This window comes from Eumetopias jubatus, unplaced genomic scaffold (assembly GCF_037043125.1).
Source record: "Eumetopias jubatus isolate StellerSeaLion01/CBP00866 unplaced genomic scaffold, mEumJub1_p1.0 scaffold_9, whole genome shotgun sequence".
In the NCBI taxonomy this organism is placed as follows: domain Eukaryota; kingdom Metazoa; phylum Chordata; class Mammalia; order Carnivora; family Otariidae; genus Eumetopias; species Eumetopias jubatus.
The window spans coordinates 95,896,367-96,473,082 of NW_028274815.1; the positions used below are offsets into that span (position 1 = coordinate 95,896,367).

The following is a 576,716-nucleotide window of genomic DNA, read 5'->3' on the forward strand; positions in this document are numbered from 1 at the left end:
TGCGTATGGAGGTTTCTGCATGCCGGGCAAGAGGTGTGTGGCTGACCACCGTTCTACTTCGGTTTCTTAGGCAAGAGTGTAAAGTGGGTATGCGTGATTGTTTGAAGCATATGGGGCCTTGAAGGCCAACTCTGGTGCAAACCTTTTCTTTCTTTTCTGAGCCATGACATCTTTCTTGGTTAGATTTGCATCAAACTAACCTTTTTAGATTAGAAAGTTAGCTGTACGTGGTTGTAATGTGTGAATGAGAGTTCACAAGCAGGAAATTTTTCCTGTATTCACCATTAGTTTCTCTGGTTGGAGTTTTTTTTTTCCTTTTTTTTTTTTTAAAGATTTTATTTATTTGAAAGAGAGAGAGTGCGCATGCATGCATGCGTGAGTGGGGGGAAGGGCAGAGGGAGAGGGAGAAGCAGACTCCCTGCTGAGCAGGGAGCCCCATGGGTATCTTGATCCCAGGACCCAGGGATCATGACCTGAGCTGAAGGCAGACCCTTAACCCACTGAGCCACCCAGGTGCTGAGCCACCCAGGTGCCCCTCTCTTGTTGGAGTTTATAACTAAACCTTTTTCACCTTGAATGAATTGGTGGTTGCCTATGCCCATCTCTACTGACCTAATAACTCCACCCAGAATCTTGGCTTTCTCTCATCTCATCTTAAATCATTAACTTTGATCTGGTTTGGTTTTAGTTTAAAAGTTGTTTTTGGCAGGAAGCAAACATGCTGCAGGATGATAGAGAATATAGATTATGGAGTTGCCCAAATTTCTTTTCTTACCTTCAGCCATTTGTAGATCTCAGTGGAAAGAGAAAGAAAAAAGAATTCTGAAAGAAATAGTACATCTGTGTGTGTGTGTGTGTGTGTGTGTGTGTGTATGTGTATGTGTGTGTGTGTGTTTTGCATAAGCTGTCTACCAGTAATATGGGTAGAGGCTGGTATAGGCTTTCTGGACAAAGGACATTATTTACACCAGTGGTTCTCAAAGTGGGACGCAGACCCAGCAGTGAGAGCATCTGGGGGTTGGTGAGAAATGCAAATTCTTTGACCTACTGAACTGGAAATCTATATTTGAGTAAGTCTCCAGGTAGTTCCAATTGGCGCTTAAATTTGGGAAGCTTGGATTTTAGACCATGAGTGAATGTAGGTAAATGCGTTTTCTCACACATGAAGTTGAATAGAGTATTTGACTTTTAAGCAACTTTTGAATAGAGTATTTGACTTTTAAGCAACCTGACATGATAATAAATTTTTAGAGATTCTGGAACTAGTTGTTTGGACCTGTAAAATTCAGCAAAATAAAATCTCCTAAAACTACAGCAGTGGTCATTTTGGTTCAAACCCATTGGTGGTTATAGAATTGATGATGGACAGAGCATCTGAATGTATCATCCTGCATCAAGCATGGGAGGGAGATGATACATATGATTTATGTATCAAAAAGAAGGGTACAAAAGTGAGTAGAGCACATCTTCTGCAAGAATTTAAAAGTATTAGCTTTCTGCTGAAAGCGCCTTTGCGCACAGGCGCATCTCTTTTCAGCAATGGTCTGTGGGCATGGCTCAGAATCCCTCAAAACAACTGCCGGGATCCTGAAATTCCTCGTCACACTTTATTCCAGGTTTTGTATGCAGTTTTCTGGAATCAGTTACTAGATGAATTGTCTCAATAAACCAGAAGATGTGATATCTTCAAATTCAGTTTTTGATAAACAGGGTAAGTTTGAAGTTTTGAAAGGAAGAATTGTAATGTATGTATATATGCATACATTTATGTAAGTTTATTTTAGCAGGAAAACCCTGAAGTGGCATATATGCCAATGTTGTCTTAAATCTTCCCTTCCCTCCTACCTGTTGCAAAAGCAAAGACCAAAACCAAAATGAGTAGTAACTACAACTATTCACTACACTTAAAATTTCTACAACTTGGTAAGAGTGTTTGCCAAATTGAAGCTCATTAAAAAATTAATGGGACTACTGGCCACAATTTATCAAGGAAATAAATGTTCTGAGTGCTACAGGAAGCCATCTGAGAGCTTTTGGTGGAGTTTTATTGCTCTGCACTGGGTTTCGAAACTAAGCATAAAGCTCTATGTGAATCAATTCTGGGGCATCACATCATTTATCTTACGCATGTTGCTAATCCTCTGCTTGTCCATGGCTTCAGTACCCAACTTTTTCAGCATCTCTAAGTGCTCCACATCTCTGGAGGATGATGCAATAGACACATGGCTTTTTATTTATCAGAGAAACGTTGGCTGAACCCACCCAATTCCTCCTGAAGTTGTATCATAACAGACAGCTGGATATATGGAAAGTTTTCAAAGATCTATTGGATTGTTTTCATAAAGAGTTTTGATGTCAGATAGATGGTGTGTGTGTGTGTGTGTGTGTGTGTGTGTGTGTGTTGAGTAGCCATTGCAGAAAATATAAACAAACAAGACTCAGTAATTAGTATGAGCCTACATAAAATTCAACATGGAAATGTCCCATCTACTTCAAAATAGCTGATCAAAATGGGTCAGAATAATTGGATAATTAGCCTGTTAATGGGACAATCATCCAATTTTGAAAAGGTAAAAATAAATAATTCTTAGAAGGAGCATCACTAACACCAATTTCCCACTTCCAGTTTCTCCCAACAATCTGAATATTTTCATGACCAATTAGGTAAAGCTCTAGGACTATGTTTTATTACATTTTATTGCAAGTTGGATGTTATTCCTATTTTATATACCACAATTCAAAACTGTCTGGACCTTAGAATACTATCAGCCCTCTCTCCCCATTTTTAAACATTTAGGCTTTTCTTTGAAGCCTGTGTGCCTAAAGTGAGTTCAGATTCACTGTCTGAGACATGCAGAATCTCAAATCTCTAGCATTCGAATTCATGACTGTAAACTATAAGCAACAGTAGCAGTAGACTTAGGAAAACATAATCACCCACCTATCCTCTAGCCAGCTCCTTTTGGAAGTAGATAGAAAACATGTACCTACAAAAAGGCACTACCCCTAAAAGGGTAGGGCCAGTGCTTTCCTTCAGAAGGGGGACAGAAGCCTTTTGGAAACTTCCCCATGTTGTGGCCTCTCAGTGCATCCAAAGCCACCTAACAGGTATGTGTGCTGGCAGGGGTCCCAGCAGGCCAGGACATGGTTGGGAATATATTTTCCAGAAAAAGAGGACTTTCTGGCAGTTCCTCCTTGTAGGGTCAACTAGGATGTGCTGAGGAAGAAGTGCAAACTCCAGCATCCGTCTTCCCTTACCCCCTTATATACAAGATCACAGCCTGGGTAGTTCACCAGCACATTCCAGAAAATTGCTGAGAGGGTTCTCTGGTGTTACTGTCAGGTATAGCCTATTGAATCAAAATTCTTCCCTTACATCCATTCTAACCCCTCCCAAATAAATCCCAGAACAGTGGAAGCAGTGAAAATAGCAACATCAGCTATCTTGCATCACTGGAGAGCAGCTCATTTAGAACCACATTCTCAGTCGATAACTCAAGACACAATCGTGCATGGTAGGGATCTGGGCAGAAATAGGCCAAGTGCTTATTTCATATACGAAACCTTCCCTGTTCCTAGGTTGGCAATCATTATGCATGGGAACTTTACCTTATCCCATGATTTTGTCTTTGAGAAATTTAGCATGGAACTACAGTTTCTAAAGATATCATAGAAAGTGTGCTTGAAAGAAAAAAAAAAATCAAGCTTCAGATCAAATGTTTTGCCTAAGACTAAAGCTAATGAAGACCAATATAAAAAGTACCAGTCAGAATAATGCAAATACCCTGTCCATGTCCAGCATATATGTATAAAATGCACAAAGAGTGGTAAAGCATTTTTAGATGTCAACACCTTTTCCCTCCAACCTGGGAAAAACATATATACATACATATATATATATATATATATATAATATATATATTAAGTAGACTCCACACCCAGGGTGGAGCCCAATGTGGGTCTTGAACTCACGACCCTGAGACCAAGACCCGAGGCTGAGATCAAGAGTCAGGCACTTAACTGACTGAACCACTCAGGCACCCCTAGGGGAATATATTTTTTTACATAGTTAAATAGAAGTTGGTGCTGTGACTTACTGGCAATTTTTCTTCTGGTTCCTATAAATGAATTCCGTTGCTTCAGGTGGAAACCTGGCTTGTGCACTAACCTTGGTCTACTTTTAGATCTGGGTAATTATTTCTTGGGAGTCACTCAGGGTAAGAATGTGGCTTATCACAAAGATGTGTTAGTCTCTCTTTTCAGGAGTTAGCTTCAGGGAAGTCTGAATTTTCACATTTGAAAAGTAGTCAGGTCAGACAGGATAAAGAACTTGAACGTTGCTGAATGTTATCAGCAGTGCTGGAATCTCTTCCTCTCACTCCAGCTGAAAGAATTCCTAAGAGAGCGTTGCATGGACTCTACAGGATGACAGATACAAAGTCCCTGCGAGATTTAAAGGAGACCCATGATTTGTGACTTCATACTTGCAATCCACCAGACATTTGCCAGCCTTCCAGGTGAGTCCACCCAGAAAGAGTAGAAGCACGAATACCTGGCCACTTCCTTCCACTGACACATACAGGTCAGTGTAGTTAAAACAGGCAACACTCTAAGGAGAGGAAGTAAAGCGTGCTGCTCAAGGAAGGATACAGAACAAAGAAGTTTATTTTACACTATCCGTCCAAGAAAACAATCTCCATAAACCAGTGCAAAATGTGCAACAGAATCAATACGTGTGTCTTAGCTCTGAGAGCCCAAATTGGTGATTTCCTCTCCCGTTCCTCCTTCGGGCAGGTGCCCCATCGGCTAACGCTGGCCTCGGTTTGCACCATCGACAGAAACATTCAACCAATTTGTAGCAGGTTATTTTTACAATTCATACCAGAATGTGTACAAGGGATGGGGGGGAACCATACTGAATGAATGATAAGTGATCAGTGCTTAAAGTAAATACAGGGGGCAGCACGGGCAAGAATCCACAGTTTCAATAAATACAAGTGTAACAAGCATGGGTGGGTCTCAACTCGGTGGAATTAGTCTGCATAATAATTCAGCATCATACAAAATCTAGCAGGGCTGTTGAGCAGTGATTGGCAACAATGTTCACAATAACTTATGCCCTTGAGCGAGTCTTGCATTGAACACATTCTGCGGTTCCAAAGGTGTCAGTCAGTTCTCTATTTTCTCCTTCCCTGGCCATCCTCCAGGATGGGAGGGGCGGAGCTGGGGCAGCTTGGTGGAGGCGTCCCATGAGGAAGGACGCTGGCCCAAGAGCCAGCTGTCAGGGTCCAGTGTACTCAATACCGAGTGGCAAATCGGGACTTTAGTGACGACGTCTGTGCAAAGTGTGCTTCTCTCCATTTTCCAAGAAACCAGTGTCTGTAACTCCTGCACGAAAAGCAGTGGTGGCCTCTGGGTCACTCCCTGTAACCCCAAATACCAAGCGACGAGCGCGCATCTCAGGGACTCACGGGCTGGGAAGCTTCTGGTGCTGACTGCCTGGCACCTCACGGATGGGGAATGTAACCAGGGCCCCTCATCCAAGGCCTCAGGCAGGCTAGAACTATTGCTTGAGAGACTAGAAGGAACCTAGTGAGAAAAAGATGATCCTAATGGCTATGTGGGAAGCTGTCTTCTTCCTTGAAAGCCTCGTGCCCCCTAGGTAACGCCTACAGGACTTCCGGGAGGCGTCCACGGATATGAAACGTCACGCATCTGTTCCCGGTGGCCCCGCCCACGTGTTCCTCTACTAAGTGCCAAATCCATGCATATTCTACCGTGCCTGGGATATGACCCCAGAACACATGGCAGGGACAACCTGTAGATCGTCTGCTAATCCAGAGCCCAGTGAAAGAAGATTCAAGAGAAACTCTCCGTCTCTGGAAGAAAAGGAAGAAAAGGGGGCAGCTCCCCCGCAAGTGAAACAACCTCCCCAAACCCAGTCACCTAGGCATTACCTCAAAACAACGAAATCCCAAACACTCCCTAGCATCGATATATCCTCTCCTCTATTCTTTTGACAGTCTCAGGTCATAAATTAGGTTTGTCTTCCATCCAATAACTTAAAAAAGGAGGAGGGATTGTAATAAGTTTTGCCTGGCTTGGGCCAGTTAGCAGCCAGTTTTTTGTTTGTTTGTTGTCTTTTCCTAGAATCTCAGTCACTGTTCAAAAATGGAGCTTGAAAATTCACGCGGATGTCAGAGTCTTCACACGGAGGAGACAGGAAGGGGTGGGCGGGAGAAAACCAGGGAGGAGGGGCGGGAGCAGGGAGGGGCGGGGACAGCCTGGGCCACCGAGGCAGAAGCGGAGGCCTGTGACCAGCGCGGGAGAGCCGGAGGCCCCGGCCCCGGGGCGGGGGCGGGCCGCGTGACTCGGGGTGCGGCTGGATCTTGTATTGCACAGAAAAGGAGGCCCAAGGCTCGACGGGCGGCCGGGCGGGTCAGTGGTCCCCGCACATGGGCAAGTTCACAAACGTGAACACGTTGAACTCCGTCATGATGGAGAAGCACAGGAATACGCCGTACAGGAAAAGGCACCCGCACCCGAGCTTCTTGTCCAGCTGCCACTTGTTCAAGTGAACGCCAAACACCTGCAACACACACAGCGGGGTCAGAGGGTGCGGGAAGAGGCGGCACGAGGTGGGGGGGGGCTTTGCGGGGTCTGGGGGCGGGGCCGCCAATGCCTCGCAGGGCACCAAGTGTCTCTGAGCCCCCCAAGCCCATCGCTCACGTTTTGGAAGATCAGAACACTGAAATCAAGAAGGGAAGTCAGAACTTTAAAATAACTTTAAAAAGTCATAATGATGGGACCAATCGACTCAGGCACCGCGGCCATCACACTTGCCCTGGACTCCAACCCAGCACTGCTCTGTGCCCGAATCACCTGTTCTGACTCTTCACCCTCTTGTCCCCAAGCAGCCCCTGGCTCTTCCTGAGGACACATCTCCTGGCAGGTGGTGGCCGCATCTCTTCCATTCCCACGCCTGGAGGCAAGGGAGTTGTACCCCTTGCTCCTCACTGCTGCTTCCCCAGAAACACCCAGCTTGGAATCTAAAGACTTCCAACAGTCACACTCCATCCCATCTGCTACAGTCCACACTGCAAACCCAGACTCCCCCACTCCCCCTTCCCCAGATCCCCAAGTCCCACTCACTGCCACTCCTATCTACAGCACCCCGACGCTCTTCCCGGCGATTTCACCGTCCATGGAGAGGATCTTCCCAACACCTGTCCTCAACCCCATCTCCCACCCTGCACCTGCACTGCACCCACTAGTCTCATGTGGCTGCCCAAATCTGAACGTAAGTCAAATAATATTAAAAACTCAGTTGCTCAGTTGTACTAGCCACGTGTCATGTGCTCCACATCCACACATGGCCAGTGGCTGCTGTCAGGGCAGGTGCAGGTGCAGGCCACTGACCAGTTCTGCTGGCCAGCCACGTAGCCGAGAGCCGGCGATGAGCAAGAACAGAAACAACTCTACGCTCTCAATGTCCTTCATCCCGCTCTCTGCCATCTCCTCTTTCCGTCTTAGTCCATCTGGTACCCTCCCTCCCACAACTCTGCAGACCTGCAGGACCCAGAATTCACAGCTACCACCACCATTCTCCTGCATGCCACCCCCTGGACCCACCTCTGTCCCATCTTACCCTGCCAAAATCCCACCAGCAATCGCTAGAACCACCCCTGGGCATCCACCACATTCACTGGTCTCTCTGGCGCTCCCATGGCGGAGCCACAGCCTTGGGTTCAAGCCCAGCTTCCAGGGACTCCACATTGCTTCCGTGCTGCTGACCCAGGCTGGAGGAAAATGCCTGGCCATGCTGAAGAGTCTCACTTTAAATTCAAGCCCATAAACCTCAAGTGGGCCATTTATGGCAATCATCCCACATTTCCCTAAGTGCACTGTCTCCCCCTTCCTTGGATGGCTGTTTCCAGCCTCTCCCCTCTTCTCAGACCCCCCACACCCACTTCTCCACCTTCACTCTCAGCACGTGACCATGTTCCATCCACAGAGCTCCCACCACCAGACCCACTTGCTCGCCTTCTCTCCTGCCAGTGAGGTCCCACTGCCCATGGCCCTGTCCATGGCCCTGTCCACTCCTTCACACATGTACACAATCCCACCGCCCCCACCATTCAAGAACATGGCCCCAGCAACTGCCCCCCTTTCCTCTCCATCTCCCTGCCCCACCCCTGGATTACTCTAGCTGGGATACCAGAATGCTGCTACTTCTCTCCTCTTAAAAAACAACTACATTTTTTCTCTCCTTTCTTTACAGCAAGATGACTTGAAAGAGTTGTAAATACCACTGTGTCCGATTTCTCTCCTTCCATTCTCTGTGAACTTGTCCTACTCAACCTTCTGCCTCATTGCCCCACACAACCACCCTCTCATTAAGAACATTGATAATGTTGTATTGCTAACTCGAATGGCCAATGCTCAGGACTCAACTCCCGTGACAGAGCCTATCACTCCTTCCACCCTGAAATACCTTCTCCACTTGGCTTCTAGATGCCATACTCTCCTGGTTTTCCTCCTACCTCTCTAACGGCTCATTCTGTTTCTTTTGGTGTTTATTATCATCATCCTGACCTCTAACTACCAGAGGGCACCAAGACTCAGATGTTGGGCCTCTTCTCTTTTCTGTCCTTCCTCACCCCCTTGCTGCCTGCATCTAACTGCTTGGCTTTAAATACCATCCACATTCTGGGGCCTCCAGCTTGGACGTTTCTTCTGAACTCAGAGTCATCTTTCCAGTGGCTTTTTTGACCTCTCCCTTGGGTGTTGAACAGGCACTGCAAGCTCAAGATGTTTGAAATTGCTCTTCCCCCACCCCCGACAAATCTACCTCTCTTCCATCTTCCAGCAACCCCATTTCAACATCCCAGGTGGTGGCTAGGCCCATCTCCTAGAGGTTGTACAAATGTAGCTGTAAGCATGCACTCTGATGTCGGATGGCTTGCCCGTTCATTCATTTGGTGTCAATTTCTCTAGAGGCCTCAGATGTTCATCTGTATAATGGGGTTGATGTAGTGTCTATCTGATGGGCATGTGGTGAGCTCCAAATGGGAAAATGTATGCAAAGCATTGAGCACAATGTGTGGCTATGACAGGTACCATAAGCCTAAGTCACACGAGACCCAAAGAACCTCCTAAGCTACAGAACAAAGGATTGCATAGATTCTCACTTTCGTGTAAGGCAGTGTTTGCTTTAGTAAATCCTTGACATCTGACTCACAGTCTGATCCTGTCGATGACCTCCAGCTTCCTGCCTGCTCTTCTAAATTCCTATTCTCTAGCATATGGACGTTCACATGCCAGTGTAACTCAATGACTGTTTCCTTGAAAATTTTAAGAAGAAACACATTGTGTCTCAATGTTTTCTAATGTGAAAATTCAACTGCATACTTGTATGTTAACAGATACTTCATGTGGACCAGTCCATGTGTTGGTGTGAATCAATTCCCACCAAAACATGTCAGCTGAGTTGGAATATCAAATTATACAAGTAGATATAATGGCCAAGATAGCAGAATGGCATAAAAGTACATTGTCAGTAAAACAATGTGTTCTTAGTCTCCGAGTATTGGTCAAATCCATGGATTTATGGAGATGCTTATTAACCTGGAACAGATAATTAATTGGAATCTACCCTTCTCTTGACTAATCTTGCAGAAAAAGTGGGATCTCCCCTTTGCTTTTGATAAAATGGCTTGGGCTTGGCATGAGGCAGGGCCATGCTTCTCAGAGGAGGGCTGGCTCCTTTCACAAAGAGGGAAGGCTTTCTAGGGAGTTGCTAGGATCCACTTCTAAAGGAAACAGCCATGAAGGAGATGGGACATCTGGAGGCCGATTGTCCCCATCCACCCGGAGGCCAAGCCCATCTGTTGTCCAAACAAGCTCTGTAGCCAAAGAACTCAAGGGCGGGAGTGGGGGTAAGGGGAGAGGAGTCACAGGAACTGGAGAGGGGAAGGAGCTGTGTAGCCCTACCGTGACAAAGACGGAGGCCAGGAGTAAGCCCACGGAGTAGATGAGTCCTCTGCTGTTTAGCCGAATCTGTAAGAAAGGATGCGCTGTTAGTCTTCTAAAAAGGCATCTGTTCAGTGCAGGGGCTGAAGCAACTCTGAATAGTGGGCAGTCCAAATCTCTGCTTCAGGATGGCAAACAAAAGGGAGCTTCGACAGCCATGCTCTGCCGCTGGGAGCAGGGACGTGCACTTTCTTAGGACAGCCAGGGGCTCCCTTGTCTAGTCCCCTCTCAGTCCAACCCCATTCTTCCCTCCAGAGGCAGTGCCCACTGGGCTGCCCCATGGTCACTTGAATTCCCTGTCGTGTGTGGCCTGATTCTTGGTGCCCACAACACTTCCCTGTGGACCTGACCTCCAGGAAGCATGTGCTTTCTTGACATACAACTTTTAGGGTAAATCTTGTGATGTGAGGGATGGGAGCAATATTTTGAAAAAATATTACTAAACTTTTTATCTCTTTTGCGTTAAATTGTCTGTGAACTCCCGCCAGACTTGACAGGAAGAGAGGGATAAGTCTTGCTCTTGTAAGCAAGCAAAGAAGAGGAAAGAGTTAACATTCCATTCCTGATATTCGTAAAAGGATTTTGTTTTGTTTGTCTTTCAGAGTAAGACAGTGGGGTTAGCTGCCAAACACTGAAGAGAAAGAGAGAAACAATTTTTGGAATTCTTATAAAATAGCGCTGTCCAGTAGAACTTTCTGCCATGATGAAAATGTCCTGTATCTGTGTTGTCCCATATGGCAGCCATTAGGCACATGTGGCTCATACAACTGAACAAAAATTTTAATCTTATCTTCAATTAATTCAGATTTACACTTAAAGAGACACATGTGATTAGTGGCTGCGGTATTGGGCAGGGTCCAATATTTAGAGGCCAACCGGGCCAAAAAATATTACAGAGTTTCTTTCATAGTGTAGAGAAGATGTCCCTTCTGCCATGACCTAGGTCAAGGTCATGAGGTAGGCTACCCTGAAATAGGAAGTATGCCTTAGAGCCGCCATGCTCAAAGTGTCCTCCCTGGACCAGCGTCACCTGGGGGCTTGCTAGAAATGCAGGATCTCAGGCCACACCCAGACCTCCTGAATCAGAAACTATGGGGATGCACCTATCCAAGTGTTTTAATAAACCCTCCAGGTGGTTCTGATGTGTGAGAAAGTTTAAGAAACACTGACTTTAAGCCAGTACTGAGGCTAAATCCACATCTGATCTCCACGGGTTTTGGGGCTGGGACTTTGACATTCATTTTCACCAGTTCTCTTGTAAAGTCTTATCTGCATGGAGGTTTGGGGACAATAAAGCCCCCCACCAACATACACTGTCTAGCTGGGAGTCAAAGGCTCATCTGTATCCACAGGAAGGAAAAGCAAGGCAGGTTGATCATTTCATTAGAGAACTGAGTGGTGATTATTAGAAGTGGTTTGGGGCCCTTCTGACAAGGTCCAAGGCGCCTCTTGCCACTCTTTTACCAGTTCAACCCTGGGGTATAGGTATGGGAATATGTGGGTGTCTCTGTAGGTGGGTGTGTTCGGTTTACCTTTTGGTGACAGGAAACTCCATGCCCTTAACAGTCAAAACCTTTGTGTGGGGACCCAGGAACATAACATATCTCTTTATGCAATGTTCTAACCCTCTCCCCTGCTGGCACAATCCATGTGAGCCAACCATCTGCTGAACCCCAGCTGGAAATTATTCCCAGCCACCAAATGCCTTTTTAAGAGCAAAGGACTCAAATCATCCCTCTCAGAAACACTTTTGAACTCTTAACTGTCAACATTGCATGGATTCTGCTAAGCACGTGGTCAGTGCATTCCCAGCCCAGCTCACCCTTTGAGCTCTAGGGTTGAATCCTTGTCAGCAACAAGAATTGAGTAAAGTGATTTCCTGCCCCTAAGAAACCAAGAGCCAGTGAGAGCCAAGCTCTAAGCAGGAAAATTCTCTTTGGCCAAGCCTTCTGTCTTTTCAAAATCAATCATATTCAACTAGAGCTTTGGAACTTTACTCTTCCTCCACTGACATAAAATCTCAAAGAGTGGTGCTTCTAAAATTGTAAATCTGGCTCCAAAGACTAAAGACAACTGACTTGGTGGGGTTTCTGAGTATTTTTCACGTTTTCACCTTTTCCTCTGCAGTGTTCCTTTGGTAACAGATTGCCACACGCACCTAGGGGTAATTTTTGTTTTTTTCATTCATTACAGACCGGAGCTTTCAAAGCCTGTATTGATTCCTTGCTATCTGAATCCCCACCTCCACATGTACATGACAGTCAGGAATTAGGTTTTCTTCAGTTGCCTGTGGGTCCAACTTGAACATCTCCCAATCACTGGAGACTATGGATGGTTTGGGGCAAGAGTTGGCCAACTAAAATCTGGCCCATCGCCTGGTTTTGTAGATGAAATTTATTGGAGCTCAGCTCGTTCATTTGTATATTGTCTACTTCTGCAGTGGCAGAGTCGAGAAGTTCCATAGTGACAATATTGCCCATGAGGCTTAAAATATTTCCCCTCTGGCCCTTTCCAGAAAGTCTGCTGACCCCTGGTTTAGGGCACAGACTCCAGATCCAGTTCACCAAACCCCTTCTGAATCCCTGCTCGGTCACCGAGTTGCTGTATCATCATGGAAAATGACTTAACTTCCCCATGCCCCAGTTTTCTGAGAAGTAAAATGGAGATAATACAATTCCCACCTCATGAGGTGGTTGTGAGGATTAACTGAATTAATCCATGTTAAAAACCTTGAATAGGACCTAGTGTATAGTGAGTTCTCAGTGTATCTGGGCCATTATTCTCCATTCAACTCATGAGCTGCCTAATCCTTTCCCTGGTACCCCTGGCTTCTTCTTTTATAAACTCACCACCCAGCAGCCCCCTGATCAAAGCCTCAGTAGATGGCAAACACCATAAGGGCGGGGAACCATGTCTGACTTTATCCTCCGCCGGGCACAAGGCTGAGCAAAGACCACATGCTTCAATATGTAACCAATGAACAGACGATGAATCCGTTTCCTTGCAGAAGTGAAATGGAGCAGGGTGGACTGCTCAGAGAGAGGCTGGGAGCAGGGAGACCCTGGCTGCCATTTCTGGATGGTGTTCCAGAAGCAATGCAATCCTGTCCAACATTCCCTGTCCCCTTTCCCCACTTTATATTTTTTTAAGAATCCTTTTTTTCACCTAACATTTTATTATGAAAGTTTTCAAGCATTCAGAAAAATTGAAAGAATGACACCATTTTATTATACCATTTTACCAAAGGGCTCAATTATAGTTCAAAGGTCTTTTGTTTCTAGATGCAATTTCCGTATGGTGAAATTCACAAATCATGATTGCACTGTTCAGTGGGTTCTGAGAAATGCATATACCTGTGTTACCTCAACTGTGGCCATGATAGAGACCACTTCCATCCTCCCCAGAAAGTTCTCTTGTTCCCTCATTAGTCTCACCCAGGATCAATCACTGCTTCTAAGCTTAGCCCGTCCAAGAAACTTCACATAAATGGAGCCCTAAAATGTGTGTTCTTTTACACCAGGATTCTTTTACTCAGCATAATTTTTAAAGATTTCTTCATTTCCTTCGTATTTTTCATTGCATCAATAGCTCATTTCTTTTTATAACAGCATAAATATATCACGGCTTATTAATTATTCTCTTGTTTATGGACATCTGGCTTGCTTCTAGTTTGGGGCTATTAACATGCATTGATTTTTATAATTCACAAACACAACGAAAAGAGACCTACAGTGGCCCCTCTCACCCACAGGAGAAGCAGGAACGGAGATAATGAAGACGGCCAGGGGGTCTGCTGGGACCTCAAACACACTCTTTCACGCACGGGTATCCCCTCTCACTAGCTGGGCACTAGGAGCCTCTCCAAACAGGGCAGATCCACTTTCCTCACTTTAGTACACTGCTGTCTCCCTTTTGGAACCTCAGTCTTGTCAGATGGGGTGCGTACCTCCTTTTTACCTCACCTCTATCCTGCCCATCCCTCCCTCAGTCCTTTTGTCTCTTCCAAGTTCACTGAGCCCTCGCTGGCCCTATCCCCACTACCGATGCAGATCATGTCCTGACCTTGCCTGGGTAGCCTTCTCACCTCCCCAGCTAGTCCCACTGCTCTAATGGCAGATGCCTGGGTCTTCAGTTTTGCCTCCTTCCACCTAGCACCTAGCTCCCCACTTGTCTACATATGTTGTATATTTAAATAAATATCTGCGGGTGATGCTGAGCATGTGTGTATGCTTGTGCACATGTGTGAGTATGTCCACGTGTGTGCACACACATGGAGTGTGTGTGCACATTGGAGGCAGTAAGGCTGGGTGGCAAGGGGCAAGATTTCAGAGCTGGATGAGGAGACTGATGTGGGGGTGGCTTTAAGCTGATCTTTTTAAGCAACACAGTGAGAGGGCACCAAAATAGGTTTTTTTGTAAAAAAAAAAAAAAAGGCATAATTTGCATACAGTAAAGGCTCAAATCTCTCTTATTGGCTAAGTTTTGACAAATGCATGTACCCATGTAATCCACAACTCAACAAGACATAAAACATTTCCAGCACCCCAGTAAGTTTCCCCAAGGGCAGCAAATTTAACTCAACCCCCTTAAAATCTAGTTTCTTGGATCGTGCAAGCCAGCAATAGCACGGACCCGTCTCATCTCTGGACTACCTTTGCAAAAGACTTGGAGCTCTAGCCATGCACAGTGTTGATCTAAACAATGGTTTCCCTGCTTCCTGAGTCACAGATACAGGGTCCATTAAGTGCAAATGCAGCAAATCTCCATGGCAATGCCCACCGAAGAGCATGCAAAGTACAATTGCCCTGACATTGAACACTGTTTTTATTTCTTTCCTTCAAAATACGGAATTCATTCTCTAATTCCCTCATGGCAATTGTTGCAGAGAAAACAGAAGGCTGGCTGGTTGCCAAGTCAACAGAAATTAGACCATGATGCATGTATATTTTTTCATCTGCATGCACACACAGACACCCATTCAGACCTAGCTTTATTTCTGCACACGGTTCATAAGTAGTTCCCTAAATCCTACACAGTTTGGGGGTCCAAAATCCCCAGCCTCAAAGGTTCTGACTTCCCCATATTATAGATTAAAATCTCTCTATGGTTTGAAGTCAATTGTACACAACCAGAGGAATTCTTTTAGGAAAAATAAGGAGCCCCTGTATTTTTGCTAATTTATTTATGACCTGGAACGCATGCTGCATGTCACTTTGCATTTTCAGATTTGGGTAGTTTGAACATTCGTGTGGGTGTAGGCTCCAAATGGATGTGTCTAGCCTTGGTTTGATGTTGTAAAATATCACCGGGTGGGAATCTCTTTCCCAGAACAATTAAATGAGGTGAGAAAGTGAATAAGCCTACAGAGAAGGGGTGCTTCAGTGGCAGGTGGTGTCTGAGTCCTGTCCCATCCAGGGGGCTCTCACAAACACAGGGCTGTGTGGAATTCTAGTGGCAACTCTGGAGGTAGGTAGGGTGGGTTTGTTCTCCCCGTGTAAAGATGAGACAACTGATGCTCTGGGAAGTTCAGCACTTGGCCAAGGTAAGATTCTGCTCACCAATTCCCATTCGTGTGTGGGTGTGGGTTTTCCCCACACATCCAAGCATTTCGGTGACCCCAGATGGGTGTCCTACAATTTAACTCAATTCTTTTTTTCTTTTTTTTAAAGAATTTATTTATTTATTTGAGAGAGAGAGAGAGAGAGAGAGAGCGCGCACGAGCAGGGGGGAGGGGCAGAGGGAGAAGCAGACTTCCTGTTGAGCAGGGAACCTGATTCGGGGCTTGATGTGGGACTTGATCCCAGGACTCTGGGATCATGACCTGAGCAGAAGGTAGACGCTTAACTGACTGAGCCACCCAGGCGCCCTAACAATTTAACGCACTTCTGACACTATTTACCCAGTGACAACATCAGATCGCACAGGGAAAGGGCTCAGTCCTACAAGACTGCCCTCCCTGCCCCCAGATACCAATCACAAGTCCAGGTCTCACCTGTGCTTCTGATGGACTATATAGATTGGAGATTCCAAGGACCCCCTCCTTGGTCTTGATTAGTTTGTTAGAGCGGCTCACAGAACTGAGGAACACATTTTACTGACTAGATGACAGGTGCGTTATAAAAGGATATAACTTAGGGGCAGCCAGATGGAGGAGATGCACAGGGCGAGGTATGGGGAAAGGGAGCAGAGCCTCCATGCTGTCTTGGAGCAAACCACCCTCCCCAAACCTCCACGTGTTCACTAACCTGGAAGCTCTCGGAACCCCGTCCTTCTGGGTTCGTATAGAGGCTTCACTGCGTAGGGAATTGATTAAATCATTGGCTATTGGCAACTGATTCAATTTCCAGCCTCTCTCCTCTCCCTGTCAGCAACTGTTTTTCAAACAGTTGAAAAAAAGTGTCAACCTTTTAATCACGTGGTTGGTTCTCCTGGCAACCAGCTCCCACCCTTAGATGGGACAGGAAAGTCACCTCATTAACATAACAGAAGACACCTTATAGCTCTCATCATTGGGAAAATTCCAGAAGTTTTAGGAGCTCTGTGCTAGAAACAGGGATGAAGATCAAACATGTATTTCTTACCATAAGTCATAATATCACACAAGGCCAGGAAGCTGGTAAGGGATCAGTGTAGACTGAAAACTGGAATTCCGACAGTAAAGTCTAGACTTTTCCTTGCACCCTGCAGGGCACAGGGAAAATGCTGGAGTTCTCTTCACCCACTAAGAACCCTCAAAAGTGGCATCTTGACCTTTCCTGCTTATCATTTCTGAAACCATCCTGAATAAACTTTAGGAACCACAGATGCCAGTGTGGCAGATACCTCTGGGACCCCATCCATGTCCCAGTGCCCCCTTCTTACCGTTTTTGTGGGACCAGCTGCCTCTCCACAACAATACCAGTGTCTGTGCCTCGAGGGCTTTTTCCTGAACTCTGGAAGTGCCAAGCTACCCTGTACCAATGACTCTCGGGGTGGGTGCATAAACACGTAGCTCCCCTGCCCCTCAGATGTGGTCATTCTGAGATGGAAGTGTATACCATTTGCTAGAGCCCCCCACCCCCCCAGGGACTGAGCTCCAGTTCCCATGACTTCGGTTGGCTGCCTTCCCTGCCCATCTCCCTGCCCATCCATCCCCACTCCTCTGTTGGGAGTTTCTTGCCCCTCCCCAATACCCACCTCACCTCAAATCTTTGTCTCAGGATTGAATGGTTTCTGGGAGGATCTAAACTGGGGTAGTGAAATGAATAGGCTTCAGGCCTTAGGCAACCCAGGGAAGCCCATCCATGGGGGACCTGTAAGGGCAGGAGCTCTGCTAGGACAACCTCAAGAAGAACCATTCAGTAAGATGTCAGCAAACTGTCCCCAAATTCCCTATCCAGATGCTGTGGGAACAGTTTGTAGACTGGCCTTATTAGTGGCATTTTGGCATTCTGCTGCTTTCCATGGCTGAAACACTCCACTTTGGCTGGGTGTAAGCTACCAATATGGCCTCACTGAGGGCAAGGTTACAAAGAGCCGTTCAGTTCTCCAGAGCCTATAAGAGACAGCTCCAGTGCCCCACTGTCAGAGTTCTGTGTCCACCCCCTTTCTATAGCCTCATGGTGGGCAGAGGCATTTCTCTGCCTCTTGGAGTTGGGTTTGGCCATGTGATTTGCTTAGCCAATGGGATATTAGTGGATTTAACAAAAACACAGGTTTGAAATATACTTCCATCATTGACATGACCTCTTGTGTGTTCATCCTGCAAGGAATGTGTCTCGGGAAGTCACTGGTCCAAAGAGGATGAGAGACACAAGGAATAGCCCCGTCTGAAGCCTGGAGCCAAACCTCGATTGGCCAAACACCTGTCACCATGCAGATGCATGAATGAGAAATACATGATAATGTATGCAGGCTGCTGAGTTTGGGGATGGTTTGTTACACAGCATTATGGTATCAATAGGTAACTTATACAACTGTCCTAGTCTAGGTCACTATATTTTCTCTCTCCTTCAAATGCCTCATAACAGGTCTTGCTGTCATCAGTCTGATCTGACTCCAAACTCTTCTCTGTGTAGTAGTCAGAATCTTCTTTCTAAAAGGCACATGCAATCACACCACTCCCTCCCTCATATCCTTCATTTTCCCACTGCCTTGGCTTTAGCTCACCATATCCTTTAGCACATGGTCCCTCTCTATCTCTAAATTCACCCCGGCCACTCATCCCTCCACTTTGCCACTTCCTGCCCCCCAACCCCCTCCCCCCCGTCCCAGGTGTCACCCTCAGATCCTTCAGTGTGTGAAACTTTTTTGGATCTTTGTCTTCTACAAACTGTTCCTCTCACATTCTTTACCTGCTTGGCTCCTGATAATCTCAGATTCTCAGAAAAAGCATCACTTCCTTACAAGCATTGGAGGTCCCTAACCCCTGCCATATACCGAGCAACTCCCACACAACCAGCTCTAGGAGGGCGCACATCACACTTTGTTTTGGTATTTCTTGTGTACCTGTCTCCTTCCAGAGGCTACAGTCCCAGGGGCACAGGACGGTGTCTGGCCTGCTCACCAAGGCATCCCCAATGGGGGTTACCAGCTTAGCACACAGTAAGCATTCAGTTAATGTTTGATCAGAAAAAGAATGAACTGGGCAGAAAGTATGGGAAAAGAATGTTTCTGACCACCTCTTCCTTTTACCTTTGTGGATTCTGAAGTTAGATGGGCTCTTGGCTTGGAAAAAAAACATAATAAACTCTTTCTCCCTCTATTACTTTGTGGATTCATTTTGCATTTCTAAGCCCTAGCTCAGAGATCTGAGTTTTGTCCTGGCTTCCCAGAGCCTGCCTGGTGACCTTCTTAAATCTGTTAGAGCATGTGGAACAGACATTCATCACAAAAATGGGACAAGAAGTGCTCATTTTCCAAACTCTGACTTTTAGAAATGTTTCAGGCACTTAGGTAGCTAGCTGGCTTCTGAGCAAACCACAAGTGCTAAGAAATGTCAAAATCTGTAAAACTGCATTTATTCCTCACCATCAAATGCCTGAACCTAATACTATGCACAAAACAGCCGTCTTGTGGTAATTATCCAGTAATTATGACTTAGAAGCCCCATCTAGTAGAGATGGAAAAATTGCTTCAGAATTGTCAGCAGGTCCATTATGAGGGCACGAGGGGCGATTAAGCCCACTCGGGCTTCTAGCTTCTGATGTGAGAGATGCTGAGATGTCATGGGATTTACTGCCATGCTACATGGAAGGAGGTCCCTGAGTGTCCTTCCAGAAATGAAGCCTCTCTCCCAGGAAAAGTTGGAGGTGAAGAGGGAAGGCAAAATGCTCCTGGCAAATAAACCCTTAAGTTTGCTTTTTCATGAAACTGAAACTATTTTTCTAAGTGAGTTCTGTATCACGTCATGAGGTTACACAGAGATGCCCCCCAAATGTGGCTGGGCATTGGGGGCTGGCCGGGGGGGGAGCTGGTGAAAGCCAGGTGGGGACCTAGGGACTGAATAAACGTGTAGCCCTCATGGAAGGATCCAGAATGTTTCCTCCAACCTTCAGTTGGAAAACCATTGTAGACATATAATGCATCATGGCCTAGGGCAGCGAGGATTTTAGCTGCCATGATGTCTGTGGGAGTTTTAGGATGGAAATCTGCAGGTCAGGAGTTGCTTCCTTCCTTTTTTTAAAAAATTAAATTCAATTAATAACATATAATGTATTATTGGTTTCAGAGGTGGAGGTCAGTGATTCATCAGTCTTGTATCATACCCAGTGCTCATTACATCACATGCCCACCTTAATGCCCACCACCCAGTTACCCCATCCTCCCTCCCTGCACCCTCCAGCAACCCTCAGTTTGTTTCCTATGATTAAGAGTCTTTTAAGGTTTGTCAGGTCCTTCTTTCTTTATGTAAAGCTGCAGAACTTGCTTTAGCCTTATAAGCAGATCCTTTCTTCTCTTCTAATGAAGATTCAAACTCAGGGATGGATACGGTCTAAAATCCCACCCCAGCAACATCTCCCGCACTCCTGTGCCCTCAACTGTACATGGTGGCATTGTGGCACCATTTACTTTTAGCAATAGTCTTCTCCCTCCTGGTTTAGTCTCTTGTGTTCTGGGGAGAGAAAAAAGTCTCACTGTCTTCTGCCTATTTTTGGCTGTGACAACCTCTCTGAGATGTGGTTGCCTGGTCTGCAGAAGAGGACTTGGGACAGCAGTGCACTTAGAATGAAACCCATGACCCCTGCCCACCTCACCCCTGCATTTCTATTGCCTGGCTTCCCTTCTGTTCTCAGACACAGCATGCCTTAGTGCCTTGGCACTTGCAGCCCCCTTTCTCTAGAATGCTCCCCCCTGCCCTGCAAACACCCAGCTCTTCTTTATCTTTTGCTCCTCAGCACAGAACGCACCTCCCTATCCAAAGAATCCACAGTGATGTGTGCCACCCACCCTATCACATCATTACCTTCATGAGTTAGCACTCATAGCTTACCTTTGACCCTTTGTCTGAGTCTTTTGCTCTCCCAAGTTAGCACACTCATGTACTTGTCACTCACTGACTGTCTGTCTTCCCCAACCTGGTGCACGTTCTAAGGGGGAGTATCTACTGTATCTTGTCATTCTGTGTTCCCAGCACCTCACCAAGTTCTTGGCACATTTAGCAGCTGCACAAACAACAACGCTGGTTGAAGAAGTAATCCTTGCCTTATTTAGCTATTGTCAGGATTAGATGAGGCCACGTGTGCATATAGTAGGTACTCAATGAATGTTAAGCTATTCTTTTTTTTAAAAAGGACTAAAAAAAGATTTATTTATTTGAGAGAGAGAGAGAGAGAGAGCAAGCACATATATGAGTGGGGAGAGGGGCAGAGGGAGAGAATCTCAAGCAGAGTCTCCACTGAGTGACCCATGAGAACATGACCTGAGCTGAAACCAAGAGTTGGATGCTGAACTGACTGAGCCATCCAGGTGCCCCTAAGCTATTCCTATTGCTGTTTTCTTCCCCCTTGCTCTCTTCTCAGGTCATCCTTTTGCTTTATTCTGTTCTGTTCACATGTTTTCCACTCAAGGTGGGAAAGTTAGGATCATCTATCCGTCCATCCATCTATCCATCTATCCATCCACCATCCATCCATCCATCCAACAAATATTTTTGAGCACCTTCTAAGTACCAGGAACTACCAGGCATAGAGGAAAAACAAACACATAAGATGGGTATGGTTCTTGCCCTCAGGGAGATCACTTGTCTGGGGGAGACTCAGACAAAGGGTCAAAGGTAAGCTATGATGGGAGCTGCTCAAAAACACAGGAATGAGACCTGACCCAAGCTTGGGAGATCACAGTAGACATCCAAGCTGACACCTGAAGAATGAGCTGGAAAAGGACAAGAGAAGCCCCGCATAGCAGCCCTTTTACCCCTTCTGTGAGGTGATCTGGTTCCAGATGGTTATTTTCTGGCTTCCAGGAAAACCAAAAGACATAGCTTGCTTGGGCCAAATCCTGGGCCACTATTTTGGTCTACCATTACTAGGCAGAGATGTAGTCTGTAGAAATAAAGTCTCCCAGAAAATTAAAGTCCATCTCTCTATAGGCCAGCAACTTAACTGTTTTTGATGAAAATGTTTTATAACTTTTTCTTGATGATTCAGAATCACCACCATGAATATATATATATATATATATATATATATATATATATATATATTTTTTTTTTTTTTTTTTTTTTTTTTTTTTACCTGAGCTGAAATATAGTAAAGCTCTCAGGAGCTATTGATGTATGAGGAGTTGCTTGCCCCCACCTTTGATGAAATAAAATTTATTCTCTATTTAAACAAGTAAAATGTCCTGCTATGTGTAAGATGGCAAAGTGTACCGTGTGAATGGCAAACATGAAGTGGACATGGTCCTACATTCAGACTTTAGTAGCAGGTAGATGATGTGGGTGCATAACTATCAGACAAGGTAGGAATGAGAATGGATCAACAGGGACATGGAGAAGAGATTACAGTGTGCAGTGTGATGCTGTATTTGGGCAGCATGTGAAAGGGCTAGAGGGCTAGGCATGTGGTCAGGACTTGAGGTATTCTTTTGCTTATGGGATTTCCTCTTCATTGAATGCCCTCTCAACCAAAGACATCAAACTGAGTAAAACACGAAAAAAGTAGCATTTTAAAGAATGCCACTAGGATCTGAGGATGCTTTTGTTACTCTGTCTCTCCCTAATTCAGCTTACCTGGCTGTCCTTCCCTCCTTCTTGACCATTCACCTTTTTATTCTGACTCAGGCTCAAAACTTTTCCTGATAGTTAAGATTTTACTACTTATAAAATCCAGGGTTCTAGACTACATAGCTTCCTAATAGCTCCTAAGTCATGAACATTACTGAAAAGGAAGTAGATATCTTTCCAAAGAAGATATACAGATAGCCAACAGACACATGAAAATATGCTTAATGTCACATTATCAGGGGAATGAAAATCAAAACCACAATGAGATATCACCTCACCTCTGTCAGAATGGCTAAAATAAAAAAGACAAGAAATAAGAAATATTTGCAAGGATGTGGAGAAAAAGGAACCCTTGTGCACTGTTGGTGAGAATGTAAATTGGTGCAGCCACTGCGGAAAACAGTATGGAGTTTCCTCAAAAAGTTAAAAATAGAAATATGATCCAGTAATTCCACTACTGGATATTTACTAAGAGAAAACAAAAACATTAACTCAAAAAGATAAATGCACCCCTATTTATAATAGTCAAGACATGGAAGGAACCTAAGCATCCATCAATAGATGAATTGATAAGGAAGATGTAGTGTGTGTGTGTGTGTGTGTGTGTGTGTATGCATATACACCTATACACACACACACACGTATTTATAGTGGAATATTACACTGCCATAACAAAGGATGGGATCATGCCATTTGAGACAACATGGATGGACCTAGAGGGTATTAGGCTAAGTGAAATAAATCAGGCTGAGAAAGACAAGTACTAGTATGATTCCACTCATAAGTGGAATCTAAAAATGTGAATACACAAACAACAAGCAGAATTAGACTTATAAATACAGAGAATAAACTGATTGTTGCCAGAGGGGAGGGAGGTGGGGTGTTGGGCAAAATGGGTGAAGGCCTCCAGTTACGGAATGAGTAAGCCATGGGAGTAATAGAGTATAAGGAATACAGTCAATGATACTGTAATAGTGATGCAATGGGACAGACAGTAGCTATGCTTGTGGTGAACAAAGCATAATGTATTAACTTGTCAAAACACTAAGTTGTACACCTGAAACTAATGTGATATTGTGTGCCAACTATACTCAAATTTTATAAAAATAAATAAAAAATAAGTTAAATATTTTCCTTTGAATTTTAAAAGTCCAAAATGAAATCTCCTTTTTAACACATGTTGCTAAAACAAACACATGTCCACATTCAAAACAATGAAACTGGACCCTTACCTCACACCATATATAAAAAAATCTTGATTTCCCTGAGGTTCATGAACAGTTTATAGATTATATTACTGATTTTCTGCTTTCAAAAGCAAGGCCTACATTGGATGCTTGTGTCCTGGGCATAAAATGAAGATCTCTCTGGAACTGAGTACAGAAATAGCATTTGGATGAAAATGCAACATGACATGTCTTTTTCCAGTCTTCTGACCAAAAGTTCCCCCAGGAGCATTCTCCTATGTGCCATGGCTGTTGATCACCAAAGTGGCCTGTTTCTTCTCCTATATTTTCCCCTCCACTTCAGTTCAGGGTAATCTTCAACCACAGGATTAGATGTGCTCCTTGCACAATCCCAGCAGAATGACCAGAGTGACCCAATGATGTCATCTATAGATGGAAAATATGAATTTGAGCCAAACATCTAATAGGGCCTGAATTTTTGTTTTCATGATGTTGCCCTGTCACTAAAGTTTGGAACCTGAAAAGCATATGTTTTCATGGCCGTGGATATTACTGAATGAAAATCATGCTTAATTTTCTGCTCTCTGAAGAGTGTTGGGAGAATGTCAAAAGGATGGGAAAGGAGGGCAGATCATTGGGGCTCATTTATGGCAGACAATGTGCTTTACTGAATTGGAATTTCAGGTCTCATGTCCATGTTCAGTCAGGGAGATTTCAAAGCTGTGGGGAGGAACTGGTTTGCATCTAGAATGAGTTGTTGTTGTTGTTGTTTGGAAAGGTTTTGATTTTACCTTATATGATTGTACGTTGTAACCACAGTAAAGAAAAAATAAACACAATGGATCAGTGGATCTTAGGGACACTGGAAGGATGTGCACCCCCTGCCCCTGGAGAGAGTCAATGTGGTAAAAGTCTATTATTCATGGATCAATTTTCCAGGATATTTAGAGTACGGTTTCTTTTCATCTTTTTGCTGCCTGCTCTTTAGCCACTACTCTCTAGTCTTCACCAGAGGCAACAAAAACTAGTTAAAATTCACACAGGTCTGACTCTTACTTCTTCATAACTTTGATAAGTGGTTAAGTGAGGAAATGAAACAGGAACGCACCAGGTGGATTTGCTGGGGAACTCAACAGGTCCACACCCAGTGCTCTGAGCTGGGTTAAGGGGCAGAGAACTTAGGCAGAGTCTGGGGTGCCAATGAAGATGGGATCTAAATGTGAACCATAAAATGAGAGATGGAACATTGCATAGAGCAGCCTGTGGAGGGAGGGAGACACCCAAGCCTGAGTATGATTAAATAATGACAGAGAGTCACTAGTAGCATTTCCAAAGGAAGTTAGGTTGTGCTATTCCCAATATATTTGACACTTTTTTCATGGCTCAAGTATGTACACGCCCCATACTATGTGCCACAAGGAAGCTCACCCTCATGGAGCTTCCTGTGGTCAGAATGTCGGGGTAAAGCCTGTGTTTAAAAAAAAAAAAAGGAATAGGAGGGTGCCATGAAGCTGTCCTCCAAATCTCAGAAATGAAATAAAGACAAATTAAAATGTCAGGAATACTGTCATTTGGAAAAATAATTAGGCATGTGTAAAGAGCTTCAAAGTGTTCATATTCTATGTAACAACTCCAGCTCTAGGAAAATAACCTCAAATGCAAATACAGTTTTATGTAGAATTTTTATAGATCTCTAAAATCCATAAGATCGATATACAAAGATGTATGTTGCATCATTATTTATAACCGTGAAAATCTTGAAGCAATATGTGTCTAACAGCAGCAGCATGGTTAAGTAAATTTTGGTGTAACTAGAATATGAGGTTGCCTTTAAAGATGATGTTTCTATAAGATTTTAAGGAAAATGTGTTTGCTATCATAAGGAGTAAAAAAAAAGCAATTTTACAGTGACGTCTCAGCTATGTGAACCAAAGTGGAAATAAAAATATGCTAAAATATTAGCAATTGATATTTACGGATTGAACTATGCATGTTTTTTATTGTATCCTCTGAATCTGCAGAGTCACATGGGCAGCCATAAGCCATATGTGGCTATATAAATTGAAATTAATTAAAATGAAATTAAAAATCCAGGTCTTCACTTGGACCAACCACATTTCAAGTTCTTAAAAAGTCTCATGGAGCTAGTGGCTACTATAGTTGACAGTACAATATAGAACACTTCCATCATTATAGAAAGTTCTATTGCACAGGCACTGCTCCAGAGTATTCTCTAATTAGAGTTCCTCTAATTTTCGATGAAGACCATGAGCTATTTTTATAATCAGAAAAAAGGAATAACAAAGTCAAGATGACTTGACTATAGAAAACCCAGGAAATTATTTGAGGAATGGCAAAACAGAATCAAGGGGAACTTGTATTTTAAGGACTTCAGTGAGAGAAATTCAGTACAATCAATAATATTGTTCTCAACTTAAGTACAGGAAAGGTGTATTAACTGGGAGAGGAAGGGTCCACATATGACCCAGAAAAAAGGAGCTCAAAGAGGTAGGATTGGCCAGTGTGCCCCAGGAAGGTTGTCATGGCAGGGAGAAAACCCTACGATATGGGTTGATGCTTCAGACAACAACATTTCAACAGCTCCAGTAAAAGGTTATCCAGCAAACCCTTTTGTTGGCTCCCACTCTCAACCTGATGCCCCAGACTTTAGAGGCTGCTAGTGTCCACTGACACCTGCATCTCCTCTCCTAAAATAGCTAAACAAGTGTCCTGGATCCTTCTTGCCTCTTGGTGGGAACATTTGACTCATCTGGACAATGGGTGGGAGCAGGCAGGACGCACATCACCTTCAGTCCTTGTCAAAAAGAGATCTACATGATCTTCCATGCCCTTGCTTTCTCTGCTTTCTGTGTGTCTATTGGAGAAGGACTCCAAGAGGACAGAACCACAGAATGAAATAAGCCCCAATCCCTGAGTTTCTGTTTGGAGATCCATGAGAGCTGCCAGAATGGAAATATCTGCAATGGATTTGGGGCAAGAAATAAAGCTTTGCTGGGCTACCCCAGGGAAATTTGGGGGTTTGTGATATAGTAGCAGTGGTACTTATTCTAACATATAAATTCTAATTTGATCTTCTACGCAGAATGTGTTAATGCAGCAGGTCTGGTGACTTAAACCTTGCGTGCCTTTAGGGGAGCCTAGAACCATGACTGACCTTCAGCCAATCTCCAAGAATGTAACCCTTGGAATGTTCTTTATGTGACTGACGGATGATGTTGTTTTGTGCTCCAAAAGCAATGGGTGGTCATGGGGCTCCCCAAATACCTCCCACCTGTGGGAGGTACAGGCTCCAGTGTGGAACAAAGAAGCCACAGGGATGAAAGGCACAACATAGGGAATACAGTCAATGGTATTGTAATGGTGTTGTAGGGTCACAGAGGGCGGCTACACTTGCGGTGAGCACAGCGTAACACAGAGACTTGTGGAATCACTATGCCACACACCTCAAACTAACATTTTGTGTCAACTACACTTCAAGTAAAAAAAAGAAAAAACAAACAAAAAAACTAAACAAAACCTGAAAAACAAAATACCTCCCACATTAAGATCCTTCTCCAGGAAAATGGAGCACAAATTGTCCAGAATAAGTATACTTTTTATCTGGCACTTGTATATCTTACTACCATCTATTGACACTCTAGCACAGACACCAAACTCCTGTGAATTTGGTTGATTATGAGTCCCTTCGTAAGTGCCTGACTGACAACAATGTCACTCATAAAATCCTTCGGAAGATTATCTGGAACCCGGTGACCACCTAACGGATGATGTCCTTTCAGTGGCCAACATGGAGGGCATTTCTTCAATGTCTCTCTTATATGCATCACTTAAGAAGATGAAACAAATTCAAGATTTAGGACAAGGGCCATGAGTGTGATAGAAAGAAAGGCTATGGAGAGAGGCCCCATTTGGTGATGGTGATGGGGAGGGTCCAGAGAGGAATTCTGAATGAGACACACCTGGAAGAAGGGACATCATTTCCAATGGGAGAGTGACGGAATGTGTGCCTCTGAGGCAGAGTAGTCTGCCTCTGAAGGAGATCACCTTCAGGGACAATGACTCCGAGGGGCACTGGCTTGGCTCTCTGCAATGTCTGAGACAGCAAGCAGTCTGGGAAGGATGAGGTTTAGAGTGCACTGTTGGGGGCTGTTGAAGAACTGGCCTTCCCAGTGGATATCTGTTTACATTACAATTAGCCAAGGCTAAGGGGTCCTTATACCTTAGGGCAGGATTGAAACTCATGCTGCTGAATCTCTCATAAAAGTCATCAAAAACATCATTTTCTAAATCCATATTGTCATGTAAGTTTGAATATCATCATTTTTTTATTGTCTGATGAGCACCCACATGATCTGTCCCTGCCTAGCCTCCTAACTGCCTCTCAAACCATGGGACCCTCCCCTATGTGCACTCTATTCCACTTAGACTGGACTTGCTTCTGTCTCTCCAACATGCCAAGTGCATCTCTGCCTCAGGGCCTTTGCACTGGCTGTTCCTTCTGCCCGGAATGCTCCACACTGCCCCAATTTCCCCCTGGCTGGTTCTCTCTAGTTATTCAGATTTCATGTCATAGTTACCTCCTGAAAGCAGCTTCCCCCCCCCCGGGAATGTGGCCTCTCTCACCATGTCATTACCCAATTTCACTGACAACAGAGCAGAGATCTTCACTCCTTAGAACACATTCTGCTTCTTTCCATCTTCTTGTGCTTATCTTTACCCTCTGGTGAAATTTCTCAGGCAGTGGGTAACTTCAGATGAACCAAAAACACGTGGACTGTCTGCATGGATTTCAATTTCATTGCAACTGTCTGGATACCTTCCCTGGTTGAAACAGCCATTCGTCAAGCAACTTGGAAGACAACCGTCATCTGATAAAATGAGCCACAGTATTTTCTATAGGATATAGCATTGCTTAACAACAAATTGTGCAGATAGACTAAGGTAATGCTTGGCAGCACATTTGGAGAAACACCAGCAGTGGGTTGGGTCTAACAAATTTGGAGGCATGTTACTCTTTTATTCCCATGTCTAGCCAAAATCTCCAATTGCAATTTCTTCCTGAGTCCTTGGATGGTGAGTGTCTCAGACAGAGCTGCCATTAGCGGAGGGCAAACATTTTAACAAATTGGGAAAGAGAGCTGGACCCTCCATGTCACTCACCTGTTAATCTACCTGAAGTCACAATCAGCTTAGACTTGAAAAAAAAGCATGGAGGCCATCTTCATGGGTCTAACTGTCGCCAGACCCCTGGTAGGGGGGTCATCTTGTATTTTGTGTCCCTTCCCCCATGAATGAAATTATTTTTCCCACGAAGCAAACACACTAGACGGGGGTGGCAGAGGATGGCCCATGGGCCAAATCTGGTCAGCCTCCTATTTTTGCATGGCCCATGAGTTAAGAATGATTTTTGTATTTTTCAATGGTTGAAAAGAATGAAAAGAATCCTATACCATAGATCATGACATGTAAAAATTATATGGAATTCAAATTTCAGTTTCTGTACATAAGGTTGTATTGAAACAGCCATGCTCACTCATTTGCACATTGTCTATGGCTGCTTTCAGGCTACAGCTGCAGAGGTGGGTTGTTGTGACAGAGACCATCTGGCCCACAAAGCCCAAAGTGTTACTATCTGGCCCTTCCCAGAAGTTTGCCAACCCTGTACTTGAGTCCTGAATGTCCTCGCAAGCCTGGTTTTGGAAGGACTTCGATGAGGAAGAGTTTGTTTGCCTCCCAGCCTTAGGATTTCTGCATCTCCTTTGCCCTGAAAACAGAGTCTGCAGAGCCCAAGATTTAGAGCGAAATCACAGGGGAAACCCACTTACGTAGGATCCATAATCCACAGCCAAGGTCTGCAGGGCCCACGGGAGACCAAGGCCGATGAGGATGTCAAATACGTTGCTCCCAATAGAGTTGGACACGGCCATGTCTCCCATGCCTGCAAGGACAAGAGGTCAACTTGAATGAGGGAGGTTGATCTCAGGATAGGACAGGGGCTCCCCAAGGCACTCTCCCAACTCTTTGGTCTGACAGCCAGAGGCTTAGCTGGCAGGTCTGTTGGCTCATTTGCTAAGGTGGTTCCCTCCCAGGCTACCACCTGTATTTTCAATAGAGTATGCATTTTCAGTAGAAAGGAATGGAAAAGAACAGAACAGACTAGAACGAAATGCACGTTCTGACCTTCAGAAGGTCTGTTGACCTTCAAACGTGATCACTGGCAAAATGTGAATGATTCCAAAAACCGAATATAGTTCCCCAAATTCTGAAACTTCCTTCTAGAAAGGAATAAACTTGACAGTTCTATTAAGCCTTTCATAAGCTCACTGTGAAACTGATACATTTTAGTACCATCTCCCAACTGCTCTACACTGTCTTCAATTCTTTTTCTAAATAATTGAGCATTATTAAGAAAAACAATATAACTAGTAGAATTTCGTGAGGACTTCTAGGGGACACTATGCTAAGTGTTGTAGTTACACATAGTGTTTGTTGAAAACAAATGCAATCTAGCACAAATCAGGCATATAAATTAGAGTGGGTGCTAGCAAAGGGCGTGGCCATCTGGAAGGGGTGTCCATTTGTGAGCTTGGATTTGAAGGAGGGGAGGCTGTGCCATACACTGAGGACTGACCTGTGGTAACCACCACTGTTGGGGTACTGCAGCTGGGTAGACCTTAGGCTATGGGGTCTGTCTTCTCTAAGCCTTGGTTTCCATATCCATAGAATGTGGGTCTGATTTTCCCCACCCCACAGAGTTGTTTAAATTAAATAAGATAACGTACCTAAACTGCTTTGCTCAGTGTGTGGCACTCAGCAAAGATTAGCTCTCATTACATTTATTACTTCTCCAGAAGGGCCTCTGCATGCTACCTAGAAAATGTCTCTGCCTTTCTTAAGGGTAGATCTTCTGGCTTGTTTCCCTGTTCTTTTGATGCCAGTTAGCTTTTTGACCAACACAGCACGGAAGTCACCCATCACCCTGGTAATTGGCATGTGGATCCCCAAAGCTCCCCCCACCCATAGGCCTTTCCCCCTCCCCCATCTCTGTCACCATTTAACTGGAGGTCCCACCTTGTCTGGCCACGATGAGGCTGGCCATGCAATCGGGCACACTGGTTCCAGCTGCCAGGAAGGTAATCCCCATGATGACATCAGGAATCCCCAGTGTGTATCCAATGATTGTGACCTGGAAGAAGCAGGAAGAGGTGGTGAGTTGGGGGCTGATGCCAACCCAACCTGTCAGTGGATCCTCTGCCCAAGAAGCACAAAAGGCTACAATCTGGGCAGTCTGCTCAGGGGGCAATATCTGCTCTCGTTGTCAATGTAGAGGGCAAAGAACATCTCGCAGAGCAGACCAGGACTGCAGGTCTGGGGACCAGGGTGCAATTATGGAGTCCATGTTTTCCAACCAAAGATTGGCATTTTATACATGTTCCTTTCAGGTGAAGCAGGAGGACTGAGAGAGGAGAAACAGTTTCTGAGAAAAGGTGATTTGGGGACAGAATATTTGAACTTAGGATGGTCCCGGGAATTACAGAATGGAAAAGTAGGGTCATAAATGGGCATTCTGGATGATGCAGATGAATGCATTTCCTAAAATGGCTTTGGGGCAGAGGCTCTTTTGAGCCATAACCCCACAACCAATGCCAGTCCCTGAATCCTTGTTTTAGCTTCAGAAGGGACCCTTGAATGGTCACCTGGTCCAATGACCTTATTTTCTGGTTGACAAAACTGTGACTCAGTTAGAGGAAGTGACAATGACAGCTAGGATTATTACTCCCCAATTCCTCCCGTCTTTCCTTCATGCTTTTTGCCTTGTGGCTTTGCCACGCTAGAGCAGGGGGAGTGTATTTCCCCCACTCCATTGATATTGGGCAGAAGTCACAGGCCAAGGCCCTAGGAGGCACAGCATGTTTCCACTGGCCTTCTAGTATTCCAACAATCTGCCATGAGAAGAGCATTCCCCAGGCAGCCACGGGTCCAAGGAAAATGAGCAAGCATAAGGGGTAGGCATGAAACCCATCTGCTGCCTGAATCACACATAACCATGCTCAGTCAGTGCCAGCTAAGATTAGTCAAACCATGCTCAACCTGCAGATATATGAGCAGGAGGAGAACTTCTTGTGATTCTAAACCACTGAGTTTAGGGGTGGTTTGTTATGCAGCTTATTGAGGCATTAGCTGACTGATACAGTTACTGGGCTGGAACCCCACTTCCTATTCCCCTCTGATTGAGCATAGTTTTCTCTTTAAAGAGGTCTAGCAATGCTGTGGGGTCCACAGTACACTCACCATCCACACCATCATGTAGGAGAAGGCTGCTATCCACAACGTGGAAGAAGCAAATGTCACCATAAACCATTTTTCCCAGCGGGGTTTGTTGCAGTTGGGTACAGTGAAGTATAAAACAAAACTCAGTGGCCAGGTGAACGCCCACTTCACTGTTTCCAGTTTTCCAGCTGGAAAAAGAAAAAAAGACAAAAACAAAAATTAGTTTCATTTCTGTTTTACCAGCCCTCCATGCTGCTTGCCTCAGACACTTACATCCTAATTGATGACCTGTGAAATCAGCCTTATTATGTTGTTCTTTTCATAAAAAACACAAACAGCTTTCCACCAGCAACAAAACCTGGCGTACAAAACCAAGCAGAATAAAAACAGTTATCCACCGCTCACCTGCTAGTTAGGCACCCAAATGACAGATGAGGCACCTCTGAGGATACAGGGCTGGGAGGGTGGTTGGTGCATGGGGCCAGGTGGGACAAGATGAGGAAGATTCTCAGACACAAAGGGTGGGGAGCAGGTGGGGGTGTGGGTGAAGGTTGGGGAGGGGAGCTGGAAGACCACCAGTTGGCCTGGGGTCTGTTCTCCCCATGGGTAGAGAAAATCTTGCCGGATTTTAAGGTGCCAGTGGTCACAGCGCCATCTAGTGGAATTTCTCAGCATTGCCAACTCACGAAATCCTGAAAGATGATTTGAAAGCTCTCAAGGTGGGGTTTGTATCTCAAGCTGATGTGAACTTGCAAATTTGTCATTGATTTCTGGCTCTCTAAATACCTGCTGCCATGGACAAAGTGATGGATTGGCTAGTGATGACCTGATCCTATCATCTCTGTGTTGCCTGAGCGCCATGTTTCAGAGATACCCATAAATGCTTGTTTTGGCGACTTTGTGGCCATGAGTTCCTTGTAACCTCAGATTTGACAAACCTATCAATTCTCCTTTAGCCTTTATTACCATCCTGCTTAACTGCTAACACCTCTGGTAAGAAATATGTATTGTATACACTCTTTGCTTCAATGCTTCAATAAAGAACAGCTCTGCCTTCCAGAAAGTTCCTCGAGCCTCTTTCCAGGCAACCTTCCACCCTTTACCACCATAGATTAGTTTTTCCTGTTATCCACCTTCAAATAAAGAAAATCACATGGTATGTGATTTTAGTCAATTATATTCCTTTAGTCAACAGGTTTTTTGAGATCCATTCATGTGTCGGGAATTCATTCTTAATTGCTGTGTAGTTTTCCATCCTACGAATACACAATTTATCCATTCTCCTGTGACGGGAATTTGAGTTGTTGCCAATTTTCAGGTATTACAACTAAAGGCGCTATGAGCATTCTTGTACACTTTGTTTTGTGGGCATTTTTTTTTTTTTCCTCTTGGGCAAAGATCCAGGAGTAGAATTGCTGAGTCACAGGGTGGGTGTTTATTTAACGTTGCAAGAAATTGCCGAGCAGTTTTCCAAAATGATCATCCCATTTTATATTCCCACCAGAGTGAAGGAGGTATTTTTTAAATTACACTTTGAACAGTGATTAATAAAATGTTAAATGAAATTTATTTCATAATTTTATGCCAGTATCTAGCACTTTTCCAATTAGCTCCTATGCAGATATGGAGCTGGGAATGGATGATGACATTGAGACTGTTTGGCTGGATTTCAAAGCAAGAAAGCTGTCAGAGGTTTTTCATGAGGGGCTTCCAAATGCTGTGGACTCCAGCATATCGTCAGACCCTTGGATCCCAAAGCCATCCTGGAATTCTGCGTGCTCCTAAATCCTGTAATGTGGTGACGTCATTTATCCATCTGGGGCTCTGGGGACCCCCTCACTGGCCTTGCAGTCTTCCTGATGCCCTCACAGAGAGAGACTTGGTCCAGCTTAAAAACACACACCCAATCAAAGTTACAAAGACACAAATGGGAAGAGAAATGACTGCAATCTGGATCTTTGCAATTTTTCAGAAAATAAAAAAAAAAAAGAAATCGGAACTTAAGACTGTGGCAGCTTAGAAAATGATACTGAGTAAAGCTGCAAGCAGTACATTTTGGCACCAATGACTTTTGAGTTTTTTCTCGGCTGCTTTAGAAAATTCTGACTTGACCCTTGAGGGGCCTTATATCTAGAAAACAGTTCTCTCCATTTCATGATATGGATGCTTTCTCTAAGTTACAGCTCCACTGTAACAACAAACTTACAGGAGAAATTTAATCGGTATCAACTGGAAGGTAACTTTAAATGTAATGTAACAAATACAACTCCTTGAGCAAACCAAGTGATACAGAAATGTGCTTTTATTTAAGTGATTTTGAGGAGCAGGGGTTAGATAAGGAACATACTTATGTTTTGGTGTGTTCTTTTCAGTCTTTTTTCCCCTGAAAGTGTGTTTACCTACCTCCCCATGTAAATGTTTCTATTTCTGTTAGTCAACAGTAAGTCTTTCTTCATACAGTGCTAAGAATATATGTACAACTTATACTATGCATAGGTGCATATAATTTACATATATACTATGTAGATTTAGCCTCTACACATATTATATGCACATGGAAACACAGGGATGTTAATATATGTGCACATTTTAGCGGGCTTAAATTTCAGTTTCTGAATGAAGGGGTAAAATGGTTTCCTTTCCTCTTTGAGTCAACAGTATTTCTGGACATTTTCCCATCTTTTCTTCCATTGCTATATGTTCCAAACAGAGCCCCCCCTCTGGCCCCCCAGGGGATAGGTTTATTACTTCACTTAACAAATATTCATTGAATGTCCTCCCCCACCCCCACCGCAGCCAGTCTGTGCCAGGTCCTGCTCTGGGTGCTGAGGACAGAGCAGTGAGCTAAGAAAACCAAACTCCCAGTGCATGAACCTGATGTACCCGTGATTATGTGATTTCTCGGAAGGCAGCCAGCAGCTGGGAGATGAAGCCAGGGACATGAAGCGGGGACTCTGAGCGTTACAGTATCCCTTTGAGTGTGACTTGGCTCTAAAAAGCAAAGGACCTGTTCTTAAGTTGTATTCCTTATTGAGTTTTAAAAGAAGCTTACTTTTATTGAGAAGAAAAGATCATTGCTCATTCTTATGGACCTAGAGTTAAATATATCAATTCGTTCTAACTATATAGGCCATAAAAATGTAGTGTTTTAGAATGAAAAATGTAGAAAAAATAAACAAGAATTCCATCTAGGAGAAACACACTCATATTTTGGTATACTTCTTTTCAGTCTTTTTCTGTGGAAGTATGTTTGCCTATGTACACATGCAAACATTTCTTCCTTTTCTTTCTTTCTTTTTTTTTTAAGAGAGAGAGAGAAAGAGTTCAAGCAGGGGGAAGGGAGACGGAAGGAGGGAGGGGGAGAGAGAGAGAATCTTATCCATGCCCAGCATGGAGCCTGATGCAGGGCTCGATCTCACGACCCTGAGATCATGACCTGAGTTGAAATCAAGAGTTGGACGCTTAACTGAGCCATCCAGGTGTGCCCACATGTAAACATTTCTATTTCTGTCAGTCAATAGTAAGGCTTTCTTCATGCAAGAGATAAGAATACATGTGCAAATTTTATGTATATATATGTGCACACACACATACTATGCACAGGTGTATATTCAAATATATATTATATGAATTTAACCCGTACGTACATTATATGCACATATAAAAACACAGATATGTTAATATCTGTGCATAAACCATAAAAGCATACAACTCAATATAAAAATGTATACACTGTATGAATAAACATGTCATATGTATAGATGATAACCATACACGTGCACACTGCATATATGCACACACTTTTATTCATATATGTACATGCACGTGCACATAGATGCATGCACAATATATGTGTCTACACATACATACATCCTATATATGCCTATATTTACATACTTCCACATAATTACTTACTTATTACTTACACTCACTACAGTCAAGTCCTGGAGAGAAGAGAGCCCTACAGCTGAGTGACAGAAACACAGAGAGCCATGGCCCTGCAAGATTACCATGAGAGGGAAAAGTATCCTCATCATGTGCGCAGAGCTTTTTCAGGCCAAGGAACTTAGTGCAGAGGAACCAGATGTGGGGCTCCCACTGGGACTGGGTCCTTCCCGCTCCTTGAGTGGCCTCTGCTGGCTGGCTCAGTGCTGTGAGGGGTCTGCCTGCCCCAGGGGGCGCTTGCTGGACACACAGCCCGCGAGGCTCAGATGGAAGTTCCTGAGTCCCAGAAGGGGGTTTGGCTTCGGTGGTGGGAGGGAACAAAGGATCATAACTGGACAAACCCACTCTCCAGTTCAGAGGCAGCACCTGGCTCCGAATGAGGCTCCCCTAAGGCTCAACGGTGAAGATCACTGGTGTGACTCCAGGGTGCTACACCCCCACTGCCTCAGGTGTGGCCCGCCGACAACCAGCACCAGTGTCACCTGGGGGCTTGTGATAAATGCAGAATCTGGGGCCCCCCACCAGACCTCCTGAATCAGAGCCTGCATTTTATCAAGGATGCCCAGGTGACAGGGCTGGTCTAGAAGAACTTGGGTTCCACTTCCTTTCTCGGCAGCTCGGGGCCCTGGAATGAAGCAGAGACCCCCAGGAGTGGCAGGACCATGCAGAGCATCCTTTCTCCTCTCGTGCCTGACATTCCAAAGGAGGCAGGGTGCCTGGGGGGGGGTGGTTTCTGAGCCCACACCTGCAGCCACATCTCTTAGCACACACGAGGAGACAAGGTGATGCGGCTGGGAGCCCCGGGCCGCCTCATCTGCAACTAACCACAGAGTCGAGGAGGGGAGGTGAGCAACAGTTACAAAATAGCTTGAAACCTCACAGTTAGGTCTGGTGTTTATCCCATTCAGGTGAGAAAAAGGAAGTGACCTGAAAGGGGCCCCTTTGTCCCACTAAGTAATGAGATCTGGTGGGAGTCAGAGGAGTTGTCTGGTGTCACACACACATCTTTGGTCGTCTGCCTGGAGGGGTGTACATGGGGCTTCGGGGCTTCTGGGGGGCCGACACTTGCCCCTTACAGACTCTTCACCTGGTCCGAGAGTTTCTTTCATCAGTGAAGGACTTTAGCAAAATAGACGTTTTTGGAGCTTGGTTATGGGCTGCCAATGGTGAGCTCTGAAAGCAAAGGCCAGCCTAGGCAGAATTTTAGATATGGGCCCCCAAGAGTCTATGCCCGATTCTCAGAACCTGTGAAGAGGAGGCTGAGCTACCGTTCCACAACTGTGCTCTGCTGTGTGGCACAACAGACCTCCTCATGGAGAGGTTATGCACTCAGAAGCAGAAGGGGAAACCCAAGAGACCAGAAGTGTGAGAAGGACCCAAAGCACCATTGCTGATTGAAGAATGCAGGCCTCCAGAAGCAGTGAGCAGCTCCCGGCTGACAGCCAGCAAGGAAACAGGACCGAGCCGTCCAACCACAGGGAACCAGATTTTGCCAATAATCTGCATGTGTTTGGGAGTGATTCTCCCCAGGGCCGCTGGGAAGGTCTACAGCCCTGTCTACACTCTCATATGGCCTTTGGAGCCTCTGAAACCCAGCCAGGCTGTGCTGGACTTCTGACCTACAGAACTGGGGGCTAATCAACGGGTGTTGTTTTAATCCACTCAGTTTGCAGTAATTTGTTCTACAGCAATAGAAAATGAACAAAAAGTTCATAAGGGGGATACAGAGAGTCTGGTCGCTTAATCCTTAAAATGTTTTTGTCTTGTTGATAGGGAAGAAGGTTGCCAAGAAATAGAGTCAAAGATGGCAAAATGGATAAAGAGCCAGCATGCTTTTTTTTTTTTTTTTTTTTTTTATCAAGATAAGCTTCTAACAAGTAATGATTTAACTCTGGCTGGGTGGTTTGGGACTTTGGGGTATAGGATCTGAGTGGATTTTCTCTAGTTTTGGGAAGCACTTGATGAGGTTGAGATCTGAGGGGCAGTTCTGGCCCTAGTTTTACTTGCTATCCCCTGGACCACAGAAAGGCCTTACATCTGAAATTAACACAGAACTCTGCCACTCCACACCCACATCCTATCATTAAATGACCTTTCAAGTGGGTCAAGTAATACTTCTCCAGAACTCACAGGTCTCCTGTAATTTTAAACATCCTTGAGAAATCACACACTTATTAATTAAGCCTCTCACCCTTGACCAGGGTGCTTTCCTGAAGCAGCTGGAAACTTCTGGAAGGTCTAGCAAATAGGCAGAAGTCTTTGGGCTTGGTCCATCCGTTCCACTAATGGGTGGGGTCAGGGGACAAGGTCTCTTCAATGGCCAAGTCATTGTTGGGTAGCAGTCAAGGGAGGATGCTGCTTTGGTGGCAGGGGTCCTGAAAAATACACATGCCTATGCTTCCCCTTCGCCTAAGTGTGAGACTTAGCTGGGGCTGGGATGCTTTTTGCCCAGGTCTATCTCCTGTGGTGTCTGTCCTGGAAACAAGCAGATCATAGGAGAGGAGAAAACTGAATGGGGTGTGGGAGGTAAGGGGCAAGAAGTGAGCAGGAGAACAAAGGCCAACTGGGAAGTCTGCATGTTTTGCCCTAGGGTGGCCTTGACAGGACAGGTCCCCTGGCCAAATGTAATGGGATGGGTGAAGATGGGTGAAGTGCCTCTTCCCTTGAGCACCAAGCTGCCTTCCCAACATGGGTCAAGTGCATGTCCTCCTTAGCACCAAAAGGTCCCACAGAACAGCTAAGCTAAGCTAAGGGTCTTCCTTCACAAAGTGCCAACAAATTATACATTTGGTCAAAGAACCCACATTTCAACCAGTGATCATGTGTTCCCATCTTGTTCATCTCTGGACCCTCTAAAACAGAGTCTTGCCCACTGTAGAAGTTAATATAAATACTTCTATGTTCATATAGAGAGAGTTCTTTGAATTGAGTGTCAAAAAGATCACCAAAGTCAAGGGCATCTACTCAGTGGCCTCAAAATAGCTCCCAACCCCAGCCTAGACATAGGACCTCTTACAGGGGAGGTCGAATGGCGTGTATGGTCCTTCGTCATCCTCCTCATCCTCCTCTTCCTCTTCGTCATTCTCGTTGTTCTCATTGTCCTCATTCTCATTTTCTGTCTCGTTACCAGCCTCGGCCACAACATCATCCCTCCGAGTCCCATTCACGCCTCTGTCTGGGGCACTGCTGGGCCCTGTCCCGTTCTCCACGGTGTGCTTAATTGGGATTTTGATGGCCACCTCGGATTCTCCATTGGCATAGGCCCTACTGTTTATCAGTCTTTGTCTCTGGAAAGAGAAAGGCACATTCTTACCACAGTCAGGGGGACTCTAGATCCTTACACCTAGAACACCGGGATCTTTTTCAGGCAGCTGACAAAAAGATGCTTCCAGGAGATTCTGCAGAGAAGTCTTAAGGGATTCCTCAAAGTAATAAGCAACTCAGACAACATCCTTCCGGGAGGAAGGATTAACATTTTATGACCCACTGGAGCTTGCAAATCTCTTTAGAGGAAATTTCCTATGTCTCAGAGGCACTCTTCTTTTCTACCAGCGTTCTCGAGTCCCTGTGCACTGCAGTATTATCTTTCTTCTCCAGACTGTAGGAATCCCTTGGACCATAGGTGAGAAAGCCACACAAATGTGTCTGGACTAGTATATCAATAAGGCTGCCACTCCAGAAAAAGGGATACACAGGAAAATTCATGTCAGAGACTGCATTACTTTAAAGTAAGGCAACCTTGATTTAGCAAGTACTTCTGTGCAAGTTCACATCAGAGGGCTTCACCCAAATGGAAGATGAAAAGAAAAAGGTAGGTAGAAGGGGACAGGAGAGTTTTTCTATATAACTGGGAGCCTGATCATGTCTTCCAACACATGGAGGGAAGAGTAAAAACCAGGAGGCACAGCTGGCCCCATGAGCAAAGATGTTGGGAAATAGCTGAGGGATATTATTGTGTTAAATGTTGAGCTTGGTATTTCTATTCTCAGACCAAGAAAGTTTCTCCCCTTCCCAAAGTCTCCCATCTCTGTCCAGTGGCAATGGAGTGTGCTTTCCCAGATACCTCATTGATCAACATGCGACTGGCCATGGAGAGTCGGGTCTTGGGGGGAAAGTGGCTGGTGATCATGATTCGAAGTCCAGCCTCAGAGAAAGAAAGCTGGTGAGGGTAGGCTGACAGCAGCTCGTCTACCATAATCACTGACGCTTTGCGGTGGAAATTGGCTAGGGAAATTAAAAACATAAAATAAGGATAACATTGAGGTTAGGAGCAGAAAAGAGATATTTCTTTAGTCTTCTCTCCATTCCTCCCTCACCTCTCCCTCCCTCTTTCCTGTATATTCATTTATCCATCCATCCATCCATCCATCCATCCATCCATCCATCCATCATCCACCCATCTACCTATCTATCCTTCCTTCCATTCACCCGATCATCCATCCATCCATCCATCCATCCATCCATCCATCCATCCATCCAAGGAGGGTTGTAGTGAGCAAAATATGGAGAAGAGTCAAACTCTTCTTTCCTTGAGGCTCATTGATAGATAGCTCTTTTGATATGACTTGAAACAATATAAGCATCATTCACTGGCATGGTAAGAAAGAGTGATAACCTAAGAGAATTCCTCTGTGTCCTCAAAGGACTTTTTTCCCACCACTCAGACCTGGGGCACAGGAAAGACCCCAATAATCTTAGTAACCCTTTATGCCTTTCAAATGTCAACAACGTTCAAAGTTCTGAGCTGTTAAAAGCTGCAGAAATGACTTTAGTGCCAAGCGGAGGGCTTAGTGGGGGAAAGCGCACCTTGCCGCAGCCCAGCCTATAAGTAAGGCTGACAAAGGGGTGGTAGGTGAACTGGCCACGTGACAGAGGCCCAAGGTCCAGAGTGGCCCAAATTGTTACACAACATTTGCTGGAAGGCCTGATTAATAAGGTCTAAGGCCCCTCTCTACAAAAATGTGATATGAGCACACAGCTCATAGGTACCTGGCCACACGCTCTCCTGGTGGTCACCCCTGTTTTCCAAGCCACTAAACCATGAAATGATCTCTGGAAACACTGAGTAATATGAGGTACCTCTTTTTGGTTCCCGAAGAGTATTCCTTTTATGGTTATAAACTATCCAAAAGAGAAGAGATTCAAGGAAATCCTTATATGGGATGGCACTGAATAATCAAGTCTTTTGTTAAACATAACTAGAAAAATGTATCAAATAATCGATCTTCACATTCTAATAATTACCTCAGATTTCAAACTCAGATTTGAATAACCTATAGATTTTCAAAGTTCTTTTGTGTTTTTCCTGCAAAGCAACCATATGAGACCAAGAAGAAATAAACCCACACATTTTTAGAGAAGGTTAAAAGCAATTGAGAAACCAAACACATTCTAAGGCAAAAGTAAATGATAATTTTCTGTGTTCCTCTAAGAAAGAATATTCTTTGTTAGGGAGCACTATCTTAGTTCTCTTAGTGTATCAACTGCTTAATGAGAATGTATTGAATATAAGAATTACTTTGGGAAAAAAAGGGAGGCGGTAATTTTCTATGTTATTTTGCAGCTTGGAAACGGAGGTAATGTAGCCTGAAAATGAATGTGGATATAATAATATACTAACAGCAACTATCATTAATGGGGTATTTTACATACTTTATCTCCTTTACTCATTACAATAATTATCCCCATTTTGCAGAAGAGAAAATTGAGCTCACAGAGGTTCCGTTAATTTGCTTCATGGTAACATAGCCAAAATATGGCAGAGTCAATACCTCAAGACCCCTGGTCTTGTCTCCTTTAACGTCCTGTCCTAAACCCCCCATGTCACTGCCAGCAAATATTTTGCCCAAGAACTCCCACGAAGCTTTCCCAGGTGGCTCATCACCAGGTATGACTGCCCCAGGATATAGCCAAAGGGAGGCAGGGAGGCCTGGAAGCTTCTCTCCCTTGGTCTCCTCTGGCGCAGACAACCTCCCGCCAGACCAGCTGCGGCACCCCAGGGGTGGCCGTGACGGTGGAAAGCCAGGCAGCCTCCCAGTGCTCCCTCCAGGGACCCAGGTTGTCCATAGGTACCTTTCTTGAGTAGCACCACAGTTGCGTCGCAGTTGCTGCTGTCATCAATTTCAGCATTGTTGGCCAAGCCATTGACCATGTTTCCAGCACCTTTTGTCCTTCTTTCAAAGCACTGATGGATGCAAGCGTTATATCTGAACAAAGTAACAAGCAGAAGGAGTCCATCAGCTGTGTGTGCCCTGCAGCTCTCAGTCTAGGTGCATTGTGGGGGATCCCGTGCCTCAAGTTATCATTATTATTATTCTGTCTTCCATGTCCCCATAGAAAAATGCAATCTGTCCTATTTTCTGATTTCAGGATATATGGTAAGTGAAAATAAAACCAACATCACATAAGTAAATAGAGACACACTGCTTTCTTTGCAACTTTTCAAGGTCAGTGGCGGCATCCCGGGATTGAGTTCCCTTGCCTGCAGTATGTGCATGGAAGGGCCATGATGAGACTCAGCAGGATGGGCAAAGTCATGGCTCCAGGACCTTTGCTGTCAGGGGCCTCCTGGGTGGGGGAAGGAGCAGGTGTCACAGTACATCATGGTCTGCAAGCTACAGGCTGGCTGGCACTCTAGGTCTCTGTGTTTGGTTTTTTAAGATCACAGGTTGGGGTCCTGTGAATCTCTGTACATACTGGGCCATAATTCCAGGTCCAGTGGGCTATTGGCTTTAGGAAAAAATTCTGGGCTATGATTGTCCAGAATAACTGGGTGAAAACATTGTATAGTCCTTCTTACATGTGTGTTGGAAGGGAAGAAGCTTATATAAATTCCTAGCATGTTTTTGGCATCTAAATGTTCTGGTCCCTTTATCTTTAATACTGGAAGACCCCCAAAGAGGAATCCTAGAAAACTCTTGGGGAAAGTCAGCCAGGTAGTTTCCAGGGCTTTGGAAGTCACTGCTGCTTTTTGCACCACTCGAACACCTAAAGGCCTCGGTGGCTTATTGGCCATGGGATAACCCATTGAGGTGTTCCCCAGATTGATCTCTGGCCTCCCAGAGGAGCCACAGCCAGTCATGGCAGCTCTAAATGGCCAGCTGGTAGGCCACTCAAGCTGCATTTCCCCACACAGGCTTCTCTTCCACATCCCCTTTACTGCTACAGACTCTCTGGAGTCTTCTTCACTGTAACCAATGCCTGTTCTTCAGTCAGAGCAGCTCTGGGTGGGTGGGCCATCATGGTACAGATGGAGGGACCTTCTGTGGTTGGACAGTCCCTTCCTGTACTCCCTGGGAGCTTACGGTTCATCCTCCATGGCATGAGGGAGAACAGAAAACTAGTCAAAAGTGATGATGGTTTCTGTGAGAAGGGAAGTGGGTAGGCCAGTCCTGGGGCAGTCTGGGGCACTCTCAGGCTTTATACTGAGAGGGAGAACAGAACCAGAACATCACTATTTTGCAACCCTAAAGAAATAATGGAGCCAGATCTTGTGCATCGATGACTGCCAACATCACAGAGAGACAAGAGACATTAATGTGCCTGTTGGTGGCAGAACTCACCACCACTTGGGACACAGTCTACCCTGAACTGGACTGATGGCTGGCATTCAGGAAACATGGAGGTCAAAGGAACAGGCCACACCACGGTACAGGATGTAATCAACAATTTCCAAACTGTAGGAAACTGTGTAGCTAATAATCCAACTTCATCAAAGAATAAATTGCAAGGAAAAAGAAAACCAGAGGGGGGATTCACAGATTAAAAGTTGGAGCAACCAATGATAATCAGTGGGATTTATTTGGATTCTGATTTTAAAAATATTTAGGAGATTAAAAGAAAACTGTAAAAAAGAGCATTCATGAGATCATTGAAAGTTTGAACACCGATTTGATATTTAATTATATTGAAGAAATAGCATTAATCTTGGGTGCGATTATCATGCGGTGGTTATGTGAAAGGTGAGTCCTTTTAGAGGCATATCCTGAGGTTTTTATAGATGAATTGGCATGCTGTCTGGGGCTTCACACCACATGGAGGGAAGGAAATGGATAGGGGTGTGGTCTTGTGGCTGTCAGGCTGATGATGAGCGTGGGGGGCTGTCATACCATTCTGCTGGCTTTTGTAAATATTCAAATTCTTCTTAATGAAAAAGTCTCCCCACTTTCTAGACTGAAGAAGAATGTCTTGCCTTACTGATAGAGCTATGGGGGAGAGGCAGAATTCCTGTCATCTTGACTCAAAATCCATTTCCCCATAGAAATACCGACTTGCATGAGGCTTTGCCTTGAAAGTACAACCATGCGTTACACATTTATTTGGATTTGGATAACAAGGTAATAACACTATGTCTAGTCTTATTATGAGACCTTTCTTGAAGTCAGATACTAGTTAGTAACTTAACTATGCTGTCCCATTTCATGCTTACAAACAACCTTTGTGGTAGGAGGCATTAGGAACCTTGTTTTTAAGAGAGGAAACAGAGATTCAAAATGGCAGAATAACTGGGCACAAGGTCTTACTGTTGGCAAGTGGCAGACTGTAAGGTGTGACCAGGCAGGGCTGAACGTGCAACTCTTGATCTCAACCACCAGACTACACTGCCTCACCTGGGGACTAACTCCCAAAGAAGGGACTCAGACGTACAGAAATCAATCCTCACCAAGGCCAGGTAAGCCTCATGTTCCCTTAAGATTTCTATCTACTTGGCCAAACTGAAATTGCTTTTTGACCTTCAGACAGAATGTTTAAAGTCATCCACCCAGGAGGCAGCTGACAACTCTAATATATGCGGGTTTTAACTGCTGCTACTCAGTTTTATATTTTTAATTGAATGTTTTAAATTTTGTGCTTGCACCCTGAAGCTATTTTATTGTGAAGCATGCAATTTTATAAATCAGATTTTATAAAACCCCATGATTAAAGCCTCTGATTGTGGACAGGGATGGCTAAAGAGCAGAGATTTCAATTTAGAACTTGGGACCAGAATTTATGCAGAAAATTCTGTGAGCACAGTAGCTGCCATTCCCTGTTTTATTTGTATCCTGCTGGTTTGAACAGCTGGAAGGCTGGGAAAGTTGAGGCATCAGCAGAAACACACTTCATTAGCTTTCACGTTGGGCATAGTTTGGGGGAGAGGAGAGAAATTGTTCACTGTGTTATCTTAATATCCACATGCCCTGCCAGCAACTCATGGGCTTTATGATGGCTTGGTAGAGGGGTGCATTGGTCACAAGATGCATACTAGCAAAATTCCTCAACCTTCCTTCCCTTTGGGCCAACTCTGGTGTAAGCCCTCCTTATTCTGTGAAGCTCCCAGTGAATGCACTATGGGCCATGCTCTCCTCTAAATTTGGATTCAAAACCGAAGACCAGTGTTGAGTATAGAGCAGACACTCAGTCAACTCTTCCGGAATAATTGACCGATTCACCCTTTCAAAGGGGAAGAAAAGGGCTCTTGACTTTTGGGGAACTCAAACTTAGGGTCTCAACATATTACAAGAAAAAAAGTTGAAATAATCAAATTTAAAACACACTGAAAGAAGATGTATGTATTATTGAGACCTTCCTATAGTGGCACTGATTCCCTAATGGTTTTGCTATTTGAGAGAAGGAGCAACATGCCTTCAAAGGCTTTTCCTTAGGAGTCTAGAAACTCTGGAAGGCCTTTGGGCCAACTCTGGTTTTCATGGGAGCCCATCAATTGGTATTTTTAAATGGAAGGTGAGTAGTGGTAAAAGCACCTGATTTCTTCATCAGTTATCCCATGGTAACCCCACACCAGGATACTCTAGAAATACCCTCTTCCAGTAACAAGTCCACACTGACCATTGGACAGCTCCTGAGGTGAAGGCTGGATGCCATATTGAGTGGACTGGCCACAGCCTGCTTACAGCCCACAGTGGACATCAGCTGAACCAGCTCCTACCTTTACTGTTGGTGTAATGTTTGCCGATGGCCATGCTGATTTCTCAAAATAGGTCTCTCAGACACTAGTGGCCAGAATTATTTTTTGTCATTAACAGCAAAGACAATTTGACATGTCAAATTCCAGACTGCTACCTGATGTGTCTAAATGGCAATTTCTGACTGTGTGGTACTTTCTTGCCCCCTGAGAAGGTAGTCACAAATGCTGGGGAAAGTATGGGTTAATTCGGAATGAAAGAAACAGTGCCCATGGGGTCCAGCAGCTGCAGCACGGAATGGCTCTACATTATTTATAAGCTCCTCATCTCAATGGTACTTGGCAAAAAGATGAACCAGCAGGTTCATAGCCATGGTGCTTACTTTTTGCCTTAGGGTATGGGAAATACTGGCTAATAAAATTCTTGATACAAACAGTAAGCCTCCCAGACTCTTGGGGGCGGGGGAAAGAACCTATGAAGTGGTGGTTTTCAAATATATCCACAAATTCTTTGACACTCCTCCCTTCAAATGGTGAAGCAGATCCCACGAGTGTGGGCTAGACTTACTTCTAATTAACAGAATATGGCAGAAGTGACAGCATGTGACTTGTGAGACCAGATTAGAAAAGGCACTGGGGGTCCTTCTTGTGCTCTCTCTTGACTCACTTGCTCTCGTGCTGTGGAGACACTCAACTAGCCCTAAGGAGAGGCCCACGTGCTGAGAAACTGAGGGCTCCAGCCAACAGCCAGCATCAGCTCGCCAACAGCACAAATGGGTCATTTTGCAGCCCCAGTTAAGTAGATGACAGCCACCCTGGCCAACCTCTTAACTACGATCTCAAGGAAGACCCCGAGCTAGAACTCTCTGGTTATGTGCTCCTGGATGCCTGACTCAGAAGCTGTAATGAGATAACACATGCTTGTAGTTTTAAGACACTACATTTGGGCTCATTTGTTACACAGTGGTAGGTGACGAATATGATATGACTAATGCAAGTCTGCAGGTATTTGATCCATGGTTTTAGTCATCTCTTAATTAGCTCTGGTCCCATCTTTGTCACCCTATATAGAAGCATGACTTAGTGAATTTTACCTCCTTTCCTGTTACGAAAGAGAGTGAAAACAGCACAAAGCTTGGTTGCTAGGTATTAAAAAGGGTACAAGGGTTTGAGAGATTTCTCCAATTAAACCCTTAAAGCTTTGATTCCATTATCACATGAGGTTTTGAAGGGCCTTTGCTGTTGCTTCGAATCAGAACTTACAGTGCTGCACAGCAGGTTGCTGAGGGAACCCAGGAGTCTGTGATCATCAGCACTGAAAGCCAGCCCACTACCTGCCCTGCCCCCATTCCTCTTTCCACATTATCCCATCATTCTCGATGTAGGAAGAGTTTTGGCAAAGAAAACCGAGAAGGCATTTTACTTACTTCATGATGACGATATAGATGAGATACATCAGTACGAGGACTAAAGACTCCCACCTGGGTAAAACCAAGAATGGCTAGTTACAGAAAGTCACCACAGGCAGATGGGCAATATACCAGTCGATCTCTAAACATCCATACCACGTGACGGGCAGCTACACCTGGTAAGCAGGGCGAGGACAAGGCACATGTGCAGACTGGTTACAAGTATTTCCTGGTCTGTAGACACAGCTTTCAATGGGCTTTATTTTCCTTTTCTACCCAAAAGGAAAATGCTCCTTCCCTTCCATTATTCACTCACCCAGAAGTTCTGTGAGAGCACAAGTCTACCATAATATTGCTGATTATAGGCCTGTATTTATGAATCCATCCACAGTTTAATCGTTCAGCAAAACTATTCAGATATATTTACAAAGAACAAACTAGAGGAATTCACAGGGGTGACCCACGGATTGCTGGATAGGAGGAACAAGGCATACAGAGAGAGGGAGGGGCAGGGTGGAGGGAGAAGGAGGGAAGGAGGAGGTTGGGAGAGGAAGGGGGGGAAGAGGGAGGGAGAGAGAGAGGGAGACAGGAAGGGAGAGGGGGGAGATAGAGAGGGAGGGGAAGGGAGGGAGGGAGAGGTAGGGAAGGAGGAAGAAAGGACACCTGGGCAGGGAAGGTGCCAGCAGGAAGGATAAGAATGGTCAAGTGGAAAATGGTCAAGAGAAAGTAAAAAATAAACCCACTGGAATGTACCTTGAACTTCGGATAATTTGAATACTTCTATTTTATTCATTTTAGTAACTTCCAGTTTCAAAAACCAAGGAATTTATTTTTTAAGCTCCCCTTTTAGCTATAGAATTGAGGGAGTAATTCTGGTTTTGAGAAAAGGTTACTGGAGAATGGTCTATGAAGAAATTCTAGGTTATGCCTTCCCTTCCTGTTTTCTTCTCAAGTTCTGTGTCTAAAAATTGACCCTTGGGGAAATATGTGGTCAAATTTAAAAAGGCCGCACACAGGGGTTTTGTTGCAGTGGTGTTTATAACCCCGAAGTGCTGGAAAGCAGTGAGACAGCTGTAGGAGGGAAGGCTGGGTCCACCTGTCACAGTAAGTCAGTCCCGCACATCGGTTCAGAATCACTATGCAAACTGTGTGTGTGTGCGTATCTGGTATACAAGTGCTCTTGCTGCTACTAAGAGAGGTCAGGGGCTCCAAATCTCTCCACCTCCACCACATTTCTTGGCTCCTCTCTCAGCAAACCTTCTCAAAGCATTGCGTGCACTGCCCCGCAGCACTTCCCACTCACTTGGCAAATTCCTTGAGTTTAACGTCCACAGCCATCCATCCCCTGACACACTGGTCCAGGGCACTAGCCACCTCCATGTGCACGTGCCCAGGGATGGTTCTTGGCCACCCTGTTCAACTTCCCTGCAGCATCTGTAGGCTGACCACCTGTCCTCCTGCATGCAACATGTTCTTCCCCCGACTTCTGAGAGGCTGCACGGCTGCTTTTCCTTCTGTCATCCCCTACCTTCTCCTTCCTTCCGCCTCCTCCGTTTCCTCAGGTGAAACTCCAAATATGAGACCCTCTTCTCTTTTTACCTAGATGATGTCATCTCATCATCCTGCCGTAAACACCAGCTGACACCTCCACCCCGCACCTCTCCCCAGCGCAGGGGCTTATACCCAAGGTCAACATGGTCTCTCCACGTGGCATCTAAATGCACGTCAGAGCAGAATCCAGAATTCCTACTTCCCGGCTTCATGCTCAGTCAACTGTACCACTCCCTGCCCAGTCAAGCTCCAAATCTGGAAATCAGTCGGGAGCCCTCCTTGACCCTCACCTCACATCCCTCAGAACCCCACGTCCAAAATATTTCCTGAATTGTTGGCTTCTGCCCTCCCCACTGCTACCCGCTAGGCCACCTGAATGGCAGCTCTGAACTGGTGTCTGCGAGGCTACTGGATCATGTCATTCTTCTGTTTCAAGCTCTCCAGCTGCTTCCCAACATACTTGAGGAGAAAAAACAAAAGGTGCCCTGTCTCTGTAAAACCCAGTTCTTTTGCTTCGACCAATTGTCTGTGCCCCCTCTGTGTTTCACCACACTGGCCTCCCTTCTTTTTCACACACCAGAAGCTCTTTCCTTCTCCACAGGGTCTTTGCACTCACTATTCCTCCTGCCAAGAATACTCTTCCCTTCACTCCCTGGCTGGCCCCTTTTATCCTGCAAATGCCCGTGGAAATGCCACCTCCTCCAAGACGTCTTCCCTGCCTACTCCTTCACTTTCTATCACATGACCTTGTGTATGTTCTTTAAACCACTGGCCAGTCTGTGCTTCCCTTGTTTATTTATTTATTCATTGCTTACTAATGCCTGTTTCAGGCAGTCACTTGACAGCACTCCTCATACTTGACGCCCACCTCAGCTATCCCATTTCTCATTTTCCAGAGACTTAGAACAGATCCCCTGACAGCTGATTCATCTTCCCTCCCTGGGGGCCCACTATTCTCCTCTCCCCACAGCACAGAGCAGCCCTCAGCTCATCTGCACAGGGTGAGACTTCCTTTAAAATCCATTTTCAGGGGCGCCTGGGTGGCTCAGTTGGTTCAGTGACTGCCTTAGGCTCAGGTCATGATCCCGGAGTTCGGGGTCGAGTCCCACATCAGGCTCCTTGCTCAACGGGAAGCCTGCTTCCCCCTCTGACCCTCTCCCCTCTCATGCTGTTTCTCACTCTCTCTCTTGCTCTCTCTCAAATAAATAAATAAATAAATAAATAAATAAAATCTTTAAAAGAAATCCATTTTCAGTTGCAAAACAACTCTTGAACATGGTCCTTATTGAAACCAGTGTATGTGTGGCATGAAGTTAATTGGGAAAAATGAGGCTTATTCAGTGTTCATTTTAAAGGCAGAGATACTCGAGATCCAAAGGGATGCCATGTAACTTGGATGCATTTTAACAGACTCAGGAAGGGGTCACCAGAAAACAGACCCACATCATGAAATATTTCAGCTAGGCTGAATGAAGTCCAGCACTTTGTAAACAGGTAGATGGATACTCTCTAATTCCTTTAGGCCTTTTTGTTTGTTTGTTTGTTTTTCCCCTCAAAACAAGCCCTTCTATTGCAGTGTTCAAGTTCTCTTTTGTTAGATTTCAGGGATGCCTGTGAGATGGGTGTTCTCTGCTTCTGCTGACATTTCAGGTTTGCTTGGTGGGCGCCCAGACTCAGGGCTCACCCAGTGCTTCCTCCAGAGGAAATACATGAGGCTCTGTGAGGCCTTGATACTAGCCAGCTGCTGTCCTCTCTGCTTTAGGGCCTGAGTGTTTGATCCAGTCTTGGCTTAATGCTCTTCAGAGTCCCGGGGATGCCCCCCGCCCCCGCCCTCCCCATGCCATGAGTGTCTCCAAATGACCCCGTGATTACATGTCTCCTGTCTGCCTCCTCTCTAGTCCCAGAGAGCCCCAAGGTGAGGGCAGAGTTTGGTTCTGTGTTCTATTTCTGGTTCTGGAACAGAGCCTCACATTCAGGAGGTGTTTAGGAAACAGTGGTGGAACTGGACAGATTCCACATGCAGACCTCTAAAGTCATACAGCTCTTGTCCCCCTTCTCTCCCCCACTGACCCAGGGACACTTCTCCACCTGCCTCTCCTGACCACAGCTCATCCACTGTCCTCCAAGGATCTGGTCTTGTGGCATGATCTGGGTTTGTTCTTTCCCTTCCCACAAACTTCCATTTGAAACCACCTTCAACTGGCCCCTGGTTCTCCTGCCAAAGATTGTTCTTTCCTGTATTGGGAGGCTTATTTCCTGTTCCTCCCCATTCTCACCCAAAGGGCATGGCTCTGCTTTCCTAACTGTGGTCCAGAACACTCAATGCTGGTTCCAAGTGCCACACAGGTAAATATTCTGCAGGTCACGTTCCCAGGCTCTCTTTTCTCTCCCAAAGTTACAGCTTGAGGTTCAAAGAAGAAACAAGAATATCAACCTGGATCTTTTTGTTTTCTTGTCAGGGCTTCAGACTCACTGAAGATACAGTCTAAATTCCTTCTGGCAATATTGTGGGCCTTGCTGAGCTGTCATTATGGATTCAGGTTGAACATCCTTCATACTTGGTGGATCTCTGATGCTTTCTATTTTAAATGTCTTTAGGGGTAGTTATCTAACTGAAAAGCACCAAACATATATTCACCTGCCTTTTGTTTGCTAATAGAAGCCTACAAGGTTGAGACAGCAAATGAGGACTGCTGGATCTGAAGGAGGGTGGGTCCATCTCCAGGATAAATAATGATCGGTCTAGAGTTGTAATTCTATCCCACCTGGCCATGGTGGGGACCAAGGAGATATAAGGTGGAAAGGTGTTCTTCCTGTTTCATCCTTCCTGTCTTCAATCCAAACTTGATGCTTGGGACTGCAGCAGGCCTCCTGGGACCATGAGGGAGAGGCCAAGAGAAATGCGGAGCCATCATACCACCAACAGCTGGGGTACTTGTTATGTAAGAAAAATAAACCACTGTTTCTTTAACCCACTGGAGCTGGTTTTCTGCTGTAAAAACCTTTTGCCTGCCCTTCCCTGGATGCTTGAGATCTGCTGCAGAATGCTGATTCAGGAGTGGTAAAGGCATCTGAGCTGTGGATGATGGGGAAGTCTTGCCCCTGTGTATTGTACTCGACAAGGCTCCTTTAGTCCTACAGAGTACTCTCGTTTCAAAAGATACACAAGTGAATTAGTTTGCTTTTGAGGATTTGGGATGACTCGGTTACCGCCCTTGAAATCGCTAAGACATGATGGAATGTTCTACAACAAGGAATGGAATTCACTGTTAAAGGTATTTGTGAAGTATTGCTGTGTTTTAATTGCACAGGTTGAAGAATCTGGCGTTAAAGGGAGAAATCAGAGAAGTCAGCTCCTAGACACACCCTTTCAGCAAAACAAATGCTTGTGGTTGGCGGAGTATGAAAAATACCCAGTATTTTCGGTGGACAGTGAAAAATACCTTAAAGTTCAATATATTTTGCATTTAAATGAGGAGCTGAGATCCCTGGAAGTCCCAGAGCAGTTATGGGCCAGTGGTGCAGACTTTAATCTCTCGGCCTCACTCATGTGAAGAATGTCCTCTGTCAGCACATCCACATAATAACAATAATTACATAACAGGCCAGCAGTCTGGGAATGATGTCCTGGTGCCCTGAAGCCTCCCCCTTGTTCTTCCCTGCAGCTACTCCTGTGCATGAGTTAGGATTCTAACCCAGCCCAGGCTGGAATGAAACATACTTGGGAATCTGCAACTCATTCATTCATGGCCTTCCTATCTCCTTCTCCATGTGGGAGCCTCAGTGCTCAGGCTAAGGGCCCAAGGACCTCAGACTCTGAGCCCTTCAGTGCAGGCCCAGGGTTCTAACCCAGAACCCAGGGTTCTAACCTCGTAACATCCACAGGAGATTTGGCCTTTGGAATGCAGAGGAAACAGTCTCTCCCTTTCTTGATCCACACCATCTGAAAGATCCTAAAAGACATTTTGAGGACTGAAATAGGCCTGCTTTCATCAGCAAAGCCAGGGAGGTAGAGAAAAGAGAGAGCTCTAAGAAAAACCAACAGTAAACCACCATAGCTATCCCTTCTTAAGGTTTTCTGTGCAAAAACAGCAGAAAAATTTCCAAGATCGACTGCAATCATAACTTGTCTTTATGGCAGTGTTGTGAGCTAAGAGCAGCAACACTGAGCAACACGTAAGCATCTACTATTTGCTAAGGCAGAGCGGTGGCATGCCATCATTTGGAGTGAGAACAGTTTTGTAAGTTTTCTTGTGCTGCACTTCATCCCTAAGGACATGGTGGGAAGATGTCACCACTCTGCTTGGCGACCTTGTCCAGGCAGATCCCATGAAGAGCTTCTCCCTGACCTCTGACCTGACACCTTAATCCCTTTTAGCCTGCTGGTCCAGGCTTCCCAAAGAAGACCTTCTTGTTTTTTAATGGGTTGATATATGGATGATGATTCTTTTTTTTTTTAAATTAATTTATTTGACAGAGAGAGACATAGCGAGAGAGGGAACACAAGCAGGGGGAGTGGAAGAGGGAGAAGCAGGCTTCCCGCGGAGCAGGGAGCCCGATGCGGGCCTCAATCCCAGGACCCTGGGATCATGACCTGAGCCGAAGGCAGACGCTTAACGACTGAGCCACCCAGGTGCCCCTTGGATGATGATTCTTAAAGCAAGTTCTCCTAGTGGCCTCCTTGCCCCTCCTGGACAGAGGAGAGAGAGTTGGCAAAACTACACTTTAATACCTTGGCATGGTGAATTACATTTACCATCAATGGGGCAAGTTCCTCTACCATGCCCAAATTCTGAAAATCAGAGATCCTAAGACAAAGAGCTGTCACTCCCACAAAGGGCTAGTGCGCATTTTGCCAAAGGCTCACTCTTAGCTTTAAATAATACCACGAAAGTTGGTCTACTTACCTAGCTACACTGCCACACTATCCCTAAGATGCTATTTCATATTTCTCTATATCTACAGATCAAATATTTGAGAAAAACGAAGCAAGAATGCACAATGCACCCAATTTCTATTTCTATTCCAAAGATATCTGACTTGCTCAAAACCCACCTGAGAAATGGGGATTTGGATAGTTGGCCCAAACACAAATGTTCCCATAGACGTAACCTGGCTAAAGTTTTGTATCTATCAAAAAAAAAAAAAAAGTCACTGATTTTTCAGAGATCTAAGATCGTCGTAAATGTCAGGCAGAACTTTAATGGGTTAAGGATAACGGAAGTGCCTCCATTTCTGGTTCCCGAGACATACATGGCATATTTGGAATATGCCAACGCGGTCTGGATACGATTTGTAAAGACCAGTCAAATCCTAACCAGGACCCAGCAAATGACTGACTGCAGGAGGCCAGCTAAGTTTGTCACTAACCTGGGTGACAAAGACAGAGGGATATTAGCCTCCCAAAGGAAGGCCACCACCCCAGCCCAGGGGAAAAGGTCTCTGCTCTGTGAAAGCTAATCTAATGTCTTTGTTGAGGTCCACAGAGGGGTCCCAAGAGGTGCTGGTTGTTCCAAGCTGCCCCGACATTCCCCTTTCTTTCTAAACCCTGACTGGTCTTCCATATATTCGGCTCCGCAACACAGCCAGGGGAAACTGGAAGGGAAAAAGAGGCACTTACCAGGAAACTTGTTCGTCATAAATGAACTGTAGAAAAAATAAAAAGGACAGACTATTAGACACGCGCACACACGTGCATGCAAGGTCCGCGCGCGCGTGCGCGCACGCACACACACACACACACACACACACACACACACACTTTACGACTGCACGTTGTCCCCCCCCACGTAGCCTGCTTGGCGAGAATCAGGCTGCGGCTGGCCTGCAACATGAAGAATCTGCAGATAAACTTCCTTCTGTGCTGGTTCTGTTTCTGGCTAATGTTAGTGGAAGGAGGTGCTGTTGGCAGGCTGGGGCGGCACGCTGTGGAGGGGAGAAGCACAGGGTCATCCCTTCCTTTCTGCAACTTCTGTCCAACGGTGGAGGGGCAGAGAAGCACCACCACCCCTCTGTGCAGAGCACGATGCGCTGTCGAATTTTAGATCTGGAAGGGGATAGGGGAGCCTGGCAGGTGCTTCCAAACATTAGCCACTTGGGGGCCACCTGTAAGACGTCTGCATGTCTCTGGGCACTCTACAGCACCTTCAAGCTTTTAGGCAAGCCCTCGGATTTCTATGTACTCAATATTTTTCTTTCGGTTGACCTATTTGTTTCCTTAAAAGAATTGACTTTCAAAGAAAACTCTGCATCACACCCAGAATCAGAGACTCCACTCCGCTTGCCGCCCTCTGCAGAGGGTGGGAAGTCAATGCAGTGATGACAGTGATTGCACATCCCAGCGGGGCACCGCGGGCTGCCCATGCCCTGGGCCACAGACCTGCCCTTTTGTTCAAGGAGATTCGCAAGGGTCAGAGGCTGCTGGAAAGACGGAACAGTGCCAAACTGACATTCCCTGCCCACTTAAGCCAGAGCCCAAATCCCTTCTCACTTTCGGGGGGAAAGTGGTGTCATCCTGGCCCTTTGATTTATACGGGGAAATGGAGCCACAGAGAACATGAGGAATTTTCCTGAGGGTGCTTATTTAGCTGCAGAGTTGGTTCTAGAACTCAGGCCTGGCTCTTAAGTCTTCTTTCCATGACACATCGATGGCACGCTGTTGAAAACAAGTGGAAGCTGAGGGTTGCTTCATAGCTCGCTCTTTCCTCCTTCACGGGATATGACTGCTCTGGGTATGACAAGCTCTTAGCGCTTTTCTTTTGGGGCCCGTGGCCCTCTGGAGACTCCAAGGCAAAAACCTCTGGGTGCAAGGGGTCATTATGGCATGGAGATTGTAAACTCAACCAAAGACGTGGGCATTGCTTCAGTCCCTGGAGATGATAATAAGCAGCAGCTGTGAGACATGGAGAGAAAGCCGCACAGCCGAGCAGGTGTGGCTCTGAAGGCACCAGAAAGGACCTCTCTCCAATTATCCCAAAGCCGCAAAGAGAAGATGAGAGGAAAGGGGACCCACTTATTTGTAGCTCACACTTCCTGACAAGACATTGAAGAAGACGTTGGCTTCAGCAGCTTTGTGACTCTTGTTATCAGATTCAACAGGTTGACATTTGGATGAAAATGTCAAGTCAGAATGGGAAGATAATTAAAGAAATAAAGGAAACCATCCCACGATCCAGGTTGGATGGTATGCAGTCCACCCGGAAGGCATTCACGGATCCTTTTGTACCATCCCCAGCTTAAAAAAAAAATCGTCAAGAAATCAGGGAACAGAACAAATGATTTAAGGTGGAAAACGTTTCTATTAATAGAAGTTAATTTAGCATCAGTCTTGAGCATCGTGCTGGAGCAATCAATTCATGGCCGCTTAAGAGAACACGAGATACTGGTAAAGACTTTATTAAAGCGCCAATTTAATTTTCGTCTATCAGGGAAGGCAGGTGATACCCTATAATATAAAAGCAGCTTTCAGGAAGCCCTTATTCTATGCCATCTGAGTGACAGGTGGGGGCACAGATCAATGGGTCTTTAGCGATTATTTCACTGATCATATCAATGGGGAAAAATCAGCATAGGCTGAACTGTGCAAAGGATCCCAAAATGAGAATGAAATTTACAGAGGACACAATAAATCAGGAAATAGTGGGGTCTGGACTAGATACACAATTAAGGACAGAACATCATGAGTCTGAAGCTTAGGTAGAGGCGGTGGCCAGGGAAGTCGGGGGTGGGAATAGTGGTGAGGGAGGCAGGCAAAGACAACTGCCCATGGTCTCCCTACAAGTCTTAACAAATGCAGATGATCTGGAAGCCTCCACATAACTGACGCAGGGGCGCTCCCTCACTGACCACTCAGAGTCAGAAGCCCTCAGCTGCCCGGTGGCTAATAAGCAAATACCGCCTGGAATTTACCTGACTTCTTCTAGAGGACTGGGAGGAAAAATGAGAGGACTCAAAAGAAGAACAGTAAAATAGAGAAAAGGAACTAGAAGTCAGGCCTTTAAGGAAATCTACATGGAAACAGGACTGCTGGTGGTGGGAAAGGAGGGGATGGTGAGTTATGAATGCGTCTGGGCCTTGCTGGTGGCACCTGCATGAGGCCGAGCCACTGATCATCCCCCACTCAGAAGACCGAGAATGAGCAAACCGACACTGCTCACAGAATGTTCCTTCTGGTTCCTGGACCACCCTGGCGGAATGCTGGGGTTACTCGGTCTGAAAAGTCCTAAAATGACAAGGACAGGCGACTTTCTCACTTGATGTTGCTGATGGTTTCAGGGAACGGATCTGTTACTTTGCTAAGATATTATTTTATTTTATTTTATTTTATGACAAATGTTGCATATCCTTCTTTATTTACATGTTCTATCTGTGGGTAAAAGAAGACGAAACAACTGTCCCACTCCTTACAGCAGCCTTAATAGGGTAGAAAACCCCCGGAAATCGTTTCTATAGTTACTTGTCAGAAACAAGAAATTGGGCCCCCACTTCCACCTGGTAACCACTAGGTGGTGCTCACGTCCTACCCTCCGCCTGTCCACTCTGCCAAGGCTGTGAGGGCGATTGGAAGGAAGTCAGATCAAGTCCATTTCAAGGCTCCATTAAACCTCCTGGGAAGAGGGTAAACACCTCAAGACATAGGGCTTCCTAACGGAGTCTTCAGCCCACGTTCTGGAGGCAGGACGCGTTCTGAGTTGGGGACAGGCAGGTCCCTCAACTCATGCCACCACTCAAACCCCAGGACATGCTGCAGTTGAGGGACCTCCTGTGTGGACTTTGGAACTGACTCGCCCTTATCTCAGTTGGGTTTCTGAAAACAAGTCTTGCTTGGGAAGGTAGCTCTTTGGCTTTGCTGGTTGTGTTTGGTGCTGCCCCCTGTGACCACATGCGGGTGGTGCTAACTGGTATCTGGGCCCCAGATTTGCTGCACACAACTGGTCAGGGGACCTGCTCTCTGACTCCAATATGGTTCATCCAAAGCTACCCCTCTGGCTTCACCCTTAAGCTTTCCACGTGTTCCACAGACAAGCTAAACGTGAACATACAGGAGCGAATTTGAATACAACAACAACAACAACAACAACAACAACAAACCACTCTTTTCCTTCAGGCCTCAGAGTAACAGTTGGGTACCATGGAAGCCAGCTTTCAGCCCTGGTGTCTCCTCTAGAATTCTCCTAAGAGAGACAGGCTTACATCAGGCAGGTGAATCCCTGGATGACCAAGCGTCCCAGGGAACTGTTAAGGAAGTGGCCTGCTCAAGACGGAAGAGCAGGGAAAACACGGTCCAGCAGTCGCCCTGGTGTGTGGGCAGCAGACAGCCGGGCTGGCTTCTGAGCAGGGAGGCAGGTGGCTGTCCCCACATTGCGTGTCAGTCCATGGAGTGGCTTACTCTACGCTGCAACCATGGAGCAGAAGCAGGCGCACTGAAGAACCTACGATTTCCCTAGCTTGTGTTATAATCACTGGCACCATTAGAATTTTAAGCAGCAAAAGTAATAGGAGACAATCAACACCACCATTCTCTTTCAAGACACTAAAATCCTCAAAAATCGTCCCTCCCTAGCTGGAAATGGAAACTGCACTCCCCCTTCCCCATCCCCCCGACTTCTCACTCAACAGCATGGAGGCTCCCTCATGAGATGTGCCCAAATGGGAGTTCTGACTTCCTCAGCTCTGGGGACTGGGGTGCAGATGGCGTTCCTTCTGAGGAGAGGAATCCAATGGAATGCACTGGAAAGCTGCTGTTAAGCACCAATATGGTTTACACTTGAAAGTTAGACAGGAATTTCGACCTTGGGATCTCTAGCCGGCCCACGACAGTGGTGCGGGCTGCAGGAGGGTAGGAGATAAGGACTACCTCAAAGCAGGGCTTGAGCAGAGCTGGTCACCTCACATAAATATGAAGAGGCAGGTTACGGGATGAAGGAAAGCAGATAAGGGGATGGATTTAGGATATAGGGGAGGATAGTTGCCAAACCCAAAGGGCTATATTTGCTGAGCGGTGCGAAACCAAACACAGGCATATAACTGAAACCTCCAAGTCATTTTCCTTGTGAGAGAGAAGAGGGTCCTCTGTGCATCCCTCCGTCTGCCTGACCCACGTCCCTGCTCCAGGACCAAGCGCAAGGAAGGCCCAGCTTCCTGGTACACCCCAGCAGCCTTTAGGGCACGGCCTTCTTTCTCTGAGTGGCAGGGATAAGGACACAGGCGACCCTTTGTATGACCACAGCTGACTTGTTCAAGGAACTTAAAAAATTCTCACCTTCATTCCCTCTGAGACTCTTCTAGCTACCGTGGTTAGTTCTCGCTTTCCCAGAAGGAGAGCTGAGATATAACAAAGGGGTACCATGAATGTCGCTGAATCAGAGAGAAGAGGCTAACTCCCTGCAAGGAAGGGGTCCAAGAAGGGAGGGTGGTGAGCCAGAGGGGCAGGGCCCTGGATGGAGGCCAGCGTGAAGGTCGGGGGCGGGGGTGGGGAAGGACAGTCATCAACTACTGTGAGATGTCTTTCTCTCACGGATAGGGTGACATAAGAAGATTCTGGATCATTTACAATCAGCGGTCTTAAGGAAAGAGGAATCAGGAGGGGGAAGGCAGAAGCTATTCCCTTCAGTCTGAACATGTGAAGTTAAGTGCAGGAGGCATGCCTCTCTACTGGTGGACTGCACAGCAGGCGAGGGTAAATCAGGATGATTTCAAAGATGAAGAGGCAGATTTTACTGGAGGGGAAATCCGAATTCTTTGCCAGGGCCGGGAGGTGGGGGAGGGTGGAGATGTACCATTTTAGATACCTGCTCTGGCAAACCTGAGCTATTGCAGCTCCCTGACCCTGGGCAAATCCCTGAATTTCTGGGGCCTCAGTTTTGCCATCTATAAAATGGGACTCATGTAATTAGCTAGCTGGCAGAGTCGTGAGTATTGAACTAGAAGTTCTTCATGGACAGACCCAGGATCGTACCCAGGCCTGTAGTAAGTACCGAGTCTATGCTGGTTAAAACTCGGGGATGCCTGTGAGAATGTGCATATATTTTCTCTGGATGGATCTGCTGTCTACAACCGTGCTATCTGGTATGGTGTGCACTAGCTGCACGTGGTTACATAAATTTCAATTAAATTAAAATTCAGTTCCTGGTTTCATTCCCTGCATTTCAAGAGCTCAATAGCCACATGTGCCCAGTGGCTACACAACTGGATGGTGTCGCCCAGGCCACCTCTGGTGGCTGGGCCAGCTAAGTTGTCTCTCTCTGTCCCCGCAAAATCACTCAAGAGGGGGGACTGCGATCAGCCCCCTGGAGGAAGAGAGGGAAGCGTTACCTCGGAGGGGCCTTGCCACTGTGCCTGTGCTCAGGGGGCCCCGAGGGCCCCCAACTGGTGCCAGTGGCCCACCTGGTCCCTCTCGGAGTAGCCAGCATTCCTGACTCTGGATCTGTGAGCCAGTTCAGCGATCCGAACCTGTCTCCGAGGCCTATCCACTCCCCCCGGGAGGTTTCCCTTCTCTTACTGCTCTCAATCCCGGATCTCAAAGCAGAGATGGAGAGTAAAAATAAAGTATTCCTTTTTAGGGCAGCTGTTAGACGGAGGATGTAATGAATCATTTGCATTTATGTAAATTACATGATTATGTAAATTATAGTAACATTTCAATAAAAGAGGCTGTGGGGCCTGCTGGAATTTGGAGAAAGGGTAGGGCTAGGCAGAGCTGCCTGTGGTGGTGGACATCGGTCGGGGGTGGGTCACTTGAACGGGAGAGAAGCAGCAAGAGGGTCTGTGAGGATATGCAGACTATCTGCTGGATAGATGCACACAAGGACATCCCGCAAAGAACCCAGAATGCTTTCAGGACCTAAAATGTGACACTTGTCTTGCAGAGAGAGACTCCAGTCATGGGGTGAGTCTGCTGGGCCTCGTCCAGCTTCCCCAGGGCCTGAGGCTTCGCTGTACAGGATGTCACCAGGGCTAAAGGGGGGACGCCTGATGGGGCAGGCAGGGCAGAGAGACACACACTGCATGTTTTTGATATCATAACTGCTTTTGACAGTAACACGTTCCTAATTTCTTCTGCTTTCTCCCTGAAAGATAACACCAAACCCACCAGAAAATAGAACAGAGCCAAGGTAGGTAAAACCCAAATGCCCAAGGGAACAAGTCTCTTGTCTCTAAGTTAACAGTCTTAAGCTCTGTTGTTTTCAGTGTGTGTTTGCCCTCCGGTCTTCTCCAGCTCAAACCTGCTTCAGACCCAGGTAATTGCGACTGTCCGCACTCTCCTGGCCCAGCAGTATAAGCATCCCTCCCATAGCTCTCTCCCCTGTTCTCTGGGTCCCCCGGCCCCATGGTTCATTCTTGGGGCTCCTCTGCATGGGGTTGAAGGGGCTGTAGGGGCTCTCACAGGGATATACAAAGAAGCAACATCTGGTCCCACTTAGGTGCTTCTCATGCACCCACTTAGTCCGGACTTGCCCTCTAGGTGAATGAGCTCTTTACTGCATCACCTCTGGAGACTGGCAATTCTGTCTTCTAAACATTTCAGAACCATAAAAAGGGCAAAAGGGTAAAAAAAAAAAAAAACCCTAATAGTTAAAATAAATTGTACGGATGGTTAGTAATTATTTGTGGATAGGAAGAAAGTGTTTAAATACAGGAATTTTAAGTGCCCACTGCAGGGTCCTATTAAAGAAGCCTAATATTCTATAAGGAAGGCCAGAAGAAAAGTGATTTTCTTAACATTTGGGGAAAATGCAGAAGGAGAAGAATAGAACACCCTGACAAAAACAAGCAGCAGCCTGGGGATGCTGAGATCTGGGGACGTTGAAAAATGCACTTTGCTAAATGTTGTGCTTCTGTGTGGAACACTGTTCTACTCCTCACCCCGGTTTCAGGTATCATGTGAAAATGACCCTGAGAATGAATAGCAGTCAGCAATCCAGACAAACAAGCTGCCATGATGCCTTGTGTTGGAGAATCTCAACATTTCCTCCAGAAGCGATCATCACCACACAGCAGGTGACTATCCCAAGGAAATGGTGTACAACTGTATTTGCAGTTGAGTTTCTGGAAGTGAGTGTGGTGCATCGGAATCCCCTGAGGGGCAGGGCAGATCTGGCCAAAGTGGAACTTCGTGCATCCTACCCCAGAACTTACTGGATTAAGATCTCTGGGTTGCACTTTTTAGATAAGCATGCTGGGTGTTTCCAGGGCGTACAGAAGTTGGCGGAACATGGGTAAAAATAAGAAGACCCAAGACCAAACCCTGAGGACTCAAGCTTTATCTCTGCCATTACTTCCTAACAGTGGAGAAATGTAATTTTTCTCAAAATCAGAAAACTCCAGCCTTCACAGCTAGGCTGTAAATACACAGTCCAAATCTGCAAGTAACAGCAAAGAGTCACTGGCTTTTGCATCTTGTTGCCATCTGAGGGAAATACAGAGCTGTGGCAGCCTGGGTGTCTGGCTGGCTCAGCTCTGTGATTCACGGGCCACACACGGGGCAGAGGACAGCTTTGCCTAAGACCCCACTTGGGTGAGCATCACCTGCAGCCCAAAGAAACACAACTCTTTACTTCCTCACACATTATTAGCAACAATTACATTTTTTTTAAAATCCTGGGCATATTCAGATAAATCCGACCCAAGACAAGTTATTTCACACAGAGTCCAAGAGGCATCTGTGCTGAAAACAGAGAAAGAAACCAGTGTGGGCAATTCACTGTTGGGAGTGGACATGCTGAGTCCATGCTCCGGGGAGATCTCTGCCTTCCACCTCATCACCTCTTCTTTCTGGGAATGGTCATCTCATTCCAGAATTCAGCAAAACAGAGAGTTGCATCCATTTATGCCATCCCTAAGCCATGCCTTTTGAAACAGTAACTTCCAAAGCCATCCTAAATTACCCCAAAGGCAGGAGAGCAGAGGGTGCATGTGATCAACGTGGGCTCCCACGTCACAGAACAAAGCTCGCTGCAACAAGTGTTTGAGAATTCTTTGTGAACAGAAGAGTCTTCTAGATTTGGGGTGATCATACCTTACCCATTACCATACCTACAGGTAGTAATTGAGAATGAGAACATAGAATCCAGGCGTGCTCTTAAGTCTACCAACCAGAAGTTCGACAGAGGAGGCATGTCTTCAGTTCCAACATGGTGGATCTGAATGCTCTGCTGCTTGGGCAGGTCTTGACCCTTCTGATTATCAATGGCCCCTGGAATGAGGGGACTGTGGTTGTACACCCAAGATCTTCACTGCCAGGAACTGCTGTTGGCTGAAGTATCTATGGGTTCCTTGTAGAAAGTCTTGTATTAAACATCACTTTCAACTTATTTGTATAGATATTGACAATTAAATAACCAACAGGCAAGTACTTGGTAAATAGGGGAGTAAACACTTTAGTGGATCTATTCCTGTTTTGTAGGTGAGAAAACCATGACTTGAGGAGACTGATTTTTCCAAGGTCATTAGAGCTAGCCAGAAGGGAGGGGGCCATGATTAGGAGTCAGATGTCCTAACTCCCATTTCAGTGTCTTTCCGATTCACCACCCTTCTCCTGGATGATTCGGCTTGCCAAGCTGAGGGGTTTGGAATCATCCCCACAGGTGACATGGAGCCACAAGCATGTTCTTTGTAGAGCTACCACTTGGACAACTCTGAGGACTCACCTGGGGGTAGAAGGGGGGGGGGATGGGTGGCAGCAATGCTTCTCATCGTCATACTGACCCACGACAGACTGTCAGCTCAGGCCAAAGACATAAAAAGCCTCAACTAAAATGGGCTATGAAGGGACACACTGGGGAGATTTTTACAAGATGAAAATCTACAATGAAGCCAAATTGGGACAGTGGAATTGGGGGAAAGGTCAACTTAATATCATCCGCAGGTTGGGTGGCTAGGAGAGAAATGGCGGTTGAAATACAGAAAGAGGGTCCAGTCTTGGGGAAGTCACAGTAAGTTTAGAGACACACTGAGTTTGGGATAGGAAGATGTCCAGTAGAGAGGGGCTTCTCTGTGACTGGAGCTCAGGGGGATGTCATTGCCAAGAATACAGTGTGGATGTGTCCACCACAAAGGTGGTAATGGCCATGGGCGCTGTCCTGGGAGAGCATGTGGAGAGGGGGAAGTAAGGTCCAAACCCAGGGACACTGATGCTGAAGAGAGTTCCAGAGGAGCCTGTGAGAAAGTGCGAGGGAATGGTCAGGGGGTCACAGGAAAACAGCAGATGACTCTCATGGAACCAGCTAACCAGAGTCAACCCTCCTGTTCTGAGCACCAAACTATCACTCTGGGGTTCTGGGTGATCAAAGCAGCTGGAAGAGAAGCCACCTCCGTGCATAGATATCCGTTCTCTCATTCGTCACCAGAGACCTTGAACTTGCTCCATGCAGAGAAGCTGCACATAATCCCGAGGGGTGAGAAGGAGGAGTTAAGAGTCAAATGGCAAGGGGACTCAAGGGAGGGGTGCGTCACACACTTACCACGATGAGCGCCACCACAGACAGCGTGTAGTAGATCGAATCCCTCAGCAGGCACCAGGAGGAAAGAGCCACAACCTGAAGGAAAAGGGCAAAAGACAGTGAGAAACAGGATATTTGATGGTGCAAAGGAGAAAGCATGGCTCCTGGTGGCTCTGGCCAATGATAAACCGAGAACACAACTTAGTATTTCTGTCTCCTGTGCTGGTCCCGGTCAATCTGCCCGCCAATATGAATTTACTGAAGGTCTTTGGGCATATTAGTCCGGATCTTCTGAGAAAGGCAGATTCCAAGATGGGATTAAACCTGCAACGGTTTTGTGAGGGGAAGACACTCATGAGAGGAAATGGGGAGGGAGCCAGGGGGGAAGGTAGGAGTGCCACCCAACTGCACCTTGGGTCTGACCCCTATGAAGGAGGGATAGAAGTTCGGGTGGACATGTCCCAGGCTGTTGGGCAGCACGAGGAAGGCTCAGCAAAGTGGAATCAAAGACCTGTGTCTCCCAGGAACCTACCAGCCTTAGCATCCCTCATGCCAAGGGGATGGAGGAGCGACCTACCCTGTGTCCTTGTCAAGGCTCTCATGTCTGCTGCAGCTCAGGCTCATGGAATGAGCCCCAGGGCTGGGCAGCCGCTGCCCTTCACAAGGGGCTGGGACAAGCCCAGTCTGCTGCCCCCTTCTCTCCCCTCTATTACATGGCTGTCCTTGTCGGCAACTGGCTCCTTGTTTCGTCAGAATTTTTAAAATATTGATTTGCATATTTATCTGGAGAAAATGTTATTCTTAGCAGTTGGGCAATGTCCCTTTAAGGATATGATGGCTCTGCTATGATGAGGCCAGGAGGCACACGGCCGGAGGCTATGACAGCCCTGGCCTGCTGTGTCCAGACTTCCTGCAGGAGAAGGAGGCCCCTGGGTGAGACAAAGGAGGGCAACGAGCAGGGTTGGGGCATGGGGAGGAAAGGCAGCTGGCAAGCGGGGAGCTGCAGGCGCCAGGTTAAGATCCCTGTTCTGGAGGAAAAGTCATTTCTCCTTGGTAAGCCCTCCCAAATCTCCTTTTGAGGGATACCTGCTATTTTTTCTTTGCTTTGTGGAGTGGGTCCATTTTGGCAGACTCTCAAAAAGAAGGGTGAAAGAGTCTGCAGAACAGGGTCAGAAGTGCTTCCTGGCTGTCACCCACAACTCCCTCCCGCCTCCCAAGACAAGTGTCAACCACCCCTCGGCCACAGGACCTGTCTAGTTGCCTTTGCCCTTGGCCTCATAAGTGAAGGACACAGCAAATGTCAGCTGTCGGCTGGGCCAATGACAGCCACATGCTGCACCAGAGACAATAGGAAAAAGGGATTTGGGGACAAGACAACATTTGGAGCCTTTTTCTCCCTGATGACTGTGTCCGTCTATAAAGAAAAGATCAGGCAAAGTCAAACCAGAAAAGGCTTTCTGGATTCAAATAACATGAAAGATAGGACTTAAATAGAACCATAAATGAGTAATGAGGTCTCCTTCTATGAACACATTCTTCCACTTGTTATAGGGACACTTAGGTATTTTTCTGTTGCTGATTTTGCCTTATTAGGTCTTGTATTTGCAGATCTAAGTTATGGATGATGGGGTTGTCAAGAAGAGAGCTTATGCCACAGAAATCACTTTAGAACGAATGTATTACTATTATTTTTTAAAGATTTTATTTATTTATTTATTTGACAAAGAGAGAGAGAGGGAGAGCACAAGTAGGCAGAGAGGCAAACAGAGGGTGAGGGAGAAGCAGGTTTCCTGCCGAGCAGGGAGCCCGATGCAGGGCTCGATCCCAGGACGCTGGGCTCATGACCTGAGCCGAAGGCAGACGCTTAATGACTGAGCCACCCAGGCACCCCACAACGAATGTATTCTTTGCCCTCTTATCATTCTCTCTCCTTGTACTGTATGCTCTTAGAATCCGTGGTTATCTATGGAATAGCTTACATTGGACTGGAACTGTCCATTTTCCAGCAGGTCATAAAAGGTTGTGAATATTTATTCAGTGTCTGATGATTAGGAAAATGGACTTAAAACATGTGGCAAACATCAATTCTGAATTTCCTTAAAAAAATCACTTGGGCTTTTGGTTAAACATAACAGACTAGAAACATACCATGACCTTTGCTCTTTCTTGTTATACCAGAACAAGATAATAGTAAAGGGGTTCTTTTTTTTTTAACAAGGCATAAACCCCCAAGGAAAAGAGAATGTATGAGCTGATCAAAGATCTTATTTATTTATTTGTCAGAGAGGGAGAGAGAGCGTGGGCATGAGCGAGCACAAGCAGGGGGAGCGGCCTGCAGAGGGAGAAGCAGACTCCCTGCTGAGCAAGGAGCCTGACATGGGACTTGATCCCAGGACCCTGGGATCATGATCTGAGCCGAAGGCAGACGCATAACCAGCTGAACCACCCAGGCATCCCAGATGCTGGAAAGCAGAACAGTGGTCCACTCAGCTGGCAGTGGGCAAAGCTCTAGAAGTGGGGGTGAAGGAGGGTCTGAAGACAGGATCACTGAAACAGTATTTGAAAATGTAATCCACAAATTATCTCCCTCACTTCAAGCAGACCAGTGACTGTACCTCCCTCACCTTAACAGAAACAGGAAACCTGGCACTTATAGACAGAAGTTCCAGCAAACAGGAAAGAGAAAATAATTGAATAAATAATTTTTAAAAAATTCCCAGAAGTTAAGGATGTGCATTTTCTGAGTAAAACAGCCTCCTGAGTGTTCAGCACAATGGACCAAAAAAAAAAAAAAATATATATATATATATACACTGAAGCATATCATTATGAATTTTCAGAATACTGGCACAGAGAAAAAGGTCTTAGAAACGACCAGAAAGAGAGAAATGGGATTACATACAAAGGATCAAAACCAGAATGACATTTCACTTCTGAACAAAAGTGCTGGAAACTAGAAGACAATGGAGAGACACCTTCAAAATTAGAGAGGAAAATGATTTCAGCCTGAAATTCTGTGCCCAACCAAACTATTCATTAAGAGTGAGAGAAGAATAAAAATAAAAGTGTAACTGTCTCAAAACCTTTACTTCCTATGTATCCTTTCTCAAAAAGCTACTGGAGGACATGCCCCACCAATCCTGATGCTGGACACCTGAAACTAACGTAACATCGTGCATCAACTATACGTCATTTAAAAAACACAATTGTGTCAAAAGAATGGGAAACGGTGCTGGTGGACTGGTAGAGAGCTGTCTTTCATAATAAGCTTTTTAGAACTGGTTGCCTCTTTAAGCTCTGTGCATATTAAAAATTAATTAAAGTATAATTAAATTAAAAAATAAGAAAGTATAATACAAATTATCCACTTAGATTTACTGCTGCAAGAAATACACCTTGCATTAAGCCTACATGCCAACTCTGGATGAGTAGTGATTATTTTATCCTCCAGAATAGCTTTCAGTTGCTGGACCATCATCAAATTTAGCTTTAGATTCAGAGCCCACACTTGAGCAAAACCAACTTTTTTCTATAGAAGCAATGAACTGGAAGATAAGTAAGAAGGAGACAAACCAGAGAATAATTACTTTCCACACTCTAGAAGGAATTAAAGCACCACTGAGGAGCTCTGACCATGACCTCCTGTCTACCTCTACCTTACGCTTCTGTGACCGCCACTCATCACAACAGCAAATATTTACATGACACTTTCTGCAAATCCAGGGATCAGGAAGGGTTATCTCATTCAATCCTATAGTGACCAAATAAGGTGGGCACTGTCACGCTTGCTGACCAGCAATCTGGTGGGAAGGGTTGGGATCTCAACCAGGAGGAAACCGGGGTCTCAAGCCCCTGTCTCCTCACACCATGGCACGATGCCTCACTGCAGGCAGGGGTGAAAAGCAGACACCCATTTGTGATTGCCTCCCACAGAGATCATCTTTTCTCTTTGACTTTGGAGACGGTAGACAAAGGAGGGAAAAATTGCAGGTGAGAGACAAAAAAAGCAGTGACCACAGCTCAATTTAAAATATATACTGCTTTAAAGAGATTCAGGCCAAGTAATCCAAGCAGAAAGGTGTTACCATAAGGACCACAGATATGGATACGGTATGGATGTATTCCAGGAGGGAGAGAGTCCTCGAAATAAACTGGAAACTACTCTAGCTAGTTTAGTTAAAGCAAACAAACAAATACCAATACAGCTCATTGTTTGGTGATTGAATGTTTCACTTTTCCACAAATTGGGGTGCATGGGGTCTAAGTGGTTCCCTTTGCTTCTCAGTGAAGGGTGTTTTATCTCTAGATGGAGGCCAGCAACCATCAGACTCTGGTCGTGAACACATTTATTAGCACCTCTTCATCAAAATGGGAGCCTCTTTGTCATCTGTTGGCAGGTGTCACCCAACTCGGTGGGGGGGGCACTTATGGGAGGACAGTACCTCCTTAGCACTTTGCAAATTGGCTGCAAGGAAGACCGAGAAGTCACTCTGGCGAAGAGACCAGAACAGGGCTCCTGGGAGGAAACCAACAGTGAGTAATTCTGCCCTTGACCTCATTAATCAATAATGCAGATGGTGCAGATTACAGAAGGCCATTGCTGGCAAACTCCCCCTGTAAATTAAAGGCAGACACTCTATTTCCCACCTAGCTCTAGGAATCCCTCCCAACTGAAATTTCATCTTGATATTTCTTGATCATCTTTTCTATTTCTAGAGTGCATTTTACACTTTTTCTATTAAATATGCAGCTTTAGTTTCCTTTTTATGATTTCATTTGGTTTCAGAGTGGCATGATGCCAAAAGAAAAAAAAAAACCACCCTTCTAAAACAGAGGAAAAACACATTCTCCTTTATTCAAATGTTGACTGATAATCTTCTGGAATTCTGGCTCCTTCTAGGAGGTTAAAAGTAATTGTTTATGATAAAATGGTATGTTTTCTGTATATTCCTGGATTTATACTGCAAATCTATATACAGCTATTTATATATATGATAATATACACACATAGCATATACACAAATATATAGTGTAAATATATATAATGTAATACATATGATGATTTTTCTCGATGAACAGCAGAATCTGACATTGCAGACACATTTTAAAAGGCACAAATATCCTCGACTTGTAAGCGCTTTGCCTTTTTGAAAAACTATTGAAGCAGTCAGAACAGCATAATAGTTACATGACATAAAACATACAACTATCGTCTCAGAAATACTGTTATTTCACACAGATTTCACGGAAAAGGGATTTGAAAAATCATAACATGAGTTTTGTTCCAAGCTTTTGAGCTGACACAATTTCTACCGCCAATTCTTATCTCAGGAAAGGCAACCACACGATGTGGAGCAAGAATGGGGCTCTGGGGCATTCCCCACCCAGTCTGAGCACACCCAGTGGTGCTGAGAACCGGTGAGGGCCTGACCTGGGTCTTCCTCCCATGGGGAAGGCTTGGCGCTGCTGTCTGTGCATTATTCAAGTACACTTTTTAAATCCTTCGATCCCGGGAAAAAAACCCTTTTATATAAAAGTCTCCTGCATTCTGGTTTATTGTCAGAAATGGACCGTAACAATGAGGCCATGTACAAAGACCATGCTTCTGCAAAATACAGTGAACCTTTGCTTATTAATCTTTGCAAACATTTGTATGTTTAATTTTATTTTTTTTCCTAAGAAATCTCATTTTGAGATGTATGTGGGGAAAGCAAATGACAAGTAAACAAGCTGCTATTGGAGATATATTTAAATAAAAATGAGGCCGCATCAGGACAGTGCAGACAGACGGTAATCTCTTGAACGCTCGTTCTTCATTCATTGTACTGAACAATAACCATGGATGCTCATCATGACCTGGAGCACCCAGGACTCTGGAGTGCCTTCTCAATTATCCAAAATGTTACCTGCAGTTGTTTTCACATTAAATACAAGTTATTGCCTGGTAGGCCTTCAAAATATGGTAGCTCTGACTGTGCTTACACACAGCAGAATTCACAAGGAGTCGGCTAGCTCTGCCTTAGGGAAGAAATCCCGGATTTGTGGCCACAGGACTGTGGCCTGCTGTGCTGCTGGAGCCCTCTGCCCATGCTAAGACAAGGTGTGGAGTCCGCACTCACCACTGTATCTGGCCGCACTAGGTACCAGCACCAGGTACGAGTTGGTTGAATAAATGCAGGGTACTGAGGGTAATTTCATGTCACTGGATGTGTGAGCTTGGCTCCACCCAGAAATAGAGCCCAAGGCAAGGACTTGAGTGCACCAAGGTTATGTGGGAGGTGGTTCTAGGAAACAGTGCTGGGGTCTGGGGGAAGTGAGGCAGGTGATGGAAGGAAGACAAGAAGCAAGTTACAGCAGATGCAACTGAGGTACAATCCTGATTCCTGATGGGGAGTTCTGTGAGACCAGGGAGAATGCGCCTCCTCCACTGTCTCACCCAAGGGAAGAGAGAGCTGGGGTATTTATCCACTCACTCCCATCAGTCACTGGTTGAGGGCTGTACCCAGGACTGCTAATGCTTGGCACTCCCTGCCCAGGGGCAGTGACCAAGGAGAGCCTTCAGAAAGAGAAATGCAGGTATTGGTAGTTGGAAGTCAGGCTGGTGGGAACTGAAATGGCAAGGGCAAGGGATCATGGGCAGAGCACCAGCAGTGTCTTCTGTACCCCAAAACATAGATTGATACACAATAATCCAATAATCAGAGTAAGCATTCTCTCTCACACATGCACACACACACACGGTTTTTTTTAATATTTTATTTACTTATTTGAGAGAGAGAGAGTGAGAGAACACCAGTGGGAGGATGGTCAGAGGCAAGGGAGAAGCAGACTCTGGGCTGATCGCAGAGCCCGACATGGGGTCCAATCTCAGGACCCCAAGATCATGACCTGAACTGAAGTTAGACGCTCAACCAACTGAACCATCCAGGCACCCTACACATACACAGTTTTGTAAGCTTAAAAATACAACCCAATCCCATTTACAGAAGGTTTGAAAGCAGAGCATATTAACTTATGCCATTTTATTTTAGTTTATTTATTTATTTTTAAGTAATCTCTACTCACCACCCTAGAGATCAAGAGTGGCATGCTCTACTGACTGAGCTAGCCAGACACCCCAAACTATGCTCTTTTAAGTCTGGAATGGTATTCCCCTTGGGCCAGGGATAGAGCCTGAAAGGGCATGAGGTGCTCCTGCAGGCCAGGACCGTTCTCTTTTTTGATCAGGATCAGGGTACTGGTTACTGCGTGTGCTTGGGTGTGAAAAGTCACTGAGCTGTAGGGATGATATGTGCACTTTCCTGAATGCATGTGGTCCTCCAATAAAAATGCTACCCGACCAAAAGAAAAATGCAATTGCTGTGCTGGTTGTCAATATTACATATTAGTTTAGTAGTAACTACTCCATCACACTGGGAGTTGGCTTATAAGTAAAGTTGCCAGATAAGATACAAGACACCCAGTTAAATACGGATTTCAGGTAACAATAAGTAATTTTTAAAAATGTAAGTATGACTTCAAATATCACCTGGGGAATATATTAAAAATATATTTTTTGCTTATCTGAAATTGAAATTTAACTGGGTGCCCTCTATTTTTATTTGCTAAATCTGATAGCCCTCCTTACAAAATTTTGGGTGTTGGTTAAGACAACAATTTTTCCTTTCTTTAAGTACAAAACTGGAGGTTTAGTGATTTTGAAATATTCTTAAGGCAAAGGGAAAGCCGAATTTTTTCTATCTTGTCTATTTATCTCATGCTGGATATTGATTGCTCTTTTGTTCTGGTTGTTTGGCCTGCTCAGCATATCTTTTCCCCTCTGTTTCTTGTTAATTGCAGTCATTGCCAAGATATACATTACAATATTGTGTGTCTGATGGGGAGGATTTCCACAACACCAAGACTTTTGGCTTCTCTCAGAAAAATCTGAAGACCTGGCAACCTGGGGGTGTTCTCATGTCACTGTGGAGCCGTCAGACATGCCCTCTTTAGATAGGACTACATTCTTCAGCTTGCCACAGTCCCCTCAACTCCACTGTCCCCAACTCCAAAGGCAAGAGTCAGCTGCCATATATAACTTTTTCTCTGCTGTTGTTTCTTTTAGACTGGACCACTTCACTCATTTTCCTATATACCTGGGCTCTACAGGAATATGCACTTGTGATCCCTGACCTAAAAGAATTATTTGAACTAGTGTTGACCATGCCGAATGCACCGGCTGCCATTTCTTTACAGCCCAACATTGTGCTGGGGGAGGGAGGTCTTAAACATTTTGTGCGATGCACGCCTTCATACGTTATGGACCCCTTTTCAGAACTGCGTAGTAAAAGATATAAATAACAAAGAATGACAAAGAAACTGATTTACTGAAATCTGGTTATCAAAACATGGAGAAATGGAGATATTAGTGATCTATGTGCTTCTTTATTAACAAGAGCCAGGAAGTTTCCTTATTGTAAGAAGAGTTAGTCATTCAATGTATTGATGAGTAAGGAGAGCAATCCCAGATAATCTGCAATAGCTGTAATGTAGCATGAAAATATCTTGTATTTCTGCTGGAGACAAAGTCACGAGTAGCTACTGCTGTTTTGGTGCCTCATGAATAATGAAATGTTAAACCTAATTGGTCAGTAAAAGTAAAGATGTAATTTTTTTTTCTCACTCAAGTTCACAGACGCCTCTAATCTAGTTTTTGGAAAAGGAAGTCTTGAGGGTCTACTCGTTCTCGGTTCCTGGCTTTTCATCATTTACTTAATTGCCCCTCTGTCAGTAAGGTGGCAGGAGGTGAGGTGCCTCTCAGTCCCTTCTGGGTATGCTGATTTAAGCACTCGGATGGAGGGGCTTGAAACTAATGGCAAAAGCACTATTTGGGGCTCTCTGATGATTTCAATTATGTGTGCTTTCTGTTTCATCCATTATCGTGGAGAGAAATCTGTCTATATTTATATCATTTTCCAGGAAGAACTGAAGTGGCTCACAAACATTCATTCTCCTACCTCAGCCCAGGAAATGCAGAATGGGTGGCAGTCCTCTGGCTGAAGAGATGCTCTCGCCACAGCCTGCTGCACACCTCCTGCTATTTACCCCAAGTGTGGTCCGGAACAGCTTGTTAGAAGTGCAACTCTTGGGCCCCAGTCTAGATCTGCTGAATCAGAATCTGCATTTTAACAAGACCCCCAGGTGACGTGACCATGTGCACGTTACAGTGTGAGAAGTGCTGGCCCAGAGGACAGTGAATTTCCGAGTCTGGGTCACACCTGCAGAACTGAAATGTAATGAGCGGGAGGCTGGTGGGGTGGCTCTTGGCCTTCACCCTGGGCAGTGGGGCTGGACACAATGCTGGATCTTTGCACTAAAGAGCAACTGGATGTGTTTGAGCTGTAGCTGCAAATTAGAAGCACCCTAAAGCTTCTACGTATGGTGTTTCCTACTTTGTCCATTTCTAGCACCAAGCCTGCTGAAGATGCTGGGGGATCACCCCTTGTCCAGTCCCTTTGTAGAACCATGCCAGGGAAATTCCGGCTCCCTTGTACACTCTCCTACTCTGTCTGCTGAAAAGATGGTATAAAGAATCCAAATCAGAGTGGTGCTAAATTTATTTTTAAATTTATACCATTTGGGAGTAGTAGCCAAATATACATAGGAGACAAATATTTCTTCATTTCATGGATTATGAAACCTAGAAGGACAATCTCAAGCTTAAGGGATCATCTCAGTGTCCTGATCTGTGACACATCATCAGAGGTAGTAGGGTCCCCCAAATGCTGTGGGGCTTCTCTGCATTTGAAGTGTTGATGAAAAAGGAAATTAATACATATCATGTGAGTTCAGAAATCAGACAGCTATGACCAAGTATTTTAATTAGGCTTCTGGAAGTAAGACCCTGGCTAAAATTATACACATTACTTATTACATGAGTGTTTAGTGTCTATAATACCGCCACATAGAGAAGCCGGTGGTAGAATCATGGGGGACAAACACACCATTTCCCTCTAGTCTCTGAATATTAAAATGCTCAAGACAAAGAGGACAGAAAAACAGGAGAGCCAGCTTTTTTTCAGCCCACAGGCTTGGGTATGGATTTAGACGTGTCCCTTTCATCCCTGGAAGGATCCATGTTTCCCTGGCTTCCTCAAGTTATTGAGGAGAGGCAACATGGAGCCTGTGCTTTAAAAATTAAGATTTATCCCCACTGTTTGACAAATAGGACTTCCACAATATCAGGAGTTAATCTGACTTATAATGGAGTATGTGTTCAAAGGAAATGTGGGAGACCACCACCTGTGGGGGCTGTAGGTTGCGAAGGAAGCACCTGTCCCCTACTCCTGAGTGGATGCAGTGCAGTGATATTTTCATACTAAAAAAATACTGGTTGCCACGTCTGTGTGGCTCATCTGGCTCCAGCTGATCTGTCAGGCAATCTATTTTAAGCAATTTCTGTGATTCAGGGTAGGGACAGCAGGTGATGTTCATGAATCGATTCTGAAGCCAGGGCAAATTGAACACAAGAACATTTCTTTAATGAGTGCTTGGAAGATACTTTCTCCCCGAGTTAAAGAAACCGAGAATTAAAATGTGGTAACATCAATACACTCTGGCTTCTTCTGCGTTAGGCAATAAAGCAGAGAGCTGAGGGAATGGAGTGGTGGGGAGGTGGGTGGCGGGGGACAGCCAGTAACACCAGCCGGCCAACCAAAACCTCTTCCCCAAAGAGCCAAGAAATAGTTCTTAACCAAAAACATGGTGAGAGGTTATCTAAGTAGTTAGGTAAATTTTCTCACCTTGCAGATGACCATGTAAGTGGAGAGCAGTTAGTACCTTTGCTGTTCTTGGACTCGGAAAAGTCATCAAAGTGCAGTGTTGTAAGGACAAAAGTAGGGAGACGTGTTCATGCCGTGCAGAGAAAGCAGAGGCAAGGGGTAGTCTCCAGGTGTCTGCCAGGACTGGGGATGGGGCCCCGCCCCTCCATCTACAGCCTCCTCCCTGTCTCTCATTCTCCCCACTTTCCAGAGACTTCTCCCCGGCTTCACCCTTATGGTGCCCTGTGATCGGGGCATGGCCTAGCTCTTCCGCATTTCAGTTCTCTACCGGGAATGATAATATTTACCCACACCTGACCCTCAGCAACTTGCAAGGATCCATTCAACGATGTCTGAGAAAATCCTCTAATTTGGAGGTGAAAGGGATCTTGGGCATGTGTGCAGTACTTGCAAGTTGTGGCTTTATCTGGAGCATCCTATCTCATGTGTAGGCAAGAAAATGTCTCTTTGAATAATTTGGAACCTTCAGGGACCAGTATTAGGACTGTTTCCCAAGAGGCCTTGGTCAGCAGTGGAGCCCATGCTTATAATAGCCAATGTCTTAAAATTGGTTCTTCTGCACCAAACACTATGCCAAACACCTTATATGCTTTTTTCCCTCCAGTTTTTCAATACTCCCATTTTAGAGATGAGTCAACTAAGGCTTAGTGAGGTTACATAATTACCCATGGCTCACAGTTTGAAAGTGATTGAGCCAGGTGTCAGGCCTGCAGAGCCCACATGGTCAGCCCCTTACAGGTGATTATTCAACTTACCTGGTCATAAGAATGACCTGGGTCTGTTCGATAAATACAGATTTCTGGGCTCACCCCAGAACTTCTGAATCACACTCAGGGAGGCCTGGTTCTCAACCTTGGCTGCTTGGTGGAACCATCTGGAAGCCGTATGAAACACTCATGCTTGGGTCCCACCCTCAGAGATGGTGAGTCAGCTGAGCTGGGCTGTGGTTTGGCTACTGGAATTTTCCATTCTTAGGTGATTTTACCCTGAGCAGCTGGGGTTGACACCCCTGTCCCCTCCTGCCATGACCTGTTAGTCTGACAGATGCCCAGATAATGAGAAACGAAGTGCCCGGCACTTCCCAGTCCCACACAACATGGACGAAAACCCCATTCTCTGTGTATGAGGTTATGAGAAATGATAACGAATTTTATATATTCCTTATGAATATTTCATAGTCTACACACGAGGAGTGTTTGCCATACATCACTCTGCTTATAAAGTAGATTTGTTTTAATATCTTTTTGGGATTTATAATAAAAATTCACTTTGTGAGTCATGTCAGTGTAAAACAAAAAGTGTAGAATTGCTGGATTTAACTTTATAGCCAGAAAGACGCAAAGGCCAGGGGCTATAGTCATAGGGGCTGGAGTCATTGGCAGGTTGGCTCGCTTGCATGACCGATGGCTCCTGTTGGCCATGGACTGGGATCTCGGCAGGGGCTACTGACGGAACTTACACATCGCCTCTCCATGTGGCCGAGGCTTCCTCACAGGATAGCAGCCTCAGGGCAGTCAGACACTTCCGTGGGGGCTCAGGGCTCTGAATGCAAGTGTCCCAAGGGAATAAGCAGAAGCTCTATAGCATTTCAGGACCTGGCCTCAGGGATCACACAGCTTCATTTTACAGTCACAAGACTAATCTTTGTCTGGAGCTTTAAGTTGGATAGAAGCATTGGCAAGAAAATTTTAATATACTTCCCTTCAAATGAAACAAACACTTAAAGTAATAAAATGTTTAAATCAATTTCCAAAGAGTGCATTTGTATGCATAAATCACACACATTTATACAAATTATCTCTGATCTTGGGAGACAGAAGAAACATAAATGAGTTTTCATAAATGTCTTCCCACTCCTATCTGATTTTAAAATAAAAGTCCACTGAAATTTTTAAGTTTTGGGTAACACAAACTTTAAAACACAAAATTGATGATTATGGTTAAAAAAAGTCAAGCGGTAGACTGAGCATGAAGGTAAGCAAAAGTTTTCTGCCTCCCCGTGCCTTCCACCTCCCCACCCCCTCTCACTCACCGGAAGTATCCATTCTTAACATTTCTGCTTTTAGTCATTTTAGGTGTCACAAAGCTACCATGAAATAGTTTGCTTCTACCTCCATATGTTCATTGCTCCTGACCTCTCATTAGGAAAGGCGAGGAAGGGGCGCCTGGGTGGCTCAGTCAGTTAAGCATCGGACTCTTGGTTTCAGCTCAGGTCATGATCTCAGGACATGAGATTGAGCCCTGCAGTGGGCTCTGTGCTCAGTGGGGAGTAGCTTGGCATTCTCTCTCTCCCTCTGCCCCTCCCTTTTTCTCTCTAAACTAACTAAATAAATCTTAAAAAAAAAAAAAAAAAAGGAAAGGCGAGGAAACAATCCCACAGGAATTATAACAGCATAGAGCAGAATGGTGAAGAGCAAGGACCCTGGGCCAGCATCCCTGAGTTCGAATCCCAGCTGCAGCAGTTACTGGTTACACAGCCCTGGGCAAGCTCTTACTTCAAGTCTCTGCTTCTGTTCCTCATCTTCAAACTGGAGATGATAATAGCACCCCCCGTCAAAGGTTATTACCCAGATTAAATGTGCTGATACATGCACCAGGTTTAGAATTCCACCTGGCACAATATTAAAGTCTATATAATAGACTTCTCTCCTACCTTCCCTTCCCCCTCCCCTGAGCCTTGAATTAATTCTTCTGGGAGTTATGTTAATGACTTTATACTCCTATTAAGGAAATTAAATAGCACGTATTACAAAAACTAAGTAGTACTTACAGGGTCTTATTAATGAAAAACAATCATCCCTGCCTCATCCCTCCCACCTCCTGGCAGTATACAATTTTAGTCATTTTCCTTTTTGGTTCTTTTAGTTCTTAGTTCTTATCCCAAATAAAGGGATCATAGTAATTCTTTCTAGATTTATCCACTTTAGACATCATCATTTGAAAAACGAAGATTTAGCTCATTTACATTATTCCCTACATCTTACACTCCTAATGTTTGAAAGTTATATTATTATTATCAGGGCTAATAAATCTTTGAACTTTTCCTCCTCCATCTCACATTCCATTAGCTTTTGGAAATATGTCTTGATTCCATATTAGGTAGGAGAAGAGTGCTCACATTCCTGTCTCAAGCCACCTTCTTATCCCACCTTCTAATTTAAACTTCTCTCAAATATAACTTGAATTTTACATTGTCAATATGAAATAATTTATATTCTATCACCATCTTTTTAGTTGTCCACGTTTTATCTGAAGGTTGAGTGTAAATGTAGAAAAAAATAAAGAGCAGTTATATTAGAACGACTAGAAAGTGAATATTGCTCATTGTAGAGCCAAATAGCATGCTAAAAATGTAATCTTTTCTTACAGGTTCAATGTCACCACCCACTTGTTATTCAAAAGATAATGTTCTTATGTCAAGATAAAATAGTTTATCATCTTAAACATCATCCTTAAAAAAGAGATTCTGCATTTTAGTTTGCATTATATATTTGCAGTACTTTTCTTGCATAGATTTTTGTCTTGAGGTTTGAAACTACCTTTTCCTTTCCTTGTTGGGAGACTTGATGTGTGCCTTCTTCCTCATATTACCGACATGTGCAGATACATTTTTTTAAAAATTTTTTTTGAGAGAGAGAGAGAATCTCAAGTGGACTCCACACTCAGCACAGAGCCCAATGTGGGGCTTGATCCCTGGACCCTGAGATCATGACCTAAGCCTAAATCAACAGTCAGATGCTCAACCAACTGAGCCACCCAGGTGCCCTAACACACATTTTTTTTTAAATATATGACTTGCAATTAATTCCATTTTTCTTCTTGGGGACCTTAGAACTCTCTCTCTTTGAAAATCTGAACCATTTTCTTTTTAGACCTGCTTGTTCAGCTTGTTTTTTGGGATTTCTTTTTATTGGACTTCTGTGTTAATTTTGCCAACCTCTTTTTTTAGGTTTTACCCTCATTTTGCTGGAGCACATTCTTAAGTAGCTTCCTAAAAAAAAAGGTTAGGTAAGAGGTAAAATTTCGGAGCTTTATTTTGTTGAAATACATTTTTATCTTACCTCCCATTTGATTGCCAGTTTAGCTAACTATAGAATTCTGGGTCTAAATTTATTATCTTTCTGGATCTAAATTTATTATCTTTCCTAATGAAGTATATTTCTGTTGTCTTCTAGCATCCAGTGTTAGTCCAATTCTATTCCTTTGTACATGACCTGTTTCCTTTCTGAAAATTTTAGGATCTCTAGCCTCGATGTTTCAACATTTCATGCAGATGTTTCTAGGTATAGATGTATTTTCATTCTCTTTGTTCACCACTGTGTCAACTCTCAATATGTAGACTTTTGTTTTCCTTCTGCTAGAGGACATTTCCTATTATTATATATTTGTTGACTTTTCCTCTAATTTCTATACTTTCTTCTGGAACCCTAGCTAAATTTCATATTGGAGTCCCCATTTGATCTTCCAGATTTCTTAACATGATGGAAACATCATGTTTTCTTTCTGTTCTAAATGCCACTACTCTTATGTCTCTAAAGTCTTTGTTTTGGTCATTACCATATCAATTCTATTATTAAAGTTCTTTTCATATTTTTTACATTTTGGAAGTCACATTATAAATTTTTTTAAACAATTTCTTTTTTTACTGATTATTCCCTCAACTCCCACCTCCCTTCCTTTTTTTTTTTTATTTTAGAGCAACCTGTTCTGATTTTATGTCTTTAATATACTTGTGGAACCCTTGAGAATACAAATTAAAATTTTTTTAAAGTTTATTTCTATCACCTGAATTATTGGTTACTCGGTGGAGAGCTCTTCTGTTTACCCATTTTGGTCCTTTCATTGGTAAGTTTTCTCAAATGCCTGACAGTCTTTGGAAGCACACTCATACATAGAAACTAGAGTAATATGGCAACCAGCATGAATTTTCTTTACAGGTGTATAGGTCTGCTTCCCCAAAGTACTCTAAATAAGAGAGCTGATTGCTGGCTCTCTGAAGGTATGTAGGGTGTGTACAGACAGGCAAGCTTCAAGTGAGGGTATGTGGTCATTGTTGTAGGGTCTCCAAAAGGCAAAATAAAGAGGAGATACAATACTTGAATGTGGTTTTTTTGCCTACTTTTCTGTTGAGTCCCTCTACAATGTTAGACATTATAAAGGTCCAGAGATAGCTCAGACTTTTCTTTCTTCTCTAGCAGAAGTTATAAGCCATCTTAGACAGATATTCACTTGTTTTAAAGACCATTTTTTTGGTCCTGACTTGGGAAAGACACTGGTCAACTGATGGAGATAAGAAAGAACCAGCTGATTCATTTATTCTAAAGCAGGGTGGTTTTCCAACATGGTCACACCTCTCTGACACTCCTGTCATCAAGAATTGGAGATCTAGGGGGCAGAGCAAGATGGCGGAGGAGGAGACCTGGATTTTGTCTGGTCTCAGGAATTCAGCTGGATAGGGATCAAACCATTCTGAACACCCAAGAACTCAACAGGAGATCGAAGAAAAGAATAGCAGCAACTCTCTGAACAGAGGAGCCACCACTTTCTGGAAGGAGGACGTGCGGAGAAGTGAATCCGAGGTGATATTCTGAAGGATAGATGGTGGGGAAGGGGGCCTCCGTCGGCCACTTTTGGCACGTGATAGAGCCGCAGAGCACAAAATCGGAACTTTTAGAAGTCGGCTCCACTGAGGGACGTCACTCCAGTGGCTAAGCGGGGGCTGCAACCCTTGCGGGACAGTGTGGTCTCAGGACCCTTGGGGTCACAGAAAGACCGGGGGTGCCTGAGTGCAGCAGAGCTCCCAGGTATCTGAGCAGGGAAGCCGGCTGCAGAGACGGAGCAGAGGCGCGGGCTCTCAGCACGGGGTTGCCATAAACTGTGATCCACGGCACAGTCGGGCCACTGCTCCTCCAGCAGGGACCCAAAAAGCGGCAGATCCAGGGAGACTCCCCTTCCTCCCCCGGGAGGAGGGGCATGGGAGCGCACCGCAGGGATCTGCTGGGTTTGGAGACTCCACACCGAGTCAGATGCCAGAGATAGAAACGCTCGGTCACAGGCCGGGTGAGCACGGAGTGCGGTTGGAGACCAGGGAGACGGGAGTGATTGACTGCTTTTCTCTGGGGGCGCACTGAGGAGCAGGGCCCCAAGTTCTCAGCTCCTCTGGGATGGAGATTGGGAAGCTGCCATTTTCATTCTCGTCCTCCAAAGCTGTATGGAAAGCTTGCAGGGAACAAACTCCCAAGAGCAAACCCCAGCAGATAATTTAGCCCAGCCCCGACAAGGGCGGGGCAATTCTACCTCCGGCAAAGACATTTGGGAACCACAGCAACAGGCCTCTCCCCCAGAAGATCAGCAAGAACCGCCAGCCAAGAACAAGTTTACCAATTAATGAGAACCGCAGAACTCCAGCGCTAGGGGAATACTGCACATAGAATTCATGGCTTTTTTCTCATGATTATTTAGTCTTTCAAAGTTAATTATTTTTTAACTTTTTCTTTTGAATTTTTCTTTTCCCCTTTTTTAACCAACATCTTATCAATCCCTTTTTTAAAAAACATTTTTTAGAGTCATATTCTATCCCTTCATAGTAGTTTTCCTTATTTTTGGCATATATATGTAAGTTGTTCTCTCTTTAAAATTTTGAGATACAGTTTCTTCTAACAGATCAAAATATACCCTAAATCTCTAGTGTATGGCTTTGTTCTAGTCTCCTGTCTGATCATATTCTCTCCCTTTTTTTTCTTTTTTTAAATCCTCTTCTTTCTTTTTTTCAAACAACTTATAAATTCCTTTTATAAAATTTTTTATAATTTTCATCTTTACAGTCATATTCCATCCCTTCATCATATCAACCCTTATTTTTGTACATATATAAGTTTGTTTTTCTTTAAAATTTTGGGAGGCACTTTCTTCTAACAGACCAAAATACACCCAAAATCTAGTGTGTGGCACTGATCTATGCACCAGCCTGATCATATTTGATCATATTCTGTTTTTTTTTGTTTTGTTCTGTTTTTGTTTGTTTTTATCTTTAACTTTATCTTTTTTCTTTCTTTCCCTTTCTTTTCCCCTGGCTTCAGGACTTTTCTGATTTGTTTAGAGTATATTTTCTGGGAACATTGTCACCCTGATAGCATTTTGTTCTCTCATTCATCTATTCTCCTCTGGACAAAACGACAAGATGGAAAAAATCACCTCAACAAAAAGAACAAGAGGTAGTACCGACTGCCAGGGATGTACTGAATACAGACATTAGTACAATGTTGGACCTAGAGTTCAGAATTATGACTTTAAAGATAGTAGCTGGGCTTGAAAAAAGCATGGAAGTTATTAGAGAAACCCTTTCTGGAGAAATAAAAGAACTAAAATCTAACCAAGTTGAAATCAAAAAGGCTATAAATGAGGTGCAATCAAAAATGGGGGCACTAACTGCTAGGATAAATGAGGCAGAAGAGAGAATCAGTGATATAGAAGATCAAATGATGGAAAATAAAGAAGCTGAGAAAAAGAGAGATAAACAACTACTGGATCATGAGGGCAGAATTCAAGAGATAAGCGATACCATAAGACGAAACAACATTAGAATAATTGGGATCCCAGAAGAAGAAGAAAGAGACAGACGGGCAGAAGGTATATTGGAGCAAATTATAGCAGAGAACTTCCCTAATGTGGGGAAGGAAACAGGCATCAAAATCCAGGAGGCACAGAGAACTCCTCTCAAAATCAATAAAAATAGGTCAACACCCCGACATCTAATAGTAAAACTTACGAGTCTCAAAGACAAAGAGAAAATCCTGAAAGCAGCTCAGGAGAAGAGATATGTAACCTACAATGGTAGAAACATTAGACTGACAACAGACTTATCCACAGAGACCTGGCAGGCCAGAAAGGACTGGCATGATATCTCAGAGCACTAAATGAGAAAAATATGCAGCCAAGAATACTATATCCAGCTAGGCTGTCATTGAAAATAGAAAGAGAGATAAAAAGCTTCCAGAACAAACAAAAACTAAAGGGATTTGCAAACACGAAACCAGCCTTACAAGAAATATTGAAAGGGGTGACCTAAGCAAAGAGAGAGCCTAAAAGTAACACAGACCAGAAAGGAACAGAGACAATATACAGTAACAGTCACCTTCCAGGCAATAAAATGGTACTAAATTCATATCTTTCAAAGGTTACCCTGAATGCAAATGGACTAAATGCCCCAATCAAAAGACACAGGCTATCAGATTGGATTAAAAAACAAGACCCATCGATATGCTGTCTACAAGAGACTCATTTTAGACCCAAAGACACCCCCAGATTGAAAGTGAGGGGGTGGAAAACCATTTACCATGAAATGGACACCAAAAGAAAGCTGGGGTGGCAATCCTTCTATCAGACAAATTAGATTTTAAACCAAAGACTGTAATAAGAGATGAGGAAGGACACTATATCCTACTTAAAGGGTCTATCCAACAAGAAGATCTAACAATTATAAATATCTATGCCCCTAACATGGGAGCAGCCAATTATATAAGGCAATTAATAACAAAAGCAAAGAAACACATTGACAACAGTAAAATAATAGTGGGGGATTTAACATCCCCCTCACTGAAATGGACAGATCATCTAAGCAAAAGATCAATAAGGAAATAAAGACTTTAAATGACACACTGGACCAAATGGACATCATAGATGTATTCAGAACATTCCATCCCAAAGCAACGGAATACACATTATTCTCTAGTGCCCATGGAACATTCTCCAGAATAGATCACATCTTAGGTCACAAATCAGGTCTCCACCAGTACCAAAAGATTGGGATCATTCCCTGCATATTTTCGGACCACAATGCTTCGAAACTAGAACTCAATCACAGAGGAAAGTCGGAAAGAACTCAAATACATGGAAGCTAAAGAGCATCCTACTAAAGAATGACTGGGTCAACCAGGAAATTAAAGAAGAATTAAAAAAATTCATGGAAACCCATGAAAATGAAAACACAACTGTTCAAAATCTTTGGGATGCAGCAAAGGCAGTCCTAAGAGGAAAGTATATAGCAATACAAGCCTTTCTCAAGAAACAAGCAAGGTCTCAAATACACAACCTAACCCTACACCTAAAGGAGCTAGAGAAAAAACAGCAAATAAAGCCTAAACCCAGATGGAGAAGAGAAATAGTCAAGATCAGAGCAGAAATCAATGAAACAGAAACCAAAAGAATAGTAGAACAGATCAACAAAACTAGGAGCTGGTACTTTTAAAGAATTAACGAGATTGTTAAACCCCTGGCCAGACTTATGAATAAGAAAAGAGAAAGGACCCAAATCAACAAAATCATGAATGAAAGAGGAGCGATCACAACCAACACCAAAGAAACACAATTATAAGAACATTTTATGAGCAACTCTATGCCAGCAAATTAGATAACTTGGAATAAATGGATGCATTCCTAGAGATGTATCAACTACCAAAACTGAACCAGCAAGAAATAGAAAACCAGAACAGACCTATAACCACTAAGGAAATTGAAGCAGTCATCAAAAATCTCCCAACAAACGAAAGCTCAGGGCCAGATGGCTTCCCAGGGGAATTCTACCAAACATTTAAAGAATTAATACCTATTCTTCTGAAAGTGTTCCAAAAAATAGAAATGGAAGGAAAACTTCCAAACTCGTTTTATGAGGCCACCATTACCTTGATCCCCAAACCAGACAAAGACCCCATCAAAAAGGAGAATTACAGACCAATACCCTTGATGAACATGGATGCAAAAATTCTCACCAAAATACCAGCCAATAGGATCCAACAGTACATTAAAAGGATTATTCACTACGACCAAGTGGGATTTGTCCCTGGGCTGCAAGGTTGGTTCAACATCCACAAATCAATCAATGTGATACAATACATTAACAAAAGAAAGAACAAGAATCATATGATCCTCTCAATAGATGCAGAAAAAGCATTTGACAAAGTACAGCATCCTTTCTTGATCAAAATTCTTCAGAGTATAGGGATAGAGGGTACATACCTCAATATCATAAAAGCCATCTATGAAAAACCTACAGCGAATAACCTTCTCAATGGGGAAAAACTGAGAGCTTCCCCTTAAGGTCAGGAATGCGGCAGGGATGTCCACTATCACCACTACTATTCAACATAGTATTAGAAATCCTAGCCACAGCAACCAGACAACAAAAAGAAATCAAAGGCATCCATATCAGCAAAAACGAAGTCAAACTCTCACTCTTTGCAGATGATATACTGTATGTGAAAAACCCAAAAGACTCCACCCCAAAGCTGCTAGAACTCATACAGGAATTCAGTCAAGTGGCAGGATAGAAAATCAATGCACAGAAATCAGTGGCATTCCTATACGCCAACAACAAGACAGAAGAAAGAGAAATTAAGGAGTCGATCCCATTTACGATTGCACCCAAAACCATAAGATATTTAGGAATAAATCTAATCAAAGAGGCAAAGGATCTGTACTCAGAAAACTATAAAATACTCATGAAAGAAACTGAGGAAGACACAAAGAATTGGAAAAATGTTCCATGCTCACCAATTGGAAGAATAAACATTGTGAAGATGTCAATGCTACCTAGAGCAATCTACACATTCAATGCAATCCCCATCAAAATACCATCCACTTTTTTCAAAGAAATGGAACAAATAATCCTAAAATTTGTATGGAACCAGAAAAGACCCCGAATAGCCAGAGGAATGTTGAAAAGCAAAGCTGGCGGCACCACAATTCCGGACTTCTAGCTCTATTACAAAGCTGTCATCATCAAGACAGTATGGTACTGGCACAAAAACAGACACATAGATCAATGGAACAGAATAGAGAGCCCAGAAATGGACCCTCAACTCTATGGTCAACTCATCTTTGACAAAGCAGGAAAGAAGGCCAATGGAAAATCGACAGTCTCTTCAACAAATGGTGCTGGGCAAATTGGACAGCCACATGCAGAAGAATGAAAGTAGACCATTTCCTTACACCACACACAAAAATAGACTCCAAATGGTTGAAAGACCTAAATGTGAGACAGGAGTCCATCCAAATCCTAAAGGAGAACACAGGCAGCAACCTCTTCGACCTCAGCCGCAGCAACTTCTTCCTAGAAACATCGTCAAAGGCAAGGGAAGCAAGGGCAAAAATGAACTATTGGGACTTCATCAAGGTAAAAAGCTTTTGCACAGCAAAAGAAACAGTCAACAAAACCAAAAGACAACCGACAGAATGGGAGAAAATATTTGCAAATGACATATCAGATAAAGGGCTAGTATCCAAAATCTATAAAGAACTTATCAAACTCAACACCCAAAGAACAAATAATCTAATCAAGAAATGGGCAGAAGACATGAACAGACATTTTTCCAAAGAAGACATCCAAATGGCCAACAGACACATGAAAAAGTGCTCAACATTGCTCGGCATCAGGGAAATCCAAATCAAAACCTCAATGAGATACCACCTCACACCAGTCAGAATGGCTGAAATTAACAAGTCAGGAAACGACAGATGTTGGAGGGGATGCGGAGAAAGGGGAACCCTCCTACACTGTTGGTGGGAATGCAAGCTGGTGCAACCGCTCTGGAAAACAGTATGGAGGTTCCTCAAAAAGTTGAAAATAGAGCTACCATATGATCCAGCAATTGCACTATTGGGTATTTACCCCAAAGATGCAAATGTAGGGATCCGAAGGGGTACGTGCACCCCGATGTTTATAGCAGCAATGTCCACAATAGCCAAACTGTGGAAAGAGCCAAGATGTCCAACAACAGATGAATGGATAAAGAAGAAGTGGTATATATATAGAATGGAATATTATGTAGCCATCAAAAGGAATGAGATCTTGCCATTTGCAATGACGTGGATAGAACTAGAGGGTGTTATGCTGAGCGAAAGAAGTCAATCAGAGAAAGACATGTATCATATGACCTCACTGATATGAGGAATTCTTAATCTCAGGAAACAAACTGAGGGTTGCTGGGGGTGGGCGTGGGAGGGATGGGGTGGCTGAGTGATAGACATTGGGGAGGATATGTGTTATGGTGAGCACTGTGAATTGTGTAGGACTGTTGAATCACAGATCTGTACCTCTGAAACAAATAATGCAATACATGTTAAGAAAAAAAAAGAAGATAGCGGGAGGGGAAGAGTGAAGGTGGCGAAATTGGAGGGGGACATGAACCATGAGAGACGATGGACTCTGAAAAACAAACTGAGGGTTCTAGAAGGGAGGGGTGTGGGAGGATGGGTTAGCCTGGTGATGGGTATTAAAGAGGGCATGCTCTGCATGGAGCACTAAGTATTATTCACAAACAATGAATCATGGAACACTACATCAAAAACTAATGATGAAATGTATGGTGATTATCATAACAATAAAAAATTTAAAAAAAAGAATTAGAGATCTATGTCTTCTCCTCTTGAATCCAGGTGGGCTTTTCAATACAGTATGACAGAAGTGGCAGTATATGACTTTGGAGGCTAGGTCATAAGAGGCCACACAATGTCTGCCTCATTTTCTGGAACACTAACCCTGAGATCCTGGAGCTACCATGAAAGTCATTTGACACAGCCCAAGGCTGCCATATATGAGGAGGCCCAAGCCACATGTAGGTATTCTAGATAACAGTCCCAGCTGAGCCCAGCTTCACGTCACCCCAGTCCAGGGTTAAATGTGAGTGAAGAAATTTCCAGACGATCCCAGCCTTAGCCAATCAAGTCACTTCTAGCCAGTCCAGAATTTCCAGTGACATTGTATTTTCTTAGTATTTCCTAATATTTCCAGTATTTCCCTACACATTGTGGAACAGAGATAAATCATCCCTGCTATGCTCTGTCCAAATTCTCAGAGCACAGATTTAAAAGGTTGTTGTTTTACATGACCAAGTTTGGGGTGGCTAGTTACATAGCAGTAGATCTCTGAAGCACAAGTACAGTTATTTAATTAATTACCCTAATTATTCCTTCTTCACCAACCTCTGCACATACCACACCTTCTGATTATGTGCTCAGAGCTCTGAGAGCTCAAGTGGAGCCAATTCTACTTTAACTCTTTCTTACATGTGCTCCAGATTGAGACTCCCTGCTCTGGATCAGAACAATCACATCTGATTTCTGTCCTCTAGAAATTCATGAAAGTGTCTAGACACTCTTGTCATGCTTTCCTGGTCTTTGGGAAATAATAATGGATTCATTCCCTCTGTGTGTCACAACTGTTATTTCAACAAGCTTGTAGATGTGGGGGTGGGGGTGTCAGGTAAATGTCCCTCCTGAGAACCAACTGTGAGGTAGTTCAGATGAAGAGATAGATCCTCCATTCAAAAATGGGCACATTTCATAGCCAGTAATGAATTAGAAACAGGCTGTGTCTATGAGGCAACAAAGGCACAAATGTCCTTTTTTCCTAATCACACAGGCTTTGAAATTGACTACATTAATTTTCTTTTATCTTGGTTAGATTTTTAAAATTTGCCCAAATTAATCAAATATTTATTATCATGTACTATTTGGTCTAGTCTTCATGGGATGCGCAGACTTAATAAGGAACATTTGAAATATAATCAGACAATGATTTCAATGTGACATATGCTCTAATTTGTAGCTTTTAAAATATTGATTAAATTATATTGTATTTATACTGTATAAATAAATAAATTATATAATGTATAAATTATGTACCAGAGATTCTTTCAAACATTTATGGAAATTCATTTACTCTTTGCTACAAATTTCTGACTTAGGTCATATTGTAACCATCCCCATTTTATAGTTGAGAATGAGAGCATAATGAAGTTGATTAACTGTCAAGGCCACAACACTAGTAACTGGAGGGGGGGGAACTGGATTTCAAACAAATCTTGCTTGGGTTCCTTCATTAATGCCCTTCATTACTCCTTCATGTCACCTCCTGTCAGAATGGAAGTTAGAAGAAATACTCACCAGAACCCAACCTATGGTTTTACATACGGAAGGGAATGGAAGATTCCAGTTTTCACATTCTCCCCCAACCCACCAGGTTTAAAGATTCTCCCTGGTAAGTAGGTGCAGGGGATGATATAAGCCCCACCTTGGGCAACTATGTGGTACACTTTCACCAACTATGTTCTCTGCCATTCTATTGAGAAAATCAGTTTGGTGATTGTGGAAGGACTCTTGTACATGATATGACCCTGACTCCTCATTTACCAGATGAGAAGCCAGAATGTTAAGTGAATCTGGAAATAGCTCAAACATATAGCCAACCATAATGAACCTTGAAAAAGAGAATAAGGAAGAGAGAGAGAATGGGAGAGGGAGAAAGAGAAGGAGAAGGATAGAGCCGTCAAAGAGATAGTCTCATGTGTACTGACTGGATAAACTCAATTAGAGCTGGCTCTCATCCCCTCACCCAAGTGCCCCTACAAAGCTAAGAGTACCCCAAAGATGTTGGCAGGGGTGGTACTGGCCCACTTGTTAACCCATAATTGCCATGCAACTTGCACCCTGTTTTTCCTGTCTTTTCCCAGTTTCTACATCTGTTTTTGTTTTTGTTTTTGTTTTTGTTTTTTTTTTTGCAAATCCTCTTAGAAAAAAGCTTACTGAGACTATGTGCTTAAAAAAAAAGTCAGTGTGCATGCCATAGTTTCTGTCTTTAGATTTACCAAAAGTACTGAGTGTCAGCATAGTGTTGGGTTTCATTCAGAGTTAGGAAGTAGGGTCTTCCTGATTATGCAACATACTTTGTTTCCTGGGACAGTCAGCTCTGCATATCCTCAGAATTTTCATATCTTTAAGGATTGCTTCTATTACATTCTACCTCTCAATTCCCTTTCTCCACTGAGAACCAAAACCAGCTCGAGGTGTCTGGCAGGTATCCAGCTCTTTCTTCCAATTAAACTCCTCTTTTCCTACTCTGTCATGAACAAAGTCTTCTAAAATATGAAAAGATAAGAAAAATTCCTTTGGGGTCAAAGCAAGAATGGGGTGGGAGTACAGAGAATTTATATTAATGGGAGAGATAAAGAGAGAGAATACCAGTCCAAAATGGCTTCCTTTAAGAGTACAGAAGTCATACCAAATAGAGAAGAGATAAATCAGGAATTTCACTGATGTTCAGGTAGACATTCGTGGACCTACATGAAAGCAAGTGTGACATAATACTATGATTCTCATCTTTCCAAGTTATTCCAACTTCTTATTCTTCACCAAAAACTCCACAAGGTAGGCAAAAGAAGGTGATATTATCTCACATATCCAGATGATAAATTTGGATCCATTTTCTAGTCATATCATTTATAGTCCTTTTGTAAATACATAGCAGATATTGTATTAAACAGTGCCCAATTTTTCTGAATATTGAACAGGGAATGGCAGAAGTTAATACTCTCTGTTGCACAGTATCTACCGACAAATTGCAATGCTTACTATCTAAAGCACTGAAACTCAGGCAGAACGTTTGCTGATAATTTATAAGAATTCTTTCTTAAAAGGCTCTGGACTGAATGTTAGTCAGCAAATAAGTATGAGAACCTATTTTAGTCTTCAGGAATGAAATGAATTTAGAGGGCTTTTGAGTTTGCTGAATTTTCACAGTGGATCAGCAAAAAGTTATTTGTTCCAGGCATCCTGGTCGCTTATGCATTACTCCAATATGTAATGTTCCATGGCTCTCTGTTCAAGAGCTTTCAGCCTCACTTTCTTATTTCCAATCTGGCCCTTTGTGGGTAAAGCACACAAGAATATAATGAGAGCCAAAAAGGCCAGTTGGCTTCAGGGCTGTGTTAATATAACCTCAAATTCTAATTTGGAGAAGACTGCATGGAGCAGGATGTTATTTTATTTATTGATTGGTTTTTAAATAAAATTTGAAAGCTTAATTTATAGGTAATTAAATGCATACATTTTAAATGTATAGCTCAGTGAGTTATAAACAAATTTGTATGTCCATGTAACCTAACCACCACCCCAGTCAAGATATAGCACATTCCTATCATCCATGAAAGTGTCCCCATTTCCTTCCTGTCATTCACATCATCTATCCCCACCTGGTCAACTACTCATCTGATTTCTATCACCATAGATTAGTTTTCATTGTTCTAGAGGCTCATGTAAATGGAATCACACAGTATGTTCACCTTTGCATCTGCTTCTTGGGCTCGCCTATGTTGTTGTGTGTAATGATAATTTGCTCCTTTTTATTGTTGAGCAGCATCCCTTTTGTTTACTCATTGACCTGTCGTTGGATATTTAGGATGTTACTGGTTCTGAGGTACTGTGATTAAAGTTTCTCTTGCCCTTTTGGCACAAGTCTCTTGATGGACACTAGATAAATCTTCTAGATCCACATATTGTAAGCCCTTTGTTTCTTCCTTAGAGGAAGTAGAGTTTCCCTGACAGAGTTCCTGGTGACAGCTGGGTTACTGGGATCCATAAATGAACAACTTGTTTTCTCAGTTTTTCTATGAATGATAAAACTCTGGATCCCAGGAATTACAGGGAGTGAGTGAACCAAATCAAAAGTGGTCTGTGAAAATCAAAGCCAGAACTACCACACTGAAAAAGTTGACTCAGGTATACCTTGGTCATAAGCATTTCAAAGAGATAAGCAGCTTCCCTTTAAATAACATATAAGTGCCACTGCAAAAAGCCTGAAAATGCATCCCTTTTCAGTGGCAATACTGTCTTAGTGTTTAGGAATGGCCATGTATATAAAAATAAGTAGGGAACCCAAAAGGAAATGGAAGACACAGGAAGTTTTTAAAAAGAATTTATAAACATGTGAACTATTTTATAACAGATATAGAAAGGGGTGGAAGGGAGTGTTGGCCAACTTCCTTTAAAAACAATAGCAGCTCCATCCATGTCGTTGCAAATGGCAAGATCTCATTCCTTTTGATGACTGCATAATATTCCATTGTGTATATATACCACTTCTTCTTTATCCATTCATCTGTCGATGGACATCTTGGCTCTTTCCACAGTTTGGCTATTGTGGACATTGCTGCTATAAACATTGGGGTGCACATACCCCTTCGGGTCCCTACATTTGTATCTTTGTGGTAAATACCCAGTAGTGCAATTGCTGGATCGAATGGTAGCTCTAATTTCAACTGTTTGAGGAACCCCCATACTGTTTTCCAGAGGGGTTGCACCAGCTTGTATTCCCACCAACAGTGTAGGAGGGTTCCCCTTTCTCCACATCCCCGCCAACATCTGTCGTTTCCTGACTTGTTAATTTTAGCCATTCTGACTGGTGTGAGGTGGTATCTCATTGAGGGTGTTAATGCTGAGTGAAATAAGTCAATCAGAGAAAGACATGTATCATATGACCTCACTGATATGAGGAATTCTTAATCTCAGGAAACAAACTGAGGGTTGCTGGAGTGGTTGCGGGTGGGAGGGATGGGGTGGCTGGGTGATAGACATTGGGGAGGGTATGTGCTACGGTGAGCGCTGTGAATTGTGCAAGACTGTTGAATCACAGATCTGTACTTCTGAAACAAATAATGCAACATATTTTAAGAAAAAAGAAAAAGAAGAAGATAGCAGGAGAAGAAGAATGAAGGGGAGTAAGTCAGAGGGGGAGATGAACCATGAGAGACAGTGGACTCTGAAAAACAAACTGAGGGTTCTAGAGGGGAGGAGAGTAGGGGGATGGGTTAGCCTGGTGATGGGTATTAAAGAGGGCACATTCTGCGTGGAGCACTGGGTGTTATGAACAAACAATGAATCATGGAACACTACATCAAAAACTAATGATGTAATATATGGTGATTAACATAACAATAAAAAATAAAAAAAATAAAAAATAAAAATTCTAGAATTCTAAATCCAATAAATAAATAAATAAATAAAAACAATAGCAGCAACAACAGTGGCATTTTATGGAATATTTATGAGTGCCAGGTACCATCCTAACAGATTTTCTCTACATGCTTTAATTAATTTGTCATATAATTCATTGAGATGGATTGTTTCTTATAGGCTGATTTGTGACCCCCCCCAACATTTATAGGTTTCAGTCTTAACTCCCGGAATCTCAAAATGCAACTGTATTTGGAGAGAGGGGTTTTGAAAGTGGTAATTATGTTAAAAAATGAGGTCACAAGGGTGGGCTCCAATGCACTATGTGTGGTGTCTCTACAGAAGAGGAAATTCGGGCACAAACGGAGGGAAGACACGTGAGCACACAGGGAGAAGGTGGCAATCTACAAGCCAAAGAGAGAGGCCTCAGAAGGAACCAACCCTGCCAATGCCTTAATCTCAGACATCCAGCCACCAGAGGTGTGAGGAAATAAATTTCTGTTGTTTACGCCCCCCAGGCTGTGATACTTTATTAGGATAACCCCAGCTGACTACTGCTGTGCTACATAATGTCTCCATTTTACTGACATGGAAAACCAAGGATCAGCAAAATTCGCTAACAAGCTTTGTACATCCAGTAATGGAGCCAGCTGACTGACTCAAAAGCCCATGCTTATAAGCATTATATATATAAAAAACTATTTTTCTCAAGTAATAAAAATAAAATTGAAGGCAGGTCCCTATTTTTCAGGAACTTACAACTCACTGTGAAGACAAACTTCTGCAATGGGTCTACATGGCCCCGCTGTCAAGTCTGAACAGCCCAAGGAGTTGTAGGGCCAGGCTGAACATTTTTTAAAAGACTAGTCTAGGGCTGTATGCCTAAATCTGATCTAAACCACAGCACAACTGCTCTTCAACCCTTGAGCTGGGCTCAGGGGCAACATAAAGGGGCAGTTTGATAGACTCCTGAAAAGAACAGACAAACAAACCAGATTGCCTGGTATGGTTGGCTGAATAATGGCCCCTCAGAGATGTCCACATTCTGATCTCTGGACCCTGGGGATATGTTAGCTTATGTGAAAAGAGGGACTTTGCAGATGTGATTAAGTTATGGATCTTGAGATGGGGAGGTTATCCTGGATTCCTGGGTGGGCCCAATGTAATCACAATGGTCTTTACAAGAGGGAGGAAGGAGGGTCAGAGAGAGTAGAAGATGTGGTGATGGGGGCAAGGGTTTAGAGTGATGTAAGGAAGGGGCCCCAGCCCAGGAATGAAAAAGGCAAGAGGAATCAGATTCTCTCCCTGAAGCTTCCAGAAGGAACACAGCCTTATGGCCAATCTAACTTTAGACTTCTCACTCCCAGAACTATAAGAAAATCAGTTTGTGTTGTTTTAAGCCATTACGTTCGTTAAGAGTGGCAATAGGAAATGAATACATCTGTGTCCACGTGTCAGGTGCTGCTAACCTCCACCAATCCCTTGGCTGGCAAGTGTTTGAATTAGAGTATAGTTCAGATTGTTTTCCTGAGATAAAAAATGTCTGGCTTTCCTTAGGCCAACTGGGGCCCCAGAGCCCTGCACCTGAGGCTGTGGGTGAGGAGTACTGTGTCTTTAATGAATCTGCCACAGCCTCTAACTCTTCCTACAATCCTATGCAGGCCCATGTGGTTGGTCCCATTTTATAGAGAGGTAAATGGTGGCTTAGAACAGTGGAGAGACTCACCACAGCTAAGAGTGGCAGGGTCAGGTCCAGATCCCCATTTGCCAGAGCCTGAAGCCCACATAGTTGTTGTTGTCGTTGTTGTTTTTAACTTTTTTTATTGTGGTAAAATATATACAACATAAGAATTATCATCTTAACTATTTTTAAGTGTACACTTCAGCAGCACTGAGTACATTCACTCTGTTGTACAAGCACAGCAAACTCTGCTCTGTACCCATTAACTATAAATTCCCATTCCTCCCCCACAGTCCTTGGCAACCACATCCTACTTTCTCTCTCTATGAATTCAACTACTCTGTGTACCCCATATAAGTGTAATCCTATGGTGGTTGTCATTTTGTGTCTGGCTTTTTGCACTCAGAAGAATGTTTGCAAGGTTCATCCATGTTTGAAGCCCACACTTTTAACCTTGGCATCATTTCCAGCTACCCACAGGGAAGCTTTGGCATGGCTCAGGATGGAGGCCCTGTGGAGTGACTCAGCACCCACAGCCCAAGTTTACAGAAGAACCTGGGACTCATTCTTGATCATAAAGAATATTTTAACACTCAATTTTGAGCCTAAAAGTGTGGTCCAACAGTCCCTGCACTGCCCACAGAGAGGCTTACTAATTACAAGAGAATGAAAGATAACTGCAAAATCCTTCAAGCTCATAATTTCCACCTACCCTCCTTCTATACAAACACAGATGTCACACAGAATGATGTTCCCACTATTAATTTCCTTTGCTCTTCCTGATGGTCTGAAACGTGACAGAGGGAGAAGCAAGAGGTGTTAGTACTCTACAGACTTAAAAAAATAATAAAAAGGAAGAGTTGGTCTATTTTGACTTTATGTTGATCATTCCATGATGGATATGTGCTTACATTATTTTGTAAAACAACGCAATATTTAGTTCATCACTCACAATGTTTTTTATAAAAAATACTTAAAAATCCATATTCCACACACATAGTGACAAGGTCATGGTGACTATGTTCAACATAATTGTTAATGTAATTAGTTTTTACTTCTAAGTAGCTAACACATTCCATCTGCACAATTAATTAGCTCTTAGAGGTCCTCCCCCACAGTCCTTGGCAGATTGTTTTCCTGAGATAAAAAATATCTGGCTTTCCTTAGGCCAACTGGGGCCCCAGAGCCCTGCACCTGAGGCTGTGGGTGAGGAGTGGACCTAGAGATCCATGAAGCCATTTTCAAGCGCGTCCATAAAGACCTATCCCTCCTTGCTCTTCTGGTTCTGTGGCACATTTTCACTCTGGGGAATAGTAGCTGGCTAGCCTTATGTAGCAAGTCAGTCTTTTTCCACTGTAGCCTGATTAGATACTTAAAAAATGTTTTTGGTTTAATGGAGTTTGGCTTTTGTCATAGATATAAAAAATAAGGTAAATAAGAAAATGAGGCTAAATATTGCTGAGTTGGAAAGAAAAAAAAAGGGAAAACTGCATCCCATTGTAGAAAAAAACAGCTTTTATCTAGAGAATATTTCAGGACAGTTATATTTTGTTATCCTTCTGGGATTCTGTTCCAGAACAAGAATTGGGGTCATTTTCTTTCTCAAATGGTCTCCTTGATCATAACCTGTTATTTATTTTCATCATCAGAATGGCTTTCAAAACATAGCCAGAGTTACCTAGTCAGCATAAGCAGCAAATGACCTGAGAATTCTGGAAACTGAGCAAACTTATGTCATATATCACAAGTCAACCCAGGTCATTCAAGTCAAACATGGAGGGTCCTCATGAGTATTCAGGTAGCTTCTTCTTGTCACAAAACCTGTTATTAATATTATTACTGAACAGACATTTCTTCAAAGTCACACACCATCTGACTTTTATCATGTGACTTTATCTAATGCTTTTACCTCTGACTGTTTCCCTCATCTCCAGCTGGACAACTTTACTCAAAATGAAACTTTTCTGAGTATAAATCAAAGTGGCTTTCCATAGGGTCTCATGTACATGGAGCTTCTGAGATTAGTTCTCTCTACTCATCAATAATTTATAGTCATTTTTATGCTTTTGTCTTCTAAATTCTATACCAGAGCTAAAAGTGATTATGCACCAACTTTACAATACTATAGGATTCCATATTTGTCTGTGTATTTACCATTACCAAAGAGCTTTATATTTTCATACAGTTTCATATTGCTATCAAGCACCCTTTCATTTAAACTTGAGGGACTCCTTTTACCATTTCTTATAGGGCAGGTCTAGTGATGATGAACTCTCTCAGCTTTTGTTTATCTGAGAGTCTTGTTTTCTCTTTTATTTTTTGAAAAATAGTTTTGCTAGATACAGTATTCTTGGTTGGCAGTTTTATTTATTTACTTCTTTTGTTTCAGAACTTTGAATGTTATTCCACTTCCTTCTGGCCTGCAAAATTTTTGTGGGTAATTCTATGAGAGTTTCATTGTACCTGATGAGTTGTTTTTCCCTTACGACTTGTAAGACTCTCTCTTTGCCTTTGCCTTTTGATAGTTTGAGTAAATGTGTCTTAGTGTTGGTCTCTTTGGGTTAACTATGGTTGGAGTTCTTTTAGCTTCTTGAATTTGTACGTCCTTGAATTTGGGAAGTTTTTAGCCATGATTTCTTCAAATAGGCTTTCTGCTCACTCCCACACCACCCACTGCCCCTCTCCATAATCTCTTTCTGAGACTCCCAGAATGCTTATATTGGTCTACTTGACGGTATCCCATGAGTCCCTTAGGCTCTATTCAGTTTTCTTTCTTCTTGTTCTTCCTCTTCTCCCTCTTCTTCTCCTTCTTTCTTGCTCTGACTGGATCATTTCAAATGGCTTGCCTTCAAGTTTGCTGATTCTTCTGCTCGATAGTGAGTCTGCGGTTAAGCTCCTCTAGTGAATTTTTCAATTCAGTTACTGTATTCCTCAGCTGCACAGTTTGTGTGGTTCTTTTTTATAGTTTCTCTCTCTTTGTTGATATTCTCACTTTGTTCATACATCATTTACTTGATTTCATTTAGTTGTGTTCTCTTTTAGCTCATTGAGCATCTCTATGATGGTTATTTTGAATTCTCTGTCAGATAACTCATAGATCTCTATTTCTTTAGGGTTTGTTTCCAGAGACTTATCTTGGTCCTTTGATTTGGCCATGTTTTCCTCTTTCTTTGTATGCACTGTGATCTTTTGTTGAGATTTGGATATTTGAAAAGAACAGCCACTTCTTCATCTTTATGGATTATCTTCATGCAGGGGAAAATCTTCACCAATCAGCCCAGCTAGAGATTCAGTAGGCCTCTCCAACCTTTTCTGGGTTGTGTCTTCTCTAGGCTTGTGTGTATAATTTCCCAGCTGAAAAAATGTGCCTGTTTCTACTCACCAACTTCCCTTGGTGTCTGTGTGCAGTCTGCAATCTCTTTGATGCTGTGGCAAGTCAAGAGGCTCACCTTTGTTCTCAGTGTCCCCCAGGCATCCAAGGTGTATTACCACCTTTCTTGTCAGTGCTCTGAGTCAGGTAAGATAGAAACCACTCTTTGGAAGCACCCTGAAAAGCCAGAACATTAGACACGTGTTCCATCTTTCTTTTCCCAACCAAGGGAGAGAGAGTGAGTTGGGAGTTTTCTTCTAATCATGCTGCATATGCTGGGAATGAAATGGAGTTTAGTGGGTAAATGCTATGGACTTTCCTACCCACTCCAATGCATCTCCTTTTTGGCCTTGCACTCATCTGGGGGTGCTGTAACCTCTCAACTGGCCTTTGATGTTCTTACAAAGGCAATTATATGGCTTATATATCTGGTCCATATTATTGTTAAATCAGTTTCTCCATGGGGAAGGACTGTCTGGGGCTTCCTATTCCACCCTCTTGCTAATGTCACTGTTTCTCTCTGTATTCATTAGTGATATGAGCACTTGCACTTTTGTAGGTTTTTCTTTAAGGTATCTGTTCATCTTGGCAGCTGATTATAATTTTCCTTAAAGTTAATTCAAATTTGCTTCTACCTGTGCTAATACATGTCTTCTTATGAAATCCTTGTCACTCATCACTGCTCAGTGTTTATAATTGTTCAACAAATGTGACAGGTAAATATTTCACAAATCCCTCAACTGAACATTCTTCTTAAGGGAAGGCAACATGGTGTTCCTTTCTCTGCTAAATAATATAGTGGAACAATTAAAATAATGTTGGTCAGGCATACCTTATTCTTTCCTTTCTTGAATCTTACAGTTTCTTGCTCCCTTATCTGTTTTATCATAATCCTCTCTCCCCAAGAACATTTAATAGTTTTCATCCTGTGCCTTTTTATCCATCTTCAACCCATCTGCCAAGTAAACACAAGAGTCAGGAGTCCTTTATGTCCATAGAAGGTATAAGTGGTTTTAGGGTTCATAAAAGCAGAATGCTCAAGAATCATGTTAAGTTTATGAGTGCTGAAACTAAGTAAAGGAATTCCCTCCTCTCCAAAAACCCCAAATCTTGCATGGTGGGGATACTATAGTAACAGTGGGAGAAATATTCAAGAAAATGGAAAATCCAGACATAATGGAATAACAATAACAATATTTTTACATGTAAAAATGGGGAGATAGTGACTGGGAATACTGGCTTCTGTGCAACTGTGTCACTCTTCAGAAAGAACACAGAGGGGTAATTGCATCCTTGTAGTAGGCAATAGAATGAATCCCCAAATGAGTGCCTTCATTTCCTTAGAACTTTCTTAAGTGCCTTTTGCACTCACACTCTGACTCTGACACTAAACTGGTTCACCTTTGCCTTGCAGTTAACAAGGGAGTTTGAAGAGCTCTAATGGGCTTTACTCCTGGTCGATCTGTAGATCTCCACTAAGTCAAGTATTTTTTGGTTATATGACCTTGTTGGAAGAGTCCTCAATTAGCAGTTGGGGGATCTAGATTCTTGTCCATGATCTCCCCTAAAACTTTCTATCTGATCTTTTCCCAGGAATCAATTGGCTCTCCATGACAGTCCATATTTATTTTGAAAAAGACAGGGGAGATGATCAAACAGACATATTGCTAGTAACTGAAATAGTCAAGGCCATCTCAGAATTGGGGGACTTGGGCCATGAAAATGAATATTTTTCCTCTACATCAACATTATTTATCCTTACTCCTAATGCCTGGTGGTTAGACTACTCATGGGGTGGAGCAAGAGTCCCAGAGTAATTTTATGTAAAGTTTTTAGGTTGTGGTGTATACAGAGTGCTGGAATTGAGGAATAACCATTTACAAGGAAGAACTAATTCCTTAAGTTTAATGTTTCTTATGTTTCCCTGGGAAGACCTACTCAGAACCAGATGGATAGAACAAAGAAATAATCACTTACTCTTGAAATAAGCTGCATTGTTACCCTAAAGATGGATTTTTATTCTGTTCAATTAAACACCATTTTTTTGTCTCCTACTATGAACAAAGTACAAAAATTTCTGACTTTATATGTAACTTATGTCACAGCTTTGTTATCAGGAAAAGTGACATGAATAATATTCTTGCTTTTCTTCACTTTCATCCTAGGACTTAGGCCAGGTGCTTCACTGCTCTGAGCCTCAGCTTTCTTAGCTGAAACACGAAAATAATAATCTACCCCTTACACAAGGGGTAGAGGAAAAACATGGGAGGATGAGCAAGATAATGGTAAGTCTTACTATAGAGCTTGGATATAGGTGATATTCAATAAATGTTAATTTCCCTTTCATTCTGAATTCTGGAAGATTTTTAGTGGAGTAAGTGACTAAGTTGAAATATTTTATAAATCCAAGTAATATTAAAAAATAGTAACTACTACTAAAACAGATTCACTAACACCATACAAAGCTATGGGCAGGTGGACTAAAGTGATGGAAAATGAACAAATTATTCCCACAGATAAATGGGAAGAAAGATAGAATTCAGTAAAAATAGAGAAGGGGCAGTCCAAAAGAAATTTCACACAGATGAATAGATAAAAAATGTCTGAAGCAGGAGAGTGTTTCATTAAAACTCTTGGTGGGATGAAGCAGAAAACTAGGACTCCATGGAAAAGATAAATATTTTAAGGATTTACTACTTGCATTCACTTGTGGCCAACTGTTCCTGTAGGGTAGGGATCAATGACACAATATATGCTTGTAGTCACTTTGGGTCCCAGAAAGAATGAAATTATAGAAACTTGGGGTTTAGTGTTGTTACAGCTGTTGTTGACAGCTGTTATTAACAGTTGCAACTCCATCTCCTAGAAAAAACTTGACAGGTGGTATTGGCTGAGGATGGACATCCATGGGGATTGTCTTGGTAAATTCAGACCCAGGGAATTGCTGGTGTGGTGTTGGATTAATAACTGGCTGCTATCATAATACATCATATAATGTCAACATGCTTTTAATGTTATCTCATCAAGTAAGATAGGGCATGCAATGATACCCCACTACATGGGGAGAAATTGAGGAAAGAGACACATCCTTCTCTGAATTCTACCTGCACTTTTACTCAGACCGAATTATTGGCTCTGATTCTTCACTCTGGATCTACACTCTATTCCACATAACTTTGCAATTCTTCTTATAAAAGGTAGAATGCATTTTCTTTGGATGCTGGAATGAGAGCAGAAGTGAAGGTTCATCAGTTCTAAGCCTAGAATGAAGAGGTCTGGCATATTTTACTCACTCTATTATATTTTTACCATCACCACAAGAAGACCTTCCCTTTAGTAGCTGTTGCTGTCTCAATCTGGGACCCAGAATAAATAAATAAATATCAGAGCCAATAATTCAGTCTGAGACACTGCTAGACCACTTATCCAGATCTTGAGAAGAGAAAATGAGCTGGTTAATCAGTCATACAGCTCACACTCATTGAGTTCTAACTTTGTGGATGAGTTCTGGATAGTATCAGTTATCTATTGCTGTGTAACGAACTATAGAAAAACTTAGTGACTTAAAACAACCATTTTATATTTTTCTTTTAAACTTTTTGTATTATAGTATAGTTAATGCACACTATTACATTAGTTTCAGGTACAACATGGTGATTTGACACCTCTATGTGTTATGCTATGCTCACCACAAGTGCAGCTGCCATCCAACGGAAGTTTCTGTGATGATGGAAATGGTCTATAGTCTGCACCATCCAATATGGTAACTGTTATCGACATGTGGTTACTGAGTGCTTGAAATGTAACTGGTGTGACTGAAGAACTGAATTTCAAAATTAAATTTTAGTTAATTAAAATCACACAATTTATTTTTTTAAAGATTTATTTATTTATTTGTGAGAGCAAGAATGAGAGAGAGAGAGAGTACATGAGAGGGGGGACGGTCAGAGGGAGAACCAGGTTCTTCGCTGAGCAGGGAGCCCGATGTGGGGCTTGATCCCGGAACTCCGGGATCACGACCTGAGCCGAAGGCAGTCGCTTAACCCACTGAAGCCACCCAGGCGCCCTTACACAATTTAATTTAATTTAATTTTAAAAGTGGCTAGTGGTTGCTAAACTGGGCGGCACAGTTCTAGAGGGCAGTGTGCTGGCCAACCCCACTACATTATGAAACTTTAATAAATATTACTCATTAAAAAGCAAAGCCTATTGAAAGGCCAAGCCTCTCCAACAAGAACCACAGGTTTGCTGCCCCTCCTGCAGCTCCTGCTTCAGAGCTGAGCAAACCAGGTGCTGCCAGTCAGCACATAAAGTGATAGAGGTTAAATTTCCAGGGCCAAGAACCACTCATTCTGAGGAAGGTTTTTATGGCAAGAGTCGCCACCATCTAAAGAAAATGGACCCTAGTACAATGGGCCTGCAGTGTTTTCAAGCCTCCTGGGCAAGTTCTGGAGCATGCAGCAGCCGCTGATACGAACCACCTTCTCCTGCTTGATTAGAGACTCAGAACAAGTCACAACATTTGGTGGCTCCTATTGTTTAAAAACCCAACCCAAACCAAAGCAAAACAAAAAGCAGAAAACATTTATAACTGAACTCATCTGAACTCATCTTTATGCTCCAGGGTTGGAAAATAATCCAGGATGGTTGGAATGTGAAGTTTGTTTTCAGATATGCTATTCCCCAGTTTAGGCAAAAATGGGGTGTGTTGAAAAAGGCCTTCTCAGAAGTCTATATGGACTTCAAGAATGAGAGTGCAAATGTTCTGGACCACGTCCCCTGAAACAGATTTTTCACTTTTCAGCTCTTTCTGATCAGAAACTCTTCCTCAAAGGGTGTGAATTATGGCTGCTGGTTTGATGACCTTTAAGCACTGGTACCAGATCATTCGAGAGACTCTCTAGACATTACCCAGACATTTTGCCTCAGTTTCCCTCTTTTGTATTCTTTTAAACCTGTACTGATTTTCAGCTACCAGAAAGCTATCCTCTTAATGGCCCCATCCCATGTCTCCAATGAGTGTATGCTCACTCTGGTCACCATCTTGGCACATCTCAGCATCCAGCTCCATCACCCCATCCTGCATTGAGCTCCAAAGGCTCTTCCCAATTTCCTGAAGGCTGTGGTGCTGGCATAGTGCAATCCTGTGCTTCAGTACTCATCTTGTTTTCTCATCTGGTACCCCTTCTGTGTCCTTGACTTTGCAAGTGCACAGCAGGAACTTTGCAGGAGCTACCTAAGAGAGCCCCTGGGAACCCATCACCTCCTTGCATCTTGCTTGATGTCGGCACAAGAAGGAACTCAGTGGATGCCTGACATTAGATAGAAGGGCTAAGAGCCACAGGTCTGCATTTGCAACCAGGTGATTTGGCATTTCTGGGCTTCGGTGCTTCATGGTAATGATCGGCCATGAGCAGACCAGCTGAGAGGAGGGTTTCTGAAGGAAAGGCAGTGGAACATGTGCTTCTGGGCAGCATGGTAAAAGCAGAAGACTGGATATGCCCTACAGCCTTGTTCTTTAGTGTGGTTTGGGGCAGGATAGCAGCAGTGTCACTCAGGATCTGGTTAAAATTGCCAAGTCTCAGGCCCTGCCCCAGACCATGTGAATCAGAATCTGCATTTTAACTAGATCCCCAGTGATCCACCTGCACATCAAAATTTGAGAAATGCTGGTCTAGAAGTAAGCAGACATTTGGGATATACCTAAGGAGTGTGAGTCTTCATAAAAAGGAACACTTCACTTCACTGCATGTTTGAGAATTCAGTATTATTCCACAAGGGACCAGAACCAACACACTCCGAGAAAGAATGCCAAATCCAGTTCTTGGTGAACAATATTAAGCATCCTTAGTTAAAAAAAAAATAAAAGCTTTACCCATACACATGGCTGAGGAAATTAGGTCTAAGGGCTAAGGGCTACTGCTGAGGGGGCAGGTGGGGATACCTACTCAAGGAGCTAAGAGATCTAGGGGAAAATGAGCCTACTTTGACTCTATTGGTTTGGTAATGTCAATCTCTGGGAATCCACTCAAGCATCCATACAGGACCACTGCTAGAACGGAGGAAGGCACAACTGGGCAGATGCCCATCAAGAGGGATCCTTAGAAACAGGAAGTTTGGTGGAATTCTTTTTGGGGGGGGTTGTCAGGAAATTATGTTCTTTGCCTCCTTTTATTACCTCCAGACATTGAAAGTGAAGAGTCTGGAAAATGAACTTGGAATTGGCCGCTAAAGAAAGAGAATAGAAAATCCTATAGGCACTTTTCAAATCAAACCCATACCAGAAAGAGACCAGCAGCTCTTGTACTTTTCAGCTAAGAAACCTTTTCAGAGCCAGTGATACTGTCATTCTGCAGGATGCTATGATAGGTCCCTTGAAAAATGTCTTTGGGCTTTGCCAACATTTACTCTGGCAGATGAATGAGAGCCAGGAAGCTCAACCTTCTCTTTCTCCATGTAAGGCAGACTCACAACAAGGCCAGAGTTGCAGCTTTTTCCAGCTCAACAAATGCTCTACCTTCTGATCTCTCATGCTAGGACAGAAGCTCATATCTCATTTCTTAGGTAAGGAACAAGTGAATTATCCATCTATTCACTCTGCAAACACAAGAGAGAAGACCCAATCATGTCCCAGCAGGTGGGGTCTCATCCAATTTCCTTCACTAATGTGCTGGGTATCCCAGTGACATCAGATGACAGCTGGTATGGATGCTGCAGCTGCCTGCCCCCCAGATGAACCTCTGCCTTGCTGTCAAAGCTCCATCGTTAAGGTTCTGGTGATGTCAGTTCTTATTCTTCCTGTCTCTTTCTCTCAAGAATGCCTAATCTCTCACCATCTATATGGTTTCCCACGACAGAGCACTGCAGGATGTACTGGTTTTGAAGAGCTTTGAACTTGAGATGCTCAAGTGCAATCATTATCTCTTCAAGCCTCACCCCAAAGAAGATTGACAGCACATAGGCTCTTAAGACTCCCCAATTCATCATTTCGTTTATCCCAAAGGGAAAAGAATCACCATTTAATCTTATTTCTAACATGCTGGAAGCTGCCCTGATGATAAAAAGATCTGCTTAACTAGTCAAGGTGACGTGGGGAGGCTTTGCAGGATTATAGCTTGGATGCACAGCGAGACCCTCAGGCTAGGCAGATTTTGATGGGATTCCCAGTTGCTGAATTAACTGTGGGGATTATGGAGTGAGTCAACCAAGGAAAACTGGTCTAGTTCCTCTGAAAATGCAAATGAGGGCCTTTGTGGGGTGGGGATGGGCTGTGTGTGGGGGAAGTAGCAGAGGGGTTTTGTGATCTTTTTGGTGGGTGCTAAGTGTCTTTTTTTTCTCTCTGAAGGACAAAGTGCCCTAAAACCATAGTTATCCCCCACCTTCCATTTTTCCTTTTCGATCAACTTTCTTCTCAGTTAAAATATTCCCTTGCCATCATTTAATCTGCACCCACAATATCACTTGCATGACAAGCCATAACCAGAACTGCTCTTCTTTTAAGCCTATCAGCTGTCATTGCCAATTTAAAAAAGTTCCTTCTGTCAGTTTTCAATAACCTAAACCCAAACCCAAACGGGGCCTAGAGCTCCTTATCATATATCTGTAACCTAATGCATCAAAAGGAGGGACTGCAGCCCAGAGAAGCACCCCACAAAAGGCTGCCCAAAGTGGTTGTATGTTAGCTAAGTTGGTGCTCCAAATAGGTCAGTTGCATAACAAGTTATTCCAAAATGTGATTGCATAAATCAACCATTCCCGTGCTCACAGATCCTGTAGATCCATGGAGAGAGCTCATCTGCTCTAGCTGCCAGTGGTTGGTGTGGCTTGGGGATTGGGGACTGCAGTCATATGAAGATTGATTATTCTCATGTTTGGGTCTTCTGGGCTGGAAACATTCAAATAGCTGGGGCAAGAAATCTGGGGCTCCTTGGGCTTCTCTTTCTATCCTTGTACTGTCTCTCCAGCATGGCAGCTCAGGTTAGCTGGGCTTCTTTCCTGATGTCTCAGGGCTCCAAAAGTCCATGTCCTGGGAACCTTGAGAGAGAGCAGGGGAAGCTCTATTGCCTTTTCTGATCCAGTCTGGAAAGCCAGGCAATGTCACTTCCATCTCATTCTATTTTATGGAAGTGAAGCACTAGGCAGCCCACAGTCAAGGAGAAGGTAGCTAGACTTTTATTTTTGGATAGGAGAAAGGTAATGGAATTTGCTGCCATGTCTCAAGCTACCACAGTTGGGCAGGAGTGGCATGGGGAGAGGTATGGGTGCCAGGAAGTAATGGTGGGGAGGTGGCTGGGAGCTCTGGTCTGCTCTGATGGTCCACCCTGCCACAGTTTTACATTTTGGTTTGTGGGAATCTGAACCATTCAGCTCTCTCAAAGAGTAAAAACAGCTGACCACAGACCCTTTCGATTCTGAGGACAGAGTCAGATATGCCTTGTCCTGACAGATCACTAGAATGAAAAGGTTATGTTTGAGAATCTCTTCTGCTTCCCTCTGAAATAACAATTCCTGACACTGTTCTAACTACTACTTAATCCAAGAAGTACCTACCCAGTTAATCCTCACAATGGCTCCGTGGGGTAGGCATTATCACTGTGCCCTTTTTTCAAATGAAGAAACAGAGGCACGTGAGGCATAAAAAATACTTAAGGTCACCTAGTTGGTACCTGGTTGTTATGGGCTGAATTGTGTCTCCCAAATACATATATTTTAGTTCTAATCCCCAGTATCTCAGAATGTGACTTAATTTGGAGATAGGGCCTTTAAAGAGATGATTAAGGAAAAAGAGGTCGTATGGATGGGCCCTAATCCAATATGACTGGTGTCTGTATAAAGAGAGATTCGGACACATTCATCCAGGGAAGACCACATGAACACACAGTGAGAAGATCAATATCCATCTACAAGCCAAGGAGAGAGACCTCAGAAGAAACCAACCCAGCTGGCACCTTGACCTCAGAATCCCAGCTCCACAAGTGTGAGCAAAGAGATTTCTGTTGTTTAAGCCCCCCAGTGTGTGGAACTTTGTTAGGCAGCCCTAGCAGACTAATACATGGTGACACGGGAATCTGAACCTAGCTACCCTGACTCTGGTCCACATTCCCACCCATTCTACTCCTGGGTCTGGAAAGTGGGGGTCTCCATCAGTGATTCTCTTCCCCAACTTTCCCCACCATTAGTAATCAATATGTTTTAAGATAGGCTGGAACTACTCACCTGCAAATTTCAAGGTGGATGCTCAGGGGAAATGGGAGGAGAAAGCAATTCAAAGTGAGGGGAAAAAAACCCACTTGAAATGAAATATTTAAAATAGGATGAGGAGAGTTTTAAAGCTCCCTGGGATTTGGCTTGGAAGTTGGAGATCAAAAAGAGAAGTCACAGAGCCCCCCAAAGCCTCCCTGACTTCATTACTCCACAGTTACATAATATGCAGCCTTGGCTGAACCAGGCATCAGAAGTTCCTGCTGGGACACCCCTGCTTTTTTTTTTTTTTATTAAATCTTTCTTTTTACAGTTGCTGCTGTGAGAGGCAGAAAGTGCTTGGGGCTGGCGATGGACACTGAGAGTATGTGGGCAGGTGGGTGGTTCAGGATACAGACCTTGGATGGCAGACTTCTCCCAGGAGACTTCCCCTGCTCTAACCCTCAGAAAGGGGACCCTAGAACTGCCATCCCACACTCAAGTCTTGGTTTCACTACCATTTACCCTCCCAGATCTGTCCTGAAACAAACGTCTTGGTTGATGTCCTTTGTGCCCATGTGAGAAGAAAAGGCCTCAATGCCAAGGTCACCTCCACTAGACGTCTCAATACCCTGCTGCTTCAAGACTGGGAGGCTGCTTCTGTTCCTCGCTGGCCAGTGATGGCGGGCAGTGGGAAGAAGGGCATGGACATATGTTCATGTTGCCATAGTCCTGCGGGCTTCTTGCCCAACATCTCCGGGTAACACTTCCAAGTGCTCTAGGGGTGTGTTTTCTTCTTAACTACCGGGGTGGGGGGAGGCACAAATGCACTGGCATGAAACTCACCAGGCATTCTCCATGATCCATTCTCATACCTCATCAGAGTCTGGAGTCCAGATGAAGGACTGGGTTTGCTCCAGAGGAGCCTGATGAAATCAGTTTCATTTGGAACCTTGTCCCATAGGACATCTGACCTGCCATGCAATGCTCAGCATGGTGTCTGACAGGCTGTATGTTCCACCCAAATGTAAGGCCCACATGGACACAGGCTTCACTGGCCTGGTTCACCATAAGTAGGTACCCAATAAATACTGAATGGAAGAGTGGGTGAGTGACCCATAGGTCTCCTGTCCAGTGGGGGGCTGGAGGCGTCTGCAGAGGTGGTTTGCTCTTTTCCTTCTTCCCACTCCTCAAAGAGATCCTGGAGGAGTTCTCAGCTGCATAAGCAGCACCTTGGGCCGAGCCATGCTTGGGCTCTTGGCTGAAGAGGACATCAGGAGGAGTGCAATGCTGGAAAGGAGCTGATGTCCTTATGGATGTGGCTCAGCATCAATTGATCAACATTCCTAAATGGCTTCTAGGCCTTCCAATGCCCTCTGGGTAACCAGACCCTCCCTGGGACCCATTTCCCTCAGGGCCATTTGAACACAGAAGTTTCCTTTCTTCAGGTGCCCACTGTTTGTGTGGCCTTGGCATTGGTGGGCGGGTCTAGGCCAGCTGTCTCAAGACAGACAGAGTGCCTGGGAACTGGGAGGTCAGAGCACTTGCTAAAATGTGGTTGAGAACCCACCGTACTTCCCCAACATACTTTCCTGACTGGGTGCACGTGAATGCTCAGAGGTCTTGGACAGCTCTGCTGGAGTACAGGTGTGAGGCACAGAGAGATGATGCTCAAACTCCTTTCAGGGAAGGACTTGCTGCCCAGCTGCAGGAGTGTGGTCAAGTGGCTTCCAGCTGTCATCTCCCCTGGGCTGGCTTTGCAGACAGCAGCCTTGCATGAGGTCACATCCATCCTGGGTGGCACTCATCCACTGACTGAGAGAGACAGTGGCACATAGGCTGGGAAGTTTGGGCCCAACATGGGCCATATTTGTTCCAGAACTCTTCCTGCTTAGCTTTGGAGAGCTTGCATCACAGCCTGACTTCATCTTCCTCTCTCTTCCCTTCACAGGTATTAATCCCTAAAAACAGCTTGCACCCAAAACTCTGTCTCAGTGTCTGCCTGCGGAAAATCCAATGGGTAGCAGCAGCTAATTAATTCATTTTAAAATGTCTAGGCTCTGATTGGTCTTGCCCTGATTTTAAAATAGGACAAAAAAGAAACCTAAGCCAAACTGAACCCAACAACAAGAAAACCAACTGGAAAAGGGATTAAACCATTTGGTGAGAATGATCTATCCCATAAAGGTCTGTGAGGATGAAGCTAAAGACCTCAAAGTCAGTGAAATTAAAGCTTAAAAGATTACAGCTTAAAAAAAGGGATTATGGCTTGGATGATGAGCAAACAGCGAAAGGTTCACTACTCAAAACACACATACACACACACATACCACCAGCAAATTTCAATTTGGGTTGTGAGATGCTACCCTAGTGGCTCATCTGATCTTCCTTGAACAGTCCTACTAACTCAGGCTCGCTATTCACGACCAGTCTTTATGTTCTTAGCAGAGTGATCCAAGTCAGGGATCTATGTGGGTCAACAGAAGCAAGGTCACAGGCAGCTGCAGAGATGGTGGCATTTTAATCAGAATCCACATGGTATCCAGAGGGGCCTTGGAGCATGACTGCACTTCTCTGAGTCCACAATTTGCACTAGGTCTTTGGTTAATAAGAGCCTGATGTGTACTGTGCACTGGATGGGAAATGGAAGTATGAGTGATAGTGCTTGCTCTCCCAGTGCCCACAGGGCAGCGTGGTGACCCTGAATGACACGTGCACAGAGGGTAAGAAAAGCAGAATGGGATCAAGAGCAAGGTTTTGTGGTAAACACTGATGTCTGCATGAAGGAGCGTCGATGGGTCTGCGGCACTGAGAGCTGCCCCAGAGAGAAAGGGCTTGGGCCAGGCCCTGCAGGAAGGGCCTTCTAGTAGAAAGATACTGCATGGGCATGAGTATACTAGCAGGATCATTTTTACCGAATATTTACTATATACTTGGTGCCATTCTAGGTACTTTACATGTATTATTTCATGCAACTATTACAATGACCCCACAAGGTACTACTATTATTATTAACCCAGTTTACAGGTAAGGAAACTAAGGCACAGAAGATTTAAATAATTTGCTCAATGTCACGGGTAGCAGGTGGCAGAAATGGACTCAGTCCCCACAGTGCGACTCCAAATTCCAAGCCCTTAATCATACTCTCAATCTTTTCAAGACGCCACTCCAGCCAACCCCTACAGGTCTACAGAAACGGCAAAGAATATAAAACCCCAGTGGGTTACTGGACTCAAGGGAGGATGCAGACAGTTCGGGTTGTACAAGAGTCTTAGAGGGCATTTAAGAGAGTTTGGCTCATGGGTCGGAGGAGTCCTGGGTCTCCCAAAACTACTTAATATCCCTGGGAGCAGGCCGTGGGAGCACTGCCCTGGCCTAAATGCAGTGATGGATTTCAGAACACAGCAGCCAGGGAGATCAGTCAATTACTCTCCTGCAGTCGGGAATCGGAGAGGCCCATTCTCAAGGCTGTCACCTACCCAAAGATGATCAACATTCATGGTGGGCAGTGCTGGGCCACCTGCTCCAGCTCTGTTCTCATCAGCACTCATATCTATGAGCTGGAGGAAGACCAATCTTCCCTGGAAACTCACCAGAGGCGAACTGCCTCCACCCTCATCACACTATTGAAATTTTTTATCAGATCTGTGGACATGCACACCCAGGAGACGGGAATGCACTACAGTGGAGAATCATGATTTAAAAAGATGTTAGCAGCCTGTGCCAAGACAAACAAGGGTGGTGTGGGAGGAATGAATGCAAAGAATCTCATACCTAAATATAGGACAGGGTGGTGCATGGGAAAAATACCTGGAGACTGAGCAGCTCAAAAGTTCCCATGAACCAAGAGTGGGATCCAGGACGCCTGGGTGGCTCAGTCAGTTGAGCATCTAACTCTTGGTTTTGGCTAGGGTCATGATCTCAGGATCATGAGATCGAGACCTGTGTTGGACTCTACGCTCGGCGCAGAGTCTGCTTGGGATTTTCTCTCCCTTTGCTCCTCCTCCCCCACCTCCAGGCTCTCTCTTTCTCAAATAAATAAATAAATAAATCTTTAAAAGAAAAAAAGAGTGAGAGCCTACTGCCACACAGACCAACACAGGCTCCAGCTGCCTGAAGGGACATTTTGTATGCGGAGCAGGAGGTGGTATCTTCCTGTGCTCAGCACTGGTCATTACACGCTTAGTGAACAGTATACCCCAGGTCTGGATCCCACTCTGGGGTGGAGACATTGACTATGGTTAATATCCAGAAGTGGGACAGGTGTCTTGAGACCAAGTTCCAGAAGAGCAATTAGGTGAATTGAGAAAGCCAGGGAGGAGTTCCCATTCTGAACTGAAGCCTGAGGGTCCATCTGAAGGGTTCATCTGAGATCTGGCTTTCATTATTGATTAAAGAGGGAAAAGATCTCTTTTGCTTTGGCAGATAAGGCAGAGAAATGGGACCAGCTGTCACATGTTCTGGGAGGGACATTTGAACTTAATACTATAAGGAAGAAATCTTCCAAAAATTCATAGTGGAGCACTTTGCAAAATTATAAGCTCTGTATCACTAAATGACAATCCATTGGGAATGGATGGACACTTGACTGTGATGTCTTTTCTTTCATCAGTCAGTTGCCAGACATATCCAGCACTGTTTAGGCAACGGGGATAGAGCAGGAAGCAACATCAATGAACCTGCCTGACCCTGGTGATACTTGCATCCCATGCGAGGAAGGTGTACGATAAATAAATATATAGTAAATTATATAGCATGTTGAAGATATGGAGAAAAATGAGGCAGAGAAAGGGGATTGAGAGTTCTGGGTGGGGACATGTGAAGTTTTCAGCATGATGACCAAGGAAGATCTAACAAGAGGAGACATTTGAATAATGTGTGAGGGACATGGGAGAGTGAGTGTGCAGATGTCTGGGGCAGGAGTGTTCCTGAAGGGAGGAAGAGCAGGTGCAAGGGCAAGGGCATTGGGTGAGTTTGTGAAACAGTGGGGAGGCCAGAGAGAAAAAGGGAGGGGCAAGTTCTAGGAGAGGAGGTCAGAGGGCCCTGGAGGATATTACTTGGCTTTCATTCTGAGTGTGACAGGAGTCTAATGGAGAGTTTAAGCTGAGTGGTGATATGCTCCCCCTTAGAACTTCAAATGTCATTCTGGCTACTCTGTAGGGCACAGAGCTGGAAAGGGTGAGGGAAAAAACAAGGAGACCACCCAAGGGCCTATGCAGCAATCCTGAGGAGGGACGACGGTTGCGCGCCCAGAACCGCAGCTGTGGAGGTGGTGAGAGGCGGTCGGATTCTGGATGTATTCTGAAGGCACAGCCAAGAGGATTTCCTGATAGTCTGGACATGGATTATGGGGTCTGGAGTCACCAAGGATGACTCCAAGATTTCTTTCCGCCTCTGCAAAGATGGAGACACCATTTACTTATAAGAAAGACCACGAGAGGAACAGATTTGCAGGAAGTCAGGAGTCCAGGTTTGAACATATTTGAGAAGTCCCATATGTGACTGGGGATAGGGGTCTAGGATCATCAGCATGTGGATGGTGTTTAATGCCACAAGCCTGAAAATGAGTGTGGAGAGAAAAGAGAATCGGTCAGAAGACAGAGCACTCTGTTTTTTGTCCAGTGTCCCAAGGGGGAGCGGCAGGGAGGTGAGCCAGGGTGTGTGGAGCCTGGAAGCCAAGGAGAGGAAGTCTCCCCAGGAGTGAAACAACTCACTGCTGTTACAGCAAGTGAGAAGGCTGCAAATCAGCTTCAGATTTAGCTACCCGGAGGTCACTGTGACTTTGACGAAAGTAGTTATAGGGAAGTGAAGGAGCACATGCCTGATTCGAGTGGGATTCAAGGGATATTATATTGGGAGAAAATTTGAACTGAGAGATGTGTCCTTTGAACCCTCGGATTCTAGATTCTTATTCTTTTCACTCAGGAAGAAGTTTTGGTTTTTGGAGGGTGGCTGAAGAGGTGTAAACTACCTGAATTCCCAACGGTCCAAAAAGGCTTTGGAGAAGGTATAGCATTGACAAAGGCTCAGCAGTAGTCAGGTAAATTTCCCCATGTTGATCTGGCCTCCAGTGGCTTTATGGGTGAAAATGACAATAATCATTTGTGTATGGGCCATTCTGCTTGGGGGTTGCTGATTGAGATATCAGGAATCCTAGGTGAGGATCAGACTGATCACTGTTTTCAAAGAATCTCTGAACATGTTGCAACCATTTCATTCCTTTCTGTCTCAAGAACCAGGTCAGTGATGGATTTAACCAACATTTTATTGTATTTTTTAAGATTTTATTTATTTATTTGACAGAGAGAGAGATCACAAGTAGGCAGACAGGCAGGCAGAGGGAGAGGGATCATGACCTGAGCTGAAGGCAGATGCTTAACCAACTGAGCCACTCAGGTGCCCCATTAACCAACATTTTAAAGGTGGAGAAACAGGCAGAGAAGCATAGAATCTTGCAGTGGAGACAGGCTGGCTAAGACTAGCCTTTTATCCTAACACTTATCCACAAACCTACTGAATTTGCAGGGGTTTTGTGTGTTGGTGAGACTTGCCCCAAAGGATTCCTGCTGAAAGGGAGTCACTTAAAAATTTAGGGCTGTCGTGTGTTCTAGTTCCCCCTTCCTCCTATCCTTCTTGAAAAAGGAACTTAGCATCTGTAAAACCAGTATCTTCTTCCCTGAGAGCAGGAAAGAGGATCCCATCCTCTCTATGGTGTGTTTCTGTGATACAGTGTGTGGAAGACATAGCTAATCTCCTGCCCATATCCCATCAGCATCAACCATTTCCATGCACATAGGCTGGACTTCCAACTTCCAGCACCTGCATCTTTGCCAGAACATTGTCTACTCTGCCTTCACGTGGGCCAGGCTGTTAGCGCTACGGAGTCACACCTCCGAGTGCACGTTTTGTACCATTTCCCAGAGTTTCCCCCATGGATTGAGTCCCAGCTGTCTAGGGCAGTAACCTGCTTGACAGCACACCTGTGGGTGCTTCTTTGTCTCCTTGGTCTCTTTCGCATTTGGGTTTCCTGGGATCCAGTCCCAAATAAATTACTTGCTCTTAAATTTTGTCTGAAGGTCTACTTCTAGGGAATACAAAACTGTATACAGGGGGAAAGTTTCCAAGACCTGGTGTCCCTATATTCTGTGTCATTCCCCTTCATGGCCATTCCCACCAGGAAGCAGGGCGTGGCTTAGAGGACATGGACTAGAGCCATGAGTGGATGGGGTAGGGGCCCAATCCAGCTCTACCATTCTGTCTCTAGCCCGAGTTCTCTCATCTTAAAAATGAGCGGGGCAGGCTAGCTCATCACTAAGGTCATTATTTTCAGTATTCACATTCTACATCTTGAAGAAGAGAAAGAGTAGCTAGAAGATCCCAAGCTATCTCTGCATAAGTGAAATAATATTTGGTAAAAAAACAAAAACAAAAACAAAAAAACACAACAGAGCAAAACCCAAAAAGAAAAAAAAAAGAAGGGGAGAAGGAGGAGGACAATGGAGGAGGAAAAAAGAGGAAGGAGAGAAGAAAAAGGGAAGAAAGAATAAGAAAAAAGCACCAACTTCCAGGAAAAGTTTTATTTTATCAGAACTGAGCGATGGACTGCAGCTGGCTCATAAGGAACACGAACAAACAGTTCTCCACCTGAGTTTCCTGGTATGCAATCCAACACCGGCGTATTAACTCAGTGAGTATAAATCAAGGATCCACAGTTACGATCTAGAGGAACAAATGCTTATTCAGATGGCAAACCCCACAAAGTTACTGTTACCTCTTCCACTGACTCACAGAAATACAGACACCCCCAAATCAAATGCTTTTTGACCTCCAAGTCCTTTTTCAGAGATAGAAACGTCTCCCATTATTTAAATATAATGTACATGGGGATAACCAGAAGAGGAGAAAGATGACTTCATGCAGACTACTTGAAATGAAGGAAAGTTGCATAAAAAAGGCTGCACTGATATTTTTATCTTGAAAAATAAAATAGAGACCTAAGGTTTCCTTAAAAATTTATGTTCTAAGAGCAACCATGCCCTGCTTGTTATAACGAATGAGGGAGGGATCAAATGTTGATTGTTCTTTGGTGTAATTTCCCCATAATGCAGTAGAAAAGCATGAGATAACAATGCCCCTTCATGTCCACTTTCCCATAACCACAGAGAGAGTTTGGGGGAAAATATTCAAGGGTTTTGTCTGGTTTTCCAAGTCTCTAATCCTAATTCTTTACTAGTTGAATCATTTTTTTTTGGAAGGATATAGAACCTGTGTCATCATCCTTGTTTATGTCCGTCCTCAATTGTGAGATCCTCATTTGATAATACCTTTGTGTGTGGGGTGTAAACAATTCTCCAACACGTCAACTTCATGAGATTTGCATTTCGGTGGGATGATACACTGTCCAACAAATAGCCATAAACTGGACAAAAAGACGGATATGGGGGTGGAAAGAGATGCTATTGTTAAGCAGGGAAGGGTGGATGAGGGGGGCTCATTTTTTTCAAGTGCTCAATTCACTAGTGAACATTGTGTGTTTTAACAACTCTGCTTCTCTATGCAAACCGCTTAACAGCAGGGGATCAGGTAATGAATCCTGTACATAGATCAATGAGGACCCCTGGCTCCATTATACATTATACTCTCTTTGTCTATTTAAAAAAATACCATTCTTCTTTTTTTTAAAAGCCTTATTGTTACATGGTGATTCCATAGAGACTATAAAAGCATTCCCGAAAAATGGAGCAAGGGTTGCTAATCTGCAAAGAAAAGCTATTGACTTAGTTACACTTCTTCATTGAACTGTGTGTGGACATAAGACACCAGAAAATGTCACAGATACCGAAGGACCAACTTTAACTCATGTTGTAGAATAATGCATTGGGATCTTGAAAACAGTACAATTCATTTGGCAGTTAATCATTTATCAACCTGTAACTTCACATTGCTTGTTGCCTTAAAGGTGTATTTAAGCCTCACTGCTAATAGATACTCACAAGTGCATGTATTTCCCCTACACCCTCACCCCCATATCACCATCACCAGAGAAAGCAAGTACCAGAAGAATCCATTTGGACAGCCAAGTTTAGGAGTTTACTAGAGCTTATCATCTGCACACTTCAATAACCAAACTGAAAAACTGCTATAGGAGTTCAAAGAAGAGGAGATTTGTCCACCAGAGAAATCAGGGAAGGCTTCTTGCAGGGGTGACACTGAATAGAACCCTTAAGAACAAAAATGACTTGCACTTTCAGAATTGGGAGATGGTGTGGAGTGAACAGAGAGGAGAAAGGCATTTCAGCTAGAAGGAACAACATATATGTAGGCACTTGTCCAGAGGTAAGAAAATGGGGACAGATAACTGAACAGACAATAAGCTGTTCAGTTCTGCTGAAAATGTGGATAGGTGAGAGACAGCCAGAAATGGGAAATGGCCACCAGGATGTGACCATGGAAGATGGGCCTTGCAGGTAAAAGATGACATCAGTGAGGAGATTCAGGAAGTCTAGTAGATGGGAAAAATGTATTTGAGGAGGAGGAGCTAAAAGACAAAAAGACAGGAGTGAGGGGACCCTGGCAGTCCAGTTGCCCAAGAGTCATGGTCTGCATTGGATGTTGTCAATGGACTTGAAAGGAAGGGACAGATATGAGAAATGCTGTGATGGAGGAATCAATCAGATTCAACAACAGATTGGATGTGGAGTGTCTGCCATGAGGCTGAGGCTTAAAGTGTGAGACAGAACCCAAGGGGTACACACTCAGTGCACCTGAAGAACTCAGATGGGATGGTGGGATGGCTAATTTTATATGTCAGCTTAACTGGGCCATAGAGTGCCCAGATATTTGGTTACACATTATTTCCAGGCATGTCTGCAGGGTTGTTTCTGGATGAGACTGCCCTCCCCAATGTGGGTGGGCCTCATCCAATCTATTGAAGGCCTGATGAGAATAATGAGCTGAGAAAGAAATAATTTCTTCTCTCTGCCTGTCTTTGGGTGAGGACATTGGTCTTTTGCCTTCAGACTTGGACTTGGACTGGAACTTACACCATGGCTTTCATGGGTCTTAGGCCTTTGGACTTGGGCTATACCATCAGCTTTCCTATGGTCTCCAGCTTGCTGACTCACCCTGCAGATCTTGGGACTTCTCAGCCTTCAAAATCATGTGAGTCAATTCCTTATAGTAAATCACTTTATAGATATGTGAGTGTGTGCGTATGTGTGTGTGTGTGTGTGTGTGTGTATTGGGGAGTGGGGGCAGGAGAAGGAAGCGAGTCATATCTTATAGGTTCTCAAAGAGTATCTTTGAGTTGACTCATCTTTCTGGTGGCTTCCTTTAAGATAACTCTCTGGACCCACTCAACTCGTCCATCTCTCCTTAATGCCCACATGTCTGTTCATTAATTCATGAAGGGGCCTGAGGGGCTGCAGAAGGGCAGGACTGACAGGTGAACCAGGTACAAAGCACAGCTTAGTCACACACTGTGCACATATGCACTGGAATGGCCGAAGGAGGCTGGACCCAAAGCACAACAGTGGGGTTCAGTTCAGTTCATAGTCTGACAGTTACTAGCTGTGTGTGTGGACAAGCCACTCCCCCCTTTTGAGCATCAGCCCACCCATCTGCCCTGGTCATTCTTCTGTGGTTCACGGCCTTCCCAGGCTTTCTTCCCTCTACATCCTCCATCCCACATGGCCTATGCCCCCTCTGATCTCCCTCCTACACATAAGGGACATACAAATGCCTTCTATTGATATTTATGGACAGAGAAGAGGGTAGTTAGCATACTTCCCTGGGCTCTAAAATTCACTCCTCGACGTCAGATGAATCCCATTTGCAAAGCAATCATTCAGATTCAAATTTATAGAGAAGTCTTAGAGCTTCATTGGAACTTGAAATACCTTATAAGAAATGTGTTTCTCCATTTCAGCACCAAACAATTTTTTAAACACTCTGAGCTATGGAATAAAAAATAAGATCAATACCCACTGCCTTTACTTCTGTGGGCACTGCCTGAACCATTCTCAACCAGAATCATCCCTGCTGTAAGAAGCTCTATTCAGTAACAGAAGTGCCCCTCCCCTATGCTGGAAGCCCTAAGCACTCAGCAGGTAGTAATTAGAACAAGACAAGTCCACACACACCAGCGAGCAGCATGTTCACGTGGAACCCAAGCAGGCAGCCTGCCCTCATCTGCACCCCAGAATAACTCTCAAGGGGAGGAGGAGTTTGCTGAGCACAGAACTCCAGGTATAATGTCACAGACCCACTTTTATTTCAGGGACAGAAAGAATGGGGGGCTGGCTAGTTTGGCCAGCTCTCTTTTGCTGGGCCAAACAGAAAGCCCACCTGGGGGCATCAGGAGGCCCCACCTACTGCCAGGCTAGGAATTCGAACTGGGTGCCAGAACTGGCTTCAGAGAGTGGGCACAGCTGTTCAGAGCAGGAACAGGCAAGGGGCAGCCTCTTCCCTTCACAGCCCACTAAACCTCGTGCTGCTGCTTCCAGCCACCATTCAGTGAAAGAGATGGGAAAAAAGCAGCCTGATAGGGAGAATTTCCTTTTCGTTTTGAAAGCTATTAGGGTGTACTAGTTTCCTTTTGGTTTGGCAAGTTCACCAGACGGGTTCGTGGTGAAAACTGAAGCTTTGACAATTTGGTGGTTTTGAGTTGCTGGAGAAGAGGATGAAACATCAGGTCTCTAAACAGAGACTCCACAGGTGGATGTCAGAAAGCCTGTGCTGGGAAGAATATCTTTTCAATGGCAGGCTCATGGAATTGAACCTGCATCTCTTAATGGCAGTCAATATAAATTGCTAAAAATCCTAAAAATAGGTTGACATCAGCTTCAGAAACTCACATGTTGCTATTACATTCTAGCACCAAAACTACATTTTAAATAAAGAAAGAAAGGAAAGAAGGAGGGAAGGAAGGAAGGAGGAAAGGGAGGGAGGGAGGAAGGGAAAGAAGAGGGGAAGAAAGGAAGAAGAAAAGAAAGGAAAGGAAAAAAAGAAAAGATTTTTTTGCAGAGAAAGCTTAGTAAAAGTTCTAATCGGAAACAGACTATTTAGGCAGTGGATTTAAGTGATGTAAAAAATCATAGAGAAAAAACTAGAAATAAACACAGGGTGAAGGTCTAAACATCAGACAGCTGTGGTTGAACTGGGTGAGTATGGAGCTTCAACTAAATCTGATCAATCAAGTACTTCATACAGATTGGTCTTTAAACCATTCCACAGTATCTTAAGGTTCTCCAAATCTAGGACCATTGCAAGATTGAGATGAAGTCAATGAGGTCTGTTGCTTTTACCTGGTATTATCTGCCTGTCAAAAATCAGATGCCAGGGACGCCTGGGTGGCTCAGTTGGTTAAGCGACTGCCTTCGGCTCAGGTCATGATCCTGGAGTCCTGGGATCGAGTCCCACATTGGGCTCCCTGCTCAGCAGGGAGTCTGCTTCTCCCTCTGACCCTCTTCCCTCTCATGTGCTCTCTATCTCTCATTCTCTCTCTCAAATAAATAAATAAAATCTTTAAAAAAAAAAATCAGATGCCACAGGCAGTCATGCAAGGAGGTGGGAGCAAGGACTTTTCTGTGAAATAGGTGTGGGCCCGAGTGCCTGCTCTGCCATTTCCTGGCAAATCCCTGATATCTCCGAGCCTGCTTTGTCATTTACCAGATGGGGGTAAATTTTACTGTATTAGTTACCTACCATGTGTAACAAACTACCAGCAAACTTAGCAACTAAACACACACAAAAAACGGTTATTATCTCATGGAGTTTTTGAGGGTTCAGAATTTGGAAGTGGCTCAGCTGGGTCACTCTAGCTCAAGGTCTCACTAGGTTGCAAGGAAAATGTTTGTTGGGGCCGCAGTCATCTGATGACTTACAGGAGCAGAAGGAGCTGCTTCTAAAGTGGCTCAGTCACAGGGCTGGTACACTGGTGCTGTCGGCAAGAAGCCTTAGTTTCTCTCCACATTGACCTCAACACAGGGCTGCTTGAGTGTCCTCACAACATGGCTGCCTCTTCCCCCAGGACAAGTTTTCCAAGAGAGAAAGGGAGGCAGAATCTCTCATGCCTTCGATGGCCAGCCTTCAAAGCCACACACTGCCTTTTCCACAATGCACTACTGGTTACACGGGTTATCCTTGTTCTGTGTGGGAAGGGAATGAAGAGGCCAGAACACTAGAAGTGGGACACCATCTTGGAGGCTGGCTACCACATTTGTCAAATGTCTTCATTTCTCAAATTAGGGGTAACTATACCCTGATGTTATTATGAGGAATAAACAAGAAAATGCACATGTTGTGCCTTGCTCTCAGTAAAGCCTATCCCCTTTCACTAGGATTTAGGCCAACTTTCATCTGGGGGAGACTAAAACAGCAGGGTACACTCAGTTTAAGTACCACAGAGAGAGTCTGGAAAGTAGGGGAAGCTCAGCCTGAATAGAAATCTGTCAAATTACAACTCAAAAGTAACACCTGAGAGAAGACTGTGAGAGGCAGACAAACAAAGGGGCCTATCTATAGACAGTCTTGGTTTCAAATATTCCAACCTGTTGTTCATAATAAACCACCAGACCACCCAAGCAAATTCCAAATTTTCAGCATCCGAATGACTTCCCAATTTAACTCTTGCACCTGGCATAAACCTTGGTCAGACCAAGTATTCCAACATGGGCGAGGGAGGAAGGGGAAATGGGCCCCTGAATGGGGGAGGCAAATACTTGGGCTTGGGACTAGCCAATCAGAAAAGTCTCAGCAAGAGGGGAATGCTGAGAATTTGAAGGATAAAAGGCTTTAGAATAAGACAAAGAGGAGAAGGTGGCTAAGGCTAATGGACTGCATACTCTTTTAGGAATGGAACCGAGGCTGAGCAAAAAGGGGGTGATTTGATGTGAGGATACAGAGCTGGTGAGAAGTGAGGGAGGGTGGCTGGGGCTCCTTGGGGAAATTCCTCAGAGGCAGTGATTGGAGGTTTTGAGCCAACATCCAAAGGCAGACATGGTGGGGACCCACACTTGAGTGATATTAGAGATGTTGCCCTTGTGGCATTAAGCTGGTTTAGAACCATCTAACACCTCAACACACCTAGGTTAACATGCAGATTTCTGTGACATTTCACCAGGAAAAGTGCCCCCAAGTATTTCCCTAGAACACTCTCTTGATTGCAACCAAACCCCTCATTAGGACCTTTAGGAGCCGGCCCTGCTTCACCCCTGGCTCTCCTCCAGGTCCCCCTCTCCAGAAGCACTGCCTTCCTTTCTGTTCCCCCAAGTTGCCCCTTTGTTCCCATCTCATGGCCCTTGCATGGAAGTTGTCTGGAAATGTCCTAGATCTTTACCTAGAACTTCAGCCCCAAAGAATCCTTTGTTCCCTGCAGCAATTTGGTTCACAGCTTTGTGCAGAGAACACGGAAGCTACTCTCAGGAAGACTCCCGTGGGCCTTCAACCTGGCCCCTGGGCCTTCACAGGTGGTACAAGCAAAACCAAGCCACCCAAGGGCTCCAAAATAAATGTGTTTCTGAAAAGGAAACCGACATTTCACCAGGGACACACCTTGCCTTCCTGGGTCAAGTAATAACCCACCTGGCTATCACTCTCAATCTTTCCTCCTTTTCCCTGAAACAGAGTGGACTCCCCTAAAAGAAAGAATATAGGCCAAGGGCAGAATGGGCTGCGCAAATCAATCAGGGGCAACCCCAATCAATGTGAGGCAGCGGGAGGGCCAACCTTCTGCTGCTTTGTGCTGTGGAAGGTCCCTGCACCATAGCAGTGGTATTAGAGATTCTTGATGTCCATTTCATCCCACAACACATTTCAATACCTGCTGTAGTCAGAGCATGTATAAATGCAGCTCACAACAGAGTCTCTGTGGCTGAAAGGAGACATCATCTGGTTTTTCACTCAGAGACAGTCCCCCAGGCTGCCAGTCTCAGCACTTTCTATAAAAAGTTCTAAAACAGAAGGACTTAAAGGAAACCCCATACATGTAGACACTTTGAGACCAGAAAGAAGAGCTATCTGACAATCTGGGAGGGCCTCTTCTTTCAGTGGCAAAATGTGTTTTTCTACAACCTTCTGCCATGAGAGACCCCACATTGCTTTCCTCTGCTGGTTTTTGTTCCACAGGGATTAAGGATACACATTCTAGAACGAGACGGCCTAGTTCTGAATCCCAGCTCTGTTATTCCTGGATGTGTGGTCTGGGGCAAGTTTCCCCACCTTCTTCTCTGGGCTCAATTTTCGCATCTGTAAAATGAGAAAAACAACAGCTACTCTATGGGGTTGATGGAAGCATGAACTGAGTTAATATCTATATCTATAAAATTTTGTATTAACTCAGATGAAATCCCAGTAAAGATGAGCTATTAATACTAAAACGGTCTTTAATTGAAAATAAAAATAGATGGTAGCTGGAAGCAGAAGAATGTTATATATAATTAAAAAACAAAAAAGAAAAAAAGGCAAAGATGCTATGGGGAACCTAGAACCCATGTTTTTAGCAGCTGCATGTCGTGGTGATCAGAGACAGAGCAAGGGAATGGAAAAATAAGGTTTACTGTATAATGACCAAGATCTTGACATGATGAAGGCCAGAGGTCTCATGCTGTCTAACAGCTGACCTAGCCCTGAATCCCCCCATTGGGGGCTACTGCATCAAATACCCTAATTCTCATTTTCCATGCCCCAACTATAGCTACAGTTTGATCTTGGTGGAAAAAAATCACAAATAAAGCACACCAAAGCCATTTTCTTCCCCAATCTCCTGGAAAGTGGCAGCTCATGTCTATCTACTATGGGGAAGGAGAGTTCCCTTTCCTGCCGTGTAAACATAAGCTGCCCTTTGGTTGAGTCAGGGGGAGGAAAGCCCCAGGCCAACCTCTACTCCATCTGACTTTGCCTGTAAAAGCCAGACATTTGGTACATGAGCTCTCCCGTTGCCCCAAACAGTCTGCACGCTATCTGGAAAGGTTAATGACATTTGTTTATTTCTCACTTGGAGATTCAGGCTCAGGTCCAATCTTAAGGTTTCCATTTAAATGCAGAGCGATATTTCCCCTGCAGGAAAGAGCAGCTGGATCAGGAGGGCATAAATGTCTTACTTCACATAAATAAAAGGAGATTGACCTGGAATAGAAAAGAGTGAACTATAAAAGTGTTTGGTCATATTAAAAAAAAAGGGGGCAAAAAGATCCACAAAATTTTCCTTGGTTGCTTCCCCCTGCTTCCCCAATTTTCAAGTTGCAAACTGAGTCCTGATAAAGCAAGTAGAGACAGGGCTCATTGGGAATTCAGACAACCTGGAATAAAGACACGTGCATGGTACCACAGCCTAATATGATCTGATACAATACCCCAGCTCCATCTGGACCCAGGGTATGTAGGGGAAAGAAAATGATAGAGAAAATGGTGGGTCCAGCCACACCACAGTAAATGCTGGGGATTTCAACTGTTCTTATCTGACTTCACCAAATGCAAGATCATGACCACCATCAAGGCAGTCTGTGGAGCTCCCAGGTGTCAGCTGTAAATTCGCAAAGACTGAGGTTGACATGAGATGGGCAGTGCCATCCAGGACTCAGGTGTCACTGCATCTGAGGTCCTAGAAGGTGCTAATCAGGGCTTTCACCCCAAGTGACACCAATAGGAGCAGTGGCTCTCTAAGACAGTTGGGCTAGGTTGCTCGGGCAGGCTGAGTAGGGCTGTTAGTGACAAAAGCTGGCCAGCAAAGTGGCTGGTGAGTAACAGATGGCTGATCAGACTTTGAATTAAAAAAAAAAAAAATCTCACAATGTATTTTGGCCCCCTTACCAAGTTTCTGGATCTGACACACCAGGGTAGACTTTAGAATACGTTAGATAACAGCCTGGCTATTCTTTGAAAACAAACCCTCCTCAGTTCTCATGACCAATTTGTACTTGTTTGTATTGCCAGGACCCGTTTACATGGGTCACGACCAAAATCCCGAATCTTCCACGATTTATCTCATTCTGTCACCCCCATTTCCAATTCATCAGCAAATCTTGGCACCATCTCCAAAAATATTCTACATCTAACAACCACTTCTTATAGTTGTTACTGCCCCAAATTCAACTCATGCTTCACCACAGACTTCCTAACTGGTCTCCCTGCCACCATCTATCTCCATAGGGTGCCTTTCCCCCCAGGGTAGTTCAAGTAAATTTCCCAAAGTATAAATTAGGGAATGTTACTCTATAGCCTACAACTCTCCAATGGCTCCCCATTTCACCCAAATCCCACCATGATCTGCTTCCAACCAGAGCTCTCTCTCAGCCACACTCTGCCTTCACTAGGTTCCTCCAAATGGGCCCTTTTCCTGACCCACAAACATGCCACGCTTGTTCATGTCTGAATACCCATTACTCTTTCCCAGATTTGCGTGCAGAGTTGCCTTCATGATTTGGGCTTCCTTTGACACCCTTTTCCTGACCACCCTTGCCAAAGCTGCTCCTCTACCTTTCACACCAGTCATCCCATATCCCAATGCACTGTCTTCAAGACCTTCTTGTTTTGTATTATTACTTCATCATTTATTGGTTTACATGTTCTTTGCCTGGGTTTCCCTACTGGTCTATGAGCTCTAGAAAGGCAGAAACCTTTCCTCTCTTGTTGACCTCTGTATGCCCTGTGCCTGTACATAATAGGCAGTGAATGGATCCAAGAATCGAAGTCCATGTAAAATCACTAATTAGATTTTATGACTATGTCTCAAGTTCTTCCCAAAGAGTTTCTGCTGTTTCAGTCCACCTTGTCTTTGGGGTACTTGGTGGCAAGTTGGGACATTCATCCCTACATCTGTCTAAGCCCCGAACACCTGTCAAACAGTTCCTGAGCATGTTTGTGTCAGCCTATGGGGCACTGTAAACTGTACCTCTGATCCATATATCCATCCTCCCCCTGCCCCACATCAGTGTATCAGTCAGTCACTCCTCAAAGATCGATGGAGTGCTTACCATTTGTGGGTAGTATTCTTGGTGCTGCAGATATATTGGAATTAGGTGGAGCTGGGCTGGGCCCTCAGGAAGCTCCCACCACGCATCATGATTCCCTACCAGCAGGAAAGAGCTTCCCTGCAAATCTGAAGCCTCCTCCTGCATCTCACAGTGGATGGGGATGGTGGTGGTCACTGCACACACCCTTCCTGCTATGCTTGGCATTGGGGTATTCTTATTCTACCCTGTGAGGTTAGCAGACCAGCCTTTTACACTGTCCCAGGGCAAGAGCTTGGTGGGGGGTGGGGGGATGTTCTCTCTGCTCAGAGAGACTCAAATGTTCAAAACAGTGCCCAGAACTTGTCTTCATTTTAGATGGTGCCATTTTCTTCATGGGATGGAAAACAGCAGTATTATCTCATCCCCATTGAACTATCAACACTTATAAAGGGACTTTTCATGGAAACCCTTTATAAATCAGTATTCCTTCTCCCGTCTACTCTCTGTGACCCTTACTTTGCTTTATTTTCTTCATAGCATTGACCACCACCTGGCATAATACATCATGTCCTCATTTCACTCCCTCACTATCTCAAACTTTATCAATCTGTCTGCCTGCCTATCTGTCATCTATCTAATGCATCAATCTGTTATCTTTGTTGGGTATTTAACATCCCATAGCCCACTACTAGAATGTAATTTTTTCACTAATATCTCTTCAGTGCTCAGAATGTACTCAGTAAACATTTGTTGCATCAATGAATGAAGTGACTGCCCAAAGAAGAAATGTAATACAAACATTTCCTCCCAGAACACAATCAATGGATTATTACCCTTGCTTTAAATTCATAGATGGCAATACAGAGAGACAAACCACCTTTAATTAACGTTATTGTGCAGACAAGCCTGGGATTGTAAGTACTGGGGATTCTCCGTGTTGGGGACTGGCCATGGCTCATGCCATGGACACTCTGACCATAGCTGCTTGGATCCAAAGCATGAAATCTGGTCTGACAGCCCATGCAATGCCCTATGTGTTGGGGTTGGGGGGAGACAAGAGCTAAGACCAGGAAGGACTCTGGTGGCCACCCAGCAGAAGGCCTTCTTTGTCCTGCTGCAGATACACTTTCATGACTTGTTAACATTCCATGTTCTTTTATCACCGGGAGCTTTCCAACGACTTTTTGCCTGGGGTGGAATTAGAAGGTCATGATTAGACCTCTTCACCTCCCCTAGTGCTGTCTGCAGGCTCTGGCTATGAATAAAGGGCAAGTGTCTTGGTGAGGGGGTGTCTGTGTCAAGTGCTGGGGTGCCTGGATCCCCCCTGGAGCTTTCATGGAGTCCAAGTGTGGGTGTGGCAGGCCCAAGATGCCAGAATGTGCCAGAAGAACGTAAGCTCAGCAGATGCCACACACACATTCCACTCTGGGGTAAAGGGGGCATTTGAGGATCCTTCGAGGGATGGTGAGGGTGACTGCCACACGGAGGGAACTTGCTGGGTAAGGCTCAGGCGAAATTGGCTCTCTGAGCAGGGCCAGACCCCTGCAGCCCTAAAAGTCTCTCAACTTTCTGGTTCTGTGACTGACACACTGCTCAGCCTCTCGGAGCTCAGTTTCTTCTTTTCTAAAACCAGTGTCCTCGACAGTCACAGGGCTGTTGTGAGGACAAAGAGTGTGATGAGAACAGTGCCTGTCACAGGGTGAAGGACTTGAAGTGTGCTGGTTAAAGAGAAATACTATATAAAACATGCATCTCCCTGTCAGATGGGCTTTTTTCCTCCCTGCATTTACCATCAATCCCAGGTTCAGCTGCTGGTGGGGGAGAGGGCCTGGAGGCCCACAGTTCATATCTCTTTCTGTGATTTCACTAAGGGGTAGCCTGGCTCTGGTTCAATTTGGCACCAGCCCACAGGGCAGATTCCTGCTAAGAGCCCCACTTGTCTACACCAGGAGGCAGTGTGGGGGATGCTGTGTTCACTTGGGCAAGATCATGAAAAGAAATGTCATTTGTGCCAAAAAGATGGACTCTCTTCATGGTGTGGTGCCCAGCTGCAATGGGTGTAAAGTTCTGGTCTCCTTGTGCCTTGAAAGTCTTGGCCAACTGAGAATAGCCCTGACCTGAGGTGGCAACCTGAAACCCCATCCCCTTTGCTCACTTTCAAGGAGCAACGTGAGACTTAATTACATGGGAGGAATGTTGGGCCCTGGCTGCCAGAGGCTCCTGCTTTCCTCCTGCCATTTCTGGAAGGGTGCATCTCAGCTCTCAGTGACTGCTACACACACAGGCTGGACGAAGAGAGGCGACCTCTGCATTTTCTCCCACACAGCTGAGGAGTACTGCTTCTGAGTACCTCCTGCAAACTCACATGCAAGCAATGAAAGAAACCAAACATGGCCAAGACCACTTTAAATCGTTTCTCATGGCCTCAGGCTCTACTGAGTTGGAAACGGAAGTGAATTGGACAGAAGGACTCAGAGGGGAGGTCCGATGTGATGGTTAGAGGATGTCTGAACAGTGACATCGAGGACAAAATCTCCAATTAAAAAAATGGACAAAGATTTGCACAGAGTCTCCATCAAAGAAGATACTAGATGGCAAGTAAGCACGTGAAAAGATGTTCACCATCATGACTCATCAGGGATCATGTGAATTAGAACCACAGTGAGGTGCCACCCACACTCACTAGAATGGCTAAGATTGGAACAAAAGGAAACCAGTAACACCCAGTGCTAATGAAGAGTTTCTGCAACCTCACATAGTGTGGGGAATACAAAATGGTTCAGGCACGTTGAAAAACTGGCTGGTGTGTTCTTACAAACGTACTCACCATACAACCCAGAAATCCCATTCCTATGTGATCCACCCCAACAAAATGAAAGCCTATGTTCACACAAAGACCTGTGACGGATCTGTGCACTTTATCACCATCTGTGTTACACCAGCCAAGGGGAAGCAGCCACTGAGGCAGCATGTGATACTGCATAGTAGTCATTCATCTGTTTTATATAATAATCAGGGACCAAAAGCTATACACTTGGGACAGAACTGATCACATTTTTAGTTCTGGGGAGAAGAAAATGTGAAGGTGGTTCTTGATTACCCTAAGCCAATTGGGTTACTCTAGTTCCTTTACCACAATGACTGGTTCAGGATGGTCAGGTGACTCAAGTTGGCCCACTCAGATTTTTGTTTGATCATGCCAGGTGGGGGATGAGAGGTATGGTGGGTAGGGAGACATTCTTCTCTTCTGGTCAATGTGGTGTGTGTCTGTGAGTCATGAAACCACTACAGTCATCTTTTGCCTCAAAGGATAGTCTGAGGAAGGAGTCAGAGAAGGTTAGTGATAAGATAATCACAGAAAGTGGGCTGGAGCCCTGAGCAAACCATGCCTGATATCCATTTTCCTCTGTATTTTCAGAGACACCGATAAAGTCCCTTCATTTAAGAAGCCAGTTAGAGGTGAGGATTTTTTTGTTACCTGAACCTGAAAGCCTCTTAACTAATCTATATGTGGGTCCAAGAATGGATCTGATTTCAGGAGATCATTTCAAGGAGGTAGAATAAGCCAGAGACAAGTGCCATAAGCCAAAGTCAAAGGTCACGAAGAGATCTGGGATGAGGATGCAGAGGCCATCAAGATGGAGCAGTGCAGAGGTGGGTGACTTTAATGGAACTCGGGGCTGGGAACAGGTGTGTGTCAGGGGGAAGATCAGGTGTGGGGCCCTGTCAGTACCTGGCCTTGTAGGGGCATTGGGAATGGGCCAGGGAAAAGAAATGACCAGGAGACAGTGAGGGCTGACAGCCTGTTATAGGACTGGGGCATCAAGCAGGGATAGTTCACGTTGCCTGGGCCAACTGCCCAATGAGGGCTGCCTCTTGCCCAAGGCCAAGCGTGGTCCACGAATTTGAGCTAAGTTGAGCCTGCAGATGGGGCTCAAGCAGGTACATCTGCTCTTCTGAGTTCAGTTGGTCTCAAACTAGGGCTGGAGATTTGCCTTTGAGCAAGGTCTTCCTGAGGCAGGTAGCCAGCTGATGTCACTAGGAGAAATTCTTATTTTACTGGAATGTGATAGATCCAGGGACTGCTCCAGATAGACCCGACTCTGGCCTTTGTTTCCTCCCACACCACAAATTTTCCTCTCCTACTCACTGGATCAAATAGTAAAGCATCCTGCATCCAGGGTGAGGCCTTCAGAGGGACCTGCCCCTCGAGTACTCCACGAATCACTCTTGTATACTTTCATCTCCCTTTCTAGGAGGAATGACAGACCTCCAGCCCCTGTTTCCAGGGATGTGTGTGGGGTTTTTCATTCTCACCTGTTTGGTCCCTCAGCCTCTTGGAGAATCTGGATGCTCCTCAGAACTGGAACATGGTTAAGTGATGTGTCGGGTTTTGTCTGGAGAATGATAAGCGAGGAACCAAGGTGGACAGGGTAAACCGGGATGATCTGTGGGTCTCTTACTGTGTTTATCAGCCTGAATCCTCCAATCTGTTTTGTGGAAGTGAAAGTCCAGCAGTAGATGATGCCATCTGATTACAAGAGAATCTTCTAGCCCAGCACTGGTTGGGCTGAGTACTTCCAGCGCCCATCCCAGGGCACCACTATTGTGTGGACAGGTCCCTTCTTTGCATTGCCCCCAGCTCCCACACTACCTACTTCTGGAGAACACAGAAATGCTAGAGATAACCATAATAATGCAATAACAACATCTGGGGAGTTTTAAGTCATAGGCTCCCCAGGAAGAAGGAGAATGGTTTTTACAGTCAGCTGATGTGGGCTCCAATCCAGGCTTCACTAGCTCAAGGTAGCCCCTCTTGTACCAGGTACCCTCTCCCTTGCTGTAAATGATGATAATACTGTCTTAAAGCTCAGTAGGTGTATTTCTACAAATATTTATAAAGCACATTGTGGTGCCTGCACACTGGGAAAGTTTAATAAATGGGAGTGAGGGTTTTGTGTGTGTGTGTATAAAACATTAACATTAAACCAGATCGAATTATATATATATATATAATTATATAATAAATATAATTTCGATCTGGTTTTTCTTATTTTTTCCACTTCTCTGCTGAAATTCCCCATCCATTCATTTATTTTTCCCATCTGTCCCTATTTAAGATAGATACTTTAAATTCTTTTCCGCTAATTCTTATATCTGTATCATCTGTGGTTTGCTTCTGCTGCTGCTTTTCCTTGGTTATGAGTCCTATTGCCGCCTCCTCACAGGTTTTGGATTTTATTATTACATCCTGGAAATTATATACAGAAGAAAAGTGAGAACTGAAGAATAATACTGATTATTTTTTCCCCCCAGAAATGTCAAGTTCTGCTCTCATCTGCTGGCTAAAGCGAGGAAGTGATTATTCAGATTTCAGCAAGTGTTCATTCGACTGGGGCTGATCCGTGGATCACCTCTGGTTAGCCCCACCTCTCCCACCCAGCTTCTGCAGGAAGGGCTAGTCTCCTAATTCTTAGGGTTGAATTTGGGATTCCTCGATTTCGGGGACTGGGAGATTGTGAGAGATGGTGCAGATGGAATGATCTCTTTCTGCTTCTCGGTCCTGCCTTCACTTGTGTTTTTCCCAGCAAATTTGGGGTGGGGTGGAGAGGACTATCGTCCTCTGTTGAGCATATTATTATTGTACCTGATAGTATTTCAGACTCCAGGACACCCCAGCTATCTCCAGTACCACCCGTAGCTCGGCTGGCTTCATCTCCGCCCTGCAAAGTTCTGGATCTTCACATCCTTTTGCTCTCCTTCCATCTAGATCTGCCAGGACTCAGATCACTGATAGAGGGCTCCTCTCTCTGGAAGTCAGTACATCAAGTCTCTCCTGCCTCCACTGTTCTCTGATGGTTTCATATACAAGTATGATTTTTATATTATCCAGATTAGTTTTTGGTGTTCCCATGGGAGCCAAGGTCTTCTGTGTCCTAACTGGAAGCAGCAAGTGCCTAGAATGGTAGCTGCTATTTTTAGCACTAGAGGAAATTCCCTAAATGCAAGACGTCCGGGCCCTGAACTCTTAATAGCCAGCCTAGTGCTGAAGCTCGTGTTTCATTCAGGAGAGTTGAAAATGAGACCGTGCGGGTGGCCTATCTTTAAAGGCTTAGTTGAGTTTCTAGCAAATGCGTTATGGGCCGCACTCCTATCTCTCTACCTTTACCATTTCGGGTCCTTCCAGGGCCCAGCCTCTATGTCTCTTTGCTTGGGGGTTTTCTCCCAAGGTCCACCCTGCCCATGTCCAGCAGGAACAGTCCTTACCAATGACTGGAGGAGGCTGGTGGATAAACACCCTGGTTCCCTTTCTCCTAGGTTGGATACCTTAGAGACCTGTGTTCTAGACAGTCTCCCATTCCCCCAGAAGAAATAAATCCCAGCTGCCCACAGAGGTAACTTACTTGCTAAACACACTTTCCTTGGCTATTTTCTCTTCCTGGCCTCACTGACTCCCTCCCTGGCATGTCCTGGGATCACCTTTCAGATCAACTCCCTGTCTTGGAATCACTGCCTAGATTCTCCCGTGGAAACCCAACTGAAGGCAGGCTTCAATTCAGATGTGCAGCCTCTGGGTACTCCTTGGGTTTGTGTAAAGGAGCCAGCATGGACAGGTGTTATTTGGAGCAAGGTGAAGTCAGCCAATGTTAGATGGACCTCTCCAGGGAACATCAGGCACATTTCAAGAATGCCAGGAGTGCTGATGCTGGAGTTCTTTATTATAAACTGGAGCCATCTGCCGGCCTGTAATAAACGGAATATGACCATCCTAATCTGGGATGCACTTAAACTGTTTACTCTCTCCTGGTGGTTATGTCTTTAAAGCCTAACATGCGCTGGATGTTGGATTTAAATTCATAAGTACATTTTTTTTTTTGCAAAATTGGCATGAAGTTCTTGCCACACAATATGCAAAATACATTAGTATGTTGCATCGAGAGCTTAGTGTTCTCTCTCTTATTATTTTTTGTTTCAAATAAAGCAAGCTTGTAGGACCACAGCCCCGTACGTGTCTTGTGGGGATGCCAAGAACTGCTCTAAAAGCCACTTTCTAAGAAGCAATTTTCTTCTTGTCCCATAAAACTCCCCAAAGCACCTTAGGCGAACACCAGAGCGCTGGGTATGTTTGCAAACTGCAAATACGGCAGACATTTAATTACATCGAATTCATCAGAACCCTAATTGAGACAGGAACTCAAACCTTACTGCTTAATTACTTTGATTTCAGATGAGTAACAGACTTGGTCATGAGCAGCCCTTCAGGCCGGAATACATTAGAAAGAGGCCCGCGGGCCCTCGCGGGGAATTCTCCCAGCCAAATGAAAGTGTGGAGCCACATAAATATGTGCCTAGAAGTAAATCCCTCACATGCTAAGTGAGACCCATGATTGGATTTATTAATCAGTTCAATTCCCAATATCCATCCCTTGCTGTGGTGTTCCACGGCACTGGCCCCACCACCTGGGAATGCTTCTCAGTGTATAAGGCAGGATTTATTTCTCACCAATTTTTCCTTTCCCTCCCACTGATGAGACAGCATGGAGGCGAAGCCTGGTCCTCTGAGATCGCTCTTCTATCAACATCTCCTCATTTTTTATTTTCATTTAGAACACCTTCTCCCTGACCTTCATTCCCTTCCCCACCTGGCCCCAGGGAGATGTTCCACCAACTTCTTGGCCAAATGATCATAGTGACTTATGGTGGGATTTGGAGGTGAGGACCGCATGGATCCTTATTCTTTTGAGAGCCAATAATGGTATTTTTTATTGAGCATTTACCAGGTAGGCTGACTCCTGCTTAATGCTGAACATGCTCTGGTTCACCCTTATGGCGACGCTGGGTGGTAGGTGGGCTTATACCCTCCCACTCCATAGATTAGAAAACAGGCTCAGAGGAGTGATAAAGTCACTCTCCAAGTTTTCATGGCCAGCAAAGGGCAGAGTCTGGATTCAAACCCAGGCCAGTCTGAGTCCCCGACCCATGTTCTTTCCAAAACATAATTTGCTCTGTCTGCAAAGGTTTCCGGGATTCTACAAACTGCTGAAAGAAGAGAGGTGGATGGCCTTAGCAACCCCCAAGTGGGCACAAGACAAGGAAAACCAGAAGGAAGTGCTGTGGCATCCAGAGTCATCACGCAGGCAACTTCTAACACCATGGTGGCAGCTACTTCTCTCTGCGAGACGAGCTTGCAAAGACCTTCCAGACGGGGGAAAGTGACTGAGCACTTCAGCACGTGCTGAAGTTCAGGAAGCAATCTGCCTTTTAAGCAGGTGTTCTAACCAAGCCAGTGATTAACCACATTGCTAATAAATTATGAATACAAATGAATGCAAGCCACTTCATATGTAATTAGTTGCCTGGCATTTACTAGATACCTCCCTGTCATTTGTTTCATTTCTTTACGTTACTTCTCCCCCTTTGGGCTCGCCTTTTCATCAAGCCGCATGTACAAATGACTAATGCACTAATGACAACACGCATAATGGCCGGGCTAATAATCATACTGCTCATGGTGACAATGCTAATTAAGAGAGTGTGAACAGCAATAGCCTCTTCTGCAGGATGTGACTACTCATCTCCGCAGGGCAGTGAGAAGACGGCTACAAGACGAGATCCACGCAAGTGTACCAAAGGCAAAGACAGAGCCTCGTTTTTTGGTTTTTGGTTTTGGGGGGGCACTACCAATATTTATAAGAGGTCTAAAAAAGACACCATATTGTGGGTCCACAAAATCTAAGACTAGAGATGATGGATCAAAAAGATGAGAAAAAATAAAATGTCAGTAGCAAATTGGGCAGAACTCAGCCACCACGTATGGATACACCTGTGGGCTCTGGAGCCCATTCCTGGAGAGATCGAGGTGTCCTTCTGCCTGTCACCCAGAAGCAGCCAACTCATCAGGCAATCTGAACTAATCAATGGGCATGAAATGATGGCATTTAGAAACAGGCAGTGGAGAACAGCAACGGTGTCCCAGGTGCCTCCTGCAGAGACCTTCCAGTTCAAGTTAGAGAGACGGGCAGGGTGGGCGCCCCTGGCTGGCTGACTGGACAGCACAGGGGCCCAGAAAAGGGTGTGGAAGGAGGTTCAAATGGTGCTTTCTTTAGCCTTCAAACTAGCCAACACCTTTAGCAGGACCCTGTGTCCTCCACAGTGAGGGAGCTGGTTAGGATCACCAGGCTTTTCAGTAATGCAAGCGGAGTGCCCTAAACGGGCTTCTAGAAGGTGCTTTTCCTAGAAGACATTCAAAGTCTGGGTGTCTGGGCAGAGCTCAGGATCAAAGTTCCTATGAGGGAATTAGGACGTCGGAGCCGGCAAACCCTTGGGTGCCTCAGCATCGCCCAGGCTACCAGTGAGCCTTGCACTTAGGTGACTTCTGGGTGTCTTCCCAGGACTTTCCAGACAGACACCAGACCCCAGGACACTCCCTGGAAGTAGAACAGCCTCATAGACAAAATGCAGGCATGCAAAGACCCTCAGGATACCAAAAGTAAGCTAAAGTAACCATGTAAATAAATTGCTTGATGGCTGTCACAAAACTGTCCTATGCTGTGACAGCTGCAAATGGTTTTTAGCAGAAAAAAAAATCTGTCGTTTCCTCTCTCTCTCTTACTTGCTTTATCGCCAGTGAGTCAAAGCCGTACCTTAAATTGTTCTAGGTCATTTCAGTTCAGATCATGACATTCAAAATGAGCTCTACACCTTCAGATTCGTAGCCTGCACCTTCAGGCTGGTTAATTATTTATGTGGACCCGGGTGCTCTGTACGCCATCAACATGGACACCAAACAATGGTGCCTGACATTTTCCAGTCCCAGGTGGGTAGCCTCCTGGGGCGTGAGATCCCATGTCACTGCTGCCCGAGACCATTGGCCCCCATGCTGACGGCGCTCCTGCCCCACCTCTGTGCTGCCCCCTCCGAGCCCACACCACGTTCTGCCGCTGGCCTTACCTGCCCAGCAAAGAGCCCGCAGACACCGATGATGCACAGGATGTTGAACACCGCGGAGCCCACGATGGTCCCGACTCCCACGTCACCCTTGGTGATGAAGACCCCTGAAACAGACCTAATGTCAGCCTGGCTGTTGTGGCCAGTTGCATTCTAATGTGGGCGTGGGGTTGTTTTCACAAGTGTTAGTCAGACAGCTCTCAGGGTCCACGGGAAACGGCGGAGGACGGGAGAGAGTTTTAAAATCTGCCCTGCGGGGGGCGGGGGGTGCCTGGGTGGTTCAGATGGTTAAGCGTCTGCCTTTGGCTCAGGTCATGATCCCAGGGTCCTGGGATCAAGCCCCGCATCCGGCTCCCTGCACAGCGGGGGGCCTGCTTCTCCTCCTCCCTCTGCTTCTCCCCTTGCTCATGTTCTCTCTCTCTCTCGTATCTCTGTGTCTCGAATGAATAAATAAAAAAAAAATCTTTAAAAAAATAAAATAAAATAAAATAAAATCTGCACTGGGGCTATTGTTCCATGGGGGCATTGGCACAGGAACTGGGACACATTCATGTAAAGTGAAACTGTCACTTGAGTAAAATAGTAACAGCAACCACAGCGGGGTGGGAAGATGGTGTTCTGCTCCTTGGGCTCTTGAGAGTCTCATTTCCTATTAGCCAACCCACTGGAAGGCTGTCTGTCCCCACAGTCCTTGACCTTAAGAGAGGGCAGGGCTGAGATATCCCAAGATCATCACCTACCTATGACAGATGTGAACAGCTCTGGGGCCGAACTGCCTGCTGCCATGAATGTGGCCCCGGCCACATCTTCACTGAGGTGCAGGCGCTATAGAGGAGCAAGGACAAAGCACAGGTGAGTTGGGATTCCCCTGGGAACAGAGGCGATCATGACTACTGAGGTCCCGAGCTCAGGGCCTCCCATAACCTCCCCCCTCCCCCACAACTGGCCTTTCCTGCACCATCCCCTGCTGGGACACTGCTCCTCTGGCCATCCTCCTCAGGGGCAGGATCAGGGAGAGGGTTGCATATCTCTGTGAGTTAAAGGCTCTTGACAAGATCTAGGAATCCCCACCCCAGAAGCCCCAGGTGTTGTGCCGATGACAGGGGGAAGTGGGGTGGGTTGGTGTGAGGCACTATGGGCGTCTGCCTCCTTTCTAAAGGGTGTGCCACTCACTTCCCTCCATGTTGCCAAATAGCCTTACTTCTTAAGAGATGGCCAAATCCACATTTTTACGCAAAACATCCCGATTTTTTTTCAATACTCCGCCTATCCCAGGCTAAATGAGGTAATCAGTTTGCAAGTCTTGATTCTAGGAGGTTACAACAGCTTTGGGGGTGGAGGGGTCACCCTCTTGAAACCTACTGCTCGTCATTAATGCAGTTGGGAGAATGAGGGGTGGGGTTGAGACCGAGTGGAAAGGATGAGGTGCCCTGTCAAGATGTCCTGTACAATGAACCCTCCAGGTTACTCTGTCTGTTAACTCAAAAGGTGATCTGCAAGAAGAGGAGACAAATATATATATATTTGAGGCTGGTTAGCGTGTTTAGCCTTTCTGCATTCAGTCATGACCCAGAACGTAAGCTGCTGGCTGTCAGTAACTAGCCTGTTCCCTCTTGGGTCCCAGCCAGGAGGTGCTAGTCTTGAATGACAATAGTCCCTCTTCCCAGCGCACGGGCAGCTGCACTTCCATGCTCAGCCATGGAGGGGCAGCATGGCCTCGGCGTGGGCCACTGGCTCCCCGGACCAGCAACAGGCTGCAGTGGGAGCCCTAATGGAGCTCTTTGATCTGGAGTCCTGGGGATCCCTCACTCTGGACTGAACAGCTCAACTTCAAATGCGACTCTAAGATGGAGGTGCTGATACCTCAAGTTGAAAGCTGTGGCTGTGAGGGATGCAGGTGAGACCCCAGACACGAAGTCCCTGAAGGTAACCTAACACAGAGCTCACACTCTTTGGTAGTCAGTCAAGACTTGCCAGGAGCTGTGAGCCTGGGAGTGCTGTGTCTGTTCCAGCTCAGGGTCCATGATGGGCATTAGACATAGAGTCCACACCTTGAGCTCATCTCCAGTTCCTCTCTCTCTCCTTCAAACACTGAGTTTCCTTCTTCCCCCATGTTTCCTTACATCCCCTCCTCTCTCATCCCTAATTCACTTGGGCCCTGGCAACAGCTTGCTGGATGCTCCGAATCACCAGCTAGGGAGGGGTAGGGTCTTCCTGCCTCTGGATGCCTCTATCAGAACATAGTTGTCAAGAGCCTTCCCGGCTCCCTCCTGAGACCTGGTAACCACTGATGCCCTAGCCTTGCCTTCCCCAGGGTTCCTCAGAGGCCAATTCCAGTCCTGGGTTCTTCTCCCATGGTCCCGGAGCTCAGACTCTCCTCTGCACAAATATCCTTCCTTGAAATGTGTTGCCTTGAAATGTGAAAAATGCCTCCAAGGGCTGCTCCACTCCTGTCCCTGCACAAGCCCCTCCCTTACCCCCCACCCCAATCAAGCTGTGCCTCCCCTTTCCTCTCTCTCTACTTTCCAAGTACACAGAACTTCATCCAGCCCCCTGTGTGCCTCACCCCGGAGCTGCTCTGTGCCCTATGGCCCGTGGATGGCAAGGACCATGCTCTATTTCATATCATGTCCTCCCCAAGGCGGGGTGTGCTCACAGGTGCTATGGATTTCCTCTACGGAGTAGAACACCTCCTGACAAGAATACATACGTACATGTCTATGTAGGGTCGTAAATTTGCTATAAAAAAAAGTTGTGTGGGAAAGAGAGTAGTTTGCTTTGCATAATGAATAGAGTACCACGTGGTGGTATTTGAGAGATCACAAATGACCCTGGTTATGGGTGCTTCAGCACCTCCTCTCCTGCTACATAAGGTGACCCTGTGCTCAGGTGACATCACTTGGGACAAAGGGCTCCCACACGTGTCCAGTGCCCATCTCAGATGCCACCTCATCGCTTTCCTCCTTCTGCCCGATAAAGAAACCTCCTCCCGAGGCCCCTCCAGGGCTCCTGTGGTCTGATTCTCTTTTATTTATTTAAACTACAAAAACCAAACAGATTTCTAGGATGTAGAAGAAACTGCTTAAGTGAACGATCTCTAAGTGTGGTTTCTGGACCAACAGCCTCAGCATCACCTGGGCAACTTGGGTCCTCCGCTGCCCCCTAAGAACTAATGAATCAGACCTTCGGGGGGGGGTGGGGGCTGGGGGGAGGGAAGAGGAAGGATGACCAAGGGGAAGGATGACTGAGAACTACACGAGGACACGAGTCCCAGATGGGAGGCGTGTCTGGGAGAGAGCCTTTTGGAAAACAGGATTCTAAATTAAAAATAAAGTGGAAAGCTTCCAGATAAAGGAAACTAGTTCAAAACAGATGGAGACGAAAGAGGCGAGAGAATGAAAGTGTTCTAAATACGCTGAATATTTTCTGATGAAAGGGCTGTCATTTGGTCTTTAACCTGACGTTCCCCAGGCTGAGTGAGAACAGAGTCCCTTTCCTGTTCTCTGTGGCCTGTTCTTTCATCGTCTCGCTTCTCGGGCCTCCGCTTGGCACATTTCTGCACATGTACAGAGAGGGGCAGGGTGGTGGAGGTGTGTGGCTGAAGACCTCCGGCTCCGCAAGGACCCCACGAGGGAGGTCACGGATGCGGAAGGAAACAGAGGAGGGGAAGATGGGGGACGTAGAGGGATTTAAAAGAGGAAAAGAGAACAGGGAAGTAGAACACAAATATCACCACGAATTGTCAAATGGAGCAGGGAGAGCTGGCAATGTGTGTGAAAGCCCAACTATGGGTCAGAGCCCTGATGTTCTAAACGGACCGATGGAGTTTTGTGCTAATGTTGTCGGTCGCTCAGATGCACACTGATGTCTGGTGCTCCCGCCCAGGCATGGAGGGCTCCCCAGGACCTCCATGAAGGAGGCTGGAGCAGCACAGTTGCACCCCCTGCCCAGACATGCTGAGAATATAAGGCTTTTACCTCACAGATCTTTTCCAAGGAGGGGACGAAGAAGTCGTCACACACAATGGCTAGCGCATAGAACATGTACATGGCCTGGAAGAGAGGAAAGAAGGGGTTAAAGTCACAGTCAAGGCAGAGTCACAGGGTGAGGGCCTGGCTACCCTCTGCTTTAATAACACCCTCTGGCATCATGGACACAACATCTTACCCAAAGTACAAAGACTGCAATGCCTGGGAGGCCCTCCGTGATCTCACCTCTCCTCTGACCTCATCATCTACCGCTCTCCCCCTTGTCCACCAAACATACTATGGATGCCTGCCTCAGGGCCTTTTCACCTGCTGTTCCCTCTGCCCAAATCACACTCCCCTCAGATGACCTTGGCTCACTCCATCATGTCCTTCAAGTCCCTGGTTCAATGTCAACCTAAGCAAGGGACCTGGGACTCCCCTACCTCCCATTTCTCTGTATCCACCTTATCCTGATTTGTTTTTCTTGACATATTAATTTGTTTGTTGTCTGTCTTCCTCACTAGAAGTCCATGAGAATATGGACTTTATCTTATTTATCTCCAGCACTTAATAATATATGTGCAATGAAGGAAAAAATAAACGAATACTTCAAGTGAGGCTGTTCACTGTGCTGTTCCCTGCAGGACAGGCTCTGCAATCTTGCTTCCTGTCAGCTATGACCAGAGAAACCCCTGGAAGTCTACTGTTTGGCCATAAATTACCTCTTTACCTATTTAACGCCAGGTTTCTTCTCTAATTAATAAAATCTTATTGGGATTTCATTCATTGTTGGTTGACCACCTAGCACCCATCCTTCACTCCTTCCTAATGGGACCCCAGTTTCATCCCAATATCCACCATGTTCCCTGGGAAGGTGACTCCACCCCTTCCTCCAGGAGTAGCTACTGACTGGCCAATCAGTATGCAGTGTTTCCCACTGATGGTTCAGGGGTGGACACATGACCTGGGCTGGCCCAATGAGATGGCAGGAAAGGCCTTAGAGTCCTTGCCAGTGGGTGCCATTTCCCAACTTCTGGCACTGGTTATAGACAAGGAAGCTGGAAGTCCTGACTGCCCCTGGCGGCCATATTGAGGGAAATTGGACATGAGATGAAGTTGACCCTGAGTAACTTAATGGCATCACCAAGCCAATGAGCACATGGTGCTGGAGCATGCCTGCCTCTGGACTTTGTAACAGGGCATTCAGGCCAGTCTGATTTGGAGTTTTCCTGTTACTTGCAGCCCAAAGCATCAAATGGGTACAGTGGGTCATCCTTCAAGTTCCAGTATCCTTAGCAGTAACACCGCTTTCATGTTTTCATCTCTCAACATCTTTTCCTTCTGAGCATTGCTCCACCAGACAGAGCTTCAGTCACACTTTCCCAACCTCCCTCAGCACAGGGCACAGGCACATGACCCAGGCTAGCTGCCTGGACACTCCCTTCTCTGTCACACAGTGGTGGGTGGGCAAAAGGTCTGCAAGGGGCCAAGGAGGGACTGACAAAGAAGCTGGGAGAGAGGGACTCTCTCTTTATGAGATATAAACACCACCCAAGTCTGGAGCTGTCCAAGAATGCAGCTCACATAGTAAGAAGACTATCAAGGAGATGGGACAGGTAGACAGACAGACAGACACAAACACACACACACACACACACACACACAGATACATACATACAGACACACACATTTACACAGATAGACACACACATTCACACAGGTGCTCAATGACACCACATGAACTCTGGACCCAGCTCAGTCTGAAGCCAAATTCGACTTTCCAATTTCATGAGCCAATAATATGCCTTTTACACTTAAGATGACTTAAGCGGAGTTTCTGTCACTTGCAGCTGTCCTTCATGAAGGCTTCTGTAGCAACCCAAGCATGAAATGATCTCTCTGGCCTCTGACTCTTGGTTGTTGCACTAATTTAGCCATCCCTCCCCTACTTTATGAACTCGTTTTCCTTTTCACACCTATGTGCTTGGGCTCTCTGACCAGACTGTAAGATTCTAAAATGCATCTTACCACTTGATTCTGTGGAAATATCAGACGAGTGCACAAAAACATATGCATTGGGGATATTCTTTCCAAAATGCTGACTATAATAAATTATAAAACCTAACAAAATATACAATAGGGGATTGGTTATATAAACTATGGTTCATCATTCAATGAAATCCTGCTAAAAGAGGTTATTTAAGTCCACAGCTAACAACAAGAAAAGGAATTTACAATACATTGCTAATGAAAAATATTATAAAACAGTGAGTACAATCTCTTTTTGAGTATTATCTATTGTAGAAGCACACACACACACACACACACACACACACACTCACATAAGTATATTTGCACATAAGAGTTTGTAAGGCCATAAATCAAAATAGCTTCTCCCTCTGTTGGTGTGACTCTGTTTTTATAATTCGTATTCATATTTTCTGTTTGTCCACCTTGAATTTGTATTTCTTGTGTGAATTTTGTAGGTGGTGGAGACTTTAGAACAAGGATTCCGTCTTACATGTTTCTAATCTCCAAGGAACCTGGGATGTCTGGCATGCAAAGAAGCCTTAAAAATAACTTTTATTGATTGGTCTATTCATAATCTGTACAAAATTATTTGTCTGTGGACTTTTGGGGGAAGAAAATGTCACTTTAAAAAAATTAATGCTATATTTACAGCTTGTGGATGAGTGAGAATATACATTCCCAAATTGCAATGGACTCAACCCCCCTTTTCCTGTATGACTTGGCTGATCCAATGATATGCGGGCTTTATCATTATCTTGAAAGGATAGCCAGATGCAGTAATTAGAATACAGAATTGCACATTTGAGAATTAAACAAGATCTAAATAAGCTGTCTATAGCTGCCATACTCACCTCCCTGAAATAGCCAAGTCTATAAATCATCTCTTTAAGACTATGTTCCAATATCATGTATTGATCCTGTTGTGAAGCAAGAAGCTCCATCTAACATAACACAAATCAATACTTGGATTGGGTTGAGACATGAAGAGTTCTTCCAGGCTCTCTGTGATTTCAAGGGTGATGACCATTAATTCCCCTGCACAGGGGAGTGTGAGACGGGGATGCCCACCCTTGATCAGATGCCCCTTTGGACACCTGAAGGGGCCTGCCAGGCGATGGGGCTCCTCTCCAGCCACAGAGTACCTCCCGGCCTGCCACTTTGCTTACAAGAAACTCTGCTCTAATTCCTGCCATGTTACCACTGGAAATCAGGTTCCCACTGGAAAAACAAATAAAATAGAACAAAGTATGGATGGGGGGAGATGCTGTGCAGGTAGGGGGGTAGGAAGGATATGAAAATCAGTACCTTCCGCTCAATTTTGTTGTGAACCTAAAAATGCTCTAAAAAAGGGTCTACTACTACTACCAAGAAACTAAAAAACCAAAAAAAAAAAAAAAAAACTGAACAGAACAAAGGAACAAAACAAACATACAAAGTCAACCTTGAAGATACAACCTTGAAGAACCTTCTTCAACCTTGAAGAAAGCCTGATGATATTGATAGCACCATCAATACAACTGGTCTGAATATTTTAGAGTGGGGCACTTTTGCATTAAGTTGGCCATTCCTTTATTTCCAAAGGATATAATAATACGGTGACAATGACTAATAGCAATACTATTAACATTTGCTACGATTTGTTGGGTCAGGAACGGCAGGCACATTCCAGGTACTTTATGAGGGCTGTCCATGTAATTTCTCTAATTCCTGGGGGAGGCAGGGAGTTACTGGCCCCATTTCCCAGATACCTCCGAGAGTACGGTAGCTTGTCCAGGACACATGGATGGCAAATGGCAGGCCTTGGATGTGACCCCAGGACTCTCTGAGTCTTCTCACTGAGGCCAGCTGCCTCCCCCAACAGAGGCCATTCCTGAACTGCTGCCCAATTGACACCTTCTATTTTCAGTTGGCCTATGAATAAGCTGATCTCTCCAACTACACAAAGGGAGGGATGGTTTTGGAATCCCAGCCATCCACTTCTGGGGGCTGGTTGTTGGAATCACTGATGCTCTTTCTTATTTGTTTTTATTTTATAAGCTTAATTTTGATTACATACTCACATACAAATATACCATTTACATAAATGTACCAATGTGATCAGCACGAACAGGAGTAAACCTTAGTTACCTCTTTATTTGTAGCAGCTTCCTGTTTTCCTCTATAAATAAATGGACTATCCACCCTGCTGCAATTAACATCTTTAAACATACATCCTTTTGCATTTCTAGGATAAACTTCCAGATGCTGGAACTGTTGGGTGATGTTCTTTTTTAATATTATTATTTTTACAAGGTGCGCTAAAAAATACAAGACAGACTTAAACCCTCAAAAATGTTTGAGGTGAGCCAATACCCTGGGGCGGCAGATGTGTGGCCACGCCCCCTGGAATCTGAGCCTGTGGGTTGGCTACAACCAGAACAAGCATGTGTGGGATGCTTTCTGGAAATGATGAGTGGGGGGTGTGTGCAGAGGAGAGGAGAGGAGGGGTCCATTTCAGCTTCAACTTCAAGCTCATGATCACAGGGTTCCTCACTTCCCTGGGAACTCATCTGGGCCCTCACTGTAGGCATCTGTACTTTGGCACTGACTGCGTGCTGCCTGGACCGTGAGCCCTGTTTTAAGTTCATGTACCTGGCTTCTCTTCTCTTGAAGAGGGCAGCAGCTGTGCTCTTCCCACATTCACACCCCGTCTTAGGACAGGCTTGCACAGAATGAGGGCCCTGTTTATATGAAATGAATGCATCCAAGCAGGGCTGTGCCCTCAGAGTACGGTGTCACCTTTGGAAGCCATCAAGGGAAATGCCTGCGTAGCATTGACTAGCACAGCAGCTGCAGAAGGAGAGGCAGCCTGGAGCCTTGGAGGAAGCCCAGGATGGGGTCAAGGACCTCATAGCAAATCCCACATTGTGACCTTGAGTGACTCTCCCTGCCTCCCTTAGCCTTCAACACGAGACCAATCACACCATGCTCTCAAGTTAGCGTATGAGGCTACCATGGGGAGTACATGGAAACGGAAGAGCAAAAGGGCTTGGGTGTGGCCAGGCACCTCACACAGCAACAATAATACTATGAGGACGTGCCCCAGCTAGCCTGCTGGAGGACAAGAGACACACGGAGCACAGCCAAGTTGCCCTGGTCCCAGCTGAGACTGCCAGAGATCAGTTGACAAGCAGCTAACCCCCAGACGTGGGTCAACTGATCCCCAAAGTTCAGCTGAACCCCAAAGACCCACAAGCTAAATAAATGTTAACTGTTGTATGTCACTGAGGTTTTGAGCCCATTTTTTATACGGCATTATTATGGCAATAGGCAACAGATACAGCCAAGATGATACAGCCACAGTGAAAACAATAATGAGAAGTAACTTCTAAGTTCTGACTGACAATATCCTCAGCTTTTCTAGTCTCCCTGGAACTAGCCATGATCATATGATGCAGTTTGGGCCAATGAGAATAAGGGACAGATGGAACTAAAGTGACCCTTTATTTCTAGCTCTGCACTTGAATGTAATGTCTGAGTGGCAGCAGCTGTCATATGACCATGAGACAACAAGCAAGAGATACACACCAACATGCAAAGGATGGTGGACCCCTAAGGATGACCATTCACCAGCTGCTCTAATGCCAGAAACCATCTCCATCTGTACTTCTTATTATGTGAGAAAATGAAAAATGAACCCCCATTTGCCTCAATGGCCATTAGGTTTCCACATTTGCAGCCATGTACCTCCCTATCTGATTCTTTTTTTTTAAAGATTTTATTTATTTATTTATTTATTTATTTATTTATTTATTTATTTGAGAGAGAGCTCAAGTGGTGGCGCGGGGGAGCAGAGGGAGAGGAACAAGCAAACTCCATGCTGAGAGCAGAGCCTGACACAGGGCTTGATCTCATGACCCTGAGATCATGACCTGAGTTGAAATCAAGAGGTGGACGCTTAACCTACTGAGCCATCCAGCCGCCCCTCCCTATCTGATTCTGGACATAGAGGGTTCATTCTGCTGGGCAAGGCTAGTGAAGGGAGGCCAGAGAAGGCTTCACAGGGGAAGTGTCACTGAACTGGGATTTTGGAAGATAAACATCATCTCATCAGGTGGTTTCAAAGGTTGATTGGGACTAATAGAACTGGAGAAACGTTGGCCATGGTGGTTAAACTGGAAAGCACCTAAAGTAACAGGAAATTATCATGGCCTGTGGCTTAATGGAGGTGAACAGGCTCTAGCTGAAATGTCAATATACATAAGGGCTTCTGAATTGTGAGGGCAAATGTCTCTGAACAGTGTGACATTAACCCCACTGTTTTATGTGGCATCTATAGTCAGCGGTTTTCACAGACAATTTCCTTTTATTACATCATCTGCACTCATGTCACTCTGTCTTTAATCTCAGTGAAGGTGGTGCTGGACTAGCAATTCCTAGGGAAGACCTATGTAACTCTGGCCTTGGTAGAAATTGTTCTAAATCTCTAAGGGAAGATGGTCTGAGTACTAAACAAAAAAAGATTTCTTTTTCCCTTCTTTGTCTTTTTCATTGTTTCAAGTGATAATATATGATTAAACTTGGGGGGGAGGAATGGCATTTCTTTTAAAATCATTTCCCCCCATTACAGACTTGGTCTCTAATGGCCCCATGATGCCTTGGTGGGACTGAGATACATGCTCACTTTTGCGTTCTGTTACCACTACAGACAACAGTCTCCTGCACTCACCCTCTCTGGGGACTAGAGAGAGAAACTCTTAGCTTCACAGCCAGACTAGGGTTCTGCATAAGAGGATTTGGGGGAGGGGAGTTGCAGGAAAGAGGAACATAGCAGATGACTATGTGGGCCCCCTGGTCCTACCATATTCTTCAGGCTTTTTTAATTTAGAGCATCTTTTGAATGTCAGAATCTGCCTCAATTTGTTTGAAGACTTGTTTTTAAAGATTTTATTTATCTGAGAGAGACAGAGACAGTGACAGAGATAGTGAGAGAGAGCACAGGTAGGGAGGAGAAGGAGAAGCAGGTTCCCTGCTGAGCAGGGAGCCTGATGCAGGGCTCGATCCCAGGACCCTGGGATCAAGACCTGAGCCGAAGGCAGACACTTAACTGACTGAGCCACCCAGGTGCCCCTGAAGACTTTTGATTTAACCTTACACAAAGCAGTCAAGAAGTGCTAGGGTATAACTGCCCCCTGGGAGCCCTCCCACCATGACCAATGGGAGTTGGTGTATCAGTACCCCAGCTCCCTTGCCCTCTGGTGTAGTAACCGGCACTGTCTCCCTGCGTTCTCCAGATGACTAAGCTTCAGGTGTCCACACTGTTGCGAACTTGACCACGCATTTTTTATTAGCAATCCTCCCTTCTCCGCCCCACTTCCTACTGCACTACTGATGTTTCTCTCCACCCCCAGAGAGCCACTTGCACTCCAGCCCTTGTCTCAGAGTCTGCTTCTGGGAGAGCCCAAATTAAAACAAGCGAGGGGGTTAAAGAAGATTGTGGAAAGAATGAAATGCAGTTTGCAGTCAAGATGGGCTACTGTCAGAAACAACAGTTTTCCAAAAACCCAGAGGGACTAGCGTAAGGGCATGTAATTCAAAGACATCCATCTCAGATAAACACATTGCCAGCTACACAACTAGGTAAGGAGGCAGGTTGCCCTACCATGAGGTTCCCATTTTAGAAAGCCCTGAGTGACCTAGATGACTGAACGTGTGAATGACCCTGCTTCTTCCTTCCCACACCTTAAATTCACCAATAAAGAGTAAGCCTATGAAACCCTAGGCATCCCAACTTGGACCCCAATGAAGACAGAGCCCCAGGTCTGCACTCTCTCACCATGCCCCTCACTGTGTGGCTCTGCTATACCGTGTACCCTCCAGAACCTATAAGTAATAAATCTTAGTTTTCCAGAGTTCCCTGATGGTTGTTGCCGAGGGATGCCTTGCATTCATAAAGAGAACCACAGAGGCCAATTCAGCCACAACACTGGCTCCTGTCAGGGAGATGTCTGTGAGAGCTTGCCACAAGTAGCTGGGGCCCAGATGCATGCCCTAGGCAGTCCTAGAAGATAGCATCACTATCTGTAAGTTGAGACAAACACAAAACAGGGACTCTATCCCTTAGTCCTACCCCCATGATTGTTTTGTCAGTTAGCACTGTGAAGGTCTTTGAAAACACTGTCAACTGAAAGGGTTTCTCTTGCAGGAACTCAAATGCTAAAGGAAATGAGTATGGTAATGTACCTGCTCCATTAGCATACATCCTAGAATTATGTTACTTGAAAGGAGTTTTATGATGGCCATATAAGGCCCATCGCTGATCAGTGTTCTTGGAGGTCACCACATTGGAATGACTATACTGGAGCCTTGGGAATGAGACATTTGCCATCTCAGAAGAAATATTTTGGTGGGAGAAGATCAATTGTTTCCCTGTGTGTTCTCTTCCTTCTTTCTCTTTCTCTGTCTCTTCCTTACCCCAGATGCCTCTCCCATGGTATCCACTCTGAGATATTGGTTCCTAAGTCCCTGAGGAAGTCATTTATTTCTTTTGGTTGTTAGGGTGATAACTGCCACTTCTCCTCCATGTTCATTAAAGGAAAGTTCTGGGGACAGGTTTATGTAGCTGGGCTGATGCCCACATGGGCCTTATAGGAGGCTCACACATTCTCTGTTCATCTGCACAATGGTACAGGGTGGGACACTGGATTTAATCCAGTGTCACGGGTGAGAATCAAGCTCAGTAGCTTGGCTCAGGTCACACAGCTAGTAGGTGGTAAAGGCAGGATTTAAACCCAGGGGACCTGCCTCCCGAGTCCATGTTCCTAACCACCATGCCACACAGCATCTCAGGAAGAGATGTCTCCTTATTTAAGGAGTTGTCCTTTAAATAAGGAATATCTACTTCTTTAACCTGTACCAGGTCTCAAATTCCCTTCTATGGAGACCTCCTGTGAGACGGGGGCTCTTAACCAAGGGTCCCTGAACCCCCTACCCCACCAGGGAGTACTTAGAACAACTTAGGAGTTTGTTTTTGTGGATGGAAACAAACTGCATCTCTGTTTTCACTAGCCTCTGAGTGGAATTCAGCATTTCCTTCCACTAAGAATATAGGCAATAAGCCCCAGTAGTATTGGCAAGACCTGGGAATATGTCCCCAGTGGAAATCACAGGCCTTTCATATTACATGACCAGCACTGCAGAGACCACATACATGACCATATGTCACAACTTCAAAAATAGTTATGAGATCTGACATTAGATCTTGTATTTAACATATTAACAAAGGATCATGCAGGTTTCTAGATTGCTGTGTACTTTAAAGTATACCAGATACTCATCTGGGAAATGCAGACAAAATGAGGGTACCCCAGGCCCGCTTCCAGAAAATCTATTTAGCAGGTCTGGGTGAGGGCCCAGGAATCTGCATTTCTAATCGGCATCAGATGGTTCTGATGCAGGTGTCTAGGGGTTTCTTGGTCTATTTCTGCAGGCCCCAGCGGGACCCCTTGAGTGAGTTAAGTCCAGAATAGTGGGGAGGCTTGGTGCATCTGTCAGAATCTGCGTAGGAAACAGAAGGTCACTCAAAAGGGTTTAACCAGAGAGAACTCTTTTTTAATTGCAGAGAGTTTGGTGAAGGGCTTCCTTACAGTAGTATAGGCAGGGCTAAGGGAATGGACAGAGAAAGCAAGGCATCCAGCACCTAGCAACACAGGAAGCTGTTGCCTTGAAGTGGCCTGAAAGAGCAAGAGGAGGGAACCAGGTTGCTGCAGCCTGGTGAGTGGGGATGAGCTGCTCAGCACGTGGATTCTCACAGAGGGTGGAGGAAGCAGCTGCTGCCAGAGTCTGGAAAGCCAGGAGTGAGCAGGGAAGAAATGCTCTGTCCTCTCTCTCTCTCATCCCTCCCCAGAGGCATGGAAGCCTGGTAGATATGGTCCTTAGAGGCTGGCCTTCTGGGGTCCAGAGTGGGGCAGAGAAGAGTGGACAATGAAAGTGCCGGTGCAGAAAGAGAAGAACCACCTAGGAAAATTGGGGAGAGATGCAAAAAAGAAAGGGGAAGAATGATGGGAGAGGGGGGCCAGAAGAGAAGAAGGAGGTGGAAAGGGACATAAACAGTTCTTAAAGCCAACCACAATTCATCCATGAAGACAGCAGCCCTTCACTACTTCCTTCCCTCCACTGGGGATTTATGAAGACTCACAATAAAAACAGATATGATAAAATAGTGGTCAACACAAATGAGTGTAAAGCATCAAAACAGAAGAAAAATAAAAATACAGGTAGGAAGTTGTGATTGGGAAGAAAGAGAACACACATATAGTGCCAGGCACACTGCACCCCTCGGGGACACCCAGAATTCCTGAGGGTCTGGGGGGGACAGGCACATTCTGGCTGGCTAGGTCTGAACCCCCATGGGGGCTCCCTCACACACCCTTTTTGGGGGTTATGGGCTGAACTGCTTCCTGGGGTTTGTGGACCATTCCCATCTCTAAGTAAGCTTTTTTTTTTTTTTTTTTTTGCTTTTCCTCACATAAGACAGAAGAGAGCAAACCCAGTTGGGGAGGAGAAGGGCCAAGTTCTATGAGAGGGAATGGATCATTCTCTTTCTCCATCTCTCTCTCTATAGATATATAATACATATTAGGTATTTTTGATTTTTTAAAATTTAATTTTAACTTTTTTATGGTGGCAAAATATATACAATACAATCTTTACCATTTTAACCATTTTCTAGTATGCAGTTCAAAGCCATTATATATATTCACGTTCACATTCAGATCGTTATATAACTATCACCACCACCCATTTTGAGAACTTTTTCATCCGCCCAAACTGAAATTCTGTACCCATTAAACACTAACTCCTCATTCCCCCTCCTTCCCAGGACCCAACAACCACCATTTTACCTTCTGTCTCTATGAATTTGACTCTTATAGGTACCTCATCTAAGTGGAATCATACAGTTTTTGTCCTTTTGTGACTGGCCTATTTTACTCAAAATAATGTCCCCAAGAGTCCTCCATGTTGTAACATGTGTCAGAATTTCTTTCCTTAAAAGCTGAATTAATATTCCACTGTATGTATATATCACATTTTATTTATCTGTTCATCCATTTATGGACATTTGGGTTACTTCCACCTTTTGGCTATTATGAACACAGGTGTACAATTATCTGTTCAAGTCCCAGCTTTCAATGTTTTTGGGTAAATATCCAGTAGAAGAATTGCTGGATCATGTGGTGATTCTATGTTTAATTTTCCAAGGAAACTTCCTACTGTTGTCCACAGCAGCTGCACCATTTTACGTTCTCACCAACAGTGCATGAGGAGGGTTCCCATTTCTCCACATGCTTGCCAACACTTGCTATTTTCTGGTTTTTGTTTTATTTTGTTTTTTGACAGTTGCCATCTGAATGCATGTGAGGTGGTGTGATCACGACACAGTTTGGAGTTTTGTGAATAAGTTCATTTGTGGCAAAAAAAAAAAGTAAATAAAATCTCCCTGAAGCCCTGCTGTCAGGACAGGAGACAAGTCTGAGTGGAAGAGGAAAAATGTTTCCTTGTTCCCTTGTAGCCTTTTCCCCAAGCACACGCACAAACCCCATAAAGTCCATTAATTCTTTACAAAGGAAGAGCCTTGTTTGCAGAATCAGGAATGGTAATTTCCCTACATCTATATGGGCTTCCTTTTCAAAGTCTTACCCAGAAGAAGTCTTTGTTTAGCTTACACAAGAATAAGCACAGAGTCAGGGCTGAGGGAAATAGTGACAGTGAAGGAAGGGGCAGACTCAGTGAGTGATGACGAGTTTGGGGACCTTGGTATTGTCACCGGCTGTCGCCTGGCACCATGGCCTCAACTGCCCACAGGGGCCCACAAGGTGTAGGAATCAGAAAAGTGGATGAGGTGGGGTCTGTGACTTGCTGGACAGTGGAGGTCCATCTCAGGTGGGCAATCTGTGCTATGCCGTGGCCAACACTGCATGAGAATATGTGCTCAGTGTGTCCAGAGCCTCTGGTTTTCCAAGAGAGAAGCTGCAAATTTGGACTTTAGGTAAAATCTCCTCATTCTGAGTAACAGAAACTAATGTAGCCACTCTGGTTTCACCCCCGACTCTCTCCTTTGCTGATTTTGTTCCAAGCACACTGGCTTCCTGGCTGTTGCATGAATAAACCCGGGCGGTTGTACCTCAGGGCCCTTGGACTGGCTGGCCCATTCTCTCCCCAGCCATCCACATGACTCCCTCCCTTACTTCCTTCACTTTTGCTCAAGTATCACCCACTTTGAACCTACCCTCACCCTGCAGCATATCTCTCTTGCACCTCCCCTCCTCACTGTCTGTGCTCCACTATTTCTTTTTCCACCATATGGATTAGCTTCTAGCATAATAAACAATTTACTTATTATGTTTATTTTCCTGTCTGCCTCCTTCCTTAGAATATAAGCTCCATGAGGACAGAGGGCTCTGCCTGTCTCATCCTCTGATGTATTCCAAGTGCCTAGAATAGGGCTGGCACATAGTACATGCTCACTAAGTACTGAATGAATGAATGATTGAATTCAACAATTGTAAAGCACTGAGCCAACCAAATGAAACCTGTTAATAGTCAGAATGGTGATCTCAGGTCAGGTCCAATTGCCCATTTCTTTGATCAGCAAAATAAGGCCCTGGGCAGTTAAATAACTTTTCTGCAGTCATTCCACCTGGCTTGTTCTGAAACTCCTATCCCTGGACCGTTGGGCCAGGGCTCTGCCCACAGCTTCATGCTCTATCTCAAAGTTCCCCAAAGGGCTCAGATGAGGGCCTATGACTACTGTCCCCTAGGACTTTCCTCATGTGGAAATCCAAGATAACAGGCACCATCTTTCCACCTTCTTTCCAGTTTATTCCAGGAGATAGGCACTAACTACCTGGTGGCTGAAAGACTGAACCCATATGAGAACTTCAAGAGCCCCACACCCAGGCGTCCCACACCTCAAGCCTAGAGTCTGTGCTGATGAAAGCATCAACAATATCTGGATGGCACCCAGGACACAGGTTTGGGACAGTTTTGTTCACTTCTGTATCCCCTGGCTTACATCAGTGCCTGACACTGTTTCTGGAACGTTTCTTGAATGAATGCCTGAATGAATGAGCTCTTTCTATGGGCCAGGCCCTAGGCTCTGCCACCCCAGAGAATGCAAATTACCAGGCACTTGCCACTCAGTGAACCCTGGTGAAGTAGCCCCAGCAGCCCAGATCTTAGAAGGTCACAGGGGTGATCCATGAGAAGCACAGCATCCAAAAGCCACAAACTAGTATGGAGGACTCAGGTTGATCTGATGGAGCACCAACATGTCTGCTAAATACGTAAGCAGAGCATTTGGTATTAAAGCTAAACACAGAGCTATTCACAAGATTCTACATGAGCTTAGAGGAAGGACAACTAACCTACATTTTAGATAGTGAGGGGAAGGATATGGCAAGACTCTTGGCAGGAGTAGATGGTTATATCATGTCTGAGAAGCCAAGCAAAGAAGTGGCTAGGTAAGGGAAAAAACAGCATGAATAAAAGGATGGTATCATAAATTAACATGGTTTGTACTGAAAAGGACAAATTATTCACTATTCCTGGAGTGTAGATTGTGGGCAAGAAAGTGGACAGAGGAGGCTGCAGATATAGGCAAAGGTCAGTTTGGGGAGGCTCTTATATTCTGGGCTGATATTTGGATGCATAAATGCAGACTGTCTGCCTTGAACAGGAATTACTTTTTGACTCCAGTAGGTGAATGCTATAATGATGAAAATGGTTTTGGTGGCGGTGATTATGGTTGTAATGATGATGATGATGATGGTGATATTAGTGATTGTGATGGTAATATTGGTGGTTAGGGTGGTGGTGATAGTGATAGTAATGATGATAATGATGACAATGAGGGTGATGGTGATAGAGATAGTGATTTGATGATGTGACGATGATGGCAGGTGCTGGTGGTATAGGTGCTGATGGTGATTGATGATGATGATGTAATGATGATGATGACAGTGATCGTGGTGGTGATGGTGATGGTAATGATGGTGATGATGATGAATGATGGTGATGGTGATAGTAATGATGACAGTGATGATGATAATAATGATGAAGATGAGGATGATGGTAACTATGATGAAGACGGTGATGATGTAATGATGATGATGATGACAGTGATGGTGGAAGTGATGGTGATAATGATGATGGTGATACTGATGGTGATAATCATTTGACCATGTGGTGACACTGATGACAGCAGTGGTGATAGAGTGACTGTGATATGATGATGACAAAGACAATGATGATGATGGTGGTGATAAGTATGATTGCTGACATTTATTGAATATTGAACATGGGCCTAGAATTACTTTAAAGCTTAATCTCTCAACTACACCATGAAATAGAAACTACTGTCATCCCTACCATTTGGACAAGAAAACTGAGGCAGAGAGAATATAAGCCCAAAATCACAGAGCCAGTCCATGGCTGAAACTGGACTTCAACCCCATTTGTATGAATTCAATCCAAGCCAGAGTTCATGGCTCTAACTCCAATTGCTTTCAGCAGCAAGAGAAGAGGAGTGGTCTGGAGGCTCAGAATGCCCACTGTCTTGAAGATTTCTTGAGATCTTTTTCTTCCCTTTCTTCCTCTCTCATTTCTCAGTGACATCCCCACCTCATCCTTCCCCATTAAACCCTAGTGGCACACTCTGTGGGAGTTCTCAAAATCTCATGCAGAGACTGGTTGACAGCTGGCTTGTCTCCCAACAGTGGCCTTTTCCTCTTCAGGCTTGTTTGAGAAAATGAGGACAATGACTTCTCCCCTAGAAGTATACTGCAAATATTAGAGAATTTAACTTTTCTGGAGGACTTTGGAATTTCAAAATTTCCCCAACTCTCTGCAAGATGGTGGAACTCTTCACTTCAAGGTTGGTGTGGTGAGAAACCTGCTTCTTGCCTCAAAGTTTTTATTAGTAACCTGAGCCAAGGCTTTCTGAGGAAAACCACAATAGGGTAGGGATTTTCATGCTAGAGTTAGAGCTAAGCTTATTGCACAACAATGTGCCTTTGAAAGACACCAGGCTGGTTAAAGTTATCAAGATATTTGCATTCTTGCCTTTCTGTCATTTTCTTGTTATTCTCTCCCCAAATAGTCTTGGGAGCTGGTGGGTACCACAACTGCCAGCTAACATCAAACAGTGGAACTGCAAGCCAATCATGGGCGAGCAACCAGCACTTCCAAACACACAATCGGCTGGAGACACAGGCCAACCAAGCAGGCTCATAATCTGGCGCCTCTTCAAACCCATGTTCTTTAAATATTTATTCAATATTTATTTAGTGGAGAAGGGAGGGGAAAACTAATCTTCTATTAATAAAAAATGTATATTTTATATATAATTATTATATATATAAAAATATATATAAATGAAGCCCCTTACTAATTCATTTCCACTGGTGTAAGCAGAGCCAATGTTCTGAAAAATATCCTGAAAAATCTTCCCCCATTTTTCTGTAATTGTTATCTCTTTCGAGTTTCTTTTGTAGCAAGAACTACTCTAAAGTAGGCAACTTCTTGTTGGTGAATTCAAAATTTCAGTGTTTAATATTTAGATAATGAAACACATTTTATTCAATGTTGGTAGATACTATGCTCTGTGCAAATTCAAAATTTCAGTTGGTGGGATGCTATGAGCACTTACAGAGTACATGTAATCGAAAGAGGACAGTAGTAGCAAAAGGCAGAAACATCCTTTTTATTCCACTTTTTAGGCGGCTGTTTGCTTCAGGTGGAGGGGATTAATCTGTTTGTCTTTAGTTGTGTCATGTGGAAGCCGGAGTTAAGTAGAACCATCTTTCCCATTTATTATAGTCATGTTTTAGTGCTCCTGGTAGATTGGCACTCCTGAGAAGGTGCCCAGATGGCCACCCTGCAATCTAGCTTTGGGCACCCAATTGAAAGCCATGGCAGCATTCCCAGGTTGGGACCACTTCCTTAACTGTATGTCTTTACTGTGTCCTATTACCAGAACTGACCCAGTATCACAGGATATGCTCCTGCAACAGAAGGCAATTTCCCATTAGTGGTGAAGGGCTATACTGGGTCATCTAGCATCCCCAGCCTGATCCTGCTTGTGAATGGTATAAAGGGCTAACGGTTGGATGCCTGTGGGTAGGGGTTCAGTCTGGGACTGTGTGTATAAATGAACAAAGCAAACAGGCTTGTGTGGGGCTTAAACTCTGACCTTCATTTTTATTACTTAAGATCTAGTGCAGCTAACGAAGCCAGACCAAAGCTTCATATTACAGTATTTCCAACTTCATACTTCAATGACAATCCATTAAAATAATTACCAAATGATTACAAGGGACTTTTAACTAGGAGGTTCAAAATCTCTCTTGCCAGACAATTAGCCTAGCTGGGCACAAGGGCTCCTTCCCCATGGTTGACATAGGCTGGCTTGAGGTTCAGGGAATCCTGTGTACCTGGACAACAGTACAAATGACTGCCAGTCTTGAGATGTCCTTCTTGCTTTCTGTTCACTTGGTGTGTCCTTAGAAGGCAATCAGGGTTCAAGACAAAGATGCTCCCAGATCATTCCACTAAAAATCCTCTCTGTTGTTGGAGGAACAATGTCACTGATAACGAGAAGGACTGACTCTTGCTGCGGTGTGTAGATGCTGACACCAACTTTATGAACTGTGCCTTCAAGGCAGAGAGCTAAAATTTAATCACGTTTTCATGTGCCTCTCTCAGGACTCAGAAAAAGTAAGAAACAGAGTTGCAACTATGAGTCCAAGAGATCATCTAATGGCATGGAGGGAGAGCACACTGAAACACAGGAGAGATACGTTCCATTGAGGTGATAAAGGGACGGAAGAACACTAGTTATCTTTGAGTTTCTGCAGTTCTCTTCTGCAACTTACAAAACAGGATTGGGAGAAATCTGCCAGCCACTAACTCCTGCTCTCCCCTAATGTAAATAAGTTGGTGGATGCTACGATTAACCATGGTTACAAAGCAAAATCGGATAGCCTGGTTACATATCTGAGTTGTGTGACCTGAAGTGAGTATTTTAAACCTCATTAAGACTTCAATTTTCCTTGTTTGTAAAGTGGAGAAAAATAATGGTATCTATCTCATACAGTTGTCTTGAAATTAGATAATTCATGCAAAATTCTTAGCATCATGGCTGGAATGTTGCAAGCATTCAATAAATGCTGAATAATATTATTGTTGCCAGAGGTCATTATTATTTTAATCAACTTGTTAGAAAAGTGGGACCAACTGAACTGAAATGGAATCATGGAATCACAAGAAAAGATTAGAAGGCTTCTTCCTCTTTGACTGCATCTGTGGTGGCCACTTCAGCATGGAAGCAGGCACACAGAAAAGGTTTGCTGCACAGCCTGGCTTCCTTTTCTTCTCCTGTCTCATAAGAGTTGTTGCCCACCCAAAGAAACCCAACCCAAGTTTCACATTCCAACAAACACATGATTTAGGATTCCCCAGTGGTCAAGGGGGACGGCCAATGCTATGGCAAAATCCAACCCACCCCTGGAACCGATGTTAATTACAACCAAAAAGCAGATGGTGCCTCGATCTAGGCCCATCTGTTCCCTGTCTGTGGGAAGTTTCCCCGGCAGAGAAGACAGAGCCATAGCCAACTTCTTTTTGCCCCAAGAAAGACTGGACTTTTGCAGTTCAGAAAACATCTTATTATTTGTCATGATAAGACTTTCTCTGATCTACATAACTACAGAAACATTAGGTCAGACATCTGACAAGGGAAGATCAGAGGGATGACCTTGGGCATGTAGATAGCTGCTCAAGCTCAAGATGTCACCACAAGTGAGACAATCTGGAGAAAAGAAAGTATTTGAATATGACTTGTCTGCTGGTTTGTAAGACAAGGCTTCCTCTCGGACATACAGAAATCCAATTATTAAGTGGCCTGGATGAGGAAATTATTTGATTAGATTCCATTACTCATATTTACATTACCCATGTTTTTAAAAATGGACAAGGAAGTGATTTCCCCTCTCCCTTTCTAAACAGAACATACCAGTTTAACAGAAGAAGTGATCTTGTGGCTCCTATAGGGAACGGCAATGTCACTTGGTCTGGTCTGGAGGTGACTTTAAATTCACTGATATGAGCCAATAAAGAAAACATTACCTAAGTTTGCACTGGGCAGGGAATTGTGCCTTTGACTGTGGACCTAATGGGAGGGGCTGTTCACTACTAGTAATTCAGTGTTTAGAAAAAGTATGGGGTACGTGGAGTGGACCCTGGTGCTTCTTCCAGTCTCACTTCTGACAGTGAGCACCTTAAGACACACTGGCAGCTTCCTACCCAGAGCAGCTTCCCACCTCACCTGTGGCTCTCTGCTTTTCTGCCTGAGGAAGCCACCAGTGCTAGAGGGCTTTCCTTAGCAATGAGCAGAGCAGCCTGAAAGTGCCCAGGTTTTAACAACTCAGCGACCATCATCAACAAAAAAGAGACAGAAGAAGGAATCTGTGAATCAGTACCCAGCCTGCTCAGCCCTGGCTGGGAAAATTCTGAGTCAGAGTCTATACCATTTCTCTGAGAGTCCTCACTGGGATAGAGCCCCAGTTGTTCAGTGGTAACCAGCTCTTTAATACCCCTTTGTTGGCTCCCCTCCTTTCCCTGTCTTGCTCCCCCCACTCTCTCATTTCTGCATCCTGAGCATCACCTCAAATAAACTGCCTGCACCTGGTGGGGTGCTAGAACAGGCTTGTATCAGCTCACAAGGGCCAATGATTAAATTTTCAGGAAATCTGCATATCTATTGATGTACTGATAGCTTAAAATTGGTTATGGTGTAGGTATTTACACCATGGATATTGGCAAATGTTACAAATCAGGCTTCTCCCCACCCCCAGGGGACAAGTTGTTAAATATTGACCAACACACACTGTTTTTACCCTAGATTTGGCTCAGGGTTTGTTTTGGGGAGCACCCAAACTAAGAATGTGAGTAGAAAGTGCCTCACAGAAGCCAACACATGAGCATTTACGGTAACAAAAGAATCAAATTTGCCATCATGATTACATGCATCCCTTCACTGTCCAAAGGATTAATGATTCTTAGTGTGTTTAATGAGTGGAGAAGAATTTGTTTCTAAATTTACAATTAAGAGAGTAGGTGGAACACTACATTAAAAACTAATGATGTAATGTATGGTAATTAACATAGCATAATAAAAAAACAAATGATCAAATGATGTAATGTATGGTGATTGACATAACATAATAAAATAAAAAAAAGAGAGTAGGTAGAAAAACTGAACAAAAAATGCGAGGGGCAATTGCTTCTTGAAACTTATTTTGGACTAAAATACAGAAGAAAATCTTTGTGAGGTTGGGTTACACATAAGTTTATCAGATAGAATATAAAAAGAAAAACTGAGACAGAAAATATATTGATAAAATGGAACACATCAAAAACAAAACTTTGCTCTTCAAGAGACACTGTTAATAAAATGAAAAGGCAGGCCACAGACTGGGAGAAAAAAACTGCAAAATATACATCTTACAAAGTACTTGTATTCCACATATATAAAGAAAACAACTCAAAAACAAGAAGGTAAACAATTGAAATGAGCAAAATGAGGGCGGAGGAGCAAGATGGCAGAGGAGTAGGAGACCTAAATTTCATCTGGTCCCAGGAATATACCTAGATAGGGATCAAACCATTCTGAACACCTACGGACTCAACAGGAGATCAAAGAAAAGAATAGCAGCAACTCTCTGAACAGAAAAGCGACCACTTTCTAGAAGGTAGGACGTGTGGAGAAGTGAATCTGAGGTGATATTCGGGAAGACAGATGGTGGAGGAGGGGGCCTCTGTTGGCCACTACTGACAAGTGATAGAGCAGTGCAGCACAAAATCGGAACTTGTAGAATTCTGCTCTGCTGAGGGACATCACTCCAGTGGCTAAGCGGGGGGTGGAACCCTCGCTGAGACAGTGTGGTCTCTGGACCCTCAGGGTCACAGGAAGACCAAGGGTGCCTGAGTGAAGCAGAGCTCCCAGGTATCAGAGCAGGGAAGCCGGCTGCAGAGACAGAGCTGAGGAGCGGACTCTCAGCTCAGGGTTCCCATAAACTGTGATCCGTGGCACAGTCAGGCCACTGCTCTTCCAGCAGGGACCCAAAAATCAGCAGATCTGAGGAGACTCCCCTTCCTCCCCCGGGAGGAGCGGTGTGGGAGCGCACTGCAGGGATCTGCCGGGTTTGGAGACTCCACGCGGGGTCGGGTGCCAGAGATAAAAACGCTTTGTCACAGGCCAGGTGAGCACAGAGTGCCGCGGGAGACCAGGGAGACAGGAGTGATTGACTGCTTTTCTCTGGGGGCTCACTGAGGAGTGAGGCCCCGAGTTCTCGGCCTCTCCTGGACAGAGATTGGGAGGTCGCCATTTTCACTCTCGTCCTCCAAAGCTATACTGAGAGCTTGCAGGGAACAAAAGCTCATGAGAGCAAACCGGAGCAGATTACTTAGCCCAGCCCCCGACAAGGGCGGGGCAATTCCGCCTCCAGCAAAGACATTTGAGAACCACGGCAACAGTCCCCTCCCCCAGAATATCAGCAAGAACAGCCAGCCAAGGCCAAGTTTACCAGTCAATGAGAACGGCAGAACTCCAGCACTACGGGAATACTACGCATAGAATTCATGGCTTTTTTCCCCCTTATTCTTCAGTCTTTCAAAGTTAATTTTTAAAATTTTTTCTTTTTCTTTTTTTTTTGAATTTTTCTTTTTCCCTTTTTCAACCAACATCTTATCAATCCCTTTTTTTAAAAAAATCTTTTTTATTTTTCATTTTTACAGTCATATTCTATCCCTTCATAGTAGTTACCCTTATTTTTGGTATATATATATAAGTTGTTCTCTCTTTAAAATTTTGGAATACAGTTTCTTCTAACAGACCAAAATATACCCTAAATCTCTACTGTATGGCTTTGTTCTAGTCTCCTGCATGATTACATTCTCACCCTTTTTTTTTAATTCCTCTTTTTTTTTTCAACCAACTTCTTTTCTTATTAACTCCTTTTATAAAATATTTTATAATTTTCATCTTTACAGTCATATTCCATCCCTTCATCATATTTACCCTTATTTTTATACATATATAAGTTTTTCTTTCTTTAAAACTTTGGGAGGCATGTTCTTCTAACAACCAAAATACGCCCAAAATCTAGTGTGTGGCACTGATCTATGCACCAGCCTGATCATATTTGATCATATTCTTTTTTTTAATCTTTTTTCTTTTTCTTTATTTTCTTTTTTCTTTCTTTCCCTTTCTTTTCCCCCGGTTTCAGGTCTCTTCTGATTTGTTTAGTGTATATTTTTCTGGAGTCGTTGTTACCCTGTTAGCATTTTGTTCTCTCATTCATCTACTGTCCTCTGGACAATATGACAAGATGGAAAAAAATCACCTCAAAAAAAAAAGAACAAGAAGCAGTACCGACTGCCAGGGACCTACTCAATACGGACAATAGTAAGATGTCAGAACTAGAATTCAGAATGACGATTTTAAAGATACTAGTTGGGCTTGAAAAAAGCATGGAAAATATTACAGAAACCCTTTCTGGAGAAATAAAAGAACTAAAACCTAACCAAGTCAAAATCAAAAAGGCTATTGATGAGGTGCAATCAAAAATGGAGGCTCTAACTGCTAGGATAAATGAGGCAGAAGAGAGAATTAGTGATATAGAAGACCAAATGATGGAAAATAAAGAAGATGAAAAAAAGACAGAGAAACAACTACTGGATCACGAGGGCAGAATTCGAGAGATAAGTGATACCATAAGATGAAACAACATTAGAATAATTGGGATGCCAGAAGAAGAAGAAAGAGACAGATGGGCAGAAGGTATATTGGAGCAAATTATAGCAGAGAACTTCCCTAAATTGGGGAAGGAAACAGGCATCAAAATCCAGGAAGCACAGGGAGCGCCTCTCAAAATCAATAAAAATAGGTCAACACCCCGACATCTAATAGTAAAACTTATGAGTCTCAGAGACAAAGAGGAAATCCTGAAAGCAGCTCAGGACAAGAGATCTGTAACCTAAAATGGTAGAAACATTAGACTGGCAACAGACCTATCCACAGAGACCTGGCAGACCAGAAAGGACTGGCATGATATATTCAGAGCACTAAATGAGAAAGATATGCAGCCAAGAATACTATATCCAGCTAGGCTGTCACTGAAAATAGGAGAGATAAAAAGCTTCCAGGACAAACAAAAACTAAAGGAATTTGCAAACATGAAACCAGCCCTACCAGAAATATTGAAAGGGGTCCTCTAAGCAAAGAGAGAGACTAAAAGCAACATAGACCAGAAAGGAACACAGACGATATACAGTAACAGTCACCTTACAGGCAATACAATGGCACTAAATTCATACCTTTCAATAGTTACCCTGAATGTAAATGGACTAAATGCCGCAGTCAAAAACACAGGGCATCAGATTGGATAAAAAACAAGACCCACTGATACGCTGTATGCGAAAGACTCATTTTAGACCCAAAGACACCCCCAGATTGAAAGTGAGGGGGTGGAAAACCATTTACCATGCGAATGGACACCAAAAGAAAGCTGGGGTGGCGATCCTTCTATCAGACAAATTAGATTTTAAACCAAAGACTGTAATAAGAGATGAGGAAGGACACTATATCCTACTTAAAGGGTCTATCCAACAAGAAGATCTAACAATTATAAATATCTATGCCCCAAACATGGGAGCAGCCAATTATATAAGGCAATTAATAACAAAAGCAAAGAAACACATCAGCAACAATACAATAATAGTAGGGCAATTTAACACCCCCCTCACTGAAATGGACAGAACATCTAAGCAAAAGATCAACAAGGAAATAAAGACTTTAAATAGATACACTGGACCAAATGGACTTCATAGATATATTCAGAACATTCCATCCCAAAGCAACAGAACACATCTTCTCGAGTGCCCATGAAACATTCTCTAGAATAGATCACATCCTAGGTCACAAATCAGGTCTCAACTGGTACCAAAAAGTTGGGATCATTCCCTGCATATTTTCAGACCACAATGCTTTGAAACTAGAACTCAATCACAAGAGGGAAGTCAGAAAGAACTCAAATACCTGGAGGCTAAAGAGCATCCTACTAAAGAATGAATGGGTCAGCCAGGAAATTAAAGAAGATTTTAAAAAATTCATAGAAACCCATGAAAATGAAAACACAACTGTTCAAAGTCTTTGGGATGCAGCAAAGGCAGTCCTAAGAGGAAAGTATATACCAATGCAAGACTTTCTCAAGAAACAAGAAAGGTCTCAAATACACAACCTAACCCTACACCTAAAGGAGCTGGAGAAAGAACAGCAAATTAAGACTAAGCCTAGCAGGAGAAGAGAAATAATAAAGATCAGAGCAGAAATCAATGAAATAGAAAATAAAAGAACAGTAGAACAGATCAACAAAACTAGGAGCTGGTTCTTTGAAAGAATTAATGAGATTGTTAAACTCCTGGCCAGACTTATGAAAAAGAAAAGAGAAATGACCCAAAATCATGAATGAAAGAGGAGAGATCACAACCAACACCAAAGAAATACAAACAATTCTAAGAACATACTATGAGCAACTCTATGCCAGCAAATTAGATAATCTGGAAGAAATGGATGCATTCCTAGAGATGTATCAACTACCAAACCTGAACAGACCTAAAACCACTAAGGAAATTGAAGCAGTCATCAAAAATCTCCCCCCCAAAAAAGCCCAGGGCCAAATGGCTTTCCAGGAGAATTCTACCAAACATTTATTTTTATTTTTATTGTTTTTTAATTTTTTATTGTTATGTTAATCACCATGCATTACATCATTAGTTTTTGATGTAGTGTTCCATGATTCATTGTTTGTGCATAACACCCAATGCTTCACGCAGAATGTGCCCTCCTTAATACCCATCACCAGGCCAACTCATCCCCACACTCCCTCCCCTCTAGAACCCTCAGTTTGTTTTTCAGAGTCCATCGTCTCTCATGGTTCGTCTCCCCCTCCAATTTACTCCCCTTCATTATTCCCCTCCTGCTATCTTCTTCTTCTTCTTTTTTTTTCTTAACATATATTGCATTATTTGTTTCAGAGGTACAGATCTGTGATTCAACAGTCTTGCACAATTCACAGCATTCACCATAGCAGATACCCTCCCCAATGTCTATCACCCAGCCACCCCATCCCTCCCACCCCCCACCACTTCAGCAACCCTCAGTTTGTTTCCTGAGATTAAGAATTCCTCATATCAGTGAGGTCATATGATACATGTCTTTCTCTGATTGACTTATTTCACTCAGCATAACACCCTCCAGTTCCATCCATGTTGTTGCACATGGCAAGATCTCCTTCTTTTGATGGCTGCATAATATTCCATTGTGTATTTATACCACATCTTCTTTATCCATTCATCTGTCGATGGACATCTTGGCTCTTTCCACAGTTTGGCTATTGTGGACATTGCTGTTATAAATATTGGGGTGCACATACCCCTTCGGATCCCTACATTTGTATCTTTGTGGTAAATACCCAGTAGAGCAATTGCTGGATCATATGGCAGCTCTATTTTCAACTATTTGAGGAACCTCCATACTTTTTCCAGAGTGGCTGCACCAACTTGCATTCCCACCAACAGTCTACCAAACATTTAAAGAAGAATTAATACTTATTCTCTTGAAACTGTGCCAAAAAGTAGAAATGGAAGGAAAGCTTCCAAACTTGTTTTATGAGGCCACCATTACCTTGATCCCCAAACCAAAGACCCCATTAAAAAGGAGAATTACAGACCAATATCCTTGATGAACATGGATGCAAAAATTCTCACCAAAATACTAGCCAATAGAATCCAACAGTACATTAAAAGGATTATTCACCATGACCAAGTGGGATTTATCCCTGGGCTGCAAGGTTGGTTCAACATCTGCAATCAATCAACGTGATACAATATATTAACAAAAGAAAGAACAAGAATCATATGATCCTCTCAATAGATGCAGAAAAAGCATTTGACAAAGTACAGCATCCTTTCTTGATCAAAACTCTTCAAACTACAGGCATAGAGGGTATATACCTCAATATCATAAAAGCCATCTATCAAAAACCCACAGTGAATATCATTCTCAATGGGGAAAAACTGAGAGCTTTCCCCCTAAGGTCAGGAACGAGGCAGGGTTGTCCACTATCACCACTGCTATTCAACATAGTATTAGAAGTCCTAGCCACAGCAATCAGATAACAAAAAGAAATAAAAGGCATCCGAATCGAAAAAGAAGAAGTCAAACTCTCACTCTTTGCAGATGATATGATACTTTATGTGGAAAACCCAAAAGACGCCACCCCAAAACTGCTAGAACTCATACAGGAATTCAGTCAAGTGGCAGGATAGGAAATCAATGCACAGAATCAGTGGCATTCCTATACACCAACAACAAGACAGAAGAAAGAGTAATTAAGGAGTTGATCCCATTTACAATTGCATCCAAAATCATAAGATATCTAGGAATAAATCTAACCAAAGAGGCAAAGAATCTGTACTCAGAAAACTATAAAATCCTCCTGAAAGAAATTGAAGAAGACACAAAGAAATGGAAAAACGTTCCATGCTCATGGATTGGAAGAACAAATATTGTGAATATGTCAATGCTACCTAGAGCAATCTACATATTCAATGCAATCCCTATCAAAATACCATCCACTTTTCTCAAAGAAATGGAACAAATAATCCTAAAATTTGTATGGAACCAGATAAGACCCCGAATAGCCAGAGGGATGTTGAAAAAGAAAAGCAAAGCTGGCAGCATCACAATTCTGGACTTCCAGCTCTATTACAAAGCTGTCATCATCAAGACAGTATGGTACTGGCACAAAAACAAACACATAGATCAGTGGAACAGTAGAGAGCCCAGAAATGGACCCTCAACTCTATGGTCAACTCATCTTCGACAAAGCAGGAAAGAAGGTTCAGTGGAAAAAAGACAGTCTCTTCAACAAATGGTGTTGGGAAAATTGGACAGCCACATGCAGAAGAATGAAACCGGACCATTTCCTTACACCACACACAAAAATAGACTCAAAATGGTTGAAAGACCTAAATGTGAGACAGGAGTCCATCAAAATCTTAAAGGAGAACACAGGCAGCAACCTCTTCGACCTCAGCCGCAATGTTTCTTCCTAGAAACCTTGCCAAAAGCAAGGGAAACAAGGGCAATAATGAACTACTGGGACTTCATCAAGATAAAAACTTTTGCACAGCAAAAGAAACAGTCAACAAAACCAAAAGACAACCAACAGAATGGGAGAAGATATTTACAAATGACATATCAGACAAAGGGTTAGTATCCAAACTCTATAAAGAACTTATCAAACTCAATACCCAAAGAACAAATGATCCAATCCAATCAAGAAAAAAAGAATAAACTTCTTGTACATACAACAGATACATACAACTACACAGATGGATCTCAAAAGCATTATGTTAAATGAAGAAAGTTAATATCACCAGTAATAAGACATATCAACATCCCATCTTCCTGATACGAGATGTTGAAGAGAATATAACAACACTGCAGTATTCATCTGAAACGTATACCTCAATCAAAGCATGAGAAAACAGAGTACAAACCCAAACTGGCCTGGACTCTTCAAAACTGTGAATGCCATGAAAAGTAAAGACCAAGGATGTGTCACAGATTGGAGCTACTAAAGAGACACACAACTAAATGCAATGTGGGATCCTAGGTTGTAATGGAAAAATAGTTCGGTGGAAAAACTGGTGAAACTGGAATGAGTTCTGTAGATTAGTTAATAGCATTGTGCCAGTGTTAATTTCCTGGTTTTGATCTTACTATGATTATGTAAGATGTTATCATTAGGGGAAGCTAGGTGAAGGGAACATGGGTATTCTCTGTACTCTTTTTGCACTTTTTTCTATAGGCCTAAAATTATTTCAAAACAAAAAGCTTTTTGTTTTTTACTTTTTTAATTTTTTAAAAGATTTGTATTTATTTTAGAGAGAGAGAGAGCATGAGCTGGGAGAGGGGCAGAGGGAGAGAGAGAATCCCAAGCAGACTCTGAGCTGAGTGCAGAGCCCAAAGTGGGGCTCAATCCCAGGACCTGAGATCACGACCTGAGCTGAAATCAAGAGTCAGATGCTCAACTGAATGAGCCACCCAGGTGCCCCAGGTGCTTTTTAAATGATGATATCTTTTTTACATGTGAATTATTCCTCAATTGTAGTGATTAAAAAATAAGCAGGTCCACATTTCTCAAACTGTAGTTCAGAGAGTGTGATGTTTCTTCCAGGGGTCCAAGATAGGGAAATGGTAAGCATATGGAGCTTTGAACTCATTTCTCTTCCCCATCCCCTACCTTAGGTCATGCTTCAACTCAACTCCATTTTTTTTCTGTTATATATACATACATGCATATATACATGCACACATACACATATAAACACATATTTATTCTGCTTATGACTTCATTCAAAAGGGGGGATATTATTGCTAAGAATTAAAAGAAGTTTCAACAATAGGATTATATTTTTAAACATTCAATTTAGATGTGTCTTTTTTAGAAGAAACCCATCTTTAAGGAAAATGGAAGTGGGCAGGTGGTTTTAGAGATACTGCGTTTGAGGTGGTAATGTCAATAGATGGACCCAGTCGTGAGCTAGTAAGTGTTTAATACTTGATACTGTGGGGGAAAAGCCATGACCGGTAGCATTTATCAATTTCCATGGTGTAAATACCACCACCGTGGCCAATAGGCTACCCAGAGAAGCCAGGAAGAGATCTTGGCTCTTGTGAGCTAGGACAAGCCATCCCCAGTACATTCCTGGACAGATATGACTGGGGAAGGGAGCAGGACTTGGTATATTGATAAATGGGAGAGAAGATCTCACAAGTGTTTGGAGGTGGAAGAAGCCTCTTTATCTGTCTGATAAAAACCAAAGAATCAAAACTTTGCCATCACAGAAGAGCAAAGAAGACTTGGGAGAGATGAGCCACAGTATGCCCTCAGACTGTGTGAGCTACAGACTTCAGGTCATCCAGGAATCCGAGCCCCAAGTTGAAGAATGCTGTGTCAGAGAAGAGCACACTGCCTGCAGACCCCCAAAGGGCTACGGCTTTGGAGAAGCCCAGAGGGCCTGGGCATCTCGCTGGCAGCATGGGGCGGGCGGAGGCCCAAGGGGCAGTCAGACAATGGAGAGGGCCCTACTTCTTGGGCCACCAGGAATGAAGGTAAGACTTTTTTTTAAATGAGTTTTGAGAAATGTAGGGAATATTCAGCTCCCATAAGCCATCTGTAGATCTAATGATTGCCTGGTGTTTTCTAATTCTACTTCTTTCTCTATAAGTTTTGAGGTCAGTAAGGATGTAGCATGGCCCTGTCTGTGCAATAAGAGAGAAGACGCTACACAGAGAAAGGGTTACATGAACCTAGTCACTTGGGAGTCTGGGGAAAGGTGTCCCAAAAACCTGTCATAGAAGCGAGTTACATGCTTTGAGCTACCAAGCTGAATTTGTCTTTTCATTTTTTAACACACTGGCTACTACTACAGCAACATTTTTACACTCCAGCTTAAAACAATGCTTCCTTCTCAATGTAACATAATTATTTAGGGGTTGCTGGAAGAAAACCCACACTTATTAAATGGCTTAACTCAATGGTAAAATTATTCAGCTGACTCTGAATTCTATACCAATTTGGGTGATAGGGGCGGGGGAGAGGACAATTTAATAGGACAAACTGATTATTAACACCATGACCAATTTTCCCACTAGAATGCTTTGTGGGTATGAAAGAGTTTTATTCTTGGATTTTCTTTATGCCTAAGGCACACAGTGAAGGAGATGAGTAACAGGTAACTTTTGATGCCCATGGTGTATCTTTTTGTGTGTCTCTGTGACGGTCAGCATTTACTCAGCTTGAGTTGCTAAAATTTTGTGTGGTGTATTTGCTCCTCCACAGAGGAGAGGGGTCCTTTGAAATGCAGAACAGTTCATAATCCCCTCCAGTCATTTACAGAATGACTTTGGGGGCCTTCTTTTCCCCATGATAAAATAAAGGAACTGGCTTGATGATGCCCTTTCATGCACTAGTGTTCTTCATTTTATAAATGAGAAACTGAGGCCCATTGGAGAGAGACAGGATGTTCCCAAGGGGATGGAGCAAATCTCTGGTGCCACTGTGGTAGAAGCGATCTCCTGAAATTTTTCTAGACCACTGGTTTTTAGAATACTGCCTGGAGCAATCTGACAAGTATCTACTGTTCTAGGTTATCCATGTATCTATTTTTCTTTTCCATTTATTGGAACAAATGGAAGAACTATGGCCATTCTTGAACTCTGAACCCAATAGATTGGAACTGGAAGATAGAATTTCTCATCTATCAGTGATCCTTGGTCTCAGATTCCTTTATTTAAGAAGTGTCATATCACCACCAGGGGCCTCTGAAATAACTCCCTTTTGCTCCCACCTAGCCTCACCGGGATCATGGGACATTTGCATTCACTGTTACGTGATGTCCCTTTGACAAATGACTTATTTATAAGTAGCCGATATGTGAGTTCTTGAAAGTAGGACAATAAGCATGGGTTTTTATTGTCTTGTTCAGGGATGTTAAATTCTATCTGGGGGATGTTATTGATGTCATCGGTGGCTCAGGCTGTGGCTAACTCCACGTTGACTATCCAAAATTGCAAAGAATGAGAAAATCATGTTCCTTTACTTAAGAGGAACAAAAGTATCTGCTTAATCCAGGCATGTCTGAGAGCAGCTTTTAGCAAAATTGGACAAAGCACTTCTACACCCTCCCTGCTTCCCTGCTCTCAGGACCCTCCATTGCCATCACAGCCTCCCCCCAAATCAGAAGGATGGCTTTGTCATCCCTGTTTGGGTGCATTCCTTTCTTGCCTCTATTTGGTTTCTCCACTGGACTTTCTACTTTTTTCACTTGCCCAGTCTGCTGCAAACCAGGGCATTCAGAAAGTCAAAATACACATTCAGAATTTGCTAAAGTCTAGTTTAGCTCTGTCTTGCTGCCTCTGAAGCTCCCGGTGTGTTACTCTGGCTGAAGGAAAGTAAGGAAAGAATGCAACTATTATCTGAGGACCTCCTGCTACATGCAAAGTATCCCATTAGAGGCTCTGCATGGTTTCCTATTTAGGTTAACGACCACTCCATGAAATAGACATTATCAGTAGGCACCATCTGACAGATGAGGACACTGAGGCTCACTGAGCTTATGTAACTTGTCCAATGACCTAGAGCCAGGACGTGACCTCTGAGTGATTTCTGCTCTCACAACATTCTCTCTCCTCCACCCTCCCTCTCCTCCCCAAACTTTGCTAGAAGCGCATCTAGAGCAGAGCTGTCCAGAGAAATATGTGAGCTACATAGACAATTCACTGACTTATATTTTTTCAAGGTTTTTTGAGATTCCTGGATTTTTGAAATTTGATTTAGATTGAGTTTTAAATTTTGATTTAAAATGTTCTGCTTTTGAAGTAAAATTTTTAGTTCAAAAAATGTACGAAGCAGGTGAAATTAATTTTAATATGTTGTATTTAACTGAATATACCCACATATTATTTCAATATGTAATTTAAAGACTGAATGTAATTTGAATATCAATATAAACATATTCATGGGATATGTTACATTCTTCCTTTTCATCCTAAGTGTTGCGATCCAATGCATGTTCTACATTTACAGCACACCTCAGTTTGGACTTGCCACCATCTTTCATGCATTCCAGAGACTCCTGTGGCTGGTGGCCACCATGCTGAATGGTGCACCGGGAATGCCCTATTTCCCATCTCTGCTGTATTTCTACTAAAATTACCTTATTCTCGTTGGCTCCATTCCTCTGTGCATTTGCCATCTTAGATTCACTCTCTGTGTTTTCTGAATCACTTCCCTCCTTTCCCACACTCTGTCTACAGGCTGTACCGCCTGCCTCCTGCCATCCTCATGTTGTCCACCAGCCTGCACAGTCCTCTACAAAGTCACCCAGACATGCACAGGCTTGTGTAGCTACCTGAGTACTCCCTCTTCTTGGTCCCCAAATATTTTATTCTATTTCTAAGGTGTAGATCACTGCAAGCATTCTAAGGCAGACCTGTGCATTCCATGCATCCATTCATGCCTTTAGTCTTGGGGATTTCCCAGCATCATTTAAAGGGCTTGAGGTTGCCATTCCACAGTAAGCTGATGTGGATAGCGCCACTGCTTGTAAATGGTTTTATCAGTATTAGTTTTATGCACCCCATCAGTCCTTCTGTTATTAAATATTTACTTAATACACACAATGTCAAAGACACACTCTGAGGGGCTGATGGAGAAGTACGGATTATTTTCATCTGGACTCTAGCCTCTTGAAGTTTACACAGCTGTGTTATAGAGAGGCTGTTCTACACTTTGGTGCATATGATTTCACATTTTCTGAGCTCAGTATATCCCTGTGACCACAAGAGCCACTGTACTTTCTTGTGATGCAGTGATTTACCTTACAGTAACTATAACATACATACTACCTCCCCATAGCTTTTAAGGTGTTCTGTCAATACTACCTACCACTTGCATTCATCACACACACAGGTGCACACGGGTCAACACACAGGCACACCGGGGCACTCTCAGGTACACAGGCTTCCCGTTTGCTGCAGAAAAACTCTATAGATATTAGAGGAAGGAAGGAAGGTAGGAAGGAAGGAAGGAAGGAAGGAAGGAAGGAAGGAAGGAAGGAAGGAAGGAAGGAAGGAAGAAGGAAGAAAGGAAGAAGGAAGGAAGGAAGAAGGAAGGAAGGAAGAAGGAAGGAAGGAAGGAAGGAAGGAAGGAAGGAAGGAAGGAAGGAAGGAAGGAAGGGAATAGGTAAAGGCAAGCTAGTATGGAGCCTTTGCAAGCTTTGAGAACTGCACCCCTTGCCATTTGCCTACCACACTGCACACACTTGCACATGACAAATTCCTGCTGACTGGGATCTATGGACCTTGGTAAATACAGCCTCCCTCTTCCTCTGATGAGGCAAGATGACACAGGCATAGGCTGTCCCCTAATCCTGTCCATTCTTGCTCTCTGAAGCTGACACTCGAGGTAGCTGGGGAGGGAGTCTCACGTTAGTGAGAACTACAGGCCAGGCAAAGTGGAGGCAGCTGAGAAAATCAAAAGAAGAAAACCAGATCTTGTGAAATGTTTAACCTCAAAGTAAAAAGTAAATGGCATCAGCCGAAATCAGATGTTGTTCCATAATGAAATTATTTTCATCCCTCGCTGCAGCCCAGAGATCCCAGCTGGTATGCAGGAAAGGAATGGTTCTTGTCAGTGTACAGAATAATGGAAAGAATGTCATCATTGGCGACCTTGATTTTCCTAAACTTTGAAGTAGATGGCCACGGTGAGGAGCAGCTATACTCTAGAGACCAGGATAATTTGGTGTCAGAATAGAGTCCAAGTCAGTAGAATGCCACTGTTAGTCTCTCCCCTGGTTGGGAAGCAGGTGTGTAGACAGCAACACGACAGGGATGAGTTTTACTTTACAGACATCAAGAACTTGTCTCCATCAAAAAGGAGAATTACAGACCAATATCCCTGATGAACATGGATGCAAAAATTCTCACCAAAATACTAGCCAATAGAATTCAACAGTACATTAAAAGGATTATTCACCATGACCAAGTGGGATTTATTGCTGGGCTGCAAGTTTGGTTCAACATCTGCCAATCAATCAATGTGATACAATACATTAATAAAAGAAAGAACAAGAACCATATGGAGGGGAGGGGGGTAGGGGGATGGGTTAGCCTGGTGATGGGTATTGAGGAGGGCACGTTCTGCATGGAGCACTGGGTGTTATGAACAAACAATGAATCATGGAACACTGCACCAAAAACTAATGATGTAATATATGGTGATTAACATAACAATAAAAAAATTAAAAAAAAAAAGAACCATATGACCCTCTCAATAGATGCAGAAAAAGCATTTGACAAAGTACAGCATCCTTTCTTGATCAAAACTCTTCAGAGTATAGGCATAGAGGACACATACCTCAATATCATAAAAGCCATCTATCAAAAACCCACAGTGAATATCATTCTCAATGGGGAAAAACTGAGAGCTTCCTCCCTAAGGTCAGGAACGCGGCAGGGATGTCCACTATCACCACTGCTATTCAACATAGTATTAGAAGTCCTAGCCACAGCAATCAGACAACAAAAAGAAATCAAAGGCATCCAAATCGGCAAAGAAGAAGTCAAACTCTCACTCTTTGCAGATGATATGATACTTTATGTGGAAAACCCAAAAGACTCCACCCCAAAACTGCTAGAACTCATACAGGAATTCAGTCAAGTGGCAGGATATAAAATCAATGTTGAAAAAGAAAAGCAAAGCTGGCGGCATCACAATTCTGGACTTCCAGCTCTATTACAAAGCTGTCATCATCAAGACAGTATGGTACTGGCACAAAAACAAACAGACAGATCAATAGAACAGAATAGAGAGCCCAGAAATGGACCCTCAACTCTATGGTCAACTCATCTTCGACAAAGCAGGAAAGAAGGTTCAATGGAAAAAAGACAGTCTCTTCAACAAATGGTGTTGGGAAAATTGGACAGCCACATGCAGAAGAATGAAACTAGACCATTTCCTTACACCACACACAAAAATAGACTCAAAATGGTTGAAAGACCTAAATGTGAGACAGGAGTCCATCAAAATCCTAAAGGAGAACACAGGCAGCAACCTCTTCAACCTCAGCTGCAATGTTTCTTCCTAGAAACATTGCCAAAGGCAAGGGAAGCAAGGGCAAAAATGAACTACTGGTACTTCAACAAGATAAAAACTTTTGCACAGCAAAAGAAACAGTCAACAAAACCGAAAGACAACCAACAGAATGGGAGAAGATATTTGCAAATGACATATCAGATAAAGGGCTAGTATTCAAACTCTATAAAGAACTTATCAAACTCAATACCCAAAGAACAAATGATCCAATCCAATCAAGAAATGGGCAGAAGACATGAACAGACATCTTTCCAGAGAAGACATACAAATGGCCAACAGACACATGAAAAAGTGCTCAACATCACTCGGCATCAGGGAAATCCAAATCAAAACCTCAATGAGATACCACCTCACACCAGTCAGAATGGCTGATATTAACAAGTCAGGAAACGACAGATGTTGGCGGGGATGCGGAGAAAGGGGAACCCTCCTACACTGTTGGTGGGAATGCAAGCTGGTGCAGCCACTCTGGAGAACAGTGTGGAGGTTCCTCAAAAAGTTGAAAATAGAGCTACCATATGACCCAGCAATTGCACTATTGGTATTTACCCCAAAGATACAAATGAAGGGATCCGAAGGGGTACGTGCACCCCGATGTTTATAGCAGCAATGTCCACAATAGCCAAACTCTGGTAAGAGCCAAGATGTCCATTGACAGATGAATGGATAAAGAAGAAGTGGTATATATACACAATGGAATATTATGCAGCCCTCAAAAGGAATGAAATCTTGCCATTTGCAACGACGTGGATGGAACTGGAGGGTATTTTATGCTGAGCAAAATAAGTCAATCAGAGAAAGACATGTATCATATGTTCTCACTGATATGAGGAATTCTTAATCTCAGGAAACAAACTGAGTGTTGCTGAAGTGGTGGGGGGTGGGAGGGATGGGGTGGCTGGGTGATAGACATTGGGGAGGGCATGTGCTATGGTGAGTGCTGTGAATTGTGTAAGACTGTTGAATCACAGACCTGTACCTCTGAAACAAATAATATATTCTATGTTAAAAAAAAAAGAATATGATAGTAGGAAGGGTAAAATGAAGTGGGACAAATTGGAGGGGGAGACGAACCATGAGAGACTATGGACTCTGAGAAATAAACTGAGGGTTCTAGAGGGGAGTGGCATGGGGGGATGGGTTAGCCTGGTGATGGGTATTAAAGAGGGCATGTATTGAATGGAGCACTGGTGTTATATGCAAACAATGAATCATTGAACACTACATCAAAAACTAATGATGTAATGTATGGTGATTAACATAATAAAATTAAAAACAAACAAACAAACAAAAAAGAACTGTCTGTCTGTGGATATTTGTGGATGTGGAAGATGAGCCTCTCATGTCTTTTTTTCCTCTACTGGAGGGAGAGGCTTAGAAGCACCAACTTACCTTTCTTTTCCTGGCTGAAGCCTGAGAACAGGCTGCCCCAACTGTTTCTTCATGGAGAGAGGAATATTCCCAGGATGTATGAACAATGAGAAGTTTGAAGAGAGAGGAAAAAAAGTTTCCGTGAAGGTAGATCTTGAAGGAAACAGAAACTTTTTTAGGGGCGAAGGAACTAAGTCAAAAGTCACTTCCAGGCAAATAAATGAGTATAAGCAAGCAAAGAAGTGGGTGGCTTCTTGCATAGTCAGCAAAATCAACTTTTGGGTTTTGTTTTATTTTGTTTTTCCATATTTTGGCTTTTGAGAGATTTTGTTATAATTTGAGCCCCAAGAATGGATCAGGCAGCTGGGGTCAGGCTATCTGGTCCTCTAGGGAGCGAAGGGAAGGAGGAAAGAAAGTAATGAAATAGCCTCTTGGAATCGATTCTAGGACTCATTAGGAGGAAAGCTGAGTGTGTCCCACAGGGTGGGTGATGAGCAGGAGAACAGCCTTGCATTGGAGGGCTTTAGTTCCCAGGAGTCAAAGGACCAGGGCATTTCCAGCTACCATCATCTGTGCCTCCAATACAGGGCAGTACATGGTCTTTAAAGGGGACTGGGAGGATACAGCCCGTGAAGAATAATCAAGACTCATGGCATGTCATGGTACCTCCACCAGTGGAATTTATTTTTCTATACCCATCATGAGGGCCAGGGAGGATCATACACATGTGGGATGGGGAAGCAGGAATGATAATTAATTTTACAATAACACCACTTCTGTTTCAAGTTTTGGGGATTTCATCATATATGCACACAATCTTTTCAACACCCTCCTAGTTTCTTGAATTCTTCTGCTCCAAGGGTCTTGTCTTCCAACCTCCCTCAGACATTCACCTCTATAATCACACCATAGTAGACCCTATCATTATTAATACCTCCTGTCCCTTCCTCAATCTCAAATTGGTACCTTCCACTCTGATCACTGCCTCTTGCCTTCCAAGTGTGTTCCCTTTAACGTCCCACATCCATCAGTTCTTTTCTCCCAAGTGGTGGCTCCATCTTGAAACCATGGGGGCTAAGGAGAAGAGGTGCAGAAAAATGGAGGGTCTTGGCACATTAATAACACTGCAAAGGCACTGCACAAGCCCTTGACATGACTCCTCTGAACTCTTTTTTTCCCCTTGAGAAAAATAGGTACCTCTGAGTTTAAGCCATCGTCAGTTGGGTTTTCTATTCCCTGAAGCTGAACAGAACTGGAATGACACAGCCTAAGCCCAGTTGGTCTGTGTCTTATGTAATTGGCACCCCTCCCGCCCCCCGGTGGTTTTAGTTTACTCCCAGACCTCATTGCCAACTTGGGTCAAATTTACTTACCACTCTCACCTTTATTCTAATTTGCTCTTAATTAATTTTTAACTTTTTCAATACAGTTCCTAAATTGGTCACAGCTTTGAAGGCACTTCCTCTCTCAACCAGACTTAGTGATCACCTTTCTACACAAGTGAAATATAAGGGTTACAAGAGCTACAGATAGAAGGCCAGGAACTAAATCTCTTTCTGCAAAGACAAAAGGAAAATATATTGGCCAAGACACCTAACTTCATTTTGACATCATACTGCTAGTCTTTAACTTAAATTCAAAATACAGAAATACATTTTCCATTTTCCTTGTACACACACACACACACACACACACACACACACACACACACACACACACCAAACCCCATTTTCCTCTAGTTGTGATTGTGTTGCTATGCATAAGTCAAGAAAGTAGAATCCTTTTCAATTGCGGGGGATGAGGATGCGGTGAGGAACCTAACTTAGCCCCAGACTCAGACTTTACCCCATCTCTAACATTCACCTTGCAGTCATAAGGAACAACAACAACAGGAAAAGTCAAATGTTTGCAGCTTCAAAAACAAAACAGAGGTGCTTTCACCTGGAAACACCAGTCCTGGGTTCCAGCCCATTGACCATCCCTGATGCAGGAATCATGCCCTGACATTTGCATTCTCAATAAGAGGAAGCCTGAAAACAGGAGGCTTAGTTTGCAAAAAGATGACCAGGGGCTTACCCTCATCCCAAACAGTTATTACTCACTGACATATTTTCAGGACCTAAGAAATACATACACACACAATCTCCCAACTTCACAAACTCTAGGATTTCAACATAGATTAGAGTGCAATTCTTACTTGGGCCTCAACATTAAGCACCCAACTCAGGTGTGTCTCCTGAGGTACTGCCTTGAAACCCTCATCTCCCCTTCCGATGCCCCCTTGGAACCTGCAGGTCCCCACAGTTGGTTGGTGTGATAATGCTTTGCTGCATAGGATCCTTTGGATTCTCATTTGGAATTGCCATTGGCTGGGATCCCTGCCAGACTGTAAACTCTTGGTGGGTAAGCCTGGAAGCTTTTTCTTCATCCTGCCCCTGCTGCGCCCCCCTCCCCACCACTCCCCAAGGGCCTGGTAGCTGTCCACTGTAGGATGCATGTTGACTATTTCGTGGCAGCCAAGGACTTGCAAACCAGGAGACCATGGGAGAAGAGGGACCCACATAGCCTGACTCTATATAGCTCCCATCCCACAGGTCTCCCCAGAAATAAGAAATGAGACCATGCATCCTAAGACTAATCCTGAGATGTGAGGAGTGTGTGATTCCAGACAGGTGGGGGGACGGGGGAAGGTCCCATGTCTTTGGATCACACCTCCAAATCCTCTTCCTGCAGGGCCTGTCCGAACCTAGGGGTGAGCACTTAATAGTGCTTGTTGATGAAAGCGTTATCTTGACCACAGGAAGGAAGTGAAAAAGATAAGGAGAGAGCTGGGTGCAGCAGAATCCCCATTTCCTGGAGAACAAAACATGTATGCGGGTGGAGGAGGATTACAGCAGTGCCAATGTCTTCTAGAAATGTCTCCTTGCTGCAACGCCATCATCACCATTATCACTATGATTGTCTTGCACACAAGCCGTTCTTTTTCATCTGAAAAGTTTCCATCATGGATTTAGCCTAAAAGGTACATAGTGTTGAAACGTTTAACCAAAATATGTTCACTAAAAACAAAGAAGAGAGTAAAAAGCTGCTATAAAATCAGGATGTGAGCCATACATGTGGGTGCTTCTTCAAGCAGCTGGGGTTCAAGCCTTCAGTGTCAGGCTCTCACCATGGATGGTTTTGTGGGGTTTTCCCACAAGAAGCAGGGGCTGGGTGCTGGGAGGATATCGGTATGAAATTATCTGTAATTTGTAAATTACTTCAACATTTATACATTTCAAATACATTTGCGGTGGCAGTGTTACTCAGATCAATTTTCTTTCTATGAACACTTGTCATTGATCTTTGGTGATTGTAACAAATCAGTTAGGACCATGCCATAAAGGGAAAGAAGACCAGAGATGTTTTTTTTCTCAGGTTCCTTTCCCATTTCTGAAAATAATTCTGGAAATAAGGCCAATCAAACGCAAATGGGCCCATTCCTGCAGCACTGCTGTAGAAGCAGAATGTCAGGAAATCCGCTTCGCCAGTCTTCATGCAACATTAACCACCCACCCATAACACATGTGATGTTTACTCCTCACTTTGGCTCTGGCTTCATCCCTCCCATACTGTTTGGAATGTATGATGTGGAGGAGTTGGTGTTACCGGCCTCTGAGAACCTTCTGGTTTCATATTTGTGTAAAGTAACAGCTTTTGCATTTTCAAGGCAGATCACAGAATTCGTTTGCATTTAAAATGGGCACCTGGGCAGAGACAACTGTGTGGAAGGCTTCCGGTTGCTTCTGGCTTGTTCTGGTTGTGCCAGAGCAGGACCCTTGCTAGGAGCACCAGCTGAGTCCCCTGCTCTCCTCTTCATGGCAGAAGGGTCCTTCCTTTGGAAGGCAAGTTCTGGAGTCTGGGAGACCCTGGTTCCAGTTCTAGCTCTGCCATGAGTGTAGTCCCTGAATGACGTTGGATGGGCCATCTGTCCTTTTTGAGTCTTGGTTTCTTCATCTGTACAATGCGGCAGATAACATGGTATATGGTATATACCACACCCCAGGTGGCTGCCCAGAGTGGGGGCTGGGCAGGCCAGGGAGCATCTCTGAGCTCTGGTGTGGCTACAGCCACCATTTCCCCAATGACTTGGGGATCCTCATTTTATGTTTCCCTTCTTATTGGAATGGACAAGTTATAAATGAACAGCTCAACAAGTTTTTATACAATGAATACACCTATGGAATCAGCAACTAGATCAAGAAACAACAGACCATGACCCACACCCCGTAATCCCCCTTGCAGTCACTAACCCCTAAGGCCACCCATTATCCTGACTTCTGTTTCTGTACTTTAATATAAGTGGCATCCTACAGTCCATACTTTTTTGTGTCTGGCTCAGTACTGTGTTTGTGAGATTCAACCACAGTGTTGCAAGTAGTTAGAGATCAGTGTGCATCATTATCATAGTGTGAACATAGCAGGATTTATTTTTCTCTTCCATTACTGACGGGCATTTGGGTAGTTTCCAGTGTGTGGCTATTATGAACAGTGCTTCCGTAGACATTCTCATACAGCTGGTACACACATACTATACATTGCTGTTGATAACACAGGAGTGGAATTGCTAGGTCACAGCAACCCCATGTTGCTGCTCAGCTTCAGTAATGACTGCCAAATAGTTTCACAAAGTTACTGCATCAATTTACATTCCCACCACTGGCAGAGGGGAGTTCCATTGGTTCCCCATCCTTGTCGACACCTGGAATTGTCAATCTTTCATTTCAGCCATGCCAGTGGACGTGGAATGGTACTTTATTCTGGTTTTAATTGCCTTTCCCCGATGAATGATGGACTGAGCAACTTTTCATATGCCTACTGACCGTTTGAATTTCCTCTTCTGTGAAAGTGCTTAAGACTTTTGTGCTTTTCCTTTCCTGGAGTTGCTTTTTCTTATTGATATGTAACAGGTTTTTTGCATATTCTGGATATGCATTTTTTGATGGAGATACACACACACACACACACACACACACACATATTATCGTGATTTGAAAATACCACTAGGCTTGGAGTGTGCCATTGGGTAAAGAGGTATAAAAGGAAAATAAGAGAGAAGCCTGGGAAGGGACATTAATGGGGTAAGGATGAGGCTGGAACTGGGCTCTCTACTTAGAACTGAGCTTCTGAGCCTGGAGGATGACATGAACATGCTGAGGAGTAAGAGAAGTGACCGTCAGGAAGTCTCTTCGACAGACACAGTTGGTGAGTTGGTATTTTTTGTCCATGGTTAATGAAATTCTTGCTACTAAAGTAGGCATTTAACAAGGAAAAAAAAAATCTTGCAAATGCCAGGCAAGAAGGGAAAGGACATAAAAGGAATTAGAAGAGTGAATATATGCAGAGTCAGATGAGAAATTAGAAACACAGAAAATCTGTTATGATTTGTAAAATACAAGTGCTCCTAATCTAGCCAAAAAAGAGTAAACAATTGTGCAGAGCACACGTCACATTTCCCAAGTAGCCCTTTCTCTCAGGGACTGTCTATAAGGATGCTCTGAAAGGGGCGCCTGGGTGGCTCACTTGGTTGAGCGTCTGACTCTTGCTTTCAGGTCAAGTCATGATCTCAGGGACCTGGGATCCAGCCCTGCGGTGGGCTCCACACTCAGTGGGGAGTCTGCTTGAGGATTCTCTCTCTCCCTCTCCCTCTGCCCTTCCCCCTGCTCATGCACTCTTTCGAAATAAATAAAATCTTAAAAAAAAAAAGAATGCCCTGCAAATATGATTTAGGGCGAGGAAAAAAGGAGAAATGGCCCCCTTGTACAAAAGGTCCAATTTTTTTAAAAAGATTTATTTATTTATTTGAGAGGAGGGGAGGGACAGAGGGAGAGAATCTTCAAGCAGACTCCTTATGGAGCACAGTACCTGATACTCCACCTCATCACCCATGAGATCATGACCTAAGCCAAAACCAAGAGTTGGATGCTTAACCGACTGAGCCACCCAGGCACCCCCAAAAGTTCCAGTTTTTATGAGAATACCTCATCATTATGGGGATGAAGGAATCTGGAGTGTATTAACTAAAGAGAGAGATCCAGTTTCAAAATTTATAATGCAAATGAAAATACTATTAATTCTCAAATTTGCATTAATGGAGAGGAATATTAACACAGACAATCCAGATTGCTTTAATATTTGGCTCTTGAATGTGTCTTGGTATTAGTACATGAACACAGGTGTCGCTGCCTTTCAGGCAATTCCAAATGCTTGAAATAAAATGATGATCTTGCCTGATACACTTCTGATTTGCTCCTTGCTCCTGCTCTCCATTCCCTGCTGAGGAAGGCCAGGGTCATCTCTCCATTAACAGCCACTGAGGACTTGGGGAATCCCAAGGAGGCAGTGGCCACATCACTGAGTCTCCTTTTCAAAGTAGTTATGTCCCCTACCATCGTCGTGAACACAGACTTTGGGAATACTGAACCATTCCTCACAGAGGAAATGCAGGGTTCCTGTGAGCCCCTAGTCACATCATTTTCATCAAATGATTAATACAGAACATTGTTTTATGTGTGTTTCTGTTTAAAAACACCTCACTTAATAAATAATGTCAAGTCATTAACATTGAACTCACAGACAACAGCACTACAACTCATGCCCAAACGAAGCTTATCTAACAAGCATATTTTCTCCGTAAGGCACATCGTAGCTTCATGTGCTCAGGAATGCTAGACAGCATTTCAGCATTATGCTTGGAGGCAGTTTTAAACAGCAAATCACCAACAAAAAGCACAAAAATGCACAAAGCCTGGCACTAAGAAGACTGAAGAGGATGCTTGTTGACAGTATCAGCTGAGACAAGAAGGCAGAGCATTGCCTCGTTCGACCTCAACTGAGAACTTGCACGTGGAGTCACCACTCTGTGCACATCTGTGAGCGTGAATATTGATTTTGGGGTTACAAATAAATTCTAGCAAGTGGGTGAATATGCAAATACAGAATCTGTGACTAACGAGAATCAAATGTATATTTGTTGACTGATGGATGTAGGTTAAAGAATCTTCTTTATTAAGTGCTATGAACTAGAACAAACAATGATCTCACATAAAGTCCTGAACGAAGCAGAGTAATGGCCACACTCTTCACTCTGCTACAGATGATGAATAGAAAACTTTCTTCCAAAGAATTTGGACCGCTGAGAACAGCTGTGCAGTTTGCGCACTGCACAAGGCTTTCAGCTGAGGGGTGTGAGCTGCTGGCCTCCACTATGTGGTTAAGTTCCATGCCTTGTTTGCCTTGTTCCACTCAGGAAGGGGTGCCATTTTGTCATTGGCCTTTTGTCATTCATCCAGAGGCACCATGTGTGCTTATGTGCTCTCAAAGTGCTCCTGCGTGATTTTCTACAAACTTCCCTGAATGTCTATGAGCTTGGTAGGGACAGGCAGCCACCCACTGGTTTTACTACTGGCAGTCCAATGGCTTGCTCAGGGATATTCCAAGAGTCACTCCTTCAATCCATGTGCTACTTTGAAGGCTGACAAAGCAAGGGCTCCTCTGAACAGTGGCCACCTGTGTAGTGTTTCCCTTAGTCAACAGGAAGTCTCAGGGGAGGGCCAAGGTTGCACCCTGCCAGCTTAACTCTTTACCCCATTTGAGAGTTCACTCTTGAGACTGCCATGCCTCTGACATAATGAAGCAGCCCAGGGCCATGCACTGCTGAGGCTAGCACATGGCACAGTCTCTTACTGACCAACTTCCATCCTGACCTGTGAGGAAACAAAAATCTGCCCACCAGCAACCAAATCACAATGATCCCAACAGAATTCTGACATTTCCACACAGACTAACAAATTCTAAGCGACGTGTCTAACAGCACATGGATAAAACTGAACCCCAAATCCCAAATAACCACCATCCCACCTATTGGGATCCCACCACCCCTTCTTCCTCCATCCCTCCTCAGAGGCATGTGGCCCAAGGCTAACTTCCCCCTTCCGAGACATTCCCAAGGCTCCCCCGGGCATGTTCTCCCTTGCTGCAGCAGGCTGAAAGAATCTAACTTTGTACTCTGGGTGACTAAATTGGTATTCCTGGTCATCTCTCACTGGTGGGCTTCGATGCCTAAGAATACTATTTTATTGGGAGAGAGAAGTTTAGACTCACCTCTAGTGGGCTCATGGAGGAGTGGACTGCAGGGTGGTGTTAGTCCTGTGTAATCTCTATCAGCGGCCCTTCCCTCTCTGGCACCCCAAATAAACATGCGGTCTAGGTCCAAAACTCTTTTTCTTTGTTATAATCACAGCTTCAACAATTACCCCGGGCCTGTTCTCCCAAGCAAATCACCTGTCCAAAGACCCTAGACATTTAGAACCCTCCATTTCTCATGCTCATTTCTCCTTGGCTTAGGATTCATGGGAGTTGACCTTGTGAATAGCTTTGAACAACAGAATGTGGCGGAGGTGAGAGTAGTACAGCTTCCGATTGCTCTCTTGGAACCCTGTCCAGCTGCCATGTAGATAAACCCAGGCTAGCCTGATGGAAGTTGATATACCATATGGCCCAATTGCTTTCACTGCCCCAGCTGACAGCTGGTCAACTGCCTAAGGCCAAGCTATCTGGCTGCTGACTACAGACACATGAGGAAGTCCTGCCAAGATCAAAAGAACCACCCAGTTGAGCTCAGCCCAAATTGCTGACCAGCAGAACCAGGAGCTGAATAAACGGCTCTTGGTTTCAGCTACTAAAACGGAGAGTCATTTGTTATGCAGTAAAAGCTAACAGATACAATACCATTCCTTTGATAGCTGAGCCAAGATCAATGAATGAGCCCTGAGGATGGTCAGTCATCATTCCTCAAAGTAGGATGCTTTGCAAGCTCCTGTGAAATACTCTGTGAAATCTGTGGTCAATTTTGAAAGCCCTGCTAGTATACTTCCCATACGGAGAGCTATGGTCCAAAGCAGCATATTTAGAGTTTGTGAGAAATCCTGCATTCAGAAAATAAATACACAATACTTTAGCATTTCTTTTTTTTTTAAAGATTTTATTTATTTATTTGCCAGAGAGAGAGAGAGAGAGAGCACAAGCAGGGGGAGTGGCAGGCAGAGGGAGAAACAGACTCCCCACTGAGCAGAGAGCCAAATGCGGGGCTTGATCCCAGGACCCTAGGATCATGACCTGAGCTGAAGGCAGACGCTTAACCAACTGAGCCACCCAGGCATCCCTACCTTAGCATTTCATAAACACTCTATTAAAGAATCCTTATTTTCCACATAATACCTATGACCATCTTCCTTTCAGTAGTGCCCTGAGAAAACAGGATGGGAGATGCTGTTCTAGGTCAGTAAAGGAGGCTTGGTTTCCAATCTGTAGACCATGGGCCCACTGAGAAGTCTGACTTATTGGAAGGGCGGGCAGGCATCTGTGCATAGATGGTGGAGGAGTGGTCAACACACTCCTTGGCTGTCAAAAAGGAATCCCCACACTCCAAAATAGATTGGGGATCGCTGGTTCCAGACTGCCTGGTTGCATATGGACTTGTGCCCACTGACGCCTTGAGACTGGCCACAGAGATGATGTGACGTGTCCCCTGGAAAGAGTTGAAATAAGACAAGTGCTGGCTCCAGAAGGTGGACGAGCTGCTTGGTAGTAATTGCCAAAATTCTATATTTACAGAAAACTGGCACTTCGTAAATACCAAGCTATGCTATTTATGTAGCTGTTTCTCATCAATATATGTGGGAATTCTGTAATTATCACGCGTGCTATTCAAAGGCTTCCGGAATTTCAGACAAATGAGGGTAACAGATAGAGCTGGCTGAGCCCAACACACACTACCAGCCCTGGGCTCCCACTCTCTCATGCAGCCCAGCTGCTCAGATGAGAGCAAAGGGCCAGAGTGGGGCCCAGGCCCAAGCTGTGACCAGAGTCTGGCCTGGTGGCCCCTCTTCTGGGGGTGTAGATGAGGGAGTGGTGAGGACAGACCCTAGCCACTCTGGGATCTAGACATGGAGGGATGTGAAGTCTGTCCAAGAATCCCATCCCACTTGGTACTGGATTTGAGGTTGGTTGACACTACCCTGAGAGCATGGCCACAGGCCCCATGCCCACTCTCGAGGACCCCCTGGCTTCTCTGGCAGTTCATAGGCATCAGGAGGTTGTTTCTAGAGCCATATCTAGAATAAAGACTGAAAACCTTGATCAGACATGTCCACTGATCAAGCCTACAGCCCCTTCCAAACTCACCATTCAAGTCACTGTCCTGGAAAGGGGGCTTTCTCCCTGCTGCCACCCCCACTCTGGAGTCTTAAGGCCTGAGGTCAAACTCCAGCTCTGACTCCTGAGCTATGTGCCCTGTGAGTTGCTTAATTTCTCTGTGCCTCAGTTTCGTCACCTTGTGAAATGGCAGAAGGTAATACCATACATCATATGGGGCAAGTCACTTAACAACTTTGGAGCCTTACCCCTCCATCAACACAATGGGAATGAGAGCAGCCACGTGGCAGGACAAACTAACACCTTTCCCTGCTATATGATGCTTCCCAGTTCATGTCTTACAAGATGTCGGACTCCTAGGAGGTGAGGACCATGCTTATCTATCCCTCCCTGTGTCCGTTCTGCACCACTCATTTACAAAGCTCCCAGGAAATATTTCTTCGTTTGATGGAACTCAAGGTATCTAACACACGCATTGGTTTAAACATGACACAAGCAATTTGTTCCTGGGGACTAGTGACTTCTCAGGCCTTGGCTTACTCAATTATAAAACGGGGAGGGTGACAGACACGGGGGGTGGGGCGGATCAGAGGAGAGGGTGTGCAGAAGACCCCAGCACACTTCTCTCCTCCTCTTTCTCTTCTTGGCCTGGGAGCAACACAACTGGACAGCTGGATCTCTACATTATTTATTCACACCTATCCCTTTTCTCTCTCTCCCAGCCTCCCTTGTAAGCATCTTAGTAGGAGATAAGAAATTCCTAACAACTTGGTTGATTGTTTTTTTTGAACTTCAGGGCAAGTCTGATGCACCTGGACTGCTGCTGGGCCCATCTGCAGCTGAAAAATGAAATGGGGGCATCCCTGGCTCATAAACCTGGTGGCCAGCTTATAGCAGAGGAGCAAAAATCATTGAGTGACCTTTTGCTCAGGTCCCATCCTGGTGCCTGTGGGTTGCCAAGAAGTGATGTGGACGCAGTGGGCCACTGGCAAACCAAGTCTGGCATTGTCTGGCATTTTGCCTGTAGCCATTAATATTATTTGGGGGGGGACACTGGCTCTTATTTCTGTATAGGAGTCCTATTCCTTATATGGAGCAGCTGTAAGCCTCTCTTCTGCCTACACTGGTCATGTGACTTAATCTAACCCCAGAGCCATGGAGGCATGCCCGTTCACCCATGACAAGAAGGTACAGAGCCTCTGAAAGTACTTGGTTCTACCTCAGGGCTGAAGCTCCCAATGACTGCCTGGCAAGTGTTAGCTGGGCAATATCAAGACTCCTACGTGTGTCCAGGAACTCCAGGCTCCTCAGAAAGAGAAAGTCACTCGGGGGCTTTTACTATACAAACTATAGATCTCAGAGTCTTTTGTGGGGCGAAGGGTGGATCTTGGAGTCAGACTGGACCTTGAGAATATTTTTCTCACTTAAAATTGAAGAAGCCAAGATCCCAAAGACTCACTCAAGGTCACAGAGTTGGTCACTGGTGGCTCTGGACAGAAGACCCCCACCACTCAGCCATCGTGGAGCTTAACAAGCTTAAGATATTGACATCCTCCCCCAGTCATACCTTCTCTCCTTTGGTAACAGGACCAGTGTCATCACCCAATTATCCCAGAGACAAACAGAGAGAGCCCCTTGGCACTCAACTGATTTGAAGACATCTAAAGCAGCATGGCTAACCTGTTGATACCCAGTGAGTATGATTTCTTTGCATCTTGTCATGAGAAATATCACAATGGGGAAAAACTGAAGTCTTTCTATGTCCTACAGTGCAGGACATTCCAGTCCCTTCCCTTGTCATGCTGCGTTTCCATGGCAACATCATCACTAAATCAAGTTATATGAATACATTCACAGAAGAGCTTTCTCCTTCCTTTCCAACAGTTTTTTTTTTTTTTTTTTTTTAATGAGGGCCAGCTAATTTGGTAAGGGATGACATGGTCAATTATCTCTTCAGTCATGCTGAGCCCTTTCTAGTCTGAACAGATTCCTCTCTGAGCTGACTTGTCTATTTACTATAAGAAGGGAGTCAGGATGATTCACTTTTTTGCCATTTTTGGTATAGAAAAATGTGGTTCCTTGGCCAGCAGAGCAAAAAGTGGAGCAGAACTTTCAGGCGGCTGGCCATCAGTGAATATTCACAGGCGAGTTAGGATTGAGATGTGGGTACACGAGACAGCAGTACAGAGGGTCCAAGTGCAATCAGAGGAAAGGCATATACCCAGCTACATAAGGTGGGATGAGCTTGAAACGTTTGAGCAACGGGAGGGCAGGTGTGTGGGGTTGAAGCGTGGCGTGTGCTTCAGGTGAGGTGAATTTGGAGAGGTCAGAAGGGCCAGGAAGTGCACTTCTGATGCCCACGTATGTTTTTAAAGGACACCAATGTGTACCTGAGAGGGGAGATCCTGGTCCCGGTGAGGGACGACAGTAGTCTGGATGATGGCCATGCCAGTGGAGGTGGAGAGAGGATGGGATGGAGACACAGGTTGAAGGTGGAATGGCCAGGACTTGTGATGGGTGTGGGGAAGAGGAGGAGTCAACGCTGATTCCTGAGTCCAGCCTGAGCAACAGGGGTGGTGGTGACAACTGCTGAGGTGGCCAAACTAAAGGATAAATGGGTTACAGGGGAGAATGAAAGGAAGCTGTCTTTTAAAAATTCATGGCTCCATTTCAAACTATATTCTGCCTTCATGTCAACCCATGCTGAGTTGCCAAGGGAGAGATTACGAGCACACACACACACAACCTTCATGTCTCCAGAATCCCACTTTAAGTAGTCATGCCTAATATATTAAAAATTATTTCCAATTGTCTTTCTAAAAAGGGTAATAGTATCCATAGATGTGCATCTGTGTGTGGAATGTGTCCATTCTCATGTGTTACGTGCATATGAGCCTGGGGATAACACTACCCTCCAGGCCCTGTCCCTCTACTGAGGAGAGTAATGGGTCTAGCCTCAAGCCAACTCTATAAAACCAAAAAAAGTGATGGAGTCAAATGAACTTGGGCCTGAGTCCAGGAGAAGATGAGAGGGCCCAGCAAATGCCAAAACTGCTGGTCCCATCACAGTTTCATCTGCTGAAAAGCATTATGCTAACTGCCAAAAATACATGTCTGCCTTAATCCCTGCAGTCCACAGCACAAAGGAAAAGACAGTTCTCACAACTTCAGGAAGGGAAAAAATAGATCCTCTGGCTTCCACCTTTGCGCATAAGACTGGAACCATCGGAGCACCAAAGAAACAGCTGACAAGACAGATTCCATGATTACCTCTGGAATCTACTCGCTGGCAAGGAGCTAAGGATATGTCAGAAGAATCATTGAAAAGCATCCCAACCAAAGGCCCAAGAAAGAGGGTCACATTTGGACCTGATTTGCATACTTGCTTTGAGATTTCTAGGTGAAAAAGCATGTCACCAAAGAAATCTATTTGCGAACAGCTCCTAGAATTGATGGGAGAAATGTGAAGAGAACCTTAGGAAATAAAACTCTTGAAGAGAGTGCCATAGGTTGTCAAGGACACACAGCTTTACAAGGGTAAAGAGTTGGGTAAGTGGGTGCCATTTTGGGCCCAGTTTTCAGTGAGTGGGAGAGTTGATGGTTGACAGTTTATTACACATGTCCTCTAAACCACGAAAACTGGCTCCAAATTTCCCAATGGAACAGCTGGTAAGCACTGAAAGGGCAAGTTATCTTTGGGGGTCCTTGTGGTTCCTGAAAGCATAAGAACAAGAGTGTACCACCAGCAACAGGAACAGTTCTGGAAAATCTTCAGGAGCCTTTGAAGAGAGTAAGAAGTTCCCTGGGATCTCAGGGAAAGGGAAGGGTCCCGGGGGAATCCTGGTGTCTGCAGCAAACAGACCTTTCTCATCCTTGGGTCCCCCAGGCTGAATGGGTTTAGGGAACCAAAGCCATTGTCCCAAAGCCCACCTCTGCTCATCTTTAACTGATAGCACAGTTTGAGTGCCTTTCATATGTGGGTACTGCCTTTGGTTGCTGAAATAATGCCTCAGTAGATAAGGCCAAACCTTTAGGGAAAGAATTTAGCTTAACAGAGTTAGAGAACATTGTGATCATCATTAATGATGATGTTTGTTTAGTTGCTATTACTTTGCGCACATGTTCAGAAAAGACTTTGAGTCATAGTGAAACAGACACATCTCTGTAGGGGAGGGTCTCTGCTGTCACTGGATCTTTGTAATGCCCAAGCTACCTGGGCAGCACTGACATCGTGGTAAGAAAGGCATGCCACTGGAGTAGGAAGCCTCTGGGTTCTTGTCTTAACTCATTCATTCCTGCCTTGGATGCTGGGGTATCCTCAGCATTTAACTCAGTACACTTCTCTCAATGAAGATCTATCTCCAAAAGACCATCTCGTTATACTCAGGATTGATGAACCCCCAGAGCCTTATGAAAGCATCATTTTATTTTCATTGCTTAACTCTTTTATCAGTTTAGTGAACAGACCCTATACTCGGCAGCTAAGATATTAAGCCTATTTCATTCATTCATTTACTCACACACTACAGTTTCCTATATGCAAGGTGCCATGCTGGGTGTTATGGGAACATAAAGATGACTAAAGCATGGTCCCAGCTTGTTAACACTCATCTGGGAAGAGGGGGAGGCAAGACACATGTTATTAACAGAGGGCTGCCTGCATGAAGTTCCTTGGGGGATGAACAAAGAAAGTGGGGATTTAGAATAGGAGGCAGATCTGAGCCAATGTGAAGTCCCACTTCTCCTTATGGGAAGTAAGAGAAAGCTTCAAGGAGATGACATCCAGCTGGAGCCTGAAGGAGAATGGCAAGGAGACTAAAGATAATGGGGAGCTGGCCAAGAAGCAGGGGCAGGAAGGCCCCTGGGATTTCTTGGTGGGTGGCGAAGAATCCGGTTTTTGCTACGCTATCATATACTGGTATACAGAAGAAAAGAGAAGAAAAAAGACTGAACACTGGTTGACACATGGACGGTGGGGACACTCTGAAATAACAATGACAATGACTAGCAATTAGGAGCACTTCCTAAGTGCCAGGTTGTGCTCTAGGCATTAAGATAGCATCTCGGAGGCAGATACTAATATTATCCTCATGCTACAGGGAAACTAAGGCACAGAGAACGAAGTTAACTTGCCCAAGGCTATTAATGTACCTAAAAAGAGCAGTGAGGCTGGCATTTGAACCCAGGTGGTCTGACTCTGACAGCCAATCCCCTCCCTCCCTTTGCTGGTGGGGGATGTGACCGGGAGAGAGTTCTGAGCATGACCAGGACTTCTGAGCATGACCAGGAGACTGCACTCAGGATGCTGATCTGGTGTGAGTAGTGCTGAAGTTCGATGGAAAGGGAACAGATTGAAGCCAGGAAGATCATGTGGATGGCCACCATCAAGGCACGAGGGGATCCAAGACGGATCCAGAGTAGAAAATGAAAGTAATGTGATAGCTAACGTTTTCTTGTTCCTATTATGTCCGAGGCACTGGACTAAGCATGTTACCTGCTTTCTCTTATCTGGCAGCGGAACTTCTATGAGGTAGGTGCTAACCTCATGTGCAGACACAGATAAGGAAACTGAGGCCCTGAGTCATAAAGGCCATGCAGGTGGTCTGCGGCAGTCAGGGTTTGCACTCTTGACCTTCGCACGGATCCTGAGAAATGGTAGAACTGATAGAGCTTGTCAAGTTCAAAGTCGGACACCACGCTGGAGGGAACGCATGGAAGGGAACACAGGCTTTGGGACAAGACAGGGCCTTTGAGGGGGAAAGGAGTCTGGCACACGTGAGGGGAGCACTGACTGGTCTTCCTCGGGGAGGTATTGGGACACTCCACACAGTTCACGCAGTGAAGGGACACCAGCTTGCTCCGCTCCCCACCACACCAAGTGGGTTCAGACAGCCCGAGGAAAGCTACAGGGCCATCTGCCAAATAGCCAGCCTCGGGAGTTCCCAAGAGGGTGAACTCACACAGAGGATGTTTGCCGGCATCTGACTCTGAAGGTGCTCCTGGGGAGAAGATGCAGAGAAAGGCCCTGGCCAGGATCTTCAGGAGGAGCTCAGGGTGTGGGCACGGGTGCAAGTCCACTCCTATCTGGGGCAGCCTGGCTGGGACGTGCCATGCCCACCCTCGTCCTTGGCACTCACGTTCCTGGCACGCCAACTGAACAACTTCCTTCTACTGACCAGGGCTTTGGAGCAGCTCAGCTCCCCCAGAAGTGCAGCCCTCAGCAGTGACTGGCGGGAGGCTGCCATTTCCCCGTGCCTCAGTTAGGGTGATCAGAGCAAGCTCTGCCAGTCTGCATGGGGCTAAGCTCCAGCCATCCTGATCATGACGTGTAACTGGCCTTACCCCACAGCTTTTATTGGCTGCCTCCCTCCTCTGCCTCGCCCTGCAGGGTGCTTCCTGGCAGCATCCCTCAGAGGAAGCACCTGTCCTGGACTCCTTGTCTCAGGGCCAACTTTTCGGGGGGAACCCAAGACATGCATCTTGGCCACAGGAGCTCCCCTGGTACCGATCTGATGTGGAAACTGGCTCCTCAGACTGTGCAACAGGCTGCAGATCTGGGTCCCTGGGTGCAGAAACTTCTGGACTTTAAGGTCAGGTTTCTTTGTTAAACTTGAAACTCCTATCTGGAGTCTCTATATTATACCAGAGGCAGGGTTAGGGTGGGAGGCATGATAGATAGAGGGAATAAAAAACAAAGTTCCCTCCAGATAGCACTAATTCTGATGCCTCGAGGCATGATAAAGAGCAGGTCTTCTACTGAGGTTCTCCAGAGAAAAGAAGCATCAGGAAACCATTGACAAAGATCCACACCACTGGTCACCAACATTTAAAATACATGGAGTATTTTCTGATAAATTAGAGCACTTAATGGACTATATCATCCAGATTGCTTTGTTTAATATTTGCTACAGACTAGTTCTTTAAACTAGGACATATGATAAATCCAAATAGCAGTACCTGATTGTTCACTTACCTTTGGTATGTATATTTTTCAAAAGGAAAAACTACTACAAAATTTCAAATAGTCAACACATAGCTACTGTGTATAAATTGTGGCTGTTGGCAAAATCATCTCAGAGGAACATATAAATGAAATTTATTTTCCATATAACAAAATAAATGAAAAAAAGGTACAGACAGTGGGGATGAGTGAAGCAAATAATAAATAAATAAGATGGAGAGGAGCATACAGCAGGCTGCAGGTGTCTGGCCCCGACGGGGAAATGTTAGGTGTCTAAGTCATGTGCATGTTCTCTGCCCTCACTGGTAGGGGCCAGATTTCATACTGAATGCTCCAAGGCTCATTCCCAAGCTCTTTCTATATTGCACTGGGTTCAGGACATGAATCACAGAGACAGTAGATGAATTCATGTCACCTCTTGGTCTCTGGATGTCTAAAAGGGGCTGGAATCTCCCAAATTCTGCTGCTCACATTTCAGAGAGGAACCTAATTTGCATAACAATAATGGTAGGTTATATCTATTCATCCTGTGCCTTAGAAGCAGAGCCGGATGCCAGGATTTCAGTGCAAGTCCTTTAGTTGGAGGCGGAAGTTCCCAGAAAGCAGCAACAGACAAGCAGGAAAATGAGCTGGGGCAGACTGGGCGGATAATCAAGGTGTTATCAAGCAAGGCACTGGCTGGGCACAGAGAGCTACTTCCTGCTCCAGCAACTCTGGGACACAGCGCAGAACAAATGTTTCATTTAGCCCAAGTGAGGCGTGAAGAAATGTAGATATTTACCAACCAAGCCCACTCCATCTGAGGGCAACTTCTGGGCTGTCCTGCATTCTGGTAGAATGGGCTCCGGGGACCAGAAAAAGCCCAGAGTCGTGGGGGCTGGAAGATGGGAGGTGAGGGGGGCACACACAGGTTGCAAGGACTAAGGGGGTAGAGGTGAGGTATTGTCTATGCAGTGCAGACACTCTTGAGCTTGGCGTGCCTGCCTTCATATATTCCTCAGAGCAACCTGATGAGGTGGGTGCCGTACTTTTCTCCAGGGACAGATGAGCGAAACTGAGGCTTGGCAAGGCAGAACAACTTGCCCATGGCTATGGAGCTAATAAACGAAGAGCCAGGACTGGAACGCAGATGGGTTTCATTCCAAGAGCGTGCTCTAACCCATCCTCATGCTTTGTATCCAGCTCAGCGGTCCTGGGGACATCAATCTCCCAGCAAGTCCATGGTACCTAATGGTTAAAGCTGGGCCTTCTGAAGTGTGTCCCGGGAGCAAGGAGGGGAGGGAAGAACTTAAGATCTATCGAAACATAATAATTTACTCTCTTTGTGCTAATTCTCTCTGGACGCCAGTTTTAGCTTTGTGTTGACACTGACAAATTAAGGACATGCTCAGCACTTTTCCAAGAGTAAACAGCAAATTCCACAAGCTCTTCTAATCATTTTTCTCTTCCAGGGTGAAATTCCTTAACTAAACATGTCTGCCCAGCAAGTGAACTGTTGCTGGGACCTTGCTGACCAGAACATACAGGTTCCTTTAAATTTCCAAAACCCTCACAGCAGCAGCCTCTCTCCCAGAGCCCTGGGCCTGGCAAAACACGAGCTGCAGAAAGGCCTCCCTGATGCCCCGTGTCTGGCTGCTCAGGAGACAGGGCTGCTTCTGAATGGATCTGGCTCTGGTCCCATGACAGGTGTTTGTAATAGGTTAATCACAGGGGAGCTGCCCTTAGAGGGGTGTGGGATGGAGAGAAGGTGAAGATCAAAAACCTACCATTTACTTGAGCACCTACTATGCACCTGCCACTCCACAGATGTGGAAATTGAGGTCGGAAGTTCTGTGACTTGTTCCAAAGCACTGAGCTTGTGGGCGATAGACAAGCGTCCTCACTCCTAATCTGGGTGTGCTGTCTCATTATCGAACATCCCGTCGGACCCTGGCAATGACTTCCCTGCATCCCATTTGTTTGAACTGCTAACCCCAGGCTAGCCCTTAAGAGGATGGAGCGAGGGAGCAGCGCTTCTTTGCAGGCAACCTTTTTTTTCCTGTCTCTGCTTCTTGATTTCAAGCTGACAACATAAAAAAGGAAGGGAAGGTGCTGAATCAGAATCCATCTGAGGGCTTTCCAGGGCAGTCCCCTGCCACAAGTGGCTATTTGAAAATATGTTAATTAACATGAAATACGAATAAAGAATCAGTCCCTCAATCGCACTAACCACACTTCGAGTGCTCAGCAGCCACACACAGGCCAGCAGCTGCCCTACCGGCCGGCGGAGAACATTTCCACCAACACAGAAAGTTCTATTAGATAGGGCTGGTGTATAAAAGTTGAGCTGTATTAGAGCCAAAAAAGCAGAGCTATAGCCTTGGAGAGACAAAAATCACCCCTGGGGCGGAGGTGGACCAAGAGCTTTGACATGCAAAGTTGCCTCTTGGAGGGCTGGTGTGAGGGGCGGGTAGCGGAAGGGGTCCCCTTCACCTCCTGCTGGTAGCCTGGCCCTTCTGCCCCCTAATAACCTGCTGTTGCAGCAAATAGTTTATTCCTTGGCTCTTAACAAAAGTCATCTGGGCCCCAGGGAGAGGAGCACATCCAGAGAAACTACCCCAGATATTAAAATTAAATAGCAGAGAGAACTGGAAGAAACTCAGGCCACAAGGAAATGACACCCCTTGTTGAGACCCCTTCCAGACAGCTTCCTCCCCCAGGACTGAAAGGGGAACAGACTGCCTGGGATGTGGGCTCTCCCCAGAAAGGCCCCCCACCTAGCCAAATCAGCCTTCGCTTTCGCCCTGGGTAGTTTGGTGTTGGGGTTGCAGGGCCCAGACTCCTCCTTCAGGAGCTGCCCCACCCTCTGCAAGGCAGGCCTGTGCCTTGAGCAAGCTGATTGGTTAAGACCTGACCCAGGGGAGGGCAGCCCATAGGCTGGCTGTGACCTATGGTCAGGCAGGAAGAAATGAACCGACCCTGGGGCTGGAAATTAAGAAAGAGTGAGCGGTATCGGGAGGGAGCAAGCAGAGCAGGTGCACAAAGAGGCCAGCATGGGAGAAGAGACAGTGTGGAAAGGGAGGGCAGGATGGACACATCCAGGTCATCTAGGCACTCTGTCTGCCTGGAAGCCCTGGGAATACAGCAACATTGAGGCAATATGGAATGGACCTAGAAAAACCACAATTCCAGAGGGAGCCTGGTATTTGAACAGCTCCCCTGCCTCACATCCCCATCACTTCCTCCAATGTCAACTGGTTTCCTCCACAGCTTTGGAGAGCAAGCAGGTCTTAATGGAACCATGAGACAGAAATTAGCAAATTCTTTGAGTTTAAAAAGCAGGATGATCTGGGAACAAGATGGAATCTGGATGCAGGCTCACAGAGCCAGTTTCCCTAAATTGCCAGACCAGATTAAAGAGTCCTTGGGATAGAGGAGGAGGAAAAGAAATACGAACAGGAGCTGGGGGTTCAGGAAAGCCCCCATGCTTGGGATCCAGCTTCCAACACCATCACATGGGGGTGTCACTGCCATTCCTGGAGAAACTCGACGTGTGGGATCCCTGGCTTGATGACCCAGCACAAAACTCCTGCCTCTAATTCAGAAATGCCCCACCCTGTGTAGATCCTCCCCCCTGTGAATACACGTGAGCCCCTAAAATCTGCACTGGATATTGGGGTGCAGTGAAGGGAGTCCCCACCACAGGACAGAGTGGGCCTAAGGCAGATGGCAAGGGACCTCCCAGTGGCCCACGCATCCTTTTTGCTGCCTTGGGAAGCCTGATGTGGCCCCAGTGGTGGCTGCCCTAATGTTCCACGGAGGAGGAAATCCCTTCTGCGGGCACAGAGTCGACACCTGAGTTTCCTGTGGGGCTTCTCCAAGCATATCCAGGTTTTAGAATATGAAGATGGACATCAGAGGCATTGTCGTTGCTATTTCTTTCCTGGGCTGCTCCATGGATGGGTCTAAGCTGCTGGACCATCTCCCCGCCAGATTCACTTAGCAGGAATTTGCCTTCATAAAGGCTATACCTTCATTTTTAGGAGTATGATCTTTTATACCACCTCTCTCACACACATATAGAAATATCTGTCTGTTGGAAGAGAGGAATTACATTAAAAATGTGAAAAGAAGACTAAGCTTAGGAAGAATATTTTTGAAAGCTGACAAGGTACACAGAGGGTATTTATTTCCACAGTGGAATTTGACTCATTAAGGACAGACCCACTTTGAGACAGAATTTCAAATATTGATTATTTAAAGCTTCTTTTACTAGATGAGAAAATGTGTAGCTTGGCTTATGATCTCAAAGATTCAACTATCTACCAGCGGGATAATTAGCAAATTTCACAAGATATTCATAAATCACAAAATTATTCATACGCTTCTCTATTTAGGGCAGCCTCCATGAGCTTATAGGGTGCGTATTTCCTCATAGGCAGAGAATACTGCTTTTAGTGTCTCAACATTATAACAGATTGGCTACAAAGCAGGTTCTAAGACAGGTGTGTTTTCTTGGGGATGTTCACTGTTGATAAAGTTATACCAATGATGAATTTCCACACTAGTAAGGAACCCATCCATGAAGAAGAGTCAGAAGGAACAGAAATATTTTTTTTAGGGCAATCCCGGGATTTAGGTTTTCTGAAATCCACAAAACCAGAAAGATCCAAGGGAAAATGAAAGCTGTAGCCTTCGGAAAGTTTAACCAGAAATGGCTATTTGATTTCCATGAAACTCACACAAGAGAGGAAAGTATTTGTGTGAAAGTCAAAGAAAAAGAGAAGCAAGTTGTGATAGGAAAGATTTAAAAGACTGTTTGGGGGCATCCCCAGAAGCATCCGTGTCCACAACCAGGAACCAACTGGGGCTGAAGGGAATGAGCTTTGCAGGCCCCACATGATAAGCAAACCCAGGGGGCCCAACTGGAATGGGGAAGTTGGAGTTTGAACACAAATGGGAAGTTGAGTCAGGTTTCAGACTAAGATCTGAAAGGACTGGGTTCTCCAGTCTAGATCCGAAATGACCATCGGTGAATCCCAAAGAAAAGACAGCCCGATGGCCCTCTCCCTGGGGCAGGCCGGGGTGACAGGACACACATCTGGGGCCTTCGCCTCACTGGATAGGCAGACCCTGCTCTTCAGGGGCTCAGAGGCACCTGGATGACATTCAGTCCCCACACCCCCTGCTCAAGGCTTCTCCCCAGGCTGGGGTATTCTTGGGGTACTGGGACTCTGGGATCCTTGCCCAAATGGCCCTGAGCCCTTCTCTGTGGCCTGCCTGGGTCTTTGTCACCTTATTAGAGCACAGACCCTGCTGGGTTCTCTCTGGCCATGCCTGACCCTACTCCCTAGGCAAGGAAGGATGGTGAGGTCAGGAATCTGCTTCCCTCCACTTCCAACTCAGCAGCTGAGTCACCTCATGGCGCTTCCCAGGTGACACCCGCCCCCCCACCTTCCCTGCCTTTAGTTTCTGTTCACTCCAGATGCCCTGCATTCTTGAGTCTCTACATCTTTGCTCATGGATTTTCCTTTCCTGCCTAGAGTTCTTTTTCTCCCCTTTAGTAAATGCCGACCTACTCCAACCCAACTGCACCTTCCAATGTTGGAAGTATCCTTCTCTGCTCTCCCACAGAAGCATGTGGGGGAGCTGTCCCTAAGTGGGTCTCCCCACAAGACAGTGGGCTGGTGCAGCATGAGGCTCTATCTCGGGCTTCCAGAGGGGTCCAGCCCAGCGCCACTGTATGCGGGGGCTCAGAAATGCTTTCTAGATGGCTGGGAGCGGGAAATCTATACTTAGCTCCTTGCAGCTTTGATTCGTGCGTTCATCTGGCCACTGAAATGCCACAGGTGGGCCCTGGCAGCGTTTTTTCTTACATCCAATGATGTTCATCGAACAGTTCCTGAGCATCCTAAGAGCTTGAGGCACCATGGTACGTGAAGGGGATAAAAAGAATCTCCCATTCCTGCACTCAAGTGTGCAACCTTTGTTGTTCAAGCACCAGACACCATACAAAGAGGCTTCCTCATGAGGTTTACATCTTATATCCTTGTGGGGAGGATAACACAAGATTTGGCCCTTGACCTTGGGAGGGCACCAGCAGGTCCACCCTACCATGCACCTCTGCCACATAAAAGCTGGAAACCGGCTCCACCTGCACCCCTTGCATGTGTGTGGGTGCCCCAGGAAGCAGGTTCAAGCTTCTCTGCCAGGGTCTCTTCCCTCCAAGATGCAGAGCTGAGGCTGTAACAGCAAGCACAGGCCCTCTGAGCAGAGAGTTGCCGAGAGCATGGTCTTAAAGGGGTGGATGCTCACCGTGGCCCCTGGACTCCTTGCCCCTGTGATTTTTAGGATGCAGGGTCCAGGACAGGAGCTAACTGTGGTATTAAATACTAGTGATGACAAAGTGCTAACTTGCAGGCTTGCGTCCACTCTTGCAAGGGAGTGTCTAAGGGGGATTTATCTGTTTTTGTCCTGCTTTGCCTACATGTCCCCCTGAGAATTGTATTATCACGGAGACCAGAGGACTTATGGCTACTCTTGGCTCATGAGTGCAAGGCAAATGCACTCTGCTCTGCCTTCAGTTGGATTCAGAGGATCTGCCAGGGAAGGTGGGGACAAGGTGGGAAGCCAGCCACAGGCCACCACACCACCTTGGAAGGATGGAAGCTCGTGCTGTTTGTGCTGAGAGTGGAAATCTCCTGTCTCGGCCATCAAAGCATGTGGGTGCTAATGGCTGCAGGGGAATTCTGGTTCCAGCTCCAGGGACTGGGTCTCCTCAGCCTGGAGACAGGGGAGGCTCCTCAGTGCCGAAGGTAGCAGCTGGCGTCCATATTAATCGCTCTGCACCTGTGACTCTCCTAAAGGGCAGGGAGGATGGCAAAAGGTCTACCTTATCTGGTGTTTTTAGAGAATGTCTTTGCTAAAAAAAGACTTCTCATGGCTTTTCTTCAAGGGGAGGGTTCTGGGCGGTTGGGGCAAGTGGGAAAAGACCTGAAGAGCTGACTGCTTTCACGCAAGGGGAGTCAGGCTTAGGGCAGCTTCAGGTCCAGGGAGGCTAAACATCTTGTCAGAAGCCACACACAAAACAAGGACAGCGGGCCTGGTTCCAAACCCATGCCCCGTCCAACTCCAGAGCCCAGCGTGTGCACTGAAAAGGAAGGTCTTTGACCCCTGCCCTTGAGTCATGGTGGGTTTGTGACTGTAACACAATCTGGTGGATTGTTCACCTAATATCCCTCTCCAAGCGCTGGGCTGTGGCACGGGGCCGTGATGGAGAGGCCCCACGGAGGCACTCTGGCCAACAGTCCCAGCCGACCTGGTGCTTTGGTCACCGCAGCCCAGACACCAGATGTGATGCCAGAGAAACCCTCTTGGGTGGGGGGGTTCTCTGACACCAGGGGCTTTAGCCCTGCTGCCGGGGTCACTGCCAGGCACCTGATTTGTCCCCTCCCAGGCCCAGGTCCTGTGGTACAGCATTCCCTCCGTGCCCTTTCTGAACTCCCGACTCACAGAACCCATGAGTAACAGAGAGTGGTCACTGGGCATGTCACTAAATTTGGAGAATTTGTTTCACTGCAATAAATAACCAAAATGGAATTAAGAGAATTCCAGGGGAGAGTGAATACCATAGAGATGGGAAAGCACAGTGACGTACCTAGTCCAGATTTTGGCCTGCATCTTTCTGATTCTGCGGCCACTCCTTAGATATATTTTCATGCACACACCCTCCCCACTCTCTCCAAATGGGGACAAGGAAAACTGAAGGCCTCCCATCCCCTGGGTCTGCTGAGGAAGCGCTAGGGCAGTGGTAGACGTTAGGAACCAGAGCAAACTTTTCTTGCTCACCTACTCTATGTCAGACGCTGTGTCAGTGGCAATCTGTTAATTTCACAAATACTTTGTCGTTACCACGTGCCAGAAACAGGTCTGGGAAAGAAGCCACGTGCAAGACCAAGTCCCAATTCTTCTGGGCTTGCGTGTGAGTGAGGTTGATGGGCAAGAAACAAATAATGATGGCATACTATGTCAGATAGTGGTCAGTGGTATGGAGAAAAACAAAGTCCAAGATGGGGAAAGACAATGGCATTTTAGAGAGGCTGGTTAGGAAAGGATTCCCCAAGAGGGTGGCACTGGAGGAGAGAGAATAAGGTTAAATAGTAGAGAGCAAGTCCGGCTGAGCTTGTAGCCCACGGTTTAGACTCTGATATCAAGAACACATCGTTATCTTCCAGCTTATGAACCCGCAGCCTCCTACAGAGGATGCATTTGGAGACTGTCCTCCACGGGGCTCAGAGGACCCACGCCAGGTGTGCAGCTCACTACGCCCACCTACCACCGGCCAGGCCTCCCCTCAGGACCCTCCAGGCAGAGCCCCAAAAGGGGTACTTACACAGAGCACGTGGAGAACCACCGCCCCGTGTCTTCGATCCTCGTTGGTGAAGATGTCATTGGGGAATTCGTGCAGGGCTGAAAAATGGAGAGAGAAAACCAGCTCAGAACAGAGGACAATATTTTCAGTGCTGGAGGACTGGGATGGGTGTGCCAGTCCTTGTCTTAATGCAGAATCCATGAACTTGGATGAGAAAAAATTACATCTTTACATTCACACATCTCTACCTGGAATTTAGTGTTTCCTTCAGATAAGAAGGTAGGTGACAAACCTCAGGAGTGTGAGAGGCACTGGGGACTTGGCCCCCAACAGATAAGTTTTCACGATACATTACACTATCCTCTGGTTCACCGCTGCAACATTTGGGGGGTTTTTAGATCACCCCTTGTGATTTAAAGTGTTCATGAGGAACTACATGAACCAACTTCATGCAAGTTTATTTTCTAACACTCTGACAACTTCATTTCAATATGATCAGTTTCCTTCTGTAAGCTTATATAGCTGATCACATGCATTGAAAAATGGTTTTCTGAGCAGAGGTCTGTAGGCTTCCCTGCATTACCAAGGGGGCCCATGGCACACACAGGGTTAAGGCCCCTGCTCTAAACTATCCCTCCTTTCCCACCAGGACTGCCTTGGCTTGGGGTCTTGGGCCTGGTGCAATACCTTCCCTGCTCTTTCATTTCCTTTTCGAACTTGACCCACATTTGCCACCGCTGACCTGGACTATCAAGCACAGAGCTGCTCGTGCCCCCTCCCTGCTCCCAAACCTTCCCTCCTAGGAGAGAAAAGCCCCGTCTGTACACTGGCAGTGCCAGGCTCTTCCCCACTAGAACTTTCTTCTCTTCTCCCGCCCTTTTATACTTTGCACGTGCTCATTTGCTCAGTTACTAACTGAGCAGTTACTGTGTGCCAGGCCATACTCTCACTGCTGGAAATTCGACAGTCAGCATTGTTGCATGTGCTCTCATATTCTCGCCAGTACAGTATCATTTGCCATTCCTTGAGCACACTTTGCATTTGCTTTCTTTTTATATCTTTATCTGCACAGATTATACCATCAGCCCAGGATATCCCCCACCCCCAAACGATCTTCTCTCCCTGCTGCTCATAAAATCCCATCAGCTTCATGGCCAGGGCCTTCATGAGGCCTCCTGTGGCACCCATGGCTCTCCTCTCTGGAAGATGCATCAGACAAGGCTCCGTGGGAAGCTGTGCACACTTCTTTGCCCTTGGCCTCATCTTCAGCAAATGCGGCCAGCTGATGAAAGCAGCCTTTCTCTCGGAGCTTCACAAGTTCTTCATCCTTCTCCAGTGCACGGATGGGACAACTATCACCAGCTGATGGAGAGGATGTACAAGATGACACCTGCTTGCCATGTGTCTTGCTTTGGGTTTCCCCCAAAGCAGACCCTCAGCCAAGGATTTGGGGGTACATAGTTTATTTGTAGGTGACTCCTGGGCACACTGTGAGTGAGGAAGGGGAGGAGACCAAGGAAGGAGGAGAGTCAAAGATGAGTTAGTGGGTGACCACTCAGGATGCCTGGGGCCCAGTCTTGCTGCAGACCAGGGGAGAGTGCACAGAACACGTCTCTGGTTTACAGCTTGTTGGCCAGGGGGCTTGTCTAAGACACAAGCCTTTGGTTATTCCTTGAGAAAGTTCTGCTCTCTGCTTCCAGGGCAACACCAGATAAGGACATCATGCAAGTCAAGTCTTCGCCAGAGCCATGGCAGTGATGGTGAAGCCAGAGGGTACATCCAGCATATTAAGCATGGATCACTTGTACATGTCACAAGTGTGATCACACTTGCTAGTTTTGTCCTATCCTTCATGTGATGAAGTGGGGGGGATATGGAAAGACAAGGAGGTCATGATCCACCCCCCCCCAAGTGGCTTTCCAAGCTAAAGCTCTTCCAAACAGGCTGCACTGAGTCCTCCTGATCAATGGATGGGAAAAATGAGGGCAAGCCTGGAGGATTTCACTTTGAAGACCAAATGACACTACAGTCTGGAAATTACCAGGAGGGGACAGGGTTCACAGAACAAGCTTGAAGTTTATCCCTCAGGCCCTGGGCACTGCAAGGATTCCAGCCACTTTACTGAGGTGTCTCTGTTCTAGCATCTTTCTTCTATGGGCCTAATGCTTCTGGCTGGTGTGCTCTTGTCCAGTGAGCAGAGCTTGCTGAAGCCCTCCAGCCTCCCTGATGAGAATCCCTTCGACTTCCTCCTCCCCAAAACTTCCCTGCTGCCAACAGTGCCCACATAGGCTGGACCTGGAGAGACCTGGTCTTTGCAGCCCCCAGTCAATTCCTGCCTGTCCTTCCTTCCACACCTCCTGGCTCTCCTTGTGCACACAGGCTGTCTTACACTCTTAGAAGATGCTTTCTCACACTTCCTCCTTTGAACTTCTCTTTGAATTCACCTGAATAAATTTTAGTCCAAATAACCATCCCATGGCTCTCACATTGCCCTCCCCCCGCCCAAGTTGCTCAGTATGGGTCAGAAACCACGAGAAATGTCCCTTTCTGTCCACTTCCCAAACCCAGGACATTGACGGTCTCTGTGGGCCACCCCCATGGTGGGGAGTGGAGCAAACGTAAGGAGAGGAAAGGCCCTGCAGGGTGGGCTGGAGACCTTTCCAGCACTGACTGGTCTCCATGTTCACCTGGACTTGCACAGATCTTCTGTCCCAATCCTTGGTTCTGAGAAAACAACAACCACCATCCGCATCTTTGCAACTTCTCCTTTCTGATGTGCCCTTTGTACTATATAGACATTTTGGTGCCCTGGGGAGGTGGGGCTTGGGATGGGCTGGCTGGTGATGGGCTGAGATTGGCTGAGATGAAGGCTCTGGTGGGCAGAATACACATTCACTGAGCACCTGCTCCTGGCAGGCACCGTGCCTTGCCCTTTATACCCACTATCCATTTCTGTCCTCACAGAAGGCTATTACTCACATTTTGTAGACAAGGAACCCAAGGGACAGAGGAATCGATTCCATACTAGAGGATCCACAGCTGGAAAGTTGCAGAGCAGGGCCACCCACGCAGTAGATGCAGGCCTGGTAACGCCCCTTACTGCTGTTATCCCAGCTCCTGGCATCTAGTTGCAATCTTACTCTGCTAGGTGGCCTCTTCCTTCTTGGGACTTCCTCCAAGTAGAGGATCTGATCAGATCTACATTCTGCCCCCACACACCAGAGGGAAAAGGCAGGCTGTGTGTTTGTTTGTTTGTTTGTTTTCATATTTCTCTGTGTAGCTGCCATGGTGCTTTCCTGCACTGGCCAGTTCATGGTATAAATGTGACCATCCTATTGCCCTCCTACCTCCAGAGAATCTGAAATGGGACTAGTATGCTAAGTTAATGTATGGATCACAACGGCCATCACCCTCGAGAAACCAAAGCCACCTGTGATGGGTGCCACACAAAGCAATCATGCATTGGGACTACTAATCATCAATGAGGAGTAGAGGTGGGTACAGAAGTGGGAGCTGAGGTATGATCTGTCATTGACATGTTAAAGCCAGCTACTTCTTTACTTCCTGCCCCTCAGGCTTCCTAGATGAGGAGTAATGTGGTTTTGAGCAAAAATGGGGCTGAGGGCAGCGTGTGAAGGGAGTGAAGGCCACGCACTGCAGCCCCACCAGTCTGCATCTGCAAGGTGTCCACCCTCGTGTCGGCTCCATCCTCCCCGCTTCTCTGCTGCTTCATCTGTGAGGTAACCCAGGGCCCCCACAGTGTAATGATTCGATCAAGGGTACCATGTCAGTAAGTGATACATTATGTTCTGAATCCAGGCATTTTGATTTTAAATCCCCTGGCACTCAACAAACAGCCAAGTGGATGAGTGTGATGACCATGAATAAATGGACCCACTAGGCTTCATGTTGGGGAAGGGTCTTGGCAGAAGTCTTGATGGCCAGCCAACCCTGGAACCTGGCGGGAGCTCTTGGAGAAGACCGTGCTGGAGGCTATGCCCTTGGATGAGGTGGGACCCACAGAGCCAAGTGCTGGCTCAGGAAGGGCTGAGGCGCTGTCCGAAGTCCTGGCCAAACAGGCCACTGGCAAACTTCTTCATGAAACCGAACCTGGCAGGTCAGTGGCTGAGATAAGGGGTGGGTGTGATGGAGGGGTGGGGAGGGAAAGGCAGAGGAGAGGCAGTTAAGTGTTCTCAAATCAGTCTGCTTCAAGAACAACAAAGTTCTTATTTGGTGGTTAACAGCAATGTGGAAAGAATGACCAGGTTCAGTATTCCCCAGGAAGCTTCTGACACGGATCCCACTCTGGCTAGTTATTCATTATAGGTCCTCTGTGAAAACATGTATCGGGCTGGTGATGAAATTATAACAATTAATTTCAAAGAGCTAATGCACAATTTGCAAAGAAGAATACATAGATTTTATTTTCCTCCTATAGATTTATCGTCTTTTGACAAAAGTCACAAGAAAAGATTTTTAAAACTTGAGCAGGAGGCCCTCTCCTCTTGCCTTCCACGCAGTCATAAACCTTCCTTCAGAGGTTCCACATGCCTATGTTTGAGGCTGGGTCCCTCAAGAGCAGACCTTGAGACAGAGATCTGAATGCCAGCAGTTTATTTGGGAAGTAATCCCACTACAGGGGAGGAGGGAGACAAATCAGGAAAGGGGCTAAGACAATAGGTTCAAACTTGCTGAGGCCCCTCTGAGAGATGGTGTAGAATATGCCTCAGTGCTGTCCACACATGCTCATCCATTACTGTTGAAGGCTGTCCTAAACCCTTTAGGGCTGGCCCTTAACACTTGTCAGCTCTGCACTGGTCCAGTCAGTGTGTTCATGGGACCAGAGAAGGCCGAGATAGGGTCACAGATGCTTCAAGAAACCATGTTCATAACTGTTGGCCATTTGAAAAATGGCCTACAATTCCTCTTCATTGCTCCCTCCAGTCTAAGCTCAGAGTACAGTTAGTGCACACAGCAGGTGTTTAATAAGTGTCAGCAGAATGAAGAACGCTAAAGGAAGCAGATCCTGGACACTGACGGGGGATGAAATATGCCCATCTTGTCCATCTGGCCCAACTGGTCAAGAAAAGGGCTGCTAGCAGCAGCTGAGCTTGCTTCCTTGAGGCTGAGCAAACTCCCTACCTAGCGGGCACAGACCCTGAGGCCCCAAACACACATGAAAAATGGTGTTTCAGAACAGCTACAGCTGGCCTAGACAAGAGTGTACGGGTGCAGGGTGGCACGCTGGACTAGAAGGTTCTTCCCAGTGCTCCTTGGCCTCAGTTTCCTCACCTACAAAACAAGGTAGGGCTGCTAGAGCCTCCTGCAGAGCTAATGGCAGTGCCGTTGTCATCCCAGGTGCCTTCCATTTGGGTGTGCTTCCTCGCACCCAAATCCAAAGAACCAGGGGCATTCCTTGGTCAAGGTGGGAGCTGGATGGTTACCCACCTTTGGGAACCTGACATTGCCCTTGGGCTGTTGGTTAGATTTTGCATAAGGGCCCAGCATGGAGAATCAGGTCTGGGTTCGGATCCCTCCTATACCACCTATATAACTCACAGGTTATACTTTCCTCTCTCAGAGCCCCATCTCCTTCATCTGTAAAATGGGTGTGTGAATGCCAGCTTTGCAGGGCGGCTGGGAAGAGGGCAGGCAGAGCATGTAAAATGCCTCCCACCATCTTCCTGGGCCGCCTATCGTGAGTCTTCATAATTATAACAACAATGGGATGCTGGTCCAGCCTGGGGACAAGGACACATTCTTTTCTAGTCTTGGAGTCAAAATCCTCCTACTGCCAATTCCTGCCTGCTTTGCACTGGCATCTGTTTCTCCAGGATGGTGTTTATTCGGAGGGGGCTGCATGAAGGCATGTGCCTCTAGGTACATGCTTCCCCCGTTCAGGCTGCGTTGGAGCTAAATGGCCTACATGGTGTGCTGGGAACAGCTACACATCCAGTGAAGGGTTCCCCCCAAATACCTTCAAAATCCTCAAAGTCTCCTTCTGCTCCTATCTTTCTCTCCCCCAATTTTCCTTTTAGTACATCTCACCAGCTCCGGGGAGCCAGCAAAGGCAAGTAGTGCTGTTCCCATAGAAACCACAGAGCCCTGAATGGAGTGGATTCCCCTTACCAAGGCAACAGCACTCTGCCGTCCTGCTTCTCCTGGCTGCTTTCCTGAGGCCTGAGTTTGATGAGTCCAAATGGAGGTTTGCAAGGGATTGAGAGTATTTTCTGTTTCATTTGGGGGAAAAAATGTAGCAGAGACATTCATGGCATCTACAGACACACTGATCTCATGTTGATCACATGGAGCCACCCAAGATGAAGACCCAAAAATTTAGCTACCTTAACACATTAGAGCAAAAGGAATCTGGGCTGCTACAACCATCAGAACACTGGCCTTTCGTCCCAAGGGACTTTTCTTTCTTTCTTTCTTTTTTTTATTATGTTATGTTAGTCACCATACAGTATACCATTAGTTTTTTTTTTAATTTTTTTATTGTTATGTTAATCACCATATATTACATCATTAGTTTTTGATGTGGTGATCCATGATCCATTGTTTGCATATAACACCCAGTGCTCCATGCAATACGTGCCCTCCTTAATGCCCATCACCGGGCTAACACCTCCCCCCATCCCCATCCCCTCTAAAACCCTCAGTTTGTTTCTCAGAGTCCATAGTCTCTCATGGTGCATCTCCCCCTCCGATTTCCCCCCCTTCGTTTTTCCCTTCCTTCTCCTGATGTCCTCCCTGCTATTCCTTATGTTCCACAGATAAGTGAAACCATATGATAATTGACTTTCTCTGCTTGACTTATTTCACTTAGCATAATCTCCTCCAGTCCCATCCATGTTGATGTAAAAGTTGGGTATTCATCCTTTCTGATGGCTGAGTAATATTCCAATGTATATATGGACCACATCTTCTTTATCCATTTGTCTGCTGAAGGGCATCTCAGCTCTTTCTACAGTTTGGCTATTGTGGACATTGCTGCTATGAACATTGGGTTGCATATGGCCCTTCTTTTCATTACATCTGTGTCTTTGGGGTAAATACCCAGGAGTGCCATTGCTGGGTCATAGGGTAGCTCTATTTTTTATTTTTTGAGGAACCTCCACACTGTTTTCCAAAGTGGCTGTACCAACTTGCATTCCCACCAACAGTGCAAGAGGGTTCCCAGGGGACTTTTCATAAGAAAATAACTTGAGCATCTTATTGATCGGGCCTCTTGGGAGTTGCTCCAAGAATTTAGGGCTGACACTGCCCAACTTCTCCCATGCATGATGGGTGACTTCATGCTGCTGCATTAGACTCTTTCATCCATCTGGGTGCTCCATCCCATAAAGCCTGCTGCTCCCTCTTCCCCCAGCTTTAACCCTAGGAGAACACCATCAGCCAGCTGTGGTAGTACTCAGCCTCCCAAGGAGTCTTCCAGAGTCTTTCTGTGGTGCCCTTGTCCTATACAAGTACCTAACAAGTGGTTTTCCAACCCAACTATAGTCACCTTTGATTCCCACACTGTGAACTCCCTACAGACAGGAACCCTGCATTTTTCTCTCTGTGGCCAGTACCTACTGTGCCAGGGTCCATGAAAGAGAACAATAAATACCACATAAAGACAAGTGTGAACAAACTTAGAGGGACTTTCCCCCAGGGGATGGTTTTTGTTAAAACACAAGACAGAATTATTAACTAAGAAGTGACGTTGGGAGAAATAGTTCAGTAGAACTCCCAGCAACTGGGAATGGCTATTTGGGCTGTTCAAAAATAACCTATTTCTCCTTGTTCTGGAGACTTGGAAGGAATACACTTCTAGGTTCCCTTTAAGGGTAGATGGGACCATGCAGCTTGCTTTGGTCAATGAAATGGGAGGAAATGACATATGTCACACTTCTAGGCAGGCTTTAATAGCTAGTGTCTGATTCATCACTTTGCATTTTCTTGTCTAAATATTCATGGAAACATACGTCAGGATGAATCTTCCACCAGCTTGAGTCCCTGCGCAACTGATATCAGAATCCCACCCCACTGACACGCACATTTTATACATGTAGCATGAGTAAAAAATAACATGTTTCTTTTCTTAGCCACTGAGATTTGGGGCTGTTTGTTACCCAGTGTAGCCAAGCCCACCCTGAGTAATGCGAGAGCTAATATGGTGCTCAGCATTCTGCCCATGAGGCCTTGCCTCATCAATTTTTGGTTTCTTTTGTCTTCTCCAATGGACCAGAGGAGGACAATTAATGTTGGAAGGAATTTATCCTTCTCTTCTCTGCATTCCCAGTGCCTAGTGAGGTGCCCAGCACAGAACAGTCACTTAATTAAGAGTGTTTGTTGATTAAATGAACATATATGTCATAACTGAAGGCCCCTGAACAAAATTATCCGCAAAGGAATCTGTGTGAAAATGGATATATTCTCAACTTAACTCTCTAAATATTTAGTCTCTGGAAAAGTTTCAGAGACATTTTGGTGCCCTCCTCTTACGCTCAGTGAGGTTCAGCAAGCCACAAAAGTGAGGGGGTGGAGGGTGGGTGGGACGTATATGGCAATGGGAGAGTACAGGATGTCCCAGATAACTGCAGGCTGCTGGGAGGTCGTCTTTGGAATCTGTGTCTCAACAACATTGGAAAATGTATTAACAAATCAATCATTTGCAAATAAACACAGTTACTCAGCCCTTCACACACGCCGGGTTCCCTACTCAACCCTAGTTACATAAAGGCAAAGGATGTACCACCCTGGTCACTGATGAGTCACCAATTGAGTGGACCAAAGCGTAGGTTGGGGGCCAGGGAACACTCAGCTCTCTCTGCAATCATCCCAATATTTAAGGATGGAACTAATCTTTATTGAGTCCTGTAAATATCTATTTTTCACTTTATCATGGTTTCTAGGATAGGAATCTTTATCTTCAGTTTACAGATAAGTAAACCAAGACCCAAAGAAGGCAAGTCATGAGCCCAAGTTCACACAGATGGTAGTGGAGGACCTGAGATCATGATCGGGGTCTGACTTTCTAGCATGTTGAGTCTTCTGTATCAGAAAGGGCTAACTGACCTTTTTTTTTTTTTTTTCCCCTTGAAGGGCACAACTTCTTCCCTTTGAAAGCCAGAAACAAAGTCTGGATTCAATCCAGACTTTGGATTGAATGGATTGATCGATGTATGCATGGAAATGAGACCATAAACAGCATCTCTGTGAAGGAGGATATAACCACAGGTCATGGTAATTGAGAGCCTCAATTTGGGACCGTCAAGCTGTCAATCAAAAAGATACTACCAATCAAATTTGCTGATTGGCTTCAAATGCTTGTGTGGTGACATTTGTTTACCACAGGCAGCCAGGGTTTTGTAAGAACCTAAAAACCTGGACTTGAAGCCTTCCTTACCACTTAAGAGTTCTGTGGCCTTGGGGGAATTCCTTAACCTCTTTCAGTCTTAATTTCTTAATGTGCAAAATGGGAGGATGAAAACAGTATCAGTTTATGTAATTATTATGAGGATTAATTGTGATGATGTTTACAAAACATGTAGTACCTAGAATCAGGCAAGTAATTATCAAATGATAAATCCTTTTACTTTATTAAATAGTAGAAAAGGAGAAATATGGATAAGGGGTATTTCCCAAGACATCAGTGTCTTGGGACACTGCCCACATTCCTGGGATCCTACCACTTTTATGCTAAGCAACTACCAGCACCTGCATCTGTTTGCCTGAGGGCTTTCCCCAAAGCAGAGATGGGGTTCTCTGCCCAGATACTGCAGGCTAGATATGCTGGAGAATTAATACTGCTCTTTCCCCCAGGTGAAGCCCTCAACCAAAGTGTGATGAAAGGGTGGGTGTATAAATACCTCAGCTCTCTCACCACGTGGGTGAGATAACTCTCAGGTGTGTCCTGTGCTGTTTGCTAGCACCCTCAGCTGGGTTAAGCTCTGGTTGCTCACTGTGATAACTGGCTTTATAACACTCTTTTGATTGGCTGCCTTCCCTTCCCTGTCTCACTTCCTGACTCCCCTATCTGGATCATCTCCCAAATAAACCTGTACTTGAATCTGCCTCAGAGCCTCCTTCTGATGAACCCATATTTAGACAAGGGAAGCTAAGAATTTTGCACTTCAGCACCTCTCCATTTCAACAAAGATTAATTTTTCCAGCAGAGGACTCATCCATATTCATGTAAATTGCCCCCCAATAATGGCAACAGTTTTCAATGGCCTTATTTCTATACATTTATAGGGGAATGATGCATCCTGCTTTGTTGACAACAGCATGGAACCACCTAACTCCTGAATGCAGGATGGAAGACTGTCTGCCCCTTTTTGATGGTGCTGAAGTTGATCCAACACACCCATGAGAAGTTCCTTGATTTCCACTTCAGAGCTCTTTTTCTCATATCCATATTGGCAGGAGATTTAAAAAAAATCATCCCACAAGCTTTTCTCCTGGAAGGGAACAGACATTCTTTGCAACTAAAGAACCCCAATCATTAGTTACCATAGACTTTTGGCCTGGCAAGGCACTGCAATGTAATTTGATGAACTGGAAACATATTTCTTTATCAATAATAAAAAGCTATGAAATCAGTGTTGCTCATGTCTCCAAGCCAGTAGCTACTGTAGAAAATACAGTGATCCCATGACTAATTTAGTGTTCTCAGGCCACAAACATGGCAGCACATAGAAGGAGGCCTATTTGTAGAGGCAAGAGCCTACAACCTGTATTTGTTGCTCATGTGGGATTACCATGGCTGTATCAGTTATGAATTCTCATTAAAGGAAATTGAATATTTATGGCATATAGTCCTGTGGTGTTCAGAACTTTATGCCCTTCATGGACTGCTCTGTTCTTCAAAATGTCCCTTGGTGCCAATGTCAGAGAATGTGTAGACGGATGGACTAGGGTCTGATCCAGGTGTTGCATCTCTCGTGCTCTCATGTCTGCTTACTGATGCAGAGAAATTCAGACCAACAAACTGATGTGCACAGAAACCCACTACATAGCTCCTTAAGGGGATGCACATTGTTAAAATAAATGGCCATTCCTCCTCAGAACCCTTAGAAGGAATGAGGGTGCATGAAAAAGCTTTCTTAAGACAAATGCAATTAAAACAGTTCTTTTTGAATGTAGTAACTCCCCATGAGAATATAAATTGACAATTTTCATTCTTTATGTGTTTATTTTATAGCAGAGATGAAGTGTGCATGCTAAATGACTGGAGACTCCAAAATCAGTGATTTTTTTTTTAAAGTGTTAACCCATCAAATTTCAGAGCTAGAAGTAACCTTTAGTGTTCTGTTGGTCTACAGATGGAAAGGTAATAACAGGATTTGGTGAGAAGCACAGTTAAAGTTTTTCCTCTGTTTTCCCCTTTCAAAACCTGTTTCTTCTCTTTCACCTTTGATGATATTCCATAATCATCAGTTTCAGAGATAGAAAATAGATCTCATCTCACATGTTCATCAGTTGAGTGGTAATGACTGGCTGTTAGGCTGAGTCTTAGATGGGGTGCAGTGTGGGAGAGGAACTTGATCTATTAACAATGCTGTCACATTGGTTATGGGAATGGGAACGGGGGCATGTATGCTTCTTATTTCCCTTCACTGAAGCTTTGCTGACAAAGTCCTAAAATGAAAGAATAACCGGCACTCCTTGCTCCTAGTCATAGTGATTACTGCCATAATTTCCTTAGATGTGCATCTCTTTTTGAGTATCATCTTTTTAAAGTTTGTGGGAGATTAAAAGTATTTCAATACAATCTCCCAAAGATATCAAATATATTCAAGCAGATGCATTAGGTTGTTACACATTTAAAATATAGTAGCTTGAAATCTGGTCTATAATAATGAAATAAATATCTAAAAAACTCACAGTTAGTTGTAGGAAGAGATGTAAATAAATAGACAAACTACTGCCCAATTTAGCTGGCAAAATACAAGCTGTGTTTACTCCTCATTTAGTACTTGGCAACCTCTGCTTCTCCTTGGAAGAAAAATTAGCATGTTACCTGGAGAAAATCATTTTCCTTTTTTTGTTGCCATATATTAAATATTAGATACCTATAGTTTTGGGTCAAAACACTCAAGAATCTAATTACGTCTGAAACTCTCTTAAGGGTAGGTCTGAAACCAGGGCTTTTTTGTTGGCTCACTAAGTTTGTGCATTTAAAGTCTACATTCCAAATATGATGGCTCCATCTGAATGAAAATTATGAGATTATAATTAATCCAAGACTAAAAGTAATTCCTATATCAGTTTTTCTTAATTTTTTTGGCTGTAGTGATGGCACATTATGGTTTTGAATGAAACAGACTAAATACCTTCTGCTTTCACAATGTACTTTGTCCTCCAAACTAGGCTTTCAAGGGTTTAGACCAAGAGTAGGACCAAGAAAGATCCTTCAAGGTCACTGTACTGTCTTGTAGTTAGCAGAGCAAGGCTGGTTACAGTTTAGAGCAGACAAGATTAAAGCAAAAGAATTTATAATCTACTTGATGTATGTCCAGTCCTTCTTTATTGTATATCTGACTTTACAGATGATGCACTGAAGAGACTCTGGATTCTGTTGTCTTCCTCGGAGCAGTGTTGAATTTGTTCTAGTAGGCAGTTAAATTACTGGAGGGTCATCTCTGGTGGTGGTTTTAGGCTTTTTTCTGTTCTGATTATGCTCTTTATCTTGGGATGTCATCCTCACAGGATTTCAATGTGAAGTCTGAGCTGTTTACCAAGCCCCTTAAACACTGGAGACTTGAACTCCAGAGTTTATCTCTCCAGAGCAGGGGGCTCTGGAATCCCTACTATGTAATTCCAGCCTTTTAGCTGTTGTCTCCCCCTGCTGCTTGGTGTGCCCCTGAGCATGGACATGAGTGCAGGGGTCAGTCAAGAACTTCAGGGGAATTTATATGCATGTTAGGGCTTCTCTTCTGTGAATCCTTCCTTTCTGGGACGCCCCCCCCCCAATTTCTAGCTCCTCCAGGAGCTCCAAACTCCAATCTCAGAGACCTCAGCCCAATAAGATCCCCGCTTTCTGTTCCAGCTCTATCCCCCATGCACCGCAAACACTAGGGAATGTCACGGGGAAAAGCAGACAGGTGTGGTTTATCTTCTTCCAAGTTTCATACTCCCTCCAGTCTCTATTTGTTTTATTCACTTTCCAGAGTTTTTAAACAATTGTTTTTCTTTATTTTGTCTAGAGTCCCTAATTGTTCCTACAGGAGCATTAATCCAATGCTCTACCACTGGAAGCTATTCTACCATTAATGGAAGTCAAAATCCAGAATATATTCCACATCAGTTACCTGTGGCAGGAAATTTACAGGAAACTAAATTCACATTAAAGATCCCCAAAACTTGCTATTAGCCACATTAAGTTCTCCATGGAACTAAGGCAACCTGAAGGAACCATGTGGCCCAAGAGTAAATAAGGACCTGGGGAAAGTGAAGGTCACTGGAATGGGCTGGCAAGATTTAATAAAGGGCCAGCAGGTAATTTAATTGCACACTAACTTATATAGATAAACCAGAGATTAGACAAAGAGGGTCCTCAATACAGCAGAACTTATAGGAAGTGATGTTACGGCCTTCCCCAGCTCTCAACTACAAATATTTCAAGGTCAAGGCAACCCAGAAAAGCATCTGTGGCAGTTCTGATGTCTCTGACAGGTGATACTCGAAGGCTCAGAGACAAGAATGTGTGTTAGGGGACAAAGGATATTGGAAACCAGTTGCTACCAAGGGAGTGAAATCATGCTCTACTTCTTTTGGAGTCTGGAGGTTCTCATACATTTTCCCATAGGTGTCAAATTTTGACATTCTACATGAAACTGGCAAATTGAAATTCACAGCAATAGAAAGTAGGTGTTTAATAAGTGCCTTTCAAGTCCAGACAAATTTGTGAAGCTTCAGAAATAGGAAAGAGAGGTGGGCAGCAAATCAAACTTCTGACTAAATCTGGCCATTATATCAAGCACATAAATATATTAGTGCTTAATTTTTTGAAAAGGAAGAAAAGGAAAATTCTGCTAAATTCCTGAATTAGTCAAGAACAAAATAATAAATATTACAATTTCTGTTGAAAGTAAAGTGGGAAGTCATCCACAAAGGAGGAAGGAGAGGTTCCACTTTGTTCTTGCCCCAGAACCCCATCATATTCCCTGTTACGAGTCAATGACCTTTGCCCGCCCCACCCCTGAACTTAGAATTTAGTGTCATTGCTGGCTATCTTGTGTTTTTCTGTGTGCTTGCATGTCATTGTAGGATTGTTGGAATTGAAAGCACATTCAAAGAAATCCTTAAAGAAGTCAACATCATTATTTTGAAACCAAAAAAAAAAAAAAATGGAGAGGCAACATAAACTGTGATGCATTAACCTCGGTCTTCATGTCACAGAAGCCGGATGCAAATGTGCAAATGTATGTATTTACTGTCATAAATCAGGACAAATCATGGACTCACTTGAGAAAAGGCCGGTCAGAGAAAATGAAGTCCCCCTTGCTGCCCCATCATCCAAAGACTGGTTTAACATGTACTTGAGGATGCTGGCGTGCAGCTCACTTGAGCTGCTTGGACAGTGAATTCGTGCAGTGGATGGGTAAAAGGAGTTGGCAGACTTTCAAAGGATGGAAGAGTTTGTATCATTCCTTCCTCCATCTTTCCTCACATAAACACTGAATTTCAGGGCATTTCATATAGACCTAAGGAGACAATCTAATAAAATAATTCTTTAAAAAATGACCCTTTTGATGTTTGAGATTTATAGTTTTGTTGTTATCGTTGTCGTTGTTGGGGAGGAATACAAATAACTTTATTCTTCTATGAGAGACTCCAACATTTAAGTTTTCTTGCCATAGCCCAAATAAGCAGGACCAGACTGTCACAGATATTTGCATAAAAAATCTCCAATCTCCTAGGTAACATTAAGATGAGGAGACAGGCAACCGGGCTGTTTTTCAGTCTGAAGATGGAAGCTGCAAATCCCGCAGGGGTCCTGGACCGAGGAGACAAGGTCCTGCCTAATCGCCTCGAAGAGGCTGGCTGTCAAGTGCCCACAGGTGGAGGGGCTGGTGAGAGCAGTGTTGTCTTTCTCTGAGTCTATGACACAGAAGCAAATTGGCTGGCTTACTCTCAGTGATCTCAGACAAATGGTTCTTTCCAAAGATACAGGTTCCTATGAGAAAGATTCAAGTACCAAAGAGACTCCGATTTCTTCAGGATCACAGTTGCATTCTGTAAGGATGGCAAGCTTTCAGGGACACAGATGTGTGCCCAGATGTTTCCCTGTCAATTTCACTCAAGGATGCACGGTGCAGTGGTTATACATCTGCCATGTGGCTCTAACTCTGGCAGAGGATAACTAGGAAGTATACCACACAGTCTTGCCCTCATGGAGTTTACAGACCTGTTGAAGAAGTCAGATTTAAGTTCACAAACATACAAATTGGAGGATGGTAACAGGCAAACTATATCCCCCAAACACATAAGTATGTATGTATGTGCACCCATATGTCTGCACACACACACATATACATTTATACACACATATGTATCCTATACATACCTCCTGCTGCATAATGACTATCCCAAAATGTAGCGGTTTAAGGCAACAACACTTCTTTTATTATGTCTCACATTTCTGGGGTAAGTGGCCCTGATGTGGCTGCTCATGAAACTGCAATGATTTAGCATTTGGAACTGGAAACGTGACACTTACTCATTGCCTTTCTGGCACCTGTGCTGGGGAGACTCAAACACCCGGGGGCTGGAACCACTCAGTCTCCTTGGCCTCTCTAACTCAATGTGGTTTCTCCACATGGCCTTCCCTCAGGGTCTCTTTGGCTTGAGGACTTCTCCCATGGTGGCTCAGAGCTACAAGGCACAAGTTTCAAGACGGAGAGCTAGAAGGAGGAAGTTGTAGGGCCTTTTATGATCTAGCCTGGAAGGTCATGTAGAGGGTCATTACAAAGATACGGCCGGCCTCAAGGGGGAGGAACAAGACTCTGGAAGAACACGTGGTCCTGGAGTTATTGCTGTGGCCATTTTGGAAGATGCAACCTACCACTATTCACCTCTATCTGAAAATGAGAACTATATCTATGGCCATATTCACAACAAATATTTATCTAGATGAAGATGAATCAGACAGTGAATGGTATTTGGGGTCAGGAAGAAAAGTATCAGCATGAGCCAGCTCAGTGGATAAAGACTGCATGGGTGACTCAGATGTGTGGAGCCTCCAAGAAAAAAGGGCTTACACAGTTGCAGAGGAGACATTCCAAGTGGACAGGAAGCAGAAACAGAGGTACGGAGGTGGGAAGAGCAGAGCCATTCTCTGTTCTAATGAGGTGGGTACTCTTCAATGGGTTTCCCCTTGAATGAACAGCCAAGTTCTCCAAGGGAAACACAAATAGCTACTAATGTGTTAACGTATCACCGTTTCCCTTACATGATCTTTCCTAACCCTCATGGCCATCCCGAGAGCTCTGTGCTTTATAGAGGGGGAGACTGAGGTCTAGCGAGAACCATCCTGGGGCCAGATCTAAGTCAAGTGGCCTCTTGAGGGTCAACATGAGTCAGGGCTTAGTTCACGTTTTCCCCGAGGCCCAGAGAGATCAAGCCCATACTTATGCAAAGCCCAGTTTTGTTTCTTTTCCAAAGAAAAAGACTTCACCCAGAATCTAAGAAAGGACATGGGATTGCATTGAATTTCATGGTGCATTAGAACCCAGAATGGGGCCCAAGACTAAAATTGGCCAGTTTTCCTGATTAGGCTTTTACTAAGCCTCGGGCTAGAGAACATAACTCTGGCATGCATTGGGATTCTGCTCCACTGCAGGCCTTGTGGTGGATAGTTTTTTTTATCTAAGGGCTTCCTGTTCAGACAAAATGGCTTCGACCCCTTCTACCGAAAAGGAACTGGTTCTGAGTTTTGCCTTAGTTAAGTATTGGGAATGTGTACCTGCATCTTGGCATTTGTTATAGACTGAGAATAAGCTAGGAGTTAACTCAGATCCTCCTATTAGCTGAGATACATCCTGATGGAAAGCATGTTAGCACCTTTTGTGTCACTTTATCTGTGCCCTGGAGCCCCATTTTATCATTTGAACATTTTATGGCCATGGGATGCTGGTGCCCCAGTATCTGCTTAGTGTGTTGGGACCCACAGGGGCAAGGCAGAAAAGAGTTGGTATCAGGGGTCCCCAAAGATCCCAACTTACAACACAGTGAGGTTTTAGACACTGGGGCAGAACTGACCTGGGGCAGTTATGGCTCCTGTAAACTCTTCTGGAAGTTACTAGAAGGGACCTGAAACCATATCCATACTCTGACCCCCCTCCCTGTGTATCCTTTTGCCATTTTCCTCCTTTCGCTCCCTGGGTGCTTTCATATGCGACAGCCAGCACCCAGGGCTGCCTTGAGCCAAAGTGGCTGCTACATGTCTGCTCAACACAGTATCTCTCTCCTCTCTCCTTCCTTCCTGGCCCCACCACTCACTCTTTACCAGTTTTTCCAGGGAGCACTTTAAAAATCACTTTTGCATGAACATTCATGCCAGGCTCAGCTTCTGGGAACCCAGGCTAACCCAGGAACCACACAAATGCTGCTTCTTCCACAAACATTCCCTTGATCATCCCAAAGGAATCCTTCACTAAATCACCACAGAGATTGGGATCCAGACCACATGAGTGGAGACTGGAGGGTGGGTGGTGGGCAGCAGCTTGTTCCCCACATCCCTGGGTATGGGGACAGCATTCCATCCTTTCCTTCAAAGGATAGGGTCCCAAACAAGCCACATACATCACTCATCAGCCTGTCAATTCCTCGGGGGTCTATGGGAGCTCAGCGGACGAGCTTTTTTTGTACTGAGATCGCAGCATGCCTATGGGTCCTTGCTGCATGGAGATGAGCTGGCTGATGTTTAGGATGGACTGATGCTAGATGGGACTTGCTCTGGGAAATCGTCGGTGAGAAGGGGAGCAGAGAAGCCACAGAAACGACTAGCTGTGGCCAAAGTTTCCATGCTTGGTGCCAGCTGATGGGAGCCAGGGGTGTCCCAGGGGCACATCTGACTTGTCTGAACCAAAAGTCGGCAGCGAGAATGTCTTCTTACAGGGTTTTCACTGGTCTTGAACATGTTCCAGACATTTCTACATTCTCCTGTCACATCGTTTTTAAAAAACTGTTTTTACCAGGAAGGTCAGATCCAAGCAGTCAAGAGACTAGAGCTTGTGGTTGTCCCACTGGAAGTGGAAACAGACTCAGGTGACAACGGAACATCCAGCCCCAAATCTGGGATGTTGTGGAGGAGCTGGATATTAGAACCTCATGGGGTATGTGTGTGAAAGAACGTAGCAGCTTGGGTTTGAGAATGGAAAAGGCTGTAATTTTTTGTGACCATTTCCAAATAACAGAAAGGCAAGAGCTTGAGAAAAGACGAGAAGCGTAAGTAGTGGTCAGGGGCAAGACTAGGCATATACAAGGGAGTAAAGTCTTGAAAACATCTTCCACACAAAAGGTATGGACCACATACATGTTGGCTAACCTTGCCTTTCCTGGGGCGGGGGGGAACGATACTGCCATAAAATGGATGAAATCAGCTCTTTTTATGCCCTCATTTTTAACAAGTCTGGCTGAATTGCGGAGTGGCTACATCCATGGCTGGTAGGGCTCTATGCTAGGGTAGGCAATAATGTCTGACCAGCTATGTTAACTTATGCATCCACTCCCCTCCCCATCCCTCTATAAAACATGTCTAAAACCTGCTACAGTATAATGGTTTGGAAAGGAAAACGAATCTCTTAGACTGATGAATGGCGCTTACTTGTAAAGGTAACAAAAACTTGTGGTTTTATTACACCCAGTCTGTGGGAAGTCAAGCAGGATGACAGGGTGAGTGTGTACCACTGGAATGGACCTTCTGATGCATGCTCAGGATCTCCTTCACCAGGCTGGTGCACCCACAGCCTAGTGGTGAAAATGCTGTCTGCTAATGGCTCAGCTTGCGTTCTCCTGAGAATTGCTCTCAGCAAATGGGTGCTACCTCACCCTACATGCCTGCAAGATGAAGTCCTCACGCCAAGAGCGGGGTGCAGCCAATGTCCTGCTTCAAGTTGGGACATCTCCATGCTGCTATTCATGCACCATAGCCCTGTGGAATCAGGCGGAGGCCAGCCTGCAGCTGAAAACACAGCTCTGCTGACTCGTCCTCCTGCCTGATCCTGCTTCTCTCGCTTGCCTTCTCCTGAGAACTCTCCATCAGTAAATCCCCCACACAAAGGGGCTCCATCTGAGACAGCCCCTTGGGCTGGCTTTTGCTTCTAAGACTCCAAGGGAATGGGGCATCTCACTGAAATGGAAAATGCACACCATCTGGGAAAGGTGAATCCCTGTGCACTCCGGGATGGCCCGAGGAAGCTTTGCCTCTCTTAATCCCTCAGATCACTATGGCCCAGAGCTGGACCAGGGGCTCTGGCTCTTTCTGTTCCAAGTTAAGCCCCCGGCCTGAGAAAAGTTGCTGCCCAGGCGGTGTGCCCTGGAAACTGACCCATAGCATGGAACCAGATTCCGACTTGGCACCAAGAAACGATTTTCCTTCCCTCCAACCCCCTACAAACATCCGTGGAATAGTTAAAATTGGGTAGGATTTCCTTCCCCCAAATCTCCCTTTGAAGTTTGCAGATGGATTCTGGGGAGGTCTTAGATTTTAATAAGAAATTTCTTTCCCAGATGATTCCATCACTTGGAAGGTAATGAGTTTGGACGAAACCAGACATCCTTATTGAGATGCCCCAAAGATTTGTGTTTGCAAAGCTTTCCTTGGCTAATTCCGTAGCTCTTGAAGACAGAGCCCTATCACCACAGAAGCGCTTCTCCACGGCAGGACTCCCACCTTGACATCTGGAGGGAAATACTGTTCTCCTTCATGGCAAGGATGAAAAAATTTAAAACGCTGTCCACATGTATGTTTGGTTTGATTGGGGGTGACAGCAGATGGGCTGTGCCGGGGTCTAGATATTCATGTAACACAGCCGGCATCTCTGCTGTCACATGCTGGCCCAGTGGCCAAGGGTGAGAGGCACAGATAGATGTCCATCAAAGGGAAGCACAGCAGCAGCGGGTTTTCTCTTCCTCCACGCAGATCTACACCCCGGGCCCTGGGGAGGCTCGTCGTTCCCACCCAGAAGGAGTGTGAGCTATTTTAACTTGGAATGCAGCAAGCCAGGCCAAGAGAGAATTTTCCCAACAAACCACGTCTCTTCTGAGGACCCAAAGAGGCAGGCAGCACAGTGCACCGCCTGCGGCCCGCCCCTCATCAGCTGCGCTGCAGTGTTTCAGGGGCAGGAGGGCTGGGGCGGTGCCTGAGCAGGCAGCTGACATGACAGGCGTGCTCCCAAAACTGGACCCCTAACTCAGACTCCTGACCCTTCCCATTTTCTGATTGTTCCCCTTTCCCCAAGAAACTCCCATAACCTCTTTCTTCCTCTTCCCCATCCCTCCACCTACCCCTTTACATTCCAACAGCGCTTCACACCTCCAGATTATTTTACTCTTTTATCCTTGACCTGGTCCTAAAGAGTACAGAAAATGGGAGATGCTGTTGGCAGGAGTGGATGCCTGCCTATGATACAGAATGGTTTTAGTAGTTGGTTTATTTGTTCAATAAAAATTCTGGAACACCTACTCTGCACCAGGCGCTGTGTTCACTAAGTAAACGGGCAATGCTTACCCTGTTTGCTTATCTTTCTCTCTCTCTCTTTTTAAAATACATCATTGCATCATGTGCCTCTTCCAAGGTACGTACAGTAGACTACGTTCCATGGTTTTCAGCACCTCCCAACTGAGATGTCAGATGTGACATCTGGGATGGTGACCGCTGGTGCGACCCACTCAGGGGACGGGAATGAGAGACCCTGAGACGTTGACAAAGAAATAGCTCACACCTATAAAGCTTCCCACCCAGCTGGTTACCTGTCAGCTGGTGCTGATTCCTGTTACCATGGTGACGATGAGGCCAGACCCAACCATTTAATTCTGAGAGCTACCTGTCAGCCCCACCAGCAACCTCGGGGTCCAAAAATAATTCTCTACCTGGAGTCAGACACTAGCAATCAAATATCAAACGTTATCGGAAAGATTAGGAATAACAGACTTGTAACGGCTCCCCAGGCTATAGGGCTGTTGAGGTCCATCGCTGTGGCTGGATAGCATTTGATGAACAAAATACTATCAGCAGGAATGCCTGGGGTGTTTTGGGTGGTACATGAGATGATACTGGGCCACACAAGAACAAACTGTGTCGATAGTTATATAATGCTTATTTTAATGTTACTATAAAAAATATCTGTGTTCATTTACGGAAGACATATAAAATCACCTTTAAAAATAAATTCCTTAATTCTGTATTTATAGTGGTGTGGAAGCCTTTTGTTGTTGTTGTTGTTTCTCATGAGCACTGAAATTTACCTAAACTTGTACTGTCAGGGTATTCCCAGTGTCTATATGTGTATGTTTAAGCAAAGAGTGTTTACTGTACAGTCTGGTTCTACTGATACAATTTTGGAATGGGTTAAGGAGGGCAGTGCACATACAGGATGTCTGTCTATGTATGTGCAGATATTTGTCCATGACTGCTTTTCATCCCCTCTACCACGAATGAATTTTCTTGTTTGTGCATTGGAATGATTCAGGAGTAAGTGACCATAATTGGATATATCCACAGAAAGGGACAATTAGCCATCTTACAGGGATTTTTGGCATGAAAATAAATTTCTAACTCTGTATACTTGGGTAATCTTGTTCTCTATAAAGCTGGGAAAGTTGACATTGTGATTTACTAAAATAAAAAAAAATTCTTGTCGGGAGTAAAAAGAAAATTTTTTTTTGAAAGTGAGTTTAAGGGCGCCTGGGTGGCTCAGTCAGTTAAGTGTCTGACTTTGGCTCAGGTCATGATCTCAGGGTCCTGGGATTGAGTCCTGCATCAGGCTCCCTGCTCAGCAGGGTATCTGTTTCTCCCTCTGCCCCTCTCCCCGTTCGTGCTCTCTATCTCTCAAATAAGTGAAATCTTTTAAAAAAGTGAGTTTAAGAAAAGTATAAAGGAAATAATTGTCCATGGCAAACATTAACTATTGGATACAAGCAGCTAAAGTATGGACAGCTTGGCCTCAAAATTCAAGGGTCAAAGTCCACACTGAGTGAGGGTCCTATAGTAGCATTAACCTCCCCAATTCCTCTGCTCTCAAACTGGGAAAGATGTGTGACTCTAAGACCTCTCATGTATTGAGTGGGTGTCGTGGGCTGGGTCCTGGTGGTAGGCCATGCACCCACTGTCTCAAATGGTCCTCCAGACACCCTGGCAGATAAATGGAACTGTCACCATTGCACAGATGTGAAGATTTGACTCCAGAAAGGCAAATGACTTTCCCACAGCCACAAGTGGCAGAGCCAGATCTAAAGCCCAGTTTCCTTTGATTCTAGAACCCACACTTTTAACCACAATGTTGTCCTAATTACCAGAAAAAAAGCACCTGGCTGAGAGGATAAGGAAGAACAGGTACGACTTTGTCAAGGCAAGAAGGCTTTATTTTGGAAATACTCCCAGAGTTGCCTCTCTCCTGATTCACCATGGACAACAGTGGAGACCTGTCAGCCCCCTCGTTGGGATGTGCGCCCCCTTCCTATGCTTCCAGCTCCCCACAACCAGCATCTGGATGGCCCTAGGGCACCTGCAGAAGAGTCTGGCTGCTAACACATTACCCTTCCCTTGCCCAGGCCCTCATACAGGCAGCAAACTTGCCTGGGGTTGGGACAGCCAGAGGGCATAATGGATACTTGAGAGCCACCGTGGGATCAGGGGAAGCCACCCTGGGCAGGACTCTTACTGAGGTCACACCCCACTTTGGTTCCTTCTTTTCCTCTTCCTGCCGCACTCCCTGTCTGTCCTTAGAGATAGCACACAAATCCTCATTTCAAGGCTGCTTCGGGAAAGCCCATCCTCAGACAGTGGGAACAGAGGAGGGGCAGATGTGTGGACACAAGAGCCAGGAGGACCAGAAGCTCAGTCCCCATTAGGTTGCCTTTGTCCTTCAGGCACAAAGGTTGGGCACTTCAGCCCTGAGGTTACAACTGTGGGCACAGAAGACAGTTGGCTCAGCCGCTTGGGGAACAGGGCAAACGAAGCTGGGGAAGGGAGCACTGAAGAGGCTGGTTACATAGATGATACAGCTAAAAAATATAAGGGTCGGGGGAGAATCAATGCACAGGAGAAAACAATGACCAGGAGAAAGCAGAACAAGGAGAGACACACCTGAAGGGCAGGAAAGAGTTAATGCCATTTGGTGGGATCGCCCCATACAGCTCAGATGAGGGTCTTGGGGCAAGGCAGTTGGTGCTGGTAACGCTGTCATCCAAATTCAAGGCTGGCAGTGAGGACCCATCCTCCCTGAGCAACAGCAGGGCCAAGTACAGGTGCTAGTACTTGGGTACTAGCATAACTGAGTTATTAATGCATGGGAAGTGGGGAAAAGGGAAAACTGACTTTTATTAAAGTTCCACATTTAAAAATATGAATAAAACACTCTCTGCTCACTGCAAAGAAAAACAGAGAAAATATGAGTTTTTAAAGTGCCACTAGGGAGTGGAGGGGAGAAAGAGAATTTTTTGCCCCAGAGCCAGTCATTCACTCATATAACATTCACAGATGCATATTTTTAACACCTCTGAGGGAAGGCAAAGAACAAGGGAGAGGAGATAAGTCCTCAAGTGCCCCGGGGGCAGATCCCATTTTGTTTTGTGCAAAGAGCCCATGCAATCTTGTGTCCCTTGGGAAAGGGTCCTGGAGAGAAGGGTATGGAACAACCAAACTGAACGGCAATGTTCATTTTCAACACTAGCGTCTTCTGTAGAATCTTCACCCTACCTCCTGACCTTAACACTAGCATCTTCAGTAGAATCTTCACCCTACCTCCTGATCTTAATAGCTCTGTGTCAGTCACTGAATCATTGTCATCTTTTAGCAGGTGTCCAGGTCTTGAAGCCTTATTTTTTTTTTTAAGGTAGTTAAATACTCAGATGATAACCCCCAGACATCTCTTTCCCCAGAAAGCTAGGTAGCTCAGCAACAAAGGAAGTCCATAGGACCCTCAGGCTCTGACCCGCCTCTCTCTTGGGCTTTGTGGATGGAGTAGGATGGAAGGAGGGTCAGGAGACATTTTTCAACTGCCGGCTTTCTCACGAGTCTGAGAAGAGTTTCTGTCCTGGGCAAGTAGACCAGGAGCCACTTTCTCCATTCCCAAAGGGCCACACGCTGTGAGTTCCATCTCATCACTCTCCTTAGGGACAGATGGGAGGAGAGGGGGCCTTTGGGTTCAAGAGGACAGTTTGAATGAACCAGCAACTGTGCATGTGACCAGTCTGGGACCACTGATGATCAGGAAGCATAGTTTCTGGGATCCCTGGCAGTCTTTGGCAGTTTATAAAGTTAGAAAAAAATACAGCGATTCAGGATCACATGCACACCCACAGATGATTGGAACTTTATTCCCAGAGATATCTTCTACTACCTTCTACCCAAAGGTTCCGGGATCTAGTGTATTCAGAAAGACAATGGGGCAGCATTAAACTCCGTTATTCAGTATGGTAAAGGGAATGGTACATTCCAGAAAGAGCGAGCTACCTACTGTGTGTTAACATGCAGGCCATCTAAATAAAAAGACAACATGCTATAAAGTACACTCAGCACTAACACTTTTCTGGACATAATTTGATTTTTCTTTCATGCTCCAAACACAATTCAGGACCCAGAGATCCTCAGCAGCACTATTAAACTCAACAAGTTAAAACTCACTGTTAAACACCTTGGTGCCTCTGAACAGTGATTTCTGGCTGATAGAATTCCTGGAACAACATCCCACTTTTACTTTGCTTCCAAAGACCCTTGAGCTCCTTTGACAAAATAAGTTGGGGAAAAAATTCATAAAAGAGCAAAATATGTAAATGTTTAGACTATATCTACCACACTGCAGGTATTTAGTAAATGTAAATTATGAACTGAAAACAGAGGATATGAGCCTTTGTTGAATATATTACTATGGTGTTTACTTAATTTTCTTGGGTCACGTGTTACGTAATCAGGTAGTCATGATTTTTCTGCAATCATAATTAAAATAATATAAAATAAAATGGGGAATACTTGCCATTAAAACCTGTGATCTGAACTTAGGATTCTGAAACATGAAAACTCACATACATTGAGAAACTAAAAAGCTCACAGAGTCAGTGGGTCAATCCTATTGAGAAAGGGAGCTGTGTCTTTACTTACTAGTCCCTGTGAATGGAACTGAGAGTCTAGTAATTCTTCATGGCGTCATGGGATGATGCAGAACAGAACTTAACCCATGAAATTCTCTAACGAAACACTGTCCTGGTTTGTTTTACCTTCCTACGTCAAGACCCCCTGTGTGACTTCTCAGTCTCGTCCTTGAAGTGCTCCAGGCAGGAAGGAGGAGGTACAAGCGATCCTCGGAGGTGAGCAGGGAACAGAGCTGAGGTGAGGGGTCCAGCTCGGCGCTCCAAAGCACTTGTCCTCTGGCCTCTGCTTGGCCCAGATGAGGGAAGTGAGCACTGCCTGAGGTCCCATAACTGCAGCTGTATCCGTGTATACCAGAGTAAATAGGAACAGTCACATTCCCCGGGCCATGCTAATTTCTTGAGCTGTGTATATGAGGTCTCCCTTGCTGATGCCTTCCCATCCCCATCAGTCTCTGCAGAAGGGGGCACAAGGACCTAAGAGACTGTTTGGGATGTGATGACATAAACATGCAGAAAGGGTTGTGGATACATCCCCCAATTTAGCCTAAATTTGAAGAAGGAAGCATCCCACATATCTAGCCTCATCAGGAGAAGACAAACAGAACAAAACTCTGTAGGGAATTTGACAATAAAATTGAAGCGGCAGCTAACCACAAAGAGACATCATTCTGAGAGGCTTGGCACAGAGCTTCATGACCTCGGAGTGGTATCAGCACCTTGGGGATCAGTAAATATTTCCAGAAATCAGTAGCTACGTCTCATCCTCTAAATTCACTGGGTGGGTTGGTGTGCTGTACAGATTTTGGTCTTCCTCTTCCGCACTCAGTGACTGACTGGATTTAGGGACTGTGACAGACTCAAGATGGAACTTCTTGATGTCTTCTAATATGGATGCTCAATTGCACCACAAGCTGGTGTGAGTTCTCCAAAAAGCTGTGAGTCTACCTCAGCTGAGCCATGGGGTCTCCTCAGAGCCTTGGTTTCCCCATCTACCAAGTCAGGCAAAGACGTTTTCTGTTTTGGAAACCCTAAAGTGCCATTGTTGTCCTCACCATTATTTCAAAGTACTGATTCTGGTGCCAGGGAAACCAATCAGATTCGGTCGAAGGGCAGTGAGGAACAAAGGGATGGGGAAAATGGAAACAATGACCAGGGAAAGGAAAAGAGGAAGTGCAGGTGGAGAGGGGACAGAGCCCTCCACCCCCACCCCACACCTCTTGGAGGATGTGAGGAGGATTCCTGGAGGACACCTCCAGGCTCGGAGACCCTCTTAGCATATTCCAGGGTGTTTAATTCAGTCCCAGAGGAATCTTTCTGGCATCACCCATGTTCTGAGCACTTGGTTCTATGGGAGCTGCCAAAGAAAGGTAGTAAGAAAATAGTCAATTCTCCACACTTACCTAACGGATCTTCCAAACTCATCTATGAAGAATGTATCCATATTATTTTCTCCACTTCATAGATGAATAAAACTGAGGATTAGGCACTTACATAACCATGTTCAAGGATCCGGAGCCAGAACTCAATCCCAGGTTTGACTCATCCCAGTGTCCGTACCTTTAACTACCATTCAAAGAGGCACGAGTCCACGGCACAGACAGGACTGGACCATGGCCTCCTCTGAGCGTCACCTCTGTCCCTGCCCCATCATACTGCCCACAACCACCACTGCTCCAGTCCCTGCAGCAGACCCCTTGCAGGCAACATGGTCCATTATCCAAAGTCCTCAATGGTTCACCCCCAGGGCTAACCCCAGATGTGGAAGCCAGCCCGGTTTGGGGACAACCGAATGAGACAAAGGTGTTTGCTCTGGCCGCCTGGATGGCACTCTCTCTTCTGTCCTGGATGGCATGCTCTCTGTCTCTCTCTCTTCTGGAGGGAACACACCCTCTCCTGGAGAGGGTTCAGAGCAGATCTGTGGCAATGGAGCCCCCCACCAGCCTGGCCTGTCTTCCACATTCTGTGTCTTCCTCTCTCCCTCCCTGATGGGTATGGAACCCAAAGTTCCACGAGCATGAACCCTGCTGCACACACCTAAGAGATCTTGCCCCCACACTGCTTCACCCCCTTTGTGTTTCTTACAACTGAAACTCATTCTTGTAGTATGAGAACAATCACAGAAGTTTTAAGAGGAAAGAAAACTGATTCAATAAGTGCAGAAGAAGTTATGAATGACAGATAGGGACACCTGAACCGTGCAGTCTCCGCATCCGTCTCTGGTTGTGAAGATTCCAGACTGGTTCTGGAAGTGAATGAATCTTGGTGGTCCAGCCCACAGAGCCATGGCCCAGACAGGCCTCTTGGAGAAATTGCTAGGCCTTGGGCCTTCATTATCACAGCCAACTCTGAAAGTGTACATACGTCTGGATGGCTAGGTGATGTGTGCATATAATTGTTTAGAATCAGGAACACAAGTATATGGAAGGGAATCCCTGAAGATATAAGAAGGAATGATGGCCCCGGTCACCCCAACTCCAGGCTCAGAGACTACCAGGATGCCCAGTCCTCTTGGGCCCCTGGCATGAATATCCTTAAGCACATATGAGCACTAAGGCATAAGTCCGGCCTCCTTTCTTTCTACACAAATGGTAGCTAATGAAACACGGTGGTCTGCATGCTGCTATTTTCATTTAACACGTCTTGGAAAACTATCCATGTGGGCACATCAACCTAGCTGCTTCATTTACTGCCTGGTGCAAAGGAAAGATCCATCTCCTCGGTGGTGCCCTGGTGATGGGCACCTAGATTGCTTCCAGTCATTCGCTATGCAAACAGGGCTGCAGCATTCCCCTGCACACTCCTTTGTGTACCTGGGCAAGTATATTTATAGGATAAACTCCCAGAAGGGGAATCGATGGTTAATGGCAATGCACATGTTTTAACTTTGCTAGAAATAAAATATCCTCCAGAGCCTGTACCAGTTTTTATACCCACCAGCAAAGTATGAGAGTGCCTGCTTCCCAACACAGTAAATTTTCAAGCTTCTTCACCTCTGCCACTATGATGCAGGGAAAATGGTGTTCGATGCAGCTTTAATTTGCACTTTTGCTTATAACTGATGAGATTGTGTATCTTTCCATATTTTTTAAGGTTTCATTTTTTTCCAATTGTGGTAAAGTACACATAACAAAATCGCCATCTTAAGCATTTCTAAGTGCACAGCTCAGTGGTGTTAAGTATATTCACATTGTTGTGCAACAGATCCTCAGAACTTTTTCATCTTGCAACGCTGAAACTCTGTCCCTATTAAATAAGGACCTCCCAACCCCCCCCCTCCCCCAGCCCCTGGCAACCATCATTCTACCTTCCATCTCTGAACTGGACAACTCTAGGCACCGCATACCTTATAAGTGCAATTATACAACAGTTGTCTTTTTGTGGCTGGCTTATTTCACTCAGCCTAATACCCTGAAGGTTCATCCATTTTGGAGCATGTCTTGGAATTTCCTTCCTTTTTATGGCTGGATAATATTCCATTGTACATATATACCATGCTTTGTGTATCCATTCAACTGTTGGTGGACACTTGGGTTGCTTCCCCCTTTGGGTTACTGTGAATAATGCTGCTATGAACATGGGGTGTGCAAATATCTCTTTGAGACCCTGCTTTTAAGTCTTTTCGATAAACACCCAGAAGTGGAATTACTGGATCATATGGTAATTCTATTTTTAATTCCTTCAGTATGTTTTAATGCCATTTATTTCCAGCTGACCCTTTAACACCCTTGGGGCCTCAGTTTCCAGGAATCCTCTCTCTTCAGCCTTTAAGTCTATCGCTGAATCTGTCCTCGGCACCCTACCATACTCTGGGATTTTGCCTTCCAAGGTGACCTCAGAATAAAGCTGGAACCAGCCCTAACAGTGTGGACTCAACCTGGCCTGGCAGTTTTGACAGGCTGGCCCATGAGCAGAGAGAGCCCCTCTCAAAGCTCCCAACACAGTGGCTGCATAAGCTCAGGCCCCAGGGCACCTGGCTCAGCCCCCTGGCCATGTTGACCCCTTGGTTTCTCTCCTGCTCCTGGATACAGCAACTCTGGTGCACACACAAAGGAGGCAGCTTCTTAGGGCATTTGGAACATCACTTAACCTCAGAGGTAAGAAAAACAGCTAGTACATCTGGTAAAAATGCTACCTACCGTTAAGATCTTGCCAAAATACTCCAAACCCTAAATTTAGGTTTGGTTAAACCATACACACGCAGTCCCACAAGCCACTGAAATGTGATAGCCAGTTCTGTGTCCAGCGTCCTAGGCTGGCTGCCTCTAGAATCTCTTTTCCTTTTGTTTCTGTTGCAAATAGCTCCTTTTCTTTCTTGGTCCCCTTTCCCACTACTTTGGAAAGCCAAGCTCAGTCAAAAATCTGCCAAGGAGCTACTGTTTATTAAATGTCAACCCCTCCAACGGGTAGGAGGGGAATTATTGGTGACTGAGTACAGGTGCTTCCTGGAGTCCCTGGTCAGTGGGACAGTTTGATCAATGAATCAGGACTATCACTGGCCCTGGTGTGCCTGCCCTCAGCAGTCATTAATTGCAAGCAAACAAGCTAATCATTAGTAGGTAATTTCTTGCTGCAGAGCCCCGATTCCTGTGGTGGAGACAGAAGGTGTGTTGACACGTGAGTTCAACCAGAAGGCTGGGCTGGCTCTGCCATGCTTCAGAGAGGGGAAGACCCCAGCCATCCCACGGTGCATTGCTGGAACTCAGCACACTTCCCGTCTGCTAAGTTGGAATCATTAACTCTGCAATTCAATTCCATGCACACGGTTGCAGAGCCTTGCATTGGCTGAGCCAGGTCCTCAAACTCTGCCCAGGCGTCCTTCCTCAGCAGAAGAGTGTGCACTGTCCAGAGTATTTCAGCAAGGTATGCGTTCTGTCCTCACAGAAGGCAAGAACAATCCCCAAATGGGAGGAGAAGTGAGACTGTCCCAAGTTTGCCTCATTCATTCATTCATTCATTCATTCAGATAACATCCGTTGAGCCTGTTATGTGCCTGCGTACAGAGAGATTATTGTCTAGTAATTGACAATTTAAGTTCACTAAGGAATATAAAGTTTCAACTGTGATGAGCACAGGAAGATGCTTCCTGGGGCTCCAAGTGCTCATGAAGGGAGTGCTGCGGTTCCTCTGCCTGTGGAGGGAGGGAAGAAGAGTAGGAGGGAAACAGGAAATATGCAGAGGACAGACTGATAAGACAAAAAGCCCAGAAATGCTGGAGTGGGGGTGGGAGGCCCACACGCGTTTGTGCGATTCAAGAAGGAGAGAGAGGCTGGAGGGGAGAAAGGCAGGGGGAGGCAGAGAGAGGGGAGGTGGACAGGGAAGTGCTAGACCATGCGGGCCAGGTGGGCCAGGCTAGAAGGGCTGTCCTTTACCCTGGGAGCAATGGGAAGTCATTTATGCATCTTCCAAAAGGGGGTGCATGATGGCCTTAAATGTGCAGAAGGATCACTGTGGCTGCTGTGTGGTGGGAGCACTGGAGGGGACAGAAGCCACGCGACCCACGGCACCGTCCAGGAGAGAGGAAGAAGTGCTTGGCAGTCCTGTGGAGGATACGTGGCCAGATCTGAGAGCTTGTGAGGAGGTACAGCCCCAAGATCTGTTAGTGGATGACACGAGGTGTGGCTCTAGGAGGCTGTCTAGGTCCCTGTCTTCAGCAATGAGTAGGTGTTCAGAGAATGGGAACTTGAGAGGAGCACTGGGTTGCAGGGACGGTCAAAGGGTCAGTTTGGATGTGTGGAGGGTAGCTTTCCAGGAGGCGGTGTCAGCTAGGTCTAGAGTTCAGAGGAGAGCTATGACAGTAGGGGCAAATGCAGTAGGCCCTAGTGTCCCCTCCAAAGAAGAGTGTCATGTGGGAGAGTAGCCTGGTGAACACTCATTGGCCATCTCTGGGTGGAACAAAATGCTGCCTTGACTTTCCTGACTTCACCAGAGAGCCCCATGGACATTCTTTATTTTTAGAGATTTATTTATTTATTTATTTATTTATTTATTTATTTATTTATTTATTGAGAGAGCGAGCACACAGAGGAAGAGAGGCAGAGGGAGAGAGAATCTCAAGCAGGCTCTGCACTCAGCATGGAGCCCAATACGGGGCTCAATGTCACGACCCTGAGATCACAACATGAGCCAAAACGAAGAGTCGAACGCTTTAACTGACTGTGCCACCCAGGCGCCCTACCGTTGGACATTCTCCTCACTATCTCACCAACATCTCACTCAATTTATCCTGACTCAGACCCAGTCTGCTATCTTGCATCTTGGAGCCACCCACTAGGCTCTCATCCTGTATCGACCTTATGGACTGGTAGGGCCACAAATGTCCCCAGGCACCCAACTGGAAAATCATGGTTGACCCGCCTTTTCCTGAGCCTTGATGCCCTCACCCCAGACCCAGCTCTTTCAGCCTGTTCTCTCCATCCTTACCAGGTTCTTCTTATATCAAGAGGATGGGTTTTCAGGAAGGTCTAAAGCCAGGCCTTCCAGATTCTTGTTCCGACTCTACCTCTTACCAGATGGGCAATGTTGGGCCTCAATTTCCTCGTCTAAAATTGTGACTGTTGCCTCCTCTACTTTATACAGAGTGTGTGTGAAGCTAAGCACTAATGTATGTAAAGTGCTAAAACTAGTGTCCAGCACACAGTAATTGCTCAATAAATACAGTTTATCATTTCAATATCTCTTTCCACATCCCACACACTGACAAGCCAAGACATGGCAATGTACTACCTTCTCCTGAAAGCTCTGCCTCTAGTATCTGTTTCTTTATCTCAACTGGCCATTCCTCATAAGCAGGAGCTGTTTCTCATTCATATTTGACTCCTGAGCACCCCTTACAATGCCGGCGCACGCCCCACCAATGACCGCTCTTTCACTGAATGTGTAGCCACAAGAAATCTTACAAGATGAGTAGATGGTTAAGTTGTAGGAAAGGCAAGCCTTTCTAACGTTCCTGTCAAGAAGCCAGAGTATTTTCAGAGGCTTTTTATTAAACATGGTGGTCAATATGCATCTGCTGAATTCTATCGGATTCTTCTTACACTACTAAAGTCAATTCAGAGCCTTCCAGGAGAACACCAGAGCCTCACTGCCAGGAAAGATAGGTCTCCCATGACCCGAATGTTCCTGAGCAATAAATGCAGCTCTCAGATTGAGTCCACTGACCCAGGGAGCTCAGATAAATCAACGGTCCTCTCAGGAACATTTCCCTCTCCAAGACCCACACGCAGCTGAGTGTGAGGTCTACAGAATGTTCTGGACTTGTCTGTGAGCAGGGGCTCAGGAGCTAAGTGGGCTAGTTGTCTGACAAAGGCACAGAACCGAGTCTAGAGCTAAGGACCCCACCACCTGTCAGCGAGGCAACCTGCTGGGCAGTCCCAAATTGGGCACCACTTTTTTCCTCTTTTTGAAAAAGGAAATTCAGGCAGCTGTGTGTCCAGTGATATAAATAGGGTTCCCAAGGCAAGGTTTGGGAGGGAGTGAAGCACAGCCTTCCACGAGCAGCCATTCCACAGACTCATCAGTGATTAGAGCCCTCTTCTAGTCCAAAATTCCTGAATGAGAAAAATGGGCTCAAAGAGGAGAAATGACTTTCCTTAGCTCACTCATCTTAAGGCCAGACACCCACCCCCCCAACCCCCCACCCTGTCTCCTAGTAACTGCAACTTCTTGCTGCATGTTTTTGCAGACACCTGATCACACTGCAATGAGCAAATTTCAGTCCGAAACAATCAGCGAGAGACAGGTATGGTAATGGCACCATTAATGGCTAAAACGTCCTTGAACTTTCTCAGCCAAGCTCCATGTGCTTTATATGCGTTTCCTAGTTTTGGCAACCACCATATGAGGGTGTACCAAAACTGGCCCTGTTTTTTTGAGGGAAGAACTGAGTCTCACAGAGTTTGGCCTGCTTGCCCCAGTTCACTGAGCAAGCAAGTATGGGAGCCTGCTTTGAAGCCTCAGGTTTTGACCTGAGTGTAGCTAGTGTTGTTCATGTCCCAGTCGTGTGTCCTGAGCACGCAGCCCTCATGCAAGAGCCTGAGACTCTCCACCCAGGGGCTATCTCCCATCCTGCAAGTGGGACAGTGGGACAGACGAGAGAGCTGGGGGTTAATGGTCCAAGGGCAGAGCCCCAGCCAGTGAAGGATGGGAGTTGGAGGTTACAAACCACCTCCCAGAGCTCCCTAGTGGGACTGAACCCCACCTGCTCCTTGATGCACCTTTTACTGATTTCCTTCCCCTCCCATCTCACTTCCCCATGGCCCACCAAGTTCCCTGGGGTTGCTCCCAGGTAAACCTCTTGCACATGCAATCTTTGCCCAGGGGCTGCTCCTTGGGGAACCGAGGCTAAGGCTGAGAGAAATGAGTAGGAACATTCTCTCTCCTTATCTATGAGAATGGAAAGCACAGAAGATATCTGAAACACATAAGAGTGATGTCAGGAAAGCTGGTCAGGAGCTGGGGGCTCCTCCCACAAACATAAATGATGAGCAGTTACAAAGCCAAGAAGAGCTGCAGGTGAATGGATAGAGTGAAAGACTCTGGCAGCAAGCAGCTAACCTGACGACCTGTCTGCAGTCAGTCGTTCCTGATGAAGGTGCTGAACCCACTGGACCCTGGTAAGAATGGGAGCCGCATGTGCATGTACGTTAGCCGCAGAACACTGAGGCGACCTGGGCTGTGACCCTCTGGACTCTGCCCTCTCCACTCAGGGGTAGCCAGTCAGCCAACCTGGCCTGGGCCTGGGAGAAGCCTGGGAGAAGGCCACGCCATCATCCAAAACCTATAACGAGCTCCAAGACAGCAGAGTGGTCTTCTGAAGGAGGGAACCGTAGGTTCTATGGCCAGGGCATCAACGATGCTTTGTTTCCTAAGGAGTCTTGGTGTTGGCAACCAAGGCCACCTGTTCCCCCTTCAGCCAACAGGGGTTGATGGTGCCAGGCACGGGGTTGTGTTTTGGGACACAGAGGAACTTGATTCAGTTTTCACCCTCAAGATACTCATGGTGCCCAGTTCCTTGCCACATAATGGGAATGGCCTGGTGAGTCTGAACTTATCCGTGGACGGCTCTTGCAGAGGCCAGACTCTCCTGGTGGAAATCTTCACCCTTACCCCAACCGGGCTAAGAAACTGCTGGTGGTGAGGAGTGCAGTCACATTTGGAGCACACTGTAGCTTTCCGAGCCTCACTTGTCAAACCACAACGGATCAGGGGCTGTGGTCCCTTCATTCTCCCTCTAAAAAAAAAATCCTTGAAATAAAAGTTCAGAAATGCCCTCCAGTGAAGGCGGGGGTGTACCTGAACCCCAAGGATATTCTCCACATCATATATAAGAAAAAGCCATGGCATAAAGGGTCATGCAATACATTTTGTCAGCTGATTTACAGACCTGAATCGGGTCACAAGGCTACTTCTGAAATAAAAATAGAGTCCTAAAGATGCATCAGTTGTTACGGAAAATCGGTAAGGCCCTGAGCCTGCACTGCATTGCTCCCAGGGGGTGGGAGGAGGGGTGTGTCCTTTGTCAAATGCAGGCTGGTTAGGACAGGACCAGAAGCAGCCATACAAGGTCATCCCCGGGCTCCCGGCTCCGATGGACAAGCTCTGGATTCAGATCACTAAATGAAATCCCTACACATAATCAAGATGACAGATGGCAATAAACGAGAATGACCGAGAACTTCTTGCTGACCCCATGGATGGGATTCCTGAAGGCCTTTCAAGGGAGAGAATTAATAGCCAGGCACCTGGGGATTCTGTTTCTCTGTAGGGCTCTTTTAATCCCCTCTATAGACTGTCCCTTGTGAAAATGACAACCAGATTCTTTCATTCACTTCCGATACCTTCAAGCTGTACTATCAGTAATTTAATTTCTTTTGGCATCAAGTCTAAATGGTTTTATACTATACAGATTATATACAGTTTCCATACGGTATCCAGGGTATACAGAGTTTATACTATATTCATGTATAAGTCAGGCCAAGGGGATAAACTGTCCGAGAGGGAAGAAGATAATCAAGCCATTCGCCTTGATTGTGATGTCACAGACACTTGATTTTCAGGCACAGAGCAGGTGGTACTCTCCTGACAGGCAAGGCCAGCTTGGCCAGGAGAAGGCTGACCCGCTGGCTGAAGACCCTCCCTGATTCAAGAACTGTGGTACCTGTCATTCTTAACTCTGAGTTAGGCACTGTTCTTTCTCCGCAGAGTTTTTTAGCACACACCTACACAGTAGAAGAGAAACTTTGTAACTCAAAAATGCTTCCAGGTAATTAATTTATCTGCTATTAAAATCCCTCCTTTTTGTGGATTTAGCTCGCCTTCAACTAAATCAGCAACCCGCTCCCTGAAGGTCCCTCCAGCTGCAAACACCTGCATCTTTCTCCTGAGCTCGTTATTTCTGCCAATGGCAGCAACACCTACACAGGTGCACAACAGAAGGTCTGGACTCAGCTGGCCCCAGCCCGTGTCCAACCAGCTTTCCCAATCAGGAAGGCTGTTTCCTGACAAATTTCTTCTCCCCATCAGCTTTCCTTCTCCTTAGCCCCACAGGGGACAGGTCCTTAGGAGGCCCACCTGCTTGTGCCATGACAAACCCATTTCTCCAGCTGTAAATGATCCTTTCTCAATCTCTCCTGCTCACTTCCACCCCGATAAGAACCCTGACTCGGCTCAGCTGCCAACCAAGTGGGGACCAGAGTCCTTACCATGGTGTCCTATATACTCCACAGCTGCGTGCCAGTCCGTGCCCCAGATGACACTATGGGGGCTCATCCACAGGAAGGAAATAAGCCCTCCCCTGTATTGTCACTTCTGCCTAACTCAGCTCCTAAAAATCCTGCATGGTGCCCAGAAGAGTAAGGATAGTGATACAAACAGAGAAAAGGAGGATTAATAAGCCTGTAGTGCTGGCATCCCTCCTCCAAGGACTGCCTTTGGAATTCTTTGTGCTCTGGATTCCCATACCTGGACGATGACCCCCCACCTGCTCCTTTCTCCCTGCCATGAAGGCTGCACCCTCCTCACTGTGTTCCCTTCTTCTTCTGAAGCTGCCCTCCACATGCATTCACCCAGCCCTCTCCAACAGCAGGTTGCAGAATTTTACGTAGTTTGGATAACAGCCCTTTATCGGATCTGTGTTTTTACTCTTTAAGATGTTCTCCCAGGCTGTGGCTTGTCTTTTTATTCTCCTAACCGTGTCTTTCGACAAGCCCAAAGTTTTTATTTTAATAAAGTCCAACTTAAACCATCTTCTCTCACGGATCATGCTTTTGGGGTCCTATCTGAAAAGTTAGCGCCAAACCCAAAGCCAGCTAGATTTTTCTCCTGTGTCATCATCTAGGAGTTAAAGTTTTGCATTTTACATTGACTTCTGTTTTATATTGCACAGCAGAAAAATGAAGTCATTTGCTAAGTAGTAAGAACAGCAGGACTGCCTTTATCCGTCTTTAATCAAGCCTAGGATTTGCATCCGAGGCAAGCTCAGGCTTGTCATTATTAACCACTAGCATCTTGGATTTATAACAATTGCTCCTCAAAATGAGGTTCTGGGTGCATTCACATAACCAGCTGCAATTCTAGCAAGAAAGAGGCTGAAAGGGCAGATGGGTCATACTTTCCTGTCTGTGAGTGGATTGCTCTGGATCTGAGAAAGTGGTGGGAGAGCAGGGAGGGTTTTATATATACGGTGAGGTGGGACTCTAACTTGAGTCTTCCCAAGTAATTTACCAATTTCCCCATGCACTTTGCTAAGAATCCTTCCCTTCTGCCTCGGTCAAGGCTCTTCTGTTCCCTTTGTTAGAGACTAAGTTCCTGTCCTGATATCAGTTTCAGCCTACCTACTGTGTTCTACTCATCTGCCTGGTATAACACTGCAGCTCTAACAAAATGTAAAACACATTTCAGTATAGAGGAGGGGGAAAATGACACCTCATTTTGAGTTCCTTCATGGCTCTTCCTCAAAATATTTTTAGGTCTTCAGGTAAATTCAAAGATCGACCCTATAGATTTTTAAGTTAAATTGGAAAGAGGATTTAAAAATAGGTTTCCATGTTCTACCTAAAAACACTGACTTAAAAAATATATTTTTAAAAGACTTTATTTATTTGACAGAGAGAAAGACAGCCAGAGAGGGAACACAAGCAGGGGGAGTGGGAGAAGCAGGCCTCCCACGGAGCAGGGAGCCCAACGTGGGGCTCGATCCCAGGACCCTGGGATCATGACCTGAGCTGAAGGCAGACACTTAAGGACTGAGCCACCCAGGTGCCCCTTAAAAATATTTTTTAATATATATTTAGATGCATGTTGAAGTTTCCTTTATAAAGGTGTGCACTGTTAAAATTAATCCTAGTTAATATGTTATATTACCTCTTTTTTGTTGCTATTATCTGAGTAAAAGATTCAATGTATCATTTAATAGTCACTGTCAATATTTGGGAAAGTTATTGATTTCTGCATCTTGTGTCTGACTACTTAAAACTTTCTTACTAATTTTAAGAGATTATCAGTAAATTCTTATGATTTTCTACGTATACAATTATATTATCTGCAAATCATATTCATCCTTCTATTGACAACAGCTATTCACCAGAACCTTTCAAAAAGCAAATACGTTAAATAAAAATGGTCATGGTGGACACTGTGTTATGGATGTGATTTTTACATATCATGTATGTTTCCTGGTCACCTAAATTGCTAACCACTGGTGTCAGAGAGAGAGAGTATTTTTGACATCGGGGGATGCCTTTCCCTTGAACATCAAATATTTTTTTTCACATGATGTTTTTTCCCACGGAGTCTCATCTCTATAAAATATGGCATTGGTAGATATTCTACTATTAATCAATATTTGCATCACTAAGATAACTCCCACCTGCTCATGAGAAATACTTCTTTCATGTACTGCCAAATTTAGTTGTGTATTTTCTTTGACAGGTCTGAATTTTTAATAATTTTCTTTTCATGGTGCTCTCTAATAGAGCCTAAAATCTGGGTTGTGATGGGGGCACCTGGGTGGCTCAGTCATTAAGCGTCTGCCTTTGGCTCAGGTCATGATCCCAGGGTCCTGGGATCGAGCCCCGCATCGGGCTCCCTGCTCAGCGGGAAGCCTGCTTCTCCCTCTCCCACTTCCCCTGCTTGTGTTCCCTCTCTTGCTGTGTCTCTCTCTGTCAAATAAATAAATAAAATCTTTAAAAAAAAATCTGGGTTGTGACGATGTTCTAAGCTATTGGGAAATAAATGCTACCCTCCCACCATTCCCGGGCTACCCTGCCCAGGGGTGGTGGGAGAACCCCCCCAACCCCCGTGGACTTGGGGGTGCTCTCGATCATCCGAAATCATGTAGCAATCATGTGCTTTGCTTCAGGTGGGGGCCACTGGAGACCACACCGGGAATTTTAGAAGTAGCTGACACCAAATCCACCCCAACTTCAAAAGGAAAGCTCGACTTGAGTTGCCACTACGGCTGACAGGCTTTATTGAAGTGCACTCTTGGGCCCGTGCTGAGGAAGACAAGTAGAAAATCTCCTCAGACAGTTTAATTAAGTTGAGTGACTTTCCCTGTTCTGGAAAATAAACCATTTTCTCTATTAGCAAAAATGGCAATTCAGCATTCAGTCAGATTGCTGAATTAATAAAAGTTCATTAAAAAAACCCCATCTTTTAATTAGAAGTCTTTGCAGACCCAACCACTGAATTACAGACTGATCTGATTAGAAGGGACAGGGAGAGGTATTTGGTGCCAAGGCCTGCACCAACCTGATCGCTCCTGCACCTTCCTGAGGGCATGTCCCCAAGCTCTTCACCAGCTTCTGCAATGGAGCTATCAGACCCTTCGTGGCAGTGACAACAGCTCCCCTGGGAAGGTCTTGTATGGTCTTGTAGGTCTTCCAAGACCTACAAGGTCTTGGAACTTACTACGTGGAACTTACTAGAAGGCAGTGAGTAAGGTCAGCGAGAGCTGGTTCAGATTCTGGCTTCCCAGCTCCCCAGCTGCCTGGCTATGGGTGAGTGACTTGCTCGCTGTGTGACCCTGGAAATGGGAATAATAATAATAGTACTTATTTGTTCATAGGTTGTCAAGGGATGAAAGAAGAAAAGCCACACAAAGGACTAAGCACAGTTCCAGAAAGTGCTCAAGGAAGGCCAGCTGTCATTGTTAGGACTATGACTGTCACTATAATCATTATTTCCCCTTGGCAGACTGTAGTAGACTGTGAGTTAACAATCTAGAGCTCATGCCTTAGCCAATTCCATAAACTCTGCAGCTCCCTTTTCTCACCTTTATAATGTAAATAAATAATATTTGTCTAACTTAGTCTACAGAGTTCTAAGGAACAAGTGTTTTAAAGTCCTGGGGATGAAGAGAGGAAAGAAAAGAAATTATCCCATTAGTTCTGAAACACAATTCACTAAAGCAACTATATTCCCCAAATAGCAACTATATTGAGACTGAAATGATCATATTCCTCAGAATATAGTTCATTTATATACTAACCCTATGAAGATGTATTGTTCACTCAGGATTTTTTACTGTATGGTGGCTAATGTAACAATAAAAAAAAAAAAAGCATTGCTTCTGTAGAAAATGAGATTAATTAATGCACAGAGAACTGCAAAATTATCACCCACCAAACAGCTCAGGGATGCACTTAGAGCGAGGCAGGCAGAAGTTGGCTGGCTGACTGACAACACAGGGCATTTACTAAATCGTGATAATCCAGCTGCAGGGGCTACCTGGGAGAATCCCACACACCTAGGATGCAGCAAACAGTTACAGAGCAAAATGTTTCTGTTTTGGTGAGTTTTCCATTTACAATCAATGACTGACAAACTGAATTTAATCCCTCTCTTTAAATTAGGACCACGTGGACAAATACAAACACATGAAATAAAATCCCAAAGAGTCACGTGGACGTGAGTCCTCACGTACTGCTGAATGTATAACCGCAGCAAATGTATAAGCGAAACCCTGCCCCACCAAGTCACTTTGGTCCTGCATCTTTGGTCCTGATAATGGCAAAACTCAGCTTCTGGGGGTTAGAGAGGCATGGTGAGGCCAGAAGTACTAACTCAGTGTCAGATGCAGCAGGAGTCCCGCATGGCCGGGCAAGCCCTTTCAGCCCCAATACCAACGCAGCAACCCCAGAGGCTGAGTGCTCCATGCCATGGTCTCGAGGCTCCTTGTGCCCTCCTCAGCCTTCCTGGGGTCCTCCCTCAGGAGCGCTCCCACTCCTGCGGACATGCGGGGCCTCTCCAAATGTGTGAGAGTGACGCTGAGAGGGAGACCCCCCCCCCAAGGGTTTGGGTAGTCTATGTGCTCATGGGCGTGGACACACGTGACTGGAAAGGGATGGTGCACCTCACTGCGACTGGCAGCAGGAGAGGGGATGGCCAGCCACAGTCCCCTCCCTCAAGCAGAAAATCCTTCCGTCCTCGGGAAGGCCAGGTGCAGAGGCCTTGGTTCCCCCAACGCACAAGGAGACAGACATCAGCTTTTTGAGAGACCCCACCATGGCGATGAATATTGTCACGGAGGACTGTCTTTCACAGCCCTGGTGAGTGAGCAAGTGTAACACCCTCAGACTTGAGGGCACAAAACAAGCCGAGGGGCCTCATGCATGAAGGGGGGTAATGAGTTTTGGCTTTAGCTTGGTTTCTGTTTCATTTGATTTCCTTCCCCACATATGTGAGTGAAGCTGAGATGTCACCATCACTGTCACTGTCATCATCAAAACTCTGTTGTAGACCTTCCCTGCGAAGCCCAGGGCAAGCCCAGCATCTCTAGCAGGAAAGGGCGACTGTTTACACAGACTGAATCTGCGCCGACTTTAAATGTGTCCTCAAACTTGAAAATGCCTTGCTTGGATCCGCAGAGCTGACCACCCATGCATTTGTGACGTACATCACCTTCTAAGTAACGGACACACTGAAGAATATGTTGAAATCTGCACAAAGTCCCTAAACTGTCACCCCAGTGGCTCCTTCCAAGGATTCTTGGATCCCAAATTAAGAACCACTGCTTTATACAAGAGGAATTTTTTTAAAGAAACAGTAAACTAAATAGTTGCACAAGCGAATAATTAAAAAACCCCAAGGTTACCTGGTATTTAAAGATGTACATAGGGGCGCCTGGGTGGCTCAGATGGTTAAGTGTCTGCCTTCGGCTCAGGTCATGATCCCAGGGTCCTGGGATCGAGTCCCACATCGGGCTCCCTGCTCCTTGGGAGTCTGCTTCTCCCTCTGCTTCTCTCTCTCTCTCTCCCCCTCTCTCTCTCCCTCTGTCTCTCATGAATAAATAAATAAAATATTTAAAAAAAAGCTTTAAAGATGTACATGGCACATGGTAATTTCCTTTGCAAAGCAATAATCTCTGTTATGCAGAGATTTGCAGACTATTATTTTTATTAAAAAATTTCAGATGTTGCGGTATTTTTAAAAAGCACTTTTGAAATTTGGGTGTAGGTAAATTGGCTATATCCACTCAGTTAAAAAAATTGTTTTGGGCTTAAACAATACAAACATTATTATTTTACAATTCTGTAGGTAAACAGCAGCTGTGGATGGAGCACGCTGTCAGAGTTACTGTGACAGCAAGGGAAGGAAACTTTTCCACCCTGACTGCATATGCTTTCATTTTTTCACACAACCCTTCCTACCACCCAGTGATGGGCTGGGGGGACCAGCCCCTAGAGCCATATGGTAAGCATTCAGAAATTTTACAAGCCACTTGTTAAATCATTCCTACTGTGACGTTGACCACTGTGGGGGTATCTACACCAGAGAAGTCAGCCAAGGCTACAAATCACAAACTGGTCTTTTTTCCATCTCCAAGAGCCAATTTCCCAAGACTCCCCTGCCTCACGCCCTAGTTCCATACTTCCATACGTGTAGTCAACACCAGAAGTGTTCACAGAGACAGCACCTGGCTTCCTGCTTCTAGAGCAAGAGCGGAAATGCATTAGCAGCAAACCCTAAGGAAGAAACTGGTGCTAAACTCGATCTTAATGGCGTATTAATTAAGGTTGAAATCTGAAGCAGTTTCTGTGGATGTTTCAGGACCACATTCGTGGAGTGACTGGAATAGCAGTTGAGGGCGGAGACCAGGCAAATCTGGGCTCTCCTGTCAAGAGGGCATCCCGGCGATGCCACAGCTGCCGACACCCCCAGCCAGAGGGCCACGTGCGGCATCAGCACAGACAGAGGCCCCCCCCTTGACTCTGCTTCTCCCTCAAATTCCCCAAAGATACCTTGAGCCAGAAAGATCACGACAGGCACAGAATTCCTGATGTGACCCCAAGGCCCTGACACTCCCTCTGCTGGGTCCTTGCCCTTGCCCAGACCCTGCCTGAGCCGTGCCACCTGGCTCTGGAGCTTCTCCCGAGCCCTCTTCAGGGGAAAAGTCCACCCTGCTTTGAGCTCCCGTGGTGTTTTGCTGATGGGTATCGCATGTCACTTAGTACATCTGCATCGTGGCCAGGGTGTGTGTGTGTGTGTGTGTGTGTGTGTGTGTGTGTGTGTGTGTGTGTTCATCTCCACTAGCCTGCACCTCCCTGAATGCCTGGGGCTATGTGGGTTTGACATCACTCACATGTGAATGAAGAAAACACAAATCAACGAAGAAATGTGTGCACATGTGACCTACCTAATTCAAGGCCAGGGCGAGGCACGGGTGACAGAGTGGGCCAGTCTTCCTCGGTGTCTAATTTCAGGGATTGTGTGCTGTTGAGTTCAATGTTAGCCAAGAGTGGTCTTGTGTATGTGTACGCATGTGTGCACATGTACATGTAGGCACACTCATTGTACACCCTTAGTGCTGTGTATCTGAGCAGTCATTTCCCAGCCTGGGATGTGACCCACATTTTAGGGTTGGAGCAAGTGCTACTCAGGAGAGGGAAGAGCCCTCTCTTCACATCTGGGCAGGGCAGCCTAGCCTGCTAGTTCCAACCCACTCCTTTCTCAGAGAAGGAGAGCCGGCCCCCCAATTCCACAGCTATAGTCATTGAGATAAGAGCCCTGCTCAGGGACCCACCAGGTCCCTACCTTAAATCAAACCTGGGCACTGTCAACCTCTGAGCCATATGCCAAGCATACGTCAGCAGTTCTACAGCAGGAATGAAAGGGATGATGTTTGGGTTCACCTCTGTGGGCAGGACGTAGGCCCCAGTGTGAGCCCCACCCCCGTGCCCCCCATCTGACAAGACAGGTACGGAGTCGGGCTAGGGTGGTGGGGCCTCTCCACACACACGCATCCAGCCCTGGACTGTGGGAGCCACCCGGATGGCCAGCTGCATTGCTGGCAGACCTGAGAGCCCCTGCAAGGTTGCAGGGAGGATGTCTGTGTGGACAGATGCCCATTAGCAGTGCGACGGGCATCCCTTTTGCCCAGGAATATTGTTAGGCTTGAAAAGGTGAAGATGGCAAGGTGACATGCTTCAGTGGGCTTAGTGTGTTAATATTGTTAATATTCACAAATGGATGGTGTCCTTTGTCAATGTAAACAACTTGAAGTGTGCTGGTTTTTCTCAAGACTATAGACAGAGGCCTCAGGCCAGGTGCAAACATGAAAAGTCATGGAAGGCTAGAGTAAAAAAGGCTCCAGATCAAGGAGTCCATTTACTCTCCCACATGACACATGAGTAAACTGAGGTGGCATCACAGGTCCAAAGTCACACCGGGACATATGGGCAGAGCTGGGCAGGTACTCTGGTCCCCCGAGGCCCCCAGTGAATGAACTGTGTGATCATGGACTTGGCCTTGCAGCAGTGGGGGCAGCCGCATGCTGTGCTCCCGGTTCAGCACGGTGAGGGGCTGTCATTTCTCCAGCACTGTAGGTCGGTTGGGGCAGCTGGGAGTCCTCAAGCCTGGGGACAAGTCGTTCTCCAAGAACCTTCTCCAGCACACAGTAAAACACGGCTCCAAGCCCAAACAGTGAGATAACTCAAGCATTCCAGATAGCTTTCATTTCCAACAAATCTCCCCAGCTGGGGCTTCCAAACCATGTTTCCTCTTCCTTCTTCAACTTCCAGCTTAGTCCCTGCTTCTCCATCCCTGCTCCTGTCATCATCATGGTGACATCAACAACCAGGGGGACAACCATCTAAAGCCCTGACCTCTCCCCTTCCTGACCTCATCATCCCCAACGTTGTCTTGTCATCATAAATGACATCACTACATCCAACATCCTCGTTTCAAGCATCCTTTCTGACCACCCCCAAAGCTGTCCAGGCCACTGACTCCAGAACCCTAACTACCACAATCCCTTTTTCACTAACCATCACCTTCCCCTCTTCATGGCCTTGTCTATCCTTCGTATTCCTCCTTTTCAAATACCCTCACCTCCTTGCCCCTCACATCTTGTGCGGTACTCAAGGGGCAAAACTTCAGACTGTGGTTCAGTCCAACTCTCTACCTATTCTGGGCCACACCTGAGCAACCTACCTGGCCAGAGAAAAATGACACACCTGGACTGACAGGCCACTGAAACTCCAAGGGTCGCCTAGGAAGCCAGGCAGTTAGACTACATTTTCTATGTGAATTTGCTCCCTGCTCTTTGGGTTGCTCTTCAAACACGTCCTCTCCATCAGCTCATCACTTTATCTTATGTTCAGAAAAAAGACAAGCAATCAGACTCTCGTCTTCTTCCACCAAATCCCCAAGCCTCCCTATGTCCACATCCATATTCTCCCTTGCCTGCTGTGAAAGTGGGAACATCCCTGCTGCTTTAGAAGGAAGACTGGGGTGCACATGTATTCTCGGTGCCACCCCGTCCTTGACTTTTGACAGCTTTACCCCTATCATTCTCCCCTCTGCTCTGAAACATCAACCCCTCCTTTCTACTCCGTCATTTCCATCAGCAAACAAAGATGCTATAGAATCTCCATCCAAAAATATCTCTTAAAACAAATCCTTCCTGGGGTACGAGGATGGCTCAGTTGGTTAAACATCTGACTCTTGGTTTCGACTCAGGTCATGATCTCAAGGCTGTGAGATTGAGCCCTGCATCAGGCTCCAAGCTCAGCAGGGAGGCTGCTTAGGATTCTCTCTCTCTCTCTCTGCCCCTCCCCTACTCTCTCTTTCTCTCTCTCTGTCTAAAATAAAGTCTTTAAAAAACAAACAAATCCTTCCTCTGTTCAGCATCCTATATCTAGCTGCTGTCCCATTTCTGTGCTCAGCTTTCAAAGAAAAACTTGTGAAAGTTTAAGCTCAACTTGCTCATTTTGCTCTTCTGACTCAGTTACTCTTTGATTCCTTCAACCCATTTCACACCCTCCAGCCTCCCTCTGGAACTGCCCTTGTCAAGGCTTCTACAGGCAGCATGGTATAGGACCCTTCACCGAGTGCTTCTCTGACCCCCATGGCCCTGGTGGCGACCACCCCTCTTCACCTCTCTTGGCTTCTAGTATGCCATACTCTTTTTTCCTTCTTCCTCACTGGCCACTCCTTGGTTTCCACCACCTGTACCTCTCCTACTGGATTCCAAGTGGTGATGGATCAGAGGGTTCATTCTCTAACTGAGCTGTCTTTCCAGGTTAGTCCATAGCTTCAAATACCACCTATAAGCTTATGTCTCTGTCCATTTGGGTATCTCCAGGCCTGACCTCTTGCTGGAACTTTAGGCACATCTGTACTTATGATATCCATATTGAGATCATTTAGATGACAGTATACTCGATATTTCTCCCCAAACCTGCCCCTTCTACTCACACCTCGATCTTCCCTGTCTTGGGAAATGTTACAACAATCCGCCCAGTTGTTGAGCTGCATATTTAGGAGTTCTTCTTGCTTCTTTTTCTTCTGCTATCCTGTCCAAATCACCAGCAAGTTCTGTCTTGCAGTCTCAAATATGCTGCAAATCCTCCCTTTCTCGCCACCTTTATCACCATCACCATCTCCTCCCTGGACCCCTGCGACAGCCTCTTAATTGGTGTCCTGGCTTTCACGTCTGTCCCCCTACGATCCATTTTCCCACCCAGCAGCCAGAGTGATCTTTCAAAATGCAAATCAGGGTATGTCACTGCTGTGCTTAGAACATGTCCCACCGCCCTACTTATATCTTTCACAGCAATTATCACAGCCCGTGATTATCTTGTCTTCTTGCCTTTCGTCCATCTCCTGTGCCTAGAATAAAAGCTCAGAGGCAGGCACCTGACCCACTAGCACAGGCCTGACCCGTCATGGATAATCATTATCATACTGCCGCCTAAATTAATCAAGACGTTTTTTGGGGGAAGGACTTATAATCTAATCTCAGGTCCAGGATACTTTCTCATGGTCAGCAGAAAGTCTGTACATTAGAAAGATGAGACGTGTTTTAAATAGGCACCAGCCCTGGCAGAAGACAGGGCAGTAGGAGAACTCCGTCTCTGCAGAACCTTTTATCGCCCTCAGAAACTGAAAGCCCCTAAATATAGGCCAGCCATTAAAGATTCATGAGCTCCCGCCACGATATATCAGCACCGTGGAAATCGGAGACGTTCGTCATGGTGGACACTTTGACATTTGTTCCTAATCAGAAAATGCATATACTTTGTTACTTTTTGAGGGAAGGATGACCAGGGCAATATTCCAGAAGCATAGGAGGCTTCCCCCTTCAAGCAGGGATTATGTTTTGCTCTCCAGTGCAAACACAGAACACCCACAAGCCACCTCCACTGCATAGAGGCTGAAAAAAGAGGTGGTTCTGGCTGGACTCCCTTCCCCGTGTCTCTTGAGGCATCACAGATGCTCACTGTCCTTTTTTCTGGGGCGTATTTTACTTAATCCCCATTTAGGAGAGGTTTGCAGCGTCTTTCCTGTGGCCACGAAACTTTTTGATCAAAAGAGCTATTGTAGGGAGCGGCAGTGGAGGGGATCGGCCTGAAATAATGCCATCATTTGACATTTTACAGAAATCATGCTGATTTATAATTTGGGTTTTTATATGCAAGAAAATGCAAACTTCTACATATGGTGAAAATACGGCGTTATATTTTCTCTAACGAATAGGACGAAGAATGGGGGAACTCATGGTATTTGTGGATCTTAGTTTCTTAATCTGTATAATGGGCATGCTCTCACCGCCACCCCCCCCACCACCTCAGCTTCAATATATTTAAAGGCTTGCTAAAAAGGAAGGCTTAAATTCCTGAGACAAATGTACTCTGTACATAGAATGTGCTATTACTGTTAATTTTAACAACAGTAAGTACAAACAAACAGACCCCCAGAAACCAGGCCCAGGAGGAAGGATTACCGCAAATGAATGAGCGAGCACTTGAGTTCTCCGTATGGTATTCTAAACAAGACAGAGCTTCACCGGGTCATTGCTTTCCCAACTGACTCCATCTCTCCCTTTGCCCCCCTCTTTCTGTGCACACGCGTGAGAGGGTTCACATCCGTACACACATCCGTTGGCAGTGTGCGTGCATACCTGTGTGCAGGTGTGTGGGGGGAGTGTGCACACATGCTTGTGATCGCAGAGGAAGGTGGGTGAGTTATAGGCAAGTCACAGAAGCAGCTCCAAGGAGGCAAGAAAACCCACCTCCAGCAGCCAGGGCCGGCCCAGAGAACCATGCCTGCCCTGACAGCCCATGTGATGAAGAACCTTCCACTGCAGCGGCAGCTTTTTACAGTTTCTATTAACCTGTAAAAAGGTCAATAGAAAACCATTAACTTCCCGATGGCCTTGGTGACAGCGTGTCCCGATTTCCTTCTCAGTGTTTGGTGAGTCAGGAGCGAGTGTCCAGGTCTGTGGATGCCGTGGGAACGGCCTTCTATTTTCAGCAGGGCTGTGAGAGTGGACAGAGAAAGCCCCAGGGCCGCCTCCCACCCTCACCGGGGCGGCCTCCCAGGGATTCGGGGGGAGCCACATGACAAAGCCAGTGCAGCTCAAGCTGAGCCCCCTCCCTGCGAGACCTCCAGCAGGCCAGGGTGAGTCCCTCCCATCCCTTGCCCTTGCCTTTCTCAGCCCTAATTCTGTCTCCAGGCCACCCCTAGCAGCTGGGTCTTCTCCTCAATTTCCCAGTCTGCATGCGCGGGAGGGGAGAGGGTTCCTGTCCACAAGTCCTAGCTTCTCAGCAGGGCACTCAGCTGCCCCTGTGACCTGGCCAAGCCCATGCCGGCGCCCACCACGTCTCATGGTCCACACCCCTCTTCTTTCTCCCTCTCCTGCTCCGACGTCTCATTCACGCTCTCCATTCGCCCAGGCAGCTGTCGCAGAACAAATCATGGAAAAGACATAAAAAGCTCTCCTGTAGCTTGATATTTACTACTAGAAAAACATCACGATGAGGGATCAGTGCTTTGGTGGAGGAATTCTGGGGGTTTCTCCACACAAATAGGTGAATACGCACCTTCAACGTGATTCCATCCAGACTAAATTTTTTTTTTAAGATTTTATTTATCTATTTGACAGAGAGAGACAGCAAGAGAGGGAACACAAGCAGGGGGAGTGGGAGAGGGAGAAGCAGGCTTCCCGCTGAGCAGGGAGCCCGATGCGGGGCTCGATCCCAGGACCCCGGGATCATGATCTGAGCCGAAGGCAGATGCTTAACCGACTGAGCCACCCAAGTGCTCCGAAATCTCTAAAATGGAGGGACTGTGGTGGGTGCGCATGTCCTGGCAGAGGGAGCTGTCCCTCTGGGAAATACTGGCGTTACTGGACCCAGCAAGCACTCTAGGAATCTCTTGTAAGGCAAGGTGGACAGACAAGGATACAGTGGAGTTTATGACCCAGGGAACCTGGCGGTGAACCAAGGGCCTCACAAGAGACACCTATGTAAATAAACATGGAGCTTCCATGCAGGGAAATGCCACACAGTTATTAAAAGCCATGGGCGACTACTCTTTATGTTGACAAGAAAAGGCATTCTTAACATGTTGTGAACCGAACGGAACAAAAACACTAATGGTGGCCCTTGGGAGACCTGCAAAGTGGTCCATCGGGGAAGATGGAACCACTGTTCTCACCACTGAGATCATCACCAGTGATGGTGTAGGGGATTTGTCAGTGATTCCCCCTAATTAACAATGGAATTCTTCAAACAGAATCCCAACTCTGTGCACAGATACTTTCTTTTTAAGGCAATGGTAAGAGGCGCTTGCTTGAAAATGAACAAGAGGGACCTTTTCAGGGAGATGGGTACTGCTAACAGACTTGACCTGAAGAATTTCTTCAAACACGTTTTGGGGAGTGCCTGAAGTATCCAGTAGGAGTCCAGACCCGAGGAAGGAAACAAGGCCACCGTAGTCAGGAGGCAAGTCACTCTGGGAAGAGCATGGGCAGAGCAATCAAGAACTTGGGTTTGCCTGACAGAGAAAGACTGGGCTACCAGCAGGTAAACTTGCACCTAACTAAGACTGTGTCACCCGGGATGCGTGAGGTTATGGTGCAGTGACATATAACTCGGGGGCTCGCAGCTTACCACAGCACATGTTTATTTCTCATTCATACCACATGCCCAGTGTGGGTCAGCAGGAGGCTGTGCTCCCAGAAATCACCCTGGGAGGCTTCATCTCCACCCTTGCCCCCGCAACGAGCCAAGCAAGGAAGGAGGGCATGACAAACCACCATTGGCTCTTATAGCTCCCACGTAGGACAACACACCACACTTCTGCTGAAAACACATCACGTGACAATGCCTGGCTTCAGGGGCATGGGGAGGTCATCTGAGTGCCTCGAAGAGAAGAGGACTGAGACCCTTTGAGAAACAGCACTAAGACTACCGCAAAGGCAGGGGGCTGTGGCAAGGGGGGTGGCATCAGCTGCCAAGATGTAGGCTCAGTGGTGTGCAATGGGAGGGCTGCAAGAAGGAAGATCACTGGTGTCAAGTACATCCTTGGTGAGTGGGGCCAAAGTGAGAGACCACAGGCAGGGGAGTGTGAGGCATATGGCCCAGATGTCAGGGCAGGAGCTGAAACCCAAAGAACTAGGCTGAAGTATTTCGCCCTCCACCAGCACTCCTGAACACTGAGAGCACATCACCCATGCTCCAAAAGCCAAAGGATCCAAGTGAATGTTCCGGGAGGGGAACACCTGTACCCAGAGACTCAGGTTCACCACGGGACCCAAGACATGTAGGGCGCCCATGACCACCCGCCTGCTGGTTCCCTGCTCCAGAACACAAGAAGCAAGAAGTGTTTTTTTGCACAACTCCCCTGCCACATAGGCTGGATGGGGAGAGCGCCTCTCCACCTCTCTGAAATTCAGTTATAAATGCCTCAAGTGCTAGAGCTCCCAAGACACCCCTGGCCGCCTCTGATGCTCTGAAAACAGTCATTTTACTACTCTTCTCTGCTTCCCACCATTTATACTTTAGCTGATCTGGCTTCCATCAGTGACACTGTTGGGCTCTGCATGTGCCCTTGGCATATTCAGATAAATATGGATCTGGATTTCTGTAGGATCACTCAGTGACTGCTAGCAGGAGAGTATGGAAGAGAAAAGAATCAGGAGTGGGACAGGGCACAAAGCCCTGGGGGGTGCCCCAGGGGTGGGAAGCTGATAGCTTCCACAGGCTGTGGGCTCCTCTTGGCCTTTGAGGTTCAGCTGAGAGCTGTGTCTACACACCCTGCTCTTTTCCCTTGGAAATGGGAACAAAAGAGAGGGACAGTTGGCACTCTCCCTCTTCCCCAGGTTTCAGGGGGTGGGGCAAGATAAGACACTCACTTCATCACCTAGCACCTGCTAGGTGTGTGGGATGATCCTAATGCCAACAGCGCCCATCAAGCTAGCTTTCTCTGCTAGCTGCTCGAGCCTTCTCTGTCTGTGTGCATGGCAGCTCTGGACGGCCAGGGAATGAACATCGTTCAGTGAATAAAGGGAGTTGGTGGATAAATACCCCGGCTCCCTTACTCCTCAGGCTGGGTAACACTGAGGTGTGTGTGTTCTACTGTCTCCCAGAGTCACCCAGTGGGATTGGGCTTCAGCTGTCCAAAGAGGTAACTGGCTGGATAAAGCAAACTGTACTGGCTGCCTTCCTTCCCTGTCTCACTTCTCCACTCATCCATCAGTGATTCCTGAAGTTACCTCCCAAATAAATTATATGCACTTTCAGGGAAAGAGCAAACTCTCCTTCTGGGGAAACCCAAACTCAAGACATATGAGAACTACTGGCATAGTGGTTAAGATTCCAGGCACTGGGGTCAGAGCATCTAGATTCGAATCCTTGATCAGCCATTTAATAACTGTTCAACCTTCAATACTTTACTTCACCTCTCTGGGGTAAGTGGAGAAGAGTATTGGTATTTTCCTGTTAAGATTGCTGCTAGGATATACAGGAGATAGGTAGGTAAAGTACTTAGCCAAGTATCTGGCAAATAAAAAAGGTGCTCAAGGCATGCATATTATATGCATACAACGTATATATGTGTGTATATGTATAATATGTGCATGGCTATATGGATATATGCATATATGTGTATATGTGTGTATGCATTTTTTTTCCTTTCCCATTTTTCTTCTGGTGGAGAAAATAAGAGCCAAATCTTTCTGCCAAACTTGAGGCAGAGGACAAGGGACTTATCCAAGACCACCTAGAGAACATGAAGTGAACTCAGACTTAGCATCCCAAGCTCCTTCTTGGGGAACGAACACAGTGTGAGCAGAGAAGCAGCATCTGGAAAGACAGGGGATGCTGAGGGTGTTCCTCAGGTGTGGAAGTCATTAGCTTCACCTCGTCCTTTTCAGGGACCTGCAGACCTAGGTGTAGGATAAGAAGAGGTTCTCCATTCCCTCTACAGGCTGAGAAATGAACTCTTAGCTTGAAAAAAACCAAAGTCTGGTCTTCCCTGTCATGTCACTCCAGCAGGATGTACATCCTGCCGCCCCCCCCACCCTCACCCCTCACCAGAACCATCCAGGAAAGCCCATGCTATGCTGTTGTCAGCTGACCACTCATCTCTCTCTTCTTTTGCTTTCGGGTAATTTGATTTCACTGGAGAGTCAGAGACTTGCAGAGAGGACAGCGTAGGAGCTTTGCAGTGACTCGTCACATGGCTAACATGAGGCAGAGAGCCTAATTACCCACGATAAGCACCTGGAGGGAAAAACATCAACATAAGACAGCATACACCGAGCATGTTCCATCAGTCTCACTTCAGCTGAGCAAGTGGTTAAGACACAGCAAGTGAAGGATCCCTTTGGGTTCAAGGCATGGCCCCGCCACAGACTCAGGCTGCATCCCCTCAGCCTGCTGTCATGGAGGGCATTGTGCACCTCACACCATGGAGCACTCGGGAGAAAACATGTTCTTTTTAAAAGATTGCACCAGCCGGGCAGCAAAAGGACAGACTGAGCTGTCTGTGGGAGCCCTGCCCTGACCGGGTTAGGTGGCGGGTCATTTAGGTGTGCCTAGCTGGCTGTCCAGAATCCACTCAGGGAGCAAGAAGGACTGGGAATCTCTGATCAAACACAGGCGTTTCCACTGCACTGGTCCATGGGGGTAACGCGGGTTAGAGCAGCACATCATGCCCCCAATCCCCTGGACCAAAAGTTTCCTTTCAGGGCCAGGACTAGTGTGGGGTGAGAGAGGAACTTGGGGCACAGAATGTAAGGAGGCCCCTGGGGTCAAGGCAGCCTTGCACCTGCACACCCAGAGAGGAAGAGCCGCCCTCAGTACCCTTGGATAAGTAACGCTGAGAGCCGGCGCCCCCTTACGTTTTGTGCCCTAGATGCCGCACTCAGCTGGTCCGAGCCCTGCTCCTCTTATACCCCTGCATTGCCAGGAGCCTTACTTATGCAGAGTGGTAGGACTAGCAGCAGCGGCATCACCTAGGAGCTGGCTAGAAATGTAGAACCTCGGTTCTACTCCAGCCCTTCTGAGTCGTAATCTGAAGATTAACAAGATGCCGGGTGATTCGTATGTGCAAAATTAAAGTTTGAGAGATGGCAGGGCTGAGGGATGGCAGAAATTGCAGGCCTGTCTGGCATTTGCCATCTCTCAGCCTTGGTGGTGCTGGGGTGGGAGGTGGCTGATAGCAAGAAGATACTCCCAGGAGTTCCCCGAGTCTCTCTCAACTACTGAAGATCACAAATCTACATTCAACTTCCAGAGAGACATCACATTGGTTATATTAAAAGAAATAGTTATTGACCATCTATTAAATATTTAACAAAGCTCACACATTGCATTTGGAGAGAAGAACAACCACTCTCTAAAGTTCCATCCAGGACTAAGAGTCTATTTAATATTGCATTATGTCAATACAGTCTGGGCAATAAAAATCAATAAATATTTACATGGTGTCTCAAATGTATCCAGAACTTAAAAGAACAATGTGTCAGGCACATGCCCAAGTTCCCACTCCTCCCACAACTGAAAGATATGAAGAATGGCAATGAGTAGGTTATTAATATGAGGAAGGTCTTGCAAGAAATCCATTTGTACTTGGCTGTTTTACCTGATGGAGCCTTAAAGGGAGTGATGCTAGGGAAGCACTAAATGGGAAGAAGTTGCTGAAATTGTAACAAGACTGGCCTGGATGTTCAGGGTTATGGTCAGTATCTCTTTAAATATATTGGAATGTATATACTTTCCATTAAAAGCAACCCAACTTAATAAACCATGTTCATCACCCAATCAAGTCAACCAAGACTGATCTATCACCCACCATGCTTGCACCCTGCACACCTGAGTCCTCCAAAACCCAAGGATACTCTGATGACCCCTGGGCTCATGCTGGAGAGAAGTGAGTTCTGAGCAAGTCTGACTATAATACTACTCTTTGAACCACTCTCATGAGCCAAGGCAAGTGTGTCCAATAGTCCCAAGTTCTCCAGTGTCTACAGGTAACAATTCTCAAGTCCATCAAGGTAAGTGCCTTGATAAGCTCACAGAGCAAAAACTGACCAATTTTTTTCCACCTCCCCACAGAATTAAATGTAATTCTTATTTTGAACACTGATGATCACAGGGTATATATCAACAACATGAAATAGACTGCTCAATCAGCAGTGAAAAACAGTCTGAGATAAACAAAATGTGGAATACCCATACAATGGAATGTTGATTAGCCTTAAAACAGACGGAAATCCTGTCACATGCTATATAACATGGACGAACCTAGGGGACATTACGCTAAGTGAAATAAACCAGTCACAAAAAGACTAAAGCCATATGATTCTTCTTCTATAAGGTACTCAGAGTCATCACATTCTTAGAATGACAGAAAGTGGAATGGTGTCTGTCAGGGGCTGGGAGGAAGAGGGGAATGGGGAATTTGTTGTTTGATCGGGACAGAATAACAGTTTTGCAGGATGAAAACAATTCTGGAGACGGACGGTGGTGACGGCTGCCCAACAATGTGAATGTGCTTAATGCTACTGAACATTAAAAAAAGGGTTAATGTGGCACATTTTAGATGTAAAAGAACTGGTCTGTTGAAAATTTAAAAAAACCAGCCTGGACTAATGCCAAATATAAGGCTGGAGTTGGTTAAAAAGAATGTTTACATAGCTACACTTAAAGGCTGTGTAGGAAGCCTGCCTCTGGACTTTATTCAAGTGAGCCCAGGAATGGAGAGGATACAGACACACACATACACGGACACAGGTATGTGCGTGTGTGGACACGTGTGTATGTGTGCTCACTTGTGTGTGTGTGCGCGCGCGCGTGCGGGTGTGACAGGCAGGTCTGAAGCTACCCTTTGTACAGGATGTAGAAGGAATGAGTCCAGAACATGCCGTGACCCTGCGGCAGCCCTACCCACCCAGGTGTGCAGAAGTCACATATAACAGGATAATTATGTAACTGCAGAGTGTATGCAATCTGGATTTTTCTGGGGAGGAAAAATCTGGGGAACAAATCCACTGCTGCTCCCCAGATTCTCTGGGATTCTCCTGGGGGCACCTAGTCCTAAGGCTTTGCCGCCTCCCAGCCTCATAGCTCGAGCTGCCATTCTCGTTTACCATGAGCTGGAGGAAATTCCGGAGAAGCTGCATGGGGTTTTTCTCTGGGGACTGCCTGGCTTGCTCTCCCAGCTGACTCCTTGCCCTCCTCCAGATGGGATGACAGCCGGCCAGAGTCACAGGCCCAGAGAGTATTTGTCCTCAGAGGGGTTTTGGTCCCATGATGAGTGATCTGTGGCCGTCAGGATGCACACATTTGCCTGGCTTCACAAGACAGCGCGGAGAGCCCATTTTAGGGCAGAACACTGGGAAGCTTCCCCCATTCTACCACTTCTCAAATATGCCTAGCTATTAACATTTCAGAGGGTAAAAACTAGGGCATGGACTTTCTCATTGGTGTTCTTCTATTCAGTGAAGTAAAACATCTAAATTGTTAGAATACACATTTTTTTCAAATAGAATTTAATAAAGCACTTTCATTTTGAGTTAAAAAAAAAAGGAGGCCATGAATAATTTATAGTATAGCCGGAATTTGTATCATGCAAGAAAAAAAAAAAAAAAAGGAAAGAAAGAAAGAAAAAAAGAAAGAAAGAAAGAAAGAAAGTTGATTGAAAATGACCCAGTCTCATGCCTTCATTTGAAAGTTAAAGCCCAGGGAGGTAAACCGATTTGCCCAAGGTCACACAGTAAATCAGGCCCCAGAACTCTGTCTTCCTGTGTACAGTCTCCCTGCCTCCCCTAGAGACTCTGGTCATAAATGTGAGGCTCCAAGAAGATCTGGGATGATGCCATGAGGGCTTCCCTTTACATCCCAGGCCACATGTCGGTAAGTGCTGCATTATTCATTTTTTTCTTGGGTTGAGACATTTTTCTGGATGCCCTTTGCAGTGTTTCTTTTTATAGCACCACAGAGCTCATGGAGGAGCCGTATCTGGCACACGCCTCCCCTTATATTAATCCCAAGAGAAAGCTCAGGCTCTAATATTTAAGCTTCCAAGACATTAACGGGGAGGCTCTGCACAAAGTCTCGGTGTTGTGTTTTCTGTCTGCGAATACAACATGCCTGCCAGAGCACGCTACATCCCCAGGCTGGTGAGGCGGACATGGCAGTGACTCTTGGGTCAAAGCCCCCATCCCCACCCCTACCAAGCTGAAGTCACTCTGCCCACGGCCACTCTTTGCTCCCACTAGCCTGCCGTGCCCTGTGACCAGGGTTTGGGATTCAGAGGTGGACAGAGGATTTCTGAGCCACTGCTAGCTGTGGAGGGACAATTCGGGAGAGAGTGTGGTCACTGAAACGCTGGCCATCATAAGACAATGTGGCAGGGTTTGCAGGATGGGATGCGGTCTCGCTCCGCCAGGGAACGAACACATTCCTCAATAGGCTTCCTAACTGTGGGCCCAAAGCAAGAGCATCCTACCGTGTCTCTTTTCCTAAGGATTTCTCCTTCAAGGTTAAGAAAGAGTTTTACGAATAAAGATGGAGAAGAGCAGAAGGCAGGATTCTCAGGGGACACTGCATTGCCTGGCCGTGTAGAGAACGTGCAGGGCGGGACTTGCATACTTGACCTTCGTCAGGACACTCACTATAAACTCAAGCTCACTTGCTTGTGTAAGAATGTCCAACATAGAGTGTAGTTCCTTGTATACAACAGGGGCCTACTAGACGTCACTGAAGGAATTGATATGTGATGGTGACACTTGTCATTTTCATGTCCCAACCAAATATAGTTCTAGTTATTCAGCCTCTATCTTCATCTGGGTTGCCCCAGAAGCTGACTCTGAGACAAGCAGTTGATTTGGGGAGTGGTGGCAGGAAGGCAGCGGCGAAGTGAGACAGGGGAGGGAAGGGTGTAGTCCCCAGCTTGCAACCTCAGCGGGCAACCGCTCTGAGAGGCGATGCTGAGTCACCTTTGAATTGTTCCCACAAAGACGCAGGGAAGTTGGCATTTATCTGGCAACTCCTGTATGGCACTGGTGAAGTTTGCTCCTGGAGTACTGAGTCCCAGGCATTTTCAGCTTGTTCTATGTTCAGGCTGAGCACACAGCCATGACCAGAGAACACCATGAGGGAGAAAGATGAAGAAGCTGATAGTTAATCGACCCACCAATGATCCAACACTGTAGTAGGCTCTACAGAAAATAAAAAAGAACTAGAGAATCTTAGAGTCGCTGGCATTTTTGGCTGCCTCTCTCCCTCCTTTCTATCAGGATCCCAAATCTGCTCAGCTGAGTTCTTACAGCCAGCCTTTCAGTGACCAACAATGGTGGTTCCATTCTTCTTACTAATACTTGGCTCAGGAACGGGCTTGAGATAGGAGGAGGAAGTGTTCAAGGGGGCATTAAAAGTCTCCTTGCTGATAACAAGGCACACAGAGCAAGAGACGGGGGTAGGAAGAGAGGGAGGTCTGACAGCAATCACCTGGGTTCTTTCTTAGGGGGACCGCACATCCTCAGCCACATCGGATCGTAGGAACCTGAACAAAACCAGAAGGTCCAAGCACTCTACCGAAAGTGCTCTTCAGCCAGAGTTCACCATCCCCCACTTGTGTCACTGGTCTCGGGGCGTCTGTGTGGGACTCTGCGCTTATCCCAATTAAATTTCATCTCCTCCATCTGCAGGCTGTGGAGACAGCCTGGCATCTTGGTCCTTCGTTACACTTTGTGGTTACCACTACAACCCTCGGGTCTCTTGCAAATGTGATAATTATGCCTTTTATGTCTTTGCTGAAATTCTTTATGGCTTGACTTTTCTAATCCACTATCATTTGGGAAAATGTTGAACTTGCTGGAGAGTCAAGTGCAGACGTGCCATGATAGAGGCCCCTCCCTACACTGAGGCTATTAAGATTTTATTTATTTATTTGAGATAGAGCAGAGCGCACACGTGAGAGAGAGAGAGAGCATGAGTGGGGGTGGAGAGGCAGAGGGAGAAGGAGAAGCAGACTCCCCGCTAAGTAGGGAGCCTGACATGGGGCTCTATCCCAGGACCCTGGGAACATGACCTAAGCCAAAGGTAGACGGTTAACCGACTGCCGACTGAGCCACTCAGATGCTCTAATCACATTTTTTAAAAAAGATTTATTTATTTATTTGAGAGAGAGAGAGAGAGGGAGAGCATGAGAGCGGTGGTGGGGGGAGAGGGAGAAGGAGAATCTCAAGCAGACTCCCTGCTGAGTGTGGAGCGGAATGAGGGGCTCCATCTTATGACCCTGAGATCATGAGCCAAAATCAAGGGTCAGATGCTTAACCAACTGAGCCACCCAGGTGCCCCCATCAATCACATTTTTGAAGCAGTTTGGCCACCAGGTACTAACTGTATTCATGCCCAGTTATCTGTCTGGTCGCCAATGAAAATAATAACAGATTCTACAAATCTCATGTTGTAATCAAGAACTCCCCCCCCATATCTACCTCATAGTCCTGAATTACCTGGAAATCCTATCACAAAACAAGAACATTTATTAATGACAGGAGCATTTATTAATGACCAGTGCCAAAGATGCCCTCCGTGAACCTTTAATCCATCACAAATTAGGGGGTCACAGATTGAGGACCACACAACATTGATGCATCTTGCCTTCACTGACCTGGTAACACTCAACCCCCTAGATGGTTGGGAAGTGCACAAGGTGGCTGCCAAGCCTCTCCCCATGCTGTGGGTCCATAAATATTCAATTACATCAGAGCTGTCTCTAAATCACTGGCTTTGAGTACACTTGGTAATCTCCAACATCTCCGCCTTTTGAACTAGGAGATGGTAATGTTACCAAGGTGGTCAGATTTCTGAAAGGAGTAATTCATTAACATTTGGGGACAGTGCCTTGTAAAATGGAAAGGGGCCCTGTCGGTGGTGTTAGCAATCCTTCTTCCAAATGCTTTGCAGTAAATGAAGGCTTCAGGTGTATTTTTAGTCTTGTTTAAGGCAGAGAGGGCAGCCTGGGAACACTCTCAGCCCCTCAAATCCCTCTCCTGAGCATGTTTTTGATGCCCCCATTGGACAGGGAAAAAACAGGGCCTGCACGTGAGCTGGGGAGAGGGAGCAGCTCAGAGGGGAGTGAGAGCATGCAGGGGTCCTGCATAAAAGAAAGGGGGGACTCGGGCACATGGAGGGCAAGGGCAGCCCAGGGAGACAGGAAGCATCTAAAGCAAATGTTGCAAAACTGTTTCAATCAGAACCTGAATGCTCAACACCTGTCTCCAGGCTCCTCTCTTGCCACCATAACCTACCAACCCCCCACCACTCCTCACATCTCCTGGGACATTTGGCAGTTTTTCATTTGAGACCAGCAGCCAAGGACCTTGAAAACTTGGTCAGGCTCCCAAAGGACTCTGGTGGTGGACAGCATGTTCCTTGTGTGCACCAGCTCATTCTCTCTGCAAAGGGCTGGATCAGGGTGAGTGATACCAGAGATCTACCGGCAGCCCCTCAATGATGCCCTGTGGATGGGCAGAGCTTAGGGCTCCCAGTGGGTCCTCTCACTGAGGGTCAGCTGCTGTCCTCTGCTTCTTTCCCAGCCCCACCAAGTACCTCAATTTTTCCAGTTAAGCATCCAGAGTATCCCACCTCTCTCAACATCCTCTCTGCCTCTCTAATGATATGTCTCCCCAACACCTCACCTCCCTCCAGACACACACACACACACACACACACACACACCTCAGATGCCACATTAGCCCTGTGCTTTCCATTTTTTAAACTTTGCCATTGACAACAGTAAATACAATAAAGACAGAAATACTGCTGGGAGCCTGATGGCCAGATAGTAGGTTCTGACGTGAACCTTTGATAAATCGTAACCCCCCCCCCCCTGGAAAATTCTAACCCTGTTCTTTAAAAAGTACACCATCTCTTCCCCTTGGCGTCTCAACTGTTGGTCTGTGGCTGAAATAAACTTGTGGGATAAGCCCCGAGTGTCTTATCTCTCACACGCAATGCTTCCCCAGAGCAGAGCTGGGCTTCTTTGAATTATGTTCTTGCGCTGTGATGAGATGTGGTCTGGGCTCCTGAAAATAGCCACACAGAGAATCCTGTCTTATAACATGTGCACAGACTTAGGATGTCAAGAAAAGCAAATAAGGATGGGGAGGGTTGCTCTTGGTAAATCTTTACTTTACTAGGGCTGAAAGTCCATTCGAGCACTGCTAGGAAGAGAAAAAAAAAAAAAACATGAGCTGAAACCTGATTTTCTTTTGGTGGTCTGAGATCTGAGAATCCAATTACATGACAAAAACCATGTGTAGGCCACTCTTGAGGCAGGCGTGCAGGGAAGAGGAAAACAGCATTAGAAAGGGATGGAGTCACTAAGAAACCAGTTGATAGTTATTTATCCACAGCTGAAAATGCAAACTCCCCAACGACCTTGAGACTCTCCCAGCCCTACACGCATTTGCAGCCATCATTTAAAATGTCTCATGCACAGGGAGCTGCTGGCCAATCTTCCATTTGCTCTTGCAAAAGCAGGATTAGCTCAGGTGACAAAATTCTCAAGTTCGCACAAGTGACCTCCCCACTGGGCCACATAGCTGAGTTGTCAGTAGCAGTGAAGGAGACAAAGAGCTGCCTCTACTCAGAGGGCCACAGAGGCTCAATACAACTGATGAACAGATCAAGTAGACACCCATTAACAAGATGACCTGCTGGAGGCCAGGCACAGTTTCAGGAAGCCCGCCTGAAACATAAGACATCGAGTAAGGTAAGGGCAGCCATGCACAGTTGTGGAGGATGTGCAGTGCACAAAGGCCCCTGGCCGAAAAAGCAACTGGGTGTCCTTGCCAAACCAAGAGGGAGGAAAGTGTATTTTTAAAAACATACTTTCTTCAGAGTCTAGAGGGGAGGGAGGTGGGGAGATGGGTTAGCCTGGTGATGGGTATTAAAGAGGACACGTTCTGCATGGAGCACTGGGTGTTAGATGCAAACAATGAATCATGGAACACTACATCAAAAACTAATGATGTAATGTATGGTGATTAACATAACATAATAATAAAAAATAAATAAATAAAATTAAAAAACACACTTTCTTATTCTTTTAATGTTTTTGTAAATGTCACTGAAGTATCACATACATTTAAGAAAGTATGTAAATCATAAGTTGCAGGTTTGATGAATTTTCACAAACTGACCACATCCATGTAATTAGCACCTGGGTCAAGAAATAGAACACTAGCATGAACCCCAGAAGTCACCTCCAAAAGGCATCCTTAAAAAAACGTGAACCAAGGTGCCATTTGCTTACTATGCCAGTGACCACAAGGCTGCCACTAGCATAAGGGGCACCTTTCTCCAGTCTGCATGAAAGTGTTCTATGGGCTAGTGGGTCCCAAGAAAGCTGGTCACTGACCATATGATGAGGGGCGTGGGCACGTGCTGAGATGACAACCTTCTGATACAGGATGTGACGAGTGACAAGGCACAGAAGGAGGGCTTCCTTCCTCTGTGCACACTCCTCTTCACCTCCCTCCCACCTTCTCCCCACAGTAAGATTGCTCATTGCTCATTACAGGGCTGGGGAGACGGCAACAGAATGGGCAGCATATTGGCAGTGAGGGCAGAAAGAAGACAGAACAAGATGGGATGCAGGCCCATCTGTCACTGAGAGCTGCCTTGAATTTGGATGTTGCCTGTTGACCACTGTCTGAATGTTAGAAGCGAGTCCAGTTTACTGCTTAGTGGAAGGGATCCCCATCATGTCCTCTGAAGCTTCATCATCTAACCTCTCATGAGCCAGAGGAAAGGTATGTGCTATGATCTCATTAACCTGTGGACACCCAGCTCCTCTGAACCACAACCTTGGTTCTTTTCAAACTGACACACACCTCTGCCCCCTCACCCCAGACAGTTTATGTCTTGAGGAATGGACCCCTGAGCTCTATTCCTTAGGAAAAAGTGAGGATGCTCAAGAAGTAGTGTATGAATGAATGAATGAATGAATATGAAGGTTATATAAAAAAAAAAAAGAAAGGTACTTTGGGGCACCTGGGTGGCTCAGTCAGTTAAGCATCAGACTTGATTTCAGCTCAGGCCATGATCTCAGGGTCGTGAGATCAAGCCCCGAGGTGGGCTCCGTGCTGGGTGTGGAGCCTGCTTGGGATTCTCTCTCCCTCTCCCTCTGCCCCTTCCCCCTCCCCCAATGATGCCCCCCTCCAGGTGGTGCATGCTCTCCCTCTTTCTAAAAATAAAAAATAAAAAACAAATAACAATAAAAAGAAAAGGCATTTCATTTCCCCTTATTTTCTACACAATGTTTCTTTCCAATAAAGTTTCAACACAGAGAGTATCTGCAATGCTCTCTGCCTGCCTGGCACAGAGTTTGGACCTCTAGCCATAGAACAGTGGTAGGAAGGCGGGGCTCCCAAGAGAGCCTACAGTAGAAATATATTCCTCCCCTTTCCCCCAACATGGCCACCAGGAAGAGGTTCTCATCTGCCAGACACTATGGAGCTGATGGAGTGTGCAAGCTCAAGGACAGGGAGAGAACCCACAGTGTGGGAATACTGGCAGAGCTCAGGACACAAGCCCCAGGCTTGGGCATCTGGCTGGGCAGGGCACCCTAGATGGGAAGACCTGAGACCTGTTTTCCTGATGAAGGCCAAGGCTTTTATCCCAGTTCCCGACTCAAAGCCCCAGCCTAGGCCACCATCAGGGTGAGCTTCCTGAAAAGGCTGCCCCTCCCAGGGGCAGGGAGGCCAGTGGACCCTGGGCCCTCTGTTTCAGCTGTGGCTGAGGGGCACACCCCGGCTCTCCTGGCAGAGTCCCACCTCCAGCGTCAGCAACAGCTCTCAGCCTTCTGCTCTGGGCTCTCCCAAAGCCTAGCAAGGCTGCTCAGGCCCTGGAAGCGCAGAGGAGTGGGCCTCAGCCATGGGGGGCAGGGACTGGAGGAGAACCCTCCTCGCAGCCATCTCTGTAGGGAGACAACTTCGCAGGGTGTTCTACCCACCTGAGTGCCACGGAACCCCTTTCGCCCCGAGCAGCGCACTCAACACTGCTCCCTTGACTGGGGCCTCCTCCTTCCTGCCCCACTCATCTGCCCCCGACTTGGAGTTCTGCCATCACTCCCCTCATAAACCACGTGAGTCCTTATCTCGGGCTCTGCCTTCAGGGGATCCTGGGTAATATGGGCAGAGTCCCTGAGTGTCTCCAACCCAGGACGGCCCACACAGGGTGGCCAAAGGATGGCTGCTCTGTTGTGACTCCCTCCCAGTAAGTGAGGCTTCCCCTCCATTAAGGAAGTGTTGAATCACTACATTGTACACCTGACACTAATATAACACTGTATGTTAACAACAATGGAATTAAAATTTTAAAAATAAAATGAAATAAAATACTTAAACCTTAAAAAAAGAAAAGATCAGAAAAGGAAAAATGACCTCCAGCCTTTCACTCTTGCTCCAATACTGATAATTTATGGAGCATCTGCAAGGTGGCAGGACTGTGCTGAGTGGCTCTGTGTGATTTACCTGATCGAATCCTTGACAACTGCCTGTGTGATTGGCACAAGCTGCTAGGTGGTGGGGCCTAAATTGGACCCAGAGGTGGTCTGAGTCCAATCTCACACCTCTAACCACAACAGTAGGGGCCTCATCCAATTACCCATTGGCACAAACACAACCTTGACCCAGTGTTGACAACCATTAAAGGCTGCTTCTGGGGAGAAAGAGCAAATCATAACCTGTCTGATGCTATGATTTCATGGAAGTTCGGAGAAGCTGTGTGACATCTTGCCGGGGAAACACGGTCCTAGGGAGGACCAGGCTTGCGTCTAGGATCCGCCATGTATCTTCTCTGAAACCTAGGATTCTGTTTTTACGTTAGCAAATGTAGATTATAAAGACAATTTAGAAGAGGTTGTGCAAAGTAACCATGTGTTATTTGCACATAATAAGCATCCAATATGTGGCCGCTATCAGTACAGACACTTATTAGTAATGCAAAAATCATCTCAAAGCACTGAGACTGGCACTGTGTCTAGCTGTGAGCTGAGGGTCTGGAGACTAGGTTCTGCCATCCTGGCCTGTGCAGGATTGGTTGTGACCCCAGACCCTGCACTGGGGAGGAGGACATGACCTCCCCTTAGACTCAGTGGATCTCCCCCAGGACTCAGAACCAGCTAGGGCAGGAGGAGCTAAATGCACTGATTAGTGCTGGGAGGAGGGGGGCTCATTTTGTGCATGGAAGTATGAAATCCTGGGGTTGGAAGGGACCCGAGAAATCATGTGTCCCTACCATCCAAACCAACATTCATTCATAAGCCTTTATTAAGTCCCCACTCTGTGCTAAGCACTGGAGATGTGAGGGTACACTAAATCTACTGCAGAAATTAAGTTCACTAAGGTGTCCCAAGTGCAACAACAAGGCTCATTCAAAGGCATGGTGGGTATGCAAAGGAGAAAGTGGACCATCCAGCACTGGGGTGTCCTGGAGCAGCATCATTGAGAAATGGCCATCAGCCCCCCAAGGGGTGTTTGAATTCCTTCAAAACACCACCAGCAAATTATGCCCAGCATTGGCCCAAATACTTCCAGTGATAGTGGACCTGCCATCTTTCTGTCTCTGCATTAAAAATTAAAGCAAAAAATGCTCTTTCTTATACAGAACAGAACTTGGCCTCCCCAAACTGTACCTGTTCAGCTTCTGGTCCTACTGCTCAGGGCTCTAAAAAAATAGTCCACTGAGACTCTCATTCCTGCAGGTAAATGGAGTGCCACCCCAAATGCCCTTTCTCCAGATCAAACAGCACCAGGCATCCAGCCTCCTCTGCAGAACAGGGCTTTGACATCATGCCTGCCCCTCACTCCCAAGCTCACCTTTACCCCTTTGCCAGAGTATGGTGCTGAGAGCAACCATGCATATCCCAGGGTGTCTACCTAGCAGGGAGGAGAGCAGGATTACTCCACTCTGCTTCAGAAATCTATTCCTTTAGAAAGACATGAAATCTGAACAAGGCTGACATAGACTTAAATCTCATTTGCCCCATAGCAGCCATGTGACCTTGGGCAAATTAGCTGGTCTTCCTGAGCCCTGTATTCTTGATCTGTAAAACGAGGATGAGGGGACTGTCAACTCGAAGGGTAGCTACGAAAATGAGATAATGCATGCAAATGCCCAGTACAGTGCCTGCCACACAGACCTGACATAGCACTTGACACACATTAGCTACTCAGTATATACAGTGCAGACCCAAGGAAGCTAAGAGCCACTTACAAGTGTGATGCTCTTGAGCCACATCTTCTGCATCTCATACTTCTGTAGAAAGGCTTTCACCAAACTAAGAGCCTGATGTTAGATATTAATCTCAATCAAATTTCATCTTTTAAGATATGACCCATTATTAAAGGCTCTCAGACCTTTGTGAATCCTGCTTCTGCTCTTGCGTGATTGAAGCCAAGTTGGCTATAGTGACAGCAAAATGCATGCTCATCCACTTCACCTTCCATGTGTGGCCACATAGCTGAGTTCTGGCCAATGATACCTGGGCAGAAGTGATATGCACCACTTCTAATCCTGCCTCTTTCAAATCTCTCTTGTGGTCCTCCACCCTTTCTTCTTCCCCATCTGTGTGGAGGGGAATACCTGAGGTCCCAGCAGATGGTGAGTTGAAGACAGAGGTCCCTAAGTCCCTGAGTCGCTGTATGGAAGGGTGTCTGCTGGACACTGCATCGGACCTTGCAAGAGTAAGAAAGGACCTTCCATGGTGCTAAGCCACTGAAATTTGAGGTGTTACCTATTACAGAAGCTACAACTATCTTAAATAATTCAACAAGGTCATTTCTGCCCATCCTTCCAGCTTTATGGGATCCAAAGATGGGTGTGCATGCTTTCAGCGGCCTCATCCAAGTCACAGGGAAGATGCTGAACAATGGAGCCCTGTAGTGAACCACCAGGCATGGCCTGGTGGGGAACCCACTTAATGCTACAAGGTGGCATGAACTAGTGGCAGACACTGGCGGCAGACGCTGAGCACCACGAGTGCATGCAGGGCTTTTGATGCAGGCTCCATGCATGTAGTCACCTGTTTGCCACGCACCGTTAGAGTTGAACAGGATGAACTAAAAGTCACTAAATCCAGAAAGTTCCATGGACTTGTCCAAATTCTGACAGCTGGTTAGTGGCTAACCTGAAGTCTTTTTGTTTTTTAGCCCAGGAGATTTCCCCATAGGCAGACATTCTGGTAGAATGAGTCAAGGTCACATAAAGGGTAGTCTCCCTTCCATCACTTGCTGCTCAAAGGACTCACCCAAATCACCTGAATGCAGAGAATAAGAGTAACTCCCTCCTTCCCGGAGTGATGCCTGGAACACTTGCCTCCAATAGAACACCCAAAGACATGTCCCCTGGCAACAGGCTTCAATCAGCAACCAAATCCAAGACCTGCCTAAAGGCAAACTGTGAACCGAGAATTAACATCTTTGTCCCTATTGCTAGGAAACGAGAACTTGGTAATTATATCACCCCTAATGAGAGACCTGCATTTCCAGACTTTTACATGTTTTTTAATCTGTAAATATTAGCTTTCCCATTGAAGCAGCTTACTTTCAATCTCCTGTGCTTTTCAGTGTTTAATTAAAAGGCTCCCAGCACTCATTGTACACTGCCCTCTAAAAGTTGGCTCAAAATAAGCTTCCTTTGACACCACAGGCTTTCCCTTTCTGAATGTTCTCTCTGAGAGGCAGCTTGGGGTCCTGACAGGTGAGTCAGAGTTCTGGTGCTGGCCGCAGCCACTGCTGAACACTGAAGCCTGGCCAGCTTCATTTTCCAGATCTGGACAACTGGGAAAAGGTAACACCACCATCCTCACAGTGTTCTTACAAGGATGGAACGAGATCCCAGGACCTTGCACACAGCACATGCTCTTCCTTTTTTTTTTTCTTTTTACATAATTATTAAATAGGCTAAGTGTTAGCAAAGAGATGTTTAATGAGAGGTTTTAACAGATGCTGTCAGTGGGTGAACCACATCCCCTCCCTTGACCAATGCAGAGTACACCTGCCTGACTCCCGTCTGCCGGCACCCGCACCTTTGTGCCCAAGGGCTCTTTCTGGCTGTCAGAGCCAACTTTGTCCGTGTACAGAAATTCTAGGGGCTCAGTGGACCCGGGAAGCCCTCTCAGTCACTGGTTGATGGGAGCTGCGGTGAACATTCCACTTCCTCACTCTCACGTGTGCTCTGTGCTGCCTCCCATATCCCCAGAGGGCCAGGGCTCCATTTGCTAGTTCCAACTGCCCTGATGATGTGTTCTTTCCCAGTGCTCTTCCCTTCCTTGTCTAACTTCGCTGCTCCACAAGCTGCATGCCAAACAAATTACTTATCCTTGAATCCTTGACCCTGGGCCTGCTTCTAGAAGAACCCAAACGAAGACAGACGCACTGTGCGTGAATACACATCTCTGCATTCCAGACTAGATAACTGTGAATCCTGCTTCTGCTATCTTCTGTACTGACCGCGCTCCTTGCCAGCATCCATAATGTTGATGTAAGATAAATCGAGGTTGTCATCTAAGTCAGTAGAAGTAACTGCATTGGGGCACCTGGGTGGCTCAGTCGTTAAGTGTCTGCCTTCGGCTCAGGTCATGATCCCAGAGTCCTGGGATCAAGCCCCACATTGGGCTCCTTGCTCAGCAGGAAGCTGGCTTCTCCCTTTCCCACGCCTCCTGCTTGTGTTCCCTTTCTTGCTGTGTTTCTCTCTCTCTGTCAAATAAATAAATAAATAAATAAATAAATATCTTTAAAAAAAAAAGAAGTAACTGGATTGGAAAGAAACCCACCACCTTCATGATAGTAGTTGTTTCTGGGAATGGTGGGCGAGGAGTGATTAGGATTGGTGGCAAGGACAGTACAGCCATATCACATGTAGTGTTGTGTTGACTTTTACTAAAAAGAGACAAAATGAAAGGTTACTGACAAAGTCAGTTCTGGTTGGTGATTACACAGAATATGTTAAATTATCTTGGGGCTTTTCTATATTTTAAAGTGTTTTAAGTAAAATTAAAATGCACAAAAATTTTATAGGATTTGTGGGATGCAGCAAAAGCAGTACTTAGAGGGAATTTTATAATATTGTGTGCATATATTAGAAAAGAAGAAAGATTCTAAGTCAATCATCTAAGCTTTCACTTTAGGAAACCAGAGAAAGAAAAACAGATTAAATCCAAAGTAAGCAGAGGAAAGAAATAATAAAATTAGAGCAGAAATAAATGGCAGAAAAAGAAAACTGGAAAACAGTAGAGAAAACAAAAACCAAAGCTGGTTCTTCGAAATGATTGTTAAAATCGATGAATCTCTAGCCATGATATAAGAAAAAAAAGAGAGAAGACACAAATCACTAATATCAGAAAGAGGGGCCATCACCACTGATCTTAGGGACACAAAAGGATAATGAAGGGATATCACGAAAAACCTTTGTCCACAAATTGACAACTCAGATAAAATGGATCAATTTCTTGAATGATAAAATCTACCAAAACTCACATAAGGAGAAACAGACAATCTGAATATCAGGCCTGTATCTATTAAAGAAATTGAATCAATAAGTAATAACCTTCTAAAAGACAAAGCTCCAGGCCCAGGTTTGCTCACCAGTGAATTATGCTAAATATTTTAGGAAGAAATTATACCAATTCTCCACAATCTCTTCCAGAAGATGTAAGTACACAGAATACTTCCTAGCTCATTCTATAAGACCAATTGCCCTACTACTAAACCAGACAAAGAAATTATAAGAAGGGAAAACTACAGAGTATCTCTCATGAACACAGATTTAAAAATTCTGAATAAAATATTAGCAAATCCAATCTGAGAATGTATAAAAAATATACATCATGACCAAGTAAGATTTATTCTAGGTTCAACATTTAAAAATCAATTACTGTAATCCATCACATCAACAGACCAAAGGAGAAAAATCATATGATCATATTAATAAGTGCAAAAAAAAAAGCATTTGACAAAAGCTAACATCCATTCATGGTGAAAAAAAAAACTCTTAGCAAATTATGAATAGGGGAAACTTCCTCAACCTGGTAAAGAACAACTACAAAAACAGTCTATGGCTAACATCATACTTAATGGTGAGAAAATAGGTACTTTCTTAACTCCCAGCATTCCTGGCCTTTCCTGAATATGGATTGAATCTGCTCTGTAGCCAGAGAAAGCCTTCCCACAAGGAAGGGTGGGTGGCAAGGGAATATAGGTAGAGCACCCACAACTCCATGTCACATGGAGGATTTAACAGTAAAAGTAATGATGAGAAACTAGGTGCTTTTCCCCCTAATATCAGGAACAAGGCAAGGATGTCCCTGCTCACACTCCTATTTGACATCATACTGGAAGTCCAAGTCAATTCAAAAAGACAAGAAAAATAAATAAAAGGCCTACAGATTTGGGAAGGAAGAAATACACTGTCTTTTTTCAGAAATTAGATGCAAGAAACCCCAAAGAATCAAAACAAAAACAAAACTCCAGGAACTAATAAGTGATTATAGCAAGGTTGCAGGACACAAAGTTCATATACAAAATTATATTGTTCTCCAATATACCAGCAATAAACAATCAGAATTTGAAATTACAAACACAATATCATTTATAGTAGTACCCCCCAAAAAAAGAACTACATAGGTATAAATCTAATAAAACATGTGCAAGATCTATATGAAGAAAACAAAAAACTCTGATGAAGGAAATCAAAGAACTAAATAAATATAGAGATATTCCATGTTCATGGATAGGAAGACTCAATATTAAGATGGCAGTTCTTCTCAACCCGAACTACAATCTCAATGCAACCCCAATCAAAATCCCAGCAAATAATTTTGCAAATATCAACAAACTGATTCCAAAGCTTATATGGAGAGACAAAAGACCCAAAATAGTCAACATAATACTGGAGAAGAACAAAGACAGAAAATTGATATTATCTGACTGCAACACTTACCATAAAGCAACACTGATCAAGAAAGTGTGCTATTGGTGGAAGAACAGACACATAGATTAATGGAAGAGAATTGAGAACTCAGAAACAGACTCATGCAAATACAGGTGACTGATCTTTGATAAGGAAACAAAGGCAATTTAGGGCAAAAGAGCAGCCTTTTCAACAAAAAGTGCTGGAACTAGACATCCATATGCAAAAAAATGAACATAGACACTGACATCACACTTTTCACAAAAATTAACTCAAAATGAATCATAGGCCTAAACATAAAATGCAAAACTATAAAACCTTTAGAAGATAACACAAGGGAAAATCTAGGTGACCTTGGGTTAGGGGATGACCTTTTAGATCCAACACCAAAGGTATGCTCCATGAAAAAAATAACTGATATGCTGGATTTCTTTAAAATTAAAACTTCTGCTCAGTGAAAGTTACCATCAAAAGAATGAGAAGACAAGCCACAGACTGGGCAAAAATATTTGCAAAAGACTATCTGATAAAAGACCGTCAGACAACATATACAAAGAGCTCTTAAAACTCAACAATAAGAAAATGTACAACCTGATTAAGAGAGGGGTGCAAGAGTCCTGGATAGATACCTCACAAAAGAAGGTTTACAAGTGGTGTATAAGCATATGAAAAGATGCTCAACATCATGTCTTTAAGGAACTGAAAATTAAAACAACAATGATACCACTATACACCTATTATAATGGCCAAAATCCAAAACATTGATAACCCTAAATTCTGGTGAGGATGTGGAGCAACAGGAACTCATTTATTGCTGGTGCAAATGTGAAATTATACAGCTACTTTGGAAAACAGTTTGGCAGTTTCTTACAAAACTAAATATACTTTTACCATATAATCCAGCAGTTGTACTTCTTGGTATTTACCTGAATGAACTGAAAACTTAAATACCTGCACATAAACGCTCTTAGCAGCTTTATCCTTAATTGCCAAAACTTGGAAGCACCTGAGATGTCCTTCAGGAGGTGAATGGATAAACAAACTGTGGTACATCCATACAGTGGCATATTATGCAGTGGGGAAAAAAAAAAGAAACAAGCTATTAACAAAAAGATGGAAGAACCTTAAGTGCATACTGCTAAGTGAAAGACACCAATCTAAAAAGACTACTATATGGTTCTAACTATATGACATTCTGGAAGAGGTAAAACTATGGAGACAATAAGAGGATCAGTGGTTCCCAGAGGTTGGGGGGAGCGAGCGATGAATAAGCAGAATGCAGAGGATCTTTAGGGTAACAGAAACTACTCTGGAGGATACTGTAATGGTGGATAGAGGACACGACGCACTTGACAAAACTCATACACCTGTATATCACCAAGAGCGAACCCTAAGGTAAACCACGCAGTTTAGTTAATAATGTTGCATCACTGTATATTCATCAATTGTAACAAATGAACTACAGCGATGCAAGATGTTACCAGAAGGGGGGTGGAAGTGAAGGGGAGTATGCTGTTTTCCACCCATTTTCTATAAACCTAAAGGTTTAAAGTCTTTTAAACTATCTTAAATAAGCATTAAATATATGCATATATACATGCATACATATTTTAAATTTATACTTGGGGCGCCTGGGTGGCTCAGTCATTAAGCGCCTGCCTTCGGTTCAGGTCATGATCCCAGGGTCCTGGGATCGAGCCCCGCATCGGGCTCCCTGCTCGGTGGGAAGCCTGCTTCTCCCTCTCCCACTCCCCCTGCTTGTGTTCCTGCTCTCGCTGTGTCTCTCTCTGTCAAATAAATAAAATAAATAAAAAATAAATTTATACATGTATTTCTATTTCCTGGGATTCTAAGAAGTATGCCCTGGTTGGTTAAGGAGGGACTGTGAATTGAGTGAGTGCACACCAACTTCAGCCCAATCTGACCTTGGCTCCTTTCCTTCTGGATGCACAGTGTTCCTCAGCTGGAAACGAGAGCTGTGCATCCATAGCAGGCCATGAGGTTCCTGTACTTGGCTGTGAGTCACCGAAGGTCATTACTTCTGGCCCCCAGGTGAGGATGCCAGGGCCCACGAAGGTGAGAAAACCCAGGTCACAGCTTGTCAGCATCAGAGCTGAGATTAGAAGTGGGCTCCTACTGTGTGAGGTTGGGAGAGCCCAGAAAGAGGTCAGCCTGTCCCTGGCTCAGTGGACAGCAGGAAGGCTAAGGATTCCAACCTTAATTTCAAAAATGGCCTGACCCAGGCATTATTTTTTTTTTTTTTTGACCCAGGCATTATTGCACAGACTGGTCTGAAGCAGTGCTACCGGTATGAGATGTGACATCCAATAACAGCAGAGTCTCGAGATCCAACCTACTTCTCGCTCAGAGAGCCGGTGGCTTTGCTGTTAACGCACCTGCCAACCACATTTGATGAAATTCCTGTCTGAGTCCAGTGCTGGGCTGGCAATAGCGCCCTCTACCCCGGGGGCCTGTGACTTCATCTTCCATTCAGCCTCCTTGGATACCTGGCAGAGCCCTGGCCACCATCACCATTGTCTCCTTCTACCTCTTCTGACACTGTTTCTTGGACTTAGACTTATCTCCAGTTGTTGAAACTCTACTCATTCTTTAGAGAGTAACCCAGCCAGGCCTCTCCTCCAGGAACTGTTTCTGGATTTTTTTTTTTTTTTCAAGTACATAAATCTCTTCTGCTTAGCACAGTATGGGAATGACAACTGTGGCCACCATCTCTCTCTCTCTCTCTCTGATCTCATGGTTTAGAAGCCAGGTTAGTGGTGCTGAAGACAGTTTGGCTCTCACTAGGGAGCCCGCAGGGATGGGTTACTATTTTCCTTATTAGCTCTGCAGCATAGGATTTTGGAGGGTTACCACGATCAGAGATGAAACAGCTCCTTAGACCCTTATCCCTTTTCTTCCACCCATCCCACCCGCTCTCTCCTAGATTACAGACAAGAGCCTCATCGACCTAACTGACAAACAGGTGCTCAGCAGGTGTGCGGGAGGGCAGGTGATCAGATGGCTCTGGTATGCTGGAAGCAAAGTATGGGGTATGTTGTTGCTCTTACATTTACAGTTGGTATCTCTGAGCTCTGAAATAAGTGAAATTTACCAAAACAGGAAGAAAATACAAATTCCAGAGTGATGTCTGATTTCAATGCCCAAGGATTCACATATATTTTAGCAAAGAAAGTTGTCAAAGTTAGGTCTGATTCTTTTCCCTATATTTGAAAGAGGGACATATAAAAAATCCATAGGAATACGTACTTCTTATGTGGGAATAAAACCCCTACATCCACCAGTCAGAACCCAGCCACTAACATCACCCCCTCCAACACACAACCACCCAACACTGGTTAAATGCAAAACCAGTGTCAACCTTCCTCTCCTTTCCTGCTCCCCAAAGGAAGTCAGCCATGTCTGCATGGAAAAGTCTTGTTCTTTGTCAACTCAGACACTCAGATCAGTGAGGCATTCTGTTTAATAAGCTCTGATTCATTCAGAGATCTCTGAACTTACCCACTACACAGATTAAATCCTTCAGTTGTTCTGACTTTAGGTAGATATAATTTATGGAGAAAAGGAAGAAAGCAAGAGATTTAGAAGTCCTTGGAAGGAAACGGGTTCTGATTTGTTTTTGGTGAATTTTGGCTATGACTAATCATTATTCTCGTGGGGTCCTAAGGAGTCACTTACATATGCCAACAAAATGTGTACAGAATCACATGAGATAGAAGTCATTCATAAGTGTTTCACAAGTACATCTCTAAGAGAGAAATCCAGCTAAATCTACCTGTTTGAGAGGTGCTATGCTATTCTCCCCATATAAGGTTTTGTTTGTGTGGGCTTTTCTTTTCACAGAAGAAGAAATTAAATAAAAACAAGAAACAATATAAAGACAAAAATTTGGTACTATGCTCCTATAGGCCTTCAAAGTGAAAGATGAGTGAGGCTTGACCCTCAGACCTGGGATGGCTGCCCAGTGAGATCACATGGCTCGCTTGACACAGGATGGGGTCCCAGACCTAAGGGAAGCCACAGTGTGCTTAAGGGGCATCACGCCTGCCAGTGACAGTGGATGCCATGGTGGAGACACAAACAGCAGCTGAATAGGAACGTCTGTACTATGGAGAGGAGTGCTCACTTAGAGGTAATAAGCCCAATTTTTAAAGGAAGCTCCCTTGAATTCCAGAAAGCCACAACCAAACAACATCTTCACTCTGGCTGTGCACTCATCTCTGGGCATGATGAAGGTAAGGGGGGTGGGGTGGTCAGCCATGGGATGAAGGCTGCAAATCACTCTGTGGTGGGGATAGGTAGGGGCAAAGACCAAGGAGTGGTTTGCTGTCTACACTACCTGTCACCCCCGAACAGGCAATGGGTCAGGAGGAACCCGATGTGGAAGGTCTCCCAGATCAGCTTTCTATGTCACTCAGAAACAGTCCCTGTACAAACCAGACCTCCCTGAAATGAAGACCTCCTTTTAAAAGTTCAACTTATCCCTCCTGAAAGTGGTGAAAAGTCACTTCTCCCAACTCCATCAGATGCCTTTTGTATGCTCAAAAGCCAGCATTTTCCTTTCACAGCAGAGCGGATGGTGCCCAGACACTTGGGGACTCACCAAGCTCAACTGACTTCTTTTTCCCAATGATCATTTCACATTTTGAAAACAGGGGGCCACTGGGTTCAACCTTGAAGTGAGGAGACTTCTTGGGGCACCAATGACAGGGCCTTTCAGGGAAACCTCCACTGCGTCAATTTGTGAGTTAGACGTGTGCACAGAACACTGCCCTGAAAATACAGCAGGTCCCTGTGTTGGCCTCACTGATGTGCCTTCGCCATCGTGTGGTGAAAGTGGCGGTGAGGAGTTTTCTGGAATCGCGACGTGAGAGGCAGGCATGGCCAACAGCTGCACCCCAAGAGCAGTGGGAAGAAGGCAGAGGAGAATGGAGACAGGGAACAGAACCCACACCACACAAAGCACCTGGCATCTGTCAGCCACTTGCAAACCCATCTCTCAGTCACACCAACCATGGAGCAGGGTCATGCCATGATAACCCAGATGCCCTCTGGCATCACCATCTTGGACACTCAGATAAACTTGCTTAAACCCTCACCTCACATGAAAATTCCGGGAAACCCAGAGTTCCTTGAGGGCATTACGTTGGCCCAGTCCCTTCTCGCTTCCTTCTGACTTCTGACTCTCAGACTCTCCTGTCTTTCCTCTATGTATCCTCTCTCCTTTCTCTCCTCTCCACAACGGCACAGCCCATTTGCTTCTGATCACCCCATAAAACCATCAGTCTTACAGGGACAATATTCCTGCAATATTTATTGAGTGCTTACTGATTGCCAAGCATTGGCAATATACAGGGGAGCCAAATAAAGAAACAATTCAATGAATGATTAAAATTTATTGTAAGCATTCTGCTCAGAGGAGATAATTCTTACACTGGGGTATAAAAGGTAAAAAAAAAAAAAAAAGGCAGCTACAGTTAGTGTGAAAATGTGAGCATTACACAAGAGGAGACATCATGTACAAAGGCCCCATGGTGAGTAGGCTCAGGTAGTTTGAGGAGCAGAAGAAAACTGGTAGAGCTGCAGTATATGAGCCAACCCCTCCTCCGTGCTCCCCTATCACCCCTCATACACACTTTTTACCCCTCTTCTTCCTTTTGAAGCTCCCCAATATCCCAGTGCCAAAACTTCTGCCACATATTGGCAGAGGGTTATGCTCTCAGTTTGTCTCACTCTGAGACACCCTCTGAGGACTATTTTTCCATATTTGCTGCTCACGTTGTTATTCTGTCTACCCATCTCTCTGATCTGGAACTTGACCTCTTTCTTTTCAGGGGGAATTCTCATCCCCCACCTGTCCTCTAATCCTGTCAGCCAGAAAGAGAGCTGCTATCTTCTGATGGGACCCCACTCTTCTGGCTGCAGTGATTGGTCAAGGGTGGACATGTGGCCAATGCTGGGCCAAAAACAGTCCCTCACCTCCCTGGCCATTGCAACTGCTGTAACCAATCAGTACCCTTTCTTGGGGTTTTTCTAACCGGAGCCGAGAAGCGGGTCTTTCTAGAGGCTGGGAAGAGCAAGGCCAATACAATGAGAAGTGCAGCCATACAACCATGTAGGGGCCTTTGCTCCAGCAGCTGGCCACTGGCCACAAAGTTCCTGACAGCAGCCAGCCTGAACCTGGAGGGAAGACATCCCCTGGAGATGCCTATGTGGGTAGCAGGGCCTCTGATCCACATGAGCACATGGATTGTTTTGCCCCATGGAGAGCAGGCGTTCTTTTCTACATTTGCGCAGAAGTCTAAGAGACACAGAGGAGAGAGTCAGGCTCCATGGTGCCAAGAGTAGGAGGTGAAATTCTGCTTGGGCCCTTTTGGCTGGGCTTGTTGAAAGGAAATCAGAGGAGACTACGCACAGCCTCTGAAGAATCACAGGTCAGACAGAAGACCTATTAGTGGCTCAGCACAAATCCATGTCTGCAGCTTCCCTTCCCCAGTTGTGTAACTTGGGGCCAGGCACTGAATCTCTCTGGGCCTCAGTTTCCTCATCTGGGCAAATACAAGTGATATACTGTGTTAGCACATGGGTCCTAATAATAGTCCTCACTTCATATAGAGTATGAGGACTGAGTGAGCTGATGTGTGTCATGTTCTTGGAACCACATCTGCCACATGGCAGGTACTCAGTAAATGTTAGCTACTATCATCCCTCTCTCTCTCTCTTTTTAATATTTTATTTATCCATTCATGAGAGACAGAAAGAGAGAGAGAGAGAGGCAGAGGCAGAGGGAGAAGCAGGCTCCCCAAAGAGTGGGGAGCCCGATGTGGGACTTGATCCCAGGACCCCAGGATCATGACCCGAGCCGAAGGCAGACACTTAACTGACTGAGCCACCCAGGTGTCCTCGCTTTCTCTTTTTAAAAGATTTTATTTATCTATTTGTCAGAGAGAAAGAGAGAGAACAAACAGGGGGAGCTGCAGGCAGAGGGAGAAGCAGACTCCCCGCTGAGCAAGGAGACCGACGTGGGGTTCGATCCCAGGACCCTGAGATTGTGACCTGAGCTGAAGGCAGATGCTTAACCAACTGAGCCACCCAGGCGTCCCTACTATCATCTCTTTATTTGTACCTGAATAGAGGCGACCTCAAACCTCCCCTTACCAAGCACAAGTCAGCATTTGTAGGAAGGAGATTTAATGTCCGACTATGTCACTTGGTACAGGGAGTTTGAGGTGACCAAACTGAACATCTAGGTCCTCTTTCCATTCATTCCTGGAACCAGGATGGGCGACCACTACAATGTGGTAGAATAAAACTTTCCTCTCTGTTCTGTTTCTCCTATAACCATTGACTGTTCCAGATGGAAGACACCTTAAAGATCAAGAAAGCCATCAAAACCTCTCATGGGACACTTGAGAAAAGGGCAGTCACTTTCAGACAGTGCCCACCGGGAGTGAGTGGGGACTCCGATGGGTCACCCTGTTCCTGGCCAGACAGCTTGGTGAACCACATACTAATTGCCCTGAAATACCTCAATAGGGCCAGTACCCATGGGTGAACACAACATCTAGTCAAGTAGATCACTCTGGGTTCCTAACATCTTCACTGGGCAGATGAATCTCCTCCCAAAATATTCCACCTTAAAATTGTACTTACTGCTATAGCATAAAATATAAATCGTGACAATAAATATATTTTTATTAAAATACTTTTGTATGTTGTTTGGGGTAGAAGTATTAAAAATATACAAACAATAAGTCTACAACACGGCAGGGCCATCAAAAACAGTATCATCTGACCTTCCTATAAGTTACAGGGTAGGTGTTGTTGCGTTCATTTTGCAGAGGAGGAAATTCAGGTTCAAGGAAGTTGAGTAATGGGCTCAAATTTGTCTCGCTACTAAGTGGCTAAGCCAGGATTTGAACCTGGGCTTGCCTGACTTCGAAGTCTCTTATCTCTTGATTATAGACTGTCCCCAAATAGAGAGGGCAGCCTCTTGTAATCATTCTTTGCAAAAATCCCATGTCAGAGTAAGTGGATTAGTTGATCAAAAAGCAGCTGTTGAAAGATATGCAAGCATCCCAGAACCAGCAGCAACACAAAGGAAAGCGGACTCCTGACCCAGTTGTTGTGTAGCTTCCAAACCTAAGACGTGGAATATCTATATGCTGTCAGCAAGAAGGGAAAGTGTTCCTTCCCTTTGGGTGTGCAGTCAGCATCTGCCCTCCCCTGCTTCCATGACTCTCCAATGAGGCAGGAGAGGAGTTCCGTTTTTCTTAGGAAAAAAGAGAAAGGGTGAGTTCCTCGCTTTCCTAGCTGTAAGACTGTAAGTCCTTCATTCTGTAATTAGCCAAGAGCAAATAACCACCAAGAGGCAGCTATGTGAGCTGCTGAAGGCATGCATAGAGAAAAGGATAGATGCTCTGGCTACACTGCAGGAATTACCAACAGCTCACCTTCCCATCTTTCTAAGCAGATGGCAAGTTCTCCAAAACAAGGTCATTCATCACCAATGCTAACAGTACAGGCTGGGGTTCTACGATATTCTCCATCTTATCCACCAACTGAAATGTTATTCCTGCAGCGTAAATTTTCCTGGGCTGAGGCCAACTGAAAAAACATTTTCGCATTTATTCTCGCCGTGCACTTGAACCCAGAGTTGTGCCCCCCTTTGTCTCGTAGCTTGCTTAGCTTCCCTCTTCTATGTACAGAGCCTTCCAGAGCCTCTTGACTCCATGACCAGCAGGGGCTGGTGAATGCCAGGTTTGTGGACTTCCATGGGAGAATAAGGTTCTGTCATTTCTTGGTTTCAATATCCAAGAAAATTTCCCTCAGATGAAGGTTTCTGTGAGCATAGAGGCAGCCCTAAATCTTTACTTGTCTTGTTTGATAAACCACAGGATTTTCAGCTCGGAGATATGCATTAATCATGTCTTTTATTTTCTAAATTCTGATGGTTTGACATCTGGGGCCCCACTGACCCTGGAGGGACAGCGTCTCTCAGGGGAAGCCAGTTCCTTGAGTAAACATACGACGAGTAATGAATAGTAAACGTGGAGTACACTTTTCAAATGCAAACCAGTCAATCCAAAGTCCACCTCCTTTAGTGCCCTGTCACATTCTGGGCCACTATCCACCTGCCCTAATCTGGTACCAGGGCCAAGCACTAGACAACTAGGGACAGCTCCTATTCCACAGAGTCTACTGAAATTGTTCAAACTAGCAAATCCTAAGCCTGCTTCCCCTGCTTCACCCGCTCCTTCCCATGGAAACCACAATAAAGGTTTTGCCCCCAGATGTCTCCTCACCCTCTTGACCCTGGTGCTTCCCCAGGTGGCCCTGAATGGTGTGGAATGCCCCCTTCTCTCCAGAATGGCGAGGAACAAGCTGTTTCAGTGGCAGTCGGCTTCTACTGTTGGCCCTACCCTACCTCACATTTATCTATGAACACATTATATTTTAAACCAAGATGGGAATTTCTCTCTACTAAGTCACTCTCACCAAACTCCAAGCCCATGTCCTACAAGACAGGAGAAAAATCTGGGTGGCCTCATCGTGCTTTTCTAAGATGAAAATCCTACAGTTACGACTGAAAGAAGAATCAAAAGAATCAAAGATAAGCAGATGCAAGTTTAATACTCTGCATATCGGAGGAAATTTACCCAAAGTGACCTAAGTTTAGTCACTGCCTGATTCAAACAAAAAAATCTCGGTGCATTTTCCCCGTGGAACATTCATTAAAACCACTGCAAGCATGATTTCTGAGGATCTGGATTTTGTAACCTCATTAGTTTGTGTAAGAGCTCTCTGAGATTTGACCCAGTTTCAACTCCCAAAGTCTGAAAATAAAATGTAAATGTTTTCTGTATAAGGATCTGGTCATGTGTCATTAGTCGACTAATAAAATGTGGGGCCATACTGCCCCACACAGAACTTGAAATGCTCCACGTGATGCACCCCCCGGAAGGCACATATTCCATTAAATCCTGAGTGGGAGCACCTCCTAGAGAGGTGGGATAAAATATCTATATCTTCACTAGAACTACCCAAAGAAGGGAATTATACTCCTTCTAAAATGATTGAAGATGCAGACAGTGACAACTATCACCTTTCATCACTGAAAGCTTGCAACATTCACATGGATTTAAATTCTCATAATTTACAGCACTACGTCGATGTTTTAAGATGCTTTGGTGAATGCATGTTAAATAATGCATGTGGCTACTAAAAGCTGGCAAATCTTTCTCCTCAGTAGCTAAGGCAACACAGCTGAGTGGGTCCCCACAGCATCACCTTACAGTCTCTCTACCAGGACAGACCAGAGACCCCAGCTCCCGGCTGAAAACTTCCTTTCATGTTTATGGCTGATTTTTCCCCCCTTTGCTTATGAATGTCTCGGGGCTTGAGATATGTGTGTAGTGTTGGAATCAGACCTCAGCTTGGAATTCTCTATGGGGTCATTTGCCTCTACTTGAATTATTGCGGGCAGTGAGAGAAAGCTCTACAGGTTACCTTAAAAATGGTCACAGAAAAAGAACAACCAAAGACCAGAAATATGCAGGCACTTTTTCTTGTCTTCTATGATGGATTGAACATTTTTTTAAAACTCTGAAATTTTCCATTGTTTATTAGGATGATCCTTAAAATTACATCTAAACCTGTTTGATTTCATAAAAATGATGTCAGGGGACTACTAATCTCAGGATATTGGCTTTGGCGTCAGCTTTTGCTAAGGGCTGTGTTTATATGGACATACTCAGCACTTCCTTGTCCTCCATGTGAGGACCTCTACTTCCTGTCACCCCACCAGTGCCTTTCACTGACCCCAGCATGAGGGGAGCAGGCTTGCTGGGGAAGTTAGAATGACAAAGTATCTCCCCTCAGCCAGGGTCACTCAACCTACGTCAAACTGATTTTTAAAGATCCTAAAATGAAATGATTCTATAACCCTGGGCCATGTTTAGGGTTTCCTTCACCGTCCAGAAAGACCTCCCTGTTTCCAAGCCAAGAGCTCCCTTACCCAGTTGAAAGTGCTGGCATTCCTCGGTGCTGATAACAGGGGTGCCTGCCTGTTGCCCAGCTGAAAGGGCAGAGAAAAGCCCCTGGAATTCAGACTCTTGTTAACAAATGATTACTGGACCAAATATGTCATTATTTGAAAAGTGAACCTATTTCTTGAATGAATTGTTGATTTTCTGTTTTGAATCAGTACAAAAGGGAGTTGGGTCACTGCTTCTGACTTGGGGCAAAGTCTCAATGAACTTCTTTTTCTGTCTGCTCTGTGGCCATGTACCTGACACAACCTGCCCACTGACCATGGGAGGACAGGATCCACAGCCACACTGGCAGGGACACCAAGGCAGGCCCGTCCCCAGGAGATGTGGGACTCCCGTGAGGGCCAGCGATGGCTCGGTGATTCCCTGACGGTCCTGCAAAACCTTCCCTGGGCTGCAGGGCCATCCCATAGGATGCTTTCATACAACCTTCCCTCCCCTTTCCACCCTCCCTTACGGGCACTTCCCTAGGAAAGTCCTTGCATGTTTCATCCCATTCTGGCATCTGTTTCTTGGAGGCTCCTGTGATGACGCTGGGACGTCTGCTGGAGGCTCAGCCAAGGGCACACCCAAGGCCTTACTGAATTCATGTCAACATTTTCTTCCCACTAATTAACTGGTCAGTTCAAACTTTCACAGGTGTATAAAGGCTGTTCCACCCCACTCCAAAGTCCAAGGTATTCTTTGTTCATACCCAGCAGCAGAAGACTGGCTGGGGTCCTGAGGGCAGGCAGAGGATGAGAGGACACGACCCTGGTGGATATCCCACCCTTGGATCAAGGGTGAAGACAACCACAGAGGCCAAGACTCAAAACAGGAAGAATGGTATAGGGTGTGTGTGTGCGTGCATGTGTGCACATGATTGTGTGTGTGTACGTGCATGAGTGTTTGTGCATGTATCCAAGTCTTTGTGTGCCTGTGTAGGTCCATGTGTGTCCATGTGCCAGTGTGCATGTGTCTCTATGTGTGTGCATCTGTACATGAGTGTGTCTCTACGTGTATGTGTGCATGCCTTCATGCATGTGTGTGATAATGTGTGCAAGTGTGAGCCTGTGTGTACCTGTAAGTGCACGTGCACATGCAGGCAGGTATGTGTGTGCCTGCCTGCATGTGCATGTGTGTACATATGTGTGAACGTGTGTGCGTGTGTGCACATGTGCAGGCATACGTGTGTGTGGTCACAGGCTGGGGCAGGGGCATCTCAAGGGAGCAGCGCTGCTAACATGGATCAGCTGCATTTTTCTGCCCTATTTTCCCCATTAACTCTCTCCCCGAAGGCTGCAGAAACCCTGCAGCACAGGTTCTGTTTTTAATTTCCACACAAATCAATTGGGAGAATGGCCTTTCCCTCCCCCTTTCTCTCCTCCCCCTCCCCCATTCCCTCCTTTCCCCTTTTCCTCCGCCCCTCCCTCCTCCCCCCCTCTATGCTTTTCCTCCTCACCCAATTTCCCTCCCATCTCCTATTTCCTTTCTTTGGGTTCCAGGCCCTTGGTCTGATTGGAGACAGCACCTGCCTGAACAGAGAACCAGAGGAGAACCCCTTTAGTTTTCCTATCTTCTCTGCTTAATTCTCCTTCCTCTCCTTGGTGAGCCCAGAAAACAAAACAGGGGTCTGTGGCATGTCTCTATAAAACCCATGCCAGACGAGATTACGGGTCCAGGACCGAAACCCAGACAGAGATGGGCTTTACCCCAGCAAGAGCCACAAGGAATCTCAGCTCAGTGGAAAAGGCTGGGGGTGGGGGAAGGAATTAAGAGAGGTGAAGAGGGAAAGGATGGGAGTTGGGGAGGGGGTTGAAGAAGGGGAGGGGGGTGAGGGTACAGGAGGGGTGGGGTTTGGAGGGGGGTGGGGAAGAGAAGGGTCGGGGTGGAGAGGAGACTCCAGAGGGGTGGGAAGGTGGAGAGAGTGGGGCTGGGAGAGGCAGGAAGGAGCGGGGGCCTGGGGAGGGTGAAAGAGACCAAACAGAGCCCCTCCCTCCACCCAACCTCTCTCCCTCCCTGGGACCTCACACCCATGGGTACCCCAGAAATGCCTTCCAGCAGACAGGAGTGGTAGGCTGCCTTCCTACTATTTAATTCCAGCCACCACCAGCCCCCCCTTTCCTCCAAATTATGCAGACAGGCTTTCCCCACTGCAGTTCTGGATTAAAAATGAGATTTATTGTGAGGAAATTCTCCCTGCTTTAGGGTGACATAACTTCAAATCAGATGACAGGTTCATAATCAGCAACACGGAGGATGCCTTTTATGGGTCAGCCAGAAATGAAGATAGAGTAACCACCCTGCCGTTCTCCTGTGACAGTGTACTTATGAGCCCCTGGGATGCACCGTAGAGAGGTTCTGCGCCGGGCACATTATTTATTTAGCAGATCAGCAGTGCTCCGAAGACAACCTTCAGTGAACCTGGCTGTCAAGTAAAGGGGGCAGTATATTAAAATGACACAGTAAATTCAAGCCCAATTTCCCGTCGTTTTCCACACAAACATGTTGGCTTTATCCTGGACTCTAGAAAGAACAGCATCTACTGAATGGGGGAGGGAGAATAGAGTAATCGAAATGCTGTGTATTTATTACCTTTGCATTTATTTACATGGCACTCCTGGGGTTTGTTTCCTAGATTTTTCAACCATAAAAATGAGAGGTTCAGCATCATGCTGCAGTATTGATTGACTAACCCTGAACCGTGCGTGCCATTCCCTTTCCCCAGAAATCATTAGGTTAAATCATTGGAAACTGGCATTTCTGCATGTTAAAAGTGGTCAAATGCCAGCAACTTCCCACCAGCCAGCCAATGCACACCAGCCCCTTGATTCTTTTCTTGAGGATAATAGAGATAAAGGTGAGGACAGTGGGGGAAAGCTGAGCTGTTTTCTTTTGCCCACACAGTTCATACCCTTCCTCTGGCGGGTAACCTTCAGAAAAATGAAACTCTGGCTGCTGCTAATTGCAGCCCATGGTGGGGGGGGGGCATTATTTCAGATTTTTTTTTAAAACAGCATTATATTTCCTTTTAAAGTTCTTAGGGGCAGAGAGAGGTTCTCCCTAGAGGAGAAAGGGGAACTTGTAGATGGAAAGAAAACGTCCCACGTGTGCTGCAGCTGAGAAAAGTCACAAATGGAATACCATAACTTGTCTATCATCCATTTAAAATATCCCCAAAGTGCAGATGAGGGTATTTTGTGTATGGAGACCACACTCTTTATATGAAGTGTTTCCACAGTTGCCACCTGGGCAAGGCAGGTAAGAGCTCCACTTGTAGGGAGGAAACAGGAGGATGAGGAATTTCTAACCTGCCCAAGTCCCTACAGTACAGCATTGATAGAGTCTGGGGTGGATAGGAACTCAGAACCCCAATCGATGGCATCTTCTCTTCTGCCTGCCAGACAACAACGAGGGCTTGCCCATGCCATCCCCACCTGCTCAAAGGACAGAATCCATACCAGCAATTCCACCCGAAGCTTATTTCTGGTCAGTTACATTGTAGGTTTTATCAGGTTGAGGAAAAGGAACATTTCCAGAAGCCACACTTTCTCCACATCCTCACTCTTCATGGGAATCTCCCAGCCCTCGCTAATGGTGCCATGAACCCAAGTCAGGCATTTATGTTCAAGAAGTCTCTCAGACTCTCATGACTCCTATTTAACACACAGTAGTAATGCTATTACAGACTGGGTAGCTATGTCCAAGCCCATGGGATGTTCAAGCCAGCAAACAAAGGAGAATGACTGGACTTTACTGGTGTGAAAAGAGCTATTAGCAGCAAACCGGAAGGGAACAGAAGTGGCCAATGGCAGCCAACCTTGAAGAGAGCGAACAGAAACTACAATAATCACAACCAGGGGCGCCTGGGTGGCTCAGTCGGTTAAGTGACTGCCTTCGGCTCAGGTCATGATCCTGGAGTCCCGGGATCGAGTCCCGCATCGGGCTCCCTGCTCAGCGGGGAGTCTGCTTCTCCCTCTGACCTTCCTCCCTCTCATGCTCTCTCTCTACCATTCTCTCTCTCACCCTCTCAATAAATAAATAAAAATCTTTAAAATAAAAAAAAAATAATCACAACCAGGCCAGGCTAATGTCCTTATATTAATTCTACTGAGTTATTTAGAAATAACAAAGTAATGGACCCTAGACACAGTATAGGGAGGCAGAAAAGCATATTAGAAAGATTGCACTGGAATGAATGAAAACCAACGGGGGTTGTGTTTTATTGTTGCTAAGTTGGTGCTTGAAGGAATTTTTCAATGATTTGAGTAACTGAAGCATAAGGAGCACAGCAATGCCCAATCCCTGACGTGTTACTGCAAATATGCTGGTTTGTTACATGTGTGCAGAGAACAGAATTTCTGATAAGCTTCTAAAAATGGGGATTTATCCACTGTTATTTAAGTTGCCATGAATACCCAAGGCTGCACCTTTAGCCAAACATAAAGTGGCCTCTAGAAACGAAGAGCATGTTTCCTGATGGAAGATAAGGACCGCTTTCCAGGGAACTTTTGTAGATCCCACAGGAACCTATCAGTGAACCGATTTCCCACTGCCTTCTAGTGCTCCCAGCCTCTGGCAAGTAACTTTTTTCCAAGAGCAAACTTTATCGTGCCTGGGTCAGCCCAGGACAGGCCTGCTGGAGGACGAGGGCAAGGATGGGTCTTGAACAGAAGCGCCATAGGACTGGCTCGTGAGGTCCCGGCCAATAGCTTGTTTCATGGCCCCCGCCTCCGATCAGGGCCGGTGTGCACCCACCCGCCCCTGCGGGGGCTGCTAAAGCCTGTGTGGTATCTGAGAAGCCGGGAAACATCAAAACCATTTTTTTTTTTTTTAACTGCAGTCAGTTACACTTTGACATAAGGTGCTCGCTCTACTTTTCCTCAACTTCAAGTTACCCTTTCAGGGGAGTACCACTAAGTCGAAGGCACCAGGTCCACACGTATATCTGAGAAAGGTAAAATAAATGCCCCATTTTCCCTGTGCGTCCAGAGGCTGGGGACACGCAAGAGTGGACCTACTGATGTGAGCCACAGTCATGGTACTGACTGCCTTCTTTGTGCCAGGGGCTCACTGCTGCCAGCCCAGCCCACCCTGTGCTCCAGGCCTCGGCACATCCGTTTCCCAAACATATTTACACACGTGAGCCTGTGCACACACACACACACGGGCACAAACACGCTCATTCACATGCACCCACGTGCACCATCATATATATGCACGCACGCATATATGCACACGCATGCACAGAAACACATCTGCCTTAGTGTGGACGATCAACTGCCTCCTTACCTTAGTCCAAACACTCTGGAGTCCTTTGATTTCCTTTATCCCACATCCGATCAAGCCCTCAGCCAGTCCCCATCTCCCTCTCCGGTCTCACTGCCATTGGACAAGGCACTGGCCGTCACTCGTCTGAACGGCCACAGTGACCTCCATGTCTGACCTCATTTGCCCTCAAGTCTCAAGCGCATTCTCCAACAGAACCTACCGAAAACTCAAATGTACAGTCTGTACCAAAGGAAACGTGGCAACATCTCACAAAGGAAATGCGCACTTGCCCTTCAATGCAGGAAGCCCATTTGCAGGAGTTTGCCTGGAAGATACATATCCACAAATCAAAATCATTTGCCACGGTGTTATTTGTAATAGCATAATATTGAAAACAAACAAGTGCCCATCCCTAGGACATTAAAAACTTCCAAAAAATACGTTTCCAAAAAATAAAACTGAAGATGAAAAAGCAAACCCTAAATTGTATTCAAATGAATCTAATCGTACACATTGGTATTATAGCCGTGCACACAAATAATGAATTCAGGTACTCTGATTATACACTCTCGGTAAGATCCGTTCTAAAAAGGAAAGTAACTGCAAAGAAATCTTGCACTTTACCTAGTAAGCCTGCTTTTAGTGGTGGTGTGACTAGTATAGTCATCCAGAATGACTGTGGATATTGTAGAATAGAGCAAAGAAGTATGTGAGCTCATATATTTGGGGATCAACGTGAGGATACAGAAGTGGGGAAAAAGAACCTTGTGAGGAATCAGTGTTATTTGCATATACTTGCAAGTTTAAAAAAAATACACATTTCCTAGTACTCCCCACTCTAAGGGCCTAGAAACGATGACATTTCTGTAGTTGCCGAGTACAGCTGGTACCCAGGCCATGATTTCCAACGATCATTCCTCTCTCGAAGCAACCAGGGCTCCTCAGAGAAGTGCTCATTTCCAAGTGTGGAACACGAAAGAACCAAGCGAGGCAGAAAGCCCAGAAGTCCTCAAAGTCAAATGGGGACCCAACAAAGACACACGAGCTGGCTTGAAGGGGTTCCCACTGGCCCAGTTTGGGACAATTTGAGCATCAACAAGCACAGTGGCATTTTCTAACACCCTGAATAAAATATGAATCCCATGAGCCTCAAGTGATGATTTTTTAAAAATGGGGTGTGGTCGGGAGCTTTTCCTGAGAGAATGCCAATCTACAAATGGAAAAGGAAAAGACAGAATTGCACAATCATCCTTAGTTATAAAGAATAAGATGTTTCTGGACAATGGAGAGACCCTGGTGACAGCCGAGTGAACAATTTAGCCCAGAACACTGGGCCAGGCTGGAGGAGTGCTTTTGCCAAAAATGTTTAACCTTCATCTAGTTATGACTGAACCATCACACAGATCCAGACGGAGGGACATTCCACTAAGCCATTGGCCTATACTCTCAACAAAGGACAGTGTCAAGAAACACAAAACAACAAAAGGTAGGGGACATTCCACCTTGAAAGAGACTAAAGAGCCAGTGTCCCCAAGGGCAACATGTCTTCTTGATCGGACCCTAGATGTAGACTAGAAGAGCTATAAAGTTCATTTTGGGGAAAAGAGAGGAAATTTAACTGTGGACCGGATGTCGGATAACACATTCAGTATATTACGAGTGTTTGGTCCTTGGGTATGATAATGACATTGTGGTTAATGGGAAAATGTGGTTAATGTGGGAAAATGAATCTCCTTTCTTCCTGGAGACCCACCTTCAATTATTTAGTCATGATGTCTGTAATCTACCTTCAAAGATTGTAGAAAAAAAAGTGGAAAGAAGGTCAATATGACATATTTGACAGGTGTTAACAACCTGAGAATCCCTGTGTAGGGTGCACAGTCATTTGTTGTACTATTCTTTCAACTTTTCTGAAGGTTTGGAAGTTTCAAAATAAAGAGTTGGAGAGAAGGACTTTCCTCAGTCACTCTCAGAGTGAAGTCTAGACTCTGACCCAGCAAATGGTCTTGGCTGTTTGGTCTTGGCTCAGTCTCTCAGCTACATCTCTCCTCAACACCCAGCCCCCCAAACTGAGCCTCCAGCCCTGGGACCTTTTGCTATAACCACGCTGCTCTGTCTGCTGTTCCTCCATCACACCACGCTTTTCCTCCTGGCTCTACCACAGCTCATGTGGTTCCTTCCACCATGAAGGATTCCTTCCTTCCTTTTCATACTGTAACTGTTTTTCATCTAAACTCATCCCAGATGAGGCTTCTTGCTGGGCAAATGCCTTTTCTGTACTTCCCTACCTCTCCCTCCAGGCTCCATGACTACTCCCATTAAATCATGCACCATGTAATATTGAGATGATCTGCTGATGTAACTGGCGTCCTGCACTCAACAGTATGCTCCCCAGATAGAACTGGCTTCAAATCGTGATTGCACCATTGGGACCTGGCACCCTCAAATGTCTACAGGGCTGGCCCTACCATAGGAGTTGGGCAGGGATGTCTGTGAACAGGCTGCCCTCTAAATATCAGGATCCCTGCTTCCCTGGCTGCCTGTCTTTGCTCAAACTCCAGATGATGCGGTGTTATTAATAACAACAAAAGGAGTTCTAGAAGACCAATACTGTTCAGTGCCCACACCAAAACAGAAATTGAACCCCTGGGAGCCAAGAAAACAATTCTGCAAGCCCTCCTGCTGCTTAGGCCCATTAAAAACACCTCTGAGGGGGCTCCTGCTTAGCTGTTCTTTGGGAGGGAAAGCATCCTGCAAAGTTTGTAAATGGCCCGGCTACATTTTCTTCTGTCCTAATTACAGCCGGCTCTTTCAGACTAAGTGGAGATCTTTTATCACATAGCATTTGCCCTGCTGTTGGCTTTCTGCATCTGTGGTTGGGACCGAGCAGGGGGCAGCAGGAAAAGCTGGAGGAAGTGTGATCTCCACTCCTGAGTCTGGGTCCTCAACTGTTTCCTTCACATGACATCTGGCTGCCCAGCACCGCAGAGAGGAACAAACATCTGCTCCACAAAAGCAGCTTCGATGTGGCCACCCTCGGCCTGTCCAGCTGGATGTGGGGCAGGGGCTGCCCTTGTATGCCCCGAGCACAGTAGGCAAATGGTTTATGTGAGTTTTCTCCAGCACACAGATCCTCATTTTAAAGAAGAGGAAACAGAGGCTTGGGGAGTTGAAGAGGCACAGATGGTAAGGCTTTTATGGCCAGGGGGTGACAGAGACCGGGCTCCAAACAGCGAATGTCTCCCAGTCGCTTATCAATCAATCACTAATCAATTACACTTACGAACTCTCTTAATCCATCAGAGGCCTGTGGGCAAAAGGGACTTACTCATACACCCCTCTGCTGGGTGTCCTTCTCCCCCCAACTCAGGGGTGGAGCTTCATAAAGAAGTGAGAATTTCCCTCTTAATTGCTAAAATAATGCTTGCAATAGGGACTTCCTGCTTAAACTTTTACAATTTTCTTATAAGCTGTGGCTGCTCATTGGAAACACCTGGAGAGACTGTTAAAGCTCCCTGTCCCAGCACTCACCTCAGACCAATTACTTCTGTCACTTTGGGGATGGGACAGAGGCATCCGTCATTTGAAAGGTCCCCAGATGACTGTAATGTGCAGCCACGGTTGAGATCCACTGGAAGCATTTCCACCAAAGCTGCCAGGTAAGGAGCAGAATTAGCCCTAAGGGATGGCCACAAAAGATGCTGAACTGGGCAGACTGCCTGGGTCAGAAGCCACGTCTCTGCCAGCACGCTGAGTGGAAGGGTGTCTCCGTTTCTTTCTGGGGCGCATCATGTCAGAGTCACCTGTGCACAGTACCAAATGTCTGCTCCCCCAACACATGACACCTGCCGGGCTTAGGCGAGTCCGGCCATGGCCAGCCTGTCCTCTGTCCCTGAGTTCCAGGTCTACACCTTATGAAAGACCCTCAATATCGATCTAGTGCAGCAGTTACCACCACGGTGTTGGGGCCAACAACGTCTGGTTCTGTTGGACTCTATTCACCCCGGAAGTCACTTGCAGGAAGTTGCCCTACCGGTAGCTGGTTCCCCAAGTCTCTCTGTCTGCAGGGGTTCTCTGGCCAGAGAGCATGCTCAGTAAGACTGGCCAGAAGTGTCAGGGAGTGGCAGACAATGACTGGTGGAGGAATACTCCCTCATCCCTTGATGGGACAATCCCTGGAGGTCCCCAGGGGGACTGAGCCCCAGCTGCCCATGGTGGTAGCTGGGTCCCAGTGTATCTTGCATGGGGCACCTCTCTCACTTCTTCTCTCCTTCACCATGCCTCCTGGGATCCCTCGTTCAGGCTTGGCTGTTGGGGGCATCCAAACTAAGACATCATGAGACTCTGAGTTAATGCCTCAGAGCATGGCTTGCCTCAGCTTTTAAAAGCCTGTGAAAGCAAAAGGTGGCACTGTGCAGGAGGCGATCACTCACTGCCTGCAGTGGGGAGAGGCAGGAAAGGTCAGCTGCTGGGACTGCCCAGCCCAGAGGCTGAGCCCTTCTTTCCTGGCTTCCCCATGTCCCTCCCCAGGTGGGTTCCAGAGGGGCCGCAGTGCTGGCCCACCTGATGGATGGACTCTGGGTTAAACCTCCAACATTCCTTCTGGGCAGAGATTCAGGAACTTTCAGCTTGGAGGCACTGGGTCGTTCATTAAATAATTAAATCACTTACAAAGGCCTTTATGCCAGATCCCCAGTCCTTTCATTCAGTATAAACAGAGCCTCAGCCTAAACTATTCTCTCCTGTCTTAAATAGCCAGGAATATGAGAAATTGGCCTTTTACTGCCTAGTCTGTGCCAAAAGAGGTAGGAACTTGGCCATACCACCTCCCCAGTGCTACTCCCAGGTACTTCTGTTTGGAGGCACGATGTGTCTGGATGTCACTCTTTTTGGGATCTCAGTGACCAGTAATCTTAGCTTGGATCCTTCATTTCATTGGCCAATGCAACATGGTGAAGTTCTCATTTTTGTCATTCCTTTCTTGGTTATTAGCTCAAATGCTTTCATAAAGAGAAACGTCTCTTTGTCAACTATTTGGTGACCCGAGGTACAGTTTTACAAGAAAGACAAAATAAATGCTGGATTCTTTCTTGCTATTTACCAGCTTTCAAAATAATGAGTTGGTTACTGGGCATCTTCCAAAGGTGATCAATGAGTTCTTTCAAGTATCATGACAGACTGTGGTTCCATGCATTGGAGGCTCAGAATGTCACATCTTTAGCCAGTGGGAAACCTCCCAAATTGGCTTCTGGGTCCTACTGACATGACCCAAACAGACTTGATTAACTGCTTTGTTGTCTGTGTGACACAATGTTCCGTCTCTTAGCTCCACTAGTTTCAGGGATCTCTACTAGAGCTAGAAGAGACCTCAGTAATCATGGAGCCCACTCTGTCCTAGCATTTTACAGATAAGAATCCAAGATCCAGGGAAGTGAGAGAACTTGTCCAAGTACCACTAGGGTGTTCATGGCTTAGCTGGGGCATGCAGCAAGTTTTTGACTCGTCCATGAGTGGTCTTTCTTAGAACCACACACTCCCTTTCTCTGCATTATTCACCCATGTATTTGTTTCTCACAAATGTTGTTTCTCACAACTGTTTCAAACAGTTGTCTTGATTCTGACTTGTTCTATGTGCCAACAGCTCATCTCCTGAATCAATCCCATACTGACAGAGACTGAGATTTTAACTTCTTTTGAGTCCTTCATGCTTGCTCAGATATAGTGATGTATCAATTAATACTTGAGGATGCAAATGAAATTAGTGGAATTTCTCTTCCCTGAATCAAATGACTGTTCTTTCCAAAGCTCAAATAGTACATTTCATAATTACATAGGACTCTCTTATCCATACAGAAAGTTCTTTCAGTCCTCCACTGAGGTAACATGGGGAAACTTAGTTAACCATTCTGGCTTCCAGTGTCCTCATCAGTAAAACGGGGATAATAGCTTCTTGTGGCCCTGTCAGAAGCTTGCCCCCAACTCTAGGAGATGTTACAAGGAGATCTCCAGACACTTCAGAGCAAAGTTCCGAAAACTTTCCAAATGGACAGGCAAAACATTTTATGGAATTCACACCTTAATATAATTTGAACACCTTAATTTCTATAATATCCTCCACTGACATGTCTGCGGATGGTATTCTTTTTTATAAGAGCCTAGGTAAATCCTCTTAATACCCTTGTAAGCATGGGAGGCTGACTGTGATTGCCTCTACAGAAATAAACCGAAATGCCCTCAGCCTATTAGGGATGGGGCATTGTATTAGTTTCCCGGGGCTGTTGTAACAAATCACCAGAAACTGGGAGCCTTAAACAACAGATACTTATTCTCTCACAGTTTTGGAGGCCCGAAGTCCAAAATCAAGATGTCAACAGGGCCACACTCCCTCCAGAGGCTCCAGGAAAGAATACTTCCTTATCTTTTCCAGCTTCCAAATCTCTGTCCCTGTCCTCAAATGGCCTCCTTCTCTGTGTGGATCCAGTCACCCTCTCCCTCTCTCTTACAGGGACACTTGTGATAATATGTGGGGGCCACCCAGATAAGCCAGGGTAATCTCTTCCTTTCAGGACCCTTAATTTAATTACATCTTTGGCCATTCAAGGTTAATACTCACGCCTTTGCCATGTAAAGGTAATATTTATAGGTTCTGAGGATTAGGAAGCCTATCTTGGAGAGGGGCATTTTTTTTTTTTTTACAGCCTATCCCAGGTATGATCAAGTTTTTGTGACACTCTTTAGAGAAATACTTAATGAAAATTTCAGATTTGCTAAAGCAACACCTGACTGGAGACCAGGGCATTATTCATGTTGCATGTTGCATGGTGGTGGTGGTGGGGTGGTGAGGGGAGTGTTATGACATTTCCTTCCCTAAGTATGACTTCCCCTGGATGTCGCTGTCTGGAATTGGAGGTGAAAGGGCAATCAGTCACTTTCCCTGTCCCACTTCGCCTAATCCTCAGGGGGAATCCTTTGAGACAGTTGTTACCAGCTAAGGCTGGGCAGTTAAGAACACAGGCTCCAAGGCCTGGCTTCCTACTTGCAATGTAGGCCCTCCCACTTACAAGCCATGCGAACTTCAGCAAACAATTCCACTTCCTTCTGACTGGTTTTCCTTCTTTGCCACGGAGTCTATGTAACGCCCACCTGGTGAAGTGGGGGCTGAGATGAGTCAATACATTAAGACCCTTAGCCCAGCCCTCGGCACAGAGAAATTCCACAGTACATGAGCTGTGATTTTTGTTTGTATTTGCAAATGAGGAAACTGAGGCTTGGGGGAGTTAACTATCACTGCCAAGTTCGCAGAGCTGATAAGCGGGACAGCTGTCATACCAAGGGTACAAGGTTCCAGTTACACAGGATGAACAAATTCTAGAGCTCTGCCATACAGCTCGGTGACTATAATTAATCATCCTGTATTGTGTGCTGGACATTTGCTAAGTGAGTAGATCTCGGGTGCTCTCCTTCCCAAAACAAAGGTAACTATGTGAGGAGATGGACATGTTCACGAGGCTGATTGTAGTAATCATTTCACTGTGTGTATGTATATCAAACCATCATGCTTTCTCCTTTAAATATACAAAATTCTTATTTGAAAAAACTCACAAAGCCAGGCCTGAGACCCCACAGATCCGTGCTTGGCTATCATGATGGACCACCTTTCGCATCCAGAAGGAAAGGTACAAAAGATCCAAAACATAATAGAGCTTTGGACAGTTTTTCTTTTAATTTAATACATTAATTGGAGGCCAAAACCATCTACCCTCTGTTTCCCCTCCTGGAAATGGCATATGATGACAGGATTCACTTGACAGAGCAAATTCTCCAAAATGCCTGCAGATTCACTCACGCCAACAGAAAGCAAAAGTTCCTGGACAGGGCTCCAGAGTTAGTTCTGAAAGGCTGTTTCATGCTTAACATTTTCTCCAAGGTGAATTCTGAACACTTTCAGGTTCTTTTGTTTATTTTAGGAAAAATGAATGGTATGGCTGAAGCGTTTGTTTCTACCTCAACTTTTTTTTTTTTTTTTTTTTTTTTGTAGAGATGCATGGGGACGGGCCTGGGGTCTGTAATATAAATTTGCTGCACTATGAAATCAAAGATAGAATTCCTCCAAGAAGAGAAAAGGTTGATGGTAGCCATGTGAGGTGGCTTCTGTCACTCAGACCACAACAAGAACTAAAGGCAGAACGTCAACACAGTTCTGAAGTAGCGTATCAAGAATGTGGCTAGGGGTTAGGAATTATGCTGAACAAGGAAGGTCTAGCAGAGTGTGTGTGTGTGTGTGTGTGTGTGTGTGTGTGTGTGTGTGTGTGTGCTTGCACATGTGAGCAGAGGTATGTGTGCTCACACAGGTATGCACATTACGTGTGTGCTACCATACCTACAAGTGTGTATACCTCCAACTCTGCTAGGATCTTTGCACAACTTCCCACCTGTCTCTCCTGCTAGGACACATTATAACCAAATGTGTCTACTGAAACTTAGGTAACACTGTGTCAATTATACCAAAAAAAAAAAAATCTCAAATGTGTCTGGACTATTGAGCAGAACACACACAAAGACACACACACACACACACACACACACACACACACACACACACACACACACACCCCAAAGGTGTTCAATGCTTTTCATTAACTCGAAATCCCCTAAACATGTTTGTATGTATTAATAATGTGATTGCCAAGTATTTTTAAAATAAAAAGAACTTAAAGTGGTTTCTAATTAGAGATACCCACTATATAAATAAATTAAAAATATACAAAGTAATATAAAGAGAGGTGGGGGGAAAAGGCATACATAGTCAAGACTGTTACTTATTTTGGTTGAGCATTCAATGTGGTCCCAGCTTTCCGACAGGCAAGGCAGAAAGGCCAAGCAATAGAACACACCGTGTAATTTATGGGTTAGTTGTCCACAGAATGGAGGCATGCTGAATGACACTTATGAGGGATCACTATTATTTGTCTATTTCTGGAAAACCTGGGGGAGATATTTAAAAAGAATATATAGTGGTTCTGTAGTATTATTACCCTGAGATAATTGTGATGAGGATTTGGTACTTCCACTCTCTTCCCATTTAAAAAAATACAGATGAAATCATATGTAGTGATATTTTCTTATTTTTTTCTAATAGACTTCTATCTTAAGAGTTTTTCCATGTCATGAAAAGTGGTCTCACACCTCATTTTTAATGGCTGTATGGTTCATGGAACAGCTCAGCCTTATTTACTGAGCTATTCTCATCACCTGGTGCACTTTGGCTCTTTTTAAATAAGTGTTTAAATAAATCAAATATCCATTATGAGTGCCTTCATACATAAACGAGGGTCCACATTTTTGATGACCTCTTCAACATACATTCTTTAGAAGCTGACTTCTTAGGTCAAAGGCCATGCACATATTTTAAAGCTCTTGATGTGTATGGACAAATTATTTTCTATAAAGTCTGCTTTTCCTGAGTAACACATACCATTCTGTTTCACTGCACCCTTTTCTGGACCATCATTGTAGAATCTTTGCTAATATGTTAGGGGAAATGATGTCCCCTTGCTATTTCAATTTGCATTTTGTTGAAACCAGCCAGGCTGGACGGTTTATCATATGTTGATTTGCCATTTGCATTTCCTCTTTGGAGATTTGTTTGTCCTTTACCTGGGTATCTATTTTGGGTCTTAATGTTTTTTCTTATCGATTTGCATGAATTCTTTATATATTAGGAATATTCATCTTTTTGTTCTGTCCCATTTATTTCAAACATTTACCTGGTGTTTACCCATTAATTCTGCTAATGAGATACTGTTATGGAGAGAAATTTTTAAATGTTATGAAGCCAAACCTCTTGGTTGCTTCCTTTCAGTGCATCTACATTTTGTAACTCCAGTGGCAATCTTTACTAAAATATTCTTGTCCTAGGGAACTATGGTAGAATGTTACAGAGACTTTCTTCCTTCTGTTCACTTGCTTCAGAATAGGAAGTTGCAGATCAAAACATAATCATTAGTCTGTGTGGCAAAGGTGGATTGAGGGTAAAGTAAAAGCTGATTACTGTGTGTTAGAATTCTTGACAGAAACCAAACCAGGGGCCAGAGGAGGCCATCAATGTAGCTGGAACTTACAGCATCAGGCGTCTTCTTGGACAGAACTCTGAAAAGATTGGCCACACCACTGGGCAGCTCAAAGGGCTCACCTGGAACTTGGTAATCCTCTCCTTGAAAAGGAATTGGGAAATTTTTCTAAACGTTCAGTATCTTCTCCAGTTCTTTGGCACTTTTCCCTTGTCACCAAGACCAGAGAGCTTGAGGCATGGTACCATTTATTTATGGATACCATAAATACCCATTGCATTTAGGCTTTGCCCAAGACTCTCCATGAGGCATTATGAACCCATGCTCTCATTTTCCCATTTTCTACTTTTGTTTTCGGAAAAGGGTCTTGAGTTATGGAAATAAAACTACCTACAGGTCCAGGCCAACTCCCCTAGTCTTAGACTTCTGGGTTTGACCTTGCTCAATGACTGAGTAGGTGGCCAAAGGCCAAAGAGTTGACCATTACTTCAGGAGCTAACAGACTACAGGAGTGTCCCAGCTAGACATGGGTAGACTTCCCTAAATAGATCGCTCATACCGAATGATGCACTCCCAAGGCAAGTGTTAGGTGAGAAGGCTCTTCCCCAGTGAAGCCACTGTTCCAGTTCCTTTCTTTTTAAATGGGTCTTTTAATAATGGATGATTTGTAACATCAGCCATTGGTCATTTGGAAAATAGTGGTTCACTGAGTTACGCAGAACTTCCAAATTTTGACACATTTCATTATACAATTTCAAAAAATTAAGTGCCGATTATCTTTTATTTTTATCCTGAAAACACTGCAACGTGTTCAACAGAGATATACTGAAAAGTAGAAAGCCTACCAAATAATATGAATTGGCCAGGTACTAGGAGTTTCATTTAGAAACTGATCAGCTAATGCTTTGCAAACTGTTACTCCACATTTGGGAAGTACAGGGGATTCAGGCTGTGAGCAAATGACCCATTTCCTCCAATCTTGCAAGATATTAAGCCAAAGGGGCATCCAAAATAAGCTTCCTATGCTGTGCTGTGAGAGATCTTGAAATGATTTCATCAGGACAGGCTGGCCATGCTGTTGCCTTTGGGTGGCACCCCTTCTCTTCCTTCTCTTCCTCCTCTTCCGCTTCCTTCCCCACCCCCCCAATTTGGCATTGCACTCATGTGGGAAATTCAATGGTCACAATCTTCATGATTTTCCCATCCCTGTCCTATAGGAAAGTTTTCTCCATGAGCTTCCTGGCTCTGTCTTACCGGCCCAAGCCAGAGTGTTTTTCTTTGTCTGGGTCATTCCTTCTCCCTGAATAATTTCATTAGGAATTAATTTCATTAGGCTTGAAACAAAGATGCATTGGATGAACTGGAACAAAATCACAGGTCAAATGCTCCAAATTCCTAGTTACTGGGATTGAAATCTGCCTCAATCAAGAATACTGTAGTTTAATATCTTCAAAAGTTTCCCCCAATTGTTGCAGAAGAGAGGCTATGACCCTGTGCATACTCAGAGTTCAAAATATGATGAAAAACAAGTACAGGGAATGGGGGCCGACTACCTTCCTTAGCTCACATTGTGAATTTCTTACACCCTGGTAGGTCCTGAGATGAACACGAAATAAGTTCATCAAATAGGTAAGAAAAAAATTCCACTCTTTTGGAAGTGTCGAGGGAAATTTCACGTCCCCATGGCCAAAGCTAGAGTGTGAAGCTGCTGGTGATCGATGGCATCGAAGGCTACTAAAGGGGAACACTTGGGTTTTCACTTCTCAAAACAATAACCCGCAATTATTCACACTGATGGAAAGATTGCCAAACCTCTGCAGGGGGGGAAGCAAATGAGATTCTCCCCAAGTGACCTCCCATTGCTCGTATGTATTTTCCTTTATGCCACTTTCACCTCAAGCTTGCTTGACTCACTCACGCATCAAAACAAGACTATTCTGATAGCCAGAGCCTTCAGCTGCTTGAAAAATCCAACTCACTTCTTGCTGCTGGATGCCCTCAAAAGACGCAGACCCTAGAATTGGGCCTAAGCTACCATCAAGCTTGGTGAGAGCCAAGGCAGAATCCAAGTATATCTTGACATTTCCAAAATACTGACATTTTTTCCCTGCCAACTAACATGACACTAGAGGAGTCTGAAGACTCATGCTAGAGAAATAAAGTGGTGGCAACATACAGAGTCAGTGCTGCCCATCTTTGCTCCACTCAGGACATGGCCCTGAACAGTAAGGAGGAAGGTGTCAACTGGACTGGAAGGGAAGGGATTCAGGAACCAGATCCACAAATGTATGGCTGTTCTGAGGTCCAAGGATGCAGTCCTTGGGAGGAACGAGACTCCATCTCTAAAGGGCAGAGACGTTTCCAGGAAGATCATCCACCTCAGCTCCCTTTCACAATCCACTGTATGCACACTGATTCGGTCAAATTTATCATGGACTTGTTTCCATTTTGAAGATGGTGCCTTGTGCAGGGAAATGTGCAATATGTGCAGAAAGGAGTGAATGTGTGAGTGAAGATGTTTATAGTGTCAGCTCTTGAGGAACCTTCAACTTGTGCTTCACTGGATTCTTTTATTCCTTTATTTTCAGTGTTTATAGAGCACCTACTATGTGCCAGATGGTGTTCTTCGTGCTGGGTCTGTGGTAGAGAGCAAAATTGGATGTGGTTCTTTCTACCTTCTTGGAATACACAGACTTGACAGAAATGAGGATGAAGGGGCATACTCCCATAAGTTCCTCCATTTTATGATTTGATTTCATGATCTGATATATTTCTTCCCACCCCAAATGCTGTTCATCTTTTAAGTCTGTCTTCCAGTGACCATCTCTCCTCCCACAACCCCAATCCCCTGTTTCCTGGACCACTGGGGGATGCATCCACCACACCACCCCCACCACCCAGCGAGGAGTGACCTAACCTTCTTGGGCTTGGAAATCAGACCTGGGCAAGTGGCCTGCCTGCTCCGCACTTTGGTTCACTTACCTGGAAGAGCAGGTGCGCCCCATGGGGTCTGACTAAATATTAAAACCCACGGCTGCCTCCTTTCCCACCTCACCTCCCACTCCCATTTCCTCTGCTCTTTCTTTTTTTTTTAAGATTTTATTTATTTATTTATTTGAGAGAGAGAGAGAGAAAGAGAGAGAGAGAGAGAGAAACAGCATGAAAGGGGAGAGGGTCAGAGGGAGAAGCATGCTCCCCGCTGAGCTGAGAGCCCGATGTGGGACTCAATCCCAGGACTCTGGGATCATGACCTGAGCCGAAGACAGTTGCTTAACCAACTGAGCCACCCAGGTGCCCCTGCCCCATCTTTCTTGTGGGGGAATGGCCTAAGTCCCACCTAGCAGCTCAGGATGGAGCACAGCATTTCCTGTTTCTCTCCAAATGTGTGCTGAGATGCACAGCAAGGCAGTGACTTCCTCTTTTCCTTCCATGCTCTTAGTTTTTTTTTTTTTTTTTTTTTTTTTTTGGTGGAGGGAGGGGCATGACCACACAGTGGGTCACTTTCTTCAAGGACATTATCTAATGCCTTTTGTCAGTTTGTCAGGTGGTAGTTTATTTCTTTTCCCCTTTGGTCACAACGTGTCTTTGCTTCTCTGTAAGTATTTTTTCTAGGCCTTTAATAAGGTGTTTGATAAAGTCTCCTGGCTCCTTACAAGGCACTTCCTTTGTTCTATGGCTCTTTTCAACATCTTTCTAACAAACACTCCTATTCTTATTATGGCTGTTCTTGTCCTATAATTGAATATCTGTGCAATGTGTTTCATCTGAATTCTCGCATTCAAAAAAGCATCTATATATTTTATTTTTCAGACCACAGATGTAATGTCTGTATCACTCAAGTTTTGGAAGATGCAGAAAATTATAAAGATAAAAATGAAAGATAACCCTAATCCTACCATCCAGAGACATCCACTGTTAACACCTGAGGCCGCTCTGTTCATACAAATTTTGTGCCTGTATATATATTTTTATATAACTGTGCTACTATATATAGTTTTAGAGCTTCTTTTAACTTCATATAGCCTCATTAGCATTTTTTATGTTATTAACAGTCTTCAAAGCCATGATTTTAAACGGTGGCATAATATTTTTATACTATGGATCTATCATTATTTATTGCATCATTTTTCTAGCTTGACACTTGGGTTATTTTCCCTTTTTTGCTATAATTGTATAAGGAAATACATTTATCTCCCTCAACCTCTTCTCCAAACAAACATTTGAATTTAATTGGGCTGCAATCCTTCTGACTCAGTGTCTTTCCCACAAATATGGCCTGAATCCTTTCCAGTTTATTGGTCAGAACAGGCACAGAATGTTCTCTTTACTCTTAGGGTATGCGTCCTGGCCAAAAGCTACACATCCTAGTCTTCACCTGATGGGGTACATCCTGCCTCCAGATCCCTCAATGTCAGCATCTGTGCTCATTTTTTTCTTCCTTAACTCCACTGAGTCTGGCCCCAGCTGCCCTTCCAATCTTGGCTCTGACCCCCTTCACCTTCACAGAGAGGGCCCATGCCAGGCCTTTGCACCTGTGCTCCTCTGCCTGGAAAGGCCAACCCTCAGGTCTATGCAATGTGTCTCCTCATAATTCAGGTCCCAGCCTGCGGGTCACCTTCTCAAAGGCCTCTTTGGATCTACAATCTAAAGAAGCTGTAGGTTTCCCTCCCTGTCAGTCATTCTCAATGAGCTCCTCACCCAGTACTCTCTGAAAATATCTGCTTTTTTAATGTGTTCCTTGACTGTCTTCTCCCTTCAACTAAACCCAGTTTCTTTTGTTCATTAATATGACACTTTGCCCAGAACAGTGAAGATATATAGCAGGAGCTAAATAAATATTTCCTGATGAATGAATGAATGAATGAACGAATGAAAGAAAACATAAAAGCCAATCTCATTTCCTTGGTGAAATACTCTATACAATATTTGCCACATTATATGGATGTACTTTATACCCAGAGACTTTCTTAAATCTTGAAAATATCCATACACTTTTGGCTAGCATTTTGCTTCAGGGACTCTCTTCTGATGACATGAAAGGGAACGGAGATGCCAATTCTGGCAAAGAATGGTCATCAGACAATTTATAATCTTAAAAACTGAAAGTGAATCACTATATTGTACACCTGGAACTGATATAACACTGTATGTTAATTATATTGGAATTTTAAAAAAACAAACTGAAAACTCTAAAGAAAAATGGGGAAATTGTTGCACATGTTAATCTCATATGAAAATGGTGAAATATGATGCAGCCATGAAAAAACACATTTATAGGGGCACCTGGGTGATACAGTTGGTTGAGCATCTGACTCGTGGTTTCAGCTCAGGTTGTAATCTCAGGGTCGTGAGATGGAGCCCTGCATCAGGCTCTGCACTGGGTATGGAACCTGCTTAAGACTCTCTCTCTCCCTCTCCCTCTTCCCCTCCCCCACCTCTAAAATAATCTTTAAAAAAACATATTAAAATAAATAAATAAAATAAAAAATAAAAATAAAAATAAAATACATTTGTAGAGAACTTTTAAGGACATGAATATGACAACAAATGTTCCAAATATTAATGGTATATCTCTGAGTGATAAAATTAGGATGACAATTTCCTCTCTACTTTCAGTGTTTTACAAATTTTCTTCAATGAGAATGTGTTTCTTGACAGATAAAGTAAAATATAAAAAACCCTCCTGTGTCTGAGTTTAAAGGTATTTCTACTCAACATTTTTCTCCCACTTCTTTTTTTGAGTTCTCCTCCTCTTCTATTCTTAAAGGTGTTTTGCAAACAGTAGGTATTTTTTAAGTGTTACAGAAAGAATGTTCAAAGAAGGAACCGGTTTTACAGGGTTAGTCCTATAAAACCACTACGTTCCCTTGGAACTAGTAGCAGTCTGCACCTTGTCCTCCCCGAAACCCCACTAATGCAGAAAGAAGTGTAAGGACTTACTCCTGTCTCACTGACAACTTCTGCCTAGTTCTTTTGGGGTGGTTAGGTAGTTAGGGTACAGACACCAAAACAGAAACATGCCACTGCCAACATTTCCTTGCTGGGCTATAGAAGGTTGAGCAATCAATATGGTGGAGAAAGGGAAAATAGATTCACATAAAACACAAGGGGTGAACTGTACACATCTACATGAGATTACTCTCATTATTATTGTTGTGGTGGGTTAGTTTCTCCTGGTTTTTCTTTCCATGCCTGACATTAATCACCAGTAACCAGCCTCCTAAAATAGACCCTTTTGTGATTCACTTATTCTCCTCGAAGATCTTTTCCTGCTCATCTTTCCTGCGGTTCTCTTCTAAAGCCAGGAAAACTTTGTTGTTATTTTTCCCTCTTCTGTTTCTGACATGAAAGGCAGCTCCGCTTTGCCAGGTGGCTTCCATGGACGCCTGAAGCAGCTGGAGTGCGCGCCATCACAGCACAACCCGCCCCTTTCTTGACTCCCAGGAGGAACACAGAAATTGGGACACAGCATCGGGACACAGAGAAACTGAAGATGACAAACACCTTCCATCTGAAGAGCATGTCCAACTCATCCCCAAATCTCCCTCCACCATCATTTTAATTGATCACCACAAACAACCCTATTACTATTTCTTTGCCTTGCACCTTCTTAGGCAGCCTCTCAACACCACTGTCCAAATGCTCTCCCCCGGGATGGCTACCCTCTGCCCATGGACCCAGTGACAAGAACTGGGTCTGGTCCTTGGGAGCCTCCACCGTCCCTTGCCCAAAAAACCCAGTTCACTCCCACTTTCCTACTCAGTCTTCAGAAACGGATCCTCTGGTAAGAGTCAACCTCACCAACTGGTAGAAAATACCTGGTCCACCCTCTTGTCAGAGACCAACAGAAAAGAGTGCCAGGATTGATTAGTAATGCCTGTCTGTGAGGGGGACTCAGAAGTAGCATATCTGCCAACCGCTATCTCTTAATGGATCCGTCCCCCCACCTGCCCCAAGGCTGATACTTCTATCTTTGTCACCTCATTCCTACCTTTAGATGGGGTGGGAGGTTTCTCTCACATAAAATAGAAAAAGCAACTGAATAACCCCACTCATGCATTGGGATGCCCAGGCCACAGCACTGCCTCATTCCAGCCGGGGGGACTGAACTGGCCACTGAGGACACAGAGAACACCATGGACCCCTTCCGTGTCCACACTCTCAAAGTTAATCCTTTCCTCTTTTGTGCTGCTTTTCCCTCTTCTCGTTATACCCCTATACTTGTCAGTACTCTTCCTGCTCCATTGATGTTTCTATATTGTAATAAATCAGTCGCATGTGCCTTTATCCCCCAGTAGGACTGTCGAGACAGTTAAGGCAGGGATGAGTTTGTTCAGAGTGGACTGGCCTAGAAAGGGCCCTCAAAAAACATTTTTGAATGGAATTGGACTGAATCTCTGGACAAAGATCTAAAAGTCAATTCTCTTAGTCTCTGTCTGGACATTAAAGGGAAAAGAGAAACAGAAAAGCTATAAAATTGAGCTCCAAGCCCCACCTTTTCTAAATCAACTGTGCCAATCCTCTATAATTTCACAATTGTTCTCACATGTAAGTACAAGGATACTCACGTGGAATTTCAAAGAAAACGGAATCTTCCAGATGGGGTATAATTTGGCACCCGCATTCAAATACTCCCCCCTCACACACACACACACACACACACACACACACACACACACACACACACTAATCATATATATTTAAGAACACTAGACATTCTGCTAAAATATGGGTACTTTGGTTTGGGCCACCCAAATATCGTTGAAGGCCATCAAGCCTCTCAGACTGAGTCCTAAGAGTTTTCCAAAGCAATCAAATAAAGAAGAAAGGGAGGTTCAAGATTTTAGCAAATTCTATAAAGCAATTCAAAATCAGATTTTGAGAGGTTCCCTTTTGAAATTCCATTGCTGACAGAGTATTTATTAATATAATCCTTCAGCACAGGAAATCATTCACTGAACAAACATGAATATATTTCTAAATTCATGCGTTAAAACTGTTCCATTATTTCACCCAAAGTTCCCTCTACAAAAAGAAAAAAAAAAAAGCACCTTAATTTTACACCATCCAGCCAGAACAGTCCCATCAGCCCAAGCAGCTGCAACTTTTGGTAATTTTTCTTGGTAGAAATAAAATTTAAATTCTTCAAATTCTTCAAAGGTTTGGGGCTTTGTCTTAAACCATTTGGAAAACAGTGCTGATGTCAAACATACTCCTAGGAATTAGGTTACTTATGTCAGGATGATTTTCAGTGAAAATGTAGAGGAAAATACCAACTGTGAAGGTGGATGCAGCTGAAATTATGCCCCCACCATAGCCATCAATCCCAAGTTGTCACTCTGCCTTGTATGTTTCAATTATGGCCCCATACATGTGGCCAGGGTACCGATGGCGTGTGGTAATTTGTTTATGCCCTTGTCTCAAAATGAAAAGGAATTTGAAGCATCTAAAAGGCCACTGACAGAAAACTCCTCCAAATTTTGTTATCTCAAACATGAATCTATTTTCCTAGCTGTAAGCTTTACTTCACAGAAGGAATGGGAAGATGGAATCAAGACGGATGGTCTAGTGGTACTGGTGGGTCCTGGTTTTCTGGAAGAGCCTGGAGGAAGAAGGACTGAAGGGGCTGTTTCAATGCTCAGTCATACCCACAGCTACTGAAGGGGATGCTGGGAGCAGGCTGTCTCAGTAACACAGTGACCAGGGATGATAGTAAACACATTAGATCTTGGAATTAAGATTCTGGGGGACAGGGGAACAAGGGGGGTTCCTAATTTTCAGAAACAGTCATGCCAGCAAGAGTTCACCCTAAGGCTAGAGAACCATCACTGGGGAGTGACCCCTCTGGGATGCGTCACTGTGCAGGCTGTCTCTGCTCTTGGTACTCTGGGGGAGCCGATGGAAAGAAACTGAGCTGGCTCTTAAAAATAAAGCTATGTCGGGGTGCCTGGGTGCATCGGTTCAGTTGATTAAATGTCCAACTCTTGATCTCAGCTCAGGTCTTGACCTCAGGGTTGTGAGTTTTAGCCCCATGTTGGGCTCCACATTGGGTGTGGAGCCTACTTAAAAATAAAACAACAAAGAAAGGAAAGAAAGGAAAGAAAGGAAAGGAAAGGAAGGAAGGAAGGAAGGAAAGAGAGAGAGAGAGAGAGAGAGAGAGAGAGAGAGAAAGAAAGAAAGAAAGAAAGAAAGAAAGAAAGAAAGAAAGAGAAAAAGAAAGCAAGCAAGCAAGCTGTGGGTGACGGACCATCTTGCTTGGGAGTCGGGGGAAAGAAGCACAGCACAGCCAGGGGAGAAGCCCCTACACTTCTCCGACTGTGCTATCATTCCCACAAGGGAGCATGTGCTGCAGGATGGCTGGCTTGTACCTGCAACAGACCACAACTGACCAACCTGCCTCCAGGGCCCATCAGCACCGTGTGTAACACACTGACGTCTGCGTGGAACGGAAAGAAAACTCAGGGCCCAGTCATCAGCTTGGCAAACCATCAGCTTGGCAAACCATCTGCTTGCACTGAGGTGAATTAACAAATGCATGAGGGGGGAGGCCGACAGATGTGCAGAAGAAGAGCTGGGGGTGACACTGGGACCTCCTTTTGGCTCCTGTTTCCTGGTAGCGCCTATTAAAGGTCTACTTACTAGGTACACCTTGTACTCAGGGGCTCTCACTGACCACCATGGCACGTTGGTAAAGGCATTTTTATTTGCCACCAGTGCAATGTCCTAAGAACCTAAGGATTTTGACAAGGAGAAAGGCCATCAGCTTATCCAGCTGGATACCAAGGAATCCCCAGTGGCAGGCTCAGAATTCTTCCCTTGTAGTAAAGTAGAGAGAACGCGTAGTGGGAGGGAGTGAAGACAGATGACCACAGTGCTGGCTTCCCTTGGCCCTTATCAAACTATGGGACCTTAATAAAGTCACGCACTTGACTTGACCCTCGGTTTCCTCATCTGTGCCAAGAAAAAAGTTGACTCCAGCAATGTTTTCCAACTATGTTATGTTGAGCCCCGAAGCTTAGCAGAGGTGCTTCCGTGTGCGAGGTGTATACAAAACTTTGCCTTCATCTTCATCTGCTTTATCATGAGAGCTCCCACAAATTTTTGTTTGACTGATGGATTCCACTGATAATAATAATAAAAGGTTGTTAAAACTACTTGACTCTTTTGCCCCTTAAAGTCTCTCCCACCCAACAATATTTATAATTCCTTAAATCTGGCTACATCAGCCTTATGGCTCCCAGAATACCCCAAAATCCATCTGCTGTCCTCACTACCTGGAATGCCCTTCTCTGGCCACCCATGGCTACATCTTTGCCAGAATAACTCCCTCTGCATCCTGCTATCCTCAGATGAGTCAGAGTCCCTGTTATTTGTCTCATGGCACTCTGTCCTATTTATTAATAGCACTACCCAAAGTTAAAATTGAATAAATCAATGTGATCATCGGTCTGATGTCTGTTCCTCTTGCTAGATTATCATTTCCATGAGGATGACAGCAGAGACTGGGTCTGTGGTGTTGTCCTCAAACCTGAACTCATATGTCTTACTCAGTAACTACCTCTTGAATAAATAAATGCATGCATGCATGAATGAATGATAAATTTAACAGGCATTCAGATAATGCCTAAGAGCTGCATAAAATGTTGCATCACAGTTAATTACTGTGGCGGTAGATCCCATATACCTTAAGATGTTGGACAAGGCAAGGCCAGGGTCACACTTCTCATAGAAAGGTAGAGAAGCAATACTGGCCCTTCCACAGTCCTCTGGCTCATTCTCTGTCCTATGTGATAGCTCCAAAGGATGCACTAGTAGCAAGTTGGGAAGGGCTAGCCATTGCCCAGGGGTGCATCTTCCAGACCTGGGCTGTCTAATATGGAAGCCACTAGTCACATGTGGTTATTTAAATTTACAGTGATTAAAATGAGATAAAATTAGAAATTCAGTTCCATAGTCACACTAGTCACCTTTCAAGTAAGTGCTCAACAGCCCTATGTGGCTAGTGACTACTGTCCTGGACAGTGTGGACAGATAGAGACCATTCCCACCACCATAGAACGTTCTTTTGGACAGCACCGTGCTAGCATCTGCTAAGCTCAACACATGTCATATTTCTGGGTCATCTTGGACCACATCGTTCTCTGTCTGGGTTTTGCCTTCCTTCCTAACATCATAAACCAGAACTAGCTGCAGCGGACGTTCACAGCGGATCTTTTCTGAAAGGACAGAAGTCAGATTTTAAAAGGTTTTGTCTGTCAAAGAAGCTAACTTCTCTGATCTGTTCCTTCTGCCCAGTAGATTTTAAATGTTCTGTTTGTTTTCATTATTTTCATGCTCTTTGCTGGCAACACTTCCTTTCAAGACTGGCCCTCTCAATATTGTGCGGGTGTGCCTGGCTGTCTCATTGTCCTCCTCTTTGAGGATCTGGCCTCATTCTCTATGTGCCCTAACTCTATACAGTTGGGCTAGGTCCTTGGCTGATTTCTCAACAGTTCTGTGCTTCTGAGACCCTGGTTCATTTGCATCTGGAGAAAACTTTAGGCTATTGAAAAATTGCTCTGATGTCTGCGTTCATCTCTCTCTTTTCATATCATGGTTGGGAAAAACAGCTGGAGAGAAAGCCTAAGCAAATCTGCTTTCCTGAGATGGAGTCTCTTCATTTTCTGGCTTATTCTTACTGAGATCACTGTGGATTTGATTATTTTATGATCATTTCCTCCCAGGCTTCTGTCTAATCTTTAGATTAGAGCTTTAGAGCTGTAATTCCTTCTTCCCTTTCATAACATTACATTAAAAAGGGATTTCTGCCTTAGTTGCTCCTGCCTTTCCTGATGCTTGTAAATCGTCCTCATGCAGCCCGACCCCCGGCGTTGCTTGCATTCCTCCAGAAGCAGACACCCGACACCAAGATTCAAGGGCAACTGATGCTTTTGGGAGGTGAGTCTAGGCACCACAGTAGGGGATGCAGGAATGAGACAGGCCAATGATGGCATTCATTGAAAGGTGTGTGTGTGACAAAACCAGCTACCACCGTGGCCAACCAACTGGGACTGAATCTCCCTGGGGAATTCCAGGAGGAGATGTAACCCATGTGATTCTGAGGCAAGGGAGCTGGGGTATTTACACACCAACCCCCACAATGGTTTGTTGATTCATAGACAAAGGCATTATTTCCCACATTTTCAGCTTCTACTAGATAAAGCAAAACATGGTTCGCCAGCCAAAGAATGCCCTCAAAGAAGTGCAGGTGCTGGGAATGAGAACCGGGCAGCCGTGTCCTGGAGCAGTGGGGCCGAGTGGCTCTGGGCAGTGTCCCTGGAGCAGCTGCCCCCAAACTGGTTCCTAACCAACCTCCTCTGGGAAATCCTTTGTGACAAGTCACATCATCTTTCCATGCCCAGTATTCTCATTATTCTCATCAGCCCAAAGGAGGTTCTAAAGTTGATGATCCCCAAGGATCTGCGAGTTTTTGTAAATTCTTTCAGGCTCCTAACTGCTTTCTAACAGATATCTGAGTGAATGCCTGTTATAAACCACATGTTTGTGCAGCACCCCGCACCAAAATCCGTACGCTGAAATCCTAACACCCAATGTCATGGTATGAGGAGGTGGGGCCTTTGGGAGGTGATCAGGCCATGGGGTGAAATCCTCTTGAACGAGATTAGTGCCCAAATAAAACAGCCCCCCAGAGAGCTCTCTTGCTTTTTTTCTACCATGTAAATTAAATGGCTGTCTAGAAACCAGGAAGAGAGTCCTCACCAGAACCTGACCATGCTTCATGCTGATCTTGGACTTCCAGCCTCCAGAACTGTGAGAAATCAATGTTGGTTATGCCACCTGGTCAATGGTATTTTTGTTATAGCAGTCTGAACTAAGACAGGGCCCCACTTTGTGAGCACCAAGCCTGAGACAGACATCAGCTGCAACAATGCCCTTGGTCTCCAAATCTTTCACAGTTACCTCAGCCACTTTGGGGCTACTGGCTGCTTGAACTGTTCTTGACTCTCCACGAGTAAGTCCCCTGGGAGAAGACAGAACCTCATACCATCACTGTCGGCACCCGCCCACCTCTGTGGAATGGTTCTTTAGCCACTTTCTGACCTCAGGGGTTTTTTCTGACATTCTAGGTGCTGTCTTAGGGGCCACGGTCCCTTCAGACCCCAGCCAGTCCCCCTCCCAAAATAGGAAGGGAGTTTATCAAGTGTCAGGTGTAATCTAAGTGCTTCATACTACTCCCTTCCCATGACAGCCCTAGGGGACATGGGTGGAAACTGAGAAAACCCAGACATAGAGATTTAAACATTTGCCCCAGATCAAGCTTCTGGCCAAGACTGAGGGACAGGAACTAGATTTATCCTCCTGCCTGAAACAACCAGGAAAATGTGCACTATATATGAAGCAATAGTTTTCAAGACAATGGGCATCAGACATGGAAGGGCAGGGATCTCAAAAGATGGGAAACAAACGTCATGAGCTTGAGGAACACCCCAGCTTGCTGCCTTGAGACAGTTCCAAGGCTGCACAACACAGGGAGAGAGAATACAGAGGGAGATTGGCAGACCCCTTGAACAGAGGAGACAGAGCTCAGCCCGAGCTCTCAGGACAGGGTACTGGGGGAGAGAAGAGACCTGCAAAGAAGGAGCCCCCTGGAAGGTTGCAGAGGACCAGCCTCAAGCATTCAGCCAAGTGCTTACCAGCACATGCAACCCAAAGCCAGGAAGGAACCACTCGAAAGGATTAGAGGTCACAGTGCCCAGTGCTCACAAAGGGCTGGGAACAGTGCCCATTCCCACCAGCCAGCTTGGAGAAGCTCAAGATTCATGGGGCAGTGGGTGGAGTGCACAGTAGGCTCTCCCCTTAGCAGTGGGAGACAATGAGCCCTCCTAAGCACCGACTACCATGATCTTGCCAAACAAATTTAAAAAAAGCAAGATCCAAAAGGATCAAACCGTTTCCAAGTAACTTAACCAAATCCCAGAACAAAACTCCAGAATATTTACAGGAATACAAAAATACCCAGCACCTAACAAGGTAAAATTCACAATGTCTGGGCAGCCAGTTAAAGATTACCAGTAATGCAAAAGAGCAGGAAAATGGGACCCATAATAAGGAGAAAAAGCAATCAGTCAAAACTAACCAAAAACTGACACAGATGTTGGACTTGGCAGACAAGGACATTAAAACAGTTGTTACAACTGCATTCCGTAGTTCAAAAAGTTACGTAGAGACATGGAAGATGTTAACAAGATTCAAACTGAGCTTCTCTGGATGGAAACTACATCTGAGATGAAAACATACTGGACAGGATTAATGGTAGATTGGGCATTTCAAAAAAAATAGATTAGTGACTTTCAAGATACAGTAATAGAAACTAAAATAAAACAGAGCCCAAAGATATTTCAACGTCCCTCTCTCAATAATTAATATAACAAGTAGATGGAAAATAAGTCAGGAGACAGTAGACTTAAACAATCCTATCAACCAACAAGACATAACTGACATTTGTGGAACATTCCACCCGGCAATAGCAGAAAGCATGTTCTTTGCAAGGACACATGGAACATTTATCAAAATAAACCATATTCTGGGCTGTAAAACTAGTCTCAATTAATTGGAAAGGAATTAAGTTATACAAAGTTTGTTCCTGTCCACAATGGAATTAAATTAGAAATGAATCCCCAAGAGGTATCTGAAAAATCTTCCAAATACTTGGAGACAAAATAATACATTTCTAAATATTCCATATGTCAAAGAATGCAAAGAGAATCAGAAAGCATTCTGAACTGAATCAGAATAAAAACACCAAGTCAAAATTTGTGGAATGCCGCCAAGTAAGGGGAAATACGCAGTACCACATATCTATACTGCAAAAGAAGAAAAGTCTCAAGCCAATGACTTCGGCATCCACCTTAAAAGAACAAGAAAAAAGGAACCTCCATATGGGTTTCCACAGTGGCTGCACCATTTTACAGTCCTGTCAACAGTGCACGAGGGTTCCCTTCTCTCCACATCCTCGCTAACAATTACCTGTGTGTGTGTGTGTGTGTGTGTGTGTTTTCTAATTCACAGTCATCCTAACAGATGTGAGATATCATGATGGTTTCTATTTGCATTTCCCTGATGATGAGTGATGTTGAGCACCTTTCATATATCCGTTGTTGGCCATTTGTATGTCTTCTTTAGAGAAATGTCTATTCGGTTCATTTTCCTAATTTTAAATTTGATTACTTGTGCAGTTTTTGTTTTTTGTGTTATTTTTTGTTTGCTTGTTTGCTATTGAGTTGTAGGAGTTCCCTATATATTTTGAATATTGTTTTGCAGATATACAGTTAGCAAATTCTTTCTGCCATTTCATAGACTGCTTTTTCATTTTGTTAATTGTTTCTTTTGCTGTACAGATGCATTTTACTTTGTTGTAGTCCCCAAAGAGAATTACTATATAATCTAGCAATTCCACTTCTAGGTATATATCCAAAGGGACTGAAATCATGATCTCAAAGAGATATCTGCACTCTTATGTTCATTGCAACATTATTCACAATAGCCAAGACAAGGAAGCAACATACATGTCCACTGACAGATGTATGAGTAGAGAAAATATGGCATATACATACAATGGAATATTATTCAGCCTTAACAAAGAAGGAAATCCTGCCATTTGAGACAACATGAATGAACCTGGAGGACATTATGCTAATTGAAATAAGCCAAACACAGAAGTGCAAGTACTATGTGATACTACTTACATGAAGTATTTGAAATAGTCAAACTCACAGAAGCAGAGAGTAGATTAATGATTTCCAGGGGCTATGGGCAGGAGGAAACAGGGAAGTATTAGTCAAAGGGTGTAACCAAAGTTTCAGTTATGTGAGATGAGTAAGTCCTAGAGATCTACCATACAGCATACAGTGTAGAGTTAAGAATACTATATTGTAGGGGTGCTTGGGTGGCTCAGTCGATTAAGCATCCAAACCTTGATCTTGGCTCAGGTCATGATCTCAGGGTCATGAGACTGAGCCCCGCATTGGTTTCCATGCTGGATGTGGAGCCTGCTTGAGATTCTCTCTCTCCCTCTCCTTCTGCAATGCCCCCTCCCTCTTCAGTGCTTTTTTTTCTCTCTCTCTCAAAAAAGAATACTACATTGCATACTTTTGCTAAATTTTTCTAAGAGGGTAGCTCTTATGTTAAGTGTTCTTATCACACAAAAATAATGATAAATAATTCAAGAAGGCAGAAGAAAACTTTTGCAGGTGATGGATATGTTTATGGCATAGGCACAGATGTGTACTTCTCTCCAAACTCCACAAGTTGTATCCATGCAATATGTACACCTTTTTGTATGTCAATCATACCTCAACAGAGTGGTTTAAAAAAAGAAAAGCAGGGGTGCCTGGGTGGCATAGTCTGTTAAGCATCTGACTCTTGGTTTTGGCTCAGGTCATGATCTCAGGGTCCTGGGATTGAGTCGCATATGCTTGGGATTCTCTCTCCCCTCTCCTTCTGCCTCTCCCCCCCATGCTCACATGCATGTGCTCTCTCTTTCTCTCTCTCTAAAATAAATAAATATATCTCTTAAAAAAAAGAAAAGAAAATTAAATTCAAAGTAAGTAGAAGATAGAAAATAATAAAGATCAGAGTGGGAATTAATGAAATAGAAAATAAAGCAATAGACAAAATCAATGAAATCAAAAGTTGGTGCTAGAGACCATTAATAAAATCGATAATCCTCTATTCAGACAAATAAGGAACGAGAGAGGTGACATGAGTAGAATGTGCATGTGTATGTACATATGCATATGTATATATTTAAAAGATACTATGTAAATATTATGAACAATTTTATGCCAATAAACTTGACAACTTAGATGAAATGAACAAATTCTTTGACAAACACTAACTACTAAAGTTCATTCAAGAAGAAATAGATAATTTGAACAGCTAACTAACTACTAAAGAACTGATTTTGTAGTTAAAAACCTTAACATGAAACTTGAGGCCCAGATGGCTTCATTGGCAAGTTGTATCAAACACTTAAGAAAGAAATAATACCAATCCTACACAAACTTTTCCAGCTCCCATGCAACTTATATTATGAGGCCAGTATTATCCTGTTACTACAAAAACCAAACACAGACATTACAAAAAAAGAGGAACTATTGACCAATATCCCTTATGAACATAGATACAAAATTAAAAATAAAATTTTAGCAAACCCAACAAATACGTGAAAAGGATATTTCATGACCAAGTGAGATTTATCCTAGGAGTCAGGACTGGTTTGACATTCAAAAATCAATTAATATAATTCACTATATTAACAAATTAAAAACAAGAACCACATGACCATCTCAATAGATGTATAAAAAACACTTAACAAAATCCAATATCCATTCTTGATGAAAACTCTCAGCATACTAAAAATACAGGGAACTTCCTCACTTAATAAAGGACATCTAGAAAAATCCTATAATTTATATCATACTGAATGGTGAAAAACTGAATACTTCCCCCTAATAAAGAACAAGACAAGAATATCTACTCTCTCCACTTCCATTCAAATTATGGCAGTTCTAGCCAGTGCAATAAGGCAAGAAAAAGAAACAAAAGGCACTTGGAGTGAAGAGAAAAAAGTCAAACTGTATTTATTTGCAGACAACATGATCTTCTATGTAGAAAATCTAATGCTAATATACAAAAAGCTACTAGAACTAAGTGTGAATTTAGCATGTTGCAGGATATAAGATCAATATGCAAAAACCTACTGCATTTTTAAGTGTTAGCAATGAACAACCAAAACTTGACATTAAAACAGGTTTCTCACAAAACCAAAAGACAACCGACAGAATGGAAGAAAATATTTGCAAATGACATATCAGATAAAGGGCTAGTATCCAAAATCTATAAAGAACTTATCAAACTCAACACCCAAAGAACAAATAATCCAATCAAGAAATGGGCAGAAGACATGAACAGACATTTTTCCAAAGAAGACATCCAAATGGCCAACAGACACATGAAAAAGTGCTCAACATCACTCGGTATCAGGGAAATCCAAATCAAAACCTCAATGAGATACCACCTCACACCAGTCAGAATGGCTAAAATTAACAAGTCAGGAAACGACAGATGTTGGAGGGGATGCGGAGAAAGGGGAACCCTCCTACACTGTTGGTAGGAATACAAGCTGGTGCAACCACTCTGGAAAACAGTATGGAAGTTCCTCAAACAGTTGAAAATAGAGCTGCCATACGATCCAGCAATTGCACTACTGGGTATTTACCACAAAGATACAAATGTAGGGATCTGAAGGGGTACGTGCACCCCAATGTTTATAGCAGCAATGTCCACAATAGCCAAAGTGTGAAAAGAGCCAAGATGTCCATCGACAGATGAATGGATAAAGAAGAAGTGGTATATATACACAATGGAATATTATGCAGCCATCAAAAGGAATGAGATCTTGCCATTTGCAATGACGTGGATGGAACTGAAGGGTGTTATGCTGAGTGAAATAAGTCAATCAGAGAAAGACATGTATCATATGACCTCACTGATATGAGGAATTCTTAATCTCAGGAAACAAACTGAGGGTTGCTGGAGTGGTGGGGGGTGGGAGGGATGGGGTGGCTGGGTGATAGACATTGGGTAGGGTATGTGCTATGGTGAGCGCTGTGACTTGTGCAAGACTGTTGAATCACAGATCTGTACCTCTGAAACAAATAACGCAACATATGTTAAGAAAAAAAAAGAAGATAGCAGGAGGGGAAGAATGAAGGGGAGTAAGTCGGAGGGGGAGACAAACCATGAGAGACGATGGACTCTGAAAAACAAACTGAGGGTTCTAGAGGGGAGGGGGGTGGGGGAATGGGTTAGCCTGGTGATGGGTATTAAAGAGGGCACATTCTGCGTGGAGCACTGGGTGTTATGCACAAACAATGAATCATGGAACACTACATCAAAAACTAATGATGTAATGTATGGTGATTAACATAACAATAAAAAATTAAAAAAAACAGGTTTATCACTTCCTATTAGCATCTCACTTGCTACTGGAATCTTACGTCCTGTTGCGAGGTTCTAAGAGAGCGATGTAATACTCCTCCTCCTTCTCATCTTCGAGGTTCTCATAAGGCTGTGTCAAGAATTAACAGCCTTTTGTCATCACACACACACACACACACACACACAAAAATGGTGTTCTTTCCTGGAAATTTCCACCTTATATAACAGATGTAAAGAGCTTCACTGTTTTCTCCATCCTCAACTTTATCCCCTTATCTCTTTAACAACCACATTTTTTTAAAGCAGTCTTTCCCTTTATAACCACTTACATTTTAAGAAAGCCTAATATTTTCAAGGTAAAATGAAATAAGAGACAAGGAAAAAACCCAGTCCTTCTTTTAAAGACAACAAATGTCTCTTCTGTAATAAGTTGTTTTTAGGATTTTGTTTTCATTCAAAGTTTGAAAACACTGTTAAACTCCTGGGCCCAGGTCTTATTTTCTTTCCAAGTGTTGTGGTTTCCAACTAGTTTGTTATCTTGGTTGGAGGACTGAGCTTCACGATATGCATCTCAAATGATTATTGCATATACCTTTGGCAAGACCTAACTGGTTATGATGAAAAACAAATCATTTGTATTTTGAGGGGAGAAAAACATATGGCTTGCGGAAGAAATTTTGCTAATGAGAAAAAGATAATGCATTATTTTAGAGTTCCAAATCTGTATGTAAAAAATATGCAAGATGTAGAATGAGGGAAAATTTGAAAAGTGGGTAGAATGTGCTTACATTGAGACTGAAAGCATTAATTCTATTGAGTTAGATTGAAATGCATATATACATACAAACACATATCCAATGTCTACTATATCCTTGTGTGTTTGCTACTTCAAATATTCAGTGACATTAATGATCACTTTCTCATTTACCCTTCAGGCCAAATTCTCTTCTAAATTCAATCCCACCCATACTAACACCGGCCATGTGTATGTGTCCTGAAACAGAATTCAGTGCTGTTGGCTGCGATGAAAATGCAAAAGAACATCCGTATGCAAGGTTGGCAAGTGGAGGTGATAAGAGTCTGCAATGCATACCCCTGACAAGTTTTTTTCTGGCACTAATTACCATGATTTGACATGACTGCATATTTTTGAGACACCATATGATCCTGGCAAACAAGAGTGTCAGTGAAAATTATACTCCATCAGCTTAAACTTTCCTAAATGCCAGAGAAGTAATTTGATCTGTGCTGTGAGCGAAGTTGTTAAAAAAGGGTGATGATCCTGATCATGTTTTATAGAATACATGCTATTATTTATTTCTTTTCAACCACAGCATATTCTAGAATTGCTCTGTCCCATACAGGAGTCACCAATGATTGTGGCCACTGAGCACTCAAAATGAGGCTAGTTTGAATTGAGACATGCCGTAGGTGTAAAATACACACTGGATTTTGAAGACTTGGTATAAAAAAGAGAATGTAAAGTCTTCATTTATAATTTTATATTGATTACATGTTGAAATGATATTATTTCAACAAGCAATAAAATGGGTTAAATAAAATATATTATCAAAGTTAATTTCACCTGTTCCTAATGTAACTATTAGAAAATTCAAAAGTACATATATGTGTCTTGCATTATATCTTTATTAGATCGTGTAATTCTAGATAATAAAGATTAGTAAGTCCTTGGACTCTCTGCTTGGTCTATTTTTAAGTATATAAGATAAGAAAAGCCACAGAAAAAGCAGACTACCCTTTGTGTCAATCCCCACACACATTTAAAGCTTAAACCTCTGGAAGCACCAGGATTTGGGCAATTTCCTACTTCAGAGCAGTAAATGGTCATCTTCAAGGGTTATTTTTCAACTCCTGCAGTGACAATGGATCCGTGGTGACCATTTTAATGTCATGCAGCCCAAATGTCATTCTCATTATTCAAAAAACAAACACACAAACACCTCTGGGACAGGGAGGGGCAACACCTTCATTGGCTGACCACTAGAAGATTAAATCCCCCAACCGTGTCCTCGAACCACTTTCCCTGGGCTCAGGCCTCACTGCTGCCTCCCCTCCCAATACTACCACTACCTCAATAGACTTACTCACTGTTTTCCAAACTCTTTGCGGCCTTTCACAACCACTGCCTTTTCACATGCCTTCCCTGATCCTCCTTCTCTGCCTGTAAAACTCCTACTCATACTTTAAAACCCAACTAACTCAGATGCCTCCTCCTTGGCAAAATCATCCTGTACTCTCCCACAGTGCTTCAACATTCTTAGCATTTAATTACTAGAGCACAACTAGGTTTCATTGTAATTATTCAATTACCTTTCTGTTCTCCTTTCATCTGTAACTCTCCATGTGACTACAATGTTCTCAGGCCAACAAATGGTTGGTGTGTGTATGTGTGTACATGTACACATTTGCAAACACACATGCAGAGGAAAGAAATCTACAGAACATAACATAGTTAAATACCCAAATGTTAAAAATGGTTAATCCTGGTGGTGGGATTATAGGCGCTTTTTAAAATTGTGGTAAAATGCACATAACATAAATTGTATCATCTTAACCATTTTTAAGTATACAATTCATTAGTTTTAAGTTTATTCACATTGTTGTACGACAAATTTCCAGAAATTTTCCATCTTGCAAAAAGGAAACTCTGTTCCTGTTCCATGACTCTTCTCCCCACCCCCACCCCCAGTCCCTGGCAGCCACCACACCACTTTCTGTTTCCATGATTTTGACTCTTCTAGATACTCCCATGTAAGTGAAATCATACAGTATTTGTCTTTTTATGACTGGCTTATTTCACTCAGCATAACGTCCTCAAGGTTTATCCATTTTGTAGCATGTGCCAGAATTTCCTTCCTTTTAAAGGCTGAATAATATTCCATTGTATGTATACACCACATTTTGTTTATCCACTCATTTGTCACTGGGCATTTAGGTTGCTTCTTCTGGCTATGGTGAATAATGTTGCTATAAACATGAGTGTACGAAATATCTCTCTGACAGCCTTTCAATTCTTTTGAATACATACCCAGCAGTGGGACTGCTGGATTATACAGTAATTCTGTTTTTAATTTTTGTGAGGCATGACCATACCATTTTCCATAGCAGCAACACCATTTTACATTCCCATCAACAGTGCACAGGGGTTACCAATTTCTCCACATCCTCACATATTTATATTCTATTGTTGTTGTTGTTTTAATAGTAGCCATCATAATGGATGTAAGGTGGTATCTCATTGTAGTTCTGATTTGCATTTCCCTAGTGATTAGTAATATTGAGCATCTTTCATGTGCTTGTTTGCTATTTGTGTATCTTCTTTGGAGAAATATCTGTTCAAGTCCTTTGCGCATTTTTTAATTGAGTTGTTTTATTTTGTTTTTGACTTGTAGAAGTTCTTTACATATTCTGGATAGTAACCCTTCAACAGATACATGATTTGCAAATATTTTATTCCATTCTGTAGGCTGCCTTTTCACTCAACTGATTGTGTCCCTAGATGCACATAAGTTTTCAATCTTGTCGAAGACCAATGTACCCATTTTTACATTTGTTGCCTGTGTTTTTGGTGTCACATTCAAGAAATCATTGCCAAGTCCAATGTTGTGAAGTTTTGCCATATGTTTTCTTCTAATATTTTTATAGTTTTAAGTCTTACATTTAGTTCTTTGGTCCATTCTGAGTTAATTTTTGTATATGGTATAAGGTATGGGTCCAACTTCATTCTTTTGCATGTGGATATTCAGTATTCACAACACCATTTGTTGAAAAGATTGTCCTTTCCCCATTGTATGGTGTTGGTGTCCTCATCAAAATCATTTAACCATATATGCAAGGGTTGATTTCTGGGTGCTCTCTTCTAATCCAGTGGTCAATATGTCTGTCATGGAGACAGTACAACACTGTCTTGATTATTGTAGATTTGTAATAAGTTTTGAAATAAGAAAGTATGAGATCTCCAACTTTGTTCTTATTTTTCGAGTTTTGTTTTTGTTTTTATTTTTGGCTATTCAGGGTCCCAGGGTCCCTTGAGATTCCATAGGAATTTTAGGATGCATTTTTCTATTTCTGAAAAAAATCCTTATCAGGATTATATACAGGATATATATATATATGTATATATATATATACATATATATATATATGTATATATATATATACAGGAAATTAAATCTGTAGATTATTTGGGGATAGTACCGACATCTTAACAATGCTAAGTTTTCTAATTCATGAGATATCTTTCCATTCATTCATGTCTATCAAAAATTCTTTCAGCAGTGTTTTGTAGTTTTCAATTCTTTTGCCTCCTTGGCTAAGTTTCTTCCTAAGTATTTCATTTATTTTGATGCCATTGCAAATGGAATTGTTTTCTTAATTTCCCTTTTGGATTGTTCACTGTTACTGTATAGACATATGACTTATTTTTGTGTGTTGATTTTGTATCCTGTAACTTTGCTGAATTCATTTATTAGTTCTAATAGTTATTTTGTGAAATCTTCTTAAAGATCCTATCATCTGCAAGGTAAGAAAAATTTACTTCTTCCTTTCCAACTTGGATGGCTTTTATTTCTTTTTCTTGCCTAATTGCTCTAGCTAGGACTTCCAGTACTCTGTTGAGTAGAAGTGGCAAAAGAAGGCATTCTTGTCTTGTTCCTGATCTTAGAGGAAAAGCTTTCAATCTTTCACCACTGAGTATGATGTTAGCTGTGAGTCTGGGCGTTTTTTATGTTTTATTTTCCTTTAATTAAGCTATTATTTTTTTTCACTGAGTATGTATTGGGCATCTGTTATGCTTCAGACACTGCCCTAAATTGGAAATTCAACAATAAATAAGACAAATCCCTACTTCTCATAGAACTTGTTGTAGGGGGCAGGGAAAAATTAATATATAAGTATCTGATATTAGAGGTGATGATACATCCCATGAGGCAATACAAAGCAGAACTAGAAGGTGCCTGTATTGATGGGAACTACAATCTTAGATAGGGCGGTCAAGAAAGCCCCCAGTGAGGTGAACTGAGCCACTGGATATCTGGGGAAGGACAAACATTTGATTTAATGACTGGTATTAATCATGCTGTTGGTAGCTGGGGCAGTACAGAGATGGATTAAGATACCGTCCCAAACTCTGTGGAGCCTTTAGATCTGGTGGCAGAAAAGGAAAATGAAGACAAAGGACTGAAGAACTGAAAGTGCTGAGGTCACAAGCACAAGTGCTGAGGTCATAAGCAACCCCTGAAGGAAGCTTTCAGCTTTGGGGTACAAGCAGGTGGTGGGTAAAACAGGTCATATGCCAACAGTTCTCAAGGATTCTAACTAGGAGTCAGCAGGGGTAATGGGGGGGGTCATACAAATACCAAGTTTCATCCCAATGAAGCCCCTAACCCAGTGGGTCAAGGAAAACAGGCAAAATAACAAGCTGAGGCTCCATTGATCTACAGTATAAACACAGAACATCAGTACATGCATGTGAATTGATTATTACGTGCATGTTTCTCATGTGCTTATGTCATTTCACAGATCATTCTATTTTTGAACAGGTGAAAGAATAAAACTTCTATAGAAAAATGCTAAAGGAGAATGAGCTCCTCTATCTTTTCTGGCATTTCAACTGCATTTTTAAAAAAAACCACTAGATTTCTCTTCTTGAAGTACAGGGTTAAACAAAAAAATCAAGACCAGCAATGGAATAGCAGCTGTCTGAAGTGATAATATCTATGGAAAATGGACTGGATTAGCCAAGCAGCATCCAAAGAAATATGTATATCATCATGATTACCTCCCATTTATAGCCCAGCCTCTTGGGAGGGTGCTGATCAGGGCTGCCAAAAAAGATAAATCAATTCATTCCAATTGGACTTGGTGACTTTACCACTTGCACTCGGAGAATCAGGCTGGAATCACTTTGAAAAGAGATCATCTCTCCTCCTCTCTATTTAAACAGAAGCCTCTGTCAGAAATGGACGGAAAATATGTTTTGGCAGCTGAGTCAGTGGTAATTGCAAGAGTTGAATGCTCGCAATTTTGCAGGCTTTGCCATAGAGACATGGGGCAGACACTCGAGTGAGTGTATCAGAGCTTTTGAGGAAGCTGCAGCCCCATCACCTAGCCTGGCTGCAGGCAACAGCATCCTGATTGATCCTCTTCGGGTCCAAAAAGCTGTTTGTTCACAAATTAATTTCTAGGTGAAAGCAGACAGAACAAGAGCAATGGAGGGAAGCTGGACTTAAACCCTCTTCTTCCTTTTCACATCTGGGCAGTCTCATTATTTCGTCTGAGTGCACTCTGGGGGTTTCTGTGTTGCCTGACAAGACCAGGGAGAGGGCTGCTGTGCAGAGAGACTTTGGTCACACCCACGCCTTGGACAGCTCCTGAATCAGGAGGGACACGTGCGCTCACTTCGCCTGTCTGCCAGCCGCCAGGCCCCAGGAGCAAAGACAACAGCCTCTCCAGGTTCCCTTCGAAAAAGATGAGGAAGCTGCTTAATTTCAATCATTCTCTTAGATGTAAAAAAATAAAACTCACTTTATTTTCCTTTTAAACCTATTTTTCTTCCCCCCTCCCTTCCTCCCACAGCAGTAAATTAGACTAATTCCTGAGTGGCTTTAATTAATCATATTATCACCATCAACAGTAATCGAGTCTCTGGAACTTTTCACAGACTCACATCGTTCATTGTGTAATTATCATCCTGGGGAGAACTTCTGTTTTTTTCTGTGTCCGCCCACAGATAAGAAGTGGCATTTTCTCCCACGTCTGCAGGCCCTCGCATACCAATCGATCAGCCAAATTCATATTTATTCACGTGTAGTGAATCACACAAATTGTTGACATGTTTACCAAGACACTGACACACTGAAGAATGCTTCCCAGCCCCAGCAGAGAAGAGGCACGTGGCAGACGTCCACATCAATGTTGGAAGGGATGCTCGTGGCAGAGAACATCATCTATCGAATGCAGAGCAGACATTTCTAATGTCACTTGAGTGGCTCCATTTCATCCAGAGATACATTTCCTTCCATTTCTACTTCAGCTTGTCAACTCCCACTGCTTATTTCTGTGTTCCACGTTTAACAGGACACCTGCCCCTCCAGCGACCATGCTGCTAGACAAGTGGGGAATTTTGTCAATCTTGAAAATTGTCAGAAAGGAGACACAATAATACCTTAAGTTGCTAGACCTCTCCAGACACTTCTTGTGGGAACCTCTGCCTAGTGTATGAATGGCTGAAGGTCTAATCTATGCAGAAATGGTGAGAGGGAGCTGGGATCAGAGCCCCAAGGAACAAAAAAAGAAAATCAGAAGTAGGTGCCAATCACTTCTATCAGAGTTGCTTACCTCATCCACCTGAAAAGAGGAGCCCACTCCCCTTATTAGGGATTAGTGGTTAAGTAAGAATAGAAACCTAAGCACACAGCTAGGTTAGCTTCCACAAGCCATGCTAGCTTCCTCCCTCAAATCCTGAAAGCACTTCCTGCCACAGGGCTATTGCACCTACTCTTCAGTTTCCCTAGTCATTGGCAGAGTCCATGCCCTCCACTCTGTTCTTGGCTCAGAGGGGCTGCCTGGACCATCTTATCCATCACTCTCCAGCTTCTTTTCCTGCCTTAGTTTTCTTCTCAGCTCTTATTCTCATCAGCCAGCTAATGCATTTATTTATTTGGCTTTTATTTATTTGTTACACTCTGGTGTAAGCTGCATGGAGACTGCAATGTAATTTTGCTCACTGCTACATCCCCAACACCTATAATAATACCTAGTATAGTTGGTTCTCAATAATATTTTTTAAAAGGGTGAAATGAATGAATGAATGAATGAATGAATAGTAAAAGGTAAGAGAGTAATGCCAGAGTATTCCTATTGGTAACAGTGGTACTGATATTAATAACAGCCATATAATAACAGCTAACAACTGTGCAGGACACTGAGGTAGGCGCCTTTATACTTCTCCTCCCCCCAACTTAGTGTCTGGGTTACCCAGGTGTCTCACCTATTTTGATCTTCACCTGGCTCATTATTACAGAGTCAGAAATCATTCCCCATTGCCCTATGGTTAAAGAGATGATGCCAAGGAAAACCTCTTACACTACATCCTGGACGTCAAAGGAAAAACTGGTTTAAAACAGGAACTTACTCTTTAAGGCCAAGGTTTGGTGGATGGAATCATTTCAGACATCAGTTTACCTGTTAGCACCATAATTCCCCCATTTAGTCCACTGTTGCTAACATATGGTATTCCTACTCATTCCACAGCCCAAGGAATACCTTTCTAGAATATTCCATCCCACATTTCCTTCTGCTTATGACCTTTTTATAACCAGTCCTTCTGCTCTGAGACCATCAGAGATTCAATCAGCCCAGAGCCCCATAACCCAGAGGAAAAGTGAAAGAAGAAAAACAAACCCACAGAAAGTCATCATTGCAGGCTGAGTCTTCCCCTTCTGGTCCACACCAGCACCACAGCCAGAGGGAGCTTTCCAAAGTGTAAATCCAAATGTACATTTTCCCAATGTAAATCTAGCTTGATTAAAGCACTACACAGCTGCTGGCCATTCTTGGACTCAAGTTCACCTTCTTAACACAACCCACAAGAACCCTGCATTGCCAGGTCACTGCCAATGTCTTCAGCCATACTAGAACCATCTTGTATTACACTCTGCATTTCTCTCACTCTTCAACCTTGTCTTAGTTCCTCTTACATGCCCTGTTCCTTTGGACCACAGGGCCCTTGCACAACTTCCTTCAACCATCACTGGTCAAAATTCTCCCTGTAGATTCCAACCCTAGTGCCACTTTCTTCTCTGTGAAGTATGTCCTAACCCCCAGACCCACTGTGTGATCTTATGGTACTGAATAATTTATAATACTTTTCTAAACTGGCAAGCTTATATCTCAATATTATTTATAGTTATCTGTCCCTCCTAGGAAGCTGTGAGTTCTCTGTGGGCAAGAACTGGGCTTTTTTTTCTTCTCACTATTTACTCCTCAGTACCAAGCATGGCCCCTGGCAGATGGCAATGTGATCTGTAAAGATGAGTTAATGAATGCATGGATCAATGAAGGAATGCATATACAAACTACCCAGTCAGTGTCCATATCACAGGGTTATTGTTAACACTGCTATTAGAATACTTATAAAATAAATACTTTATAAACCCCTGAAACAAATAATACATTATATGTTAAAAAAAAAAGATACTAGGAAGGGAAGAATGAAGAGGGGGAATCGGAGGGGGAGATGAACCATGAGAGACTATGGACTCTGAGAAACAAACTGAGGGTTTTAGAGGGGAGGGGTGAGGGGATGGGTTAGCCCGGTGACGGGTATTAAAGAGGGCACGTTCTGCATGGAGCACTGGGTGTTATAAGAAAACAATGGATCATGGATCATCACATCAAAAACAAATGATGTATTGTATGGTGACTAACATAACATAATAAAATAAAAAAAAACCAATGATGTAATGTATGATGACTAACATAACATAATAAAATAAAATTTTTTAAAAAGTATGAAAAAATCATACTCTCCCTCAATCCCAAATCCATATCTGAAGCTTTAAGGAAAAAAACCATGAAATTACGGTGTGTGTGTGTGTGTGTGTGCGTGTGTGTGTGTGTGTGTTGATGGTGCTGCTATTCTCACCATCAGGCACAGTAACCTAAAAGGGAGGAGGAGAGGTCTTTATAGAGATTTAATTATTTTTGACACTACCAGGCAGCAGAAGGAGTGGCTGGCTGGCTTAATTCTGCTAAGCATCTGATCCTTGACTAGCTCCCAGTTAAGAGGTAGCTGCAAGATGTGAGTGTGAGTTCACACCCGTGGCCTCTCACTCTACTGACATAAGACACAGCACACTTAGGAGGCCCTAAGCATATGCAACTAAGTGAATGAATCGCTCATGATCAAATCGGCAATTCTCTACATGGAATACATCTCCACGACTCACAATTCATCTGCTTGTTTCTGAATTCCTCTTAGTTAGACAGCAATTCATTAGTTCTGGCAATTCTGCCCGACCTGCTCCCAGCCCTGTAACGTGGGGCCATGAAGGAACAGCCTAATGCAACACTCAAGCACTGCCTGGATTTTTTAAGGCCCCAATTACATAGTTATATCATTATTGTATTTCTCATTTACATATTCATCACGTATACATGGATCGTTCACATATTTATATGTCATGCATCATTAACATATCATATATTCATATATATATATATATATACACACACACACATATTTTTAAAGAGAACAAAAATCTACTTCACATTTAGTTATTTTCATTAAAAAAGTTATTGACCCCTCTTCCCTAAGACCGAACTCTTTAATTCTGGTAAACACAGAATAAGAAAACCAGACAGATGAAGGAAATAACAATTACAAAATTACAAAAGCCTAAGCTTTGGGACCCATGTGCCACATTACCAGAGCCTCCAGGGACTGCCTGCCTGGCCATAAGCATTAATCTTGGGGAGAAAGTGAAGGCAAGAAGGGGGTGTAAACCTTTTTAAACAACAGTTTAAAAGATTATCTTCAATAAAATGGCTCATTTAGCTCCAAATGCAAACCCAAATTGTGACATCAGTTCATATGTTCAATTAGTTCCTTCATTTACTTAACAAACACTGCCAATCACGCTGACCAGGTCTCACCAGGCCACACCTACTTTTATCAAAATCAATTAGCTGACTTTAATTTTCCAAGCAAGGATCATTTATAACCAGAGGCTTAGGGGTTTAAAACAGGAGTCTTGCTTTGGACACGGAGAGCTTCCAGTCCTTACTTATGTCTCCCTCCCTAAAAGGAGCAATCCAGGAAACTTTTTTTAAAATTCCATCTAGGTCTAGCTGTACTCCACCATGGATCCATGTCACCATGCGTGCCCAGCAAAGCCCAGGGAATGAAGAACAACTTATCTACACTGCGACCACAACACAACAGCTATACTTGACCCCTTCCAGGACAGCATCCTCTGCCCCAAACCTCCGCCCGCACAGAGCTGTCGTGAGAAGCTCCCAAAGAAACGGTCCTTTAGACCAAGTTGCCACAAACCTTTTCTGCAAAGGGACAGACGGTTAAGTATTTCAGGCCGGTGGACCAGCAGCCTCTGCTGCAGCAACTCAGCTCTGTCACTGTGCCATGAGAGCAGCCACAGAGGACACATAAATGAACAGGCGTGGCTGTGTTCCAATACAATTGTATTTGCAAAAATGAGGGTGAGCGGACTTGGCCCAAGGGCCATGGTGCGCTGTCCGTGCATTAGACTCGGCTTCCTTCTAATGAGAGGCTTTTGTGAACAACTCTGTGGACAAGGAAAGCCTGGGTGGCCAGGATAGACCGTGAACACGAGATTTGGGCTAGACCCATTAGGGCTCAAAATCTGCAGAAAGGCACAATGCTGAGGTCTTTTCATGTTTCTTTCATCAGGGAGCAATTTACATGCAATGAAATGCACAGATTTTAAGTGTCTATCCCATGTATTTTGAAAAATGTTCACATCATCTAACCCTTGGCCCAAGAAAGAAATGGAACATTCTCCCATTACCTTATACATTTCCCTTGTGTAATCCCAGCCTCACCATGCATCCTCATAGCTCAGTTTAGCGTGATCTAGACCTTCACCAAAATGGAATCAGGCAGAAAGGACTTTGAGGTGTGGCTTCTGTCACTCAATTGACCAGCAACTTAGCTGTGGTGCTGTTCCGCGCTATCAGCGATCACCCCTCTTGTCCATGACTATCCCTTCATCTTCCCGACAGGGAGACACTGCCCCAGACCCCTAAAACCAAAATCATTTCAAATCAGAGAGAGAATAGTACTTCTAGAAGGGCCTGCACCAGAAACGACATACTCCACCACCATCCCCACTACACTCAAATTTCCATGTGGCTCAAACTTAACCCCCCATGCCCCCCCAAGCACCAAGTGCCCACCTTGGCTCAGTGCAAAACAGAAAAAATACACACACTCCAACTAATAAATAATCTTGCTTCCCCAGAATCCCAAGTAGGCAGCGCTGGCAAATTCTCTAGAAATCATGAATGTGTCTCTCCCAAGCCTTTCAAGCTGCCATGTGACAAACCGGCCCGTGGCATTTCCTCTGCTAACACTGGACTGTAAAGCCGGGCTGCATAATTAACACCCACGGTTATTTTTCAATGCCTGCACCTGGCACTCTTAATTTAATTATCTCTCCATTTCTACAATCCACTGCACACTGGTGACTGCTCCACCTGGCCATCCTTGCCCTGAATCTCCACTCGCCTGCAGGACATTTCATCCAGAAATAATTAGGAACACAGGGTCCTCTGTCTCATGGCCAATTCAGCCATGAATGCTACCGGACCAGGAGGAAAGTTTTATCTCAAATAAATGGAGTCAGCTTGCAGCAGTGGTTAAAGGGACAGGGTTGACATCCAAGCATTTCTGCCGTGCTGGGAGCTACCAAAAAAAAAAAAAAAAAGAAAGAAAGAAAGAAAAAAAAAGTGGCAATGACCTTTCAGAAAACCTGGAACACTCTAGTTCTGGGAATAATCTTTTCCCTTGGTTTGCTCATGGCAGAGAGTGAGAGAATAAATTGGGAACAGTCTCCCAGGAAGGCCAGAATGACAGCCTGCTCACAATTAACCATGCTAAGGACACACAGAACAGGGGAATGAGCAAGCCAGAGATGAATCCTCTGCCTCACTTCGTAAGGCGGCTTCCATTTCTTCTTATCTATGTATCCCTCCTGTACTATGACTCACCAGAACCACCAGCAAGTAGCAACCTTGGACCGCCACCTTTTTTTCTTCCACTTTTTGGTTTCTTGTTGGAAATGGCACCTAGCACCTAAAAACATTTTCCCACACTAGCAGTTTCATCAATAAGTAAAATTACAAATAAATGATATTATAGAAAATACAAACGGGTACACAGCGTATTTCAGGAAATGTCCTTAAATGCCACTTTCCCTCATCTTCATATATTTTCTTCCAATGCTTGTCCTTGCGCGCGCGTGCACGCACACACACACACACACACACACAGTTCTTGTATTGGGTTAGAACAAGCCAATTTGTAATAATCAGTTTTAAATAAGAAAGCCAGGCTGTCCTCTTCTATTTCAATCTCTTTTAAGATATACGAGAGAAGCTTCCAGACAGGGATAAGAATTTTGGAGATCTTGCTTTATTTAAAAAGTCCCTCCCCACTCACATGGCAAATTTTAGTTCACCTTTGCCAAATGCAGACATAATTTCTCAGGAAACCCTGACATGCTTTTCTCAACTTCTCTGATGCTCAAGGGTGTTCAAAGGAGTTGCCGAATTCCACCCCCACCATCACCTCAGTAGCATCCCCTCTCTTCACCAAAGCAAAACCCAGGGGAGTGAGGGCCAGGCAGCCTGGCCTCCTGGTCTGATAGATGGCTTCATTTCCAAGCTGCCGCAGAGAGGTGGCCCAGCACACTTCCCATGATTTACAACATCTGCCGTGGAGTCTAAAATGGCACTTCCTCCTCTCCCATAATGTAGGCAACGTGCAGAACAAATGCAGTAAATTGGTGAACTCTATAACCTCTCTGGGCCCAATGTGTCTTCCCTGCCAGAGGCTCTGACAGTGGGGTTTTCTCCTGGGTCTCTGCCCTCCCCATCTCCACTTCAGACAACTTCCCTTTATGGATAAGAAACAGGGCTGATCTGGGGGGCAGATGCAGGGGATGTACCAGGGAGTACCAGTCAGTTTTCTCTCTCCTCAGAGTAAAAGAAAGAAAATTCACCAACTACACGCCATGCATCACAGCACTGACAGGTTGTTCTTAGCCTCGGGAACACAGCTTGGTTCCCTCTCAGGAGCCTGCTGGGCCATTACACCAGAAGGAAGCGAGAGGAGCACTGCTGTCCAGATGCAAAAAGCCAGGATTTGGTGCCCAAGGATCTGGGTCTTAGTTTAGGTTCTCCTAGAAGCAGACTCTGAGACAAGGATTCAGACGCAAGGGGCTAATTTGTGAGGTGGAGGAGAGCCAGCAAGGGAGTGTGGAAGTGACACCTGGAAGGCAAGGTAGCTGGTTGGTCCACAAGCCAGTTATCACTGTGGGCCTAGGGCTTTTTAATCCCAGCCCTAGGGGAATTGGGAAAATGCACAGACCAGGTAACTCAGTGTCATCTCCTCCAAGGGCTGAGGGATCTGGGGTAGTTATACACCAGCTCCCATCTGTCACAGGCTCTGGGCTGCCCTAGGAAGCATTCATTGCTCTGACTTCTGGTCTACCACAAAGGCAGGCAAACCACACTTAGGTAGCCAGAGAAAGCCATCAGGCAAAGAATGCAAGTGCCCTGACGGGTATGGATGAAGGACACGGACAGGGCCATGACAGTCACTGAATTCCTGTGTCCTGCCACTGAGCAGGGCTGGCACTTGAGAAATACCTCCTAACTTCTCTAACCTACACCTAAGGGAGCCCACCCTGTGCCCAGAGCTCCAGGCTGTTGAGGACAGCCTGGCTTTCTTATTTCTCTGTGTCTTACCGGAGGACCTAAGGGGCGCTTGATCCCATAGTCAGGATTCTGCTTATTGGGGTGTGTAGGGGGCAGGCACTCTGCCTAAAACTTCCAGGGGTGTGAATCCAACCTGCTGCACCAGCATCCCACCTCAGGGGAAACATCTCATTTCTACAAGATTGGGATTACTCCTACAAGACCAGAAAGAAGAAAACTCTGAGCAGAGGGACGGTCACACCCACGTGACATCTGAGTAACATCTTGGGGTCAGGTAAGCAAAGAAACTAGGGGACTGTCCCACTTTTGAAGCATGATCAGGGCTCCCTGCTTTGCCCTCTGACCATGAGATAAATAATCACTCCATACTTCTCCAACCTAAAGCCCCTTCTCAAGCAAAGACACCGTGGCATCGAAGTATTCGTGCTATCTTAAAAAACGATGGTGTGACAGCTGATGTCAGTAGCTAGTGACAAGTACAGGATAAAACCTTACAACCTAATCCAACTATCTGCCCATTCAAGAAAAACCCAAAAGAGCTGTGATTAGCCCTGACAGGGAACTAGGAGATGTGCATAGACACACACTTCTCCCACCTCCACGCACACCTTACCTCCCACCACCTCTAAAAGTTTCATATAGTCTTGGCCTCAAAACAGGTCATCCCTCAGCAGACACCTTTAAATCCAGAAGCCCGCCCACTTCGGTCAGAAAAATGATATAAATCAGCAGCTAAAGCTCTTCCCCCACCCAGTTTTTTTTCCCTTACCCGTATTCTTTTGGACAAAGTTTTCTTAACCTGGGATCCAGGCAGTAGTGTTCGACTGAGTGGACATGAAATGGATCCCTGAGTGCCCTCAAATTCCACATAAAATCTAAATCAGAATTTAAAGCTGCTCAATGTCCACAACAGCCAAACTGTGGAAAGAGCCAAGATGTCCATCGACAGATGAATGGATAAAGAAGATGTGGTATATATACACAATGGAATATTATGCAGCCATCAAAAGGAATGAGATCTTGCCATTTGCAACGACGTGGATGGAACTGGAGGGTGTTATGCTGAGTGAAATAAGTCAATCAGAGAAAGACATGTATCATATGACCTCACTGATATGAGGAATTCTTAATCTTAGGAAACAAACTGAGCGTTGCTGGAGTGGTGGGGGGGGTGGGAGGGATGGGGTGGCTGGGTGATAGACATTGGGGAGGGTATGTGCTATGGTGAGTGCTGTGAATTGTGCAAGACTGTTGAATCACAGATCTGTACTTCTGAAACAAATAATGCAATATATGTTAAGAAAAAAGAAAAAGAAGAAGATAGCAGGAGGGGAAGAATGACGGGGAGTAAGTCGGAGGGGGAGACGAACCATGAGAGACGATGGACTCTGAAAAACAAACTGAGGGTTCTAGAGGGGAGGGAGGTGGGGGGATGGGTTAGCCTGGTGATGGGTATTAAAGAGGGCACGTTCTGCGTGGAGCACTGGGTGTTATGCACAAACAATGAATCATGGAACACTACATCCAAAACTAATGATGTAATGTATGGTGATTAACATAACAATACAAAATTAAAAAAAAAAAAGAATTTAAAGGTGCTATCACCAGATCTTCCAAGTAGGCAGTCTTTCCTCAAGAACTAAGAACCACCATCTTAGACCAAAGTGACACCTGGAAAGCCATGGAGCCGGGTCATGCTCTACACTATGAAGTGCTCAGGTACATAAGGGCTGTTTTGATTTCCAAGACACAGAGAAAAGGGGTGGCTTCTCTGATATATCACCAGGTGTCCCTGAACAGAGGAATGAAGGACAGGTATGCCCATGACCATGACGCGGCTCTTGTAGAAAGTGGTTTAAGGCAGGCAATGGAATCCATTTCCAGTCCTTATTGTTCAAGTATCTGTCTTTAAAATTCAAGCAGATTTTATATGAATAGCATAAATATGCCACTGTTTGTTTTGGCCTAAAAAGTGATCCTTCTCCCTCAAACCTTCCAGTAAATCTGATATCTCAGAAGGCAGTCTGAGTTTATTGACTTCGTGTCCTCGATGAAGGATAGACAGGTAATGCTAGCAGACAAGGGGTTTGAGAAGTTCTCAGGGCATCCATGGTGGTCTTCAAAGGGTCCCCCCAAATGTCTCCAGCACTCAAGAAGATGCAAGAGAAACCCATTGGGGTTCTAAGCAGTTAAGTGACATAGTCAAGGTTGGTAGCGGGTCTGGCCCATGTCCTCTGCCTGGGCCCTTGGCTTTTGCCCCTGTTCTCCCTGGTTTTCCCGTTGGGGTTTAGAGGTCACACAGCCCTATACTCTTATTCTTCCAATGAGGAAACTAGGTCCAGAAACTTGTGATTTTCCAGTCATGTGGTTAGCTGAAGATGAAGATCATGACTATGAGTCCCTACCACGACTTTTCTCACAAAGGCCTGTCCCCTTCTTCTGTGAGGAATGAGTCTTTTTTCTTTTTCTCCTTCTCTCTCTCTCTTTTTTTTACTTCCATTACTCTCTGGTGTTCCGAACTTTTGATGCCATAAACCATTATGGTGCACTGCTTTTTCCAGACTACCAGTCTCCCATCCAACTTCCCAGCCAGGTTCAAGAAGAGCTCTGCCAGCCTAGGACCCTGCCTTTGCTGAGGAGGTGACAACGGGCTGATGTTGGCTGGCACAGAGCAGAGACCCCCCCCCCCCCCCCCACAAGAGATGTCTGCTTCTGGCTTGATTTCTTCTGGGGTCTGCTGAGGGAGAAATTAGCTTGTATAAGTCAGATCCTCTCTCAGGAACTAAACACCAGCAGCAAACAAAAACCAGACCGAAAAGCATCCATTTGAAAAGACAAAGTGGGGCAAAGGCAGAGAGCCAACCCATAGGACCCTGACCAGAGCTAATTGCCAGGATCTCCCTTCAATGAAAAGGGACAAAAAAAAATCACAAAGTAAAGAATTTCTTTCTTTCCTTTTTGGTAACTAAGTCAGGCATGTGCCCTCTCTATGTAATTCACTTCCCTTGTGGTCCCAACCAGCCCCAGGCCACCACAGGAAATGGTGGAGCAGAAGAACTTTCCATAGACAGGTCCAAATATTTGCCTCCTGATGCCACCTGATTAAATCTGTGGCCACCACAGAGAAAGGCGGAAATTCACTGGTGGTTCCCCATGTCCTCTGCTCAGTGGTGTGGAGCATGTGAAGTGAAAGCCTTGTAGTCACTAATGTTTTCCTATTTCTCCATGGAGACTCTTCCTTCCTAGTCTCAGTGTCTTTCTTAATAATAGGGGACCAATGGGGATCCGACAAGGGAACCCCGTTTACTCACAATACAATTCCATTGCCAGTAAACAGACAGGAAGCTTCCCCCAGGCTAAGTTGTCTGCCTGTTGGTAGACCTGTTTCTTTTTGTGTTTCACCATTTCCATAATAAGCATGTGAGGGAGATAATTGGATCTACTGCCAGATAGTGCTAATGAGGCCAAGTTCATGGCCTTTCTTCCCTTGGGAGCTTTTGTTGTTGTTGTTTTGTTTTCAATGTGCTCTCTGGCCTCCCAGAGCATCCCTCACCCTCAGGGGGCTGCCATGGCTGGGTGAGACTGAGTCACGGCAAGAACAAGGATATCACGACATCACTAAAAGGCATGGCAGCCTGAGGCTATCCCACATGAGGAGGTGTAGGAGGGATGTTGTCAGGGTTCCTGCCCCACATTTTGAGGACAGTGAGGGTTATTCCTAATGGAAGGCACTGGGAGGCATTTGCCCCTTTTAAGGAACTAACTGGAGAATCCTGTCTCCCTGCCCCACTCCTCCCCCACCCTCCCCCACTTCCACCAGTGGCCAGGGCAGAGTGAGCCTACTCCAAGATCCTACTCAGAGTCCAGCCCATGATGCTCTTTTCCCCTCAAAGCTCTCAAAGTCGATTCCATGTGGTCTGGTCCTTGAAAGGTAGCCTGGCAGACACTGTGGGTGCCCTCCCCACATCTCCTCAGTCTCTACCACTTCAGTCCCTGGCAGCTCCATCTCCACTTACCAGCACCAGCATCTCTCTGTCCAAATGTGTGATGGACAGAGTGATGTACCAGGAATAAACACACCCCTCTCCCAGCAGCCCTCAACCAACAAGTAATGAGAGCTGGGGTATATATACCCCTGCTCCCTCCCCCATGGGTTGAAAAATGCTCACATATAGGTTCTCCACTGCTTTTTAGAATCCCCAGAAGGGCGAGTTACCACCAGGGCTTCCTTCTCTTCCCCGGGTCTCTTCCCAAACAGATGACCTATACTCAAATCTTTGCTCAGGATCTGCTTCCAGGGAGACCCCTACCAAGACTGTGTGATATGCTGGAAAGATCCTCAGAGAGGAGGGAAGAAAGCCCAGGTTCTAGTGGACTTGACATCTCTGAGCCTCAGTTTTGTCATCTGCAATAATGGTCACAATGTTGCTTGGGTGACTCCAGCGTGTAATAAAAGTCAGGACCAACACAGTGACCTGCCAGGCCCCTGACACCATATGCTGATCAGACCTGAAAGGCGGGTTTCTTCTTCTGAACAACCAGAGCAGAGCCAGTGAGAGACTGCCAGGGTGAGATCCTGACCCTGCTTCCCAGACCAGAACTCTGCTCTTGGTTCAGAGTCCTGACTTCACATCCATACCCCTTGCCCTTTCCCTAGTTCAGGGTGGCATGACATTTTTATTCCATTTGACCTGGAGGTGGAAGGATTACAACATCCTAAAGCTTCCTGGCACAGAAGAGTGACTTAAAAAGCAACAGATACATTTTCCAACCTCTGCAAATAAGGTGGGAAGCTGGCTGGGGACCCTTAAAAGGAAACAAGGAAACTCCAAAAAGCAGACTGTCCAGCTCCAAACCCAGGCTTGCCAATTCTGCAGCCTGTTGGGTGGCAGGAGCATTTCCTAAGGTGGAAAAATGTTTCCACTGAGGTTGTGAGTGCCTGGAAAGTTCTGGCCTGGGGTCTCTTGCTGCTCCCACCCTAAATACACAAATGCCTTTCCTGTCCACCAGGTCTCTAATAGGATGAAGTGTATTTGTTATAAAGTCCAAGATACCGGCCATCAAAACAACTGGCTAACACTTATTGTGTGTCATATGGTGCCAAATGCTATAAGGAGAAACAATATATGACCATGAAATAGTGAATTATTTTTTAAAAAAGAATATGCTTAGATCAGGGAATACCCTAGAATTTCAAGAGAGCCATTTGGAAAGATTGATACTCATCTCAATGGCTTTACACATTGAACAATTTTAGAATTGTCTTTTTAAAAAGTTTAGTTATTTTGTGACTTAACTTTTCAGTGAGGCATAACTTACATATGGGAAAATGCACAGATGTTCAGTGTACAGTTCAGAAAGTTTCAATAAATGTAGATACTCTTGTAACCCACAACCCAGTCAAGAGTCAGAGCACCCTGTCACCCTAGGCAGTTCCTCTGTGCCCCTTTGCAGTCAATCCAGGAACCATGCCCTTTGCACCTACCTAGTCTATTTCCTAAGAATGAGGACATTCTCTTACATAAGCATGGCAAAACTGTGAAACTATGGAAATTAACAATGATCACAATGCTATTATCTAATCTACAGACCTTATTCGTTTTGATCACCATCTCACTAATATCTTTTATAGGAAAAGAAAAAAATTCTGCACAGGATTCAATCAAGGGTCACACATTGCACTTAACTGTCCTGTGTCCCTTGGTCTCCAAACTAGGGCAGCTCCTCACTCTTGTTCAGCCTTTGTCTTTCATGTCCTTTTAGGCCAATTATTTTGTAGAATGCCCCTCAGTTTGGGTTTTCCTGCTGGTTTCTCTTGAAAGGAGTGCCCCAGAAGTGATGCTGCATCCTTGCCAGGGCAGCATATCCCAAAGCACACAATTCCAATGTGTTCCATCACTCCACTGGTTAGGGTAGAGTCAGTCCACCCACTTTCTTCCCCTGTAAAGTTACTACTGGGGATATACCCTGAGGCAATGTAAATACCCTGCTTATCAAGCATATAGCCACTAGTTATGATATTAGTTTATGGTTCTTTTTTTATTTTTTTTAAGATTTTATTTATTTATTTTGACAGAGAGAGACACAGCGAGAGAGGGAACACAAGCAGGGGGAGTGGGAGAGTGAGAAGCTGGCTTCCTGCCAAGCAGGGAGCCCGATGCGTCGCTCAATCCCAGACCCTGGAATCATGACCTGAGCAGAAGGCAGACACTTAATGACTGAGCCACCCAGGCACCCCCCCCTTTTTTTAAAGATTTTTTTTCTTTGACAGAGAGAGAGCACAAGTAGGCAGAGTGGCAGGCAGAGGGAGAGGGAGAAGCAGGTTCTCCGCTGAGTAGGGAGCTGAACGTGGGGCTCGATTCCAGGACCCCGCGATCATGAACTGAGCCGAAAGCAGCTGCTTAACCAACTGAGCCACCCAGGTGCCCCTAGTTTATGGTTCTTGACTGAATCAATTATTATGATGGTTGCCATATGGGGATTTTCCTAATTCCATCATTTCTCCTACTCAAAGGAAGAGTTATTTCCACCCCATTCATTCATTCATTTAAATGTGGACTCACAGATTCTTATTTAGTTCTATAGATTATATATTACCTGCTACCATCGTTATTTATTTTGATGTTCAAATTGTCCCAGATTTGGCCAATAAGAGCTCCTTCAAGCTGGCTGTTGTGTCCTCTCAACATGTCAAGACCGATAATTTCTCCTGGATGCTAAGAAACCATGGGCCTCATTTTTGTTCCAGAATAGATTTACCTTTTTGTTAAATGCTTTTCTTTCAATAAAGCATCATTTGGCTACACTGCTGGGGACTGGGGCCAACAGCTGTCACAGCTGCTTGCCCCAGGGAGAGAGGTGAAGCAGATGGGCCTGGGACGACACAGGGAATGGGGTGGTGCCCACTGAGCAGGAAGGAGGGCCACTGCCTGGACCTTGGTTGAATGCAGTAGCCCATTGCTGGGGGTGCCAGCCAAGAGCATGGACAGAGGGCACACACCAGCCCAGAAGCCAGAGCCAAGCTGGAGAGTGCTGCTAGCAGAGACACCCAGCCAAAGGCATGTGCCAAGAAGGACCATGATGCAGAGCCAACATAAAGGGGAGGGAGAGGCAAATACGGGTGCCAGGTTCCCAGGGCAGTCTGTGGACCTTGCCTTCCTGCTTTTAACTCTGTCTGCTCCATTTTCTCTTGGGCTGTACTTTGTCTGACTTAAAGTGTCAGCATTCATAGTCACCACTTACTGGACTGTCCTCAGTAAAGACACCAGCAAGATGGCTCTCAGTTTAAAAGGAACCCAATATTCCTCTAATAACAAAGTCTTTATCTCTCTTGCTGCCACCAATGTGTTACCTAAATTTGTACATGCGTACACAATTACACTCACATTCTCATTCTTTACTGAAAAATTAACACTTCCATAACTACCTTTTCTGCCATTCATACAACAGCACATATTTTGTCTTTCTTATTCTCTGGTACTGTATGTTGTGGTAATAAATGATGTTTCTCCTAAAGTTCGTAGCATGAAATGCACACACCAGTGATGGATGCTGGTCGATTGTTACTAAGGAACATTCCGAAATAGAGTTAGTTTTCTCAGACAAAAACTGCCAATGTCAAATGGTACTGGGTGCAAGGCTACTTGGGATCTTCCAGACCTTGGGATGTCTCAGGCACCTCCCACCAGACCCTCTCCTGAACCTGCCCAACAAGGTCAATCAGCTAGTTCTCATTCCTTCTCTTTTTCTCCCTCCCCAGATAAAGTGTGGCTCCGCACATGGTAAAACCGAAGGCAGGCAGACCACCAGGTTCTGAGAACTTGGGCATCTAAGTGGACAACTGTCTACTCCACCCTTTTCCTAGGCAAAACAAACCAAAAAAATAAAAACCCGTGCATACTCACAGAGTTTTCTGCAATTCATCCCTGGCTGATGAAACAGGATTTTAAAAAGAAAAAAAAAATTCAGGACTTCCTGTTTAGTCTTTTGCATTTATCCCAAGCCTACTTGTGAATAATGAAGGTTCTGTTTCACCTCAGTGAAAATTTCAAGCCTCAATTATCTCATTTTCTTTGTAAAACAATGATCTTCTCCTTTCTCCATGTCCAGATTTAATAATTTGGGGGAGGAAGTCCTCTTCAGGGAGCTAGTCTGGTCCTTGCTACCACTGTCCAGAGGAATTAACTAGAGCAGGCACTGCCCAGGCAACTTCATTTCCTTCCCTCCAGCTCTGCGCTGCCCAGCATGGCAGCCATTAGCCACATGTGGCCATTTAAAAGTAAATTAAATAGAATTAAATGAAAGTCAAAATGTAGCCCATCAGTTGCCCTAGCCACATGTCAAGTGCTCAACAGATGCACGTGGCAAGTGGCGTCCTTACTGAACAGTGCAGAGAACATTCTGTCATGCGAGTTCTATTAGAGGGCAGGGCTGGCCAATGGACCTGCCTATTTCATAGGAGAGAGAGCCTGGGCTCAGAGCAGGTGTAGAGGATGTACAATGGGAAGCATTCGACCTTTATCTTTCTTCTATGGACCTTCTATGGACCTTTTATACCTTCCACATACTTTCCACTCTTCATTTCTCAACAAGCTGAGAACATCCCCCTCAATATGAAGTCTGACTGTTGGTCCCTTTTCCCCCTTAATTATTTATAATTTAAAATTTTTTAAGTTTGACCATACCCAAAGTCTCTCTGGGACCAAAGATTCCCACTTACTATTACTCAGGGTTTCACAAAGAGAAAGGCATAATTTTAGGGCCCCTCCAGGGATGGAGAGTCAGTTTATTACAATGATGCCTGGAGAATAGAAAGAAGTCTTAGGACTCTCGTCATCAGGCTGGATGGGGAGGCAGTTGAGAAAGAGAGACTAGAACCCACAATCACGGTCAAAATATCCACTAAAATGAAGTAACTAAAAGAAAATTCAAGTCTCCAGAGGTCACCTCTCAGTATGAAAGCAATTCACATTGGAGATCATTATCAGTTTAAATGTATGCTGTGAGCGTGCAGTATTTAAAAGTCACTCTTCAAAACAGTCGCAGTAACTTTTACTTCCAGAAGCCTGGGATGACTTTTAGGAACAATTAGTTGAAGATGAACTCAAGGAAGGAGCGTCTGTTCACGAGGGGCCACGATGACTGTTTTGCCTTTAAAGAGGTTAACCTTCCACACTGAAACTCAGGACCCTTGGTAATGGAAGGGGAAAAGAGGACCCCTGCACCCCTAAACATACACAAAATCACCCTGTTGACTTGTAGGTTGAAAAAGAAAGAACAGATCCGGGGGCGAATTAATCACGAGGGCTGGGCAGGTAGAAAGAGATGGATTTCCTGTTTGAAGGAAAGCCTTGCCAAACCTAGAAGGGGTTAGCAAAGAGAGAGTTATTTTTAAGACTTGCAAAGTTTGAATTGGCTTAAATACAGTCCTTGCCTGGAGGCAGGGAGCAAAACCAGATAATAAATAATACCTGGACCCACATGTCAGGGAAAAGTCAGAAAGAAAAAAAAAAGACAAGGATCTTCATTTTCACAGGGCAGTGTCCTGAACGACACAGCATGCAACCTTTGGTATTGGATATATTCATTACGGAGCCTCCGGCGGGGAGGGGCTCTAGCACGACCTCCCATAGACAAGGATCACTAGTCCTTCTAGACTAGAAGATACTAGGCTTCTCGTTCCTATGTAAAGTGTGAACAGAAGCAGTATTACAAAATCATTACTGCTTTTATTGACATATCATTTAAATACTAACCTTGTGCTTTTCTATATAGCAACCTCAAAAAAAAAAAAACACAAAAAACCCGTCCCCCATTCCAGGCAAATCATTACCTCAAATCTTCCTAAAGGCCCTCCCATATAGAAACCCCACTAAAGCCCATGGAGAGAAACTAGAACAGGGATGAGAGTAGGAGACACCCTACAGTGGAATCCGCATCCCCACCCATTTCCTCCAGGAGCTAGCCGGGTTCCTCTACACCTGTGGATCCCGAACTAGGAGTGCTAATCAGGCTCATCCGGAGGACTTTGAAACCTCAGATTCCCGGGCCCAGCTCTGGAGTTGCTGATTCAGTAGGTCTGGGGAGGAGCCGAAGAATATGCATTTCTCACAGGCTCCCAGGGGTAACTGAGGCTGGTGGTCCAGGAATGGCTCTTTGAGAAATGCTCGCTGCTTTCATGATTCTTTTCACTCCTGGAAGGAAAGTCAAGCTGAAGGGGCCAGTAGGGGAACATCCCTCTCCTCCTCGTTTGTTACTGGTGTCAAATGCAAGGCCTCCTAGGAGAGCATTTGTCAGCACCCAGCACAGCCACGTGGCTGCACGGAGGGGCCGGGCGGTGGGTATCCTTCTTAGCAGGTGATGTACACAAGCCCTGAGAAACCTTCTCTGTGGTCCACAGGGGGCGCTGGGTAGTCTGCAAGTTGGGCTCTTCCTGCTACTTCCTTCTTTTCGTTTCTTCTGCTATTTCTCTGTGCCTACTCCCCTGAAGCCCCTGACCTGGCAGATTCTCAGCCCTGCAGACGATCTCAATGCCCACAGAAAAACTGGGATCTGGGTGACACCCGCATGGTGCTGAGGCAACAAGCAGTTTCAAAGTTAGCTGGACACCAGGCCAGGCTGCAGGGCATCAGCCCAGTGTGGAACTCCCATCATCCTGTTCCCCATTAGGTTTTGGACTAAGCTGCTCTGGAGCCCATGTCTCTCATGGCCAGGGGCAAGGTCACTGCTGTACCCGCAGCTCCCACTGAAGACCCGGCTGGGCCCTCACTAAAGACCGGAAACCTCCTGAAATCAGCCCATCTGCCTGACCGCATCTGTTTCCCCCTGGACACTCATTGCTTGGGAGAAAATGGCATTTCTGCAACTGGGCCCAACTGCCCCTCTCAAGTTGCAAACTGCCCCTCAAGATGTTTTCATTCTCCAGGAACTATTTTTCCTGGCATACGTGTCACATACAAAGAAAAAATCCTTTGCTTTTTTAAACATCCAATACAAAATAAGCGATTGTGAAGGCTCCAAACAGTCTGTTGTAATTCCCTAGCATGCTCTAAAAACAATAAGCCCCACGAGGCTGTGTATTCTTTGGCCATGGCCGCTCTCCAGGGGTTGGTTGGACTGTACTTTGTTCCTACCATGGTATCTATCATGCCATACAGCACCCCGAGTGGGCATCCCCCACCAGACACGCATGCTGGGCTCTGGGGCTCTCTCTTTCAGCACTGATGGAGCCCTCAAACAGCTGCCACTATTTTCAAATGGGCACCTTTTTCTTCCTTTATGTTGCAAATAAGGCCGGTAGCCAATTCTGTATGATGGACCTAAAGAGATGGGCAAATCTTCATTAAAGCCTGTCCAAGACAACCAGCTGTGTGTGGGGCAGATTCGATGTCTCAGGAGGAATGGTCCAGTAAGTAACACAACTGTTCTTTGATTGCTATATGTGGAAACTCCACAGCTTTGGCTAAAGGAAAGGAAGCAAAGGGGAATGCATTTGAAAAGGACCCAGGGCTCTTTGGAAGGCCATTGCTGCCCTTCTGACCCACCACCACTGGCTAAAGTAAAGAAACAGCAACGGACTCACGTATGCTGGCTTGAGTCCTCCATCTACTTTGGGATATCCATATGGTTAGGGGTCTAGAGGTCACTGCACCTCCACAAACACTGGCTATCTTCTCTGGGAAATGCATAGGACAATACTCATTCTGCTACATAGAAATTTCATAGGGACTTTATGAGGCTGAGAACTCCACCTGATTAAGAACGTATTATATGTCAGTCTCTTTAATGTGCTTTGCCTGCATAACCAGTATCCCCCGCTTTTTGAAAGTTCGCGTTAACCACTTTAGTTTTACGGAAGACCAACATTAGTACCTGTTTTCACTAACCAAGAGAAAACCAAAGACGATTTTCACTATATGAAAAAAGACCAAAAGCGGAAATAGCTTTGAGCATTTGTTTTGTTTTATCATTTTTTTATGTTATGTTAGTCACCATACAGTACTTCCTTAGTTTTTGATGTAGTGTTCCATGATCCATTGTTTTCCTATAACACCCGGTGCTCATTACCACACGTGCCCTCCTTAATACCCATCATGGGGCTCACCCATCCCCCTACCCCCTCCCCTCTAAAACCTTCAGTTTGTTTTGCGGAGTCCATAGTCTCTCATGGTTCGTCATCAAGAGAAGGAAGGGAAAAACAAAGAGGGGGAAATCAGAGGGAGAGGCAAACCATGATTACTTGTATAGAGGTAGCGCACACCCCGAGCTGCAGGAGCAGCGCCACACAGCACCTCCCCAGGGAACTACACTCAGTGTCACAGCACCAGGCCGCCAGACCTTTAGAACTGTGTCTGTGAGCGTCTGCGCTTTATCTCGATTTGTTTTGTGCATCCCTTAGTATGTTGCATCCCAAGGTACCAGAAAGGCCAAAGAGGTTATTTTTTGGGTCTGGGAATGCTCAAACATTTTTTTTCCGTATAAATTAATGGTAATTGCTTCTTCACTTTATTATTTGGGCTTACAAAAGGTTCCACAGGAATGCTCTACTATCAGATGGTGGGGAAAACCTGTATTTGATTTATTTTGTACAAGTAGCCTATATTTTAGGTACCATAATTCCCACCTGTCACATGAAAACATCGAGCTCAAACAGATCAAGAAATGCCCCCTTGGTCACACACTCAACAAATGGATGAACTAGACAGAATCCAAAGTCAGGTGATTCCAGCCCAAAACCTTTTCCCTAAAACCCTAAAGCAATACATGTAAAAATACCCTGAAAATTCTGAAGCCAAGTCATCCACTAACTAGAAATTCTTATTAATATAACATCTCATGTATCCTGCATTGTCAGGGAATGAGTGATTTCACTTAAGTGGGATTTTTCAGGTATCTAAACTTTATCCCTAATTAAGAATTGAACTCTTTTCTTAATGCAAAAAAATTTAATGGAAAATTTCCAAAAGTAATTACATTATTTTGGTGTCTTAAATACACATGGATCAGAATTGTAAGATTTCTAAAAAAAATCCAGGACATTAATGAATATCAGGCATGAAAATGAGATACAACTGGGCAATGTTCTCAGAGTCTGTGACGTGGGTAAAGCATCCCCAAATGGCTGGACTTGTAAGTCTTCCAAACCTACTTTTTTCCAGAATACCTTATTATTAAAAAAAAAATGTTTAAATGTGCAGAAAAGTTGAAAGAATGTACCCACCACCTAGATTCTTACATAACATTGTAAAATACTTGTTTCATCACACATATATCTCTGTCCATTATCAATCTACCCTTTCAAAAATGCATTTAAAAGTATATTGCAGATATCAGCACACTACTCTCTGGAATAATTTCAGCATGGGTATCATGTCAATATATATGGTATTTTTCTATTGAGATACAATTTGCATACAATGAAACGCTCAAATCTTAAGTGAACATTCACTGAATTTTGACAAATGAACACACCTGTGTAGCCCAAAACCTTATCAAGATACAGACCATGACTACTGCCCCAGAAAGTTCCCCAGCACCCCATCCTATTCTATTTCACTCACACTCCTGGGGAGCCTACTTTCTACAGGCCTTCTTTCTCTTCCCTCTGCTGTCAGCTGTCACTTTACAAATGTCAGACATTCTGTTTCTAATCTGTGACCTCATTTTATCTGTAATTATCTCGGTGGGATGGTGCAAGAAATTCTAAAGCCATTTCAGGAAAGCACATGGGGCTTGGGGTTATGTTTTCCAGGAGGCTGAGAGGCATTTCCCCCCAACAAGGATTTGGGAGTATCTAATACTGCCAGCAGCCTGATGTCCATATAAATAGAGTGCTAGTGGACTGTTATAAAGCTTGAGCAGCTCTCTTTCTATCTGCAGATATCTATCTGTAGATATCTCTAGATATCTAGATACCTATCTATCTCTTTCTATCCACAGATCCAGTGCTGATCTGTAAAAGAACAGAATTTCTTCAGGAGTTAAAATTTCTGTGCTCTAGTATTTCACTAGGTTCTGGTGTTGAGAAGAAAATACATGCACCCCAATGTTTATAGCAGCATTATCTACAATAGCCAAGCTATGGAAGCAGCCCAAGTGTCCATCAACTAATGAATGGATGAAGAAGATGTGGTATATACACGTGATGGAATACTATTCAGCCATAAAAAGAATGAAATCTTGCCATCTGCAAAGACTAGAGAGCATAATGCTAAGCAAAATAAGTCAGTGAAAGATAAATACTGTATGATTTCACTCCCGTGTGGAATTTAAGAAATAAAATAAATAAGCAAAGGGGGGAAAAAAGAGAGAGAGAGACAAACAAAGAAACAGACTCTTAACTTAGAGAACAAACTGCTGGTTACCAGAGGGAGGTGGGTGGAGGGGGGATGGGTTAAATAGATGATGCAGATTAAGGAGTGCACTTGTCATGATGAGCACTGGGTGATGTCTGGAAGCGCTGAATCACTATAGTGTATACCTGAAACTAACATAACACTGTATGTTAACTGGAATTAAAATAAAAACTTAAAAAATAAAAACACTGATTTTGTTTTAAAATCTTTATTAATTAATCTTAATCTTTTTGAATTTGTGGTATTGTGATATTCATGTGTTGTGATGTTGAGACAGTCACAAGTTGTGATGTTGACAATCACATGTTGAGATGTCAAGGCACTTGCATGTGGAGATGTGACCATCAGAATCACAGGCTGAGACATGTTAAGATGTGGAGACATTCACATGTTCATATGTTGAGATATCAGGTGTTAATTTGTGGTGACATTTGTCACGTTGAGATGTTGAGGTACAATTCGCATGTTTGGTTTCATGGCATTTGCATGCTGAAAAGCTGAGACATTCTCATGTTGAGATGTTGAGGCATTTGCATGTTAAGATGTTCAGATATTCACATGTTGAGAGGTTAAAACATTCACAGGCTCAGATGTTGTGACATTTGTATATTGAGATGTTGAGACATCCACATGTTGAGATGTTGAGACATCTGTACAATGAGGTGTTAAGGTATTTACAAGTTCTGAATTTAAGACATTCACAGGTTGACATATTAAAACATTCGCAATTCAGATGCTGAGCTTCTCACATGCTGACGTATCGAGACATTCAGAGGATCAGTGGAGACATTCACATGTTGAGATGTTGAGACATTTACAGGTTGAGATGTTAAGATCTTCTCATCCACATGTCTGACTTCGAACATCAGATGACTTTACCTGGCCCTAAGATAGAGATACTGACTCCTCAGCCATATCTGTAGACTCTTCTTCCACATCCCTTTCCCCATAGCAAACAGTGTTGGTGCCACCTTGGAGGCTTCCATGGATGATTTCCATCCAATGGGCCTAGGGCATCCTGCATCTCTCTGCCTGGGGATGCTCTCTGGCCCCAAGTGGGTTCTCAACCTCTATATGGGCAGGCAAGAAATGCTGGGGGGGGGCATTACAGCCCAGAAGTGACCCTCATGTATGGCAGGATGAGATTTAGGAGGTGAACACCTCAGTTTCCTCACCTGTCAGTGACCCATCACTATCTACCAGAGGGTCCTCACTGGAACTGAGCCCCGCTGTTCTCAGTAGTAACATTTCCTGCTGATATTTCTTGAGATCACCTCCCAAACAATGTACTTGCACCCAAATCCATGTTTCTGACTTTGGTGGGAACCCAAACTAAGTGATCTCCAAAGCACTCCAAAGATCAGTCCTGTCTCCAAATAGTCAGAAAGCAGAAGGTCAGTACATTCATTCCTGCCCGAGGAGACACTTCCCCTTTCATAGGTTTCCAGGTTACTAGCTACTCACTAAGTTTGCTGAAGCAGGTGGGGGTGGGGACCAGCTCCTTGAGGACTAAGGGGCACCAGATGACAGAAATCTATGGAAGTGCCTCATATTTCTACTATCATCCCTTCGAGGCTAAGGACATGCTTACATCCCACCACATGGCAATCTGGAAGGGTCCCTCCTCTCCCTTCACACCCAGATGTCCATGTGGGTCAGTGACACAGGGGTTGACTGCTCTCTTTTAAGGGGGGGGTGCTCCCAGAATGGTGCCCTCAGTGAGTAGAGAAGGTGTTGGAGCCCCATGTAGGCTGTTCATAACAAATTCCTCCTTGAATCACAGGGTAGGTATAAATGAAGGATGTGTGCAGAGACAGAAGACTCTTAGAACATGCGCAATCTGAAAGAATAAGAAATGTTTTTCATGGGAAAACAATGGATCAAGAAAGACACAAATGGTACAATTGCTATGAAAAACTGGCAGTTCCTCAGTAAACTGACCATAGAGGCATTCAAACAAAAAAACTGTACCCTAATGTTCAGAGAAGCACTATTTACAATAGGCATAAGGGGGAAAAACCCAAAGGTTGATCAACAGGTGAACAGATAAAGACAATGTGATATATCCACACAATGGAATATTATTCAGTTCAGCCATAAAGAGACATGAAGTATTGATGCAAGATAATATACAGTTGAACCTTGAACCATGCAGGTTTTGGGGTGATGACCCTGAGCAGTTGAAAATCCATGTATAACTTTTGACTTCTCCCAAACTTAACTACTTGTAGCCTCCTATTGGCCAACAACAAACAGTTGATTAACACACATTTTGTAGCTTACATTATATACTGTATTCTCACAATAAAGTCAGCTGGAGAAAAAATATAGTGAGAAAATATATTAGTAAGAAAATAAGGAAGAGAAAATACATTTATAGTACTCTTTTTTTATAAATCGGATTTATAAATTTTTATATATATATATAATCCATATATATAAAAATAATTTTATATATATGGATTTATAAAAAAAATCCACATATAAGTGGAACTACATAGTTCAAATCCTGTTCTTTAAGGGTCAATTGTATATACCTTGTACATATATACATATGTAACATACCTTGTAAACATTATGCTAAATGAAATAAGCCAGATACAAAAGGCCACATATTATATGAGTCCATTTATATGAAATGTCCAGAATAGTCAAATCCATAGATACAGAACACAGACTAGGGTTTGCCAGAGGCTAAGGGCAGAGGGGAGTCGGGAGTGACTGCTAATGGGTACAGGGTATCCTTAGGGGTGATGAAAATGAAAGACATGGTGGTTGCACAACACGGTGAATAGAATAAATGTCACTAAATTGTATACTTTAAAATGGTACATTTTATGTGTATTTTGCCACAGTTTTTTTAAAAAGGAAGACAGAAGTCTGTGAACATGGACACCATGTATCAAAAACCACTATCAGGGGCACCTGGGTGGCTCAGTTGGTTAAGCTGACTCTTACTGACTCTTACTCTTGATTTTTTGCTCAGGTCATGATCTCAGGGCTGTGAGACTGAGCCCCGCATAGGGCCCCACGCTAAGCATGGAGCCTGCTTAGGATTCTCTCTCTCCCTCTCCCTCTGCCCCTCCCCCATCCTGTGCACGCTCTCTCTCTAAAAAAACAAAACAAAACAAAAAACCACCATCAAAAACAAGAACAAGCCATAAACAAAATATAACACTAACAAAGAATTGATATCCAGGATTTGTAAAGCTCTCTTACAGTTACTAAGAAAAAAACAATACGTAAGGTTTATGTATGACTAAGCAATTCACTGAAGAAAGCATACAAATGCCCAATAAACTTGTCAACAGAAGCTGAACTTGATGAGCGTATTTGTGTCCTGGGGCTGCTGTAACAAATGACCATATATTGGGGGCCCTGAAACAACAGACACGTATCCTTTCCTAGCACTGGGGACCAGAAGGCCAGAGTCAAGGTGTCAGCAGGGGCCACACTTGCTCTGGAGGCTCTCGGGAGAATCTGTTTCTTGCCTTTCTCAGCTTCTGGTAGCTGCTGGTACTCTTCAGCTCATGGCCTTAGTGCTCCGGTCTCTGCCCCCACCTTTGCATCACTGCCTGCTCTGTGTCTGTCTGACCTCCCTTGGCCTCTCTTATAGGGATACCTGTGATGGCATTTAGGGCCCACTCCAATAATCCAAAGTAATCCCATCTCAAGAGCTTAACTTAATCAGATCTGCAAAAACTTTGCCACATAAGGTAACAGTCACAGCTTCCAGGGGGTGAGGACCTGATATCATGGGAGGGCACCGTTCATCTCACCACACTCAGGAAACAGAGGAATGCAAATTAAAGCCACATTGAAACAGCTCATCAGACTTGGCATGTATTAAAAAGTCTGACAATACCAAGTATTTACAATGCAGAACAACAGGGACTCACATCCCCTGCTGGTGAGAGTGTAAATCTACCAGTACAACCAAGAACGGTTTGGTAGAATCCCTAAAAACTAAGGATGCATGTACCCTATGATCCAGCCATTCCACAGCTAGAGAAATTCATCTTTGCAGGGGACACCCACAAGAATGTTCAATACAGCATGGTCATGTCAAAACCCTGGAAACGATCCAAATGTCCATCAACAGGAGGATAGCTAACCAAACCATGAGGTAGTCAGGCAACAGGATACCACACAGCTCAAAAAAAAAAAAAAAAAGCGGGAGGGCGGAGCAAGATGGCGGAGGAGTAGGAGACCTAGATTTCATCTGGTCTCAGGAATTCAGCTGAATAGGGATCAAACCATTCTGAACACCTACGAACTCAACAGGAGACCGAAGAGGAGAGTAGCAACAACTATCTGAACAGAGAAGCGACCACTTACTGGAAGGTAGGACGTGCGGAGAAGTGAATCCGAGGCGATATTCGGGAGGATAGACGGCGGGGGAGGGGCCTCCGCCGGCCGCTTCTGGCAAGTGATAGAGCCGCAGAGCACAAAATCGGACCTTTTAGAAGTGGGCTCCGCTGAGGGACGTCGCTGCAGTGGCTAAGCTGGAGGTGGAATCCTCCCGGGACAGTGTGGTCTCAGGACCCTTGGGGTCACAGAAAGACCGGGGGAGCCTGAGTGCAGCAGAGCTCCCAGGTATCGGAGCAGGGAAGCCGGCTACAGAGATGGAGCTGAGGCGCGGGCTCTCAGCTTGGGGTTGCCATAAACTGTGATCCGCGGCCCAGTCGGGCCACTGCTCCTCCAGCAGGGACCCAACAGGCGGCAGATCCGGGGAGACTCCCCTCTCTCCCCTGGGAGGAGTGGTGCGGGAGCGCACCGCAGGGATCTGCTGGGTTTGGAGACTCCACACGGGGTCGGGTGCCAGAGATAGCAACGCTCGGTCACAGGCCGGGTGAGCACGGAGTGCGGCCGGAGACCGGGGACAAGGGAGTGACTGCTTTTCTCTGGGGGCGCACTGAGGAGCGGGGCCCCGAGTTCTCAGCTCCTCCGGGTGGAGATTGGGAGGCCACCATTTTTGCCCTGGTCCTCCAAGGCTGTACGGAGAGCTTGCAGGGAACAAAAGCTCCTGAGATCAAACCCCAGCAGCTTGCTTAGCCCGGACCGACAAGGGCGGGGCAATTCAGCCTCCGGCAAAGACATTTGGAAACCACAGCAACAGGCCCCTCCCCCAGAATATCAGCACGAACAGCCAGCAAGCCAAGACCAAGTTTATCGATCAAGGAGAACGGGAGAACTCCAGCGCTAGGGGAATACTGCACACAGAATTCATGGCTTTTTTTTTTACCATGATTCATTAGTTCATCAAAGTTAATGTTTTTAACTTTTTTTTTATTTTTCTTTTTCCCTTTTTCAACCAACATCTTATCAATCCCTTTTTTTAAAAAAAACATTTTTTTATTTTTCATTTTTAGAGTCATATTTTATCCCTTCATAGTAGTTACCCTTATTTTTGGCATATATATGTAAGTTGTTCTCTCTTTAAAATTTTGAGATACAGTTTCTTCTAACAGATCAAAATATACCCTAAATCACTAGTGTATGGCTCTGTTCTAGTGTCCTGCCTGATCACATTCTCTCCTTTTCTTTTTTTTTTTTAAATCTTCTTTCTTTTTTCAAACAACTTCTTATCTTATCAAGTCTTTTTATAAAATCTTTTATAATTTTCATCTTTACAGTCATCTTCTATCCCTTCATTGTATCAACCCTTATTTTGTACATATATGTCTTTCTTCCTTTAAAATTTTGGGAGGCACTTTTTTCTAACAGACCAAAATACGCCCAAAATCTAGTGTGTGGCACTGATCTATGCACTAGCCTGATCATATTTGATCACATTCTGCTTTTTTTGTATTGTTCTGTTTTTGTTTTTATCTTTTTTTTTCTCTTTCTTTTTTCTTTCTTTCCCTTTCTTTTCCCCTGGTTTCAGGTCTTTTCTGATTTGTATACAGTATATTTGCTGGGGACATTGTAAACCTGTTAGCATTTTGTTCTCTCATTCATCTATTCTCCTCTGGACAAAATGACAAGACGAAAAAAATCACCTCAGCAAAAAGAACAAGAGGTAGTACCATCAGCCAGGGACCTACTCAATACGGACATTAGTACGATGTTGGACCTAGAGTTCAGAATCATGACTTTAAAGATACTAGCTGGGCTTGAAAAAAGCGTGGAAGTTATTAGAGAAACCCTTTCTGGAGAAATAAAAGAACTAAAATCTAACCAAGTCGAAATCAAAAAGGCTATTGATGAGGTGCAATCAAAAATGGGGGCACTAACTGCTAGAATAAATGAGGCAGAAGAGAGAATCAGTGATATAGAAGACCAAATGATGGAAAATAAAGAGGCTGAGAAAAAGAGGGAGAAACAACTACAGGATCACGAGGGCAGAATTCGAGAGATAAGTGATACGATAAGACGAAACAACATTAGAATAATTGGGATCCCAGAAGAAGAAGAAAGAGAGAGAGGGGCAGAAGGTATATTGGAGCAAATAATAGCAGAGAACTTCCCTAATGTGAGGAAGGAAACAGGCATCAAAATCCAGGAGGCACAGAGAACCCCTCTCAAAATCAATAATAATAGGTCAACGCCCCGACATCTAATAGTAAAATTTATGAGTCTCAGAGACAAAGAAAAAATCCTGAAAGCAGCTCGGGACAAGAGATATGTAACCTACAATGGTAAAAATATTAGATTGGCAACAGACCTATCCACAGAGACCTGGCAGGCCAGAAAGGACTGGCAAGATATCTTCAGAGCACTAAACAAGAAAAATATGCAGCCAAGAATACTATATCCAGCTACGCTGTCATTGAAAATAGAAGGAGAGATAAAAAGCTTCCAGAACAAACAAAAACTAAAGGAATTTGCAAACTCGAAACCAGCCCTCCAAGAAATATTGAAAGGGGTGCTCTAAGCAAAGAGAGAGCCTAAAAGCAGCAAAGATCAGAAAGGAACACAGACAACATACAGTAACAGTCACCTTACAGGCAATAAAATGGCACTAAATTCATACCTTTCAATAGTTACCCTGAATGTAAATGGGCTCAATGCCCCAATCAAAAGACACAGGCTATCAGATTGGATTAAAAAACAAGACCCATCAATATGCTGTCTGCAAGAGACTCATTTTAGACCCAAAGACACCCCCAGATTGAAAGTGAGGGGGTGGAAAACCATTTAACATGCTAATGGACACCAAAAGAAAGCTGGGGTGGCAATCCTTATATCAGACAAACTAGATTTTAAAACAAAGACTGTAATAAGAGATGAGGAAGGACACTATATCCTACTTAAAGGGTCTATCCAACAAGAAGATCTAACAATTGTAAATATCTACGCCCCGAACATGGGAGCAGCCAATTATATAAGGCAATTAATAACAAAAGCAAAGAAACACATTGACAACAATACAATAATAGTGGGGGACTTTAACACCCCCCTGACTGAAATGGACAGATCATCTAAGCAAAAGATCAACAAGGAAATAAAGACTTGAAATGACACACTGGACCAAATGGACTTCACAGACATATTCAGAACATTCCATCCCAAAGCAACGGAATACACATTCTTCTCTAGTGCCCATGGAACATTCTCCAGAATTGATCACATCCTAGGTCACAAATCAGGTCTCAACCGGTACCAAAGGATTGGGATCATTCCCTACATATTTTCAGACCACAATGCTTTGAAACTAGAACTCAATCACAAGAGGAAAGTTGGAAAGAACTCAAATACATGGAGGCTAAAGAGCATCCTACTAAAGAATGAATGGGTCAACCAGGAAATTAAAGAAGAATTAAAAAAATTCATGGAAACCAATGAAAATGAAAACACAACTGTCCAAAATCTTTGGGATACAGCAAAGGCAGTCCTGAGAGGAAAGTATATAGCAATACAAGCCTTTCTCAAGAAACAAGAAAGGTCTCAAATACACAACCTAACCCTACACCTAAAGGAGCTGGAGAAAGAACAGCAAATAAAGCCTAAACCCAGCAGGAGAAGAGAAATAATAAAGATCAGAGCAGAAATCAATGAACTAGAAACCAAAAGAACAGTAGAACAGATCAACGAAACTAGGAGCTGGTTCTTTGAAAGAATTAACAAGATTGATAAACCCCTGGCCAGACTGATCAAAAAGAAAAGAGAAAGGACCCAAATCAACAAAATCATGAATGAAAGAGGAGAGATCACAACCAACACCAAAGAAATACAAACAATTATAAGAACATATTATGCGCAACTCTATGCCAGCAAATTAGATAACCTGGAAGAAATGGGTGCATTCCTAGAGATGTATCAACTACCAAAATTGAACCAGGAAGAAATAGAAAACCTGAACAGACCTATAACCACTAAGGAAATTGAAGCAGTCATCAAAAATCTCCCAAGAAACAAAAGCCCAGGGCCAGATGGCTTCCCAGGGGAATTCTATCAGACATTTCAAGAAGAATTAATACCTATTCTTCTGAAACTGTTCCAAAAAATAGAAATGGAAGGAAAACTTCCAAATTCATTTTATGAGGCCACCATTACCTTGATCCCAAAACCAGACAAAGATCCCATCAAAAAGGAGAATTACAGACCAATATCCTTGATGAACATGGATGCAAAAATTCTCACCAAAATACTAGCCAATAGGGTCCAACAGTACATTAAAAGGATTATTCACCATGACCAAGTGGGATTTATCCCTGGGCTGCAAGGCTGGTTCAACATCCGCAAATCAATCAACGTGATACAATACATTAACAAAAGAAAGAACAAGAATCATATGATCCTCTCAATAGATGCAGAAAAAGCATTTGACAAAGTATAGCATCCTTTCTTGATCAAAACTCTTCAGAGTATTGGGATAGAGGGTACATACCTCAATATCATAAAAGCCATCTATGAAAAACCTACAGCGAATATCATTCTCAATGGGGAAAAGCTGAGAGCTTTTCCCCTAAGGTCAGGAACACGGCAGGGATGTCCACTATCACCACTGCTATTCAACGTAGTATTAGAAGTCCTAGCCACAGCAATCAGAAAACAAAAAGAAATCAAAGGCATCCAAATCGGCAAAGAGGAAGTCCAACTCTCACTCTTTGCAGATGATATGATACTTTATGTGGAAAACCCAAAAGACTCCACCCCAAAACTGCTAGAACTCATACAGGAATTCAGTCAAGTAGCAGGCTATAAAATCAATGCACAGAAATCAGTGGCATTCCTATACACCAACAACAAGACAGAAGAGAGACGAATCAAGGAGTCGATCCCATTCACAATTGCACCCAAAACCATAAGATACCTAGGAATAAATTTAACCAAAGAGGCAAAGGATCTGTACTCAGAAAACTATAAAATACTCAGGAAAGAAATTGAAGAAGACACAAAGAAATGGAAAAACGTTCCATGCTCATGGATTGGGAGAACCAACATTGTGAAGATGTCAATGCTACCTAGAGCAATCTACACATTCAGTGCAATCCCCATCAAAATACCATCCACTTTTTTCAAAGAAATGGAACAAATAATCCTAAAATTTGTATGGAACCCGAAGAGACCCCAAATAGCCAGAGGAATATTGAAAAAGAAAAGCAAAGCTGGCGGCATCACAATTCCGGACTTCCAGCTCTATTACAAAGCTGTCATCATCAAGACAGTATGGTACTGGCACAGAAACAGACACATAGATCAATGGAACAGAATCGAGAGCCCAGAAATGGACCCTCAACTCTATGGGCAACTCATCTTTGACAAAGCAGGAAAGAATGTCCAATGGAAAAAAGACAGTCTCTTCAACAAATGGTGTTGGGAAAATTGGACAGCCACATGCAGAAGAATGAAACTGGACCATTTCCTTACACCACACACAAAAATAGACTCCAAATGGTTGAAAGACCTAAACGTGAGACAGGAGTCCACCAAAATCCTAAAGGAGAACACAGGTAGCAGCCTCTTCGACCTCAGCCGCAGCAACTTCTTCCTAGAAACATCACCAAAGGCACGGGAAGCCAGGGCAAAAATGAACTATTGGGATTTCATCAAGATAAAAAGCTTTTGCACAGCAAAAGAAACAGTCCACAAAACCAAAAGACAACCGACAGAATGGAAGAAAATATTTGCAAATGACATATCAGATAAAGGGCTAGTATCCAAAATCTATAAAGAACTTATCAAACTCAACACCCAACGAACAAATAATCCAATCAAGAAATGGGCAGAAGACATGAACAGACATTTTTCCAGAGAAGACATCCAAATGGCCAACAGACACATGAAAAAGTGCTCCACATCGCTCGGCATCAGGGAAATCCAAATCAAAACCTCAATGAGATACCACCTCACACCCGTCAGAATGGCTAAAATTAACAAGTCAGGGAACGACAGATGTTGGCAGGGATGTGGAGAAAGGGGAACCCTCCTACACTGTTGGTGGGAATGCAAGCTGGTGCAACCCCTCTGGAAAACAGTATGGAGGTTCCTCAAACAGTTGAAATTAGAGCTACCATTCGATCCAGCAATTGCACTACTGGGTATTTACCCCAAAGATACAAATGTAGGGACCCGAAGGGGTACATGCACCCCAATGTTTATAGCAGCAATGTCCACAATAGCCAAACTGTGGAAAGAGCCAAGATGTCCATCGACAGATGAATGGATAAAGAAGAAGTGGTATATATACACAATGGAATATTATGCAGCCATCAAAAGGAATGAGATCTTGCCATTTGCAACGACGTGGATGGAACTGGAGGGTGTTATGCTTAGTGAAATAAGTCAATCAGAGAAAGACATGTATCATATGACCTCACTAATATGAGGAATTCTTAATCTCAGGAACAAACTGAGGGTTGCTGGAGTGGTCGGGGGTGGGAGCGATGGGGTGGCTGGGTGATAGACATTGGGGAGGGTATGTGCTACTGTGAGCGCTGTGAATTGTGTAAGACTGTTGAATCACAGATATGTACTTCTGAAACAAATAACGCAACATATTTTAAGAAAAAAAAAGAAGAAGATAGCAGGAGAGGAAGAATGAAGGGGAGTAAGTCAGAGGGGGAGAGGAACCAGGAGAGATGATGGAATCTGAAAAACAAACTGAGGTTTCTAGAGGGGAGGAGGGTTGGGGATGGGTTAGCCTGGTGATGCGTATTAAAGAGGGCACATTCTGCATGGAGCACTGGGTGTTATGAACAAACAATGAATCATGGAACACTACACCAAAACAAATGATGTAATATATGGTGATTAACATAACAATAAAAAATTTTTAAAAAATCCAAACCGACAAAAAAAAAAAAAAAAGCAAACTGAGACCCATACATTGACATGGATAAATCTCATACACATAACATCAAGGGTAAAAAGCATGTTGCAGGACTCACACAGTGAGAAATCACTTAGACTGAGTTCAAAAACAGGCAACTGATACTGGATGTTGGTTATGGATATGTACATTTGTGATAGAAGCCTAAAGATAAACACAGGAACCACAAACACCCAATTCTAGATAAAGGTTGCCCCTGGGAGGCAGGGAACAAAATGCAAGTAGGAGCAGTGAGAAGTCCAAAGGAGATTTCCAAATGTATTTGCAATAGTTTATTTCTCAGGTGGGTGATGGATATATGGATATGCATTATATTATTCCCTATATGCTTTCATGTCTGAAATAGTTTGTCACTTTTTTTTTTTTTTCAATTTAGGAGGTGATCTATACGGCCAGCAGCAGTGGTGACAGATGATTCATCTCAGTGGGAAGGCCCGGCAGGAGGGAAAGTCTGGCCTTAGTACCGAGGGTTCTTAACCAAGGGATCTATGGGTAGAATGTAGGGGACCTGTGAACTGCGATGAGGAAATACATTTTTTCTTTCACTAACTTCTAACTGAAATGTAGCATCTCCTTCTAATATGAATGTAAGTAGCGAGCCACATGGTATTATAGCAATTTCTTTGACTTTATCACCCATAGCTGTCAGATACTTTACAGCCCACTGCAGTGTGGCAGATATTTCCAGATAGCATTTATGCTCATCAGCAATTCAAAATGACAGTAGTTATTAGACCCACCACCAGATCTTACTACTGGATGTTGAGAATAAAGAAGCACATGGATTATTATTCCATCGCCAGGTTGTTTATTCTCTATGCTGATAACCATATTTCAGTGTAGTTGAATACTTTCTGTTGCCCTGTGTATTTTATCCAACGTATTTATTTTTTTAAGATTTTTATTTGTCAGAAAGAGAGAGAGCACAGGCAGAGGGAGAAGCAGGCTTCCCACTGAGGAAGGAGCCCTATGCAGAACTTGATCCCAGGACCGTGGGATCATGACCTGAGCCTAAGGCAGTTGCTTAACCGACTGAGCCACCCAGGTGCCCCTATCCAATGTATTTAGAACAATATCCTGCCCCAGACTGCCAAGGGGATTTCGCACCCCTGGAGGGGGAGAGGGACTGGGGGTTCCCAAGAAATTGGGTCAGTGGCTATGGAAGGTCCCTGGGGCCCCCCAGAGCTCCAGGCTGGAGAAGTCAGAGATAGAAATCAGATCCCAGTTTAAGAAGGAGAGGCAAGTGGCACTTGATTATCTTAGCAGATGTGCAACACAGAGCCAAGGAATTAAGCTGAGCTATTTTACAGTGTGCCATCCTTGTTACCCCATCTTCTCTGTCTCGTCTTATTGGATTTTCCTCAGGGGCTACCCAGTGAAGTGTTCTGAAACCCAGATCAAAATGTTAACACAAGAACTGAGCTGATGGATAAAGGCTTGGAGGGGACCTCCAAACAGAACAGAAACCCAAGTGAAGGCGGAGTCTTTAATTAGGTGATTGGAACCACGTGCAGCTTCCTCCCTGCAGGCCAGAAGGATGCCTGGGTGGAGCAGAGGCGTGAGGACCAGCTGGTTTCCTGACTCAGCCCAGTCTGAGGTGTGGCCAGGCCTTGGGAAATCTGCATGGAGGCAAATGATGCAAGATGGAAAAGAGAACATAATTGCTTCAGGCAGAGGAGGGGAGCTGAGTCAATATTTCTGCCCTCCCGGGAAGACCTTAAGGAGCTTCTATCCTTCGTTGCTGCCCCCGGGAGGAGAAGTGACTTATCTTAGGAGTGAGGCTGGTGAGAACCCAGCATGCAGTGGGCCATATATATATATACATATATATATATATATACACTTTTCATGAAGTCCGCCATTTATTGAACCCTTGTGACGTGCTTAGGCATGCTGCTGGATGTTTTTAAAAATCAATTTTGGGGGGCGCCTGGGTGGCTCAGTCGTTAAGCATCTGCCTTTGGCTCAGGTCATGATCCCAGAGTCCTGGGATCGAGCCCCGCATTGGGCTCCCTGCTCAATGGGGAGCCTGCTTCTCCCTCTCCTACTCTCCCTACTTGCGTTCCCTCTCTCGCTGTGTCTCTGTCAAATAACTAAATAAAATCTTTCTTTAAAAATCAACTCTGGGGTGCCTGGGTGGCTCAGTTGGTTAAGCTCTTGATTTCGGCTCAGGTCATGATCTCAGGGTCATGAGATGGAGATCCACGTCAGGCTCCACGTGCTTTCCTTTCCTCTCCCTCTGCTCCTCCCACCCCATGCATGCACACTATCTCCCCCTCTCTCGAAAGAAAAACACAAAACAAAACAAAAACTTTATTTATTGATGTGTAATCTACTTGTAATAAACTGTAGCCATTTAAAGTGTACATTTCTATCACCCCCAAAATTTTCTTGTGCCCCTTTGTGGGGTGCATCTCTTCCACACCTGACCTCCATGTAACCACTGGTCTGCTTTCTGACTCCATAGATTCATTTGCATTTTCTAGAATTTTACACAAATGGAATCATCCAGTATGTATGCTTTCGTGTCTGGACTCTTAAATTTCACATGATGCTTTTGAGATCCATTCATGTATTTTCAGTGTTCATCCCTTTAAATGCTAAGTAGTATCCCATAACATGCATTTGTCCCTCTTTGTTTATCCATTTACCAATTGATGGCTATCTGAGTTTTTCCAGTTTGGGGCTACTGTGAATAAAACTGCGGTGAACATTTGTGTGCATGTCTTTTTATTAACCATATGTTTTCATTTGGGGTAAACAGCTAAGTGCCCAATGGCTGGGCCATATGCTAAGTGTATGCTTAACGATTATGAAATTCCAAAGTGGCTGTACCATTTTATATTTCCATTAACCATATATTAGAGTTACAGTTATTCCACATCCTTGGCAACACTTGGAGTTGTTGGCTTTTACACTGAGCCATTTTGGTGAGTGTGCAGTGGTATCTCCCTGTGGTTTTACTTTTCATCTCCCCAGTGACTAATGATGCTGAGCATCCTTTCATGTGCTTATGCCGTCATATATTTTTATTACTAGGTTGAGGAGATAAAGGACTCTTGCTCTCATCTCTTGTTCTGTTTTAAGCAGTTTTTAATGATGCAAATCCTGTATGGACAAGGACCATGTCTCGATACTCCTTGTATCTCTAGCACGGTATCTGACATATGGTAGGTACTCAACAGAAGTCCGTTAAAAAATGAGCAAATAAATTCCAGTTAATTCTGGGATATAATATAATGGTATTTTTAGGGCCTACTAAAGAGTGTTAAGCTGCAGGCTTTTCTATAGTGAATGACCCAAGACTTAATTTTTTTCTGATTGCTGTGATTAAACGCTCCTCTCCCACTGAAGACCTTTAGCCTCCCACCGCCTGTAGATGAGCCACCACCCAAACTGGTGGTTTGAATCTACTGCGGGCTTGTATGGGAAGCAGACAAAGAAGTGTGACTTCTAAATGTGTAACTATATAAGTAAAGGCAAAGAGGCCTGAAAAAGAGCCTTCAAGACTTTAAAAGATGGCTTTGGGTAAAACGTCCTAGGAGATTGGTGTACAGTGTTTTTCCCCATCAAGGACTGAGAAATGACATATTTAAACAGGAGTCCCTGGTGCAGGCAACAATTTAGCAGTGAGATTCAACACAGGCAACTGGGGCCTTGAGGAGAGAAACCAGAAAGTGGGGTCTGGATTCAAATCCTGATTCCTCTGCTCATTATTTTTCTGACCTTAGAAAGCTCCTGAATCCCACTGAGGGCAAACAATGCTGTGTTTATGCGTTGTTTTTGTTGTTGCTTTTTAAGGATTTATTTATTTGAGAGAGAAAAAGAGAGCATGTGAGAGTGGGGGGAGAAGCAAAGGAAGAGGGCAAGAACCTCAAGCAGATGCTCTGCTGAGCTCAAGAGCCCGATGCAGGGCTCAATTTCACAATCCCGAGATCAAGACCTAAGCCAAAATCAAGAGTTGGATGCTCAACCAACTGAGCCACCCAGGCACCCGTGTTTATGGATTGTTTTAAGAATTAAATGAAGAGATGGATGTGGAGGCTCTTCACACACACCCACTCACAGCAGCCTTTCAATAAGAGGGAGCTTTCTTCTTCTTGCACAATACTCGGGGGGATCGCTGCCCTTGGTGCCAGCCAAGATCTTTAGCAGCTGATGCTGTGTCCCTCCAGGTGCTGGGGCTAAACCTGGGACTCTGTCCACAGAACAGTCCCCTGGAAGTCTGGGCCCCCCAGGCCTCCAGGGGTGTTCAATGAGTAACTTATGTTAGTACAGAAGCTAAGGCCCCTTGACTCAAGCAGGGACAATTCTGGGTATGATTTTGGCTACAGCACTAAGCCTCCCCCACACTGGATCAGGTCAAGGCTAAACCTGCCTTAGAGGACATCCTTTCTGGCCCCTTCCCCTGCCATGTCCTGCTTCTCTCCCTCTTTCGCAGACTTCTCCTGAGAGCTTTCCCTCAGTAAAACACATGCCCATGGATCCCCATCTCAGGCTCTGCTCCTGGAAACCCATGACACAGAGGGACTGTTTTCTCCCCTATGTGTTAATGACACAAAGGATAAGAGTTTCTGAAGCCACACTCTGGTCAATGGAGTGTGAACAGTCACAGAAGTTTTCCATGAATTCTGTGCTGGTTTAAACCCATGAAATCTCTGCAGATGATGGCATTCAGCCTGTCCCAAACCAATCATCTGTAGGAAACAGGTTAACTTAGCAATCAAACAAGAGGCATTTTCAGAAGCCTTAGGATGTGTACAGAAGAGAGCTACCCAAAGCTAAACCTCTAGTCAGAGTGTCAATGGCACAAAAGACACTGACAAATACCCCAGGAGAGGCATTTTGGGGAGGCTGGGAGTGACAAATGTGACTACCCCTGTTGATACATACATGAGTGCTGATGAGAAGCTCAATTACTTAGATTACAAAGCAAACACCAGAGAAGTTCTCCAAGTTGTTTGTCAAGCTGGGACATGAGGACAAGTAGGCAGGAGAAGCTGGAGAGGGTGGTAGTAGCCAGAGAGTCAGAGGGATGGGGGTCCTATGTAGTCATACATGCAGACATACAGAACACACTGCAACTGAGCCCAATGGGTTGGCCTATGATGCAGAGATAAGACAGAGAGGGAAGAGCAAAAATAAGCTTTGATTTCAGAAAGATGGTCTAGCAGAAAGGTGGGCAAGAAGAGAAGTGATCCCCACATGTGTGAAGGAGTTAGCCCACCCCTATGTGTACACTTGGCAGAGCAGCAATTAGAGATGCTCACGTCGCCAAAACTAGGTTTCTGGGGAAGACTGTGAGGTACGAATGTGGGGAAGTCTCTGTCTGCCTCGACAGACTCTATGGAGGCCAGCCCGGGACCTGAGCCCCCAAAGACCATCACAGAGCAGCCAAACATCACAGCATCTGAGGAGGGATGATGTCAATGACCAAGGGACCTGGGAGCTAGTTTATGGGGAACGCCAGTGGCATTGATATGTGTAAAATCGATGGGAGGAGAGAAAGGGCAAAAAGCCCATGTGTAGATACTGTGAAAGGTCTTTATTAAACTACCCCTGGAACTCAGACAGAGGTGACTGGAAAACTCAGCTTGTGGTTCTTATCTTCCTTGGATTTCTCTCAAGCTAATGAAAAAGTTAGTACAGGGCTACACCCAAGACTGACACACAACCCATGGAACCCAAAGAGAAGTTGTCCTAGAACTATCCTTTTCTTCTGACTTCTAACAAAGAACCACTGAAAAGAGCAGGCATATCAATTATGTGTCTAAATTGGTCTCCCTGAATCTAATCATTCACATTAAATTACAAAAGTTCATCTCCTATGCTAATATCAATCAATTGGCAGTGGCTTCCTTGAGCTCTAGGTTGAGAAGGGTGTTGTGATTGATTATTGATCTCTGGCAAGATCTGTGGCGAGGAGATGGCAGCCTGTGTGCCACAAATTTGTCCTTTTTGTTGTTGTTGTTGTTGTTTAGGAAATTCTAATGAGTTCAAATGCTAAACAGTTAAATTATCTTTGCATATGAATTTTTTAAAAACACCTTAATGTTGTCTAAATATAATAGCACAAATAATAATGGTAAAAAGAAAGGAAGAGAGAAAGGGAGGAAAAGAATGAAAAGAGGACAAGAGATCAGAAATTTAGATAGAAATAAGCCTGTGAAAGAAAAGAAATAAGTCTGAAACTTCTCAAAGTAACTCTGATATCTTCCACAAATTCTATTCTAATTAAATGCTCTTTTTACCAACTACAGAATAAAATTATATTTAACATTATAAAAGTATTTTCCATTTTTCATATATAAATTCCCTAGCTATGAATTCATTCCTTATAAATAGCAGAGCTGGTAACTAATTCTCAGTAATCTCTGGCTTTAGGTAGAGCTACTGTAGCCAAGAACGTCTGCACCCTTTTCTCCAGAACTTCTGGAGACGCCAAATTGTGCCCACATTCTCAAGGTACATTCTTCATCCTGCTGAGTCCCTGATTGAACATATAACTTACAAGGATTAGTCCTGTGACATAAGTAAGGCAATCATTCCAGCTAAGAGCTTGGGGATGTTTGCCTCACAGGTGACAAACTACGTAGACAAAACACCAACTAGAGCAAACCAAAGAATGAGAAAACCAAAGAAGCCAGAGTGTCAGCATAAAGACTACTCTGCAGTCATTCAGTCTTAATTTGGGTTCCCCAGAAGCAGAATCTGAGACAAAGACTCAAGGCAGCTAGTTTATTGGGAGGTAAAGGGAACCCGGATAGTGAGGAAGTGGGACAGGGAAGGAAGGCAGCCAACAAAGGGTTAAGTTATCAAGTTAGTGATGTTATGGCCAACTGAAACTCATCCTCTGGGGAACCTCTGGGAAACCATCTAAAGTATGTACTTCAGGGCCATCCCACCTGTTGGGAGAGGTAGTTGAGGTATTTATATACCAACCTACATCAGTTCTTGGCTGAGGACTGTTCCCAAGGATATTCATCCCCTGGAACTTCTGCTTGACTTTGTGGAGCAGAGTGACTTTCCCAGGATTTGGAGAACCTCCAAAAACCCTCAGGCAAAGAGATTCAGATTCAAGCCATGAGAAGCCTGGGCAGTACAAACATAAGTATTAAGGCCTCAGGGACTAAGCTGGGCATCAATAGTGCCTGGTATGTGATATAATCCTCTTGTGTGCAAAAGTAGACACATGACCAGTGTGGCTACAAGTTGGTCTAGAGACAGAGAGATCAGGGATTGAGACAGAGATTCTGCAGGAACCCCCCAAATGGAGACAGTGTAAGTGTGCTGGCTTGCTCCTATGGTGGTTTAGGAAAGAACATGGAGGAGTGACTTTGGAGAATGTTTCTTGGCAGGAGGGTCTTAAAATTCACCAAATACACATTGCTTGCAAAGCACTGGGCTAGCCTACACAGATGAAGGGTGTAGAGCACTTGTCCTTAAAGTGGTGTATTTCCAGGAGGAAGGGAGGATGGGTAATGCACACAAATGATTTCCTATGAAGCAAGATGTGCCAGGTGTCACAAGGAAGGGAAACCTAAAACATTTCCCTGAGGGACAAATTGTCTCTGCTTGGGTGAGCATGCAGGCCTTCTTTAAGGGGAGGGTGAGATTTGAGAAGTGTGCCACATAATGGAGAAGTCTTTGGCCAGGACAGATGGAGAGGAGGGAGATCACTCTCAGAGTGAAGAGTGAAATGACACCTAGCACAGAGGTGGGGGGGGGGGTAGGACAGATGAGCTCCCAAAACACCAAGCACCTGGTGCATACCTGCCACACACTCTGAGTAATGCTGGGGAATGGGAGGAGATAAAGTGTCACAGGTGACCTGGGGTCCTGGTAAGGGCTTGAGTACTCGCAGAGGACTCGCTCTGTCGGCTGAGAAGCCAGAGGTATAGCATCACATCAGACTTGCTAAAGGACAACTCTATCATCTGTCAACATGTTATTAGGCATTGAGGGCCAGAACTGGGGTGGTGGCAGCAAAAACAGCAAGGCACAGATGCATGCAAGGATTAAAAAAAAAAAAAAAAAGGCAGCTAGTGAGAGAGCCAGAATATTCCCTACCTGTGCTATGCAACAGAACTTTCTGATATGATGGAAATATGAATATATCTGCACTCTCCAATACAGTGACGGTTACCCCCTGCTACATACTGATGGCTCATCCAGATTTGGCCATGTATGCATGTACAGGAGAGTCTATCTGAAGTGCCAAAATGAGACTGAACAGAACCTTTCAATCAGCTGGGAATTCCCCATCACCCTTGTAGAAAGCAAACTGTCCTCAAGAGGCTCATCTGAAGGCGTGAAACACCTTTGCCAGCCCATAAAGAATGTTTGGAGTGCCGCAGTTTGAAACTGAAACCCCACATGGGGAAGCCCTTGGCTTCTAGCAGAGCCTGAACAGATGTCCTGGAGGGGGAGCAAGGTCAATTACCACTTTGTTGTGACCTGCCAGAGTAGCTGTCTGTCATCAGTTGGCAGCCCCACCACAGAACATAAGCCAAAGATGGCACAGCCCTTGATGGAATCGAAGTGAAACATTCTGTACAGCACTCTGAGAGATCTGGAGGCTGGGAGAGGCTGGGAGGGAACTGAGCTCCGTGCGCAGAGTTGTACAACCACTTTACAGCCATTACCTCCCTTTACCTCCACAACCACCCCACGGAGTAAGTCTTAGCATCCCCACCTTGCAGATGACAAATCTGAGGCTGAGTTACTACTTATCTGTGACTCCTGAGCCTGGGGTCTTCTACTGCACCATACACAACCCCAACATAGTGTCTCTGATCTCTTTAATGTCACCCTTTCGTCTTCACCTCACAATCATTGTTTTATGGGGAAAATGTGGACTCTGTTCTAATTTATAATTACAAATATTAATATTTTTAAAACTCCAGGGGCGCCTGGGTGGCTCAGTCAGTTAAGAGTCTGCCTTTGGCTCAGGTCATGATCCCAGGGTCCTGGGATGGAGCCCCACATCAGGCTCCTTGCTCAGCGGGAAGCCTGCTTCTCCCTTTCCCTCTGCCTGCCGCTCCCCCTGCTTGTGCACTTTCTCTCTGTGTCAGATAAATAAATAAAATCTTTAAAAAATATTTTTTAAAACACCAATCTACTTAATGGCTTGCTTTATTTATTTTCCTTTATTAGTAGACTCTGTTTTGTAGAGAGATTTAGGTTTACAAAAAAAATTGAGTGGAAGGTTAACAATTGAGAGTTCTCATACATCCTCTCCTCACCCCAATTTCTCCTATTATTAATGGCTTGCATTAACGAGGTACATTTGTAACAAGTGATGAACCAGTACTGATACATTATAATTATCTAAAGTCCACAGTTTACATAAGGGGTCACTCTTCATATTGTACAGTTCTATGGGTTCTGACAAATAATGTCATGTATCCAGCATTACAGTATCACACGGAATAGTTTCACCACCCTAGAAATCTTTTCTTAAAAGATTTTAATTTCCTTTTTTTTTTTTTTTAGAGACAGAGGGAGAGGGAGAGAGAGAATCTTAAGCAAGCTCCACGCCCAGTGCATAGCCCAACACAGGGCTCAGTCTCAAAACCCTGAGATTATGACCTGAGCCAAAATCAAGAGTCAGATGCTTAGCCGACTGAGCCACCCACAAGCCTCCACCCTAGAAATCTTATATAAATGATTAAATGTTGCACCCATTTATATGTCCCTGCCTCTATCCCCTGGAACCCCAGGCAACCACTGATCTTTTTACTTTCTCCATAATTTTGCCTTTTACAGAATGTCATGTAGTAGGAATCATACAGTATGCAGCCTTTTCAAACTGGCTTCTTTCACTTAGCAATATGCTTTTAAGGTTCCTCCATGTCTTTTTGTGGCTTGACAGCCCCTTTCTTCTTATTGCTGAATGATATTCCATCACATGGATGTACCGCAGTTTGCTTATCCACAGACATATTGAAGGACATCTTGGTTGCCTCCAATTTGCCTGTCCATTCTGTTCTATTGATCTATTTACCTATTCCTTCACCAATATCACACTATCTAAAAAAACACAGAAGTTTATTTATGTATGTAAATAAACACACATAATCACACACGTTGTGCTCCTTTCGGGAGAGTATCACACTGTCTTAATGACTTTAGCTTTACAATAAGGGTGAAGCTCCATAGTGTCAGTCCTCCAACTTAGTTCTTCTCTTTCAACACTGAGCAGGCTATCCTGGGTCTTTTGTCTCTCCATGTAAACTTTAGAATCACTTTGTTGATGTCCACAAAATAACTTGCTGGGATTTTGACTGGGATTGCACTCAGGATCAAGGTGGGAAGAACTGACATCTTAACACTATTACACCTTCCTATCCATAAACATGTAATAGCTCTCCACGCGTGCATGCAGCTCTTTGTTTCCTTTCATCAGAGTTTTCTAGATTTCCTCCTATAGATCTTGCACATGTTGTTAGATTTATAACTAAGTATTTCATTGTTTTGCTGTTAATGTAAATGGTATTTTTAATATCAAATTTCAATTATTCATTGATGGTATATAGGAAAGCACTTGACTTTTGTATCCTTGTATCCTGCAACTTGGCTATAATCACAAGTTCCATGAGTTTTTTATTGATTCTTTTGGATTTTCTATACAGGCAATCAGGACTTCAGTGAACAAAGACAGTTTTATTTCTTCCTTCCCAATCTATATGCCTTTTATTTCCTTTTCTTATCTTATTGCATTGGCTAGGACTTCCAGTAGGCTGTTGAATAGAAATGGTGAAAGCAGACATCCTTGACTTGTTCCTGATCTTAGGGAAAGAGCATCTACTTTATCAGCATTACTTTTACTGTTAAACCTTCTATGTGACATGGAGTAATGGGTCCTCTATCCGTATTCCCTTGGCATTCAGTCTTCCATGTCTGAGGGCTTTCTCTGGCCACAGAGTATGTTTGGCCCACTATGTGGAGAAGGCCGGGAGTGCTGTGGAGTTAATTTCCCCAGAAGTAACCTTCAACCAATGGTATACAGGAGTTCATTTAAATGCTCTCTGGTGTCCTCACCCCTTGAGGAGATCCGTCTTGCATGTACTCTCTGAAGGCTCCCAGTGGTCCCCTGGGGGGTGAAACCCCTATTGCCCAAAAAAGTTACCTACTTATTATTACCTCATTTATTGGCTTCTGTCCCTTGCCTAGCTCACTTCCCACTCCTGTACCAATGCTCTTTGGGTCATTTCCCAAATAAACTAGTTAAATCCTATTCTCAGAGTCTGATTCTTGGGAAATCCAACCCAAAACCAGGGCTTATTTCCATGCCTGTGGCAAAACAGAGATCCACTTCCATATCAGTTTTGGCTATAGGTGATGTCCAGGACCCAACAACTTCGGAAAAACATGGCAGGTGCAAACCCCTTTATGCTTCAACACTTTTACCAGGCATAGAACACCTGCAAAATCATGTCCTAATCCCTTTTCCCTTTATGGGTGAGAAATCTACCACCAGGCCTATAAGGTCTTCCATAATCTGGCTTCACTGAACTTATCCAACATTGTTTCCCAAAGCTCTCAAGTCTTCCTCTTTGGTCCAGCCAGACCTTAGTGCAAACCCCAAATGGCTGACTCCAATCCTATACCCACCTTTCTTCACAGGGATTGGATGAGAGCCACATCCTCTATGGGCTTTAGTTTTTCATTTATAGAATAAAAAACCTGCCACATGACTTCAAAGAAGGCTGCCTTCTAGGGCTTTCTTATGGAATGGAAACTGCATCCACTGGACAAAGCTGTCAAATTCCAAAGCACAGTTCCTGGGTGAAGGGGAGTTTCCCCCAGTTACTGAGTGAAGGCGTATTTACTCCATCTTTAAGTGCCAGTTCCTTTCTAGTGTGACGCTGTAACATCTACCTTTAGAGTGTTTGAAGGGAACAGATGGCCATGCTCCCTAGGTCACAAGGTAGGATGTTACAGCACTGGCTTTCTGGGAAGACAACAGAGCCCTTCATGGCCTAGCATCCCTCTAGAACAAACTCTAGATCCCAAACCTGTATGATCCTTGAATGACCTTTGGAGCATTCATAAAATACAGACTCCCAGACTCCACACCAAGAAATTTTAATCTAGTACGTCTGGGTGGGGCCCAACAATCTGTATTCAAGGAAAAATTTTGCAGGTGATTCTCAGCAACTTCTGTTGAGAACGTCTCCATAAGCCAACTTAAAATTTTCAACCTAAAATGCTTTGTTCGCCTGTCATGGTGCATCTCAAGCTGGGAGATTTGAAAAAAACTTCATGCATAGGCCAACTTCCCAGACCAATTACATGAGCCCTTCTGGGAGTGATCCAGGCATCACTACCTTCAGAACTCTCCAGGTGACCCCAGCTGGGGAATAGTGCCCTCATCCTACAGAATAGTGGGGAGGTCCTCAACCCTGCAAGTCCAGGGTCCTGGACTAGAACTCTCGTCCTATCATTCACCTTGTGCCAGTTCCCTTACCCTCTGGAGCCTCAGCTCCCCTTCAAGGAAAAAGGGCCCATAAACCCATCATTCAGTGGGAGTGAAGACTAAGTGTGGCCTGCATACCAATTACCCGATGCACTAACAACCCCCTCACTGAATCACACCTTACAACTGCACTTTTTACATTATTATTATTACAAACAGAAAATCGAGATGACAAGAGGCAGAAATCATAAAATCATCATATTATTTCTGGATGCTTATTAGAAACACACAAGTCTCAGTTGCCAAGTTGTTCCCAGCCTCGTTTGAGAGGACCTGGAAATCCCTGGTCCCCCAGCCCTGCCACTGCTCGCCCTCCACCACTCGTGCTCCCTGCACAGGCTGTGGGGGAGGAGGGGAGGTAAGCAGGCTGTGGGGGTGAGAATATCCATGCCCTCTGTCACAATGCTAGCTGTATTATTTGCTAGGGCCGCCTCAACAAGGTACCATAAATGGGGTAGCTTAAACAATCGAAATTTATTGTGTCACAACCCTAGAGGCTAGAAGTCAAAGATCATGGTGTTGGCGGGGTGGATTCTTCTGGAGGGTTCTGAGGGAGAACCTGTTCCACGCTGCTTGCCTTGCTTCTGGTGCTCTGCTGTCAATCTCTGGCATTCTTGGCTTGGAGAATCATCACCCCTATCTCTTTCTTAATCTTCACATGGTATTCTTTCTGAGTGTGTCTATGTCCAAATGCCCCCATTTTACAAGGATACCCATCATACTGTATTAAGGCCTGCCCTGGTGACCTCATTTTAACTTGATCACCTCTGGGGGGGGGGGGGAACCTAACTCCAAATAAGATTACATACCGAGGTATTAGGGATTAGGAAGCCAGCATATCTATTTGATGGAGAGATACAATTCCACCCATAAGACCCTCCTAAATGTAAAGATCTGAGACCATCCCCCTGGGTCATGCACATGCCCCAAGTCCCACTGACAGAGACAGGCTGCAAAACACATGCAAGGGTGTAAGGCCCTGGCTCGAACATCCCTTCATCAAAACCCCTTGCCTCATAAACCCTCACAAGAAAGTCCTGTGGAGATTATACAAAACTCACTTTTTTTTTTCCCACTTGGAACTCCTCTACCTCCCTCTACTCAATCTACTATTGCCTAAACATGACTGATCACACACTTCAAGTGTCACGAACTCAGAGTTGCAGCCAAGTGACCCAGCTTATGGTCAGGACCTGCCAAGGGCCATCCCCAGCTCAGCTCTGTCTTCTTCCCTTCACTTGGTTGCTGGCCCTCAGCCCTCAGCCCTCAGCACTTGGCAAACCTCATGGCCCTGAGTTAAGAACACAGTTCTACCCAGCAGGTAGGTCAGGGTGGGGACTCTCTGGAACACCACGTGGGAGCCAAGTGAAATGTGAACTCCAGTATTTGTTTAACAATTTCTGCTTCTTCCAACACTGCCATACCTTAGGTTGTTTTCCTAACCTGTTCCTATTACTTTTCCTTATAAAACAGCAAATAGCAGAATTTCTGAATGGCTAAATAAGTGAACTGACATTCAGTTATCCTATAAATTGTTACACGGACTCAGAGATATTTTATGAATGAATATTCTCATGGTATTCTTCATTGAGTGTATTTATTTACAAGCTCCGTTCTGTGGGGCGAACGGCCACACAGATGTTGAGCAGGTAAAAAAAAAAGACAAATGAAAACAGGTACAGACAAAAAAAAATACTGCCCTCCATTAAAACGTAGTCCACATGATAAAAATGAGGGCTGTGCATGGTTTTCCGAACCATAGCTACAGCCCAATGAACTCCCCATGGAAATACAACAGGGAGGGTATAACATGAAGCTCTGGAAGCATTCAAATTAATTACAAACAGGGTCTGGTTTGTTGGAAGCTCTGTGTCCAAGAATGCCTTTCCACGATTCAGCAAGTTTATAGCTCTTTCGAAGCTTGGCAAGAGTCCCTGTGCTGAGGAGAAGCTATCCCCTTCAAAATGTGGAAAGTCCCTGTGCGAATCAAAAATGACATCTTCATGGCAACCCATGGATGTTTCCACTCAAACGGGGCCTTCCAGAGCCAGCCAGAGAAAGGCGGTGAAGACCCCTTCGAAGAGGCAAAATTGGGCATGTAACTCAGACTCAAAAATCACCAAGGGGCTCACACTACAGTGGAGTCAGACCCCTAAAAATAATCTTGATAATAAGAGCTGTCGCCAAGTGAATGTTTATTCCACAAACTGAAGTCAGATGCCTTGCGAGCTTTAGCTTGCATCATCTCTGCAGCCCCATATCATAAGTGCCATGATGCTCCCATCATATTAATGTAAAACCTGTAGCTCTCCAGCTCAGCATCTTGCCCAAGGTCACACCTACAGTGATGGAGCCAGGTTTCCATGTTCGGTTGGGCTCCAGAGCCCAAGCTCTTGAATGCCTTGTGTCTTCAACAGTTAGTGAGTCCAAACCCAAACTGAAACTGAATAGCCAATGAGATCAAACCACCAAGGCATCCAGGGTGACCTGACCCCAGAGGCCAGAACAGTGCACTGTCTAGCCACGATTTTTGCTTCTCAAGTGCCTTAATGGCAATGTGCAGACATGGCCTCTGGGAGTTCAATAAGTCTGAGAAGCAGGGAGCTTGATGGTGCCTTCACAAAAGAACCCAAAGACTGCAGTGCTTACTAAAATGTCAGAGAAATATGATACACAACCAGCCAACAGGCTCTGAGGATTGCTGACCCTGTTACATGACAGACAAACTGTGGGAGGCAAGCCCCAAATTAACATCCTGTCCCTTCAAAGGCTCCGCTGGCCAAAGTCTGTAGCAAAGATGATGTGGCAAGGAAAATCCTGGGTTTCTCATGTGGAACTTCCTAATCAAAAGCTTTGTTTCCTAGCATCTATCAAAGGTAAAAATTATAAATTCATTGTCTTTTTTATCAACCTAAGTAGAGTAGCTGCAAATATGTGGATACTTGACTTTAAAAATTCATATGAATGAAAGGCATGATGTCTGCAACTTCTTGATTTATTTTTCATCATCTTGAGGTAGCCAACATGACAGATGAATTGCAAAAAAAAAAAAAAAATGCCCCAGTTCTTCATTCATCCCTTTCCATGCCCCTTGCAATCGGATGTTTCAGCTCATTCCATCTTTTGGTAGAGCTATCCTTTAAATGTGGGCTGACCTTGTGACTTGATGTGACCAAGAGAATGTGGTGGAAATGATGCTGTGCCACTTCTCAGCATAGGTGTCAACACACAAGAGGCCATACTAGTCTAGCAGCCCTCACCGCAGGCCCGCTGACCACCAATGATCACGGACACATGAACCAACTGAGCTGAGATCAGTTGAGCTTGATCTAGCATAACTACTCAGCTGGCCCACAGACTCATGAGCCATAGTAAATGCTTATTGTTGGATGCCTGCGTGGCTCAGTCGGTTAGGCACCTGCCTTCAGCTTCAGCTTGGGTCAAGATCCAGGGGTCCTGGGATTGAGCCCCATGTCAGGCTCCCTGCTCAATGTGGAGCCTGCTTTTCCCTCTCCCTCTTCCCCTGCTTGTGCACACTCTCTCTCGCTCTCTCAAATAAATAAAATAAATAAAATCTTTAAATTGTTATTGTTTTAAACAACTGAGTTTTAGGATGGCTTGTTACACAACTATAGTCAACTGATACAATAGGGTTCCCAAAATACAAATGGAGACTCGTTCCCAAGATTCTCATATGGCCGATGAGCTTGTTCTGAAGAAGCCATTCTCCTAGTCCATCCCCTTATTTACTAAAACATGCTGCTGCAAGAAAAGCTACTACTTATGGACTATGAACATGTGCAAGGCACTAGGATAGCATATTTTAGTGCATTTTTTTATTTCATCCTTGCTGCAATGTTATCTCTACAGCCACAACAAGGATTGTGATTTAATACTATCATATTAATATGAGGGAACAGATACTCAGAGAGGCTAACTCGACCAAGGCCACACACGAAGTGGCAGATCCAAAATGCGACCCCAAGGCCAATTTATCCCAAGTTCACATCCTCACAGAGTGTGCTTAAGAAGTTCTATCTCTGTAATTAATTATGATGTACTGGGGTTAACAAGTTTGCACCCTGGCCATATATCAAGTTCATATATATATTACAGATTGGAAGTTGCATGAGCAATAAGCTTCACCAGCTTCACCCAGTGCAGGAGGGGACAAGCACAGGCTAATCTAACTCTTGGAAGATGGGAAGGAGAGGTCTTCTCCCCGTACAAAAGTCAAAAGAAGAGTCTAATATGGCATCATGTTTTCTATAAAGGGGCAGAAAATACATATTTTAGGTTTTGCAGGCCATACAGTCTCAAATGAACTACTGTACCACAAAAGCAGCCATGAACAACACAAACAGTTGTTTTGTGTAAAACAGTAAAATCTTCTTTACAAAAACAGAGGTAGTTTGCTGAGCCCTGGCCTAAGGAATAGAGCCAGGAGCAGGGGCAGGGGTGGGGAACAGATTATAATGTTAGTTTCTTTAATCCCGAGGGTCAAAAAGAAAAAACAAGTATATTAAAGTCTCATAGGTATAAATGATACCTGAATCACCCACTCTTTTCTATCAGGTAGGACAGAAATGACTCATTATTTCTTACCGAACATGCTAATCTTAGTTGACTTGCAGTATATGCCAGGAGCATTGTGTTATGAAAAGACCCAGAGGCTGTATTTCAGGTCCACAAGAAAGAGCACGGCGACTGATTAGCCATGTCTGCCTTGGGCAAAGGAAGGGAGAAAAATGCAGTGTCAGGCGCCCCACACGTTTGTCATTTACTTTCCATAATGCCGCTACCTGTTTTCAATAACAATTAATTGTTGATGATTCAGGCTGCTTTTCAGACACAGGTGTGAAAAATCTTCTGAATGCCTTTATAACCCAGTGATCTGATTGATATCTTCAAACATATCATCCCCAAAGTAAAAAGCTGGTCAATACAATGAAGCTAGAAAAGACTAATCAAAATTGCCTAACCACTTTGTTTCAATTACAAGCATCCAACCAAATGACTTGTTTCAATTATAAGTATCAAACCAAATGAATAATTCCATTAATCCCCTTGCAACAATATTTACCTGAGCAAGCACTTGGGCATTCCTGCAGCACGGATTCCTATCAGCGAAGGCTCTAGCATGTTAGTTGCCCCTCTCTGTGTTCAGAGCTAGGATGCAGAGACACAGAACTTTCCTACAGCGGGCACTGAAAAAACGTGAACTGCATTAATTAGCAATTATCTGCAGCTGAGCACACAGAGTCCTACCTATCTGCTAAGAGCAGATGAAAATCTGTTCAGCCAAAGAGCGAAGACTAAAGACTTAAAGAGTCCATGAAAATACATCTTTAGATAAAACGTACCACTCATTTTATTCTAATCCTCTTGATACCGAATTTTGAGACTTTGAGACTAGGAGACTTTGAGAGGTTCATTTTCTAATATTCTATTTAGACTTGCACTACCCAGGCTGGTAGCCACTAGCCACACTGGTCACTGCAGACATTGTGCCTTTCATCTATATGAATTATTAAAGTCAAGTATCTGTATATCTTCAGCTATTGCTGTTTAGCTTTATAAAGGAGACAATAAATATACAATCTTTACCTTTAGTAGAAAGAAGCTAGGAAATGAAGCTTTTGAAATGAAGCAAACCTAAGTCCCATTAGTCATCTTTCAAATTGTCTAGTGGCTATCTTATTAGGTATCCCCCTGTATTATACAGTCCAGCTTACAGAACATGTCCATCACTGAAGAAGATGCTATTGAACAGCACTGATTTAGACTAAAGTAGTAGATGCTACTAACAATTCCAACTCTGCCTGAGTCCAACTCTCAGAAGAGTGTTGTTTCTCTCTAGAAGAGCACACTCAGCCTAAGTGCAGGGTATTCCAGCAAACAAATTCTAGCCAACAAGAAGCAGTTCTCAACAAGTGACAGATGAGAATCAGTGGGCAAACACCCCATCTTCCTCACTTCCTAAGTTGGGCAATTCTGAGGAATGTTCCTGGTGACAAGGGAGTCCCATATGCCCACAGTGATCACCTGCCGTGAACACTCCTGTCACTGGCTTGACCAGGCTGGCTTCCAGAGGAACCCAACCAAGACAATTAACTACAATAGTTCACAAATCATAAGACAATCACATTTCCCTTGGCCTACAATGTTGGTGTTTGAAAACCTGTTAATTTCACTGGTGAAAAAGATGGTCATTGATGGAGTCAATAAACGGGAGCTCCCAAAAGAAAATGTCATCTTACTTTATAGCATTCTTTATTTTTATTTTTACTGTGTTGATATTTCTCTCAGCTTCATCATTTGCTTAATTGCTAAACCTACCTTTGAGTCATTTTAGCTGTTTCCAAAAACCAAATCATCCTCCAAAGACATATGACCCCATTGAGAATACAGAAGGCAATATGTCCCTGGTTTGAAAGCTTTCCCACCGTCCAGCTTAAGGACCTTTGGGCCCACATCAATCGTTAAAATTAGTTGTCCAAGTCCCATGGAGATGCTGAGTACTCATTTGTAAATTCTGTTTCCTGTATGGCTTTATAAAATTTGATTTCTTCATAGTGAAACCTGTCTGCCTGTCTACTTTTCTTTAGCTATTTTTTCTAACAGCTGTATTCAGATATAATTCACGTATCATACAATTCACCCATTTAAAATGTGTAGTTCAACATGTTTTAGTATATTCACAGGGTTGTACAACTGTCTCTCTTGTCTTCTTTCTCCAAAATGGTAATAGGCAGTCAGCTCTCTCACACACATTATTCCTGCTTGACGACCTGATGGCTACATCCAAAAATCAAAGTCACATTCACTGAAGGATCACTTACTATCACTGAGCATAGAGAAAATAAGCAATAGTTATACTACTATTGCTTTCTTCCTTTCCATTTTTCAAAAAATTACCATGTTCAATTATTGATTTATCTATTTATACTGCAAAAAAAAAATCATGAAGACTGGACTCAGGAACATTTTGTTTGCTCAACAAAATGCAAATTCACACACAAAAATGTATTCTTTTTAAAAATTCCATCCCTCCCTAGTTCTCTGATTCTTACTGATGCCACAAACCACTTTGGTAAAGTACTTCCCTCCTCTTCCCACACTGCTCTTTGCAATAGTCTCCCACCTTCCCCCCAGTCACTTAGAAATCTGTTTGGGGCCATTTAAGCCCCCACCAGAATCTGCATCCCAGACCCTAATGTGAGCTCCCTGTATAGTGGAAGAGTGCCATCGAGCAGCCAAACACAACCAGAGGGAAGATAAAAGGGCACCCCTCTGTATAACCATCACAAGATCTACCAGAACTGTTGACATCACAGGTAAATGTTTTTCCAGGGACATCCACTGGCCCACTGTGCAGCCGCCCAAACCCTAGACACACACACATGCACACACACAGCCTGAAGTTTGGGGTCTTATGAGGCTCTTAAAAAGAGTCTGCCCAATCTTTAAAGAATCAATCGTTGCACTGAAGTGCCCTTTTCCTAAGCTTCATGATTCTGCTTTCTGGCAGGATGGCGCCTCCACAAAACATCCACCTAAGAGCTACAAGAACCCCATCCCCGGGCCCCTTCAGTCTGCTAAAGAAAAACCACAGTTCACTGGATACCAGGAAGGGAAACAGGGCTATTAAGTGTCCTCTCTGGACTACAGAATTCCAAACTCCAGAAAGGGTGGCTGGTGGCAGATGGTGGGAAGCAGAAGCAGTGGTGGGAATCCATGAGCAAGAAAACTACAGTCTTTATTTCTTTTACAATATTCCAGGTAGTGCCAGAGTGGTCACGGGGCTGATGTCCCCTTGACACCTCCTCCTATTTCTGGGGTTCTGGTGAGACCCCCAAATACTTCTCTGGAACCTCACAGTGGTTTTTTTTCCCATGGAATGGGGCCTCTTTAGTCATGTTCTGGGTTTCTATTTATTATTCCCCAACACTCAGGCCTGAAAGTAGCTCAAGAGCAAAAAAGAAAAAAAAATTGGAGAGAGATACATTTTTGTCATTCTTGGCATGTGTCAAAATAATGTTGGAAAAAGAAATCTGGTCAATTTTTAGAGTTGCTGAGAAGCACTGAGCAACTGCACTAAAGATCTGTTTTGGTATTAAAGACAAAAAAGAGAGTGTGCTCATACAGACACCCTGGAGTCCCATAGATGTTCACACCAGTGGGGGCCATAGAGGGCACTGCCTCTCTGGGTCCCTCATGGAGGCTTCCTCCCCAGTCAGCATCCCCCTACAAGTAATACTCCATGAGGTAACCAGAGTGGTCTTTGCAAACATGAATTCATTAATGTCACTTCCATTCTTTCAACAAACCATTGGATCCCCCTCCTATTTAGAATCAAATCCAAGCTTCCTACTATGGCCAACAAGGCTCTAGATGGTCCTGCCCTGCCCCAGGTTCCAACTCCTTGTCCCTGTCCCTAACCCCTGGTCACAATGTCTTTTTCCTGTTCCTCAAGCATGCCATCTCCCTCCTGCCAATGGGCCTTTGCAGTGGCTGGTCCTTCAGCCTAGAAAGTTCTTCCCTGGGCAGATATAGGACTGACTCCTTCCTGCAATCAAGTTACCATTCCCCCCATGGCCCTCGATATAAATAGGACCCCTCCCACTGACCCCCATCACCACCTTATGACCCGGTTTCCCTTCTCTGAACATCGATTACCATCTGACACCTTCTTGTGGATCTTTGTGTATTCCTCTATTCTGTCATCTCCCCCTAGAGCAGAAGCTTCCTGAGAACCAGGGGTTTGTCTGCATGCCTCACAGCCTGGGAAACCCATGCTCAATGAATTCTGCATGAATGGGTGGATCAATCAAGCCTTCAACAAAGGATCTTTAACTTTTCTTTGGAAGCAATTTCAAACTTACATACAAATTGAAGTAGTGCATCGAACTCCCATAAACCCTTTTCCCTATTGTCAATATTCTGTTCCATCTACTTTATCATTCTATTTATCCATCTACGTAATTTCTATCTATATCCAGCTATCCTTCTATCCAGCCATCCATCACTATTTCTGAACTGTTCCAGAGTAAGTTGCAAACATCATGTGTCTATACCCTAAAACAATTCAGTGCTTATTTTTCAACAAAAGGACATTCTTTTACGTGACCATGGCACACTCATGAACTTTGTAAGTTTACTATTGATATAATTTTTCTGTCTAGCCTACTGTCCATATTCCAACATTGTCAACTGACCCAGTCATGTCTGTTAGAACAACTTCCCCCACCAGTACAGGATCTGGTCAAGATCTGTGCTTACCTGTACTGTCTTCCCAGTCTCCTCTACTCTGGGGCAGCTCGTCAACCTTCCTGTTGCTCATGCAATCAGCATTTTTGATGCTGATTTCTGATGCAATTCCTTGTTTGGGATTTTCTGGTACTTCCTTATAATTAGATTTGGGTTGTGTCCTCCTGGTGAGAACACCATGGAGGCAAAAGTGCCTTCTGGGGTATCACTTCTGCAGGGTACTGTGACCACCTGGTCTCATCGGTGATGTTCGCTTTGATCAAGGTGATTTCAGTAAATATGTTGTTGGATTTATCCACTTAGTTACTTTTGTTTCTCTTGCTGCTTAGAAGCAATTTATGGGGAGGTAGTTTAAGAGCAGGCAAATATCCTCTTCCTCATCAAATCCATCCCTGGATTTTGCACCTACTGGTAATTTTCACCTGATTCAATCCTTACTGTGATGACTGCAAAATTATGATTTTTCCTAATCCAGCACCTTTTCTACAATAACCAATCAGTACTCAGCATTCAAATGTAAATCTATTTATTATAAGCATGGGATCATGGATTCTTACTTTTTATACTTCATTCCTATCCTCATATGTTTTGGTACTCAAACTGTCCCAGATTTGTCCCAGTAGAGCCCCTTCAAGTAGGGTCCTATGTTAAGGTAGCTAATTTTTAAATATATTCATTAGACCCTGGCTGGTTGAAAGATGCCTTCTTTACCCTAAAGTTTGACTTAATGGAGACATAAGCATTCCTCCTTGTAGTGATTTCAGGCTGCTGTAACAAAATACCATAGACTCAACAGCTTAAAGAACAAATATTTATTTCTCACAGTTTTGGAGGCCAGAGGTCCAAGGTCAAGGTGCCATCAGATTCAGTGTCTGTCTGGAGAGCCCTATTCCTGGCTACCATCTCACTGTCGGGGAGGGCTCTGAGCTCTTCCTTTTATTATAAGGGCGCTAAATCTATCATGGAGGCTTTAACCCCATCACCTCATCTAAATCTAATTAGTGTTTCAACATATGAATTTGGGGAGACACAAACATACAGTCTGTAGCATCCCACATGGAGTCTCTGGACAGTTGGGGGATCATCTCATTGGCTAAGCCACAACTCTGTAAAGTCCCTGTCCACCTCCTCAGGAGCCATGAAACCAGACCCATGGGGTCTGACAGTGTTCAGACCCAGAGCCTGACAGACCCTCCTCAGCTAGCCCTGCCCAGGGAAACCTTTGGACGAGAGATACTGATACCTCATCCCCCAAAACAGCTAAAACAATTTCTCATTAAGGCCTAATTGTATTTCAGAATAAAAGTGTGTGATGTGGTTATCCCAAGAATCACACTACAATGAATGTGTATAAGATGGTCTATGATGCATATTAGAGTCCTTTTCAATAAAAATCATGTTTAGGGACTCTAGAGTATCAAAACACTGATTCAACCAGCTCAAGGGGTGTCCAGTATATGACAGGGCTCCAAGCTGGAACAAGGAATATCTCACATATGTCAGATCACGGAGAGTCCATGTGTGCTGCCAAGGTCAAACTCCTGACCTTGAAACAGCACAGGTAAAAGGATAGCACTCACTATGTATTAAGTAGACAGGATGAGCCAAACAGCAAACTCAGGACTCATGAACATGTTTTTGACTACAAATTAATTGACCTCAGTCATTTAGCTCTGAAGGGGAAGACTTATTTCTGGAGTAGAAAATCGAGGAGAGGTCTTATTTGTTCCCCAAGAAACGATTCTACACCTCCCAGTGTCCTGTAAATTGATTAACAAATTCAATAACAGTAAACTCAAAATAGTCTTCATAGCTACCCAGTGGAATACAACAATCAAATATTATGAGGAACAAAGTAAGAGAACAGGCTTATCTGTTGAGCACTGCCATATGTTTACACACACCCAATGTACAGAACAAAACTGGAGCTCAAGGATGTCTACCTGTGTGTCTCCTAGAGGAATAAGGACTCTTCCGATCTACTGATAAGAAGGGAAGACACACCTGTGGAATGAAGTAGAATGAAGTACAACAAATGTATCAGGTAAAAAAGAAAAAGACCCTGAGAAGTCAATACGTTCAGCTGAACAGAGATGGAAATTCCATTACTATACAAATATATTCTTGGGTTTTTTTTTTCCCAACCAGCAAAAATTCTTCTTATTCCCACTTTTCCTATGAGGTACTATACTATTTCTCTTCACCCTTTTGTAACAAAACTTCTCAAAAGAGTTGCCTATATGATCTGCCTCCAATTCTTGCCCTCCCTTCTTCCTTGAACCCATTCCAATCAGAATTTTGTCCCCACCAGCATTGAGACTGCTCCTGTACATGTCACCAAAGACACTGGATGTGTGGGCAGCATTCAATCCCCTTGTTCACTCCCTTCTCTCTGGGTGCTGGGCTTCCATGTCTGACCACACCATCTGGCTCACCTCCCCTGTGGCTGGCTGCTCCCCTCAGTCTCCTTTTCTGGCTCCCAGTAGGGCCCCTCTCTGTCCATGCTCACTCCATAGGGGATCTCCCCCATCTCATGGCTATAAATATAAGCCTCTATATGCTGAATTCCCAGTTCAGATCTCAAGCCTTAACCTGTCAACTGACCTTCAAGTGCACACTTCAGCCTCCTACTCATTAATTCTACTTGGATGCCTAGTATGCATCTCCAAATCGATATTTTCAAGAGGGAACACCATATCATCTCCCCAACAAAGCCTCCTATATCAGCTGCCTCACCCACTCTTGCTCACGTCAAGAATCCTAGATTCTTCTATTTCTATCTCATCCACATCTATTCCTTCAGGAAACTCTGTTGTTGCTGTCTTCAAAATGTAGCCAGGACCATCTTAAGAGTCTCCTAAGACTTTACTTTCTACCCTTGCTCCCTTCATTGTATTATCAACCTGACATTCCAGTTGATTCTTTGAAAACATAACCCTGGCAACATAACTTCTCAGAGCAAGAAATGGCTCCCCAACCACAGGAAAAGCCAAAGACCTCCACTGGTCTCCAAGGCCCTAAGTGATCTGGTTCTGCCTCCCCACTCTGACCTTCCTCCTGCTTCTCTCCTCCTCCCTCAGTCTGCTCCAGCCACCTTGACTCTGCACCATCCGTGCACACATCCAGCATGCTTCCACCTCAGGGTCTTTGTGTTTGCTGTCCCTCTGCCTGCACTGCTCACCCTCAGATATCTCCATGGCTCCCCCCTGCACTTTCTTCAGAGGTGATTAAAATAACACCTTCTCAAAGGCTTCTACCTTGATTAAAATTTGCAACCCACCCTGGTCCCTCTTTATCTTGTTCACTTTTTTCACACCATCTATCACTTTCTAGCAAACTTGACATTTACTTGTGTTTGTCTGCTGTTTGTCTTGACCACACCCTCCCCCAGCCTGGATGCAAGCTCCATGAGGATAGGAATTTTGGCTTTTTTGTTCCTTGTCCTCATGTCCCAGAACACATAGTGGGTGATGCAGAGTGGGTGCCCAATAAATATATACTGAATGAACAGGTCTCTACAGAATCTTGTAGAAAAGTGGACAGAATAAGGAATACACATTTAAACCATTAAAGTATGGTAAGCCAAGAATGCAGAGGGTCCTGAGGCCAGGGAGCCGACAAGTTCAAATCAGTACAATCCTAATGCTATTACAACCACAAAGACCATATATAAGAGGAGTAAAATAGTTAGGAAGGACAGAACAGCATGTCTTGAAGCAAGCTCCACTTGGGAGCACAGTGTGGAAGGCTCCACTGAAGTCTGAGTTTGGAGGACATCAGGTTTCACACTGAGACTCTGAGCAGCATCTGGGTATGGCACACACAGGTTTCTCTGCTTCATTCTGCAGAAGTCTGTGCAGGTAACAAATCTCGTGACCGCACACCCATGTCATCTCATACGTTCCATTCACTGGCAGCTCTAACCGGGGGGTTCATGCATGGTAAATGAAAGGTCTTTCTCTCGGTGACCAGTGTGCTGTGCCTTTCAGCAACAAAGCAACTGTAGTTATGTGCTGCTCTGTCCCTCTCCAGCCCAGCCACGAAATGGGAAGACACAGGGAGTCAACAATGACCTTCTCAAAAGCTGGAAAAACTCAAGGTATTTCCCTTAATCTACCACTCCAGCAATCATGAGAGGAGAAGCCTTTAAAAATTCTTTTCCCAGGACGCCTGGGTGACTCAGTCGGTTCAGTGTCTGACTCTTGATTTCAGCTCAGGTCACGATCTCAGGGTCATGAGATCAAGCCCCGCGTCGGGCTCCATGCTGGGCATGTGTGGAACCTGCTTAAGATTCTCTCTCTCCTTCTAGTTCTGGCCCTCCCCCTCCCCCTCCCCACTCCCCTTCTCTAAGAAAGAAAAGAAAAGAAATTCTCTTCCCACTGTGTGAATCATAACAGAACAAAATGATCCAATACTGGGTATAGTTAAATATTAATAGGATATTTTAAAAATAAAATTAAAGAAATAAAGAAATGTTAATCAAAATAAATTTAGGGAACAGTAAATGGTCAGGCCACATCTCTCTCCTGGTGCAAAGCCTGGTTCTCATGAGTCTCTAAACAGTACCTAATTATTGGCAGGATTTATTTTTCCTGGCCTTCCAAAGTATCCATTTCTGTAAAACAAAGGAAACAAGCTTTGCCCTGTGTTTAAAAAAGGAAAACTGAATGTGCTGGCAATTCTCCCTCTGTCTCTCCTGACCCACAACCCACAGGCACCCCACTCTTGCTATGTGCCCTTAAAGGCCAGACCCAGCTCCCTTGGCCTTTGGCTTCCTGGGGGATTTGGCCAATGGCAGGAGACTAAAAGTTGAGAGACCATGACACTTATTTCCCCCTCATTCTCTCCTGGCCCAGAGCTTCCACCAAGTCCCCCCCTCCATAGCCCACAGCTCAGTGTTGGGATGTCTCTTGCCCCTCCTTGCTCTCTTAGGAAGAGGGGTGGTGATGGCCCCTTGCCACGGCTACTCTCTGAAAGCTTTAGCATCTCTTCTTGGTTCCCCATCCTGCCCACTTCTTGGTAAAAATACATTCCTTTTGAAACTACCCCCCAGTCACCTCTTTGGAGCATACCATCTGTTGTTTCCCAGACTCTGGCTGAAGGAAGAATGCATGTTCCAAGAGGAATACCACATTCTGAGGGAAATACAGCCCTACAGCCCTGGCAGCCATGCCTTGTCTCCCATGCAGTGGTGAGGAAGGAGCAGGGCTCGCAGACTGGCCACCAACTCCGCAAACAGGCAGGGGCCATCCGCCCAGGTCAGTGCTCAGGGCTGCAGTCTGGGCGCCTTCTCTCTTTTCTGGGGATGGGGGGAGGGGTGGGAATGCCACTTTGACCTAAAGGCCGCCTAAGCTATTTCAGGAATGCAAGAGAATAATGAGTAGGAGTAAGAATGAGAAGGTGTCATCTCAAGGGGAAAAAAAAAAAAAAAACCCACCTTCCATTCACCTCCAGGAGCTGTCACAACAGAGAAAAGCTGTGCTTCTGGAATGTCAGCTGCCTGGGTGAAGACTGAAAAGTGAACATACCAGGAGGATTAAGTCACCAAACAAAAGCCTGAGATGTTCCCCAGGACAGCATGTGTCACAATATTAATGCAAATATCACATTGCATTAAAGTCTTGGGGAAAAATAAGATAATTGACTCCCCCCCCCATTTCCAGCTGCATAATTGACATTCTATAGACATAGCCTAAAGGCATCTCATTAAGAGCCAACAACTTGATTTTTTCTGATTATACGGATGAGTAAAGATGTCAAACCATCCTGGTATGCAGTCAGGAAAGGGTGAAGACCAGCATAGCTGCCACCACAGAGCCCTGTGAGCGGGAGGACTGGCGGACTCGGGGGTTTGTGGGATTGTAACACCTCTCGGTGTGAATCAGAGAGAGCCGTGTTCTTAAAACCAGAACTTCCTACTCCTCAATTAGAGGAGTGAAAATGCTCCCCGGTCATCGTCAAAGGGTTTATAACTGATAATATGTTTGCAGCCCCATCTCGCTGCAGATACGATCAGTACGTGAGAAAAACATTAAAACTAAAAACGGTTTCGAACTGATCTGAGTGTGGCTTTCACAGCAAGGAAAGCAGCATTCTGGCGAACTTGCCCTCCTCTATGAGGAGAAAGGCCAGTCCCATGTGCCCTCTGACACCCATTTGTAACTTATCCATTATAGCAGACAGCCAGGAGATTTCCAATGACTGAAGTAAGTGGAATTATTTTGAAGTGTTCCAAGGCCAGATCATCAGAGCTACCAAATATGTCCCGTAATCAAAACTGATGTTTTCTGAGCTCTTATCCTGCACCAGGTGTTGTTGCACTAGGAACTTTCTGGGCCTGATCTCACCTGCCTCTCAGCCACCCTGTAAGGCAGATATTCATCTTGTCTGTGACATACTAGAAAGCAACTATTCTTAATTCAGTTAGACTGGTTTGAAACACTTGTGATGGTGTTAATAACAGTAACATCAATTAAATGGTCTGCAGAGCAATTAAAAAACAATGCTTCATCACTGAGTATTTACCCCAAAGATACAAATGGAGGGATCCGAAGGGGTACATGCACCCCGATGTTTATAGCAGCAATGTCCACAATAGCCAAACTATGGAAAGAGCCAAGACGTCAAGCCACTCAACAGATAAATGGATAAAGAAAATGTGGTGTGTATACACACACACACACACACACACACACACACACACACACACACACACACACACACAATGGAATATTATGCAGCCATCAAAAGGAATGAAAGCTTGCCATTTGCAACGACATGGATGGAACTGGAGGGTATTATGCTAAGCGAAATAAGTCAATCAGAGAAAGACATGTATCATATGATCTCACTGATATGAGGAATTCTTAATCTCAGGAAACAAACTGAGGGTTGCTGGAGTGGTGGGGGTGGGAGGGATGGGGTGGCTGAGTGATAGACATTGGGGAGGGTATGTGCTATGTGAGCGCTGTGAATTGTACAAGACTGTTGAATCACAGATCTGTACCTCTGAAACAAATAATACATTATATGTTAAAAAAAAAAAGAAGAAGAAGAAGATAGCAGGAGGGGAAGAATGAAGGGGGCGGAAATCGGAAGGGGAGACGAACCATGAGAGATGACTATGGACTCTGAGAAACAAACTGAGGGCTCTAGAGGGGAGGGGGGTGGGGGGATGGGTTAGCCTGGTGATGGGTATTAAAGAGGGCACATTCTGCGTGGAGCACTGGGTGTTATACACAAACAATGAATCATGGAACACTACATCAAAAACTAATGATGTAGCGCATGGTGATTAACATAACATAATAAAAGGGAAAAAAAGAAAAAAACAGTGCTTCAAACTGAGCAGGGAAAAGAAACAATTTTCTAGCTAAAGCCAATCCTTCTGCCATCTTGGCAAATGAGGCACAAACTTTTAGTTTCTCACACAGGTAAGTGTGGTTTCCAGCACCTTTCTGACAGAAGGGTGCAGAAAATGTGTAAATGGTAGCAAATGCCCCCCTTAGGCTTCAACCTTCATATTAACCTCCTGTGAACCCACTGGATGTGGGTGGGATTCACAGTGAAGGAGCGGACGGAGAAGGCATTCCAAACGGCAAGCTGACAACGCTGCTGGCCTCGTGGCGTGTGGTCACCTCAATGTGCAGGTCTGGTCCTACAGATGCCACAGGGCCTGATTCCATTCCTTCTGGAGGTGCACTGACCAAAGAAAGTCTCAAATGTAAAAGAAATGATCAACTTTGCCAGAAACTACTACCCTAGATGAAACCTTCCAGTCCTAGGAGAAGTTTAGAACATTTTCAGGCTGGGCCATCTAAAAGCTTATATCATAGACCTGCTTACATTCCCACCATCAGTTAGCACATCTGCAGTCACACTTTGCTCTAGGTCATTCTGTTTACAATGCTTTTCTCAAACTTTTAAAAACCCGAAGAATAAAGACTATATTTCTCTTCAAAGGAAAATGTCATTCACCCAAAATAGGTTCCTTTATGTCCCCATGTTTTGCGTCTCACTGTCAATTCATCAGCTCTAGCTGACAATGTGAATTAATCCAGACAGGCTCAGAGAAGAGCTCTGCGTGGGTCTGCTGACTTCCAGGAGCTCATGGCTGCCGGGCCCAGGTCCAGCAGGGGGATGGCGCCTCCTATGTGTGCCGAGTGGACACAAAGGAGCGCCAGATTTTTAAGATCAATGCTCCATAATCGCCAGAAAACTGTGATAGTCTAACTGGATTTCACAGAAGAACTAGGTGCAGGCTAGAGAAAGAGAAACCCCCGGGTTTTTGAAAGTCTGAAATACCCTGCAGGGAAGAACAAGGCAAGCTGAGTCCGGCAAGTCATTAGGGAGCATGTCGGTGTGAATGGGCTTTCATGGCCAAAATTAGGACAATTTGAGCATTAAAAAAAATGATGATGAATAGACAAAAAAAAAAAAAAGACTCCATAGTGATACTAAATGGGGCAGAAGCACTCTTTTTTTAGAGAGGAATGCCACCTAATGTAAAAGAGATTAAATAGGAAAATCACCATTTTGCGAATGGATCTAGGGAAGGATGATCTCCAGGTGCTAAAGCCACACAGGGCAAAAGCCTGTTAGGAAGCGGGATAGTCACAAAGATACAAAGCATCAGTCCGGTGGCTATACCATGACCAACTGGTCAAAGGAATTAATAGAACACACTGGCACTCTGCCTCCCGACGTGATACAGTGAGAAGGACACCATACCACATATGCAGAGAATCCTTACCAAAACTGTTCAACCTGCATCTAACCAGGGCTAGACAATGGGACAAAGTCAGAGTGTGGGGCGCTCTACAAACTGACAGGCCTGAGTTCGTTAAAATGTCAATGGCAGGAAAAGAAAAGAAAAAAAGCAAAAGAGATGTTCTATATACAAAAGTATACATACACTTTTCGTTATTTTAAACACATTTAAATGTAGCACATGTCTTAGAGACCCACGGAATAAGACCATCTCACTCTTTAAGATGATTTGTCTTTGGGGCGCCTGGGTGGCTCAGTCGTTAAGCGTCTGCCTTCAGCTCAGGTCATGATTCCAGGGTCCTGGGATTGAGCCCACATCGGGCTCCCTGCTCGGTGGGAAGCCAGCTACTCCCTCTCCCACTCCATTGCTTGTGTTCCTGCTCTCTCTGTCTCTCTCTGTGTCAAATAAATAAATAAAATTTAAAAAAAAAAAAAAAAGATCATCTGTCTTGATGACCTGACAGCCTGGAAGTAGAAGCAGCTTTTCCTTTTCTAAGACTGAAGTCCTTTAGCGTGAGCTTCTTCAAATTTCTTTTTTTGCCCTTTTCACCTATTTCCAGTATATTCACCAATTCAGTCTTTCTTTTGCCCTTGGCTTCCTTGGTCCCACGCCTAGCGATCAGGGCATACCAGTGACTTGGTAAATGTGTGTTCAATACATTACTAATAATTTTGCATGCTTCTGATACTCATGTCTTAGTTCGATCAAAACTTCATTTGTACTGTTTCAAAAGTTTCCGACGTGACTGTTCCATTTCTTAAGTGGTATTGTGTTCATGGGTGGGAATGCAGTGCCCTTATTCTTAGGAGATCGGTCCCAAGTATTTAGAGACACAGGATTTTGATGTCTGCCTGCAACTTAAATTCCAAGTGATTTTGCCAAAAAAAAAAAGTTTCACACCTGCGTGTGTATGTACATAAAATATGTCCAGTGTAATATATTTAGTCTTTGTCCCTGGTTCCTGGCATAAAACTCCTAAAACTCTTGGAATTTCCTGAGTGACAACAATGTCTTTTGTCACTCTTAAGAAGCTCCTTTTGGAACACACCTGAGTATATGCTAATAAGACAGTTCAGGGTGGGGCCCCTAGAGAGCCTTGGGATGGGGGTGGTCACCAGAAAGGCTGAGTGATTAGTGTTCACCTGTTTAACCCCACCCACAAACCTCTGGGAAAGGGAAGGCAGGGGCTGCAGGGGGAACACTAACAAGAGTCTTGAACCAGCAACAGTTGGTGAGCTCCCAGGTTGGTGGACACAGTCATGTCCTGGGAGGGTGGCACGTCCCAGTTCCATGGGGACAGAAGCTCCTGCACACAAGATCCTCTGGCCCTCGCCCTACGTACCTCCTCACCTGTCTGTAGCTTTACTCTTGCTAATATCTTTTTTAATTTTTGCATTAAGATATAATTGCCATACAGAATGTCCTTTATAATAAACCAGTAAACGTAAGTAAATGTTTCTCTGAGTTCTATTAAATTCTATCGAAATTTATTAATTAAATTAATCAAACCCAGGAAGGAAGTTGTGGGAACCTCTGATTTACAGCCAGTCGGTCAGAATCCCAGTGACAACCTGGACATGCAACAAGCATCTGAAGTGGGGACAGCCTTGTGGGGCTGAGCCCTCCACCTGGGGAATCCAACACTATCCCCGGGCCATGTCAGAATCGAATGAAATACGTAGGACACACAAGTAAGTGTCCACTCAGACTTGGAGAGTGGGTCGGTGATGCAGGAAAACACACACAGGAAACGCGCATGCCTGGGGATGCGCATATAAGGACAGAGAGAGCACGCACATGTGATGCTCCCCACATAGGATGTTGACACGGAGCCAGAAGTGCACAGTGTCAGCAGGATCAGCTCACTTGAGGCAGAATGACCACAGCATGAACCAAACAAGGGACAACATCCCTCCCAGAGACATGAGCAGATGTCCAAACCCAATTGCTCTGGAACAGCGATTCAGCAACAATCTCTTAAATGAAGTGGAAATCATCTTTTAATTTCCACTTGGGCATCCCCTCATGTTAATTTCATAACACGACCTTTATAATGTTAGTAAATCACCATATTTTGATTGAAACAAAAAAGACCCACACATGTGCTGCCTCTCCAAATGACAAGCCTGACCATTCGGTGCCTGACAGAAAACAAAGCCACGGGACGGCTGAGCACAGAACACAGGCATTGGTGCTTCTCTGGCCCAGCTTTTATTTAAACACATTTGGCTCCAGGTGCAGCCTGGACACGCCAGCAGATTTAAGCAAATGAAATTATAGGTGAGCAAGCTGGGTGGACCTGGCTTTCCAATCCATGCCTCCAGCTGCCCAGCCACAAGGCAGGCCCAGGACAACTCCTCCTTGGGAGTGTGCAGGAGGGAGCTCTGGGAATCCCTCCCCACCCCAACGCCCAGAGCTCAGGAGGTGCTGCTGTCTTTTGGCAGGCCCCGTGCACCAACTTCCTTAGGTGTTGAGTGGAGCCCAGCCCCACCATCAAACAGGCACAGGCCAGCTGGTGCACACCAGTATGGATGGACGTACTAGTTGTTAAAGTATCACCTGGAAAAGCACACCCTGTGTCTCCCACTCTTGATTTCATGTCTCGTACTAACAGCAGCTAAGCTCAAGAAATGGGCTCGGCAGAGCTAACCTGGCTTTCCTGCAAAAGTCATGCCCATTGATACCAGGAGTGAAGAAACAACATGGCCTCCCCAGGCAGAGGCGCCAGTGGGGTCCTCCCTCGACCCCCCCACTCCCTGGCCCAGGCCTTGCTCTGGGCATCTCTGGCATTCACCACAGCTAATCACTTCTTCCCTGTGTCCACCATCACCTGCCTGCACAAAAGGAGGCAAGCAAATGTCTTGGTTTAAGATTCCACAGAACAGACACTCAGAAAAAAAGATAATTGGTACAAGTAATGAATGGGAAGTTGAGACATAGAGGGAGGGCAGCCAATAGAGCTTGTGTCATCAAGCAGGTGCCCACTGTGGGCATCCCACCAGAGGGGCGATGCACCAGCTCCTGACGGTCCCTGGGTGAGGGCTGTTTCCAGGGGTCCCTGGCTCCTTGACCTCCCAGCCTGCCACTCGGGGAGCAAAATGAACTCTGACACAAGGCACAGCCTCTCAGCAAAGGAATGCAGGAGGCAGCAGGGGAAATTTGGCCAGTGTGCCCTGAGTGGAAGAGCAGAAGAGGCGTGAGCTGGGTGCAGGCAACACCTGCTTCTTGAAAGACCCCAAACCAGCTGCTACAGCACCACCTTGGGTGCCTGAGGCCACCCACATATAAAAGGCTTTGTGCTCCCCAGAAGAGAGGGGCCCCATAACATAAGGCATGACCATTCAGCCAGAAAAGCAATTCTCTTTCCCAGACAAGAAGAGGAGAGCATGTGGAGAATAAAAGAGACCCCCAAAGGAGCCATGTCCCTGTCACAGAAACTCAGCGAGGAAAGGCAGCTACCCTGGGGCTCCATCCTGTCAGCTTCCTACAGAGAGGTGCTCGAGGCAAGTCTGAGGTGTGGCTGGGGATCCGAGTTGATTTTACCATTTGGGGCCACAAGAGTGAGGGGCAGTGTTCCACAGGCCTTGCATGGCTTCTCCGCCCTGAAGTGCTCTTTTCCCTTTTGCCTCTTTTCTGTAAATACAGCAGGTCACAGAGGAATCATCGTGGGAAGCAGAGGAGACATGAAAGCATCACTTGGTGACTGAGGAGAAACAGAAACAAGATGATCCCAATACCCACGAAGGGGGGGCAGCCACACTCACTCATCACTTGGAAATCAAGGGGTCTCCACATTTTAAAATTCTGCTAAGAGAGGTGGCAGCGCCTAACGTCCCCCTCCTCGGCAAAGACCTTGAGGTGGTTCCCACTGCCTCCTCTGTGAGGCCCACCTCAGGTCAGGTGACCTCCCCACCACATCCCCTCCCCACCCCCCAGCCAACCTGGCCTCGACCCTCCTCTGCTGCTATCAGAGGAATCAGAATGACTTAGCTTCCAGCTGATTTATGGCTCCCACTGGCATAACTTAATCCCAGAGTTTTTGAACTGCTAGACGTTTTCAAGATTGGATTTTTTTATTTGACTGATCTATGAACCATAGCTCAGATTAAACAGGGAAACCCTGTCCTGTCAAATGGACCACCACACTTGCTTGCATAAGGCACAAACACTGATGTTGTAAAGTGTGTTGCCCCCAAGGTGGCTGCAGGCCAACTCCCTTCCTTGGCTGTTTTTATAAACCCCGAGGACCAGCTTACCTCCTCTGGTTGTGTCTGACGCTTCGTCTCATCCCTCTTTCGCTCGTGTTCTCTGCCTCTCTTCTCTCTCTCTCCAGCCTCACAGCAAGTACATGGAGGCTGGACCTGGGGCCTCATCTTTGGGACTGCCCCTTACGCTAGCACTTCCCAAGCATTTATGTGCATGACTGAACAAAAGAACTGTGAATTCTGATTATGGTGTTATAGCTTTCAGAGTTCTAACACAATAGAGACCCTTCTACCCGCAGAGTCACTGGATCCACACCAGTCATAAAAATCACCAGCATGTGTGTTCTTGGTAAAATCTCCAGCATGGTACAACATCCCACAAAACTGCCATGACAGGAGGAAGGAGAGGCCTCAGCCTCGCAAGGTAAAGGATCTGCCCCCAGACACTCAACCTACTTAGGGTGGGACCATGACTCCACCTCTTTCCAGAACATTCTATTTCATTCCCATCTGGTGCCTAATGGAAAAATCCCTCAATGAACCCTTCCTACTTTGCACCTGAGTGGGAGTCTCTGACGCCCAGCCCGATGACTGCTCTTAGAAGTGTCATGCTCTTGGAAAACCCGCACTGGGGATGCTGCCAGGCTTCCGCCAGAGCTTCCTTTCCATTCCTCATTTAAAACATTCCTAATCTGGTAAGAAAGAGGGAAAAACAGGTCTACTCAGCACACAGGAAGCTGACCTATCATGCATGAAAGTGCTAGAAACAGACATGGGTGTGAGGGTGAGCGGGTGAGTACAGCGACACAAAGGACCTGTTCTTTTCAGGAAGACAAAAACAAAACAGATGACCTCCTTGAGCTGGGACAGAATGTGGGTGCTCCAGAAAGCAAGCGACTTGACTGCAAGCACACTAGCCTCATGACCCATAAAATCAAAGCAAATTTCTCCTTCAGTACTTTTTATGTGTAGCCTTTGACCAAACACCCAAATACGCCGTGAGTGTTTTCAGACAACAGGGTGATATTGTTAATTCTGGGTAATTCTGTGGACGGCAGACACCCCATGTAAATCACACATTTAAAACATCAGGCCTCCTGCCTACATCCAGACACAACGGCAGGCCGCGGCCTTTCAAATGCTAAGGTGTGTTATTTTAAGCCTTAGCTGACTCTTTTTCTGGAACACTGTGAGGATGGGCGGCATGCCGGTGTGACTGCCTGCACAGCCAAGACCCTTCCATTGCAGTTCCCCGCACCCTGCAGATGAGAAAAATCCTCACTCTTGCATGAGAACACACAAGTGTCCAGAACACCTGTAAAGATGGTTTAGAACAGGACCAGGAAACAGCTTTACTCCAACCTTCCTTGGGAAATTCTGCCCCTGGAAGGATCCTGTCTATCACCCTCTGACCCTGCAATAAAAGCAGAGAAAAACTTGGGGGCAGAGAATCTTCAAGTCAAAAGCTCTTGCCATCCATCCACCGTCTCCAGATCCACAAACGTGAGCTGGATCAATGATCAGAATGGTTAGACCATAAGCTATTTCAGGAAACGCTCACAGAAGACTCTCCTTTCTGCAACCCCATATTTGAAATTCTACAAGTCATCCCAGCTGTCCAGCATTGCCCTGTTCCTCTGCCCACCCTTTAAAATGTATAATCTCCTACTGAGGGGTGGAGGTTGGGCAGGCTGTGCAAGTTTCTAAAGCCCCAAGGGGATTAAACTACTCTTCAAGACACTTCCCTGTCACCAGCCTCAAAAAGGTGGAAGAAGACAGGGTTTGAGCACAAGAGAACCTTGCCCGATGTCACAGGAATCCTCAGGGCCTACTCTGAAAACAGAAGCTGCTATGTGTCCACCTGGAATGAGCAGCCACAGTAGACTTAAAGCCTCAGATCCTTAGTTAAAATCTGACTTGCCAGGTCAACTAAGAAAAGAAAGGCCTCAGAGAGGCAAGTGGGGGCACTGGAGTTGAACATGGCCCAGAACAGGGCTGGGTTCTAGACTGGCTCAGGTTGCTGGGCCCATGCAGTGTCAGGCAGGTGCAGAGCGCAGGGCACCCGGTGGAGAACCAGCCGCTCTCTGCTCTTCCTTGGGAAGCTCTGACTTCGTTCCACCTCCGAGTGGAGTACTAGCATCTGAAACACCCTCTGTTTCACTTTGTCTCCTGCCAGGGGACCATGGAGCAGGAATAAAGAAAGCAAAGAGAAAGGGAGAGCTAAGTGAAAACACAAGAGAATATACCTGCCTGCCCTCAGTGTGTCTGTCCTGACACTGCATTTCTATAAAGTCCTGGGGAAATCCGGCAGGTGGCTGCGGCTGCTGGGGGTCCAAGGGAAACCTGTATGGCCAGGCTGTACCAACTCATGGGACCCTGGGCAGTCACCCCCGAGTGCCAACACCCCCACTGCTACAGCATAACCACAACTGGCCAATGGAGCTCTAAGACCCTGGGCGACAGCATGAGCACACAGCAACTCCCTCGCTCACTCAAGTGCTGAAATAAAACTTGTCTTCCCCATCACACATGTCCACATAATATCTAGACAAAAAGGGGTGCCTGGGGGACTCAGTCAGTTAAGTGTCCAACTCTAGATTTCAGCTCAGGTCACCATCTCAGGGTCTGGGATCGAGCCCCGCATCAGGGTCCACACTGGATGTGGAGTCTGCTGGAGGATTCTCTCTCTCTCCCTCTCTGTTTCTCTCTCTCTCTGCCCCTCCGCCCCCTCCCCCCAAAAAATCTAGACAAAAAGGTGTGCACAAAACAAAACAAAAACACCACGGGCAATAGTTTAGCAAGTAGCAAAATAAGGTGTAAATAGCAAAATAAGATGTAAGATGTATCTTGTTTGTGTGTGTGTGTGTTTTTTTATTTTAAACCAAAGTATAATTAACACATTGTTATATTAGTTTCAGGTGTACAATATAATGATTCAACAATTCTATGTATTTCTCAGTACTCATAAAGTAAGTGTGCTCCTGATCCCCTTTTATCAATTTCACCCACTCCCCACCTCCCCTCTGACAACCACCCAAAGCGAGTTTGTTCTCTGTATTTAAGAGTCTGTTTCTTGGTTTGTCTCTTCTTTCTTCCTTTATTCCTTTCTTTCTTTCTTCCTTCCTTCCTTTCTTTCTTTTTCTTCCTTCCTTCCTTCCTTCCTTCCTTTCTTTCTTTCTTCCTTCCTTCTTCCTTCCTTTCTTTCTCTTTTTCTTTCTTTCTTTCTTTCTTTCTTTCTTTCTTTCTTTCTTTTTCTTTTCTTTCTTTCTTTCTTTCTTTCTTTCTTTCTTTCTTTCTTTCTTTCTTTCTTTCTTCCTTCCTTCCTTCCTTCCTTTTTCTTTCTTTTGTTTCTTAAATTCCACAAATGAGGGAAATCACATGGTATTTGCCTTTCTCTGACTTATTTCACTTAGCGTTACCCATCCTTCTAAATTCATCCATGTTGTTGCAAATAGCAAGATTTCATTCTTATGGCTGAATAATATTCCATTATATCTATACCTATATCTATCTATCAAAATCTCTCTTTCAATCCTAAAATTTGTATGGAACCAGAAAAGACCCCAAATAGCCAGAGGAATATTGAAAAAGAAAAGCAAAGCTGGCGGCATCACAATTCCGGACTTCCAGCTCTATTACAAAGCTGTCATCATCAAGACAGTATGGCACTGGCACAAAAACAGACACATAGATCAGTGGAACAGAATCGAGAGCCCAGAAATGGACCCTCAACTCTATGGTCAACTCATCTTTGACAAAGCAGGAAAGAATGTCCAATGGAATAGCCAGTCTCTTCAACAAATGGTGTTGGGAAAATTGGACAGCCACATGCAGAAGAATCAAATTGGACCATTTCCTTACACCACACACAAAAATAGACTCCAAATGGTTGAAAGACCTAAATGTGAGACAGGAGTCCATCCAAATCCTAAAGGAGAACACAGGCAGCAACTTCTTCCACCTCAGCCGCAGCAACGTCTTCCTAGAAACATCGCCAAAGGCAAGGGAAGCAAGGGAAAAAAGGAACTATTGGGACCTCATCAAGATAAAAAGCTTTTGCACAGCAAAAGAAACAGTCCACAAAACCAAAAGACAGCCGACAGAATGGGAGAAGATATTCGCAAATGACATATCAGATAAAGGGCTAGTATCCAAAATCTATAAAGAACTTCTTAAACTCAACACCCAAAGAACAAATGATCCAATCAAGAAATGGGCGGAAGACATGAACAGACATCTTTCCAAAGAAGACATCCAAATGGCCAACAGACACATGAAAAAGTGCTCAACATCGCTCGGCATAGGGAAATCCAAATCAAAACCTCAATGAGATACCATCTCACACCAGTCAGAATGGCTACAATTAACAAGTCACGAAACGACAGATGTTGGCGGGGATGCGGAGAAAGGGGAACCCTCCTACCCTGTTGGTGGGGATGCAAGCTGGTGCAGCCACTCTGGAAAACAGTATGGAAGTTCTTCAAAAAGTTGAAAATAGAGCTACCCTACAATCCAGCAATTGTACTACTGGGTATTTATCCCAAAGATACAAATGTAGGGATCCGAAGGGGTACGTGCACCCCAATGTTTATAGCAGCAATGTCCACAATAGCTAAACTGTGGAAAGAGCCAAGATGTCCATCGACAGATGAATGGATAAAGAAGATGTGCTATATATATACAATGGAATATTATGCAGCCATCAAAAGGAACGAGATCTTGCCATTTGCAATGACGTGGATAGAACTGGAGAGTGTTATGAGCAAAATAAGTCAATCAGAGAAAGACATGTATCATATGCTCTCACTGATATGAGGAATTCTTAATCTCAGGAAACAAACTGAGGGTTGCTGGAGTAGTGGGGGGTGGGAGGGATGGGGTGGCTGGGTGACAGACATTGGGGAGGGTATGTGCTATGGTGAGCACTGTGAATTGCACAAGACTGTTGAATCACAGACTGTACCTCTGAAACAAATAATATATGTTAAAAAAAAAAAGAAGAATAAGAAGACAGCAGGAGGGGAAGAATGAAGGTGGGGAAATCAGAGGGGGAGATGAACCATGAGAGACGATGGACTCTGAAAAACAAACTGAGGGTTCTAGAGGGGAGGGGGTGGGAGGATGGGTTAGCCTGGTGATGGGTATTAAAGAGGGCACATTCTGCGTGGAGCACTGGGTGTTATATGCAAATAATGAATCATGGAACAGTACATCAAAAACTAAAGATGTAAAGTATGGTGATTAACATAACATAATTTAAAAAAATCTCTCTTTCAGCCATTCATCTGTTCATCCTTAGAGGGGCACTTGGGTTGCTTCCACATCTTGGCTAGTGTCAATACTACAGCAGTAAACATAAGGGTACATGTATCTTTCTGAATCAGTGCTTTCATTTTCTTCAGGCAAATACCCAGGAGTACCGGATCACAGTGTAGTTCTACTTTCAATTTTTTGAGGAACCTCCATACTGTTTTCTGCAGGGGCTGCAAGAGTCTGCATCCCCACCAACATTGCATGAGGGCTCCCCTTTCTCCACATCCTCACCAACACTTATTGCTTGTGGTTTTCCAGTCTTATTTCCAGTCCACTGAGCATTTTTACAATTACTTTAAATTCTTTATTGGGCATATTGTTTATGTCCATTTTATTTAGTTCTTTTTCTGAGTGTTCTTCTTGTTCTTTCTCTCAGAGTATACTCCTGTCTCCCATTTTGCTCGACTTTCTGTGTCTGTTTCTATGGTTTAGGTGGACCAGCTACTTCTAAACTTAAAGGAATGGTCTTGTGTATGGTCAAAAGCTATGCACATGGTGTGTACCTGCTGACTTCTGCTGGCTGGCTGGTGCTGTAAGCTGGCGTGGGCTGGGGGTCCTGGGGCTTTCCATGTAACAGGCATCCAGGTCTGCTGTCTCTCTTGCTGTTCTCTGTCATTTGTTGTGCAGATGCTGTTGATTCTGCCCTCAGTTCTACTTTAGAAGGAACGGTTCTACAGCTAGGCTTAATTTGGTGTGTTTCATGGAGGCAGTGAGTTCAGGGTCGTCCCACATCACCAATTTGGACCAGAACCTATTTGTTGTGTTTTTTATTTTAACCATTCTGACAGGTGTGAAGTGATACTCATTGTGGTTTTGATTTGCATTTCCCTGACGATTAATGATGTTGAGCATCTTTCCATGTGTCTGTTGGCCATCTGTATGTGTTCTTTAGAAAAATGTCTATCAAGGTCTTCTGCTCATTTTTAATTAGATTATCTGTGGGTTTTGTTTTTTGGTGCTAAGTTCTTTATATATTTTGGATATTAACCACTTATGTTACAACAATCTATACGTGCACACTTGTGAGTGAATAAACGGAGGTCATGAGGAATCCTGCCCTCCCAACCACACAGTTTGCAATGGCTGTCTTTCCAGAACACAGATTTGGGAGAGGCAAGGTGTGGGTAAAGAAGGATTTTAACTTTTTCTCTATATAGTTCAGTATACACAATTTGGATTATCTAAGCTAAGTATGTATTCTTAAATGACTTGTAATTTTAAAAAGTCAAAGACATCAATATAAAAGCTATATACACTTTAGCTGTTCTAAGCTTCTATATTACTGGAGCTTTGGGCAGATTCACAGAATGTCTTCCCCTATACCTGTCCACACGTTGGGCAGCCTGCTGACATTACAGACACATTTCTTAGAAGCAAGAAGGAAGCCCTTCACTGAGGGGAAAACAGAGCCCCGTGTCTTCCACTCCTAAAGAACTCCCCCAATACTCTGACCTGAGGGACATTCACTGACACTTGAAAATAAACTCATCACCTTCATAAATTAATCAAATGCCATTTTGGTTCACATGGCAATTTTCACATCCAATTTTCCTTCCAGCTACCCCTGACTTTATTGTTCTTATATTATAGGCTCCCTTCCATTTGCTATTCTAGTGTTTGGAACATGAATTAGCATGAGAGCAGGAAATGGGTGCAAAATTACTCATTGCTCAGAGCAGATGAAAGGGAGAGAATTCATAGGAAAAAGTCCCCATGTAACAAACAGAGCACAGGCGGCGATGTTCTCAGATGGGCCAAGGATTATATCAGGCAACTGCAGCCGTATTTCTTTTGTGCAATCCTTTCGAGAGATGTATTCTAATGAGCGTGGGAAGTGAGTGCGGCAAAATGAATTCTGTGCTGACCACAGTGGAAAGAAAGGCGTCGTGCGTTGCTGCTAACGTACAATAGGCTGTCCTGGTCTCATCAGCCCCCCTTCCCAAACGAATACCATCATCCTCCTGGGGGCGGGGTGGGGGGCACAACCCAATCATTTTCCTTTGGAGGTACTTATCAACTCAAACACTGCCTCCTCTTGGAAGGCTTTCCTTACCAGCACCCTCCTATCCGTCTCATCCTCTTCTGGCCCCCACCCAGCCCAACATGCACACCTTTAGTGGAGTGTTTATCACTCTGTATGGAAATAGCTGGATTTCTCTCCCCCTACCTTCAGCATGGGATTCCTGAGGGCTGAAACCATGTCTTGTCTATCTCCAAGCCTCACAGCCACCAGGGAAGTGCCTGGACCAGCAAGAAAACTCAGAGAGGGTGGGTCTGTCTTTGTTATCCCTCATCCTGATTTCCTGTGTGCGGCCCCAGAATGATTCATCACATGGTGACAAACTACCACTGCACCCTGCTGTCCCAAAGCTGCCTGCTGCAAGTCTGGGGTTCTCTCCCAGCCCTAGGCCCTTGAACATGGGTTTAGGTTCATGCCCACACACACGGGAGCAATGGAAACCAAGGCTCCAATGGCCCCAAACTGTGCTTCTTCAGGAAGGAAGGAAAGAAAGAAGGAAGGAAAGAAGGGAGGGAGGAAGGGAGAGAGGAAGGGAGGGAGGAAGGAAGGAAGATTACAGAGAGAGAAAAAAAATTTTTTTCAGAGAGACTCCAGGAAAGCAAATAAACACAACCTAAAATGAGCTCAAAAAATGCATTTTCCCAGAAGATTTAAAGCACCGGGTTGTCCTAGGAGCTTATCTCTGACCTTTCCCCAGAAAAGCTGAACATGGCTAAAGTGACAGGTAGTGCAAGAAGCGGGGAGCATGTCGATACACAACATCTGGAAAATATGACTCCCAAGCAAAGTTACGTAACAAAGCTGAATGCAGCATCGCCCTCTGTTTATACTCTTGCCGCCCGAACGATTGCAACACAGAGCATGGCTGTCTCCCGCCCAGGCTGCAGACACCCACAAGGAAGAACAGTGCCGGGAGCAGTAAGGTTCCTCCCCAGGTAGCCACAAGGCAGCCGTGGAGTGGCCCCAGCCTTCCAGAGAACTGGCCTGCACTGGAGAGGGAAGAGACAGTTTTCATAAAATTTCTGCTCTGACATCTTGCTCCTCGTTTCTTGAGCTCTCATGGGGAGACTTATTGATTTTTATTTTATACACAGTGTTTAACACAGGAAGAGAGAATTAATATTTACTGAGCATACACTAGCCTGGCACTTGTCAAACTCTACTATGCACATGAATCCTCTGGGAATGTTTGAGATTCGCATTCAGATTCAGTAGGTCTAGCTGGACCTGAGCTTCTGGGTGGCCAACAAGCTCCCAGGCACGCCGATGCCTCTCTACTGTTGGACCGCACACTGAGAAGCAAGAGTTTAGAATACAGTGAAAGACATTAGAAGGGGCAGTATGAAAACAAGGGTCCATCCGTTCAATAAACTGCATAATCAGTGGCTGGCTGTCAGGAGTCCAGGTAAAGTCCAGCTCCATCAGGAACCAGCAAGGTCAGGCCCATCTCCAGGGGCTACCTCTGACATTGAACCTGGCTCTGCTTCAGGCCCTCAGGACCTGCTGGACTCCCTGTTGTGCAGGGTCAGGTCGAATAGGCTGGATATTGTAGCCCAGACAGTGGTGCTCTACTGCCCCATCATAGCCGGATGACCCAGAATCATTCCCAGGAGCACGCGGTGCATGGGGCACAGGTGGGAGCCCAGCTCTCCTGGGGGAAGGGGGCGCCCCTTGTCTGTACAGCCCTCAAAAGATGATTCTACATCTGCTTGTGTACGGCTGAGAAATGAACAGTACATGGCTATCTCGCATTAACCCACCTCTGTGGAGAAGAATCAGAAAGAAGTTTCCATGTTCCTTCCTTAGGTTAGTCTCATGATGCTTAGGACCCAGCACCCTTCCAGAAAGCCAAAGGCCTTGACTACCTAAAGCTGGTTCATTGCTTTTTCTCCCAAACAGGAGAGAAAAGGGGAGCTCTGGGCCAGTATTTCTCAAACTTCAGTGTGCGGGGGAATCACCTGGGGAGCCTGTTAGCAGGCAGCAGCTGAGTCAGTGGTCTGGGTAGGATGTGATTCTGCATTCCCAGCCAGCTCCCAGGGGATGCTGAAGCTGCTGCACTGGTCCCTTGCGATAAGTACCAAAAGCCTGGAGAATGTGCTGGCCACCTAGTTAGGCCCTTAATTTACATTAATTTAATGTACTACCCATGCCATCAGCTCAGGCACCGCCCTCCACCTGACAGATGAAGAAGCCAATCATCGAGATAAGAAAATCTGATCAAGTTCTACAACTAGAAAATGGGAGCTTTCGGATTTCCAGTCTGGTCAGCCTGACACCAAAGCTCATGTTCTTTCCTTAACAAAATGATGGCCTAAATGTATTATGATGAAGTCCAATCCACACTCAGTGCACTGTGTCCCAGAGGCAAGAATGTATAGAATTTACTTGAGGAAGACATCAATCAAATGCTACTACTTCTTTAAATGGATTGGCGTTTGAAAGGATGTTTCATTTAGTTCATTCAACCATATTCAACAAACATTTGTTGAGTTCCTTGACATGCAACACTGTGCTATCATCAGCAGCCACTACGGTGGAAAGATTTCTCAATGATACAGATAAATGAGGTGCTGAGGTCATAACATGGGCTCCTTAACAACGAACAAAGCCCCACTGCAGCCCAGTGCAAATGACACAGCTGATTTCAGACATTTTAATTAAAAAATATTATAGCTCAATAAAGGTTCACAGAGTGTATCACGTATCAAATCTAGCCCGATAGACCCTCAGCCAATGAGGCAAATGGCCAGGGGACTTGGTGTGATTTGGTTCTCCAACATCTGCTTGAAGATACCACAGATGTCACCTCCCACCAGCTAGTGTCTGGAAGCTGCAAATAAAAGCATCTTCAGTCTTTTACAATTTCAGAATGAAACCATTCGCCAGTCTAAGTAGGAGCTTTCTTCTTGCAAGGGCCATCTGAGCAAAATGTAACAGCTGCAGACTCGAAGAAACTAAACATCAAGGGGCTGGTAACGTCAAGGTGGGCCAATACACCTTGAAAGAGACCCTCTCCTTTCAAAGCATTTCTTTATTTGCCCATTAGAAAACCTTGTAGCATGGAAGTTAAATATGTTGAATATGATCCATCCTTAACGTAAACAGTGGCCAAGCTTGAAGGGAAAAAGGACTGACCTTAGCGCTCATGCACCTGCAGCCCGATCTGTTTCCCAAGGTCCCTTGTTATATTCCTGTGGGGCAACCTCTGTGTTAGGTAGACATTAGATGACGTGTAACGAAGGAAGATGATGATATTTCACGTCTTTGTTTCTTCATTAAGATCAGACACAGGAAAAATGCAACTATTCCCGCACTGTGTTCGGTTAAGTAAACCAGCATCTGCTTGGTCACCACAGATGTATGACTAGCCCAGAGGTCCCCAGGGCACTAAAGATGCACCTCTATAATTTTAATTGGTTGCCCAGCATGAGACATGTCAGAGGATCACCACCTGGTTCTGAAAATAGTTGGAACTGTATGTCTTGAATAAAAAGCACGGTTTGCAACATAATTCACATTCACCTGCATGGGCATTTCCCCATGTGTTTTCTCCCCAATCCTAGATTCCTAGGAAGTTAACAAGAATTATCAGAATGGGGTTCTGTTGCCCGGTTGGTTTGGAAAACATGAGCTGAAACAAATTCAGACAAGTTTTCCTGTAGTTCTCTACGGCTTTGATGGAAATGTGTCTGAGGTTTCTCCAAGATTATGATGCCATGTTGCCTAAATTTAGGGGATCGTGGAAGCCCCCACCTCTAGTTTTGTTTTCCCAACAAGCCAGACTTGCAAAATGGGACACATTTTCAGGATGGACCATGCAAGTGTTAATTTTTTGTTTTATTTAAGTTAAATCAGTGGGTCCTAGAGCAGGAGAAGTGACAACTGAAGCCAGTTCCTCATCAATTGCCCTACCCTCCACTGTCATCATTAGCTACTTCTCCTGCCAGCTCTAAGGACCACCACGATGCTGGGGTCTCATGTGCCACAAAGACAGTCATGCTGTCCATTCACTCATTCACCAAATATCTAACCAGAGCCCACGCTGTGCCAAGGACTGTTGTAGGCCCCAGGGACAGAGCAGAAACTGCTAGAGTAAGACCCTCCCTCGGGGGGGGGGGGGGGCGTTGCCCTGGGGTGAATAATCTTATGTAAGTGCCTCACAAACAAGTCGATTTTTTTTTACACTGAGGTATTTGCTATCTTTCCACATCTCCGGAAGCTCTTCATCTACGTGAGGACAGGTTTTATGTCTCTTTGCAATAAAATCATCCCAGTTTAGCCCTAGGAGGAACCTTAAAGATCATCCGGTCTACTCCACGCATCTCATAGACAAAGAAATGGGAGCTCAAAGGGGAGTGACCACTAACTGAGCATTGACTGTACACACAACACACCACGAATAGTAGGTGCGATCACAAATCTGATCTCATTTACTCTTCATAACAACCCAGTGATGTAATTCATATATCCATCTTGAGATGAGGGGACTCAAGTTCCCACCTATAATTCATGGAAACATGATGACCTAAATCCAGTTTACAGAAATCCCAGTTGCTGTGTCTATACCAAATTGTCTTATAACTCCTTCCCCACATTTTAGCCCAGAACCCCCAGCCCTCCCCCAACCCCACCCAACCAAAGTCCTCACCAGGACAGAGAACAGCCAGAGCCTGAAGAAGGCTCAGAGGACCTCCAGTCCTTGGAAGGTCCAGATACCATCCCCCCCTCCAAAAGAAAGCTCAATGAACGGTCAATAGGAAGCACCTCCATTGGCCCAAATGCCCCGCAGCCAAGAGTAGATGTACCAGGGGCAAACAGCCAAGCAGAACTGAGGAGGTGGGTCCAAGTAAGAGCAGCACTGCCATCAAGTCAGGGCTTGGCATCCGCTCTCAGCATGCTGTGTCCCTTTGGACAAATCCTTGCCCTCCCTGTGGTTCAGGTGCCTCAATTACAAATGACTCTGGCTAGCCAGGAATGCTAAGAAGAAGTTCAAAGAGGTTAGAAACTGGAAGAAGATTCCATAAATGGCTTTCAGAATGATGCCCTAAGAGCAACCATCTTTCACATTTCCTCACGAAAGAGGCAGCACTCAGAACTTCCTAAGAAAAAGGGGTGTAATGAGAAGATGTAGTAACAGAATGCCAAGGAAACTAACCTTGGGGGAAAATACTTATCTACACAAACATATATTTATATCACTCCAAGAAAAGAAAGGTGACATCCACAAGCCACTAACCCCATGGGCCAGTGAGGCCATCCTGCCCAGGCTTCTTTCCCCAGGGATGTGACAGCCCATAGCGGACTTCATGCCCCAGGGAGAGCTGCTCTCATCCCACACAGGTCTTCTGTGAGCAAATACTCCAAGCAGCCAAAACAGGAAGAGTTAAATTTAGAAACACAACTGTCATGTTGCATTCAAGAAGGAAAGAACAAAATAACTCATCAGGTCGTAAAATTCAGATGGGGCTCAAATACCCTGGTCTAAGTTTTCAGGCTATGAGGATTTAGAAGCCAAGGTTCTGAGAGTGTCTAGGACTAGACTTCCCTGTCCTTCACAATCCCATCCCCTCCGAAGACACACTTCTTCTCAGCTTCTGTTCAGTGATCACCATTCTCTTATAAGGATTTTTTCCATGGTAAAACCTTTTGCCACTGGCTTTTAGTTGAGGGACTTTCATATTCATGGTCTTTTGAGGAAAAAAAAAAAAGCATGGGAGAAGATGAGGTCAACGTCTCGGTGTGTCTCTGCCTAGCTGACTGCTCACCTCACCATGGGATGCAGAGGTTAACCAGACCACTGAGGGGAGCCAGATGATGGAGAAGACAGGCAGAAAACTTTTAAGACCTTAAAGGGTTTTTTGTCTGTTGTATTACAGACAATCTGGGGCCACAGGCCAGCCAGGGTGGCTATCTCTGGTCCTCCTCACATTATCCTTGAAGATGAAAGACCCTATAAAAACTGAACTGTGTGCCAAATTTGAGAAAAGAATAACCAAGGCTGCTATTAATTGAGCCCCCACTCAGTTCCAGGCATGAGGTTACACTCAAGGCGCATGCTATTAATTATCCTAACAAAGGCTTACAATTACTGTGCCCTAATTATGCGATAAGGCATCCTTACAACCATCTTATGTTCAAGAAGATGAATCCAGAGCACGTGGAGCTGAAGCACATGCAGTTTGGTGGACCCTCTTCATGAAAAAGCACACCAAATTATGAATAAAAATTAGATAGAAGGTCTTGGAAGGGCTCCTGCAAGTGAAGAGCCCCGAGGCTCCCACTTCCCGGCAAATTTGTTCTGGCAATGAGGCGGTTATCAACATCATCTGCTCTGAAAGATGAGGAAACCGAAAAGTTACGCAAATTGCCCCAGAGGCTCTCCTCTCCACTGCGAGTCACAGAGCCAGGTGGCCTAAAGGCCATTATACCATTTCTGGAGAAGGGAAAAGAAGATCTTTATTGTCTCAGAAACTTGAACATCTTTTGCTAAATCTGTAAAATTGATTAATGTTTTCAAAGCCCTAATTTTTAAAGAGAAACAAGGATAGAAATGATTAGTCTCTTTTCATGTGAAGTGGTTTTCAAACCTGCTCTACAGTAACCCTATATTCACTTGCAATGAAAAGAAAAAAAAAGGGGGGGGATGCTAACCCCCAGGACGGAAGTGGTACCATAGTCCAGTACCCTCGGAGCTAGGAGAAAAAGTCACCCATGCCCTCTCGCTGCTTTTGTGAATTTTGGGCCAGCTCTGAGGTGGTTGTAAGACTTATCCTGACTTGTCTGTCCAGGGGAACACCAAGTGCCTGACAACAGACACAAGAGTCAGCACTAGGGATACCCCTCCTCTGACACTCAGGTCTTTTCTCTTCCTTGAAACTGGTGGGGGTGACCTCCTTTTGCATCAAACGCTTATGCTGGTCTCTAAAAAGGGTCATTTCCCAATCCTGGAGCTTTTAGGAGATAAAGCCCTCTCCCATTTCCTTTGACCTGTCATCTCCTTTCCCAAAGGGAGACAGCTGTGGTGCAGTGAGGAAGACCATGGCCTGAGGTCAGAAGATAGGGGACCGTCCTCTGGTTCTACCACCTGTTAAAACTGTGGCACCTTAGAGGGGTCATTTCACCTCTGGCTCTAAGTCCCTTTGCCTGACAACTCAGGATGATGAGAATATTAACTACCCACAGCAAAGAACTGAGAACGAGCCACGTATGTATTACTGGGGAATGGATAAATGCTAATAGAATCTTACAATGGAAAAAAAAAAAGACAGCAGTTAAAATGAATGGACCAGCGCATGCATACACATAGATCTCAAATATACATGCGTGGGAAAAACATCACAGAATATTAATATAGTCAAATAACACTCATGTGCATTCGAAAGCACACCAAACAACATTATTGCTTATGCATACAAATATCTACATGAGATAGAAACACTAAACACAGGCCAACCATGCCCAAAATAAAGATGATGGCTGCTTCTGAAGGTAGAAGACCTGACAAAGCAGAAAAAAGGATGTTAACTTGATCTGCAATGTTGTATTTCTTCGACACAGAAAAAGATCAGAAGCAAATAAAAATGTTAACACTTATTAATTCTAACAGTAAATACACTGAAGTTTGTTATATTTTCCCTTAGAGTTTTCTGTATTAATCTTTTGTTGTTTCAAAAATGAAATGTTTGTGGGGGGAACAACTGTCACAGAGAAGTTACAAGCAGAAGGATTCATTCCTTCATTCAATCATTCATTCAACAAAGTTTCAATGTCAACAAATATGAGATACAACCACCATGTTGTAGGTTATTTTGTAGACCCTCGGGGATAGAAGAGTGAGCAAAACAGCCCTGGTGCCTGCCCACACAGGGTTTAGCACCGGCAGGCAAGGACTAGTACTTGTGGAAATCATGTCTCAACTCGACATTCATGCCTGACGTTCAGCGTGGAGGGGAACGCGGTGCTGGGAAGGGGCACCTGGGTGCGGCTGGGTTTTAACTCCAGCTCAGCAGCTGGCCCTGGGTGCTCACGGAATGCCTGACTCATGTGGTCTGTCAGAGTTAAGGAGACTTGCAGGCAGAGCACTTAGCCCAACCCTGACTCCAAGTAGACACTCGACCCTGTCTCTGGAAAGAACCTATGGGTTTAAATCCTAGCTTAGCAATTAATGGGTTTGCATCTGAACATGGGTTTGCATTAGGTGAATTTGCATCTGAAATAATTACATCTAACAGCTGAGCAGGGACTGAAACAGGTCCAGTTCTTCAAGTGTTGTTCAAACACAATGACAGGAGACTGACTTTTTCTTTTTTCCAGAAGATTTTATTTATTTATTAATTTCTTTGTGAAAGAACGCACGTACACACAAGTTGCGGGGAGGAGGGAAAGGGAGAGGGAGAAACAGACTTCCCACTGAGCAGGGAGCCCAATGCAGGGCTTGATCCTAGGACCCCAGAGAGGGAGACAAACCATGAGAGACTCTGGACTCCCAGGGAAACAAACTGAGGGTTACAGAAGGGAGGGGGGGGTGGGGGAGATGGAGTAACCGGGTGATGGGTTATTAAGGAGGGCACATGTGGTGATGGGCACTGGGTGATCAAAAACTAATGATGTACGATATGTGGGCTAATTGAACATAAAAAAATAGTGATTGCTGCCGTTAAGCTAAAATATAAGATGTAAACAAATGTATTTAAGTTAGTGACCACTTAGAAATACATTTAATGAAAAAATTTCTTTCCTAATACACAGAGACTGATTTTTTCAGAGTTGGTCCAGAAGGTAACCAGGATGGTGAGAGGCTCTCCAAACCATGCTATATGAAGTAGGGGTGGGGAGGAGGGGCTCAAAAACTGAAAAGACCAAAGCCTGAACAAGGAAGGCCTTGATATTCGACCTCATAGGGATGCCATGCGGAAAAGGAAGATGATTTATTTTGTAGAACCCTAGATGACTAAAAGGAAGATCACTTCGGTTCAGCACAAGAAAGACAATTTTAATGTTCCCAGTTGCTCAGGGGAATAAAAGGCCTCTAAAAGGAGGTGGGGGTGAGCTCCCTGCCACTGAGGATATGCAAGGACATGACAGAGGACCATTTTCAGGCAATGTCGTAAAGAGAACTCGAGCGTTATATGGGGTCCTGGGCCACATTATTTTTTTAGTTGAGAGTTTATGATCCTTAACTCACGGTCTTTGGAGAAGATAAAACCACCACACTGGTGTGCCGCTCCTGCCTGATCCAGTAATTGTTTGCGAATCCCTTACCCGTACCTTCCGGTTTCATAAGACCTTTACAGATTTTTCAAAGTTCTCTCACATGCATTTTCACATCTCCCCAAGACAGTGAAGAAATGGGGGAGCCACTCCCAGGCTGAAGGAGGAGAAGCTCAGAGGAGAAGTGATAGGGGAGACCTCCAGCTGGCCACACAGGGACCCACCCTCCCCAGGACTGGAGCACTGGAAGAGACGGTGGGGCCACACTACTATGCACCCTCTGACAGGAGGAGGCCAGACCAGGGAGGTCATGACAATAAGGCAAGTTAGGTGTGCAGAGTCAGCCCCAGAAGCCCAGAGCGTCAGGAAGACACGCAGGGCTGCTTCCCACCACTGCTGCCCCCCAGTGCTCGCAGCCAGACCCAGAACAGGCCCTCAATCCCCAACCTACTGAGGTTGAAACAGCTGGAAACCTCACACATCTCTAGGCCGCCTAGCTGGCAGCAAGCTGGAGACTCGAGAAACATGCCCACTCTTGTCTCTTCTCCCCAGACACTGATTTCCCAGGGAGCAAAAAGTGAGTCACCGCACCAGATAAAAGCAGTGAGTGAACAGCAGAGATCCTTTACTGGCCCTGGAACTTCTTGGACAACACGGCCGTGAGTCTATGAGCGTACCAATCACCATGGCTGCATAACAAACCAGCCCAACCTGGCAGTCCCAAACAGCAACGAATACCAATCATGTTTATCTCTATGGTTCTGGGGTGACTGGGCTCGGTTAGGCAGTCCTCACCCGGATGGCATGTGGTTGCAGTCCAATGGTGGTTGGGACTGGAGCCATCTAAAAGGTGTCTTCGCACGCGTATCTGGTTGTAGATGCTGGCGGTCAGTGATCACACAGGACCATGGCTTGGGCTGTCACCTGGAGCACTTGCAAGCAAGTCTCCATGATGCCCAGGCTTCCTCTCAGCATGGTGGCCCAGTTCCAAGGGCTGTCCCAAGGGAGAGAGCTGAGTGGATGTTGTATTGCCTTTTACGACACAGCCTTGGAAGCCACACAACTTCTGCCACAGTCTGTCTGTTAGAAGTGAGTCATGAAGGGCAGCCATACTCAAGAGGAAGAGAATGAGAGCCTATCATATCCCCAGAGAAATATCAAAGCACCTGGGGTCATGGTTTAAAACACCATAAGGTACAATCCTTCCTCCCAGGCCAAAAACTGCATCTCATAGCCTTCGAGGGATCTAAATGTCTCCAATTCCAGGTGGGAATGACCTCCCCTTGTGCCAAGCTTTGGGATGAAGAACCTTACTCAGTGGGATGTGTTTTTTCTAGAAGGCTTTGGAAGTCCCACATTTGGGGGGCTCTGGAATATGAAAGCATATAGGCCCTAAACACCAGGGCTACAGGGTTCTCTACTTTAAACATACTGAGTCAAGATGACATGGTGTGAAATATGGACTCCATTTGATATAATACAGAGCCCAGTGACAGATTAAATGATTACCTGAGGATATGGATCCATTTTCTTTTCACTCTGAAGCCAGAAAAGCCAGTGTATTCCCCTAAAATAACACCCATGCTAGAGACTAAAGTATGGACCACATGTTGGTGGTGACACCACATTTCCCAATTTCTATTCAGGATTTAAATGAAGTCTTCTCCCTGGATTTACGTTAAGTTCGAGACCCCAGACCCCAGCAACACTTCTAGAAGTAACTCTTTTGCTTTAATTGATTGCAAAATAAAAAGATCTGCCTGGTGAGCAGAGGCTCTGTTTGCTTATGGAAGGAGCTTAGGCAGGATTTTCTTGGTGGGTTCCTCTTTTTTCAATTTTGACATGTTTTGAGCTTCCCAGAGGTCCCCAGAAGTCTAACACATGCATGGAGGCAATCCTAGATGAATGAGGAAGGAAGGCATGTTTCCTGGTTTTCATGAAAGCCCTCTGCCTGCAAAGCTTCCTTGGTTCATGCAGCCTGAGCCTGCTGCCTGTGGCACCAGGGCCTGGCGAGCAGTCAGCACTTGTTCGAGCACACATTATGACACAGTGAAAACTAGCGGGGTGAGTCTGAGTGCCTGCGTCTAGCGAGACAAACCCGTGCACACACAGAGGAAGTGCAAAGTGCCGTTATGAGCTCTTCCTGGTTTAGGATGAGCTTTCCAACCTGTTCTACAACACAAAACTGCTTAGTGGGAAAGAAGGAAGTCAGCGTCTAACAATCACTGTTGGTGCCCCACTCACCTTCCCTCTTCTGAGCACTTGGGTGCACAGTGTCCCAACTTCCAGCTCCCCGTGCCTGCACTCCTTCACCTGGGGCCAGTCCTTGGTCATGGATGCTGCTCTGCCTGGCTGAGAGGCAGGCTGGGTATATGGGAGCTGGTGTATACATAACCCGGCCCCCTCACCCCTGAGTGGGAGATCTCACAGGCATCATCTATTCCCTGTTGTCCCCAGTGGTAACTGACTGACATTCAGACATTGGCTATCTTGTCCCCCCTCCCTTGGCTCACTTCCCTTACTCCCTGCTGGTGTTTCCTAGGATCACCTCCCAGATAAACTTCATGTACCCAAACCCTTGTCTAAGCGTCTGCTTCAAAGGGAACCAGAACTGAGTCAAGGGAGTTGATGGTTACAGCATGAAATTAATGATCACCAAGGGTGTTCCTCACTGTACCAGTGGCTTGTGCCTTTCAATGACCTACTCCAAATCAACTTGTGTGTCAGAAACTGTAGACAAGCAGGTAAGGAACATAAACAAATAAAGCCTTATGCCAACAAAATGTTCTGCTGGGACAGAACTTGTTTGGGAAAATGAGGATCTCACCCTTTCCAAAGACACTAACACACACACACACAGTTCCCACTCGAATGCAGGGCTGGTCCTGTTCCCTAACTAGGCATCTACCTCCCGAGGAGGTGCTTAGAGAGAGAAGGTCTTTCTCTGTTGCTGTTTGTGATGAGGAGCATGCCCAGCTCCAGAAGGAAAGAATGCCACACAGGCCTTCTGGAAGCAGCTTCCACAGCAGAATGCACATGGCTGTTTACTCAATGAACCAGACCATTTTCTCCACCTTCACAGTTCGGCTTCTCCCATTTCTTTTTGTAACCGAGTAACTGAAAGTGCAGGGCTGCATCCCATCCGGAGGCCTTAAGGACAAGAGAGATCTCCCCGCCCACCCCCTCCCCCTTCCAGTCCTACAACCAGAAGGCTTCTGGGTCCAGTCCACGGTTCTGCTCTGGAGGGAAGTGAGAGGGTGGGATTAGGGATGACTGGCTTTCATCTATATTTAGACCCTGGTCAACCAAAGCTCTTACTAATTTTCCAGACATCACAAAGGTCTCTTTGGAAGTTGATCTAAGTTTCTAAGAGAAGTGACCAAAATCTACGAAGCATTTCCCAGAGAGAAATATACCTAACATATTAACATTTACATGGGAAGTTTGTCACACGTGTAAATGTAATCCATATACATAGATATTTATTGATGTGTGTGTATGTGTGCATGTACAGTAAAGGATGTATCTATACACAAAAACACAGATGAATCTCCAAAACAGTGTGCTAATAAAGAAGCCTTATATCAAAGAATATATATTTTATGATTCTTGTATATAGAATAGGTATAAGCTAATCTATGGTGAGAGAAATCGTAAGAGTGGTTATGTGAGGGCATGAAGGAGCTTCCTGGAACAATGTATGTCTCAGATCCTGACAGAGGTTGGGAGCACTTCTGTATGCATGTCAGAACTCACTGATGGTGCACTTAAGATTGGTGCACTTCATTGTGTATAAATGTTACCGAAAAAGAAGGGTAAACGAACAATAAACTCTAGTTACTGATATGCATGCTAAACTTATGTAATAGGGAGTGTGTTTATTTCAGCAAATTAGTTTGAAATCCACTCAAATGAAACAGAAGAGACTGATGGACAGATACAGGGTTGGCTAGATGAGTAAATGTGTGAGAAAGCCAGCAGAGTAAAATGTAAATTACAGAACCTAGGTGTTGAGTCTGTGGGTATTCACTGTAAAATCTCTTCTATTTTTCTGTATGTTTGCCAAATTTCATAATAAAATGGTGGAGTGAAAAAAAAAAAGTACCTGAAGGTAAGGTTCTTGAGCCTGGATGGGGAGAGAAGGGATGCAAATTTGTAAATAAACAGCACATGAAATTGTGGCTTTGAAAAGACAATCATTCTAGATTCATAATGGCTACTACTTAGAGACTGTGCACCCTTGGGAACCACCAAGCACCAAAGTATTCATGCTCGGCCCCATTAAAGGAAACATCCTTTTGTAAGCCACAAGCACATTCCTGCAAGGAGGCCAATGTTCTGCATGAAACTAGGGTCAATGGATAAAAACACCTGATTTGAGGGATGGGTACAGCTGTGTTACAATTTTCCTTCCTTTAAATTCAGTATTAAATTAGAATTTAATTTAACAAATTGGTCTCGTACTTGTGGTTAAAATGGCGCAGGCAGTGGGGGAATGTTTCTGGAATACAGAAGGATCGTTGCCCACGGAACACAGGCCACCTCTTTCACATGATTTGACTTAAAGTTATGTCCAAAGGGCAGACTTGCATGGTGAAAAGTGGACAGAACTGAGCACAGAAAAAGTCCAGCTTCTTTCCCACATTCTCACTTCCCTTCACTCCCTCTTCCTTCATCCGCTGATGTCCATTCTCTACAGCCAACCTCGAATCTCAGTCTGCTAAGACCAAAATTCCCATTCCTGGTGATTTTCCTGTGGATTTTCCCAGGACAGACCAACATAAATGCAGCTAAGTGGAATTCCCATTCCCCAAAAAAGACCTACTGGGAGGCTGGGGCTGATGTTAACAGGCTTTTCATGAACCAGCACAGAGGATTTGACAATTAAGAATATTTTTACTGGGCGCCTGGGTGGCTCAGATGGTTAAGCATCTGCCTTCCGCTCAGGTCATGATCCCAGGGTCCTGGGATCGAGTCCCGCATCGGGCTCCCTGCTCCTTAGAAGCCTGCTTCTCCCTCTGCCTCTCTCTCTCTCTCTCTCTCTCTCTCTCTCTCTCTCTGTCTTTCATGAATAAATACATAAAATCTTTAAAAAGGAAAAAAAAGAATATTTTTACTTTCCACGTAGGTATTAAAGGCATACCTCAGAGATATTGCAGGTTCAATTCTAGACCATGGCAATAAAGCAAATGTTTCAGTAAAATGAATCACATGAATGTTTTGGTTTCCCAGTGCATACAAAACCCAGTGTAGTCTATTAAGTGTGCAACAGTATTATGCCAGAAAATGTGCATAACTTAATTAAAAAATACTTTATCGCTTAAAAGGCTTAAAAAGGCTAACCATCATCTGAGCTTTCGGCAAGTTGTAATCACCTACCACCATAACAAATATAATAATTAAAAAGTTTGAAATATTGTGAGAATTACCAAAACATGACAGAGAGACACGAAGCAAGTAATTGCTGTTGGAAAAATGGTGCTGACAGGCTTGCTCATCATCTGAGCATTGCCACAAACTTTCAATTTGTAAAAAAACAAACAAACACGCAGTATCTGCAAAGAGAATAAAATAAAGTGCAATAAATGAGGCGCACTTGTATGATATTAGTACGTGTCAGGTCCATTCACTCTCCTCCCGCAGTAGAAATCTCTGTGCCCTAATCGATCTGTGAATAATAACCACAATCTCCTATGCATCACTAATTGAGACTCTGTGTGTGAAACTCCTTAGCACATAGTGGGTGCTCAAAATATGGGCATCCATTCACGGGTTGAGCATCTGCTGTATGTCACTCTACATACTGTATTCCACAGACTGACTCTTCACGGGAACCCTTGCTGTTTGAATTTTCCCACTTCACGGGGGAGGAAACCAAGGCTTTGAGGGGTTCCATGACTGGTCCAGGGTCCCTTAGCCCACGGGCATCAAAGTAGGACTCCTCTCCATGTCTGTGGAACCCTGGTCTGAATCCCTACTCCACCCAGAAGTACTTTTTAATTATAAACCGTTGGTACCCCTTATCTCCTCTTTACCTCAATGATCCCAAGGCAGGGTGGGAACTCTGGGCACTTTTTCAGTGACTGAGATGATGGAAGCTTAACTGAGTCCAGCCTGACTCCTTGGACCCCAGTCCTATGTTCCTTCCAGAGTGGCCTGTCCCCAGTCCTCTGCATCCTGTTCTCTTCCCTTTCTCAGCCCAGGGCCCCTGATCCCAATGGCATGGACATTGGGTGAGCCCTGCAGGCTCAGGGCTGGGAAGCCAGGCTCAGCTCTGTGCACAAAGGCCTTGGCAGGGATGGACAAGCCACTGGGCCGGGCTCATGTCTATTTCGTTCAGAGTCCGCTTCTAAAAAAGGCTGCTAATCTTTAATTCAGGCATTTTATTGTTCTTTTATAGAAATTTCAGCCAAACTAATGGTTTAAACTATATCAGGAACCTCGGAAGCGTCAATATAAAATCCCAGACATGTACTTATTTAACCTTACTCTCCAAGGTGGAATGTGAACGTTGTCATGGGCATAGATGGGTCCTATCCCAGTGAATGCAGACTGGAGGGGTGGCCATTGGCCCACAGGCCATGGGGAGCCCCCAGGTAGGAGGAAGCAATAAGCTGGGTGCCTGTTGCCCAAGTGTGTGGTCTGTGGAAGGCACACTCATTTCACTTACTCAGATATGCCCTCCCCACAGCCCTCAGCCACACTGCCTGCTTACTCCACAGAGCCTGTTTTAAGAAGTCTGAGGCCCAGAGAAGCTGCTGTGAGCCTCTGGGGAGAGACACTCTGCCTGGGCCTCATCCTACCCTGAATCTCCCAGAGTCTACCCCAGGCCTGAGAGTGTCCCTGTCAGGTCAGGACTGGAGTGCCCAAGAAGAGGCAGTCAGGACCCCAAGGCCCTGGCCTCAGGCCCACAGTTAGCCCTGTGTGGGACCAGGGGTCCCAGACAGCCCAGGGGTCTGAGACGGAGGGAGAGAGGGAGTGGGAGAGGTGAGCACTCAGCAACCAACCAAGATCTAGAACACAGGATGAGATCCCCTGAAAGGTGAGGCAGGTATGTTCCCATCAGACCCTCACAAACATACACCTTATTTTATTTATTTTTTTAGAGATGGGGAAAGAGAGGGTGGGGAGGGGCAGAGAGAGAGAGGGAGAGAGAGAATCTTGTGCAGGCTCTACACCCAGCACGGAGCCCGATGTGCAGCTTGATCTCACGTCCCTGAGATCATGACCTGAGCTGAAATCAGGAGTCGGACACTTAACCGACTGAGACACCCAGGCACCCCAGATGGACATTTTAAAATACAGCTAGGTGAAACTCCATCCTGGTATTTCTTGGGGGAAGAAATCTTAGAAACAAAACCCAGGGATCCCCAAAATGGAGTCTAAAAATGAACGACTGTGTGGCTCACAAGGAATGAATGAATGAATGCAGAAGGAATGAGGAACCTAGAGCAAGACAGATCTGGTGTCTTATATTTGGCTGACACTCTCCCTCTGGTTGGTTGGTTGGTTGGTTGGTTGTTGGTTGGGCTCACTCACCCAGTTCTCTTCCTCTTGACCAGATTCCCACAGCCAGCTTTTCAGAGCCAGCCAGTGCATGGAGGTGGGTGGCCTCAGGCCATGGTCTCAGCCCTGACTGCACCCTGGCCTCACCAGGGAGCTTTCAAACCACTGAAGCCTGGTTGGTTTCCAGTCCCAGAGACTCAAGTTGGTCTGGGGTGGGGCCTGGATGGAAAAATCTCCCCAGGGGACTCCAGTGAGCTAAGCCAGGGCTCCTCACACTCAAGTGCACCTAATAAGCCCCTGGAGAGCTTGTAAAAATCCAGATGGCTGGGCCTACTTCCCAGCAGCTCTGGCCCAGGAAGTCTCAGCTGGAGCCCAGGAATGTGCATTTCTGACAAGCTCCAGGACTGGTGCCACTGCTGCTGGTCTGCCTCACTTTGAGAACTGCCACCCTAAGGTACCTGAGAGCACTTGTATGAGAGCAGAGTGGTATCCTCCTGGTGACCCCGATTTGCGGATGTGATTTCAGGCCGACTCTACACATACACAAGGTGAGGGGACACCGCCCAGCCCTGTGGCCAGAGGCAGGAAAGGTTGGGAAGTGCAAGTGCAGGTCCTCACTCGACTGCCAACAAGAGGTGGACCCTGGAGATGCCCCTTCATGCCCCTCGACCTCAGTCCTGGCTTTATCCGTGAAATGGGTTTATCTGTGGTACAAGATCATTTTAGAACATGTAATTCAAGAAAAAAAAAAGTCCCCCAGTCACCTCAGGTGTGCTGCAGCACCACCAAGGAATCAGGGCAGGCAAGAATAAACTCCCACAGGGCTGGAGAAGGAGACGGGGCTGCAAGGAAGAAGTGGCTGTTGCTGCCACTGTCAAAAGGCCATGCCCGTACAGCTGAGGGGTGCACCAGGGCCGGGAGGTGACTGACCCTTGAGCTGACCCCACAGCAGGTGTTCCCAGCCACCTCATCCAATGCCCGTGGCCTCCTCACACAGGGGAGTTCACTACTCACTGCTCTGGGGGTACCTGGGCGAACTGTCTGTATGTGGTGGGGGCTGACCATGCTCATCAGCGGCCAGCCCCTCATGGATGCTTCACCCTCTGACCCCAAAGGGAAGCAATTCCTGGCGTAAGAAAGACTGGGCAGGTGGGTCCAGATACCCAGATGCTTTAGAACAAGGAGTTAGTCCAGACCAGTGGGTTTCCAGCATCTTTATGGGGATGAACATTACCTCTTCTACTTTACACAGATCCCTAACATGTGGACAGACAATGCTGAAGGTTTTTGATTGTGTGTCTACGGGTGAGAGAGAAAACAGAAAGAGGGGAGTATATGAGTCACAGGCCCCCAGCCCAGAAGTGATGTTAAAAATATTTAATGGGACACTAGTTTTAATATGGCACAGGCACTCTCTGGGGGAAGGGTCAGGAAGAGCAGAGAGAGAGGTGGGGATATCATTCTTGCCTTAACCTCTCCTCCAGGCCACCTGAGGCACCAGTCCCAGGGCCTAGGGCTGGAGGTGGTTACAAACATTCCTGTACAGGACCACTAAGTAAATACTTTAGGCTTTGCAGGACCTGAGGTCTGTGTTGCAACTACTCAGCTCTGCCTTCAGACATTACACAGATGGACATATATGGCTGTGTTCCAATAAAACTTTATTTACAAAAACAGTCACCAGGCCAGATTTGGTCAAGGGCCGTAGTTAGCTGGGCCCTGGCTTGAGGAAAGGGGTTTGGAATCAAGAATCCCTAAGCGTCTTTCCACATCTAGGACTATGAATCAATTTTTAACCCAACTGGCCCTGGTCTAGGTCTAATTTATCTATCAACAATACAGTCATTCCTGGCCGTCAGGTATTTTTGTTCCAGGAGCCAAACATGTTCCAATGAGCTAGTGAATGTAAAAATGCTTTGAGAGTCTAAAATCCTGCACAAATAGGCAGGCCCACGAAAGCATCTAAGAGCAGAGCTTATCATCCTTCACCTGGGTTTCAGGAAGATTCTATGCACTGTTCACTGGATTAGTCTGCCTGGGCTACTTTTAAAGAATGGGGCTTTTAAGAATGTCTCGATGTCTCAAGAAATAAGTCCTAAAGGGATGCTGACCCTAGAAGAAACAAATAGCGGGGCCGCCTGGGTGGCTCAGTTGGTTAAGCATCTACCTTTGGCTCAGGTCATGATCTCGGGATTCTGAGATCGAGCCCCTCATTAGGCTCCCTGCTTCGTGGGAAGCCTACTTCTCCCTCTGACTCTGCCTCTCTGTCTCTCATGAATAAATAAAATCTTAAAAAAAAAAAAAAAAAGAAATGAATAGCATCTGGCCTTTCCTCCCAGAACTGGAAACTTTTAAACCCTTCATTAGTGTGCAGTAGAAAATCCTATACTCCTTATTTCATCCAATGGGTCTATATAGTGGCCTCTGAGACCAGGAAACAGTATTAGTCAGAAGCCTCCTGGTTAATCTCTTAACATGTCTCATTCACACAGCTGTGAGAATGCTGTGCTGGGGCCGAACTGCACTCAATAAGCGATCCATGCTTAAAACAATCTTCATAATCCCACCATGTTCTAATGTGCCTCAGGGTGGCAAAGTCCCTATAAATGACCTCTGTGGGTCTGCTCTCCATTATATTTCTGGTAACAGAGATAACACAGCTACCATTTAATATGCACGTACTATAGCTGAGGTTCCAGCTGTTTATGAAGCTTACTTGGCTTCGTGACTACCGCACCTCTGTGAAGTGGGCATCTTGACTGGCATTTTACAGACAGTGGAAATGAGGTTCAAAGAATTTAAGACACTCACCTGGCATCATATAGGTCGAAAGTGATAGAAGTGAGATTTGGGATCTCCTCTGGAACCTAAGCTCTTATGTTATTGCCAATGACTTCATGCATCAAACTTTCATTATTTTTCCTAGCGTTCTTATATTTACAAAGAAGAGAGGCAATGTTCAAACAGGCACAACTGGGACAATTCCCACCTCACCTGTGACCCTCCCAAGGTGAGAAGAGAGTCGAATTGTGCCACCTTGACCAAGTGAGAATCATGAAGGTCAAACCAAGAGCAAAGTCCACCTCAGAAGATGTTAGTCTGGGTTATGATTTTTCTGTAGAGGGTAGAATATGGCTTTTGAAATAAGATAAGTATTAAGGAAAACTGAGAAGTTTGTTTTTTCCAAAAAAAAAAAACAAGTTGGGGGGGTATAAAGTAGCAGAGATTAGCTAGCTGTTCACCAGATCTGCTCCCTCTTCTTCGAGGGCACTCTGCTAATACATACAAATCCCAGCCTCCTTGAAAGTGAGGAGCTGTCATGTGACTGAGCCCTGGCCAGTGGCATGCGAGCAGGAGTGAGGATCTAGTCCCTCAAACTCAGCTATGCACAATCCTCCATGCCTTTGCCTCAGAAAGCAGAGAAGCACAACATCCTTGGGAGCGAAGTGTAGGATGGGCCACTTGAAATGGAAGGCTTCAGAGTCCATGGACCACCTCTTGCAATAGGGCCACCCAAAGGCCAGAACCTTCCACAAGAAAGAAATGAACTTCTGTGTTAAACTCCCAAATCTGCAGGACTTATTTTTTACAGCAGCTACTCTTACCCTATCTAACTAATTCAGTAACGACTTTGATACAAATTAAAGAGGAGACCACAATAAGTTCCTAACTTGTTGTGCTTAAGAGTGTCAACAGCTATTATGTGAATCATTATGAAATTCATAACTGCAGAGAGAAGTCAGTAAAAGTTATGTAAGCTAATACAATAAAGAACAGATTTTAAGACTTTAAAAAAAAACCAAAAACCATTGCTCTTTCCTGGGTTCAAACCCAAGGATAAAACACTGAGGCGATTTGAGGTTTGTCATTCTTAATATTTTGTACATATTTCATTAAATTAAAATATATATATTTTTTTTTCTTAAGTAGGGTCCACACCCAGCATGGAGCCCAACGCTGAGCTTGAACTCACAACCCTGAGATCAAAACCTGAGCCAAGATCAAGAATCCGACACTTAACCCACTGAGCCACCCAGGTGCCCCTAAAATGTATGACTAAAGTTAATTTCACCTGCTTGTTTTGACTTTATTAATGTAGCTATTAGAAAATTTAAAACTATATCTGTAGCTTGTATTCTAATTCTACAGGACAGTGCCTACTCTAAATCATGCAAACGTCAGGCTTTGTATCTAATTATCAATATGTATTGAGTACATATGACAGTTTGGTGGGGGCGGGGGGCTCTACTCAGCTTCTGATAAGTGCTATGACTTTAGGCAAGTCATTCATCCCCTCTGGATCTTTTTTTTTATGTAAATGATGAGAGATTTGGATTTTTCATGCTTTGTAGACTGGTCATGCTCAGCCCTGTGATTACAGACCTACTGGCCATTTTTTTAAAGTTTTTATTTAAATTCCAGTTAGTGAACACACCATGTAATATTAGTTTCAAGTGTACCTGTATTGATTCAACACTTCCATACATCACCCAGTGCTCATCACAACAAGAACACTCCTTAATCCCCATCACCTATTTCACCCACCTCCCCAGATCAACTGGCCTTGAAGTCAAAAACCAGTAGGACCCCAACACTTAACTTTGTTCATGACCTGCAACCTGAATCAGTCTGTGCTGATTGCTGATCTGTGGACATAACTCACCCCTTGAACTTACCCATATTGCTTCTCTTATATGGACCTCTGGCTTCCCTCTTCTACCACAATTCATATTTGACTCTCAGATCACATGCTTTCAGGATATTCCAGTAGACACCTGATCGAGTAAACACTCCTGGCATGCCCCACAGGTGCCTACAGCACAGGCCCAAGGATCTTAGACCCAATTAAGCCAGGCAGAGAGAGGAAGATGAGCCCTTTCTCAAAAGAACATCCAGTGATCTCAGAGTTAAGCCCACACCAAAGGCTATCATTTTAAATAGCTCTTTCTTCCAAAGTTTATTTGAAGGAGGCACTCTGAGGAAAAGCTCATTTCCTTAAAACATCAAAGAACTAAAAACCAAAAGATGATAGATTTTTCTGAAGACAGACTGCGAAGTGTATAAATAAAATTCTGCAAAGTGTACAAATAAATACTACAAAGAGTTCATTTCTGCTACAGTTGTCCACCACTCTCAATATTACATTTAGCTAACTTAATTTTCCATGGATAAAATTTATTCAAAGTTAAATTTCACTTAATAGGTCATCTGAGTAAACAGTTTTAAGTCTTATTTGCCAAAAAACAATAGGTTTTCAGGCTCTAGATGAAATCGGGAGTGTCAGGCTAAGAAAACAACCTTAAAAATTCACAGAGGACTGGAACAATTGCAGAAAAATTGGAGCCCAGAGCTTTGTCTTTTTCATGCAGTTCTGGAGGCACAAAAAATTACCAATTTCCACCAAAACCATGTCTTGGAGGGGCAAGGGAAAAATGCCATTTAAAAAAAAAAATCCAAAATACTGCAAAACAACATGTTTTTAAAGCGGCAGCTGCCATATGAAGAACGTGTCAACTTCATGTTACCACACCAACCAAAGACAGCACTGACACTATATTGGGCACCCTGCATCCTGATCGTTGCCTGGGCAGGTACTCTGGGCACCTGCTTTTCAGAGGAAGGCAAAGAGAGAGATGGGGGATGGGGCAGGGGAGGGAAAGAGGAAAGGGGAAAGAGGAAAGAGGGTCCAAGGAGGGGCTGAGGTATGACATGGAATTTTGCAAATGCCAAGAAGTTATTTGGGAAAGCGGAGTGGGGCATCCTGGGGTGGAGGTTTTCATGAATCTCTCTTCTTGAAATGTTGTGGAATTACTGGATTTGTACAGTGGAAGGAGTAGAAAGGATAAACTAGGTGCAGGTCTATTTCATAGATAAGGAAATTGACATCTGAGAAGCAAACCAGCCCCCTATCCTAAACAGAGAATACAACCAGAATGGAGGTCATTCCATCTCCAGGCTCAGAATCTACTTACTCTAACGGCACCTAAAGCCAGGGGTTCCAAGAACACAGTCTGAGAAGCCCAGCGACATGACGAGGTAGCACTAAGTGTACCTTATGACAAGAGCCAAATTAAGTCCTGCCGACAACCCTGGTGCCAATATTCACATGGCCACGGCACACACTGGCACCCCAAATGCTCAGGTCCCTGAGTAAATAATCACCCCTCTGAGCACAGAGGGAAGGCTAATGCATCATCTTTGGAAATACACTCTCGTTCTCCTGACATCATCACAAAGCGGAAGGGAGGTGGTCCAGAAACCACATGGCTCCCTTCCTAGCCCCTACATTGAAGACTTTCGAGAGCAGACACTACTGCATTCAACCAGTACAAGCAATATTCACTGCCTACAGGGCTGCTCTGACCTCTTAAGGAAACCTGGGCAACTGGGCCTTGGCTCCGTCCAGCTCAGTCCTGCCCTCCCACAGTAAGTTAGAGATAGGGAAGATGAACACTACTAAATTTAAATTCCAAATCCAGCCCTTATGAGTGCTGTAGCTCTCAACACTTTTGTGTAAAATATCTGTTCCATGCAGACTGAGAAGACTTCCAGTAGCATTCTGGAAAGGGCACCAAGGCTACTGGGGGGTCATGTGTGTCTGTGGTCATGTTTTGACCACATTCTTGTAGAAAGAGCATTCCTCAGAGGTGCCGTGCTCATTACCATGGCGAGATCGTTCAAGCTTGCCTGTATTAGAAAATAGTGCTTGAACCTTTCAGTGCAGCTTCCTGACTGCTCAGACCTGGGCCACCTGAGAACGTGGCCTACTGACAGAACCAGATGGGCCAAACGTGCCCATTTCTGTGAGGAGGGACTGGAGAAAGTAGTTCCATGACCCACCTGTAATGGATAGATGGCTGCCCCCAGCAGACAGAACTTCATGAGTGAGCTCTTATTACAGAACTACCACACACAGTCATACTTCATGACTTCATTACCAATTCTCACATCAGTCATGAAAGGTCAAAATGATTACCTCAATTTCTCACAGAAGCAGACAGAGGCAGACAGAGGCTCAGAAAGCCTATTTGGCCCAAAGCCCAGAGCTTCTAAGCTGGGATTCAAATCCAGGGGATGGTGACCCCCAAACCCAGGAAGAGATGGGGCTCTCAAGTCTATATGTCCACTTTATATCCTTGAGGTGCTTGTAACTAAGCTGGAAAGACGGGATATATGTCCAAAGACAAATGAAGTTCTAGACCTGCCTGTCCAATAGAACTTTCTGTGATGATAGATAGAAATGGGCTATGATCTGTGCTCTCCAATATGGCAGCCATGAGCCACACACAGCTATTAGGCATTTGACATGTAGCTAGCGCAGTTGAGAATCTGAATTTTTAATGTATTTAACTTGAATTAATTTGAATTTAAGTCACCACTGAGTGTCCATATTAGACAGCACAGTTAGAGACATACAAAAAAACATTCAGCAAACAGAATGGTCACTGCAGCTTGGTGTGGTCAAAGCAGGCTTGAAGAACAGAGACTCCAGGTAGGCCCTTGATGTGCCAGGACTTAAAAAAGACCCCTCCTGTTTCAGGTATGATCACCTTCTTTGTAGCCTTTGGCTCAGAGTCAAGGGCCCCAGAAATCAAGCCCAGTTCCCAGAGCCCCCAAATGAAGACATTGAGAATGTTCCTTCTGGGTCTTTATTCTTTCTGGACAGCTCTAAGCAGCATTATGAGCTCTTGTTCAATCCTCCCGCTGCCCTCTAGAAGCCCTTCCTCCTCTCTCCCCCTGTGTCCTCCCTGTCAACACCAGCAGGGGCTGGACGGGTGCTCTTTTTAAAAACCTTAGACATCTTCCTTTCTACCTGGGAGCTGAGTCATTTCCTCTCTTGCAATGGCTTTTAATGTACTTTATTCTTCTACACCTATCACTCTGAGAAAGACACTTCTAGATACAATGAGCAATGCCACTCACAGAGACAGCACCACCTCCCCCAAAACACATCCCTCAACAGGGAACAGAAGCTCCTTCCATCACCATTGGCCCTGAGCATGGTAGCAGACCTCAGCATGGAGCCAGTCACTGTACTGCGTGTGACTCCATTCTTTCCCATACCAAAGGTATACCAAAGGTGCCGACTGGCCTCCCTAATGCTGTATTTCCAGTCTTCTGACATCTCGCTCACCACCTGCCTCTTGGTTATAAGAAGATACTGAAAAATATTTGGCTACATGACCAGATCAGCTACCAGGGTTCTTGGCATATCTCTCTACAAAGGGCTCTGTTGGCTCAGTGTGGCACTCAAACCCATCACACCCGTTTCTGCTTCTAGCTCATAGAGCAGCCATGTGCTTCACTAATCTTCAAGCGTGTTCCTTCAGAGCATTTAACAATAGCCACAGTAACTCCTGAATTCTCCAGCTTGAGGAATATAGATTATGTAGCATTGTGGGTTGTTGTGGGTTTGGGGTGGGGAGTTGCCGGTAATCTATTAATTCTTTCCAGCTCTGCTTGGGAATGGACTATTAAAATTCTCAGTATGGTGGTGAAACACCTCTACTCACCTTTCCCCCCAAAAAAGGTAGAAGCACAGCTTCACAGAACACCCTCTGTTCTCAAAGGTCTAAAGTTCTTTGGGCTGCAATGAAGACTTTATATCTTTCCAGCATGACACTAAAAATGAGACTGGCCTTTGGAGGTGGGATCAACACATGGTTCAGCTTCTGACCCCTCAGAGGGAGCATGCATGGGGCCCAAGTTCCCATCACGCAGGGAAGGGAGGTCCCAGAGAGCCAAACAGCCCAAGTAGGGGTTGGCAAAGTAGAGCCACAGGCCTAATACCTCCCAGTGACTGTTCTGTATGGTCTGTGAGCTAAGAATGGTTTTTAAATGTGTTAAGCGTTATAAAACAATGTTTTAAAAAAACAAAAACTATAGACATGGCATATGTCCTGCAAAGGTTAAAATATTTCCTGTCTGGCCATTTGTGAGACAAGCTCGCTGACTCCTGGTCTAAACTAGCAAGGCCCTCATCCATCCAGAGGGTGCTCGCCTTTCCTGAGATCTGGTGAGCTGAGTTCTGACAATTCCAAGTCCCCTTCATTCCCTTTGTGTTTGCTTTCCTCTCAAGTTCAATATATTGGAGATAAAACGTTCCATATCTTTCTGAGGAAAGATGCAACAGATATCAAATATGACAGCTGATAAATGAATATTCACTTCTTCCAAGAAGACCAACAACACAGCTAAGGATATGGTTCAACCCCTGTGTCTTTACTATGACAGAAACAAGGCTCCTGCTTAAAAACCAGCCAGAGAGGATTCCAGGGATTAAAGCAAAGATGGCCAGAGAACATCCTCACTCATCCTGCTCCCAACTCAGTTTCCCACTTGAGAGCACCAGCCTCCACATTTGATATCAGCACAGAATCAGGAGGATCACTGACTGACTTACCTTTTCCCCCATGCCCTAGAAAAAGAATACAGAGGTAGAATCCCCTGGGAACGTCACCTTTCAGTTTCTTAGACACCTGCCCTAAATGTCCCTGAGAGCTCTCTGGGTTAGAACTCAAAGGGAAAGCATGGCAGCCAGCTCTTCCTCAGCCATAACCCAACAAAATGGCAGCCACTGCCCACAGCGCAGCTGTGTCTGTTACCTGGTTCAGTGCAGTTCTTACTGCTTCGGAGTCCTGCATCTTCTGAAGTCAGAGTGTCGTTCACCTGCATTAACTTCCTCCCCACCGTCCACTGTCGGTCTTCCCCTAGGAGGTCCATGAAGTCGAGGTCTGGGGAGAAAAAGATCATAGCCACACATGACTAATAGCTGGGTTTTGGTCTACCCCAATGTTGGATGTCCAGTGCCTTCATCAGCCACCATTTGCTCAATGATGAGCCTATCCCTCCCACCTTGGGCCTTATCATTATACTCCATCCATGCTGCCCCTGACTGCCTGAGGGCTTCCTCTGGCTGCTGGATCCTGCTGGGCCCAAGAGAGACCACCCTCAGCCACTGACTAGTAGGGACTGGTGTGTTACTACCTTACCCACTCCAGCAAGATGACTGTGAGGTGTGTATTCTAAACTGGATTACAGAATTTTCTCCCCTGGGATTATGCTCCAGCTGTCTACAGTGTAACTCTCCTGATAAAGCACAATTTATGAACTGCTATCCTTCCCTGCCTTAATTCCTCACTCCCAGTAACATGCTGATAAATGTTTAACAACCAACTCTCTGGGGGGAAATATCCTGGTTTGGAACCACTGGCCAATTTTCATAGTGTAAATATTCTCATCATGGCCAATTTCAGCATGATCCATGTGACCTCACTAAACATGGATTTGGGAAGAGATGGGCACAATTAGGTCCATGAAATCAGCATGACTGTCTCTAGCCCACCAGCATCTACTCCTCCCAAAGAAAGCTCCCACAACTGAACACTTTCTCAGGAGCTGCTTCTGGAGGGTTGCCTAAGCTAGGACACCATGTCAACATCCCTAGAGTCTGGGCCAGTGAATGCCACATAACAAGACTTCCATAAACAAGAGATGAAAACACAAATGTGAAAACACTGAACCACTTGAATGCATTACAGGATGAGCAGGTTAACAGTGCTGAGGTCTCCAGCTGAGATGACTGTAGGGACCGATGTGCCAGGAGAAAAAACAAAGATGAAGGGCACGTTGGAGGGGAGAATGGAGCAAATTCCATTATGGACTTGTTGAGCATGAAGTGTCTGTGGAGTACAGAAAGGGAGGTAAGCCACCTGTGTCCATGTGGGTGGAGACACCTCAGGGGAGCGAGCTAAGCTACAGAGAGCATCAGGAGGGTCATAAGCAAATAGGGAAGAGTATGAGACATGATGCATGGGGTCTTCCAGAAGGGCAGAGGGGACTAAAGAGAAGACGTCGTGGAGAACTCAACATTCATTCAGAGAGCTAGTAGACTGAAAGAATTCAACCGTGGATCATGAAAGGAAGGGAAAGAGGATGAGAAATGGCATAAGGCAAGGTTAGCAGAAAGGGAATTTCAGGAGCAGCCAATGGCCTTGACCACTATAGACAAATCAAAGTAAGTCAAAGGCCAAGAAACAACAGAGCTGGACATCAGAGGGCCACTGGAAGTGGAAACAGCAAGCAAAGATGGTCTTTCTGGCAGCTTAGCACTAAAGAAAGATGTGGCATTAGGCAAGGGACACTTCTTGAGTGTACAGACTTGCTGTGGGCAGAAAATGGATCTAAGTACAAGATAAGGGCCTAATTCATGGGCTGAGTGGCCTTCACGAAAGGACAGAGGGTGCACCCCATCCAGCCACATCAGTGTGGTGTTCTGAAATGGGCAATGAAGAGCTGAAGGTCATCATACCCATTCCTCTATTTCCATGGTGATTTTAGTTTCCCAAATGATTCCACCTTCATTGTTGAATTTGAACCTCACAACACTGTTTGGGAAAGAAAGAGGGAGCAGGGATGTTGTCCACTTTGTCCACTATTGTCTCTCTAACACCAAATCACTCCTGGCTCAGTGGAGGTGCTCAGTAAGTAAGTGTTGAAATAACTATTCCCACTTTGGGTATGGACAACATAACACTCATGGAAGTTTCTGGAAATCACAGTGCTTGTGGGAATCTCACCTAAGCCACAGGACACATGTAACTGCAGCAGCTCATGCACTGAGGTGTTCCTCAGTCAAACGGCATCTGCCGTCAAATATAAAATTATCAAGGTATCTCATTACAACTTACACATATTAGCCAGAAGAGCTATTTTAGGCATATCTCACACACACACACACAAACGTAGAATGTGGAGCCTAACTAGGATAAACAATCAGTTTAGATTCTGAAATGCAAAAGCCTACATGGTGGCCACATACATCAGTTTAGTCATAACTAAGGGAACAGTACCAGAGATAATTCAAGGTGAAAGCAAGGCATTTGTGTCGTCTGGTTAACCTCAACAGTTAATTCTTAGGATTAAGAATGGTGACAAGAGGAGAAAAAAAATCTCAAAAGCTCATGAAGAAATAAAAAGGTCAGTGGCCTGAAAATCCAACAAGCAGCCCTGAAATGTAAGTATAGCACCTCATTGTCACAAACGATCTACAAAAGTGTGGAGAAAGACAACCGTTTGTCTCAGGCTGGGTTTCCACAGCAGCCCTGGAAATGAGGATTTAAACACAGGTATTTCCTATGGGGGGGGTGGGGGTGATCCCAGGAAGCACCTGTAGGGGAACAGGAACATGGGACGGGGAAGGGGAACCAGCCAACAGATGGTACACTTCAAGCCAGTCACCAAAATGAGTCAACTAGAGCTTGGCCTCCCTGGAAAGCTCTGGGGGTCAGGGTGGACAGGTATCTCAGATACTCAGGGGTAAGCAAACTTAAGTATGATTCCACCTATTCCTGGTCTGCCACTGGTTGAAGGCTATTCCCAGGGGCCATGAATTCCCTGGCACCTCTCACCTGGCATGTGGGTGTCCCAGGTGGGCTCTAACGCCCAGGAAAAGGCCTTAGACAATGAGATGCAGGTGCTAAAATTTAAACGGCGTCAGTGAGCACTGAAGAGGCAAGAAGGAAGTGATACAGGTGGGGCAGCAATGGCATTTCCCAGCCTGCATAAGACCAAAGGTAGAGTCACGCAATGGACCAACAGATTGGCCACTCTGCTGTTCTCATAATCGGGGTCAGAGAAAAGTGCTTTGTGGTACTGCAATCTGAATGTTTAGGAAGCCTCCAAAGATTTGCAAAGAAGCAAGTGTCCCTTCCAATGACTTCCAAAGTTCTCTCTCAGGCCAAGTTTCCATGGTTCTGTAATTCTGAAAGAAAAGCTGATACCAATTAAGAGATGTAAAAATAAAGCCAGCTATTGTAGCAGAAAATTAGAGGATTTTTTTTTACATAATGATTCAATATCTTTAGGCATTAGAGACTATTAAGGCAGCACCTCTGGATTCCAAAACCTACAAATTTTTATCTCAACAAAAATATAGTTGACCACTAACCACTGAACTACTAATGCAGAGACCAGAGTCTGAGAAAATCACAGTGATGATAGCAAGTACTGCATTCACTTCCTTCCTTCCCCACTGAGAACCAAGTGTAACAATATTATACCCCATTCCATTCGTCCTCACAAAATTCTGGTGAGGCAGGCAGGGGCAGTTGGTGCTGGGCCGACCTACCCCTGGAGTAAATAAACCAGGGTAGAAGAGATATGCCTAAAATCAGAGCCAATCCATAGCCAACCACACCAACTACCATTTAATAACTATTATGGCTCCCATTCATTGAGTGTCTATTACGTGCGAAGAACTTTCCACTCTATCCATGTTTCATTTTAACAGCAGTCTTATTTTGAACTATTAGCTCCATTTGCAAATAAGGAAACCAAAGCATGAAGAGGTTCAAAGACTCACCCAAGGTCACACGTCAAGCAATGAGAGGGGCAGAATGGGGATCTGAACCCAGGTCTGGTGACCCAATGGCCACGTTCATGGTAGATCACTGGGGAAGATGCAGTCCATCTGGTTGCATTATTCAGCTACAGTGAGGCAGATCAACAATACAGCAGAACCTTTTAACAGTTTAGGGGTGAAGACAGTCTTCCCTAAACCTACTTCCAGGAAGTTCGTTTCCTCAGAAACGATCAGGAACTGTGGTGAGGCATATGAGCCACCGCATGAAGCCACCACAAACAGAAAAGAAAACTGTTCCAAAAACCCCACTGAATGCATGGCGCTCTGCTCAGTGTGGCCTTCTTACAGGCTAAGCCGGTCCCATGGGTTATGACTTGGAGGGCTCTATTGTTGGATTTAGGAGGAGGGGCAGAGGGTGGGCCGTGGGGAAGGCAGAGGGGATTGGAAGAGGCACCCACTTGGGTTTCTCCCTGCTCTCCCTTCACGCATCTCAGACTTCCTTGGATTTCTCTGCTCCAGCAGAGGCTGCTCCACAAAGCTGCACTTGAGCAATGTCAACAAAAACACTTGGCACCTGTCCACCGCATTCTTGGCTCCTCATCTGCCAGGCCCTGGAAGTTGCATGTTGGCCTAATTAGCCCGGGGGGAGGGGGCGCATGAGGAAGGAGGCAGGAGGCTCACATGTCATGTGTCACCGGCAGAGGCAGGGTGCATAACTGCAGGCTCTGAGAAGGGGGGGACAGGAGTGGGCCATGGAGATCATGCGGGGTGCCTGCTGAAAGGGGAAGACGTTCTCAACCCGAGACTCAAGCCACATGCACTAAGGAAGGAAAGAAGTGGAGGCTAGGTGCCAAGTTTCCATTACAGAGCTGTGTGCTCACCCTCTCCTGCTCTTACCACCCCCCCTCTGCCTTTCTCTCTCTCACTCGCTCGCTCTCTCTTCCCCCACCCCTTCCTCCTCCCTGGGACTGGGGCTTGGAGAATCCAAAGTTTTCTGACACCAAGAATGGATTTCCTTGGGTGCCCCAGATCCCAGCCTTCTCCCGAAAATTAACACGCTTTCTCCTATGTGTACCCTTGTCCCACAGGGCTTCCATCCTTCCCAAATCCTGGCCCCAGGCCCCTCGGGGAGGTGAGGCTTTCTACTCTCTGAGGAGGGGACTCCCGCAGACACACAGGCAGGCAGCAGATGGGGGGGTGCTGCCGCAGCATCACAACTGGCCTGTGTGCCCCTTGCCTATGCACCACGCCACCCCATGCTCCCCGTGGCGTTTCCACCGCCTCACTGCTGCTAATGGGTCTAAGCGGCCAACCCAGGACTCGAGCCCAGATCTGACTCCAAAGCCCAGGTACGCACGTCCCACCTTGTCCCAGAGCTCCAGGAGCCCAGGGGAACGGCCTCGAGGGGTCAGCAAGGCTCACTTTGAGAGGTCGTGTTACTCCCCCCCCCTTAAAACTGGAATACTGCATTTCTTCTTGAACACTGGATGGAGAGAGCCACCACTCTGAAATGCCCAGGGGACCAGGGCAACAGCCCCCCATTTGCAGATGAGGAAACTGAGTCTGGGATGCCTAATGCAACACTGAAGAAATAATGTCCAGAAAACTCAGTTAACAGAGAAAAAGAGACAGAGCCAGTGGCTGCAGTGACTGGCTCCGGCTCTCTAGGCTGGCTCAGTGCTCCTCACCATGGCTATAAATACCCCACCCGGCAGTTTACACAGCTGTCTCCACTCTCTGCGCCCCAGGTCTTCACCCCGGGGTCGGAGGTCAGGTTTGCATAAGCCTGCAGCCAGCAGACCGCCTTCTGCAGACTCGATGAGCAGGGGCGAGATCTGCTGGCCCCCCAGCGGCACCCTCCACATGGCCCCCTTCCTGACCCCACTCCTAGAGTCCCTCGAGGGTGAGCCCGATGGTTCTCACCCTCTGGGGGTGAAGAGGGAGCAACGGGGGTGCTGGCTTTCTGCACGTGGATTTTCACATGGACTTCCCAGCTGAAAGAAGAGTGTGTCTCTGCACTGTTCTTGGTCCTTGGAAAGGAACACAAACTGTGGAGAAGTTGTGAGCTCTCCAAAACCACCAGGAGAGGAAGAAGCCAGAGGCTGAGCGGGCTGCGCACTGGTTCTTCTCCACTGCCTCAAAGCTTCCAGAAAGACAGAGAAGGGCAGATCCAGAGACCTCATTGTGACAGGATGGCCACACACTCTGTTTAAACTTCTCCTCTCTCTAGCTGCTTACACCCACGGTCCGGTGGGTGGGGCACCCTGAGAACCCAGTGTGCTGGGTCAAGTTCTCCACTCTCCTGCACTCCAACCACGCATGGCATTCACAGGCTGCAGCTTTCACACTGAATTTAAACCTCCCAGCACCGAGGCAGAATACCTTTCCTCGAGGAAAACCCTGTGGAAAGCTGAAAGCTTTTGGTCCCTCCACAAGGCCTCCCTCTCACTCAGAGGGGAGGAGTAGCCACGAACCACCTGCCCCAGAGGCGGGCACTGCCGCTGATGCCCTGTCCTCTGGAGGTCTCCTGCAGAGTGGTCGGTTAGCTACAGCATGGGCACCTCCTGGGGGCTGGATGGAAATGCAGATCTCAAGCCGGGGAGACCCCGAAGCCGCAAGGGGCACACTGGAGCCTGAGCCGCTGCTCCCACGGCCCAAGTGGCAGTCCTCCCAGCATCACACACACAGGGAGCCTGCAGGGCAGAAGGAACTGGTCCCTGCCTGCCACTGCTGGACTAAGGGGGTGCAGGAAAGCTAGGGCTTCTGATGGAGAAAGGGAAGGCAAGGAGCACACAGCAGCCTGCTGGGGCTTCAGGCCATGCTGTGGTATTCAGTCATGTCCTGCATCAGAAAGACCAGTCCCATTACCAGTCCCTGGGCAAACGAACCCATAGGAGGGGCAAAGGAAGGCCCAGCTCTCTCTCTACTCCCCTGCAAAGTCCCCACCCCTGCTGCACCTTCCCTTCCCTCCTCACCCCAAGCCCACCTCACACACCCACCCCAGGCCCACAGAGGGTGGCAGAGCTCCTAAAAGAGTGGCCTTGGGGACAAGGACCTGCCCAAGGCACCCACCCAAAGACATAAGCAAGGAGTCCAAACAGGCCCCAGATACAGACTGTGCCATGGCCAAATAAGGCAGGCCTGGTTGTGAGACTCTGAGTCCCTCGCTGTTTCCAGAGGGAAGCCCTTCCTCCAGGCAGCCCTCCCTGACCTTCCAGGACCTCCCTCACCACAAGCTCCCAGAAAGGGAGCTACTCCTCCTTCAGATCATATATCACAGACAGAATTATAATCTGTCCTTATTGCTCCTCCCCACCCTCCAACCCACATGTAATCTCCAGGGATACCCAGCCTGCTTGGTTTTCCTCCACCCTGTGTCTGCCCAGCCTGGAACTCAGGCGATGCTGGAGAGCCACAGTGTGGCTGAGTTTCACTCAAGCCACCATCTGGGTGGGACTGGGAGTAATCCAGGAATCCCCAGGAAAGATGGGGGCGGGGGGATTCTGTATCATCCCTCAGGGGTCATGCCCTTTGACCGGGGGAATTACGTTTCAATGACAGGCTGAGAACTTTAGTGGCAAATCTGAACCAGAAATTCAGGATTTCCAGGTTCCTGGAAAAAACCGTTCCCATTACAGCCTTGCTCCTCAAAGTGCTCCTGGGACCAGCCATATGAGAATCGCCTGGGAGCTTGCTAGAAATGCAGAATCCAGGGCCCACCCCAGACTCACTCTGCATGAGATGCCGCGATTAAACAGCTGACTCACGTGCGCTATTTTACTCCGAACTTGTTCACAGATGTCACTGCAGGCCTGCACAGCTCCCAGTATGGTTCGCAGCTTCGTCTCTCCACCTCTGAAGTTGGAAATGCAGGGACCCCTCAACATCCCCAGAGACCAGAAGGCACCTCACTGAGCACCACATAAGCCGCAGCCAGCGACGGTGCTTTGGCCCCCACAGTGCAGTGTGGGCTCCTGGAGCACACTTCCTGCCATGTCTGCTTCCCCAGATCTGTCTTCAGAGTCCTCTGAAAGGCTTGAAAGATCTGGGCCCAACAGCCTGGTTTTTTCAAAATCGCTTCATCTTCTTTCATTGGCCCACTGTTCCAGGGACGCAAGGGTTTGTGGTCATAGGAATTCAACATGTTGGGCATTTAGTGAGTTGAGATTCTATGCCAGTTCTGTAACTAGCTCCGGGCTGTTGGAGAAGCTAAGTCACTTTATCTCAGTTGCTGCATCTGAAAATTCAAGGGCATGAATGATCCGACCTCTAAAGGATTGTTTTAAATCCAGGGTAGAGTCAACTGACGAAAGGTTGACAGGGTCCCATGGTACCTCTGTCCTGATCCTTCAGAGTTGCACACTCCAGGATGGGCTATATGACTCACTGAAGGGTAGGAAGAAAATATTAGAATTTCCACATCTGTATCACACACCAGTCCCCAAAACTTCCCTGGCCTTCATCCTCACCATGTCCATGGGGTGCACTCCCAAACAGAGAGCTCTTTCTTCTCTCTGCATAAATGTCTTTCATCCTACCATGAACACAGAGCCTCCCAATGGTTTCTATGAACCAAACTAATAAAGATATGAGAGCACCAGGAAATTGTATGGGGATTGAAATGGCTTTGGGGGATAAGGGGTTCAAGTACAGGCTGCAAGGGATGAAGGCTGGACACTGACGGTAGAGAGAGAGAGTCTGCACAACCCCCCCCCCCAAAAATACCCTGTCAGCCAGGGCCAGATAATGGCCAGAGGTTGGCCCAGGCAAACAAACAAAAGCTTCAAATGTTGCTGAGACACTACAGTAATGCTTTAGATGGCAGTGCAGTATCTACCATGTTGGGAGGTGTCCCGGTTTGGGTTCTCCAAAGGCTAAGTCTGAGATAAAGACTTGGGTGCAAGTAGTTTCCTCTGAAGAGGATCCCATGTAGGAGGAGGGAGGCGGAGTGGAAAGCGAGACAAGGAAATGGACACCGGATAGATAAGGACACACTATGGAGGTTGCTTCTGCTGGAAACTAGGGCACAAACCAACTAGAAGCCCAGAGATGCATCCAGGATGCCTACCTGAAGGAAGAGAGTTTTGGTTCCCATGGCTGGTTAGCCGAAGGTTGCCCGAGAAGCACGAACCCCCCCAAATTCTGGGCTGCACTTTTGAGTGGGCCAAGCCAACTCCCACCTACTGGGAAAGACCCTGAGCCATGCTTGAGGGCCACAGCAATAAGAGTCTGAATTCACACCGAACTACCCACCGCAGCTGCGGCTAGAACCCAAGAAAGGTTGAGGGACACCAAATGATGTCAGCTACGAAAGGTAACCTTGGCTTCATCTTGGAAAGAATGCCTCTTGAAGCAAGTGGGCAGATGTGATTGGTCCAGAGCCCATGGGCATGTAGATTTTCCAACAATGTTTTCCTTTCCTTCTCTCTTCTCTCACCAGGGAACTCGATGCCAGAACAAAAATATTCTCTTGATGCCTCACAATGAGAAGGACAGGACCAGAGAGGATGGCCAGTGCGGTTTTCATTTAAGCACAAAGCCACTTGGTTCTTCTCACTTTTTCCTACTCATTGGCCCACTGCTTGCCCCTTTCCAAGTTGGAAACCAAAGCCAGCCATCGGAGAGAAACAACGTTGAGTGGAAGAAAGACAGGATCCATTCGTTCCCTCTCGGGTTTCAGTCCCCAGTCAGAGATCCGGCATCAGGAAAGGGGAGATGGGGAGAAAATACGTGAGTGACCAGACTAGGACAGGGCGCACGCAGGACCTTCCAGGCCACCACCTGCTACCTGAGCAAGGGCAGGTTTGCTTCTCACCTTCCAGCCGGAGAGCAACACCTCCCTCGCTCTGATCCCTGGTGAAGCCTGCCGGGGGTACTTCTATGGATTTGGGGTTTGCCTAAAGAATCAGGCTTTGTTAATTTTCTAGAGTCCTGACAAAAGCAGACTGCCAGTGACTTCCCCCTGAAAACAACAATCAAGGTTCAGTACTTAGGACCTGCCACGTGGCTCCTGGTCACACTTGGTGGGTTGCTCCACACACACCTGTCTGAGCCCTTCCCTCCAGCCCAGGCGCTCTCCCAACGTGAGGCCCTGCCATTTCAGATGCTGAGAGAAACCCCGTCCATCACAGCCACCGCCAGCCAAGGTCAGGAAGCCCTTTGACAGGGTGCCAGAAAGAAAAAAGAAAAGGCCTCTTCCAGTGTTTCTAAAAGCGAAGGAAGTAGGAAACAAGAGATCGGAGGTCAACAAACGGACACACATACGCACACAAGCTGAGAAGCAGTGATGGAGCGAGGGACTCTGGGAACAGAGGAGCATGCCCATCACTCCTGGAATCACGTCCGAGTTGCTTCACGGCAGAAGGATGAGTGGGCACTGGAAGGGCAGAGGGGTCACAGACACAGTGGGTGCGGTTGGTAGATGCCCCTCCTGGACACTGCGGTCCTTTTCTCAAGACCTCCTCCACTCTTTGCCCACTGGGTAGCAGTAGCAAGTTATGGAGAAGGGGTAGCTTGACCCCACCTCATCTCCAGGGATGGGCCCACAATCAAAAAGATTGGTTCAGGCGTGGCAAGTGGCCCTATTTAGGTCAATGAGACATTGAGGGGAGGTATGCTGGCAGCTTCTGGGAAGGAAGGTCTCTCACTCTCCAGACAGAGCTCTCGCTCCTTCTGCATGAAGAAGTGATTCCTAGAACCTCTACCACTGTTTTGCCACCAGGGGAGAGGCTGGTCTTGGGATGAAGCTCACATAAGGAAGGGAAGAAATGGGAGAGGGAAAAAGTGGGTCCCTAAAGACATCACTGGTCCACTGATAGGCCTACCTGCAGATACACACTCCGAACAAAATCCCCCAGTGTGTTAGGCATTTTGAATTTTTTATTTCTGACAGCATGAAGTGCCATGACTGATATATCATATTAAGCCTTTTGTTAAGAAGATAATGAGTACCATCGTGAGAAATATCACACTCTGGTCTGAAACATAGCTGTGCAACTTTCTACGTGATCTTACCACAGCACAAACTTCTTTCTGGAAGTTGCCCTGCATACGTGAACTGTTCCAGAGCTGAGCCTCCCTAGACACAAAGCTTCCTGATAAAAGCAGTGAAAGCTCATCGCAAAGTACTGCCCCTCTTCTCAGGGCTCCTTTACCCATCAGGTCAAACCATCATGGAGTAAGTGGCGGCACCTCGCGCGCTCCCACTTCTTTCCCCCTTGTCGTCCATCATGACAGCCTCACAGTCGGTGATAATGCCTCTCAGCCCCAAACAGCAGCAGATAGCAGGCTAGATAAAGATGAGGAGTCCCCGGAATAAATTTCCACCTCTCCAAGGGGATTCCTCGCCTCAGAAGGGTTCCGTGAAGCCACGAAAGGCGCATCTAATTTCCAAGGAGCCGGCAGCACGTGATGAGCCTCAGGAGGGGTTGGAGGCTCCGGAAGTGCTACAGAGAGCCTTTCTCCACCATCTCCTGCTTCCAGGGCCACCCTGACTTGGTGTTTAGTTAGGAACACCCTGCATCTGTGACTTGAGTTGACCCCATTCCCTCCGATGACAAGCGTGAGCTTTTGCGACTGCCAGATGATAAGCAGGAAGTCACTGAGTGAGGGGAGTGTGTCCATCCATGACAGAGGCATCGCCCCACGGGATGGCAGAGCTCCAATAATCGTGTCCTATACAGCGATGATGCCCCCAGGCCTTCTCCAAAGGGCCTCAGGGGACAGTGTTCTCGTCGCTTCAATCTTTTATGAGAAGCAATAAACCAGAAAATTCTCATCCATAGAGGCAAACGTAACAGCTCTTTCCACAGATGCATGCAGGGGATGTTCAGGGTGTGAACTGAGAATTTTTTTTCTCTTGGTTCTTTTTGTCTTTGGTTCAGGTTTACTTAACTCTACAAGAACTACTGCTCTTGTTACTACTACTGTTTCTAAATAGAGTACAGATGCACCTTCGGCAATATAATAAATGGACCCTCTGTGAGCACCATGTGTTGGACACCATACAAAGGTAAACGTGTATTTGTATTCATAATAGGGGTGACCTTGGTCAGGTATTATTTGGGGGCATTTTCATAGCATCTCAATACCTCACTTCATCTTACAACAGCTTTGTGAAGTGGGTGTTGTTATCCCCACTTCCCAAATGAGAAACCAACAGCTCAGAATCTAGGCCATTAATCTGCCAAAGGTCCCAAATTATATGTCCAGTCCCTGCCTTGAACTAGACTACAGGGAGCACTTCATCCAAGGTCAGCACGAGGACTGTCCTGTCAGGATGAAGGTGATCCCCTTAGGGATGCAGACTTTTTAGCAGCAGAGCCTGGCCTGGCACCCCCACCTTCTAGCTCCCACTCTAGGAACCCTTCCTTTCCCTAGACCTGCCCTCAATTCGCAACACCTGGATTCTTGCCTCAGTTTCACCACGATGCCCTTTTGCATCATATTCCCATCCACGTTTCTATCTGAGACATGGGAGGGATAGGGCTATTTTGTCTTGTTTTAAAGAACACATGACGGGAAAATCATGAAGAGATTTCGCCATGGCAAAAAATAAAAAATAAAAATGTTGTGACTATAGTAAAAAGTTAATGGTGGAGTCTAGGTGGTGAGTATCTGAGTGTTCTTTCCATGTTGCTCAGTGGTTGAATATTTTCATATAAAATGTTGGAGGGGAAATAATGTTAAAGAAGGTACCAGAGGTACATGAATATCAGTACCATCTCCCTTATAGTATCTGGGAGTGAGAAAAAGAAAGATAATGTCAATGTGGTCAAGACCCATGTGGATGAGGAACCCCTCCAGACGGGGCAGGGCTCTGGCCACTGGGTGATCACAGCACCTTGGCTGATACTGACATGGCGGCCAAGTGCACTGCAAACACCCATCGCGGAGAAGAGAATGTTCTGGCGGTGTCCAGCAGGGTGGAAGCCGTCCGCTCCAGAACCAACACCGGAGCCTGTGCTCCTGAGACATCCGGGCGTTGGAGGCAGGACATCCCAGGGCTTTGCTGCTGGCTGACTACACACTTGTTTCCCTCTACTGGAGCCACTCTCTGACATATCCTCTCATCCAAAGGCTAGGGAGGCCTTCCCTCAGCAGTGAAGCCACATCCACAGAGTGTCCCTTCCTGGGAGATCCAAAGGCAGATTATCTTTGAGCGGCTCCATTTTCAACCCCTCCTCTGGATATCACTGTTACAAGAAAACGTACCTGACTCTAATTTAATCATGATGTGGGCCCTATCGCTGCACTAATATTAAAATGGAAATTGTTGACATGGTACGCTCTTTTGTTGCATTATTGCCAGGATGAGATAGGGCCTCGACATGATTTGCCTGGTGTCCCGGAAACCACTCTGTGGATTTCTGCAGACAGTGGCCTTGGTCGAATTTTCTGTCTCTTGCATTTTACTCCCCTGTGCAAGCTCTATGTCTGCTTATTCTTCTCTGGGGATCTCTGGAAAGCTCACACTCAGTGGAAAAGCTATAGGAAAAGTGTTTGCTCTTCTACCTTCCTCATCATTACTGTTTCTATGACTATGTCTCTGTGACCACAGTTATTTCAAAAGAAGCCCAGGAGCTAAAGAAGGTTTGCTTTTGCCTTGCTCCCTAGAGAAATGGCAACACAGGTTTTTACAGAAAGCCCTCGCTTCCGCATGCCCTTGCCCAAATGACAAAATTGGCAAGAGCTCACAGTGCAGAAAGCAGCTCATCCAGAGACGTGGGATGACAGGGGTGGGAGCAGGTGGGACAGGGGTACCGGCCTCCAGCAGCTGGGCCTCCCCAAGACAATGAACACTTTCACTGACCCTTTAAATGAAAAAAGATTGAAAGAGAGGTAAAGGAGTTTAGGGATAAGGTTCCAAACAGGGACCTACGCAAGAGCAGTTGCTGAAGAATGCAGAAGGTGACAAGGGCTCAGAGATTCTGCCAGCCTTCCAGGGGTTGGCTGAAGGAGCAAAAGGGAAAGACTCCCCTCACAGGGGAAATACAAGCCACGCCCAGGGGCTTTTTTTTTTTTAATGCATGCCGATACTTCCCTATTCTTGCGGAGTCAGGTATCCCCACGAAGCTATATTACTTGGGAGTCTGCATTTCCCTACAGCACCCAGCAAAAGGCAGCAGAGTGGCCTCTGTTGGGCCCAGCAGGATCCAGCAGCCAGAGGAAGCCCTCAGGCAGATAGGGGCCGTGTGGACGGAGTACAAAGAAAAAAGGCCCAGGGGAGGGGTATAGGCTCATCATTGAGTAAGTGATGGCCCATTAAGGCAATGGACAACCAGCATCTGGTGAGTAACAGCTACTGGGGGCACTAAAGCCAAAAGACACTTCCAGAGATCATCTTCAGCCCTCCTTGTAGATAAGACTGGGGGCCAATGTTTGTGTTTTGACACTGGGCCTTCGAGGGAATGAAAGACACTCCTGTGGTCTCCGGCTAGGCCATAAGGATATAAGGAAGCCAGGCACCGGCTCCTGTGAAGCCATATTGCCAACCAGGGATTTACTGCCTGTTCCTCTGGGCAGCGATGGCCCCAGAGTCAATTTTCCAAGAGGAGGATCGATTGAGGAAACCATTGTTCAGGCTGAGACTGTAAATTTTTTAAAACAGCCCTGTCCACAGTTACAGATGGCTCTGGTGGCTGATGGGGACAGGAGAAAGTGACGGTCTCAGTGCTCAGGCTCACCTTATGTGACTCTGTGCCTCCTTCCAGGATTTCTCTCCAAAAACCTAATCTTGCAAATGGTTTTAAAGAAAGCCCAAATGAACTTTTTTTCAAGTTGGGTTTTAGCCATGACACCAGATGAGTCATCAGAAGTCCAAACCTGGGGATCGTTTTGTGGAAGAATATAATTTTGGGACCAGGAAGGTCCTTCGAGAATGTGCAGTGCAGTGCGGTCCAACAGAAATCTACCATGAGCCACAGAGGCAATTTCGCATTTTCTCCCAGACACCTTTAAAAAGTACAGCGCAACTGGTGACATCAATTTTAATGTGTTTTATTTAACCTGATACATCGAAAATATTATCATATCACCATGTAATAAGTATAAAAACTATTTTACCACCTTTTTCTGAGACATACCTTACCTGCCATAAAATTCACCCATGTAAAGTGTACAATTAAATGGTTTCTAGTATGTTTACAGAGTTGCGCAAGCATTGTCACGATGTAATTTTAGAATACTTTCAGCACCCCGGAAAGACATCCTTCACCCATCAGTGGTCACTCTCCATTACCACCAGGCCTAACCCGAGGCCATCATCACATACAGTCTGTCTCTGTAGATCTGTCTATTCTGGACGTTTCATATAAATGGAATTATACAGCATGTGGTCTTTGATGACCAGCTTCTTTGCTGTCACATAAATGTGTTCAAGGCTCAGCCATGGCATAACATGTCGCATCAGGCCTTCCTTGCTTTTAATTGCTGAATAATATTCCATTGTGTGGATAAAAATTATTAGTGAACTATTTTACACCCTTTTTTCTGTACTAAGCCTTCAGAGGCCATTGTATATTTTATGCACACAGTGTGTCTCGTCGGACAAGCCACATTTTAAGTGCTCGGTGAGTCCAGTATTAGTGCAGATCTAGACTCTGCTTTCTTTGGGGGGTGACTGCCCCGCTGTTGTCCCACTGGGCCTGTACCCTGGCTGAAAACAGAACGATGGCCAGCCAGGTTTGGAGTGTTGTTGTGAGAGAAGAGTGTTTGGCCTGCTGGGTTTTCTTCTCTGTCCTCCCTATGTGGCCCGAAGTGTCGGTGAGAAGGAAGCATGGTGCCCTTGGATGGGCCTGGGAACACGTGGGTTCGAGATGTCTAGAGCTCAAACCCACCTTATCCCTACAGAAAGCACCTCTCCACCTCCTGACGAGCGGACTCCCAAAAGCAACAATTGGTGAAAAGCAACAAAGGTTAAACTGAGAGGTCACTGTGAAGAAGCCACACCACTTCCCCGAGACCCCTTGACAAAGGGATGGTACATACATCCCCTACTTTATGGGGTGCTCGGGAAAGGAGATGGAGACACTCCTGAGGAGGAGATGTCTGCTGGATTAATGAGAGTCAATGAACTTCCATCCCTTATAAATAATGTTGCCCCGTGGATCCCCACCCAGGGAGTCAAAGCATTTACTACTTACGGGCAAGGGCAGGTGCATCTTTCTTCTGTATGTGGTATAGGTATAGTAACAAAAGTAATAATAGCAAACACTTCTTGCAAACCCCCAGAGAGTCTTCTAAGTGGTTCACATACAGCAGCTATAATTCTCACAACCGTGTATGGGAGGTACCAGCATCATCACTGTTACCATTACTATTTGCATCTAAAGATGAATACAGTATGGCACAAAGAGTTTAAGTAACTTACTCAAGGTCACAGAGCTAGGAAGCAGGACAGCAGTCATCTGAACCCAGGCAGTCTGGCTCCAGAATCCAGGCTCCTGACCACCATGTGCCCTCGAGAAGCCTGGGACATCTAAGGAGCCCAGGGTGCTCCCCATGGAGCCTCCTCCTCCTAGATGGACCCTCTCGGACCTCCCAGCTCATGCAGTACCACCTCTGGGTTCATGCCTTCCAGCTCCAGAGAATATCTGTGGCCACCCTTGCCTGGATTTCCCATGCTAGAGGCATGAGTCAGGAATGACCAAAAAAAAAAAAAAAAAAGAAAGAAAGAAAGAAAATCCTTTTTCTTATGAGCTATTATTACTTGTCATTACACTTGTTGTACAAGCCACAAAGGTCTAGATTTATTAAACTGGGAGGCAAGCTGCTGAGTTTGTTGCTAAGGAATGACAGATCACAATACTTGGATTCACTGCTTTTGTCCCCAGAACCATGCCCACCCCACCCCACTGCCGGCTTCCTGAGATCCCTGTCCAACAAGACAGCAAGCCGTCCATTGAGTATGGGAAAGGCAGCTTCCCCACAGGGGAGCCCTCTTTCCCCTTGCACTGAGGATGAAGTTGGGATCCCATGACCTGTTTTGGAACCCTCAGGGCACCAGGGGTGGCCACACAAAGGTAACCGGACTCTGGTTCCAGGGGGATACCAGACTCCCAGGCTCTGTCACCCTGCAGAAGGAGCACACTGTGATGGCAGAGGCCAGAGCTCCAGTCTAGCTGGAGAGCAGCACAGATGCATTGAGTTTAGCTCGGACAGTGTTATAAAAGTTCCCTGACGTCACAAAGAAAGCCAGATTTCCAGCTTCTATTGAAAAACTGGAAGACCTGGCAGAATGGGCCTGAGTTCCTGCCATGTGGACACCTAGGAGAGCATCTACTCCCCTTTGGACAAGGTAAGCTACCTGGCCCGCACCACAGTCACCACCCTCCCTGCTGTCTCTCACCGGGCCTTCTGGCAGACAGAGAGCGTGCACACCGGACCTGGCTGTAAGCAGAGGACGGTGAGGCCCCTGGCTTATCAAGCAGCATGTTCTTACCCGTCATCCACATCCGCACCAAACTCGGACCGGCGCTCAGCCTGCACCCCTCCTTGTCTGTGACACCTTCCCTCTCTGCCCCCAAGCCCCATTTCTTCGCCCTCCCACTTCCAGGCTGCTCTTGCCCACATTTAATTCTAGAATGTCAGATCTTGTGTTTTTCTCACATGTGAATGCCTCGTTTCTCCATCCGCTCTAGAAGCTCTTTGAGGAAAGGAACATTTCATATACTTTTCTTGGCTCCTTTTGCTGCCAAACTGGGTTGGGCCCATGGTAGGTACCCAACAAGGGTGATGTGGCATAAGGAGGAGAGCCTGGAAGGACAAAGGGTGGAGAGGCATAACTCCACACAGCTCCCCGGAAGACCATGAAGGATGTATAGACATGGCTCCTACAAGGAAAGATGCTGATGACTCAAAATGCACAACCATGAAACAATCAGAGAAGTGAATGCCAGACTCCGTGGCTTAAGGATCTGGGAAGTCCAGAGGATTCCAACTTGACTGCTCAGAAGAGCTCAGGCCCTGGGGGTAACAGTGGGGCTGGGCCAGGGTGACGCCTGGCAAGGGATTCATTAGTATGTGCCACATATTCCATCATCAGACCCTGGAGTCTGAAATAATTTCATACCTCTCCCATAGTGGAAATGCCTTAAAAATGACAAACTCCGAACACCAACAGCGGCAGGTCATTTACACTCAACATGTGTCACAGACTGAGATTTCTAGGACATGATCTGGGCCCTGGGACCTCCAGATGGACCCCCAGGGGATGTGAAGCTTCAGGTCTGTCCCTTGCTTCCACCCATTCCTATAGGAAAAGGCACATGAGCCCATGGACCGCCAGGCGAATGCCAGGATGCCGTCTATAAATGATACCATTCTGTCCACTGCCTGGGGTCATACTAGGACCAGCACTATTGCCTAATCCCGTGGGAAGACCAAGCATCCAGGAATTGCTCCAGATGTTTCCACATGATCTTGCTTCACTCCAAGAGGCAAAGCACCCATTGCATAATTCTATAAATCTAAGGCACATACAGCTCCCTACAATGAGACTGTGAAATCGAGTACCACCTCTTCATGGATCTCGTCAGAATTTAACACAGAGCTACCAATACATTAGTTCTAAGTATACGCTGACCCTTCCCCCATATTGGAGGCTCTACTGGAGAATCCAAAGAAGTTTATCCTGGGAGCTCCATTAAAAAAAAAAAAATTGTCAAACAGGAAATGTGGAATTATTCTCTCCCTGGTTCATGTGATCCAGTGAGATAAGTCCACACACAGAAGAAGGTACCAAGTCAACTCAAGGGAAACTGTAAGGGGGTTCTTGAAAATGTACTCTCCATTCTCATTTTAGGCTGGTTTTTCTTAAGCTAAAATAGGAGAGTGAGAAGGGGTAAAGAATAGTTTTTGCATATCCGCCTACTGGAAAAGATGAAACTGAACCACTCTGTCAGCTTGCTGATTTCAGCAGATGACAGCAATGATTAAAATCAGCCGTCCGGGTTAATTAGCGCCTATTACCACAAATACATCATTACCCTGTCACCACCATGGCTTCTTCTTCTTACTCCAAGCTTTGGGCACAGAGATTTTTGCTACCTGCGACTTTGAGGGCCTCCCAAAGCTAAGGGTCTCATCGGTGCCAGGGTCATCTGAGATCGCCCTGCCTTGGATCTGCCCCTTCCACTGCTGAAAGACTGTTTGGCTCCATTTCAAAGCTAGTTATTTTGGCCCCAACACTCTGGTCTTCAATTCATGGTTGTCTGGGATGACATTCTCTCCGGCTGACATGGCCCCGCTGTGTCAAGAGGAACAATGCTTGCTGGAGATGGTGGTAAAAGATAACAAGGAATTTATTAGGAGCTACACACAGCACTCTGCATTGTCTTTGATGGAATCAACCACCACCATAAATTTCAAATCCGCACGGCTGGGCGGTAACCACTGAGAATGCAGCCTGGCCACAGAGATAGGCCATTTGTGGTCCATCCATCCCATGACATTAGGCGTTCAGAATATAAAGAATCTGGGGGACTCTCTAAGGGATAGGAGTGGGATCAGCTTAACTTTCGACCCAGCATGTGGGAAAATCACCCACCAGATGTCAGCTGGAGGGGGCACTGGAGATACCCCTGCTCCAGGCCTCCATGGCACCCGTGTGAGTATCCCTGGTGAGGGAGGGGTCCACTCAAAACTTCACTGCTGCAGCACTCACCTGCCTGCTTCTCGGCCTGAGGGTTTTCCCTAGCACCAAGGGAGGCTGATCAGCCCAGAGGCAACTGAGCTGTGTAGAAGATTTCATTCTGGGGAAGGGAGGGGTGTGTGTGAGCAGCTGTCCACCAGTACGGGAGTGGATATGGTGGATAAACAGCCCAGCTTCCTGCCTCTGAGGCATGTCCCACACGGCCTCCCAGAGATCTAGGGTGGACCCCAGTTGCCCACAGCAGTATTCTGCTGAAGAAGGCACCTTGTGTTGGCCCTTGCCCCACGTGGCCTCCCTTCCCTCATGCACTCTCTTGGAAGAAGTCCTGAATCACCTCCTTTTGCCCAAGTCCTTGGTGTGAGGGTCTGCTTTTAGGAAAACCCAAACCAAGACAGGATTTAAATTCATAATTGTTTTTCTTCCTGTCTGTGCCTATTCCACAGGGAACACTTTAGCTCTCTCTTAGAATCCCAAATATAGAAACAGTGAGCACAGGGAAAATGCTAGAAGGAGGGGTGGGGGGGGGCACCTCTGGCCCTCAGTAGTGAGTGGCTAAACTGGCCTGAAAGCTGCCCACCAGCAGCTGTATGAGTGTCTCCCTAAGTCCAGACATTCCCAGACATTTAAGGGGTGATAAGGGTTTTCCATTCTGAGCATCATTCACTATCTTTATGGGCAGCAGCATAGAATAAGGCAGGGAGAATAAATGGGTTATCAATTGGTGATGTCTGTAATGGGATCGGGATACGTGAGCGGTAGTCAGTATGCCAGGCATTTACAATCATTTCTATACAGAAAACTCTAAGCACTCTGGAATCAGACAAACTCAAAACTCAAAATTCAACGCTAACACTTAACAGATGTTAAGTCTTGGGCATCTTAATTTCCTGCCGAGGCCTCGGGTCCCTCAACTGAATAAATGCAGATAAATGGTTCCTATCCTATAAGGCTATTATGAGGATTAAGTATGATGATATGGAAAAGCTCCTGGCACACTTTGAGCTCAATAAGCGTTTGGTTCCCATCACCACTAGGAGCCAAAGAGCTGTTTTATAAAAAAAAAAAAAAAAAGAGTACTTTGGATTTCTTAAGCAAATACATTATTTGCCAAAACTATTTAATGTATTTAATGGCAAAGAAACTCAAAAGGATTTTTTAAAAAATTTTAAAGCTCTAAAATCATGAACCTCTCCCTCTGGCCACACCTCTCTTCCAGTTGAAGCAGTTTTTCAGTGGAATTTAATGCTCCAGGCAGAGACATTTGATTCTAAATAAACCCTAACACACTCTTTAGAGTAGCCATAATCTCCAGGTGAATTAAAAACACTGAAGAAAGAAGATGCTGAGAAATGAGACTGGCTTTGATGAAACATGCTTTGAATAATTAACCAGCAACTATGCAAGTTTAGACTGTGTCCATTAGTTGATTGTTGTATTTAGAAAAGGGACTGTCCCATCTGACATGCCAAGATGCAGACCATATCCCAATCTCAGGAACCTGATGCTCTGACAGCATGTGTTTTAAAGTGACTTCAACACAGTAAAAACTTGTGGGAGGAAGAAGTCACTTTAAAACCTTGTGAAAATGGTGTAAGTGGTGGTTTGGAAAATATGCTGGAAAGTCAGCTGCCAAAAACCAAAAATGAGAGCAATTTAAGGCACTTTCAGTTGCCAGCAAACATGCCAGAGCCTAGCATGGTGCCCAGCACAGACGGATACGGAGCAAATAGCTGTCGAATGACTTAATGAACACTGAGCCCTGCACAGTCCCCCCTGTATACTTGGCATGCTCTCAAGGTAACATCTGGGGACTACAAATAGGAAAGGTGGCCTTTTGGATCAGACAAAGGACAAGAGACAAAAGTTGAGGGGTTGGTGTGTCTCTGCCCAGAGGAATAACTTCTGAGCATGCCAAGAATAGGAGTCCTCATTTCACACAATTATGAGAGGCGCTAATTTCAGGTGCCACAGTTGAGTTGAAGAACAGCAGTGCCCCAAAAACATGGTTCAAGTTTCTGTTACCACAACATATTACTGTGAAGAACTGCTCCAAGTACAAACTTCACCGCTAGCTCCCCTGTCCATGACCATGCACACCATGATCAGTGCCCAACACGTCAATGTTTCCAAAACCCGTCATGATGGGTCACTGCATTGCTGACTCAGTCCGCCAAGAGACTGCAAATCGTGTGGTTGTGTTGCCCCCTTGTCTCCCCGTGATAAACCCACATGACATTCTGTAAGATGAACAACTGAAAGAAGGAACTGGCCAACAAGACGAAAATGCAGCAAGGAAATGAGAAGTGGTAGTGCCAGGAGGGAAACGTGGCCAGGACAGAGCATGGTAAGAAGGAAGAGCTGACTGCGGGGTCACTCAGCACCTAGTATGGTCCAGAGACTCGAGATGTGCAGCCAGAGGAGCTCAGTGCTAACAAACTTAGCAGCACAAATGAAGAAAGCGGTGGTGACCCAAAGGATGAAGATGTCTCTGAGGAAGTGACGCTGCCAAAGCCTTCACATTGAAGGAGGTCTTGGAGATACTTCGCGATGGTGGAAGCTCAAGAGATAAAATGTTGTCCCTCTTAATCCCCTTCATCTATCTTCCAGTTATAAAATATGTAAGTCAGGGAGATGAAAAGTGCTGCTTGGGAAAGTCAGTAATAAATAATGTTGTATGGGGATAGATGGTGACAACGCTCATGGTGACAAGCACTGAGTGATGTACCGATGTGTCTGATCTTGATGCTGTGCACCTGAAACTAATGTAACACTGTGTATCAACTATACTTCAATTTAAAAACAAAAGATAAAGGGGTGCCTGGGTGGCTCAGTCAGTTAAGTGTCCGACTCTTGATTTTGGCTCAGGTCATGATCTCAGGGTTGTGAGATTGAGCCCCGCATCAGGCTCCACACTGGGCCTGGAGCCTGCTTAAGATTCTCTCTCTCCCTCTCCCTCTGCCCCTCCCCCCACCTGCTCTGTCTCTCTCCCCCTGTCTATAGGAAGGAAAGGGGGGGGGAAGGAGGAAAGGAGGGAGGGAGGACGGAAGAAAGGAAGGAAGGAAGGAAGGAAGGAAGGAAGGAAGGAAGGAAGGAAGGAAGGAAGGAAGGAAGGGAAGGAGGGAGGAGGGGGGGAGGGGAGGAGAGGGGAGGAGGGGGAGGAGAGGGGAGGAGAGGGGAGGAGAGGGGAGGAGAGGGGAGGAGAGGGGAGGAGAGGGGAGGAGAGGGGAGGGGAGGGGAAGGGAGGGGAAGGGAGGGGAGGGGAGAGATAAAATGTTGGAAGCTGAGCCAAACTCAGAAAGTAGTAAGACAACTTTCCGTGGTCTAGAAAAGATGCTCAGTCTATATCCTAAGCACTATTTAAACTACTCTTGATAAGTTGTTTTTACAAAAAAATAAAGCACTTTAATTATCAATATTTCTAAAAACAAATTAAGCGTACTACATAAACATTATTTTTACTATTTTCATTTCACCTTACACGTATAACTGATAGCAAGACACATCTTAATGATGTAACAAAAAAATTTCAAAGTTTACAAAACCATCATAATTTTCCTTATTGAGTATTGAGATTACTCTGCACAGTTCCCATGCACATGGTCATTTTTACCATTCTGTACAACCATGGCAGTCTTAAAAGGATGTCAGGCACACAGGAGTCTCTCTAAAAGCAGAAGCCCATAAAGAAGACAAATAGCAAAGCTTTGCCTAGAGGTTGGTCCTGATCCCTGGGGATCCAGTAAGTCCACAAGGTGCCAGCAATGTTGTCAATTTTCTCCGAGTCCTTTTTTGTTCTATTTCTGGAACTGTGCTATGCTCTGGAACAAAGAGAGACTAACAAACAAGAAACAAAATCATCCAGTATAGCAATAGAGCTTTGCGCCATTTATCAAGTACTTCTTTGGGGAATGGGTTTCTCCACTGAATGTTCTCAACTACTCAAGGTACATGAGGCACTTATCCCCCTATTTACAAAGACAATGACTGAGCCTCAGAGAAAATGAAGCACTCATCCCAAACTACACCATTAGGAATGAGGAACCTAGAACCATGCTCAATAGCAGAAAGAAAATCTCTACAAACACAAGCTGTATATGTGCCAAATTTTCTAGTATTCACATGAAGAAAATTTAAAAAAGTGAAGTTAATTTTAATAATTCATTTTAATTAACCCAATATATCAAAAGTATTACCATTACAACACATAATCAATATAAAATTATGAATGAGACATTCACGTCCCTTTGAACTATCTTCACAATCTGGTAGGTGCTTTACACTTAGAACCCATCACAATTCCACATTTAAGTGCTCTACTGACTGCATGGGGCCCTTGGCTACCACGTGGGTTGGGGCTGGAAACTGCCTTCAGCCTCCAGGAATGAAAATTTCAGTAGCTGTGGGCCTCATATTCTCATCCACAAAATTATTACCTCGGCAATTATACCCTTCTCTGCAAAGAATGTACTGAGAAAGGTGTAGATCTGTGTAAAGAGCTGAAGAGAGTTCAGAAATTGGATTTAATTGGGTTTTTTTTTTTTTAGTTTTTTTAATTTTTAGTCAGAAAACTATTACACCAAGCAACTGAGGAAGTACCTCTGGTAAGGATGGGTAGGAGGTTGGGCATACTGATGTACAAGGAATTGCTTCTGTACCTGAGCAGGAAGATTTCCTGATGGTATCTGAGAGAGATGGTACCTGAGTCATCACTGGTTTTGCTTTCTAAGCAGTATATATTATTCTATTTATCCATGACCAATGTATAGATATGGAATCAGCTTTTGTATATTGATCCTACATCCAGCAATCTGGAAGACCTTTCTTATTAATTCTAATAATCTATATTAATCTGGTTTTTTTAATTAGAAAATCACAATCTTTGTAAATATATTTTTTGCATTGCACTGCCTCTACTACTTTCAATCTGATTTTTGACTTACTACAATTAGCTACAACCTCAGATAAGATGTTGATCACAAAAAATAAAAAGAACTCTTGCTTTTTCCTGATTTGAAAGAAAAGTCTTTTAAGTTTCTTAACTAATGACCATATATTTATTGTTAGGTTTTAATACTCTTTACCTGCCTATTAGTTCTGGTTTGCAGAGTTCGAGAGAGAAACTGAAAGAGAGGGAGATAGTAGGTGAGAGTTTTTTAATATTTTTCTGCATATGTTGAGATGACCACATTTTTTGGCCTTTTTTAATATGTTCATAAGGAAAATTACATTAATGCATCCAAACCAATGAATAAACATCCTACATTGATTAAATAATATTAAAATTTTTTATTTTAATATAACAAATCTCTTCAGGTTTTCAATTTCTTCCTCAGTCATGTTAAGTACTTTCCTGAAAAATGTCAATTTCATCTGCATTTCCTACTACACTGAGAGTTACTCTTTTTAATTTCTGCCATGGCTGTACCTATGTCCTCCTTTCCATGCATACTACTATTAATTTGTGCTGGCCAGACTTGTCAATGAGTCTGTGTATGTTATTGTTCTTTATAAAGAACTGAAGTCTGGTTTTGGTAATTATATTGATTATTACTCAGCTGCTTATTTCATTCATTCTACTCTTATTTTTTACTATTTCTTTCCTTCTGATTTGAGTATATTTACTGTTCTTTCCTCCTCCTTCTTAAACTGAATGGTTAACATATTTAATTTTAATATTCCTTTATTCTGATACAACATAATAAAATGCAATATATTATGATATAATGTAACATACTGTATATTTAACAAGGTTATAAATGTCTCTCCGTGATCAAAGAATTGAATCTGTGTGATATCAATCCTGTGACATTTTTTGAGACTTGTATTATGGGCTAGTTCAAGGTGAATTTTTATGTATGTTCCCTTTTATAAATGTTGGAAATAGTATGTACTACATATTGTTGAGAGTAAAAGTCCATCAGATCAAAACTTTGTTCAAATCCTTTATATCCTTTATGAATTTTTTTATTATTTGATCTGTGAGTTACCCAGAAAATTGCATTATCTCTCCATATGATTGTAAGTTTGTCCTTTTTGTTAGTTTCTTCTTAAAAACCCATCAGTTTTGCTTTATGCTATTTTGAGACTGTTATTAAGTGCTTAGAAGTTTAGAATTACTCTATCTTCCCAGTTAACTGTATCACTTACCATTAAATACTATCTCGTTATCCCAAGTCATAATTTCTACCTTTAAATCTACTTTATTGGATAATAATATCCAACCTTATCCAACCTTGTGTGTCTTTTAGGTGGTATTTGCCTTCATATTTTCCCAGCCTTTTGATTTCAACCATCTGTGCTTTTATCTTGTAGATGTGTACCCTAGGAAAAACAGCATAAAGATGAAATTTTTTTAACCCAATCCAGAAATCTGTCATGAATTTGGTCCATCTTCATTTATTATTGTTCATATATTTGAATTTATTTCTACCATTTCATCTGGTATCTCTGTTTATTCTTCTTCTCTCCTCCTATCTGTTCTTTTCTCCCTTCTTTGGACTGATTGGGTTTTATATATCAATTTTATCTTCTACTGGTTAGAAAATCATATACCCTATTCACAGTATTTTTGTAATTCCCCATAACTTTTAACATACACATTTAACTTAATAAAATTAGGTTGTAATTAACACATCACTGTCTTCAGCAAAAGTATAAAAAGTTTAAAATGCTTTACTGATCACCTGCCCAAACTGATCATTTACTTACACAGTCAATATTGCTTTATACAATCTAAAATATGTTCAAATTTCATATGTATGTGAATATATATTGAATATATGCATGTGTGTATATATCCACATATGTATCCATATAGGTGTATATATGAAAGAATACAATCATATGAAAATCTTCAGGGTTTAATTCTACTTACAATATCAGAGAAAACTGAGATGCATCCCAGGGTGATTACCAGAGTGGGACTCATTATTACGTTAATTTCTTAGCATGGGGTTCCAGGACCATGAAAAGAGTATAAAGAAGACTCCCACACCTACTTGGGGCACCGTCCATAGTAAGAGATCTTTGCAGAAGACTTGTCCCAGCCCCAACCAGAGCCCAGCTCAAAAGAGACAAATTTTCTAGCATTTTCTTTTGTGGGGAGCAGATTTAATGGATGGTCCCCCTTTTACTGATCAAAGGGTTCCTCTTTCATGTCACGTCTCAGATCACTTCCCCAATCCATTTACACCCCTTGCATTGTCTATTGTCCCCGTGTAGTCACTGAAGTCACATCTTTTGCTTACTGAAATAGGCAAATGCCACCAGGGAGATGAAGCAGGCAGGGCCAGCATGCTCCTTGGGTATGCAGCTTTCCCTTTATTCACAGCTCCAGCGATGTCTCTTACTTCCTAGTAAGTGCAGCTCCACTATGGTATTATCCAGCACTTCCTGTTGTTTCAAATCAAGAGGATTTTCAGGTTATCTTGTCTTCTGGACATCTCTGAATATCAGACAGCAGTCATAATGACCTTCTGAAAAGGCTTATCTGGGCGTGTCATTCCCTTCCTGCTTAAAACCCTTCAAAGACTCCCCTTGGCTCTGAAGATAGACACCTGATTTCCACCCCCCTCAGCTTTACTGAGATATAACTAACTTGTAACATTGTGGAAATTTAAAGATTAAATGTAATGATCTGCTGCTAGTATGTATTACAAAATGCTTCCCACACAATAACATTAGTTAATACCTCCATCAACTCACATAATTACTTTATATACCTAGGTGATGAGAACATTTCAGATCTACTCTCATAGCAACTTTTAAGTACATAATACAGGACTGTAAAGTATAGTCACCATGCTGTGTATCAGATCCCCAGAACTTACTCATAACTGGAAGTCTGTACCCTGTGACCAACATCTCCCACTTCCCCCTCCCCCAGCCTGTCGACCACGTTCTATTCTCCATTTCTCCGAGCTTTCTAAAATTCCATGTATAAGTGAGATCATACGGTATTTGTCTTTCTCTTATTTCACATAGCCTAGGCCCTCAAGGTCCATCCATGCAGACACCTGAATTTGTACTGCAACTTAGCATCAGCCTGCCCCTGCTTCCTCCCGCCCCCAGCTCATCCGTCATCACTCTGCCCCGACTCACATCACCAAAGCACGTGGGTCTTTCAGGCCCAGTCTCGCTACTGCACCACGCCTCCAACCAACTCCAGGACTTAGGAAACACTAGGTTCCTCCCCTGATAAACTCACGCCCTCCACGTAGCCTTCGCATAGTTAGTGCCTGATCATTCCTCAATGCTCTCAGGGATCACTTCCTCCAAGGAGGCTTGTCTGGCCCTGAAGGCTAATTTAGGGTTTCCCATTACATGCTCTTACAGCACTTTCCTCCAGCACTTATCTCAGCTTATAATCATACACTTAGTAGTATGAGCATTTAATTGACGTCTGTCTTTTCTGCAGACTGAGAAGCACTGGACCCCTACCAGCTGCGTCAGGGCCTGACTCATGGTATCCACTTCTCAAGACACTAGAGGGATACTGACTGAATTCAGATAATGTTGAAGCTATGACAGCAAGTCAGTGATGAAGGGATGAAGACCTGGATTATGGCGCAACAATGGAATGAAAGAAAGCGTCCAATAAGAGAGATCCTGAGAAAAACGAATTGACTGTGTTTGATAAACGGCTGGGAGAATAAGTTCAAAAAGGAGCTACATTTCTTTTTTTTTTTTTTTTAAGAGCTACATTTCATTCAAAGGAATTCCATTACTTGCACTTCAAACATACTGAGTGTGATGTGTAAGAATATTCAGGTGGAAACATCCAGGAGCAGGTGGAAATGTTGGTATGGTATTCTGGAGCAGAATGAAAATCCTGACCATCTGAACCCAGATGAGAGCTGATTCTCTGCATGAGGATGCAGTGTCCGGGGAGGAGGTGGCTGGAAAAGAGAAATATAGTGCCACGGGGGCATCCCAGGAACAAAGGGAAGGGGGGAAGAAGGGGGGCCAGCGAAAGAGAATAACCCCAGCAAAGGAAAACAAGGGACTATAGAGGGTCCGGAAAAGAAGGAACAGGCATCCAATAGGAGAGGTGGGTCAGCAATGTCAAGGGTTACCAAAGGGTCATGAAGAAATATTTTCACAGCAAACCAGAAGAGGCTATGTAAGTTAAATCCTGCCATAAATTCCCTAATTCTTCCTTTTTTCATAATAACTACACATCTTTTCAGGAAAAACTTTAGGAAGGCAGAGAAGACAGAAACATCTAGGATTTTAGATCCTTTGGAACTGTGAAAAATATCACCTTCAATTAAATTACATTAAAAGTTTTCAGATCTTAAAAATTAATGCATGAAGAAATTCTCAAGTATTTTTTTCAGGAATTGTGTTCTGGAATTTCTAGATGCTTCTACAAGTGTCTTCTTCCCCTACCTCCCATCCCCTTGACTCTGCAACAGCTGTGCTCTGGAATATTCTATGTTGTCTGAGCCAATTCATTTCTGGTTCACAGATTCACTGTTTCCATGTTACTCATATACCCAATATCTTATAAATCATATACATAATTCCTGTAAATCATACTTTCTACTCATTAATAACACTTTCTACCTATATTAATGAGTAGAACCTTACCAGGCTAAGGTAATTCTCTTCCAAAATAACTGTGGAAGTTGCATTCAAAAATGAAAAAAAAAAAACTTTTATCATTGCTACTTGTATATAAGAAAGGCACTTTTGGAGCAAGTTTAATGCTTAGAACACTGGATTTTCTTAAGAGTATAGGGAAAAATCTTCACTTAACAGAAAACCAAGCATTGTCTAGAACATACCTTTCCAAGTTGTCTCTCAATTTTCATGGCCCTTGAGCTGTTTTACCATTCCGTAAATTGACAGCGAAGCACAATAACTATTATCTATATGTGCAAGTTGACTTCTCTCCCCTACTGTGGAAGAAACAAATTTTGCCTCTATTTGCATATTCATTTCAACATTCCTGGTCTATAAAGGTGTCTGTTCTTTGGATTCCCCTTTGAAATGTTCCTCACATCTTACCAGTTTCCTCCTCCATGAGTTAAATAAAATCTTTAACATATGTTCATTTTCTATCTGTATGAGAGCTGAGGTTTACCATTTCTGAAAATCATTCAACAAGGAGTGAGGGAACTTGCCCCATGAATTTATCGAGAAACCCAAAAACTGACCTTGTCCTTTGAAAACATGGAAATGTGTAGAAAATGTCAGCTGCAATCCCAGCTGCCTGAAGTACAGTCCTGGGAAAAGAGTGAAGAATTGCTCCTTCCCACAGTCCAGACCTCTGTTGTCCAAATTCCAATCTATATGGGCCATCCCAAACACAATGCCAGCAAAACTGACCTCATCCCACACCCCTCTGTTGACTCAATGAATGAGGAATGAATGAAGGAAGGAAGGAATGAAGGTGAAACACCTATAAGAACTGGGGTTTTTATTTACTCCCATCAGGGCCTGGCACCCCTCCCTCCCTTCCAGTGTAAATTAATCTTCCTCTTGGATCTGGGTCTCCAGTACACCCATTCACAACCCCGCAGCCTACCTCCCCTCCTCCACCTTTTCCAGGAAATCCTTTTGAGTTATTCTCAAAACTTACAACTCACTATTGAGATGAAAGTCCATGGTGGGGAATCTGATAACATCAAGGCACAGAGAGATACGCTTAAGCCAATCACTTTTTCCAAAGCACCAGTCTAGGGACCCTGAATGTATAACTGGGTCAATCAGAGGGAGTCTTTCAGCCCTTGCCTCCTGATGGGATCAAGTTCACTTATTATTCAGCATTTCTACAGCCCTGAACATTCATTTCTCAACACCCCTTTGCCAGAGAGACAAAGGGCAGCCATTCTGCAGTAAAATGACCCTCACTGTCTCGGGATGTTGATTCACTATTCTTCGCAATTGCCCTGAATGAGAGCTAAGTGTGCCAAAATCTCTGAACTCAGAGCCACCATTACAAGTCTGGAAGGAGCATCTTGGCCAAGAAGGGACAGAGCTCAAAATGGCACTATGTCTCCACAAACCACCAACACAGACCAATGGAAGTGCTAGTTTTAAGTCACTGTTATCCACTTGTCAATACCAGCCCAGAGACACCCCTCCCCCCCAACCAGGCATGCTCAGTAAATCTACCTAGAAGCAAATTTTCGTTTTTTTGAAATTTGGGCCTGGCCTGCCTGACTCTACCCCAGTGAGACCGGGAGATATTTTCCTGACCAACAACTCTGCCTTAAGAATGGAAAAATGGAGTGGCCTAAAGAGCCAGACCATTCTGAGAAATGGTCCCCAGCCTGAGTGGGGACAGCACAGAGGTGGAGGGGACCAACAGTACAGAGCTGTGGGTGTGCTGAGAATGGAAGGAGATTCCAAGCCCGACTTAGCATCTGCATGGATCTTGGTGCCCCAGAGCACATGGACAAGGCAAGAATGCACGGCTGCGCAAAAACGCCAATAAAAAAAATCATCTTTTACCCATCTCAAACAGGAATGCCTCCCCAAACATCTGGAGCGCCCCCAAACCTCTCTGATTCTCACAGCCACATCTCTGAAGCCTAGTTTTGCCCACTTACATGGTCTTCTTGGATCCAACCACGTAAAAGTGTTTGCTTTGCCCAAATCTGCCGCAAGGTCCCGGCAGGGCCACACAGACCTGTCCAACTGGCATAATCCAAATTGGCAGGTCCAGAGGGGGCCTGTTCCCAGGGATGGGGTTGGGAGAGGTGGTGGCCCTGAGACAGGGACCTTGGGAACAAGTCCCCAAGCACCTGGGGCATTCCCTGCTGGCTGTTACCACTTTTCCTGGAAAAGCAGAGCACAGACCAACGAGCAAGCCCAAACGGGTTCAAACTGAACCGAAACGGGATGGCCGCCAAATGTGACCTTTTACCAACTTCTCCCCTCACTTTAATGCTTAAAAAAAAAACACTAAGAGGTGGAGGCTTAATGTGCAAATGAAACATACAATGTATGTCCACTGAGCCTGCGTGCCCACCTTCCTGGGACTCTGTGCCCCTACATGCTTATGCATCATTCCTTTCCCACCTCAGCCCATTTAACACTTTCCTAGGCTATCATTCAGAGGGCCAGTCTGACAATATTGTCCTGTGTCTCCCTTCAGCTGCAGCAGTTGCCCTAATAAAGCCTTGCCTGTGCCTTTACATTTGGGGTCCAGCCTCATTTCGACCATCACTGGGTCCAAGGACCTGGGTCCAGTAGCAGCCCACCACTGGCCAGGCCCGTGGGCCATGTGGTGCTTACTTGCTGGTGCCCACCCAGTCCCCTGCACCTCACAGGCAACCACCCCAGCTACTGTGAGTGCTAGTTGCTAATGGCGCTCACCTGCCCCCTTCTCCGAGGCAGCTGCCTTGCCTGGCAGTTCACCTCCCCCTCCCCTGACAGAAGCAGCCAGTGGCCAGTGAATGGCTGACTCTGCCCCAGAACAGGATCAACTCTGGCATGTAGCTGTGCTCTGGGGCTCCCTGTGGGATCAGCTGGCCCCAGGAGAGACTACATCCCACTTTCCCAGTTGAGCCTTCACCCCCAGCCTATCCTGCTTTATCCTGTGTCCATCCTGCAATAACTCACTTGCCCAAGAACCAGGCTCTGACGACCAGGGACAGTGGACACCCTGCAGGAAGAGGTCTGTGACTCCACATTCATTTACTCCTTCCCAAGGAGGGGGAGTCACTGCAGGCAGCACCTACGCTGGCTTCCCTTGCCTCCCCGGGCCTGTCTGCCCATCTGCATGCACATAGTTCAGCCCACCCTGAACAGTGACACTGCTCCTGGAGCTCCCAGGAACCCAGAATGGGGAAAGGCCTGGGAAGAGTCTGCTTTCACAATGCAAACTCGCATGGCAGAGCCCACTTTCGCCTCTCAGTAGGACGAGGTGGTACTGCGGATGTACACGCTGTGTCAGAAGAATGGAACCCTCACATCTACTCCTACGTGATGGCTAATGGAAATGCCACCGGCCTCTGCTCTCAGCTGCAATTATGTAAACTCTGGTGGCAGCCCACAGACTGCAGGGTGACTGAAAGCCCCCAGAAGTACTCAGTCACACAGGTCCTTCTTGATTTTCAGGGGAACAAGAACAGATTGGTGCTTTATTAATATGGCCTTAGGAGTCGACAAATCTTCTAAGACTTCATATGGAAGAAAATAGTAACAGGAGGTACCGAAACTACAGTCTTCGTACCTCGTTGAAGTGGCTGTCTCTATTAGTCCTCGGGGGAAAGAGAGAAGATGGAGATGAGGATGGTCCCGAGTCATTCCTCTCCCTCATCAGGGCCCATGGTACCCTACCACACCAAAGAGCAGGCCACAGAACTGAGAGGGGCAGCTGCCCCGCCCTGGGCTCTGCGGTGGTCCAGGAGAGAGGTGGTCAAGGAGAGACCCTCTGCGCAGGGTCAGAGGGCAGAGGGGAGCCAGGGATGGCAACATACAACCCTGCCAGGCCCACTCGGTCACCTGCCTTTGCTTAGCATGTTTGCTCCCAGCCAGGCTGGCTCCGCTCCCCAGGACACCCCTTTGTGTCTGGACTCATGCCAAGGCTGCCCACAGGCCCCCTGAGTGGTGTCCAGTCAGCTTCTGCACAGACGCATTCGCTGCACTGGCTCCCAGGAGGCACCGCCCCCATGACAGAGACCCTCGGGGTCCCCAGGCTGGCAGGAGGAGCCTGAGGTCTGGCCGAGAGCTGGGTCTCTGCAGAGGTCCCTGGGCACGCCTCCGCTCCACTCCCCCAAACAGGTGCCCTGAGGAGGGCTGGGACGGCAGCCAGGTGGGTGCCCAGATCCTTCGCCCTCACTCGAAGCCACGGGGTCTGGGGCCAGACCCAAGATGGAGGAGGGAGCTGGTGGTGCGATCCCCAGTCGCAGAAGGCGCTGGCTAGAAAGGCAAAGCGCTGTACAGAGAATGCACTGCCTTGTTATTTTCATCTGCGGGTCTCTGGGTGGCTTCTGCGGCCGGCCTGCTGCACACGGGCTGACCGTGTCACGAACGTGCAAGAACAGCATGAGAGCAAGAGCGAGGCTGTCTCGTACAGGCCTGGCCTCAGGCACAGTAACTTGGGGAAGGCTTGTTCTTACTATTTTTTTCTTCTTAAATAAGCTTTTCTCTGAAGAGCTCCAGTTATTGTGATCACACTGTCTCCAGTATAATTAACACTTTTCTGCACATTGTGTTTCCCCTGACTGCATTACTACCTTAAGAACTGGTCCTCCCACATGCAAGGGGTGTGTGTGTGTGAATGTGTGTGTGGTGGGGGTAGGGGCGGGCAGGGATGGGGATACAACTGCTTTTTGGAGATGTTCTGAGAGGAGAGAAGAAGAGAAGTCCATGAAGAAGAGGGGCAGGAACAAGGAGGAGATGCAGAGAAGGGTCAAAATGATAATAATTGTTGTTTCAGCTCAGAGATGACAAAACATGTGACCATGTGGCCACCTCTTGCCTACTGCAGGGACCCCAACACCAAACAAGGGTAAAGATGCCGTGATGCCAGCAATTTCTCCATCCCAAAGGTTTGGACTCTCTCTTGGCTATGGTTTGCCCATGAAACCTTTCAATCCAACCACATGTCACCATGAAGCTTAAACTCAATTATCCACTTTGCTTTAAAATCCAAGTTATATTTTAAATAGATACACCCACTTCAGAAAATTACTTATTAGGTCCTGCAGAGGCCAAACGTAGGCACATCCCAAGACCCAGTGATTCCACGCTAGGGTATAGACCTTATCAAAGTGTGCACACATGATCACGGAAAGGCAGGTATGAAAATGAACCACATTAGTGAGTAATCTACAACCAATTTAAATGACACAGATGGATCTCACAAGCATATATTCAGCAAAAGAATATATACACAGGTTACACTGAAGTAACATACAAAAGCAGGCAAAACTAATCTATGCCGTTAGAAGCTGGGACAGTGGTCAGTCTTGGGGGAAGGCAGGAAGGACCACAAGGGGGCTTCAGCGGTGCAGGCCCTGCTCTGCTTCTTGATCTGACAGCTGTTGTTCGTTTGTGAAAATTCATTGAGCTAAACACTTATGAAAGATACACTTTTCTCCGTGTGTGTGTATATATATGTGCATACATTAAACTTCCAAATGAGTTTTTAAATGTAACCACATGAATCCTATTCTCTCTGCACGGAAACCATCCCTGTCATTTCCTATTTGGGTTGAACACAGAAAAGTCCGCAGGAAAACGTCAGGGGGGCTCAGGCTTTGGAAGTCCATCAACACAGGCAAGACATCAAAAGGCAAGGTGAGGCTGGGAGGGAGAGTCACGGGTACAATTTGGCGAGAAGGGGACGAAATCAGAGTCCCGCAGGACAGCTGTGTGAGTCATATCTCTCCACTCTACCACTTTTCCTCTCACCGGGGGCTAATCCCAATCTGTCTGAATCCAGCCACACATGGATGCTCAGGCTGTCAACGTCTCAATTCAAATTACGGTGCGTGTGTATCAACCTGACATAGAACCAGAGGTCAGGGTTCTGCACGAGGAGAGCACTGTGCAGGACCACATCGGCACCCCGAATTCCAGCCTGGTCCTGCTGGTTTTCGGATGCCTCGCAGGGTCTGAGGCCAGGCTGAACTTGCATGGGACACGAGCAAATGCTGAACCCCAGAGAGCACAGATTCCCATGCCTTTACAGGGACCCCATGCCAGGCCTCCTTATAAGGTAATTTCTCCTGAAATCCCTTCCCAGGATGACCTGCAGACGGCAAAACGGGCAAAGGAAGGAGAGGGGCAGAGAGTGCTGCTGGCTACCCAAATCCTGACTGCTCCATCCACCCCACCACCTCCCACACCAGGCAGGCGGCAGAGGGCACTTCGGGTCCCCGGGTCATCACGCCATCCCCTTCCACCGCAGAAAGAGCTCTGCTTTGGGAGCAAAAGGGACACGAGTGAGCAGCCGCAGCTTCTGAAACCGGGAGGGTCTCTCAACTGAAAATGTAAAGGTTCCTCCCAAGAAGGAGGCACAATGCGATCACTCCCGAATGTGTTTACGAGGATGGAGCTCATCCTATGTGCGTTGTGTGGCCCTAACTCCTCATTATCGTCATTTATAGGCCAAGCACTATAAAGTAGAGCTAATCTTACTTTTTCAAGTTAATTGCAGGATTTGGAAGTGTCTGAAGTCTGGGCAGTTCCCTGGGAACAGCAGCCTAGGGAAGAAAAGGGGAAACTCTACCAGCTCAACGGTTAAAAAAAGAAGAAAGGCAGGTTTATAAACCTGGTCCCCAAAGGAACCCCCCATTCCTTTTCTACACACACATCCCTGTCTGCCTGTCACATCTGCTGGCTTTTCCATATGGCCCTTGACGCTCATTTTGAGGGTTTTTCTTTTCTTATCTAAAAACATTGTGGGGGTGGAGTAGAGAAGTGTATAAGGAACTACGGCCCAGCCTTTTGCTTCTCTGGGGAGCAAGGTAGACTCCAAGCATCTGCGGGCATGAGCTGCTCACTTCCCCTGAGGTATTTCGTCCTCTTAACCCCCATCACTCATTATCAACACCTACACCCACCCTCAAAGTCACAACACTCTCCCAAATCATAGCAGACGCCTGGTTCCCTAAACCCTGCCATAAGGAAACCAAGGAGCTTTTCTGTAGCGCTCATTTCACACAAACCACGACACTGCTCCTGGACATCCATGATGGTCTGGAGCCTGGATCAGCTTCTCCAAGGAAGGGGACCCCGAAATAACTTGTACTCTGTTTGAGGTGAACAGGCCATGGAACGGAGGCAATCTCATGTGAGGTCAATGAGGCAAAGCTTTCTCCATCTGCATATGGGAATTCATTCATTCATTCATTCATTCATGCACTCATTCACTCAATAGTTAGTAAGCTCCTCTTTGCAGAGCAATTCACTACGTACTGCAGGCCCCTGAGATCCAGCACATACCCAAAGAGACACCAAAAGTGAATGACTGATGTGGTGGTCCCACTGCTTGGCATCACCTAGGCACGACATAAGGGCTGTGTGTTAGAATGTTCAACTCCAGCACTCTGTGATGGGGAAAAACAATGAAAACACCTCAAATGTCCAACAGAACAGGAAGAGCTAAAAAGCAAAATCATCTCTGATATACCCATGTGAATGAGACAGTGAGGAAAACAAACACAAGAGAAAGTCGTACAGGGTAACTCGGACTGTAGAGGTCACAGAGTTAGAGGCTTGAACGTGCTGGTGGGGCAACCAGAGATTACCAATGGCAGGAAGTGGTTAGCATCCCTAGGGTGGAAAGGGCAATGGGGAAACAGGGTGTTACTAGGGCTCGGGAGCCAGGCCATAAAAGGAGGGGCTTTCAGCATGAATGCAGTCATGGAGAGAGGCTGCTGAAGCAGGGTGGGAGGGGAAGAAAGAGAAGGGAAGGAGATGCTCTTCTTTCTCTCCCCATCCTGAACTCCCATTGGCCAAAGTGTCTGAAAGACAGAGGGCCAAGGAGCTGGGGAAAGTAGCTCCTGGTGATAAAAGAAGAGCAGGGAATGGGTAAGAGATGCATCTGAGGGTGCACTGGATATCCTGCAATACCATTCTGGCACTGAAAAAAGAAGGTGGATCAATCTCTAGCACATATTGCTGAATGAGAACAAGCAGGATAAGCCAGGCCAGTAGGCTCTTGGACAGGGCTGTAAATATTGGGGATAGAGGCAGAGTGCTCAAAGAGAACATTAGTGTTATCTGTGACATCTTCAATTTTCATTAGCAGGAAGTAGCCCATGAACTACTTTGGTAATAACAACTAATTTAAAAGGGTGACTGCATGAGCCACTTCTGGTGTGTGTTGCCTCCCAACCCTGCCAGCCAGAGCTGCTGTCCCCTTCCTAAAAGTCCTATAGCTCTTTTTAGGGCACTCCACATGTGGAGGTAAGCCTGGGGTACCAAGGACAATGGATGCCACCCCTTAAGGAAAGGGCATCCTCCTTTCTACCCCCAAGAAGTTCTGTATTTCCCTCTCGACATCCTCAGGCCCTCAACAGAGCAGCCCGAGCTTCCCGAACACAGAAAGGTCTCTATCTCGGCATTTCAGATAAAGCTTACTAGGTCTGTTGGAAGTAGAGTCACTCAAGGAGCAGACCATATGCTTGGGGTATGTTCGCATGCCCAGGGCAAAATCACAGCACCTGTCTGCCAGCCGGGCTTATAGATGCTTCTCAATGTTCTTTCACATGCAATTAAGAGACCTTGTTAGTACAAAGTTTCCTGGCTCCATCCCCAAAGGTTCTGATTCAGGAGGCTGGGGTGGGGCCCCTGACTCTGCATGTCTAGCAAGCTCATGGAGGAGGGGGGTTGCCGGGTGATACTGACGTTACAGACCTGAGGATCTTGCTTGGAACAGCACTGGCTTATACTACAAGCAAAAATTTATGACATGCCGAAGAAATCCATCGAGCTGGGTAATCTCAATGGCTCTGCGAAACCAACAGAAAATCACATTTATAAGAGTAATTCTATGAAATAAAAATGAATAATGATTCAGGGCATGCTCAGAAGCAAAACTATATTGCTCTGGCTGTAAATTAGCCTTAGAAGGAAGCAGATCTCCAACATCTTCCAGGAGGTTAGTGATTTAAAATTAATGATAAAATTGGAGAGTTTTAGTGTTTCCAAGTGGAAAGACAACACAGCACAAAGGTGCACATTTCACAGATGGGAAACGGAGAACACATGTGCACATGCAGCTGACTTCCAGGAGTGAGACTTGAACCCCTGTCTCCAGACTTACTGTCCAGTACTCCTGGTTCCGGACAGGATGAGCCAAGTTCCCCACCCACGAATGTTTTCATGGCAGAAAAAGATGCAGGAGGATCAAGAAGTTTTATCGTCCTTCATGGTGGAACAATACAGATCAGTCCTGTACAATATCAACATAAAAGATTTCATTCCTGGTGTCTCCTAAAATAAACCCTCATTCTGCACTGACACTCAGAATGTTCATCGAAAGACCGTGCTCCCAGGCAAGCACTCATTCCTCTTATCTTCCCTTCTTCCTTCTCTCCTCCCTACTCTCCTTCCCAGTGGAATCAGAAAACACTGAAAAAGCAAACACTGAAATGGAAGGGCCATCAAGAGACACGATGGCACCCTGGAAGCCTCTAGGACCATCCCTTCCCAGGCAGAACAAGATATGCCCATGTATGGCGTTCTTGGCTCAAGATTGAAAGATGATGATCTTGCCATCTTAGGCAAAACAACTGTCCAGATCAGCCTCAGAGTGGACATCCTTCTCCTCCCAGGCTCAGGGCTGTTGTTTGTAATTCAGTTAACACTGCTGGCTTGTACAGCCAAAGGGCATCTGGAGAGATCCCCTCCCCCACCCCTGGATTTTTTTCATTGCTCTTGTGAAACTGAGTCAATGGAGAACATTTTTTCCTTTTTATTTTATCAGAGGAGCAATCAGCATGTAGGAAAACCAAAGCGACTGTCAAGAAGAGAAAAGAAGAAAAAAACAAAGTGTCTACTTATAAAAGGGAAGGTCATCATGTGATATATTCTGAGGAGATGCCTTCCCCGGAGTCTCATAACCATCTTAATGTGTTTTCCAAACTGGTACCTCTTTGCCATCACTGACCCATTAACACTCTCTTTGCCTCAGTTGTTGTAGAGGTTCTAGGGTTTTCTGACAAGGAAGAATTTTACACCGAACTGCAAGGTGAGGTTGAAGAGACAAGGTGGGACACTCGATACCAGGCAGAGAATGCCTTAGGAGTAAACAGAAATGAAGAAGCTATTCAGATTACTCTAAGACAGGGGCGCCTGGGTAGTGCAGTCAGTTAAGTGTCCAACTCTTGGTTTTGGCTCAGGTCATGATCTTGGGGTCCTGGGATCAAACCCCATGTCGGGCTTCTTGCTCAGCGTAGAGTCTGCTTCAGATTCTCTCTCCCTTTGCCCTTCCCGCTCATTCTAGCTTGCTCTTTCTCACTAAAATTAATAAATATATCTTAAAAAGAACACTCTAAGACAGGGAACCTAGTGGACAGAGCTCTATACAGAAACATGTGGAAGCCCCATAACTCCACATTGTCAGCAGCTCCAGCAAACCTACTAGATTACTATAAACACAATAATAACTAGAGAGCATAGTGACTTGTAACACACTCATAGGCTAGTGTTTAATTAGTAATAATTAAATGTTTTAAGTAACCTATAACATTTTAAATACCAATAAACACTTAAATACATATATTCTATATATTCAATGGAATATCCTATATACTCAATGGAGTGCCAACCAGCCCATGAAATGATAATTATCAAAAACTGATGGTTATCGTTATTAAAATGTTAAGTCTCAAAAATGCAACATGGAGCATCATATTGATAACCATAAAACCATAACCTTTTATGAAAGGATCCCATGAGAGTGTGAGAGGAGTATTTGCTAACTCTAAAAAAAAAATTTTATGTATATGACTAGACACTAGAAAAAACACTGAAAAGTAATCATTTTAACTCAGTTTCTTCTTTTTATTTTTGTTACTACTTATACACTCAGCAGTATTCCATCAAAGAAGCAACTGAGACTCCTTTTTGTTGGTACAGTATCATCTGGGCAAAAAAGGAATAATCTAACAAATATTTATTGAGCTTTTCCTCCAAACCAGCCACCAGGCATAAGATGGTAAACACAACAGAGGAAGTTCCTGCTCCCGGGAGCTGACATTCTCCTTGGGGGGGGGTAGCATCAGCACAGTGAGAAAATAAATATACAGTATAACAAATGAGGACACAGTAACGGCCCAGGTAAATGCCTGTTTGATGTGCAATCACTCCAGGACTTCCTGTTCCTGTTTCTCAGAGTCAGACCACAGGGCACCTGGGAGGCACAGTCAGTTAAGCATCTGACTCTTGGTTTCAGCTCAGATCATGATCTCAGGGTCATGGGATCAAACCCCACCTCGGGCTCTGTGCTCAGCGTGGAGTCTGCTTAGGACTCCCTCCCCCTCTCCCTCTGCCCTTCTCCCCTCCCAAATATATAAATAAAACTTTAAGAAAAAACAAAAGCAAACAAAAAAACAGAGAGTCAGACCACAAAGTCTGATACGCAAAGTGTATTAGTTTCCTAGTGCTGCAGCAAGAGATTCCCACCAACCTTAATGGCTTTAAAACAAACAAAAATCTGATAGTTCTAGGAGTGAGAAATCCAACAGGGGTCTCAGTGGACTAAATTCAAAATGTCAGCAGGGCTGTGTTCCTTCTGGAGGCTCCACAGGAGAATCCCATTCCTTACCTTTCCCAGCTCCTAGCAACTACCGAGATTCCTTGGCTCATGGCCCCTTCCATCTTCAAAGCCAATAAGAGGACCACCCCCACCTCTGCTTCTGTCCTCACTTTCCCTGACTCGACCCCTCCTGCCTCCTTCTTTCACTTACAAGGACCCCCCTGAATAATCTGGGATACTCTCCCATCTCAAAACCAGCTGATCAGCAAACATAATTCGCCCTTGCCATGCACCATAGATTCACAGGTTCCCAGGATTAGGACATGGGCATCTTTGACAGGGAGGGGAACATTATTCTGCCTACCACACTGGGTAGCTTCTGTTGAACTTCCTGGCAGGAAATGTTCCTCAAAGATGTTCAGCACGGTGGAAACTACCATTGTCTACCTACGTGACTTTGAGCAAGTCAATTTAACCCAAAGAGGATTACAATATCTAACCCATCATTGTGTGTAGGTAATTGAGATAAAATATGTGAAAGAGGTGTGACCATGAAAAAACACTGACCAGTCAGTTAATATTAGATAGATTTAGCTGCTCCTGAATCTCTTTATCCATGAATTAAATTTCTTCTTCTTTGTAACAAACTAAAACTTTAAAGCTGAAATCTGAACAGGCATCCTGGGATAATATGGCCATCAGTCAACAATATGTGATTTGCCCTTTTCTACATTCATGGAGTGTGGGTGAGCCCCTGAAACAGAAGGATGGGATACGACAGGTGGGCTGTGGGAAGTGATAGGTGGGCTGTGGCACACCGGTGCCCTGGTGTGAACTCCTATCTCAGAACCAGGCTGCTGAAAGGAAATGCTTCCAAGGAGACCCCCACCCCATGACTATGTCTTTCTATATCCATCCATGCAGAGACTCCAATTCCTGGAAATGCAACTCAACCTGGGGAAAGAGTGGATGGATGGGGGAATATTACCATCTGCAGAATAACAAAAAGGAAAAGAGACAGAACCACAGGAAGATACAAACTAGGGTGGTAGACTTTAATGCACTGTCTCTAGATGGAAGAACTATCAACTAATTGAAATTATATGATTAAAGCTCCATCTAAATATTCAAACTACCGGGAGATCTCCTCTCAGGCAAGCTGAGTCACCCTAGAGAAGTCAACATAAACACAAGGAATTTGGTCAAGACCATGAACATATCTTCAGCTAAAAATATGCTAATAGTAACTGGACACAATATGGCAGGGTGAGTGCTTTGGAGAGACAGGAGTGTCCCTTCACAGGCACACATGGGGCCTGGATCTTCCCTTTCAAAGGTAGATAACTCAAAAAAAAAAAAAAAAACTGAATATTCACTGCAACCTAAAAAAGAATACTATACTTCCAAAAATAATTTATTAAAAGTAGAAGAAGTAAATTTTAGAAAGAATTAATTTTGTAATCTCAATGGCATGCAAAGAAATATGGGCTATATGAAAGAAAATTAAAAGTGAGCAGAAAGGCTAAGATTACAATGGCAGCTAGTTAATATGGGGATGGACAAGATATGAAATTAAAAAGATGGAAATACATGAACAAAACCTAAATGGAATAAAAGGCAACAGAGCAGACCCAAAGTGCTGAAAACAAAACCACTGAGGAGGAAAAAAAAAAAATGTAGAAACTCTTGCATAATGAAGAGGAAATGACAAAAAGAGGGAAATGATGAAATGAGAAGATGATAGATACAAAAGACAGACAAATGAGTATCCAATCACAAACAGTTCGTGTTCCAAAAAAAAACAACCAAAGCAGATGAAAACCACAATCTAAGGTCATATTCTCCGGACAAACTGAAAGACAATTAGAAATTGGCATTTTAAAAATATGCACATGGGGGCGCCTGGGTGGCTCAGATGGTTAAGCGACTGCCTTTGGCTCAGGTCATGATCCCAGGGTCCTAGGATCGAGCCCCGCATCGGGCTCCCTGCTCAGCAGGAAGCCTGCTTCTCCCTCTCCCACTCCCCCTGCTTGTGTTCCCTCTCTCGCTGTCTCTCTCTGTGTCAAATAAATAAATAAAATCTTTAAAAAATATAATAAAAATAAAAATATGCACATAAACTTTGAAATTAGAAATCACTCTCCTAAATAATTAATTGCAGAAAAAATAAAACTACAATGACAAGACTATCTGAAAAGTATAATAATGACTACTTGACACTTTGAAACTTATAAGGTGAGTCAAAGCTGCCCTCAAGGGCAAATGCACCATTAGCAAGAAAGAATAAAAACATATAAATAAAGCACTTAATTCGAAATATTAGAAAACAAAGGAAGAGAAGATTTTTTAAAAAACTATTAAAGATGTAATTGATTCAGAAAACAGGGGGAAAAGCAAAATTGATAAAGATACATGAGATGTATCCTCCAAAAATAATAAAATAAACCAAATACAGTCAGATTTGATCAAGGAAAAAAAAACACATGAGTTAGTAATAAGAAAGTGTTACATAATCACATTAGAGAACAAATTGAAATTTTAAAATGCAATGCATAATTTGGTTCATTTTAAAAAGTCTTAATGAAATGGACATTTCTGAGAAAACAAATTAGCTCCATGGAAAAGTAAGCAGTGGCAGAAATTGAAGATTTTCTCCAAAATTATTTTTAAGATTGCTACAGGCCACGTAAAGGCCAGGCAGTACTATATAAATATTCTTGCAAATTTTAAAGTTACAGACCATCCCCATGCTTCATAAAATATTCTGGAACATAGGAGAACTTGGAAATCATCGATTAGTTTTGTGAAGTTAGTGCAATACTAACACCAAAACCTGGCAGAGAAGCTGTATGTCAATATCTGTCGAGAATATAACAGCAAAAATCCAAAAGGAGTATGAACAAATCAAACCCAATATCCTATGAAAGGAAAAAAAATAGCATGGCTATCTGGGGTTTACCTCAGGAGCAGCTTCACATGGATATTTATGTTACATTATACTAAACACTTCAACAAATGTTAATAAGGCATTTGACCACATATAACATCCATGGCTGATTTAAAAAAAAAGAAAAAAAAACTTTTAGAAAATGAGAAATAAAAGGAAACTTCCATAGCATAATGAAAAGCAACTAACATAACCAAGAGCCAACAGTAAAAAACTACCCACCTACAGCATGAACCTAAAAATTCCCTCTGGGGTGCCTGGGTGGCCCAGTCCTTTAAGCATCCAACTCTCGGCTCAGGTCATGATCTCGGGGTCATGGCATCGAGCCCTGTGTCGGGCTCCATGCTGGGCATGCAGTCTGCTTAAGATTCTCTCTCTCCTTCTCCCTCTTCCCCTGTCCCCCCCACTTGTATGCACACACTCTCTCTCTAAAAAATTAATTAAAAAAATAAAAATTCCCTCCAAGTACACCTATTGTGATGAGCACCAGGTGTTGTATGGAAGTGTGAAATCACTATATTGTACACCTGAAACTAATATCACACTGTATGTTAACTAACTAGAATTAAAATAAAAATTTAACAAAAAAGAAAAAATAAATAAACCTCCTTTTTGAGCACTTTTATCATCAAAAAATAAATCAAAAAAATAAAAATTCCCTTTAATAGAAAACTATTGGAAAATATAAGGTATTGGTTTGTATAACAATTTGTCTTTATTATTATTACGTAGTTTAAAACTTAAGAATAAAATATAAAGAAGAGAATTAAGAAAAAATTGTAAAGACTAAATATTTTAAGAGAATATATAAAGAATGAAACAAGAGTCAGAATAAATAATAACAATAGTTCGCACAAATATATGTAAGAAAGAGATAGGGAAATAATTACGAATCTTGACAGATTTGTTTTATAGCCTTGATCAAATGAAGAAGCACCCTAGGAATGAAAAGAATCAATGCTGTAAAATGCCATTTCTCCACAAATTATTTATAGATTTGTCAAAACCCAGAGGCACTTGAGCAAAATTCAACAGAGATTCTAAAGTTCACCTGGAAGGATAAACAAGTGATAATAGCAAATGATTTTTTCTCCCAGAACAAGAGGAGAGGAGTCTTGCCCTATCAGATAATTAATATGCTAATGGCCTACAACAATTAATTAATGAGAAAATAGAACAAAACAGACATCACAACATCTGCCTCTGATACATAAGAAAATAAGCATGGAATAAAGGTCATACCATAAATGTGTGGCTAAAGGAAAAATTATTCAATAAACAATTTAACTGTTAAATCTGCTCATCTGTTCAAGTAAAATCTTCATCTTAGCTCAAGTAAGTTCCAAATGAAATAAAGAGGTGTTTTTTTTTAATTAAACCATACAAATAGGAGAAAAAAGACAAAGAATTATGTGGAATAAACACACCCTTGATATCCTGAGTCTAAGAATAAAACAATGAAAAAATACAAGAGAAAAGAGATACAGTTTTGACCAGATAAAAATGAAAATCTTCTGTACACCAAAAAAGGGGGTGGGGGAGGCAAAACTTCTGATATAGGATAAAAGACGAATATGTAGAATATATAAAGAGCTTTACCAGTCATTAAGAAAAACAGTTATCCCCTTAGAAAAACATGGAGAACAGACATGAGTAAGTTTTTCTCACAAGGATATATATATATGGCCAATAAACATTTTTTAAACATTCAGCTTCACTAGTACGAAGAAATGCAAAGTAAAGCAATGAGATACCATCTCTCCACAATCAAATTGAATTTAAAATATGTAAAATAATCATAATATTCAATTCTGACAGAGAACACTGAATTAAGCACTCTCAAACACTGCTATTGGAACTTCTAATTTGTCTAAATTCCTGGAAAATTACATGGCAGAACGTTATTAGCCTTTACAATAGGCATGCACTTTGACACTGACATAGCACTTCTAGGAATCCAGCCTAAAAGAATCATCATCGATTATCAAAGACTTCAGTACAAGAACATTCATCACAGTGAGGACACAGAAAATACCTAAATATCCCAAACGGAGGCCTGAATAAATAACTTATAATATAACCAGAGGATAGAATGTAATAGTTAAGACCATGGGGTCTGGAATCAGACAGCCTGAATTCAACTACTACCCGGCCACATAGGAACTTTAAGCAAGTTAATTACATACTTCGTCTTATTTTTCTTTGCCTGTAAAATGGAGATCATAATGGTACCTATTCCACTGGATATGGTGATTAAAGGAGTCAATACAGGTAAAAGCACTTAAACAGTGCCTCAAGCATGCAAAGTGTTCAATAAATTATCACTTGCTATAAATACTAATAAAAATATTGTGATTTTTAATACTATTATTATGCAGACATTAAAAATTATTTTTAAAGTTTGGTGCCATGGAGAAATGTTTACAATAAGTTAAAAAGCAGAATCTACCAATTCTATACAATCTCTTCCAGGAAACAGAGGATAAAGGAATACTTCCTAATTCATTTCATGGGGCCAGCAAAACCAGACAAAGATAGTACAAGAAAAGAAAACTATGACCAATACCCTGGGTGATCACAGGTGCAAAAGTCTGCAATAAAATATGACCAATTCAAATCCAAGAAAATAAAATGAAAAACACACCATGATCAAGTGGGGCTTCTCCAGGGTATGCAAGGCTAATTCTGTATTTGCAAATCAATCTATGCAATCCATCGTATTAAATGTCTAAAGAAGAAAAACCATAGGATCATATCAATTGATGCAGGAAAAGCACCTGACAAACTTCAATATCCATTCCTGATAAAAATTCTCAACAAATTATAAGCAGAGGGCGCCTAGGTGGCTCAGTTGGTTAAGCAACTGCCTTCGGCTCAGGTCATGATCCTGGAGTCCTGGGATCGAGTCCCGCATCGGGCTCCCTGCTCAGCAGGAAGTCTGCTTCTCCCTCTGACCCTCCCCCCTCTCATGTGCCCTCTTTCTCTCTCATTCTCTCTCTTTCAAATAAATAAATAAATAAATCTTAAAAAAAAACAAATTATAAGCAGAAGAGAACTTTTTCAACTTGATAAAGAACATCTATGAAAGTCCTACAGCAAACATCATACTTAAGGATGAAGGACTGAAGGCTTTCTCCCTAAGTAATCAGGGATAAGGCAAGCATGTCCACTCAAACTCAACACTGAACTAGAAGTCTCAGCCAGTATAATAAGGTGAGAAAAAGAAATTAAAAAAAAAAACTGGATTTGAATGTTGATAAGCAGCTCTATTCATAATTACCAAAACTAAAAACAACTCAAATGTTCTTCAATAGGCAAATGGATAAACAAGCTGTTGTACATCTTGTTTAATGGAATACTACTCAGCCAGAAAAAGGAATGAATTGCCCACACATGCAACAATGTAGACAAATCTGAGAGTCTGAGTGAAAGAAGCCAATGTCAAAAGATTGCAGCCTATAGGATTTGATGTGTATGACATTCTCAAAAAGACAAAATCAGGGGCACCTGGGTGGCTCAGTCGTTAAGCGTCTCCCCTCGGCTCGGGTCATGATCCCAGGGACCTGGGATCGAGCCCCACGTCGGGATCCCTGCTCGTCAGGAAGCCTGCTTCTCCCTCTCCCACTCCCCCTGCTTGTGTTCCCTCTCTCGCTATGTCTCTGTCAAATATATAAATAAAATCTTTTTTAAAAAAAAAGAAAAAGACAAAATCATGGTGACAGCAAACAGATCAGGGGTTAGGGATGAGGAAGGGTATAATTACAAAAGGTTAGTATGAGAAAGTTTCTAGGGGGTGATGTTTTTGTTCTGCATCCTGTCAATCAATTTTCTTGTATAATCATATTTTTAGTTTCAAAAGCAGTATCCAAGACATTTTATATATTATTCCATCAATTTTGCAATATCTAAGGGAGGAAACATACCACAATGCTGGAAAATACTGCAATTGACCTGTCCTCAGGTCCAGATTTATTGAAAATAGGTGCAATGAGCTTTCTTTCTGCACTCACCCCAACAAACACTGGTGATTTCAAATGACCACACTGTGAAATCTCACTCAGAAGGGGATTTTCATCGGGTTTTCAAAACCTAGGGTGTTAAGGCCCTAAGAAGCTTTGCTTTGTTTGGAAGTGGTGTTCAGATCACAGACTAGAATTGCAACACCAGGTATGGAAAGTGGTGAAATCTTGTCAACTCAAAGACCCCAAAAAGAAAAATTCAAGGGCACTCATCTTCGAAATAACCAATATTTCTTATGGCTGTATGAGGTGACTAGCCAGGTGGAAGGTAAACCAAGGATGTTAACTTTCTCCTGAAGCAAGCCACATGTGTCTTAAGAGCCTGGATTTCTGAAAAAACAAATCTTTTGTTACAAGAAGCAGCTCCCCCAGAAATTCCCTAATTTTCCCCATTTAGTGACTACACTGCATGCCAAATAACTCCCAGCAAGATTCCAGCACTCCAGAAACATTTCCGAATTTGAAATAATTCCACTGAGTCCATCTGCACTAAATATATTTCTAACCTTCATTTTCTGGGGTGAGGGTGTGGTTATTTACTAAGCAAAGAATCAGAAAACCAGGGTCCGGGCCCTGATTGAATTCTCTTTCACATCAGGTTCCTCAAACATAAAGTCAGATGTTAAGAGACAACAGTCCCAAGATTTCCATCTCTAATACCCTAGGAAACAAATAATGGGGACAATAGTATTGCAGAAAGTTTGGCTAACCTGCCTGAATGAAAAAGAAGCTTGAGTAAACTTTTCACGGAGCATTCATTCAGAAACACTGTGCAAATGACAGAAAACATGATCCACTGAAGAAACTGGTCACCAGCCCCGCGCGGCCTTTACCTGGCACTTAGCGCACGCTGCTGTCCCTGGAAGGACGGAACACAATCACTGAGCGAGGTCTCCATGGCCCAGGCTCATGAACATCGATGGACTTCACGCTCCTCTCCCCACCCTCAACTTACAAGCAGCCTTTCACTGGAGAAGTTATAATGCTTTAACTTTATTCTTGGAGGTGACAGGAGTTACTTACCTTGCCTGTTCCTTCTGTATAAAAAGGTACATAGGCTGTGTGGTTATGAAAAGGGCAACACAAGTTACCCTTGTGACAGTGGATCTGTCCAACACTCTGACTGTGGTGCTTACAGCAACCGACACAGGTGATAAAGCTGTGCAGAACACACACACACACGTACACACATACTACACACATGCACACACGTACACACATGTACACACATACTACACACATGCATACACATGCCACAATACACCCACTGCGCACACACACGTACACATATACCGCACACCTACACACTACATGTACATACATACACATGTACACACACTACACACATACACTTACACACACACGCGCGCACCTGAATACAACTGAAACTCGGGAAATTTGAATAAGGTTGTTGGCTCGGATCAGTAGCACTACTCTGGTTATGATATTATACTAGACTTTTGTAAAATGTCACCATTGAAGGAAACTGGGGAAAACATACGAGGAGTCTCTCTGCATTATTTCTTACAATGGCCTGTGTATCTACAGCTATCTCCATAAAAAGGTCAGTTAAATTTAAGAAGATGGTGAAAACTAAGCCTCCCCCTTATCCCTGAGCATAAGCCCTCCCAGGAGGCAACAGTTCTTAGCAGTTTCATGTGTACAGGAGTTAAGGGATAGAAAGGAGGAAGGCAGGAAGAGGGGGAGGAGGGCAGGAGGAAGGGAGCCTGAAATAACTCAGGATGGTCCTGCAATGTATCAAACTAAATTGTGCAGCTCTGTCATACTCATAACCACCCTCAAGACAACTCACTGAGCCTAGGAGAATGTTTCCACTGAACGACACCCCTTAAACCCCACTTCCTCTCCCACTAGATTCCCACTGGATCTCCCTCCAGACAGGACACGGGGTGACCCCTTTCTGAGAACTCTGACCACCCACTGATAAAGATCCAGAATTAGAGACATGAGAGCACTTGCCAGTGACATGGCCTGGCTGGATCACCTTACAGAGAAACTCCTTGTACATCATTTCAATGGCCTCACGTAAATATGAGTAGACACCAAGGATCACTTGACTTTCGAAGAAAGCACATAACATGAAAAATAAAATAGACAACAGCAACTTGGAGAAACCAAGTTGGTATGTAAGCGATGATACTGTATTGATGAAGCAGAACAGGATGCTACTAAAAATAACTTTCACAGGAGGGTAAAAAAAAGAGCTCTTGGAAACTAAAAATATGACAGCAGAAATTAAAAGCTCAGTAGAGTTAAAAGATATGGTTAGGCAACCTATGGAAATTAAAGCGAAAGGATGAGAAAAAACGTAGGAGAGAAGAGACAAGAAATCAGAAGATGAATCTCGGGAGTCAAACACCCAAATAACAGACAATTCAGAGAGAAGAGAGAGCTTAGGATGGAGGAAATCACACAAGTTCCCAGATCCAAAAGACGTCAGCTTCCAGATTAAAAGAACCAAATGAATGCCCAGGAAAATGCATGAAAACAGGACCACATCAGACATTTAACTGTGACAGACCTGAACTTAGGAGCAGAGCAAAGAGCACACATGCTTTTGGTGGGGGAGGAACAGGTTTCATACCAAAGAATTAATTAAAAGTGGAACAGCATCAGACTTCTCGGGGCAACCCTACAAGTTATAGGAGCAATGCCTCCAAAACTGTGTGGAAATTGTGTTCCAGCCTGAATTCCCGACCCACTCCCAATCTTCAAAGGGTGGGGCTAGAATTAATGTATTTTCAAACCTACAATGTCTTAAACCTTTGTTCTTGCTATTTCCACACCCCACTGTCTTAGAAAGCACCTGGAATGTGTGATCCCCAGAAATGTATACCACAAATGAAAGGATAAACCAAAAAAGACAGGAAACACACATAGGATCCTTTCAACATAGGGAGAGCTGGGGGAAAGAAACCACAGGCAGGAAGAAGGTGAAGGGAGATCTCAAGATGACAGCTGGGCAGCAGATTTAACAAGCAACCTGTCCAGACTGGAACAAGCCGGAAGAGTCCGAGAAAGATTTCTTCAAAAAGAGAACTGGATAGAATATCTAATGGCAGTGTACATAGGCAGAGAAGATGAAGGAAACCGGAGGAAAATTCCAGCTTTAATTAGTCGTGAAGGTTTAAAAAACAAAGCATTCGTGTTTAGGACAGAAAAATTCAGCCCAGCATACTTCATAGCTCAGCTACGACGTGGCCGTGATAAGGTAAATACTGACCACCCATCTAACCCAGTGGTGCCCGGTCTTGGCTGCACATTGGGGCTATCTGCCTCACTTGTAAAAAATCCCAATGCCCAGGCTACCCCCCAAAACATTACATCAGAATTTTGGGGGGGCAAGACCCAGACATAAGTAAAGTTTAAGGTTCCCCAGTGATTACAACGTGCAAGGAAGACTGAGACCCATGGAGTTGAGCAAAGATACAATTTTCACCCTCATGCATACTATTCTCAGGTCTTTATCTGTAACAACTGCGTATAAACTCAACTTTAAATGATCAGCTATACTCCACCTAGATGTCCCACCGGTAATCAAAATCAAAATGTCCAAAAGTTATTATCTCATGTTCCTTCTTAAAAATGGGGCTATTGACTTCTTGATGTCAACTGGGGGCACCCCCTTTCTCCTGGTGGCCCACACCCCACCCCTGCCCCCTTTGTTCTTTCATGAAAGTCCTATTCAAGAAACCTGCTTGTTACTTCCTTGTTCAGAATTCACAGTATGTCACACAAGTGAAAATGACCTTTGTTGTGGTCAAGCAATGCAGAAATGCAGTGGGGGAACGAAGAAAGAAATACCAAGTTGCAAATGTGAAATTCCACCAACTAGGTCACAGATGAGCAGACATTAATTATTCTTGCTATCGTAGAAATAAAGAGTGACTGACAAGCAAGGAACAATGGCTAGATTTCATGATTCAAATAGGCAACTTGTTTCGGTTTGAACACCTCCCGATATGACAAAGGCCTTTTCCCCTGTTCACTCAAACTCCCACCTAACGTCTTTAATCTAGAGTGCAAAGGGTCATGACCAACATGCTTCACGGTCACGGACGGGTCCAGGAAAGTTGGGTTTCCATCCAAGGCTCAAATGCCTAGGCACTGCCATTCTAATCCCACCACTCCCTTTTCTACACATTTCATTAAAAATTAGCCAAGGCTCCATTTGGGGTCTGTGCCTAAAACCTTATCACCTCAAAATTCCCCACAGTGTTTGGGGAACCAATTTACATCCTCGCCTACAGTAAATGAGAGAAGCTGTCTCCCCTGCACCTCTGCCAACACTCAACATTATCATACACTTTCATTTTTGCCAATCTGATCTTAAAAAAATGGTATTTCATCATTTTTAAAATTAGATTTCCCTGAGGGGCACCTGGGTGGCTCAGCAGGTTAGGCGTCCTGATCTTGATTTTGGCTCAGGTCATGATCTCAGAGTCGTGAGATCGAGCTCTGTGTTGGGCTCTGTGCTCAGCGGGGAGTCTGCTTGAAGACTCCCTCTGCCCCTCCCCCCACACTCTTTCTCTCTCTCTCCCCACCCCTTCACCCTCAAATAAATAAATAAATCTTTAAAATTAGATTTCCCTGATTACTATTAAGGCTGAGGATTTTTACTGCGTCTACTGGTCATTTGCAATTGCTTTGTGAATTGCCTGTTCATAACTTTTGCCCATTTTTTATAAATTAGCTTTTTTGTCCCCTATTCATTACCAACTTAATTCCTTTTATTTTCCAGGTTCCAGCTTCTCCTTACCACCAACACCTCCTCCAAGCCATGCTATATTTCTCATTCGTCTCTCTCATAATTCTTGAAAATTAGTTGTTCAACACCTCTCCTCCCACTAAAGTCCAAGCCACCATGAGGACAATATTCTGGGTATCCATCTTCAACACCGCTATCACCCCAACAACTAGGAAAAAGCCTACCACATGTTTACTGAGTGAATGAATGGAAGTCCCTGGGTCTTATGCCAATAGGGTTCAGGCAGGAATTCATTCAAGGGGTGCCACTGAAGACAGTTTCCTAGGGGACCACTTACAAAGGTGGGGGTGGGGGTGGGAAAACCAACGAGGGATGGTGAAGCCCCCAGGACTCCCAACGATGAACAGCATCACTGCCCCCAGGGATGAGGACAAGGACAAGACAAGTGCACCTTCCAGGAGAGAGTCTGGAAGACACCATCCATGCCTAAGAACTTAGGACTCCATGATCACAACTGGCTGGATGGTGCCCCCCACTACTTCACTCAGAGAAAACCTCTTCCACTGAATCTTTAATTCTCAAACCCTATAAGAGAATACCATGTTTCAAACCATCGCAAAGATAAACAAAAGCCAAACAAGCTCTACAGAAACTGAAGGCAGGGAAAGAGCAGAAAAACTTGCGTTACCTTCTTGGCAGTACAAGCCATTTGCTATGTGACTTCAAGGATGCCTCTGAACTCTCTGTACCTCAGTCTCCCCAACACAAGAGCCTGTATACTATCATTCCCCCAAAAAACTTATTTCACTCAAAGAAAAGGAATCTCCTTAAGGAAAAAGAGAGTTGCCAAAATCCTGTCCTCTCAGCCAACTTCCACCAAGCCTTGGAATTCTCAGCAAATGGCTGGTTTTGCAATTCTTTTGGCTTTGCCAACCCTCTGGGGTATTAAAAAAAAAAAAGAAGAAGAAGAAAGAAAAAGAAATCTTCCCACAAGGATTCAAGGCTTGCAAGTAAAGGAAATCTTTGAGAAAAATCTGGGTTGATGAGCAGCTAAGAAAAGCCAGGAGAGACACATCTATATATGTTTAGGCAGAAAATAGAAAAGGTTGAAAAGCAATGTGTTTCTAAAATACTGCTTCTATGAAAGCAACCTTCTGTTACTCCTTTACTCTCCCTAGTCGACTGAAAAAGGCAGCGTGATTCCCATTTTCTATTCATGTCCTCCTAAGCTGAGGCTAGGGAATGCAGTGGCATCCAGCTTGGATGCAAATGGGCTTGCGTTCAAATCCTGCCACTTAATGAAGTGACACCAGGCAAAGCACTCACATTCCACAGCTCCGTGTTAGCCCATGAAAAATGGGTAACAACACTGAATTTGATGGACGGGGGCAGAATTCTAAATTGTGAGATTAAAATGTATGCCAGTAACTGAGCTCCTGAGGCATGGTAACTAGTTTTTAACACAGGTCCTGTAGTTCAGAAATCAAAACAGCTTTTTTACTCAACAAGCATCTTTTGAGCATCTACTGTGGGCGGGTGACACAGATGACAAAGGTGAGCAAAGGTCACAGGGTCCCTGACCTCCTGGAGCTTAGAATCTGGTGAACAGGACAGATTACTCAAACCAAAACCAAATAAATACATAATTGCCAACTGTGATAAATGCTATGAAGGGAAAACTGAGGGTGTTCAGAGAACAAAACAGGGGATCTAGTCAGGTCAGGAAGATCTTGGGCCTGGAGGTGAAGGATGAACTGCTGTAATGGTGACTGTGGAACAGCATGTGTGGCAGGTCTGGGACTAGAAGAAGTGTCACCCTTTTCAGGAGCAGAAGAAAGGCCTAAGTAGCAAAGCATGGAAGGGAAGGCAGGGAAGGAAGATAATGCTGGAGAATCCAGCAAGGCATCTCCCTGTCAGCCACAGGAGGGATCGAGAGGTTGTGGTCTTTGTCCTCTGAGGAAGAGGAAGCCACAAAGCTAAAGATGTGCTCTCAGATCTGCAACGGAAATTTGCAGTTCAGACACCCACACGGCGCTCTTTCCAAATACCACCTGTGGACCCCATACCTGACTTCAGATGCACTGCCACATTATCATGATTGGAAGGTATTTCAAATATGCATGTATTATTCACCATTTACCACCTTGGGAAATGTCTCTGATCTGTAAGTTATTATCCCTTGGACCCCTGGTTTTCCAAAGACAGCCACAACACACATGCCCATGGTACATACCAACACACATACCCATCTGCTTGCCTTACGATATACCCTGATGCTCCTCCACTGAGTAAGTGGCGGTTTCTCTGTCACCCCTTTTTGAACTTGGGTTGACATCTGTCACTGTCTTGGCCAAAAGAAAACAGTGGAAGTCATACCGTGTCATTTTGGAGGCTAAGACAGAAAAATGCTGTGCACTTCCACTTTATCCTCTTGGAACACAGCTGCTGTGCTATGAGGAAGTTCAAACTAAGGCACATGGAGAAGCCATATGGAGAGGCCACATATAGGTGTTCTGGTTGATAGCCCAGCTGAGGGTCCAGCCAACAGTGGGCATCAACCCCAGACATGGGAGTGATGTTGCCTCCAGATGACTGCCAACCCAGCTGTCAAGTCACCCAGCCTTGCACTCTTTCCAGCTGAGGCCCCAGACATGGAGCAGAGATAAGCCATCCCTACTACACCCTGTCCAAAGTATCCATGAGCAAAAAAATAAAATGGTAGTTTTACACCACTATATTTTGGGGTAATTTGTTATTAGCAATAGTAACTGGACCAGATATGTGTGTGTGTGTGTGTGTGTGTGTGTGTGTGTGTGTATAAACTTTGAACTATATATATTACATATATATATTTCTCCCTTACTCATTATTCACCTACCTAAGAACTTTCTAGAGGGAATGTCTATAACCACTGCTGAGTTAGAACCTCTGGGCTTTTTTCACACAACTTCTGGAAAAAAGGGGGACCAGTTTCCTTACTTCAAAGAAAAATTAAACACTTTCAAACCACTCAAAACACACACAAGTAATCCATTCTCACTGCAAAAACAAGAAAAAGAGAAGAAAACCCTTGTTAGCAAATCTGACACCTTATTTCAATTGGCTTTGAAAACCGATGGAAAATGAGATCTTTATCAGCAACAACTAAATAGAGCACCTAGGCCCTCTTGCTTCCTCTACCACCGAACGCTCGAACGTCAGCAGAGTGTGTGCAAGCTTAAATAAGGCAATGCACATAAAATGTCCTTGTTTTAGCACAGTGCCTGGCACTTAAAAGCCCACCAAGTTCCAGTTATTATTACTGCTTTTGCTGCCCTGAGGGTTAACCTTTGTCTTGATTCCAGCACTAACCCTTCCTTTAATAATGCTTGCATCCCATATCAGCAGAAAGGACTCTATATTGGAGTTCAGTCAGATGTCCAGAAAGGGAGCTCAGATTCCATATGATCAGAAATGTTATACAACACTGTGTAACCCAACTTCCATGCTTCTCTACTTTGGTTTGGTGAAAGGACTGTCCTCTTTATAAAAAAAGAAAAATCAATATGTGTTAGAAAACAGGCTTCTGAGAAGTTACATTTAATCACTGCATGGCTTTCAAGGGGAATAAATAAAAATATCCCCCTTTGATCATTAGCAAGGTACCCCCCATGTGGTTATATAAATATTACAAAGCTGCACCCAGATGGTGGCATGAATACCAGGGAACAGACGTGGGATCAAAGAGCCAGGCCACCTCAGGTTGGTTCCTCCCTCTACTCCTCAATTGCTGTGTGACCTTAAGTGAATCACTCAGCCTCTCCCAGACACAGTGTCTTTAAAACAAGGCTAAATTCCAAACATTTTATCCATACTGAAAGGACCCTTAAGTAGAATAGCACCCAAGTTTCCAGGGTAAAAGTCACTATTCAAATGCTTAAGTTTGCTAAATGACAACCCCCAAGCTAAATGATCACTTGCAGATTCACACACATTAATTAATTAGCTCAAAAAAATTAGCTCAAAAAACCTGAGCCTTGCTGAGAATCAGCTAGGCGTCATATAATGAAATTATAAGTATCTACCTGAAGAAAAGGTGACTAGGGACAGAATTAGGACTGGCATGCCATCTGAGGCCTGGATGGCATCCCCCTTCACACTGCTAGCTTTTCACTATTACCGCCAGTTGCTGGGGTAGGGGTATTCTGAAGCCCTACATTTATGGGAGGGGAGAGAGAGGCAGAAAGAATATGGGAGGAGAGAGATCAAGGGAAGGGACAGGGAAAAGAGCTGTGCTATGGAACTAAGTCCAGAGTTGGTGGCACCTGAAAAGAAATGTCACTGCTAGGGAAACCATTTCAAAATGACATTCAAGTCACCAGGTTTCAAGTTTACAGAGTGTCTGCCACCCCCTTTCTCCCTGAACATCCCAGCTTTCCCAGGGCCCAGGCAGCCCCCTGCCACTGATGGACTTAACTGTATGGGTCACATTCTCCTTCCAGAAAAACGTCTTTTATAGCCTGACAGTGGTGGAAACTCTAGGACTCACAGAGCCCCAGCACACAGGAAAAATGGCCGGCATGTAATTGACTTCGCATGGTCCTTTCCAAAGGTGGCATCAAGTACAGACTGGCTTTGCACTCATAAAAATCCGGTAGATTAAAGAGAGGTGAAAGAAAACCCTCCTCGTGAGAATCAGTCAGTAGCTGCTTTTGGCAGGTCTGGCACTGCCCTGCGAGAGAGGTCCAGCTTCCCTCCCCAGCACAGCCCCCTTCCCGATGTCAGTCCCCATCACCAGATAATCTGGGATTCAGGAGAAAGGGAGAGAGCTGTGGAGTCCCAACGGCTCCACTGAAGACTCGGGCAGACTTTCTCATATTACCCTATATGAGGAAGTCTGTCAAGAGGTCTGTTAAGAGCTGAACCAAGCCCGACCATATGCTTTCCCCCCGGAAGCATGAGACCAGCCAATTTGGGGGAGATCCCTTTTTTAATTGATGCCACCCTTTTACCATCACTATCAAAAGGCTTTTATTCTGCACTTCCTAACGCTTTGTATCAGAGCTACATCTATCTTAACACCAAAGCACGTATTTGTAACGGCTTTTTCTCACAACCATTTTTACGGCTGTTTTCCCACGAACTGTGCCACTTGAACGGCTGGGATATAAAACCGTTTTTACAACAGTTATTCTTCCAAGTCTCTCCCTCCGTTATTTAGACAGCTGCCCCCCAGGGTCCAAACTGTTTTCAGTGGACAACTGTTCTGAGCACATTTCTCCACAAGGTCTATTTCAGCTCAAGAAAAGCCAAGGACAAAGATAAGACAAAAGTTGTGGGTAAAGGGCAGACCCACTGCAGGGCACCATAAGAGCAGTCGACAGCGTGATGGGCAGGGCAATCTAAATCATTTCTTCCAGAATTGCAAGTGCACAAAAGGGATCAGCCTTCCCAGTGAGTGGTCAGTGAAAGAGAACAAGTACATTCCTAAACCCTAGCCAGGTGACCAACACTTTTTTTCCTACCCGAAGTTCCGGGCACCTGTTCTGGAAAAGTGGGTATGGAGCTCTCTACCTGGTACATACCGCCTGTTCTGTGTGGGGAACACTGGAGAATTACGTGTTCTGGCCAGTCAACCAGCCCCCTTCGTGCCCGCAACAAGCCAAAGGTATACAGGCGGTTACCTGCACAGGTACCGAATCTTAATCAGGACCACTTTATTGCTGGCCTGGGGGGGGGGGGGCGCTTCTTTAGGGTAACAGCCCCCGCCGCCTCTACCACCAGTCCCTCCAGCCGGTTGGTAAGAAGGATAGAGCCAAGAGGCACAGGTAAGTGTTCCCGGGGCCAGCCGGGCGGCCCCACGTGCTGGCCGCGTTTCTACTGCGCGGTCCTCGCCTCCAGGGCACCCTCCTCCTGAGCCCCTCCAAGGGGCAGAGGGAGTCCTCGTGCCCGGAACCCCCTCCCACCGGCCAGCCTGCTCGCCCTGAGCCCGGCCCGGGAGCCCCGAGCTCCCGGAGCCGCAGCGCCCACTCGGGGCGAGCCGCGAGCACTCACCATTATGCTCTTGCATGCTCGACAGCGACCAGAGCAGCAGCGCCACCAAGGCCAGGAAGCAGAGCTGGCTCAGCAGAAGGTCCCTCCGGCGGCTCCGGCGACGCTCGCGGTCCTCGTCGTCGGGCGACGGCATCCTCGGGCGGCAGGGCAGCGGCCCCGGCGGGGGCCCCGGCGGGCGGCGGCCGCTCCTGTCGCGGGCGGCCGCGGCGGGGACGGCGGCGGGAGGCAACCCTGCGCGCTGCAGCCGCGCGTCCTCGCTGCGCTCCCGCTCGGCCGCCGCCGCCTCCTCTTCCTCTTCCCCGCCGCTGCCGGGCTCGTCGTCTTCGTCCTCGTCGTCGCTGTCGCTCAGTCCCTCTTCGCCCTCCTCCTCCTCCTCCTCGCCGCTGGCCCGCGCCGCCGCCTCCCGGCGCTCGGGGTCCCTCTCCTCCTCGCGCGCCATGGCTCCCACGCTCGGCGTCCGCGCTCGGCCTCGGGCGGCGGCGCGGCGGAGGCGGCGGGGGCGGCCGGGAGGCGGGGGCGGCGGCGGCCGAGGAGGAGGAGCGGGGAAGGACCGGCGGGAGGAGGGCCCGCCGCTGGCCAACTCCGCCGGCTGGCGAGGCCACCCGGGCTGGCTCCGGCCTCGCCGGCTGCGGGAGCGCGTCGCGGGGCCGCCCGCCCCCTCACTCCATGGTCCGCGCGCGGGGAGCGGGGAGCCGGGGCGAGCGGGGCCGGGGCGCGTCGGGAGCACTGGCGAGGCGGGAGCACGAGCGGCGCAGCTCCCGCAGCCTGCGGCGCCGCGGCGGCTCAGGCTCGGGCGCGGGCGGGGGGCAGTGCCGGGGACGCAGCCCGCGCTGGCCGGCGCGGCGGAGAGGGGGCGCGTGGGGAGGAGACTGAGCTGGGGAGGGAGCCCGGTCCGCGATCCTTCGGCCGTGCGGGGCCGGGCGGGAGGGGGCCAGCGCAGAAGGCCCCCTCTTGGGGAGCACGCCACCGGGAGGCGGGTCTCCGGGCTGAAGGAATCGCCCGAAACTTCGGAGAAACCGAGGGTCTCTTCAGCCCCCTCCCCACCTTCTGCCCTGAGCGGAGAGGCCGCGAGTGCGCTCGGCTGCGCGCGCCCAGCCCCTGGCCGCGCCTCTTCCCGCGGGCCTCCTGGGTTTCCCTCCGCCCCCTTGTGGGGATCCCCTGCGCGCCAGGCTCTGGACCTGGGAACCGGACTCTCTGGAGGCTCTTGGCTCACTGGGGTGTCCTGGCTCCCCCCGCTGGCCCTGCTCACACTTCACTCCCCGATCTCACTGGACCCAACCCAATGCTGTGGCTGAAGGAAGGGGGGCACCTGGCACTGTCCTTGAGTGAGGCGGCCTAAGGGTCCCTAGCAGGGTCACAGCAAAGGACAAAGCAAACCTTCAAAGGTGGCTTCCTTTCCACAGAGGGACCATTTCACTCACAGAGACTAGAAGACTCTTGCTTCTTGGGCATGTCATTTATTTACTCCTGTTCTCAGCTTGGCATTTTCCCAGACACACAGAGCACCTTTCCTATGATGCCGGTGTGGTTGTTCTTTTGCTTTGGTTCCCAGGTACTGAGGGGGATTTAAAACGATGTAAGTTCCTCCAGGCTGGAGTGGGGGGGGGGGGTGGAATTCTCCAGTGGTGTTACCTCTCTCAAATGTTCAGAGACACAGAAATGGAAGGTTAGGAGTGCAGAACATGCTGTCTTTCCTTCAGCTAACTAGGGAAGACACTCAAATAGTGTAAATAGGAAAAATAAAAGTGAATGAGGAAAGCTGGAACTAATTGGGCTGGGGCACAAACACGAGCTTGGGGGGGGGGCAGGGGGGAAATGGCCACAGGCACCAGAACTTGTGTAATCCGGTGATGGAAGAGGTATCCGAGAGGGAGCAGGGAGGAGAGACCAGGAACTGGCGATTCCCTAGAAATCCTCCCAGCACCTGCAGTGAGTGAAAGGAGGAAACAGGGCAGGAGGGAGAGACAGGGACAGAGAGCTCACTCCTGGGGCACATAGAAATGACTTTTGAGTTAATATTCATTGTGACGTTTCAGAGCAAAGAGGGTATTGGAGTAAAACAAAGACCCCTGAGCAGCCAATCACCACCCAGGAAGAAAAATGGGGAAATCTGTTCCCCAGCCTGATAGCACCTTCAGCAAGTGGGTCCCTCATGCAACGCCCCCCCCCCCCCGGGCCCCAGCTCACCCGGAGGCAATGGCTTCTCTGCAGGAAGGAGAGGGAAGGTTTCTTCCTGGGTCAGGGAAGACCCTCTTCTCCAACAGGCAAACTTGGGGGGTGGGGGGAGAGCAGACTCCTAAGTCTTCTGTCAGCCCTGGGGAAGGGAGGCAGACCCCAGTAGGCTCCTCTTCCAAGGAAAACAGCTGTTTCTCTCCTACTTGTTCTTTCCTGGTTTTCAGAAGCCCCCCCTTCCCAAAATTGAATTTTGTTAGAAGCAGGAGCTGAAATAATAATGTGCTACTTATCTTTCACCATCAGGATTGTCATCAATCCCGAGGTAGCTTTTGCCTTTTATTTCTTAATCTGTTTGCACATTTTTGTGCTGGGAGCCTTAGAGAGAAAATTCCAGGCCCTGCTATGTCAGTCTGAGGATTAGCGTGCTTGGAAAGAGAGGCATCAGCCTGGGATGCGCTGGGGCCTTCACCCTTCCAGGGATGAGCCAGGCACCTCCCCACCCGGGGCTAGGTGCTGGGGGTCACCATGCGTGCCCTGTTTTTACCTCCCATCCACATTTACAGTTGCCGTTCTGTGTAAAGACATTGGGCCTGATGCAGGGGCACAGAAGTGATTCATCTTTCTCCTAGCTCTGCCTTTATAACAAAGAATTAAAAGCCTCCCATGACCACATTCGCTGATGCTCAGCCCAGGAGAGCTCTTACATCAGCCAGTGAGTGGGGCCTTATCTGCACCCAGACAACCAGCAGCTTCTGGGCCCTCCTGTGTTCCTTCCGGGTCTCCAGCCTCCCCTCGCCCACAGCACCCAGCCCCGACAGAGCAGTTTCTACAACAAAGCAAGGTCCTATCTCCATAACACCAATGCCAGTTGTGTCAGACAAACCACTGAATGAGAAGGAAGGATGGGAAGAAACGAGAAAATCAGAGACCACTTTTGCTGGCTGAGGTACTCACCAGGGCTGCACCCTAACGCGGGGAGACATGGCCCAAGCAAAAAGGAAAGACCACCAGAGGTTCGCAGAAAACCTTTTTACATCTCTTTTACTTTATTTTTGTTAAGTAAGCTCTACACCCAATGCGGAGCTTGAAAGCACGACCCTGAGATCAAGAGTTGCATGCTCTACAGACTGAGCCAGCCAGACACCCCTCACAGAAAACTTTTAAGCACAATAAAGCCAAATGTTGGCGGGTCGGGGGATAAAAGGGAGAGGCTCTTCCATGGAATGTTTCTGGAACAGTCCTCAGGTACAGTACTCCTTCCACGTTCCCCAGGCCTCCTGCCACCACCTAACCTTGGTAAACTACAGCACTGACCGAATTGACCCGCGGCCCTTGACCTGCGGACATGTCCCCTTGTGCCCGTGCAGCCACCCAGATTTGGACAAAACCCCAGGTTTATCCTGGAAAGCCTGACTCTTGTTTCCCTCCCCATTCTTACCAGCTGCCTTTCTTGAAAGCCAGTAAAACTGCTCCTTTAGACTCTTCCTGGGCTGTCAGCATTTTGAAGAACACAAAATAATCACTCCTGTGTGTGTGTGTGTGTGTGAGTCCACATTGCACGTCCTGAGGCATTTGAGAGCACCCCGTCTGCAAGGTGGGGCTCACATTATTTTAAGTGTTCAGTTTACAACTGGAGTTAAAAGAAACTGCTCATTTTATGATAGTTTCCATTTTTTTATTTTCCTTTTGCCCAACTGTCTGCATTTGTTTGGCAATTTGCACTCGCTACATGGATAGGCTGTAGATTTTTTTCTTCCCTGGTGGACTGCCCATCATCTTTTTTTTTCTTAAGATTTGTTTATTTATTTGAGAAAGAGAGAATGAGAGAGCACATGCGTGCGAGCAGGAGGTGCAGAGGGAAAGGGAGAGAGATTATCAAGCAGATTCTGAGCTGAGTGCAGAGTGCAGAGCCTGACATGGGGTTCAATCCCACGACCCTGAGATCATGACCTGAGCTGAAACCAAGAGTCAGATGCTTAACTGACTACACCACCCATCATCTTTTTTTAAAAAGTAGGTATCATAGTATACATACAGTAAAATGCACGCAGCTTAAGCATCAAGCTCAATGATTGTATGTATGTATGTACACCCTATGTGGGTTCCAGATCATGACTTAGAACAATTCCTGATCACCGCCGCCCCAGAAGGCTCTTTGTGCCAACCCTCCAGCAGGCAAGAACCCTCTGAAAATAACCCCTTGCAGGTCATTGTTGCCTGTCCTTGAACTTCAGGTAAATGGATGCTTGCTTCTGTGGGATCTGTCCATACTCGTGTGTAGAGCTGTGATTTATTTTTTTTTCATGCTGTGTAGGTGTAGATTGTTTTTACCTGATGCTTCAGTTCCCTTCCAAGTTTAATGTAAGCCAAGAATAACCAAACCACTGCCTCTGGATCAAAGACAAATGACCTCCCAGATTGACTAGTTTTATAAGGAACTTCAACTGAAATTGAAACAGTCACAGGCTGCTTCTCAAACCGGTTACACTACCCCAGGGTAACTGCAGGACAACAGGTCAACCAGCAAACTTCGGGGGTCGAACTTTTAAAGCCTAGAAGAAGCCCTCATATGTGCATAAGATTTGGACACAGCTGTGAATGGAAAAAGCACAACCCATTTCTTGTGCATTCTTTCCACCCTCTTTTTCTTCTAAATGAGAGTTAAGTAGAATAGGTACCATCAGGAGAGATTCCCACCCAGTCCTTGGCAGAGCCATGGTGCAGCCTTTCAATCAAATGTCAGCGGACTTAGAAAATACAAGAGACCTTGTTAGAAATGTCAGTTCCCAGCCCCAGCCTGGAAATCTGCAGTATGCACAAGCTCCCAGGGGTTCTTCTGTGTTAAGGTTTGAGATCTGCTGTTCTAGGGAATACAGCTTGGCATGTATTTTTGGTGGATCCTGGAGGGCAAATCTAAAGATGAAAAATATATTACCTTGTGCCTTTTTGTCAGTATTTTTAATTGACTCGTTTCGGATGTTTGGAAGAAATAAAGACAGGGTACACGAACAGACCCTATAGCTCTATGGCTCTATCTTCTGTTTCACACAAGTGGTGTCAAAAATAAAAGTGACTCGTATGGGGGCACCTGGCTGGCTTAGTTGGTTAAGCATCTGACTCTTGATTTCAGCTCAGGTCATGATCTCAGGGTCCTGTGATCCAGCCTCGCATTGGACTCCACACTCAGCCCAGAGTCTGTTTGAGATTCTCTCTCCCTCCCCCTCTGCCCCTCCCCACCAGCACACTCATTTGCTCTCTCTCAAAAAAAAAAAAAAAATTCAAAAAGAAAACACATGAACCCCACTAGTTTTATTTTGTTGATGGAAACTTGGGCACACAGGACACTGAGTATGGCAGGGAGGGCCCTGAGGGCTTATTTCTGTTAACATATCAATATTAGGCTTAGGAATCCCATGTTTTTAATCAAGAAAATAGGTCTATAAAATGTTTTATCATTTTTGCGTTTCAAGACCTCATCCTGATAAATATGGTATACATCTTAAGTAGCAAAAGCAACCTGTATTATGAATTGTGTTAGGTCTTTTTTGTCAAGTTAAGCAAAATCATATGTGTCTCTGTATAGGCAAATAGATGTCAATATATATAGATATAAATATACATGGACATAAAATATAGAGATCTCTCTACATTTATATAGAGAGATATAAATAGGTGTAATACATAAACACATATAAAGATCCTTGTGTTATAAAAAATTACACTTATATAGTATAAAATATATACATTTTTTTAGATGGTTGACAATGGTTACTTCTGGAGGTGGGATTACAGGATTTTGGATGGGATCAGTGAATAAACAGGGTCTTTCACTTTTTATTTTATACTGTTTTATATTTTTGGAATTAATTTTCTGGCATCGGCATGTCCTTTTTTTTAATTTAAAAAATAAGGAAAAATTAAAAGAATCTGTTCATGTGTAAGTAGTTAAGACAGTTGACTTAAATTAGAGGAATTGACATGGTTTGACTTTGGCAGGACTGAGCAGAAGGCTAGGTCAGGGCCTCCAGGCCGCTTTGCCCAGCATTTCCTGGCTGCCCTGTGCCCTGAGGCTTGCCTCTGAGGAGCCTAGGATGGCAGAGGTGGGGCAGCCCACCCAGGTGCTTGGCCTTGGCTGGTAGAGTGGGAAGCTGGACTTCTGATTCTGATTTGGCCGCAGATCTAAAGTGCAGGCATTTCTTCCCTGTTCCTCCATGTCCTCGCTGATAACTAGAAAGATGCTGCCAGCCCTTCTTCAGAAGGTGGCGGCAAGTCTGCGTTTTGAAAATACAGAACAAGTCTGCGTTTTGAAAATACAAAACAGTCCAAAGAAAGAGATGCCAAGATCTGTCGCTCTTCACACTTGAGTAACCCTGTGTTATCGGTAATGAGGGTAATCGCAGCAAACCCCTCTTCCCCAGCACCTGGAATCTAACTGCAGATCAGAGTCCACGTTAAGCCCAGCTCAACTGCCAAGGGTAACATCCTAAGAGTTGTAAACACATGACCCATCACCAAGCCCTTGTCCCCGGAGAGACCCGAAGTCAGGCTCCTAAGTCAGTGGGATGGCCCCATGTTGTACAGTGCTGTATCCAGGTCCTTATCTCATTTCATCCTCTCAGGACACCAGCCACCCCAAGGTAGGGGGCAGTCCGCACGGCCGACCTTGAAAAGCGGTGGTAGCGCGCCCCCTGGTGGCAGTGGTAGACATCCTCCTGGGGGGGGGATTTCTGACCGCCTGAAAGTGGTTACTTCCCACCCTACCTGCCCTTGACTGACTAGTTCAGCTTAATCTCAGACTGAATCCAGTCTCCACCCTTTCTGCTCAGGCAACATCTGACTTTGAGGTGACTGCTGCATCACCTGTACCTCTCTCCATCCCCAGAGTTCGAGTCACTGGAGAGATTTCCTCAAACTTTTATTACGGCCGTACTGCCTTCAGCTACTTAAATATGTCACTTGTTTAATAGTAAATCTCTTCTTTGAAAATTTATACCTGAGTCTTTGAAAATTTATACCTGAGGTAGACAGGACTCATCTGTACCATTTCCTTTCCAACCATTTAGGTCCTCGCTACCCAAAATGTCATCCATGGGCCAGGAACATGGCATCCCTTGGGAGTTGCTTGGAAATGCAGATCTCAGGGCCCACAGCACACCTGCTAAATAAGAATTTGCTTTTTAACAAAATCCACGGAAGATTCCTATGCAGAGGAAAGATGAAGAAACATGGATTGGGTTGGTACTTCCTCTAGGACTTCATAACGACCCATATTTATGGTTTACTACGAATTCCAATACTCAAGATTATATATACTATTTTATTTTTTGAACTTGCAATGTCTCACTTGCTTTCAAACACCTCTTAAATAAGGAAAACCAACAAAACCAAATTCTGAATGTTTAAGCATTTAAAGTAATCTACGAGCAACAGATTCTGAAGCCACCAAGGAATAAGAATTTCAGCCACATCATTAAACATTTAGCTGTGAATAGTGAGTCCCTCCATTGCAGAAAATATTCAAAAGAATTTCTAAGTTAAATCCCATACCTATCATAAACTATGTTAGTTCACAACACAACTAGAATTCATTTGAAACACAAAGGGTATAAATTAAACTTTCAAAATCAGCATGAGAATTTGAGAATACAACCTGACTTGGTATGATATTTTTTATTTTCTTTCAAAAGGTTTCCATCCATCATTTGCATTAGTCATATTCTTGTTGGAATATTATGTCCAAAAATATCAAGTTTTTGAGTAGGATGACAAAAATTATTAAAGGAATGGAAAAAATAGTCCTTTGAGGTGTTAATAATTGAGTGCAACAAATTTTTTAACTTTTTATTTTGAGCTACTTTTTTCTGATGTTATTTTATTAAGTTTTTTATTTTAAATCCAGTATAGTTAACATGCAGGGTTATATTAGTTTCAGGAGTAGAATATAGTGATTCAACAATTCTAATATTATTTAGTGCTCATCAGGATAAGTGCACTCCTTAATCCGCATCACCTATTTAACCCTCCTCCCCTCTGGTAACCATCAGCTTGTTCTCTACAGTTAAGAGTCTGTTTCTTGGTTTCTATCTCTGTTTTATCCTTAGCTTGTTTGTTCTGAGCTCATTTTAAACTTACAGAAAGTTGCAAAAATAGTACAAAGAGATCCTGTAGACCCCTCATGAATTCCTCCTAATGTTATCATCTTAGTATCATAGTACACTATGAAAATCAAATCTATAAAATTAACATAGGTACAATGCTATTAAATAAACTACAGACCTTGCTCAAATTTTATCACTTTTTCTTCTCATACTCTTTTTCTATTCCAGTAACCTATCAGAATCCCACACTGTATTTAGTTATTATTTCTCCAATTATTTCATCCAATCTATGACAGTTTCTCAGTGTTTCCTTATCTTTCATGACTTTGTCGCTTTTCAAGAGTACTGATGGTTTATTTTGTAGAATGTTTCTCGATGTAGTTTGGTCTAATGTTTTCCCATGATTTGCATGAGGTTATACATTTCCAGCAAGGAAATGATACTGAATCTATCAAGGGTTTGTGATGTCAAGATGTCTTGTCACTGGTGATGTGAACCTTGATCGCTTGAAGTTATTATCTGGGGTTGGGGGAAGATACTTTGAAACTATGCAAATATTATTTCATTTCAACTTTTCACCCATTAATTTTAACATCCGTTGGTGGATCTTATGCACAATAATGATTAGTGTGGTATTTAACCATTTTGTCTAAAAGCTCCTTACCATATCCCTGAAGCCTTTAATAACTATTAGAGAAGATTTACGTGTTTGTGAGTAAAGTGGGAATTTGAGAAGGGAGGCGAGCTGTGTTCAAACAACAAACAAGGAGGGGAGGGGAAAGGAAAACAGGATGTGTTTCCATCCTATCTTGATATCCCAGGAAGTTATTTATGTAGTGCAGTACCCATCTTCAAGACCTCCTAGATCAGATTTCACAACCTATCCATAGGCATGACTCTACCAATCAAGGAATCCAGGCTTATTATTCAGAATTGTGTCTTTAAAGGAACAAGCATGCTTTAAAAACAAAAGAGGAGAAAAATCTAATAACTGTCTATATGATCCCAAACCTGGTGTCAGTAAAGTACATGAATCAAGCTGAGGAATTTATTACAATCAAACGGACTGTATTTTTTATTTTGTCATCCATATTTTATTAGTATTAACAAAGTATTTGATAGATGCAATTTTGTCTTTGATTACTTCAACTGGTCTTCATGAAAAAAGTCTTTGGTCAGACACTTTGGGTATTACGCTCCTGGTGACCACCAACTTCAGATGTCACAGTTCAAAAGTGTTTTGTTTGTTTTGTTTTTAAAACATGCATTCTTCTCTCTTTGTATTTAAAAGAAACCCCAGAGACCTTGAAATCACAACAAGGGCTCCTTTTTCCACATAGCAAATCACTTTTATTCCTTCCCAAGCAACAGCCTCTGGTTCTAGAACTATAAATGAATTGAGCCCAAAACCAGGGCTCAAAGGAACCAGGAACTATTTCTGGCTCTTCTACTGATATGCACGATTAGGAGAATGTCACAAGCCCCATGTGCTTTCATTTCCTCATTTACTAAAACCCCAGTTTCTTTCCTGTCTCCAAGATAAAGAGCTATCACATCATCACTCATAGTGCTATACAGATATCAGGGACTTCCAAATTTCTGATAGGAGAAACTGCTGTCACCTGTTAGATCAATTAAGAATAAGAAAGATGAGGGGCGCCTGGGTGGCTCAGTCGTTAAGCGTCTGCCTTCGGTTCAGGTCATGGTCCCAGGGTCCTGGGATCGAGCCCCGCATCGGGCTCCCTACTCCACGGGAAGCCTGCTTCTCCCTCTCCCACTCCCCCTGCTTGTGTTCCCTCTCTCACTGTGTCTCTCTCTGTCAAATAAATAAATAAAATCTTTAAAAAAAAAGAATAAGAAAGATGAAAGTTTTTATTTTACCTTCACTTATTCCTTCTCTGATGCTATATCTTTATGTAGATCCAATTTCTGACATATATGTGTGTGTGTACACATACACACACACACACACACACACACACATATGAATGACAGCATGAGCCATGATACAAGGGATCAAGGGATGGAGGGGAAGAATTAGGATTATTTTGTTATTATATTTGGACTAACCATGCAGCATTGTTTGAAAATGAATTTGAATTAGTTTTATAAATGTATATTTCTAGAGCAACCAGGAAAAATGTATAACAGATATGCTAAGAAAGCAAAGAAAATGGAGTCATCTAACATGCTAAAAAAAATCACAAATGTCAGAAACAGTGGAGAACAAAACCATGAACAAAAAACAAGGGCAGTGAGTAGAAAACAATAACAAATATGGTTGATACCCAACCAACTGTATCAATAACCACTTTAAACACCAAGGGTCTAAATATACCAATTAAAAGACAAAGATTGGGAGCATGGGAGCAAGATGGCAGAGGAGTAGGAGACCTAGATTTCGACTGGTCTCAGGAATTCAGCTGAATAGGGATCAAACCATTCTGAACACCTACGAACTCAACAGGAGATCGAAGAGGAGAGTAGCAACAACTCTCTGAACAGAGAAGCGACCACTTACTGGAAGGTAGGACGTGCGGAGAAGTGAATCCGAGGCGATATTCGGGAGGATAGACGGCGGGGGAGGGGGCCTCCGTCGGCCACTTCTGGCAAGTGATAGAGCAGCGGAGCACAAAATTGGAACTTTTAGAAGTCGGCTCCGCGGAGGGACGTCGCTGCAGTGGCTAAGCGGGGGATGGAATCCTCCCGGGACAGTGTGGTCTCAGGACCCTTGGGGTCACAGAAAGACCGGGAGTGCCTGAGTGTGGCAGAGCTCCCAGGTATCGGAGCTGGGAAGCCAGCTGCAGAGACGGAGCCGAAGCGCAGGCTCTCAGCTCGGGGTTGCCATAAACTGTGATCCACGGCCCAGTCGGGCTACTGCTCCTCCAGCAGGGACCCAACAAGCGGCAGAGCCGGGGAGACTCCCCTTCCTCCCCTGGGAGGAGCGGCACGGGAGCACACCGCAGGGATCTGCTGGGTTTGGAGACTCCACACGGGGTCGGGTGCCAGAGATAGAAATGCTCGGTCACAGGCCAGGTGAGCACGGAGTGCGGCCAGAGACCAGGGAGATGGGAGTGACTGCTTTTCTCTGGTGGCGCACTGAGGACCGGGGCCCCGAGTTCTCAACTCCTCCAGGGGGAGATTGGGAGGCCACCATTTTCACCCTGGTCCTCCAAAGATGTACCGAGAGCTTGCAGGAACAAAACCTCCTGAGAGCAAACCCGAGCAGCTTGCTTAGCCCGGACCGACAAGGGCGGGGCAAGTCAGCCTCTGGCAAAGACATTTGGAAACCTCGGCAACAGGCCCCTCCCCCAGAAGATCCGCCCAAACAGCCGGAAAGCCAAGACCAAGTTTACCGATCAAGAAGAACGGGAGAACGCCAGTGCTAGGGGAATACTGCACACAGAATTCATGGCTTTTTTTAACCATGATTCATTAGTTCATCAAAGTTAATTTTTTTAACTGTTTTTTTTTAATTTTTCTTTTTCCCTTTTTCAACCAACATCTTATCAATCCCTTTTTTTTAAAAAAGCATTTTTTATTTTTCATTTTTAGAGTCATATTTTATCCCTTCATAGTAGTTACCCTTATTTTTGGCATATATATATAAGTTGTTCTCTCTTTAAAATTTTGAGATACAGTTTCTTCTAACAGATCAAAATATACCCTAAATCACTAGTGTATGGCTTTGTTCTAGTCTCCTGCCTGATCACATTCCCTTTTTTCTTTTTTTTTAAAATCTTCTTCTTTCTTTTTTCAAACAACTTCTTATCTTATCAATTCCTTTTATAAAATCTTTTATACTTTTCATCTTTACAGTCATCTTCCATCCCTTCATTGTATCAACCCTTATTTGGTACATATATGTCTTTCTTCCTTTAAAATTTTAGGAGGCACTTTTTTCTAACAGACCAAAATACGCCCACAATCTAGTGTGTGCCACTGATCTATGCACTAGCCTGATCATATTTGATCATATTCTGCTTTTTTTGTATTGTTCTGTTTTTGTTTTTATCATTTTTTTTCTTTTTTCTCTTTCTTTTTTCTTTCTTTCCCTTTCGTTTCCGCTGGTTTCAGGTCTTTTCTGATTTGTATACAGTGTATTTGCTGGGGACGTTGTTAACCTGTTAGCATTTTGTTCTCTCATTCATCTATTCTCCTCTGGACAAAATGACAAGACGAAAAAAATCACCTCAGCAAAAAGAACAAGAGGTAGTACCGTCAGCCAGGGACCTACTCAATACGGACATTAGTACGATGTCGGACCTAGAGTTCAGAATCATGGCTTTAAAGATACTAGCTGGGCTTGGAAAAAGCATGGAAGTTATTAGAGAAACCCTTTCTGGAGAAATTAAAGAACTAAAATCTAACCAAGTCGAAATCAAAAGGCTATTAATGAGGTGCAATCAAAAATGGGGGCACTATCAAAAGGAATGAGATCTTGCCATTTACAACGACGTGGATGGAATTGGAGGGTGTTATGCTTAGTGAAATAAGTCAATCAGAGAAAGACATGTATCATATGACCTCACTGATATGAGGAATTCTTAATCTCAGGAAACAAACTGAGTGTTACTGGAGTGGTTGGGGGTGGGAGGGATGGGGTGGCTGGGTGATAGACATTGGGGAGGGTATGTGCTACGGTGAGCGCTGTGAATTGTGCAAGACTGTTGAATCACAGATCTGTACTTCTGAAACAAATAACGCAACATATTTTAAGAAAAAAGAAAAAGAAGAAGATAGCAGGAGAGGAAGAATGAAGGGGAGTAAGTCAGAGGGGGAGACGAACCATGAGAGATGATGGACTCTGAAAAACAAACTGAGGGTTCTAGAGGGGAGGAGGGTAGGGGGATGGGTTAGCCTGGTGATGGGTATTAAAGAGGGCACATTCTGCGTGGAGTATTGGGTGTTATGAACAAACAATGAATCATGGAAACTACATCAAAAACTAATGATGTAATATATGGTGATTAACATAACAATAAAAAATTTTAAAAAAATGGGGGCACTAACTGCTAGGATAAATGAGGCAGAAGAGAGAATCAGCGATATAGAAGTCCAAATGATGGAAAATAAAGAGGCTGAGAAAAAGAGAGAGAAACAACTACAGGATCACGAGGGCAGAATTCGAGAGATAAGCGATACGATAAGACAAAACAACATTAGAATAATTGGGATCCCAGAAGAAGAAGAAAGAGAGAGAGGCAGAAGGTATATTGGAGCAATTAATAGCAGAGAACTTCCCTAATGTGAGGAAGGAAACAGGCATCAAAATCCAGGAGGCACAGAGAACCCCTCTCAAAATCAATAATAATAGGTCAACACCCCGACATCTAATAGTAAAACTTACAAGTCTCAGAGACAAAGAGAAAATTCTGAAAGTAGCTCGGGAGAAGAGATATGTAACCTACAATGGTAGAAATATTAGATTGGCAACAGACCTATCCACAGAGACCTGGCAGGCCAGAAAGGACTGGCATGATATCTTCAGAGCACTAAACGAGACAAATATGCAGCCAAGAATACTATATCCAGCTAGGCTGTCATTGAAAATAGAAGAAGAGATCAAAAGCTTCCAGGACAAACAAAAACTAAAGGAATTTGCAAACACGAAACCAGCCCTCCAAGAAATATTGAAAGGGGTCCTCTAAGCAAAGAGAGAGCCTAAAAGCAGCATAGATCAGAAAGGAACAGAGACAATATACAGTAACAGTCACCTTACAGGCAATACAATGGCACTAAATTCATACCTTTCAATAGTTACCCTGAATGTAAATGGGCTAAATGCCCCAATCAAAAGGCATAGGCTATCAGTTTGGATTAAAAGACAAGATCCATTGATATGCTGTCTGCAAGAGACTCATTTTAGACCTAAAGACACCCCCAGATTGAAAGTGAGGGGGTGGAAAACCATTTACCATGCTAACGGACACCAAAAGAAAGCTGGGGTGGCAATCCTTCTATCAGACAAATTAGATTTTAAAACAAAGACTCTAATAAGAGATGAAGAAGGACACTATATCCTACTTAAAGGGTCTATCCAACAAGAAGATCTAACAATTGTAAATATCTATACCCCTAACATGGGAGCAGCCAATTATATAAGGCAATTAATAAAAAAAGCGAAGAAACACATTGACAGCAATACAATAATAGTGGGGGACTTTAACACCCCCCTGACGGAAATGGACAGATCATCTAAGCAAAAGATCAACAAGGAAATAAAGACTTTAAATGACACACTGGACCAAATGGACTTCACAGACATATTCAGAACATTCCATCCCAAAGCAATGGAATACACATTCTTCTCGAGTGCCCATGGAACATTGTCCAGAATTGATCACATCCTAGGTCACAAATCAGGTCTCAACCGGTACCAAAAGATTGGGATCATTCCCTGCATGTTTTCAGACCACAATGCTTTGAAACTAGAACTCAATCACAAGAGGAAAGTCAGAAAGAACTCAAATACATGGAGGCTAAAGAGCATCCTACTAAAGAATGACTGGGTCAACCAGGGAATTAAAGAAGAATTAAAAAAATTCATGGAAACCAATGAAAATGAAAACACAACTGTTCAAAATCTTTGGGATACAGCAAAGGCAGTCCTGAGAGGAAAGTATCTAGCAATACAAGCCTTTCTCAAGAAACAAGAAAGGTCTCCAATGCACAACCTAACCCTACACCTAAAGGAGCTGGAGAAAGAACAGCAAATAAAGCCTAAACCCAGCAGGAGAAGAGAAATAATAAAGATCAGAGCAGAAATCAATGAACTAGAAACCAAAAGAACAGTAGAACAGATCAACGAAACTAGGAGCTGGCTCTTTGAAAGAATTAACAAGATTGATAAACCCCTGGCCAGACTTATCAAAAAGAAAAGAGAAAGGACCCAAATCAACAAAATCATGAATGAAAGAGGAGAGATCACAACCAACACCAAAGAAATACAAACAATTATAAGAACATATTATGAGCAACTCTATGCCAGCAAATTAGATAACCTGGAAGAAATGGGTGCATTCCTAGAGATGTATCAACTACCAAAACTGAACCAGGAAGAAATAGAAAACCTGAACAGACCTATAACCACTGAGGAAATTGAAGCAGTCATCAAAAATCTCCCAAGAAACAAAAGCCCAGGGCCAGATGGCTTCCCAGGGGAATTCTCTCAGACATTTAAAGAAGAATTAATACCTATTCTCCTGAAACTGTTCCAAAAAATAGAAACCCAAAAAACTCATTTTATGAGGCCACCATTACCTTGATCCCAAAACCAGACAAAGACCCCATCAAAAAGGAGAATTACAGACCAATATCCTTGATGAACATGGATGCAAAAATTCTCACCAAAATACTAGCCAATAGGGTCCAACAGTACATTAAAAGGATTATTCACCATGACCAAGTGGGATGTATCCCTGGGCTGCAAGGCTGGTTCAACATCCGCATATCAATCAACGTGATACAATACATTAATAAAAGAAAGAACAAGAATCATATGATCCTCTCAATAGATGCAGAAAAAGCATTTGACATAGTACAGCATCCTTTCTTGATCAAAACTCTTCAGAGTATTGGGATAGAGGGTACATACCTCAATATCATAAAAGCCATCCATGAAAAACCTAGAGCGAATATCATTCTCAATGGGGAAAAGCTGAGAGCTTTTCCCCTAAGGTCAGGAACGCGGCAGGGATGTCCACTATCACCACTGCTATTCAACGTAGTATTAGAAGTCCTAGCCACAGCAATCAGACAACAAAAAGAAATCAAAGGCATCCAAATCGGCAAAGAGGAAGTCAAACTCTCACTCTTTGCAGATGATATGATACTGTATGTGGAAAACCCAAAAGACTCCACCCCAAAACTGCTAGAACTCATACAGGAATTCAGTAAAGTAGCAGGATAGAAAATCAATGCACAGAAATCAGTGGCATTCCTATACACCAACAACAAGACAGAAGAGAGACAAATCAAGGAGTCGATCCCATTTACAATTGCACCCAAAACCATAAGATACCTAGGAATAAATTTAACCAAAGAGGCAAAGGATCTGTACTCGGAAAACTATAAAACACTCATGAAAGAAATTGAAGAAGACACAAAGAAATGGAAAAACGTTCCATGCTCATGGATTGGAAGAACAAACATCGTGAAGATGTCAATGCTACCTAGAGCAATCTACACATTCAGTGCAATCCCCATCAAAATACCATCCACTTTTTTCAAAGAAATGGAACAAATAGTCCTAAAATTTGTATGGAACCCGAAGAGACCCCGAATAGCCAGAGGAGTATTGAAAAAGAAAAGCAAAGCTGGCAGCATCACAATTCCGGACTTCCAGCTCTATTACAAAGCTGTCATCATCAAGACAGTATGGTACTGGCACAAAAACAGACACATAGATCAATGGAACAGAATCGAGAGCCCTGAAATGGACCCTCAACTCTATGGTCAACTCATCTTTGACAAAGCAGGAAAGAATGTCCAATGGCAAAAAGACAGTCTCTTCAACAAATGGTGTTGGGAAAATTGGACAGCCACATGCAGAAGAATGAAACTGGACCATTTTCTTACACCACACACAAAAGTAGACTCCAAATGGTTGAAAGACCTAAACGTGAGACAGGAGTCCATCAAAATCCTAAAGGAGAACACAGGTAGCAACCTCTTCGACCTCAGCCGCAGCAACTTCTTCCTAGAAACGTCGCCAAAGGCAAGGGAAGCAAGGGCAAAAATGAACTATTGGGATTGCATCAAGATAAAAAGCTTTTGCACAGCAAAAGAAACAGTCCACAAAACCAAAAGACAACCGACAGAATGGGAGAAAATATTTGCAAAGGACATATCAGATAAAGGGCTAGTATCCAAAATCTATAAAGAACTTATCGAACTCAACACCCAACGAACAAATGATCCAATCAAGAAATGAGCAGAAGACATGAACAGACATCTGCAAAGAAGACATCCAAATGGCCAACAGACACATGAAAAAGTGCTCAACATCGCTCGGCATCAGGGAAATCCAAATCAAAACCTCCATGAGATACCACCTCACACCAGTCAGAATGGCTAAAATTAACAAGTCAGGAAACGACAGATGCTGGCGGGGATGTGGAGAAAGGGGAACCCTCCTACACTGTTGGTGGGAATGCAAGCTGGTGCAGCCACTCTGGAAAACAGTATGGAGGTTCCTCAGGCAGTTGAAAATAGAGCTACCATACGATCCAGCAATTGCACTACTGGGTATTTACCACAAAGATACAAATGTAGGGATCCGAAGGGGTACGTGCACCCCGATGTTTATAGCAGCAATGTCCACAATAGCCAAACTGTGGAAAGAGCCAAGATGTCCATCGACAGATGAATGGATAAAGAAGATGTGGTCTATATACACAATGGAATATTATGCAGCCATCAAAAGGAATGAGATCCTGCCATTTGCAATGACGTGGATGGAACTGGAGGGTGTTATGCTGAGTGAAATAAGTCAATCAGAGAAAGACATGTATCATATGATCTCACTAATATGAGGAATTCCTAATCTCAGGAAACAGAGTGTTGCTGGAGTGGTGGGGGGTGGGAGGGATGGGGTGGCTGGGTGATAGACATTGGGGAGGGTATGTGCTATGGTGAGCGCTGTGAATTGTGCAAGAGTGTTGAATCACAGATCTGTACTTCTGAAACAAATAATACAACATATGTTTAGAAAAAAGAAAAAGAAGAAGATAGCAGGAGGGGAAGAATGAAGGGGAGTAAATCAGACGGGAGAAAAACCATGAGAGACTATGGACTCTGAAAAACAAACTGAGGGTTCTAGAGGGGAGGAAGGTAGGGGGATGGGTTAGCCTGGTGATGGGTATTAAAGAGGGCACATTCTGCGTGGAGCACTGGGTGTTATGCACAAACAATGAATCATGGAACACTACATCAAAAACTAATGATGTAATATATGGTGATTAACATAACAATAAAAATTTTTTTAAAAAGACAAAGATTGTCAGAGAGGATCAGAAAGCAAGACTCACCTATATGTTGTGTATAAAAAACACACTTAAAATATGAAGATACAGATAGATTAAAAGGAAAGAAATGGAGAAATATATACCATTGTAACACTAATAAAAAGAAAACAGGAATAGTTATATTAATTTTTGATAGCTCAGACTTCAGAGCAAGGAAAGTTATGGAATAAAGATGGACATTACATAATGATAAAGCGGTCAATGCTCTAGGAAGACATAACAGGCCTTAATGTGTTTGCGCCTAATAACAGAGTGTCAAAATACATGAGGCAAAAACCGATAGAATTTCAAGGAGAAAGAGATGAGTTCATTATTATGGTTGGAGATTTCAACATCTTTCTCTAAGAAATGCACAAACCCAGCAGGCAGAAAATCAGTAAAGACATCGTTGAACTCAACAGCACCATCAATCAACTGGATGTAATTGGCATCCATTGATTACTTCATCCAACAACAGCAGGATACACATTCTTCTCAAGCCCATATGGAACATTCACCAAGATAGACCACATTCTGGGCCATAATGCACACCTTAATAAATTTAAAAGAATAGAAATCATATAAAGTATACTTTCAGAATTAAACTAGAAATAAATAACAGAAAGCTGGGAAAATCCCCAAAATATTTGGGGATTAAACAGCACACTTCCAATTAACATATGGGTCAAGAAGGCATCCCAAGAAAAAAATTAAAATATTTTGAATGAAATGAAAGTAAAAAAATGCAACTTATTAAAATTTGTGGGATACAGAGAAAGCAGTAGCTTAGAGGAGATTTTATAGCATTGAATGCGTATATATTTAAAAAATAAGAATGACCTAAAGTCTATAATCTAGGCTTCCACCTTCAGAAACTAGAAAAAGAAAATTAAATCAAAAGTAAACAGAAGAAAAGAAATAATAAAGAGACCAACAGAAATCAATGAAATTAAAAGCATGAAATCAATAGAGAAAATCAACAAAATAAAACACTAATTATTCAAAAATAATAAAATCAATAATCTTCTAGCAATGTTCATTTTTTAAAAAGGAGAAGACAAATTACTAATATCAAAAATGAAAGAGGGGTCATCACCACTAACCCCATGGATATTGAAAGGAGAATAAAGAAATACTATGAACAACTCTATGCCCACTAATTTGATAACCTAGATGAAATGGATCGATTCCTTGAAATGTGCCAAAACTCACACAGGAAGAAATAGACAACTGGAATAGGCCTACATCTATAAAAGAAATTGAATCAATAATTAATAACTTTCTAGAAGAGAAAGCACCAGACCTAGATGGATTCACTGGTGAGTTCCAACAAACATTTAAGGAAGAAATTATACCAGTCCTCTAAAATCTCTTCCAAAAGATAGAAAGAGAGAGAAGACTTTGTAACTCACTCTATGAGGCCAGCATTACCATGATAACAAAACCAGACAAAGATATTACAAGAAAAAAAACTATACACTAATATCTCTCATGAACATAGATGCACAAATCCTCAAAAACCATTAGCAAATCAAATCCATACATCATGACCAAGTGAGATTTATCCCAAGTGTGCAAGGCTGGTTCAACGTTTGAAAATGTAATGTAATCCTTCACATCAACAAGCTAAAGAAAAAAAAACCACATGATCATCTCAATAGACGCAGGGAAAAAAAAGTCAGACAAAACCCAACACCTGATCTTGATAAAAATTGTCATCTAGGAATAGATGAAACTTCCTCAACTTGATAATCTACCAAAAACCTTATAGCTAACATTATATTTAATGGTGAGAAACTAGAAGCTTTCTCACCATGATGAGAAAAAGGGCAAGTCTGCCCCCTCTCACCATTCTCACCACTTTCAACATCATAGACATCCTAGCTAATGCAATAAAATGACAAAAGGAAATATAAGGTAAACAGATTGGGAAGAAATAAAACTGTTTTGTTTTTGCTTTTATTTTGTGGATGACATGATGGTCTATGTAGAAAATCTGAAGGAATAGACCAAAAAAAAAAAAATCTCCTGGAGCTAATAAGCAATTACAGCAAGGTTGCAAAATACAAAATACATAAAAGTTGATCACTTTTCCACCTACCAGCAATGAATAAGTGGAAAGTGAAATTAAAAACATGATACACTTACATAACTCAAAAAATTAAATAAGCATAAATCTAACAGAATATGTAGAAGAACTATATGAGCGAAACTCTTAGACTCTGATGAAAGAAATCAAAAGAATGATAATAAAGAGCTGGCCAATGTTCATGAATAGGAAACTCAATATTGTCAAGATGTCAGTTCTTCCCAACTTGATCTTTAGATTCAATGCAATCCCAATAAAAAATCTTAACAAGTTATGTTGTGGGTATTGAAAAATTAATTCTAAATTTTATATGGAGAGGTAAAAGACTCAGAATAGTCAACATAATTTTAGAAGAGAACAAACTTGGAGGACTGATGTTACCAGACTTCAAGACTTACTATAAAGCTATGATAATCAAGACAGCGTAGTACTTGAGAAAGAATACACAAATGTTATCAGTGGGAAAAAAATAGGAAATTCAGGAATAGACCCACATAAATAAATTAAACTGATCTTTTACAAAATAACAAAGGTAATGGACTAAAGATAGTCTTTTTAACAAACAATACTGCAACGAGTGGACATCCACATGCAAAAATCTAGCTATAAACCTCACACCCTTCACAAAAATTAGCTCAAAATTGACCCTTGGCCTAAATATAAGAAGAAAAAATATGAAACACCTAAAAGATAAAATAGGAGAAAATCTAGGTGATCTTGGGCATGGGTATGACTTTTTAGATGCAATACCAAAGGCATGATCTATGAAAAAAACTACTTGATAAGCTGGGCTTCAATAAAATCAAAAACTTATGCTCTGCAAAAGACACTGTCAAAAGAATGGAAAACAAACCACAGACTAGGAGAAAACATTTGCAAAAGGATCGCGATAAAAGACTGTCACGCAAATTATACATAAACTCTTAAAACTCAACAAGAGTTCTGTAATCTCTTGTAAGTCTTGTAGTCTGCCTTTGATTAAAGAAGACAGTGGACATGGCCCACAAGCTACTTCAGACCAGTAACTCTCTTACATTACTCACTGCTTTATTACTTTTTGAACACACACTTGCAGGATGTGCATAAAAGTTGGCATGCTTGTGAGCTCCTCGTCCATCCTGACCTTGGCCAGGCATGTTCCATCACTGGTTGCAAGGGTCTTTCCTTCACCGAATTTCCATTCTATACATAGTTCTTCAACAGACTCATATGTGAACTACCAGAAATTGAAAAACTCTTAGTAAACTGTCCACCATTGCTGTCAAGTGTAAGAAGGGCTTGTGATCTTACGTGTCCAAATGCCTGATGCAGGATACAGAAGGGGCACGTTAAATAATCTTATGACCCTTTTTGAGTACAGAGTTTTCTTATTCAGTAAAATATTTTTAAAACCTGCTTTTAAAAGGAACTTTGCACATAGGGTCCTTGGCTTCATCTATTACTGAGAATGACTGCTACCTAAAACAACTACTGTGACCTATTTTTGTTTCAAACTTAAGCTCTTATTAACTCAAAATTATAAAGAATTTTCTTCTTAAAGCACTTGGAATTCTGTTATTTGGATTTTTATTTACAGTCTTCAAAGTATTTTTCTTCATTCTTTCTCTTTTTTAAAATTACATTTTGACTGAAGATGTTTTCTTACAGGGTTTTGAATCTTTTTCTTCCTTGTGGAAACTTGGGGAGGCAAAGTTGAAGTTCTGCTTTTAACTTGTCAACATAAGATATGAAGAAGTCCCACATAAGACTTTCTGATACCTTGTGTGGCATGAAATAACTAAAAAATAATACAGTTCACAAAGTTAATCTTGTTTAATGCTATGGATGCTAGTATACCACTTACATTATTATTTTTTTACCTTACTATTATATTATTAATTTTTTAAGATTTTATTTATTTATTTGACACAGAGAGAGAGAGCAGCAGAGGGAAAGGGAGAAGCAGACTCCCTGCTGAGCAGGGAGGCTGATGCGGGACTCGATCCCAGGACCCTGGAATCATGACCTGGCCTAAGGCAGACACTTAACCTACTGAGCCACCCAGGCACCCTCCTTATTATTACTATTGTTATGAACTGAATTGTGTCCCTCTAAATTCCTATATTGAAGCTCTAACCGCCAAGATGACTATTTGAAGATAGGATCTTCAAGGAGGTAATTATGGTTAAAGTGAGGTCAAGAATGAGACCCTAATCCAATAGTACTGATGTCCTTATAAGAACAGCAAGAGTCACCAGGAGCATGGGAACAGAGGAAAGGCCATGTGAAGACACGGGAGCAAGTGCCCATCTACAAGCCAGGTAGAGAGAGCTCACTAGAAACCAAGCATTCTAGCGCTTTGATCTTGGCTTTCAGCTTCCAGGACTGTGAGAAATAAATACATTTCTGTAGTTTAAGCCAACCTGTCTTTAGGATCTTGTTATGGCAGCTCAAACAGACCAATACAATTATTATTCAAATTTTTATAAACAGTTATTTGCTCCGAAGGGATGAGATGGTTGGTCATATTAAAGTTATTTAGTTAGTCCCCTCTCTTAAAAATTCATAATAATTTTCAATCTCTTTCCCTGTTAAAATATCTGAAAACACTAATTACTTTTATTTTTTTATTTTTTTTATATTGTAAAGATTTTATTTATTTGACAGAGAGGGAGAGACAGTGAGAGAGGGAACACAAGCAGGGGGAGTGGGAGGGGGGAGAAGCAGGCTTCCCACTGAGCAGGGAGCCTAATGCGGGGCTTGATCTCAGGACCCCAGGATCATAACCTGAGCCGAAGGCAGATGCTTAACCGACTAAGCCCCCCAGATGCCCCTGAAAATACTAATTACTTTTATAAATAAATGTAATGCTTCACAATTACCATTGATTAGTATAACATTTTACTCTTATAATAATAAACATACACTTATACTTTAGCTAACTAACAGAATTTCAAATTTTGGAGACTTTTCACTCTAAGTTATGTCTAAAATGTTTGCTTATATTTGGAAATAAATATATTCAAATATCAAAGATAAATCTAAAGGACATGTCTATTCCTGTTACTGGCATTGTTTTCAATTAGATATATATTCCGACGCAATCACATGATCATTGATCAAACGGAAGATAAGGTTGCAAAATAGGGTGGTGAAATAGATAAATTAGGCTATTTAGACTTCAAAGATTGAAATCAGGCAAAGCCAATAGCAGACTACAGACCAATATTGAGGTCAAAGCTAAACTATGATGTGTCTTTATACTTTGTGCCTGCACTTACTGGTAAACCCAATTAAACTAAAAAATGCCCAAGGGAGAGCTAGCCAACCAGAGGCTCAGGTCTTTTGGGGATGTCATTTTTAGAATATTTTAAATTCATGGTCTGAAAAGTTTTACAGCTTTGCTACGGTGTTTATAATCAAAAACAGACAGCATTTGAATGTTCTGTATGGAACAAGCTGTATAGATGTGTTCCTTCACTCTCTAAGAGCTCTCTGAAGTTTTCTGCTACAGTTTATCTGCTCCGAACACCCATTAAAGCCTGTCTGAATGCCCTTAGCCACCTCAGAAGGGCTCATCACATCTGTGATTGAGTCAGATCCTTACATTGGGATTAGGTACTGTTTCATTGAAGTACCCTTCCTGGGGCACCTGGCTGGCTCAGTCAGTACAGCATGTGACTCTTGATCTCACAGTGGTGACCTCGAACCCCACACTGAGCATAGAGATTACTTCAAAAATAGACAGACAGATAGATAGATAGATAGATAGATAGATAGATAGATAGATAGATAGATAGATAGGTGATAAAAGAAGTACCCTTCCTGAAAGCGCATGAGCAACTCTCTGTGAGTCTAACTTGATGGGCATGTCAGTGAGGAGTATGTATTTTTAATACGTTGCATTTTCTTTTTCATTTAGTTCAAAATATTTGTAAGTTTCTCTTGAGACTTCTTTGAACCATGTGTTATTTAAAAGTACTTTTTAAAAATTTTCAACTATTTTAGGATTTTCCAGCCATCTTTCTGTTATTAATTTCTATTTTAATTCTACTGTGGTCTGAGAACATACTTGGTATGATTTCTATTCTCTTAAATTTGCTAAGGTGTGATTTACGACACAGAATGTGGTCAGGCTTGGGGAAAGAGCCATGGGAGCTTGAGGAGAATGTATATTCTGCTGTTGTTGGATTGAGTATTCTATAAACGTCAAGTTGATTGATAGTGCTGTTCAGATCAACTATATTCTTACTGACTTTCTGCTCGCTTTGTTTATCAATTACTGAAAGAGGGATGTTGAAGTCACCAACTATAATAGTGGATTTGTCTGTTTCTCCTTGAAGTTCTATTAGTTTTTGCCTCACATATTTTGACACTGTGTTGTTGGTGCATACACACTTAGAATTGTTACATTTCCTTGGAGAATTCAGCCTTTCATCGTTCTGTAATGCCCCCCTTTATCTCTGATCATTTTTCTTATTCTGAAGTCAGTTTTGTCTGAAATTAATGTAGTTACTAGTTTTCTTTTTATTAGTGGGGTATGGTATATCTTTCTCTATCCCTTTACTTTCAACCCATCTGAGTCTTTATATTTAGAGGGTTTCTGATAGACAAGGTGTATCTGAGTTTTGTTTTTAGATCCACTCTGACAATCTTTGTCTTTTCATTTGGGTATTTAGACCACTCACATTTATTGATTATTGATATAGTTAGATTAATATCTACCATGTTTGCAACATTTTTCTGTTCATCATACTTGCTCTTTGTTTCTTTACATTCTTCCTCTCTTTCCTCCTTTCTCTGGTTTAAATTGAACATTTTATGATTCCATTTTGTTTCCTTGCTTAGCATACAAATTATATTTCATTAAAAAAATTTAATGGTTGCCCTACAGTTTGCAATATACATTTACAACTAATCTAAGTTCACCTTCAAATAACACTGTATCCAGTTCACGGGTAGCGCAGCTACCTTGTAACAAAAGAGTATTCCCAGGCCCTCCTTCTTATCCCTTATGGCATTGCTGTCATTCCTTTCATGTATCCATATGTTACAATCACCCTATACATTGTTATAATTCAACAGTTATCTTTTAGATCAATTAAGAATAAGCAAAAAAGGGACTGCATAAAACTGAAAAGCCTCTGTACAGCAAAGGAAACTTGCAACAAAATGAAAAGACAACCTACAGAATGGGAGAAAATATTTGCAAATCATATATCTGATAAGGGTCAAATGTCCAAAATATATAAAGAACTCATACAACTTAATAGGAAAACAAATACACAAACAATCTGATTAAAAATGGGCAGAGGGTCTGAATAGACATTTTTCCATGGAAGACATACAAATGACCAACAGGTACATAAAAAGATGCTCAACATCACTAGTCATCAGGGAGATGTAAATCAAAACCCCTGTGAGATATCACTTCACCCCTGTCAGAATGGCTATTATCAAAAAGAAAAGAAAGAACAAGTGTTGATGAGGATGTGGGAGAAAGGGGAGCCCCTGTGCACTGCTGGTGGGAATATAAATTGGTACAGTCACTATTAAAAACAGTATGGAAGATCCTCAAAATATTAAGTATAGAACTGCCATATGATCCAGTAATTCCATTTCTTGTGTTTATCTGAAGGGAATGAAATAAATATTTGAAAAGATATCTGCACTCCCATGTTCACTGCAGTATTATTTACAACAGCCAAGACATGGAAACAACCTAACTATCCACTGATGGATGAATGAATAAAGAAGATGTGCCATATATTGTGTATATATGTATATATAGTATATATATTGTGTATATATAATGCAGCCATAAAAAGGAAGCAAATCCTGACATTTGAGAAAAATGGATGGACCTGGAGGGTATTATGCTAAGTGAAATAAGTCAGACAGAAAAAGGCAAATACTATGTGATCTCACTTGTATGTGGACTCCAAAAAAATAGTTGAACTTATAGACACAGAGAACAGACTGGTAGTTGCCAGAGGTTGGGGGTAAGCGTGGGTGAAATGGGTGAAAGTGAAGAAAAAAGAATAAGAAATATAATTTTAAAGAACTTTACCTTCTTTTATTCCTTCTCTGATGTTCTCCCTCTCCTTATAAAAGATCCAAGTTTCTGACCTATATAAATTTCTTTCTCCACCAAGAACTTCTTAAACATTTCTTTCTGGACAGGTGTGCTGGCAATAAATTCCCTCCATTTTTGTTTTACTGGGAAATCTTTATTTCTTCTTCACTTTTGAAGGATAATTTTGCTGGATATAGAATTCTATACATTTTTCTTTCAACATTTTAAATATTTCACTCCACTCTCTGCTTGTTTGCAGGACTTCTAATAAGTTCTCTGTAATTCTTATCCTTGTATCTCCAGAGACAAGGTCTTCTCACACTCCCATCTTCTTTCCAGACTTTGTCATTGGTTTCATGTAGTTTAAATATGATATACCTAAGTGTAGATTTCTTTGGTATTTATCTTGGTGTTGTCTGAGCTTCCTGCACCTCTGATTTTGTCTGCCATTAATTTTGGAAAATTCTCTGTCATTATTACTTCAAATATTTTATCTTCTTTGTCTTCCTTCTTTTGGTATTCCAACTATGTATATACTATACCTTTTGAAATTTCCTCATTGTTCTAGAAATATCTTGTTCTGCCTTATTTTTTAAAGAAATTACAGTCTGGGAACTTTCTATCGGCATATCTTTAACCTCTCTGCTTCTTTCCTTGGCTGTGGTGAGTATACTGATGAGCCCATCAAAGGCTTTCTTCATTTCTATTACAGTGTTTTTGATTTGTAGGATTTCCTTTTGATTATTTGTTATGGTTTCCATCTCTCTGCTTACATTATCCATCTGTTCTTGTGTGTTGTCTACTTTTTCCATTACAGCCCTTAACATATTAATCATAGTTATTTTTAATTCCCTGTGTAACAATTTTAAAATCTGTGGCATATCTGAGTCTAGTTCTAATGCTTCTTTTTCCTCTTCAGGCTGTGTTTTTTTTTTTTTTTTCTTGCCTTTTAGCACGACTTGCAATATTTTATTAAAAATAAAATACAAATAAAAAATAAATAAGAACTAAAGTAAAACCTTTAGTGTAAGTTTTATATTAATCTAAGAGTTGGGCTGTGCTTAATGCTTGTTGTAATGGCAGATGTCAGAGACTTCAAATGTCTAACGTCTAATGTCTTTGTTTTTGTCTCTCTTGTTGCCTTTGGGCTTCTTAAATAGAGTCTGTACCTTGAAGCTTTTTCAGCTATAATCCAATGTTGTTATACTAAAGTCTTACTGATGTGGTGGTAAGGTGTTGGGGAGAGGAAGCATGCCATAATTGTTTGATTAAATATCAGGCTTTTAATAGGCCCATGATGGGTGCCTGGGTGGCTCAGTCAGTTGGGCATCTAACTCTTGATTTTGGCTCAGGTCATGATCTCAGGGTTGTGAGATCTAGCCCCACGTCAGGCTCCATGCTCAGCAAGGAGTCTGCTTGAGACTCTCTCTCTCTCCCTCTGTCCCTGCCCTCTAAAATAAATAAATCTTTAAAAAAAAAATGTTAATAGGCCCATGTCCCTGTGCCCTGACCTTCACAAGTTTTACTTAGCTTTTCTTCCTCCCCTTATATTCTGGCAACATTCTTCCTTTCGGATTTTGAGAGCAAGCATTTGCTATGGAGGACTCTCTGGGCATATCTCACAATGTTTTCTTCTCCTTTCCTACTGCCACAGCCAGGAGGGGATCTTTCTTGGCTCTTCACCATTAAGAACCTGGTGGAGTTCCTAGAAGTAGATCCACGAGAGTGTGTGGGTCCCCTAAGACTGCAGACTCTAGGAGATTATCACGTTCAAGCTAGTCCACACTCAGCCTCCAGCAACTCAACAAAATTACCACTTAAGTGTTCCTACCTATTTGTGGCTCCAGAAGCTTCTGCTCCAAGTAAGCAGCTTGCTATCTCTCTAGATTTTGGGGTGGTGGATGACCCTCTGATCTCAAATCCTTGATGGTTCCAAGAAAATTCTGTTTATTTTCAGTTTGTTCAGAATTTATCTTGCTGGGGCACCTGGGTGGTTCAGATGGTTAAGCGTCTGCCTTTGGCTCAGGCCGTGATCCCAGGGTCCTGGGATCGAGTCCCGCATCGGGCTCCCTGCTCCTTGGGAGTCTGCTTCTCCCTCTGCCTCTCTCTCTCTCTCTCTCTCTCTCTCTCTGTCTCTCATGAATAAATAAATAAGAAAAAAAATTTTAAAAAGAATTTTTCTTGCTGTAAGAACAGGATCACTTCCAAGCTCCTTACATGTTGGAACTGAAATCGGAAGTTCTGTGTCTGCATTTTTAGAGCAATGGAAAATCTAACAACAAGGGGATTTCTTTGCTCATCTAACTGGGAGTTTCAGAGGTAGTTCAAGGCTTATGTTTGGTTTGATCCGTGGCTCAACAACACCAATAAGAACACAGATTCCTTTCATTTCTCTGTTCTATCCCCTTAGTATCATTTATAATCTGGGTATTACAAGGTCACTGTCAAAAATATCCATGGCCACATGCTTTCTGAGAGAGAAAAACTTTCTCTCTGCCTTTTCCCAACACTGAAAAAAACTTTGGGCTTCAATTTTGATCGAACATCTCCGGTCACATGTTCATTGTATCAGTTAGGTATTGGACAAATGCTGTGTAACAACTACAGAATCTCTTGCCATTTAATAGTAAGTATTACTCATGTGTGTGAAGGTTGTCTAGTAGATCTGCTAATGTCATCTGAGCTCATTGACATGCTTACAGGCTGTGTGGGGGTGTGCTGATTTAGGCTGGGGTGGACTGGGTGGCTCTACTTCAAGCTAGGGAGATTTTGTTCCACTGTCCTTCATTCTGCTAGGATCTGAGGCTAGCTGAGTCCATTTTTGTTAGAGAAGTGACAGGAGTTCAAGAGGGGAAGTAAAAACAGAAAGCCTCTTAAAACCTCTACTTGAAACTGGCCTCATGTTAATTCCACCCACAATGCTACTGGCCAAAAGAAGTCACATGACCAAGGCCAACCAACATCAAAGGACAGGAAAGTACATTCTGCCCACAATAAAGATGTAATAAGGATGTAAATACAGATGAAAATTAAAGTCAAATACTCAATCTGTTGCTCTCACAAGTAAACCAGCCACTGCTTTCATAGGAATATGAATACCCTGATTGATATGAACTAGTCAAAACCCACGCCTTAGAGCTGCTGGTTGATTTGTACTCTGAATTTGTTAGGGCTGCCATAACAAAGTACCTCAGATGGATGACTTAAACAACAAGACATTTTTTTTTTTTACTTTGGCCTGTAGATGGCCATCTTCTCCCTGTGTCTTCACATGGTCTTCCCTCTATGTATCTATGTCTTAATTTCCTCTTCTTATAAGGACTCCAGTCATATTGGATTAAGACCCACTCTGAGAAAAGTAACCAAAAATGTCCACTTCATGGAAGGCACTGGAGGAGCAGTATTGTGGTTAACTGAGACTGCAGAATATACACCACCCAGGAATATGACTGGGTCAGCCCTTATCACAAGATGTGAGAGCAGTATACTCCTTCCACACCAGGGACATGCTGAGGGCTGTGTTCTGCTGTGATAGGAAGTCCAAGCCCTGTACCCTCTGAGGGCTGCTGGAAGTCCCTCTCTAACGCAAAGAATTATTTTGCCATGTATTTATGTGAGAAGGTAGAAAAAGTCTACTCTGACTACTAGATCGAAATCAAAGAGTGGGAAATAACCCACTGAGAAATCTGGTGACCTCTCGACCATTTTCTTGAACTGGCCCCACTTCAAGCGTGACTGGATTTTTTTCTAGATGACAGGCTCCCATTGGCATTTCTAAAAGTACAAAAGTTTGCAGGTGAGTGATTGATGCTTTTCTTGGCACACCTGAGCCATTCTTTCCTAGTGAGTGAGTGGCAGTAATGCAATATTAAGTACAATCATGACTGAACTTAAGCCCAAGTTGAACAGGTCATGAGAACTTGTCATCATGAGCACTTGTGACTAGAGAGCACTATGCATGTGTAGTCTCTACTAGAGACCAACATTAGCCATCCCTGTGGAAAGAGCCAGCCAGTGGACTCACAGTATTAGTTTGCTGGGGCTGCTCTAACAAGGTACCCACAAAATGAGTGGTTTAAATGACAGAAATTTCTTGTGTCACAGTTCTGGAGGCCAGAAGTCCTAAACTGAAGTATTGGCAGAGTTGCTTCCTTCTTATAGTTGTGAGGAAGAATGTCCTTTGCCTCTTGCCTAGCTTCTCATACTTTGAGAAATCTTTGGTGTTCCTAGGCTTGCAGATGTATAACCCCAATTACTGCCTCCATTTTTATATGTCATTTTCCATTTATGTGTCCAAATTTTACTTTTTTATAGGGAACATCAGGCATATTGGATTAGGGCCAACCCTAATGATTTCATATTAATTTAACTAGTTATATCTGCAACTACTCTATTTCCAAATAAGGTCACATTCTGAGGTACTGAGAATTAGAACTTCAACATACGAATTTGGGGGGGTGGGGGCACAATTGAATCTATAATAATAAGCAAAGTACCCATTAACCACATAGACCCTATTTCTTATAAAAAACACAAATATAGATTGGTAGCATTAAATCAATCTGCTATGTAGCAAAATAAATATCAGGAGGAACCACAATGATGCCATATGGGACCTTGCTTTCTTTAGTTTTGGTTTAATTGAGGAGTAAAAATTTAGAACAACTGAAAGAGTAGACATCCTTTCAGCAATCTTCACTGAACATTGTTTTTCTAAACTGGACTATGAATTTGAGATTATACAGTGTGGCCAGGACTTGGAAAGCCCTTATATTTTTTGCTGACTACAGTCCCATATGTCTTAATAGCAAAGTAGAGAAACCACCCACCCAAAGAGAAGACCAGTCAACTTAGTCTCAGAAGTGAGCTGACGGTGTATCCTGAAAACCCTTTTCATGAGAAATAATAGGAACTAAGTTGAGATGTCTAAACAAGTAAATATGGGGATGTTTTTAAAGACCCAGGATGTCTCCCAAATTCCAAGGGCAGGAACATCGTAGTCCCAGGAACAAGGGTTTGGCATTCTACAGGGAAATCAAGAAGTCATCATTTCCTAGTTCTTGCATGTCCTTCTGTGCTCTACTTTCTCTGTCTCTACATTGTTCTCTTTGTCCTCCCCCTCCTCCTCCTTTTCATTCTCCCTTTCTTGTCATCCATCTCTTTTTTCTCCGCTCTCCTCTATTATCCAAGTTCTCTCTGCACTGCCTTCTTCAGGCTCTCCAATTCTTATGTAGACAGACTATCTTCTTGGTATGGCATACCTAAAAATGTTAAGAAAAAATACCAAAACATCTTTCAAGATGCCAAACTGAGTTTGGAAAGCAAGAGAATTCCTTTGAGTGTAGCTATTCTGACCTGCTTATGAATGCACACCTATTAGAACGGTCATGGCCAAAAGGGCAAGAAATAAAAAGTGTTGGCAAGGATGTGGAGAAATGCACCCCAAAGGGTGTGAGGGGAGTCCTGCACCTCACAAAAATACTTCGCCAGTCAGTCAATATCAGAACAAAATGAAGGCTTGTTAAGAAGAAGGAAGAATGACTGGTACATAAACACACAGTGGTGTCTTCCATACACACATAGCATTCAGCACCATCCAGGACACATTCCCATCCACCTCTCTAGTTTACTTTTTTTTATTGTTATGTTAATCACCATACATTACATCATTAGTTCTTGATGTAGTGTTCCATAATTCATTGTTTGTGCATAACACCCAGTGCTCCACGTAGAGCGTGCCTCCTTAATACCGAACAACATGCTAACCCATCCCCCCACCCCCTCCCCTCTAGAACCCTCAGTTTGTTTTTCAGAGTCCATAGTCTCTCATGGTTCGTCTCCCCCTCCGATTTACTCCCCTTCATTCTTCCCCTCCTGCTATCTTCTTCTTTTTCTTTTTTCTTAACATATGTTGCATTATTTGTTTCAGAAGTACAGATCTGTGATTCAACACTCTTGCACAATTCACAGCGCTCACCATAGCACATACCCTCCCCAATGTCTATCACCCAACCACCCCATCCCTCCCACCCCCCACCACTCAGCAACACTCAGTTTGTTCCCTGAGATTAAAAATTCCTCATATCAGTGAGGTCATATGATACATGTCTTTCTCTGATTGACTTATTTCACTCAGCATAACACCCTCTAGTTCCATCCACGTCGTAGCAAATGGCAAGCTCTCATTCCTTTTGATGGCTGCATAATATTCCATTGTGTATATATACCACTTCTTCTTTATCCATTCATCTGTCGATGGACATCTTGGCTCTTTCCACAGTTTGGCTATTGTGGACATTGCTGCTATAAACATTGGGGTGCATGTACCCCTTCGGATCCCTACATTTGTATCTTTGTGGTAAATACCCAGTAGTGCAATTGCTGGATCGTATGGTAGCTCTATTTTCAACTGCCTGAGGAACCTCCATACTGTTTTCCAGAGTGGCTGCACCAGCTTGCATTTCCACCAAAAGTGTAGGAGGGTTCCCCTTTCTCCACATCCCCGCCAGCATCTGTCGTTTCCTGACTTGTTAATTTTAGCCATTCTGACTGGTGTGAGGTGGTATCTCATTGAGGTTTTGATTTGGATTTCCCTGATGCCGAGCGATGTTGAGCACTTTTTCATGTGTCTGTTGGCCATTTGGATGTCTTCTTTGCAGATGTCTGTTCATGTCTTCTGCTCATTTCTTGATTGGATCATTTGTTCTTTGTGTGTTGAGTTTGATAAGTTCTTTATAGATTTTGGATACTAGCCCTTTATCTGATATGTCCTTTGCAAATATTTTCTCCCATTCTGTCAGTTGTCTTTTGGTTTTGTGGACTGTTTCTTTTGCTGTGCAAAAGCTTTTTATCTTGATGCAATCCCAATAGTTCATTTTTGCCCTTGCTTCCCTTGCCTTTGGCGACGTTTCTAGGAAGAAGTTGCTGCGGCTGAGGTCGAAGAGGTTGCTACCTGTGTTCTCCTTTAGGATTTTGATGGACTCCTGTCTGACGTTTAGGTCTTTCAACCATTTGGAGTCTACTTTTGTGTGTGGTGTAAGGAAATGGTCCAGTTTCATTCTTCTGCATGTGGCTGTCCAATTTTCCCAACACCATTTGTTGAAGAGACTGTCTTTTTTCCATTGGACATTCTTTCCTGCTTTGTCAAAGATGAGTTGACCATAGAGTTGAGGGTCCATTTCAGGGCTCTCGATTCTGTTCCATTGATCTATGTGTCTGTTTTTGTGCCAGTACCATACTGTCTTGATGATGACAGCTTTGTAATAGAGCTGGAAGTCCGGAATTGTGATGCTGCCAGCTTTGCTTTTCTTTTTCAATACTCCTCTGGCTATTCGGGGTCTCTTCGGGTTCCATACAAATTTTAGGACTATTTGTTCCATTTCTTTGAAAAAAGTGGATGGTATTTTGATGGGGATTGCACTGAATGTGTAGATTGCTCTAGGTAGCATTGACATCTTCACGATGTTTGTTCTTCCAATCCATGAGCATGGAACGTTTTTCCATTTCTTTGTGTCTTCTTCAATTTCTTTCATGAGTGTTTTATAGTTTTCTGAGTACAGATCCTTTGCCTCTTTGGTTAAATTTATTCCTAGGTATCTTATGGTTTTGGGTGCAATTGTAAATGGGATCGACTCCTTGATTTGTCTCTCTTCTGTCTTGTTGTTGGTGTATAGGAATGCCACTGATTTCTGTGCATTGATTTTCTATCCTGCTACTTTACTGAATTCCTGTATGAGTTCTAGCAGTTTTGGGGTGGAGTCTTTTGGGTTTTCCACATAAAGTATCATATCATCTGCAAAGAGTGAGAGTTTGACTTCCTCTTTGCCGATTTGGATGCCTTTGATTTCTTTTTGTTGTCTGATTGCTGTGGCTAGGACTTCCAATACTACGTTGAATAGCAGTGGTGATAGTGGACATCCCTGCCGCGTTCCTGACCTTAGGGGAAAAGCTCTCAGCTTTTCCCCATTGAGAATGATATTCGCTGTAGGTTTTTCATGGATGGCTTTTATGATATTGAGGTATGTACCCTCTATCCCTACACTCTGAAGAGTTTTGATCAAGAAAGGATGCTGTACTTTGTCAAATGCTTTTTCTGCATCTATTGAGAGGATCATATGATTCTTGTTCTTTCTTTTATTAATGTATTGTATCACGTTGATTGATATGCGGATGTTGAACCTGCCTTGCAGCCCAGGGATACATCCCACTTGGTCATGGTGAATAATCCTTTTAATGTACTGTTGGACCCTATTGGCTAGTATTTTGGTGAGCATTTTTGCATCCATGTTCATCAAGGATATTGGTCTGTAATTCTCCTTTTTAATGGGGTCTTTGTCTGGTTTTGGGATCAAGGTAATGGTGGCCTCATAAAATGAGTTTTTTGGGTTTCTATTTTTTGGAACAGTTTCAGGAGAATAGGTATTAATTCTTCTTTAAATGTCTGAGAGAATTCCCCTGGGAAGCCATCTGGCCCTGGGCTTTTGTTTCTTGGGAGATTTTTGATGACTGCTTCAATTTCCTTAGTGGTTATAGGTCTGTTCAGGTTTTCTATTTCTTCCTGGTTCAGTTTTGGTAGTTGATACATCTCTAGGAATGCACCCATTTCTTCCAGGTTATCTAATTTGCTGGCATAGAGTTGCTCATAATATGTTCTTATAATTGTTTGTATTTCTTTGGTGTTGGTTGTGATCTCTCCTCTTTCATTCATGATTTTGTTGATTTGGGTCCTTTCTCTTTTCTTTTTGATAAGTCTGGCCAGGGGTTTATCAATCTTGTTAATTCTTTCAAAGAGCCAGCTCCTAGTTTCGTTGATCTGTTCTACTGTTCTTTTGGTTTCTAGTTCATTGATTTCTGCTCTGATCTTTATTATTTCTCTTCTCCTGCTGGGTTTAAGCTTTATTTGCTGTTCTTTCTCCAGCTCCTTTAGGTGTAGGGTTAGGTTGTGCATTGGAGACCTTTCTTGTTTCTTGAGAAAGGCTTGTATTGCTAGATACTTTCCTCTCAGGACTGCCTTTGCTGTATCCCAAAGATTTTGAACAGTTGTGTTTTCATTTTCATTGGTTTCCATGAATTTTTTTAATTCTTCTTTAATTTCCTGGTTGACCCAGTCATTCTTTAGTAGGATGCTCTTTAGCCTCCATGTATTTGAGTTCTTTCTGACTTTCCTCTTGTGATTGAGTTCTAGTTTCAAAGCATTGTGGTCTGAAAACATGCAGGGAATGATCCCAATCTTTTGGTACTGGTTGAGACCTGATTTGTGACCTAGGATGTGATCAATTCTGGACAATGTTCCATGGGCACTCGAGAAGAATGTGTATTCCATTGCTTTGGGATGGAATGTTCTGAATATGTCTGTGAAGTCCATTTGGTCCAGTGTGTCATTTAAAGTCTTTATTTCCTTGTTGATCTTTTGCTTAGATGATCTGTCCATTTCAGTCGGGGGGGGTGTTAAATTCCCCCACTATTATTGTATTGCTGTCAATGTGTTTCTTCGCTTTTGTTATTAATTGCCTTATATAATTGGCTGCTCCCATGTTTGGGGCATAGATATTTACAATTGTTAGATCTTCTTGTTGGATAGACCCTTTAAGTAGGATATAGTATCCTTCCTCATCTCTTATTACAGTCTTTGTTTTAAAATCTAATTTGTCTGATAGAAAGATTGCCACCCCAGCTTTCTTTTGGTGTCCGTTAGCATGGTAAATGGTTTTCCACCCCCTCGCTTTCAATCTGGTGGTGTCTTTGGGTCTAAAATGAGTCTTGCAGACAGCATATTGATGGTTCTTGTTTTTTAATCCAATCTGACAGCCTGTGTCTTTTGATTGGGGCATTTAGCCCATTTACATTCAGGGTAACTATTGAAAGGTATGAACTTAGTGTCATTGTATTGCCTGTAAGGTGACTGTTACTGTATATTGTCTCTGTTCCTTTCTGATCTGTGATGCTTTTAGTCTCTCTGTTTGCTTAGAGGACCCCTTTCAATATTTCTTGGAGGGCTGGTTTCGTGTTTGCAAATTCCTTTAGTTTTTGTTTGTCCTGGAAGCTTTTGATCTCTCCTTCTATTTTCAATGACAGCCTAGCTGGATATAGTATTCTTGGCTGCATATTTGTCTCGTTTAGTGCTCTGAAGATATCATGCCAGTCCTTTCTGGCCTGCCAGGTCTCTGTGGATAGGTCTGTTGCCAATCTAATATTTCTACCATTGTAGGTTACATATCTCTTCTCCCGAGCTGCTTTCAGGATTTTCTCTTTGTCTCTGAGACTCGTAAGTTTTACTCAGATGTCAGGGTGTTGACCTATTATTATTGATTTTGAGAGGGGTTCTCTGTGCCTCCTGGATTTTGATGCCTGTTTCCTTCCTCACATTAGGGAAGTTCTCTGCTATTATTTGCCCCAATATACCTTCTGCCCCTCTCTCTCTTTCTTCTTCTTCTGGGATCCCAATTATTCTAATGTTGTTTCGTCTTATCGTATCGCTTATCTCTCGAATTCTGCCCTCGTGATCCTGTAGTTGTTTCTCTCTCTTTTTCTCAGCCTCTTTATTTTCCATAATTTGGTCTTCTATATCACTGATTCTCTCTTCTGCCTCATTTATTCTAGCAGTTAGTGCCCGCATTTTTTATTGCACCTCATTAATAGCCTTTTGATTTTGACTTGGTTAGATTTTAGTTCTTTTATTTCTCCAGAAAGGGTTTCTCTAATAACTTCCACGCTTTTTTCAGGCCCAGCTAGTATCTCTAAAGTCATGGCTCTGAACTCTAGGTCCGACATCGTACTAATGTCCGTATTGAGTAGGTCCCTGGCTGACGGTACTATCTCTTGTTCTTTTTGCTGAGGTGATTGTTTTTGTCTTGTCATTTTGTCCAGAGGAGAATAGATGAAGGAGAGAACAAAATGCTAACAGGTTAACAACGTCCCCAACAAATATACTCTATACAAATCAGAAAAGACCTGAAACCAGGGGGAAAGAAAGGGAAAGAAAGAAAAAAGAAAGAGAAAAGAAGGAAAAAAAAAACAAACAAAAAGAAAAAGATTAAAAACAAAAACAGAACAATACAAAAAAAAAACAAATATGATCAAATATGATCAGGCTAGTGCGTAGATCAGTGGCACACACTAGATTGTGGGCGTATTTTGGTCTGTTAGAAAAAAGTGCCTCCTAAAATTTTAAAGGAAGAAAGACATATATGTACCAAATAAGGGTTGATACAATGAAGGGATGGAAGATGACTGTAAAGATGCAAAGTATAAAAGATTTTATAAAAGGAATTGATAAGATAAGAATTTGTTTGAAAAAAGAAAGAAGAAGATTTAAAAAAGAAAAGAAAAAAGGGAGAGAATGTGATCAGGCAGGAGACTAGAACAAAGCCATACACTAGTGATTTAGGGTATATTTTGATCTGTTAGAAGAAACTGTATCTCAAAATTTTAAAGAGAGAACAACTTATATATATATGCCAAAAATAAGGGTAACTACTATGAAGGGATAAAATATGACTCTAAAAATGAGAAATAAAAAATGTTTTTTTTAAAAAAAGGGATTGATAAGATGTTGGTTGAAAAAGGGAAAAAGAAAAATAAAAAAAAAACAGTTAAAAAAATTAACTTTGATGAACTAATGAATCATGGTAAAAAAAAAGCCATGAATTCTGTGTGCAGTATTCCCCTAGCGCTGGAGTTCTCCCGTTCTTGATCGGTAAACTTGGTCTTGGCTTGCTGGCTATTCGTGCTGATCTTCTGGGGCAGGGGCCTGTTGCCGTGGTTCCCAAATGTCTTTGCCAGAGGCGGAATTGCGCCACCCTTTTCGGTCCCAGCTAAGCAAGCTGCTCGGGTTTGCTCTCAGGAGCTTTTGTTCCCTGCAAGCTTTCCGTGCGGGTTTGGAGGACGACAGTGAAAATGGCGGCCTCCCAATCTCCGCCCCAGAGGAGGCAAGAACTCGGGGCTCCACTCCTCAGTGCGCCCCCAGAGAAAAGCAGCCAGTCACTCCCATCTCCCTGGTCTCCAGGCGCACTCCGTGCTCACCCGGCCTGTGATCGAGCGTTTCTATCTCTGGCACCCGACCCCGTGTGGCGTCTCCAAACCCAGCAGATCCCTGCGGTGCGCTCCCACACCGTTCCTCCCGGGGGAGGAAGGGGAGTCTCCCCGGATTTGCCGCTTGTTGGGTCCCTGCTGGAGGAGCAGTAGCCCAACTGGGCCGCGGATCACAGTTTATGGCAACCCCAAGCTGAGAGCCTGCGCCTCGGCTCTGTCTCTGCAGCCGGGTTCCCCGCTCCGATACCTGGGAGCTCTGCCGCACTCAGGCACCCCCGGTCTTTCTGTGACCCCGAGGGTCCTGAGACCACACTGTCCCGCGAGGGTTCCATCTCCCTCTTAGCCACTGGAGCGACGTCCCTCCGCGGAGCCAACTTCTAAAAGGTCCGATTTTGTGCTCCGCTGCTCTGTCACTTGCCAGAAGCGGCCGGCGGAGGCCCCCTCCCCCGCCGTCTATCCTCCCGAATATCACCTCAGATTCACTTCTCCGCACGTCCTACCTTCCAGTAAGTGGTCGCTTCTCTGTTCAGAGAGTTGTTGCTACTCTCCTCTTCGATCTCCTGTTTAGTTCGTAGGTGTTCAGAATGGTTTGATCCCTATTCAGCTGAATTCCTGAGACCAGACGAAATCCAGGTCTCCTACTCCTCTGCCATGTTGCTCCACCCCCTCTAGTTTACTTTTCAAATAAAAGCTACTTCTCCAGCATTATCAAATTCTGGAGGAATTGTTTGTTTTATCCCACTGGTTTCAGACGTCCACTCTCCTTGCCCATCCATATCTCCTGGCTTCTAGATCCACCATACATTCCTCTTTGGGTTTCTCAGATTTCATTTTGCTTAATCCTTACCCAAAATAGGGCAAAAACAAACAAACCTGGGAAGTAATATCCATAAGGATGTGGAACTGAGGTTCAGAGAGGTGATATAACTTGCCCAAATCCAACAGCTAGTAAATGGTGGTCCAGGAATCCAAAGCCAAATCTGCCTGACTTTAGAGCCCATGCATCTAACCACCAGGCCATACATACTGCCTTCAGGTAGATTTTGTTCTAGCCCCTACATGGTGTCTCTTGAATAACAAGCACACACACAAAAAACTGTCTTGACTGAATGAGTCTTCAGAACAAAATACCTCCAGCTGTTCTAAAATTTTGAAATAGCTCTAATTTGTATAAGCATACCTCTGAAATCTGGAAGCAGGAAGTCTGCTGCCAGTTAATGACACCTGCATGTGGGATATGCTACATGGAATGGGCTGCCACTGAGAATAAGAGAAAAGGAGATATGGCTCTTGCCTTCAAAAAAATCATGGTTTCAATGAACAGTTAGAACATCTGAAAAGAGCAATAGATCCTGCTTTCCTAGGGCAACTCATAAACACAGACAAATGAAAATAAATAATACATTTCCAGGGTGAGGCAGTGGAAAAAATGTTGACTTCGCAAAAGCCTAAAAGACTTGGGTTTTGAAATAATTTTGCCACAACTACTCATAAAACTTTGAGAACATTACTTAACCTCTCTGGTCTTTGGTTTTCTCACCCATCCAATGAATTATGTTAACGTCTGCCTCGTAAGACCCAGATGAAATAGTGCATGAAAAGGATCTGCGACAATGGCAACTGACTGAATATACCTTTTCTTGCTTTATATGTATATACTGTAATTTAAGGACTTACACACTTTTTAGTAGAAAATGTATGACCTTCATTTAGATGGTTTAGATCCATATCATGCCCTGATCCTGAGAAAGTTATCTTTTCTGATCCTCTTTGAACATAAATTTCCTTTCTTTTTCCATTTGACAAATTTTTATTGAGTTTCTACTATGTTTTAGGCACTAGACTAGACCAGCAGAGTCATGACCAACAGAATCTTCACCCTCTAAGGGCTTAAGGTACTTGTCTATAGTAGGGATAATCACAGCCCCCTCATAGGTGCTTAAGGACAAGGAACACTGTGTGTAGTGCACCGCCTGGCACATAGTAGTCCAGTTTGCATTGCAAACCCAGTCCATGAAAGATGAAAGGATGACAAATAGAGGGATAGGAGTCTGGGTTAGTTTTCTACTGAAGCTGTAACAAATGACCACAAAGGTAGTGGCTAAACACTGGACTAAAATCAAGGTGTGGGTAGGACTCCTTTCTGAAGACTCTAGGGGGAGTGATAAGAACTGAACTCTGTTCCCCCCTGAATTCATATATTGAAGCCCTAACTCCCAATGTGACTATGTTTGGAGATAGAGTTTTAAGAAAGTAGTTAAGGTTAAATGAGATCATAAAGGTATGGTCCTAATCCAATAGGATTGGTGGCCTGATAAGAAGAGTAAGGGAGAGATCTCTCACCTTATGCACACATACCAAGGAAAGGCCAAGTGGGGGCACAATGAGAAAACACCACCTACAAGCCAGAAAGAGGACTCTTACAGGAACCTAGCTGGCAGCCACCCTGATCTTGGACTTCCAGCCTTCAGAGCTGTGAGAAATTTCTGTGGTTTAAGCCAGTCAGTCTATGATAGGAAAAGTGCTTTTTTGTTTGTTTGTTTTGTTTTGTTTTGTTTTTTCCAGATTCTAGAAGTTGCCTACATTTGTTGGCTCATGGCTCTCCTCCTCCAGCTTCAAAGCCAGCAATGTTTTACCTCTCTAACTGTAGCTGAAAAAGTGCTCTATTTTTAAGGATTTGTGTGATTAGATTGAGCCCATCTGGATAATCCAGGATAATCCCCCATATCAAGGTCCGAAACTCTAATCACATCCGCCAAGTCTCTTTGGCCATGTAAAGTAATAGTCACAGCTCCTGAAGACTAGGTCATGGACATCTTTGGGGGCCATTATTTTACATACCTGAGGGCCCAAGAGGGTCAGTTTGGAGTTGGGTCAAGGACTCTGACAGAACATCTGAGAAGTGAACAGAAAGGGAGTGCATCCAGCAAAGGAAACAGTCAACAAAACCAAAAGACAACCGACAGAATGGGAGAAAATATTTGCAAATGACATATCAGATAAAGGGCTAGTATCTAAAATCTATAAGAAACTTATCAGACTCAACACCCAAAGAACAAATAATCCAATCAAGAAATGGGCAGAAGACATGAACAGACATTTTTCCAAAGAAGACATCCAAACGACGAACAGATACATGAAAAAGTTCTCAACATCACTGGGCATCAGGGAAATCCAAATCAAAACCTCAATGAGATACCGCCTCACACCAGTCAGAATGGCTAAAATTAACAAGTCAGGAAATGACAGGTGTTGGCGAGGATGCAGATAAAGGGGAACCCTCCTACACTGTTGGTGGGAATGCAAGCTGGTGTAGCCACTCTGGAAAACAGTATGGAGGTTCCTCAAAAAGTTGAAAATAGAGCTACCATACCACCCAGCAATTTCACTACCGGGTATTTACCCCAAAGATACAAATGTAGTGAACCCCAATGTTTAGAGCAGCAATGTCCACAATAGCCAAACTATGGAAAGAGCCAAGATGTCCATCCCCAAATGAATAGATAAAGAAGATGTGAGATACACACATACATACACACACATACACACACACAATGGAATATTACGCAGCCATCAAAAAAACCAAAAACGAATTCTTGCCATTTGTAATGACATGGATGGAACTAGAGGGTATTATGCTAAGTGAAGTAAGTTAATCAGAGAAAGACATGTATCATCTGACCTCACTGATATGAGGAATTCTTAATCTCAGGAAACAAACTCAGGGTTGCTGGAGTGGTCGGGGGTGGGAGGGATGGGGTGGTTGGGTGATAGACATTGGGGAGGGTATGTGCTATGGTGAGTGCTGTGAATTGTGTAAGACTGATGAGTCACAGACCTGTACCTCTGAAACAAATAATACATTATATGTTTTTAAAAAAATAAAGAAGGTAGTAGGAAGGGAAAAATAAAGGGGGAGGATATCGGAGGGGGAGACGAACCATGAGAGACTATGGACTCTGAGAAACAAACCAAGGGTTCCAGAGGGAAGGGGGTGGGGGGATGGATTAGCCTGGTGATGGCTACTGGGAAGGGCACATTCTGCATGGAGCACTGGGTGTTATGCACAAGCAATGAATCATGGAACACTACATCAGAAACTAATGATGTAATGTATGGTGATTAACATAACATAATAAAATAAAATTAAAAAAAGGAAAAAGAAAGGAATGCATCATGCCTTCTATTTGCAATTCACATGTATACCAGTTTCTCTCCCGCAACAAACACACTCAGCCAAAGAGAGAGAACAGAGGTGGTCTGGCCAGACATTTTCCCCCTCTAGACATGGTTGCGTGGTACATGGTCCCATAATGCTTTGAGCTACCCACTGGTTTGCTAGTTTCTTTTCTATGGCATATACTTGATTCTGATCATTAGCAAAAGATCATGATATCATGATTTTCAGAAATCTAGTTCTTCCTCTTTAAGTTCATGAACTAAAAAGCATTACTTTTGTGTCCTAATGTCAGGAATGTTCCAGGAGAAAGTGAATCCTAAGATTATTTCCCAGCATTTATCTTCCTGTGGTCACCAGTCCCTCCACATTTTCCTCTGCCTGAACTCTCACCTTCCTCATTGAATCACCTGCTAAAGAAACCTTCAAAATTCCTGCCTTACTATTCAGAACTCTACTTTTAAAATTTTAAAACCACTTAAATTTTAAACTTAAAAAAAAAAAAACTAAACTAAACTATTCCCAAGGGACATCATCTTCAAAATCAAACACACTGTATTAGTTTCCTAGGGTCGCTGTAACAAATGATCATAAACTGGGTCACTTAAAAATAAAAAATTATTCTCTCACTGTTCTGGGGTAGAAGTCTAAAATCAAGGTGTGAGCAGGGCTATGCTCCTTCCAGGCTCCAGGGAGAGTCCTTTCTTGCCTCTTCCAGTTTCTGATGGCTGCCAGTGATGCTGGGCATTAGGTAACAGATGCAACACTCCAATGTGTCCCTCTGTTGTCATATGGCATTCTCCCTATGGGTCTGTTTTCTCTTCTTATGCAGACACCAGTCATTGAATTAGTCTGCACTCTAATCCAGTATCACCTCATCTTAATTAATTATATCTGCAAAGACCCTATTTCCAAATAAAGTCACATCCTGAGAATACAATGCTCAGCCGCCGCTGCTGCTGCGACCCAGACTGCGTGCCAGCACACCCTGGCCGACAACTCCACCACCATGGAAGACATGAACGAGTACGGCAACATAGAGGAATTCACAGAGGGATCAACGCAAGCAAGAATCAGCAGGATGACAGTAAATGTTTATTGGAGGCTTGAGATGGGATACAAGCAAGAAAGATCTGACTGAATATTTGTCTTGATTTGGGGAAGTTGTAGACTATACAATTAAAACAGATCCAGTGACTGGAAGATCAAGAGGATTTGGATTTGTGCTTTTCAAAGATGCTGCTAGTGTTGATAAGGTTTTGGAACTGAAAGAACACAAATTGGATGGCAAACTGATAGAACCCAAAAGGGCCAAAGCTTTAAAAGGGAAAGAACCGCCCAGAAAGGTTTTTGTGGGTGGATTGAGCCCAGATACTTCTGAAGAACAAATTAAAGAATATTTTGGAGCCTTTGGAGAGATTGAAAATATTGAACTTCCCATGGATACAAAAACAAATGAAAGAAGAGGATTTTGTTTTATCACATATACAGAAGAAGAGCCAGTAAAGAAGTTGTTAGAAAGCAGATATCATCAAATTGGTTCTGGGAAGTATGAAATCAAAGTTGCACAACCCAAAGGGTACACAGGCAGCAACAACAACATCAAAAAGGAGGACGAAGTGCTGCAGCTGGTGGACGAGGTGGTACTAGGGGTCATGGATGAGGTGGTACTAGGGTCATGGACGAGGTCAGGGCCAAAACTGGAACCAAGGATTTAACAACTATTATGATCAAGGATATGGAAATTACAATAGTGCCTATGATGGTGATCAAAACTATAGTGGCTATGGCGGCTATGATTATACTGGGTATAACTATGGGAACCATGGATATGGACAGGGATATATGCAGACTACAGTGGCCAACAGAGCACTTATGGCAAGGTGTCCCAAGGGGGTGGCAGTCACCAAAACAATTACCAGACAAACTAAAGGAGGACGTTGGAGAAAACAGGAGGAGATTGCTAAAGTTAACCCAGGATGACAATGAAGCTCGGTCTTCTGTTGATCTAAGATGATTATTTTGTAAAAGACTTTCTAGTGTACAAGACACAACTGTGTCCAACTGTATATAGCCGCCAATTAGTTTCCTTTGTTTTTACTTTGTCTTTTGCTATCTGTGTTATGACTCAATGTGGATTTATGTTTATACAAATTTCACTTGTATGATTTCATGTTAAACCTCAAATAAATGCTTCCTTATGTGAAAAAGAAAAGTCACATTCTGAGGTTCCAGTGGACATAAATTTAGGGGATGCTATTCAACCCAGAACATACACCCATTACAATTGTTTAGCCAAATTGCAGAATGGCTGTCCCTGAAAGGAATTCTGTCTTTAACTTATGCTACATGGCTCAAATTATAGCCAGCCTTGAGAATAACACTTTTCTTCACCCCATAATCCTTAAAAGTGATTTAAAGTTCTCAGCCATGCTGGAAGAAGTAGTAGAACATGATTTTACCCTTAGGAGAAAATCAACACCATGGGCCTTTAAATTGGGCATGTATAAATCAAGAACTCACCCAGTGTTCTCGGGTGTAGGGATAGGGTCACTGTTAACCTGAATGGTGTTGGGAATGAGGGGTTAAGTATTCTTTTTGGGAATGTAAAGTTGACTTGTATTTCTGCAGAGCTGGGCTTATAGAACTCATTGCTTAGTTGGGATAAATGAGCATATTCCCTGTATGAATTTAAACTGCCCCATAATATTGCCTATACTTCTGAAGGTATGTGTAGTTTTCTATGAGCAGGTCAGGAAGAGTCAGTGGAAGCAAGGAAGCCTGTTTTTACTTCATACTTAATGTGAAAATGACAATTAACTGAGCTGGGCTGGGAGAACCCAACATATTCTGGGTGGTCCAACCAACTCCTGGTATCCTAAAGCCTGGACAACACAGTGCCTCTGGATACTGGTTTACTATATTCTAGTACAGTTGTCTTATTTGAGGCAGGCAACAAACTCACACTTTAGCAGGTAGAGTGTGAATCACTGTAAAGAGGTCTGTATTGGATGGAATGCATCGCCTGGAAAGATAGGTTTTACACTGAGATGAAAAGAAAAATGTCTTCCCTGTCTGAGGCCATGTGGTTGTTGGTGTCCTAAGGCTGAGCAGGGTAGAGGGCATTCCTATTAGGGACAAGTGACCTAGCCCCTTAAGGTTGGCAGCAGCAGATGGGGAGCAAGGTGGGGGGGAAAAATCCAGAGATGGCAAAATTAAAACCACCAAATCAATAAATAGTATTTAGTAAGAATTAATTGTCCATATAAGAACAGTTTGTGAACTGGGTGCTTTCAAATTTAAAACTGATATGAAGCTCAGGACATGACATTATAGGGTAGCTTATTCAGTGAAAATGAGGAAGTTGTTTAACCTTTTCATGATTGGTCATTATAATGGGAGTTTCTGGATGGCAGAGAATTGGTTAAAGGTGATCATCATTTTTAGGAAGATGACTTAAGTTTCTTTTTAAAAGAAAATTTAATAATTTATTTTATTTAAACAGATACAGCAAAACTATCATTTCAACATTTATTAATGAGATTTTTTTTAAAGATTTTATTTATTTATTTGAGGGAAAGAGAGGAGCAGAGGTGATGGGAGGGAGGCAGAAGGAGAAGGAGACTCTCCACTGATCAGGGAGCCTGACTTGGGGCTTGATCCCAGGACCTATGCGATCATGACCTGAGCTGAAGGCAGCAACTTAACTGACTGAGCCACCCAGGCGCCCTTATTAACGAGATTTTTTTTTCATTTTTTCATAATAGATCTTTGAAATCCAATGGGTATTTTATGCTTATAGCACATCTCATTTTTTTTAATTGAAATACAGTTGACACACCTTGTTTCATTAGTTTCAGGTGCAACATAGTGACTCAACAAGTCTATAGACTTAACGTTTGTTTTATGATTATCAGAGGCATTTACAAGAAGGGGCCCAAGTTAAGTTGCACTTGTTTTGCCAAATAAGTAAATTAAATTTCACTTATATGGCTTAGGTGGTTTTGTCTGCTCAAGGAATTCTTAAATCCAGCCTCTATCCTGTAGTTGACTTTAACACCCCTAACAGAGGACCTACACTGGGACCAGATGTCTCTAGGTGTAGACACATGTAGAATTGTAATTATAATCAATTCTACATTGTTCATCACTCCCTTACCTCTGAATGCTCATCTTATCAATCATGGTCCAGCAGAAGATAGAAACCAAACTGGTTCACTTCATGAGGAGAACTTAGTATAAAGAATCATTCACTAGGTCTTGGGGAACTGAAAAGGCAGAAAGAGATCATGGAGGGGTCATGGAGGAACACACGGCAGAGGCTGGAATTACTCTAACATAGATGCTGAGAGGAGAGAGCCCAGGCAGGTAAAAATCTTACTACTGAGGAGGGGACATCAAGAGGCTGGAGTTCATGTCCCTGATCTTGGAGGAGGGTTCTTGTGGGGCTGGATGGAGTCCTCTGAGGAGAGGACACTGACCAGCGGGTGCCTCTGTCTCTGAGGGGGACATGAGAAGGCTGGTTCTGTGGGCATTGGGAAAACTGCCAACTAGACCCAGCTGCTAGAGGAACAAACCATCGATGGCACTGTGGAAAGCAGGGTGGGACACTGCTGACAGGGGCCAGAAACACATAGGGAAGAGCAAGTCCTTTTCCCTCCAGCCTTGCAGTCTCCCGCTCATGCCCTAGTGACGAAGTCTAACCGCTGACTGAGCAGAGACGGGTCTCGGCCCAGCACACCCAGCAGAGTATAGAAGGGATCTGGGACACAATAGCTTTGTCCACCCCTTTGGCTACTCAGCATTCACATACAGCCCCCTACACATATCCTGTACATCAGCTAGAGAACTCCATGTCTCCACCTACAAAGTTGCAACTACTTTGTACAACTCAGATAACTCAACCCTCTCCCTAAGATGAGGAGACCCAAAGTCTCCAGGGTCACTGTGTCCATTTCTAAGTAGTTTGAAACCAGGGTCTTGATAGCCACAGAGCTCAAAGCAGCCTGAGTGGGGAAGCAGAATGTCTGTATTCACCAAGTGGCCTCTCTGATCTTGAGAGTCTTTTATACATGATTTCTTTTTCTTCTTCTTCTTTTTTTAACAAACGATTTCTAACTTTTTCTTGGTTCTTGTCTTTCTGCTTTGTATTTCATTCAGGAATCAACAGGGAAGCACTCTAGTTCAATACCCATAAAAACGGACCCCCAGCCCATGTCTCCTGGTGAATAAAAATGCCAGACTGAAATTTCAAAGGCTATGAACTCACCTCTCTTTTGGCTGATCATTTAATAGTAACTAATTCTTTCCTAAGGTAGTCTGGGGTTCTTATGACCCTGGAACCTCTGAGAGTCTCAGAACAGTTCATGAAAGGACAAATATGAAAAGAAGCTCTTCCTCAACAGCAAATAGTTTTTAAAATTATGTCTACATCTTATGCCTTAAAAATTCTAAAACATTGGCTATTAGAGTGAGGCTGCAAACTGGCAACCTAAATGTCCATAGTCACTTCTGGTTTGGTGAGCTCAATGTTTTGCTTCATTTTTAAAAAATAAATCTGAATATCATTGGAAAAGACACATGGTTTTTAGTCTGCCATAGTCAGCACAAGTCCCTAATGCCTCACTCTGGTCAATATACTTGCTGGTTAGCAATGTCCACAATAGCCAAACTGTGGAAAGAGCCAAGATGTCCATCGACAGATGAATGGATAAAGAAGATGTAGTATATATACACAATGGAATATTATGCAGCCATCAAAAGGAATGAGATCTTGCCATTTGCAACGACGTGGATGGAACTGGAGGGTGTTATGCTGAGTGAAATAAGTCAATCAGAGAAAGACATGTATCATATGACCTCACTGATATGAGGAATTCTTAATCTTAGGAAACAAACTGAGTGTTGCTGGAGTGGTGGGGGGTGGGAGGGATGGGGTGGCTGGGTGATAGACAGTGGGTAGGGTATGTGCTATGGTGAGCACTGTGAATTGTGCAAGACTGTTGAATCATAGATCTGTACTTCGGCAACAAATAATGCAACATATGTTAAGAAAAAAGAAAAAGAAGAAGATAGCAGGAGGGGAAGAATAAAGGGGAGTAAGTCAGAGGGGGAGACGAACCATGAGAGACGATGGACTCTGAAAAACAAACTGAGGGTTCTAGAGGGGAGGGGGTGGGGGGATGGGTTAGCCTGGTGATGGGTGTTAAAGAGGGCACATTCTGCGTGGAGCACTGGGTGTTGTGCACAAACAATGAATCATGGAACACTACATCAAAAACTAATGATGTAATGTATGGTGATTAACATAACAATAAAAAATTTAAAAAACATACACTTGCTGGTTATGGGCATGAAATTTTCAGCTTGCGGTAGTTAAACTCATACTAAAGGTCAATTCTTTTTGAAGGCGGCCTGGGTGACCACCATAGACTCATTAAACTAAAGACATCTAGGGGCACCTGGGTGGCTTAGTCAGTTAAGCATCTGCCTTCAGCTCAGGTCATGATCTCAGGGTCCTGGGATCGAGCCAAGCGTGAGGATCCCTGCTCAGTGGAGAGCCTGCTTCTCCCTCTCTCTCTGCCGCTCATGCTCTCTCTTTCTCTTCCTCGCTCACACTCTCTCAAATAAATAAATAAAATCTTAAAAAACAAACGAACAAAACCCAAACAACTAAAGACATCTGGTCCACCCTCCTGCCTCCAAGCAGAGTCAATCTGTGATCATTGGCAAAGCTCAGGGACAAAGGGGTCCTGTTCTAAGAAGCCCACATCAGAACCAGGAAGAGTTTTAAAGAAAAGCTGCTCAGTGAGTGCATACCTTAAGCTAGTCAAGACACTGTGTGAGATGCATTTCTTGGTGTGGATTGTGAGCTCAGCTAAAGAAAACATTAGGCAAGACCACAATTTAAGAGACTCCACATTCAGGTGGGTTAGAAAGTGTGTCTCCCTTATTAACAATGCAAGATTTAATCTCCCTGGGGAAACTCCCTGTCCCTACCCTTCAGGGTAAACTGGAACCAATTTTGACAATCAATAATAATTTTCTCTTTGAGTTTAAGGAGTTTATAACAGCCTCTTTCAAATAAATGCTTGTGTCTTCCAAATTCTGCCCCTCCTCCTTCTCTTCCCTACTATGGCACCTAGGAACAAGGAAATCCTTATCTTGTCCTTGGGAAAGCTGCTGTAGGAGATCCTTGTGCTGTTGTTCTTTGGAGCCCCTTGCCTGCGGGCTTGACAGCATCTTCCCTGGGGATATCCCTTCTGAGGACTACATTGGCTGAATCTGAAGGCTAGGTGAGCTTCTGTACTTACCATGCCCAGTCTGGGATCTCCCTGGCACTACATGTCTCCCTGAAGTTTGCCTGTGTAGCCAAAGTAATGCTATGTATTCACTGAGCATTTCATTTATCTCCAGGGCACACAGGAAGACTGCATTTCCCAGACTCCCTTGCAGCCAAGTCTGGCCATGTGACTAGTTCTAGCCAACAGGATGTGGATAGAATGACCGATGCCTCTTCTGAGATTGGCATTCAGTTACTGGGTCGCTTTATTCTCGCCACAGTGATCCCCATGTAAATTCATTGCTGGCACTGTCAACTTCTTTCCACATCCTTCCACCAGATGTGGAGCTAGTGCATCACATCCTTGCCACAGGGAAGGCAAGGAGAGTCTTGAAGCTGAACTGAGTGCATACCTTAAGAGTGCATACTCTCTTTCTGTCTCATCATGCCTCTGGATCTTTGCTGTTGTGAGTGCAGTAGCTGCCTGGGAAACGGCCTCCTTCCATATTTCCAAAGGGAAATGAGGCAAATGTCCTCAGTTTTCAGTTGTGCCTTCAACCTATCCAAGAATTCAACCCAGAGAGCAGGAATACTTACATCTCACCACTTGCTTTCCCATGCAACAAAGCTACAAGTTCACATTCAAAGGAAAGGCAGCTTCCACATGAACCTACCACTCCATCCAACCAGGTCTGGGCCACATTATGTTTAGGCTAACCTGGTGCACTCAGCTTGAACCAATCCAGTGAAAATTCTCCTCAGTTAACTCAGTGTGTTTCAGGTGAATGTGTAGTCCACTCATTCTCTGCTCTTCCAAGGCATTTGAGTGGTGTTTCAGGCAGGGGCTTCCCGCTGAGGGAAGAGTGGGGATCTGTGGCTCCTCTGCCCTCCTTGGAAAGGTTCCTACTCCATCTGTTCTCTAAACACCCTGTTTGCACTGGAGCCTGAAACTTTGGCCCACAAACTCTCCATCCAGCTCCTGAGCCCTGTCAGAGCCTGGCGTCCTCTCCTGTTGATTGGTCTCCCAGCCCAGCCCTCTCTGGTTCAGAAATCTGTTTGGAAGTCACATTAAGTCACCAGCCTAGGTGGCCTTCCCTGTGGCTCTTGTCCACTGGTCACTTTGCCCCAACATGGCAACTCCTCTGTCAGCTTCCCCAAGGATTCATTGCTGATTCTCCACACTCGGAAGCCGAGGGATCTGTCTGGATCCTAACCCTGCCACATGGGAACCAAGGGCTCCTGGAAGTGCAAACTCAAATTCTCTTCTCCCCCTTGGCTTATTCAGAAGACCTAACACTCCAAGTGAGAAACATGGCCAATGTCCCTCTCCTTCTAAGTGGCCACCTGACCTAGGGCAGGAGGAGGGTCAGGATATATATATCTCACTATCTTCCCTGTCACCACCTCTTCTTCCCACAGGTCCCTGGGGAGCCTCCATTTCTACTTCCTGTCAGCCAGGACATCCTTACATCAAAGCCTGCCTCCTGGAAGGGCGTCTCTCCTTCCCCTTTCACCTGGCTGTTTTTGCAAAATGGCTACTGGGTAATATACAAAGATAGAAATAAAAATCTTACTGATTTTTACTTTCAAAGCATTATTCTCCTAGGAGCATATTTTTAAGTGGGGAGAGGGGCAGAAGGAGAGAGAGAGAGAATCTTAAGCAGGCTCCACACCCAGAGTGGAACCCAATGTGGGGGGGCTCAGTGCTGGGCTCAGTATGGGGCTCAATCTCACAACCCTGAGATCATGACCTGAGCCAAAATCAAGAGTCAGACACTTAACCGACTGAGCCACCCAGGAGCCCCTCTCCCAGAAGCATATTGATGGCAATGAAGTTTGGACCAAAGACCCTGATTATTTTACCATGGAAAGAATGATTTATTCCCCTCAATATTTTTATTTTGATAAATATAGCATTTCTGAGCACAAACACAAACACATTGACTGATTCTTCAACCATGCAGTGCTACAGGAGAGCTGTAAGTGTGCAGATAATTCAGGTGGTCTCCCCAACAGCTGGTCATCTCCACCTGCTCACACCTGCCCAGAGGCAGCGGCTCTATCCACCCTCAGGTGCTTTGCTCCCCTCAGGACATGGCCATAAAGTCTGGTGGCAGTCAGGCTAGTCAGGTCCCCACTATGATGGCTAGTCCCCAAGTTGGGAGACCAGTAACCAAGACGCATGCAGCCGAGTGTGTTTCAATGTTTAAGTACATTTTCCTAAAGCCCAGAGTGTCCAGTGGTTCTCAAGATTAGCATCCTGTCAACACAGCTAAATCAGTCTGATGCCCATCTGCACTCTTTTTCATTTTGTCACTTGATGCCACAGAAACAGCCACCTGTAGGTAATTCTGAATTTCCAGTTTTCAGTTTTTCCAGTTTTTCCAGGCTACAATTTTAAAAATGTATCTTTCACCAGACTCCAGCTGAGTACAACCTTCACCCTCCCTCTGCCCTAACTGCTGCGTGTGCCTTGAAAGCTTCACAGCTGTCACTCTGCCCTGCATCACTGCCCCTCCTTTCATTGCTCACTCAGCTGGAGAAGTCCCCTAGGCAGCATCAAGTTCAGTCCTCTGTTTCATTTCACCCAGGCCACTTGTGCCCTCAGCCTGCCTTTTAATTAGACATTAAAACAAACAAACAAAAACAAAACATGGTGTCTGGGTGGCTCAGTCAGTTTAGTAGCTGCCTTCGCTCAGGTCATGATCCCAGGGTCCTGGGATCAAGTCCCACATTGGGCTCCCTGCTAAGCAGGGAGTTTGCTTCTCCCTCTGCCCACCCACCCTGTCCCCGCTCATGCTTGCACTCTCTCTCTCACTCTCTCTTTCAAATAAATACATAAATAAATAAATAAATAAATAATATTTTAAAAACCCCACTAAGTCAAAGATTTTGACCTGCAAGCCCCTTATCCTTCTTAATTACAGGTCATTGCATAAAAGGTTGGAGTGAAAAGAGTATGGACTTTGGAAAGAAACAAACCTGAGTTTAAATTCTGGCTTCACCATTTACCAGCTGTGTTACCTTGGGCAAGTCACTTAAGCTCTCTCTGTCAGGTTTTTTAACTCTACAGCAGCAGGATGGTGGAGGTAGGCAGACCTCCATTCTTTCTGCCAGGGGGAAAGAAGCTCACTGAGGTTGGAGCTATAGATCTCACGTGGATAAGAAGGGACTGCTGTGGTTGTTTGGATGTACGTACAATGTAAGCCAGGCTCAGAAAAGGGGTCAAATGATCCTTAACCCAGTAATGCTGGGGATATTGGTAAGGAGGGAGGAGCACCATTCTTTGCAAGAGACTAGACTTTGCTGTAACTGGGCAAAAAATAGTGCCCATCTTGGTTAGTGAGCTTTCATCTTAAGTAACTAGTGAGGAAATCTGTGGGGGGTTATAAAATTGGTGGCAGAGGTACCACCCCTCCAGTCTGGCCCTGCCCACGTTCTCCCTTATAAAGTGAACAGTGCTCGGGCCAAAGAGAAGCCACATCTGTACATGATGAAACTTGAATTTGCAAGTCATAAGAGACCCTTACACAGAGATGGGATTTCCCAAGGGAAGGAAATGGGACACAGAGCTCTAAGGTCTGAGCTGTGTGACTGCAGGGACAGGAGGAAGGTTGGGAGAGAGGGCAGCCATAGCCCTCTTCTGAAGGCTTGAGTGCATGGCCCTTGTGCAGGGAGCGGGGGGTGGAGCCCACTCTTTTCTCCTATACTGCCCTGAGAGAGCATCTTCATAACCCTTCTTATAATGAGGTTACACACACTAAGGCTGACCCACGAGGCATTTCTCTGAGGAAGACAGGCAAAGGAATAAGTACTGGGGGAAGAAAGAACAGAGATGGAGGTCTGCAAGCCATTGCCCTCCTGCCTGAAGGGTAACTAGATGGAGTCACCATCTCAGCAGCAGTCAAGGTGCTTATGGACCAGCAAAGATAGAAAGTGTCCCCAAGGAGTGAAGAGATAAAACTGAATTCATCATTGCCCCCAGTAAATTGGTAAGGAGCACCTTGGTGGCAGAAACACAGTCTCCTTCCACACCTAAGTGATAGGAGCAAAAACGTGAGGGTGGGAAGGAGTGGCAAGCTTTATTTGATCACTGACCCAACTCAGCGTTCCTTGGAGCTGGTGCATCTCTTAACCCATAATGAACTAATGGATCTAAACAATGACCATCAGTGGCTACCAATATCACAAAAACAGAGGTGCCAGATAACGAGCACATCACCATACGTGAAATAGTCTTGCCAAAAACAGTCGAACTTGAATCTGATTGAACCTCTAGACTCAACAGCCAATTTACAAGGAATACAGGAGACAGAGAAACATGTCAATCAGCATCATGGGTAACAGTCAGTGAAATCCAGAATGTGCCAAATCCTACAGGGTCAACAACTAGTTTCTTCACAAATAAATTACAAGGAAAGAGTATGGAGGGAAAACCTATAGAATAAGAGGCTTTAAATACCTATCAACCAGGGGGTGCCTGGGTAGATCAGTAGGTTAAACAGCTGCCTTTGACTCAGGTCCTGATCTCAGGGTCCTGGGATTGAGTCCCAAGTTGGGCTACCCACTCAGCAGGGAATCTGCTTCTCCCTCTGGCCTTCCCTACCCCCCAACTCACATGTGTGTGCGCACTCTCTCTCTCTCAAATAAATAAAATCTTTATAAATAAATAAATAAATAAATAAATAAATAAATAAATAAATACCTATCAACCAGCATGTAGACCTTATTTGGATCCTAATTCAAACCAAAAAAAAATTGTTAAAAATTATAACTCATGAAATAAAGGGAAATCTGAATACTGACTACATATTTGATGCTATTAAGGAATTATTGGACATTTCTTAGGTGCAATAATTGTATAGTAGTTATGTGTTTTTTTACAAGTTTTATTTATTCAGAAATACTGTGTAATCAGGAATTTAACCTTGCCTTAAGAGAAATCTGGCTTTTGCCCTCAGCTTCTGAAAAGTAATCTTTCAACCCTTGGAATGTCATGCTTAATAGGAGGGTCTTTGTTTAGGGTTGGGGCTGGCCATACCAACAAGTCTAACAATATGAATTATGATGGGGCTTTGAGGCATGCGGCATCAACTCAGTCTCCCAAGGGGCTGAAGACTGAGGTCAACCATATGGGCAGTTAACCAGGGGGCCCCGGTAAAGATTCTGGACTCCAAGGCTCAAGTGAACTTCCTGGTTGCTAGGACTCTGTGCATATTGTCACACATCAATGCCAGGAAAATAAGGCTGTCCATGACTCCATGGGGAAGACAACTGGAAGCTCCATGTTTGGAACTCTCCTGGACCCTGATCTATGTAATTCTACCCTTGGCTGATTTTAATCCTTTGCCTATAATAAACCAGTACCCTCTCTAATTTTGCAGTGGGTGTCCAAAGTGAGGGTGGTCTTGGGCATACTGTGTCCCCTTCAATGTCACGGATATATACTGTATTATTTACAAATGAAATGATATGATATGATACCTGGGGTATATGGATCAGGGTATAGAAGGAGCAGAATTATCCACAGATTGAAGGCCCTTGTATGTTCAATATCACCTATCATTAAAGTTTAACGAATTTAGCTAGTATGTTCAGGCAAATGTCCCCAGTTCAGGTAATAGAGATTTGCCTTCCCATCTCCACAATTTCTTTCTTTTTTTTTAAGATTATTTATTTATTTATTTATTTATTTGACAGAGAGAGAGATAGCGAGAACAGGAACACAAGCAAGGAGAGGGGAAGAGGGAAAAGCAGACTTCCCACTGAACAGGGAGCCTGATATGGGCTCCATTCCAGGACCCTGGGATCATGACCTGAGACGAAGGCAGATGCTTAATGACTGAGCCACCCAGGTGCCCCCCATCTCCACCATTTCTTCAAGACTTCTGAGCCCCACTGCCAAATCTTGGATTTACAGGTGGAGAGGGATCCATGCGGATGGCTGAAGACCAACCAAAGCCTTGGGCACAAGCAGTCATCAGTCCTGATTAGCAGGTACTTGGGGTTCAGCTGGCTGTTGAGGGAAAGTCCTCACTGGACATCTGAGGACAGTTAATGAAAGCCTTGATGCGGGTGGTGCCTGTTAAATGGAGTCAGGCATGTGTAGCATACTCACAGCTCCCCGTTCTTGAACAAGGCCCGTCAGGGTGACAGTGCTGGGTGGTGGAGTGCCTTGCTCTGGCAAGCATCTGCACACCACATTCTGTATGGAAATCCATACTGTATGATAACACTTGTCTCCTAGGAGGTAAATTACAGAAAACCAGGTAAGCACTCTCTGTGGTAAGTGATATGTGGACCTGACCTCAGAAAATCCAGTTCTATGGTCTGGAGATGGGGGCTCAAGGAGGCAGGGATTCCTTAGAAGCCATTATTAGGTGAAAGGGTGGGGCAGGGTTCCATGTTATTCCAGTGCCAGTGGAAATTCCAGAAAAGAAAGCTCTGGCATTCAGCACCCAGAGTTCTAGAGTAGACAGCAGTGGCATCAGCTCCTGCATGCGTCCACACAGATGGCAAAGGTGGTGGTGTCAGGTCCAACATTCAAGACCCACATCTCATCCCATCCTGGCTACTCCTTTGATGTAATTGTGGCTAAGGGTCTAACCTTCTCAGTTCTATTAGTTTCTTTCCATTTTCTGATCATGGTTCCATAGCCTTTCTCTAAATTTTATCAGCTACTTAATACCCAATCAATAAAGTCTTCTACTACTTAATTTAACTGAGCTAAGTTTCTGTCTGTAACCAAGACTCTAGACCAATTCCATGGCCCTTTGCCCGTAGTTCACTCATTCCTGGCCCTGTGGCCCCATTGAGTCCTGTCTGCTTCCTCTGGGGTCTACTGACCCTTGCACATCTCTGTCTCCTCTGTGTCTTCTCACCGTGCCTATCCAAGCAGGTCTTCCATAGTCTGGGCAGAGTAAATCCTGTCTTCTCTAAGCTGCAAATGTTTCAGTATGCTACTTTGTAAGGACAGGACGTTTTGAAATCAAGTCAAGAAAACTCTGATTTAAAATTGTCAAAAAAACACCGCCAGAGGAGCAAGATGGTGGAGGAGTAGGAGACCTAAATTTCGTCTGGTCCCAGGAATTCAGCTAGATAGGGATCAAACCATTCTGAACACCTACGAACTCAACAGGAGATCAAAGAAAAGAATAGCAGCAACTCTCTGAACAGAAAAGCCACCACTTTCTGGAAGGTAGGACGTGTGGAGAAGTGAATCCGAGGCGATATTCGGGAAGATAGACGGCGGGGGAGGGGGCCTCCGTCAGCCTCTACCTGCAAGTAATAGAGCAGTGGAGCACAAAATCAGAACTTTTAGAAATAAGCTCTGCTGAAGGATGTTGCTCCAGTGGCTAAACGAGGGGTGGAACACTCTCTGGGACAGTGTGGTCTCAGGACCCTCAGGGTCACAGAAAGATCGGGGGTGCCTGAGTGTGGCAGAGCTCCTAGGTATTGGAGAAAGGAAGCTGGCTGCAGAGACGAAGTTGAGGAGTGGGCTCTCAGCTCGGGGTTGCCATAAACCATGATCCGCGGAAGAGTTGGGCCACTGCTCTTCCAGCAGGGACCCAACAAGTGGCAGATCCAGGGAGACTCCCCTTCCTCCCCCGGGAGGAGTGGTGCGGGAGTGCACCGCAGGGATCTGCTAGGTTTGGAGACTCCACACGGGGTCCTGTGCCAGAGATAGAAATGCTTGGTCACAGGCCAGGTGAGCACGGAGTGCGGCCAGAGACCAGGGAGATGAGAGTGACTGTGACTGCTTTTCCTCTGGGCCCGCACTGAGGAGTGGGGCCCAGCATTCTCGGCTCCTCCGGAGTGGAGATTGGGAGGCTGCCATTTCACTCTCGTCCTCCAAAGCTGTACAGAAATCTTGCAGGGAACAAAAGCTCCTGAGAGCAAACCCAAGCAGATTGCTTAGCCCGGACTGGCAAGGGCAGGGCAATTCCGCCTCCAGCAAAGACATTTGAGAACAAGGGCAACAAGCCCCTCTCCCAGATGATCAGCAAGAACAGCCAACCAAGACCAAGTTTACTGATCAATGAGAATGGCAGAACTCCGGTGCTAGGGAAATACTGCACATAGAATTCATGGCTTTTTTCCCATGATACTTTAGTCTTCCAAAGTTAATTTTTTTTAACTTTCTTTTTCTTTTTTTTTTGAATTTTTCTTTTTCCCTTTTTCAACCAACATCTTATCAATCCCTTTTTTAAAAATCTTTTTTATTTTTCATTTTTAGAGTCATATTCTATCCCTTCATAGTAGTTACCCTTATTTTTGGCATATATATATATATATATGTTGTTCTCTCTTTAAATTTTGGGATACAGTTTCTTCTAACAGATCAAAATATACCCTAAATCTCTAGTGTATGGCTTTGTTGTAGTCTCCTGCCTGATCACATTCTTTCCCTTTTTTTTTTAAATCCTCTTCTTTCTTTTTTCAACCAACTTCTTATCTTATAAATTCCTTTTATAAAATCTTTTATAATTTTCATCTTTACAGTCATATTCCATCCCTTCATTGTATTTACCCTCATTTTGTACATACATAAGTTTTTCTTTCTTTAAAATTCTGGGAGGCACTTTCTTCTAACAGACCAAAATACACCCAAAATCTAGAGTGTGGCACTGATCTATACACCAGCCTGATCATATTTGATCATATTCTTTTTTTTAATCTTTTTTATTTTTCTTTTTTTTTTTCTTTTTTCTTTCTTTCCCTTTCTTTTCCCCCAGTTTTGGGTCTCTTCTGATTTGTTTACTGTATATTTTTCTGGGGTCGTTGTTACCTTGTTAGCATTTTGTTATCTCATTCATCTACTGTCCTCTGGACAAAATGACAAGATGGAAAAAATCACCTCCAAAAAAAGAACTAGAGGCAGTACCAACTGCCAGGGACCTAATCAATATGGACATTAGTAAGATGTCAGAAATAGAATTCAGAATGATGATTTTAAAGATACTAGCTGGGCTTGAAAAAAGTGTGGAAGGTATTAGAGAAACCCTTTCCGGAGAAATAAAAGAACTAAAATCTAACCAAGTCAGAATCAAAAAGGCTATTATTAATCAGGTGCAATCAAAAATGGAGGCTCTAACTGCTAGGATAAATGAGGCAGAAGACAGAATTAGCGATATAGAAGACCAAATGATGGAAAATAAAGAAGCTGAGAAAAAAAGAGATAAACAACTACTGGATCATGAGGGCAGAATTCGAGACACAAGTAATACCATAAGGTGAAACACTATTAGAATAATTGGGATCCCAGAAGAAGAAGAAAGAGAGAGGGGGCAGAAGGTAAATTGAGGTAAATTAAAGAAGAGAACTTCCCTAATTTGGGGACAAAAACAGGCATCAAAATCCAGAAGGAACAGAGAACCCCTCTCAAAATCAATAAAAATAGGTCAACACCCCAACATCTAATAGTAAAACTTACGAGTCTCAGAGACAAAGAGAAAATCCTGAAAGCAGCTCAGAACAAGAGATATGTAACCTACAATGGTAGAAATATTAGATTGGCAACACACCTATCCACAGAGACCTGGCAGGGCAGAAAGGACTGGCATGATATATTCAGAGCACTAAATGAGAAATATATGCAGCCAAGAATACTATATCCAGCTACGCTGTCATTGAAATAGAAGGAGAGATAAAAAAACTTCCAGGACAAACAAAAACTAAAGGAATTTGCAAACATCAAACCAGCCCTACAAAAAATATTGAAAGGGGTCCTCTAAGCAAAGAGAGAGCCTAAAAGTAACATAGACCAGAAAGGAACACAGACGATATACAGTAACAGTCACCTTACAGGCAATACAATGGCATTAAATTCCTATCTTTCAATAGTTACCCTGAATGTAAATGGGCTGAATGCCCAAATGAAAGGACACAAGGCATCAGATTGAATAAAAGAACAAGACCCATCGATATGCTGTCTACAAGAGACTCATTTTAGACCCAAAGACACCTCCGGATTGAAAGTAAGGGGTGGAAAACCATTTAACATGCTAATGGACACCAAAAGAAAGCTGGGGTGGCAATCCTTCTATCAGACAAATTAAATTTTAAAACAAAGATTGTAATAAGAGATGAGGAAGGACACTATATCCTACTTAAAGGGTCTATCCAACAAGAAGATCTAACAATTGTAAATATCTATGCCCCTAACATGGGAGCAGCCAATTATATAAGGCAATTAATAACAAAAGCAAAGAAACACATTGACAATAATACAATAATAGTGGGGGACGTTAACACCCCCTCATTGAAATGGACAGATCATCTAAGCAAAAGATCAACAAGGAAATAAAGACTTGAAATGACACACTGGACCAAATGGACTTCACAGATATATTCAGAACATTCCATCCCAAAGCAACAGAATACACATTCTTCTCGAGTGCCCATGAAACATTCTCAAGAATAGATCACATCCTAGGTCACAAATCAGGTCTCAACCAATACCAAAAGATTGGAATCATTCCCTTCATTTCTTCAGACCACAGTGCTTTGAAACTAGAACTCAATCACAAGAGGAAAGTCAGAAAGAACTCAAATACATGGAGGCTAAAGAGCATCCTACTAAAGAATGACTGGGTCAACCAGGAAATTAAAGAAGAATTAAAAAAATTCATGGAAACCAATGAAAATGAAAACACAACTGTTCAAAATCCTTGGGATACAGCAAAGGCAGTCCTAAGAGGAAAGTATATAGTAGTACAAGCCTTTCTCAAGAAACAAGAAAGGTCTCAAATACACAACCCAAACCTACACCTAAAGGAGCTGGAGAAATAACAGCAAATAAAGCCTAAACCCAGCAGGAGAAGAGAAATAATAATCAGAGCAGAAGTCAATGAAATAGAAACCAAAAGAACAGTAGAACAGATCAACGAAACTAGGAGCTGGCTCTTTGAAAGAATTAACAAGATTGATAAACCCCTGGCCAGACTTATCAAAAACAAAAGGGAAATGACCTAAATCAACAAAATCATGAATGAAAGAGGAGAGATCACAACCAACACCAAAGAAATACATCAATTATAAGAACATATTATGAGTAACTCTATGCCAGCAAATTAGATAATCTGGAAAAATGGATGCATTCCTAGAGATGTATCAACTACCAAAACTGAACCAGGAAGAAATAGAAAACCTGAACAGACCTATAACCACTAAGGAAATTGAAGCAGTCATCAAAAATCTCCCAACAAACAAAAGCCCAGGGCCAGATGGCTTCCCAAGGGAATTCTACCAAACATTTAAAGAAGAATTAATACCCATTCTTCTGAAACTGTTCCAAAAAATAGAAATGGAAGGAAAACTTCCAAACTCGTTTTATGAGTCCACCATTACCTTGATCCCCAAACCAGACAAAGACCCCATCAAAGAGGAAAATTACAGACCAATATCCTTGATGAACATGGATGCAAAAATTCTCACCAAAATACTAGCCAGTAGGATCCAACAGTACATTAAAAGGATTATTCACCATGACCAAGTGGGATGTATCCCTGGGCTGCAATTTGGTTCAACATCCACAAATCAATCAATGTGATACAATACATTAATAAAAGAAAGAACAAGAACCATATGATCCTCTCAATAGATGCAGAAAAAGCATTTGACAAAGTACAGCATCCTTTCTTGATCAAAACTCTTCAGAGTATAGTGATAGAAGGTACATACCTCAATACTATAAAAGCCATCTATGAAAAACCTACAGCGAATATCATTCTCAATGGGGAAAAACAGAGCTTTCCCCCTAAGATCAGGTACACGGCAGGGATGTCCACTATCACCACTGCTATTCAACATAGTATTAGAAATCCTAGCCACTGCAATCAGACAACAAAAGGAAATAAAAGGCATTCAAATCAGCAAAGAAGTCAAACTCTCACTTTTTGCAGATGATATGATACTTTGTGTGGAAAACCGAAAAGACTCCACCCCAAAACTGCTAGAACTCATACAGGAATTCAGTAAAGTGGCAGGATAGAAAATCAATGCACAGAAATCAGTGGCATTCCTATACACCAACAGCAAGACAGAAGAAAGAGAAATTAAGGAGTCGATCCCATTTACAATTGCACTCAAAACCATAAGATACCTAGGAATCAATCTAACCAAAGAGGCAAAGGATCTGTACTCAGAAAACTATAAAATACTCATGAAAGAAATTGAGGAAGACACAAAAAAATGGAAAAATGTTCTGTGCTCATGGATTGGAAGGACAAATATTGTTAAGATGTCAGTGCTACCTAGAGCAACCTACACATTTAATGCAATCCCTATCAAAATACCATCCACTTTTCTCAAAGAAATGGAACAAAGAATCCTAAAATTTGTATGGAACCAGAAAAGACCCCAAATAGCCAGAGGAATGTTGAAAAAGAAAAGCAGAGCTGGCAGCATCACAATTCTGGACTTCCAGCTCTATTACAAAGCTGTCATCATCAAGACACTATGGTACTGGCACAAAAACAGACACATAGATCAATGGAACAGAATAGAGAGCCCAGAAATGGACCCTCTGCTCTATGGTCAACTCATCTTCGACAAAGCAGGAAAGAATGTCCAGTGGAAAAAAGACAGTCTCTTCAACAAATGGTGTTGGGAAAATTGGACAGCCACATGCAGAAGAATGAAACCGGACCATTTCCTTACACCACACACAAAAATAGACTCCAAATGGTTGAAAGACCTAAATGTGAGACAGAGGTCCATCCAAATCCTACAGGGAAACACAGGCAGCAGCCCCTTGGGCCTCAGCTGCAGCAACTTCTCCTAGAAACATCACCAAAGGCAAGGGAAGCAAGGGCAAAAATGAACTATTGGGATTGCATCAAGATAAAAAGCTTTTGCACAGCAAAAGAAACAGTCCACAAAACCAAAAGACAACCGACAGAATGGGAGAAAATATTTGCAAAGGACATATCAGATAAAGGGCTAGTATCCAAAATCTATAAAGAACTTATCAAACTCAACACCCAAAGAACAAAGGATACAATCAAGAAATGGGCAGAAGACATGAACAGACATTTTTCCAAAGAAGACATCCAAATGGCCAACAGACACATGAAAAAGTGCTCAACATCGCTCGGCGTCAGGGAAATCCAAATCAAAACCTCAATGAGATACCCCCTCACACCAGTCAGAATGGCTAAATTTAACAAGTCAGGAAATGACAGATGTTGGCGGGGATGCGGAGAAAGGGGAACCCTCCTACACTGTTGGTGGGAATGCAAGTTGGTGCAACCCCTCTGGAAAAGAGTATGGAGGTTCCTCAAAAAGTTGAAAACAGAGCTAGCATATGATCCAGCAATTACACTACTGGGTATTTACCACAAAGATACAAATGTAGGGATCCGAAGGGGTATGTGCACCCCAATGTTTAGAGCAGCAATGTCCACAATAGCCAAACTTTGGAAAGAGCCAAGATGTCCATCAACAGATGAATGGATAAAGAAGAAGTGGTATAGATACACAATGGAATATTATGCAGCCATCAAAAGGAATGAGATCTTGCCATTTGCAATGACGTGGATGGAACTGGAGGGTGTTATGCTGAGCGAAATAAGTCAATCAGAGAAAGACATGTATCATATGATCTCACTGATATGAGGAATATTATGGTGAATATTTGGTGAAAGCATGTGAGAGCAGAGAAAGACATGTATCATATGATCTCACTGATATGAGGAATATTATGGTGAATATTCGGTGAAAGCATGTGGGCATATACTGAATGGAGCACTGGGTGTTATGCACAAACAATGAATCATGGAACACTACATCAAAAACTAATGATGTAAATTATGGTGATTAACATAACATAATAAAAAACTTAAAAATAAAAACACCTCCAAACACATAATGGAGTAGATACTTAAATGGGATAGAGGAGGGAGGAGGAAAAATGATCTGGAAGAAAATAATTGGCCTATAGAATAACTTGTACATGAATGTTCATAATAGCCTTATTCATGATGGCCCAAATTCTAAACAACCCAAAGTCCATTAACAGAAGAATGGGTAAACCAACTGTAGGTTCATACAATGGAACGCTATGCAGCCATGATAATGATAGGATTATTGCTTCACACAATGAGATGGATGAATCTTACAAACATAATGTTGAAAGAAAACAGACACAAGGCAGAATATTATGGTGAATAGAACAGGCTTAATTAAATGATATTAATACAAATCACAAAGTGATTGTCCGTGGTCTTAGAGAGGTAAAAATTGATTGGGAAGTATGCAAAAAAGGTTTATGTTGAGAAACATGTTCATTATCTTGATGGGGGTGTGAGTTTTGCAGGTTTCTTTATTTGTCAAAAACCGAAGATCTGCTGGTTGTGGTGAATATAGATTATGTTGCATTGTCTTAAAAGGCAAAGGGAAAAGTGGCAGAGACCTGATCTGAATTTGGCATCTCACTGCATTGGCCTCTTGTCAAATATGCCCACTTATTGTCAGATTACAAAATAAAATACACTTCCCAAGAACTTCGAAGTCTCCAGGTGCAGGCAGAGTGTGTCCCAGCAGCCAGAAGGAAGTCCTCCCACAGAGACCCAGGGACTGGCTGCTGGAGGTGAATGTACACTGGGTATGCATGACAATGGCTGACAAGGTGAACAAACCCTCCGGGTGGTGGATAAAGCACCAACAGCAACATCTGCTCTGGTCAATCCCTCAAATATCACCTGCCACCAATGCTCACTCGGAAGGCTTGTGAGGATGCCAACCACTGATTAAGTCTCTGGCAGGTGGCAGATACTCTTTAAGTGATGATCACAAGCTCTATGAGCATAGTTGTTTTCAAGAGTCTTGTTGCCTCTTCACATGCTTTCACCAAAACATGCCATTTGGAGACAAGTGCCACTTGCATATACACATGCATGCACATACATGCACACGTGCACACACACACTTTTATTTATCTGGAAGCCTGGTTTAAAACTATCTCAGCCTAGGATGTGGAGAAAGGAGAACCCTCTTACACTGTTGGTGGGAATGCAAACTGGTGCAGCCACTCTGGAAAACAGTATGGAGGTTCCTCAAAAGGTTAAAAATAGAACTACCCTACGACCCAGCAATTGCATGACTGGGTATCTACCCAAAGATATACAAATACTGATTCAAAGGGGCACATGCACTCTGATGTTTATAGCAACATTATCAACAATAACCAAGTTATGGAAAGAGCCCAAATGTCCATTGACTGATGAAGGACAAAGAAGATGTGGTGTGTGTATATATATATATAATATATATATATGTACATATATATACATATATATGTATATATATAATATATATATAATGTAATATCACTCAGCCATTAAAAAGAATGAAATCTTGCCATTTGCAATGACATGGATGGAGCTACATTGTATTATGCTACGTGAAGTAAGTCAGTCAGAGACAGACAAATACCATGTGATTTCACTCATATGTGGAACTTAGGAAACAAAACAGATGAAAATAGGGGAAGGGGAAAAAAAGAAAGAGAGAAAGGGAAGCAAACCAAAGAGACTGTTAACTATGGAGAACAAACTGAGGGTTGATGGAGGGAATTGGGTGGGGGATGGGCTAACTGGGCGATGGGTATTTTTTTTAATTTTTTTATTTTTTATTGTTATGTTAATCAACATACATTACATCATTAGTTTTTTTTGAAGTGCAATTTTATTTATTTTTCACTGATGCATTTTATGTTTTCTTTTTTCGTTTTTCTTTAGTTCAATTAGCCACCATATAGTACATTACTAGTTTTTTTATTATGTTAATCACCATACATTACATCATTAGTTTTTGATGTAGTGTTCCATGATTCATTGTTTGTGCATAACACCCAGTGCTCCACGGGATGGGTATTTTTTTTTAAAGTTTAGTTTAAATTTTATTTTTTTAAATTTTTTTATTATTATGTTAATCACCATACATTACATCATTAGTTTTTGATGTAGTGTTCCATGATTCATTGTTTGCGTATAACACCCAGTGCTCCATGCAGAACGTGCCCTCTTTAATACCCATCACCAGGCTAACACATCTTCTCACCCCCCTCCCCTCTAGAATCTTCAGTTTGTTTTTCAGAGTCCATCGTCTCTCATGGTTCATCTCCCCCTCTGATTTCCCCCCCCTTCATTCTTCCCCTCCTACTATCTTCTTCTTTTTTTTGTTAACATATAATGTATTATTTGTTTCAGAGGTAGATCTATGATTCAACAGTCTTGCACAATTCACAGCACTCTCCATAGCACATACCCTCCCCAATGTCTATCACTCAGCCACCCCATCTCTCCCACCCCCCACCACTCCAGCAACCCTCAGTTTGTTTCCTGAGATTAAGAATTCCTCATATCAGTGAGGTCATATGATACATGTCTTTCTCTGATTGACTTATTTCACTCAGCATAACACCCTCCAGTTCCATCCACGTCACTGCAAATGGCAAGATTTCATTCCTTTTGATGGCTGCATAATATTCCATTGTGTGTGTATATATATATGGTATTAAGGAGGGCACTTGTTATGATGAGACTGGGTGCTGTATGTAAGTGATGAATCACTAAATTCTATACCTGAAACTAATTTTAACATATACATTAACTAGAATTTAAATAAAAACTTGGAAAAGAAAAAAAAATAAAGTTCAACTTTCTCTCAGTTAATAAATAAATAAATTAATTAATTAAATAAAACTAGCTCAGCTTCGCTAAGCTTTCCCTAGTGACTTTCTTGCAAGCTCCAGGTTAGACCTTGCTGCGGCTTCCACGCACATGCAACACTGTGGGAATCCAAGTAGGAGGACTCTCTGGGGTTATTTATTGTGAAAATGAGTAAGAGGAAACTACACTAAAGTGGACCTGGGATGCTAAAGGGGGAGCTTGGTAGGGGGAGCCTATTACTCTGTGTCAATTATAGGAAGAATCATCAATGACAGACCCCAACATAACTTGGCCAATGAGAAATCATCATCACCCTGAACTCCTGCTTCTTTCCAGCGGACTTTTGCTCAAAACAACCCTTCCCAATTTCTTCCTTCTTCTCCATAAAATAATGTTCCTCCCTTGTGTTCATCAGACTTGCCTGTGGTTTCACTGTAGGTTGCTTGTCCTGGATTGAAATTCTTTGCTATTCCCAAATAAACTCATCTGCTGGTAAAATACCTGGAAGTTTCATTTTTAAGGTTAACGTTACCATTACTATTTAAGTGGGCAAGCTCTATTTTCAGAAGGAAGTGGAAAGAGCTGGTGGAAGTCTGTAATATATTTCAAATCATTAAGGTTTCCCTGTGCACCCTATGAGGGTGAGTTCTGGTGTTTGCCCAGTGAAAACTTTTAGCCATTCTTGATTTGGCCAACTGTTAGTGATCTATTAGTACCACAAAATGGGATCAGGAGAGAGCATGGAATCCTCTTGTTGATAGAACTGTTAAGAAAATGGGACTTTTTGTGGCACATGGATGACTCAGTCAGTTAAGCGTCTGACTCTTGACTTCAGCTCAGGTCATGATCTCAGGGTTGTAAGACTGAGCCCCGCATTGGGCTGCACATTGGGCTTGGAGCCTGCTTAAGATTCTCTCCCTCTCCCTCTGCTCCTCCCCTACACCCTCTTGCGTTCTCTCTCTCTCTAAATATATATGTTTAGAGAATATATAAAGAGTTTATAAATACATATATAAATATATACATATATATGTATATATATAGAGAGAGAAAGAGAGTCTTAGTGTGATTAGGAAGGGGAAAATACATTGGATAATCTCCCAACTTTTCTTACTCTTTTTAAGTGAATGCCTATGAAGGTACAATCCACAAAGTCCTACAGAGAAGCCTAAGGTTTGCTTTTATTCTGAAGGTGTTTTTGTGCCTCAAAGCACCCACATTTGTAAGAATCTCATACTTTTGCATGCCCTTCCACAACCCCTTCTGTGGGGATCCCTGCTCCCAGGTTCTGGTGTGAAGGCAGTAGACCCTACCTCCTTACCCCAAGTGAGTCAGTATATACACACAAGGGTGTGGGACACAACCCAGAAAATGGAAAAAGCCTGAATGCCAGGCTAAGGCATGAGGATATGGATGGCATTTCTGGCTAAAGGTTGGATTTGATTGGTCCCCAAACCAGACCCACTGCCTCTGTTAGGATCCCAAGTGTGATTGTGTGAAATTGCAACCTGACAAAAAAAAAAAAGTAGTGCTGTCCTCGGGGAGGTAACTGATACACAGAAAGGAGTTGGGCTGGGAGAAAATGGCACCATGTAATAATATGCTGGCCTCTCCCCACTGGAGCTATAGGAGTTGTACCAGCCACTGGGATGAAGTAGCAGGTCTAGTTTTCTACCGTCTTCCAGAGTCTGTTAAACAAGGGGCAGAGCAGGCTCCACGGGGTTATTGGTATACTTACATTATCAGGAGATCCAAGGTCCCTATGCCTTTAGAGAGCTTTGCCATCTTAAATAAACCGTGCAAGAACAAAGTGGTGTTACTTTAGCATTCATGAACATGCTTTTGTCTTCGGCTGAAAAGCTGGTACAAACAGTCTAAAGCAAACAGAATTGTTCCAGAAAAGCAGCTTCTGTTGGCATTCTCACTGGAAAACTCTGCTCAGGTCCTCCTAATGGTGGATACTTCTGCCCACGCCTCAGGTGCTGGTAGAGCCACAGGAGGTGAGCATCTGGCTGGCTCGGGCACCTCATCGCCCTTCTCCGTCCCCAGGCCAGGCCGAATACACCTCTTGAAAGGTAAAATTTCCATGTTTCAATTTCTGTCTCTCCTTTAAAAGAAGGGACAGGGCAGGCTATAGTGAGAGAAAAAAACAGAAGCTGGGAAAGGGAGAATTTATTTTTTTCATAGTCCAAAAGTTGAAACCTAGAATTCAAAGAGGGGAAAGAAATGATAAAAAAGAAATGGCAATGTGAGAGGTTAACAATGAGAGGGAGGCCGGATAGTGAGAAGCCTAGCTTAGCTCTGATAGCTTTTCTGCACACTTAAAAGTATTCCAACATAAAAATGTTGTCAAAAAATAAAACTAAAAGACAAACAGTTCATCCCACCACGGCGATTAAAAGTCTTTGGGAGTCTGGCATGTCTGGATTTAAGCCCCTCTACCAATGACCTGGACAAGTCAATTTGCCCCAAGAGAAGCAGATATATCATCTACAATGAATTTGGTAACCTGCAAATCTTTGTTTTAAAAGAATTCTGTATATTGATAACTGTAATTCCTAATTATATGCACAATGAAGCTACATACAGCAATGTCTAAAGTACTATAGATCCCTGAATATATGTCTCTGTTTTCAAACACAGCTATTATCAGGCTTTGCATAAGGATATAGAGGCTTTCTTTTTCCTTGTAAAAAAACCTTTTCGATTTTCTCATTTTCTTGGTTGTTTATGAGAGCCAAGAATTAATATCCTTCCTTAGTCCTTTTCTTTGAATGTGAATCCTCTCTGTCCCTATACACACTAACTGTCCCATCAGGGAGCAAGTTCACTTAAAAATTAAAAATATGAGCGTAATAAATTATCTTACTAGTTTATCTAAAATATATAATATAGAATAATACTGGCTTCAATTTACTCTCTCTTCCAAAGTAAGGGTCCTAATGCATGTCAGTATGGCCCTTTTTCCTTGAAAGTCTTCTAGAATTTCTTTGCTTAAGGAAGCAAAGGAACTGGAAAATAAGGTGTAAAAAGTGTTGAATCTCTCTGGATAACAAAGCATGAGGAAATTTTGGAGTCGCTAGCCAGAGTGGAGCTGGGAATAGAGGATAAAGAAAGTATCTGGAAACTGGACCCCACGCTGAGAGAAACAACCAGAGACCACTGTAACAAAAGAGAAAAATTTTAGCCTTTGATTTAGGAGGGCATTTGTCTTTATGTTAGGATAGCCTTTGACTCAGGCTTAAACAGATAGAAATATTTTTTTTCTCTCCCTCTCTCTCATGACAGTAAGTGCAAAGTTGACCATTCAGGGATGGTCTGGCTGCTCTGTAGTGTCGTCAAAAACAAATAGTCTCTCTGTCTTCCTTAGGATGTGCTCTTTTTTTTTAATGGTCACAAAGTGGCTGCTGTACCTCCAGGCATTACATTCACCTTCCAGGCAGGAAGAAGATGGAAGAGCAAAGGAGGAAGTCTATATTATGAAAGCCAAAACTTGCCCTGCTAGACAGAACTGTGTCACACTCCTAGCTACAAGGGAGTCTGAGTAAGTGACTACTTTTAATTGAGTATGTGAGCACCACAAATAAAATTGGGGTTCTGTAATTAACAAAAAAGAGGTGTGGCTACTAAGAACTAAGCAGGTCTGCCACCATGTTGCCACTGCATGGGTGCCCTAAGCTCCCCTGAACATTCAGTAAAGTCTGCATCAAAAGACCTTGCATGAGTGGTTGGGTGGCAGCAAGCAGATGGAGGGATTGAGCCCTATGATTATATGAGCGCAGAGCAAATGAAGGAGCAGCCATGCAGATGAGCTAAAACTCAGCTCAAAATTCTCTGGGAAGCAAGAGCACAGAGCAGGATGTGAAGAGGAAAATTTAGAGCCTCAGGGAGGAAATGAAACAGGAAGTTTTGTCTGTTGGTCATTACTTTGTCATTTTCATTGATGGTGATGAATGACAATAGATTATATAGAGAGATGATAGATGATAGACAGATGGATAGATAATAAATACAGATAGAGAGATTACATCTGTTGAACACATACTACAATCTTGATACTGTTCTATGTGCTTTTTCTATTTTGTCCTAATTCATCCATCCAGAAATAAAAGGCAAGGCAAATTATTTCAATTTCACCAATGAATGCGTCGAGGCTGAGAAAGTTTATTTTCTTGGTTAATAACCTACAAGTTCTAAGCCCCATTTGCACATGCACTGCCAAAGCACAGGCTCTAGAATATCCACCCATCTTGTCCTTATCTGGTGTTAGGCCCCTGCCTCCCTCCCCCAGCTGGCAGATTAGCCCTGACACATTGTACCTAGACTTCTAACATTCTGCTTGAATCCTCAAAGAGACCAACTCCCTTTTCTTTCTTTGAACATTTCATCTCTGATTAATTCAACCTCACTGTAGTGTGGTTTCCTCACACACATTATTCAATTTGTCCTCAAAAGTGCCCCCACTGGGATGGAAAGAAGCCTGGGCCCGAACATAAGTGTGCAGGCTTCCAGCCATCTCTTTTCTCTCTCCCTCTCTGTCCCCCACACTCCAAAATATTATATAAGGAACCCAGAACAACTTGTTCTGGCTGATTGGCAATATTCTCTTTTCTTAAGATTTATTTATTTATTTATTTGAGAGAGAGAGTCTGTGAGTAGGGGAAGGGGCAGAGGGAGTGGGAGAGAAACAGACTCCCCACTGAGCATGGAGCCCAATGTGGGGGCTCAATCTCAAGACCATGAGACCATGACCTGAACCAAAATCAAGAGTTGGACACTTAACCAACTGAGTCAACTGGCACCCCCTGATTGGCAATATTCTTAAAAAATTGGTCAGTTTTCTCTGAAGGAGACAAAGAAGAGAACCTGAAAAAGTAACACACCCAGGAAAGCCACCAAGGGTGACATCACTGCCAAAGCACCCAGTGGCCAGGGAGAGGGAGACTCCATCAGAGTCCACCCCTGGGGTCTTATGGGAAAATTAACATGAGCCACGGAAAGATACAATCAGTATCAAGTATCAGCCAACCAGTATGTGCCACCTGCCACCCCTCATGCCCAGGCTACATCACAGGAGGAGGTGGTAGTTTCACTCCAGATCCACCTTGCACTAGCTGGGTGCTCTTGAGCTTCAGTTTCCCCAACCATAAAATGAAAAGTTTATGTTCTAGTTCTAAGAGTCTATGTTCCTCCTAGAGCTTCTGATGTCCAGAACTCTATTGCTACCTCCTTGGCCCCAATAAATAATCATTTATTTGTCCTGGTATATACTGATGTTGCTAGCAAACAGTGGTCACATGTCTCCAAGAAGTTAGCAACTCTATTTTTAGGAGAACGATCCCCAGCTGAGGTGTCAAAAAGAAAGGACAAATCATCAACAAATAATTCAGTCTGTGCTATTCCAAACACATCATAAAATGAATTGTGAAGGATTTTATAGACTGGGGCTGATGGACTCTGTCTTATACACAGAAGAGTTCAAACACATCATAAAAAGTAAGAAGGCCTTGCCCAACTCATAAGTAAACATAACTAAGTTCTGATACCATGTTTTCATGGTGCATTCTTCAACTTCACTTGCCATAGTGGCTTCATGTTGAAATCCGGATTTCACAATGTTTGTTTTGAATATTCCCAGCACCATCAGAGGGGTCAGCTTTCTAGTGAACACTTAAGCAGGTGGTGGGTGATAGGGTAGCAACAAGCACAGTCATGGGATCTCCCTTGCAAACTTGATACATTGCAACCATTTGTTTTCCCTTCCTGTTGTAATCTCAGGCCGACCAGGAGAGAAATGCAAGTAAGACCTGGTAGGGTGGCATCAACATGGATGGAACTGGAAGAGATTATGCTAAGTGAAATAGGTCAAGCAGAGAAAGTCAATTATCACATGGTTTCACTCATCTGTGGAACATAAGGAGTAGCATGGAGGACATTAGGGGAAGGAAGGGAAAAATGAAGGGAGGGGAATTAGAGGGGGAGACAAACCATGAAAGACCATGGACCCTGAGAAACAAACTGAGGATTTTAGAGGGGAGGGGGGTGGGGGGATGGGTGAGGCCAGTGATGGGTATTAAAGAGGGCACGTGTTGCATGGAGCACTGGGTGTTATACGCAAACAGTGAATCATGGAACACTACATCAAAAACAAATGATGTACTGTATGGTGACTAACATAACATAATAATTTAAAAAAAAGAAAAGAAAAGAAACCTACCTGAAAGAGCTCTGGACTATACCACAGGGACTAGAGTTCAGCTTCAGTATTGTGACATGGAAATGATATTAACTTATTCACAAGAAAGGTCAATGCATGAATAAAACAGATGGATCCTTTAAAATTCCTGGAAGTAGCTTGCCTGTCAGTCTATTGCCTATTTGTTTTCATTATGTCCAAATATAATTCCATATGAATAATTATATATCTCATTCTCTTTGGTTTCTACTAAAACCTATTGGCTCTTTCTAAAAAAAAAAAGACCTAGTGGGGTGGTGCTTATCGAGAAAGGCAGAGTGCCTTTGCAGTGGATGCTGCTGGCTCCCACCCTACATGCCCTTGACCCCAGTCTTGTGCACATCCACCCCGTGCTTTCCAACTGCAGGCACTTGTGTGTCTGCCACACCAAAGGGTTTCCTGGTCCTGGAGCCTGCTCTGCTTGGGCATGTGGAGACTGGAGGTGTCAGAAGGCGCACTCTCTGGGAGGGGCTTTAAACCAATTGCACATGGGAGTGGTGGGCAAATGCATGAGCTTGCTCACTACTCAGGAAGGGCAACTTCCGAGGCACATCTGTCCCTCTCTCAGAGGTCCTCTGGGAGATGGGAAGCCAGTGTTCCCTGAATACAAATCCTGCTTGCTCTCTTCCATTCTCTGTTTTCCTCCTCTCCCAGTGCTTCCTGGGGTCGCCTCTCAAATAAATGACTACCTTCCTGGAAGCTCAGCCTAAGAAAGCCATTCAATGTAATGTGACAAGTAATCACATTTTTACATGCACACACATTCGAGTGTAGATGTGTATATATTTATATACAACCTTTCCACATAGGGTTTAAAGGGACCCAAAATTAATACCCACCATTCACATCGACATGGATGGAACTGGAGGGGGTTATGCTTACGTGAAATAAGTCAAGCAGAGAAAGACAATTATCATATGGTTTCACTCACATGTGGAATATAAGGAATAGTGTAGAGGACCATGGGGGAAGGGAGAGAAAAGTGAAGGGGGGAAATCAGAGAGGGAGACAAACCATGAGAGACTATGGACTCCAGGAAAGAAACTGAGGGTTACAGAAGGGAAGAGGGTGGGGAGATGGGGTAGCTGGGTGATGGGTATTAAGGAGGACAGGTGTTGTGATGAGCACTTGGTGTTATATGCAACTATTGAATCATTGAACTCTACATCAAAAACTAATGATGTACTATATGGTGGCTAACTGAACATAATAAAAAAATTACTTATTGCAACAGGATCTAAAAAGTCAGTTTATCCTTAAGGAAACAACAGCTTTGCATTATATTTTAGCTTCCCTTTAGTAACTATTATTTCTTTCTCTTATTGCAAAAGTGATAAATGCTTATTGCAGAAAATTTAGAAATATAACTCAGCAAATAAGATAAAAATTACACCATCAATAATCTTACCGCCCAGGTTATACTGTTGATATTTTGGTGAGTATCTTTCTAATTATGAGGATGAATGTGTGTGTGTGTGTGTGTGTGTGTGTGTGTGTGTGTATGCTCACAAATAGAATCATGAGTGTATACTTCTGGAATTCATTTTTTCCATTTAACAATGTCTTAAACACCTTGCCACATAAATATTCTGATACTACTACATTTAAATGGTGGAATAGCTTTCCATTGTACAGTACTGATGTAATTTATTTAATCAGTTGCTCTTCACTGGACACTCAGGCTGATATTTTCTATTTAAAACAGACACCAGTTGTGGCTGGTCCTCCCAACAATACTGTGAAGAATGTGGGTCAAATAGGGACTGTTTGATAGATGGGCCAACTGGAACCCATCTCATAAAGGAGATAAGATTAAGACATATGAAGCATTACAAGGACCATTAAGTATTATAGTCTGTGAAACAGAACATAAGTTGTATTAAAGATGCCAATTTATCCCCCACTCTGCAGACACTTCTTTAATGAAGCCTCCTTCCACTCACCCAGATCAATGGACATCACACCATGCACCCTAATTTTGGGGGTCACAATTGACTGAGCCAGGGTAGACACCTGACCCAAGGGGAGTGAGCCATTGGCTGTCCAGACTCATGGTCTGTGGGCCCTGGTTCAAAAGGATGATCTGGGTCAACAAAAGTCTTCTTGTCCCAAAAATTAGAATAAGAGATTGAAAGGTAGATTCTTGGTCAGTTATAGGTGCCAATGGACAGAGAGAGTTGAGGACAGGGGAGCCATCTGGGGCCATTTGCACACCAAAGATATGAGAAAGTAGAATTCAGAAGAAGAATATTGGCAAGGAAGGACTGGATAAAGATAACAGAGAGAAATAGAGAAGGAGGGGGTTAAGGAAGGAGAAAGAGTTGGAGAGGCAGTAGAGGCCCGCCCCAATCTCAGGACTGACCAGTTCACACCCATCCTGAAATCTACTTATTCAGCCATTTCTATTCTTTTCTGTATTCTTATATAAATTTCCCATGTTCCACCTGTATTTTGTTTATCTTGAACTCATCTGAATGTCAGTCTGTTCTTTATAAATAAAAAATTCCTAACTTGAACATAAAGGCTACAGAAATGCATAGATGGGGAGTCAGTATGTGCTGGAATAGTTGGGGGAATTTTCACGGAAAAAGCAAGAAATATTCAGGCCTTAAACGATGTATGGAATTTGGATGATGGATGAGCAGGAAGACAAGCAGTCATGATGGAATAAACTTGGCAGATTGGAGCAAAGATCCTTGTGAGTTCCCCTGCTAGGTCCCTTTCTGAAGAAGGAGGGGTATTGACAGTTAAGAAGGGAGAGCCTCAGTGAAGACCAAGAGAGACTTCTGTTTCATCATGGAATCCCTGAACAGTAGCCATAGAATGTAAAGAAACTAAATGCCCAAGGAAGAGCTCACCAGCACCTTTATTGCTTTGACTGAGAGTTAACCCCTGGAGGATGCTGGTCCCTCTTAATCTGGGTAAGGAGTAGCTTAGGAAGTGAGGTGGTGGGAGAAAGGAATAGAGGTAATGCGTTGTTTCCCCTTCTCCCATTGCCTCAACTTCCCTGCCTATAGGAAAAAGCTATTCTTATTTCTCTTCAACCATTTGCCTCCCAACTGGAGTCCCTCCACCAATTACATATCAACCCTGTTAAAACTTCATGCTGGTGGTGAGAAAAAAAAAACTCAGGATTGCTATGGACTGCCAGTCAAAGGGAGATCAAAGAGAGAGCACCACTTTGTCCTCCAGACCACTAGAAAGTCAAGGACTCAAATCTTTCTGAGTGGAAATAAGGCCAAAATGGAAAATTTCCAATATGCAGTGAAAGAAATTTGTAATTCTTATGAACAAGATATTGGTAGCAAGAAACACGATTTCTTTAAATCCCTTCAATGTGGGTATTATTAATTATTTAGGGTTTTTTTTAAGATTTTTTATTTATTCATTTTTAAGAGAGAGAGAGAGCGCATGACCGGGGGGTGGGGTGGGCAGAGGGAGAAGTTGAGTCCTCCCTGAGCAGGGAGCCCCATGCAGGGCTCCATCCCAGGACTTGGGGATCATGACCTGAGCCGAAGGCAGACCCTCAACTGACTGAGCCACCCTTATTAAATATTTAGTAATGTAAGGCATTGCTCCCGCCCTTTCCCGCCCCAGGAAATTGAAAATATATGCCTTCAGCCAAACTGCCAATCAATCAATTAAAAATTAGACTTGGTTTCCAGTTCCAGCTTTGCCACCCTGAACATGGATAAACCATTCCCCTCTCAAAGTGGAGGTGGGATCGGGTAATGGTGAAGATGCCATCCACGACAACTGCCACGTTTCTCCTAGTCAGTCGCTGAGCACTGGGCTAGGCCCTGGTATAACGTGGAAGAAGAGAATTGAATTTGGAGGAAACCAACCCACTTCCCATCCTGGCGCTTCCCTAAGAGGATTTGCACTCGCCCGCCCACAGGGGGCAGCATTGGCGAGAACACAGCTGGCCCCGTCTCTCCTTCCCCTCTGTTGCTCCTCTCCAATGCAGCTCAACTCTTCTGGGGCTGATGGTGTATGTAATCCCTCCATCCCAACTCCTTCCTATGCACTATAAGGCCACAGATGATCTCGCCCTCACGGCTGTCTCACCCTTATTTCTTTTGTTCCCCCTCTGCCGTGTCCATGTGGTCGCCCTGGTTCCTTAGATGCATGAAGCTCCTTTCTGCCTCTGGGACATTTGATGCCCCAGAGTCTTCACAGGATCTCATATAGTCCTTCTTGTACAGTCGACTCTGCTACAAGACCTGTGTGTTCCTAAAATCCCCGTGTGTGCAAAATTATGTGTCAGAACCACCGGAATTTATGGGGCACGTGGGGGTAGGGACACAGTGTTCAAAAATGTCAGTGACACATTCAAAAACATTGGAACTGAATAAAATTTTAAGAGATTGGAACCTAATAAAAATATTTTTTGCACATATAAATGGTTAAGAAATACATAAATATGGCAATAAATGTGTCACTTACCCTTGAAAAGGGCCTGAAGTTTGCTAGGGGAAATGGACAGCAGGAGGGCTACAACTTATGGATTATGGCAAATGGGATGAAGGATGTTATCTGAAATCAGACAGAAGTTGTCCGGCTAGACATGGACCGCATGGCTCACAGCACATGTGTTGAACTGAGGAAGCTGGTGGATATTTGGGGGCCCCGTGGTTGCCTTTTGTGATTCCTACACAGCCCAGTTCAGCTGGGTGCAAATCTGAAGGTAGAAAAAACTGCTGTCTGTATGTACCTAGTATTTTTACAGATGAAATCCCATGAGCAAATTCGAAACTTGTTTCTTGATATAGCAATCTCATGGGGACAAATTCACATTTTCAAAACAAGGATGAGAGCAGAAGTGACTGTCATTCAGAATTCAGCCGCTACCCCTTCAGACAGACCTTCCTTCACGGCCCAACCAGAAGTGGTCTCCCCTCCACCGCCTTGGGGCTCACCTAACCCTGTAGGAGTTATCATTACCTGAAAGTCCCATTTGCCCTGTAAGAGTTGTCATTATCTAAAACTATCTTGAATGCATAAATTTTGGATTTTCACTGTCAGTTTCTCCTCATTAAACTTCAAGCCCGGGGAGGGGAGTGATGTTGTCCCCAGCTGTCCAAGACCCATGTTTCCAGCACCTCACCTCATGTCCAGCACAGGGTAACTATAAATAACAAATGTTTTTAAAATGAGTTTAGCTCCTTGAATTTGTCACCACATATTAGAACTCCCGAGGAAGGGGTTCTGGTCAGCAGTGCCCCTCACCCCACCCAGCCCTTCAGTAAAGGTCAGTGAGAATTTTTTAATGTTTTTTCTACCTTCAGATTTGCCCTAGTTACTATTCCTGTGTAACAGATTACTCCCAATGTAGAAAGTAAGACCATGATTTTATTATGTTCTCCATTTTATGGGTCAGGAGTTTGAATAAAGTGCAGAGGTGGTATCTTGTTTTGGCTCCTCTATGTCTGGAACCTCAACCAAGGGGAACTTGAAGATTGGGAGAGACTCAACAGCTGGGAGCTAGAGTCACCTAAGGCCAGTTTCCTCCCCGGTCTGGGGCCTGGCCTGGGTTGCCACAGAATTTAAGACTGCCATCCAAAGTGCCTACCTGGGCTTCCTCACAACATGGTGGCCCCAGGTTAGTTGGCTTCTTACGTGATGCTGCAGAGCTTCAAGCAATAGTATTCCAGTGCACAAGAAGGAAGGCTGAGCCATCTCTCCTGACTTAGACTTAGATGCCATACAGAGCATTTCTGACCTACTCTATCAGTCGAATTGTCACAAGCTGTGGTACAACTTCTGAAATGACACCCCAAAGATGTTCTGCCCTAATCCATGGAAACTGTGAGAATGATGAGGTATCACTCCCGTGATTGTGCCATGTTTTATGGCACAGCTGACCTTAAGATAGGGAGATTATCCGGGTATTTGATCCAATCACATGGCCCCTTTAAAAGCAGAAAGACTTCTCTGGTTGATGGAAAAAGAGGAAGTCACAGAGAACAAGTGTGGAATACAGAACTTCCAAATCAACTGAAGGAGTTTAAAAAAAAAAAAGGAGTGGGGGTAGGGGTTCAAGGAAGGAAAACAATCCAGGAAAAAAAAAAATGCAAGAGTAGACAAAAAAAAAGAAAAGTGGACAAATAAAAACGTTAAAATTAGATGGTAAATGGACAACTACAGAGTAATGCAAACGAGTGACCTACAGCAACTCAAAACAAAATGGGAAAATCTCAAAAACAAAGTTGAGGGGCAAAGCAAGTCCCAGTAGAATACATACAGTATGAATTGAATCATAAAGTAAAAAACATGCAGAATGAAACATATTGCACAGGGATGCTTACATATGTAATAAAACTATAAATAAAAGCCAAGTAGCCATAAACAGAAAAATCAAGATAGTGATTACCTCTGGGTAGGGGGTTGAAGATGGATAGGATAAGGGAGGGTCCACAGGAGCTTCAAAGAAATTGTTAAGATTTCAATTCTTAAGCTGTGTAGTGAATATAAGATCTCATGTATTTGTCATTCCTTTTATTACAAAAAATATTTTGCATTTAGTTAATTTTTTAAAAGTTAAGAGAGATTGAAAAAAAGATTCTCCCAAATCCCTCCTCCTAACTAGGTTCAGGGGTCTAAACTATTTTTCCCAAAGGCACTAGGGAGTGAATCATCACCACAACCAGAACTCGGGTACCCAGACTCCCAGAATATTATGTAATGATGCCATGTTCTAAATGTCTATGATATGAGCATGCCTGGGTGGCTCAGTTGGTTAAGCATCTGCCTTCGGCTCAGATCATGATCCTAGGATCCTGGGATCAAGTTCAGCATCTGGCTCCTTGATCAGCAGGGAGCCTCCTTCTCCCTCTGCCTCTCTGCCTGCCATTCCCCCTGCTTGTGCTCTCTCTCTCTCTGACAAATAAGTAAATAAATCTTTAAAAAAATAAATAAAAAATAAATGTCTGTGATGTGTTTGTGTAGGAGCATGAAGCCAATTAAAATGGAAATGTTTAAACTGTAGAGTATTTTTAATACCTAAAGCTTTATTACTTTTGAGTTAAAATAATTGGGATTCCCTTTGCAAGTCTTCCAACACCTCCAAGTTGTAATATTCTTCAAACAAATTTCAGCTGAATAATTTCTCTCCTTAAAATAACAAAGGACTGCATGTGATGTTGAGAAAGCAGAGGGTAGAATGGAAACCTAGATATTTAATGGGGTGGGGAATGTTCGCTGAGTTATACTCACTGAGAAAGAGGAGAGTTCTAAGCACAGCCCACTGTCACTGAGGTGGAGTCATGGTGTCACACGGTCAGCCCTCCAGGAGGATGGAGAGGACACGTTGGCACTAGTACCCCATGTGCCAGTGCCTCCACACTGACGTGTGCCAGCTTTGTAGGGCATCTCGCCTTATCCCAGGATACAGACCTCTGAGAACAGGCCCCCATCATCCATTACCTGATGGGATTGCAGCCAGATACTGCCAACTGCCGGCATCCCTTCCATGTCCCCTCAGCACTCACCATTCCCACGGACGCCATGTACAAGATAGCAGGTGACTGCTCTCTCTGGCCCCCAGAGTCTGCTCAGCCCAAACACGCTTTGGAAACAACTTTCCCAAGAACAGTGACCACACTAGATGATTGATGTCACGGATCATCTGTTTCAACCTCCAACAACCCTGTGAGGCATGGTTTTCCCCAAATGGCATTTGGAAAAACTTAGGCTCAGAGAGGTTAAGTACATTGCTTCCAGATACCCAGCCCAGAAGGGGCAATGCTAGAACTGTAACCCAGATCATCTGAATCTGGAGGCCCAGCTCTCTTAAGCAGGAGGCCAAAGAAAATATTCCAGATCTGAGTAGGTAGTCCTTGTGTTTCCTTCTTTTTTTTTTTTTTTTAAGATTTTATTTACTTAGAGAGAGAGAGAGAAAGGAAGAGAGAGACAGCAAGAGCACAAGAGCAGGGAGCCTGACGCAGGGCTTGATCCCAGGACACCGGGATCATGCCCTGAGCCGAAGGCAGATGCTTAACCAACTGAGCCACCCAGGCGCCCCTCCTTCTTTTTTTTTCTTTACTTTTTTCTCCCTATTTTGGCATTGCTCTAAGTGGTCAAGTGGTTTTGTTTGTTTGTTCATTTAAAAAAATTTATTGTGTTAAGAACACTTAACATAAGATCTATCCTCTTAAATTTTAAGCATGCAATACAATACTGTTGACTACAGGTACAATGTTGTTAGCAGATCTCTGGAGTGTGCTTATGTTACATAACTGAAACTTTATGCCTATCAATTAGCAACTTCCGATCTCCCTCTCCCCCCAGGTCCCAGTAACCACTATTCCAGTCTTTGATCTTGCGAATTTGACCATTTTAGATAACTCCTATAAATGGAATTATGCAGTATTTGTGTTTCTGTGGCTGGCTTATTTCACTTAGCAAAATGTCCTTAGGGTCCATCTATGTTGTTGCAAATGGTAGATTTTCTTCCTTTTTAAGGCTGAAAGGTATCCCATTGTGTGTCCACACCATCTTTTCTTGATTTGTATATCTGTCTATGGATATTAATGTTTCTTTCCTTTTCCCAGCTACTGTGAATGGTGCTTCAGTGAACATGGGGGTGCTGATAACTGATTCAAGATCCTGAGTTCAATTCTTTTAGATAAATACTCAGAAGTGAGATGGCCAAATCATATGGTAACACCATTTTTAAGTTTTTCAGGAGCCTCCATACTGTTTTCCATACTTGATGCATCATTTTGCATTTCCACCAATGGTATGCAAGGGTTCCAGTTTCCCACATCTTTGCCAACATTTGTCGTCTTTTTTTTTTTTAATAATAGCCATCATTACAGGTGGGAGATGGTATCTCATTGTGGTTTCGATTGGCATTTCCCTGATGATGAGTGATGTTGAGCATCTTTTCATACACCTGGCCATTTGTCAGGGGGAGCATTGGCGGTTCTGTGGTAGAATTCTCACCTGCCATATCTGTGGCCATTTGTCTTCTTTGAAGAAATGTCTATTCAAGTTCTTTGCTCATATTTTAATAAGGTTGTAAGTTTTTTGTTGTTTGAGTTCTTTATGTATTTTGGATATTAACTCCTTATCAGATGGATGGTTTGCAAATATTATCTCCCATTCCATAGCTTCCCTTTCCACTCCTGATTACTTTCTTTGCTGTGCAAAAGCTTTTCAGTCTGACATTTATTTCTGTTTTTGTTGCCTGTTTCTTTAGTGTCATATCCATGAAGTCATTGTCAAGACTAGTGTCATGAAGAGTTTTATTTATTTATTTATTTATTTATACTTACATTTAAGTATTTAATCCATTTTGAGTTGATTTTTGTATATGGTGTAAAATAAGGGTCTTTTCCAAGTGGCTCACTGAAGTGACAACAGCACTGTAGACATCACAGAGTCTGAACTACCTCTCCCTTTTCTCCAACTACTGCTGAGAACAATTATTCTGTATACTAATATTCTTCTGAATGATCCATACCAAACTCAGTCCAGTCTTTTATATAAGAACACTCTCTCTTCCTTGCAGTAATATTGGATTCCAGCTCTGCCACATCCCATGCAACTCCAAATGGACAAGACACACAACCTGCCTAAAGCTCAGTTTCCTCACCTACGCAATGGGGTGAAAGGTACCTACGCAACAGGATGGTTTTGAGTGTGGGAATGATTGTCAGATGATGTAAATGGTTAATAGTAAAGCACTATGCAAATAATAATGGTTTATAGTATTGTTCCTTAAGAACCATCAGGTAATGTGAAAGTTAAAAATGCAAGCTTTAGAGTAAGACAGACGTCACTGGGAGATTGTGGGAGATCTTGTGAAATAACCTTCCCTCTGAGCCTACCTTTAGCTTAAGTAACCTTTCACCCCTATTGAGATGATGTATGGAAAAGCATGTGGCACAGTTGACAAATAGCCTGGGGGGAAAAAAGGTAGTTTTAGTAGCAGTAAGATTTACAGTCTCTGTGTGACTCTGTGACTTTATACACAAATTTGATGACCAGAATTTAGAGGCATTATATAAACATAATTTCTAGCAGCCAAGAACTAAGAATGACACTCCAGCGAAATGACAAAAGCCAACTTACTACCTCCCATGCTCAGAGACTGCAGTACTGGGACTTGGTGCTCCCAACCTCAGTGGCCATGTCTACCCCTGTGCATTCTGCCCTGCCATTCAGCCTGATGGTCAGCACACTAACATCATCATCACAAGTCTCAGTAAATGCTTTTAACTAAGTGCCATGGAGAAATAAGAATTCTGTCCAACTTGTCCATGACTCTGAATCCAGAGGCACAGCAACCCCATGTCCAGCTACAGGACCCAGGCTGACCCCCACATGTGTATGTATATAGACACCTGCATCTTGCATATATATATTTCCATTAGCTGTTGATACATTGCAAAGTACTGCCTGTCATTCAACCTCTCTCCTTTAATGATGCTGCATCTCAGATGTGTTGTGAATAAATCTGGCTTTTTCATGGTCCAGGTGAATTACTTTAAGGGTGTCTACTGATACATAAACCTAACCTACCATATTTTATCATGTGCTAGGAGACATCCAATCTCAAACTACTCATATGTAAATTTTAGTCCATCATACTGAGGTAGAGAGAGTCTGTAGCACTTATTTATGGATAACCCTGCAGGCTTTAACCCGAGTCAAGTAAAGACCAGGTAGTGCACAGCTATCATGCTGATCAGCAGGCAGCTGAATACTGGAAGGACACTCTCTGAAGATGTCCACAGACTATCTGCTGAGTAGCTCTCTCTTCCCTGGTACTCTGAGAGGACCACCACCTTGGCCTTTCCAGACTTCCACCTCAATCTCCTCAACTCAGAGAGCCCACCAGGTTCTGTCCCCAACCCCACCAACAGGCCCCCTCCTCTGTTTCACTGCCTTGAAATCTCTTCAGACAGCAAGCTGGGTAATCATATGTTTCCTCTCTCTTTCTCACTATCCTTTCTGATATACAATGAACCATTTTTCACATATTCTATCCATTTTTGGTTGTTGTTTTAGGTGGGAGGGTGAATACGGTCCCTGTTTCCCCATCTTGGCTGAAAATGAAAGCTGCTTTCATTGATTTTTGTCTAACTCTTGTACCTGTGGTTACAATTGACATATGAGTGCAGTTCTATCGTGAATGCTGGTTGATATTTTTGTTCACACTAATGAGTAAGACAGAAGTGGTACAAAGCTGTATGTTGGAATGCCATGTTGTTCATCAATGATATGAGCAACTTCTTTCCTGAAATGAATAATAGGTGTCAAATGTTGGGAAAAAATGTCTTTAAGCTTTGTGCTATTTCACAATGTAGCAATTAACAGATGTGACACACTTTTAAGTTTAATCTGTCTGATAAATATTTTCTCCATTACTTTTTAAAGCCTAGCCAATCAACAAAACAGCAAACCAAACCCTGTTTTGCAGCATTTGTTCATTTCCATTGTATAAATATTCCCACCGTAAAAGATTTCAATATACCAATGTGATGTCACTCAACATGGAGTCAGGAAGAGAGGCACAGTAGTCACCATGAGATGGACTTTTCTACTATGTGGAGAGTAGAGACATAAGTAACCCTAAGAGCACAGGTTATAGTAAAACAATTAGCAAATGATGAGAGACCAGTATTTGTTCCCTTTATTTTTAACATAGTACATTTCACTGTAAGTTTATATAATTTGAGTTTTAATAATGGTCTGCGGAATGCCTGATAATTTACCAAATGGCTCTTGTGAGCTAGCTAATGTAAGGCCGGTTTGCACATCACTGGATGCAGCCTGGTATTGGGCTTCAAGTATGAGTCATAGAACAGGCAGGCAGACACACAGTTTTGCAGGGGAAGTATTCATTTGCTAAATGGAGAAAAAGGACAAGGGCACCTGGATGAAGGGAGCAGTCTATGTGAAGGTAAGCAGGAGCTCACAGTCCCATCCTGAAGCTCCCTGGGTCCCGAGAGAGTGTCAGGAGAGATTCAGGACCAAACAAGGACTCTGGGTTCAAATCTGTTTCTACTTAATTAATGTGGCCTGGGGCATGCCACTGAACTATCTGTGCTTCAGATTCTCCAATAGAGTTGTGGTGTAATCACGCTGATTGAGAAAAGTGCTAGGTGTGTAGGCACCAGGAAAAAAATGTAGCCAGTGTTACTATTACTTTCTATAGCCCCATTCCAGCAAAGCCCTTTTGTCAGCACTCTGGATTCATCCTGATCGATTTAGTGCTGACTTTAACTTCTACAAAAGTTAGACACACAGGACACAAATCCCACGTCCTCTCCCTCAAGGAACACCTGGGAAATGAACCCATTTTTACATCTCCACAGCACAGCCATGCAGGTATTGGGGTAGCAGAGCAGACCCATTCAGGCGCATCTCTTCTCAAGGCTGTATCCAGGGACATCACCGTGCTGGCAGCTTGAAAGCAGCTTGAAAGCAGCTTGAAAGCAGCCATCGGGGGAGTGTTTATGCCACAGAAATTGACAAATACTACAAATCAGGGCTTTTTCATCCAGAAAGCTGGTTTATCAGCACACCACTGCTCCTTCTTATAGCCTTTCTGACCTAAGCAGTTTAATTTGCTTAATAGAAAGGATGCCTTGTACTTCACTTCAAGAAAATCAATCTCTCTCTAGCAAGACATTAAAGGCAATAATGTAGCCTGTCTAATCTTATTACCAGATGACAGTCCTACCAAAGAAATGAGCAAAACTAGCCTGATGCAGTTTCTCAGGGTGGTTTTGGAAAGAAGTCCACAAATTCAAGATAACTTCATACGTAATGCATTGCCATTAATATTGGCTTCTCTGGAACTTAGCCATTTACGGAATGCGGCTTGGAGTGATGCAGAGCCCCACCTCCAGGGAGCTCATGATAACAGTACATTATGAAGGCACTAGTGACATCTTTCTGGGCCCTTTCAAAGACAGATGGCTCCTGCCATGCTCCCCGTTCTAGGACAGTGAGGCCCAGAAAGGAGAGAGCCCTAGCAAGATCTCTAAGCTCATCTGAGGAGCAACCCCATAGCAGACCAGGAAGCCACTTTAAGTGAGCAATTCTCCCTTTTGTTAAGCTCAAGTGGATTTCTAGGAGGCAGATCTAAGATCAATAAATGAGTATAGTAGAACCGGGTATTTACCCCAAAGATACAAATGCAGGGACCCGAAGGGGTACATGCACCCCGATGTTTATAGCAGCAATGTCCACAATAGCCAAACTGTGGAAAGAGCCAAGATGTCCATCGACAGATGAATGGATAAAGAAGATGTGGTATATATATATACAATGGAATATTATGCAGCCATCAAAAGGAATGAGATCTTGCCATTTGCAACAATGTGGATGGAACTGGAGGGTGTTATGATTAGTGAAATAAGTCAATCAGAGAAAGACATGTATCATATGACCTTACTGATATGAGGAATTCTTAATCTCAGGAAACAAACAGGGTTGCTGGAGTGGGGGTGGGGTGGGAAGGATGGGGTGACTGGGGGATAGACATTGGGGAGGGTATGTGCTATGGTGAGCGTTGTGAATTGTGCAAGACTGTTGAATCATAGATCTGTACCTCTGAAACAAATAATGCAATATATGTTAAGAAAAAAAAAAGAAGAAGAAGATAGCAGGAGGGGAAGGATGAAGGGGGGTAAATCGGAGGGGGAGACGAACCATGACAGACGATGGACTCTGAAAAACAAACTGAGGATTCTAGAGGGGAGAGGGGTGGGGGGATGGGTTAGCCTGGTGATGGGTATTAAAGAGGGCACGTTCTGCGTGGAGCACTGGGTGTTATGCACAAACAATGAATCATGGAACACTACATCAAAAACTAATGATGTAATGTATGGTGATTAACGTAACAATAAAAAAAATGAGTATAGTAGATGGCATTATTGGCTCCAATTCTTCACCCCTCTATATCCATGTCCTTTGTTATAGGTCTTTTCAATCTCTCCCACTGAAAGAGCAGATTATTTCCCTGCCCCCCCTTGACTTTAGGCTTGTCCATGTGACTTGCTTCAGCCAACAGAACAAGGTGAAAGTGAGTCTATGACTTAGAAGGCCTCAGCTATCACCATGAGAAGAACATGCCTGGCTAGACGACTGGTCGAAGGAGCATGAGAAATGGGTGGAATATTTCCCACATACTCCTGGCCCCAGCCCTTGTAGCTTGATGCTGAAACATCCCAGTCTACCTTCAGGAAATAGAGCTTCCCAGTGACACCCAGTCTAGATCAGTCAAACCCCAGTCAACCTCAGACCTAAGAGTGAGCCCAGCTGGGGTTCTCCAAGCCACCCCAGCGCATGCGCAGGTTGCTACTCTATGTCAAGACTCTATGGTTGTTTTTTCTATGTGGCACTATTATAGCAATAGCTAAGTGAAATAAGCAATAAGAATAAAATTATCTTTCCCTCATTAATTAAAAGAAAAAATTTTAGTTGTTTAAAATAGTTTAAACCATGAAGTTTTTGAAGGTTTAGGCTTTTTGTATTCATTTTGTAATCTCCAAAGCATACTCCAGTCCCTTGTACACAGTTGGAGCACAATAAATGTTTCTGTATGCCTGTGTGTCAGGGAGGTTGACTGCATAAGGGCTATTTATAAAATGCTTCATTAGGTAGAGAGCTTTCTATCATTGGCAATAAAGCAACATCGGTTGTATCTCATTTCTAGAATATAATAAAAAGGCATTTTTTTTATTAAGTGGGTAAATTAATCAGGACTCTTTCACATGGAAATGACAAAAAAGGTGACTCATACTGACTTATTTGCTGGCTTACAAAGTTAAAATGTCAAGGGGTAGATCAGGTTTGGACCACATTGTTAGGACTCAGACTATCTGCCTCTGACTCTGGATTGTCTGTGTTGCAACTGAAGGTTGGCAGGCATCTAACTCTGTATTTCCTCCAAGAGCAATGGTTTAGTAGTGGCCAATTCAGTGCTCATGGAGACTTTATAGAACATAACCAACACCACAAATAACAAGAATTGACTGTGTGTGTGTGTGTGCGCACGCGTGTGTCTGTGCGCACGCACACATACCTAATTTGGTTTTTGATTTCTTACCTTTGGCAGTTTTGAAGCCACAAATTAGAAGGTATCAACAAGAACAAAAAGTAACCAAAAAAACTTACAGCAACACAACGAGGGAAGCCACAAAAAGCTCTATACACTTACAGCATCAGAGGGAACACACATTGTTGACCTCTTACTGTAGGCAAGATGCTCAGCTTGGCTCCCTAAGTGATATGGAGGAGTGTATAGAAAACATCTGCCCTTGAGGAGCTTATTGCCTGACAGGAAAGGTAAGGGGCATGCACAGATACTTAGAATGTTGGGAAGAGAGAGATCAGCACCACGAGAATCGTATCAACTTTAAACTAAGTACTTCCAAGGGACAGCGAGAGGGAGAAGGAAACAACTTTGCTATTTCATCGTGTGAACTTACACAAGTCACTTTTTATCTCTGGACTTCATTCATTCACTCAGTGATTCAGCAAGTATTCTTTGAGTACCTGCTGTGTGTCACCCCAACCATGTGCTTGGCACTGTGACTTAAAAATCTGGATGAATGATTAAAATTTGAATTAGAATTACATGGCAATATCTCCAAGGCTCAGGTTTAGGGACCAAGTTTGCAGGTGGTGACCTGAGGTTTGAGCTCTTCAGGACTCAAGATGGCTCGCTGGAGCTGTCCAATGGAGTGGTCTCAACCAGATGCCCACTCAAGGTCAACAGTGACCTCTCTGACAGGAAGAACCACACTCAATGGGATTCTTACTCTGAGAAGTTTGAAATATAACCAGGTCTGGTCTCTGGCTCTATTGAAGAGACTGGACGTACACAGAAGGTTTAAGTGACTCTTATTGGGAATGGATAGAGATAGTGGGCAGTGGTGATTAAATTATAAATTATTTTTGTGCTCCTGAAAAAGAGTTTTGCACTCCCACTGAAGAACACATCTCCCGTGTACCCTGTGGGATAATTCAGAAATCACAGTTTTGCCTCAACCGCCATTAATAAAGAGGTCATTGGATTCCACCATGGCAACTTCCCTTGGATACTGTTTTTTCAGAGGCTTTGTGAGCTCATAGGGTAGTCTGGTGGAAGGCCCCTGGTATTTCTGTGCTCTTGGGTATGTCAAGTCTCAGAAACTTCGGCCTTCACACATAAGACATCAGGGAGCCAGTGGGTTAGGTTTGGGGAGGACATGGTACTGCAAAAGAAGCACTGGATTTCAGAGCCAAAGGAGGTTCTTCCCTTGACTTTTGGGTGAGGTCACTCTTGCTTTCTGCTTAAACCTCACTCCTACTACCAGTTTCTGGCTGAAATGTGTGTGTAAGAGAATTTGCTGGAAAAACATTAGTCCAGTGAACAGGAAGAAAGACGAAAGGAGAATGATAAGAATATCACCTGTAGGGAGCGCGGCCTTCTCCTGACACCTCTAATAACCCCACTCAATCCTGTGAGGTTGCTGTGGTAAGTCATCTCCAAAGAGGGCTCCCCAGTGGACACCATTTCATGGTATTCATAAACTCATGTAGTTCCCACCCCTTAAATCTGGGCTGGCCCTGTGACTCACATTTTGACCAATAGACTATGGTGGAAGTGACACTCTGCAGATTCTAAGCCTAGGTTACGAAAAGTCTCACATCTTCCACTTGGGTTTCTTAGGACACACGTTGTGGAGGAAGCCAGCCAAGATGGTAAAATTCTGACTACCCTGAGAACATGGTGCTGTGTGGAAGCCCAGCCTAGCTGCATGGAGAGAGAAAGACATCCAGTCAGTCACCAGCTCCTCCAGGCATCCACATGCAGCACCAGGCATGAGGGTGAAGAAGCAGATCTGATTGTGGGCTGTGAAGGCATGTCTCCAGAATTGCCTCAGCATCAGAGCTGGCTGCAAGTTTTAAAGCCATGGGAAAGTTCGGGACCTAGAGAGAGGGTAAGTGGGATATCCAGCCCATAGGAAGTCATTCCCTTTCCTTATGGGAAGCTGTGGGGACTGAGTATCGACAAAGGGGACCACAGCCAGTGCAAGAGGCAAGCCTTACAATGACCTACAACAACCTACTGCTGGCTCCTCTAGGGTCTTTGGAAGGCAAGATCAACTTCCACGGAGCTGCCATTGGCTCTTCAGCAGGATAAGCAGGGAGGTGGGGAGAATGGGTGGACAGCACTCAGGTGGGTGGGGGGAGGGTACCATGTAGAGCAGGAAGTCAGTGTCTGGGTGTTCCCTGGCATTTGGCACCATCAAGCGAGCCATCAGTCTTGGCCGAGAAGTCTGAGTATAAAACAAAGGAAAAGTTCCCAACTTCGGTGACTCTCCTTCCTTACTCACAACAGGCCTCCTTTACTATTTATTTATGTTTTTTATTTAAATTCAATTAGCCAACTTATAGTACATTAGTTTCAGATGTAGTGTTCAATAATTTATCAGTTGCATATCACATCAGTGCTCATCACATCACATGCCTTCCTTAATGCCCATCACCCTATTACCCCACCCCCCACCCACCACCCTCCAGCAACCCAAAGTTTGTTTCCTATAGTTAAGAGTCTCTTATGGTTTTTCTCCCTCTCTGATGACTTCCCATTCAGCTTTCTCTCCCTTCCCCAATGGTCCTCTGCACTGTTTCTTATATTCCACATATGAGTGAAAACATATGATTGTCTTTCTCTGATTGACTTATTTTGCTCAGCATAATACCCTCCAGTTCCATCCAAGTCAATGTAAATTGTAAGTATTCAACCTCTCTGATGGCTGAGTAATATTCCATTGTATATATGTACACTACATCTTCTTTATCCATTCATCTGTCAATGGACATCTCAGCTCTTTCTACAGTTTGGCCATTGTGGACATGCTTCTATGAACATTGGGGTGCTGGTGCCCCTTTAGTTCACTACATTTGTATCTTTGGGGTAAATACCCGGTAGTGCAATTGCTGGGTTGAAGGGTAGCTCTATTTTTAACTTCTTGAGGAATCTCCATATCATTTTCCAGAGTGGTTGTACCATCCTGCATTCCCACAGTGTAAGAGGGTTCCCCTTTCTCCATATCCTTGCCAACATTTGTTGTTTCCTGTCTTGCTAATTTTAGCCATTCTGACTGGTGTGAGGGGGTATCTCACTGTGGTTTTGATTTGTATTTCCCTGATGCCAAGTGATATGGAGTATTTTTTCATGTGTCTGTTGGCCATTTGTGTCTTCTTTGAAGAAATGTCTGTTCATGTTTTCTACCCATTTCTTGACTGGATTCTCTGATTTTGGGTGTTGAGTTTGTTAAGTTCTTTATAGATCTTGGATACCAGCCCTTTATCTGATATGTCATTTCCAAATACCTTCTCCCATTCCCTAGGTTGTCTTTTAGTTTTGTTGACTGTTTCCTTTGCTGTGCAGAAGCTTTTTATCATGAGGTTCCAACTGTTCATTTTTGCTTTTGTTTCCCTTGCCTTTGGAGATGTGTCTAGCAAAAAGTTGTTGTGGCTGAGGTTGAAGAGGTTGCTGCCTGTGTTCTCCTCTAGGATTTTGATGGATTCCTATCTCACATTGAGGTCTTTCATCCATTTTGAGTTTATCTTTGTGTATGGTGTAAAAAAAGGTCTAGTTTCATTCTTCTGCATGTGGCTATCCAATTTTCCCAGCACCATTTTTGAAGACACTTTCCTTTTTTCCATTGGATATTCTTTCCTGCTTTGTGGAAGATTAGTTGACCATAGAGTTGAGGGTCTAGTTCTGGGTTCTCTATTCTGTTCCATTGATCTATGGGTCTGTTTTTGTGCCAGTTATCATACTATCTTGATGATTAGGGCTTTGTAATAAAGCTTGAAGTCCGGGATTGTGTTGCCACCAGCTTTGGTTTTCTTTTTCAACATTCCTCTGGCTATTTGGGGAGAGATCACAACCAACACCAAGGATATACAAACAATTTTAAGAACATATTATGAGCAAGTATATGCCAACAAATTAGGTAATCTGGAAGAAATGGACGCATTCCTGGAAATTTACAAATTACCAAAACTGAAACAGGAAGAAATAGAAAACCTGAACAGACCCATAACCAAAAAGGAAATTGAGGCAGTAATCAAAAATCTCCCAACAAATAAGAGTCCAGGGCCAGATGGCTTCCCAGAGGAATTCGACCAAACATTTAAAGAAGAATTAATACCTATTCTTCTGAAACTATTCCAAAAAAATAGAAATGGAAGGAAAATTTCCAAACTCATTTTATGAGGCCAGCATTATCTTGATCCCAAAACCAAAGAACCCATCAAAAAGGAGATTTACAGACCGATATCCAATATCCCTGATGAACATGGATGCCAAAATCCTCACCAAGATTCTAGCCAATAGGCTCTAACAGTACATTAAAAGGATTATTCACCACGACCAAGTGAGATTTATTCCTGGGCTGCAAGGGCGGTTCAACATTTGCAAATCAATCAATGTGATACATCACATTAATAAAAGAAAGGACAAGAACCAAATGATCCTCTCAATTGATGCAGAAAAAGCATTTGAGAAAATACATTCTTTCTTGATAAAAACTCTCCACAGTGTAGGGATAGTGGGAACATACCTCAATATCATAAAAGCCATATACAAAAAGCCTACGGTGAATATCATTGTCAATGGGGAAGAACTGAGAGCTTTCCCCTAAGGTCAAGAAGACGATAGGGATGCCCACTGTCACCACTGTTGTTCTACTATTTAAAACCTCTCCTCTCCTAAAGCTAAAAGCAGCCCTCAAAACAATGTAGCACAGTGAGTCCCACTTCTTAGCATTACCTGAGAATCTCCTTAAAAATCTTAAAATTTCTAGCCTTGATCACCCCCCAGAATACTCAAATCATGAACTATGAGGGTGGGGTCCAGCTTCTGCACTTTCTGAAGGCCTCCAGGGGACCCCAATTTGCAGCCTGTTGTGGGAATCATGGACTAGGCCATATGAAGGCTTATAAAAATTCATAATTACTGAGCCTGTAAGTCTGTCACTCAGAGATGAGCATCAAGGTTCATGTGTAAGTATGACATCACAGCAATATTTATACTAGTAAATATCAGGAAGCAACATAAGTGTCCAAAAGAAGATTGGTTTAGTAAGTTATGATTTATCCTGCTTTGCAATATTATGTAATATGGCAGACATGTACTTAAAGAATATTTCAGGGCATCAGAAAATTCTCTGGAATATAATAACCCTAATTTTGTAAGATATATACATATAATTATAAAAGTTTAAAATATATACACATAATTATAAAAAGTTTAAAATGTAATATTTCTATGTCCTAGAATTGTGGGGATTTTCTTTCATATCCTTGTTTGTACTTAACTAAGCTTTTTCAGGAACATGGTCATGTTGGTCGGGGGGGGTAGGGTAGGAGATGAAAGGGTATGAAAAAATGTACAAGCAAGTAAAGAAGACAGAAAATAGTTTCAATCTCCCCATAGCTGGGCCTCAGAAGACTAGAAGGACATGCAGGATTGAGGCCATTCAGGGTAAAACAAGTTCAAACAATATAATGCTGTCCCGTGACTCCTTGGGTCACTAGTCTAATGCTTCACCATTTTGGTGAGACAACTCCTTGCCATTGCTTCTTGGGCTTTTCCTAGAGTTACCAACTAATTGTACATCTCCCATTTGAATTGAATAAGCATGGATATGATTGGGGTAACCATTTGACATGAAGGACTAGTACCATTAGGCAGACCTCTTCACTCATTCTATGGACTGGCTGCTTTGGATCAGACTCTCTTCCTTGCTCCAACCATATATGGCCCAAACAGTCGAGTCTCATGTTCTTGCACATGGGAATGCTTCTCATGCAATGGTCCATTGGTTCTTGTGAAAGTGATTTGCTAAAAACAATTTTGGGAAACTGATAAGGGAATGGGAAGATGGGACCAGTGTGCAACATCCAGCAAAGTGCCATGGGGGGATTTTGGCTCACTCCTGCAGGGGAGCTCGAGAAATGCAACAGAGTTGTCCAAATTGTGGGTGAGGGAGGGCAAGACAAGAGCACCAGAGAATCTACACCTGCACACCAATCAGTTGTTGGTCAAGGACCACCACTGCTGGAGTTAAATTCCCAGGCACTTGTGTGTTCCCATGTGCCTTTGACGTGGGGCAGGACAGTCTACCATGGGAGAGGCGCAGGTGCTGGCTGCTGGCAGTGAACTTTACCAGGATGAGACGGGGTGTGAGTGCAGCAGTACATCATGTGTTACCATGGGCCCTGGCTGCCCAACCCAACCAGAGCTGGTCACAAAGGCCACAGTGGAGCCTTCCACAAAATTAGCCTCAATTCTTTTTTTTATTTATAGAACCGGTTTTTTAAATTTTTATTACATTGTGTTAATCACCATACATTATATCATTAGTTTTTTTTTGTTTTTTTGTTTTTTAGTTTTTGTTGTAGTGTTCCATGATTCATTGTGTGCATGTAACACCCAGTGCTCTATTCAATACGTGCCCTCTTTAATACCCATCACCAGGCTAACCCATCCCCCCACCCCACCCCGGAACCCTCAGTTTGTTTCTCAGATTCCATAGTCTCTCATGGTTCATCTCTCCCTCAGATAGCCCCCCCCTTCATTTCTTCCTTCCTACTATCTTCTTCTTCTTTTTTTTTTTAACATATAATGTATTATTTGTTTCAAAGGTACAGGTCTGTGACTCATCAGTCTTACACAATTCACAGCACTCACCATAGCACATACCCTCCCCGGTGTCTATCATCCAGTCACCCCATCGCTCCCACCCCCACCACTCCAGCAACCCTCAGTTTGTTTCCTGAGATTAAAAATTCCTCATATCAGTGAGATCATATGATACATGTCTTTCTCTGATTGACTTATTTCCCTTAGCATAATACCCTCTAGTTCTATCCACATCGTTACAAATGGCAAGATTTCATTTTTTGATGGCTGCATAATATTCCATTGTATATATATATACCACATCTTCTTTATCCATTCATCTGTCATGGACATCTTGGCTCTTTCCATAGTTTGGCTGTTGTGGACATTGCTGCTATAGACATCGGGGTGCACATACCTCTTCGGATCCCTAGATTTGTATCTTTGGGGTAAATACCCAGTAGTGCAATTGCTGGGTTGTTAGGGTAGCTTTATTTTCAACTTTTTGAGGAACCTCCATACTATTTTCCAGAGTGGCTGCACCAGCTTGCATTCCCACCAACAGTGTAGGAGGGTTCCCCTTTCTCCACATCCTCTCCAACATCTGTTATT

At 44.3% G+C, this 576,716-nt stretch overlaps 1 protein-coding gene and 1 pseudogene across 5 annotated transcripts; one reads left to right on the forward strand and one right to left on the reverse strand.

The window, feature by feature from the left end:
• Positions 1–4,647: 4,647 nt before the first annotated feature.
• Positions 4,648–482,113, reverse strand: SLC24A3 (solute carrier family 24 member 3). 5 transcript variants are annotated; one of them, XM_088026688.1, is made up of 17 exons: positions 481,638–482,113; positions 423,331–423,459; positions 199,425–199,501; positions 138,677–138,751; positions 135,440–135,524; positions 134,703–134,806; positions 63,987–64,061; positions 54,146–54,171; positions 46,993–47,046; positions 41,734–41,867; positions 39,725–39,885; positions 38,678–38,948; positions 31,738–31,904; positions 30,517–30,631; positions 29,271–29,383; positions 9,994–10,059; positions 4,648–6,589 (listed from the first exon to the last, which is right to left on the reverse strand). In XM_088026688.1, the coding sequence occupies exons 1-17, from the start codon at positions 482,074–482,076 to the stop codon at positions 6,440–6,442; spliced, it is 2,241 nt and encodes a 746-aa protein (XP_087882814.1). In that variant the 5' UTR covers positions 482,077–482,113; the 3' UTR covers positions 4,648–6,439. The 5 variants fall into 5 exon arrangements, 3 of the variants coding, with proteins under 3 accessions (XP_087882814.1, XP_087882815.1, XP_087882816.1); XR_015768980.1 differs by lacking the exon at positions 4,648–6,589 and adding an exon at positions 28,080–28,266 and having other exon boundaries at positions 9,992–10,059; XR_015768979.1 differs by lacking the exon at positions 4,648–6,589 and adding an exon at positions 28,069–28,266.
• A 43,149-nt stretch (positions 482,114–525,262) lies between these two features.
• LOC114216407 (heterogeneous nuclear ribonucleoprotein D-like pseudogene) lies at positions 525,263–526,199 on the forward strand (annotated as a pseudogene).
• Positions 526,200–576,716: the final 50,517 nt, after the last annotated feature.

Bases quoted from the DNA above. Each gene is read 5' to 3' on its own strand.
- SLC24A3 (XM_088026688.1), bottom strand. From the start codon at position 482,076: ATGGCGCGCGAGGAGGAGAGGGACCCCGAGCGCCGGGAGGCGGCGGCG. The intron at 138,752-199,424 runs GTAAGTACCCCT...CCTCTCTTCCAG, and splicing joins TGGTTCTCCACGTGCTCTGT to GCCATGTACATGTTCTATGC. The intron at 29,384-30,516 runs GTGGGACCTCCA...TTGTCCTTGCAG, and splicing joins CCTCATCGTGGCCAGACAAG to GCATGGGAGACATGGCCGTG.